The sequence below is a fragment of the Schistocerca nitens genome, chromosome 9 (assembly GCF_023898315.1).
Source record: "Schistocerca nitens isolate TAMUIC-IGC-003100 chromosome 9, iqSchNite1.1, whole genome shotgun sequence".
NCBI classification, from domain to species: Eukaryota; Metazoa; Arthropoda; class Insecta; order Orthoptera; family Acrididae; genus Schistocerca; species Schistocerca nitens.
This window is the reverse complement of record NC_064622.1, coordinates 229,514,823-230,091,538: the sequence shown is the minus strand read 5'-3', so window position 1 is coordinate 230,091,538 and position 576,716 is coordinate 229,514,823. Positions and strand designations below refer to the sequence as shown.

The following is a 576,716-nucleotide window of genomic DNA, read 5'->3' as shown; positions in this document are numbered from 1 at the left end:
TTCGGCATGTTTTCCCTCAATTTATACGTATTTTTCGCAATTCTATCGATTCTTTTGTCACTTCTGTCCATACGATAACGACATAACCTCTCGTTCTGTGTTCTAAAATTGCTTGTAAATGTAGTACAGCTGCCAACATCTAGCGCTAATGCCCTGTTTTTCTAATCGTGAGGCGTAGTATAGCTCTGAACTCGATAGGATCCAGTAGCCTCCACCCACATATACTGTAACCTCCCCAACAAATATTTTAAATGGAAATGCACCCAAGTGTAACCTCCCAGCAGAAATATTTAAATGGTAATATGAAAATGGAGCCAAGTGTAACCTCCCCACGAAAAATATTTTAAATGGAAATGTGCCAAGTGTAACCTCCCAACAAAAAATAATGTTAAATGAAAATGGAAATGCAGCCAAGTGTAACCTCGCCACAAAAATATGAAAAAATGAATTTTTAAATATTATGACCTCTGAACAAAATTGGCTCCCATTTATAGTCTGTGTGCAGAAATGCATTCACGTTTAATGTTACCACAAAATTCTTTTCACATTTAATGTCAAGTTCGAAACAGAAAAATTCGTAAACACCAAAATAATAAAAAAGTTTAGTAACTTGATAAATTTTATGAGGACAGCAGCGCTGACCTTCGGCCCTGTATTCTGAATAAAAAAAAGCAAAAATTCTTACCTCAATAAAACTGCAATTATATCTGCTCTTAATTAGTCATTTGTCGACACAGCTTCGTGCAATGCTGGCGTATATTTTTTTTTATTCTTGGAAGCAATGATAATGCATTGGAAAAATTCTTTAAATTGAAATGAATGCTTTTCTTTAAAAGAGTTACTTTATATTATAAAAATTATTATTCGGGCATTTTTTCTGAACAAATTAAATTACAATTAACATACATTATTAAATATGCGCAAGGCTGCTTCTTTACCTTCTACAACAATAATCATCCTCCAGAGTCCTGACCAGAGTCGCGAGCAGAGCACACCGCCGACGCATGCCGACTCCACCAGACTACTACTGTCCACTCGCTACTAAAGCCGACCGACTACTACTGTCGACTCGCGCAGTCAAGCGCAGACTAGCGACAAGCAACAACTCTGGTCAGAGATTCTGTCATGCCTCGCCCATCGCCGGCAAAGCATACGTCTTGCAATACCACATTTGCAGTGCGTTTGCTCTGTTTTCTGTATGTCTGTTATGTGTTTGAGTCGCGGATGGCTCCCAGACATACAGAAAACAGAGTAAACGTGCTGCAACTGTATAATATGCGGTTGGAGGTGACTGGTTGCATTCGAGTACAGTGCTATAATATACCGCCCGACCAGAAAAATAGTGCATTTGCGCTAGATGTTGGCAGCTGTACTACATTTACACCCAATTTTGGAACACGGAAACCTGCTTCGATGTTGAGTCTTCCTAATTTCCCCAGCAAGAAGCAGCATTGTAACTGTACATACTGTGATCGTGATGCAGGAACAGGCTTCATTTGATGCTGACCTTACACATCGTACTCGGGTGGTGGATCTACGACATGTTTCCACTTCCACCGAGTGTTCAAAACACTCTCCTGTAGCCTTAACTCAGCTTATTCTGTTTCTAAACAGGTTGCAAAATGTGGTGGATATTGCTCTCTCCGGCTTCTGGGTAAAATTGCTAAAACTGATCTCGCTATCAACTACAATATGTATTACAGCACATCGCTCCATATCAGTTGCGTCTTTCCAACCCCGGCCGTGCACTGGATACGCTGTTGATTAGCGCATAACACCACTCTGTTGAGATGGAGGGAACCTTGACGGAACACTGGATATCTGCTACTAGTCGCTGTGGAACATGGGATTAAATGTGGAGGTCATCACCTTAATACAGCAGTATGGAAGCGTTCCTCATTGCTACAGACTCGTCCTATATACACATGCTGCGATACCATACACATATTTTTATTTTTATTTTTTTTCACCAGTACCTCTTTTTATTTGTGCTACCTCGAGCGTGTTGCGATCAGCACCTTCCGGCGATGGTCAAACCGGAACAGTAATCATGTACATGACTGCAAAATGAAGGAACCATGCTTTTCGAAACGGAGCACCGAGACATCCACTACCGTTTTAGTGGGAGGATGAGATGAACTGTACAGGTAATCACCTCGAATAGCTGTTGGAAGCGCTCTACAATACCGCAGACCCTTCCAGTTTCCATATGTTGCGATATCTTCCACATTTTTGTCAATGAGGAACATCGCAAGTGTGTTTTATTTCTACCAGCCTTGGTGTGGTAGCTGTACAGTTTATGCCATGCGATGTTCAGTCTTCTGTGAGAGCCTGAGGCGAATCCTCTTAATGTCGGTTTAGCAGCAGCTGAACTGGTTTCTAAGTCATAGTAGAACAAACGAAGTGTATGGTAGTGTACACTGATTGGATTTGTTACAACTAAAAAAAAACAATGTATTAAACAGCTTATGAAAGAGCAAAACAGGGCCCCTATCATGTGACTGATAATCTGTTTCATATGGTCATACTACAGTTCAGGTGATGAAACTTTACGCCCGTCTGTGGAAGCGACTTCGATCGTGAAGCACCTGCTCCAATGATCCTATACCTGTATATTTAATAGGATAAACACAAATGTTTGGGCGATAGACATGAATGCACCCTGAGAGACACAAATCTCCTTTGGACTATCTGTATTTAGTTTGGAGATGTGACACAAAATCTTCGTCCTTCCTCCATGCCATGTATGATGTTTAGTCTACCTAATTTTCCCAACAAGAAACACGACCGTAACTGCTTGTACTATCCCTCCTACTACCTCTTGTTGCAGTGGAAAGCTTCGTTTGGCGCTGGTCTTACACACTGTACACGGTTGGAGGAGATGTGACATCATGTTCGCATTTCTATTAAGTGGCCAACATGCGCTCCTGTCGCATTAACTCAGCTCGTCCTGTTTCCCTACAAGATGCAGAAGGTCTTACATATAGTGTTCTCTGCCTTCCATACAGGTCGCACGTAAATTGGGATGAGCACATAGACTAAGCTGCATTGATAGCGGGGGCATAAACTTAGGTGCAGTTAGAAGACACAGAGAAACTGTCTAAAAAACAGTCCTGGAGTTTCTGCTGTACGGTTTCCTTAGCAGATAGGTTTGGAACAGGTGACTCACTTCGAGGTATGAGAGTGCCACGAATATGATTCAACAGTGGCTGTAATCATTAAAAGATGTCTAGACAGGATCCAGCCCAAGTGGTTGAATGGATAGACTTGATTCCAAATTGCAGACAGCATTTCCAGAATAAAGTATTACACTAACAGTGACTCGTGTGTGTACCTGTGGACTCAAGACAGCTTTTTTTGAAGTGTGACGGAAACGCAGTCGTGACGATCGTATTTTAAATAGCTCGGTACTTACGCGAAATGTATGTTGTGCGCTGTAGATCCCTCTGCGGTCAGCTTCAAATGTCATTTCCCAATAGTGTTCCTGGAAAAGAACATCGTGTTCCCCCCACGGATTCTCATTTGAACTACCCGTTGAGTGTAATCCACCTACAGAAAATAAAAAAAAAATACTCGCTATGCAAACTGACTCTCATGATCACTTTAATTTCGAATTAACGAGGAAATTCTGCGGTGATCGGTAGTTTTGGGATCAAAATAGTCGAAGTTTTTTTTCCTGGTTTTACGCAGGTTGGGTATGCCTCCGCTGATGATTTGTGATCGGTGGCAGTACACTTCGCTGGACGTCACTGAATTATGAGATGCGACTGCAGTCGAGTGTAAAAACGATACCGATTTTGCTGATAAAACTAAATGATAATGGACTTGTCTATTTTTGTGGAAATGGGTCATTTACTATCGTCGTGAACGTTTTTTTTCCTTTTTTTATTTGTTGCTTTATTAGAGGAGTCAAGTTGACGTTAAATAGTCCAGGGCAGAACGGCGAGTGACTTCCCTACAAGGCCGTGGCTCTCCCATTGTCCCATCTGGAGTGTCCTACGGATGGGTGGGGTTACGCTACTTAATTTCCCTTTTGTGTTGTCAAGGGAGGCCGTCTGAAGGCATGGTGCATTTCACTTGTGCCACGGAGAGCCTGCAGCTGTACGAGGGTCGTAAGAAAAACAGAAAAGGGCGCTGGACACAACCGCCTTCTTTCTAGGAGAACCAGTGTTTGGGGGATGTGTGGCTATATTTTACACAAACAAGTTGCACTTTGGTGGTCAGCCGTCCTTTTACCCATATTTTTTTAGCGACTATACACATTTTTGTTCAGGCATAGGGTCATCGTCTTAAGGAGCGGGCAGCTGGTGGAAAGCTGAGTGCGGGCAGCCAGCTGGACAGTTCTCCAGAATTTCATTGTTTCCCAAACGGTTCTGGTCATTCCGAGATTGACTTTTAACATATTGCAAGAGAGAATTGCTGATGTTAAATAAAAGTGTTTTCCCATCACAGAACGAGAGGCCTATTGAAGGTGTTGGGGACCTGCCTAGTCTGTGTCAGGTCGTCACCGCAGGTGCTGCCCCTAACCATTAGGGGTGGATGTGTCACTATACTTTAGACGAACAAGTTGCATCTGGGACCGCCATTCTTTTATCTCCTATTGTCTAGTTAATTATACCAGCTTTTGTGTCGGTGAATAACCATCAACTCAAGGCGGACAGCGGCCATCATGTGCCAGATGCTGCTGGTGAAGTAGCTCCCTCCCTCCATCCATCCATCCTGCACGAGGATGGAGGGAGTGAGGGGAGTGGGCCTCGATTTTCGGCAGTTTGTGATTGTGTATCAAGGAGAACGCACGTTCAACTACCACCTCCTCGGTAGTCTTTTAGGACCTTGATTTTCCTCAGTGCATGTGTTGCATTATGACCCGTTCATTATGAGTGCTGGTTCTTTCACAATTTCGAAGTGTAATTAGAAGTGTGATGCATTTTTTCCGTCAGCTGTGACAGTGAGTATTGGCTTCGATTACCTGGGCCGCAGAATGGTTTTTAAGCAGGCATTTGTAGCGAACTCTGACGCCAAACAGCGATAGATACTGCATGATTACAGGTAATACACATTTTAAAGTCCTCTCTGGCCAACAGCAGCGTGTCATCAGTTGAACATATTTCCCTCCAAAAAGAATAAAGGTAGTACCTTACACCTCGGCCTTTTTCCCGCACCGGCCGGAGTAACCGAGCGGTTCTAGGCGCTACAGTCTGGAACCGCGAGACCGCTACGGTCCCAGGTTCGAATCCTGCCTCGGGCTTGGATGTGTGTGATGTCCTTAGGTTAGTTAGGTTTAAGTAGTTCTAGGTTCTAGGGGACTGATGACTTCAGAAGTTAAGTCCCATAGTGCTCAGAGCCATTTAAACCTTTTTCCCACCAGTTTGTAGGTGTAGGGTAGAGTTTGAGTGTTTCAGTCGCTGGTTTTGAGTGGTACTGCGAAATTTTTTCCCTGCAGCATAACACCAGTTGTATGGTATCGTCAGTTTTTGGGCTGTATCGCGATTTTATGCCTTCCTTGTGCAGCGATGTGCATACAGTTGTGAAATTAGGACCAACCTTTGTGATTAATTACGTAATTTGGATCGATATTTGCTTTAGTTTCCCGACCCAAAAAAATAAATTAGGCTAACCTAACCTTCCTCTCCTGCATCTGGACAGTTTACATGTGTTGGAGGTGCACTTGGGCTTTCCATCCAGTGGAATCATGGGTGTAGTTGTCGTTGTGGTCTTCAGTCCTGAGACTGGTTTGATGCAACTATCCATGCTACTCTGACCTGTGCAAGCTTCTTCATCTCCCTCTACTTACTGCAACCTACATCCTTCCGAATCTGCTTACTGGATTCATCTCTTGGTCTCCCATTTTTACCCTCCACGCTGCCCTCCAATGCTAAATATGTGATCCCTTGATGCCTCAAAACATGTCCTACCAACCGGTCCCTTCTTCTAGTCAAGTAGTGCCACAAACTCCTCTTCTCTCCAATTCTATTCAATACCTCCTCATTAGTTAAGTGATCTACCCATCTAATCTTCAGCATTCTTCTGTAGCACCACATTTCGAAAGCTTCTATTCTCTTCTTGTCTAAACTATTTATCGTCCATGTTTCACTTCCATACATGGCTACATTTCTTACAAATAATTTCAGAAACGACTTCCGGACACTTAAATCTATACTCGATGATAACAAATTTCTCTTATTCAGAAACGCTTTCTTTGCCGTTGCCAGTCTACATTTTATATCCTCTCTACTTCGACCATCATCAGTTATTTTACTCCCTAAATAGCAAAACTCCTTTACTACTATAAGTGTCTCATTTCCTAATCTAATTCCCTCAGCATCACCCGACTTAATTCGACTACATTCCATTATCCTCGTTTTGCTTTTGTTGATGTTCATCTTATATCCTCCTTTCAAGACACTGTCCATTCCGTTTAACTACTCTTCCAAGTCCTTTGCTGTCTCTGACAGAATTACAATGTCATCGGTGAACCTCAAAGTTTTTACTTCTTCTCCATGAATTTTAATACCTACTCCGAATTTTTCTTTTGTTTCCTTTACTACTTGCTCAATATACAGATTGAATAACATTGGGGGGAGGCTACAACCCTGTCTCACTCCTTTCCCAACCACTGCTTCCCTTTCATGCCCCTCGACTCTTATAACTGCCATCTGGTTTCTGTACAAATTGTAAATAGCCTTTCGCTCCCTGTATTTTATCCCTGCCACCTTCAGAATTTGAAAGAGAGTATTCCAGTTAACATTGTCAAAAGCTTTCTCTAAGTCTACAAATGCTAGAAACGTAGGTATGCCTTTCCTTAATCTTCCTTCTAAGATAAGTCGTTACGGTCAGTATTGCCTCAGGGTTAGAGTCCCATAAAGGGCACAACCATTTTTAATTTCCTGTCAATTCCAAGTGCCTCTGGTGGTTTAATTGTGTTAAGAGGGTTGCACTTAGACTTTCCACCCAGGAGGACCACGGTTTGAGTCCCTGAATGATACCACCAATTTTAACTTCCTGCTAATTCCCGGGTGGAGGGGCGGGTTGGGATGTCAGCACAGCCCTGGGACAAAGAAATTCCCACGAAAATTCGAAGTTCCCGCCTAAATTAGAAATTCCCGCCAATAGGATAGGTTGGTGGGAGTGGGGGTGGGGAGGGGGTGTGGGTGGAGGAGGCAGGGCACACATACAGCTGAGAAAACACGTGACGTCATGTGGGGGCGGGGGTGGGCATGGTCGGGGGTGGCAGAGGACGTGTGTGTGCGGGGGCGGGGGTGATTAATTGATCAATTTAATTAATTTACATATCAATTTGATATCAAAATTGGGCTGACACCCCCACTACCCTACTACTCCTAAGCCTTGCATAAAAAACAGGATTTTTCTGGGGCTCATACATCGATTTAGTTTGGTGATAGAAAGGTAGGGTCAAGTGTTCCGGATAGCCTTGGGCTTGGCACCATTCGTATATATAACAGAAGGGTCGTTTTAGTGCTACTATCCTACATTACTTGGTCATAGTACGAATCTTACACTCTTCCTCCTGTTTAGGCAAAAGGAGTATATCGGTTGGTTCTTTTTACATTTGATATAGTCTACGGTGGGCCTTAAGGAGCTTACAGAGGTACCATTAGCTCATAGGCGGTTACTTAGAAAAAGAAAAAAAAAAGATTATTTCCCATTGTTTTGTACCAAAACCGAGCTGCAGATTTCAATATTTCCATGCATAGCAAACGCTGAAATTTTTACGTCACATTGCTGTGATCCCCACCTCGAACTACCTCAAAAATTTTCTTGATATCTTCGTCCATTTTCGAGATACAGAGATTCACTCTTACTCTACCGATACACGCAAAATACGCGGGTAAAATCTCGTGTGTAGCGAAAACGTAGTTAAGAATGTGACGTATCACGGAAAAATATGCTGCAAAGTGTCTCCTTTATCATCATAAGAGTTTTGTGAAACCCATTAGTAGTACTGAAAAACAAGTAAATTTTTTGTGCACGTAAAATCCGGCCTGAGGTGTAAAATATATAGTTTTGCATTATTTCAATCCTTCATAAGTAAACCATCAAAATTTTACGGACACATTAAATACTTTTCATACAATAATATGCTCTGCTGTGTGAGGGGAAAAAAGGGAACAAATGGAAAAATGCTTCCATAGAGCCCTAAAGAGACGAATATGCTCCTGTTTAAAAGACTCTGACTGAAAGGTTGTATACTAGCTGCCTCAGTCTACTTTTCTGAGCACTTTTAAAAATGTTGCCATGCAAATATATTCGCGCTTTCTTCTGCTGAGAGAGGGAGACAGTGGGAGTGGGAAAGAGATGGAAAAGTGAAAAATACTGGAAGACAGTAGCAGTGGTTATGGTACAGAAAGAGCGAAGGAGGCGGTGACAGTATGAGAGAAAGAGAGGGCCACAGTGACAGTGGAACGTAGTTGACAGTAACAGAACAGTGCTAGAAGATGAGTGAGGGAGGCAGTGCCAGTGGTATTGAAATAAAGAGGAAAAGGAACTGGAAATGGGTGAGAGGAAGTGACAGTGAGAGATAAGAGTCTGTAACAATGACAACGAGGAAAAGAGAGAGATAACGACAGTGAGAAGAGACCTGAGCAATGGGAAAGAATGAATGAGATAGTAACAGTAAGAGAGAGCAAGAGCCTGACAGTGACAGTAAGAGGAAACACTAGTAGTAGGACAGAACAAAGGAGGCTGTGGCTGTGAGATAGGAGACAGAGACGCAAAGAGGTAATCACCATGAATTGAACTGAATGAGTGAGTGAGAATGGGCAAGTGGGAATGTATGGGGATGAGCGACTTACAAGCGTGTGAGAGAGTTATAGTTAGGGGGGTCTTTTGGGAGAGAGAGGTGAGTTGCATTTAAAAATGTGTACGAGTATGTTCTCATGCCAAAATATTTATGAAAATTTTTAAGGTGCTGGGGAACGTAGAAAGAGGCAGGTGGTACATCATTTTTCAGTCAGTCATTTAAACAAGAGAATTTTTTGGCTTTTTTGTGCTACAATAGGAGCATTTTTCCACTGGTGACTATACTCTGGATTTTTTCTCGACTGAGGTCTTGCATGAACTGAACATGTTGTAGTAACCCACGTGCTCAGTAAATGTTGATTTTATGAGAGACTCTTTACAGCATCGGGGAAATCGTTCTACATATCAACATTCCGGGTTGCACATGAGCCGATAGAATCTTCAAGTTCCTTCCTCGCAAAACCATTTATAATGCTTAATGGCCACAGAACTCTTACTGCGATTTTTCTCTTCTAGAATAGCTTTAACTTTCAACAGTATTCCGGTCCTATCACGCGCCATTAATCGCGACGTTGCCTCACACATTATTACGACCTCAGCTCAAGAATAACGCCTTGACTGCCGTAATGACAGCTTCAAGTGCTGCGTCGACATTCTCAGTGAATCCTTTGATTTTTTTTGTCCATATCTGTCCACAGTTAACGAGGCAAAAGTCCTTTTTCAGAAACGCCCGTCTCTTAAGCTTTTGTACGTGGGATGGTTTCGGTAACGATTTACAACTTGTAAAAAACGCTATTACTACTCAGGCACCAACGAGAATACTGTACAAGAAACCTTTTACTAATGAGGACACATTACTTAGGCTGAGGCTTGTGTTTTTAATGATAACTCTACTGCTCATACTGCACTTAAAATTCTAATGTATTATACAGGGTGTATCATAATGAATGGCGTAAACGCATTCAGTTGATAGTACACGATACTAGAAGCAAAAAAGTCTCAGTAAACATAGGGCCGAAAATGCATACCTTAAGAGCTAAGAGCAATTTTTCATCATAGATACTGTGAAGCAGATCTCTTCTACTGCAAGCTCTTTGCTTTCCATATTTTTTGAAGTGATAATATGGCCCAAACAAGAAAAAAATGTCCAGTAAACATGTACATACCTTAAAAGTTATGAGCACTTGTCCATTAGAAGAGTTTTGTTCCAAAGTACCGCAGATAAACAATGCTCGTAACTCTTAGGGTATGCGTTTTAGAGCACATGTTTACTGGACATTTTTTTCTTGTTTTGGTCCATATTATCACTACCCAAAATATGGAAAGCAAAGAGCTTGCAGTAGGAGAGATTTGCTTCACAGCATCGAACATGAAAAATTGCTCGTAGCTCTTACGGTATGCATTTTCGGCCCTATGTTTACTGAGACCTTTTTGCTTCTAGTATCGTGTACTTTCAACTATATGCGTTTACGCCATTAATTACGATACACCCTGTATAACGAGGTAATATAGAGGTTAACTGCCAGACACTTATTCAGGAGGTACGGCATTCAGATCTTCGCTCGGTCATTCTGATTTCTGTTTTTGCCATGGTGTGTCTAAATCGTACGATCGCTTCACAAAATTATGAGACCATCGATGATAAATTACAGTGAAATGGCAAAAGTCATGCGATATTGATGTGCACATTGACAGATGGCGGTTGTATCGCGTACACAGGGCATAAAAGGGCGTTGACGGACGTGATTACGGCCGTACGACGAGAATTACTAGACTCTGAACACGGAATGGTAGTTGGAGCTGGGTGCATCGGACATTCAGTTTCGGAAATCGTCAGGGAATTCAATACTCCGAGATCCATATTGTCAAGAGTGTGTAAGAATACCAAATTTCAAGCATTGCCTCTAACAACAGACAAGGCAGTGGCCGACGACCTTCACGAAACAACCAAAGGCAGTGGCGTTTGCGTATAATTCTCAGTGCTAACAGGCAAGCAACACTGCGAGAAATAACGGTAGAAATCAATGTGGGGCGTATGACGAACGTATCCGTTAGGACAGCGAGGTGGAATTTGGCATTAACGCACTATGGCAGCGATCAGAGCGAGTGCCTTTTCTAATAGCATGACGTCGCCTGCAGCGCCTCTCCTGGACTCATGACCACATCAGTTGGACTCTAGACGATGGTCAGATGAGTTCCGATTGCAGGTGGTAAGAGCTGGTGGTAGGATTCGAGTGTGGCGCAGAGCCCACAAAGCCATGAACCCAGGTTGTCAATAAGGCACTGCGGAAGCTGGTTCCTCTGGTACAGCTGAACATATAATTGATTGGCAATGGTTGTATTCGGCTACCTGTAGACCATTTGCAGTCGTTCATGGACTTCATTTTCCCAAAAAGCGATGGTACTCTTACGGATGACAATGCGCCATGTCACTAGGCCGCAGTTGTTCGCGGTTGGTTGTAAGAACATTCAGGAAAGTTCGAGCGAATTATTTGGCCTCCCAAATGGCTAGATATGAATCCTATTGAACGCTTATGGGGCATGATCGAGAGGTCAGTTCGTGCACAAAATCCTGCGCCAGCAACACTTCTGCAATTATGGACGGCTATAGAGGCAACATGGCTCAGCATTTCTGCAGGAGACTTCCACCGACTTGTTGACTCCATGGCACGTCTAGTTGCTGCACTACACCGGGCGGGAGGCGGTCTGACACGATGTTAGGAGGTATCTCACGACTCTCGTCGCCTGCGTGTAAGGCCACGCCTTGCCTTTTCCCTTTAAAATTTTCTACAGTTTTTGGTGATTGTCTCTCGGGATACCACAAGATTTCTTAGAACGATTTTTGGGTTCTTTTGAAAGGGAAACACAGAATTACAGATAGGTCTTGTAGGAAAAAGGTTCTCTGGTCACCTCTCCGTTAAGATCAGGATGTGAATCAGGAACATATCTAACCATAGAGGGTTTGGGTGGTAGACTGTGACGTGTCCTCCCATATTTGCTGTGAGCTCATCACTAAATCCTTGACATCGTGAGGTCGCTGATGGAGGAGTGCCAGTTGGTCTGAGGCATTCGTATTTGCCAAGAAAGGTCAGGTGGTAAAGGAACTAGAAGAATGTAGCAATACTGCAGTTACACTCCTGATTATTCTCATGGAATATGGTCACGTATTGTCTTGCTGGAAACTGCAACATGAATGCACTGGTACGCGAAGCACTACTTATAGCCCCGGTAATTCTTCAAATGGCGGTGAGCTATCTACATCCTGGCAACACAGTTAAGGATGATCGTTCGTCGAAACCAGCCAGATGAGCTCGGCTGGTAATAGATTCAGTACGGTGCACCACTCAAATTTTAGGTCCTTCGATAACTGTGTTCAACCCACAAAATAATTAACATATAAAAATATTGAATGAGTCGAGGGAAGATGAGGATACGAATAGTCCAGCGGGAAATTGAACAACCAACAGTTTCTACAACAGCCTTCATTCTTATAGCTGAATTCACTGTTTATGTATCCCACCTGGAAGGCGGCGCATGGGTCTGCTCCTGTAAACTGAAGGGTGGATCGAATATAGGAAGTGAGTAGGAGCAGGAAAAGGTGAAATGCTTCGGTACTGCATTTAAATTTAAATCACCTGTACTTTAGGAAGAATATGAATACATAACTTTGCACTGAGGAGCACGTAGGTGCGAAGCCGGACGTATTAAAGCTCACAAAAGTTACACAAGCAAAATCTGTAGGGGCTCGCCCACAATGAAATAGAAACAATGTTGCTTGGTCGTCTACTCGGAATCAAATGGGCTGAATATGGAGCGGCGTCCGTAGAGCTGCACAGCGCCGGCTAGAGGGCGCTGTCGTCGGTGTCGGTGTCGGAGTGCCAACCTAAGAACTTTTACCTACGCCGTGGCATCGTAGCTATCGATACCACAACTGTAATCCTAGAGGAACTCAGTTATGCCAAAAGAGCGGCTTATGATGTTATCAGAGTAATGATCGCCGTTGGTGCTGTCAGATCATCGTAGTAACAACAACAAAAGCAATTATCTCTTGGAACACATCTTACAAGAAGCATAGAAGACTTCGAGACAATCATTTTGTTCTGGGTGAAGAGTCACGTTGGAATTAAAAACTATGAAGAAATCGATATTTGGGCTACAGAAGTGGTGTACTCCAGATTAACCAAATACATCTTCCACCGCCTCTTTGTACTACCAGGACTTAAATTAGTGTGGTGTGCGTACTGTAAGACCTTCGGTACACACACCATCAGACTATTTGACTTGTCGCTCTAACGAAGTAGGCGAGTGTCAGCAATATGTCTCGTGGTCTTATCGTGGCGTGTTTATCTTCTGCCTTTAGGTCAGACGATAGAAATGTCACTTGCACGCTTAGAGTAGCAGATTGATGGTGACCAACTTTAAACAGAACTTGATTAATTTTCATACACATTTATTAATATAATAACAAGCATAAACATTACGTAATTTGATTCTGAATGCTATTTACAATTGACAATCTGAAGTTACTTTGGTCTTGGTACGTTAATCTTATTCTCACATATCTCTGATACTTGACAAAGTGTCTATACAGTTATCTTCATGGCTATGTACAGGAATATGATAATCTTCTTAGGTGCAGACTGAAACTTGACTATAGATTGCTGCAGACAAATGCAGACTGACCAATCGGAGGTCTGTACACTCATTATAATACCTCGCGCGTTCATGTATCACTGCACAAGTGTGATCCACGAGGAGAAAAGGTTCTACGTTAGCAGCAATCTCAATGGCTGCGTTACATATTAATACGCGGATCGGCGGAAGCAGAATTTGGTCTGTCTCTAAAGCAGCGCCATCTCGTAGTGCGGAGACGGACGAGCGCTGTGCCTGCGACGTTGTGCTTAGCGGGGCGCGCTCTAGTGGGAAAGTTGTGTACGCGCTGACTACGCGGAACTATATACACAACAATTAGAAACCAATGGAGTGTCAAGCTGCAATTGTCATATGAAAGTACGGCGATGGGTTTTTGCAGTAGTGGTCCCTCATATACTAAAACATTCTAACTATGATAAAAGTAATTTTCAACAGAAATTACCAAGTGTCAATATCGTGTCTTATATTTAGTATTCTGTTCGTCTGCCAGAATGGAGAAGTGGAAGAGGGAGAACGAGGTAGGAGGTTACAAAACGTAGAGTACGAGGGGCGTCCAATAGATAATGCAACCCATTATATTGCTCGGCCAATTTCGGCTGATAAAATACGAAATTTCTAGTATGGAACATTCCCGCTTCAGCCCCGATAGTTTCATGAAGTTTCGATGGGTACCAGCGCTATATGTAGCCTTCAAAGTGGCATCTGTAACGAAGGTCGTTCCAGGGAGAGTGTTTCTTCTGGCGGAAAACCGCTGCATCGCAGATATTGATAGCTGCTTGCAGAATGTCGACGGAGATCTGGCACAAAAGAAAAGCACGATGAGTTGCTGGGCGAGGCGCCTGTCGTCATCGCAATAAGGTCGTGCAAACCTGTCCAGTCTCCCACGTGACGATCGTCCGCATACAGCTGATTGCTGCAGTGCTGGAACGTGCGGACACTCTCATTCGAGGTAAGTTACCGGTCACAGTCAAACACCTCGCTGCCCAACTGGACGTCTCTGTTGACGGTACTGACACATTCGTTCACCAGTTATGGTACTCAAAGGCGTGTGCCCACTGCATTCCTCGCCGCCAAACAGAAGACGATAAAAAACAACGGAGGACCATTCGTGCGGAATTGATTGCGCGTTACGAGGTTGATCGCGATCAGTTTCTGTCGAACATCTTTACAGGTGACGAAACATGGGTTCATCACTTTGAACCGGAAACAAAACAGCAGTCCATATGGCGGAGTAGGAAGGAGAAGTTCAAAACCGCACCCTCCGCCGTTGAAGTCATAGCGACGGTCTTCTGGGATTCTGGATGGGTTATTCTGTTTGATGTCCTCCCATATGGTGCAAAAATCAACTCTGAAGTGTATTGTGCCACCCACAGGAAATTGATGAAACGACTTCAGCGTATTCGTCGCCATAAAATTGCAAACAAACTTTGCCTTCTCCATCACAGCTCAAGGCTTCGCCGGCCGCTGTGGCCGAACGGTCCTAGGCGCTTCAGTCCAGAACCACTCCGCTGCTACAGTCGCAGGTTCGAATCCTGCCTCGGGCATCGCTGTTTGTGATGTCCTTAGGTTGGTTAGGATTAAGTAGACCTAAGTCTAGAGGACTGATGATCTCAGATGTTAAGTGCCATAGTGCTTAGAGCCATTTGAACCATTTGAACTCAAGGCTTCAGACAAATATGTGAACCCGAGGAGAGCTCATAAAAACTTCATTAGACTGCTCTTCTTCATCCACCCTAAAGCCTGTATCTCACAACTTCCGACTTCCATCTATTTGGTCCAACGAAGCATACACTCCGCAGTACGTGGATGATGGGGAAGTTTCTGATTTAGCAAGACATTAGCTCCAGTGTCGACCAGTAGGGTGGTACCACGCGTGCATACAGATCCTACAAGTAATCCAGTAATGACGCATATGGCCGTCACATTAAACGTATATTATGTTGAAAAATAGCGTTTTGTAGAAAAATGAGTGAGGGATACTATTGCGTATTGGAGTCCTAAATGAAATCAACCTGCTTTGAGGGGAAAAAAAGTGTTACATTACTTACTGAACGTTCCTCAGTATAGATTCAGCATCTTCCCACCTCCCTACTGTGATTACGGCACCGAATAAAATATTATCATGTTTTTAAATGCATCAGAAGACATCACAAACAAATGAATTGCTGCAGGAATTGGTGTCGGCTGGAAACGAACTTCCAAATAACGTGCAAACTTCTTTAGAGTCTAACGATATAACCATATACAGAAAACTATACACTTCCTAGTAGAGAGCCAAACAAAGATATATAGAAGGTTTCAGATACATAAAGCAGTAAGTAATTATCCTGTCTGAAAATAATCTTTCCTTATTAGGGTGGTTTACACAATAATTGCTTTGTGAGTAATTATACCCTGTTATGTTAGAGGCTTCACTACAAGTGACTGTAATGTGCATGTCAAACTACAGTTCTACACAGGAACAACTGATACAAGAGAATACATCCGCATTTTTCGAAGGCCCACTGGTATTGTACATAGGGAGATCATAGTTTCAGCTTAGCTAGCCTAGAAACCCGCGGCAGTTTGTAAGGATCATTGCCAGTTTGAAATTCAGCCACGGCTACTGCCGACAACATCTTCATAGGCTCCTCTCTGTTACCATACCTTATACCGTCGTCATACTGACTGAGAGGAACTCCTATTCGGACTTCGTCGATAAAGAACTTAGTCCGACTGCCTGATTACGGAGCTGGTCCGTATGCTCAACCGCTTCCTCTTCATGTGATAATCCTCTTGTGCACGAAGAATTGAGATATTAATGTATTAGTAAAGGTATCTGCTTTAAAAGCAGAAATTAAATTGTAGCTGTTAAGTTTCGATTCTGTCGCGCACGCTCGCACGTGTGTGTGTGTGTGAAATCTCATTGTTAACTTAAAGAGTGAATGTATTTTTTGCATTATTCACCATATAACTCAAGTTTTTTTTTACTGCATAAAACGTTGTATGTTTGGTCTGGTTGTATGGGTGCATTCGAAGGCCAACAAACACACACGAAAAAACGCTCCTCTATAGTGTGAACCACAAGTATAACTAGGAAAAAGATATGGTGACTGACTTTATGGGTTATGTCCGGAGGCCAATAAATCAAAGAAAGGAGACAGTTTCTACCGAGTCTCTAATGATACAAAGTTAATTACAATGTTGTAGCAATCTTCATAAACGACGATGGTGCTTCGTGCTGACGCGACAGCCTTCAATCTTAGGAATTAGCTTCAAATTTTTTCGGTACATCTTAAGCTGAATTAATGATTATGTTTTATGTACCAAACTTAGTATCAGTCATGGTGCATACTCAGTGGTGTAAACTATAGCAGTGATTCCTAACTTCAGCTTTACAAGTTATGGAAATTCCTAAGGTGAACTACATATACGTGTATGTCGTGTCTGTTCTCTCGGACATGTCCAACATGTTGTTTGATACAGTGGCCGTAAATATCAAATTTCAAAAGAGGGACCGGCTCCAGCTGCAATCGAACATCCAAATAATTCGATGGTAAATGTTGAAAATGTGTGCCGGACGGGGATTCGTACCCGAAGCTCCCGCTTAATGCGAGCCTCAGCCATCGGAATACACTGCTCATGAGACCCCAATTCTGAACCTGTCACACGCCTGTGGCATCCACTGTCCATTCGCCATTCACCCACCTGCTCGCACGAGTCCTGTATTCCTGCAAGAGGCATGGTCCCTGTTGTGCATTCACATTTAAGCTATCAAGGCACACACATACATATGCTCTAGCAACACCAACACATATTCCATAACGCGCATTGCCAAGCGAGGTACTTTATGCCCGCCCAAAAAAAGTTAAAAAGCAAATTCGTTAATTGTTGTTGACTTGAATTAACGGCATTGATTCATGTTCAGAAAAAAAGCAGAACACCTTGAAGGACATTGACGGGACATGTACATTAGTATGTTCTGCAGAAATGATTAGGATTTCAGTCACCTCGATTCAGCTTGTGTCCTGTTGCCTAGTAGGCGCAGACCTCGCCATGGGCCCCTCATAACTTGTTAAGTGCGTGATGGCATCGACGCGTGTAAGGTGCGAATGGCTTTCTGTGGTATAGCCATACAAGCTGTAATCACCTGGTTTCAAAGTTCGTCTGTGGTGGTTGGGACTGGTTCACAGCGCTGCACGTGTCAGTCCACCATATCCCATAAATTTTCGGGTGGCGACAGGTCCGGTGATCTGGTGGGCGAGGGCAAAAGGCTGTCTTCCTGTGACACCAAGAAGGCAGCAACATGTGGTCGTGCATTGCCATGCTGAAAAATAGCGCCTGGGGTTTTGCGCAGAAAGGGTATGGGTCGCAGGTTGTCATTCACATAGATCACACTGATCACAGTGCTCTGGACACACACCAACTGTGATTTGTGGTTGTACCCCATGCCATAAGTCTTTGAGTTGGCGCTGTATGTCTTGTGCGAATGCAGTCATTGTGACGCCGATCCCCCTGTGTGCGGCGGGCGAAAACGTGGCCATCATTTTCAAACAAACAGAACCTTGATTCATCCGGAAACACTATCCAATGCCATTCCTGTCCCCAGTGACGTCTTCCCATACACCATTGCCGCCTAAAATGTTTCTCCACATTCGTCAAAGGTAGGTGGAGAAGTGGACGACGTGCATGCAATCCATGCCGTAATAAACGGCGACCGACTGTCACCCCTGATAGTGTACGATGTGTTACACTGTACCACTGTTGCGCCAGAAGAGGAGGACGCAGGTCCTGCAATGCTATTCGAATGAGGTGTCAATCTTCTCGGGGGGGGGGGGGGGGGAGGGGGGTCTGGGTGGTGCGGCCTCACCCATCTAGTCGTGTTCTACGGCCTTCCGTGAGTCATTCGGCATACATCCGTTGCACTGCCGAAACACACAGTCCGCACGAGCAGCAATTTCCCGATGGATATATCACAATCTCTAATGCCAATAAGCGCCCTCTTTCAAACTCACCGATTTCACGTTACGGTTCGCGCATACATCTGCGAGGCATCTTGAATGTCTCCAAGTCGCTCTGACCCATTACCTTCGGTTTACAGCGACAACGTGAGCCTCAGGCACATTTTGCCGGTAGGTGGTGTTGCGTCACGATATCAATATTGCCATTGAACCCGTGGGCCAACAAGGTTCAAATGCCTGTCATTTCTGCAGAACATGCTAACGTACATTCCTGTGAATCTGAACGTCCTGTCTCCAGTCGTTCAAGGTGTTCTGTTTATTTTGAACATGTGTGTGCATTACAAACAGGTGATGATGTGTAAGTGGGGTCCAGAACCTGAAAATATCTTAGCACACCTTTAGCAATATCAACGCATGTTTAGTAACGTGTATACCAAGCCAGGGGGATTTTATGACCACCACAAAAAATTTAAAAATTGAAAATTTCGTTAATTTTTAGTTCACTTTTACTCACAACATACATTTTAAGACACAGCTGTGCAAGTAAGGTCCTGAACCTGAAAATATTGAATATGGCAGTCATCGTCCAAAGTGAAATTTACTAGTATGACTTAAATTATCGAGTTAGGTTTAGATGAAAAATTTAAAACATTTGTAGAATCTGGTAGAAGAATTAATTAAAAACAATACATATTTTTGTCAAAATTTTAAAACATGTAGTAACTGGCTAGATTGAAATATTTTCAGAAAGTGGGGATAAAGTACCCCTCCCCCTTGGTTTTGCGACGGTTCAGGTGATTTATGTCGAAAGTAAGAACGTTTGAATTCATATATGATTACAGACAAAGGTAAGCCATTTGTGAAGCCTCTTCTAAATGTTATTTGAATAAAAACTTGAGATGTGATGCACTGAACGTCAAGAATTAGGGAAAAAGTCTCCGATCAATTCACTGTAAAAAATAAATTAAGTCTCGATGTATGAAAATACAGAAGAATACGTCTAAAAAATTTATGAAAAGTGCAGACAAAATTGTGGACAATAATTCATGTCATGGCGATTTAATGGCAAAACACTTAAGGAGACTGTCATGTGAATTAAAGGGAGGTTGGGATGCGTGGAACTCAATAAACTGTTAGAAATTTAAATTAAGGATATTGATGATGCAAAATATACCAAATTGGCAAACAGAACCTCCTTTATACTGATTTTGGGGTCTATGCCACTATCACATTTGTCGAGTACGCGTATGTTAATCTACAAGCAATCTCTTTTAAACTGAACATGGATGAACAACTTTTTATAAAATAAAATACAAATTTCTTACTGAAACTGGATTAAACTTCACAAGACGACTAAAAACCTCCCTTAAGTGTTTTTCAGTTTCAAGAATATCGGTGAAGCGCTCTGTTTTGAAATGCGAAATAAATAACTGAAACTGGTATCACAGTCGCCGGTTGCTAGCTAATGAAATGTTATTGCCAGCCTTATCGCTGCAGTTTCCAAATCAGAAAATCTCAAATATCGTAGTTACCTCTTTCTGAGCCCGCCCGGTCGGCCGTGCGGTCTAACGCACGGCTTTCCGGGAGGGAAGGAGCGCCTGGTGCCCGGCACGAATGCGCCCGGCGGATTTGTGTCGAGGTCCGGTGAACCGGCCAGTCTGTGGATGGTTTTTAGGCGGTTTTCCATCTGCCTCGGCGAATGCGGGCTGTTTCCCCTTATTCCGCCTCAGTTATACTATGTCGGAGATTGCTGCGCCAACAAGTTCTCCACGTACGCGTACACCACCATTACTCTACCACGCAAACATAGGGTTCAAATGGTTCAAATGGTTCTGAGCACTATGCGACTTAACTTCTGAGGTCATCAGTCGCCTAGAACTTAGAACTAATTAAACCTAACTAACCTAAGGACATCACACACATCCATGCCCGAGGCAGGATTCGAACCTGCGACCGTAGCGGTCGCGCGGTTCCAGACTGTAGCGCCCAGAACCGCTCGGCCACTCCGGCCGGCGCGCAAACATAGGGGTTACACTCGTCTGGTGTGAGACATTCCCTGGCGGGGTATGTGGGGGTGGGGGGGGGTCCACAGGGGGCCGAGCCGCACAATAACCCTGGGTTCGTTGTGGGGCGGCGGAGGGGTGAAGTGGACTACGGTAGTCGTCGTGGGGTTGCGGACCACTGCGGCTGCGGCGGGGACGGAGCCTCTCCGTCGTTTCTAGGTCCTCGGTTACCATACAATACAACGAAAATGTCGAACGTCGCCTTGTATTTCTCGTACCACCGTTATTTAGATACGGTTTTACCCTCAGTCACCTTGTATTTTCTTTTTATGTCAGCTTTCATCACGAAAAACGCAGCACAGATTACTGAGCAGTGAAGTGGATACATAGGAGACTACTCGAACGATGGAGCCACCTGTGAACCCAAGAATTCGCATGCATACTGCTGTTACCTACTGTTGTTTTTGCATGCGCTTTCCTTTCCACGCGTCAGCGATTGCACACGATGGAAGAGCCATCGTGTGGACGTACCGCATACAGGGAAAGCGGGAAACATCAACCGGTAAGTCATACTGCGGGCGAAAGTGTGTGTTGAAATGGCTCTGAGCACTATGGGACTTAACTGCTGAGGTCATCAGTCCCCTAGTGCATAGAACTACTTAAACCTGACTAACCTAAGGACTTCACACACATCCATGCCCGAGGCAGGATTCGAACCTGCGACCGTAGCAGTCACGCGGTTCCAGACTGTAGCGCCTAGAACCGCTTGGCCACTCCGGCCGGCGTGTGTTGAGTGTTGGTCATTGAATAGGATTGTGACGAAAAATAACAGGACGAACCGTCAAAAGTCACTGCAGCTCTGTATGTCACACTCTTGAACCCTGTTGTTGTTGTTGTGGTCTTCAGTCCAGAGACTGGTTTGATACAGCTCACCATGCTACTCTACCCTGTGCAAGCTTCTTCATCGCCCAGTACCTACTGCAACCTACATTCTTCTGAATCTGTTTAGTGTATTCATCTCTTGGTCTCTCGTGAACCCTATCAGCATCAAAATAACACGAAGGGAGCTCCATAAGCAGGGAATCGCACGGCGGGTTGGAATTCCAAAACTACTCATGAGTGACGCAACTACCCATAACAGGGAAATGTGGTGCCGAAGGCATAGAACGTAGAGTATGGAGTAATAGAAGTAAGCGCCGGCCGGGGTGGCCGAGCGGTTCTAGGCGCTACAGTCCGGCACCGCGCTGCCGCTACGGTCGCTGGTTCGAATCCTGCCTCGGGCATGGATGTGTCAGATGTCCTTAAGTTGGTTAGGTTTAAGTAGTTCTAAGTTCTAGAGGACTGATGACCTCAGATGTTAAGTCCCATGGTGCTCAGAGCCATCTGAACCAATTTTAGAAGGAAGCCGTTTGGTGGGATTAGTCTTGGTTCACACTGTTACCAACTTCTACCCATTCCAGTAGTGAAACATGGGTTTCGTCATGATACGGGTAGCCATATCTTAGCATTTCATGTGCCCTATGTTGTTCAAGAACAATATAATAATTCCAATCCCAAACAAAGCAGGTGTTGTCAGGTGTGAAAATTACCGAACAATCAGTTTAATAAGCCACAGATGCAAAATACTAACACCAAATCTTTACAGACGAATGGAAAAACTAGTAAAAGCCAACCTTGGGGAAGATCAGTTTGGATTCCGTAAAAATATTGGAACACGTGAGGCAAAACTGACATTACGACTTATCTTAGAAGAAAGATTAAGGAAAGGCAAACCTACGTTTCTAGCATTTGTAGACTTAGAGAAAGCTTTTCACAATGTTGACTGTAATAAACTCTTTCAAATTCTAAAGGTGGCAGAGGTAAAATACAGGGAGCGAAAGGCTATTTACAATTTGTACAGAAACCGGATGGCAGTTATAAGAGTCGAGGGGCACGAAAGGGAAGCAGCGGTTGGGAAGGGAGTGAGACAGGGTTGTAGCCTCTCTCCAATGTTATTCAATCTGTATATTGAGCAAGCAGTAAAGGAAACAAAAGAATAGTTCGGAGTAGGTATTAAAATCCATGGAGAAGAAATAAAAACTTTGAGGTTCGCCGATGACATTGTAATTCTGCCAGAGACAGCAAAGGACTTGGAAGAGCAGTTGAATGGAATGGACAGTGTCTTGAAAGGAGGATATTAGATGAACATCAACAAAAGCAAAACGAGGATAATGGAATGTAGTCGAATTAAGTCGGGTGATGCTGAAGGAATTAGATTAGCAAATGAGACACTTAAAGTAGTAAAGGATTTTTGCTATTTGGGTAGCAAAATAACTGATGATGGTCGAAGTAGAGAGGATATAAAATGTATACTGGCAATGGTAAGGAAAGCGTTTCTGAAGTAGAGAAATTTGTTAACATCGAGAATTGATTTAAGTGTCAGGAAGTCGTTTGTGAAAGTATTTGTATGGAGTGTATGGAGTGTATGGAAGTGAAACATGGACGATAAGTAGTTTGGACAAGAAGAGAATAGGAGATTTCGAAATGTGGTGCTACAGAAGAATGCTGAAGATTAGATGGGTAGATCACATAACTAATGAGGAGGTATTGAATAGAAATGGGGAGAATAGGAATTTGTGGCATAACTTGACAAGAAGAAGGGACTGGTTGGTAGGACATATTCTGAGCCATCAAGGGATCACAAATTTAGTATTGGAGGGCAATGTGGAGGGTAAAAATCGTAGAGGGAGACCAAGAGATGAATACACTAAGCAGATTCAGAAGGACGTAGGTTGCAGTAAGTACTGGGAGATGAAGGAGCTTGCACAGGATAGAGTAGCATGGAGAGCTGCATCAAACCAGTCTCAGGTCTGATGACCACAACAACAATATCAAATGTTATTCTACAAAGTCGCTTTACTGACAAGGATTGTATGACAACTTTTGGTGATCGCGCCCATCCCACTGTACAATATTTGTTCCCCAATGGTGATGCTATGTCCCAAGAAGATAGAGGGCCAGTTCACACAGCTCGTATCCTCCTCCTTGACTGGTTTTGTGAGCACGAGGATGAACTGTCGGATCTCATCTGTCCATCACTGTAAGCAGATCTCGGTGTTACTGAGCCTTTTTGGTACACTACGGAGAGAGGAGTGCGTGATAGCTACCCACCTTCATCATCGTTACCTGTATTAGCCTCTATTTTGCTGGATGAATGATGTAAGATGCCGTTGAAAACCGTACAGGACCTGTATTTATCCATTCCGGGACGACTGGAAGATGTTCTGCGTGCCAGCAGATTTCCTGCGCCGTAAAAGGCACGGTAAGTGCGTTCGTGGTGTTTCCATATTTTTGTCCACCTCCTGTAGATGAAGGTACGGAAAATGAACAAGGCATTCTGGGGTAATCCGGTGAGACAGCCAAAGCGAAGTCCTTCCAGAACCGGCCCAGGCCGCAGTTGCGGGAGCGCCCGGAGACCCTACTGGACGGCCGCACCTAGCGCAGAGCGCCGGTGTACTGCACGGCCCGCCGCCCGCCGCCTGCGTCTCCACGCGTGTGGGTCGTCGTTTGCCCGGCGCAATTAGCCGCCGCTAAAGGCGAGTGTACACGGGGCCACAAGGCTAACCGCTCGCCTCACAAAAGCGGGCGAGCAAAACAGAAGAAAAAGCCGCGTTGCGTAAGAGTTAGGACGGGTCCCTCCACGAGAAAGTCGTACCGGCAGACGCGCTCACCCACCGATGACTATTCCCAGGCACGGCTCTGAGATTTCTCGCTCGTGTCTTGGTACGTATTCATATGCGCCCGGGAAAGGAACAGAGACAAATGTATCCATATACACTGCTGACCATTTAAACTGCAGCGCCAGTGAGGAAATCAAATGACAAAAATTTAGTGTGTGAATACGATGCTGTGTGAAGAATACATGATTAAGTTTTAAGGCTACAAAGGCTGCGAAATTTAGTACACAGAGCTGCTGTCTTTCGCAGCAACAATAGCGCTGACGCAACTGGGGAAAGAAACGAAGTAATTGTAGATAACTAATACACTATGTGATCAAAAGTATCCGAATACCTGGCTGAAAATGACCTAAAAGTTCGTAGCGCCCTCCATCGCTGATGCTGGAATTCAGTATGGTGTTGGCCCACCCTTAGCCTTGATGACAGCGTCCACTCTCGCAGGCATATGTCCAATCAGATGCTGGATGATTTCGTAATGAATGCATGGAGTTGGACGTACACTACGTGATCAAAAGTATCCGGACACCTGGCTGAAAATGACTTTCCAGTTCGTGGCGCCCTCCATCGGTAATGCTGGAATTCAAAAAGGTGTTGGCCCTTGATGACACCTTCCACTCTCGCAGGCATACGTTGAATCAGATGCTGGAAGATTTCTTGGGGAATGGCAGCGCATTCTTCACAGAGTGCTGCACTGAGGAGAGGTATCGATGTCGGTCGGTGAGCCCTGGCCCGAAGTCGGCATTCCAAAGTATCCCAGAGGTGTTCTATAGGATTCAGGTCAGGACTCTGTGTAAGCCAGTCCGTTACAGGGATGTTATTGTCGTGTAACCACTCCGCCACAGGCCGTGCATTATGAACAGGTGCTCGATCGTGCTGAAAGATGCAATCGCCATCATCGAATTGCTCTTCAACAGTGGGAAGCAAGAAGGTGCTTGAAACATCAATGTAGGCCTGTGCTGTGATAGTGCCACGCAAAACAACAAGGGGTGGAAGCTTCCTCCATGAAAAACACGACCACACCATAATACCACCGCCTCCGAATTTTACTGTCAGCACTACACACGTTGGCAGATGACGTTCACCGGACATTCGCGATACCCACATCATAGCATCTGATCGCCACGATGTGCACCGTGATTTGTCACTCCACACAACGTTTTTCCACTGTCCAATCGTCCAACGTTTACGCTCCTTACACCAAGTGGGGCGTCGTTTGGCATTTACCGGCGAGATGTGTAGCTTATGAGCAGTTGCTCGACCATGAAATCCAAGGTTTCTCACCCCCCGCCTAACTGTGATAGTACTTGCTGTGGACCTTGATGCAGTTTGGAATTCCTATGTGATAGTCTGGATAGATGTCTGCCTATTACGGGTTACGAACCTCTTCAACTGTCGTCGGTCTCTGTCAGTCAACAGACGAGTTCGGCTTGTACGCTTTTGTGCTGTACGTGTCCTTCACGTTTCCACTTCACCATCACATCGGAAACAGAGGACCTAGGGATGTTTAGGAGTGTGGAAATCTCGCGTACAGACGTATGACGCAAGTGACACCAAATCTCCTGACCACGTTCGAAGTCCGTAAGTTCGGCGGAGCGCCCCATTCTGCTCTCTCACGATGTCTAATGACTGCTGTGGTCGCTGATATAGAGTACCTGGCAGCAGGTGGCAGCACAATGCCCCTAATATGAAAAAGTAAGGGGTTGTGCTTTTTTGGTGTATCAACTCCCTGACATAATTTGTCAACTGTAGTGTCTCACAAGTGAAGGCATGCCTGTCTCCTAGTAACTCATGACCAGATGTGCTGACTCGGGCAAAAGCCCACACATTCCGTTATCTTCTTGAAACATACACTTAGGTGACAAAAGTCAGGGGATAGGGATATGCACTTATAGATATGGCGATAGTACCGCATGTACAACGTAGAAGAGGACAGTGCATTGATAGAGTTGTCACTTGTACTCAGGTGATTCATGCGAAAAGGTTTCCGACGTGACTATCACCACACGATGGGAATTAACGTTCTTTGAAATCGAATTGGTAATTGGAGTTAGACGTATGGGACATTCCATTCCGGAAATTGTTAAGGAATTCAATATTCCGAGATCAACAGTGTGAAGAGTTTGCCGAGAATACCAGGTTTCAGCCACTACCTCTCATCGCGGACAACGCAGTGGCGACGGTTTTCACCTAAAGCCCGAGAGCAGCGGTGTTTGTGTAGAGTTGTGCGTAATAATAGGCAAGCAACACTGCGTGAAGTAACCGCAGAAATCAATGTGGGACGTACGACGAATGTATCAGTTAGGAGAGTGCGGCGAAATTTGGCGTTAATTGACTATGGCAGCAGGCGATCGACGCGAGAGCCTTTGCTAATATCATGACATCGCCTTCAGTGGCTGATGGTAGAGTTGGAGTGTGCCTCAGACCCCATGAAGCCATCGACCTTAGTTGTGAACAATTCACTGTGCAAATAGGTGGTGGCACAGTAATGCTGTCCGCAGCTCGTGGTCTCGCGGTTGCGTTCTCACTTCCCGAGCACGGGGTCCCGGGTTCGTTTCGCGGCGGGGTCAGGGATTTTCACCTGCCTCAAGATGACTGGGTGTTTGAGTTGTCATCATTTCATCATCATTCATGCAAGTGGTGAGATTGAACTGAGCAAAGGTTGGGAATTTGTATGGGCGCTGATAACCTCGCAGTTGAGCGTCCCACAATCCAAACATCATCATCATCAGTAATGCTGTGGGCTGTGTTTACATGGAATGGACTGGTTTATATGATCCAACTGAACTGGTCATTGACTGGAAAGGTTTTGTTGGGCTACTTGGAGACCATTTAAATGCATTCCTCTTCCCAAACAACGTTGGGATTTTGATGGATAACAAAGCGCCATGTCAGAACATTCTAGACAGTTCGAGCGTATGGTTTGGCCTCGTCCAACACGAATCCCATCCAATATTTATGGGAAATAACTGAGAGGTAGTTCCTACACAAAATGGTGCACCTGCAACACTTTCTCAACAATGGGTGGCTATAGACGCAGCATGGCTCAGTATTTCTGCAGCGGACTACCACCGACATGTTGAGTCCATTCCACGTCGAGCTGCTGCACAACGCCGGGAAAGTTGGTGTTCGACACGATATTAGGAGGTCTCCAATGACTTTTGTCCCCACAGTGTAATGTCACAATGACGTCGAGGATAGCGCACAGCCAACGGTATAAAGACGTCGGGAATGTAAGACTTAATGTCGAAAATACCCGCTATGCGAAACTTAGGTGATGATGTTACGTAGCCAGTGGCACTCCACACCAATACACTAGGGACCGGGCCCGTAGGGCGGCGAGAAGCGCAATCTGGCAACGTTCATTTTCCTCGTGTCTCCCTACAAGGATTAGGTCGATGTGATTCTGTAAGCAGAACCGGAACTCGTCTGAAAAGACGGCATGGTTTCGCAACAATTGCCTCCGCTCCGACAATCACGTAAAATGACAACGGCCGGCGGAGCAATGTGCTGACCACGTGCTCCTCCATACCTGCATCCAGTGAAGCCCATGGGCGAAGGATAACACGGTCGTCGGTCGGTACCGTTGGACGTTAGTGGCGTGTTTGTTTCGAGATTCCGCGGTGCTCCAGACGTCGTCGCTGTGTGTGTGTGGGCACTGGTATTGCTGCAAAAATGCCCGTTTCCCGACTCAAGGTATGTGACATTGCAATACGGTGCTGCTCGGCTGAACGAACGGGCCTTTTTCTCCCTGCCGCTAATTACTGGAGGTCGCAACCCTTCATGGCGTCGAAACTGGTCCTCCTGAGCCCATGGACTCCATATTCGCTTGACAATCTACGTACATACTTTGCAAGCCACCGTATGGTGCATGGCGGAGGATACCTTCCACTACTACTACTCATTTTCTTTCCTGTTTCACTTGCAAACAGAGAGGGGAGAAAACAACTATATATATTCCTCCATACGAATCCTAATTTATCTACTCTTATCTTCGTGGTCCTTGCGCAAGTTGTACGTTGGCAGCAGTTGTATCGTTCTGGAGTCAGTGTCAAACGCTGGTTTTCTAAATTTTCTCAATACTGTTCTGGGAAAAGAACGTCATCTTCCCTCCAAGGACTCCCATTTGAGTTTATGAAGCATCTCTATAATACTCACTTGTTGGTCAGACCTACCGGTAACCAATCAAACAGCCCATCTCTAAAGTCTTCGAAGTCTTCCTTTACTCCGACTTGGTGATGATCCCAAACACACGAGCAATACAAAATAACGGATCGCACTAGTGTTATATATGCTGTCTCCTTTATAGATGTGTTACACATCCATAAAATTCTTCCAATAAACTGAAGTCCACCATTCACTTTTCATTTTACCGCCCTTATTTGCTCGTTCCATATACGTAGTTAGTGGTTCATGGTGTGGGTTCCTCTAGTCATGTCCTAGTTCATGAACCACGGGCAACGTATGAGTGGCCAAGTAAGTGGTCCCGACAGTCGGGATACCAGTTACTTTGGAATAAGGCTGGGCATCTCGGACATATTCTGAGTCGTGGTCACCTTTGTGCTCATACGGCAAAGACTACCAAATCCACCGGTTAGTCCCTCAGCCGTTAGGGGTAAAACCCAATGGGACTCGGGGCAAGTAAGGCTAGCAACCTGCTTCCCTGGTACTTTAAATATGATGCTGGCAACAATCAGAGCAAAATGCCTCCGATTTTGGAGGTGACGGAGTCCCACCTCTAACTGACAAACCAGGGACTCCTAAGATACTACTTGGCAAACAAATGGTAATGAGATGGGGAGCTATTAATATCAATGGGGGCTACTCTGGGAAGAAGGTAGAGCTGGCAGAGGCTGCAAGTAAGATGGGGCTGGACGTTTTAGCTGTTAGTGACATTCGGGTAAGGGGTGAGAAAGAAGAGGAAGTGGGAGAATACAAGGTCTACCTGTCAGGAGTCAAAGCAGGAATAGCACAATGGGGTGTAGTGCTTTACATCAGGAAAGAAATGGAACCCAGCGTAGTTGCAATAAGGTATGTAAACGAACGACTGATGTGGATAGTTTTGACAGTGTCTAGCAAGAAAATTAGGATTGTGTCAGTATATTCGCATTGTGAATGGACAGATCTAGATAAGATGGATAGTTTTTATGAGGCACTCAGTGATGTAGTTGTTAGAGTAAAGGACAAGGACAGTGTTCTGCTCATGGGTGATTTTAACGCCAGGATTGGAAATCGAACAAAAGGGTATGAAAAGGTTATGGGTAAATTTGGTGAGGATATGGAGGCCAACAGGAACGGGAAACAACTCTCGGATTTCTGTGCCAGTATGGGCTTAGTAATCACAATCTCCTTTTTTAAACATAAGGATATTCACCGGTATACTTGGGAAGGCAGGGGAACCAGATCTGTCATTGACTATATAATAACAGATCAGGAATTCAGGAAGGCTGTGAGGGACACACGTGTATTCAGGGGATTCTTTGATGACACTGATCATTATTTAATCTGCAGTGAAATTGGGATTGTGAGGCCGAAAGTGCAGGAGGTCAGGTCCATATGTAGGAGGATAAGAGTGGAGAAACTTCAGGATAAGGAAATCAGGCACAAGTACATAACAGCGATCTCAGAAAGGTACCAGTTAGTTGAATGTAGTCAATTACAGTCATTGGAAAAGGAATGGACAAGGTACAGGGACGCAGTACTCGAAGTGGCTAAAAAATGTCTTGGAACAGTAGTGTGTAAAAGTAGGATGAAGCAAACAGCTTGGTGGAATGGCGTAGTCAAGGCAGCCTGTAAAAGGAAGAAGAAGGCGTATCAAAAATGGTACATACTAGAACTCAGGTAGACAGAGAAAGTTATGTTGAAGAAAGAAACAAAGCCAAACAGATAATTGCAGCATCCAAGAAGAAATCTTGGGAAGACTTTGGAAACAGGTTGGAGACTATGGGTCAAGCTGCTGGAAAACCATTCTGGAGTGTAATTAGCAGTCTTCGAAAGGGAGGTAAGAAGGAAATGACAAGTATTTTGGACAGGTCAGGAAAACTGCTGGTGAACCCTGTGGATGCCTTGGGCAGATGGAGGGAATATTTTGAAGAGTTGCTCAATGTAGGTGAAAATACGATCAGGAATGTTTCAGATTTCGAGGTAGAATGGGATAGGAATGATGATGGAAATAGGATCACATTTGAGGAAGTGGAGAAAATGGTCAATAGATTGCAGTGCAATAAAGCAGCTGGGGTGGATGAAATTAAGTCGGAACTCATCAAATACAGTGGAATGTCAGGTCTTAAATGGCTACACAGGATACTTGAATTGGCCTGGGGATCGGGACAGGTTCCATCAGACTGGACAAAAGCAGTAATGACACCAATCTTTAAACATGGAAACAGAAAAGATTGTAACAACTACAGAGGTATCTCTTTAATCAGCTTTGTGGGTAAAATCTTCTCAGGTATTGTTGAAAGGAAAGTGCGAGTATTAGTTGAGGACCAATTGGATGAAAATCAGTGTGGGTTTAGGCCTCCTAGAGGTTGTCAGGACCAGATTTTTAGCTTACGGCAAATAATGGAGAAGTGTTATGAGTGGAACAGGGAATTGTATCTATGCTTTATAGATCTAGAAAAGGCATATGACCGGGTTCCTAGGAGGAAGTTAGTGTCTGTTCTACGAGATTATGGAATAGGAGGCAAACTTTTGCAAGCAATTAAAGGTCTTTACATGGATAGTCAGGCAGCATTTAGAGTTGACGGTAAATTGAGTTCATGGTTCAGAGTAGTTTCAGGGGTAAGACAAGGCTGCAACCTGTCTCCACTGTTGTTCATATTATTTATGGATCATATGTTGAAAACAATAGACTGGCTGGGTGAGATTAAGATATGTGAACACAAAATAAGCAGTCTTGCATATGCGGATGACTTAGTTGTGATGGCAGATTCGATTCATAGCTTACAAAGTAATATTTCAGAGCTAGATCAGAAATGTAAGGACTATGGTATGAAGATTAGCATCTCCAAAACGAAAATAATGTCAGTGGGAAAGAAATATTAATGGATTGAGTGCCAAATAGGAGGAACAAAGTTAGAACAGGTGGACGGTTTCAAGTACTTAGGATGCATATTCTCACAGGATGGCAACATAGTGAAAGAACTGGAAGCGAGGTGTAGCAAAGCTAATGCAGTGAGCGCTCAGCTACGATCTACTCTCTTCTGCAAGAAGGAAGTCAATACCAAGACTAAGTTATCTGTGCACCGTTCAATCTTTCGACCAACTTTGTTGTATGGGAGTGAAAGCTGGGTGGATTCAGGTTACCTTATCAACAAGGTTGAGGTTACGGATATGAAAGTAGCTAGGATGATTGCAGGTACTAGTAGATGGGAACAATGGCAGGAGGGTGTCCACAATGAGGAAATCAAAGAAAAACTGGGAATGAACTGTATAGATGTAGCAGTCGGGGCGAACAGGCTTAGATGGTGGGGTCATGTTACACGCATGGGAGAAGCAAGGTTACCCAAGAGACTCATGGGTTCAGCAGTAGAGGGTAGGAGGAGTCGGGGCAGACCAAGGAGAAGGTACCTGGATTCGGTTAAGAATGATTTTGAAGTAATAGGTTTAACATCAGAAGAGGCACCAATGTTAGCACCGAATAGGGGATCATGGAGGAATTTTATAAGGGGGACTATGCTCCAGACTGAACGCTGAAAGGCATAATCAGTCTTAAATGATGATGATGATGATGATGATGATGATGATGATGATGATATAGTTTTGCAACGTTACGCCTACATATTTAATCCACGTAGCTGTGTCACACTACTGATGCTTTATTCGAACATTATGGAACTGTTTTTCTTATTCTTCTCCATTAGCTTACGTCATTTAGAGCAAGCTGCCACTTGTTACGCCGACTGGAAATTAAGTCTGAGTCATCTTGTATTCTCCTACAGTCACTGAACGAGGACACCTTCCCATACCCCACAGCGTCATCAGCAAACAGCTGATTCACTCTGAGCGCCAGATCGTTTATGTCTATAGAGAACACACTTCCCTGGAACACTCCTTACAATACGCTTGTCTGATGAACATAAGAAGTCTTCGAGCCACTCGCAGACCTGGGAATCTATTCCGTATGCCCGGGACTTCGTTAACAGTCTGCAGTGGGGCACCGTGCCAAACACTTTCCAGAAATATAGGAATATGGAACCCGCTTGTTACCCTTCAGTCATTTTTCGCAGGATATCACGTGAGAAAAGGGAAAGCTGAGTTCCGCACAGTCATGAAATCTCGACCAACTTGAGCAGTGATATTTCGGAAAGATAAATCGTTATCTCCATACGCCACCTTCCTGCCACTGCCATTCTCCGAACCTATCGGGATACATTCCTCTTCTTAAACGAAGTGTAATACGATCTTCTGAGAAACAAACCAAGTTACTAATGCTATATTTGACTGAATAACCCGCATTATCTTTCGTTCTTTGTATGCAATGGAGATGACCTTACCCCAAGGGGCTTTGTGCGTCTACAATAAAGTGTTTATTATTTGCATATGAAAGCCTGTAGCGCATTGTGCGCTTATTTGACGCTTCTTGTATGCTACTTTCAAGATACTGAAATCTAAACTGATTCAGGACGATCGTCGTATCACTCAGAGAGAAACTGCAAGCAATCGTCCTGAATCAACCTGTCAACATTTTGCTTGTGAAACTCGATGGTTTTTGTCACAGGACGTCCAACACTTTGTTTGTCACGCAGGTCAGATGTTCCCGTCTCAACATCTTTAACCTTACTCGCCCAACGACGCACAGTACTCACATCAACACAACCGCACAGCACTCACATCAACACAATCACCATAAAGAGCTTTCATTCTCTGATGAATCTCCTTTGGGGTGACACATTCTGCTGTCAAGAATTCAATGGCTGCACGTTGCTTAAATCGCATTCACCGACTATCAGCGCTGGCTTCCATACTTTACACTGTAACAACACAACCGTTTAATGCTAATGCTTCCCGCCAACTGGAACTAGAGAAGAGGCTACGGGAAAAGCTAGTACCTGCTGCATACCAATGCTGCCAACTGTTGAAGAGTTACTGTTTTGGTTGGCAGGAGAGCCAACACCGTGTTAATAGAGGAGGCCGAAAGGCACGCGTTTTAGCTCACGCAGGCTGGCGTGAGGTCTGGAACAGGACAAGGAAATTAGAATTTAGAAAAACGGACGTAGCTGGTGGAATACTTAACTTTAATCCGTTAATGAAGAACGTCGGTCTTGACGGTACATGATTCATAATATCAATAGTAACTGATAATGGCGCCTTGCTAGGTCGTAGCAAATGACGTAGCTGAAGGCTATGTTAAACTATCGTCTCGGCAAATGAGAGCGTATTTTGTCAGTGAACCATCTCTAGCAAAGTCGGTTGTACAACTGGGGCGAATGCTAGGAAGTCTCTCTAGGCCTGCCGTGTGGCGGCGCTCGGTCTGCAATCACTGATAGTGGCGACACGCGCGCCCCACGTATACTAACGGACCGCGGCCGATTTAAAGGCTACCACCTAGCAAGTGTGGTGTCTGGCGGTGACACCACAGTTACTAAGATGGAAGCATTACTTTTTAGTCAACCCTCGTAGGATACAGTGTTAGACAAGGCAAAAAAACTCGATATACGTAAATTTTTTGTCCCGTACTTCAGTTGACCTAGGAGGGTTGGAACTTTAACTGTGGCAACTATTTATTTACAGCTCGTACAAAATAGATACGTGTTTCAAAGCTTAACTGACCTTCAAAGTAGTCACAAGCATTGTGTATAACCCGTTACCAACGATGTGGAGGTCGTAGGATACTCTTAGCAGTGCTAGTTGTGGTGACAGTTCGAGCGGCGCGATCTATTGCCCGACGATTTCGTAGCAGATCTGAAGCGAGTGCCGTGAAGTTGAGAGGTGGCATGAGCCCCCTCTCATATTTCTATCTTACGATTCTCCTCTCTAGTTGCATGCGGTGGAGGGTTGCTTTTCCTTAACACGCGTACTTCCCACGCAGCGTCTCTCGTCACCCGGGTGGGCCGGTGACAGGCGGGCTCTGTGGAACTGGAGAGAGTTAAGCCGACGTGTGTGAGGCAGTCGAGTGAATGCTTTTCAGACGCCGACATTGTCAAGAGACACGCCCGCTGGGGTGTGAAGTAGCGGCTGGGCTAGAGGTTCCGTTACTTCAGAGAAACTTTGCGAAAACACTTTCTGGCGGGCTACCAGCGAGGCGTGGGAATGACTTGTGTACCCACGCAGTTGTGGCGGGAAAATTCCCGCACTTTCTGCAAAATCAGCACAGAAATTGGCGCCAAGAATCTCCATTCGTGGAATGGTAGTGCTCCGGCAATGGAGTGGAATTTCCGCCGGTTTTCGAGTTGCTGATTGGAACGTAACCACGGCCACTGTCGTGGGGGCGGGAATGTTCGGTGTTCGGCCTGTACGGGTGCTCTGGGTAGTCGGCAGTCGCCTTTCGGTCGAGGACGTCGGAGCAACCAGCCCTCGCCTGCGGTACGCCAGATCGTGTTCTGAGAGATAAGAAGACTGTTGGTAATGTACGTCCGCAGCACCGGCAGATAGGGATTTTCCTAGGTGATAATCAGAGCTCAGCAGAGCGCGCCTGTTCATCCTTTTCTAACTTTGTTCAGTTTCGAGTAGCAGCAATTACTATTGGGTTAGCTGTGTGTCTCTCTTGAGATTTGAGTGGAAAGGAATTGGCTCCACATACCACTTCGTCTTAAACCTCACGATCTAAGTTAGGGACAACTTCACCTTTACTGTGTTTGTATGAATCTCCAATTTTAGCCAATTTGATGTTTTATATTTCCTGTGTCTCTTTTACTATTCTGCGTTTAATCTTAATAAATCATATTGTTATTTTGGACAGAACTTTCTTTCTGTTAATCAATAGAGCAACCCTATCATTCCTCACTATGCTAATGAAACCTTTGTTTATTTAACTTATTTATCAAATTAAATTATTGCAGGTGCCAAACTCTCTTCTACTCCACTAGCAGGGTTGATTAGAGTCAGTTCGCGTATTTGTTTTATCCTTGTGCAACAGCAAAAGTCGGAGTTAGAATAGGGGGGGCTTAGAGCATGATTTACACATGTGGATTCTAGTAGAATTTAGTGATAAATACACTACTAGCCCCGGCACCTCGCAAAGTGTTTCCTTCAGTTTAGAAACTGAGTTGAACTTACGAGGGCTTAAGTCAGGGGAGTGCAGTAAGTGGTATAGCACTCATCACCCCCATCACTCAAACAAATCGGTAACAGCTTGCACTGTAAGTGCTTGAGCGTTGTCCTGCAAAATGATGGTCAGGTCCAGCAGAAAGTGTCATCACTTTTGCCTCTATTTTTGGAAAAAAACTTGCACAATGCTGGTGACTACTTTCAAGGTCAGTAAAACTTCGAAACACTTTATTTTGTACGAGCCGTAAATAAATAGTTGCCACTATTGAAGTTCCAACCCTCGTACATAGGTCAACTGAAGAATAGGACACTACTTCTAGTGAACCTAACCGAACCTAACCTAACCTAACCTAACCTAACCTAGCACTGGAATCCTGTACCTCAGGTGAACTACTAAGGCTCTTCATTTGAACTATACAAGTCAACTGAAGAACAAGATACTAGTGCTAGCGAAGTCGAAAAAAGCGACATACGAAAAATTTGTATCCTATTCTTCTGTTGACCTATGTAGGTCAACTGAAGAAAAGGAGACTACCTACGTAGTTCAAATGAGGTACAGGATGCCAATGTTATGTAAGTCGCTTTTTTCGTCTTTACTAGTACTAGTATCCTATTCTTCGTGTGGTTTTATATACAGGGTGTAAATTTTAAGTTGATAAATCAAAATAACTCGAAAAATAAGCTTCACACAAAAAAATGTGTGGTATCCAAAGTTGGCTATTTTCGAGGGGGACATCTGCTGGTGCTAAAATTAGCCCACCACCCCAGCCCCCTGGCAGTGGTGCGGGAGGCAACTTTAAAATTTTAAATGGGACCCCCATTTTTTATTGCAGAATTAGATTCTACATAAAAAACTACGTACATTTTGTCTTAAACATTTGTTTTGATTCTTGGTAATTGGCGCTGTAATTAAAGAAAATCCATGTTCTAATTTTTTTGAAGAAAATGGTTACGGATAAACAAAAAATACTTATTCGCTTCGTAAATTTTGATTCGCTAGAACTAAAACTCTCACTCTCTCCCCATAGGGTGGGGTTAGAGAGAGAGGAATCAGAGTTATACATATGTAGACCCAAACGTATCTGAATCTGCGGAAAAAATTAATATTTTGATCAACATTTGTAAAACTCTAGTTCCTCTCTCTCAAACCCCACCCCATGGGAGAGAGGGAGATTTTTAGTTTTAGCGAATCAAAATTTACGAAGTAAATAAGTATTTTTTATTTATTCATAACCATTTTCCACGCAAAAATAAGAATATGGATTTTCTTGAATTACAGCGCCAATTACCAAGAATCAGAACAAATGTTTAAGACAAAACTTACGTAGTTTTTTATGTAGAATCTGATTCTGCAATAAAAAATTAGGGTTCCCATTTGAAATTTTAAAGTTGCCTCCCGCCCCACCCCCAGGGGCTGGGGTGGCGGGCTAATTTTAGCACCAGCAGATGTCCCTCTCGAAAATAATCAACTATGGATTCTACACATTTTTTCGTGTGAAGCTTATTTTTCGAGTTATTTTGGTTTGCCAACTTAAAATTTACACCCTGTAGGTCAACTGAAGTACGGGATACAAATTTTTCGTGTGTCGGTCTTTCCACCTTCGATAGTACTACTATCGACTGAAAAATATTGTAGTAATACTAGTGCTAGCTGAGGCAGAAAAAAGTGACAACTGTTTATTTGTATCGCATAATGTAATTAAGGTAGATAAATCCATACCTAGAAACGAAGATCAAAAATTAAAAATTGACCAGAATGAAAAACAATTCTTCCAAAATATCTCTAACTCACTAAGAATGAAAATAAGAACCAAATGAATTGGAACGGACAAATTATTTAAATTAATACAAGCGACAAAAATCGTATACATTGCCTAGTCCTGTCTTTTAAAAACTCATTCTTTTATTTCAGTTTACAACGATGATGCCTCACCACAGAAGAATACCAATTTATTCTCGAAAATATCGACATTGATATCTGTGAGTAAACTATGATATCATTGGTCAAAGCCTACGGGCTGTATCCCATTCTTCAGTTGGGGCGAGGGGGACCCGAGAGTAACAATGTCGGGTGTCAGAAACGATGTGTCGTCAGCCTTCGATGGCAGCCCATTAATCCATTTTCAAATAGCGCAGTACACATTTCAAGCTTCAGCAGTAATTGTCCTTTGGGAACGGCCATTTGTATCACGACGCTGTAGAATATACGCTATTTACAGTCTCTTTATTGGTTGAGATGATTGTAATCGGCGATGTCGAAGAAATAGATAAAGTTCTAATTACGGTAACTGACAAAGTAAACATGCGTCGACATAAACAACGTGGCGACTATAGCGTCATATCCTTGGCCATATTTTGAAACTAAATAAAACAGTCAGTTCTGACGACGAGAATCTACTGAATCGGGAAAAGAAATATTTTGAGTTACAACTACGATGTTCAACTAAAGATTATTAAGAGACACGTTTCTTGGAAATAATGTAAATTGATCATAGATTCGTTAAAAGGCTCTCCAAAGCTGTAATGGATATTGCGTAAAAAAAATTATTTTGCCATATAGGTCAAGTGAAGGCTGCGACGCACGCTTACGAAAATATCTATGTATCATGAGTAAGTCTAAACGGCTATTACGATGAGAACTTCAGATATTTATCGGAAATAAACACGAATCGAGTGTCTTACAAAAATCTGCAAACCTGTAGTGTAAAATATAACGCAGAACTAATTTTTAAAAAATGATAGCCGTATATAAAAAAGAAAGATAAATCGCCTAAATATTACAATTTCTGCCGAAATTCTTTTTGATCCAAACTATGATTGACAATCTCACTCGGAATCTATCATTACCCTACTGTTCGCGTACTCAGGTGGCACTATTTTTCAATATTCGTACCGTCACACTAAAGCAACACTGTGAAGCCAGCAAGGGACTCAGCGCCAGCACTACTTAGCAGAGGCGGAATGTGCTGAAGTACTCACGTTTCGTAAACGTCCGCTCTGCGACTGCAGCGAGGGGAACGATGCCGACACGGCGACCGTTGTCAACTGCTTGGTTTCCGCGGAAACCACATCGGGGCAATAACAATCGTCACCGTTCACTAGTCAGCAAATAATCCGTTTTGTGATCTCTGTAAGTCAAATACTGATCGATTTTCACCACTCATTCTACTGATTGAACAATTTGGAAAAGTAGAAGTGAATCATGGGCTGTGTGGCAACCGTAAGAGATGAAGCGTTTGAGATATAGTGTTATAGAAGGACGTTGGAAATTAAGTGTGTAACACTACGCTATCGCGCACGATACTTATTAAAGCCTGTACTATGGTAAGTTGACGGGCTTCACCTTATAAGAAAGGATTTTGGTATATATGTTGACCGCGAGTACCTGAATGGAGGCAAAATCAGACTTTCACCCACTCAGTAACAACAATGATGCGTCAAGCAAGTCTGAAGTGCAACTACATGTTAGGACGGACAAGAAACGACACAGCAGATGCTACCAAATTGTTAATAATACGGTCGCCAGCTTAATTAGGCATTAACTGAGTTTCTTCCCAGTACAAGTTGATGTATGTTCATACAAAACAACACGTAATAGCACTGCATAATGTGGTAAATTTTAGAACCAGAAAATCTACTGAACTAATGATTTCACTTTCTGTACTAATGTGGGGGTCTGGGATTTTCTCTGCCTCGTGATGGCTGGGTGTTGTGTGCTGTCCTTAGGTTAGTTAGGTTTAAGTAGTTCTAAGTTCTAGGGGACTTATGACCACAGCAGTTGAGTCCCATAGTGCTCAGAGCCATTTTGAACCATTTTTTGTACTAATGTGAATAAGCCATAAATACACAACAATACACTATAATGTTTACTACAAACTTCGTACTGTCTATTGATCTGATTAAAATCGGGCATAGGTTACCCTAGAAATAGCACTTTCGAAACATACATACAATGTCAATTTCGAAAAAGGTAAAACACTAATAAATTTTGGTTTTATATTGACTTTAACTTTGCTAGTCAAATCAGTTCAGGACACTTCAGAATTTAAATGAACAGAAAAGAAAAAGGGGGGGGGGCCTGAAACTGTTATGATCACTATTTTAGTTTATCGAAATCGTTAAGCACTCAAGATTTCCAATACATGAGTTACTACTCTTTTTGTCTTATTTCTTGCTTATTTAACTATCATTATTTTTGTCTCAAATTAACTAAACTTCATTACTAAACCAATTCCAAAATTATCTTCCAACTTTGTCAGACCTTTGTTCTTTGCTTATATATTCTTTAACAACAAAGTTCTTTAAACAATTTTCTAACATAGATAGGTCTGCAGGTAATTATTATTAACATAAACTTTATATCTTCATCTCGGGATACTCGGATTGCACAACATGGGGAAAGGACCCTCTCTAGGTTAGTGATGAGGATAATTAAATGATAAATCTGTATAGATAATCAGTGATGCCTAAGGTACGTGTTAACTCGTTTTAACTTACTATTAACATTATTATTCATAATGAACTTAGAAATAGAGAAATGGTGATCTTACGTTTGTAGAGAGAGAAGAAGAAGTCGATACCAAGAAGGCCTCTAAGAGAGCTTCCTTTATTTTATGAAAATGAACAACGCAGTACTTCCATCAACTCTAACACACTGAATCGAAGGATACACGTATTTCTCAGCATTCTACTTCGTTACAGGACAAAATTTAATTTGGTACACAGTGAATAATAGACTGTGTGAAATCCGGAGAGAATCGAAGCGTTTCAGACGTGTTGCGGTAGAAATATGGTGAAAATTACGTGGACTAATGAGAAGAAATGGGCAAGTTGGCTGCAGAATTGGCGAGGAGAGGAACATGTGGAATACACTGATAACAAGGAACTGGATGGTGTGACATGTCTTAAGACACCAGGAAATAACATCCGTGGTACTAGAGGGAGCTGTACAAGGTAAAAACAGTAGCTGGAGACAGATGTTGGAATACATTCAGCAAATAATTGAGGGCTTTGGGGGTAAGCTCTACGGTGAGATGAAGCTGTTGGGTTCAAATGGTTCAAATGGCTCTGAGCACTATGGGACTCAACTGCTGTGGTCATTAGTCCCCTAGAACTTAGAACTACTTAAACCTAACTAACCTAAGGACATCACAAACATCCATGCCCGAGGCTGGATTCGAACCTGCGACCGTAGCAGTCGCACGGTTCCGGACTGTGCGCCTAGAACCGCGAGACCACCGCGGCCGGCGATGAAGCTGTTGCCACAGGGGAGATATTCTTAGCTGGCCTCATCAGACCGGTTCCTGATGACAGGAAAAAACTGACTTTCGTGATGCTGTCTACAGAAGACTCCACTTCTTACGAGGTGGTTTATCTGGTGTGTGATGTCGGCAAGAAAGAAGGAAGAAAGGTTAGGTTTCAACAGATCCTTCACGAAGGGATCAGTGGAAATGCAGCTCTAGCTCAGATATGTCAAGGATTGGGACGAAATCGAAGTGCCCTAATCAAAGGAAACATAAAGGCGTAAGCTTCAATCGAATTAGGGAAACTACCGAAGCTTCATAACTGGTTTTCCTGGCTGAGTTTGGGACCCCGATCGTCCCAAAAGTGAGTCCAGGTCATTTACCACTGCACCACTTAGCTCTGTTTTTATAGTATGCACACACATATCACTCGATGTTTGCTTGCATAAGAGGGACTCTGTTTCGAGCTGGAGAGTAGCCTCTGAGGAAGCCTCTTTCGCGATCTGTTTTCGAACTGTTGTGATGAACATGCATCGTGAAAATGAATTAATTACAAGTAAAATGTAGATTCCGTAATTTGCTCAGGCGGCATCGGTAGGAGAACGCTGCCTGCGTAAGCGATTATTTAACCGTGCCATGTGAGTGAGGAGAGCGACCAGTCCGTACTCTGTTGGGTACACTAAATTGTGCCCCTGCATGGCCGCTACCCGCCGTGACGATTTCAGACTCGCAGCTTGTCTACTTCGGTCACCTAATGGTAGCTTCCACCGTAAAGCATGGGGGAAGACTCAGGTGTCCTGTGTTAGTAACATCACTGAACGTGGAAATAGTCTGAAAGGGTATTTCATCTTGAAGTTCTGATAAGTCACAAAGAGAAATTGTCGTTGCTCAAAGTTTGAGCGCTGTCGTCTTTGATCAAATGAAGAGCGTCAATTTGACCCTGTACATTTGCCGATATTATCTTCCAATCTTTCGTTTAGATAACAATGATTCATCAGATCTAAATAAAGGCGTATCTCTAACTGCTCACTGGCGCTTCAACCCAATGTATCTTACATCCTAGTTTGCTGCTACATCGCTTCCTGGTTACTTCACGGTAAGATTCACAGTTTCAAGCTGCCCCATAAACCGAATTGTTACTTAATATTACCCCTCTAATCAACTGGGAGCTCCAAACTCGTAATTCATAACTCTGGCAAGCCCTTCAAATCATTGTAGCGCGTCGCAACTAGACGTGACCGTTCCGCACGAAACCCGAACAACGGCTCTCTCCTCACCTTCAGGCGCGTGACAGCTAGCGCTTAAGCACTATTGAACGTAGAATAGCAAGACAGTACCCCCGCCGGACAAAGGCGCGACGCCTAGCAAGTTCCAGAGAACCACCGTTGCATAAGAGGTACGATGTACTACGTCATATCACTATTGATATTAGTATCCCTTACAACATGCAGCATCCCAGCAGCAAATTGCAGCGTACGACAGAGCCGTTGGCTTTACATTAGTTAAATAAAGCCGCCAACCAAACTATTCTGCCGTGTGCAAACATCGTATGTTCCATTTCACTATCGCACGCACCAATCAATACATTCTGACAACTCCAGCGCCTGCTGCAGCACAGAGGATGCTTTGCCTAATAATAAACTAGATTATCTGCAGATGACGCTATCGTTTATCGTCTAGTAAAGTTATCAGAAGATCAAAACGAACTGTAAAACGATTTAGAAAAGATATCTGTATTGTGCGAAAATTGGCAATTGACCCTGAATAACGAAAAGTGTGAGTTCATGCTAAAAGAAATCCGTTAAACTTCGGTTACACGATAAACCAGTAAAATCTAAGGGCCGTGAATTCAACTAAATACCTAGGAATTACAATTACGAACAACTTAAATTGGAGGGAACACGTAGAAAATGTTGTGGGGAAGGCAAACCAAAAGCGACGTTTTATTGTCAGGACATTTAGAAAATGGAACAGTCATACTAAAGAGACTGCCTACACTACGCTTGTTAGCTCTCTTTTAGAATCCTGCTAAGCGGTGTGGGATCCTTACCAGATAGGAATGACGGAGTATATCGAGAAAGTTCAAAGAAGGGCAGTACGTTTTGTATTATCGCGAAATACAGGAGAGGGTGTCACTGAAATGATACAAGATTTGGGGTGGACATCATTAAAACAAAGGCGTTTTTCGTTGTGGTGGGATCTTCTCACGAAATTTCAATCACCAACTTTCTCCTCCGAATGCGAAAATATTTTGTTGACGCCGACGTACATAGGGAGAAACGATCACGATAGCAAAATAAGGGAAATCAGCGCTCGCACGGAAAGCTATAGGTGTTCGTTTTTTTTCCGAGTGTTGCACGAGACTGGAACAATAGAAAATTATTGTGAAGGTGATTCGGTGAACCCTCTGTCAGGCACTTAAATGTGATATGCAGAATATCCATGTAGATGTAGATGAAAGTCCCACAGTCCCGATATTCGCGAGGGATCGCACAAAGTGGTGGGAGACCTACACTAACTCATAAAAAGTATCCGGACACATACTGGTGGATATGGTATGGTGTCTGTCCTTCGACTTATGGCTGCTTGACTGTCTGACTGTCGAGGAACGGCAGCCGATTCTTCCTCAAAAGCCGAAATTAGATAAGGTTGCAACGCTGAATGCTGGCTTCTAATTCATCCCAAAGCTGTTCCATAGGATCTAGGGCAGGGCAGGGCAGTCCATTTCAGAAATTTTATCATCCACAGACAGTTGCCTCACAGATGCTGTTTGATGACAGGGTGCATTGTCATGGTGGTACAGTTAGTCACCATCACCAAAATGTTCCTCTACTGTTCGCAGTACACAATTATGCAAAATGTGTTCATACATTTCTGCGTTTAGCGTTTTCTTAAGCGCAGTAAGGAGACCACAGATTAACTATGAACAACACCAGCATACCGTAGCGCCACGTCCCCTGTACTTCACTGTTGGTACTACACACGATAGCAGGTAAACATTCTGTAGGCATTCGTCAAATACCAACCCCATCATCTGATTGTCATGAGGAACAGTGTCATTCGTCTCTCCAAATCACTCGTTTCCAGTCATCCATGGTCCTTTGGTGTTGCCCTTTACATCACCCCAATCGTCGTTTAGCACTGATTACAGAAATGCGTGACTTACGAGGAGCTGAGGGATCATTGTATCACATTGTTCTTAACACCCTACGTATAGGCATTGTGCTAGCTAGACTGCTGGTAGTACTTTGGAACTTCCGTTCCATTCATGCGGTTTTTTTTTACAACCAACCCCCCCTTCCCCCAACACTTCACGGTCCCTTTCCGTGGGTCAGGGAAATTTGACTGGCCTTGGTTTATCGGTGGCTGTTCATTTGCATTTGCAGCCCCACACTCGCATCACCAACAGTCAACTCGGGCAGCTTTAAAAAGGTTGAGATACACCTGAGGAATTTGGTACTCGGGTGACATTCAATGACTAGTTATCGTTCAAGTTACTGACCTCCCCCGACCGACTGTCCCTCTACTGACAGAACGACGTTCCCCACGTCCTTTTACATTGGCAGATCGGCCTCTCGTGGCGTCTAGTGCTCCATTCCGTATTACATAGGGGTGTCGTCATCGGTAGTGCACATTAAACCAGTCTCCGGTATTAAGGCCACAACGAAAACAGCAACAAGGCTCCATAAATACACTCCTGGAAATGGAAAAAAGAACACATTGACACCGGTGTGTCAGACCCACCATACTTGCTCCGGACACTGCGAGAGGGCTGTACAATCAATGATCACACGCACGGCACAGCGGACACACCAGGAACCGCGGTGTTGGCCGTCGAATGGCGCTAGCTGCGCAGCATTTGTGCACCGCCGCCGTCAGTGTCAGCCAGTTTGCCGTGGCATACGGAGCTCCATCGCAGTCTTTAACACTGGTAGCATGCCGCGACAGCGTGGACGTGAACCGTATGTGCAGTTGACGGACTTTGAGCGAGGGCGTATAGTGGGCATGCGGGAGGCCGGGTGGACGTACCGCCGAATTGCTCAACACGTGGGGCGTGAGGTCTCCACAGTACATCGATGTTGTCGCCAGTGGTCGGCGGAAGGTGCACGTGCCCGTCGACCTGGGACCGGACCGCAGCGACGCACGGATGCACGCCAAGACCGTAGGATCCTACGCAGTGCCGTAGGGGACCGCACCGCCACTTCCCAGCAAATTAGGGACACTGTTGCTCCTGGGGTATCGGCGAGGACCATTCGCAACCGTCTCCATGAAGCTGGGCTACGGTCCCGCACACCGTTAGGCCGTCTTCCGCTCACGCCCCAACATCGTGCAGCCCGCCTCCAGTGGTGTCGCGACAGGCGTGAATGGAGGGACGAATGGAGACGTGTCGTCTTCAGCGATGAGAGTCGCTTCTGCCTTGGTGCCAATGATGGTCGTATGCGTGTTTGGCGCCGTGCAGGTGAGCGCCACAATCAGGACTGCATACGACCGAGGCACACAGGGCCAACACCCGGCATCATGGTGTGGGGAGCGATCTCCTACACTGGCCGTACACCACTGGTGATCGTCGAGGGGACACTGAATAGTGCACGGTACATCCAAACCGTCATCGAACCCATCGTTCTACCATTCCTAGACCGGCAAGGGAACTTGCTGTTCCAACAGGACAATGCACGTCCGCATGTATCCCGTGCCACCCAACGTGCTCTAGAAGGTGTAAGTCAACTACCCTGGCCAGCAAGATCTCCGGATCTGTCCCCCATTGAGCATGTTTGGGACTGGATGAAGCGTCGTCTCACGCGGTCTGCACGTCCAGCACGAACGCTGGTCCAACTGAGGCGCCAGGTGGAAATGGCATGGCAAGCCGTTCCACAGGACTACATCCAGCATCTCTACGATCGTCTCCATGGGAGAATAGCAGCCTGCATTGCTGCGAAAGGTGGATATACACTGTACTAGTGCTGACATTGTGCATGCTCTGTTGCCTGTGTCTATGTGCCTGTGGTTCTGTCAGTGTGATCATGTGATGTATCTGACCCCAGGAATGTGTCAATAAAGTTTCCCCTTCCTGGGACAATGAATTCACGGTGTTCTTATTTCAATTTCCAGGAGTGTAGTTGGATTGCGACGAACGTATTTACTATGCGGTTTAATACCGTTGAACCAGTATATAACACCACCACAAGCGGCTCATTTGCTTTGAACAAAATTGTACACAATAAAAATCTTAAATATGGGTGTAAATACAGCAACTGTACGACAGTAAACATGGAGAGGTTGAAAAATCATCCAACCAGTTGCAAATAATGGTTTATTTTAACGATTAACCTAGGTTTCGACGATTTTAAAATTGTCTTCTTCAAAAGGTACAAGGGTTGCCCAGAAAATAATACACCGCATTCTTTTTCGTCAACAATTCTGTTTTGAACATAACGAGAATTATACACGCGAAAGAACGGTGTTTTATCTCGACATCCTATTTTTCCACGTCATCTCCATTCCATTCTATGGCTTTCTTCCAGCGTCAAACAAGGGCGTGTATGCCATTTCGGTACCAATCCTTGTCCTGGTGGCGGAGCCAGTTCTTCACTGTGTGAATCACCTCCACATCGTCCTCAAAATGTCTTCCACGAATGGCATCTTTTAATGGCCGAAACAAGTGGAAGTCAAGGGAGCTATGTCTGGGATGTAGAGTGGATGGGGTGGCACTGTCCAACCCTGTTTTGCGATGTGTTCAACAGTCCTCAGACGTGTGTGGGGCCGAACGTTATCGTATTGCAGCAAAACACCTCCTGGGTTGCTGTGGCGTCGAAGTAGCTGGAAGTGCGTCTTGAGTTTTGTGAATGTGTTGACATATGCTTCTGAATTAATGGTACCGCCCCTTGGCATCACATCAATTAGAATCACACCTTCACAGTCCCAGAACAGGGTGATCTTGACATTACCGGCGGAAGCAGTGGCTTTGAATTTTTCCTTCTGTGGGGAGTGGGAATGGCGCCATTGCATTGCCTGTAGTTTTGTTTCTGGCCCAAAATGGTGAACTCCGGTTTCATCATTTGTCATCATCCGGGACAAGAAGGCGTCCCCCTCAGCTTCAAAACGCCGCAACAAATCAAGACAATGTTTTTTCTGTGCTATTTGTAATCCACCGTTACGCGCCGCGGGACCCATCTTGCACACACTTTTGAATATCCAAGAGTGCGGATAATTGCATGCATACTTACTTTGCTGATTGACAGATGCAGCGCCAGCTGCCGAGTCGTAATGTGTCTGTTCTTGCGAATGACAACATCAACTCGCTGCAACATGTCAGGTGTGACAGCCGTGGATGATCTCCCCGACTACTGCAAATCGTGGAGGTCCGCCGAACCGCCTTCTGATGACTTCACCCTCCATGCCCAACGACTAACTGTTTTACTGTCAACAGCAGATGCTCCACAGACTCTGCACAAGCGTTTTTGAATATACCCCACAGTTGTTTTCTCTGCAGTGAAAAACTGATTGACGGCACATTGCTTGTAACGTGCATCACGTGCAAACGCCATTTTGAAACTATCCTGCAGCTACGATATCTGTCGGAAGTGAGGGATACTTAGCGCGCTACTCAAGAGACTTCAAATAATACTTACTTGACGTTTCGCATTCGTAGCATCGTTTTCGGCTGAGAAAAAAAATGCGTTGCATTACTTTCTGGGCAACCCTCGAATAATGGACCCTAAAAATTACATTGGTGGATACAAAAATATTTCAAACAAAAGAAGTAGTAACAATTGTAATGCCGTTTATGACATACTACTGTTCAACACTTGCTAGCTTGTGCTGTTGTTTCGTGTCCTATTTGCTAAGGAGATTTCAGTACCATGTAAAGTTGTATGTAGTACTTCGTTTATTGATGAGCAGTGTAACCACTTGGTTTCTCTTCGCCTAATTAGGCTGATGACCATTTTCATTTACGTAATTTACGGTTTACTTTAAAACTGCCTGAACTTCGGTCTGAATCCCGCTAGCTCAACTACTCCTCCCTGGCAAAAGTAATCATTCGGTTAGCGAAAAATAGTCCGATATCTGTTCCACTACGCACGATCACGGTCAAAACTAAAGTTCTTTCATAGGATTGAAATTATCGATGAACTGTAATAATAGTAGTAGCCGGTAGTGCTATAGCCTGTCCTGTATTCTGCGGCCATTATATGATCGTACGATGCAATACGCAACTTTTGGCTTCAATTGAGACATTTCACTTTTTTCTTAGTCCATTTCACATCAAAGACAGCATCCAGTACTCTGAATATGAACAAGATTTTGCAACAGGTAAGGTAAGTCTTTACGCCAATGCAGGTTGCAGAGACGTGCTTTGTTCTGCAGGTGTGTATATTTCGATGCCCTACATTCAAGTATTATTATTACAGACTGGGGCTCAGAGCCTCATAGCACGTCAACTGGATACAGGCCACGCTGCTTAAACACTATCATTTTTGCTGAGATACTAGAGATGATTTCTCCTGTTCAGAAAAATACGAGTTCTTCTTGCAATGCCTACTGTTAACCGTTGTGGTCGTAATGTGAGTGTTAACTGCTCAGGTAACTTTCTTTTATGCTGTTGTAGTCGGACTACATTCCTAAATTAGTCGAATGGGTTTAAACTTGATTTATGACCGGGCGTAGCTTTTAAAAATGAGGTCACGTTAGAATTTACTTGCACTAGTAATCCAACATTTAACCGAGTGGTACGCTTACAAGCTTTATTTACGTCAAGACGCGTTTCGGGCTTCACCGATCTTTATTTGACATAAGGTAGTTAAATGTTCGTCAACAGGCGTACAACGTTTTTTCTCTTCTGCGTGATAAACGCTGCAGCTGCCCTGTACAGAACTAAGATTTTTTTAAGGTACCAATTTTTATATTTAAAATTATCTGACCCCTAGTTCTTTTTTTTGCCTTTATATGCATATCACGATCACTTTTAGCTTCGCCGATGCGCTGAACTACATCTACATCACTCTTCGCAAGCCACTTAACAGTGTGTGGCGGAGGCTACTTCTGATACTACCAATCTACATCTACATCTACATCCATACTCCGCAAGCCACCTGACAGTGTGTGGCGGAGGGTACCTTCAGTACCTCTATCGGTGCTCCCTTCTATTTCAGTCTCGTATTGTCGTGGAAAGAAGGATTGTCGGTACGCCTCTGTGTGGGCTCTAATCTCTCTGATTTTATCCTCATGGTTGAAAGGTCTCTGTTGGATTCCTTTCATGTTAATTTCTTAAATCTGTTGCCATTTACGGCATAAATTCCTCTTCTAAATTTACTGTGGTGTTTCTGACTATCTGGGATGAGACTGAGCAGTGAAACGTGTTACCTTTACACATAAACAAGAACGATCTGTCACACTACTACACTTTAAAACACAGTTTATATGTAATTCATGTCACACAGTCTCATATGGAACCTACATCCGCTTTCTTTTATATACTGTATATGATAAGATACTGTCATCCCCCTTCCCTTCTGTGTGAGAGGATGAATGAGCAAATGTATTTCTAGTTGCATGCTTGATGGTAGCAGACAAGCCTGTCTGCTAGAGAACAGTAGGACCAACGTCGGAACAGGTAGCTATGCTTTCTAAAAGCAGATAGGTTTCTATTCTTAGTATGGTCCTGTCCGTCCCTTGTCATGTTGGTATGGGAAGCTGCCTCTCTGGTCACTTCCGTTTTGTATTGGTAGAGGGCCCACGGCAGTCTGTCCGCGGCGAGCGTCTGAAGTGGTAAGATCTTCAGCTAAGCGCGTGTCTGCTGAGTCCGTAGGACAATGGATTTCTTAAGTTCAGCCTAACTGAAAATTTAATCACCTTTATTTCAGGTTTAGCTCTAAAATATCTAATGTTATCTTAAATTGCAACGCAGTGTAATTCGAGTCACAGTTCAGAATATCTTCCAATAGTTGCTTTGTCACTACTTTGTGAGAAAAGTGGAACCACGTGTTGATCAGTAATTCTAACTAAGATCATCAATCTTAAATGTGAATGTGCGTGAGATTATAACGTCTCGTCTTGACAATATTTTTCAATATAGCAACTTTTATTTATGTTCAACCCACGTGGAGTGTACTTTGTGAGACCAGTACCACGTGCTTATACAATTGTTTGACCCTTCAGGTTAATAGTAAGACGATAGTAACCAGTTCAAGGTTTTTCTTTTGTAAATTGCTTTTCGATCTAATTTATTTTAATTATCAAAATTATTGTGGAGTTACACTCTTTGTGTAAACCAAGTTGACCACGTGAAGCATGTGGTGTAAGCATCAAAGTAGCCCTCAGCTATTCTTTTCGGGAAGATTTCACAGAGAGTTAGTATGAATTTAGTATACCAGTGTGTGGTAATTACATGACGGACAGGATTGTGCTACGAACGTAACTTCTTTGGGTGAAAATTGAATTGGTTGGTTGTGGTTAATTTCCTCTTGCATATGTTTCAACGTTCTTCGTGTGCTATTTTATGAATGCAGTGTTGTATGCAGTCTCCCAATGTTGGCTCTCTATTTGATGTGTTCCATAAGATTACAAACTCACATTTTCACAATCCTAAATAAGGCACCAGTTTAGTTATGAATCAAGTTTAATATGCTAAAATTTCAATGATCAATCTGAAAAAAAAATCCAAATATAAACTGATTTATTTCTTTTTATTTAAATTGTCTTTATATATATATATATATATATATATATATATATATATATATATATATATATATATATATATCACCGGTTATTGTAAGATGAATACTAAAAGATTATAATTAATGTTAGTCTGGTTGGGAATTTGGTAAGCTAGACTGGATACCTGGTGAAACAGTTGCTCAGTAATGCAAGGTTAACTTCCTCAGATAGCTCACAGCTTTTAACCCAATTTTATGGTCTTGAATATCAGCATCGCTTTCAGAACAAATTAAAGTAACAACATTACACATGGTGACCCTGTTCTGTGATTCCGCTAGACTCTGGAATCTCTGAAATGTTAGATTGCGAGCGTTGTACAATATTAATTTTTTTTCCCTGCAGCGCTCAAACAACTTCTGCATTGTTTCTGAGCAGACTTTCAAATGATTCACGGCGTTGTTAAGCGGCGTTGTGTTGTTTGTCTTGCTGTTTTGTTTTCTATATTTGTGTCTTTTATATGTGTGTGTGTGTGTGTTTTTTTCTCGCTTGTAAATTGCACTGCTTCGATCAAAGATAAAAATTTGTTTTGCATGTGAAAAAGTGCGTACTAGGTTGGGTACCTATCGTGTAACTGTGGTAATTTGTGGGGGATACATTTATTGTGATTAGTGTGTTGCGTACCGGGTATAAATTGAACTAATGCAGACACGTAACCAAGCTAAAAATAGGCGGTCCAACAACTTAAGCAACATGGACCAAGGGGATAATTTGATTTCGAATATTAACGCGTCGGACGGTTCCGAAAATGCATCGGGGAATGCTTCAGAGTAAATGCAAAACAGGACGAACGGGCTCACATCAGAGCCAGAAATTAGTTTGCCTCCAACTAACCAAATTGATTTGGCAGAACTCATGAAAGCCTTATTGCAACAAAATAAAGGAAACGCAGAGAAATCTGAAAAATCGATCCGAGAGCTAGGCGATCAAATGACGCAAAAATCTGAAAAATCGATCCTAGAGCTAGGTGAAAAAATGACGCAGAAATCTAAAAAATCGATCCGAGAGCTAGGTGAACAAATGACGCAGAAATCTGAAAAATTGATCCGCAAGCTAGGCGAACAACTAGACGAAAAACTAATCCAGCAGACAAATAAAGTCGACAAGTCGATGCAGAGAGTGTCCGATGATATCTCACAAAGAATAAACAATCTGGCAAGTGAAATAAAAAGTGATATTATGAAAGAATTAGGCCATACATTTGAACAAATTGATGATCGTCTGCAAGCCTTAGAACAGGGCAAGCGGAGGCGCGATGCGGAATCGAAAGAGAGCGCGGAACAGCTACTTAGGAATTTCCAAGCGCTGAGAGAAGAATGCCAAAGAGAACACCAGCAGGTACTTTCCAAGGTCCAGGAGGCGGAAACGCATTGTCCTGCGTCCATTAGCAACACAGTAGCGGACAACAGTCAAGCGATTCACGCACTCGAACAGCAAGTAGAACAATTGAAGCAGACAGGGGCGGAGGACAACAGACAAATACATGATAAGATTGCGGCATTAGCGGACATCGTAGGCACGATGAACGTGACGGAGAGCGCTAACAATACTACACCGGTAGCGGTCGTAGAGACCAAAGAAGTGCGTTCTCTTCTTAGATTTCAGAAGGGACAGTTCGATGTGAACAGGCCGCACAAAGTTGTAACAGGCGAATTACAAGAACGCGTGGCGCATCTGGAAAGCCGCATGGGGTGTGATTCCGAACTTGCCAATAGCACTAAAAATAGCTGTACGAACAGTGCAGAGAGGGACTCCGGCCACGAGGGAGATTGTAACGACAGGGAAGAATGTATTTTGAGGGGCAGACATGAGAAAAATAGAAACATACAAGGGCCTCGCCAGGAGGAAATGCGGGGATTTCATTTCAAACATTTCCTTATGGTGAGAAAGTTTGAGATGTCTCGAAATTCGCATGGCTCAAGCAATTTGAGTTCTGTCTTCCCCCCGACTGGGCAAGTTCACATAAGATAGAATATATGTGTGGCTATTTGGAAGGCGAACCGGCGATACGCATGAGGTCGGCAGCGCGTCACTGCAACTCCACTCGGGAGTTTCGACAAGCCTTTCTGTCCGCCTATTGGTCGGAAGCGGCACAAGATAGGGTCAAGCATGGCATAATTATGCTGCCAAATTTGAAGCAGTCTGGTTTCGGCAGCCCAGCACGCCTATTCGACCACATGCTGCAGGCAAATCAATTTCTATACGACCCATACGGGCCTGCGGAACTAATTAGGATATGCATCACCAAATTGCCGATGCACTTGCACCACGTCATTCTTGTGGGACGATGCAAAGAGTACGTGGAAGCGTTTAAGACACTTCTCCAAGAGTTGGAATACAATACAGCAGAATGCCCGCCTAATCAGGCACAAAGTTATTACGGGGCACAGCAGCGCGATCGCAGTCGTGGCCGTAGTACTAATCAACGGCGTGACTGGTCGTCGCGACTCGAACGGAACAATAATCGGGACCGGCCGTATAGAAACTGGGGTAACAGTCGCGAACACAGGTGGAACAACGGAAATGATCGAGGACGTGGACAAGATCGTGAACGCAACAGTTATACAGGAGAATGCCCGACTAATCATGCACAAAGTTATTACAGGGAACAGCAGCGCGACCAAATTCGTGGCCGTAGTACTAATCCACGGCGTAACTGGTGGTCGCGACGCGAACGGAACAATAATCGGGACCGGCCGTATAGAAACTGGGGTAACACTCGCGAGCGCAGGTGGAACAACGGAAATGATCGAGGACGTGGACAGGATCGTGAACGCAACAGGTACGGTAACCAGAATCGATACTACTATGAACATGGTGGGAATAGGATTGTAGGCGGAGCACCACATGATGTTGAAATTCGGCCGGCCAACCCTAGACATAATCCAGCAAATGCAAATGAACAAACCCGGCAATGACAAATGATCAGCGCAGAAGGTGCCCAATCGGAACAAATGAGTGATATGGCAAATGAGTACATAGGGTGTATAGAGAGGAGAATGAATTGATTAGTTTACATTTGTAACATATGCATTTTGAATAATATGTTGGTAAAAATAATGATAAAGATGTTTCTATGTGATTGATTGAAGTGATGTCTGTAGTTTTTTTTCTTTCCTTGTGAAATTAGGATTTAGGTTGGTTCATATGTGAAGATAAAAGGTTTCTTTGTGAACGAGTGAAATGCTGTTTATTTTTTTTTTTGTGTAAATTGAAACGAGTCGCTCCTGAGGGAAGCAAGATCTGTGTTGAATTAGTGCAAAACTCAGGGGAATATCCGATCTGTGGGTATTATGGGTCTGGCAAACCCAGGTCCCCAGCTGTAAGTAGCCTTGTTTCCGATTTTCTGCTTTCAGTGCTACTATCTATCTATTACTATTCTATATCTGGCAGTATAAATGAGGATCTCTTACTATAGTATGCGTGCTGTATGAATATTTTAAGATCGGAGAACTCTGAGAAAGGAATGAGTAAGTTTAGAATCCTGAAAACAGGATGCAATAATACGATTGTTTACCCATTGGCTTCCCAATATGCGATGATATGTTAATATTGATGATATATGTCTTTTTTGTTCTTATAGCTGAGTATGTAAAGTGCTGTCTGTGGATTTCGTCAATATATTGATTCCCTTCGAGGTGAAAGAAGAATTGTGGTTTGTGTAATTTACGTGGCCCTGAAATATTATTGTGGTAGTCAAATACGAGCAGTTTTTCAGCAAATGGAAAATGGAACAGAAATATGGATCCTTTCTGTAGTCTTGATTGATGTTGAGCCAGAGCCTGAAAAATTATTCTGAGTTAATACTTGTCCTAGAAAAGTGACGTTTATGTGTTTTGCTGATGCTGTGAGCATTACAGCTTACTGTTTTCGCTGGTGCGGGATGCACTGCAGCCTATATGAGTTGAACTGAAGAAATATCTTCTTGAAGGTAGAGGAAGATTAAATAATTTTGATTATGGGACCGAACGAAAGCTTGGTTTAATGTAATAAGGATGAAGCAAAACATTTGTCATTTAAACTACAGGAGGATGCGGATCTTTTGTGTCTGTTGTAAGTTCAATATGTTAAGATAAAACTGTTTTACAGAATAGAGGAGACCACAATTTTGCCATTCATGAGAAATGAATCCAGAATAACCACCACAGGCGAAATAACTGATTTGGAAGCGAAAGGTAACTTAAAGAAGGAACGGAATTCGAGCAAAATGGGTAAGAAAATGTAGTACAACCCGTATAATGAAAATATTTTTACCCTTCTCAGAGTCATCTGGGTGATTAATTCTTGTGATAACGTAATTTTAGATGAAATTGTCTTACTGTTTTATGTATAAACATATGAGTATGATAAATGTATAATTGAGAGTCTCTTATCAGGTGTGTTAACTGGTATAAATGTTTTGGCATGTAAATAACCATTGTTCTTTGTACTATGTATGTTTAAGGAAAGTTCCTCCATATTTATCATGTGACAAGACGTATGCCACGAGCGTCAAGAAGAGGACGAATTAGAACAATGTTGTAGTGGTATAAACACTGTGTTGAAGTAGCATTGAAGTAGCTTGTTGGGTTAACTAGTAGTGGATTGAAGTGGAATTTTGAGTAATACATGTTTATGGGTAGTTAGTTTATAGTATAGACAACAGGTGTGCATGTGTGTGCGTAAATAACATATGAACCCTATGCTGTCCTGACCTATGCTTGCTCAAGGCATAGTGGTATAAACACTGTGTTGAAGTAGCATTGAAGTAGCTTGTTGGGTTAACTAGTAGTGGATTGAAGTGGAATTTTGAGTAATACATGTTTATGGGTAGTTAGTTTATAGTATAGACAACAGGTGTGCATGTGTGTGCGTAAATAACATATGAACCCTATGCTGTCCTGACCTATGCTTGCTCAAGGCATAATCCTATTCATTTTAGTGAATTAATAAGTAGCATTTGATTTATTAAAACGCAAGTGAACCACATTAGTGATGTGGATTTAGATATTATATTGTCAGTTCATTTAATTTTTAATTTTATACTGTCAAGTCATTTCACATTTATTTTTTATATTGTCAAGTCATTTAACTTTTATTTTTATATTGTCGATTCATCTAACTTTTTTATTTAAAAAAAATTAAGTCTCACTTTTGTTCTTAAAAATTGTGAAAGACAATACTAAGTGGTATTATGTATGACATTTCGTAATCACATAACTATGATGAACAATTTCTGTGAATGCAGTTGAGAACATGAAAGCGAACCGGCTCAACTCGTACGAAACAGCGGGAGCAGTGAGGAGGAGGACTAGTTGTAAATAGGCGGGTTTCCCAGCAGGACACACTGTCAACCGGGCCATTTCGGGAGTGCGGTCGACAACAAAAGACGGGTACGGGACAAACACTTTCCCTTGCACCCGGAGCTAATGGCCGGCCGCACCAGTGCGACCCTTCGTGGAGGCGATGACCTGAGATGGCCGAGCGGTCCACCGTGCGGAAATCAATCTGCTGGCAACGCATCACACGCACGCGACCATGACGAGACGGCCGCGGTGAAACGACAGAAGACAGGGGATAAAGGGACATGGAGCCTTTTGACAGGTAATGTCCAGAGAAACGTGCAGATGTCAACGTCGACTATCAACATTTCCTGGCGGATGCCCACTGTCAAGCGACAGTAAATCATAGTTCGATGTTCTCTGGTTGCTAAGGGTGGCACAAAGAAGAGCCACTAAGTGTCATACTTGCCCAGGAATATCAACCTGGCGTGTCAAATGAGGACACCGCGAGAATTTGACAACACAAACATGGAACCAAATCGAGATATACGTGACACGGGCCACCAAGAGAAAATTCTTGAGAAGGCAGAGACGGCGGGATTGCATGGAACAGATGGACAAAAATCCCTACTGACAGCTGCGGCGACGAACCCCCCCCCCCACCCCCTTCACTTATATTGTGCCTCAGAACAGTGGAACTACTGAGTATGTCAGTGAACAGTGATTATACGCTTCTTAGTCCAATGCATATACGTGTGTTTCTGTAACAGAAACTTTGACTCGTGTGTTTTGCAGGGGTTCGATTTATTGGTGTTTATTAGACTGACTCTTGTATTTTGCAGGTGTTCTATTTATTGTTTTTTTTTTAGACTTTGACTCTTGCATTTTGCAGATGTTTTATTTATTGGTGTTTTTTTTTTTTAGACGTTGACTACTGTACTTTCAGAGCTGTTTTATTTCTCATTGTTTGTTTGTGTGTGTTGTATTAGATTTGTGATATTTTGTTTCATAAATTCATTCCTGTGGCATTGCTTCGTTTATCTGTCAGATAGCTATTCATTCTCATTGGACTGTGATCGATTAGCCTTTGCATGGGGCATATTTATAGTGAGGAACCCCATAAGGGTAACAATCACATAATTAATTGTAGTTTTCGTATAACGACACAATGATCATTGTTTGCTAACTAACTGAAATATAGTAGAGTGATTAAATTAGTGCCACAAAGTTATTTTAATTCTACAAATTATTAGTTTAATAAGATTTATAGTTTTTTTGCGATAACACTTTGTAAAACATGATTTTTCTCTTATCATTTTTTTGCTTTTGCGGATTGTGCATTGTAATGTTCTGCTTTATAATACTGATATTATTTTCATGTTTTTTTAATTGCTGTGACACCTTTGCTATTTTCCTGTGATCAATTGGCTCTTGCAATGAGCAAATACTGGTGAACACCATAAGGGTAACAACCAGAAATTGTTTTCATATTAATGACACAGGAACCATTGTTTTTACTTGCTGACCGAATTAGGTTCAAATGGTTCAAATGGTTCTGAGCACTATGGGACTTAACATCTGTGGTCATCAGTCCCCTAGAACTTAGAACTACTTAAACCAAACTAACCTAAGGACATCACACACATCCGTGCCCGAGGCAGAATTCGAACCTGCGACCGTAGCAGTCGCGCGGTTCCGGACTGCGCGCCTAGAACCGCTAGACCACCGCGGCCGGCACCGAATTAGGTCTACACTATCTTTTAAATAGGTGTCACAGATTGTTTTTTTCTTTGAAACTGGTAGATTCTAAAGATGTGTAGAAATTATTGTGTTTTAGCAAGTAGCTGGTGACCTTTTGCCTTTTCTTTACATTTTTGGTTTAAGTTGGGTGTGAGAAGCCTGCTTGGGAATGTCCTAGCATGGCCAGAAAATTCTCTGCACAGTCTTTTCCCGTAGCGTTGGGGTTATGAAAGGTCTCTGTTGGATTCCTTTCATGTTAATTTCTTAAATCTGTTGTCATTTACGGCATAAATTCCTCTTCTAAATTTACTGTGGTGTTTCTGACTATCTGGGATGAGACTGAGCAGTGAAACGTGTTACTTTTACACATAGCCGGCCGCGGTGGCCGTGCGGTTCTGGCGCTGCAGTCCGGAACCGCGGGACTGCTACGGTCGCAGGTTCGAATCCTGCCTCGGGCATGGGTGTGTGTGATGTCCTTAGGTTAGTTAGGTTTAAGTAGTTCTAGGGGACTTATGACCTAAGATGTTAAGTCCCATAGTGCTCAGAGCCATTTGAACCATTTACACTCCTGGAAATGGAAAAAAGAACACATTGACACCGGTGTGTCAGACCCACCATACTTGCTCCGGACACTGCGAGAGGGCTGTACAAGCAATGATCACACGCACGGCACAGCGGACACACCAGGAACCGCGGTGTTGGCCGTCGAATGGCGCTAGCTGCGCAGCATTTGTGCACCGCCGCCGTCAGTGTCAGCCAGTTTGCCGTGGCATACGGAGCTCCATCGCAGTCTTTAACACTGGTAGCATGCCGCGACAGCGTGGACGTGAACCGTATGTGCAGTTGACGGACTTTGAGCGAGGGCGTATAGTGGGCATGCGGGAGGCCGGGTGGACGTACCGCCGAATTGCTCAACACGTGGGGCGTGAGGTCTCCACAGTACATCGATGTTGTCGCCAGTGGTCGGCGGAAGGTGCACGTGCCCGTCGACCTGGGACCGGACCGCAGCGACGCACGGATGCACGCCAAGACCGTAGGATCCTACGCAGTGCCGTAGGGGACCGCACCGCCACTTCCCAGCAAATTAGGGACACTGTTGCTCCTGGGGTATCGGCGAGGACCATTCGCAACCGTCTCCATGAAACTGGGCTACGGTCCCGCACACCGTTAGGCCGTCTTCCGCTCACGCCCCAACATCGTGCAGCCTGCCTCCAGTGGTGTCGCGACAGGCGTGAATGGAGGGACGAATGGAGACGTGTCGTCTTCAGCGATGAGAGTCGCTTCTGCCTTGGTGCCAATGATGGTCGTATGCGTGTTTGGCGCCGTGCAGGTGAGCGCCACAATCAGGACTGCATACGACCGAGGCACACAGGGCCAACATCCGGCATCATGGTGTGGGGAGCGATCTCCTACACTGGCCGTACACCACTGGTGATCGTCGAGGGGACACTGAATAGTGCACGGTAGATCCAAACCGTCATCGAACCCATCGTTCTACCATTCCTAGACCGGCAAGGGAACTTGCTGTTCCAACAGGACAATGCACGTCCGCATGTATCCCGTGCCACCCAACGTGCTCTAGAAGGTGTAAGTCAACTACCCTGGCCAGCAAGATCTCCGGATCTGTCCCCCATTGAGCATGTTTGGGACTGGATGAAGCGTCGTCTCACGCGGTCTGCACGTCCAGCACGAACGCTGGTCCAACTGAGGCGCCAGGTGGAAATGGCATGGCAAGCCGTTCCACAGGACTACATCCAGCATCTCTACGATCGTCTCCATGGGAGAATAGCAGCCTGCATTGCTGCGAAAGGTGGATATACACTGTACTAGTGCTGACATTGTGCATGCTCTGTTGCCTGTGTCTATGTGCCTGTGGTTCTGTCAGTGTGATGATGTGATGTATCTGACCCCAGGAATGTGTCAATAAAGTTTCCCCTTCCTGGGACAATGAATTCACGGTGTTCTTATTTCAATTTCCAGGAGTGTATTACACATAAACAAGAACGATCTGTCACACTACTACACTTTAAAACACAGTTTATATGTAATAAGATACTGTCATCCCCCTTCCCTTCTGTGTGAGAGGATGAATGAGCAAATGTATTTCTAGTTGCATGCTTGATGGTAGCAGACATGCCTGTCTGCTAGAGAACAGTAGGACCAACGTCGGAACAGGTAGCTATGCTTTCTAAAAGCAGAGAGGTTTCTATTCTTAATATGGTCCTGTCCGTCCCTTGTCATGTTGGTATGGGAAGCTGTCTCTCTGGTCACTTCCGTTTTGTATCGGGAAGCACCCTTGGTAGAGGGCCCACAACAGTCTGTCCGCGGCGAGCGTCTGAAGTGGTAAGATCTCCGGCTAAGCGCGTGTCTGCTGAGTCCGTAGGACAATGGATTTCTTAAGTTCAGCCTAACTGAAAATTTAATCACCTTTATTTCAGGTTTAGCTCTAAAATATCTAATGTTATCTTAAATTGCAATGCAGTGTAATTCGAGTCACAGTTCAGAATATCTTCCAATAGTTGCTTTGTCACTACTTTATGAGTAAAGTGGAACCACGTGTTGATCAGTAATTCTAACTAAGATCATTAATCTTAAATGTGAATGTGCGTGAGATTATAACGTCTCGTCTTGACAATATTTTTTAATATAGCAACTTTTCTTTATGTGAGACCAGTACCACGTGCTTATACAATTATTATGACCCATCAGGTTAATAGTAAGACGATAGTAACCAGTTCGAGGTTTTTCTTTTGTAAATTGCTTTTCGATCTAATTTATTTTAATTATCAAAATTATTGTGGAGTTACACTCTTTGTGTAAACCAAGTTGACCACGTGAAGCATGTGGTGTAAGCATCAAAGTAGCCCTCAGCTATTCTTTTCGGGAAGATTTCACAGAGAGTTAGTATGAATTTAGTATACCAGTGTGTGGTAATTACATGACGGACAGGATTGTGCTACGAACGTAACTTCTTTGGGTGAAAATTGAATTGGTTGGTTGTGGTTAATTTCCTCTTGCATATGTTTCAACGTTCTTCGTATGTTATTTTATGAATGCAGTGTTGTATGCAGTCTCCCAATCTTGGCTCCCTATTTGATGTGTTCCGTAAGATTACAAACTCGGATTTTCAAAATCCTAAGTAAGGCATCAGTTTAGTTATGAATCAAGTTTAATATGCTGAAATATCAATGATCAATGTTAAAAAAAATTTCCAAATATAAACTGATTTATTTCTTTTTATTTAAATTGTCTTTATATATATATCACCGGTTATCGTAAGATGAATACTAAAAGATTATAATTAATGTTAGTCTGGTTGGGAATTTGGTAAGCTAGACTGGATACATGGAGAAACAGTTGCTCAGTAATGCAAGGTTAACTTCCTCAGATAGCTCACAGCTTTTAACCCACTTTTATGGTCTTGAATATCAGCACCGCTTTCAGAACAAATTAAAGCAACAACATTACATGGTCTCTTCGCGAGATATACATAGGAGGGAGCAATATACTGCTTGACTCCTCGGTGAAGGTATGTTCTCGAAACTTTAACAAAAGCCCGTACCGAGCTACTGAGCGTCTCTCCTGCAGAGTCTTCCACTGGAGTTTATCTATCATCTCCAAAACGCTTTCGCGATTACTAAATGATCCTGTAACGAAGCACGCTGCTCTCCGTTGGATCTTCTCTATCTCTTCTATCAACCCTATCTGGTACGGATCCCACACTGCTGAGCTGTATTCAAGCAGTGGGCGAACAAGCGTACTATAACCTACCAATGATCCCCCCTTCCCTGTTCCAATCAGAATGACTGACTGTAAGTCTCTGTATTACATCTAATTTCCCGAATTTTCTTGTCGTAGTCATTTCGCGATATGTATGTGTCAGCATGTAATATCTCGTCCATCTGTTGTACTCTCTATAAATTACAATAGCAAATCTCTCTGTGATGCACCATGCCTCTCTTGTAGCGCCTGCAGCCGCTCGGAGTGGCCGCGCGATTTGATTCGTCATGTCACGGACTGCGCGGCCCCTCCCGCCGTAGGTTCGAATCCTTCCTCGGGCATGGGTGTGTGTGTTGTTCTTAGCGTAAGTTAGTTTAAGTAGTGTGTCAGTCTAGAGACCGATGACCACAGCAATTTGGTCCCTTAGGAATTCCACACACATTTGAACATTTGTAGCGTCTGCCACTGGATTTTTTGAGCATTTCAGTAACGCTGTCGGGCGGACTAAACGTTCTTGAGGCGAAACGTGCCGCTGTTCGTTGGATCTTTTCTGTCATCTCTCGGTCTTACCTGGTAAGGAGCACAGACTGATGAACAATACTCAGGAATCTGTCGAATAGGCACCTTCTAAGCCACTTCCTTCGTGGATGAGTAACATTTCCTTAAGATTCTTCCTATGAACCTCAGCCTGGCAATGATTTTTCTACTATTAATATACTTGGTCATTCCACTTAAGGTCGCTCTGGATTTTACGGTAGACAGAGTTTCCAGTAGTTTCTCATCAAAAGCATATTTATACAGCAGTGAATTTATTTTTTATGTATAGGAAATATGTTACATTTATCTAGGTTCAGGGTCAACTGTCAGACCCTTAACCATTCTCAGTCCTCTGCAGGTTATTCTGCGAATCTTCTGGCGTTGCTACTTATTAACAGACAACCGTAGCATTTGCGAACATCCTTAATGAGCTTCCGACGCTTCCTAGTACATCATTTATACACATTGTAAACAGTAACGGTCCTGTCACACTTTCTTGAGGTGCTCAGGAAATTATCTTTACAGCTGTCGATTTTGCTCTATTAAGAGCGACGTGTTGAGTTGTGTGTGCAAGGAAGTCTTGTATCCAGTCGCAAATCTGGTCTGATACTCCGAAAGCTCTTATTTTTTCACTAAACCGCAGTGCGGGACGGCATCAAGTACCTTCCTGAGGTCAAGGAACACGGAATCAACCTGAGAGTCGTTGCCTACAACGCTATGGATCTTTCTGATGAACAGAGGGAAGCGAGTTTCGCAAAATCTCTGTTTGGGGAATCAATGTTGATTTTTATAGAAGAGTTAACTCGTTGTTCTAAAACGTTAGAATACATTATCACAAAGCATACTCCATAATTCTATAAAAGACTGGCGTCGACGATATGGTCGTATTTGTGCTGGCGTAAGCTGTCGCCAGCGCACCAGTCGGCAAAGATGAAACGTGAAGATCGATATTAGGCACTGTATCATGAGCGCCTATCGCGAGAGAGGCCAGAGACACACCGACAAGGAACGCGCCGCCAACACCCTCTCGACATCATGTATTTCGGCTATCACCACTGAGAAGAGGGCCTCCCTTACTCACTCTTCCAGTTTGGCGTCTGTCAGTATCGTCACAGGCTACAACAATGCATAGCGACCAGGTTAGTGCATATATGGTTCAAATGGCTCTGAGCACTATGGGACTCAACAGCTGTGGTCATAAGTCCCCTAGAACTTAGAACTACTTAAACCTAACTAACCTATCACACACATCCATGCCCGAGGCAGGATTCGAACCTGCGACCGTAGCAGTCGCGCGGTTCCTGACTGAGCGCCTAGAACCACTAGACCACCGCGGCCGGCTTAGTGCATATAGCGGGACTAGCAGTGAAACTAATGTTTGTAATAGCAAGATTACCGATACTGTCTGCAAGAGGACTATTACTGAAGAGCCTGTACCAGAGAACATGGACTCTATTCCAGTTAAGTAAATACTCGGAGTTCATGTAAATAAATAACCGTATTAATCCACATGTGAATTTGTGTTGTAGAAAGAGGGTACCGGCCACCCATAACAACATCGTCTCCCTTGCTTCCTTACGATACAAGGCTATAGTGGCGACGAGGATACTTTATTATGTGCATCTGGACCACAACCCTTCTGGAAAATCTGAATATCCTGCTCTGTTTTCCAGCCGCTAGGCACCCTTCGTTGCTCCAGCAATCTACAACAAACTTCTGCTAGAAGGGGAGAATGTTCTTACGCATCTTTGTAGAATCATGTAGGTATCTCATCTGGTCCAGATACCTTTCCACTATTAAGCAATTATATTTGCTTTTCTATTTCGTGATCTGTTATCCCAGTATCTGCCATTTCCACGTTCGTACGATGGTTGAAAGGAGGAATTGTTTTGTGATGCTCCGTGGTGAAACAGCCAATTATCTCATTGCTCTATTTACGGTAATTTTCACCTCGAACAACTATCGTTTGTTGGCTAGTTTTTGTCTTCTATTGAGTCTGTGATGCAGCACAACAGCCACCAAATGGCCGACGTATACGTTTATTTGTACCGGAATTACATATAAATTCAACTACAATTATCTTACACATTCTAAAACAACATCTGGAGACAGTTGTGTACATACACTTTATAATGATGACACTGAAATTTGATACATGGCTATTTAAGACTATAAAATTGGTTAATAAACCATGTATGTACCGCAAAGAGGTGCGCTAGCTTGTGTTGTAAGTACTGACTTTAAATTAATGATTTAAAATCGCTATAGTAGTCCGTAATATGAATGATTATCTACCTAGTGGAGTATAGACAGGCTAGCGTTAGCAGAATGATAAAGAAACTAGAATGTTACAGAAGATCTTGTGTGTGTGCCGGCAATTCAGGTATGACATGGCTGTGTTGTAGAAGAAGTTCTGACAGGTATTCTTTTACTACAGGAAACTCGTAGGTGAGGACGTCTACTCGAGCCACAAATAACTTCACTGTGGGTACTTTGGTTCGCACGAAGACAATCGCGCCCTTTTGTTTTCCAATGACTTCGATTTTTGGTCCCATGTTTAACATAAAAAACAAGACGGACACAGGTTTACACTATCTCGAAGGACCCACGAGTGTCTTGTATCTCTATCAGTAGGCCGCACCCGCTCCAAATCGTTTCATTCTATCTGGGAAGAAGCTTCGAACGATCGTCACGCTCTTTATACCGAATGTACTAACATGCAACTCTGGCTGAAGACACTAGCAGCTTCTACGTGTCAAGTAACTAATATTTAGTTGCTGAACATACTAAATTTGGTCGGGTGTTGACTACGTAACGCGCCAATTGGACATACAATATATGATCAAAAGTATACGGACACCTGGCTGAAAATGATTTACAAGTTCTTTGCACCCTCCATCAGTAATGCTGGTATTCAGTAGGGTGTTGGCCCACCCTTAGCCTTGATGACCACTTCCACTCTCGCAGGCATGCGTTCAGTCAGGTGCTGGAAGGTTTCTTAGGGAATGGCACCCCATTCTTCATAGAGTGCTGCACTGAGGAGAGGTATCGATGTCGGTCGGTGAGCCCTGGCACAGAGTCGGCGTTCCAAAACATCCCAAAGGTGCTACTTAGGATTCAGGTCAGGACTCTGAGCAGGCCAGTCCATTACAGGGATGCTATTGTCGTGTAACCACTTCGCCACAAGCCGTGCATTATGAACAGGTGCTCGATCGCGTTGAAAGATGCAATCGCCATCCCCGAATTGCTCTTCAACAGTGGGAAACAAAAAGGTGCTTAGAACATCAGTGTAGGTGTGTGGTGTGATAGTGCCACGCAAAACAACAAGGGGTGGAAGATTCCTCCATGAAAAACACGACCACACCATAACACCACCGCCTCCGAATTTTACTGTTGGCACTACACACGCTGGCATATGACGTTCACCAGGCATTCACCATACCAAATCCTGCCATCGGATCGCCACATTGTGTACCGTGTGTCGTCACTCCACACAACGTTTTTCCACTGTCCAATCGTCCAATGTTTACGCTCCTTACACCAAGCGAGGCGTCGTTTGGCATTTACCGGCGTGATGTGTGGTTTATGAGCAGCCGCTCGACCATGAAATCCAAGGTTTCTCACCTCCCGTCTAACTGTCATAGTACTTGCAGTGGATTCTGATGCAATTTGGAGTTTCTATGTGATGGTCTGGATAGATGTCTGACTGTTACACATTACGACCCTCTTGGCGGTCTCTGTCAGTCAACAGACGAGGTCGGCCTGTACGCTTTTGTGCTGTACGACGTCCCTTCACGTTTCCACTTCACTAAAACATGGTAAACAGGCGACCTAGGGATGTTTAGGAGTGTGGAAATCTCGCGTGCAGACGTATGACACAAGTGACACCCAATCACCTGACCACGTTCGAAGTCCATGAGTTCCGCGGAGTGCCCCATTCTGCTCTCTCAAGATGTCTAATGACTACTGAGGTCGTTGATATGGAGTATCTGGCAGTAGATGCCAGCACAATGCAACTAATATGAAAAACGTATGGTTTTGGGGGTATCCGGGATACTTTTGATAACACAGTGTAATTTGCACGGTATCCCTCAGGAGGACATCCAACAATTCTATCATTCAATGTCAAGCGGAATAACCGCTTGCGTAAGGGCAAGACGTGGACCAAAGCGTTATTGACTTGTTCAATTTGTGATGAACTTTCTCTTTAATAAATAATGCAATTTTTTTGAAATTTTCGCCATTTGTTTATGTGTACATGTAAATCACATTTACCGATTTCCGTCCCGTTCGAATAATTCCTTCACGGTGCTTCGCTTTTTCTGGTCGCAGAGTGTACATTTCAAAAATAAAGTCACGGTCCAGATTATCCCAAAAGAAATGTAGTTAACATAAACATTGTAAGAGCTTTTGAGATATATAGATCCTATCTTTGCCAGAATGCAGATTCCTCATGCACTCAGAAAACTACCTGCCAGACAGAGAATCAGCGGTACAAACGTAGCTAACCTTCCGGGCTTGAGGTCGTTTACATGGGGAACCGTTAACATTGAATTTCATCACAAGATGTCTTGTCACCTCCCTCCTCTGCAATTAGGATAATGAATCACCATTCAGAGACGGCTGCACAGAGTAGATAAGATTAATTCCTGTGCCGCACTTAGCGGCAAATTGCGTAATAACCGCGGATAGAAGTTGTACCTGCACCACACGAACAAGGGAAAAAGAAGAAGAGCTAAGAAGCGTTTCTCCGTTCTGTGAACAAAAAAAGCAACGTCGAGTCGCTAGTCCTTGGTTGGTTGCGCAATGGAGCGCATGACTTTTTCTTCTACTCCACTCTTCGTTAAGAAGCGGCACTGCAACAGGACTCTCCCTTCTGCTATCATCTCCTGTGACGAGCTGTGAATTTTGTGCTTCATCAGCACCTTTCATAGTAAATACTTACCGTATTACATATCTTCCATGTCCGATAGACGTACACTACTCATAATAAGCTACCTATAAGCGTGTCTTGCATTATTTTTGTTTGTGGTTACCTAAGTATAGCGGAAAAACATGTGAGCTTCAGTTTCACAGAAATTTGTAGCGTGAGCTGAAGAAAAAATATGGAAGAGAATTAGCTTACAACAATGAAGATTGTCGCTGCAACAATTCACTTCAGCAAACACCACGGTAATGCGTCGTGTTTTACCCTATGAACATACAGCTGACGTTATTTACTGGCTAATACAGTTTTTTGTTAGTTTAGATTTTAGCCGTGTAGTCGAGACGGTATAAGGAGGAGATCTCTTGACAGTTCATAGCGCTGTGGCTCTGAGGCATTGGCATGGAGAGATTTACAAAATCGCGTTACACTATTGATTGAGGTAGCTCGTGCAGCTGTCGCACCTAACCCACTGCAACTGTTACAGAACAACGTACGCTGGCTCAGTTGTAGTTGAGGCTATGTTCCACAGAGACAGAAAACATTTGTTTTTCTCTACAGAGCAAACATCATAGCAGTGGCAACAAAGGAAGAAAAGATGCAAATGTTAGGAATATTATAATAGTAAGTGAAGTATTTCAATCGCAGACCGTAATACGTACGGCAAGAGTCTATTCCATTTCTACAGGGCAAGAAACAACTTGAAATTCTACAAAAGTCTTGCCATTATCACCCGATTTTAAAATCCATTTATGTAGTGTTCAGAAGTAATGATTCTCAACTAAATATAATCACAATGAAGGCCTTCAACATATATTTCACCCAAGAATAATCACTAACGTACAACAGAGTGCAACAGGAACATAATTGTTAGAGAAAGATTTTACATATAATACTGATAAAAGCAGAGTAAGAAATTTTTACATTATGGAAAGAAGCAGTAAAAATCCAAACAGTTATATAAATACAGGAATAATAGGAAAATTTTAAGTAAAACAAGTAAATCGCTTCATAAACACGCTCGTAGAAACAAACAGAGAGATAACAAAGAAGCATTAACAATTAAGTCAATAGAGAGAAAAAAGCTACAGGAGAGGGAGCAGTAGCAGACAGAAAGTAACATGCAGCGCCCATGGATATTCAAGAGTATATAAATAACACAAGTACATACTATAAAACAGTAATTTGAGAAACCATAGTCTGATCCAACTCTTAGATTCCAAATGAAACTCGTTATAATCAGGTATTCTAGTGACGAACATCCAATGTTTCCATTCTTAATGTTTCACAACGAGTGACAGAGAAGCTCATATGAACGAACTAATAATACAAATATAGTAATGATTATTACAAGATGTGACATTCTAGCAGAGGGCTGATAATTGTCAAATGCAGCTCCAACAAATGCACTATGAACTCAGGGTTGTTGGTAGAAATTTACTGACTTTTCCTGCGTTCGTTTTCAGTTGCATTATAGAAGGAAGAAAAAAGCTAGCATGAACTGAACATTTATCGTGCTATCTGTGTAAAGGACTTAATTGCTATAGTTCCCTTGGTCATTGTTTCATGAAGGTGCTGTCCTCAGTCAATATGAAGTAGAATGACAGGATCTGTCGGATGGAATGAACAGTCTAATGAGCACAGGATATGGATTGTGTGCAAACTGGAAAAAGGCAAAGGTAATGAGATGTAGCAGTTGAAGTCAACAACAAAGTTAGTGATAATGAAATACGCGAAGTTAAGGAATTCTGCTGTCTTCGAAGCAAAATTACCTGTGACAGACGAAGCAAGGACATAAAAATCGGACTATTAATGATCTGCAGAAATGCAGTATGAGACGTAGAGGCCATGATGTACTCAAAATTTCAAATTGTCTTACCAACACTGTTTGTTGTTTGGAACTACCTTTGTTGTTATTGTGGTCTTCAGTCCTGAGACAGGTTTGATACAGCTCTCCATGCTTATCTATCCTGTGCAAGCTTCTTCATCTCCCAGTACGTACAGCAGCCTACATCCTTCTGGATCTGCTTAGTGTATTCCCTCCACACTACCCTGCAATACTAAAATGGTGATCCCTTGATGCCTCAGAACATGTCCTACCAACCGATCCTTCTTCTAGTCACGTTGTGCCACAAGCTCCTCTTCTCCCCAAATATATTCAATAGTTCCTCATTAGTTATGTGATCTACCCATTTAATCTTCAGCATTCTTCTGTAGCACCACATTTCGAAAGCTCCTATTCTCTTCTTGTCCAAACTATTTATCGTCCATGTTTCACTTCCATACATGGCTACACTCCATACAAATACTTTCAGAAACGACTTCCTGTCACTTAAATCAATACTCGATGTTAACAAATTTCTCTACTTCAGAAACGCTTTCCTTACCATTGCCAGTATACATTTTATATCCTCTCTACTTCGACCATCATCAGTTATTTTGCTCCCCAAATAGCAAACCTCCTTTACTACATTAAGTGTCCCATTTCCTAATCTAATGCCCTCAGCCTCAGCCGACTTAATTCGACTACATTCCATTATCCTCGTTTTGCTTTTGTTGATGTTCATCTTATATCCTCCTTTCAAGACACTGTCCATTACGTTCAACTGCTCATCCAAGTCCTTTTCTGTCTCTGACAGAATTACAATGTCGTCGGCGAACCTCAAAGTTTTTATTTCTTCTCCATGGATTTTAATATCTACCCCGAATTTTTCCTTTGTTTCCTTTACTGCTTGCTCAATATAGAGATTAAATAACACCGGGGAGAGGCTACAACCCTGTCTCACTTCCTTCCCAACCACTACTTCCCTTTCATGCCCCTCGACTTTTGTAACTGCCATGTGGTTTCTGTGCAAATTGTAAATAGCCATTCGATCCCTGTATTTTACCTCTGCCACCTTTAGAATTTGAAAGAGTGTATTCCAAAATGGTTCAAATGGCTCTGAGCACTATGGGACTCAACTGCTGAGGTCATTAGTCCCCTAGAACTTAGAACTAGTTAAACCGAACTAACCTAAGGACATCACAAACATCCATGCCCGAAGCAGGATTCGAACCTGCGACCGTAGCGGTCTTGCGGTTCCAGACTGCAGCGCCTTTAACCGCACGGCCACTTCGGCCGGCAGTGTATTCCAGTCAACATTGTCAAAAGCTTTCTCTAAGTCTACAAATCCTAGAAAAATAGGTTTGCCTTTTCTTAATCTAAGTTCTAAGATAAGTCGTAGAGCCAGTATTGCTTCACGTGTTCCAATATTTCTACTGAATCCAAACTGATCTTCCCTGAGTTCGGCTTCTATCAGTTTTTCCATTCGTCTGTAAAGAATTCGCGTCAGTATTTTGCAGCCGTAAGTTATTAAACTGATAGTTCGGTAATTTTCACATCTGTCAACACCTGCTTTCTTTGGGATTGGAATTATTATATTCTTCTTGAAGTCTGACGGTATTTCGCCTGTCTCATTCATTTTGCTCAGCAGATGGTAGAGTTTTGTCAGGACTGGCTCTCCCAAGGTTGTTAGTAGTTCTAATGGAATGTTGTCTACTCCCAGGGCCTTGTTTCGACTTAGGTCTTTCAGCAACCTGTCAAACTCTTCACGCAGTATCATATCCCCCATTTCATCTTCATCTACATCTTCTTCCATTTCCATAATATTGACCTCAAGTACATCGCCCTCCTATAGCCCCTTAATATACTCCTTCCACCTTTCTGCTTTCCTTCTTTGCTTAGAACTGGGTTTCCATCTGAGTTCTTGATATTCATAGAAGTGGTTCTCCGTTCTCCAAAGGTCTCTTTAATTTTCCTGTAGGCAGTATCTATCTTACCCCTAGTGAGATAAGCCTCTACATCCTTACATTTGTCCTCTAGCCATCCCTGCTTAGCCATTTTGCACTTCCTATCGATCTCATTTTTGAGTCGTTTGTATTCATTTTTGCCTGCTTCATTTATTCCATTTTTATATTTTCTTCTCCTTTCATCAATTAAATTCAATATTTCTTCTGTTACCCAAGGATTTCTACTAGCCCTCGTCGTTTTACCTACTTGATCCTCTGCTGCCTTCACTACTTCATCCCTCAAAGCTACCCATTCTTCTTCTACAGTATTTCTTTCCCCCATTGTTGTCAATTGTTCCCTTATGCTCTCCATGAAACTCTGCACAACCTCTGGTTTAGACAGTTTATCCAGGTTGCATCTTCTTAAATTCCCACCTTTTTGCAGTTTCTTCAGTTTTAATCTAAAGTTCATAACCAATAGATTGTGGTCAGAGTCCACATCTGCCCCTGGAAATGCCTTATAATTTAAAACTTGGTTCCTAAATCTCTGTCTTACTATTATGTAATCTATCTGATACATTCTAGTATCTCCAGGGTTCTTTCATGTATACAACCTTCTTTCATGATTCTGTGTACTGAACTACCTTATACGTTTCGATTATACATCGTTTTCGAAGGCGCATACAAAAGCCTTCATATTAAAACATTGCATATACTGAACATAAGTGTACATAGTACTTAGTCATCTGTTGTAACAGTCTGCACTTGCCTGTTGCTCACACCGGATGACTAGTTACCTATGTACCCATAGGTTCAGTACACGCAGTCTTTTAATAATACGAAGGATTTTAAATGTGCCTTTGAAAACGATGTATAGGCGAAAAGTGCAAGAGAGTTACCACGAATAAACAGCGTGACTGAGATAATTTGATATTTTGAAAAAGCAGACTAGAACAGGCAAAGAGGATTATCATGACCAAGAGAAGGCTATTGGTATCAAACATGGCTTAATTTGAGGAGGAAATGTGTGAGAACATACTTTTGGAGCACAGCACTGTAATGTAGGGGACCATGGACCGTGGGAAAAGTGGAGTAGAAGAGAATAGAAGCATTTGCGAAATACAAATGTCACAATCTCTTCATGCTACAGTAAACATCATCCAGCGATACATTTTTATGCTGCAACACATGGAAGTAAAATGGAGAAAATCTAGCGAGTGAGGTGAATGTTCCAACAGTTCTTTACTGCTGTTAGCGGGTTTCCAGATTGGATATACCCCTTAGTGCATTGTAGTACAATGTAATTTATTTGCAGACAAGAGGGCAGCCCTAGAATTGCCTGTAGTCTTTTACCCTAATTTTAAATTATGACTGGACGATTTTAAAATATTATGTTTTTACAGTAATATTCCCTAAGATATTAGGGCATGGGTTTTATCTGTCATAGGAATGGGTGGCTCTTTTCCATTTTTTACAGCAGTTCTAAGACAGCCTGTGACGTGCTTGCCACTGCCGATTACTAAGAGAGTACAGGGTGTCCCAATTAGAATGACCCGCTTTTAACTTGTAATAATATTGAAACAAATGTCACTAGGTAACTGAAACAGCGCTAGATGTAATCGGCATGGTCTAGAGTTTCAGAAAAAAATCCGCTAGATGTCGCTACGAGCGCTGACCTGGAGCATGCAGCCAGTCTCGTCAATATGGTGTCCGCGCAATAGAAGGTGTATTGTGTTATTGAATTAGGTCGTACTCAATCAGTGATCGTAATTCAGCGGGCGTTTCATATTCGATTTCGTGCTAAAACACAATCACGATAGAACATTCGACTATGGTATAAACAGTGTGAAGAAACAGGGTGCCTCTGTAAAGGCAGACGCCCTGCAGGCCACGCGTTCCAGAACAAACAGTGGAACAAATCCGACGAGCATTTGAGCGGAGCTCTCGCAAGTCTACGCGTCGTGCTAGCCGAGAACTTGCGTTACTGCGTGTGTTACGGCGTCGTTTAGCCATCAAACCATACCGATTACAACTGGTACAAGGTCTTCGAGATACTGACAAAGTGAAGCAAGTGGACTTCAGCAGTGCTATGTGGAAGGTGACACTTTTATGTCACGGCTGATATTCAGCGATGAGGTAACTTTCCATATTAGAGGTAAGGTTCACCGTCATAATGTACGTATATGGGGGCTCGAAAATCACGAACGTGATTCACCAAAAGTGAATGTTTTTTGTGCTGTTTCGAAAAGCAAGGTTTATGGACCATACTTTTTTGAGGAAGAAACTATAACAGGACAATCATATCTTTCAATGCTATGGAACTGGTTATTCCCACAACTTGACTCTGAAAATTTTATCTATCAACAAGATGGAGCACCACCGCACTGGCACAACAACATGCGCAGTTTCCTCAATGCCAACGTGCCTCAACGTTGCTACATTGGATAGGGCGTACAGGACCACGAGACCAGGCTTTACACTCTTGGCCTCCTAGGTCCCCTGACTTAACGCCATGTGATTTCTTCCTATGGGGATATGTTAAACAATGTGTTTACGTTCCTCCCTTACTTCGTGACATTGATGAACAAAAAACCAGAATATCAGCTGTTTTAGGTTCAATGACAGAAGACACCTTACACTCAGTTTGGGATGAATTCGGCTATCGGATAGATGTTGTCCGTGCAGCCAATGGAGGACATACGGAACTTTTATGGTGGATTTTTATAAACTTCTGTCTTTTCTGAGTAATTTAGTATGCAATTTGTTGGTGTTAAGCCCTTCTTCTACATCTACATCTACATTTATACTCCGCAAGCCACCCAACGGTGTGTGGCGGAGGGCACTTTACGTGCCACTGTCATTACCTCCCTTTCCTGTTCCAGTCGCGTATGGTTCGCGGGAAGAACGACTGCCGGAAAGCCTTCGTGCGCGCTCGAATCTCTCTGATTTTACATTCGTGATCTCCTCGGCAGGTATAAGTAGGGGGAAGCAATATATTCGATACCTCATCTAGAAACGCACCCTCTCGAAATCTGGACAGCAAGCTACACCGCGATGCAGAGCGCCTTTCTCGCAGATCTGACACTCGAGTTTGCTAAACATCTCCGTAACGCTATCACGCTTACCAAATAACCCTGTGACGAAACGCGCCGCTCTTCCTTGGATCTTCTCTATCTCCTCCGTCAACCCGACCTGGTACGGATCCCACACTGATGGGCAATACTCAAGTATAGGACGAACAAGTGTTTTGTAAGCCACCTCCTTTGTTGATGGACTACATTTTCTAAGGACTCTCCCAATGAGTCTGAACCTGACACCCGCCTTACCAACAATTAATTTTATATGATCATTCCACTTCAAATCGTTCCGCACGCATACTCCCAGATATTTTACAGAAGTAACTGCTACCAGTGTTTGTTCCGCTATCATATAATCATACAGTAAAGGATCCTTCTTTCTATGTATTCGCAATAAATTACATTTGTCTGTGTTAAGGGTCAGTTGCCACTCCCTGCACCAAGTGCCTATCCGCTGCAGATCTTCCTGCATTTCGCTGCAATTTTCTAATGCTGCAACTTCTCTGTATACTACAGCATCATCCGGGAAAAGCCGCATGAAACTTCCGACACTATGTACTAGGCCATTTATATATATTGTGAAAAGCAATGGTCCCATAACACTCCCCTGTGGCACGCCAGAGGTTACCTTAACGTCTGTATACGTCTCTCCATTGAGAACAACATGCTGTGTTTTTTTTGCTAAAAACTCTTCAATCCAGCCACACAACTGGTCTGATATTCCGTAGGCTCTTACTTTGTTTATCAGGCGACAGTGCGGAACTGTATCGAACACCTTCCGGAAGTCAAGGAAAATAGCATCTACCTGGGAGCCTGTATCTAATATTTTCTGGGTCTCATGAACAAATAAAGCGAGTTGGGTCTCACACGATCGCTGTTTCCGGAATCCATGTTGATTCCTACAGAGTAGATTCTGGGTTTCCGGAAACGACATGGTACGCGAGCAAAAAACATGTTCTAAAATTCTACAACAGATCGACGTCAGAGATATAGGTCCATAGTTTTGCGCATCTGCTCCACGACCCTTCTTGAAGACTGGGACTACCTGTGCTCTTTTCCAATCATTTGGAACCTTCCGTTCCTCTAGAGACTTGCGGTACACGGCTGTTAGAAGGGGAGCAAGCTCTTTCGCGTACTATGTGTAGAATCGAATGGGTATCCCGTCAGGTCCAGTGGACTTTCCTCTGTTGAGTGATTCCAGTTGCTTTTCTATCCCTTGGACACTTATTTCGATGTCAGCCATTTTTTCGTTTGTGCGAGGATTTAGAGAAGGAGCTGCAGTGCGGTCTTCCTTTGTGAAACAGCTTTGGAAAAAGGTGTTAAGTATTTCAGTTTTTCGCGTGTCATCCTCTGTTTCAATGCCATCATCATCCCGGAGTGTATGGATATGCTGTTTCGAGCCACTTACTGATTTAGCGTAAGACCAGAACTTCCTAGGATTTTCTGTCAAGTCGGTACATAGAATTTTACTTTCGAATTCACTGAACGCTTCACGCATAGCCTTCCTTACGATAACTCTGACATCGTTTAGCTTCTGTTTGTCTGAGAGGTTTTGGCTGCGTTTAAACTTGCAGTGAATTTTATTATTAGTTGCCTACTTTGACGGCTAGGGGATGAATATACACCTTTTGTATCACCCATTACCTAGTTCAACTGACTTGACAATACACCAATAATTGCAAATGAGATTGTGGGCAGTACTAAAAATTAATGCTTTTCTAAACACTCATTAATTTACATTTGTAAATGAAGAAAATTTGCGTCTTTACGTTCATGTGCTAGCACTATGGCGGATTAAGTTCCTTATGAAATATCACTAAGTGCAGCACATCACATTACTGTTGAATAGTAATATTTTCGGCTAACTCCCGAATATCTAAATCTCGAGTTCAGCACTTTTGCTCCTAAGTTAAAGTTCTACAGCTAAATTGTGTAAAACAGTGCAAGTCTGGCTCTTCAGCTCATAGTTAAAGTCCAGCGCTATCTAACTGGCGAAAACTATTACAAGCCCAGCTCTTTGTGCTCATAAGCTAGAGTCCCACTTTTCTATAACAAGACCCAAGCTCTCCATTTGTAAAACAGATTTATATAGTTTTCACCCATTTTGAATTTTTAATAATCAGTCACTTAATTAATAAAGAAACTTCAAAGATTGTGGTTTTGTGTCTGAGTGAATGAGCAAGCATGTGAGTATGTGTGTGTTTATGGGCATGTGTGATAAACTATACATGCTTCCACAGGTACTAACAGTTGTCAGTGTGACATATTTGTCTATCATTATCTTGCTGGTAGCTCTCTTCAATCCATACAGTTTTAGATATTTCGAAAATACATCTGCCAACAATAGAAGATAGCTTCATCCACCCCTGCTAATGGGCAGTAGTCCGAAAATGTCAACTGTTCCCAGCTCACCTACTTTCCTCAGTGAGGTGTTCTGCATCTCTCTTTGGGTGGCAGTTGTGCTCCACCCTCTGGCACCCATCATATGCATTCAGTTGTTTCCTGGCGTAGTTATTAAATAAAGCATAACAGTGAAAGACCCCAATACCTTTCTGTGGCCCATGGTGTCTATGACTGTGAACTGTACATGTTCTTCTGGAGAGCAAAGCTGCCACTCATCTTTACTTCCATCTGTTCTTCTGAATAGTACCTGTTTGCAAATTTTATAAGATCTCATCAGCATTTATTCCCATTTTATCCCGTAGCTAAGTTTTATTAATTTTAGAATTGTGTCAGTATTCTGCACCTGTTTTATGTCCTTACATATACTTCAAATAGTCTTTCCCTGATGTGCTCCCTTCATGTAGATCATTTTCAATTCATTCTCTTTGTCATCCTTCACAATAGTTTCTTCACTTCAAAGTAACATGAAAGCACATTAGAAAGCACATCAGAAACCGCATTTCCAGGACCTTTCATATACTCAGTCCTGTAGTGAAACTATTAAATCTATCACTTAGCAGTTTGCAGTCCTGCAGGTAACTGAAGGCTTTATGGTCACTAACAACGATGGTTTCATGTTCTTGCAAATCTATTTGGAATTTCATGAACCCCATACCACCGCTGAAATGTGTTATTTGAAATTCCATATGCTCTCTCATGATTAGATGAAAGCAACACTCCGATATTCTGTATTCCATCCCTCTATTTTCTTTTGGATGAGAGCAAAACCAACCACAAAATCCGAGACAGCAGTTACAAAATAAAAAAGATTCGACGTGGCAGAGTAATAAAGTAGTTCACTATTATATAAATTGCTTTTCGTTTTGTCAAAATCTCTGTCACAGTCAGGGATCCATATTCATGACACATTTTACTCTAATGGCCATGACATTTTAGATGAATTTAGGGTTTCGACATTCAAAAACATTTGCTAGATGTTGCACATACTCATAAAAGTCTTTATCTGCTTCCTATTCTTCAGCTTTGCACATTGTGCTATTGTTTTTATTTCATCATGTCCCAAATAATTTAACTTTGCCTTAACAAATTCAAATTTCATTCACATTAGTTTCATTCCATCTTTATGTTAAACTGTGGACACATCCTCTATTAAATTATAGTACTCCTGCCAAGTTGCTATCACCATTAGTATGTAATTGGTGTAAATAGTAAGCTTGCTCATTAGTTCACTACCAAGCACAAAACTTAGCATCCTTAAGAACACAGCAACTGAAATGTAAGCCCGAGAATTACCACTTTGCAGTGGTTTGCTCTAGCTTATAACAGAAATGCAGTGTATTGTTTGCTTTCCTGTATTAATGACACTCGCCAGAACCGAGGAGTCAGGCCCATGCTCAACATTAACCTAACGTTATTAAAATCTTGAATTATCTAATTCATATTTGCTGGATGGTCAATTTCCTTAATCATTACGTTACTTCTCTTTTTCACATCTAGAACAATTCTGACAAACTTATCCACTTTGTTTACAACTGTCACAAGTTTCCTGTACTCACTTCTACATCAGGCAATCACATCCTAATCTAACGTAAGTTCGAGTTCTGCTCTTATAGTTTTCTTTCTGCTAAAGCTTGCGCTATAAAGTTAAATTTCACAGCACATTTGTATTCCCCACTACCCAGACTATCGTATCAGTATGGGTCTGTCATTCAAATTGCGCTAGAGCATGTGTATGTCGTTGTTTGAGCAGAGGTTTCCTCTATTGCCATGACACAGTGGGAGGTGGTCGGCGATTTGGAGAGCCAGTGGCAACATTAACTTTAGCCACCACTGAAGTCCACTGTGTACTGTGACAGATAATTTGTGGGGTGGCATCAGGCCTTGTATGGCGCTCTGGGCACATTTGTCTTGATTCGGTGTTGTTCCCCCAAGCAATCACCATGAGCTGTAGAAGAGGGCTAACAGCAAGGAGTCCACGACGACCAGCAAGTGACAGAGACTGGAAAAATGGAGAGTGTCGCGGAACCGAGCAGCATGATACTGCAGAAATGTCAGTGTTCAATATCAATATGGAGCACGGCCAGCTATGCACAGATATCACTGAGCTGAGTGGTGTTTTTTTTTTTTTTTTTTTAGCTGAATACGTCAGTTACCACTAAACAGAGCAGAGCACAAAATGAAATGGGCTTGTGTGAGCCACATTTGTTAGTGAATGGCATGGACATTATTTGGCTGAGTAAATTATAGTAGTGTAGAATAGGTGAAGTCGGCTTGTGTTTGTTATGATGGTATAGGAGCACAGCAAACAGTTAGCAAATTTATCAAGTGAACTACAGAATTTCATGGTGGGGCTGTGATGTGTAAGAGTGTTACAATCTGTCATGTAAATATTGTACAAATGGCTCTGAGCACTATGGGACTTAACATTTGTGGTCATCAGTCCCCTAGAACTTAGAACTACTTAAACCTAACTAACCTAAGGACATCACACACATCCATGCCCGAGACAGGATTCGAACCTGTGACCGTAGCAGTCGCGCGGTTCCGGACTGAGCGCCTAGAACCGCTAGACCACCGCGGCCGGCTAAATATTGTACATGGAGAATGTGATTCCATCAACGAGTACTAGTGACAAGCTATTGTGTCGTGCTACATTTTCTTTTCTGTGTACTCATGAAGTCTGTGTAGTTGTGTTGTCATTTATGATTAGGTTGGTAGAGGGTGATGGTTAAAAGTAATAGAATGTAGATCAGTTGTTCGTTATTCTGCATTATTCTGTGTGCCCATTTGTATGGTTTATTATGGGCTGATACCAGTGAACATCTTAGTGGGCACTTACCTTCAAAGTCACCTGAACCAAGCCTGATATTTTATCTGTTATGTATATTACGTACAGCTGCATTTTGGAATAAATCTTCTTCTTTATGTATTGTTGTACCCTGTTCTAAATAAGAATTATTACTTCCATATCTGGGCAGAGTATTATGTATTTCTGGTATTAGCAGTTTCTTTGGAGTGTTGTATCTGTCAGTAGTGCAAAGATTATAAATTTGTTATGTGCTCCGTATTATGTACATTGTTAATAACACAATATTTCATATAAGCTCACACTTGTACATCCGCCAATCAAACCTCACTCCACCCAAATGCTCCATTACAAGCTACAGGATAATGCCTTCAGTGTCTCTGCACTCCCTCCTGCCTTGTCTTCCCTCTTCATCTCCCCCCTGTCCCCCCTTTTCCTCTTTCTCCCGCCCCAATCCCCCCTCCCCTCTTTTTCCCTCCTCATCAACCTCCAGTCCCTCAGCACGTCCCTACCAGTGGTTTTTATTCTTTTAGAGTGTTCTGTTCTTTGCAGTGGATTTGATTTTTAAGTGTCTCGCTCTGTGTGAGTTTTATACTGTGGCCAACTTTTAACTTGTGTTTGAATCCTGTGATTTTAGGCACGATACAAATTGCCAGTTGTGTCCTTTTAACTTCATGTCACCCCTGTGCATGTCCCTCTATTAGTGTATGTCTTAACTCCCATCATCTCCATTTGATGTGTTTTTTATGTCCCCCTTCTATCACCCCCTTTTTTTGTAAGCATTCCCCTTCTTGGCAGGTGCCTACTGGTGGTTTTATTTCTATTCTTGGTCCGTGCTCCGTTGTTTACAGTGGTTTTTAAGTGTCACTTGCTCTGTGTATTTAATGCTGTGCCCGACTTTTAATATGTGTGAGACTCCAGTGTATTTTATGTTCCCCTCAACGTCAACTGTCTTCTTTTCCCTTTATGTCGATGTTTTTAAATGTCCCCCAGTGAATGTCTCTGTGTTAGTGTATATTTTAACTTCAATTATCTCCATTTTCTGTGTTTTTATGGCCCCCTTTTCTCCCCTTTTTATGTATGAGTTGTCTTTTTTATATTTTTTGTAAAGCCCCTCGGCTGCCCATATGGGGCAGGGGCATTACATTGCAATAAAGAAAAAAAAACCAGCAATACATCAGTAGTCACCTGAAGATAACGAGCACCTGTCTCGTCGAAATATTGTGCAGCTTCCACAACATTATCTGACCCATGAACCATTGAAGCAAATTTTTAAGTTCTCACAGCTGTAACTCGAAAATATCGCAAATCCACAAAAACTGTTCTTCGCAAAATTTCGATCTTTTTAAAGTTGCGACCGATACGCTATTCTCTGAAATGCACGTCTGTTGTCTTCTGAGTATCGAAACGAACTCTCCAGAATCAAAATGACAGCTGTCGTTGTGAGAATGTTCATATACACATTTCTCTTATTACTAGCAGACATATGGCATATTAAATGTGTCCAGAATTTCAGCAGCTTCCTAATGATGTCCTCCTATTTTTTACTGGAGTTCATAGTATTTGAATCATTCACAGTTTAATCAGTTGGTTAATTAATTGGCTATAATTTGCTACTAATTGTTATCAAACATAAGGAAAATTAAGTGATTATGGATAACTACTGCATCCGCTCTTTTATGCTGCCCTACTTTTACCAATTTAGGGTTTATTTTACGTTTTACTACGTTTTTTTTCATTTTGGACATTCTAGCTTATAACTCAAAATAATCTGTATTGTTTCTATATAAAAGTCTGAAGCTACATTTCTGTATTCTCTGTAGACACTTGGTTTGTTAGAATAGCTTAAGGCGTTTAGGAGATATTAATTTTCAAAATTCGTAGGTTTTTAGAAATCATGCACCTGAAATAAATTAATTTCTACTCGAAGTAACGAAGGGACGGTTGTACAAACATTCTCGTCTCAATTTTTCTCTTCAATTTAACGCATTCGCCTAAATTTTAGCTATGCTGGTTTATATTTTACGGATTTTTCACCTTTGAAATAAATTTCCAGCCGCAGAGTTCCCACCACGTCGTTCTTTACCACAATATGGTCGTCAAGTGCTTAGTGTTTTTCCACGGAAGTAACCAAGCCAGTAACGCAACTCGCTACCTGCTCCATTGTTCTAGCCTTGTTACTACGAGGCCTCTGTTTTCCGCCAGTAACGGAGTCTGAAATTTTGTCAGCCAGATGAACAGACGACTCCAACTGGATAACTGTTCGTGAGCCATACTCGCCTGTGGCTAATCTGACTCTTAGCGCGCCCCCTTTCACCTGGCATGCTACGATATGTCTGTCTTTGAAGTCTCGGCGTATAGCAGTGACTTTATGTAACGTCTAAAGCCATAAGAATTTGTAAAATTTGTTTTATCTAGCTTTAACCCATTTTAAGTTTTTAATATTTAATCTTTTTAACTAATACAGACACGTCAAACAGTGAGGATTTATGTCTGAGTGAGTGAATAAGTGTGTGCGTGTGTGTATTAATGTGTATGTGTGATGAACTATATAAGCCTCTACAGGTACTAACATTTGTGGTGAGAATGGTTCCTTCCTAACCTTTATTAGTTGTCCACCAGCAAAAAAAATTATGACTTTTATCATGTTATTGTTGCTCTTCTTAATAAAGTATTTCAGCCGGCCGGTGTGGCCGAGCGGTTCTAGGCGCTACAGTCTGGAACCGCGCGACCGCTACGGTCGCAGGTTCGAATCCTGCCTCGGGCATGGATGTGTGTGATGTCCGTACGTTAGTTAGGTTTAATTAGTTCTAAGTTCTAGGGGACTGATGACCTGAGAAGTTAAGTCCCATAGTGCTCAGAGCCATTTGAACCAAAGTATTTCATCTTAAGCCTGATAATGCTTTAGTGACTGGATAAGACAGGTCTATTCGTTTTTGAGTTCACTCGTCGAATGAAAATATTTACAGCCGTTATTAAACCAGATGTGGAGAGCGACTAATCCAAACAACAATATAACAAAACGAAGTCCCAATGGCAAAAGACATTTGCAGGCAACTGAATTAATGTGATGAAAAAGATTTTCTGTTCTGCCGCAACACAGACTTACTTTCACGTATTTCTTGCCTTAGTTGACCCAAAACAGTTTCACCCTTTTCAAATAGTCAATAAGAAGAATCCCAATAGTATTCCAGGAAGGAGCCACAACTTTCCGAAAGATGAAATTGATTTCACCTTTTTGCACTATAGACTCGAGCTTCCACCCCAGACTCAATCAGTATTTCATTTCTGATGTGAAGTGGTAACAAATTGGTAAACGTAATCACTGAGTTCATCTTAGAACGCTCCAAAAATTTCTCAGAAGTTCGTTTTCTCATAATTCAACAAAGATTACAAATAGGTAAATTCATTATGTAAAAGATCTTGTACTCTTTCTTGTGACTTGCCTACGATCTTATCTATTTGAACCACTTTTAACTATGTATCGTAGGATACCAAAATGGACATTTTCTTGTTATTTTCATCTGTGGTTGAAGTTATGGGTCGTTTTTGGCATTCATTAACATCAGGAAATATGAGGCATGCTGTAATTCGGCCATCAATTTATTAACTGTTTTAAACGAAGAACATACTTCTTTTAAATCTTCACCAGTATTGCCTATTGGGAGGAAACAGAGGACTGTAGTATTAGTGTCATCTTAGTCTTAAGAGACATCGTGGTAAGATAGCGGGTCCAAAGAATGCTCAGGAACGCATGATGGTTTCTGCATTCGTAGATGCAGACAGCTGTGGAAATACGTTGTTTCGAACTTGATGTCAGTTTGCAGCTAGGGGGATAATGTACTTTTATGTGGCACGATATGTCTGGATGACATCGTTTTCCATCAACACTTTTCTCGTCAGGCTGAACACCGCATTGGAGATGAGTCCTTCTTAGCCAGTCGCTACTAGGTCAGACCTGTGCCCAAAACATACGGCCTTCTTTCGTCAGGCACTATTTTATGCTATGCAGTGGGCGTGCCGCCGATCTTTTATGGGAAACTAGGCTACGGGTCACGCACGGGCAAATGTGTCCAGCGGCGCTGCAGAGAAGCCTGCACGAGGTCTACATGTCGAAATTCAAATCAAGGTGAATTTTTGTTAGTAGGACTGAATTTATCAGGGTAACATTATTTTGATTAACGTTGACAACAGTCTCGAACGTCAAGAACCCTTCACTTGAATGTTGTTAATCGCATCCAGTTTGAAACCTCCGTGTCTTCCTGCGCTCCCTTACCAGGAGAAGCAACAAATAAGGCATTCCTCTTGAAATACTGGTCCACAGAAGCTTCAGATTTGGTGGGTATCCATAGTTTGTTTCTATAAATTTATTTTCCCTACATGATTTTAATATCAGTTTCATGTAATTAGAAGGTTCAAACATTACGTCAATGTGCAGAATCAGTCGTTTGAAAAATCCGAACTCTCTGTAACAGGAATTTAGGACAGCGTTTGGTTCTACTGTGTACAGACTGATTCACTTAAACAGCACTGTGAATATTTCCGATACTAGACGGAGAATTACTGTTGTGGTTCGCCATAAAAAAGCAACAGGAATGATTCACGAAGCTAATTTATGCGTTGGTAATGACAATGGGGGGTGTTTTGAATATACATGGGATACTGTTGCAGAGTTGTAGTACTAATACTTCATCACTGCACCCGCACTCACTCTCCCACAGCGTATAGTATGACAAAGGTAAAGTGTGAGACATGCGTTCCCGCTTCAGCCACACATGGCAAGTAAAGGAAATGTTTTATTTGTATTTTTGCTTCTATTATTCGTTTAGCATAAGAATATTAATTTCTGGCGCTTTGTTTCATGTTTAACGTGCACCGTGCGGGACGCAAACGAGCGACATCCATCCAAAGCAACCTGCAGCCAACCGACGGAATTAGCCATAAGACGACAGCCTGGAGTGAATATATAATAGTCAGAAGATGGGTGTCGGCGAATTACGTCGTCGTTTGAATTATGAAGACCATTGTGACTGAAATTATCACATACAGAGATCTCACCTCTCTCATTATCGTAACTGAGGTAATATGTCGGCTTTTTAAGACGCTGTTGAGCCTACATCACTTTATATTTTAGAGCTCAAATTTGAACAAGATCATGTAAATCGCGTACACGAAAATACAGTTATTTCAAGAACAGAGTAAATTTATTTGTTGCATAATAACCTTAAAAATGAGTGACGTAAGGAGAGAATAACTGCTGCAATCAGACTGACTGGATGTCTGTTAATAGAAGTGGTGTAAAATAAAAATTTTGTGTTCCAAAGAAAAGTACTTCATTGCTTAAAAACCTTATAGCGCAAGTATTGATACGTTGGTTTTAGATTTCTGCGCCGACCTTATATAATTAGTGTAAAAGTGTTAATTTACTAAAATCCTCGAGTATCTACCACTTAAAAGTTCAAAAGAAGCTGGAAAGAACATTCACTAAGTTTTCAGAACTTTGTTGCGACTCCGTAAAGGATATTTAGACGCTTCTGTGGAAACAATATCATATCTGACTTTTAGAAACTTCTTTAAAATTTTATCAAATGGCGCTCTGTAAATTCAGTGGTTTTTACAAGGTGCTTAATTTAACGAACGTTTTTAAGTCACCTACGCTGATGTTAGGTTAGTTGAAAGTAGCATCAGTTTTTCTTTAAAATTTGTCACCAGAAGTATGAGTAGTTACACGCTTTAAGCAGTGTCGCAGTAGCGTAGAGTGGAAGTAACTCTGTATTTAAAAATCAAAAACCGCAAACGCAGAGTATGACGTCAAGACAGAGCCGATATTTCTATGGAATCTGAGAATTAAAACCTTGCACCACCAGAAAATGTATAAGATCACAAGTGGCACAGGTGATGGTGTCTCAAAGGGCTCAATAACACATATGTATTGTAATGATGGCATTTCGTGAAATAATTGCACTAGCTTATTGTGACAACCGCCACTGTGACTCAGAGCACATATGCTACCACCTTTGCAGTAAACATGCACATTGTTCCTACTTACAATTTTTTACATGTTCGAATAATACAAGTTTTACATTATTTTTCGAATCATTGTGTTGGTTCATTCTGTGAGTTGCAGAGCTTATTTCAGTTAAGTGAAAACGATACACTTGCGGGCTTTCAAAAAGAAATGAAATGATGATGTGTTGGCCCTCAACTACGTACCCTCCAACTCAGAGTTGAAATATCAAAGATTTTGGCTGGTTTCGTTGTCTAGGGGCGGAGATACGTAGTTGTCGCATTACAAGCCAAATACTGCTGAGTCTGCAATTTACAATATGAATATACACATGAATAGAATGGCCGAAGGTTCCTATCACTCGGCAATTGCGAATTTTGAATGTTATATAGAAATTTATAAATGAAACATTGCAATTAAGTAGATTCTGCAGGTACTGTTATAATGACTTTAAATGATGGCTACCATAGCAGAAGTATCTTTAAGATTGCCCTTTATTACTGTAAAACACTTATTGGAGTCGATGGTCCAGCAATTAAATAAAATATAAGTTGAATAACAGGGAAACAATAGATTCCTACTTCATATAATTAGTTATGAACATCAACATATCTCGCGAGATATTCACTTTTAAACGCATACTACGAAATATTTCTATCTCCCACAACCACGTGCAGACTGCTCCACTCTCCATGTAGTTCCTGCGACCGCCCGTCGCTGCTTCACGTCCAGCATTCTGTGTTCATGCGTCCGTCGCGCCGTACTGTCCAGGAATCTCCCGTACTGTTCAGAACTCCCCTGTCCTCTCTCGAAACGATCCTCTTCCCCCATTTCCAAGCAGTCTCTCCATGTGTCCCTTTTGGAACGATCGCTGTGAATGGCTAGAGCGCTCCTGCCCTGTCTCCAAGCCTATGCACTCTTACAAACATAATGAAACACATTCGAAGTATTGGATTTACATTGAAATAACTTGAAATTAAATAAATATTCCTATGGCTGGACCATAAACACGCTCTAACATACATTATTAAATACATAAACAAATTAAAGAAACATATATCAAAGGAAGAGAACAGAAGTAAGCCAGTAGTCTAAGGTCTCCGTGCTTTCTAAAACACAGTAAATAATTGACCAATTTCTTCATGAATAGTATATATCGGATATAAACGAAGACATACACGAATAAATATATTTATAAGCACGCTTCTACCGTTTTTTCGTGTAACTCTGGAGTACTTATGGACTGACGCGATCGATAGTGATAGGCCACTTTGACCTCCATAAACTCATGTACTATTCAAATTACATGCCTGTAATTTATACAAAATTTAGGTTTACGCTAATAGCTTTCTAAAGACACGTCGATCGAGAAAATCGGATGAACCGTTTTGATTTTGGAAATTTGTTGCTGGATGTTACTTGTATAATTTATCGTCAGATACTAAACTTTAAACTAATAACGATATTGAAAATCTGATTATACCATCAGAATTGTCATGCAAATAATGGGAATGTACATGGGTATCATAATTCATCTGGCTACTATTAATTCCTATACGAACTGTGAAATGTCTGCCATTAAGGTTTCACAAAGTCTGCCATCTTTGGCACTCCCAGCATGTCTTCTTCACCGACACAAGGTCACCATGGAATTCCGACGCGGTAGGCTGAACCCTGGCTAACGTTCGGCACCACGTGACCGCCATAAGCCGCGGCCCACCGAGAGGCCCCAGTGTGGCCTCGAAACTCCGAACTTAGAATATTTTTAGGGTGCCACAACTCGCCTGTTACCTCACACACTGTTTGAACATCTTGCATAGGAAATACATATCCAATACAGACAATTCCCAGTCGACAGCTAAATTAAAATCCTACTACTGATTACCTCTTTTTCTGGGCAGTCTTATAAATTACTAGTCGTTACCCATGGCTGCGCTCACATCTCAGTAGTTTCCTTATGAAGAGTGGTGGTAAGTAAGCTACCGGACGTACAATGGCATCAGCTGCCATCATGTGTCGGCCTGTTTGGATAAGCATAGCTCACAATATAGGTGGGCATGGACGGGAGAGCGCATCTATGCATCGTGTTACTGAAGTAGCTTTACATTACACCACTTGCACATTATGCAACAATAGTGTCGATGTATAGATTAAACCCAATGAAGCATTGTATTCATTAATTTACATCAACTAATAAAAGCATTTTCATAAATGTGGTTAAGATCAAAATTATAAGAATAAATAGCATTTTCAAAGAGTAAATATTTTTCCCTAATTATCATAATATTCTTCAAATTCATAAGTATATTGTACTACACAGTTTCTAAAGCAGTCTATGCCATTCCACAGTGCTCAAGCTATCTCCATACCAAATTTCATCGAAATCGGTTCAACAGATTAATTGTGAAAATCTAATAGGCAGAGTTGCTTTCGCATTTTAATATTAGTACTCTAGATAAAACTTTCAGTTGCGATATCTTTTATTTTGTGGTGGGAGTGTGATTAAATAAAACCTAACAGTGCCCCAAGCAATGCTCAAAATGTCTGTGAAAGCTTCATGAAAGAGATTAGCGTGTTCAAACAGACAGACTCGATGGTTTTAGATAAAACTTTAAACCGAGATATACTTTTTTGCCTGATCCAATTTTCAGGAAATAAAGTGTATAAGGTACTCCAAGCTATGCTCAAGTCATCTGTAAAAACTCCATGAAAATTCTTCTGGTAGTTTTGGAGATTAGCGTGTTCAAACAGAAAGACAGATATGATAGATTTTGTTAGAACAATCGTCATTAGTGTTCTGCCAAAAGGTAGGTTTTCACACGGTATTTCCCCAGGCTTTCCGGTCTCCTGCCATCCTCTTCAGGTCCACATAATTTCCTTTCCCCTTTTTGTCGTCTATCATCTTGTATCTCCTTCTTCCTCTCGGTTTCTCCGGCAAACCAGCAACTACTAGCAAGCACTCCCTTCTCAATGAATATCCCAGCCAGTTCTTTTTCCTTTCCCTTACAACCTTCAGCAGACATCTTCTCTCATCAACCCTTTCCAATACTCTGTCATTACTCACTCTTTTCAGCCAGCTTATCCTCTCCATTCTCCTCCACAACCACATCTCAAATGCTTCTAACCTTTTTTCATCCTCTCGTCTTAGCGTCCATATTCCTGCCCCATATAGTGCCACACTCCAGACAAAACACTTGCCAAACGTTTTCCTTAGACCTTCATCTAATTTGCCACTTAACAGTCTCCACTTTCTATTGAATGTCCCCTTTGCTATGGCAGTTCGAATTTTCACCTCCTGGTGACATATCAAGTCCTCAGTTATTGTGCTTCCAAGATATTTAAAATTAAAAAAAAAACATTAAATACATCTTTTTTCCGTTGTCTGATTCTGATGAAATAAAGTGTGTACGGAGCCCCAAAGCAAAGATGGTTGCTCAGAAACTAATGCATCGAATCTTTTCCTCTCAGCCGAGGTCTCCTGAGTGAGCGCGCCAAGTATCCGTCACTTCCGACAGATAGCGTAGCTGCAGGACAGTTTCAAAATGGCGACTGTATGTGATGTACGTTACAAGCAACGTGCCGTCACTCAGTTTCTCACTGCAGAGAAAGAAACTGTGGGAAATATTCACAAACGCTTGTGCAATGTCTATGGAGTGTCTGCTGTTGAGAGAAGAACGTTTAGTCGCTGGGCATAGAGGTTGAGGTCATCAGAAGGCGGTTCGGCGGAGCGACACGATTTGTAGTAGTCAGGATGACCATCCACGGTTGTCACGCCTGACATGTTGTAGCGAGCTGATGTAATTCGCGAGGACATCCGCATTACGACTGGCAGTTGGCGACGCATCTGCTAGTCAGCAAGGTAATTGTGGATGCAATTATCCGCACTCTTGGATATTCAAAAAGGTGTGCTAGATGGGTCCCGCAGTGTCTAACGGTGGACCAAAAATCGCACGGAAAAACATTTATCTTGGTTTGTTGCAATGTTTTGAAGCTGAGAGGGAGGCCTTCTTGTCCCAGATTGTGGCAGGAGGTGAAACTTGGGTACACCATTTTGAACCCGAAACAAAACGACAGTCGTTGGAATGGCGCCATTCCCACTCCCCACAGAAGAAGAAATTCAAAGCCACTGCTTTCGCTGCTTAGGTCGTGATCACCGTGTTCTGGGACTGTGAAGGTGTGATTCTAATTGATGTGATGCCAAGAAGTGGTACCATTAATTCAGAACATATGTCAACACATTAACAAAACTCAAGGCACGCTTCCGGCAGCTTCGGAGTCACAGCGACCCAGGAGATGTTCTGTTGCAACACGATTACGCTCGGCCCCATAAAAGTCTGAGGACTGCTGAACACATCGCAGAACAGGGTTGAACACTGTTATTCCATCCACCCTACAGTCCTGACCCAGCCCCCTGGGGCTTCCGCTTGTTTCGGCCGTTAAAGGATGCCATTGGTGGAAGACATTTTGTGGACGATGTGGAGATGATTCACACAGTGATCACTGGTTCCGCCACCAGGACAAGGATTCGTACCGACAGGGCATACACACCCTTGTTTCGCACTGAAGGAAGGCAATAGAACGGGATGGAGACTACATAGAAAAATAGGGTTTGTAGATAAAGCACCATTCTTTCATGTGTGTTAATTCTCATTACGTTCAATAAAAAATAGTTGAAGAAAAACATGCAGTGCATTACTTTCTGGACAACACTCGTATGCTCAAGTTGCCTGGAAAACACCATGAAAATTCGTCTAGTAGTTTAGGGTGTTAGAGTGTTAAACAGACCAATGACCAGATACGACGGTTTTAGACAAACCTTTAAAAGTCGATATCCTTTTTCTGCAAACTGATTTTGACGCAGTACAGTCTATATGGTGCCCCAGGCTGTGCTCTGATTACCTGCGAAAACTCCGTGAAAATACTTCTAGTAGTTTTGGGGAGCCGGCCGCGGTGGTCTCGCGGTTCTAGGCGCGTAGTCCGGAACCGTGCGACTGCTACGGTCGCAGGTTCGAATCCTGCCTCGGGCATGGATGTGTGTGATGTCCTTAGGTTAGTTAGGTTTAAGTAGTTCTAAGTTCTAGGGGACTGATGACCACAGCAGTTGAGTCCCATAGTGCTCAGAGCCAAGTTTTGGAGAACCGTATTCAAACAGACACGACAGTTTTACAAATTTATTATTAGCACGATTCTGATTTTGTAAAACCAGTCTGATATTATGGCGTTCCTATCTATTGAATGTGGTACTTTTCCCACTTACTTTGGGTTATAAGCACTCTCAGTAGGCATCACGCCAGCATAGTGACTCTGACGTTGATAGTTGCTTCAATTCGACGAGAAAAAGAGTCTATGAATTTCCTTCAAGTGAACCATATCCAGCTGCAGGCACTCATTGACGATTAGATTCCACTGAACTACCTTAACGCGGCGATACTGATTGTTATGCACCACCTGCTGTTATAGATAGCCCCACAGATTTTATATGGGATTAAAGTTGGGTGTTTTAGTGGGCCAATACAGGCGTCACAATGTTCCTGAGTGTTCGTGAAACCAAGAACGTGTGCTTTATGCATCGTATAGGGACATGCACATATTCAAATGACGGTAGTATCACGTAAACAGGGTATAAAAGGGCAGTGTATTGGGGCAGTGTCATTTGAACTCAGGTGATTCAAGTGAGTAGGTTTCCGACGTGATTATGGCGGCACAAAGGGAATTGACAGACTTTGAATGCGGAGTAATAGTTGGATCTAGACGTATGGGACATTCTATTTCCGAAATAGTTAGGGAATTCAATGTTCCCAGCTCCACTGTGTCAAGAGTGTGCCGAGAATACGAAAATGGTTCAAATGGTATCTGAGCACTATGGGACTTAACATCTGAGGTCCTCAGTCCCCTAGAACTACTTAAACCTAACTAACCTAAGGACATCACACTCATCCATGCCCCAGGCAGGATTCGAACCTCCCACCGTAGCGGTCGCGCGGTTCCAGACTGTAGCGCCTAGAACCGCTCGGCCACTCCGGCCGGCCGAGAATACCAAATTTCAGGCATTCACTACGGACAACGCGGTCGACAGCCTTCACTTAATGACCGAGAGCAGCAGTATTTGCGTAGACTTGTCACTGCTTACAGTCAAACAACACTTCGTGAAATAACAGCCGGCTGGAGTGGCCGTGCGGTTCTAGGCGCTACAGTCTAGAGCCGAGCGACCGCTACGGTCGCAGGTTCGAATCCTGCCTCTGGCATGGATGTGTGTGATGTCCTTAGGTTAGTTAGGTTTAATTAGTTCTAAGTTCTAAGCGACTGATGACCTCAAAAGTTAAGTCGCACAATGCTCAGAGCCACTTGAACCATTTTTTTGAAATAACAGCAGAAATCAATGCGAGACGTACGACGAACGTATCCGTTAGGACAGTGAGACCAAATTTGACGTTAATGGCCTATGGCAGCAGACGACTGAAGTGAGGGCCTTTGCTGACAGCACAACACCGCCTGCAACGCCTCTCCTGCGCTTGTAACCATATCGTTTGGCTCCTAGACATCTGGAAAACCGTGGCCTGGTCAAGTGAGACCCAACTTCAGTTGGTAAGAGCTGATTCAAGATTCGAGTGTGACGCAGACCCCACGAAGCCGTGGACCAAATAAAATGTTCTAATGTTTGTGAAATATTATGGGACATAACTGCTAAGGTCATCAGTCCCTAAGCTTACACACTACTTAACCTAAATTATCCTAATTACAAACACACACACCCATGCCCGAGGGAGGAGTCGAACCTCCGCCGCGACCAGCCGCACAGTCCATTACTCATGACTGCAGCGCCCCTGACCGCTCGGCTAAATCCTGCGCGGCGCCGTGGACCCAGATTGTCAACAGGGCATTGTGTAAGCTGGTGGTGGCTCCATAATGGCGATGGCTGCTTTACATGGAATGGACTGGGTTCTTTTTTCCAACTGAACCGGTTAATGACTGGAAATGTTTCTGCTCCCAATCAACGAAGTAATTTTTATAGATGACAGTGCACCATTTCATCATGCCACAATTGTTCGTGATTGGTTTGAAGAGCGTTCTGGGCAATTCGAGCTCCCCACACGAATCTCATCGAACATTTATGGGACATCACTGAGAGGTCAGCACGTGCACAAAATCCTTAACCAGTAACACTATCACAATTATGGACGGATATAGAGGCAACACGGCTCAGTATTTCTTCTGGGGCTCTCAACGACGTTTTACGTCCATGCCACGTCGAGCTGCTGCACTACTTCAGGCAAAAGGAGGTTCGATGTGGTATTAGGAGGTATCCCACGACTTTTGTCCACTCAGTGAATATACACAGCTGTTGTCACTTTCATCATCAGAAACATTAAAATGATAAATCTGAGTGAGTGAGTGCGAATCAGGGTACGAAAAACAAACCCAAAACATATCAAAGAACCATATGAGAAAAAGTACCACCACAGCTGTATCTTTATTCTACCGCACGACTAGTTTCGGGCGGCACATTACAGCCATAGTCAGGCCCCACCACTGCGCATTTACTATGGGATCCTTGTGACTAACACACGCGAGCTAGCTTTCATCAGGAGCCTCCAATTGGAGACAAAATGGTTTCGAGTATAGACTTCTGATGAAAGTTAATCCAACGGTGCTAATAGCAAGGTTTCCATAGTAAATGAGACAAGGAAATCAAATACTCTTTTGGCAGTGATGGGGCCTGAGGATGCTGATAATGTGCCACCGAAACTAATCGTGTGATAGAATAAAGACGTTCTCAAGATACAGCTGTCGTGGTACTTTTTCTCATATATATCATCAGCTGGAGTCCCTCGTCCATGCAATAAGATGAACATCCATAATCAGATTACCGCCTCCGGTCTGAAGAACACCCTTCACAAGTTAAGGGTGGAAGAAATGGTAATGAGCGTACGGCATTGTGGGCTGCGATTCCCCCATTTGGAGAAGTTCGGCTGCCGAGGACAAGTACTTATTGCATTCGACGCCACATCGAGCGACTTGCGAGACGCTAAGGGTGACATGCCTCATTAGGCCATCTGTGCACTTGATGCCTTGCATAATTTGAAAAGAGGCAAAATCGCGACTCAGCGGTCCGAACTTCGTGGCTACAGTCAGCTGGAGACCGGTTTCTGTGTTTAGCCAATTGAAGACGTGTAGTTGTGTGGTCCACTGTAAGCAATGGCCTTTTGCAAGCTACTCGACTCCAGACGTACACTGAATGCAGCAGTCTCCGCGGTGTACACTCTGATGGTGGTTAAGATGGACATGCATTCACTGAAAGCGGTGTTCGGTTCTAGTCCGTTAGGATCCTTTTACGAGCACCCTTCTCTGCTATGCTACATGGCTATGAATGGTACATCTCTTCTTGCTGATACTCTGAACAGTCCGCATTGGTACCCCAACAAATCAGGCAAATTCATTCGCCTTGTCGCTATGGGCACGTCCAAACAGGCTAGTTCCGATCAGTCATTCTGCAAGTATCCACGTCGACCTCTCTTACTGCACCAATTCCAAACAACAGACTGGCACATGTATACCACTTCACTGGCCTGATGTCAGTGGTGAAGGGTCAAACGAACACCTGGTACCATCTCTACAACACTTAAAAGAATAGGTTCCCAATCGGAAGGGGGGGGGGGGGGTAACTACCTGCTAAAGCGTACAATGAAATTTTCTGAGGGATATGAACTAAACGATTCGATCCTGTTTCATTCACCAAACTAAATTATTTTCAAAAGCTCCTTACTATTATGAGAATTTTGTAAGACTCTAATACTGAATATATAAGTTATCAATAATTACTTTTTTTAACTTAGTAGCATGAATGCGGTGGTTACAGGTTCCTCACATCGCCACCCAGTAGGCACATATGTTGTCCTTTGTCCCGTTAATCGCTGATGATAAAAGTGAGACATATACGTAACAGATTCTAAATGTCTCAAGAAAGTCTTCTCCAGGTTGTAGACAGTACCTGCAGTAGTCCAGAAATTGCTTCATTACACGCTTCCAAGCAGTTAAATGAATTAATTGACAGCACGACACAGCAGAAACTACATAAGGGCTACTATAGTACTGTACACAGTTCCATTATTATTATTATTATTAGAGTGGTTGGACACAAAGGAACAACAGCCTAATGTTCAATTTTTGTCACTTTAGAAGTAATGAGTACAGCAATCAAGCGATTTACGAACATTAAGTGTAGTGTACACCTCTGAGCTCCTTTGATTTTAAAAGGGGTCCCAGTTTGCAAGTCAAGTAAGTGTCACAGTGGAGAGGAGCAATGCCGGGGAAGCATGTTTTGTAACAAGTGTCTACACTCACTATGAATACTTAGCTTTCTTTTCTGAGAAGGAGTTGTGGGTAGCACTTGTGATGTACCACGAATTCCTTCTTCATTCATTCTAAAACACACACACACACACACACAAACTAATTACCATTCATCACCCATCATTTTAAAAATAAAAGTTTTCGAAGAAAAGCCTTTCATTCTACATTTTATTTAGGAGCTAAAGTTGGTGATAACGTGGGGTGGCAAAACATGGAAGTCGGGTGTGAGGGCGGGGGGTACTAGCTAATGTCTGATTGTACTCAGGGGAAATGGTCTAAGAAAGATTGGGAACCACTGCTATAAAGCTATCAATGTGCTCTATTAAGGGTGACTAATATTTTACATCTGCATCAATAACATCAATAATCTGCAAGCCATCTGACGATGTGTGGCGGAGGGAACTTTTGGTACCCCTAACTGATCACTCCCCTCCCTTTTCCACCCACAAATGGCGCATGGGAAGAATGATTGTCGGTAAGCCTCTGTATAAGCTTTAATTTCGCGAGCTGTATGTCAGAGGAAGTAATATGTTGTGTGACTCTTCCCAGAAAGTACTCTCTCGAAATTTCAATAGTAAACCTCTCCGTTATGGACAACGCCTCTCTTGTAGCGTCTGGCATTCGAATTTGTTGAGCATCTCGGCATCGCTGTAGCGCCGACCGAACGATCTCGTGACGAAACGCACTGCTCTTCGTTGGGTCTTCTGTACCTCTTCTATCAGTCCTGCCTGGTAAGTGTCCCAGATTGATGGACAACACTCAAGAATCAATCGAACATGCGCCTTGTAAGACACTTCTTTCGTGAATGAGTTACGTTTTCTTAAGATTATTCTTCTGAATCTGTCTGGCGTCAGCCACGCGGTGTAGGGCGCCTTGCCACGGTCGAGCGGCTCCCCCTCCCCCTCCCCCCCAGTTGGAGGTTCGAGTCCTCTCTCGGGAGTGGGTGTGTGTATTGTTCTTAGTGTAAGTATCGATAAGTGCACTGTCGTACTATCTCTGGAGCGACCGCTAGTATTTCCAGGTCGTTGTCTGTCGGGAGTTGAGTCGGGGAGGAGCACCAGTGAGGCGCGGACAGCCAGCACATGGCGATCGCTGGCGACACACATGAACTGTCCGACGGAAGGAGATTGGAGCGGGAACGACCGCCGGTTGGTCGTTCGGTTGGTCGTCTCATTGGGTGACGTGTATTTGGTCTTTTGACCGTTTCTGGGCCTCGTCAGTTGGTCATCTTGCCTGACGTGGGTCGGTTCCTTTCTCGTGCAGAGATGTCGCCGATGGGCAAGAGTTACCTCTGCATGGGTGAGTCAGAGCCAGTGTGCCCGGGTCGCCGTGTCTCCGAGTTCCAAACGGACATCGAGTTGAGTCGGGTTGGAGCTGCAGTGAGCTCCGGACAGCCAAGACTCGCCCGACCGTTACCGACACTCATAACTTGAGTGGGGACGACCTTGGTTGGTCGTTCGGACGACGTGTATTTGATCACCGACCGCTTATGGAAACTCTGTGTGTGTGTGTGTGTGTGTGTGTGTGTGTGTGTGTGAGAGAGACTTGTCATTTCTCCTTGTTGTTCCACGGTGATTGGTTTTGGATTGTCGCAGTTCTTGGTGCAAGTGTTTGCGTGGAGCTGTGTGTAACTTCTGTGATTTCAGCTGAGCAGATGGATGCTGTCTGCGTACTGGAGTAGCCTGTCGGTCGGTTGCGAGAAAGGGAATTGATTAGGTTGTTGACTGGTTCGTCAGCCGTCCCTAGGTCGTGCTGCCACCCGATTATTTAGTGTTACGCTTGGCTGCCTGTCTCACCTAAACTGTTGTTACAGTTTCCTCCCCAGTCCGACCCTAGGAACCCTTCTGAGCACCACTGTTCTGTTGTTTGTGATTGTGATTTTCTTTTGTCGCAAGAACTGTATCAGACCTTGAGCCGTGTATTAATTTTGTCTGTTCTGTGTTTAGTAGCCGGCCGGGGTGGCCGAGCGGTTCTAGGCGCTACAGTCTGGAACCACGCGACCGCTACGGTCGCAGGTTCGAATCCTGCCTCGGGCATGGATGTTTGTGGTGCCCTTAGGTTAGTTAAGTTTAAGTAGTTCTAAGATCTGGGGGACTGATGACCTCAGAAGTTAAGTCGAATAGTGCTCAGAGCCATTTGAACCATTTGTGTTTAGTATTTGCCTTCAGCCGAACCTTATGTGAAGTATTTTTTGATTAGGCCTTCAGCCGTGTTTTATTTAAAATTCTTGTTTACTCTGTATTTAGGCCTTCGGCCGCGTTTGTTTTAAAATTTGTGGCTTTCAGCAGTAATGCGTAAATTCCTGTTTGTAAGGTTTCTCTTCAATTGTCTTGAATTCTTTAAATGGCCTTCTGCCGTACTGTGTAAATGCCTATATTAAGGTTTGTCTTTAATTATTTTGAATAATTATTTGGGCCTTCAGCAGTCAAGATATTTCATGTTTTCTTAAGATGGTTTTCTGTTGTACTATGTAAATGCTTGTCTTTAAAGGTTGCCTTTTATTATTTTGAAGTATTATTCAAGTTTCAGCCGAGGAATTAATTTAAATTTTCCGTAATATGGCTTTTAGCCGAAATTGGTAAATGCTAGCCTTTTAAAGAATTTCCTTTGCTGATCTCAAATATTATTTTGGCCTTTAGCTGATAAGATATTTTAATTTTACTTAAAGTAAGGCCTTCAGCCGTGTCTCTAAATCCTTGTGTTTTAAAAGGAATTATTACAACCTTATTATTGAGAAGTTACTTGGGCCCTCAGCCGTGAATTGATCTTTGTTGTTTTAAAGAGAAAACTGTGCATTGTGTTTTCGAAGAATGAAGTTCTGTGTTCTTGTGTAACTAACAGTAACTGATTTTGACCCCTTTCCACAACCTGATCTGCCCCGTCCTGTGAGACCGGATTTCAGTGGTCATTCCAGTTATTTGTTTTATGTGCTCATTCCAGTTAAGGTCGTTCTCGATTATTACTCCTAGATATTTTACGGTACATATTGTTTCCAGAAATTTGTCGTCACTACTGTAGATGTACAGTAGTGGATTTCTTGTCCAATGTATACGCAGTATGTTACATTTATTTACATTCAGGTTCAACTGCCACAGCCTGCACAATTCATGTCTTCTGTAGCTCATTTCTTCTGGCGTTGCTACTTTCTTACAGACAACCGCATCATCAGCAAACAGTCTTAAAGAGTGTCCGATGCTTTCTACTACAGCAGTAATGGTTCTATGACACATCCTTGGGGTACTCCGGAAATTTACGCTGTCGATCTTGCCCCGTTAAGAGCGGGGTGTTGAGTTCTGTCTGTAAGGAAGTCTTATATCCAGTTACAAATCTGGCCCGATACAGGGTAAGCTCGTACTTTTATCACTAAACTGCACTGCGGGACAGAGCCAAATGCCTTCCTGAAGTCAAGGAACACGGTGTCAACTTGAGGGCCGTTATCTACATCTCTGTGGATCTCATAGAGAAACAGAACGAACCGAATTTCTCAACATCACTGTTCGCGGAATCCACGTTGCCTTTTATAAGGAGATATTTGTTCTCAAAAAATTGCCATAATTCTAGAGCGAAATATTATCCGGTTATCTCATTACCTGTATTAATGAATACGGGTCACTACTGACCGTTTAATGCTGACTATTCTGATTTTATTGACATTGGCAGTAAGGGTGATTAACGTTTTCATGAGGTATCACTACAATGACGCGCTGCGTTTCAATGGTCACCATAAATCAAATGAGACGCACATAAACGGGACATACTCATTGGTTACGAGGACATTAAATAAAGGAAGATGGCGACAGCAAGGTGCGAAGGCATGCCGACGGAACCCGGGGTTGTTACAGGAGGTATACGGCCCACTTTCGTCGCGTTTATAGCCGCTGGCGAACACGCCTGAGTATCTCGTAAGAAATGCGCGTCTGCATTCCTTTCTTTCGTTAGTGTCGCGCCTGTCGGATGAGCGAGCGGCGAGCCCAGGGTGCAGGCGCGGCTGTTGAGGAGCGCCGAGTGCCCAAGTGCATAGCCCGCGCGTTGTGTCAATGGCAGAGCGGGAATTACGCCGCGGGAGGTCGTGGGCGCTGAAACAGTATTGGGGCCACGGTCGCGCTCCTCATCCATAAAAGGAACAAACGCGCACAGCGCTATTAATCGCCAGGCCGATTGTCCTTTCAGGTTATCGAGGACAAGGAAACTTAGTTCTGTATACCCTCCATAAGATGGCGCCAAAGGTTCTCTCTATGAATTGTACACCCAAGCGCTATTCCTACACTACTGGCCATTAAAATTGCTACACCAAGGAGAAATGCAGATGATAAACGGGCATTCATTGGACAAATATATTACACTAGAACTGACATGTGATCACATTTTCACGCAATTTGGGTGCATAGATCCTGCGAAATCAGTACCCAGAACAACCACCTCGGGCCGTAATAACGGCCTTGATACGCCTGGGCATTGAGTCAAACAGAGCTTGGATGGCGTGTACAGGTACAGCTGCCCATGCAGCTTCGAGACTATACCCCAGTTCATCAAGAGTAGTGACTGGCGTATTGTGACGAGCCAGTTGCTCGGCATCCAATGACCAGACGTTTTTAATTGGTGAGAGATCTGGAGAATGTGCTGGCCAGGGCAGCAGTCGAACATTTTCTGTATCCAGAGAGGCCCGTACAGGACCTCCAACTTGCGGTCGTGCATTATCCTGCTGAAATGTAGGGTTTCGCAGGGATCGAATGAACGGTAGAGCCACGGGTCGTAACACATCTGAAATGTAACGTCCACTGTTCAAAGTGCCGTCAATGCGAACAAGAGACGACCGAGACGTGTAACCAATGGCACCCCATACCATCACGCCGGGTGATACGCCAGTATGGCGATGACGAATACACGATTTCAATGTTCGTTCACTGCGATGTCGCCAAACACGAATGCGACCATCATGATGCTGTAAACAGAACCTGGATTCATCCGAAAAAATGACGTTTTGCCATTCGTGCACCCAGGTTCGTCGTTGGGGCGCTCCTGTCTGTGATGCAGCGTCAAGGGTATCCGCAGCCATGGTCTCCGAGCTGATAGTCCATGCTGCTGCAAACGTCGTCGAACTGTTCGTGCAGATGGTTTTTGTCTTGCAAATGTCCCCATCTGTTGATTAAGGGATCGAGACGTGGGTGCACGAAACGTTACAGCCATGTGGATAAGATGCCTGTCATCTCGACTGCTAGTGATACGAGGACGTTGGGATCCAGCACGGCGTTCCGTATTACCCTTCTGAACCCACCGATTCCATATTCTGCTAACAGTCATTAGATCTCGACCAACACGAGCAGCAATGTTGCGATACGATAAACCGAAATCGCGACGGGCTACAATCCGACCTTTACCAAAGTCGGAAACGAGGCATCACGACAACGTTTCACCAGGCAACGCTGGTCAACTGCTGTTTGTGTATGAGTAATCGGTTGGAAACTTTCCTCAGGTCAGCACGTTGTAGGTGTCGCCACCGGCGCCAACCTTGTGTGAATGCTCTGAAAAGCTAATAATTTGCATATCACAGCATCTTCTTCCTGTCGGTTAAATTTCGCGTTAGTAGCACGTCATCTTCTTGGTGTAGCAATTTTAATGGCCAATAGTGTAGCTGTGTTCATCTGGTGTTCTGCTGCAATCGCCATCTTTCTGATTTATTCCCTAGAGTTGTGCTTCTGCATACGTAACGAACGTACTATCGTAGTTCCTGCGTCTTGTGCAATCGATCCACAAACAATGACACGAGGGTCATTGTACTGGATGCGTAAGTGGGACTCAGATAGTATGGAAGCTGTCACCGGTCGAAAAATCGCTAGTAAGCAAAAGTTGCACGGATCCGAGGAGAGGCAGAAGGCATTGGACGAAGCAAAGATCGGAGCAAACGTCCATCGGCTCCTACCAAATGTCGTTGGCCGGTGCAAGAGGAAGCGTCCTCGCCATTCAGGTTTATTATACGCTTAATCGCTGATCACAGCCTGTATCCCGTGTACTTACACGGAATAGATTAGTTTCCCCAAAGCACTGTGTATAGGGGCGCCAGAGCGTAAGGAGTTTCATTGCGACAAACTACCTAGAACTTGTAGTTCAAAACTCCACTTCATGGCGCAAATATATTAGATCAAATGGAAACAGACTTGACTTCTTTGAAGATGTTGTTGTTGTTGTTGTGGTCTTCAGTCCCGAGACTGGTTTGATGCAGCTCTCCATGCTACTCTATCCTGTGCAAGCTTCTTCATCTCCCAGTAGCTACTGCAATCTACATCCTTCTGAATCTGCTTACTGGATTCATCTCTTGGTCTCCCCCTACGATTTTTACCCTCCACGCTGCCCTCCAATACTAAATTGGTGATCCCTTGATGCCTCAGAACATGTCCTACCAACCGATCCCTTCTTCTGGTCAAGTTGTGCCACAAACTCCTCGTCTCCCCAATCCTATTCAGTACCTCCTCATTAGTTATGTGATCTACCCATCTAATCTTCAGCATTTTTCTGTAGCACCACATTTCGAATGTTTGTATTCTCTTCTTGTCCAAACTATTTACCGTCCATGTTCCACTTCCATACATGGCTACACTCCAAACAAATACTTTCAGAAATGACTTCCTGACACTTAAATCTATACTCGATGTTAACAAATTTCTCTTCTTCAGAAACGCTTTCCTTGCCATTGCCAGTCTACATTTTATATCCTCTCTACTTCGACCATCATCAGTTATTTTGCTCCCCAAATAGCAAAACTTCTTTACTACTTTAAGTGTCTCATTTCCTAATCTAATACCCTCAACATCACCCAACTTAATTCGACTACATTCCATTATCCTCGTTTTGCTTTTGTTTATGTTCATCTTATATCCTCCCTTCAAGCCACCATCCATTCCGTTCAACTGCTCTTCCAAGTCCTTTGCTGTCTCTGACAGAATTACAATGTAATCGGCGAACCTCACAGTTTTTATTTCTTCTCCATGGATTTTAACACCTACTCCGAATTTTTGTTTTGTTTCCTTTACTGCTTGCTCAATATACAGATTGAATAACATCGGGGAGAGACTACAACCCTGTCTCACTCCCTTCCCAACCACTGCACCCCTTTCATGTCCCTCGACTCTTATAACTGCCATCTGGTTTCTGTACAAATTGTAAATAGCCTTTCGCTCCCTGTATTTTACCCCTGCCACCTTTAGAATTTGAAAGAGAGTATTCCAGTCAACATTGTCAAAAGCTTTCTCTAAGTCTACAAATGCTAGAAACGTAGGTTTGCCTTTCCTTAATCTTTCTTCTAAGATAAGTCGTAAGGTCAGTATTGCCTCACGTGTTCCAGTATTTCTACGGAATCCAAACTGATCTTCCCCGAGGTCGGCTTCTACTAGTTTTTCCATTCGTCTGTAAAGAATTCGTGTTAGTATTTTGCAGCTGTGGCTTATTAAACTGATTGTTCGGTAATTCTCACATCTGTCAACACCTGCTTTCTTTGGGATTGGAATTATTATATTCTTCTTGAAGTCTGAGGGTATTTCTCCTGTTTCATACATCTTGCTCACCAGATGGTAGAGTTTTGTCAGGACTGGCTCTCCCAAGGCCGTCAGTAGTTCCAATGGAATGTTGTCTACTCCGGGGGCCTTGTTTCGACTCAGGTCTTTCAGTGCTCTGTCAAACTCTTCACGCAGTATCGTATCTCCCATTTCATCTTCATCTACATCCTCTTCCATTTCCATAATATTGTCCTCAAGTACATCGCCCTTGTATAGACCCTCTATATACTCCTTCCACCTTTCTGCCTTCCCTTCTTTGCTTGGAACTGGGTTGCTATCTGAGCTCTTGATGTTCATACAAGTGGTTCTCTTATCTCCAAAGGTCTCTTTAATTTTCCTGTAGGCAGTATCTATCTTACCCCTAGTGAGATAAGCCTCTACATCCTTACATTTGTCCTCTAGCCATCCCTGCTTAGCCATTTTGCACTTCCTGTCGATCTCATTTTTGAGACGTTTGTATTCCTTTTTGCCTGCTTCATTTACTGCATTTTTATATTTTCTCCTTTCATCAATTAAATTCAATATTTCTTCTGTTACCCAAGGATTTCTACTAGCGCTCGTCTTTTTACCTACTTGATCCTCTGCTGCCTTCACTACATCCTCCCTCAAAGCTACCCATTCTTCTTCTACTGTATTTCTTTCCCCCATTCCTGTCAATTGTTCCCTTATGCTCTCCCTGAAACTCTCTACAACCTCTGGTTCTTTCAGTTTATCCAGGTCCCATCTCCTTAAATTCCCACCTTTTTGCAGTTTCTTCAGTTTTAATCTACAGGTCATAACCAATAGATTGTGGTCAGAATCCACATCTGCCCCTGGAAATGTCTTACAATTTAAAACCTGGTTCCTAAATCTCTGTCTTACCATTATATAATCTATCTGATACCTTTTAGTATCTCCAGGGTTCTTCCATGTATACAATCTTCTATCATGATTCTTAAACCAAGTGTTAGCTATGATTAAGTTGTGCTCTGTGCAAAATTCTACCAGGAGGCTTCCTCTTTCATTTCTTAGCCCCAATCCATATTCACCTACTACGTTTCCTTCTCTCCCTTTTCCTACACTCGAATCCAGTCACCCATGACTATTAAATTTTCGTCTCCCTTCACTATCTGAATAATTTCTTTTATTTCATCATACATTTCTTCAATTTCTTCGTCATCTGCAGAGCTAGTTGGCATATAAACTTGTACTACTGTAGTAGGTGTGGGCTTCGTATCTATCTTGGCCACAATAATGCGTTCACTAAGCTGTTTGTAGTAGCTTACCCGCGTTCCTATCTTCCTACTCATTATTAAACCTACTCCTGCATTACCCCTATTTGACTTTGTGTTTATAACCCTGTAGTCACCTGACCAGAAGTCTTGTTCCTCCCGCCACCGAACTTCACTAATTCCCACTATATCTAACTTTAACCTATCCATTTCCATTTTCAAATTTTCTAACCTACCTGCCCGATTAAGGGACCTGACATTCCACGCTCCGATCCGTAGAACGCCAGTTTTCTTTCTCCTGATAACGACATTATCTTTGAAGATACCGTACCGAAACTGACATCAGTGAACACGAGGCAGTTATAGCAACAATTAATACGGAAGTACAACTGGCAACTAAAATAAGCACGAAGATTAATATGTTCAGCGAACTAGTCTGAGAAGCAGCAGAGTTATTTCTCAATGAGAAACTTGAAATTTTTATCTTTGGATAGGATCATGTAAAAAATCACTTGATCATGCACTGGACAGGTACGTACCCAGTACAACAGTTCATGATGGGAAAGCTCCTCGATGGTATACAGTCATTGTAAAGAAGCTTCAAAATAAATAGAGACTATTGCATAACAAGTATAAAACATAGGTTAGAGCTGTAGATGCAGTGAATGAAACGCGTTTGGTAGTCAAGAGAGCAATGTGTGAAGCCTTCAGTGACTAGCGTACCAGAATATTGTCGAAAGACCTCTCTCGAAACAAGGAAATTCTGGCCTTCGTTCATGAAGGCTGTTAGTGGTACCAAAATTTGCGTCCAGTCATTCATGGGCAAGGCAGCAACTAAAACAGAGAATAATAAAGCAAGAGCATAACAGCTGAACTCTGTTTCCAAATGTGCATTTCCAAAGGAAATCCTGGAAGTATTGGCCCAATTTAATCCGCGTATGAGTGAAACATGTGTGAAACAGTCATTAGTGTCGGTGGCGTTGAGAAACAACTGAAATCGTTTCAATTGAACACAGCCATAGGACCCAATGGAATCCCTGTCAGACTCTATACCCAGTTTGCGATTGAGTTAACCCGTCTGTTATCTATTATCTACTGTAAATTCCTGGAACAAAAAAACGTCCCCAGCAGCTGGAAGAAAGCATAGCTCACACTTGTCAACAAGAAGGGTAGCAGAACGGATCCACAAAACCACTGTCCAGCGTCCTTCACAACCATTACTTGTAAAATCTAAGGACATATTCTGAGCGCAAACGTGAAAAGGTATCAGGAACAAAACGTCTTTCTCCACGTCAACCAAAACATAGATCATGCGAAACGCAGCTTGCACTTTCTCAGGTAACTTCCTGAAAACCATGAATCACGGCAGTCAGGCAGATGTGGTATTTCTTGATTTCCGAAAAGCATTTGACTCAGTACCACACGTACGCTTATTATCAACGATTTTAAGGGCAATGTTAATGGTAACCTCAGACTTTTCGCAGATGATGACGTTATCTGTAACGAAGTACAGTCTGAACGAAGCTGTACAAATATTCAGTCAGAGATTGCTAAGATTTTAAAGTGGAGCAAAGATTGGCAACAGGATTTAAATGTTCAGAGATGTAAAACTGTGCACTTAACAAAACGAAATAACGCAGTGTCCCATGAATATAAGTGAGTCACAGTTGGAATCTGTAGACTCGTACAAATACCTCGGTGTGACAGTTAATAGGGACACGAAATGGAACTATCACATTGTCCCAGTCGTGGGTAAAGCAAGTGAAGGTCTTCAGTTTATTGGTACAAGACCAGGAAATTGAAATCACTCTATAAAGGAGATTTCTTAAAAATCACCCGTGCGACTCATCCTAAAACACTGCTCAAGTGTTTGGGACCCGTATGAAATAGGACTAGCAGCGGATATCGAACAGATACAGAGAAGGGCAGCCGAATTGTCACAGGTTTGTTTGACAAGTGTGTAAGTGTCACAGAGATGATGAAAGAACTGAACCAGAAGACTCTTGAAGACAACGTTCAACTATCCAGAGAAAGTCTACTAACAGAGTTTCAAGAACCGACTTTAAATGATAATTCTAAGTATATGTAAGTGTTTATACACTGAAGAGCCAAAGAAACTGATACACCTGCTTAATATCGCGTAGAGCCCTCGCTAGCACACAGAAGTGCCGCAACACGACGTGGCACGCACTAATGGCTGAAGTAGTGCTGGAGGGAACTGACGCCATGAATCCTGCAGGGCTGTCCATAAAACCGTAAGGGTACGAGGGGATGGAGATCTCTTCTGAACACCACGTTGCAAGATGTGCACAATATTGTTCATGTCTGGGGAGTTTGGTGGCCAGCGAAAGTGTTTAAACTCAGAAGAGTGTTCCTGGAGCCACTCTGTAGCAATTCTGGATGTGTGGGCTGTCGGATCGTCCTGCTGGAATTGCCCAAGTCCGTCGGAATGCACAATGGACGTAAATATATGCAGGTTATGAGACAGGATGCTCACGTATGTTTCACCTCTCAGAGTCGTATCTAGATGTATTACGGGTTCCGTATCACTTCATTGCACACGTCCCACACCATTACAGACCTTCCACCAACTTGAGCAGTCCCCTGCTGACATGCAGGGTTCATGGATTCATGAGGTTGTCTCCATACCCGTACACGTCCATCCTCTCGATACAATTTGAAACGAAACTCTTCCACCAGGCAATATGTTTCCAGTCATCAACAGTCCAGTGTCGGTGTTGATGGGCCCAGGCGAGGCGTTAATCTTTGTGTCGTGCAGTCATCAAGGGTACACCAGTTTGCCTTCGGATCTGAGAGCCCATACCGATGACGTTTCGTTGAATGGTTCGCACGCTAACATTAGTTGATGACCCAGCACTGAAATCTGCAGCAATTTACGGGAGGGTTGCACTTCTGTCAAGTTGAACGATTCTCTTCAGTCGTCGTTGGTCCCGTTCTTGCAGGACCTTTCTCCGGCCGCAGCGATGTCGGAGGTTTGATGTTTTACCGGATTCCTGATATTCACGATAGACTCGTGAAATGGTGGTACGGGAAAATCCCCACTTCATCGCTACCTCGGAGGTGCTGTTTCCCATCGCTCGTGCGCGTTCACACTCACTTGAATCTTGATAACCTGCCATTGTAGCAGCAGTATCTGATCTAACAACTGCACGAGACAATTGTTGTCTTATACAGGCGTTGCCGCTGCGCCGTATTCTGCCTATTTACATGTCTCTGTAATTGAATACGAATGCTTATACCAGTCTCTTCAGTGTACATTAGTTATACGAAACTAACCTTTAATTGTGGAAGGGGCAAATAATTTACAGAAATGTTTGATTAAGCACTAAGTGCAAAATATCTTTAAATTTTATTCCAGCCTAACACCGTTAGTTCCCGACGTTCCCATAGGTTGCATGCGTGAATAAGTTATTCCAATAGTCATCATATAACGGTATAGAACACGAGCAGTGTTGTTCATGGTTTCACGAAACCATTTCCGGTACTACATTTCAGAGACAATTCAGGACTAAATATCGCAAGCCATCACTTCAAAGACAAACTGTTATTAACTGGTACAATCGTTTCACGGAAACTGGCTGTGTATCTTGTCTTTGATGCTGCAACTGAATAAGTTCGGCATATCGCACCTGGACATATCTGAATGTGCAGAGTATTTATTTTCCAGCAAGATTGCGCACCACCACGTGACCATTGTGAAGTTGTTGCATATTCCCGTAGGAAGGTGTCGACTAGGATTAGATGTAGCGGAACAAAAGCCTAGCCACCACGATCACCTGATGTAACCCCAATGGACTTCTGTGTATGGAGCTACATTAAAGACAGGATATTTGTTCCGCAGCTTCTGGAGAAGGTCGACGAGCTGCGACAACTGATATTACAAGCAGTTGCACCATGCATCAAGACTTGCTTATTGGGATTTGGCAGGAAACTGATTACAGATGGGACATTTTTTGTGTTACAAAAGGTAAACGCATTGAACATCTGTGAAAAAAACTTGAAAATATACTGCATTTAGTGGCGTATCAAACATTTCTGTAGCCGCGCGGGATTAGCCGAGCGGTCTAGGTGCTGCAGTCATGGACTGTGCGGCTGGTCCCGGCGGAGGTTCGAGTCCTCCCTCGGGCATGGGTGTGTGTGTGTCTGTCCTTAGGATAATTTAGGTTAAGTAGTGTGTAAGCTTAGGGACTGATGACTTTAGCAATTAAGTCCCATAAGGTTTCACACACATTTGAACATTTTTGAAACATTTCTATAAATTATTTACTTTCTTCACGTTTAAAGGCTACCTTCATATAACTAATTTACAAACATCCTGTACTACGAACCCCTACGTATAGCTCCCATACGGACAGTGAGGACAAGATTAGGTTAATTACACCACGCACGGAGGCACTTAAACACTCTTTCTCCCCGCACTCCGTGCATGATTAGAATAGGACAAAGGCCTAATAATTGGTACAGTGGGACATACCCTCTGCCATACCCTTCACCGTGGTTCGCAGATTATAAATGTAGATGGCAGTTACGATGTCACTAATGAGACAGAAAATGATCTCATCAGAGGCAACACCTTTATACGACATTCGACGTCAAAACTAGCTGTGTGGAATGATATACATCCTAATAAACAACAGTATACATGTAGAGCTCCGACCGTACTTCCTTGTGCCCCACGTAGGGATGATAAAGGTATGATGCCACAGCTGTAGTTGTCGAACTTCAGTCCAGAAATGCAAAACAGGCCGCGCGGGGTAGCCGTCCGGTCTTGGTCGCCTTGCACGGTTCGCGCGGCTCCCCCCGTCGGAGGTTCGAGTCCTCCCTTGCCTTTCGCGGTCAAGTGCTCTACCAACAGGTAGAGCACTTGCTACCAACGAGCACTTGCCCGCGAAAGGCAAAGGTCCCGAGTTCGAGTGTCGGTCGGGCACACAGTTTTAATCTGCCAGGAAGTTTCATATCTCGCACACTCCGCTGCAGAGTGAAAATCTCATTCTGGAAACATCCCCCATGCTGTGGCTAAGCCATGTCTCCGCAATATCCTTTCTTTCAGGAGTGCTAGATCTGCAAGGTTCGCAGGAGAGCTTCTGTAAAGTTTGGAAGGTAGGAGACGAGGTACTGGCAGAAGTAAAGCTGTGAGTAGCGGGCGTGAGTCGTGCTTCGGTAGCTCAGTTGGTAGAGCACTTGCCCGCGAAAGGCAAAGGTCCCGAGTTCGAGTCTCGGTCGGGCACACAGTTTTAATCTGCCAGGAAGTTTCATATCAGCGCACACTCCGCTGCAGAGTGAAAATCTCATTCTGGATTTTTAGACTTGTCGACGAATTTTTTTGTCCTTTACTTTCAACTTTCACAGGAGTCGTGCTAATATTTCGCTCTAGACAAACTTTTTATAATTGTTGTGTACCTCCACAACGTATCCCTTCTACTGTTCCTTCCAGTGCCACGTGAACTCTTGATGTGAACTTTGAGTGTGCGTTCAACGTATGATTTGTTCTCGTTATGGATTCTTTTATGTTACCTCTTCACATCATATTTTTCCAGATCATTTAATTTTTAACAACATTCAGTTGCAACACCTTTGTTCTGAGTGTCTTCTCATCGAGTTTTCTCACGAGCCATGAATTCTGTGAATCGAACGACATGAAGTCATTAGTTGGCTCTCATTCAGGACACGGATTTAAGCACCGTCTAGTTAAAGTGATTAGGGTTTCCCTAAATTTCCTTAAACGCTGTGCTGATTTCTTAAGCACCGGGCTAGATGGCCCACTGGGTGAAGCAGCGGATTCCCTTCCGGGAACATGAAGCTTCCAGTCTCGTGTGGTCATCCAGCATCAGTTTTCCGTGATTTTTCTAAGTTGCTTAAGATGAATGCCAGTGTGATTTCGTTAGAAAGGAGACCGAAGATTTCCTTTCGGAACCTTCTCCACCCAGAGCTAGTGTTTCCTCTGACAAAACGTCATCATCTTCTTAACGCTAAATTATGGCTATCTTGCTTCCTTCCTTAAATTCATAAAATGAATGTTACTGGCGCACTGTTTCAGAAGCTCCTGTGTCAGTCCTGTCTTAATTTTTTCTACATCAGTTGAGTTATTTTGCTGAAGAAAACTTTATTTGCCTGAACTATTCGATATACTAAATTTAGCTTCGTCCACGCCGTGTTGTCCAGGTCTACAGCGTGTAACTGAATTAGGTCGCTATCAAGAGGCAATTTTTCTGTGAAGCAGTCATTATTTTCGTCTTTGCCTAGTATATACACAACCAAAATTCCATGTCAGTTCGGATGTGCATTCCATTCAATAATCATTACACACTGATAAGCCACAACATTATGACCATTGCCTGCCGCGACGTTACGAACACGCGTTGCGGCAACAGAAGTACATAAGCGGAGCAGACTCGGACTGGGGATCACCCTAGCGAAGATGTGGATTGTAAGTGGAGAAATCCACTGAAACAAGCGACTTTGACAAAGGACAGATTATTATTACTCAGAGCCTGTCAACGAGTATCTCGAAAACGGTGAAGCTGGTCGAATGTTCGCGTCCTACTGTCGGGAGCATATAACGAAAGAGGCAGAAGGATAATGAAACTACCACTAGGCACTAAATGGCTGGACAGCCACGACTGTTCACACAGTGGGGGTTTGGAGGCATATCTGCTCAATAAAATAGGATAGATGGCAATCTGTGGCATCTCCGAAGAAAGAGAACAATGCTGGTGCACGCACAATTGTTTCTGAGCACACCGTTCATCGTACATTGTCGAACGTGGAGCTCCGCAACAGACATCCCCTATGTGTACACATACTGACCCAACGACTTTGTCTATTACGACTGTAGTGGGCGCGGGACCATCGGTATTGCTCTTCGAGTGAATCACATTTTTGCTACACTAGGCCGATCGTCATCTCCACACACGCCGTCATGAATGTGAACGGCGGGTTGTCACGTGCAACATGCCACCGATGCAGGATGGTGGGAGCAGTATTGTGCTATGTGATATATTCGCCTCCGCTTACTTGGGACCTGTGGTAGTAATCGAAGGCACGTTGACAGCTGGTAACCACCTGCTTCCCTTCATGCTTGATTTCTTCCACGACGACGATTTACAACAGATTGTCCACATCTCAGAGCCAGAACTGTGCTACAGCGGTTTGAGGTATAGTGAACTCACGTTGCTGTCTCGGTGACTAAATTCGCCTTGTGCAAATCCCGTGGAACCCATCTGGGTCGCTATCGGACGCCATCACTGTGTACGTAGATCAGCGGCCCGTTATTTACGCGAATTGCATATCCTGTCCGTAGACATCAAATGCCACATACCTCCACACTCCACAAATCTACCAACAAACTGTCAGATTTCTGATACACAGAATCAGTGACCTATTTCGTTCCAAAGACAGACAAAGCAGCTACTAAGCAGGTGGTTATAATGTTCACACTCATGAACATTCATGCCTTTCTTGTACGTTCACTTACAACGCCCTCTGAGAAACTTAATAAAGGAAATAATTTTCTTTACTCGACTTAAAACGATGTTTTTTGGCACCCAAAAAGTCCTCATTGTCAGTTTTCAGTTCATTTTCTGTTTTCTATCACGTTACTTCCATTAAAATTTCTTCTTTATTCTTACTTAGAAAAGACGAAAAAACGCGGACATGTTCCTCCATTTTCAGATGTATCTTTTTTCATTCTTGCTAAAGCCTTTAATCAAGTATCTGACTCCTTTATTTTTATCTTAGTTCGTTACTTAGATTCATTTTATTAACATAAGCGTTGTAAACCCTACTTTCTCTAGATAACTTTCATTCTAGTAATTATTCACATACAGCCTTTACAAAAAATTGTTGGTAGAAAAAAATAATTGATAAAATTTCACTAACACTTGTAATTTATTTGTTTCATAGGTGATTGTGAATCTTATTCTGCCCTGTGCAAGACAACAATATAATTTTGAGACTTATATAACTGACAAAATGTAAAATACTATAACTACATTAAGAACTCCACAAGTTTCATGTGTCAACATACAAACAAGATTTTAAACAAACAAACGTATTTTACAGATGTGTCTGTTGTCAGTTCCTGTAGACTTTAGCGCTGTCTGCGTTGTTGTAATTGCTGGCTGCCGCTTACTGTGTGGAACAAACAACTTTCATGGGTGATTAGGAAAGGTGGAAATTTTAATTGTCTGCACATTAAATATCATAGTTCTCTCAGCACCAAGCAGAATTTGTTTTCATTTATTTTTGTGAGTTTTAATTCTAAAAACTATTTCCTGATATGTATAAAACTCTTGATGAACTGCATTGCAGTCATATTTATAATGAAAGATTGTACATGAAATTTGCATACTGATTCAGAAAGTATTGCAGTCAATTCGGAAGTGATTTTTCCCCCTATCTTTATTGCGTCATTTTCTCTATAAGTAATATTGATGACATTGATTTTGTGTGTGCACTTTGTAGTAATAAGTTCCATGGTGAAAGACAGTGTGTCATTTATTATGTTACTCTTGAATTTTATTCCAGTATCAAGTTCTTGATTATTAAAATCAGTTGTGAATCTTCTTCTAACTTGACTGGATACCTGACATGACCGTAATAGCGCCATGCTGCCGATTTCTTAGTCACATAGATTGACTATAGACTATGACTATCATAATGGATAAAACAGCTTTATAGTGAAACAATGCTTAATTCGAGGTACTTACCACTTTTGAATAAACCAAACTCCTGTTTAAATACTCGTTTTGCAAATTGAACTGCCTTTTCCTGCTGCTAGTTACTTTATTGATTTGCAAAACAAGTATATGCTTGCTGCGAATGATGGCCACACAAACAACCCTGAAACTCCTGTTTGTCTGTGAACTTACGTGTAGCATGAGGAGTAGTTATAGTGTGAACTTCAGTAGTTGTTAATATTGCAGTCTGTAGCCTGAACAGTTTGTAGCAGCTCTCCACACTAGTCTAACCTGGGCTAGACTGTTCATCTCTGCACAGCAATTGCAACATACATGCACCTGAACTTGCTTTCTGTATGTGAACATTGGCTTATGTTTACAGTTTTTATGCCCCTGAATACTCTTCACTATTCGTTGCTCCTCAATTTCTCAGGATATGCCCGGAAATGCAAACTTTCTCTTAGTAACTTTGGGCTGTAAAGCTCTGTTCTCACAAATTTGATGCAGTATCTCTTCAGTAGTTACAAGGATGTAGCCAGACAGGGGGTCCCCCCCCCCCCACTGTTCTCTCAACGCCATGCATCACATAAATAAAGTTACACATGAACTAGCTGCCATGTAGTGAACCTGAAAAGTTTTTGATATTCAATCATATGACGAAAAATGAATATGCACTATCAACAGTCAACAATGCCATAGATATATTTAATCATCATCAGTTATTCTGCTGCACAAATAGTAAAACTCAACTTCTGCTTGTACTACCTCAGTTCTTAATCTAGTTCATCCACCATCTTCCAATTTAATTCGGCTGCATTCCAATACCTTTGTTTTACATTTGTTGATATTCATCTCATAACCCCTTTGAAGGGCACTGTGTATTTTGCACAATTGTTCTTCCAAAAGTCTTTTGCTTCTCTGACACAATTACAGTGTCATTGACAAACTTAAAATTTTTATTTCTTCTCCCTCATCTTAAATTCCCTTTCCAAATTTATAACTGTGGTGGGCATTTTAAATAAAAAACAAGTAATGATAAAACAAATATAAACTAATAGTGAAAGCAGCGATGTTTATGTTGTTGTGTTAATGAAGTGACTTCATGTTAATGTCACTTTCTTGGGCAAATGACTTAAAAGATAATCTCTTGGACTAAACTGTTTCAACTCAAACATAAATATGGTGAGAAAAGTGGTGAATTCTTTCAAAATTAAAAAAAAAAAACATTGCAAAGCCAAAACAAGCTATGCTTGATGAAGGCTTGCTATGTTTCAGGACAATACGTGTGTGGTATATGATGCTATGAAAGCTATCAAGCTTAAGTTCTTTTTTGTGTGTGTCTGTCGATGATTAAACTCTTCTGCTTTTTGGTGAGTGGTCTCCTTTATTCCTAAAGGATTTATATTGTACCAGAACATATCTTCTAAAGTATATGTTACATATGTCATGAAATAGCACTGATATTTCTGCAAGTGCCAGTGCATTAAAACTTATCACAGCTGTTCGGTAAGTTGATGTATTTGCAGCTCTACTGAGTGGTATTCAGATTGTTTCTAGACTGTTACTCTATGAAGAATTACATTAGGAACATAGACAATACAACTGAAAGGGAATCAGAGTAGTGCTCAGACAGCTTAGTAATTTGTTCTTGAATTTTCTTTTGTCACAGTATGTTTTGGTTCAAATTGATCTGGAATTTGTGACACACAGGATGACTGTTCAGCTGATAATTTTTTTTAAATATGGGAGAGATTCATAAGGGATCGTAGGTGCTTGGTATGTCATGGGTCAAAGAAGTATCACTTCAAATTTTCATACAACTATTTATATATTATTGAAAGAATGTGGAAAGAGTAAAAGCTACAATATCCTTATTAAAGACTTTTAAAAATTTGAGAATTTGTTTCTAAGCTTCACTGGCTATTTCACACTGTTCAAGAAAGAACAAATTTCAAACAACAAGTAATTACTAAATAAAAAATTATAATTCATTCTATATAATAAAAAAACTTTTAATGGCTAAGTGAGGTTCCAAGTTAATGTAATTTTAAAAAGTGAGCAATGTAGGAAGTTTCAATTTCCTTCAGATGAAACATATTTACATTAGTCTTAATCCATAGTTATTTGGTTACAGTTTGATTAAGTGGTCCTTCTCTATTTTACTCATACATAAAACAGAAAAGCATTTGACTTATGAATGAAATGACTTCAGTCAATATTTAAACTTGTTGATTACTTCCATAAGATGAAAGAGGTTGCTATTATGTACATATTACAGCAATGTGATGGTTGTGCGATTATAATACATAGGTGCGGGTGAAAATACTGGAAAACATGCTCTACATCATGCGTAGAAATGTTACAATATTTTGCATCCATTGCTGAAGTGATGCTGGAACAGAAAGAAGAAGGAATATACAATATGACATAGTCATTAAAATACAATCATAAAAACTTAAGTTTTCTGCTATACTGTAGTTTACTTTAGGTTCCATTAGCTTTCATATGGTTTCAAAAGTAAGAGCTGCATTCTACTGCCACAAAAGAAGAAAAGATTAACGCTGATGTACTTCCACATTGTGGGCTTAAGTCACCCAAAATTATCCTTATCAATTCTTGTTCCACCACCAAACTGACTTGTGAATGCCCAGATGACACCAACTTAATAAAAGTGTGTGCATTAACACAATCACAAAAATTGTATCTCTTTCTTTCCTTTCTTTTTATTGTGTGTGCCTTTGTAGTGCTGTGTTCGATGAAAAATGAATTTCACTTTGAAACATACATTCACTGTGGTGAATGCAAACGGTATAGCTTTGAAATACTTTATTGTACATTTAAACAGTTTGTCTTATAGTGGGAGTCCTGGTTTAGTATATATTTTCTGCAACATAGCACAAGTACAATCCTCTCATAAATACATATTCCTAAAATGTCGAATTTATAGTTGGTATAGTATGTTCTGTATGGATAAATTTGTTCTTTCATCAACACAATAAGACAACTGCCATTTCAGTAGTACTGTAATGTTCTGTTTAGATCTGTGATTGTGACTTTGTAGAGATACTGTAAGGAGGAGGTTGAAGGATGTGGAACAATGAAACAAAATAGTAAATATATGTATGCATGATGCAAGCAACAATAACTATTTCAATGGTTCTGATATTGACAGAAAAAATATTACAAACCAATGTCCAAATTATGTGTATATGTTCAAACTTGATAGCCAAGCTGACTGTATTGTATTAATGACATTTTTACACTGCTTTATAGTGTTAATCTAATTCAGACTTTCAGTCCAGCAAAACTTTGTGATGAACCAGGAAGCCGGAAACAGTGTGATGTAAAGAAACAAGTGACAAAGGCTCTGTCATGACTGAGGACCTTTTTTCGTGAGATAGTCATAAAATTTTAATTATTGTTTCAGAAAATGTAGTTAAATAATAATTTGTTTGTTTGCAGTATATCCTCCCAGTCCTGTTACATACTGAAATCACTGTGCTACAGTACCATAGCACATCACCAGAACATGAGCCAGATCACAATGGTGCGGTTCATCTCCACTTTGTCAGTAGACTACACCATTTTGTTTTGCGCACTCTACCAGTGTGCTTCAGTACTTTCCAACAATGATTTCATTGTGTACCAGGACTGCAGACTTGCACCTGCAAAGAAGAAAGAAATACATTACCTAAATTTATTTTTGAAAGGTGTCAGTTAAAACATTATGAGTAAATCTGGTATTCACGTGGTGTGTGTTGCCGCAGCATTTAATTCCTTCTTATCTGTTGCAAACCATAGCATAACTGTATCATAAGATTGGTAAGGAACTTCTGACACACCAGTTGTCCAAATGTGTAATTAAATTTATTTGGAGACACGTATTTCTCAAAGACACAATTCCATCATCAAGAAGCATACTCTGTTAGTGCCACCAGTAATTATGAACACTATACCATGGTATGTATTAGGTTTTACATGTGTGACAGTGCATGTTTGTCATGTGTTTATCTTTGATTCTGCCTAATGGCGACAAGGAATGTGGGATAAATTGGCCAGCATGTGAAAATTGCCCATTGCATATTTTTGGCCATGAACAGTGCTGCTGCCTGCTGAGAACTGGTCAGACTTGATCTAACATACACCTTCAGTTTGACAGAGGAAGCTTGTCCTACTATTTTTGAGTAAATATTTTCTAATTTTCAGTTGTCTGATGTAAGGTAAGTCACTTATATTGTTCTTGTTATCTCAATTATATGCTGAATAATATTTTTTTACAATATGAGTGTGTAAACCATGCCTTTTGGGCTACAAATGCAGTTCCTTTTTGCTTCTTTCAGTGTGATGGTTTGCTCTGTGAACAACTAATGCTGAAAAGGTGACAAATCGAGAAGAGTGACCACGCTACTTGGAAAGAGTGGTCAAGATTTCTACTCCAATAACAGTTACTTCCACATATCAAAAACAATACTATAGATGAGATTGACTTTTAAGCTCTTTTATATACAAAGCTGCCATCCATCATTCGATCCCTCTAAACGATTTTAAGTTAATTAATGTATAATAATTAAAACCGCCGCTGTTCTGTTATATTTGGTGTAATATAAACACGACTGAAAACGGTCTGCTGCAGGCGTTTGGGATTATTTCTGATATTAGGGCATCAAATTGCCTAGTAAATACGATCGGAATTCAGAACAATGACTGTGGCATCCTGTTGCGATGGCACATTACCTGCTTCGGTAGGGGAAAATGGACACTATGTAAGCCTTCAGAAAAATGGATATAGTTCCTATATATTTTTTTCCATTTTCACTTAAAAATACGTGGTGTGCTATAACACATTCCTTTTGAATCGCCACTATACGTCACGTTTTTCTAGTACTTGATAGTGGGATCGTGTGTTGTTGAAATATGTTGTGTTTTTAAATTAAATATATGACGCATTTGAGCACTGGTGCGTCTTAATTTACGTTTGTCTTTCTTTCCTCGACAGAGCTCTACTGCGCCAGCCTTTACGATGGGCAAATTTTGTGATCATGGGTATACATAAGATCGTATCCTCACGCAAGGTTGGGAAAATTCATCAGCATCAATTTTTACCCCCTGGCAGCTCAGTAAAAAGCGCGGAACGCGGCGTCTCATTTTTGTATTTCGCTTCGCGGCGCACATTCTCGGCGGTGACGAAGGAGCGGGGGCCTCAGTCGACGACTTGGACGGTGGCGTAGGCGCTGAAGGTGACCTTCTTGGGCTCGGCGCGGGAGTCGGGGCGGCGCGCCTTCTTGATGACGGACTTGAGGCGGTGTCCGCCGGCGCCGGCCAGCAAGTTCTCCGCCGAGCGGAAGACGTCGGGCGTGCTGCGCCTGCGCGCCGCCGTGCCGTACAGCGAGCACTGCTGCTGCTGGAGGTGGTGCTGGGGGTGGCCGCCGCCCCCGCCTCCGCCGCCCCCCACGGCGTCGCGCAGCCGCTGCGACAGGCCGCCCAGGAACCTGGCCGCCTCGGCGTAGCGGCTGCTGGCGGCTGCGGCAGCCGCGGCTCGCCTCGGCCTCGGCGGAGACTTGCTGCGGCTGCGCGGCTGCGCATGCGCCTGCGGCTGGGCGCACCACGCGCTGCCGCGCACCACCGTGTACTGCGGCCACGCGCTGCTGGGAGACACCAGCTGCCCGCGCAGGACCTGCCCACACACACACACACACACACATCTACATCTACATCCATACTCCGGCAATCCACCACACAGTGCGTGGCGGAGAGTACCTCGTACCACAACTAGCATCTTCTCTCCCTGTTCTACTCCCAAACAGAACGAGGGAAAAATGACTACCTATATGCCTCTGTACGAGCCCTAATCTCTCTTATCTTATCTTTGTGGTCTTTCCGCGAAATGTAAGTTGGCGGCAGTAAAATTGTACTGCAGTCAGCCTCAAATGCTGGTTCTCTAAATTTCCCCAGTAGCGATGCACGAAAAGAACGCCTCCTTTCCTCTAGAGCAGGGCCGGCCAGAAATTCTGCACGCGTGCGGTGCTCCTGCACATGTGCAACTTCCGGGTCACAGCGTGCACGCCGCAGCCGTCAGCGTTCATGTAGTCCATGTTTCTACGCACAGATGTCGCTTTATCCATTTGCTGGGATACTCTGTACCGGCACATTCTAGTGCTCCTTCCACAGCTTGCAAGCCAACCATGGGAAGGTATTTCGCGTATACTGTCACAGTCTACTCATTGAGACGTCTACTTTTATTTTAACAGTTTAACCCAGTGAGACAAGTAATACAGTTAATAACCGTGGGTTTTTATTAAGGCAGCTTGACTGACGGCACGTAAATACGAGTAATGTTGTTGATCTAGTATTTAATAAAGAGAGCACTTAGTGACTTCCAACGAACCTTATTCATGATTTCAAATAACATTAAACTAATGCAAGGTTTCCTATAACTAATTCTCGGTGCCCTCAGTTACACCCACATAATTTCTGTCTCACTGACCTCTGAACAGAATGCTGTCTCACTGACCTCTGAACAGAATGATAACCGCAGACCTCTCGATGATCACCTGTTTTTTCAATACCATTATTGCTATATCTTTCATCAGTTACCTCTGAAATCTGCATAATAACCGACAATTAGATGAATGTTATGTTTTATCGACTTCAGCTGAGCGTAGCCCTTCACACATTTAAAAAAACCCTAAATGTAAGTATACATTGGAACAATCGGTTTAATGACCAACTTCCCTGATAATAATGTAACATGGAGCAGAAAGCGGCAATAATGCACAGTTAGTAAACAATAATTTTTAATTATGAAAGGAACAAATCCAAACACGTTTATCACTGGTCGTGAGAAATGATAATAGAGTTGATGTGTCTTATTCATTTTCTTAAGGACATTTAATTTTGCTTGCCGTTCTTCACTGTTGAGTACACTACACTCGCCTTTGTGATATGTATTGTACTATCTTTCAATTGAAGACTTACGCTGGCCGCCTATTATTCGGCGGCACAGCAAACACTGTGAGTTTTCACCAACGGCTACAAAAAAGAATTGCAGTTCCCAGTCATTTTTAAACGACTGAGAACATAGATCTCCCGTCCTTTGCTTTTTCACAGTACCTGCCATTTCTCAGTACTTCTCTGTTAAGGTTACGGTTACCAGGGGTAAACGAGACTTGGTATGTTGCGCTCTTGCTTGTACCACATAAACAGGGAAGGACACATGTCTAATAACAGATGTCGCTGTCGCTCGCTGTCGCACACGTGCGCACGTGTGCAGCACTTCCGCACGTCTGCACACTGTGCAGCGTTTGGCCGGCCCTGCTCTAGAAACTCCCACCCGAGTTCCTGAAGCATTTCCGTAACACTCGCGTGATGATCAAACCTAACAGTAACAAATCTAGCAGCCCGCCTCTGAATTGCCTCTATGTCCTCCCTCAATCCGACCTGATAGGGATGCCGAACGCTCGAGCAGTACACAAGAATAGGTCGTATTAGTGTTTTAAAAGCGGTCTCCTTTACAGATGAAGCACATCTTCCCAAAATTCTACCAATGAACCGAAGGCGACTATCTGCCTTCCCCACAACTGCCATTACATGCTTGTCCCACTTCATATCGCTCTGCAATGTTACGCCCAAATATTTAATCGACGTGACTGTGTCAAGCGCTACACTACTAATGGAGTATTCAAACATCACAGAATTCTTTTTCCTATTCATCTGCATTAATTTACATTTATCTATATTTAAAGTTAGCTGCCATTGTATACACCAATCACAAATCCTGTCCAAGTCATCTTGTATCCTCCTACAGTCACTCAACGACGACACCTTCCCGTACACCACAGCATCATCGGCAAACAGCCGCACATTGCTATCCACCATATTCAAAAGATCATTTATGTAGATAGGAAACAACAGTGGACCTACCACACTTCCCTGGGGCACTCCATATGATAACCTCACCTCCGATGAACACTCACCATCGAGGACAACGCACTGGGTTCTATTACTTAAGAAGTCACGTCGCGAGACGGACAGCTGGCGCTCCCTCCACTGTACAACCGATACTGGAACATTTCTGCTCTTACGTGTCGTACGATTTAAAAAACTGAAGGGTCACGTTTTTGAAACTCCGCCAGTCCGACGCAGAAGTGTGAAATTCGGCTACATGTACAGCTGCGTTTACCAGAACTATGGTTCGGTAGTTTTAGAGCACTACATAAATGATTTAGTAAATGGTAGGATTTCCGGGAGTGTTGGTAGCATTGGTAGGGGAAGAAAAACAAATCAGTGTGTGAGAGAGAAACTGAAAGTCGATGACTTCGCTTTGTGTTTTGTTTGTTTGTTTTGCATATTATTGGAAACATACATCGTTCATTATTAGTCCACTGTGTATTTTATGCCCTTGCAGAATATAAATTGCATCAGTTCTGGGTTTTATGTAATCACAGCAATTGCTTTTGATGCAAGTACAGCTTCCATGCGCACACACACACACACACACACACACACACACACACACACACACACACACACACACACACATATATATATATATATATATATATATATATATATATATATGGTGAGTCACCTAACGTTACCGCTGGATATATTTCGTAAACCACATCAAATACTGACGAACCGATTCCACAGACCGAACGTGAGGAGAGGGGCTAGTGTAATTGTTTAATACAAACCATACAAAAATGCACGGAAGTATGTTTTTTAACACAAACCTACGTTTTTTTTAAATGGAACCACGTTAGTTTTGTTAGCACATCTGAACATATAAACAAAAACGTAATCAGTGCCGTTTGTTGCATTGTAAAATGTTATTTAGATCCGGAGATATTGTAACCTAAAGTTGACGCTTGAAACCTACGACGTTCAGTTGCGTGTTGTAACAAACACGGGCCACGGTCGGCGAGCAGCATCTGCAAGGACATGTTTACGATGCCGACCGTGTTTACGAGTGTGGCTGTAGTGCACTGTTGTGGTTTGGTCTAGCTGTCGCAGTGTCCGCATGTAGCGCTTGCTGCTATTGTTATTCTGCATTCGTCTCCGCACGCAGATCAACTGTAGTACACCGTGTTAGCAGACGTCTGTGATAGTGTAGTGTTGTAGGAACTGTGACCATGGTGTATTCGAACTCTGAAAAGGCGGAGATGATACTCATCTATGGCGAGTGTCGACGAAATGCAGCTGAAGCCTGCAGGGTGTATGCAGAACGGTACCCGGACAGAGAGCATCCAACGTGCCGCACATTGCAAAACATCTACCGCCAACTGTATGCAGCAGGTATGGTCGTAGCACGCAAACGGGTCCGTAACAGGCCCGTCACAGGAGAAGCGGGTGCAGTTGGTTTGTTAGCTGCTGTTGGCATGAACCCACACATGAGTACACGGGACATTGCGAGAGCCGGTGGACTGAGTCAAAGTAGTGTCATGCGCATACTGCATCGTCACCGCTTTCACCTGTTTCATGTGTCGCTACATCAGCAATTACATGGTGATGACTTTAATCATCGAGTGCAATTCTGTCAATGGGCATTAACAGAGAATGCGTTGCAGTTTTACCTGTTTACCGATGAAGCGGGTTTCACAAACCACGGAGCAGTGAATCTATGGAACATGCATTACTGGTGCGTGGACAATCCTCGTTGGCTCAGACAGGTTGAACGACAGCGACCGTGGACTATAAATGTATGGTGCGGAATCATTGGCGACCACCTCTTTGGTCCTCACTTCATTGCAGGGGCCCAAACAGCTGCAACATACATAGCGTTTCTACAGAATGATCTGCCAGCGTTGCTCGAAGATGTCCCACCGGAAACGCGTCGACGTATGTGGTATCAGCATGATGGTGCACCTGCACATTCCGCAATTAACACTAGGCTGACCCTTGACAGGATGTTCGACGGGCGTTTCATAGGACGTGGAGGACGCATTAATTGGCCAGCCCGTTCTCCTGATCTTACCCCTCTGGACTTCTTTTTGTGGGGTATGTTAAAAGAGAATGTGTACCGTGATATGCCTACAACTCCAGAGGATATGAAACAACGTATTGTGGCAGCCTGCGGCGACATTACACCAGATGTACTGCGGCGTGTACGACCTTCATTAAGCCAGAGATTGCAATTGTGTGCAGCAAATGATGGCCACCACATTGAATATCTATTGGCCTGACATGTCGGGACACACTCTATTCCACTCCGTAATTGAAAACGGAAACCACGTGTGTACGTGTACCTCACCCCTCATGGTAACGTACATGTGCGTCAGTGAAAAAGACCAATAAAAAGGTGTTAGCATGTGGGCGTAATGTGCTGTTCCAGTCTCTTCTGTACCTAAGGTCCATCACCGTTCCCTTTGGATCCCTACGTAATTCGGTGCTCTCCGATACACACGATCGAACAGCGGAGGAGTGGTACTCAAGCGTCAATTTTAGGTTACAATATCTCCGGATGTAATTAACATTTTACAATGCAACAAACGGCACTGATTACGTATTTGTTTATATGTTCAGATGTGCTAAGAAAACTAACGGGGTTCCATTTAAAAAAACGTAGGTTTGTGTTAAAAAACATACTTCCGTGCATTTTTTTATGGTTTGTATTAACCAGTTACACTAGCCCCTCTCCTCCCGTTCGGTCTGTGGAATCGATTCGTCAGTATTTGATGTGGTTTACGAAATATATCCAGCGGTAATGTTAGGTGACTCACCCTGTATATGAGTGTATGCATGCATGGAAGGTGTACTTGTAGCCTCGGTCAGATAAGATCGTAACTGCATTACCTGTATGTTAATTGAGTTGCTTACCTATTGGGCGTTATCTCATTTTTATCGCTTTGTATGCATATACGACCAGTGTCCCACTGTATTCCCCGAGAAATTGGAGGCTGTGAACGATCTAAAAACTGACACAGGATATATACAGGGCAGTGTAACCTACGGAACTTTTTCTTCTACATAGTTATCCTCCTAAATATAAACAGTGTTTATGGTATAATTGAAATCTTCGATGATTTGTAATGTGGAACCAAGGGATATTATGGTATAAATTAAAAATGAACACAGATTTATCACTTAGCACTAGAAAATGCAATACCTTCAAAAACAAAAAAACAAAAACCGCAGTATCCTCAAAAAAAGTAAGACAAAAGAGGTGAACAAAAAAATCTCAAACGTTTTTCATCATGATATATATATATAATTATTTCTCATCATGACACACTCATATGTATATATATCACGATCCAATTGAACGTTTTACATCATGATCTGTATGAGATTTTTTTGTTCACCTCTTTTGTTTTACATCTATTGAGGATACTGCGGTTTTTTTTTTTTTTTTTGAGGATATTTCATTTTCTAGTGCGAAGTGATAAATCTGTGTTCTCTTTTAATTTATACTATAATATCCCTCTGTTTCACATTACAAATCAACAATTTTTGGATAAAACCTGAATTAGACATCGGCGATTTCAGTTATTCCATAAATACCGATTGTATTTAAGTAACAGGCAGCAGAATAACTATGTAGAAGAAAACGCTCCGTACGTTACACTGCCCTTTATATCTGATCGAGGGTACAAGGAATACTGCTGTCGACTACGATTATTTATGATAGTCTACGGTAGCCTACTGCAGTTTAAGAACTCTAGTTACACGTCTACAGCCATCCTCTGTGATCGCGAAAAAGAGCGGCGCCCTGCAACATCACCCACAGGCTCAGTGACACTTCAAACAGCAAGGTGTTGACATATGTGAAAAAGGTCAGAGGTGTAAGGTGGGTTAATGATGTCAAGTTTGCATCAAATTTCACCACACTTCTGCCCAATACCATTCTGAACGTGTCACCTGATAGGAAGGTCGTCACAACCACTCTTGGCCATTATTCACGCTTTTTTGACGGCCGTGCGATGAAGTTTATAGCGGCGACACTCAGCGTTGAAATCACGCAGTTTTGCTATGTGTGGTCGAGGAAAATATTTCAGACACAGCATCGCTCAGAATCGACACGAAAAGCCCTAGGAGGAGGCATAAAGGGCGTCGATAAAACCCCTTGGGGCGTTCATTTGCACACATTTCGTGGTTGAAAACAGCAATTTGGAGTGATGTGCAACATAATGACGTTGCTGACAATCTTTGACATTGCTGACATCCACCGGACGATTCAACTCTACTCTAAGGACGCTGTGGTGCTGTAACCCAATTGAAAGTGAGTTGACTCCTTTGGAATTCAGCGCTGTCGCAATCTTTGCTCTGATATGCAGGGAGTAATCACTACCGAATGTCCAAAACCATTTGACGAAATTTGAACACGATCCGAAGCAACGAAGGGTGTTTAGGTTTTTTTTCAGCCCTCTTGTTTGCGCAGTCATGTCGCGTGATCATGGGGGTGGGGGTGGAGGGTGGGTGGGTGGGGGGCGATATTGACACGTGACATGCATGGGGGAAAAAAAGGCAGAGGGTTCCTCTAAGACTCTCCAGATACACAACACACTTGGTGCAACCCGTGGACATTTGTTGGGCACTTTAAAAATGTTCCCGTGCAGAAACAACCATTCAACAACCTGATTCCTGGATGCCGACATGACAGGCATCCCTTTCGGCAATCTTCAGATTCTGCATGCCCACGAGCAGACGCTACAACAGCTGTGTAGCGCTACATAGCTGTAGGATATCGAAGGGATTGTCTGCCCACAGGCACCTAAGAATCTGTCAAGAGTTGTCTCCGTATAGGTACATTTTTTAAATGCTCAAGAAAGGTGCGTCAGTGGCGCCAAGGGTGTTACCAAACTTGGGGAGCCACAGAAAGAACCTTTGCATTTTTTTTTTTTTAATGGATATGTCAATGTTACACCCCGCCATATGAGCACACCACAAAGTGCGAGAACCAGGAGTTGAAACACCCCAAAAGCTCTTTGCTGCTTCGAATCACGTTTAAATTTCATCGAATGAGTTTGAAAGGTCCCTAGTGGTTTCACCATGTATACCAGAGCAAAAATTGCAGTCGCGTTAAACTCCAAAGGGGTCAGCTCACTCTCAATTTGATTACAGCCCTAAGATGTCCTTCGTAAAGGATTGAACCTTCCGGAGGGTGTCAGCAATGTCAAGGATTGTGAACAACGTCATTCTGTTGCACATCACTCCAAACTGCTGTTTCTGACCGCGCAATGTGTGTAAGCAAACGCCCCAGGGGAAGGGGCGGTTTCATCGACGCCTTTTTACCACGTCCGGAGGCCTCTTATCATCGATTCTGAGCGGTCGTGTCTCTGAAACGTTTTTCTCAGCTATCCATAAGAAAACCACGTGATTTCAACTTGCTGTTCTGAACTCCGTCGCAGAGGCACCAAAAAAAAGGGGTGAAATGTTGGCAAGAGGGCATGTGTCGATCTTCCCATCGTGTGACTCTTTCACGGTGGCGTTGGGCAGAAGTAGGGAGCAATTTTGTGCCAATGGCACATCGATAACCCACAGCAGAGTTCAGGTGAACTTCCGAGCTTTGGTCTTTTCCTGCACGGGACAGGTGAAAATGTGTACACTGACCGGGCCTCGAACTCGGGATCTCTTGCTTACGTGGCAGACGCTCTATCCGACTGAACCATCGAGCACAGAGAGGGTAGTGCGAGTGCAGTGATTTCTCCTTGGCACGCTCCCTGTGAGACCCACATTTACAACTTGTTGGCCACACACTACGTTTGTAGATCCCGGGTTCGAGTCCCGGTTGGGGCACACATTTTCAACCGTCCCCGTTGATATTTATCAACGCCTGTAAGCAGCTAAAATGGTCTGGATTTCATTGTAATTTCATTAAAGAGGAAGGTTGTAGGCATCTTTGCGCCAAATTTCTGCATCGCAATGGGAGCAATTACGGAGTTTCGAAAAGTAGTCCTTTAATTATGCTGACTGATGTACTTTGAATCGCAGTATAGTATTGTGCAACGTCGCTACGGGATACTCAGACGGATGCATCTGAGTGTTTTTAGCAACACATACAGAAAAAATGGGCAAACCTTACGCACATCAACAAGTAGCATGCCACTGGTAGAAACACTACAAGACAACTTTTTAGTGTGACCCTGCCTTTATTTTATTAAACATTTATGCTTTCGATAGTTCTACATATAAGTATGTAGATAGAAACTCCGTAGGTCGCATATTATTTGATTTATTGAGTAGCTCCGTTCGTCATTCGCGAGCATCCTCAGATATGTGGTACTTATAGTTTATAGCAACACGTGTGATTAAGTTAACCACAAACACTCGATTTAAAGAAACGTTTTCGGTTCGGTTGCTCAGCCATCAACTGCGAAATTAACATTGACGTACGACTCTACTTTTATGCATTTTCTGATGAGAAACTTCTTTGGTTAAGATAATAGCTGTTGTCGATGTGCCGGTTTCCGCGTTGTTAATGAAAGTTAGGAAACGAGATCGTGTTTATATTGAAAGGAAAAAAAAAAAAAAAAAAAAAGGGGTTCAAATGGCTCTGAGCACTATGGGACTTAACATCTCAGGTCATCAGTCCCCTAGACTTAGAACTACTTAAACCTAACTAACCTAAGGACAGTACACATATCCATGCCCGAGGCAGGATTCGAACCTGCGACCGTAGCAGCAGCGCGGTTCCGGACTGATTGAAAGGACAAAAGTTCCGAAATAGTTTTCATTTCGAAAGAAGAAATTTTTGTGTAAGAGGGAAAAACTTTTTGAACGGGAGTCATGGGGTGGTTTTCTGCTTACCGTGAGGTAGCTTTAAAAGCGGTAGTCGCTTTTTTTTTGTATATATATTCGTTACTTACATGGCCCCTATTGCATTGTGATTGTGAATGGAGGAAGGAACTAATAGTCGGGATACATAAGTTACGAGTTTTCTGTAGTCAGATAGAACAGGGAGGATTGGAATTTTTATTAGGGAGGAGACACTTGGTGTAACCTATTATTGGAAGATGAGGTACAACTCAGGGATTATCCTACATTCTGTGAGAAGGAAGGGCTTAAAGAAAGTTACTCCAGGAGAGGGTGCAGACTTCAGAGTGATCTTAGACGAAAGGAAAATGGGATAGGCTAGTATACGAGTGACAGCATGTCAGGAATCTCAAAGATGGGGGAGGGGAGATACAATATAGTGTTAAGGAGGGTATAACTGATAAATTTTGGGAGCAGCGAAAGTTGATGTAAAAATTCCATAAGTGAGTATGAGGAAGTTTACCTTTATTTTGTCTCGTTTGGTGAAAGATAATATACACTCCTGGAAATGGAAAAAAGAACACATTGACACCGGTGTGTCAGACCCACCATACTTGCTCCGGACACTGCGAGAGGGCTGTACAAGCAATGATCACACGCACGGCACAGCGGACACACCAGGAACCGCGGTGTTGGCCGTCGAATGGCGCTAGCTGCGCAGCATTTGTGCACCGCCGCCGTCAGTGTCAGCCAGTTTGCCGTGGCATACGGAGCTCCATCGCAGTCTTTAACACTGGTAGCATGCCGCGACAGCGTGGACGTGAACCGTATGTGCAGTTGACGGACTTTGAGCGAGGGCGTATAGTGGGCATGCGGGAGGCCGGGTGGACGTACCGCCGAATTGCTCAACACGTGGGGCGTGAGGTCTCCACAGTACATCGATGTTGTCGCCAGTGGTCGGCGGAAGGTGCACGTGCCCGTCGACCTGGGACCGGACCGCAGCGACGCACGGATGCACGCCAAGACCGTAGGATCCTACGCAGTGCCGTAGGGGACCGCACCGCCACTTCCCAGCAAATTAGGGACACTGTTGCTCCTGGGGTATCGGCGAGGACCATTCGCAACCGTCTCCATGAAGCTGGGCTACGGTCCCGCACACCGTTAGGCCGTCTTCCGCTCACGCCCCAACATCGTGCAGCCCGCCTCCAGTGGTGTCGCGACAGGCGTGAATGGAGGGACGAATGGAGACGTGTCGTCTTCAGCGATGAGAGTCGCTTCTGCCTTGGTGCCAATGATGGTCGTATGCGTGTTTGGCGCCGTGCAGGTGAGCGCCACAATCAGGACTGCATACGACCGAGGCACACAGGGCCAACACCCGGCATCATGGTGTGGGGAGCGATCTCCTACACTGGCCGTACACCACTGGTGATCGTCGAGGGGACACTGAATAGTGCACGGTACATCCAAACCGTCATCGAACCCATCGTTCTACCATTCCTAGACCGGCAAGGGAACTTTTTGTTCCAACAGGACAATGCACGTCCGCATGTATCCCGTGCCACCCAACGTGCTCTAGAAGGTGTAAGTCAACTACCCTGGCCAGCAAGATCTCCGGATCTGTCCCCCATTGAGCATGTTTGGGACTGGATGAAGCGTCGTCTCACGCGGTCTGCACGTCCAGCACGAACGCTGGTCCAACTGAGGCGCCAGGTGGAAACGGCATGGCAAGCCGTTCCACAGGACTACATCCAGCATCTCTACGATCGTCTCCATGGGAGAATAGCAGCCTGCATTGCTGCGAAAGGTGGATATACACTGTACTAGTGCCGACATTGTGCATGCTCTGTTGCCTATGTGCCTGTGGTTCTGTCAGTGTGATCATGTGATGTATCTGACCCCAGGAATGTGTCAATAAAGTTTCCCCTTCCTGGGACAATGAATTCACGGTGTTCTTATTTCAATTTCCAGGAGTGTAGTTTGGACAAGAAGAGAATAGAAACATTCGAAATGTGGGGTACAGAAGAATTCTGAAGATTAGATGGGTAGATCATATAACTAATGAGGAGGTATTGAATAGAATTGGGGAGAAGAGGAGTTTGTGGCACAACTTGACAAGAAGAAGGGACCGGTTGGTAGGACATGTTCTGAGGCATGAGGCGATCACAAATTTAGCATTGGAGGGCAGCATGGAGGGTAAAAATCGTAGAGGGAGACCAAGAGATGAATACCCTAAGCAGATTCAGAAGGATGTAGGTTGCAGTCAGTACTGGGAGATGACGAAGCTTGCACAGGATAGAGTAGCATGGAGAGCTGCATCAAACCAGTCTCAGGACTGAAGACAACAACATCAACATAGCACGCGGAAAGAATGAACACCTATATCTTTCCGTACGAGCTCTGATTTCCCTTATTTTATCATGGTGATCGTTCCTCCCTGTGTAGGTCGGTGTCAACAAAACATTTTCGCATTCGGAGGAGAAAGTTGGTGATTGGAATTTCGTGAGAAGATTCCGTCGCAACGAAAAGCGCCTTTCTTTTAATGATTCCCAGCCCAAATCCTGTATCATTTCTGTGACACTCTCTCCCATACTTTGCGATACTACAAAACGTGCTGCCTTTCTTTGAACTTTTTCGATGTACTCCGTCAGTCCTATCTGGTAAGGAACCCACGAAGCGCAGCAGTATTCTAAAAGAGGACGGACAAGCGTAGTGTAGGCAGTCTCTTTAGTAGGTCTGTCACACCTTCTAAGTGTCCTGCCAATAAAACGCAGTCTTTGGTTAGCCTTCCCCACAACATTTTCTATGTGTTCTTTCCAGTTTAAGTTGTTCGTAATTGTAATACCTAGGTATTTAGTTGAATTTACGGCTTTTAGATATACAGGTTTCCATCGCTGTTTATACGAGGTGTGGCTAGAAAAAAACCGGACTAGTACTGGTGAAACAATAAAACGAATGCAATAAGGCTGAAAGTCGCGTGGCCTGTCACGTGACTCTCGCTCCACCTACTGCTCGAGTTTCATCTACCTCCTGCACTCAGTCTGCCCGTGGCGTCTGTTTTAAGTAGTTGACGTTTTGTCTGTGCGTCGGAAAATGTTGAGTGTACAGAAAGAACAGCGTGTTAACATCAAATTTTGTTTCAAACTAGGAAAATCTGCAAGTGAAACGTTTGTAATGTTACAACAAGTGTACGGCGATGATTGTTTATCGCGAACACAAGTGTTTGAGTGGTTTAAACGATTTAAAGATGGCCGCGAAGACACCAGTGATGACACTTGCACTGGCAGACCATTGTCAGCAAAAACTGATGCAAACATTGAAAAAATCGGTAAACTTGTTCGACAAGATCGCCGTTTAACAATCAGAGCAGTGTCTGAGTTAACAGGAGTTGACAAGGAAAGTGTTAGGCAGATTCTTCATGAAAGTTTCAACATAAAGTGTGTTCAAAAATTGTTCCAAAGTGTCTCACAATTGAACAGAAGGAACGCCGAAGAATGATTTGCTCTGACATCCTGGAAAACATTGAAAGTGATCCCACCTTCTTTCAAAATGTTATTACTTGCGATGAATCGTGTTTTTTTACTTACGATCCCGAAACTAAACGCCAATCGATGCATTGGAAAACTCCTGGTGTCAAAAAAAGCACGAATGTCAAAATCGAAATTCAAGGCAATGATGATTGTTTTTTTTGACATCAAAGGGATTGTGCACATTGATTGGGTACCAGAGGGACAAACAGTGAATCAGCATTACTACATTAGCGTCCTGGCTACCCTACGTGAGCGAGTACGGAGAAAACGGAACGATTTGTGGAGAAAAAAGTCATGGATCCTTCACCAAGACAATGCCCCAGCTCACAGTGCGTTGTCAGTGAAGCCGTTTTTGGCAAAACACAACATTCCCGTCTTAGATCATCCACCCTACTCACCTGATTTGGCCCCCTGTGACTTCTTTCTTTTCCCTAAAGTCAAGTCAGCTTTGAAAGGAACTAGATTTGAGACTGTTGAAGCAGTAAAAGAAAAAGCGACGGAAGTAATGTATGGACTTACCGAAAATGATCTGCAGCATTGCTATGAACAGTGGAAAATTCGTATGGAGCGGTGTAGAGACCGAGGAGGAGAGTACATTGAAGGAGATAACATGAAATTGTAAATAATTGTAAATAAATGTTTTTTCCAGCATCAGTCCGGTTTTTTTCTAGCCGCACCTCGTATGTCTAAATTCTGTATGGCGTCTTCAATGCAATTTTTGAAATGTACTCGTAGTTGCGAATATCGACAAGCATAAGCTGGACGATGGCATGACGACAATGAATATTTATACCGGACCGGGACTCGAACCCGGATTTCCCGCTTACTGTCAGCTGCCGTTTACCATTAGGCTGTCCAAGCACGCTTCAGGGTCAGACGAAAATGTGCATATGTCGTCAAGCATGCATCTACATCAAGCACTCGTAAGTCCATTATGTATACCAGCGGAAAAATGCTCCTATCAGAGCACAAAAAATACCAATATGTTCCTATTATACAAAAAAACACTGTCACTCATTCATTCCAATTCACTGAAATCATCTATTAGTGTCTCTCTAACTGTCACTGCCTGCTGTGTCACAGCCACAATCCTCTTTCTTCTACCCTACTACTGCAGTCTCCCTCTTGCTGTCCCTTGCTGCTAATATCTCATTCCTTCCCCTGCTGCTGCCGCCTCTTCTCACTGTCACTGCCTCTCTCTTCCTCGTTGTCATTGTCATGTACTCTGTCTCTCATTATCGCGGTCTCTCATCCACTCCCGTTTTCTTTTTATGCTACCTCCCCCACTAAGGCACTGTCTCCTTCACTTTTCTCCTATTCTCCTAGCACTGTTCTGTCACAGTCAACTGAGTTCCATTGCTGCTCCGTTCTTCTGTTTGTCTCACACTGGCATTGTCTCCTTCGCTCTTTCTATAACACAACTACTACCTACTATCTTCCAGCATTTCTTACTTTTCCGTCTGTTAGTCACTGCACTATCTTCTTCTCTCTCGGCGTAAAAAAGCGTGACTATGTTCGTATGTCAAAATTTTTGGAAACATTTTTAAATGTGACGAGGAAGGTAGAATGAGGCATCTGGTACCCCACATTTAGTGAGAGTGTTTTAAATAAACAGGAACATATTCACATTTTTTGTGCTCCGATAGAAGCATTTTCTCACTAGTTCCTTTCTTTTCCCTGTTGCAGCGGGACATGTAACTCATGTGAAAAGAAATGTATTGGTCAGTGAAATTTAGATAGTTTACTTACATCAAACTGAAATAACGCAAAACTAATTTTACACCTTGGATCAAATTTTATGTGCAAAAAATTTTTGCTTGTGCTTTAGTACTGGAACATGGGATTACCAATAACATCGGAGACATTTTACAGCACATTTATCCGTGCTAAGGCACTTTATAAACGACGGTTTCGCCTCATAACCCATTTTACGTGCGAATTTTACGTGTACAAGTAATGAAATTCTGATCAAGTGTATGTCGTACACGGATAAAGATACAAAGAAAATTTTCATAATTGTTCGAGATTGGGATCATATGAATATATGGTAAAAATTACAGCCATTTGCTGTGCATAGACGTCTTCGAATCCTCGGCTGTGTTTTGGTCCGCTATTGATAGCGGAAATATAGTAAGAAATCTTTTTGAGGGGTGTTCTGAGGAACCGCCCATGAATTAATGGTGGCTCCATAAGTACCATCAAGGCAAACGTACACCACGTTAACTACAAAAAGAATCAACCGATCTGCTCCATTTGCATAAGTCGAAGGAAGTGTGTAATATTCATATTTTGAGGCTGTACTGTCGGCTAGAGACACTAAAGCGATCCTTCTGTTCGGTATACACATGCGCTCTAACCGAAAGTCTATCCGAAACAACTGACCCTACCTTTGTATCGCCGACAGAACCCGAAATATGAGCACCGGAATATCCTGTTTATATGCCTAGAGTTTTGGAACACTTTCGGTATGCATGCTGTGGCATGCATATCGATTCCCATACAGGGGAAGCATTTTAACTGAAAGTCGCTTGCCCAGTATAAGCGGATAAATACGATATTGCAGTGCTTGTGTTATGCGGCAGTACGATGCTATGTTCTTTTCGGACATGAATGCATTGAACAAGACAGGCACTGTAACATCATATCGAATGTAGTATTTTCACCGAAGTAAAGTTCAGTACCTAAGTCATGTTTAGACCATTAGTGAGTACATGAAGTGAAATAAAGAATACCGGCACACGTTGTAACTCACGTATTGGCTCGAATCACATCATCAGGATACGAAAGAATGAGACTAGACTCAGACTGCTCACCTTGTTGCGATCCCCCTTGGAGCCGCCTGAGGGTGGGTGCTGCTGCTGCGCAGACGGCGACGGTGGCGGGGGCGGCGCGGGCGCCTTGTGGCTCTTGCGCGCGAAGCGGCGGCGCTCGGGCCGCTGCGGGGGCGGCGGGGGGCTCGGTGGCGGCCGGGGGCTCCACACTTTGCGCAGCTCTGCCGCCTCCAGCTGGTCGGAGCGCGGGCCCAAAACCAGGATGGGCCGTTGCTTGGCGGAGGCGGCGTGGGCGGCGGGGGGCGGCGCCGGCGCTTCCGGCGTGCTCAGGCTGATGATGCTGGACGGACCGCTGGCCGCCGACGGGCCGCCGCGGCCGGGGGTCGGCTGCGACTCCTGCAGCGGCGTGTCTGCGGGAGGACTCACAGTGCTGACAGCTGTTTACATCTCACCAGTTTCGAAAGAAACAGTATTTCCGTCGTTAACGGCAATCATATGGTGGAGGGAACCTTTTCCTAGAAATCAGTTGGAGCAGTTTTGGATGATAAACAATCAAAGAACCGATTTCAGACACCATGCGCTATGGCAACATTTACAGTAAAGTATCTGTGAGCTTGGATAAGAGACTCGAGGCATCATGCAATGCGGACTTTCACCCCCGGTATGTTCGTCCTTGATGATTTTTGTGTTATGAGCTGTAGGCAGTGGTCTTCGGCATATTTCTCTGCCTAATGTTTCGTTTTCCGACGCTAGATATCATCAGGGGTTATAAGGACTGTGGAGTTTCATACATAAAAGAGCTCAGATGGCCAAACTCTTTATGTTGTTGTTGTTGTGGTCTCCAGTCCTGAGACTGGTTTGATGCAGCTCTCCATGCTACTCTATCCTGTGCAAGCTTCTTCATCTCCCAGTACCTTCTGCAACCTACATCCTTCTGAATCTGCTTAGTATATTGATCTCTTGGTCTCCCTCTACGATTTTTACCCTCCACGCTGCCCTCCAATGCTAAATTTGTGATCCCTTGATGCCTCAAAACATGTCCTACCAACCGATCCTTTCTTCTAGTCAAGTTGTGCCACAAACTTCTCTTCTCCCCAATCCTATTCAATACCTCCTCATTAGTTACGTGATCCACCCACCTTATCTTCAGCATTCTTCTGTAGCACCACATTTCGAAAGCTTCAAATTTCTTCTTGTCCAAACTGGTTATCGTCCATGTTTCACTTCCATACATGGCTACACTCCATACAAGTACTTTCAGAAACGACTTCCTCACACTTAAATCTATACTCGATGTTAACAAATTTCTCTTCTTCAGAAACGATTTCCTTGCCATTGCCAGTCTACATTTTATATCCTCTCTACTTCGACCATCATCAGTTATTTTACTCCCTAAATATCAAAACCCCTTTACTACTTTAAGTGTCTCATTTCCTAATCTAATCCCCTCAGCATCACCCTATTTAATTTGACTGCATTCCATTATCCTCGTTTTGCTTTTGTTGATGTTCATCTTAGATCCTCCTTTCAAGACACTGTCCATTCCGTTCAACTGTTCTTCCAAGTCCTTTGCTGTCTCTGACAGAATTACAATGTAATCGGCGAACCTCAAAGTTTTTATTTCTTCTCCATGAATTTTAATACCTACTCCGAATTTTTCTTTTGTTTCCTTTACTGCTTGCTCAATATACAGATTGAATAACATCGGGGAGAGGCTACAACCCTGTCTCACGCCTCTCCCAACCACTGCTTCCCTTTCATGCCCCTCGACTCTTATAACTGCCATCTGGTTTCTGTACAAATTGTAAATAGCCTTTCGCTCCCTGTATTTTACCCCTGCCACCTTCAGAATTTGAAAGAGAGTATTCCAGTTAACGTTGTCAAAAGTTTTCTCTAAGTCTACAAATGCTAGAAACGTAGCTTTGCCTTTTCTTAATCTTTCTTCTAAGATAAGTCGTAAGGTTAGTATTGCCTCACGTGTTCCAACATTTCTACGGAATCCAAACTGATCTTCCCCGAGGTCCGCTTCTACCAGTTTTTCCATTCGTCTGTAAAGAATTCGCGTTAGTATTTTGCAGCTGTGACTTATTAAACTGATAGTTCGGTAATTTTCACATCTGTCAACACCTGCTTTCTTTGGGATTGGAATTATTATATTCTTCTTGAAGTCTGTGGGTATTTCGCCTGTCTCCTACATCTTGCTCACCAGATGGTAGAGTTTTGTCATGACTGGCTGCCGGCCGAAGTGGCCGTGCGGTTAAAGGCGCTGCAGTCTGGAACCGCAAGACCGCTACGGTCGCAGGTTCGAATCCTGCCTCGGGCATGGATGTTTGTGATGTCCTTAGGTTAGTTAGGTTTAACTAGTTCTAAGTTCTAGGGGACTAATGACCTCAGCAGTTGAGTCCCATAGTGCTCAGAGCCATTTGAACCATTTGAACCATGACTGGCTCTCCCAAGGGCATCAGTATTTCTAATGGAATGTTGTCTACTCCCGAGGCCTTGTTTCGACTCAGGTCTTTCAGTGCTCTGTCAAACTCTTCACGCAGTATCTTATCTCCCATTTCATCTTCATCTACATCCTCTTCCATTTCCATAATACTGTCCTCAGGTATATCGCCCTTGTATAAACCCTCTATTTACTCCTTCCACCTTTCTGCCTTCCCTTCTTTGCTTAGAACTGGGTTGCCATCTGAGCTCTTGATATTCATACAAGTGGTTCTCTTCTCTCCAAAGGTCTCTTTAACTTTCCTGTAGGCAGTATCTATCTTACCCCTAGTGAGACAAGCCTCTACATCCTTACATTTGTCCTCTAGCCATCCCTGCTTAGCCATTTTGCACTTTCTGTCGATCTCATTTTTGAGACGTTTGTATTCCTTTTTGACTGCTTCATTTACTGCATTTTTATATTTTCTCCTTGCATCAATTAAATTCAATATTTCTTCTGTTACCCAAGGATTTCTATTAGCCCTCGTCTTTCTACCTACTTGATCCTCTGCTGACTTCACTACTTCATCCCTCAGAGCTACCCATTCTTCTTCTACTGTATTTCTTTCCCCCATTCCTGTCAATTGCTCCCTTATGCTCTCCCTGAAACTCTCTACAACCTCAGGTTCTTTCAGTTTATCCAGGTCCCATCTCCTTAAATTCCCACCTTTTTGCAGTTTCTTCAGTTTCAATCTGCAGTTCATAACCAATAGATTGTGGTCAGAATCCACATCTGCCCCTGGAAATGTCTTACAATTTAAAACCTGGTTCCTAAATCTCTGTCTTACCATTATAGAATCTATCTGATACCTTTTAGTATCTCCAGGATTCTTCCAGGTATACAACTTTCTTTTATGACTCATGAACCAAGAGTTAGCTATGATTAAGTTGTGCTCTGTGCAAAATTCTACAAGGCGGCTTCCTCTTTCATTTCTTCCCTCCAATCCATATTCACCTACTATGTTTCCTTCTCTCCCTTTTCCTACTGACGAATTCCAGTCACCCATGACTATTAAATTTTCGTCTCCCTTCACTACCTGAATAATTTCTTTTACCTCGTCATACATTTCATCAATTTCTTCATCATCTGCAGAGCTAGTTGGCATATAAACTTGTACTACTGTAGTAGGCATGGGCTTTGCGTCTATCTTGGCCACAATAATGCGTTCACTATGCTGTTTGTAGTAGCTAACGCGCTCTCCTATTTTTTTATTCATTATTAAACCTACTCCTGCATTACCCCTATTTGATTTTGTATTTATAACCCTGTAATCACCTGACCAAAAGTCTTGTTCCTCCTGCCACCGAACTTCAGTAATTCCCACTATATCTAACTTTAAACTATCCATTTCTCTTTTTAAATTTTCTAACCTACCTGCCCGATTAAGGGATCTGACATTCCATGCTCCGATCCATAGAACGCCAGTTTTCTTTCTCCTGATAACGACATCCTCTTGAGTAGTCCCCGCCCGGAGATCCGAATGGGGGACTATTTTACCTCCGGAATATTTTACCCAGGAGGACGCCATCATCATTTAATCATACAGTAAAGCTGCATGTCCTCGGGAAAAATTACGGCTGTAGTTTCCCCTTGCTTTCAGCCGTTCGCAGTACCAGCACAGCAAGGCCGTTTTGGTTAATGTTACAAGGCCAGATCAGTCAATCATCCAGACTGTTGCCCCTGCAACTACTGAAAAGGCTGCTGCCCCTCTTCAGGAACCACATGTTTGTCTGGCCTCTCAACAGATACCCCTCCGTTGTGGTTGCACCTACGGTACGGCCATCTGTATCGCTGAGGCACGCAAGCCTCCCCACCAACGGCAAGGTCCATGGTTCATGGGGGAAGAAACTCTTTATACACTATCTGATCAAATATAGCGGGGCACCGTTAAGTATGCGAAACTGACCCTGCACGTCACGAGAGGCAGGCCGGGAGTATTGTGCTGTTAATCGAGAAGTGGTAACAGCAGAAAAGATCGATTAGGAGAGCTCAGTGAGTTTGACAGTGGGCTAGTCATTCGATGTCACCTGATCGGAGATTTCGATTGTCTATTGTGGACATTTCAATCTCTCTACGGCTGCACAAGTCACCTGTTGTAAGTGTGATTGTGTAGTGGAAGCGCTAAGAAATAATGACAGCTAAACCATCACTAGGCAGACCTCATGAACTGACGGTCAGGCAGCGTCGAACAATTTGGTAGGAGGTTACAAAAATCGCGTGAAATTAGCGGGATGTGTGAACGGTGAGTTCCAAAGTGCTAGCAGCAGTCCAACTAGCAGATCTCAGAAATTAAAAAATAATCCGGTAAAATGGTCGACCAGCTTCTCAAGAGTAATCAGTGCTAGTCGAAGCTTGGGGCAGTGTAAAAAGCGACACCATTGGGCTGTGGATGATTGGAAAGAGTGATTTCGAGTAATGGATCGTGCCTTGCCGCAGTGGTAACAGCAGTTCCCGTCAGATCACCGAAGTTAAGCGCTGTCGGGCTGGGCTAGCACTTGGATGGGTGACCATCCTGTCTGCCGAGTGCTGTTGACAAGCGGGATGCACTCAGCCCTTTTGAGGCAAACTGAGGAGCTAGTTGATTGAGAAGTAGCGGCTCCGGTCTCGGAAACTGACATGCGGCCGGGTGAGCCGGGAGAGCAGGGACCACATGCCCCTCCATATCCACATCCAGTGACGCCTGTTGGCTGAGGATGACACGGCGGCCGTTAAGTACCTTTGGGCCTTCATGGCCTGTTCCGGAGGAGTTTAGATTAGTTTTTAATCGTGCTACAGCCAGTGAAAGTTCGTTTTTCATCTGTTCCTCTATTGTACGCAGTACACAATGCTTTGGAACTCAAGGGTGATTCCTTCTGTTCATTTCATGCGACTTCTTACAACCACTTTCTCAATGCTCGACGGTCCCTCGCCGTCAGTATATGAGTCCTGCCTGGTGTTAGTTTAGCTGCGGTTGTTCCTTCACGTTTCCACTTCACTATTACGTCGCCAAAAAATCGAGTTCGGCAGCTTTAGAAGGGGTGAAATGCGCCTGATAGATTTGTTACTCAACTGACGTCCAATGACCAGTACACATTCCCAGTATTACCTGTCTTGTCGACCTATCCAGCTGTTATCATTTCTCTACTGACAACAGAGTACTCCCCATTTCAGCTGATGATGAGTCTTTCGGGCTCCTTTTATACTGGTGGGTCCGCTTGTCCTGACATCTCGTGGTCAGTCCGTATTACATAGCGGTGTCGGGATACTTATGCCCTGACAGTGTACATCTCGATAGAGGACAGCCTCATATCGACATCCGTGATAACGAATTCCTTGCCTCCTGCTTATGGAATTGAAAGTGCTAGCACAGAGCGGCCTCAAGAGCTATAGCAAATAAAGCAAGCCCTTTAATGGGGGTAGGACGTCAAATGGGCCGACGTGGAACGGGAGAGGCATCGCAGGACATTTTAATTTCCAGTGTCTATACTTTTACAAATAAATTCATAGAACTTTGTCAGCATCACCAGGAAGGATTTAGGATTCACACTCATTGCAATGGAAGTTCGAAAACATAACAAAATAAATTTTTTAGTGTGAAATTTCATTATTTTTTCACTTACTAATGGCTGCATTTGCTGCTATAGGTACACTTTTCTTCATAAGTAAGAGAGACTCTTCGATGAATTTTGCACAGCATACAAACCATACTTAAAGGTGTATGGAACTCTAGAATTTATTTAATTTATGAAAAAACGAATGATCTGTTGTATTTTAAACTTCATGTTTAGAAAAAACACAAATTTTGTAGTTAATTACCTCAATTTTTACCACAGTTTTTAATAGATTTGGAAAATTCTAGAGTTTCATACACCTTTAGGTATGGTTTGTATGCTGCGCAAAATTCATCGAACCGTCTCTCTTACTTCTGAAGAAAAGTGTACCTATAGCAACAAATTCTGCCATTAGTTAGTGAAAAAAATGATGAAATTACACATGTAAAAAAATTACTTCGTTATGTTTTTGAACTTCCACTGATATGAGTGTGAATTGCGAATCCTCCTGGTCATGCAGACAAAGTTTTATGAATTTATTTGTAAAAGTATAGACAGTGGAAATTAAAATGTCCTGTGGTGCCTCTCCTGCTCCAAGTCGGCCCGTTTGACGTCCTACCCCCCCACCCCTAAAATACAGATGATGGATTCATTCATAAAAGAAAAAAAAATTAGTAACTGCTGGCGTCTGCCGATTATTTGAAAATGGACATACCATACTATGAGGAGGAACCGTGAATCATGAGTGGAAAACTGGATGCATAGTACGAGTAGGTTTGAGACGTGGACTTACCCCTGGCCACCTCTAGGTGCGTGACTCCATCGCCGTCGGTCCTCTGTAGCAGGTTGAACCTGGCGACCACGGCGGGCGCCTCGAGCCGCTTGAAGACCTGCTGCTGCTGGTGAGGGGACACTCTGGCCGGCTCCACCCTCTGCTGGGACTTGCCGCTGCCCCCGCTGCTGGTGCTGACGCTGCTGCTGCTGGAGATGCCGGAGGACAGGGAGACGGCCGCCTGCTTGCCCACCGGCGAGGGAGACGGGGACGAGGAGTACGAAGAGGAGGGCGAGGGCGACGGCTGCGCCACCGACGAGTGGGCCGGCGGCCGGCCCGGCGCCGCGACGCCCTCTTTCCGCCGGTGCGGGTGCCGGTACTGGTCCAGCTTCAGTCTTCTGCTCACCTCCTGCACAGCACGCCGCCACTACACTCACTTCCGCCCGCGGCACTGCCGTCCCACCCACACAGGTAACCACAGCAACCAACGGTGGTTAGATCACTGAAACTCTTTGTACACCGACGGAGAAAAATGCCACACAAACAAGGAGTTGTGCGACATAAACGAAAGTCGGTAGGCGCGTTTCCCCCCCTTAAACATGATGTCTCTTAACATTTTGTGTCAGTCGAATCAGAGTGGCACTACTAGCCCCACTATGGTGATGCAAAGCACGTTTACTTTACACTACTGACCATTAAAATTGCTGCACCAAGAAGAAATGCAGATGATAAACGGGTATTCATTGGACAAATATATTATGCTACAACTGACATGTGATTACATTTTCACGCAATTTGGATGCATAGATCCTGAGGAATCAATATCCAGGACAACCACCTCTGGACGTAATAACGGCCTTGATTTGCCTGGGCATTGAGTCAAACAGAGCTTGGATGGCGTGTACAGGTACAGGTGCCCATGCAGCTTCAACACGATACGACAGTTCGTCAAGAGCAGTGACTGGCGTATTGTGACGAGGCAGTTGCTCGGCCACCATTGACCAGATGTTTTCAGTTGGTGAGAAATCTGGAGAATGTGATGGCCAGGGCAGCATTCGAACATTTTCTGTATCCAGAAAGGCCCGTACAGGACCTGCAACATGCGGTCGTGCATTACCCTGCTGAAATGTAGGGTTTCGCAGGGATCGAATGAAGGGTAGAGCCACGGGTCGTGACACATCTGAAATGTAACGTCCACTGTTCAAAGTGCCGTCAATGTGAACAAGAGGTGACCGAGACGTGTAACCAATGGCACCCCATACCATCACGTCGGGTGATACGCCAGTATGGCGATGACGAATACACGCTTCCAATGTTCGTTCACCGCGATGTCACCATCATGATGTTGTAAACAGAACCTGGATTCATCCGAAAAAATGAAGTTTTGCCATTCGTGCAACCAGGTTCGTTGCTGAGTTCACCATCGCAGGCGCTCCTGTCTGTGATGCAGCGTCAAGGGTAACCGCAGCCATGGTCTCCGAGCTCACAGTCCATGCTGCTGCAAACGTCGTCGAACTGATCGTGCAGATGGTTGTTGTCTTGCAAATGTCCCCATCTGTTGACACAGGGATCGAGACTTGGCTGCACGATCCATTACAGCCATGCGGATAAGATGTCAGTCATGTCGACTGCTAGTGATACGAGGCCGTTGGGATCCAGCACGGCGTTCCGTATTACCCTCCTGAACCCACCGATTCCATATTCTGCTAACAGTCTTTGGATCTCGACCAACGCGAGCAGCAATGTCGCGATACGATAAACCGCAGTCGCAGTAGGCTAAATCCCACCTTTATCAAAGTCGGAAATGTGATGGTACGCATTTCTCCTCGTTACACGAGGCATCACAACAATGTTTCACCAGGCAACGCTGTGTATGAGAAACCGGTTGGAAACTTTCCTCATGTCAGCACGTTGTGGGTGTCGCCACCGGCGCCAACCTTGTATGAATGCTCTGAAAAGCTAATCCTTTGCATATCACAGCATATTTAAATTTCGCGTATGTAGCACGTCATCTTCGTGGTGTAGCAATTTTAAAGGCCAGTAGTGTAAATACACGCTGTAATGGTCATGAGCGTTAGTTACCTTTGAGATTGGACGTGGTGAGTTGACGTCAGTCAAGAATGCCTTTAAGGCGGCAAAGACGCCAATATCAACCCCTCACCAGTTTAAACGAGGTCGTGTGATATTGCTACGAGAAGCTGGATGTTCCTTCTGCCACATTTCTGAATGACTTGGCAGGAACGTAGCCAATGTACATGATTGCTGAAAGCGGTGGTCACGAGAATGTACGATCGCAAGAAGACCGGGCACCGGACGGCCACAAGACACTACCGAGAGGGAAGACCGCCGTGTTCGGCATCTGGCGCATCGTACTGTATCTGCGGCAGCAATTCGAGTAGCAGTTTGCAGCACAGTAACAGAAAGAACTGTTACAAATCGATTACTTCAAACGTAGCTCCGAGCCACACTCCCTGCAGCGTGCATTCCACTGCGCCAAACTACCGCCATTTGCTGCTTCAGCGGTGTCAAGCGAGAGCTCTTTGAAGCGCAGGATGGAGGTCTGTTGTGTGTTTTTTGATGAAAGATAGTTCTGCCTCGGTGTCAGTGATGGCCGTGTGTTGGTTAGAAGGGGGCCAGTTGAGAGCCTGCAACCAACGCGTCTGCGTGCTCGACACACTGGACCCACACCTGCAGTTATGGCCACTGGTGCATTTTCATATAACAGCAGGACCACTCTCGTGGTCATCCCCCGTACCGTGACAACAAAACTGTAAGTAAGTCTGATGATTTGATCTGTTGCACCCTTGCGCTGCCATTCGTGAACAACATTTTAGGGGGTGCTTTCCAACAGGAGAATGCTCGTCCATGTCGTGGTGTTGTAACCCAATGTGCTCTACACAGTGTCCACATGTTACCTTCGCCTGCTCGTTCACCAGATCTGTCTCCAGTCAAGTACATGTGGGAGATCTCTGGACGAAGACTGCAGTGTCATCCGCAAACATAATTAACCGACCCCGTATTGACCGACCAGGTGGAACAGGCGTAGGATTCCATCCCACAAATTGAAATCCGGCAAGTGTATAACACAATGCATGCACATTTGCATTCAACGTTCTGGTGGTTACCCCTATTATTAATGGACCACCATTTCACAGTGCAATGGCTTACCTCGAGCTTACGTTAATCAGTGATCTTACATCTACATCTACATTTATACTCCACAAGCCACCCAACAGTGTGTGGCGGAGGGCACTTTACGTGCCACTGTCATTAGCTCCCTTTCCTGTTCCAGTAGCGTATGGTTCGCGGGAAGAACGACTGCCGGAAAGCCTCGGTGCGCGCTCGAATCTCTCTAATTTTACATTCGTTATCCCCTCGGGAGCTATAAATAGGACGAAGCAATATATTCGATACCTCATCCAGAAACGCACCCTCTCGAAACCTGGACAGCAAGCTACACCACGATGCAGAGCGCCTCTCTTGCAGAGTCTGCCACTTGAGTTTGCTAAACATCTCCGTAACGCTATCACGCTTACCAAATAACCCTGTGACGAAACGCGTCGCTCATCTTTGGACCTTCTCTATCTCCTCTGTCAACCCGACCTGGTACGGATCCCACACTGATGAGCAATACTCAAGTATAGGTTGAACGAGTGTTTTGTAAGCCACCTCCTTTGTTGATGGACTCCATTTTCTAAGGACTCTCCCAATGAGTCTGAACCTGGCACCCGCCTTACCAACAATTAATTTTATATGATCATTCCACTTCAAATCGTTCCGCACGCATACTCCCAGATATTTTACAGAAGTAACTGCTACCAGTGTTTGTTCCGCTATCATATAATCATACAATAAAGGATCCTTCTTTCTATGTATTCGCAATACATTACATTTGTCTATGTTAAGGGTCAGTTGCCACTCCCTGCACCAAGTGCCTATCCGCTGCAGATCTTCCTGCATTTCGCTTACAATGTTAATCATTTAAATACGTTACCTAGATAAATATATTCCCGAAAGTCCATTTCGCTAATTTAATTATTTCTTGGTTTCTTCGTCAACCTATAAAAATGTAGCGTCATACTTCGATCTGTCATGTGGTGTTGTTACTTATTTTTCTCTCTCTCTTCCCTTTCATTTTACTCGTTACCATCTTATTAGTAGACGAAGAGGAATGAGTACAAATGTATGGCGTGTGTGAGAAATATAATGGCACTGGCTACATTGCGAGCGATCTGGCAACGCTGTGTTGTTCTACTTGTGTAGAGCTGTGTGTTCATCCCTTCCAGATGCTCAGTCCGAGTTTCAGCCTCCCGTACAGCCCTCACGTGATTTTCGAGAGCGCCATTAATGAAGTTGTGTTTTTGTTGGGTGTTACTTAAATGGAATAGCGGAACTTTGAGCAAAGTTATGCAGTGTAGTTTTGTGTTAAGCTTACGGAATCCGCGAGTGTGACCTTTGAAAAGTTGAAACAGGCCTATGGGGAATATTTCTCATCAATAGCACAAGATTTTTCGCTGTCACAAATCATTTTTTGGAAGGCTGATAATAGTCTGAAGATGAACATCGCCCAGGGAGACCATCAACTTCTAAAACCGACTACAGCGGCGAACATGTGCGTACTCCTGTGACATCAGACCGACGTTTAACAATAAGGATGATGGGTGCAGTAACGTTCCTGCCTAACCATACCCTAGGAATCATGACATATTTGTAAATAAATAGCTAAATATTTCTGAGAAACAAGAATATAAATGCCATTATATCGAGACAAGGAGTGCCAAAGATCTCTTGAGAGCGAATGCACATCAGGCCCGGAGTCTTACGGGAATAGGCGAAATGCGGTAATGGGCATAAGGGGCGAGGATCACTAATTTAGTAGTGTGTGGATAGGATGAGGATTTGGGACTGGCGGGAGGCGTGCTGGGGTCGTGGTGATCACTGTGTCCAGATGGCGCAGTGGACAGCGCGTCTGTCTTAGCAGGAGGCCAGGGTTCGAATCCTGGTCCGGCACAAATTTTCAAACTTCTCCGTTCATTTAAATGAATACCCGCTCACAATCAATGTCTACAATTCCTAAATGTAATTACTGCTTGTTTCACTCGAAGTAATTTAAGCTGTGCTCTTAAGTTAGTGCCCAAGCACACGCTCGCAAATAGCGGCATATTCAGATAAAACAACCAAATATTCGTGACAGACAGGACCAGTAATTGCATTTAATCTTCGTTTTTTGATCAGGTTGAAGTCACAAAATCGAAGAAACTCACTCCAGAGAGAGAGAGAGAGAGCAATTTCATATGTAAATTACATCGTGTATTGCAGAAGACACTTCTATTACATTAATAAAAAGTCCCTGAAACGCAAAGACGTTTTTTTTAAAAAAGTATTAGAATACAGGAGGACACGAACCACTTCTTGTGGCTGCATAACATCAGATAAAACACTGGAACACATTTTGTACGACCGACCAAAAAGAAAATTGGTGGGTGCCTGGAAACACTTTGCTAACGCAACACATCTTGCAGTCAACTGACTGGAGTCTTTGGATATCCGGTTGTCAAGGCAATTTCATATCTCAGCTTTTTTTAGCTACTGATTGTTCTCCAGCTTACACTATTACCTATACATACATTTGCAGTGTGACTTGATCATGGCGTTACAAACTTTCAGAGACGAAGAAGAAGGATAAACGTATTAATTTAAGGTAAGGAAAAATTGTCCAGAAACGACCGAGTCGAAAGTTATGAACTAAAATCTTTGTGGTACCTCTGAAAATGGCACTGTTCTACTACAAATTCTTTGTTTTCCATATTTTGGGGGGATGTACTATGGACCCAAACAAGAAAAAATCGTCCAGTAAACACGGGCTCTAAAACGCATATCTTAAGACCTACGGGCACTTGCTCAGTAGAAGAGCTGCGCTTCAGAGCAGAGGTGAGCAAGTGCCCATAGGTCATAACGTATGGATTTTAGAACCCATGTTTACAGGACAGTTTTTATTGTTTTGGTCCATACTACCACTTCCCAAAATTTGGAAAGCTAAGAGACTGTAGCAGAAGAGCTCCACTCTCAGAGGTATCAGAACTATTGTCGCTTGTAACTTTCTACTCGATCGTTTTCTGACCAAGGTCCATTACCTTAAATTGACACACTTACCCTTCTCCATCATCCATGAAAGTTTGTAACATCATCACGGACCACACTGTAGACAATCATTTTACCGCTTTATTTATTTGTGAATATGCTAATATACTGTTATACATTTATTTTTGAATATACCTACAATAACCCCAGTTTTGATAGAGTCGTGGATTTGCACTCGTTGTGGTTCGCTTAGAGAAAAATGACAAAGAGAAATTGACGTCGTTGCCTATAGTGTTGTACCGTTACAGTTTAAGAAACTTGCTCGTAAAGGAAATTTTCAATAATAGTTTAGCAGTATTAGTGCAACATAACGCGTAGAAATGATGTGGTGAATTTTATAATGCGTACTTTATTCTAATTTATTAATTAAATAATTATTTTGTATTAGAGTATGGCAATTTAAAGGTGTTATGGAAAGTGAGCCACAGATGAAATTCATTTACCTCTGACAGTATATCTAAATGCGGATCATGGCTTAAATGAATGTACACAATATAAAATGTGCCAGCAATTAAGAAGCACACCGAAAATAAAAACAGAAATGCGAACGAACTGTCATGTAAAAATATTTGGCATCACTAAAGTGTTTTCGAGCGAAGTTGAAAAAGAATTGGAAGAACGTATTGGTACATTTGAAGAGATGATGTTCGATTAAGCATAAAAAAACCTAGCCTTGATATTGCAGAAACTAACTGAAGTCAAGCTGAAGAAATCCAGAACTACAGCTCCATCTGTCAAAAGGAAGTGTTTTGTTGGAGATTCTGTGGGGAAGCTACCACAGAAACTTATTCGTAAAACAGAGAAACTATGCTGCTAGTTGTGCGAGAAAGATCGAGTGGAAGAAATGATCAGCTGCATGAAATGAAAAATGTGGATTCATCCAGTGTGTGGAGGGGTGTGGAAAGGAGCGGAGAAGTTAAAGTGTAATAGCTGCAAATAGTGGTTTTATGTAAGAACTCAAGTACAGGACATTTTCTTAAACTCAGACTAGTATATAGGGTAAATCAGCTGCCCCTACGGACCTCGTTTCTTGCAGCCCCACGTTATAGAACAATGTTATTGGCCATTTAGCTCTGGAGATGTGAAGCACACTGTCAGAATGTCGCAGAATAACTATGCAAAGATAGACAAATGGCACCAATTTTCTTTATGAATCTGCTGTAGCACATTAACCTAGCGAGTCGTATATTAATCTTTTCATTGGGTTGTATACCAGTAAGTTGTTACTTCCACGCTTCTCAATTTGATATCTTCTCTTAATTCCATTGTTTCCGGTGGTGAAACATGTTTTCTAAGGAAAGTTGATGAATTATATACAAAAGATTAAGTTGCGAAAGATTAAGTACTATAAACGGAATAATATTACAGAGACAACAAAAACGTCTATGAGTACACCGCTAGTTACACAAAGATAGATTGGGGACACTTGGATAGGAGTAGCGTAAGTAATGTAAATTTGGTCCAAAAATACCGCGCAACGCGTTGCCAACGCTCGCTTGTATTTTTTTTTTTTTTTTTTTTTTTTTTTACCGTGTGGTCCCGTTTGGTAACAGTCGCGCAGAGCTCGTAGATTCAGTTACGCGGCTGTTGCCTGTCTGGATACCGATCCAGGTACAGACGTAATGTGGCTTGCCTAAAACGAAGTCAGTAGGGGCAGCTGAAGCGCCCAGTATTTCCTCAAGCTCAGGGACATAGTTTACATGAAGGGCGATGGGGGTACAATTTGTTGATCCATTGACACAAATTAGGAAGAAAGTGAAGTGATGATGTGGGTATCGATGGGAGGAGTACCTCCCGTGGGGAAGTTCCGGTGCCGACTCGTCTTTTCAGTTGGTGTCCCGTTGGGCGACTAGCTTGTCGATGATGAAATAATGATGAGGATAACACAACACCCTGTCCCGTGTGGAGAAAGTCTTCGATCCAGCTGGGAATCGAACCAATGCTCGCAACAGGACACCAGATTTTCTGATCATTCAGCTAAGCAGGTGAACACAAATTAGGTAAACAGATATCTATGTTTGACCACTTTCTAATGTTGGAAACTTTGAGGGTAGTGTTTTAATTTATCTCAAAATTAGCATTCTTCAAATGAAATACCAGCAGCAACATCCTCCTCTTGAGGATGATATTTTTAAATGATATTCTAACTTGTTGTTTAGTCCTTGATGAATAGAGATACAAAAGAATTAAAGACACTAGCTGTTAGTGGGCATTGATTTATGTCAATGGGCAAGCTGAAAATTTGTGCCGAACTGAGATTCGAACTCCTGCTGACTAAGCAGGGGCGCTGACCACTACGCTATCTGGACACAGTGGTCGCTTCAACTGCACGGACTGCCGTAGCACGCTTGCCGTCGGATTCAAATTCTCTGCTTACAGCACTCACTTCTGATATAGTGCCCGTACTCAAAAGCCTTATTACTCGCGGCATCTTGCCGATTCCCGTAAGAGTTCGAGCTTAGTGTGGATCTGCACTGAGGGGCTCACTGTTCGTGATCGTTTTAATCACATATATGTTGTCTGTTTTTTCATACGTGTCCGAAAGAACAGACACATATATTTAATGAATAGAATCTCAAACGTAGTACATTAAGGCAAATGCCTCCTAATTATAGATGACATTATTGGGAACAGCGACCTGTCAGTAAAGTAAAATTATTAAAAAAACAGTCGCAATCGCATAGACATTTATTAAAAATGTGACCTCTAGTAGTAGGCTAGCTTCGGATAATGCACTATTGACGCTGATAACGCTTGGAACAGAGAAACTGCGACAATTTTGCGACTGGGGTCAGTACATCTGTTCCAAGCGTCATCATCACCAACCAGATGGTGCATCATATAAAGACTGCCCACAACTAGAGGCCAAAATCGGTCATATTCATCTCACAAAATGACCAGGACGAGAAAATCAGAGAAATTTGACTCATACGGAGTTTTATCGACAGTCGTATTTCGATTCGTGAACATATCACGGAAGGAGGAAAACAAATCTCCACCAAACACCGTAAGTGGGTCTGAGGAGTGTAGCTGTAGAATTAGGTGTTTACGGTATCCCTCCCCTTGTGAACGCACCTGGAAATGGTTGCAGAGCTTCCGCAGAGCCCGCTCGTTGTTGGTCTCGAAGACGATGGCCTCGAGCCCCGCCGGTGCCTGGGAGGCGGCGTCGTCGGTCGCGGCGGCTGCCCAGGCGGAGCGCCGGCGCCGCACCACCCACACGGCGACTCGCGGCAGCGCTGGATCCGTGTGGCAGAAGGCCACGTCCGCTACGGGGATGCTCTCCGGCTCGTGGGCGGCGGCGGCGGCGGAGGCGGCGGCGGCGGCGCCGGGCGCCTTGACCACGCGCTGGTAGAGCGACAGCGACTGCACCAGCGCCGCCACCGAGCCGGCGGCCGCGGGCTGGTGGTCCGCCTCGTCCGTATCGGAGGCGCCGCTGCTGTTGGCGCTGTCCGACGTCGTGGAAGACGTGGAGGCGAGCGGGCCAGCCACCCCCGGGGGCGGCACGGGCCGCGGGGGCAGGGGGACGCCGCCACATTTGTCCGCCCCCGCTCCCGCGGCGCCGCGCCGGTACACGTGGTCGTCGACGAAGCAGCAGGAGGACGAGTTGCTGACGGCCGTGTCGTCGGAGGCGAGCGAGCGCGAGTCGTCGTCCGACTCGAAGCCCTCGTCGTCGTGGCGCGCCGCCAGCTCCAGGCGGTCGTCGCGGCAGCGCAGCAGCGTCGGGGGGCGGCGCTGCGGCCGGGGGGCGGCTGGGCCCAGCGAGCGCACCAGGCGCGCTAGCGACGCCGCGTCGACAGGCCCGCCGCTGAGCGGCCGCCGGCCCAGCAGCCAGCCCTCGCACTGCCACATACCGGCGGGGGCGCCGGAGGCGGCGCCACACCCACTGTCGGGCTTACGGGCGTGGGCGGCCGTGGCAGAGGCTAGGGCGGCGGCCTTCGCATCTTTCGCCGCCTCGGACACCGCCTGTGAACAAACAGTAACAGACCTGTCGTTAGAACTGTTGTCTATTATGTTAACACAGCACTGTAGTTTTGTTATAAGCACGACAAGTGAGCCGTGGTAAAAATTGCTGTTTTGAAGAGCGCGCCGCAGCGCGCAGTGTGAAGCAGTCGCCCTCCGTTTCCGGCGGTGTGGCCGCTGTGGCAATCGCAGCTTTGGTGTCTCCCTCTGGTGGGAAAGGTTGCCGGTTGACGTGCATTTAAGGGGCGCTATGAGCTCGCCAGCCGGTCAGTTGATCAGCCGGGTGAGTGTGGGCAGTCAGTGTCTGTCTGTCGTCCGGAATGCTAGTATGTGTTAGGCCGCCAGTTTGCTCGAGTTTGTTCAGGCAGTGGTCATTGGCGGTTGGATCGATCGGTTGGTCGGTCGCGCACTGAGACATAAGATGACTTGTCCGTCTTGAGCGTCGGCACATGTGAGGTCGCCACGTGAGTCCAGGGTGCCGCGCCGTATAGCGAGGGGTAGTGGCTTCACGGTCGACACAAGAGCAACAGGAGTCAAACCACGACATCGGTCTGGCCGGCGCGAGCTGCGACGCCGTGAGACGGGAGATCGGCGCGCCTTCCTGCGTCCGTTGAAGCGGCTGGCAGCGGACGGTTCGGGAGAGCGTTTTGGGGGTGCTGCGCCAGGTCTTCCCCAGACATCGCAGTTTATTAGAAGTTAAGTGATTCGTGATATGTTGTTTCATTTACTTGTTAAATTCTACTTGATTTCTTCGTCAGTCTCTCGTCCCCAGCTTGCTCGTTTGTCTTTCGTCCGCATTTGTTAGGCAGTTAGTGTCTGTCTGTCGGTCTGCCGTACGTTAATAGCTGCCTCTGTCATGTTTGATTCGGTGTTACAGAATTTATTGCTTGAAGTGTAACGGCCGAATTCCTGAAATATGTTTTTATGTGGCCTATCGTCTTGAGAGACGGTATATGTGTAATGTAGAGCATGTTTGTATATTTTATGTAAGACTGCATTTCATGGATTTTTTATTTAGATGGTCATTTTAGTCTATAAAGTTGCCACCCTTCCACCGTAAGAGTTTCTTTTTTTTTTGTATCAAGTTACACCTTCAGTGGCAAGTTAATTTTTTTAATGTTAGTGTCCATCTCTCCTACAGGGTGCATAGTTTATATGCTCGTGTGAGTTGTTAAAATTTTTAGTTTAAAGTAATCTGCTGTGTTGCAGATTTGCACCAGTGTAGTCTTTAGGAGGTTGTTGTGAGCGGTCGTGACTACGGCCGTGTCAAAAGGGAGCGGCAAGGTTCTCAGCCCGAAAGCTCATACTGTCAAAATTTGTTCTTTCTGCCTCTGAATAAATTGTAACTTGATATTTAGAGGGTGCTTTCCGATTATAATTTTAAATCTGTTTCAAAAATAAATGGGCTTTTAGGAATAAAATTTCCATTTGTTGAAAGAAATTTAATTTGTTTTCGTCAGTTAACCACTGGCAACTACTTCCACGCTCACATAGTGTGACTAAATGTAATAATGTTCTTGATGAATCGCTAGTAAATGAAGTAAATTCTTAAGAAAAGGTTTTGAAAGTAAATTCACGGTTGAACAAGGTTGCTGCACCATCGTCCACAGCCAGGGACGAATGTTTCAAGAAACCACTGGGAATACGGAAATACAACCGGTACGCCTCGGTTTGAAAACGAGTACTACGCAAAACTACGTTTTCTGTTTTCAGTTGTCTGTACATAACATTGCACGAGTCGAATGAGGCAGTCTTTTCGGCCATACTTTTTTGTTTTCTGCAGTTCTTCTAAATCATTTGAGACGAATTCCGGGATGGTTCCTTCAGCAAGGCCACGGCTGACCAACTGTCATATCCTGGTAAAAACACTCCTTCGCGTTCTATCTCAATGAATAATTTAGATTTCTCTTTTGACCGCGTTATGACGGCAAATCTTATATCGTTGTAAGTTGGTAAATAAATTAAGGAAGTAAGAAGATTGTGCTCTATTGCCTACTTAGAAAGCAATCTGGATACGTTCCTGTGAAGACGCTGTTGTTGGGTGACGGTAGTCCTGAGGCTCCTGACAGACGTGAGTAAAAGGCTAGGGTTAGGGTCCCATCAGCTACAACGTTATGGTAGCGGGACTACGGCCTCGGTTTGGGCAAGGATGGGCGAAGGAAGACGTTAGTGTCCTTTTTAACGTCTCCATCGCCTCATTCGTCTTACCTCGATATATCTCTTACTGCTGATGCTTACACTCCGCACAGCTCGACGAAGCTAAGTACGTGCCTGGATATATGGCGAGTCCATTCTACTGCTGTACCAAGTTTGCAGTTTGTGCAAGCAATAAAAAATAGTTTAAATGGCTCTGAGCACTATGGGACTTAACTTCTGAGGTCATCATTCCCCTAGAACTTAGAACTACTTAAACCTAACTAACCTAAGGACATCACACACATCCATGCCCGAGGCAGGATTCGAACCTGCGACCTTAGCTGTCGCGCGGTTCCAGACTGAAGCGCCTAGAAGCGCTCGGCCACACCGGCCGGCAAGCAATAAAAGTTCAGTGCACAGCGCCAGCAATGTAACATTTCTCGATACCGTATCTATACCTTCTTGTCATGTTTTATGTTTAAACTTTCCATCAATCGCCGAACCGCGGGAACGCATTCGTGTGATAAATTCAGAGTAAGCAAGTAAACGATCTTCAATGATACGAGGGCGAGCCGGAAACTACCACCTCCAATTTTTTAATGTGATAACTACTACAGCTTTTTAAATAAAATAAACGTTAGAAACCTACATCTTTCTGTTATTCATGTCTACATATTTTCAGCCCTCTGTCTCTATAGGGCTCCGAACTGTATTACGTAACATGGCGAACTGTAACGTAACTATGTCGGTACGTGAGAAACGACGTTCTGGAATAGAGTTTCTAACTCGAACAGTTCGTAAACATATATAATTATTCTCCTTGAACAAGACAATACCAGACTACACACGACCGTTTCGACATCTGCAATAACCATACGCCTTGGGTTCAGTGTTGTCGATCATCCTTCATAGAGTCCCAACTTGAACCAACACATTTTCATCTGTTTCCAAAGCTTAAAAGAACACCTTCGAGGAGTTCAGCTCAGTAGTGATAAAGTGGTGCAAGCAGCAGGGAGGTTGTGGCTCCGTCGCCAGAGTCAAACATTCTACAGTGACGGTATCAGCAAACTGGCCGCTCGTTGGGACAAATGTGTTCGTAGCCAGGATGACTACGCTGAGAAACAATAATATAGACATGAAGAATTAACACTCTTCTCTTGAAAAAGCTGAAGCCTTTGGTTCTCGAATGTGTCGACGCTTATGTTCTCTTAGACAGCTGTAGAGAATGCTTGTCTGTACCAACGGTCGTTATTACTTATGGCGGTAAAATTGATGCTGCCATCTCTGCTAAAATTATCTGGTTGTTCTGTCCGTTTTACAACTTCTCGCACCTTGGTCTTGAAACATCTGCGACTGTTAGGAGTGGGCGGCTTGGAGGTGGGGATGGGGGGGGGGGGGTTGGGAGGGGAAACGTCTTGAGAGTCGACTACCTGCCCACATTCCTGTGGTTTTCACAACAGCAGATTTTGAAGTCTAGCGAAGGTCGCAGAAGAATTTGTAACACATCATTTCCTGACCGCTCAGATGTATGTTAGCCGTGATCGCTTTTGTAGTCGCCTCAGTCAGTTTCTGGCTGAAGGTGAGACGATTTTCTTTTTTTCGCCATTCTCCTAATTTGGTGCTGATCGGTGACGATTAGGCTCGTTTTAAGAGTGAGTAATTTCCGTGGCGGTCTGTGTGTGAAAGTCCTAGCAGGAAGCAGTACCGTACAGAAACGCTGTTAGTTGCAGCGGGGATTTGCCAATGAAACTGCTTGCACGCAGCCACTGAGTCTGAATGGCCGACAGGCCTCAATGTTACATAGTTCCACGTAGAGGTTTGCAGCTCGAGATATCGATTGGTCCGCATGGAGTCCTCGTGGAGTTTAGGTGGCTATCAGCGAAACGTCTTGAATCGAGTTTGGAATATTTAAATGCTTATTTCGGAAGTCTGCAATTACCCTCCGTGATCGACGACATTACTTTCCTGTTACTGAAAGCCTACAGAACATTCGACAGTGCAGTCAGTCCGCAGCTCGTGGTCCAGTGGCTAGCGTTGCCACCTTTGGATTACGGGGTCCCGGATTCGATTCCCGACCGGGTTGGGGATTTTCTCTACCCGGGGACTGAATGTTTGTGTTGTCCTCGCCATTTCAGCATCATCATCATCATTCGTGACAGTGGCTAAACTGGACCGAGTAAAAAACATTGGACTGTGTGAAAAACTGGAAGCGCCCAACAAAACCAGACACCTTAAAAACAGTGCAGTCCCGTGCGCGGGCCTTGAATTCTGCTTCGGTACTTTCCTGCTTTTCTCTGGGAGTGTTGTGAATTGGTAATCGTGGAATCGTGGAGTTGATCTGTACAGAGAGCTTTGCATGGAGCCATCAGTTAAGTGGAGGTGGTAGTGAGCGGAAAGGACTGACTTGTCTACGGTTAATTGACTGCGTGGAATGTCAGAAGCTTGAACGGGGTAGGGAAGCTAGAAAATCTGAAAAGGAAATGATTGATGTTCTGTAAGGCTATAGATACAGCAATGAGGAATAGCTCAGTAAGCAGTACAGTTGAAGAGGAATGGACATCTATAAAAAGGACAATCACAGAAGCTGAAAAAAAAAAAAACATAGGTGCAAAGATAGCAGCTGCAACGAAATAAATAGTAACAGAAGAAACACTTCAACTGATCGACGAAAGAAAGAAATACAAAAATGTTCAGGGAAATTAGGGAATGCAGAAATACAAGTAACTGATGAATGAAATAAATTGGAAGTGTACGGTAGTTAACACGAAATGGCCGCATGAAAAATTTGAAGGAATCGAAAAGAAATGATAGTCGGAAGTACTGACTCAGCATACAGGAAATTCAAAACAACCTTTGGTGAAATTAAAAACAAGGGTGGTAACACTAAGAGTGCAACGGGAATTCAACTGTTATATGCAGAGGGGAGAGTGGATAGGTGGAAAGAGTACACCGAAGGCCTCTATGATTAAAGGAGCTTTGGAGGGCTTAAGATCAAGTAAAGCGGAAGGTGTAGCTAACATTCCATCAGAATTTCTAAAATAATTGGGGGAAGTAGCAACAAAACGACTATTCGCGTTGGTGTGTAGAATGTATGAGTCTGGCGACATACCATCTGACTTTCAGAAAAATATCATCCACACAGTTTCGATGACTGCAAGAGCTGACAAACGTGAGAATTATCGCACAATCAGCTTAACAGTTCATGCATCCAAGTTAATGACAAGAACAATATACAAAAGAATGGAAAAGAAAATTGAGGATGTGCTAGATGACGGTCACTTTGGCTTTAGGAAAGGTAAAGACACCAGAGAGGCAATTCTGACACTGCGGTTGGTAATGAAAGCAAGACTACAGAAAAATAAAGACACCTTCTTAGGATTTGTTGACCTGGGAAAAGCGTTCAACAGTGTAAAAGGGTGGAAGATTTTCGAAATTCTGAGAAAAATAGTAGTAAGCTATAGGGAGAGACAGGTAATATAGAAGCCACAAGAGCCAAGTGGGAATAATAAGGGTGGACGACCAAGAAGGAAGAGCTCGGATTAACAAGGATGTAAGACAGGGATGTAGACTTTCGCCCCTACTGTTCAGTCTGTACATCGAAGAAGCAGTAATGGAGGCAAAAGAAAAGTTCAGGAGTGAGATAAAAATTCAAGGTGAATGTGTATCAATGATGCGATTCGCTGATGACATTACTATCCTGAGTGAAGGTGAATAATTACTTGATCTCCTGAATGGAATGGTCTAAAGAGTACAGAATACGGAATGAGAGTAAATCTAATGGACATGAAAGTAATGAGAAATAGCAGAAATGAGAACAGCGACAAACTTGACATCAGGATTGATGGTCACGAAGTAATGAAGTTAAGGAATTCTACTATTTAAGCAGGAAAATAACCAATGACGGACGGAGTAACAATTATGAAAAGATTAGCACTAGAAAAAAGGGCTTTCCTGATCAAGAGAAGTATTCTACACTCCTGGAAATTGAAATCAGAACACCGTGAATTCATTGTCCCAGGAAGGGGAAACTTTATTGACACATTCCTGGGGTCAGATACATCACATGATCACACTGACAGAACCACAGGCACATAGGCAACAGAGCATGCACAATGTCGGCACTAGTACAGTGTATATCCACCTTTCGCAGCAATGCAGGCTGCTATTCTCCCATGGAGACGATCGTAGAGATGCTGGATGTAGTCCTGTGGAACGGCTTGCCATGCCATTTCCACCTGGCGCCTCAGTTGGACCAGCGTTCGTGCTGGACGTGCAGACCGCGTGAGACGACGTTTCATCCAGTCCCAAACATGCCCAATGGGGGACAGATCCGGAGATCTTGCTGGCCAGGGTAGTTGACTTACACCTTCTAGAGCACGTTGGGTGGCACGGGATACATGCGGACGTGCATTGTCCTGTTGGAACAGCAAGTTCCCTTGCCGGTCTAGGAATGGTAGAACGATGGGTTCGATGACGGTTTGGATGTACCGTGCACTATTCAGTGTCCCCTCGACGATCACCAGTGGTGTACGGCCAGTGTAGGAGATCGCTCCCCACACCATGATGCCGGGTGTTGGCCCTGTGTGCCTCGGTCGTATGCAGTCCTGATTGTGGCGCTCACCTGCACGGCGCCAAACACGCATACGACCATCATTGGCACCAAGGCAGAAGCGACTCTCATCGCTGAAGACGACACGTCTCCATTCGTCCCTCCATTCACGCCTGTCGCGACACCACTGGAGGCGGGCTGCACGATGTTGGGGCGTGAGCGGAAGACGGCCTAACGGTGTGCGGGACCGTAGCCCAGCTTCATGGAGACGGTTGCGAATGGTCCTCGCCGATACCCCAGGAGCAACAGTGTCCCTAATTTGCTGGGAAGTGGCGGTGCGGTCCCCTACGGCACTGCGTAGGATCCTACGGTCTTGGCGTGCATCCGTGCGTCGCTGCGGTCCGGTCCCAGGTCGACGGGCACGTGCACCTTCCGCCGACCACTGGCGACAACATCGATGTACTGTGGAGACCTCACGCCCCTCGTGTTGAGCAATTCGGCGGTATGTCCACCCGGCCTCCCGCATGCCCACTATACGCCCTCGCTCAAAGTCTGTCAACTGCACATACGGTTCACGTCCACGCTGTCGCGACATGCTACCAGTGTTAAAGACTGCGATGGAGCTCCGTATGCCACGGCAAACTGGCTGACACTGACGGCGGCGGTGCACAAATGCTGCGCAGCTAGCGCCATTCGACGGCCAACACCGCGGTTCCTGGTGTGTCCGCTGTGCCGTATGTGTGATCATTGCTTGTACAGCCCTCTCGCAGTGTCCGGAGCAAGTATGGTGGGTCTGACACACCGGTGTCAATGTGTTCTTTTTTCCATTTCCAGGAGTGTATTTGAGGAAGAAATTTCTGAGTATGTACGTTTGGAGCACAGCATTGTATGGTAGTGAAACATGGACTGTAGGAAAATCGGAACAGAAGAGAATCGAAGCATTTGAGACGTGTTACTATAGACGAAATTTGAAAATTAGGTGTACTGATAAGGTAAGGAATGAGGAGGTTCTGCGAAGAATCGGAGAGGAAAGGAATATGTAGGAAACACTGACAAGGAGAAGGGACAGGATCATAGGGTATGTGTTAAGACATCAGGGAATGACTTCAGTGGTACTGGAGGGAGCTTCAGGGGGCAAAAACTGAAAGGAAGACAGAGATTGGAATACATCCAGAAAATAATTGAGGACGTGGATTACAAGTGGTACTCTGAGGTGAAGAGGTTGGCTCAGGAGAGGAGTTCGTGGCGGGTCGCATCAAACCAGTCAGAAGACTGGTGACTCAAAAAAAAGTTTGTTTTCATGTAAATTCGAGTGTAGTGCTTTTGAATGTCCCTTTTCCAAGCTGACTTTGAACTGTGTTCTTGTTTTGTTGCTGCAGTAAGTGATTAGCATTGTCAGTTCTTAACAAGCCAGCTGAAGGGCGTACAATGAACTGTTAGTGGAAACACATTCTGATTCAGTGGCGGGATCTCGGAATCTTTCCTGAAATCAGTTAATTAGCTAGAATTCTTTTAATTATTGACGTTGATTGAAGTTTATCCCCGACTCGTGGGTCAAAGCGAGGCTGGCGACACTTATTTATGTCATCATCGTCATCATCATTATTATCATCTCATCTCCTTCCAAGGATTAAGTGTCATAGTCACCTTTTCCGTTCTCTGTCGTGCATCCACCTCTTAAGAGGTTTTCCTAGTTCTCTCTTTCCAGTTTTTTTTTGTAAATAATTTTCTATAATTCTGTCAACATGATCCTTCCATTTCATTCTATTCTCTTTTATCCTGTCACTAGCTGAAAAGAGTTTTGTATCTGATCGTGTGCTTCCATTCGTCATATTCATTTTATTACATCCCCTTAAATATCTCTAGAACTTCATCTCTACTGCCTGTATAAGGGATTTTTCTTTTGTGTTATTGTCCATGATTCAGAATAATATACAGGAGTAGGTATAGCCGTAACTTTATAGAAATTCATTTCCGTTTCCTTTCCTGTTTGTCTTCTGAAAGTTTTTCCACTTGTTTCATAGATGAAATTTATTAACTTCTTCTCTTCAACTAATAATACATCCTTCGGAGCTGAAGTAGAATAATTGTTCTAAAATTTTCTCACTTACTATTGTTTTGCAACTGACTGGATTCCTTCCTTTGAAATTATTTATCTTTGTCTTACTCGAAGATATAGTTGAACTGTAGTAGGCCTATATTGCGCTTTGGTTCAGTCTATATAATGCTCTTTGTATAATTATCTTCCGTTTGCAGTATAATCAGCTGGCCTTCACAATATAACAGAGTATTTAATGGTTTGCTTGATCCTATTTTAATTCCTAATTGTGTTTCATCTTCCCAATTCGTAATTAGGTCGTCGACATATAAATTAAACGAAATCCTATATTTTGGAGCCTGAACTTATAAGTATTTTCATATTTACATGTACGAGACTTGCCGACTCTTTATGTTATTAATAAGGTGTCCATGAAAACCTTCTATTTGTAAAATTTTTCACAGGAGGGGTGTTTTTAAGCTAAGCGAAACCTTTCTCGTACTCGATAAACGCTTAATGCGTTTTCAAGCTAAACTCCCGTCGTTTTTCAATGATTTGTGTCATTATAAATATGTTATCACTACAGGAACGCCTCTTCCTGACTGTTCTTCTGAAATTATTGCATCTCCAATAGTTTGCAGTCTTTAATTAAGAATTTTCCCATAAATTTTATATCCTGCATTTAGTAAACTTTATCCTCTATTATTTTACCGAGCGAAGTGGCGCAGTGGTAGCACACTGGACTCGCATTCGGGAGGACGACGGTTCAATCCCGCGTCCGGCCATCCTGATTTAGGTTTTCCGTGATTTCCCTAAATCGCTCCAGGCAAATGCAGGGATGGTTCCTTTGAAAGGGCACGGCTGACTTCCTTCCCCATCCTTTCCTAATCCGATGAGACCGATGACCTCGCTGTTTGCTCTCTTCCCCCAAACAACCAACCAACCAACCTCTATTATTTCCTGTCTTTCCTTTTGCCTTTTAAAAAAATAGAAGCAGCTTTAGCTGTGTTTAATTCTTCATTGGTGGAACAGTGCTTCCACAAAAAAAAGGGGAAAGCAAAGTTCTAAAATAATTCCTCCGTGTTTGATTAACTCAGATTAATTCGATCTAGGTCAATAGCCATTACATATAGGGCTATTGTTAATTATTTTACGTCTGTTTGATCTACAGATTTACTATCAAATTTTATGTAATAACTTTTGTCAATATCTTCGTCATATCATAAATGTGTGTAATGTTGTACCCATTAATTTTCTGTTATACTATTAATGTTCTATATTCTGTCTTCCGTGAATGTCATGTTCAATGTTCTCCGAATTCAGTACGGTATCTTTTTGTTACATTTTTATTTTATTTCTTTTCTGTTTATATGTTCCCGAGGCTTCATACGTCCGTATTTGTAAGCAGCTGTTATAAGCAATTTGTTGTTCTTTAATATTGTTGGCTATTTCTGTATTCCGTATTTTCAAACCTCTTTTCCGGTTTGATACTTTACTTTCCTCTAGTACTTCATTAGCTATTTTTTATATTTATTTGGCAACATAGCTGTGCGGACGAATCTATCCGCGTCAGCCAATAAACGTTCGCAGTTAAATCCACATATATTGTCTCTCGAGACGCACATCGCCAAAAAAGTGTGTATTCCGGCTGCGTCTCGACTGTGACTTTGTGCGGCGTTACGGAAGCTCTGAGGCACCGACGAAGGGAGCGTTTTAAAGTATGAGGTCTCACAGGCACCCGAACCGTTTCACGGCCGCGGCAGCCGTACAGCCAAGTAAACTGTCACTGTAGAAAACGTTTAACGCCGCTCAGCTGGATACCAGGCCGCGTGTGGCGGTCACGTGACCGCAGTGTAGGCTGGAGCGGTGTGCCAGATAGGAGCCAGCGGCGCCGGTCAGAGGCGGACTCTGCGACTCCCAGAGTCGCGTTACGACGGCGGCGGCCGGCGGGCAATGCGATACACCTGTCCACTGGCCGACAGGAGGGCGGCACGGTCGCGCCCACCCCCTGCTCCCTGAGACTTGTCTGCCTACCGCACACCAGCAGACCGGTACTCGATTCGTTCTGGTGCTTAGCGTACTTCTGTAAGAAGCATCAATTATGTCTTCACCTGCTCGTATTACGTAGGATCGGCGCGTTAGATCCTGAGACACGAGTGTGCGGTAGAACCGGATCGAACTCGCGCGACATGACGTTGACCCAGGTCTGGTTTACCGCCGAGCGTGTGTGTAGTTTCCAGGAGGCTCCCATAGCCGTCGAAGCTGGTGTTTGTTTGACGCCCACGTACTCCTCGACAACGTAGGCCTGCTACAAGAGCGATCAATCATCTGTATAGAACAAATTGAGCCGTACCCCGGCTCGCGTTGGTGCTGTTTCCGTTTAGTTAGCATGGTTGCGGTTGTTGCAATTTTGTCATATGATGACATGATGGATACCGTGGCTGTTGTTTGAAGACAAATGTTGATGGTGTTAGGACAGCAACCAGCCGCAAATTTACGTTCAGTTCCTTTATTCAAAGGATACCGTTACCGGTTTCGAATCGTTGTGATTCATCCTCAGACGGTTTACATGCTTTCAGTATGACATGTGGTGTGTTTTTTTAGATTAATTGTCGTGAAACGTCGGTTTCGAGTGTTTGTTTTCATAACATTCGTCCAACGGATGTAAATGCATTTCCACTGCATCCTTGTTGTTGCACACGTAAATAGTTCTCACTGAACACTTTAGATTTGTCACTGAGATGATTTCTACCACGCAACACATGTGTTTATACATACAAAGAGCTTTTGTATGTATCAAAACATGTGGTGCATGGTAGAAATCATCTCAGTGACAAATCTAAAGTGTTCAGTGAGAACTATTTATAACGATTTCCAATCAATGATCGGTTCAGTTGGACCAGAGCACACAGTCCATTCCATGTAAACACAGCCCTCATCATCAGCTTGCCCAATGCCTTGTTGACAATCTGTGTCCTTGGATTTGTGGGGTCTGCCCAACACTCGAACCATACCATCAGCTCTTAGCAACTGCTAAGGCCACGGTTTTCCAGTCGTCTGGGGTCCAACCAATATAGTCATGAGTCCAGGAGAAGTGCAGCAGGCGACGTAGTGCTCTTAGCAAAGGCACTCGCATCGGTCGTCTGCTGCCATAGGCCGTTAACGCTACATTTCCCCGCAATGTGCTAACTGATACGTTCGTCGTACGTCAAACCATGACTTCTGCGGTTATTTCACGTAGTCGTGCTTGTCTATTAGCACTGACAACTCTACGCAAACGACGCTGCTGCCGGTCGTTCAGGGGCAGCCGTTGGCCATTGCGTTGTCCGTGGTGAGAGGTAATTCTCGGTACATTCTTCACACTGCGGGTCGCGCAATACTGAATTTCCTAAGGAGTTTAGAAATGGAATGTCCCATGCAACTAGCTCCCAACTACCATTCCGCGTTCAAAATCTGTGAATTCCCGTCGTGCGACCACAATCACGTCGGAAACCTTTTCACATGAATGAGCTGAGTACAAATGGCAGCTGCGCAAATGCATTGCCGTGTGTACGCGATCCTACCGCGATATATATGTGTGCATATCATTATCCCATTACTTTCGTCTCCTCAATGTATTTTTGGCGCATGCGCGTTTACTTCACAGTGCGAATTGCGTTAAAAATCTTGCAAGCGATTTCTTTGAACATGTCGGAAAGCTTGTTGCTCACTGTCTTCATTCGCAGTACGTGGATCCTGCTCCGTGAACAGTGTAACCTGTTGATCCACTGTGTTTCATGTCTTCTAGCTGTAGGCGTACTTCATATTAGGTGGTTTTTCTTTTTTTGTGTCACTGCTTTAGCTGACTTAATTTTTAATTCGCTAGTCGAGAATTCAAGTCCTCATTTTGACTAAACGTTGAGATGGTCAGCGGATGGATAGTGTGTGACTCTGCAGCCACCAGGGCAACGGGACACCGCACTGGAGCAAGGCAGAGCAGAGGAAGCCCGGGTACAGTGCGGCGCAGTGCTGTGTGCCCGTGTTGTGGCGTGGTGTGGGTTTCATGCAAGTAGCCCTGCTGCGCGCTTCCCACGACGGCCACGCGCCAGTGGCGCCGCGCCCGCCCACACACGACACACAACACAGGCACGGCGCACATGCTGCCGCCTGAGCACGCCGGCAGCGCCCAGCTAGTCCTCTGGGGGGCTCTATAACGTGTTATTTCACTAAGCAAGACCGAAGGCTTCCTACCGCTCGTAACACTTCTCCTTACGGCCCACTGTAGCTGAATGGTGATTTATGTTCATATGTTTCACTGTTTTCAGAATGACATTCAGGTTGAGCTTCTTTAGATTAGTTCCATGCTGTCTACCACATTGAGTAACAGAAAAAATACCTCAGTTGATCGACAAAAGAAAATGGTTGAAATGGCTCTGAGCACTATGGGACTTAACTTCTGAGGTCATCAGTCCCCTAGCACATAGAACTACTTAAATCTAACTAACCTAAGGACATCACAAATATCCATGCCCGAGGCAAGATTCGAACCTGCGACCGTTGCGGTCGCGCGCTTCCAAACTGTAGCGCCTAGAACCGCTCGGCCACTCCGGCCAGCATCGACAACAGAAGGATGTACAAAACTGTTCGGGGAAATTAAGGAATACGGTAATACTAGTCACTTCCACTACTGGCCATTAAAATTGCTACACCACGAAGATGACGTGCTACAGACGCGACATTTAACCGACAGGAAGAAGATGCTGTGATATGCAAATGATTAGCTTGTCAGAGCATTCACACAAGGTTGGCGCTGGTGGCGACACCTACAACGTGCTGACATGAGGAAAGTTTCCAACCGATATCTCATACACAAACAGCTGTTGACCGGCGTTGCCTGGTGAAAAGTTATTGTGATGCCTCGTGTAAAGAGGAGAAATCCGTACCATCACGTTTCCGACTTTGATAAAGGTCGGATTGTAGCCCATCGCGATTGCGGTTTATCGTATCGTGACATTGCTGCTCGCGTTGGTCGAGATCCAATGACTGTTAGCAGAATATGGTATCGGCGGGTTCAGGAGGGTAATACGGAACGCCGTGCTGGATCCCAACGGCCTCGTATCACTAGCAGTCGAGATGACAGGCATCTTATCCGTATGGCTGTAACGGATCGTGCAGCCACGTCTCGATCCCTGAGTCAACAGATGGGGACGTTTGCAGGACAACAACCGTCTGCACGAACAGTTCAACGACGTTTGCAGCAGCATGGGCTATCAGCTCGGAAACCATGGCTGCGGTTACCCTTGACGCTGCGTCACAGACAGGAGCGCCTGCGATGGTGTACTCAAAGACGAACCTGGGTGCACGGATGGCAAAACTTCATTTTTTCGGTTGAACCCAGGTTCTGTTTCCAGCATCATGATGGTCACATCCGTGTTTGGCGACATCGCGGTGAACGCACACTGGAAGCGTGTATTCGTTATCGCCATACTGCCAATTGAAAACGTCTGGTGAATGGTGGCCGAGCAACTGGCTCGTCACAATACGCCTGTCACTACTCTTGATGAACTGTGGTATCGTGTTGAAGCTGCATGGGCAGCTGTACCTGTACACGGCATCCAAGCTCTGTTTGACTCAATGCCCAGGAGTATCAAGGCAGTTATTACGGTCAGAGGTGATTGTTCTTGCTACTGATTTCTCAGGATCTATACACCCAAATTGCGTGAACATGTAATCACATGTCAGTTCTAGTATAATATATTTGTCCAATGAATACCCGTTTATCATCTGCATTTCTTCTTGGTGTAGCAATTTTAATGGCCAGCAGTGTAGAAGTGAAATAAATAGGAAATGCAAGGAAGCTAAGGCGAAATAGTTATATGAAAAATGTGAAGAAATCTAAAAGAAAATGACTGTCGGAAGGACTGATTTAGCGTACTGAAAATTGAAAACAAACTTCAGTGACCAGAATGAAATTTTCACTCTGCAGCGGAGTGTGCGCTGATACGAAACTTCCTGACAGATTAAAACTGTGTGCCGGACCGAGACTCGAACTAGGGACGTTTGCCCTTCGCGGGCAAATGCTTTACCGACTCAGTTGCCCAAGCACGTCTCACAGCTTTGATTCTGCCAGTACCTCGTCCCCTACCTTCCATATTTCACAGAAGCTCTCCAAGGAAACTTGCAGAATTAGCACTCCTGGAAGAAAGAATATTGTGGAGACATGGCTTTGCCACAGACCGGGGGATGTTTCCAGAATGAATGTTTACAGCATATTCAACACAATCTGGTCGAAAATTACCGAAAAGAAATACAGATTAACGTTATTTGGCGAAGACATGCTGACACTACGATAGACAGCTTTCTTAGAGCAGAAGCTGCCATATGCCAGAAAGAGCCAGATAGGGAAACAAATGATGCACAAAAAGGACTTGTAATCGGTTATCACGAATTTATGTTGTCCCTAAGATATAAAAAGTGAGCCGGCCGCTGTGGTCTAGCGGTTCTAGGCGCTCAGTCCGGAGCCGCGCGACTGCTACGGTCGCAGGTTCGAATCCTGCCTCGGGCATGGATGTATGTGATGTCCTTAGGTTAGTTAGGTTTAAGTAATTCTAAGTTCTAGGGGACTTATGACGTCAGCAGTCGAGTCCCATAGTGCTCAGAGCCATTTTATAAAAAGTGAAGGTTGGATGTAGAATAGGAGTACATAAGGACTAAAGAGGTTAACATATTCTGTTGTCTTTGTGCGTCTCCAGTTTTTGTCTGTTTTTTAATTCTGTACTTTGTCAAAAGTCCGAAGACTTGTAAAAAACATTCTCGGTTTATTTTCTGCGCTGCATCTGTGCAAAATCTCGAGCTTTCGACGAAATCTCCCATCATCTTCTTCTGGAGCAACTAACTGCTGTGGCTGCTATTGTGACAGTTTGTAATTTGTCCGTGTACGTCACCATTATGGCACGATACCAGGGATTTTCTAGTGTTCTCGTAGGAACGCAAACAATTCAGTGTTTTTCTTTGTCTTCTCAACGTCGAGAGCTCGCTTTCACTAAGATTATAGCCGCTCCTCTGATTGGAGCTGTTCTCGCACACTGTAACTTCCGCTTCTTCTTGTCGTATCACATATCGATACCATCCTACCGACACCTTTAAGTTTGCAATGGAACTGCAGTTTCCGTCAGACGCTGGTAGCGGCTGTGCTGGATCCGCGGGACCTAATGGTGCACGCCCGCTGAGTCACTCCTCCAGCGGCTGTGGACTATAGGAGCACCTTCTGTCGCTGCAATATAGGGTGGCCAGCGGCAGCCAGACGCCCCATTCGTTCTCTGGGCCTCTACGCTATGCAGACGCCGCCTAGTCGTGGCTCTGACTCCGTCGTTTATGCTTTTGTTCAGGGAGCCTCGTCCTTGTTGAAACAGAGACCTAGATTTTACTTCTTGCTGTATTACATGCAATGAGTCTTCGTACGCTTGGTGAAAATCAAGTTAAGTAGATCTTCAGCTTTCCTACAACGGCAGTTGCCCCACCACTCTGCAGCCCACCTCTCCTTACCATTGTGGATGAAGGCATACACAACATTACTTAAATAACAAAATCCCATTACGTAGAAACGTGGAGCAAGATTTTACTTTCATCAAACACCATTCTGTGTCTATTTGTGAGAATGTGTTGAGGAGCTGTTGATTCCAGAAGTTCTCGATTTTTAATGTGTCTTTTTTGTTGTACACAGCGGTCCTTAACGGTATGGATAAGGCTTAATGTCGTCATGAGGAAGTTTGACCTCATAGTCCAAAAACGTATGTTACGCCTTGATGTGCTACACTCAACGTCATGAGTAATGCCGGCCGCTGTGGCCGAGCGGTTCTACGCGCTTCAGTCCGGAACCACGCGGCTGCTACGGTCGCAGGTTGGAATCCTGCCTCGGATATGGACGTGTGTGATGTCCTTTAGGTTAGCTAGGTTTAAGTAGTTCTAAGCCCAGGGGACTGATGATCTCAGATGTTAAATCCCATAGTGCTTAGAGCCATTTCATCAGTAATGTGTGTTACACATTTAAATAAGTGTCATTGCGTTCCGTCGTCTCCGTGTGTTATTAGTATCACTGTCTTCGTTGCTGCGAGTCAACAGAAATACCTCACTGCTTCTACTGTATTCTACATAGACATAGCGGTTATTTCAAATGGCTCTGAGCACTATGCGACTTAACTGCTGAGGTCATCAGTCGCCTAGAACTTAGAACTGCTTAAACCTAATTAACCTAAGGACATCACACACATCCATGCCCGAGGCAGGATTCGACCCTGCGACCGTAGCGGTCGCTCGGTTCCAGACTGCAGCGCCTAGAACCGCACGGCCACTGCGGCCGGCGCGGTTATTTCTTTTTTGTATTCATCAATACGTATCCGTCGGCCCCACAGAAAACATTTCAGATCGAAACTCAGATTCAGATAGTTTGGAATCGCTTGATGATATCTACCAACTGACAGTGCTTTGTGCTTACCTTCCGTCACTTAAGACTTCTTTACACAATGTCCTCCTTAATCTGTTAACTAATTCTATGCTTTATACACTTCTCAAATTGTTATCTACATTTATTTTAGTCTCATGGCATGTTTACATTACGAAAACAAATATTGTAAATGATGGTTTACGTTTGTATGATATTCTTTGTAATGGAGAAGGGACAACATTTTATAAACTCAAAAAGACATCTACATTACAAGAGAGGCAAACATTATTCTGGCAGACGTCACAAAAAACATTTATACCATCAAATTTGCTTGAAAATGATAGCAAATTATCGAAACGCATTTTGCTAAGCATGAAAAAAAAGTACGTGACGCAGTTTTTCATTGTTTAAATCGCAAATGACACATTTACAAGCTTTCCGAAAACATCGATTACGATGAACGAAATTAAGCATCTGTTATGGTTAAATGTCAAGTAATGATCTCTGTGGTTACAGCCTTTACATATTTGTTATTATTGTATAACACGTAACGTAGACACTGCGTTACCAAGGAACCGTGGCGTAATCGATAGCGTCGTACCGCATCAGGGGATAGGTAGCAGATTTTCGTCTGGCTTGCTATAGTTTTCTTTTCACGTTACGTTTTCTGAAAGATTTTGGGACACTCTTATGAATTTAACATAAGTGTAATCTGTAATACTCGATGTTACTTATTATAAATAATGTATTTGCTGAAATTCTTGTTGTACAAGCCAGCGGCTGGAATGTTTATGCAATAGCCAGAAATTGTAAAGTGACTGGCTGTCTGTCAGTAAGCAAACAGAAGTTGCAGCAGCGCGGGGTAGCCGCGCTGTCTCTGGGCGTATTGACACGGTCCGCGCGGCTTTTCCCGTCGGAGTCCTCCCTCGGACATGGGTGTGTGTGTGTGTTGTCCATAGCTTACGTTAGTTTAAGTTAGATTAAGTAGTTTCTAAGCTTATGGACCGATGACCTAAGCAACGTGGTCCCATAAGATCTTACCACAAATTTACAAATTTTTTTACAGAAGTTTCAGACTGGAAGTTTTTATTACTAGGAAGCTTTGTGCAAGAGGTTTATCACAATGGAAGTTTTTATTGTTAGGAAGCTTTGTGTAAGAGATTTAAACTGTCTCTTGATTTTATAGACTGCCTCAAATTTGTATTTTGCCACTAAATTTCTTTTTCGACGATGGTGTGTAGCTCCGGGAAAAATCTACTGTCCGGTCGAATGAAATTACGAAACGAATCTCGATGTAGAAACCTGTGAGATGAAGTATGTTACTTTAGTAGATTGAGGGTAGCCTATATAATACAGAGAATATGGATATGATGCATGCGCAAACTTATTTAAAACCGATAATGTGAAAGAGGTTCAATTAAGTTAACTACGAGTAATAACTCTTACAGGTACGTATCTCAGATCGTCGTGCAACATGTGTAGTGTTTCTCTGACAGCAATTCGCTGTTCAAGCTATCGTTTAGTCCAGATTCTTCTTCGCCACTTTCTACGCTCTTCTTCGACGATCGCTAGGACAAAAACGAGGCACCACGGAGTTATGAAAATTGATCACAAATTGATACTGATACAGATATCGACGGGGATGGAAAGTTGTAAACTTTCGCAGCCGGTGGATGAATGTGTGACGCTGCAGCGCAATTTCGCCTGACAGCTGGCAAGGATTGTAAACAGGGGCCATGTTGATACCAGGGCGAGGAGTCTTTGTAAATTTCATTCCGTGTTCGCAGTAACTATGCCTCGCAGACAGGCGCGTGAGAAATATACGCAGGTGTCAGCGTTTGAGAGACGACATGTAGTTGGGCTCCAATAAGCCGGTTGGAATAATCGGCGAAACGCCCAACTTTTGAATAGGAGCGATTCCATTAATCGACGACATTGACGGGGATGGGCGAACTACTGCCGAACACAGGGTGAAGATGGGACTGGTCGGCCCAGAGAGACGACAGAGCGTGATGATGGAGCAATCGTCAGCGAGGCCAAACAGTTCTGGATTCATCAACATCATTGATCCGACGTGCAACTGGTGCCTCAGCGACCACAAGGACCATTAACAGTCGGCTCACAGGAAGGAAGGTGAGCTCATGGTGCCCCTTGACCTCTGTACACCAGCAAGGACGTCTGCAGTGTAGTCGGGCATTCTCGACTTGGAATCTCATCGAATGGAGTAGAATTATCTTCAGTCATGAGTACCGCTTAGAGTTGAATCCTGACGACCAGCGAAGACGTGTCTGGAGGTGCGCCGGACAGCGGAATAACTTATTGCATAAGGGCCAAAGGCGGACCCACACGTTATTGACTTGCTCAATTTCTGAAGCTTTTTCTCTTGAATAAAAAATCGGTTTTTTATGAAACTGCAATTATTTGTTTGTCTGTAAATATACATTACCTCCACCGATTTCTGGGTAATTTCCAAGAATTATTGCATATCGAAGTTGAAGGGCTCCAAACGATACATATCGAAGTTGCGATAGTAAATCGATTATGGAAATCTCGTGTCGCGCGTTATGATTAATTATTTTTGATCGTCATTTTTATCAGTTTTGAGTTGTTTGGTCAGTTTTTAAAAACATAACACCACCGCCGTAATTGTTTGTTCAAAAAAAAAAAAAAAGTGGTTCAAATGGCTCTGAGCACTATGGGACTTAACTTCTGTGGTCATCAGTCCCCTAGAACTTAGAACTACTTAAACCTAATTAACCTAAGGACATCACACACATCCATGCCCGAGGCAGGATTCGAACCTGCGACCGTAGCGGTCTCGCGGTTCCAGACTGTAGCGCCTAGAACCGCACGGCCATCCCGGCCGGCTAATTGTTTGCGATTCCATTGGGAAATCGACACAGTTTCTCTTCATTGTGAGTGTAATGTGTGCTGCTTCTCAAGTTTTTTCTGCGGATTGCCTCACATGGAAAACTCTAATTCCATGATCAAAATATCCACGGGTGTGCTGCCGGTCTATAGTGTCCAACGGGCACAATATTTCGGCGATCATACATGTCGCCATCATCAGGTGAACTGACGGACTGAGCTCCTGTGAACGTGCCGCCACCGAGATCCGTACGCTATGGCTGCTCAGAGGGAATTGGGTTCGGTCGCGGCGGCGGCCGATTTAAATACCCTCCGCCCGCGGCGCGCTCCCTCCGCCGTCCGCGCCCCGCGCCACGGTCTCGCGGTGGAACAGATTGCGACGGCGTCTGAGATGACGTCGGTGTGATGGCTCTGTCCGCCGTGGTCGTCACAACTATACGTTTGCTCGATTTACTCTTGATTAGCCCAATCGCTGGTTCCCAAGCCTTGCTAAGATTATAGCCACAGTCACGGTTTATGAGGTCGTCATTGGCGCGAATTTCGATGGCCTCTCTAACAACGCTGTCCCAGTATCTCGACGTCTGTACCAGAATCCTCGTGCGGTCATACTCCATAGCGTGATTTTACGACAAACAATGTTCAGCGACCGCCGACTTGCTCGGATGCATCAGTCGAGTGTGCCTCTGGTGTTCACGGCATCGATCCTCGACGGTACGCATCGTCTGACCAATGTACGACTTGCCACATTGACACGGAATCTGGTACACGCCGGCCTTCCTCAAACCGAGGTCATCTTTGGCGCTCCCTACCAGTGCACGAGTTTTATTCGGAGGACAAAACACAGTTCCGACCCGGTGTTTCTTCAGAATGCGGGCGATTTTCCCCGAGAGTGCGCCTGTGTATGGAATAAATGCAGTGCCTACCTCCTCCCTCGTGACTTCATCCATCTCAACAGGTTGTGCTGCAGTCGTTGGGCGGAGAGCACGTTGAATCTGCCACTCTGAGTACCCATTTTTTCGAAATACAGTTCTCAGATGTTCCAATTCCTGGGGTAGACTCTCTGCGTCAGAGATAGTGCGCGCCCTATGTTCTAGAGTTTTAAGTACCCCATTTCTATGTGAAGGGTGGTGGCAGCTGTCTGCGTGCAAATACAGATCAGTGTGCGTTGTCTTCCGATACACCCCATGACCTAGGGTGCCGTCAGCCCTTCTCTTGACCAAGACGTCAAGGAAAGGTAATTTACCCTCCGTTTCAGTCTCCATAGTGAATTTGATGTTGGGGTGTATGGAGTTTAGATGTGTAAGGAAGTCATGGAGTTTATCCATACCATGTGGCCAGATGACGAACGTGTCGTCCACGTAACGGAAAAAGCAAGTAGGTTTCCATGCATATTCGGCATAGACAAATGTTGGACTTTTTGCCGGAAATATGGATTTCCGCCGGACGAGGAAAGGAGGGACTGCGTTGACTGTGGTGCTATGAAGTCTGTGGAACTCCGTAAGAGGAGTGTGGACACTGAGATTCCGTTGCAATTTCATTGCGGACTTTGCGGAAAGCGAATCAACATCAGGGAAACTACGTGGTTCGAGTCGTCCAAAATAATCGATTCAGACGAGCGTAATTCTTGTGTCGTGCTGGATTCGAGATTACACGCTGGAAACCATAGCATCAGAAACTGAGTTATCGGCAAATACCGTGTGTGACTACTTCGGGTTCTGCCGAGAAGTGTGCTACGTGATAGTGGCAAATGAGTGTGCCAATCGGTGGACCGAAAAAAGTAGTAGAAGTAGACGAGTCTCATATTACTAGACGAAGGAATCAGAGAGGACGACCTTGTAAAAGTGAAGTAGATCATATTTGGGTTTTTGGTGAGATAGAAACGGAGTTACGCAAGTGTTTCGTTGTGAGGGTATTGTTCCGAGACAAAATGACTTTAGTGGGTCTCATAAAACATTTCAAACTGCCTGGAATGAAAGTCATCACAGACGGGTTTCACTCGTACCAGACTCTCAAAGCTGAATGGTTCGAGCACGAATTCGTGAATCACACTGTGGAGTTTGTCTCTTCAGATGACACCAGTGTCCATACTCAGAATATAGTACGGCTGTGGAAGTCTGTCAAGTCTACCTTAAAAAGAGAAGGGCGTCCAGGACAGAGGGACGAACTGTATTTGTTCCAGTACCTATACTTTCACAACTTGCGTTTGCAGGGGAAAGTCGACACATGCGACACTCTGCCGATATTCCTGCGCGATATTGGCAGAGTTTACCCTGGGTACGGGAAAAAAAGAAATTGGTTCAAATGGCTCAAATGGCTCTGAGCACTATGCAACTTAACTTTTGAGGTCATCAGTCGCCTAGAACTTAGAACTAATTAAACCTAACTAACCGAAGGACATCACACACATCCATGCCCGAGGCAGGATTCGAACGTTCGACCGTAGCGGTCGCTCGGTTGCAGACTGTAGCGCCTAGAACCGCACGGCCACTCCGGCCGGCAAAAAGGAATTGTCCCTGCAGCTGACACATCACGCGGACTGTCACAAGACGATAACTACGACGAAGAGTAACGTAAGTCGTCTCCTTTAAATTTACAAGTGTTTCTCTAACGCTTTTCTTTTGGCGTTGCTGTAGTGACAACTTGAAACATACTCGTAACGCGCGCCACGAGACTTCCATAATCGATTTACTATCGCAAATTCGATATGTATCGTTTGGAGCCCTCTAACTTCGATAGGCAATCATTCTTGGAAATTACCGATTTCTGTCTTGTTCAGCTAATTCTTTCGTGGTGCGTCGTTTTTCCTTTCATCTTAGTGTGTGTTTTACATTCGTCCATTTTCGTAAACAGACTGTGTGATTAGTGCGCCAGATGCAGCCGACAGCTAGACAGCTAGATAGCTGGATAGCGCCGCGGTCATTAATCACGACGAGGAGCACGTTCCGTGAGATGCAGCAGGTCGTTTCAGAACGCGCAGACTTGGAGATTGTGTTGTTTCTACAATTTCCCCAGTGCCTGCCGGTCTGCCCCAGTAACTCTGTCGGCTCAAAGGCGAGCGGCCGCGTCCCAAGGCAGGCGGCATTTCGCGGCGGTGAAAGGCGCTCGGGACAGGTGCCGTGAGCGTGTGCGTGTGTGTATGTGTGTGTGTGCGCCGCTGTGTGGCCGCAGCCGGCCGGCTCAGCAAGCGCGCCATCGATACACACAGCTCACAACAGCGAGCGCGGAGCTAGGAAGCGACGCTTCCACTTCTACAACTATACCAGGCGTAGGGAAGCTTTCGTAATCCACCGGTCTGATTTGCAAACTTATTTGAGATTGCAGGCCACCACGTCACGCGACGCGACAGTAGCGCTCCTAGCACACGAAGTCAAAACTCATTGTCCGTGACAATGTTTATGGGAAACGAATGGCACTCCTTTCCCGACGCACCACATTAGCAAATTATGCCTCAAAAATCCAAGTTTCGAGGGAACATTAATTTTATGTTTATCCCGTATTGAGATGTTCACATGAAACACTGCTTTTATTTATTGAAGTGATGGGATTACATTTTCCTTGAGACATATGAGTCTCAATTTTATATTCGATAATGATAGAAGCTGAAGAAATGATTTGAAATTTGTGCCACGAACAAAGGCGAGGTGCTATTTCAATACTGGAGATGCTTCGCAATACTGACGATTGAAGAAGGGAAAGATGGACTGAAAGGCGTGAACTGGAGTTTGTCAGGGAGGGCACTGGACTACAGTTGCCGGTGCAGCCGTTTCAGCCATGTAGTTACAGTGGTGTAATGGTTAGCATGTTTACTCAATAGGTGGTAGCTGTTGGTTCAAGTCCCGTATGTAACACAGATTAAATCCATTTCTTCAGCAGCGATCAGTGTCGCCGCGCGGGATTAGCCGAGCGGTCTGGGGCACTGCAGTCATGAACTGTGCGGTTGATCCCGGCGGAGGTTGGAGTCCTCCCTCGGGCATGGGTGTGTGTGTGTTTGTCCGTAGGATAATTTACGCCGGCACGGTAGCTCAGCGTGTTCGGTCAAAGGGTTAGCTGCTCTCTGTAATAAGAAAAAAAAAACTGTGGTAATCAATCAACAACGAACTTAAACGGATGTCTTACAACGTCCGCCCCGAGGAGATGCAACGAACAAAAGCGAACAAAATGAGATTAAAAAAAAAAAATCTGTGTCGAAGATACTGTTTTCAGACTGACTACATTTTACAATAGCTGTTTTAAAACTTCCCATTGCAAGATTCTCCAACGTGTTTATTAAAGAAACGCTGTACATGGCACAAATGAATGTAAACCTCTGAAGGTGGGATGACAGCCATCTTGAAATGTCGTCATGGAAAAATAAAAGTCCATAGAGCCAACAGGCTGCAGCTAATTCGTTATAAATTACCTTCAGTTTGACAATTTGCAGTGTTTTAATACATACACACCGCACGAGATTTTTTTACTAATGTCAACAAGGGAAAAAACAGAAAAAGAAAATACAGAAATGAGACAGGCAATAGCAGTCGAGTAGCAATAAGGAACAACTTTGCTCGTTTTGGCCTTAAACAGGTTATTCGAACGCGTTAATATCCACAAACCCTATCACCAAGCATTTTTTAAACATTTGTTCAAAAATACACTTGATAACTGATTGCAGCCGGCCGGAGTGGTCGAGCGTTTCTAGGCGCTACAGTCTGGAACCGCGCGACCGCTACGGTCGCAGGTTCGAATCCTGCCTCGGGCATGGATGTGTGTGATGTCCTTAGGTTAGGTAGGTTTAAGTAGTTCTAAGTTCTAGGGGACTGATGACCTCAGAAGTTAAGTCCCATAGTGATCAGAGCCATTTGAACCATTTGAACTGACTGCAGAGACTTGTTTGGTTTCTGTAACATTAGATAAATGAAACCATCATTTACTGGTTCGTTTAAAAAAGTTTAAAAGTCTCTAAATCGCTTGGACTTGGCACATAGCGGCTGTATTATACAGAAGACAAACTGGAAAAATGGTAAATTGTTAAACCGATAATGCTCGCCCTCACATGCTCGATGGAGAGTATTTTGGTCGTATCAGTAATTTCGTCTATATTTCTAGTATTGGCAGTATACCAATATCGGTCTTTAGACGGTCATTACATTAACATATTGAACGTGGGGTTCTTGACACGCTCTCTTTTCTCCCACGAATTTCTTCCACGGGCCGAATTGAAACAAATCGGAAATGAGTGGCGGGAAGTGATTTTTATTGCAACACATATTAAGATTTCTTGCCGTTCCATTCACGAATGGATCATCGAATACCGACTGCATGTACACCTCTCCGCATAGTGTTATTAGTTCTGAAAAGAAGTTCTCGGTTGTCTTGCAGGTACTGTTTGGCTCTCGTGAGGAGGGTAAGGCTCCCAGAGGCGGCCATAATCCGAGTTCTGGTTGGCTAGATTACGTCACGTTGCGCCCTCTGCAATCGTAGACAACGTATCTGCTCGCTGTCCAGCATCGCTTACAGAACCGCCACTTACAACAGGCCGTGAAGTCCTTCTCTACGATATTTCTTTATCGAGCGCTTCGATCAGTCAAGAAAGAGTAGGTCGATTTCATTGGTGAACGTGTTGGCTAGAGTTTGTTTACATCTCAGAGAAGTCGCCATACAGCATCATTACTAATTCGCTGTTGGTGCGTACCAGTAATAGTTTCAGTCAGTTCTGGGAACAGTCGAAATCTCACATTTTTATTTGTACCAAGACTATGTACGAGAGATCTTACGGTTATTTGAGTAGCAGTGTCGCGGGATTTCTCTCCATTTTAGAATTTTTTTGAAAGACCATGAACATAATCGTTGCTGGTTGAAGGATCCTGTCTCGGTACAGTTCCTCCCTTTGAATTCACTCTGAGCTCTCACACCTCTCACCGCACTCACATTGTTCTCAAGAATCCTCAATAACCACACCACACTCATCAGAAATGAACACTGTCATTATCAAAGTACGCTGTTGTAACACTCCTCAGTCTGGAACCGAGCGACCACTACGGTCGCAGGTTCGAATCCTGCCTCGGGCGTGGATGTGTGTGATGTTCTTATGTTAGTTAGGTTTAATTAGTTCTAAGTTCTAGGCGACTGATGACCTCAGAAGTTAAGTCGCATTGTGCTCAGAGCCATTTTTTTGTTGTAACACTATGTTGACTGGAATACACTGTGTCAGATTCTAGAAGTAGCACGGGTAAACCACATGGAGAGGAACGTTATACGCAACTTGCACAAAAACCAGACGGCAGTTGTGAGAGTCGAGGGGCACGAAAGGGAAGCAGTGATTGGAAAGGGAGTGAGACAGTGTTGTAGCCTATCCTCGTTATTATTCAATCTGTACATTGGGCAACCAATAAATTAAGTCAAAGAAAAGGTCAAGAAGGAATTAAAGCTCAGGGAGAAAAAATTAATACTTTGAGGACTGTCGATGAAACTGTAATCCTGTGAGAGACAATAAGTAACTTGGAATAGCAGTTGAACGACGTTAGCAGTGTCTTGAAAAGAGGATATACGATGAACATCAACAAAAGTAAATCAAGGGTAATGGAATGCAGTAAATTAGGTTAGGAAATGAGACACTAAAAGTGTTAGATCAGTTTTGCTGTATGGGCAGTAAAACAACTAATGATGTCTGAAGTAGAGACTGGAAATGGCAAGAAGAGCGTTTCTGGAGAAGAGAAATTTGTTAATATCTAATACAAACAGAAGTGCTAGGAAGTCTTTCCTTAGTATATTTGTCTGGAGCGTAGCCTTGTACGAAAGTAAAATGTTGACGTTAAGCATGTCAGGCAAGAAGACTAGAAGCTTTTGAGATGTGGTGCTATGCTACAGAAGAATGCTAAAGATGAGATGGATAGATACCTTAGGTAATAAGCAAGTATTGGGAGAACTTGGCGTAGCTTGACTACAAGAATCGGTTGAGAAACCAAGAGACGCGTACAGTAAACAGGTTAAAATGGATGTAGACTGCCATAGTTATTTGGAGAAGAAGAAGCTTGTTCAGGACTGGGCAGCATAGACAGGTGCGTCAGACCAGTATTGGGACTGAAAACCATAACTCCAACAACAAGACTGTTGATGGAATTGGTAGTTTAAGTAGCAAGTCGCCCCGTACAGCTCAACTGCGTGTCGTGGACAGGCGGATATGGGTCGCAGGCTAACGAACTGCGGCCGGCGGCCCCAGCCCACCGCGTCGTCTTACTTTCACTGCTGCTCTCAGCCGCCTCCGGTCCTCGCCTCCAGGACCGTCCTCATCCCCTTCCCACGCAACGTACTGCCCTTCACCGGGCGGCGCTACGCAGGCAAGAGCAATGCTTCGCTACAGTACTGGAATGATATTTTGACCGGCAAAGATTTTATGACCTGAATGTCATAGGCAAGGTTACGACGGTGGCGTTGTGAACGCCAGCATTATCAAAAAATGGTTCAAATGGCTCTGAGCACTATGGGACTTAACTGCTGAGGTCATCAGTTCCCTAGAACTTAGAACTACTTAAACCTAACTAACCTAAGGACATCACATACATCCATGCCCGAGGCAGGAGTCGGACCTGTGACCGTAGCGTTCGAGCGGTTCCAGACTGAAGCGCCTAGAACCGCTCGCCCACACCGGCCGGCCGCCAACATTATCAGTGAACAGTACACTGAGGATACAAAAGTCGTTGAATTCCACCTAATATCGCGCCAGACCACCTTTTTTCCGGCGTAGTTTAGCACATCGGCGTAGCATGGACACAACACGTCGTTGGAAGTCCCCTGTTGTGGACCGGTGACAATTCCGTTTTGGGAACATGAAGTCCATGATTTCTTTGTAGGCGAACATAGCCATTTGCAGGCGACAGTCGGATCAGTTCGTTCCACATAACACGGTCACACCGCTATGGAACAACCAACAGTTTTCTCAGAGCCTTGTTGGCAACTTGGGTCCATCGCTTCATGGGGTCTGCGCCCCACTCCAACTCTACCAACATCTATTACCAATTGAAATCGAGACTTATCTGCCCTGGCCATTGCTTTCGCCCGCATCTCGTGGTCGTGCGGTAGCGTTCTCGCTTCCCACGCCCGGGTTCCCGGGTTCGATTCCCGGCGGGGTCAGGGATTTTCTCTGCCTCGTGATGGCTGGGTGTTGTGTGCTGTCCTTAGGTTAGTTAGGTTTAAGTAGTTCTAAGTTCTAGGGGACTTATGACCACAGCAGTTGAGTCCCATAGTGCTCAGAGCCATTTGAACCATTTGAACCATTGCTTTCTAGTCGCCGAGAATTCTTCCGTGTTGTATGGCCGTGGTCCATGGAACTCTTCAATACCTGACGTTCCGTCAAAAGCTACGTTCGAGATCTTCGGAGGTGCTCCTGGTTGTGCTGAGTCTTGCCGGTCGTGAAAGCCTTCATTGTATGGTCAAAGCGATATGGTCGCGAGCCCAGGAGAGGCGCTGCAGGCGATTTAGTGCTGCTGCTAGCAAAGGCACTGACGTCGGTCGTCTGCTGCAGTAGTCTGTTAAGACCAAATTGTGCCGCACTCTCGTAACAGATACGTTCGTTGTACGTCCCACATTGATTTCTACGGTTGTTTCAAGCAGTGTTGCTTGTCTATTAGCGTTGACAACTTGCGCAAAAGCCGCTGCTCTCGGTTGTTTACTGATGATCGTCGGCCACTGCATTGTCCGTGGTGAGAAGTAATGCCTGAAATTTGGTATTCTGGGAACAGTTTTGACACTGTGGATCTTGCAATATTGAATTCACTATCGATTGCCAAAGTGGTATGTCCCATGTGCGGCCATAATCACGTCGGACACCTTTCTACAAGAATTATCTGAGTAGCCTACCTTTCTACCTTGTGTACGCGATACTATCGCCATCTGTATATGTGAATATTACAATTCCATAGCTCTTGACACATCAGTGTATAATTATTTTAAGAACTACAGAAACAAGCCATATTTTATGTGTTTTTATTTAAGCCGCTACGCGCTTCGGGCTTTCAGCCCCCTTCAGTTGGCGTAATAGATATTTGTATCTGCAGTAAGTACAGCAATCTGGATGCTGCAACTGGCTTTCTACTCAGCTTGTGCAGAAAATCTGCATAGTATCCCCATCTTGCCGATTACAACATGGCGCATACTGCGCCGTTTTTGTGCAAGCTTGTATGCAAGATACAAGCTAAAAAGTGATTGTTCCACATCTACAAACCCGAAAATCGGAACAACAACAAGAGAGTAGAAAGCCAGCTGCAACATCTCAGCTGCTGTCGAGGTTTTAACGATGTGCAACTGCAGATTCATATAAATATTACGCCAACTGAAGGTGGATGAAGGCCCGGAAAGCTTAGTGGCATAAAGAAAAATACTTTAAAAATGGTTAGTAGGCGTATTTCTTAAAATAATATAAACCACAGCTGCGGAGCTCAACAACCGGTAAAATGGATAAATTATTGTTGAACTGTATAATATCGTAGTGGCGAGGATTCAGGCTCCAAACCAGTTAGTGGGAAAACCTTGACACCATCATCGAGAAATGAGATGCCGATAAGCTTCTGGACACTCCAATTCATGCATATCGTGCTTTACCATGTAATTATCGAACGAATGTGCCCTGTATCGCTTGCCATCTTCAAGGAGATCGATTTCCACTTTCTGCTCTATCTCGAACTAATCGCCATAGTACAAGTGCATTCATCTTTCAAACCACAGTGAAGTCCATGGTAGAGTGTAATTCCCGCTGTTACATTTATTAGGGCTTGTTCTCATTCCATTCCCATATGGAGCGCGAAATGAATGATTGCCTAAACACCTCCTGTGCCCACTGCAACTAGTCTAATCTTGTCGCCACAAGATCTTTACGGTACCGATAAGTTGTAGTATATTTCTAGAGTCGTTCATGTAAATCTGACTGAAACATTGTAGGTACGTTTCCTATGGATAACTTGCGCCTATCTTCAAGAGACTGCGAGTTCAGTTTCTTCAGCATCTCCCTCACACTCTCCTACAGGTCAAACAAACCCGTGACAATTCGTGCTGCCCTTATTTGTATACGTTCAATATCCCCTCTTAGTACAATTTGGTACACGTTGCGCGCAGTTGAGCAATATTTCAAGACGGGTCGCACGAGTTATTTGTAAGCAGTCTCCTTTGTAGCCTGACTTCTTTTCCCTAGTATTCTATCAATGAACCGCAGTCTGACATTTGCTTTGCCTACGACTGAGCGTTTGGAAATAGTTCCACTTAATATATCTACAAGTGCTTGCTTAGACCCACGTATTTGCAACGGTTGACATTGTTGTCATAGGACAATGCATTTTTTATGTTGTGTGAATTACATTCTGAGCATTTAAAGGTAGTTGCCGATGTTTGCACCACTTTTAAATCTTACAGAGGTCTGACTGAACATTCGCACAGTCTTTTTTTTTTCAAATAGTACTTCATTATAGATAACTGCATCACCTGCGAAAAGTCTGACGTCATACTGATATTATTTTACTGATGCGCCACTTTACTTTTTCTCTGCCTCGTGATGACTGGGTGTTGTGTGCTGTCCTTAGGTTAGTTAGGTTTAAGTAGTTCTAAGTTCTAGGGGACTGATGACCGTAGATGTTAAGTCCCATAGTGCTCAGAGCCATTTGAACCACTTTACTTTTTATCATGCTGGATGAGTCTTAACGAGCTCCGCATTTTCTCTCCGTAAGTTCGTGTCGAGAGTAGGAAGTAAGTGACAAGAAATCGCCAAGAGGTCGTTTTAAAGGGATGCAGCTCGCGTTCTTAGGGCTACTGCAGATAATCTGATTGTGGTGAAGCGATGTGCTTTCAAAATCCTCTCGACCTGGAGAACAGCCTAGACCATTTTTTTTCTTTACAATTTGGGCTACGAACATTTGTTTCCATCAACAGTGTATGGTACACGGGTGTTAATGGAAACATTTTAGGCAAGAGCCCGGTTTTCACATTGTGGCAACAATTTGGAATCAATACTTCTCTTTAGCAATAGGAAAATATTTTCATTCACAATGCAATAAACATTGTATAGTAGTTCTCAGAAAATCAGTTTTATTTGTTGGTTTGGCCTATTCAAAACGCCGATGTGAACCAAATGTAACCTTTACATAACACACTGACTATTGTTAAGGAGCATTTATTTTGCTACCATTTGCGATCGTAAACGGATGGATCGTAAACGGTCATCCTCGAGCAAAGAAACCGTCACCTCAGCATCACTATTCAGAACCAAGCGTGATACTGTAAATGACCATTGATGTTTTATCCTCGATACCGGCATTTGTACTAAGGTACGGCCTGAGGTTATTTCACAAATGTCAATCATACGCTCAACTTCTGTTTGATTACATATGTTTTAAGTAGGATTTTTCAAGTGAATTCGACCTATTTCGACACGTAAAGGTAATTTCCGATATTGTGATTGTTTCCACTTAAGGATGCTAAAATAATAATTACTCTCTGTGACTGAGAATGATTTTTTCGAGCGACAATGATTGCTAAATGAAGTCATTCATCTTAGTAGTTTTCGGTTTTTTCAATATGACTTTCTTTATCTAATATATTTGAAACATCGCCCATATAAAATACTATTGCACCTACTTTAGAATAAACTATAGAAACATTGCTTGCCAAATGAACGCGTTCGTACACGCAGCAATGACCATTTCGTACGATCATGGGGAACGTACATAATTTATGCCTGTAGTGCTTCAGAATATTGTGCCAAGTCCTCTACGAAGATGCGATATTGTAACAAAAGTAAGAATATGTCGATTACCTTCTTGGCTTTTGTTTCTCAAAGAAACTGATGTCCAGAGACTTCCAGGTGCATTGTACATGTGCAAATCATCTGATGTTCCACGTTTCAATTTCTGACTTGACGAAAAAATGCTGGGGAATATTTTACATTCGTTTGTAACGTTATGACACGTACCTCACAGCCCTTATTGTCATCACCTTATATTCAGTTCAAGTTGTACGACACGAAGAAACCGTCCAGCTCCTCGTTTTGCCTGTCCCTGTAGAGGAGAAATAGTTGCGCGAGAAATTTTTCTCTGGATCAGCCGCATCTTTTTAACTTTTCGCTACACACCTTGTGCTCGGCTTACACCACGAAAGCGGCAAATTTCGGAAGATCAAATATCTTCAACGATCCCGGCAGCCAGTATGAAGCAATCGCACCGAAATGGGTACGCGAACCTGAGTCGACTTGTTAATGAGCAGGCGCACGCGAGACAGCCGAATGCCGTGCTGAAAGCGAAAGTGGGCTGTGGATTTGAGACAGGTCGCGAGGGACCAGCGTACTGCATAACCCAACGTCTGCCGAGAGACTCCCAAAATGAAATGGTATACTCTAAGTTGTATTTGGATTCATGTACATTTTACTCTTAATGGTAGCTAAGCTAACTGAAGTTTTCATGAGATGTCGTTTCGTGTGTAAATACCAATACAGACCACGGATCACTGCGTTATACCATTATATCATTAAGCTTCTTTCAGCGACATACCGCTAATTAGTAATTAGACAGTCATGTTCTACTCATCGGCCATTTTACACTGCTGGCCATTAAAACTGCTACAACACCAAGATGACGTATTACGGACGCGAAATATAACCGACAGGAAGAAGATGCCGTGATATGCAAAGGATTAGCTTTTCAGAGCATTCACACAAGGTTGGCGCCGGTGGCGACACCTACAACGTGATGACATGAGGAAAGTTTCCAACCGATTTCTCATACACAAACAGCAGTTGACCGGCGTTGCCTGGTGAAACGTTGTTGTGATGCGTCGAGTAAGGACGAGAAATGTGTACCATCACGTTTCCGACTTTGATAAAGGTCGGATTGTAGCCTATCGCGATTGTGGTTTATCGTATCGCGACATTGCTGCTCTCGTTGGTCGAGATCCAAGGTCTGTTAGCAGAATATGAAATAGGTGAGTTCAGGACGGTAATACGGAATGCCGTGCAGGATCCCAACGGCCTCGTATCACCAGCAGTCGAGATGACAGGCATCTTATCCGCATGGCTGTAACGGATCGTGCAGCCACGTCTCGATCCCTGAGTCAAAAGATGGGGACGTTTTCAAGACAACAACCATCTGCACGAACAGTTCGACGACGTTTGCAGCAGCATGGACTATCAGCTCGGAGACCATGGCTGCGGTTACCCTTGACGCTGCATCACAGCAGGAGCGCCTGCGATGGTGTACTCAACGACGAACTTGGGTGCACGAATGACAAAACGTCATTTTTTCGGATGAATCCAGGTTCTGTTTACTACATCATGATGGTCGCATCCGTGTTTGGCGACACTGCGGTGAACGCACATTGGAAGCGTGTATTCGTCATCGCCCTACTGGCGTATCACCCGGCGTGATGGTATGGGGTGCCGTTGGTTACACGTCTCGGTCACCTCTTGTTCGCAATGACGGCACATTGAACAGTGGACGTTACATTTCAGATGTATTACGACCCGCGGCTCTACCCTTCAATCAATCCCTGCGAAACCCTACATTTCAGCAGGGTAATGCACGACCGCATGTTGCAGGTCCTGTACGGGACTTTCTGGATACAGAAAATGTTCGACTGCTGCCCTGGCCAGCACATTCTCCAGATCTCTCACCAATTGAAAACGTCTGGTCAATGGTGGCCGAGCAAGTGGTTCGTCACAATACGCTAGTCACTACTCTTGATGAACTGTGGTATCGTTTTGAAGCTCTGTGGGAAGCTGTACCTGTACACGGCATCCAAGCTCTGTTTGACTCAATGCCCAGGCGTATCAAGGCCGTTATTACGTCCAGAGGTGGTTGTCCTGGGTAATGATTTCTCAGGATCTATGCACCCAAATTGCATGAAAATGTAATCACATGTCAGTTATAGTATAATATATGTATCCAGTGAATACCCGTTCATCATCTGTATTTCTTCTTGGCGTAGCAATTTTAACGGCCAGTAGTGTATTTGGATACTTGGTCACTGTGGCTTTTGATTCATGGATTGATTTGCGCAGGAAGACAAAAAAAAAAAAAAAAAAAAAAAAAAAACAGTGATTTCACTCACTATTCTGCGCACACAAACTGTTTACTGTTCGTTTCTCTCCGTGTTATTCTGTTAAAGCCAACCGGTACCGTTAAAGAGTAGTTAAAAATGGCTGTGAGCACTATGGATCTTAACTGCTGAGGTCATCAGTCCCCTAAAACTTAGAACTACTTAAACCTAACTAACCTAAGGACATCACACACATCCATGCCCGAGGGAGGATTCGAACCTTCGACCGTAGCGGTCGCGCGGTTCCAGACTGTAGCGCCTAGAACCGCTCGGCCACTCTGGCCGGCTAAAGAGTAGTAGAGGACTCCTTACAAGCCCTTTATTAGGCACAGTTTCTTCAGGAATTAATGATCGAATATTCTGTGTCTTGTGACATCCCTCATTTCCCAATGGACGATTAAATGTGATGCGGTTTCATCCTCTTCACAACATAGTCTGCACTGAGGGCTTCTTCCTCTATACCCATCACGTGAAGATCTTTCTTAAAGTTTCCATGGCCAGCAATTAGTCGTACCAGGATTACAGAAATTCTCTTGAAACAGGCTAGGCATCATTAGCTTGCCAAGTTTCTGCTGTCGGATCTTAGTCCAAAATTCTGCGTGCTGTCTCCTAGTGCATTTACGTAGTGTTCATTTGATTATCTCCGTATAGATGGTTCATTGCCACTAATTCCTGAGTGACCAGAAACCCACAGCAGGCTCACCCTGTTACTTTGCCCTTGGCTGACAAGGGCTTCATGGCATTCTGCAACGACCATTGATCTCGTTGTAGGGGCTGATAGAGGTTTCGGAACCGTTCGGCTCTATGGCATTTAATACAAGATTACTGCAGACATCTAAAATTGTGCCGAGCGGTTCTAGGCGCTTCAGTCTGGAACCGCGCGACAGCTACGGTCGCAGGTTCGAATCCCGCCTCGGGAATGGATGTGTGTGATGTCCTTAGGTTAGTTAGGTTAAAGTAGTTCTAAGTTCTAGGGGACTGATGACCTCCGATGTTAAGTCCCATAGTGCTCAGAGCCATTTGAACCATTTTTTTGTGCCCACACGTTGTCTAGCTCGCATACAGTTCCATTCCGCCGTGTTTTAATCACTTCAGGGAAACGCTCCATTTGTGCTTTGAAGACGAAACTTCTGGTTTGGAAAATGCGGCTCGACAAGTATTGCACTGATTATCATATTTTGTTTCAAGCAAATTTTTAGCTTTTTGCCAAATAGTAGGTCATTCATGACTTGTGAATACGTTGTTCATGATCTTCAGCGACTTTTGCGCTGTGCATCTTGGAGAGGTTTGTTATTGAAATGTACAGAGAACACTTCAAGGGAGGACTCGGACAACGCATTATATCGTCTCACATACATCTCACGAAGTGACCACGGCGAGAAAATTCGAGAAATCAGAGTTGATACAGAGACTTACCGACAGTCATTCTTCCCACGCGGCATTCGCGAGTGGAACAGGGAAGGGGAGATCGGTTAATGGTACCATAAGTACCCTCCGCCACATACTGTGGGGTTGCTTGCGTGGTATGATGTAGGTATAGATGTAATGCCTAAATTCGACAACCTTCAAAGACCGAATGTAGATACAGATGTAATATTTGGATTCGTAAACATCATTCGTACACAAATGCAGTGCTTTACAGATAACCAAACTTGATGGGCACTAAAACATACACATTGACCTATTTTAAAAGCAAGTTTTATTCAGGGTTGGCTGTGTCTACACGTTGTCAAGCGCGCATTCAGTTCCATTCCGCTGTGTTTTATATATAAAATTAATTGTTGGTAAGGCGGGTACCACGTTGAGATTCATTGGGAGAGTCCTTAGAAAATGTAGTCCATCAACAAAGGAGGCGGCTTACAAAACACTCGTTCGACCTATACTTGAGTATTGCTCATCAGTGTGGGATCCGTACCAGATCGGGTTGACGGAGGAGATAGAGAAGATCCAAAGAAGAGCGGCGCGTTTCGTCACAGGGCTATTTGGTAACCGTGATAGCGTTACGGAGATGTTTAGCAAACTCAAGTGGCAGACTCTGCAAGAGAGGCGTTCTGCATCGCGGTGTAGCTTGCTGTCCAGATTTCGAGAGGGTGCGTTTCTAGATGAGGTATCGAATATATTGCTTCCCCCTACTTATACCTCCCGAGGAAATCACGAATGTAAAATTAGAGACATTCGAGCGCTCACGGAGGCTTTCCGGCAGTCGTTCTTCCCGCGAACCATACGCGACTGGAACAGCAAAGGGAGGTAATGACAGTGGTACGTAAAGTGCCCTCCGCCACACACCGTTGGGTGGCTTGCGGAGTATAAATATAGATGTAGATGTTCTAGCCCTGGTACTTCCCTTGTAGGCGAAGTCATATGAAAACGCCGCCTTCTTCCGAACTGTTAGTAGCTTGCGATGACGAACGTCCCCACGCCACATTAATTCCTCAAGACGACATACTTATAATCAGTCTGAGTCCCTAGTAGTTACTCGCAGCCTTAAAACGGTCACCGCCGGAAGGAAAGTGGTTTCGTGAAGATGGGCCCTGGAGCACACAGAACGACTGAGCCACGGATCACAGTCATCCGACCGTGGTTGTGCCACCGTTGCTCATCTGCCGTACATTCTTGGGAGGCAGTCATAATTTCTATGTCCACTGTTCCTGCTTTCACTCGTTCCAACAGTGTCTTCCTTAATTCACCCGGTTTGCTTAAACATAGTAATTCGTTTGTGGCTTACGAAGAAATCGTGAAAGAGATGTCCCACGCTTACGCCAACCTAGTCCTCATTAAACGAGACGAAAAGTTAAAGTAATTCCCTTTTGCATCGCTCGTTTCGCAGATGTTCTTCCCCCCCCCCCCTCCATCTCCCTGATTTCGCTCTTCCTCTCTTCGTCGTTCTCCTCACCCTCTTTTCCTCCTCGAGATTAAATCCGCCCCGGGAACGTTGCCCGTTTCAACATAATTAAAAGCTCACTTTCTGTCTATCGGATAAACCGTTTATTACGAAGCTGGAAACGATCGTGTCGAAAACATCAATTATGGCAGCATTCCATTAAGATTACAGCCCGCGCGGTGCGGCGCGGGTGCTCTCCAGGCGGAATCCAGCGTTACAGCCTGCGGCGTTTTTCAGCAGCTGGAATGGTTACGGGAGGGGAGAAGCGTTGGTGGGGGCGGATAGGCGAGAAGATAAGCTTGGGGAGAGGGAGGGGGGGATAGAAAGTACAGTCTGCAGGTCCGGATAACAATGCCTCTCTCCAGGCGTGCTCGTAACTGCGCCCAACTGCCAACATTCTTCAGTGTATGGGGCAAGTAATTGACAATCGCCATACGAAGTGCGTCCTAAAAGGTCAGCGTAGTATTGCACAAGAGAGGAAGCAGAATATAAACATAAAATACTTTTACTCGCCAAGAAAGTTATATCCATCGGACTGATTTCAGGTTTGGCAATGTGCATCAAGTAGCTGAAAATCACTGGTTTCTTCTTTTGGGATCAATCGATTTGTTGATGCCACACGTGTTTGGAAATCAATTGTATTACATATCTAACTGGTAGCTTTCAACGAGTGCCGTAATGGTTTATTTTTCGTACGTCTATTTTTGTTATTCGCAGTGCTCTGTTTCGGACTTTCACCCATCATTGTATATGGCTCTGAGCACTATGGGACTCAACTTCTGAGGTCATTAGTCCCCTAGAACTTAGAACTAGTTAAACCTAACTAACCTAAGGACATCACAAACAGCCATGCCCGAGGCAGGATTCGAACCTGCGACCGTAGCGGTCTTGCGGTTCCAGACTGCAGCGCCTTTAACCGCACGGCCACTTCGGCCGGCATCATTGTATATCTCATTATATATAGCTATGATCTATTTTTCGTGGATGTAAAATCAGTACAGCGTGGTTGTACTCATGTTATACTGCGAATGCCTGATATAGTTGTCAACAGAAATGCAACTCACAAAATTCGCGAAGAAGCGGCACATGTGGACGTAGTTTTCTGGTTATTCAGCCAGGGTATTATAGATAACAATGCATACAAAAGTTCACACAACTTTTCACACAACATAGTTTAGTTTGTTAGTTAGTTTCATGTTAAGTGAATAATTCTGCAGGATAAATCGTAATGATGTGGAAAGAGTCATTTTACAGCCACATCGTAAATTAATTTGTACATATAGTTACATTCTGAAATTTTTTTTTTTTGCCAAAATGAAAAAAAAAAGATATACAGATGTTGTGAGATAGTAAGTCCTACCCACATTACACATTACAGTAATAGAAATTATTCCGAGGAATTGAAGGACTGTCACGGAGAAACTCTCTCAATTTCTTTTCAAATTTTACTTTGCTATATGTCAGACATTTTGTATCACTGGGTAAGTGATAAAAACATTTTGTTGCAGCATTGTGCATCCCTTTTGTGCTAAAGACAATCTTAATGTGTCGTAATGCGAGTCATTTTTTCTTCTGGTTTTGTAGTCATGTACATGATTGTTACATTTGAAATACAGTGGGATTTTTTACAACAAACTTTATGTTTCGGCCCAGTGATACAAGTACCTCTCAGCTGTGCTTGGTAAGGTAATGATATCTGTTCTGTTCCGCAGAGTTGCACGTAACAGATGTCACCGTCTTCCACTTTCGCAGTTTGTAACGGAACTGATGTTTACTCCTGGCTTCATGGTACAGTGACAAGAGTGTTCGCATTAAGTTCGAGTGCCTGCAGTAGACAATTCTGCTTCAGTTTAGTGTGTTTGACGGAATGTGCAACATACTACATGTCCCACGCTATAGGTGTTTCAAGTACATATAACACACTATGTACACTTCTTGTAAAACGACTCAGAAGATGTCACGATTAGATAGGCAAATAATAAAGTGAATGTACAGTCTTAGCACTATGCGAAGGAAAAGAATCGGTTTTATCGTTGCAATGTTAATTCCAAAAGTTACATATTTAATTAATACGACTGGTGACTTAAAGAAAACATCGGTTTCACTTTTCAAGTGCACCGTCCTCTACTTTCGACTTGCGTTACTATATGTGCCAAGAAATGCCATATACCTTAGAAGCGCACATTTTGCGTCATTGCGGCACGGAAGTTATATTCCTCTCGGGACTCGCTAAGTGCTAAATCTAGTCTGAACGGGAATTACTGCGAACTCGGCAAGCACACACGCATTGACTGGCGCATTGTTCTTTCATTTTTCCTTGTCTTCATTCCGTAATGACGGCTCAGTTTTACACAACAGAGATTTCCGGTGATACGCCTATCCTGGTATTGCAACAAGGGAAATTCTTTTTAGTGTCAATAGATTATGGCTGTTTTAGTCGAAGTCTCTCTTGATCGCCTACACTTTCATCACAAAAGACAACATTTTTATGGAACTTTGGTAAAGATGAGTCGTTCTTAGATACAACGCAATTACGAAATCTGAATATTTTGGCTCCTTTCCACTTGACGACGGAAGTCCTGGCATCAATCTTGCATTGACCTTCTTCACGTGAAATTTGTTGTGAATGATCTGTAATTATATTTTTCATAAATAACGTACTTTTACTTTATTATGCGTGTCTGCTGTGAACGGCAAGGAAAAAAAAAAGAAAAAAAAACAATAGCCATATTATAATTTGCTAATGATACTGCATATATCCCCGGTAAGAAATATTTTGACTAAAATGTACTCGTGATTGGATCACGTATCTGTAGAACACAAATCAAAAATAATCTGGGCCCAAAGTTAGCCTTTGTTTCTGAAGATCCCCCAAACCTTATACTTTATTTTCCAAGACTGCTGCCGAATTCTGCTTTCACCGCATACGACCAAAGCGGCCTTCGCTGTTGCGACGACATACGAGCACATTAAACTTTTGCGACCTCCGCTGCCAGACAGCCAATTACGCAATAATAGGATGAAATTTATTGCTTGAGGCAACCGACCTTTCGAAAGCCGAAGGGGCCTGGCGCAGGGCACTGCATTCCTGCGCCGTTCGATACGGACGATGCGCTACGTCCGTGTGTGTGTGTGTGTGTGTGTGTGTGTGTGTGTGTGTGTGTGTGTGTGTGTCGCTCTTACTTTCTAACACGCCCGAGGAACATCATAGCGGGCCTCCTTTAGAAGAGGGGGAGCTACCTCTTCACGGAGGGCTGCAACTTCCGCATTTCACCGCCGCGCGCCGCCACCGTCGCGTACAGCATGTCCAGAGGCTAATTAGAGACGGCGGAGCGTGCCCTCAGTCATCAATGCGTGACGGCCGCTGCGTGCCTCGTAACACATGTTCCTCTGCTCGATAGCTTACCCGCGTTGATGTTCTAGCGACCGTACGAGAGATAGGCGAGTTGTACGTGCGAAGACGCAGAGGATAGGGTACTCTTTTCTGCCACTGGTTATCGTGTACTGTTAACTGGCCTATCCAGGAGCTTCCGGTAACTGATGCACATCCATTAAAGAAATGGGAGGCCCAGGTCAAGTAATGATAAGCTAAACGCCAGATGCCCACATACCCCGTCTGTCTCTTAATGTTCGTAAGTTACTCACTGGCCAGGTATTCAGGTATCTGATTAACATGTTCATTGGAATCTCCAAATGACATCAGACATATTTTCTTTCATTTGCATTTCCAGAGCAATGAAAATATAGTTTTTCTCTTGGCTTGCTCCTCCATTTTAGCTGCAGCTTAGACATCTTGTACATACTCAGCATAGAGTTCGATCAATCGGCATGAAGAGTTTCTTCACGATTCCTGGCTCCGACTGTAGGGGATGCTGAAACTGTTGGAGAGTCATCCTGATTCATCACCTCTCAACCTACGCCCACAAGTTTCGTAGACTGGTCAAAGCTTTCTAGAAGACGCTCACATCTCACTAGAAGCCTTTCCATATACTCTCATTGACAATAACTTCCAAGTGATCGGAAGACTACGATAGCAAAGTCATGCTCGCAGATTCTTCCTCAAGCAATTATGAGTCATTCTGGAATGATGGAGTAGATCATTGTCCTACATTTTCGCCTGCGAGGTGCTTCAGCTGAGCAAATATATGCACAGGATCGGCCGTTGGGGTGTAGGTTACTATACCGCTTGCTGCTGAATGGCATTTTAAGAACACTTTTCTGCCCACTCAGACATGATCCGCACGAAAGTAGTTCCACTGCCTGCTTGAACGATGCGCTGTTGAAATGTAGTGTGCATCGTCCTCACAGGTAGTCGAGGTACACTTCCCTGTCACCGCCGCGCGGTGTACCCGTGCGGTCTCAGACATCTTGTCACGGTTCGCCCGGCTCCGCCCGTCGGAGGTTCGAATCCTCCCTCGGGCACTGGCGTTTGTGTTGTCCTTAGCGTTATTTAGCTTAAGTTAGATTACGTAGTGCGTAAGCCTAGGGACCGATGACCTTAACAGTTTGATCCCATAGTCCTTAGCACAAATTTCCAAAATTTATGGCTGCTGAACACTGGATTCACAGCCCGTGAAATTCTCTCAGTCATTAATATTAGACAGCAGATTTAGGATTGTGTTGTGCTTTACCGTTTTTTTTGTTTTGAACTCTGATGATTAAAAACCTGCTCCGCACGCAGTCAGTACAAGTAGCTTGTTTCCACGCTTCGAGCGTCATGCAGCTGGTTTGCTACGTCCATGTTAAGTTCTGCACTCAGCCATGCGCGGGGAACAAACCACACATTTGTGTGACGATAGCTCCGGCGCGCTTTAACGAGAAGCAGGTTGTCCAATGTATGGCTCGCCAACTAACGCTCTCTGTCACTCAGCTGACCACTGATTTCATTCGCTGTGGATAATCTATCCACAATAACACTCATCAGTAGCTAACTGCGACCTGTACAATTAATATATTGCTGTCCACGACAATTGACTCTGGTTTTCCTCTTATCGACATACTCACGGCAAATTTTTCACGCCGTGGAACACGAAAAGCCGCAAAACCTGTACGATGTCACAAATGATGTTCGCACCCTCCGTCATGTCCCAACCAAACTAGCTGGTTTTGTGCGACTTGCTCATTCTGAGATCCAGCTGTCACGTTGGCGGCAAATACTACACCTGTCGTCATCAAAATCACGTGACAGACCGAGCTAATCTGTCGTTTCAATCAGAGTCCGCAGCTCGTGGTCGTGCGGTAGCGTTCTCGCTTCCCACGCCCGGGTTCCCTGGTTCGATTCCCGGCGGAGTCAGGGATTTTCTCTGCCTCGTGATGACTGGGTGTTGTGTGATGTCCTTAGGTTAGTTAGGTTTAAGTAGTTCTAAGTTCTAGGGGACTGATGACCATAGATGTTAAGTCCCATAGTGCTCAGAGTCATTTTTTTGTCGTTTCAGAAGCTGTTCTCCAACAAAGCAGCGAAGTTCAATTCAAGTGCTTATGTACTATCTGATCAGAAGTATCCGGACACTTGTTAGTGGGCATTGATATGAGTTTTGTCGACCCTTCGCCTTGATCTCCGTCGGGGAAACTTTGAAAGAGGTGTCTAAATGTCTGTGGCGAGACGGTAGGCAGTTCTTTCTCAAGAGCTGAATCCAGAGAAGGATAGACGCGGATATCGCGAGCGAAGTCTACAGTGTAATTCATACCAAAGCTGTTCCACTGGGTGCAGATCGGGACTCTGGGAAGACCAGTCCACTTCAGGAATGTTATTATCTACAGATCATTGCCTTACTGGTGCTTCTTTGCGACAGGTCGCATTACCGTGCTCATACAAACAGTAATACCGGTAGTCTCCAAGCTGTTCCTCTACTGTACGTAGTACACAACGCTGTAATTGTGTTCATATACTCCCGCAATTAGCGTTTTCTTAGGCGCTGCAAAGGAACCACACCCTAACAACGAAAACGTCACCTCCTTGTCGTTGCCACTACATATGATGGCAGGTTACGTTCTCCATGCAGTAGCCAAACCCAAACCCTCCCGTCGGATTGCCACAGGGTATGGCGTGATTCCCCACTCCAAACACTCGTTTCTAGTTTAGATTAGACTAGATTTACTTTCATTCCAATTGATCCGTAGTGAGGAGATCCTCCAGGATATAGAACATGTCAGAAAAACAATAATATATGACATATATTTACAACTCAAACAAATGAGCTAAAGTACATTCCACAAGTCCCAAGTGGAATGATTGTCATTTTTTTAATGAATACGATATGAAAGAATCATTTTACGAATACTAATGCACTGAATTTAAAATAAAAAAGTTTATTTATTTATAAAGTAATAAACATGTAATAGAACTGCTATAATACTTATTTACAATGAACATATTACTGCACTGAAATTGTGCAGAAGTTGTATTGTACTTACACACACACACACACACACACACACACACACACACACACACACACACACACAAATCAGTTGGTTCTACTGAGAAATTCATCAATGGAGTAGAAGGAGTTGACCACCTATAAATCCTTTAGGCTTCTCTTAAACTGAATTTCACTGGTTGTTAAGCTTTTTATGGCTGCTGGCAAGTTGTTGAAAATGTGTGTTCCTGAATAATGCACACCTTTTTGTACAAGAGTAAGTGACTTTAAATCCTTGTGAAGATTATTCTTATTTCTAGTATTGATTCTATGAACTGAGCTATTGGTTTCAAAAAGCGATATATTTTTAGTGAAAAATTTCATTAAGGAATAAGTATATTGGGAAGCAGTTCCCTAAACAGACCTCTGCAGGATGTTCTTGAGTTCACACCATATATACCTCTTACTGCACGTTTTTGTGCCCGGAAAACTTTACCTTGGCTTTATGAATTACCCCAAAAAATAATCCCATATGGCATTATGGAATGAAAGTAAGCATAGTATGCCAGCTTTTTCATTTTTATGTCCCCTATGTCTGACACAATTCTCATTGCAAATAGAGATTTGTTCAGACGCTTCAGCAATTCTGTGATGTGCTCCTCCCAGTTGAATTTATTATCAAGCTGTAATCCCAAGAATTTAACATTGTCCACTTCTTCTATCTGCTTGTCATCGTATGTTAGGCGTGTACTCGTGGGACACCCCTTACAAATTCTGAACCGCATGTAGTGTATTTTTTCAAAGTTTAGTGACAAAGACTTGGCTAGGAACCAATGATTAATGTCCACAAATATTCTATTAGCCGATCTTTCTAAGACTACACTTGATTTGCTATTTATTGCAATTTTTGTATCATCGGCAAACAAAACAAACTTGGCATCTGGTAATGTTACTGATGAAAGGTCATTGATATACACAAGAAAAAGTAAGGGCCCTAAAATGGAATATTGTGGGACCCCACATGTAATTAGTTCCCAGTTGGATGATGCCTGATAGCTTAATACATGTCTCTTTCCTAATAACACCCTTTGTTTCCTGCCGGCCGAAGTGGCCGTGCGGTTAAAGGCGCTGCAGTCTGGAACCGCAAGACCGCTATGGTCGCAGGTTCGAATCCTGCCTCGGGCATGGCTGTTTGTGATGTCCTTAGGTTAGTTAGGTTTAACTAGTTCTAAGTTCTAGGGGACTAATGACCTCAGCAGTTGAGTCCCATAGTGCTCAGAGCCATTTGAACCCTTTGTTTCCTGCCAGAGATATAAGATTTGAACCATTTTGCAGCATGTCCTGTTACACCATAATATTCTAATTTACTTAAAAGGATATTGTGATTTACGCAATCAAATGTCTTTGACAGATCACAAAATATACCAGTTGCCTGCAATTTTTTGTCTAATGAATTAAGCACATTTTCACTGTAAGTGTAGATAGCCTTCTCACAATCAGAACCCTTTAGAAATCCGAAGTGCGGCTTTGACAGTATGTTATTTGAGATAAGACGGTTATAAAGCCGATTGTACATTACTTTTTCCAAAATTTTTGAGAATGCTGGCAAAAGTGAAATTGGTCGGAAATTTGATGCTATTTCTTTATCTCCCTTCTTAAACAGTGGCTTAACTTCGGCATATTTCAACCATTCACCACCGTTTATCGGCGTTGCTCTTTCCACCACCTCAAGCGTTACTTAACGCTGACTACAGAAATGTGTAGGTTATGTGGAGCAGCTCGACCGTACTACCACATCCTTTTTAGCACCCTACGTACAGTCACTGTGTTAGCTGGTACGCTGGCAGCAGTCTTGAACTACAAGTGATTCCTTCCGTCGATGTCAGGCGAAATTTTACAACCACTCTCCACATGCAGGACGGTCGCCGTCCGTCAGTACGTGAGGTCTGTCTGGCCTCGGTCTTGCTGTGGTTGTTCCTTCGCATTTCCACTTCACAATCACCTCATCAACTGTCGACTTGGGTAGCTTTAGAAGGGTTGAAATTTCACTGTTTTCAGGTGGCTCAGATTACTGGTCGACAACCAAAGTCACTCAGTTCTCCTGATAGACTCATCCCGTTGTTACTGCTTTGCTATAGGCAACACAGTACTCCTAGTCTCCTTCTATTCTGGCAGGTCCACCTCTAGTGACGTCTAGCCGTCAGTTCCGCATTTCATAGGGGTGTCCGGGCACTTTTGATCACCTAGCGTTCAGTGTCTGTTTGTGAACATGAAAGCTGCGAAGAAGACTTTTTAAAACGAGGGACGAGACTATATGGAGATATACTTCAAACTAAAATTGAGAGAGAAATTGAGGAAGTAGAAGAACAGAGTGGTTTTCGGGCGGGAAGGTCTTGTCTCAATAATATCTGCAGCGTTAGACAGGTGACTGACAAGACACTGTCAGGTAACTTGGAGACACACGTGGGTTTTATAGATTTGAAGAAGGCTTTTGAAAGTGTACCAAATTCTAGGATGGGGGAAGCAATGAAAAACCAGAACATTCATAAATCTGATGTACGAGCCTTTAGAATGCTATATTCAGATAAAACTTGTCGTGTTGAAGTTGGGAAGTTACTATCACATAAACATAAGGTTAGCAAAGGACTCAGACAAGGAAGCTGTTTAACGCCTACCCTATTTAAAATATTTTTCAACGAAGCATTATAAAACTGGAAAGGAAACGCAAAAATGGGAATTACAGTAGGTGATGACTTCCTGTTCTCTCTGAATTTCGCCATCGATCAGGTCACCTTTGTCTAGGAAGAAGAGGATGTATCTTACATGCTGAGAAAGCTTAAAAAGGGTATGAGCAGTGGGGCATGAAAATTTTTACAAATATTGAATAATTCGTTGTCGGAGGTGTAGGAAGGGAGCTTGTTATAGATTATGGATCTATAGTAAATTGTAACCATTCATACAAATATTGAGGGACAATCATTTCGGATAAAGGTGGAAGCAACGAGGAAGTCAAGCACAGAATAAGAATGGTGGAAATTATGCAGTTACACTCCATTACCTGGAATAAGTGTTCGTAAAAAAAATTTTGAAAAGGAGGATATGCGGAACTAGAAAATGGTTCAAATGGCTCTGAGCACTATGTGACTAAACCTCTGAGGTCATCAGTCCCCTACAACTTAGAACTACTTAACCTAAGGACATCACACACATCCATGTCCGAGGCAGGATTCGAGCCTGCGACCGTAGCGGTCGCGCGGTTCCAGACTGTAGCGCCTAGAACCGCTCGGCCACCCCACGGAACTACAGTTGAGAGAATTCCTCTGTATGGTGCTGAACTGTGGGGAGTCTCCAGGGTCAATGAGAAGAAATTGAGTTTTGGAGACGAAGTTGTGAAATAACAAGAAGAGATAAAATAAGAAACAGATGGGAGTTACAAACATATTGTAGACAAAATTAAAAATAAACGGCTAACACGATACGGAACAATGTCAGAGGAAAGCCTGATACCAAAGAACGCCGCGAGTCGCTGTGGTGGAACGCATGCTGAAGGTATACAAACTGCATGACGTGTGTGTACAGCGTGGCGATGGAGAGCATTGCGGCACGGCGCGGACCCCATTTCCGATAATAGCGCCCCCTCTCCCCACCGCTCACACACACAATCAGCTTCGCCACCGAATGGGCCGCCAGCCGGTGACGAAACCTGCAGCTGGAGGTGGAGGCTCTTTTCTTCGCTGCCGGCGTTCTGCGTCGGCGGAACAACAACAGGTGTGTTGACTGGCATTCAGCGTAGCTGTCGCTGAAATCTCGTTTAAGCAAATCCTACTGTTTACCCGTTAAATCTGTCTGCCTCAGGATGGAGTTTCCGATACTTGCAGTCAGTGACAGCATAACACACGTAAGGTAGTAGTGGTTCGGAACAGGCTCTTCCTAAAGTAGGATACACCGGCCGTAAGCCGATGACCGCTACATACTACTCGGAAAGTCCCCTTCCTGCACTAAGAACTCTGCCAGCGCTTTAGTTTATTGACACATCAAAACCGCTGTGTTGCGTGGCTTTCTTGCAGCGTTCGGAGCTGCTGTTCATCTCGGACTGGTAAATAGTTATCCGTGTTCTTAGTGTTGTGGAAGTGGAGTTCATCTACGCCACCAAGGGCAGCATTTATTGATTAACAACTGGTTCAAAATGGTTGAAAGGGCTCTGAGCACTATGGAACTTAACTTCTGAGGTCATCAGTCCCCTAGAACGTAGAAGTACTTAAACCTAACTAACCTAAGGACATCACACACATCCATGCCCGAGGCAGGATTCGAACCTGCGACCATAGCGGTCGCGCGGTTCCAGACTGTAGCGCTTAGAACCGCTCGGCCACTCCGGCTGGCGATTAACAACTGGCATCAGTATGTTGTGGAATATACCAACAAAGAACATGTAACATTTTGGCGTTGTGTAAACTATAGAAAGAGTAAGTGGAAAGGAAGTCTACCCACTGAAAAATCATACTTTTAGGCGAGGGTAGCCATTTTTGTATCCCAGCAAATGAAGTGCGAAAACATTTTGTAAATGTAAAACAACGTGCAAAAGAAATAGATACTACAATTTCACCAATTTACGCGGAAGTACCAGGACAGCTGTTCGGTCGATGCTACCAGTTGGTAACATCATTACCGTCACATGGAAGTGCGAAACAATCGCTGCATCGCTTTAGGCTAAAATGTGTGGAACTTACACAAGAGCCAATCGATGCTCGAGAAATATACTTTCAAGAAAATAATTCACTGATGAACGACGGCAGCAGGTTTTTACTTGTAAATGACAACAGAGGAACTAATGGCAGAATATTGGCGTTTGCCAGCAAAATGGGGAAATCATGTTTATCGCGCTGTGAATCATTCTTTGTGGACGGAACGTTCGAAATGTTTTGACCCTCGAATATAGTTCACGCTGATCTTAGAGGTACTTGAGAGGAAACAAACACAATTCTATTCGTCTGAGCTTAGCTGTCGAACAAAGAACGAGAAAAATATGATATTAAATCCAAAGTGATGGGCTAGAACCCTACTTCTCTCATAATGAATTTCGGAATGGCTGTCTTCCAAAATGCAGCAAGTTTCTTTCCTGAAACAGAGATTTCGGGTTGCAGTTATCATTTTAATAAAAGTTTTTGAATATAAGTACAGTGCTGCGACTTTGTTCCTGTCTATTAGGAAGATGAAGCAATTCGCTGTCACATCAGAACGTCTTCTACTCCAGCTCTTACTCTGGAAATGTTGTATGTCTCCCACTTGAATTGGCGTAACTACTGCATTCCGACATCAGCGATACTGGTCTGTGCATTATCATGAAGTAGCGGTACCCCTTGGCGCACTATTAGACAAAGACGGTTTTCGACACATTCGTCAATCTCCGGCATTTGTTCTTCGGGAGCCAAGAAAAGGATTGGTTGGTTGTTTTGGTGGAAGAGACCAAACAGGGAGGTCATCGGTCTCACTGGATTAGGGAAGGAAGTCGGTCGCGTCCTTTCAAAGGAACCATCCTGGCATTTGCCTGAAGCGAGTTTAGGGAAATCACGGAAAACCTTAATCAGGATGGCCGGAGGCGGGTTTGAACCGTCGGCCTCTCGAATGCGAGTCTACTGTACTAACCACATCGCCACCTCACTCGGTCAAGAAAAGGATAACAGCTCGTTGGTCCTGTACGGACGCATTTGTTAATGAAGTCGTCGTAGTTCACGTCTCCGCATTTATCGCATGCACTTCGGGAACACACAAATTCCACAATAGACACTTGCCTACATGTTGGTGCTTATACACCAGCATCGGAGTTGCTGATACTCTAAAAGCTAGGCCCTCAATCTGCAACTTTTTGATCGTCTCTTATACAAAAGAACACTTTATCGCTATATAGTAAGCTCTCGACAGTGAAACTATCATTTTGTAAAAAAAAAAAAATCGAGTAGTTTGCAGAGGAATAACAGCACCAATGCTCAGTTAACACTGTCCAGCAGTGGACTCAATAAAGCGCAGATAGTTTCGTGACTGCTAGTACATGTTATTACGAGTACAACTTATTACAGAGTTTCATACATATCTAGAGTTTACTTAGAATTATTAACTGATACGTAGATGCTAACGGTTTAAAAACATTGACGATGAATCAGCTTGCTGTGCCTTTAAACAGCCACAACGCTTCAACATCATCATCAACAACAACAACAGCCTGTTTTGCAGCCAAGACTCTTTAGCTCTTCAAACCTGTACATTTTGCTCCAGTTATCACGCTTGCTCTAAATCATAAGAAGTAATGGGTCTACATTCCGAACAAATAATTATTATGCAACGTCTCAACCTCAGAACAACCGGTAAGCTTAAGCGATAGTATACTTTTTTGTGATTTTATTCGTTACCAGCTGAACAAGAAAGGCAAGTACTGGATGCAGTATGGCGCGGCAAAATGAAAAGGCCTGTAGAAGTGAGTCCAGCTCCCAACTTAGCACCAGCACTAATAAGCTTGTATGCCGTGCAACAGGTGTCGCAAGAAGTGTGATGAAATACGGGCGCAGATGCGAGGCCAATTTGTAACAAGGCTTGACGGAGCTACTGATTGAACACCTCCAACGTCGCAGCTTGCGTTCGCCTCCTCTCGCAACAGGTTAGCTCCTAGTGAGATTTCTTCTCGGACACACATTACGATCAGAGCAGATTTGTGTCACACACTTATTTCGGAAAAATAGCATTGAAACATATGGTTAGAAATGCAATAGCATAAAAAGAAACATACATCAGTTAATCCGTATAGGTTAGCCAGATGTTCCGGTTTTCCGGGACAGTTCCGGTTTCAGATTAAAGAACTCGGTGTCCCGAAAAATACTTTCTGAACGGCACTTTGTCCCGGATTTCAGGCTACAGAGAAATATTCTCATACCATCTATTTTTTTTGCCAAATTCTTCTTGTATGCAAGTTTTCAAAATGGTTCAAATGGCTCTGAGCACTATGGGACCTAACATCTGAGGTCATCAGTCCCCTAGAACTTAAAACTACTTAAAACTAACCTAAGGACATCACACACATCCATGCCCGAGCCAGGATTCGAACCTGCGACCGTAGCAGTCGCGCAATTCCGGACTAAAGCGCCTAGAACCGCTCGGCCACTGCGGCCGGCTTCGATGTTTCCAACTCCTGCTATTAACCTAAATACCGTAACTTTTGATTATCGCAGCTGACTGACTCCCTCGGGGAATATTATTGCGTGGAAACGCTGGTGAGTTTCAATTATTGTTCCTTGTCTCTGTTTAGTTCATGCTTTGCACCAACATAGCTCTCAGTTTCTGTCTGAGTCGTATCACGGTCAATTTGTTATGAAAGTGTATGACTTTTTCAAGTTAACTCAAAATACGAGTACCTAATAGAAAGTGTTCATTCCAAGAAAAATATTCGGAAAAATGGTTCTTCATAAACGAGGGAGAAGTGACTGTGAAGTAAAATGTGTAATTTCTGTTATGTTTCCATTTGCACATGAACAGCAGATATTAAGGGACATTCAGCTAGCGCAAAGAATAAATCAAACGTGTGCCCTCCAAGCTATTCAAAATGGACAGTTATTTTGTTTCCAATTCATTTTAATAGGGCAAATTAATAACAGCAGCGGAATTAGTAATGTGCTATCATACCGTTAAACATCATAAGTCTTTGAAATCAGTGGGGTGTACTTCTAGGCTAAGCTCCTAGTCAAAAACCGTGACGCTGGGCGGAACAAAATCGACAGCAGTTGTGAAATCAGTGTTAACTCGTGACTCCGTCAAACAAATATGCAGTGATCTTTCAAATGTCCGTTATTCTGGTATAGCTACAGACAGTAGCAATAACAAATTGAAAAACTATTTCCCTTAATTAATAATATTTTTAAGCTAAGAGAAGTGTCCCCGTTACCGTTTTCCAAATTACGTCCGTCAGTTTAAGAGAAATTCCTGGTTTGTTACACAGAACTTATGCCAATCCTTAATAATTACCACCATACTGATGAAATTGAGTCACATAAAATCGTATAGAAATGTGTTGTTCAAAATACAGTGAAGGTATACATTTCTCGTTACACCGTAGAAACAACTTACAATTAGAACTAGGTATGCTGATTCTATTTACGTCTATAAAGACAATCCAAGTCCGCTGCCCTCACTTTAAATTAAGTCTCCACAACTTATATTCTACCTCATCTTTCCATCCGCCACCCTTCACTTTCAGTTGCTGCTACAATGCTCGACCTACGCGCCACCAACAGAATTGTCTACAAAGCCGCAGCAGCAGCCACATCATTAATCAAAATTTGTATCTTATACCTCACTGTCTTTTGTTTGAAGCTTCTATTCACCAGTTTGTTGGCATGCACAAAGCTTTAGCATAACTTTCTATTTAATCTCACGACTTTGTATTGGGTAAGTAGTGACAAATGTCGTAGTAAATAAATTGCTGGAGACTTTGATTCCCAATATTGAGATACACTGTAGTCTATAATATAGCTCTTTGTTATGTTTCACTTATTATTCAAATCAGATCTATATATTGCAAGTGCTCAAATTTTTTGACCAGAGTTAACATTAATTGTACGACGGCTGTCTGCTGCGGTCAGTGCGCTTGATCTTCATGCTACGGTCTATTGTAACAGGTGTGACGAAGTCACATAAGAAATATGCACAAGTTTTTACATAATTTGAAGGTTGTATCAGTGCTATTATGCCGGTATAAAACTATGTGGAAGTCACAAGTTGCTTGGTGACTGCCTTCTTTAATAAAGCGTTTCAATATATACATCATCAGCAGATTAACCAAGGTTTGGGTGATTGTGTCGCATTGTCTTTAGATAAGATAGATGACTGCATACCTATATATGACTTGTTCACCTAAGGCGTTATTAATCTGATGATGATGTATAGATCGAAGGTTCTAGGCATAAAGTCCAACCGCGCGACTGCTACGGTCGCAGGTTCGAATCCTGCCGCGGGCATGGCTGTGTGTGATGTGCTTAGGTTAATTAGGCTTAAGTAGTTCTAAGTTCTAGGGGACTGATGACCTCAGATGTTAAGTCCCATAGTGCTCAGAGCCATTTGAACCATTTTTTATAAGTCGAAACGCGTAATTGAACATAGTAGTCACTACATAACATGTGATTTCTACGTTTTTTTAAGCGTGCATAATAGCACTGATGCAGTCTGAAAATTCTATTGTTTCTATTCTTAATAGAGAAGAAGTATGTAATATCGTTACCTCTGGTTCTGGAGCCATACTAGAGACGGAAGATTAATTAAATTCAGCAGCCTCTACAGCCGTCCGTAACTGAGAAATTGTTGCCGGTGCAGGATTTTGTGCACGAACGGACCTCGCGATAATGTCCTATAAATATTCGATGGGATTCACGTCGGGCGATCTGGACCGCCAAATCATTCATTCGAATTGTCCAGAATGTTCACGAAATCAATCGCGAACAATTGTGTCTCTGTGACATGGCGCGTTGCCATCCATAAAAATTCCATGGTTGGTTGGGGACATTAAGCCATGAGTGGCTGCAAATGGTCTCAAAGTAGCCGAACATAACCATTTCCTGTCAATGATCGGCTCCGTTGGAACAGAGGACTCAGTCCTCTGCATGTAAGCAGAGCCCACACTATTAAGGAGACACAACCAGCTTCAACAGTGCCTTGTTGACAACTTGGATCCATGGCTTCGTGGGTATGCGCCACACTCGAAACTTACTATCAGCTCTTACCAACTGAACTGGAAACTCATCTGACCAGCCCACGGTTTATCTGTCGTTTAGGGTCCAATCGATATGGTCACGAGTCCGACAGGTGCTTTGCAGGCGATGTCGTGCTGTTAGCACGGCCGCTTGCGTCGGTCGTCTGCTGCAATAGCCCATTAACGCTAAAGGTCTATGCACCTTCCTAACGGATACATTTTCCGTTCATTCTGTGCTGATTTTCAAAATGGCTCTGAGCACTATGGGACTTAACATCTATGGCCATCAGTCCCCTAGAACTTAGAACTACTTAAACCTAACTAACCTAAGCACATCACACAACACCCAGTCATCACGAGGCAGAGAAAATCCCTGACGCCGCCGGGAATCCAACCCGGGGTCTGTGCTGATTTCTGCGGTTATTTCACGCAGTGTTGGTTGTTAGTTAGCACTAACCACTCTAGGTGAACACCGCTGCCTTTGGTCGTTAAGTGAAGGCCGTCGGTCACTGCGTTGTCCGTGGTGAGAAGTAATGCCTGGAATTTGGTATTCTCGGAATATTCTTGACTCTGAGGATCTCGGTTATTGAATTACCTAACGATTTCCAAAATGGAATATCCCACGCATCTAGCTCCAACTACCGTCACGCGTTCAAAATCAGTTTATTCTCGTCGTGCGGCCGTAATCACGTCGGAAACCGTTTAATATGAATCACCCGAGTACAAATGACAGCTCCGCCAATGCACTGGTCTTTTATACCTTGTGTACGCGACGCTAGCGCCATATGTAGATGTTCATGTCACCTCACTGTAGTGGGGTTCAGAGATAACAGTGGTTTCCGAACGCTACCCCACAAAGAAGAATTATCTTCGTTAAATACTAAACTAATCTTTTGGCACAGCTTTAAAAAGAGTGTTAAGTTTCTTTCACTTCCTCAGCCTGCTTTACTTCATACGTAGAGAAATTTTAATCCTTTTGTTATTTTTAACACTAAATGTGTTAGCTGGGTCGCAAGCGTTTCTATCGGCGCTCTCTACAGCTATTATGAGCTTTTAACAAAGCTACGGTAGCTTCTAGTCTAATTAAGAGCTAAATGCGCCACGGCAGACAGCTGCTGGAACTTGGGCCATATCTGCGTGGATCTCACTGTGGTCGTTCGGACCTCCCGCAGCGGTCTTTTCCCTGTGGAAACAATGGTTAGCCGGCCCCGACAGTGTGCGCTTGACGGAGAAAGTGCGAATGAGGTGCACGGTGCTTTCTCCGCAGTTGGAGGAGCTAATTCGCGAACAGCCGTGGCGGTCAGGACCCTCTCGTAGTCTGCACAGCCCGCAGCCGCCCAAAGATACGGAGAAATGGGAGTTGCTAGACTGGAGAAAAGTCACTCCTACCGCTAGCAGACTGTTCGTAAATTCAGGCGTGTATCACTTCCGTGAGGGGCAAGAAACCGAAAGAAACTTAATGACTCGTTTCTTTAGTAACTTGGTAAAACACATGATGAAACTACACTGAAGAGCCAAAGAAACTGGTAGATCTGCCTGAATCGTGTAGAGTCCCCGCGATCACGCAGAAGTCCTTCAAGACAACGTGACATGGACTCGACTAATGTCTGAAGTAATGCTGGAGGGAACAGGCACCGTGAAGCGTGCAGGCCTGTCCATAAATCTGTAAGATCACCAGGGTTGAAGATCTCCTCTGAACAGCACGTTGCAAGGCATCGGAAGCGTTTAAATTCAGAAGAGTGTTCGTGGAGCCACGCTGTAGCAATTCTGGATGTATGAGGTGTTGCATTGTCCTGCTGGAATTGCCCAAGTCGGTCGGAATGCACAGTGGACATGAATCGATGCAGGTGATCAGACAGGACGCTTACGTACGTGTCAACTGTCAGAGTCGTATCTAGACGTATCAGGGGTCCCATATCACTCCAACTGCACACGCCCCACACCATTACAGAGCCTCCACCAGCTTGAACAGTTCCCTGCTGACACGCAGGATCCATAGATTCATGAGGTTGTCTGCATGAAAAATAAGTATTTGCAGTTTCTAACGGATACGACAACTAAATCACAGTAGTGCACACAATGGCGATTAAAAGGATCGCGAATCAAATGAAAAGTGCCGAGTGTATACTTCATTGGGCCAGACAGATGGAAGCTCGTCATGGTCTTGTGTTAGGCGGCCCAGAACCCTGTGGGCACAGACACACCTTTGAGTACCCCAAACAGGAGAAAAGTGTATCAACAACATCATCAGAGACATCTAGTTGTGCAGTGAGGCGTTTGATAGTGATCCGTCGATCACCTCGAATGAGAGTGTCCGCACGTTCCAATACTGCAGGAGTCACAGCTGTGTGCGGCTCGTCGGCACGTGGGTGATTGCACAGGTTTGCGCGACCTTGTTACGATGATGACAGAAGCCTCACCCAACGATTCATCGTCCTTTATTTCACTGCCAGGTCTCTGAAAGTGGTTCTGCGAAGACTGAAGTGTGGATTGTGGAGCAGTCATATAGAGGTACACTGAAAGTTGTACGTGAATGTCAGAACGCGACAATGTGCTAAGGCTATTTCGGGTGAGAGCGGTGCATTATTTCACTGCAAGGCTAAAAGATTACTTGTCCTCGGATGAAGAGCCCGTTGGGTGACAGGCGGTGCTGTGACGGCGAGAGTAGTTGTGAGGCGGCCCACACAAAGAAGTTACACCGCAAGAGAAATTCACGTGGTGTGGGCCGGGAGGCAGGACTCTCTCCAACTGCAGCTGTAGACTGAGGAGCGAGGAGTCGGCTCGACCGCAGTCGCTCGCCTCTGGCAGCGCACGTGAGCTCGTGGCGTGGCGTGGCGTGGCGTGGCGCGGCGAGAAAGTGTGAGATGCGTCTGTCCGGGGGTGAAAGCACCCGGCGTTTACACGGCCGCTCTGACGGCACCAGCGGCGCCGGGATCGGCGGGCGGTGGACACCGAGAGCGAGGAGGCCCAGAGCTGTAAAACTACCGTAGGCTACCGTACACTACCGTAAGCAAGCGTAGACTGCGGTAGTTTTACAAGCAGCTTTCGTCAGTTGAAGTCGTATCCGCATTACCTGTACATTAGGTGTGTTGCATAGTTATAGGGCGTTTTTCCCATAACGCTCGCATTTTTTTTTTACATACACGATCAGTGCACATTCCACCCGCCAGGCTAGCCGTGAGCGCTAATGCGGTGCTTCCTGGACTCGGGTAGGCGCACCAGTCCCGGATTGAATCCGCCTGGCGGATTACCGTCGTCGGTCGGTGTGCCGGCCAGCCTGGATGTGGTTTTTAGGCGGTTTTCCACATCCCTCTAGGTGAATACCGGGCTGGTCCCCACGTTTCGCCTCAGTTACACGACTCGGAGACATCTGAACATGCTCCCACTTTTCCATTAATTACACTCGACTCAGACAGCAGGGGTACACTAATTCCACCCCGGGGGGTACGGGGTGGCGGCAGGGAGGGCATCCGGCCACTCCTTTCCACTATCCTTGCCAAATCCCTTTCTAGAAATGCCGACCCTGCTACAGCGCAGGACATGGCACCAGTGAAAGAAAGAAAGAATCAGTGTACATTCCTCTAAAACCTAGAAGCAGTGGACTGTATAGGAACTCAGGGATGATATATAAAGGGCCAGGTAACATACAGAACATTTTTATTCTAAATAGCTATCCTCCTGTCTATTACTTGAGAACAGACAGTAGTTATGACAAAACTGAAACTGTCAAAATGTTTAATTCAGGTTTTATTTGTATATTGTGGATTTGTATCGTGAAACAGAGGGATGTTGTTGTAAAAATAAGAGAAAACGATGCAGATTTATCATAAAGAGCTAGAAAACGCAATTTCCTCAACAAAAAGGTAAAAATAATAAAAAAAGCCGCAAAACAAAAATATAACTAACTTCATTTAAATACTTTCTTGAGCTTTTATAAAAAATGTTTCTGTTGTTCATAAACAACTTTCGCATTTATCATTAATAACAGGAAACTCTTACCTTTGATCATGATGAAGAATGTTCTACTGAGTACAAAATAATAAAAATTACACATATTTTTTTATGTTTGTGCACGTAAGCTGTACTTGCATCAAAAATAATTACTTTGGTTAAATAAGAGCGCAGAAGTTATGCGATCAGCTAATTTTTATTACTTATAAAATGCAATTTATGATTCATAAGAATGTAAAATACATAACTGACTAATACTGAATGATGTGAGCTTCTAAATATGCACAAAACGAACAAGCAAACAAACAAAGAGAAGTCGTCGGTTCCCAGTTTTTCTAGTTATACATTGATTTATATTTCTTTTCTTACCAATTCTGTTAATGTGTCCAATAATCCTAAAATTTACTTCGCCATTTATGTAGTGTACCAAAACAAGTGAAGTGTAGTTTTGGTAGAGCGCAACTCTAGTCAAGGAACATTACACGGCCCCTACTCGAAACTCACAGGACTGCTACCCGAAAGCGAGCTGGAAATAGCGGATTTGGAGACCCTTTAGCAGATACTTCCGGATAACACACTGTATTTATGGATGCCCTAATAACGTCTGCCCTTTGTAAAATGGTTCAAATGGCTCTGAGCACTATGGGACTCAACTGCTGAGGTCATTAGTCCCCTAGAACTTAGAACTAGTTAAACCTAACTAACCTAAGGACATCACAAACAACCATGCCCGAGGCAGGATTCGAACCTGCGACCGTAGCGGTCTTGCGGTTCCAGACTGCAGCGCCTTTAACCGCACGGCCACTTCGGCCGGCTCTGCCCTTTGTAGACCTACCGAGAGAGATCGTGCAGAAGTTACGACACAGGTCTCGCGCTTATAAGGGCGATGGTTTAATTCCCTACCAAACAATCCGGAACCATATTCCGTGGTTTCCCCAAATTGCTCAGGGTAAATTCCAGAATAGTTCATCCGAAAAGGACAATCTGATTTCCTTCCCCATCCTTCCCTAATCCGGTCTTGTGCTACGTCGCCGGAATTTAACATCTTATTCTTCCTTCTTTTAGCCTTTTCAGCTATTAGACGAGCTATGGAAACCTGTTCCACAGGGCACACTGAAAAGTAATGGTTCAAAATGGTTCAAATGGCTCTGAGCACTATGGGACTTAACTGCTGAGGTCATCAGTCCCCTAGAACTTAGAACTACTTAAACCTAACTAACAAAAGGACATCACACACGTCCATGCCCGAGGCAGGATTCGAATCTGCGACCGTAGCGGTCGCGCGGCTCCAGACTGTAGCGCCTAGAACCGCTCGGCCACACTGGCCGGCCAAAAAAAAGTAATGCCTCCGGATTTTTTAATTTGAAAACTGTTAAAGCTTTTTAATTAAACCAAACGTAATTAATGTTCTATATCATTATTCTTCATGTATACATCTTTACTGCTCGACATAGTCACCATGGCAATGAACACATTTCTCCCAACGAGAGACCAGTTTGTGATACGGTCACTGTAGAATCTTGTTGCAGCGCTTGTGTGTCGTCTGGCACTGTCATTCTGAAGCAGAGGGTGCTCAATGCGGTGACGTGCGAGGGGAAATGCCGACGTAACCGGCGTTAGTCGCTTCCAACAAAAGGTGCAGCGTTTAACTTCACCACGTAATTCTGACACTACAACTATTAGGTCGCTGGCGCTGGCAGAAATGAAAAGACAGGGAAGCAGACATCAAGTGTTCCGGAGGAATGTCATATGTGACAAAACCGAACGACTGACACATCGGACACCATTTATCGTGCCACTTACATGCAGTTATCATTGTTAGCAAACTGGTTATTGTCAAGCATGAAAGTGCATCGTTTTCCTTTCAATTCTTTCTCTAATGGAGACAGGCAGGCTGCTAGTTTGGTGATGCACAGAATATCTAATAATAAATCAATACTAAAATATATAGCACTAAGACCGGCAGTATGTTTAAAATGTGAAGCTGATATTTTGATAGGCCAGTTCGTCGATAATTTTTCTTAGATATATCGATACCTTTCTTCGATTCATCGCGAGCCGATATTAACACGTTTTTAAATGTCGGTTTATCTGATTGCCGATATTTTTAAAAATATCAAAAGACCTATCTACAAGTACTGCAACGAACTCATGTGGTCCTGGCTATTTCCTTTTCGCAACTATCATCGGGGCCTGACTTTCTCTTTTAGTGATTGCTGGCCACCTGCATTATCGAATCATTCATTTTTCACTGTGGAAATGAAACGACTAGTTTTTCGTGCAGAAAATTGCGTTTTCTCACACAGATTGGCTTCGCAGACTGCAGGGGTACGTGAACTCCTCCAGTAGTAGACTTTGCAACATCCAGTAAGCGAAGCAAATGAATTACGAACGGTGAAATCTGAATCTGAGGCTTGATCGAAACTAATGTCGTTTAATCTGCTCACGCGCACGTTAGGGACTTTCTAATTAGAGTAAAAGAAAAATAGCTATCTTCCACGCAGACTGTAGTTCTCCAACTTCACACTACATGTCGCACGATTTCAAAATCTTCAATGCCATTCTTCCAACCACAAATTCCAATAGCTCAGTTTATACCCCTTTCCTATAAAAATTCTTTTGATCTCAGACTGTAATCTTAATTCATAGTAAGGAACAGTACATTTCAGTCCACTTTGATACTACATCTCGAAAATGAATTAAACCGATTCATTTTTCTACAGTGGCTGCACTATAACAGCTGAAATGACAGTCATGTGTAATTTGGGCTTGACTAGCAATACGACAATCGGTCAAAAAATCCCATTACAAGTATTATGAGATGTGTCAGTCGGATGCTTAATAAGCGGTCCATGGAAATGGACGTCAAAAATCTACATTTACATACATATTCCGAAAGCCACTATATGATGTTGACTGCAGAGGATACATTATACCACTGCTAGTCATTTCCTTTTCTGTTCCCTCGCAAATAGACCGGGGAAAAACGACTGTCTATTTGCATCCACACGATCCCTAACTACTCTCTTCTCATCTTCATGGTCCCTACGCTGAATGTACGGTGACGGCAGCGTGATAATTCCCCATTTAGCTTCAAATGCGGGTTCTCTAAATTTTCTTAACAGTGCTCCTAAAAAAGAACGTCTCATTCCCTCCAGCGATTCCCATTTGAGTTCCTTAAACATTTTCGTAATATTTTCGTGTTGCTCGAACCTATCGGTAAAAAATCTAGCAACCCGTCTCTAAACTGCCTCCGATGTCTTCCTTTAATCCGACCCGGTGAGGATTCTAACTACTCTAGCAGTACTCAAGAACAGGTCACATTAGCATCCTACATGCGGTCTCCTTTACAGATGAAACACATTTTCACAAAATTCTATCAATAAACCAAAAAGAAAGGAATGAAGGAAGACTGGGTTTAACGTCCCGTCAACATCGAGGTCATTCATTAAACCGAAGTCGGCCTCCCTGTTTCCACTCTTACATGCTCGTTCCACTTCATATCGTTTTGAAACGTTACAGCTAGGTATTTAATCGACGTGATTGTGTGAAACAGCACACTTCTGATGCTGTACTCGAACATTACTGGACTGTTTTTCCTGCTCATCTGCATCAAATTACACTTTTTTACAGTTACAGCAAACTGCCATCCTTCGCACGAACTAGAAATTTTATCTAACAAGGCGACCACCAGACATGTTAGCTATGGATTCTGATGATTCTCCGGTATGTTGCAGAGTGCCGTCCGCAGTTCTTCGCTAGCGGTTCCTCAAGCGAAGATCCCATGTTTCTGAGAAAATAAATGTCGACGTTTTATGTGTACCTTCTTACCTTGTAATGTTCGACAACGCCGAAGTATCAGAATGGCCAGTGTTCCTGGCAGTGACGCTTGCGGTACAGGCTTAAATCCTACTTTCTTCCTCTTTCAGTTCCATCGCACAGAATACTATTGAATAGTACATGTCATACAAAGTTATTGGCAAATAGTCATGTTCGCCTAATTCATTACAGTATAAATTATATGGTCGTCTTTCTCGGTATCGCTTGCTGTGATAGAACAGAATTCCGAATGTTAATTGCCATAGAAGTAACCGGAACACAAATTCGTAGAGCAGCAGGCACGTTTAGTGAAAGTTACTGCCTTGCAGGCACAGGGATTTTTCAGAAGCGGTACCGGAAGACATCGTCTGTCTGAGTTCCAATAGACTGTACTTCCTTCGGCCAGTCTGGATGCGAAACACGCTTATTTGATCATTCCCGTTAAGACTTAACTGTGACAGAATCTGTTGTGTCGATTCCCTAAGGTCTCGACACAATGAGTGGCTAGGTGCACGCGAAACTAACGCAGACGGGCGTAAATTCTGAAACAGGAGACTGGATGAAAACTATAGAGAAAAGAAGAGAGATTTTAATATACTTAACTTTAATGTAGTCTTGTTCTTGTTGAAATACATCTCTTGCATAGTAGTAAGCAATTAGCAATGATACACATGGCGCCTTGCTAGGTAGTAGCGATGGACTAGCTGAAGGCTATTTAATCTGTCTCTCGGCAAATGAGAGGAATACTTGGTAGGTCTAGTCGCAAGCTATGTCGTCCGTACAACTGGGGCGAGGTCAAGTCCGTGTCTTGTGACCTGCCCTGTGGTGGCGCTACGTTTGCGAATACACAGTGGCGACACGCGGGTCCGACATGTACTACAGGACCGCGGCCGATTTAAGTTACCACCTAGCAAGTGTGGTGTCTAGCGGTGACACCACATTCCTCCCCCGCAAATCGGCGAACGGTCGTGAGATAAGGCTTCCGCCCGCCGTGGGGAGGACCCCATGTTGACGTATGCGATGAGGTGGGGAGCCTAACAACAGGCGAGGCTGTGCCACCCGCACCCGGCCATTCGGTCCGAGGGGAGCTAGGAAACGCCTGCAAACCTAGTCCAGGGTGCACGTCAACATGAGGTGTATGCGCACGTAATGAGACAGAAGGGTCGACCTCCATGTGGTCGGAGCACCCGACGGGCGAAGACGACATCTGGTCCGGAGCGGGCAAGAGGTCCATGGCGGAGGACGGCTGGTCACGGGAAGCGAGCGGCGGCGCGTGACCCAGGGAGGCGCGAGGCGGCTGCAGCGAAGCGTCCGCTGCTGGCGGCGCCGGCGGCGGCTGCGGCGGCGCGACGCCATGAGGCAAAATGGAAGGCAGCGTCGGTAACACCTGGGGATGAGGCGAGCCAGTAGATGGGTCCCCAGGGCGCTGACCTGACGGCTCCGTCGCTGAAAGCAGACGGGGAGCGGCAGAACCCAGGCGACGACAGAGGCGCAGCTGATTGAGATGCCGACGCACCTCACCAGAGGCCCCCAAAACCAAATACATCGCGCGGCCGAGGCAGCGAAGAATGCGCCCTGCGAGCCAACGCTGTGAACCGCGATAGTTGCGATAATAGACAACGTCGCCAGGAGCAAAAGCAGGAGACTGCCGCAGCACAGGAACCTGATGTGGCGGATGCAGCAAAGACATCAGAGTTCGATGAGGACGACCATGGAGCAATTCAGCCGGCGAGCGACCATCGCGAGGCTGAGAGCGATATGAAGACAAAAAGAGCAACAAAGCGTCCTCCCGAGAATGCGATTCTTGCAATTTCAACATCTGTGACTTGAAAGTCCGGACCAATCGTTCAGCGGCACCGTTTGACTGAGGCGAAAACGGCGCGGATGTCAGATGTTGAATACCATTGGCCTTGCAGAACGACTGAAATTCTGCGGACATGAATTGTGGGCCATTGTCGGAAACAATAGTCTGCGGAAGACCTTCAATGCAAAAGATAGCAGACAAGGCTTGGATGGTGGCAGAAGACGTCGTGGAAGACATCCGGACAACAAAAGGAAAATTACTGAAAGCATCGACCACAACCAACCATCGAGCATTCCAGAATGGACCAGCAAAATCGATGTGCAAGCGTTGCCAAGGGGAAGTGGCTTTCGGCCATGCAAAGAATTTCCGCGGCGGTGCGGATTGTTGTTCGGCACACGCCACGCAAGAGGAGCACATATTCGTAATCGCAGCATCGATTCCGAACCAAGTACAGTGCTGTCGAGCAAGTTGTTTCGTTCGCACTATACCCCAATGTCCTTGGTGAAGAAGCCGTAAGACAGAGGACTGTAACGAACGTGGGACCACGACTCGGGATTGATCATTATCGGAACGCAACAACAAAACACCACGTCGGACAAAAAGTCTCTCCTTGTGAGCAAAAAAACGGCGAACCAAAGGATCCTCGATCCGTGACTTTGACAAGGGCCATTGCGTAGCAACAAAACGCAAAACGGGAGCAAGGACAGGGTCAGCAGCTGTGGCTGTAGCTACACGACGAAAATCAATCGGAAACGATGCGACCACGTCATCGGCTTCCGAATCAATGAACATGCAAGCAAGGTCGGAAGAATCGAATGCTTTATCCTCAGCAACAGGCAAACGGGACAACGCATCAGCGTTGCCGTGCTTAGCAGTGGACCGATACAAGATATCGTAGCGGTACTGCGAGAGAAAAAGTGACCAGCGAATGAATTTCTGCGCTGTACGTGGAGGCACAGGCTTGTTCGGATGAAAAAGTGATGTCAAAGGCTTGTGGTCCGTGATGATTGTAAAGTGACGACCATACAAGAAGTCATGGAACTTGGTAACACCAAACACAAGAGCCAAAGCTTCCTTCTCTATTTGTGAATAATTTCTTTGCGCAGATGAGAGCAATTTGGACGCAAAGGCAATAGGGCGATCATGCGAGCCATCCTTGTGCGCAAGCACAGCACCGATCCCGAAATCCGATGCATCTACCATCAACAAAAGGGGTTTTCGGGGATCGAATGGCGTAAGGCAAGTATTTGAAAGTAACGCCGATTTCAACTGGCGAAAGGCGCGTTCGCATTCCGTCGTCCAGACGAACGGAACACCTTTACGGCGTAAGCGATGAAGCGGAGCTGAAATGGAAGAAGCATTGCGCACAAACTTTGAATAATAATTTACCTTACCCAGCACACTCTGTAGCTGTTTTAAGTTCTGCGGTGACGGCAAGTCCTGAATGGCACGAAGGTGCTCTGGACTCGGATGTATACCTTGGGCGTTAAGGACATGGCCCAGGTACGGTAAGTCACGAGCAAAAAACACACATTTGTCCTTCCTCAAGCGAAGACCATTCTGACGCAAGACCTGAAATAATGTCCGGAGATTGTGCAAATGTTCTGCTTCTGTCTTTCCTGAGATCACAATATCGTCCAGATAGTTCGCAGCAGTAGGGACCGACGCACAAATAGTTTGTAAATATTGCTGAAATAAAGCAGGGGCGGATGCACACCCGAATGGCAGTCTTTTGAAGCGATACAAGCCAAGATGCGTGTTTACCACCAAGACGCGCTGGGATTCTTCGTCCACAGGTATTTGCAAGTACGCATCTGCTAGGTCCAATTTTGAAAAATATTTTCCCGGGCACAGTTTGTCAAAAAGATCTTCCGGGCGGGGCAAAGGAAAAGTAGCAGTCACAAGTTGCGGATTCACAGTTGCCTTGAAGTCCACACAAAGTCTCAGTTTTCCGGAAGGTTTTGGCAAAATTACTAAGGGTGAGGCCCAGAGAGAAGCCTGCACACGTTCAATTACACCTTGAGATTCCAAATCGTGCAATGTTCGTGCGACCTCATCACGCAATGCGTGGGGAACATTGCGCGCTCTGAAAAATTTCGGTTGCGCGTTATCTTTCAGTTCCAAATGCGCTTCATAGTTCTTAGCGCAACCAAGGCCCGGTGCAAAAATGTCTGCAAATTCTTCACAAAGACTAGAAACACTGGCGGAAGGCACAGTTTGATTCACTGATAGGACCTGATTTACAATAGACATATTAAACAATTGAAACAAATCTAAGCCAAACAAGTTCACGGCACTAGAGGAACGAAGAACATAAAATGACACAAGTTTTGTCTGTCCCTTGTATGTTGCAATAAGGCTGCACTGTCCTAACACAGGTATATGCTGACCTGAGTAACTAGTTAACGTAACATTTGCGGCACGCAATGGCGGGGCGCCCAGTTGTTTGTACGTGTCGTGATTGAGCAAGGAAACTGCAGCTCCGGTATCGAGCTGGAATGGTATCACTTTTCCTGCAAAGTCTAAGTCCACAAAAAGTTTATTGTCTTGTTGACGACAAGAGCGACTGTCACGTGCAATTTGAACTGATACAGGTCCAGAAGCACTTGCAACTTTACGGGATTTCCGGCGACGTCGACGCACACTTTGGGTGGGACGAACACAGTCACTGTTAGCTAAAGTGTCACTGGACGGGTGGGAATGAACTACATGAATGTCCATGGGCGAAGGTCCACGAGCCTGATTGTCCTGGGTTCGATTCCGGCGCGAAGCAAAGGGCCTGGAATTTGTGTGATTGTCTGATCTTAACTTTTTCTGGCAAACACTTTGTACATGTCCTTTCTTTTGACAGTAAAAGCAAATAGCTTGGCGTGACGGGCAATTTTCACGCGAATGTCTAGTGGCACACCGCGGGCAAGATTTCACTGCAGTTGCTTGCTTACGCGGCGCACGTGGTTGCAAGCTAGGCTGCCGCTGCGAAGTCGGGCGCGAGGGCCGCTTAGCGTCCCGTGCAGCGGGCCCGGCGGGCCGATTAATGTGACACACTGCTGGCGAAGTTTCAAATGATTCCTGAGCAAAGTCAAGTGTGTCTTGCCTGTCCAATATGTCTATCACTTGTTGCAGGGAGGGATTAACTAGCTTCAAAATCTGTTCCCTTATGCGAACATCAGAAACGTTCTGTGCAATTGCATCACGCACCATAGTATCTGAATATGGGAGGCCACATTCACAGGCAAACGCGCAGTCTCTAGTAAGGCCTTGCAAAGTTGCTACCCACTCCCTATTAGTCTGACCGGCGGTACGTTTTGTACGAAAAAACGTATACCGTTTTGCAACAACATTAACTGTTTCTTTGAAATAGGCATCTAAAGCAGACAAAATTTCTTCGTAGGACAGAGTTGCTACGTCTCGTCGGGGAAACAATTTCACTATCACACGGTAGGTAGACACACCGACACAAGAAAGCAAAAACGGCTGCCGCTCTTTACCTTGAATTCCATAAGCAGTGAGGTGGAAGTTGAACTGATCGGCCCACTCAGTCCAGCTTTCGGTTGTGGCTTCAAAGGGCCGAAATGGCGGTGCGACAGCGTTGTGTGGCTGCGGTAGCGATGAAGCGGCTGCCGCCGCATCGGTTTGCAGCGCACGTTGACCCTGGACGAGCTGTCCAAGGGCTTCCAATAACGCCTGCGTCTGCTGATTCTGCAAGCGAAAAAATTCGGACAGTACATCTGGAGAATGCGGCGAAGCCATGACACAAGCAAATTAGAGCAAGTATAACACAAAGACTGCAACGTGGGCGCGGCACCACTCCTCGGCGCCAAAATATTGTTGTGTCGATTCCCTAAGGTCTCGACACAATGAGTGGCTAGGTGCACGCGAAACTAACGCAGACGGGCGTAAATTCTGAAACAGGAGACTGGATGAAAACTATAGAGAAAAGAAGAGAGATTTTAATATACTTAACTTTAATGTAGTCTTGTTCTTGTTGAAATACATCTCTTGCATAGTAGTAAGCAATTAGCAATGATACACATGGCGCCTTGCTAGGTAGTAGCGATGGACTAGCTGAAGGCTATTTAATCTGTCTCTCGGCAAATGAGAGGAATACTTGGTAGGTCTAGTCGCAAGCTATGTCGTCCGTACAACTGGGGCGAGGTCAAGTCCGTGTCTTGTGACCTGCCCTGTGGTGGCGCTACGTTTGCGAATACACAGTGGCGACACGCGGGTCCGACATGTACTACAGGACCGCGGCCGATTTAAGTTACCACCTAGCAAGTGTGGTGTCTAGCGGTGACACCACAGAATCAAAGAATGTATTTTTATGGAGTCTACACTTGGAGCGATTTCTCTACTAGTCTTTAGCAAGTTGGGAGCATTAAACTTTTAACCTGCCTGTAAAAACGAACATCATTGTGTTGTCAAAGTGGAGTATACTTCGGTGAAATAATTTTTACGGTCCAGATGAATGCTTTTCTTTCATCTACAAAGATCTGACGGTCAAGTATCTGATCAGTCTGCCATCCCGACGAATCAAGCGAACTTTGTCCAAACATTTGGACTTTTAACTAGGAACCATAACTGAAACACACAGTTGATGAAAGTTCGCTGTAATGATTGATTTATTTATGAATTTACAACGGCAACATGACTATTCTTGATAACTTTCCATGACATATACTACTAATAATATTCTGTACGATGAAACGAAAAAAATGGACAAGGCAGGACCTGAATCTACGCTACCAGCTGGACAGCTAGGAACATCAGCCATTGCACTACTTCCGCGTTATCGAAATGCATCTACCATTACAGGTGTAAGAGGTATGCATAAAATTTCAGTATCGATTTGATCGAAAACTAAGGGCCGTAGCATGAAAAGTCGCAAGCCACGTATTCAGCGTAGGACCCTCTGCAGCTCATGAAAACCCATCAGTAAGAGGTCTTATGGTCCTCTAGTAAGTCATCTTCTATCCTCCTACAGTCACTCAACGACATCTTCCCGTAACCACAGTATCGTCACCAAACAGCCGCAGATTGCTGCTCACCCTGTCCGTCAGATCATTTATGTGTATGGAGAATGAGCCCAGTTGTGTCACGCTTTCTTGGGACTCTCCTGATGATACTCTTGTCTCTGATGAACACTCGCCCTCGAGGTCAAGGTACTGGGTTCTTTTTCTTAAGAAGTCTTCGATCTGTTCGTATATCTGGGAAACTAATCCATATGCTCCAACTTGCGTTAACATTCTGCCGCGGTATTTAGTTACGTAATTAGACTACTGGCCATTAAAATTGCTACACCACGAAGATGACGTGCTACAGACGCGAAATTTAACCGACAGGAAGAAGATGCTGTGATATGCAAATCATTAGCTTTTCAGGGCATTCACACAAGGTTGGCGCCGGTGGCGACTCCTACAACGTGGTGACATGAGGAAAGTTTCCAACAGATTTCTCATACACAAACAGAAGTTGACCGACGTTGCCTGGTCAAACGTTGTTGTGTGTGTGAAATCGTATGGAAATTAGCTGCTAAGGCATCAGTCCCTAAGCTTACACACTACTTAACCTAAATTATCCTATGGACAAACACACACACCCATGCCCGAGGGAGGACACGAATCTCCGCCGGGACCAAACGCACAGTCCATAACTGCAGCGCCTTAAACCGGAAACGTTGTTGTGATGCCTCGTGTAAGGAAGAGGAATGCGTACCGTCACGTTTCCGACTTTGTAAAAGATCGGATTGTAGCATATCGCGATTGCGGTTTATCGTATCGCGGCATTGCTGCTCGCGTTGGTCCAGATCCAATGACTGTTAGCAGAATATCGAATCGGTGCGTTCAGGAGGGTAATACGGAACGCCGTGCTGGATCCCAACGGCCTCGTATCGCTAGCAGTCGACATGACTGGCATCTTATCCGCATGGCTGTAACGGATCGTGCAGCCACGTCTCGATCCGTGAGTCATCAGATGGGGACGTTTGCAAGACAACAACCATCTGCACGAACAGTTCGACGACGTTTGCAACAGCATGGACTACCAGCTCGGAGACCATGGCTGCGGTTTCAAAACGTCATTTTTTCGGATAAATCCAGGTTCTTTTTACAACATCATGATGGTTGCATCCGTGTTAGGCGACATCGCGGTGAACGCACATTGGAAGCGTGTATTCGTCATCGCCATACTGGCGTATAACCCGGCGTGATGGTAAGGAGGTCCATTGGTTACACGTCTCGGTCACCTCTTGTTCGCAATGACGGCACTTTGAATAGTGGACGTTACATTTCAGATGTGTTACGACCCGTGGCTCTACCCTTCATTCGATCCCTGCGACACCCTACATTTCAGCAGGATAATGCACGACCGCATGTTGCGGGTCCTACACGGGCCTTTCTGGATACAGAAAATGTTCGACTGCTGCCCTGGCCAGTACATTCTCCAGATCTCTCACCAAGTGAAAACGTCTGGTCAATGGTGGCCGAGCAACTGGCTCGTCACAATACGCCAGTCACTACTCTTGATGAACTGTGGTATCGTGTTGAAGCTACATGGTCAGCTGTATCTGTTCACGCCATCCAAGCTCTGTTTGACTCAATGTCCAGGCGTATCAAGGCCGTTATTACGGCCAGAGGTGGTTGTTTTGGGTACTGATTTCTCAGGATCTATGCACCCAAATTGAGTAAAATGTAATCACATGTCAGTTCTAGTATAATATATTTGTCCAATGAATACCCGTTTATCATCTGCATTTCTTCTTGGTATAGCAATTTTAATGGCCAGTAGTGTATCTCATTCCTAACCGGTGTGAGAGTACTGACTGAAGTGAACAATCAGTTGATCTTGCTTGAATTAATTTATGACACGGCTAGAACACCGAAAATCTTATTATTGTATGACGGCATGAAAACTCTGAAGCAATACCGAACCTTTGCGGTTTAGTATTAACCGAGTCCGTGCAAATTCACACTTTCAGATTATACCACATGGTGCCTGCGTCCGATTCTGGAGCCAGTACCAGCTGCAGGAAGCTGATCCACTTGCTCCTCGGTCGGCCAGGGAGGCTTCCCACGCAGTCCTCTAAAAGGACGGACCAGTGAAGCGGCTGTTTTCCTCAGCGTCGCCCACGTCTAGCGGTACTTAGCCAGCTAGCTGGGATAGAAAGCGGGCTACCGCTGTGGGTGGTGGCCGTTCATTTCGGTTGGTGAAACCGCAGCTACCAAGCGGCTGAAAGCCCTCTATATCACTTTCCCGGAAGTTGAAATAACTCGACAGATGATCAAGGTTTTACCAGTAGTACTAATTGCTAGTATTCGACCGTTTTAAGTCCTACACACAGCTCAACAACCTCTTTTCGATGCGCAGTGGTAACACACTGGACTCGCATTCGGGAGGACGACGGTTCAATCCCGCGTCCGACCATCCTGATTTAGGTTTTCCGTGATTTCCCTAAATCGCTCCAGGCAAATGCTGGGATGGTTCCTTTGAAAGGGCACGGCCGACTTTCTACCCCATCCTTCCCTAATCCGATGAGACCGATGACCTCGCTGTTTGGTCTCTTCCCCCAAACAAACCAACCAACCAACCTCTTTTCGAGAGACAATGCTTCCATCGTCACGTTCTCAAACTCACCAAACTGTTAACACATTTTCGGCGTCTGTAAAAGAAACGGAATGGAAACACATCGGACTGTGGTTGTTGGTCTCAAATTAAAATCGGCCACATCTGTGCGTAGGCATCACGTCCCTAACCTGACTACGTCCTCCTGATCAGTGTGGGTTCCCAAAGTGTCAAGTTGACGCTTCTCCAGTTGTCCGGAAGTTGCTGTGAGCTGACATATTCGAAGAATTACTTTGAAAGGACAGCTACTGGCTCAATCATGTTGCTTCACTGATGGTCACCTACTTTCCTTCATTTCCATGATGCTACTTACGTGTCGTCGTCTACGATCTTCGGACGCTATCGCCAAAGAAGTATTGTAAATTCATAATTATGCATCTGGATGAAAATATTTCTAAAAATCCTTTAAGAAATCTCATTCCATTTTCTTTCACTTTCAAGTTAAGAATATTGTCGTATTTCTGTTGTATTTCTTTTTATGAGTGGCAAGCTAGATTCTTCTATCAAATGGAGTTTTCAACGCTTTTCTTAGTACAGGATTTATACCTCTAGGACTTGTAGAGGGGAGTGGGTACATAATATTTTGAATGGGAACCGCTGTCCGGAAATGTACCGTTTCTGTTCCACGACGTTTTCAACTCGCATGTGTAACGCATCCATGTCTGCTAACGAAAAGAGAAAAGTCTGAATTATATGTTCTGGTATGCAATAGGATGGACAGGATGACGTGCGCTACTCATATGGACTATTCCCTGTGGAGTCGTAATCAAATTTTAGTTTATGAGACTCCTGCAGAGACAGAGGAAGATCTGCTGGCACGAGTTCTGGCCGCTGCACTAGAAGCTGAAGACACACCAGGTGGGATGTATTGTGTGTACCAGAATATGCTTCGTAGTTACAATGTGTGTAAGAACGTTGGTGCTCACCACATCGAGCCGCTATTGTAATGCACCAGTATTGTCAGTATTGTTCTGTACGTACAGTATGTTGGGTTCTTTTTTGTCTTGGGACAACATAAACGCGCAGTGTTTAAGTGTTAATACAAACAAATGCGCTTAAGGGATAAATGGATGTTTCGTTATGTTTGCTTTCGAATTATTATCTTATAACTGTACTGTGTCACGCCAAATTCAGTACAATTGTATTGTGTCACGCCCAATTCAATTCCTGAAGCAGAAGTGGATGCGTTAAACATCTGAACTGAAGCCACCGTAGAACGGAAACGGTACGTTTCCGAAAATGGATTCCTATTCAAATTATGCACCCGCTCCTCTCTACAAATCCTAGAAGTTTGTAAAGCAAATCTACGAACACCCAGTATGTCATTTTCTACTCCCTTAAGGGGATGGCCTGTTTCGTACACATTGTTCGTAACAACTGGTTTTTTGTAGTTGCTTAGTCTGAAAGCAGCTTTTTGTTTCTAGTATACGATCGAAAATATTGTCCCCGTCTGTCCAGTATAAGAAGTTGAGTCAATAACTAGGTCGCAAACTGGGATAGCGGCATCAGAGCCACGTGTACTACCCTGAAACTTATTTTCCTTGTAAACTAAAGCCATTACCTCATCGTTCGACAAGGCCTTGAAAGCCTGCAGCATTGAGTTCTAGCGGCAGCCTTCACATACAAGGAGTGAGCTCCGTGCATATAAGCTTTTCTTTTCTGATGACTGCTACGAATTCCTCTCTCGTACAATTGTCTTTAACTCTGAGTAGAACTTGCAGTCTACGTCCTCACTTGGATGTACTCCAATATCTGTCTTCCCCTACAGCTTTTGCCCACTACAGCTCACCTAATACCATACAAGTGATTCAAATGGTTCAAATGGCTCTGAGCACTATGGGACTTAACTTCTGAGGTCACCAGTCCCATAGAACTTAGAACTACCTAAAGCTAACTAACCTAAGGACATCACACACATCCATGCTCGAGGTAGGATTCGAACCTGCGACCGTAGCAGTCGCGCGGTTCCAGACTGTAGCGTCTAGAACCGCTCGTCCACACCGGCCGGCTACAAGTGATTCCCTGATGTCTTAACAGTTGTCATACTGTCATTCTCCTTGTCAGTGTTTTCCACATATTCCTTTGCTCTCCGATTCTTCGCGGAACCTCCTCATTTATTACCTTATCGGTCCACCTAGTTTTCAACATTCGCCTATAGGACCACCTCTCAAATGCTTCGATTCTTCTCTGTTCCAATTTTCTCACAATCCGTGTTTCACTACCATACAATGCTGTGCTCCAAAAGTACATTCTCAGGAATTTCTTCCTCAAATTAACACCTATGTTTGACACTAGTAGACTTCTCTTGGCCAGGAATTCCCGTTTTGCCTGTGCTAGTCTGCTTTTGAAATAAAAAATTAAAAAAATGTTCAAATGTGTGTGAATCCCTAAGGGACCAAACTGCTGAGGTTATCGGTCATCAGACTCACACTAAGTAAACTAACTTATGCTAAGAACAACACACACACCAACGCCCGAGGGAGGACTCGGACCTCCAGCGAAAGGAGCCACGCAATTCGTGACATGACGCCTCAAACCACGCGGCCATTACGCGCGGGTTGATACCCTCCTTTCTCCGTCCGTCATTGGTTGTTTTGCTGCGTAGGTAGTAGAATTCCTTCCTGACCATCAGTCCTGATGTTAAGTTTCTCGCTGATCTCATTTCTGCTCCATCTCGTTACTTTCCTCTTTCTTCGGTTTACTCTAAATCCATATTCTATACCCATTAGACTACTCATTCCATTCAGCAGATCATGTAACGCTTCTTCACTTTCACTCAGGATAGCAATGCCATCAGCGAATCGTATCGCTGTTATCCTTTCACCTTGAATTTTAATTCCACTCCTGAACCTTTCTTTCATTTCCATCATTGTTTCTTCGATGTACAGATTGAACAGTAGGGGCGAAAGACTATATTCCTTAAATTTCTGCAAACCACAAGAGAGATGTGTCCTTTGAGTGACGAGGAAAGAATGTACCAGCATCGGATAACCAGGGCGGTCATGACGCTCCCGTTTGTGACTTTTTCTTGTCCCCTACTAAATTCTTGTATCCAGTTGAAAAAAAAAAGTGGAAATGAGCTCGTCCACAGCTCGTGGTCGTGCGGTAGCGTTCTCGCTTCCCACGCCCGGGTTCCCGGATTCGATTCCCGGCGGGGTCAGGGATTTTCTCTGCCTCGTGATGACTGGGTGTTGTGTGATGTCCTTAGGTTAGTTAGGTTTAAGTAGTTCCAGTTCTAGGGGACTGATGACCATAGATGTTAAGTCCCATAGTGCTCAGAGCCATTTGAACCACCTTTTTTTTTTTAAATGAGCTCACGGCATGATGGGCCCGGAGTCCCCCATTTGGGGAAGTTCGGCCGCCGAGGGCAAGTACTTATTGCATTCGACGCCACATTGAGCGACTTGCACGGCGGAGTTGGGGGTGAAATGATGATGAGGACAACACAGCACCCAGTCCCTGAGCGGAGAAAATCGCTTTCCCCAGCCGGGAATCGAACCCGGGCCCCTTGGCATGGCATTCCGCCATGCTGACCACTTTTTTTTATCTCATTTTGATCACTTTCGTTCGTTGCATCTGCTCGGGGTGGACGTCGTAAGACACCCATTTAAGTTCGTCGTTGATCGGTTAACTCATTTTTTTTTATTACAGAGGGCAGCTAACCCTCTAACCGAACACGCTGAGCTAACGTGCCGGCACGACTCAGCTAACGGGGGCCCGTGAAATACAGTTGAGGAGACAACGTTGGTAGCCCCTTGGTTCATCTGGCTGGTCAGCTGCTCACTAATTGCATTTCTATTCGCCCGTACAAATTACCAGAGCCATCATTGAACCCTGTGGTGGTGTAGCGCTTAATACAACACAGTTGCCCTGTGCCGGTTTTGCGTTACGTTATTTTTCCATGCGCTTTATACTCCAAGCAGGCGGCATCTGAACAGTTTCCAGACTTAGCAGTTTCGGAAATGCTTCCACCGTTGGCCAGAAAGACAATGATAATCTGTCTTTGGACGTCAAATAAATCGCTCTGTTTTCGCGTTACGATAACGACTGCACTGTTTTACGCGTCCCCTCGCCCCTCAGAAGAAAATGTCTTTCATCTTTCCATTGTTGCCGCCTGCCGTGTGAATGGTTATTGCGTTGACATCGAACAAAGGCGGTGCTCAGATTATGTGACTCGGCCGCGTATATAAGCTACTGTAGGGGTATCGTCATTCCATCAATATATGGACATAATAACCTGCACTACAGAAATAGCAGTGCACTAAATTGGTCGACGTTAGATAAGATATTGTCATAGAAGAAGCAGAGTAGCGCCATCACTATGCCATTGCGGTAATGATACTAAACTGTCGTGAGTTCAAAGCTCTCCTGAACTGTAAAATTTTAATTTCTGTCTTCGGTTCGAGGACATTCTAGAAGTATCCACAATTACAAGAATCATTGTAGTGGAATGTTCTGTAACTGTATATATACCGTATGTGTTCTGACCGGAGGCAGTTCGCTCCGCGCTCTTGTATGTGCAAGTGCTGAATATACCTTCGATACATGAAGTTAGTGTTCGTCGTTCATCTAATTACACCTTCTTCTACGTGACAATATGGTGCAATGCTTTTAATAATGAAATACAAAGTACAGGTGTTTTAGCTTTTGCTACTGTGCGCAAAGCGCGAATGAACGTTTATTGTAAAAAGCAGATTAATTATTGTAAAATAAGGCTCTTACGATAAAGACAATAGAAACTGAATTTAAGACATTTTTCTTTTCTCTAATTTCAATTCTCCGAGTAACTGATCAAAATTTCTATCTTCAGTTTCGCTGCGAAGTTTACGTCTTTGAAGAAATGATTGGCTCACTCTTTCGACAATTCTTGGCGTGCTGCGTATGACTGTTGTGGCCTCACAAAACCCTGCCGACCAGCTCGTAGTGGATCCTTACTTACCGTACTCGTGGCTACAATTGTTCTTCGTGTTGACGATGGTGCGCTTCCGACTTATGGTTATCTGGCACATTTTCTCCCCCTGGTGTTATGTGATGACATTTTTATCATATTTTTCCTGCACTATTTTTATAAATTTACTGTCTAATTTCATATAGCTACACGTCCGAAAGCGCTGATATCTACAAGCGCATGCCGCATTCGTTTCTGGGCCTCCCTCAGAGTGTGAGACCGTTTCTCTTACTTCCAGATCGTATTCCCGCGCCTTCATTATCCGCCGTGAGTAAAAACCTGACGAACAGAGTGTCACGCAAACAGCGTGAGTGTCTTCCAGGCCCTGCGGCTGCGAGTTAACTGCCGGTGGCTCTCCATCCCGTGGGATTCCTTTTTGTAGCTCTCGTAGCGCGACTTTCTTAGAAGCCGGCAACTGCACTGATTACCGAAGTAAGAGCATCGACCTCCAAATGAGGCGCACGGCATGAGTTGTGTGCGGCAGAGTTAGAAACAGAGAGACGGGTGAACAAGTTGCACTGGAATGGTTTTTCGACGCATCTACTGTGCTGCGGATATGAAAAACGGTTCGACTATTCACGCTATTTCTAGCAGAATAGTTTCTCTTCCAGCACCTGCAGTCATCTCATGCAGAAGGGGAGGAATGATTAGGTGAAATGTTGTGCTTTAGCCAAAGACCAAACACTCGAAACGTAGATGCCGCCAAGGATGTAGACCTATTTCTATACTTGATGCTGCATAAATGGTCGGTGTTACCACCTTACGTAAAAGTTCTTTTTTGGAAACCGTATGTACTTTAAGGGAAAAACTTCAATCGGTATCCTGCCAGATTTTCCTGGACACCAAAGGGGAAAAATAAAGGAAACGAAATAAAAAAGTCAGCAGTTCTTGAAATCAAATCTGTTGTGTAATTTTGGAACATTTAAATACAGTCTCTGATTTAGTAAATGTCTAAGCCGAGTTCCCATCAGCAGATTCTCAAATCCACAACTCCCAAGGTTACCTTGCTCTGTTTTCCTCGATGTTTCAGGTCCACGTGGTCCAAATTGGTTCAAATGGCTCTAAGCACTATCTGAGGTCATCAGTCCCCTAGACCTAGAACTACTTAAACCTAATTAACCCAAGGACATCACACACATCCATGCCCGAGGCAGGATTCGAATCTGCGACCACAGCAGCAGCGCAGTTCCGGACTGAAGCGCCTAGAAATCAGATTAGCAGATAATATCATTAATCATGATAATGGATACCCGCTAACTAAAACGTGGAATCCTGTTTTATCAGATATGAAGAAACAACGGCATCTGAATCGGCCGGCTATGAATAATCATTTGTAACGATATACCGCTTTCAACAGTATTCACCAGCGTAGGCGCTGCAATTCTTTTTGCGCCAGGGGGCAGCAGGAACGATTGAGCCCGTGCGCGCTGTATCTAGCGTATGCGCTGTTGTACTTCCGATGCATATAAAGGTGCAGTCATTTGCGAGTGGAATCAGTTATCGCCGAGAGCGGAGTAGCTTTTCTCATCTGATGATGGCGGCCAGGCGAACCGCTGAAATATCGTGTTCAGATGACAGTTTGATCCGGCTGTAAACCTGACAAGAGTTTGATATAGCCTACTAATAAGCCGGGATAGTCTACATAGTCACAACACGGCATTAAGCTGAGCGCCGTTGTCGACAGCATTATGGATCTCATAGAGAAACAGAGCGAGCTGAGTTTCGCAAAATCTCTGTTTGCGAAATCCGTACTCAGTTTTATAGAGGATATTTTTATTCTGCAATAATCTCACCATTCTTGAGCATGAAATATGTTTCATTATCCTACAAAAGTTTAACGTCAACGATACAGGCCTATAATCATGTGCTTCTGTCCTGCGACTCTTCTTGAAAACAGGAATGTCCAAGCACTAAGTGTCCTTCATGGCTGCAGCGACCTACCGGTTCGAAGCTCGGTTCCGCACACAATTTTAATCAGGAGTGAAGTTTCTGATCAGCGTACATTTCGTTGCAGACTGAACATTATTTCTAGAATTTGTGACTGGTTACGGCCCACAATGTGTTCTTTCAAATTATTATCTTCCACAGTCACGCTATATGTGATCTCAGAACGTTCACCCACGCAGACGAGTGCGCTGTGTGGCACGCACGCATTTCGCAGCGCGCGCGTGGTCCAGGGACCGCGGCGGCTACGAGTGGGCTCCGCGCTGCCAACGTCCCGCGAGTGGCCCCGACCTCGTCAAGGTCGTGCTCCCAGTTCCACGCGGGTGGTCGTGGCGCAAGCTGGGCGCGGTCGAGCCTGTCCGAGGAAGCACGATCACAGTCCGCTGTCACTACTCTATTCAAGAACGCGCTCAGAGAGTAATGGGGAGGAACAGCTGTATTGTGCGAGGCAACCTACAATTTTGACACTACAGATGACCAGCTTAAAGAATCAGATTAAACTGTCAAAATAAATCTTTTTTTTTCGGTATTATTATGGCTGCCGGAGAGTTTGGCACCTCAACTAGATAACGATGTGAGTAACAAGAAGAAGCAATTAGAGCGATGCAGCTGTCACTCACGAGTACTTCGCAATAGCCTCACCCGGGTTGGTCTCAATCTCCCTGACCACGCCTCTAAGACCAGCCAGACAAATGCACGGTGCCACAGATCTTCTGCAGCAGAAGTCGATCAGATAGTCGACTTTACTCTCTTACGTACGCTAGCACAAACACACACACTATCTGGCGCATAATGTCCTCGAAACAAGTGACACATACTCCTAATCCCAAGCGACAAATGCCGTCGCGAGGTTTCCCTTGACTATCGGAACTGATCATCGCTGCCGACCGGGGTGGCCGTCTGTCGAAAATCACCTTTGTGGAATGGGGCGTTAAGGTATGCTGCTTCATAATAAAGCACGTCCCCATATCGCATAACGCAGAAATTGTTGTTGTTGTGGTCTTCAGTCCAGAGACTGGTTTGATACAGCTCTTCATGCTACTCTATCCTGTGCAAGCATCTTCATCTCCCAGTACCTACTGCAACCTACATCCTTCTGAATCTGCTTAGTGTATTCATGTCTTGGTCTCCCTTTACGATCTTTACCCTCCACGCTGCCCTCCAATACTAAATTGGTGATCCCTTGATGCCTCAGAACATGTCCTACCAACCGGTCCCTTCTTCTAGTCAAGTTGTGCCACAAACTTCTCTTTTCCCCAATCCTCTTCAACACCTCCTCATTAGTTATGTGATCTACCCATCTAATCTTCAGCATTCTTCTGTAGCACCACATTTCGAAAGCTTCTATTCTCTTCTTGTCCAAATTATTTATAGTCCATGTTTCACTTCCATACATGGCTACATTCCACACAAATACTTTCAGAAACGACTTCCTGACACTTGAATATATACTCGGTGTTAACAAATTTCTCTTCGTCAGAAACGCTTTCTTTGCCATTGCCAGTCTACATTTTACATCCTCTCTACTTCGACCATCATTAGTTATTTTGCTCCCAAAATAGCATAACTCATCTACTACTTCAAGTGTATCACTTTCTAATCTAATTCCCTCGCATCACCCGACTTAATTCGACTACATTCCATTATCCTCGTTTTGCTTTTGTTGATGTTCATCTTATATCCTCCTTTCAAGACACTGTCAATTCCGATCAACTGGTCTTCCACGTCCTTTGCGGTCTCTGATAGAATTACGATGTTATCGGCGAACCTCAAAGTTTTTATTTGTTGTTCATTGATTTTAATTCCTACTCCGAATTTTTCTTTTGTTTCCTTTACTGCTTGCTCAATATACAGATTGAATAACATCGGGGATAGGCTACAACCCTGTCTATCTCCCTTCCCAACCACTGCTTCCCTTTTATACCCCTCGACTCTTACAATTGCGATCTGGTTTCTGCACAGATTTTAAATAGCCAATTACACCAACTCAAATGGGAGACACTCGAGGACCTGCCTGATAGTCCCCGCCTTATAGTCCTGTTCTCTCTCCATGCGATTTATGACTCCTGTGGGACTAGGACGCGCAGGAGCCAGTTACCGACTACTTCCTGCAGCAGGTGTTTCACGAAACGAGTGTCTTGAATCTGGTGCGTCGGTGGGATGACTGCCTCCTGTTCAGGGCGATTTTACCTGATTGCCGTACCGAGTCTGGACTGTACCGCCTTTTGGTGGAAACTTTTTGATTGCCCCTTATACAAAACATTTCGACTATATTACACGAGTCGACGGTAGCTGAATGCGTGGCGAAAGAGTCTTATAATAACTAAGTCTATGGTTTTATTATCAAATGAAAATTTTAATTAACAAATACAGAATAATATTTTAATAAAATTTACACCATTTTATTTTTAATTACTAATCGCATGAAAATAAATTAAATTTTGGTATAGACGTGTGAGCTGCCTTATTCTTAACCGAAAGAATTATAAGAGAAATCTGTCATCAGGATTGAACCTCGCAGTGCGCTGCTGAGCATGGATCTATTGGATATGGTATGCTGTTCCCTTCTTCCGACCTTTGAAATGACTTACACAGCAAGTTGCAGGGGCAGCCACAGTTCCACGGTGTAATTTGGCACTTTTTATATTAACAGACATGGGCAGAAGTGAAGGCAGTGACGAATGACATAAAAATCCAGTGCTTAAACGGGGATCTAACGCCAGATGTGGAATCCGTGGTCTGGAAAGAAAAAATTACCTACATCAATAATACTGTTCAGTCCTCGAAACAAAAAACAAAAAAAAATCTATTTGTTGTTTCCGTTTTTGTCCAGGTTTTAATTTATTGAGAATATTAGCTTTTCTATGCTATTATCGAGCGAGGTGGCGCGGTGGTTCGTACGCTGGACTCACATTCGGGAGAATGACGGTTCAAGCCTGCGTCCCGCTATCCATGTGTGGGTTTTCCGTGATTTCCCTAAATCAGTCCAGGCAAATGCCGGGATGATTCCTTTGAATGGAGACGGCAGATTTTTTTCCACTTCCTTGACACAATCCGAGCTTGTGCTACGTCTCTAATGACCTCGACGTCGACGGGGCATTAAACCCAATTTTCCTCTTTCCCTTTTATAGGCTATTACTAATTAAAAATAGAAATATATTCTTTTTATTTCAAACATAGTTCTACATTTCTTATTTAACAGTTCCATCCTGTAAGTGCCACGAAACTAGGAAATGGCCATTGAGTGACGTTGTCCTGTGAAATGCAGAACTGACCGAACCCCAAACAATCCGAAATTTTGTAGGAAGCCCAATCCTCCGTCAGTGCTTTGTTTACGTCTAGACTCATCTATACACACGAAAAAACGTTTTGCATCACCTCGGTTCCGAGAATTCCGGATCCTACACAGAAAATTGGAATAGAGATCAACATAAACATCATTTACACCCTTTTTAATGCTCATGAAAACCACACACTGCATGTTGTACCACGATACACCGAGAGCTTCAGAGGTCGAGGTCCAGATTGCTGTACACACCGTTACCTCTAATACCCAGTAGCACGTCCTCTTGCATTTGATGCATGCCTGTATTCGTCGTGGCATACTATCCGCAAATTCATCAACGCACTTTTGGTCGAGATTGTCCCAGTCGTCAACGGTGATTCGGCGTAGATCCCTCACAGTGTTTGGTGGGTCACGTCGTCCATAAACAGCCCTTTGCAATCCATCCCAGCCATGTCTGATAGGGTTCATGCCTGGAGAACATGCTGGCCGCTCTAGTCGACAGATATCGTTAGCCTGAAGGAAGTCATTCACAAGATGTGCACGATGGGGACGCGAACTGTAAAAGGCGAATATGCTGCCGATATGGTTGCACTATCGGTCGGACGATGGCGTTCACGTATCGTACGGCCGTTACGGCGCCTTCCATGACCACCAGCGGCGTACGTCGGCCCCCCATAATGCCCCCCCCCAAAACGGCAGGGAACCTCCACCTCGCTGCACTCGCTGGACAGTGTGTCTAAGGCGTTCAGCGTGACCGCTTTGCCTCCAAACACATCTCCGACAGTTGTCCAGTTGAAGGCATATGTGACACTCATCGGTGAAGAGGACGTGATGTCAATGCTGAGCGGTCCATTCGGCATGTTGTTGGGCCCATCTGTACCGCTCTGCATGATGTCGTGGTTGCGAAGATGGACCTCGCCATGCACGTCAGGAGTGAAGTTGCGGATCATGCAGCATATTGCGCACAGTTTGAGTCGTAACATGACATCCTGTGGCTGCACATGAACATGGTGACGTTGCTGTCAGGATTCCTCCAAGCCACAATCCTAAGGTAGCCGTCATCCACTGCAGTAGTAGCCCTTGGGCGGCCTGAGCGAGGCATGTCATCGACAGTTCCTGTCTCTTTTTATCTCCTCCACGTCCGAAGAATATCGCTTTGGTTCACTCCGAACCGTCTGGACACTTCCCTTGTTGAGAGTCCTTCCTGGTACAAAGCAACATATTGACCGTCTAGGCATGGTTGAACTAGAGACAACACGAGCCGTGTACCTCCTTCCTGGTGGAATGACTGGAACTGATCAGCTGTCGGACCCCCTCTGTCTTATAGGCGCTGCTCATACGTCTTTGGTCTGGTTTAGTGACATCACTGAACAGTCAAAGGGACTGTGTCTGTGATACAATATCCGCAGTCAACGTCTATCTTCAGGAGTTCTGGGAACCCGAGGTGATGCAAAAATTTTTTGTTGTGTGTAAATCACTTCCTCGTGGGCGACCATGTTTGTTCTTTTCCGGTGACCTAGTTCGCTTAGCTCGTTCTTAAACTGATTCCTTTCGGCCTCCCATTAATATTTTGAAGATCGCGTATATATATTTTCGATGTTTCTACACGACTTCTTAAGTCAATGGCGTACTAGCTGTCTGCTACCTTTTCAGGGGCACAGTGCATATGAGTAGTAAAGAAGAGATGAGAAAACATACGGGACGTTCACAGTTATCCGCTGTACACCGCTTTTCGTACAGTAAAACGTTTTACGCGACCTCGTATACGTACGGAATGGGTACTACAGCTCAGCATGTGTGTTCGTTTTGTGTGTTTGTCTGACGTGTCTCTTGGTAGCTCAGTTCGTTACCTCTCAGGTTAGTGACCCAACGCTATATTTCTTGAGCGCCTGTTAGTCAAATATCTCTACCCTGTAGTCAGAATCATCTTACCACTGACGTACGTGTATCTGAATAAAAGTTGTATATACGAAGCATACAGAACTTTTAGTTTGCCTTTAACTGCCGCATAGTTGATGCAGAAACTAAAACGAGGAGTTAGGAATTTGTCTGTTATTTTACTAAAAAAACAGCTGTATAAACCGTTTAGTATTTGTAATTCACCGATGGCTATTTAATTCACCATTAAGTACACTAACTGTTCCTTAGCAAGTAAGGGTCCAAAAAGATATTATAGTATGTGAAAAAAGTGCAGTTATTTTTTCCCTTGCCTCCTAAAGGATGAATGTTTGTCACTGTGTGGATGCAAAAGTTAGAAAAACTAACGTCACAAGAAATAAGAAATATACTAAGAAAAAAATGAGAAGTAAAAATTATTTCTGGAACAGTAGGCTATTTACGCAACTAAATGAATCAGTGAGTTTACGTACGATGTAATGCAGTTTACAGAGACTTATGTTTCTTGATATCTCAATTTTTCCGGCAACTATGAAAGTGTACTTGTCAATGGATTTGTTACGAAGTTTTAAGTTACCGACAACACAGTGAATACACAGTTAGCAATATCAGTCAGTTTTTTAACTCAACATTTAAAGTTAAGAAATGCACGTAAAGACGAACCGTATACATTTTATGACTATGTAATATACGGTATTATGAATCTCAGACTGCAAAGCAAATCTTTCTCGCCTCAAGTGAAAGTTTGTTGTTGTGTTGCTGTCTTTATTGACCACTGCCTTTCTCCCCTTTATGCCGTTGGCCTTTACCTACAGTCGTTGTTTCTTTTTTTTTTTTTTTTTTTTTTTACTTCCCGTTCCGCCATGGCATTAGCGTAAGCTTTACGACGGACTCAGTGAACTTTCCCCGCCTAATATGTCAGCCTAGGTATAAATAGCTATCATCGCTCCCTTAAACCTTCCAAATACCCGTTTACGCCTTTCGTGGTCGCTTTCTGAATTTATCGACCGATGTCACAAGTACCTGACCATCATTATTAACTGTTGCTCTTATTAAAGAGTTTAACAAATTTATTATTCAAAAGTGCATCGCATTTCTCGATAAATCCTTTATGTACTGAAAATTTGAATTTTCTCATTAGCTGCAGAATATACGTCTACATCTACATGACTACTCTACAGTCGCCGGGCGCGGTGGCCGTGGGGTTCTAGGCGCTCCAGTCCGGAACCGCGCTGCTGCTACGGTCGCAGGTTCGAATCCTGCCTCGGGCATGGGTATGTGTGATGTCCTTAGGTTAGTTAGGTTTAAGTAGTTCTAAGTTCTAGGGGACTGATAACCACAGCAGTTGAGTCCCATAGTGCTCAGAGCCATTTGAACCATTGTTGAACTCTACAGTTGACACTTAAGTGCCTGGCAGACAGTTTATCTAACGACCTTCAAGTTGTTTCACTGCCCTTCCATTCTCGAACAGCGAGCGAGGAAAGGAGCAGTTAAAAAGTGCGAACTCTGGTTTCTGTTATTGATTTTCGATGGTCATATCTCCCTTTGTATGTGGGCGCCAGCAAAATATTTTCTTATTGGGAGGAGACAATTGGTGACAAATTTCGTGAAAAGATTTCGCCGCATTTCGCCGCAACGTAAAACGGCTTCGTTATATGATTTACACCCCAGTTAGCGTATCACGTCGGTGACACACGTTCCCCTGTTTCATGATAATACAAAACGAGCTGCCCCTCTCTGAACTTTTACGACGTACTCCGCCTATCCTATGCCACGGATCCCATATCGCGCTGCAATACTCCATGAGAGGACGGACAAGCGTAGTGTAAGGCAGTCTCCTTATAAGACCTAAAAAAAAATTGCTCTGAGCACTATGGGACTCAACTGCTGTGGTCATAAGTCCCCTAGAACTTAGGACTACTTAAACCTAACTAACCTAAGGACAGCACACAACACCCAGCCATCACGAGGCAGAGAAAATCCCTGACCCCGCCGGGAATCGAACGTGGGAACCCGGGCGTGGGAAGCGAGAACGCTACCGCACGACCACGAGATGCGGGCTTATAAGACCTGATGCATCTTCTAAGTGTTCTGTCAATAAAATTCAGTCTTCGGTGCGCTGTTCCACAACGTTAGCTATGTTATAGTTCTAATATAAGTTATTCGCAATTGTAATCCGAAAGTGTTTAAATGAATTGGCAGTCTTTAGATTTGTGTGATTTATCGTGTAACCGAAATTTAGTGGATTCCTTATAGTACTCGTGTGGATGATTTCTCACTTTTCGCACGATACAAGTATGTTGCCTAAATCATTTTGCAATTGGTTTGGAGCTTCTGATGACTTCTCTAGACTGTGAATAACGGCATCGTCTGCAAAAAGTCTAAGATGGCTACTCACATTATTTCCTAAATCTTGTATAAAGATTAGGAACAGCAGAGGAGCTGTAACACTTAACTAGGGAGCTTCAGAAAACATTTATGTTTTACTCGATGATTTTCCATCAATTACTACGAACTGTGACGTTTCTGACAGAAAACCACAAATCCAGTCGCACAACTGAGACGATACTCCATAACTACGCAGTTTGAGGAACGTTGTCAATATTATTTTGGAAATATAGTAATATTGAATTAATTTCAAATAACCCGTCGATAGCACTCATTACTACGTGTGGATAAAGAGCTAGTTGTGTTTTCTAAATCTGTTCTGACTAATTGTAAATAGATTGTTTTGTTCGAAGTAATTCAGAAAGTTCGAAAATAGTGTTTCAAAATCCTACTGCAAATCGACGGCATTGATATGGGCCTGTAATCCAGCGGATTACTCCTCTCTCCTTTCTTGAGTATTGGTGAGACTAGAAACTTCCCAGTTTTTACGTACGTTTATTTCTTTTGTACTGAGAATATTACGTGAAATCCGTGACAAGGGAGACTTAACGTGATCCGCGAACACGATGCGACTCATCAGAGTAACGTGATCATTACTCCAGGGCGAGAGTGCGAAAGTAAAGCAAGTCTGTTTACAAAGTAAAAAGTTAGCATTAGAACACCAGTTCCGATGGAGGCAATAAGCACTGTGATACTTTCACATCTGCACCGATCTAGAAAGGAGATTTCTTACTTGAATTATAGTGTTTTCTGGAAGTCATAAAGTTTTGTATAAATTACGGAGAGATCTAAAGTTGCTGTATCTGATAAGGGAACCGTTAAGCTACCGGACTCGATCCGACTTAGTGAAGTGAGAGGGAAGTGTGTCAAACTCTTTCATAACAGAGCCTGCATCTTTCCCCTTCCATGTTTGACAGTCTGTTCAACATTTACCGCTGGACGAGGCATAATTGACAGTCTGTTTGTTCAACAATATGTAATTACTGCACGGTAACTTAGTTGTCTCTCTGTGCTCGCTGTAGACATTTGAGAGTTTGGCTAGCTGTAAGGTTCAATTATTGCATTTTGATATCTCTCCGGTAGTATTAAAATGTAACATTTTTCTGTCAATTTAGCATTTTCAAAAATTAATATAACAACTCTTAGATTGTATCCATAGTTTTAAGCATAATTTTATGCCATTCGTTTAATGCAAGCATTGTAATTGGGAGGATCAGATAAGGGATGAAAACCTGAGAACTCTGTTATTGATTTATTCAGTCAACGAATTGATAATTAAGCATAATTTTCTGTCAATCATTTAATCTGGGGCCTGCAGCTGGAAGGATCAGGAAAGGAATGAAGGAATGAGAACTGAGTAGGGAATTTATTCACTTAACGAATTAATAAAACAAAATAGAATAAATGGTTAGAATATATCAAAAGGATGCGAGAAGTATTGAAGTACAGAAGGAAAACGAGATCCCGGAAAATAGCCAGAATGAGATCAGATCAGGTGAAGTGGCCAACTTCTTGAACTGAAGAAGCATTAGAAGTCTACGGAAGAAGCTGTTAAGATCTTACAGTGGTCAATAACCGCCTACTTGAATGAAAGTGAATCCTGAAGTTTTTTCGGAAGATAAACTAATGCGATCTGTGTTCTTAACATGAAGGACCTACAACTTGTCTGATTTGATACCTTATTCTCGATGTCAAGTTTTTCTTTGTAATTTCTGTGGCCTCTACATACTTTCTAGCGTTGGACCTGGGCAAAGATGTTATTTAATGTAAATCATATTTGAATAAAATATTTTGGGTCTTCGGCCGCGCCATTATAAAACACTATAGCAACTAAACTACCGACGTTTCGACCAACCTAAAGAGAACCGCAGCAAGTAGGTCGAAACGCCGGCAGTTATTTGCTTTAGTGTTTCATAGTGACGCGGCCTAATACCTAAAATTATTTTATTCAAAATGATACTCGCCGTGGAAACCTGTGAACTTAAATCATATTTTGGTGGCCCTTCCCCAGGTCCTGATCTGCTACCGCCGATTTCTCTGTGTTGTATAATATTGAAAGGTAACTTGGACTGATGTGTTTCGGTACACGTTGGAACACCAAAAGGCTGGATACCTCGAGAATTACGCGAGGCGGCGCCTCTTCATGCATGCGCTGCAGCGGGCAAGCGACATTCCTAATAAGTTTGCTATAGTCTTTCTCTGGAAAATAATGCGAGAACCTTCCGTCCGATTATGTGCGTCCGTTTGTTCACATATAGCCTGTGGCAACCGACCTGTGCTTCCAGCAGGACAATGTAACACACTTTCGTTCCTCAATCGTCTCAGAATGGTTGCGGAAAAATCCACGGACATTACGTTGCATGTGTGGCCCGCAGGTCATGTGAATTCTTTCTTACTGAGCGCATATTGAACGTTATGAAGCAAGATGTGGACGCCTTGGCAACATCTCTGATCAGTCTCGGTGGTAATTAGCGGCAAACGAGACGTCATGGATTCTTGGATCTGAATGGCTCCGTAGCGCCTACAGTACCTCGTGGAGTCAACACCAAGACGTGCTGCTGCTGTAATCCACGCGGAAGGTTGTTCTACACGCTTCTCGGTAAGTGCCCCTGAGTGTATGCCAAGGATTAATCCGTTTATTACAGTGTGGAAGCACTGTAAAATGTGGTAATGCGTCTCTGCTTGTGCCGGTGTGGCTCGCTGTAGTAACTGAATAGGGGACTGTTGCCGTAGTGATATTACTCGACGCCGGCCAGGGTGGCCGAGCGGTTCTAGGCGCTACACGCTGGAACCGCGCGACCACTACGGTCGCAGGTTCGAATCCTGCCTCGGGCATGGATGTGTGTGATGTCCTTAGGTTTAAGTAGTTCTAAGTCCTAGGGGACTGATGGCCTCAGAAGTTAAGTCCCATAGTGCTCAGAGCCATTTGAAACATGTTACTCCACGATTGTACAAAAAGGGCACCCAATCAAATCCAAATAGTATACACAGAAAGGCCCTGCATCAAAGGACATGAGTGGGTCTCGGCCGCAGACCTGCAAGCAACACACAATCTGCACTGTCCAGTCGTATGAATGTGATCACGTTTCAAAAGCCTGATTAACCACCGTCTGCAGTGCAGACCCCTGAGGGACGTGCGGGGAGGGACTCAATGAGGTTCTTGAAGGTACCGACGATGGTGTGGATCCATGCCGAATGCAGTGCCAGCTGCGCTACTTTTCTCGGTTGGGGAACCATGGCGCGAACAGGCCGATCGAGGTGGCCCCACTAACTCTCAACTGGGTTTAAATCCGGGGAGTATGGTGGCCAGGGGAGTACGGTGAACTCATTCTGGTGCTATTCTACCCACGTACGTACACTGACCCGACATTCTCATGCTGGTAGATGCTATCATTCACACGAACAACAAACTGCATTTGGCCATGGTCACCAAGGAAGAATGTATGCTTGTGTTGATCCATTGTGCCTTCAAAATGTGTGTGAAATCTTATGGGACTTATCTGCTAAGGTCATCAGTCCCTAAGCTTACACACTACTTACCCTAAATTATCCTAAGGACAAACACACACACCCATGCCCGAGGCAGGACTCGAACCTCCGCCGGGACCAGCCACACAGTCCATGACTTCAGCACCTCAGACCGCTCGACTAATGCCGCGCGCCGTTGTGCCATCCAGAATGATGAGATCACCCAGGGAGTGCCACGAAAACATTCCTCAGTCGATTACGCTCTCTCCGGCTTGGACTCTTGCGATGATTGTTGCAAGGTGTTTGTTTTGAAGATGCTCCGATGGAGCAGAACAAGTGGAAAGGCCACCTGCGCCACTTAGTTGCGGTGTTGGCGTGCAAATCTCAGCCTTCGTCGCCCATGAGCAGCAATCAGCATGGGTACATGAACAAGGCGCTTGCTGCGGAGGCCCATGGGCAGCAGTATTCGCTAAACAGTCACTGAGAATATAATGTTAGTAGCCCCTTGGTTCATCTGGCCGGTCAGTTGCACGTCACTTTGCCCATACACATCTACGCAGCCTTTATTGACCCCTGCCGTCTATGGCCTGTGATGCACCAAAGTTACCACGACACCTGTTTGGATAGTGCCATTCTGCCACACACAGTGTACTTCAACCACGGTGACACGCGAACAGTTTAACACACTTAACCATTTCTGAAATGCTTCCACCCTTGGGCCGAAAGACAATGATCATGTCCTTTTGGACGATAGACAGAAAAAATCGCTTCGTTTCCACACTAGACAACGATTGCACTATTTCCGCATTCCCCCCTCCCCGGACACGCTTCATGCAGTGCGAATTACCCAAAATTTACACCGAAACATTCCGGAAATGGAAAGTGGTATTCATGTGAAGTTTTCACAGTATGGACTGGTAGTCAGGGGCTCGTATTCTTAGCCAATTCACAGATGTAATACTTAGGAAATATATTTTTTGTGCAAAGATACACTTTTTTACGTGGAGGAATGGCTATTGACACTAACGAACTAAAAGAATGTCATTGGCGTTTTTGCATAATTACAGTGCACGTCGTTTACGAGATATCGTATTTTGTACAGTTTCCACACCGACTTGTTTCTGCCATTCATCCTGAGTAGTTGCTAGGTACAGTGTTGTTACGTTTGCTTAGAGTGTGCTCTTGTGTTCCTTGAGTGCACTGCGACTTGCCAGTTAATTAATGTCTGACAATCCAAGCAGTAGGTTGTGAGTGGAGATGGGATTCACAAATGCAGAAATAGCCGACATGGTCAAGGTGTAGGGAGAGTGCAGAAAGATGCAGTTTGTTCTCGTACAGTGTATGTGGTAAGATATCCCAATAGACGTCAACCACACCGGCAGTTATTTACAGGGTGTTTCAAAAATGACCGGTATATTTGAAACGGCAATAAAAACTAAACGAGCAGCGATAGAAATACACCGTTTGTTGCAATATGCTTGGGACAACAGTACATTTTCAGGCGGACAAACTTTCGAAATTACAGTAGTTACAATTTTCAACAACAGATGGCGCTGCAAGTGATTTGAAAGATATAGAAGACAACGCAGTCTGTGGGTGCGCCATTCTGTACGTCGTCTTTCTGCTGTAAGCGTGTGCTGTTCACAACGTGCAAGTGTGCTGTAGACAACATGGTTTATTCCTTAGAACAGAGGATTTTTCTGGTGTTGGAATTCCACCGCCTAGAACACAGTGTTGTTGCAACAAGACGAAGTTTTCAACGGAGGTTTAATGTAACCAAAGGACCGAAAAGCGATACAATAAAGGATCTGTTTGAAAAATTTCAACGGACTGGGAACGTGACGGATGAACGTGCTGGAAAGGTAGAGCGACCGCGTACGGCAACCACGGAGGGCAACGCGCAGCTAGTGCAGCAGGTGCTCCAACAGTGGCCTAGGGTTTCCGTTCGCCGTGTTGCAGCTGCGGTCCAAATGACACCAACGTCCACGTATCGGCTCATTCGCAAGAGTTTACACCTCTATCCATACAAAATTCAAACGCGGCAACCCCTCAGCGCCGCTACCATTGCTGCACGAGAGACATTCGCTAACGATATAGTGCACAGGATTGATGACGGCGATATGCATGTGGGCAGCATTTGGTTTACTGACGAAGCTTATTTTTACCTGGACGGCTTCGTCAATAAACAGAACTGGCGCATATGGGGAACCGAAAAGCCCCATGTTGCAGTCCCATCGTCCCTGCATCCTCAAAAAGTACTGGTCTGGGCCGCCATTTCTTCCAAAGGAATCATTGGCCCATTTTTCAGATCCGAAACGATTACTGCATCACGCTATCTGGACATTCTTCGTGAATTTGTGGCGGTACAAACTGCCTTAGACGACACTGCGAACACCTCGTGGTTTATGCAAGATGGTGCCCGGCCACATCGCACGGCCGACGTCTTTAATTTCCTGAATGAATATTTCGATGATCGTGTGATTGCTTTGGGCTATCCGAAACATACAGGAGGCGGCGTGGATTGGCCTCCCTATTCGCCAGACATGAACCCCTGTGACTTCTTTCTGTGGGGACACTTGAAAGACCAGGTGTACCGCCAGAATCCAGAAACAATTGAACAGCTGAAGCAGTACATCTCATCTGCATGTGAAGCCATTCCGCCAGACACGTTGTCAAAGGTTTCGGGTAATTTCATTCAGAGACTACGCCATATTATTGCTACGCATGGTGGATATGTGGAAAATATCGTACTATAGAGTTTCCCAGACCGCAGCGCCATCTGTTGTTGAAAATTGTAACTACTGTAATTTCGAAAGTTTGTCTGCCTGAAAATGTACTGTTGTCCCAAGCATATTGCAACAAACGGTGTATTTATATCGCTGCTCGTTTAGTTTTATTGCCGTTTCAAATATACCGGTCATTTTTGAAACACCCTGTATCAGCTTATGTGAAAGTGGCAGTGTAACACCTAGATAAGGTAGCAGAAGCAAACAAGTGACGACAGAAGCGAGGAAAATTAATGTTCTTGCTGCTGTTGCAGTTGATCCGCACGTTAGGTCGCCCACAATCTCACGACGAAGTGAAATGAGTCAGATAACTGTCCCAGACATTCTCCGCCGACAAGGGCCACACCCCTAGCACATCTCCCTCCGTTAAGAGCTGCATGGAAACAATTATGACAATCGTTTTAACTTCTATACATGAGCATCGAGGTAGGATACTCGAAATGTATCAAGTGTTTTGTTTAGCGATGAAGCCACATTTGCCAATCAAAGCCAGGTAAGCCGCCGAAACATGTACTAGTGTTCTGTTGACAGCCCCCACTATCATCGTCAGGTGAAACGTCAGCGTCCATGGAATATAAACGTGTGGTGAGCAGTGTTTCATAGACGGAACACTGAACTCTCAAGCCTGTAGTGCACAAAGTACTACAGCATGTTTTCATGATTTCGTTTCCAAATCGCTGGATTGGACGCAGAGGACGTGTACCTCGGCTGGCCCGTTCCCGGATTTGACGCCTGTAGGTCTTTGTCACGCTGTCTACAAAGACATACCAACTACACATGATGAAATGAAACGACATATTACAGCAGCCTGCTCGGATATCTCGGCTGAAATGCTAGCACGTTTGGAGCAGTCGTTCCATACCAGACTGGAAGCGTGTATTGAACACAACCTGTGATGGTCAGTTGTCTCGATAGTGGTCAGAATACACGCAACTAGTGTGTGAACTCGTTTTGTTCTTTAGTGTGTGCCACCACACAAAGCACTCCCTCTTCAGGCCACAAGTGGCCCATCGGGACCATCCGACCGCCGTGTCATCCTCAGATGAGGATGCGGATAGGAGGGGCGTGTGGTCAGCACACCGCTCTGCCGGTCGTTGTGATGGTTTTTTTGTGACCGGAGCCGCTACTATTCGGTCGAATAGCTCCTCAAGTGGCATCACGAACCTGAGTGCACCCCGAAAAATGGCAACAGCGCATGGCGGACCGGACGGTCACCCAAGAAAGTGCCGGCCACGCCCGACAGCGCTTAACTTCGGCGAACTGATGGGAAGCAGTGTATCCACTGCGGCAAGTGTGCTACCAAAGGCATTGTACAAATGTCGGTGAGGGAACTTTTCAAAATACAATATCTCGTAAAGGACTCGCACTAGAATCTTGCAACAAAGACCGCAGACATTCCAATTTTGCCTACTTTTAGTATGTTAATATCAATAGCCATTATTCCGTTTAAAAAAGTGTTTGTTTGCACAAAAAAATATACTTTCTAAGTATTATTAAAATATGTTAATTGACTAACAACATGAGCGCCTGATTATGAATCCATTCAGTGAAAACTGCATATCAGTAGAACATCCCATTTCCGTAAAATTGGCGGTTCAAGTTTTAGGTGATTGACCCTGTATACCCTCGACTGCTAGCGCTGCCTTTGCTGTCTGTTACAGCACGCTGACGTCGAACGTAGGTGTTGGCACATTAATGCAACTTGACCGTGTGTTTACTATTGTTCTGCACGGGAGTGAACAAGAAGTACAGACCCACCAAGTAAACTCTGGGGTTCAACGTACTGCAGATTCGAGAATATCCGTGCAGACACAGAACTTGAGGAGACGATGGGCGAGTGTAACCTTTTGCTGAGGCTCCGTGGGAACGACCTGTAGGCAGTTCGTCTGAAGGCGGTCTGTGTACGGACCTGCAGGCGGGGGGAGTGCCCGCTGGGAATGAGGAAGAGAGCGCAGTGCGCGGCGAACACCTGTGCCGCGCGCAGCGGGTCTAGCGCTGCCTCCTCCCGCCCGGCACGGCTATTAATAACAGCGTAGCGGCCGCTCTGCGCAAATACACACAGCACGCCTCCCCGGCGAGCGGTTAGCGTAGGTCTCACCGGTACACTCGTTTTGTTTGTAATCCCAGCAAGCGGAGAACTCAGTACCAGGAATCTCAGACACATGTAAATCAGCACCTTACAGCTGCAGCGTTTACTGCTACCAAGTCACGCAACATAAATTCGCTACTGCTGTTGCAAGTGGTCATAAGCTGCCTCCGGGGCCGAGGTCGCTAACGAACGCTTGTGCAGTGGCAGTCGCCCCCGGGGGTAAGCCGATTCGAATCCTGATGGTGGAAAAAGTTTTCGCTGTCAGTGTCCCGCGGGCAAGGGTAGGAGAGACGGTGGTGTAAAGTGTCTGATCAGTGATCACCAGACTTTGCTCCAGTGTCCTGGTTTAAATACCAAACCTTTCCGCAGTGCCTCAAGAACTGAGGGCATGTGACATTGTTGATGGTGATCCGCCGGCCGGAGTGGCCGAGCGGTTCTAGGCGCTTCAGTCTGGAACCCCGCGACCGCTACGGTCGCAGGTTCGAATCCTGCCTCGGTCATGGATGTGTGTGCTGTCCTTAGGTTAGTTAGGTTTAAGTAGTTCTAAGTTCTAGGGGACTGATGACCTCTGATATTAAGTCCCACAGTGCTCAGAGCCATTTGAAACATTTGATGGTGATCCGTCCGTCGGATGGGGACATTAAGCCCCCTTAGTGGTATTCGCGAGGAGTAGGTGTGCAGGCACCGGTTTTCACCTCCCTTTTCTCATCATCATCATCATCATCATCATCATCATCATCACCCTCATCATCATCACACAATACAAACATTACACTACCCTCCACAGAGATACACTAAACATACATGTAGTACCGAGCGAGGTGGCGCAGTGGTTAGCACACTGGACTCGCATTCGGGAGGACGACGGTTCAGTCCCGTCTCCAGCCATCCTGATTTAGGTTTTCCGTGATTTCCCTAAATCGTTTCAGGCAAATGCCGGGATGGTTCCTTTGAAAGGGCACGGCCGATTTCCTTCCCAATCCTTCCCTAACCCGAGCTTGCGCTCCGTCTCTAATGACCTCGTTGTCGACGGGACGTTAAACACTAACCACCACCACCACCACCACCACCATACATGTAGTATTACAAAAAGCTATAATGGAGCTTGTTGGAAACAAACAATCAAACAAGTGTTCATAAAGATAGAGTTAAAGACGTTTACCAGTATGTTACATAGAAATATGTGTCTACTGAACAGGATTCCGTAAATTTCATCTGTTTCTGCCGTATCTCTCTCACGTCTCACAGTCCATCGATAATGATATCACCAGAGACGTAAATCGGATTCCATTGAAGCGAGTCGGGCTCCGTCACGATCTAGCGGCTTCGCTCGCCAACAAAGACGAGGATATCTCTGATGCGGCCCCTCGCAATAATCTAATAATTTTTCGTCGGGCGAAAGGTCTGAAAGGGAGTGCATTCAGCCTCCCGAGACCAGTTCTGGAATAAAAAGTCAAGAATATTAACATGCAAGCTGCCCAAACGCTGTCTGTTAGAAACACTTGCACCAGGTACTGAACCACGTGATGTGTATGTCTTTGATTGGAGAACATGAGACGAAGCGCTTGGTGGTGGACATATTGACTGACCAATATAGGCCTTACCTGGAGTAATTTAAATGAAAATGCATAAAGGTGCTCCATCGTCAGTTGCAATCTATCATCTAAATGTCACTACTTAAATATCACTATATGTCACTGCGTCTACATAACACATAAATGCCTATATAATTTCACATTGCGAAACCTGGCTTTTGATTTTTAGTATTACCGAATGCAAGTATGTTTCGAAATACCTTTTCCCCGACCTGCATGTTGCGCGGTCAAGCGTGTTTCTGGATTCCGCTATGAGGGCAAAGTGATGGATTATAAATCATGTTTTTGATTTGATTTAGGACTGGATCTAGATGTACTGTCATATGACTATATAAAGCAATTAATATATAAAATATCTTGAGCAGTATCAAGTCGAAGTTCGTTAAATATATTTGTTATGCTTTTTCTAAAGGCTATAGATGAGCGCATCACAAATGTTATCCCTCTTCTTCGTATCCTCAGTTACCCCGTTTACTACAATGTCCCATTAAGACGAGCAATAACGTAGAATGGATTGCGCAATTGTCTTTTGAGACAAATACATTGAAGATATACGACATGCCCCCGGAATTCCCCTAACGATTTACATCCCGCCTGACATCTTTCTCAGCTAACAGTTAAGACATTCTTCCCCGTATTTTCACAGAATTTAACTTCCAGTAGGCCGTTTGCTCATTGGAGCGAAGCTCGAACTCTTTTGGACCGGAATAATATAGACGAACCTTCATGTTTTTATAAAAGGGTGCAACAGTACATTCACCTGAAACGTTTTAAGCAAACCACACAAACGTATACCTGGATAGATGGCTACGGAGTTGAACCAAATCATATCAGGTCACTGGTTGCTTAAGCGATGTCACTGCAGATTCCCCTTCTCCATTGCAAAACACATGGGAAGGATACGTTGAAGCACAACTGGCCCTCCGAAACAAAATATAATGAAAATTTATTTCTTATAAAAGATATTTCGTCCGTGTATAGAGGAGAACGAAAGTATACAACAAGAACGACGGTTCCAAAACATGCGAAAATATTTAACGTTTATGGGATTAGGCCATTCTGCAAACAGATTTAGTCTGCTCTCACCGCTTGGTAGTAATTAGGAGACGAATGCCTACATTAAGACTTCCCAGCATTAGTAGAAATGGTTCAAATGGCTCTGAGAACTATGGGACTTAACATCTGAGGTCATCAGTCGCCTAGAACTCAGAACTACTTAAACCTAAATAACCTAAGGACATCTCACACATCCATGCCCGAGGCAAGATTCGAACCTGTGACCGTAGCGGTCGCGCGGTTCCAGACTGAAACGCCTAGAACCGCTCGGCCACCAGCGGCCGGCTCCCAGCATTAGTACTATACTTCTTTTTCAGAGTCCGAAGCCATCTTACCCACCTTGTTGATTAAAGTAGCAATAGTTAAGAGGGAAACATTAAGTACATAAATACAAATACGTAGTCTTCAACAACACCCTTGCTCTCGGGAATAACATTCTAGGTTCCTAGTCTGCAATAAATTGGAATAGTCTCAAACTTTCAACGACTTTTTTTTGTTGTTTGCCTACGCCATTACTGCCACGTATGGGCTAGAATGCCCGTTCGGGGGAACGTGACCTTGTGATATTTCGCAAAGGAGTGTTGATCCTTGTTTCTGCAATTTTCATGATATCAGTATTCTGCAAAAGTTTCTGAGACAGTTCCAATAGTTCTACAGTTGCTGTCTGATTCACACAGAATATTGCAAATACCTTGAATCCAGTTAAAGGGTGCAACACCTTTGATTTTCACGTATGGCTAGGAGAGGGTCTTCTATCTTGCAAAGCGAAGAAGTAGCGCTATATGATACCGATAATATGTTTCCCGGATAGGCTGACGTCTTTTTTGTTTGGAAACCCAATCTAAATAATCAACTGAATTCCACACCGCCAATTTTAAGAGCTAATTGACACTGGAGTGAGTATCAGTAGCTATATCAAAGACAGTGTCTGCACGTCCTTTGATTCTTGGTAACCGGCCGTTTAAGCAGGGTGATCGTACATAAGTACGTTCAACGTATACGGGAGAGGTGGCGCTTTAAATGAGCAGGAAGTGCAGCGTCGACGTAATCTTACGTAGACGTGATGAATTCTTCGTTGAAGTACTATTTCTTCACCCCCTTTGCCCACGGTCAATAGCTTCTATTATTTGTCTGTTCGTCTTTTGACATTCGATAACTTCCCTTGCCATTAACATGACTTTCACAGTATTGTATTCCTATCCACAGCTAATCGGAATATCTTCAAGGATATTTTGTTTCCTCACATACGTTGTAAATTTTCAGCCTAGCATTTTTCCTGTGCTTGATTTTATTTAAGTTGCTGGTTTACGTATATTGATGCAGCAATTCCTTGTGCTTTATATCCTACATTCTTGAATTTCAAAGTCTCTTACAAGGCAGAAAATCTTTCGCAGTTTCCATCCAAAACTGTCATTATTTGTTCACCACATCAAGTGTAAATTTTAGTCTTCTCTGCGACATTGTGGCGGTGTTTCAACAACAGTCTTTGGTTGTTTACTGAGCACAAACAAAAAATTTAAGTGTATTTTCAACAGATAATAGCTTGTTTGGAGGCAATTGTAGGAAGATTCAGATCCGATCTAAACTTGACGTCGTAAGAAAACGGAATACGTTTTGTCTAGTTAGAATAGAAAATAACTAAAATATACCAGACTGACACGAAGTGGTACGAATACACTTTTCTTTGGCTACGAGATCTGAGGCACCACTTCCTGCTGTGTTGTGATGACTCAGCGGCCATCGAAGGAGGTGTTAGCTAACTCGCTCACAGAACTCTAAAACGTGTTTACGTCTGCTCAGAGGTCGCGAACGCCGCCTCCTGCCGCTGTTATCGGGGTCCCGATCTGCCTGGTCAGAAGGACTCGTGCTTTCATGACTAAATCGGCCCACGCGGCAGTCGTACAGCTTTCTGGGGCCACGATGATCAATGCGAGCTCCAGCAGTACACCTGCTGCTTCCAGCGTATCGCCAAAGCGATCTCGGTCAGCAGAGGATCAGATAATCTCGCAGCTGTCGTAAACACCATGGCGGCGGACCCACTAACTGTTATAAGCAGCGGTTCCGATGACGGCTCCATTGGGCCTGTCTATGCCATCTGCAGAAAACACACGCCATTAAACGAACAGGTGGCCCTAGAGGCAGTTTTTCAATGGTGAAATTCTTACGCTGTGCTTGAGCGCCTCCCACGATCGCAGCGTGAGAAACTGTCTATAGACTAACAGTTACAACCGATGGTATCATCTCTTTCTGTTGATGCTGTACGCACATTCTCACTATGTCTAGCGGTAAAAGTACACAGGGTAACTCAGCTGCCCCTGCCACTGAGTTTTGTGCAGCCTGCAACACCTAAAAATATCACACACAAACTATTGGTACTACAGCAAAAATTAACAGGACCATTTTGTAGAAATTATATGTAGTTAAATTTTGTACTGAGATACGTTTTCGCTGGAGGCCACGCTTTTCGAGTTATTCAAGAAAACTGTGTTTGAAGTTCACCTTCGCACATTTTTCTTGAATAATTCAAAAACTGCGACCTCTAGTGAAATCGCACTCCAATATAAAATCTAACTACGTAACTCCTGTTCATGTTTCTGTAGGACTAATAGTTTGCACGTAGCGAACGATAGAAAATGTAACTCATGCATCTGGCATTTGAAGGTGTTTTGAATTGCATAAAACACTACAGTTCAAAAGGCTCAAATGGCTCTGAGCACTATGGGACTTAACTTCTAAGGTCATCAGTCCCCTAGAACTTAGAACTAATTAAACCTAACTAACCTAAGGACATCACACACATCCATTCCCGAGGCAGGATTCGAACCTGCGACCGTAGCGGTCGCGCGGTTCCAGACTGTAGCGCCTAGAACTGCTCGGCCACCCTGGCCGGCAAAACACTACAGTAGGGACAGCTGACTCACCCCTCGTATCTTCCATTATTTCTTCGAAGACACGTTTCATATTTCTTTTCAGTGCTGTACTGAGACAACAGTTACAGTAAAGGATTGTACTAAAAGCTATAAAATAATCAGTACGAGGATATAATTAGACTTGTGTAAAATTGTTGGATTGCTATAAAATCACAGCTCTGTCGAAATTGTGGTCATGTTTGAGGAGAGGCATTATGATGTCAAAGAAAAGGGGACACGGCCCATGGAGCAGTCAGTGACTTGAGTGGAATGAAGTAAGAAAAGTGAGCCAGAATAATCTTTAATCGTAAATTGGTGGACCCGAAATAATTCGATGCCCTGTTACACTACCAAATCAGTCTAAAGAAAAGTTTACAGTCCCGTTTTGACTACCGAGACAAAGTTAAACCCCCCACTAATCGAATCTCAATAATGAAAACTACGTAACAATGCAACAACTTTCGAAAAAATTGTAAAGGTCCGACCGATGATTTGGAATATGTGCACCACTTACAGGTCCTACACCGCTTGCAGCTGGCTCCTAAGAACGTCAGTCGATATCTACATAAAAAAACCCAATGAATCACCTCAACGCCAAAAAAAGAAGGAAAAAACATACACAGAAAATATAACGCTCATATTTTCACAGAAACCTTTATAATATATTGGTGTCTATTAAACTTCACCAAGACTGTGTCGAAACAATACCGTCCAGCTACTTACTGGCTCCGCGACTTGCCTACCCAAGCCGATGCACGCTCACTTAACGCAAAGCTTGCCTAGGAAAGTGCTTGAGCAGCATTTCACTCTGGTTCTTAGTGACGGACTTTCGGTTCTTTTAGACTTTTTCTACTGGAAGAACACCTCGGTTGAGGACTCGGGATCATCACTACTGACTTCAGAAACTCTACTGTTGAACATTATCTCCATCCCAGAGAGCACTGGAACACCTATATCTGCACGGGCTGTCAGCCAGTTCCACGATTTCGCGAGATTCCAAAACACCCCACGGAATTATTTTATATTTAGGTCTTCCTGGAATTCAGAATCAGAAGCAGAGTACAGACTTTTTCATTAACCATTTCCTGCTCCAAGTTGTAGTGCTGCTGTAAGGCGCAGCTTTCTGCATGGACTTCTGGAATTTTCTCTGCAACGGGTGTTGAAATAAACCGACCGTCACGGGAAAATAACTTGCCCTCGAGGTCAGCCTCGTCGGCTCCAAGCACCATCCATTCTGGAGGATCAAGGGAAGGCCAGCAAACGAACACCCCTTCTCCCGTTACTGAGAAAGAGGGAATGAAAAACTGGAAAGGAAGAAGAAATACTCCCAATTAAAAAGGCACAACACAAGTAATTGTTTGCATTGTCCTTGGTTGACTGAATTTGATGAAGAAGAAGATGCAGAAAAACAACATCAACAAAAACAACAAGATTGCCTTCTTTAATTGTTAGTGAAGAGTAAACAAAGGATACAGTTCTCACTGATAAAACTTATCTCCTCTCTCTCTCTTTTATTAATATCGTTTTCAGACTTTCATCCATTCAGCCACCTTCTACTCGTGATGTTAGCTCCACACTACTGTGCATATTATGTTCTCATTTATTTCAAAGTCGTTTTTCGTGTGGTTCTGTTCAGACGTATGTCTGCATTTGATGGAGTATCCCTGTATGAGACATACAGTAAGGGTACATCTAAGACCAGCACCCAACCTGAAACTTCCCATTTATGTTTTTCTGCAAAATGAGTGGGATCTATATGATGCAATAAAAATCTTTGTGTTCTATATTTCAAGGACAACACACACTTTTATTAAGAATACGTAAAATCATTTTCAATGGTTCACCAAGTTAGTTCAAAACTTTTTTCAATGTTACCAATTCCACTCACAAATGAAGCATACACCTGTTATTCTCAACTTTTGGACGGTTTTAGTACGTATTTAGATATAACAAATACTAAAGTACGATGTGCGTCTCAACACTTGTCGAGAAGAGGTGGTTCAGTTGTATGAGCCCGTTGAAAGCTGAGTTTTGACTACTACACTCCACGGTCAGTTTAGGTTTCGTATGCCCCATGAACCATGGACCTTGCCGTTGGTGGAGAGGCTTGCGTGCCTTAGCAATACAGATGACCGTACCGTAGGTGCAACCACAACGGAGGGGTATCTGTTGAGAGGCCAGACAAACATGTGGTTCCTGAAGAGGGGCAGCAGCCTTTTCAGTAGTTGCAGGGGCAACAGTCTGGATGATTGACTGATCTGGCCTTGTAACATTAACCAAAACGGCCTTGCTGTGCTGGTACTGCGAACGGCTGAAAGCAAGGGGAAACTACAGCCGTAATTTTTCCTGAGGGCATGCAGCTTTACTGTATGATTAAATGATGATGGCGTCCTCTTGGGTAAAATATTCCGGAGATAAAATAGTCCCCCATTCGGATCTCCGGGCGGGGACTACTCAAGAGGACGTCGTTATCAGGCGAAAGAAAACTGGCGTTCTACGGATCGGAGCGTGGAATGTCAGATCCCTTAATCAGGCAGGTAGATTAGAAAATTTAAAAAGGGAAATGGATATGTTAAAGTTAGATATTGTGGGAATTAGCGAAGTTCGGTGGCAGGAGGAACATGACTTTTGGTCAGGTGAATACAGGGTTATAAATACAAAATCAAATAGGGGTAATGCAGGAGTAGGTTTAATAATGAATAAAAAAAATAGGAGTGCGGGTTAGCTACTACAAACAGCATAGTGAACGCATTATTGTGGCCAAGATAGACACAAAGCCAATGCCTACTAACAGTAGTACAAGTTTATATGCCAACTAGTTCTGCAGATGACGAAGAAATTGAAGAAATGTATGATGAGATAAAAGAAATTATTCAGGTAGTGAAGGGAGACGAAAATTTATTAGTCATGGGTGACTGGAATTCGAGAGTAGGAAAAGGGATGGAAGGAAACATAGTAGGTGAATATGGATTGGGGGGAAGAAATGAAAGAGGAAGCCGTCTGGTAGAATTTTGCACAGAGCAAAACTTAATCATAGCTAACACTTGGTTCAAGAATCATAAAAGAAGGTTGTATACATGGAAGAATCCCGGAGATACTAAAAGGTATCAGATAGATTATATGATGGTAAGACAGAGATTTAGGAACCAGGTTTTAAATTGTAAGACATTTCCAGGGGCAGATGTGGACTCTGACCACAATCTATTGGTTATGAACTGTAGATGAAAACTGAAAGGTGCTAATATAAGGAGATGGGACCTGGATAAACTGATTAAACCAGAGGTTGTACAGAGTTTCAGGAAGAGCATAAGGGAACAATTGACAGGAATGGGGGAAAGAAATACAGTAGAAGAAGAATGGGTAGCTCTGAGCGATGAAGTAGTGGAGGCAGCAGAGGAACAAGTAGGTAAAAAGACGAGGGCTAATAGAAATCCTTGGGTAGCAGAAGTAATATTGAATTTAATTGATGAAAGTTAAAAATATAAAAATGCAGTAAATGAAGCAGGCAAAAGGGAATACAAACGTCTCAAAATTGAGATCGGCAGGAAGTGCAAAATGGCTAAGCAGGGATGGCTGGAGGACAAATGTAATGATGTAGAGTCTTATCTCACTAGGGGTAAGACAGATACTGCCTACAGGAAAGTTAAAGAGACCTTTGGAGAAAAGAGAACCACTTGTATGAATATAAAGAGCTCAGATGGAAACCCAGTTCTAAGCAAAGAAGGGAAAGCGGAAAGGTGGAAGGAGTATATAGAGGGTTTATACAAGGGCGATGTACTTGAGGAAAATATTATGGAAATGGAAGAGGATGTAGATGATGACGAAATGGGAGATAAGATAATGCGTGAAGAGTTTGACAGAGCACTGAAAGACCTGAGTCGAAACAAGGCCCTGGGAGTAGACAAAATTCCATTAGAACTACTGACAGCCTTGGGAGAGCCACTCATGACAAAACTCTACCATCTGGTGAGCAAGATGTATGAGACAGGCGAAATACCCTCAGACTTCAAGAAGAATATAATAATTCGAATCCCAAAGAAAGCAGGTGTTGACAGATGTGAAAATTACCGAACTATCAGTTTAATAAGTCACAGCTGCAAAATACTAACGCGAATTCTTTACAGATGAATGGAAAAACTGGTAGAAGCCGACTTCGGGGAAGATCAGTTTGGATTCCGTAGAAATGTTGGAACACGTGAGGCAATACTAACCTTACGACTTATCTTAGAAGAAAGATTAAGAAAAGGCAAACCTACGTTTCTAGCATTTGTAGACTTAGAGAAAGCTTTTGACAATGTTGACTGGAATACTCTCTTTCAAATTCTGAAGGTGGCAGGGGTAAAATACAGGGAGCGAAAGTCTATTTACAATGTGTACAGAAACCAGATGGCAGTTATAAGAGTCGAGGGGCATGAAAGGGAAGCAGTGGTTGGGAAAGGAGTGAGACAGGGTTGCCAGCCTCACCCCGATGTTATTCAATCTGTATATTGAGCAAGCAGTAAAGGAAACAAAAGAAAAATTCGGAGTAGGTGTTAAAATTCATGGAGAAGAAATAAAAACTTTGAGGTTCGCCGATGACATTGTAATTCTGTCAGAGACAGCAAAGGACTTGGAAGAGCAGTTGAACGGAATGGACAGTGTCTTGAAAGGAGGATATAAGATGAACATCAACAAAAGCAAAACGAGGATAATGGAATGTAGTCGAATTAAGTTGGGTGATGTTGAGAGTATTAGATTAGGAAATGAGACACTTAAAGTAGTAAAGAAGGTTTGCTATTTGGGGATCAAAATAACTGATGATGGTCGAAGTAGAGAGGATATAAAATAAGACTGACAATGGGAAGGAAAGCGTTTCTGAAGAAGAGAAATTTGTTAACATCGAGTATTGATTTAAGTGTTAGGAAGTTGTTTCTGAAAGTATTTGTATGGAGTGTAGCCATGTATGGAAGTGAAACATGGACTATAAATAATTTGCACAAGAAGAGAATAGAAGCTTTCGAAATGTGGTGCTACAGAAGAATGCTGAAGATTAGATGGGTGGATCACATAACTAATGAGGAGGTGTTGAAGAGGATTGGGGAGAAGAGAAGTTTGTGGCACAACTTGACTAGAAGAAGGGACCGGTTGGTAGGACATGTTCAGAGGCATCAAGGGATCACCAATTCAGTATTGGAGGGCAGCGTGGAGGGTAAAAATCGTAGAGGGAGACCAAGAGATGAATATACTAAGCAGATTCAGAAGGATGTAGGTTGCAGTAAGTACTGGGAGATGAAGAAGCTTGCACAGGATAGAGTAGCATGGAGAGCTGAATCAAACCAGTCTCAGGACTGATGACCACAACAACAATGTGCTGTAAATCGAAACAAAATGTTTTTTCCACCTGACTTGATTTTACTTACGTGGTAAAGTGCTGTGGCAGGATACCGGTGGTCTTCGGCTATCCATGCAAGGACGAATTTCATTGAATCGATACAGCTGTGACCCGTTTCCCAGATACATCTGGTTATTGAATATTGTGGTATAGAACCTGCCACAGTGTTGTGGGAGAAGTCGAGACGAATAGTTAAATTTAGAAACCTTGAGGTAACAATTTGAAATTGGGCTACAAAAGCCACCTACTTTGCAGAGCACGCACCGGCCGCACGAGATTTTCTCTCTTACGCCACCAGCTTAGTCGTCTGTTTCGTCATCATTATTGATTTGAAGTTTCCCATGAGGTTAGTGGAACAGAAAAACTTTAGTAAACTTGATGCGAAAACCAAACTCTACGCAAAAACTAATTAGTTTCAGAGTTAGTACGCAGTGTGGACAGACATCCAGTATGTCATCACAATAGACTCGGTGTATGCATACCTCGTCAGTATAAAAACATCTCCGGAATTGAGAACTGGTAGAGCACACGCTTCGCTTAGCTCATACTCTGACAGTAACAGTAGCGGCTGCAGGTCCAACGATACGTCACGCCACGCCCCGACCATGAGGTATCAGTCCTCCGGATCCGCGAATCTCGGGTGCCGCCGGTGGCCGCGCGTGGCGCTGGCGTCGCCCACGCGGAGCGCGAGCGCCTCGCGGGCCGCACCGCACGCGGACGGTCAAGGTCAAGGCGAAGGTCACGGAGCTGGATGTGGATGGCGCTGCGTTCCACTGGCTGGGCGACCCGCAGCCGCTGCGTTGGCGCGACAGGCGTGGGCGGCAACTGTCGGCTGCCCGCTGCGCACTCAGGTAAACAACCAGCGCCGCGGCCGCTTGCTGGGCTCTATCCCGTCTATAATGCCGCGCAGCGTGCGCCAGAGCTACGTCCTACTGTACTGCATACAACTACAGATGATATAGGCCACTGCATGATATTTTTATTTTAAAACTAAAGCTGCGCTCTACCAAAACTACAGTTCCATAGTTATAGTACAGTACAAAAATCACGTATTAAATAATAGTGTTACCTGTAGTATCGATAGAATTGGTAGGGAAAGAAACAAATGTAACACAGAAAGTGTTAACCGATGACTTCCCTATTTTTTTTCTGTTTGCTTGGTTCCTTCTTTTGCACATAATTAGAACCGTACATCATTTACTATTAATTCATTGTGTATTTTATACGCTTACGGAATATAATTGCATTTTATAAGTAATTAAAATTAGTTGATCTTGTAACTTCTGAGACTTTATCTAACCAAAGCAATTACTTTTCGTTCAAGTACAACTTATTGATAAATGCGAAACTTGTTTATGAATAACAGAAACAAGTTTTGTATAAGTTCGACAAAGTACTGAAGCGATGTTTCATATTTTTTGTTTTGCAATTTTTATTTTGCCTTTTTTGTCAAGGCTGTTGAGTTTTCCAGCGCTATGTGACAAAACTGTATCGTTTTCTTTAATCTTACTACACCATCCTTCTGTTTCACATTACAAATCAACAATTTTCGAATAAAAATTGAATTAAACATTGACAGTTTTAATTTTGTTATAAATAATATTTATTCTTAAGTAACAGAAAGGAGGATAATTACGTAGAGCAAAAATATTCCGATGTTAACTGGTCCTTCATATATGGCATCACTCATTTTCTAGCCGGTTCCCTGCTTCCGGATTTTGCGTAAATGTAGTAATATACTGATGGAAAACATAATGAAATGGATCGTTATGAGTTAGCGGCCGATAGGTGTGCAACACGCCTAAACTACAGGCAGTAAGGGAGCGACCTTAACTGACCAAAGCTACTGGGTAAACTACCGCAGTCTACGATTACTTATGGTAAGTTACGGTAACCTACGATAGTTTTACAGCTCTAATTGAAACCGATGTCTCTTTCAGTTGACAGATGGCAGTATCCATTTCCAGGCTATTTCTGGAGTACTGCTCAATTTATCTTAATTGCAGTATCTGCAGTTAAAGTTTCTTCATTTCAGTAGTAAAGTATTTCGAAGTTTGGTTGCACCAGAAGCTGTGTTAAAGCAGTATTACGTCCCGCAGATAGAGTTGTTTAAAAATATAATAACCTCGTTTTTGGAATTTAAGTAACTGAATTTACGGCTGAAGCTGAGGTCTGATATCGTTACCAAGCAGACGAGAATGGCCCTCTGATTTAGAGTATTTATTTGTCACAAAATATTACGAACTGAATGACGGTGTTCATTATATGTGTATCTCGTAAAAGTACTTTGGTCATCAGATCTAAAAGTTCAAGAATAAAGAAAATTTTAAGACAACAGGATGTTAATATCGAACTCAATAGACTCATCATTAAAAAATAAACGCCTGTTCTGTGCAGAAATCGGACATTATGCCTAGAAGCGGATTCATCTCTATCCATACTACTATATAAAGACAAGATGTTTTTTGATGGTTTTGCCAAAATTCTCGAAAAGTTATTTATTGATTTAGTTCAGACTTTTACACTGTACTGTAAGACACATTCAGACAGACACAAGCTATATATTTTTTGAAACAACAATGTACAGGTTTTCTGTTAAAACCGACTGTGTGAATGAAAATGCTTTGCTGTGGTGTAAAAATGTGCGGTTTCGTTTTCTTTCTTAGTTAGTTTTAACTATGGTAGCAGGGCATTTAAACCATTCGATAGATAGTATCACAGATATCTATTCTTTCTCCTAATGTATAATTTTAAACAAAAATTGTATACACAACAATGTGTTATTTTCTTTTCTTCCTCGCTGTAGGTTTCAACAAAAGAACAGGGAAATTATGATTACAACATTGCTATTCCAAACTTTGCAATCCTACCTACCCCTTCGCAGATTAAACTTATGCAAAATACTTTCACTGAAGCTCTTACCCTCACAGACCCAACAGATCTCTCTTATACTCCGTATAGCAATGATCCCAACCGATTTACCCGTTCCTTCCAAAGACTTCAATTCTAAATCAAGATTTTGTTCGCAACGTCAATAAAAAAAGGCTCATAGTCATTATAAGGAGCGAAAAGGATATAGACAGAGAGAGGGGACGAAATGAACGTAGAGAGGTGACAAGAGGAGGAAATGGACTAAGTGGGGGGAGGAGGAGGTGGATAGAGAGAGGAGGGGGGGGGGGGGGTGAGGAGATTAGGACGTACATCCAATCTCCCATATATTTAGCAACTGAGAAGCAATGTCAGATTCGCTAGTTTCTTATAAAGGTGCAATAAAATATTTCATTCGTATTATTGAGGAATAATTAGAAAATTAAATGCTTTGCTCCAAACTGATATCTCGTCTTTCGTTCCTGTCGAAGCTGTGAGCTATATTACTCACAGAGCAACAAAAACAGGATTTAACAAAAGAACCGTAATACTGTCTCTTGTAAAACAAAGAACTGTCAATACAAAGTTCAAAACTGTTTTTTACCCTTTAACTTGGCGAAATGTACAACCGTTTATTACAATCGTCCAGACGACACAAATTCACACTGGACACCTCATTACACGTCGTAGACGCTGGCAAGTTACCTCGCCTAAGCCCTTGCCAATGGCGCAGCGAGGATCCAAATCATCCGCAGTCTTTGCACTTAGCACAATGATTTGGTCATTTGGAAGGTTGGATTCGCTCTTCTCATGTTCATCCAACCACATCCTTCTCTTAAAAAAACGCAGTTTTGAGTTCCATAAAATTGCCCATTAAATACCCGAAGATAGCTTGTCTCTTTCGACATCAACTGCAAACTGCAACGAAAATCTTGTTGCAAGATCCTTAATTTCTATTTTAAATCACCCATCATTTCTGTTGAATGAAGACGTAGCATAACAAATGTCAAATGGTGTGTTGCACACTCAGACAGCAGTTTGGAATTGCTTTACCCCTATGCATATCTCTCAAAGAAATAACATTATTTCATATTGTTACAAAATGAACTCTGAAACCCCACGGGGAAACGTTTATATATATATATATATATATATATATATATATATATATATATATATATATATATATATATATATATTGAAATAAGAACACCGTGAATTCATTGTCCCAGGAAGGGGAAACTTTATTGACACATTCCTGGGGTCAGATACATCACATGATCACACTGACAGAACCACAGGCACATAGACACAGGCAACAGAGCATGCACAATGTCGGCACTAGTACAGTGTATATCCACCTTTCGCAGCAATGCAGGCTGCTATTCTCCCATGGAGACGATCGTAGAGATGCTGGATGTAGTCCTGTGGAACGGCTTGCCATGCCATTTCCACCTGGCGCCTCAGTTGGACCAGCGTTCGTGCTGGACGTGCAGACCGCGTGAGACAACGCTTCATCCAGTCCCAAACATGCTCAATGGGGGACAGATCCGGAGATCTTGCTGGCCAGGGTAGTTGACTTACACCTTCTAGAGCACGTTGGGTGGCACGGGATACATGCGGACGTGCATTGTCCTGTTGGAACAGCAAGTTCCCTTGCCGGTCTAGGAATGGTAGAACGATGGGTTCGATGACGGTTTGGATGTACCGTGCACTATTCAGTGTCCCCTCGACGATCACCAGTGGTGTACGGCCAGTGTAGGAGATCGCTCCCTACACCATGATGCCGGGTGTTGGCCCTGTGTGCCTCGGTCGTATGCAGTCCTAATTGTGGCGCTCACCTGCACGGCGCCAAACACGCATACGACCATCATTGGCACCAAGGCAGAAGCGACTCTCATCGCTGAAGACGACACGTCTCCATTCGTCCCTCCATTCACGCCTGTCGCGACACCACTGGAGGCGGGCTGCACGATGTTGGGGCGTGAGCGGAAGACGGCCTAACGGTGTGCGGGACCGTAGCCCAGCTTCATGGAGACGGTTGCGAATGGTCCTCGCCGATACCCCAGGAGCAACAGTGTCCCTAATTTGCTGGGAAGTGGCGGTGCGGTCCCCTACGGCACTGCGTAGGATCCTACGGTCTTGGCGTGCATCCGTGCGTCGCTGCGGTCCGGTCCCAGGTCGACGGGCACGTGCACCTTCCGCCGACCACTGGCGACAGCATCGATGTACTGTGGAGACCTCACGCCCCACGTGTTGAGCAATTCGGCGGTACGTCCACCCGGCCTCCCGCATGCCCACTATACGCCCTCGCTCAAAGTCCGTCAACTGCACATACGGTTCACGTCCACGCTGTCGCGGCATGCTACCAGTGTTAAAGACTGCGATGGAGCTCCGTATGCCACGGCAAACTGGCTGACACTGACGGCGGCGGTGCACAAATGCTGCGCAGCTAGCGCCATTCGACGGCCAACACCGCGGTTCCTGGTGTGTCCGCTGTGCCGTGCGTGTGATCATTGCTTGTACAGCCCTCTCGCAGTGTCCGGAGCAAGTATGGAGGGTCTGACACACCGGTGTCAATGTGTTCTTTTTTCCATTTCCAGGAGTGTATATATCACTCTTATAATTTTATGAAACTCTATACTGAGAAGTTTTGGCTAATCTACAAATTTTAATTACGTTGTTTAAATTTATTTTCATGGCTTGGATACTTACGAAACTGCACTTTAATACTTGGTTACGGGCGATTTGGTACGTACCTGCAACAGAGGAAAGACAGTCACTTCATATTTTAACTTATTTACTAACATGCCTACGATACACGTCAGATTTCAATGCTTTTTCTTCATCAAGAAGTTAGCTATACTGACGTGTAACAGATGAGAAACGGTGGTACATTGTATCTATTCACGTGCAGTTCGGTTTCTTCGTGCACGAACGTGAACAACGTTCTACATTTAATTATATGAATTAGTTTACTTTACCACACACTGGGGACTGACTAAACGTCTAAGCTAGAGCAAATAAAAGTTTCTTCATTAAATTACTCACAGAGCGTAAGTGCGAATACGATTATGCAATAAACTACAACTGTTTACGATATTAATTGCACAGCATTTAATAACTTTTCTTTCAATAGTTGTCGCGCTCATTGAAAATTTTACTGGGACAAGACAGATTAAAAATATATTTACATTTAATGTAATTCCATTAGTAATTTTATTATGGTTTACTACTTTCTCAACGATATTTCAGTTCACTTTGGTCATAACATCATAACGTCATAACGTCATAACTCACAACACAAAACACAAGGCTGTAACATCCGTTAGACCTAGTTTAGGAGATAGACTGAAGAAACACAAATGTACGTTTCTGTGGCATTCACGGCTTTAGAGAAAGCTTTCGGCAGTATTGACTGGAATACGGTCTGTGAAGTTGTGAAGGTAACAGGGATAAAATACGGGGAGCGAAAGGTAATGTACAACTTGAACGGCAGTTATAAGGAGCAGTCAAACGAAAATGCGACAGTTGGAAGGAAAGTAAATAAATGTTTACTGTCTTAAAAGTAGCCGCAGTAACTGCTAATACAGTTATAGCGCAGTGAGGCAAGAAGATCCCTGTATTCATGGAAAAATACTTGCGGTTGACTACGGAATCGTAATTGTAATTGTGCCCAGGTGTACAACTCTTCGTCCGAAGCCAACGACGGTCAGGAATTTCTGACTTCAGGGACCCACAAATTAGAAAATCGCATGGAGAGATCGGAACTGTCTGGAAGACGAGTGAGGGCTTCCTAGCGAAATCTCTGCAGCGTAGTCAAAACAACCCTGGCAACATCGGGCGAGACCTCCGAATTGAATTCATTCTTAGCTCCCAAACTCACTTAATCCCAGTTTTCAACTATTTGGTACTAAGTTTTTGTATTTATCTTAATAAAATTTAAAAAGGCTTACCACCGAAAAAAGTTTAAAAATACTTCACTTTGATGACTTTCTGGAATAGTCGGGAAATATGGAATATGTTATAATAAATGCACATAATCATGTAAATTTGGGAAAAATCTTTTATGTACACGAAATACAAAGTATCTGTTGCTCTTAAATCAAACTCTTAATTGTCACTAACATAAAAACAATTGTTTCGGTAACAAATCTGCTAACTTTGTTAACAGCAAAAAGAATTTCTGTAACAGTTCTTTGTTTGTGTAGTAGAGGTGATTAATTTTTACACACATCTCTACATCACACATCTAACCTTTGTTCTCAACACTTGCACAGTCCATGTGGGTTTTATGGGATACCAGGTATTTCATATTGCCAGACATGCCTTCTTGGACTTCAAAACATAACAACAAGTCCTATTGTTTCCACAGGCAACAATGGAGCAACACCCTAACTGTCTACCAATGTTTTGCTTAATAAATTACATAATTATAATCTTAGTGTACATTTTAAGTAATTACTGTATATTTTTGAAAACTTATCTCCGAAAATATTTTCAATCTACGAAAACAATTTTCCTGTGCCTCAACTCACACGATATCTGCAGACAAACTGGACGTGCTACAGAGCATACGGAAACCTTTTGACGAACACAGTGCATCATCTGTTTGGGAACATCATTAGACGCGTCAGAAATCACGACGCTCCGTATTGCCTGAATACTCCATAACACCTGAAGTTCATCTACCTCGACAAATGAATGTGGGTTTTCATCGGACCAGCAGCCTTATTTATTCTAGTGAACTCGAGTGAAACTGGAGTATCAACACGAGAAACAGAAAAATTATCTATTTAACCGGTTGTCCCTGCAACCATTAAAACTAGTACGCATGTTACATTGCATTTTTTTTATTAGATATTAATCTGAAACATCAGATACTTGAAGATCGGTTGTAAATCTTTTTATTGATTACCAGTTTTGACAGATCTGTGCTGTCATCATCGAATCTGAGAGTTTAATAAACAAACATTCCACGTCAAGGTGGCTAATACATATATGACCTCATTAAACACTGAGTACATTACTGAAGAATTAGAACGTATCTTATAACACATTAACAGAAGTTAATGATCTTTACAGACTTGCGACTCCTAGTGATGTTGCGTCGGTTTACAATAACAGGTAGCAAGGAACATCAGCATGTCATATATAAAATACCACAAGTATAAAACATACATCATGGTGGTCTATTTCTATCAGTTGCTGACGATGCATATCTTATGTGTATACAAATTATCTGAACTACATTTTTATCTTAAATTTATATATAAAAAAATTACACTTATATTTTGAGATTATTTTTTTTTTAATGTTGTTTCGGCCTGCTGTGGACCACGAAGATTCTTATCTCTTCCCTGATTGTGTTTTCCTCTTTTGCCAGTAGATTTTCATTTTCGCTGTCTGTGCTTCTTTTCTCTGTTTTGACCATTTGCACGCTGGACGTGAAACTGGCGTAGTAAGCGAAATAAGGTTTTCAGTAATTTTGACTTTTTCTCTGAAAACTTCTCGATCCTGAATGTCATCAAATGAAATTTCTTCTTCCTTTAAATCCGTTTAACTTCGGTTTTGTTTTTGTAATTGATGAATGTATGCGATGAGTAAGTCTTTGCGGGTTCATTCTTTCGAGATGACCAAAAAACATCATTCTCCTCTCCCTCATGTTGGTAACAATGTCTTTTGTATCGTATATATCTTCAGAATATAATATATTTGTAATTTTTGTATAATATATTTGTAATTTTAAAAGTGTTACCTAATACTGTCAAAAGTAATTTTAATGAGAATTTAGTGAAGAAGGAATTTGTATTGTGGCACATGTAGTTCAAGAAGACTGTGAGTATAGCAATGTAAACAACTGTATCCAGACTTCTCTGTGCAAATTTCACACTAGGTCGGAAGCCATTGTGATGGTGTTAAATGAACAAGTGCACTAGGACATCAGCACAACATGATGTATATTTTATGCTCGTGGCATTTTACATTTGATATGGTGATGTTACTTTCTACGTTATATATATATATATATATATATATATATATATATATATATATATATATATATATGTGTGTGCCGGCTGCGGTGGCCGTGCGTTCGTGTGTGTGTGTGTGTGTGTGTGTGTGTGTGTGTGTGTGTGTGTGTGTGTGTGTGCGCGTTCTTGTGTAACACCCGCGTATAAAAATTCTAAAGCTTAGAATTCTAGTAGAAGTTGGGGGAGTGCTAACAGAAACAACGTTCCATTCCCACGGGACCGAACAGATTTAAAAGATCCCTGTAGCGGTGCACGGCAATCTACAGTGCCCAACGGAGCAGATGGAAGCACTAAAACGTCGTGGGGAGAGATGAAACGGACCGAAGGAAGGCGGATGTGAGCCCTCGGCTGACACCCACGCAGGGTGACTCAGTATGGGGTGTGGGGGTCTCCGTATCACAAAAAGAGCCCGGGCCGCAGCCAGGTAGTCGGCTGCAGGCGGCAGGTAGGCCCAGAATGCGGAACCTGGCCTCGCGTTATACGATCGCGCACCCCAGTTACCAGAGGGGCCAAGAACGGCACGTCGGGAACGCGACGGCGCTGCCACAGATCTAGTTGCAGAGGCCTTTCCTTCCAGTTTCCGAAGATTAGCCACCATTGCGGCTTCTTCTTGAAGTGAAAATGGCTCTGAGCACTATGGGACTCAACTGCTGAGGTCATTAGTCCCCTAGAACTTAGAACTACTTAAACCTAACTAACCTAAGGACATCACACACATCCACGCCCGAGGCAGGATTCGAACCTGCGACCGTAGCGGTCTCGCGGTTCCAGACTGCAGCGCCAGAACCGCGCGGCCACTTCGGCCGGCTCTTGAAGTGATTAAAAACGTTTTCCTAATTTCATCATATGTCACATCCGTTCGTTTCTTTTACGCACCCACACACCAAGAAGAATGCGTTTTCCAGTTGTGTATCTGCCTGTACCCGCCATTATAACACAAATATTTACAACTGTATCACTTTAGAAGCAAAACAGAAAACGATCGCATGCCATAGTATTCTCCAGAACCACAAACAAAACAACACGATTACACGCCATACATGCAAGACGCCTGCACTGTAATTTGAGTGTTCCCTACCGTAAGACTACTGGGAGCAGGGAACGTAATTTCAACTCAGAATAAATTCCAAGAACCATGTAATAGGGAAACTATATGTCATTTGAATAGCTTCCGATCGTGACTTCTAGCCCACTCTGTATATATGCAGCCTTCAACGTAACCCTTTTCAACCAACGGTGGTGGAGACCTTGGTTGTAGAAGCCTGCATTTTGGCTACACAGAAGGCTTTCCACCTCTAAAATCACCTCGTCTTCACTTCGGAAATACCTGACACGCAATAGCTTCTCATCTCACGAAAGGGGAAGACGTCACTTCGTGCCATTCCAGAAGAATATGATAGGTTGTGAGGTTCATTCTATTTTGGACAGCATTTTATTTTCCTCGATTTTACATTTCATTGGGAAGTTGCAGCTGGCACAAGTAATTACCTCCCCTAAGTAACATTGTGCAACAGAAGAATGCTGAAGATTAGATGGGTAGATCACGTAACTGATGTGGAAGTACTGAATAGGATTAAGGAGAAGAGAAAGTTGTGGCACATCTTGACCAGAAGAAGGGATCGGTTGGTAGGACATGTTCTGAGGCATCAAGGGATCACCAATTTAGTATTGGATGTCAGCGTGGAGGGTAAAAATCGTAGAGGGAGACCAAGAGATGAATACACTAAACAGATTCAGATGGATGTGGGTTGCAGTAGGTACTGGGAGATGAAGAAGCTTGCACAGGATAGAGTAGCATGGAGAGCTGCAGCAAACCAGTCTCAGGACTGAAGACTACAACATACAACAAGCAGCACTGCAGATTGTAGCAACACAGAGTACGACGCTGTTCCCCAAGCAGCCGTCGATGGCGGAGGGACAATATGGCGCAGTAGTAAATCATTGGGGTGAGAAGAGATAGTGGAGAGTCACGAGAACTGAGTCTTGCTTGGTTATCGACACGTAGGGGAACCACATACACTCACGCGTGAAACACGGTCTTTCGTTAATAACGTTTATTATTGGAAGAACTCTTACGAACAACGATTCCCTACGCCACGCCTTACAGAAGCGAAAGGAGACTTTCAACTGCGGTAGTAATGAAAACAGAAGACCTGAATGAACTTGATAAAAGACTTCTGATGTGCAAGAGCGTACACCATACCGAATATAAAAATGACTGTTAGAAATAACCAGAACTAAAGAAACTTAAAACGCATGATTTCTGGTTGTTTGACCATTAACTAAGTATTATAATTAATCTGTCACTTTGAAGATAGGACTGATAGCTTTTTTTTTTCAGTCAAGTGTTTAACTAATTCCCAAAATCTGTTTAAGGAATTGTATGACATTTGATCTCGTTCACGGATAACGGTCTCACAAAGATTAGGAACCACTGTTGTATTAGCATGGTATTGAACCGTTGGGCCTGGATTTCAGTGTGTAGCAGGAATGCAGCCGTACCTGCAAACAAATATAAAATCGTTTGTACTGCTCCTAGGTGTCGAGCCGGGTGCTGCCGTTTACGTTTTCGTAAACGAAGGCACCCAGCTGTACACCCGAGGAGCAATACAAACACTTGTTTAACTGGGAAAGCTGAAGGTCGCACAAACATAACAGTAATTAAGGAATTATGTTTTTCGAGGTGACAGTTCAAAATTTATTACTACCCGCCATAAACGCAGACTGGGTGAGAAATGCAGCAACTGTGGCGTTAAATTAGCCACCGTGCGACGTCCTCTTTGTAAACGAAGCTTACCCACCAGCTACGGCACTCGTGATTGATGTACACCGGCGTTTCCTGACGTGGCGGTAATTACCCCTGAGGGATGAATATTTTCTTAGTGGTAAAACCAAAATGGCTCAATTGTGTTTCGTCATGGAACTAAATTATTTTTCCATTACTTGATGTAGAATTACTACCATAGCCAGGCGACCATTCAGATTTGGCAGAACGTTGAAATATAGAAAGGTCGTGATCGCACAATTCTTTATTAGGCTTTACGTGTTTCAATATTTCATCAGACTGAAGCTGTGGAATGAAGTGTACAAGAAATTAATAACAGAAAATATGCATAAGTGTGCTTCTAAGTATTCTAACATACAGAAATTCCAAATAGTATCGCAGTTACATAAAAATCAAATTTTAGTACAAAGCACACGAAAGTGAGCACTTAAACTGATTACAATAAAAATCTGAGTGCTGTCTATCGAATAGAACCAGTACCAAACTGAGTGCACCATCAGAGAGGTAAACGATAGGCAGTAGGTAGTGCTAGCAGGGACCACAGGAAGCAAGTCAAAGTATAACTTTACAAACTTCTATACACTGCGATTAAGTACATGTCAGCAACTCGTGAACAAATTTGACACCAAAATTTTTGCTACTTTTGTGGAAGAGAAACTCATACTGACAGCATAAAATGTGCGTCGTCGGGTCACATCGTGAAAAACGTTACAGAAGTAGTCTTCAGTCAGTAATCAAAACAGAAGACAATTGTAACCAACAACTGGTTTGGTACAAGATAAACTTAAAACAAATATGAGTAATAAGTAAAACATAAGTGTGAAGGAATACGTTCACAACTATCACAAAATAAATGTACATAAGTATCACAAAAGGAGTAAAATTACAGTAGACGAATGTGTCATAAATGACATAAGAGAATCATGTAGGTAAGCCAGCACTGATGATAACAACTTGAAACTTACTGATAAAAGGGACATTTTTTATAATACTCTTTAACATCGTGTTAGATAATGTTAGATCCATAAAAGTAGCACAAATGTTTTTGTTAAATTTGTTCACCAGTTGCTGACATTTACTTAATCGCAGTGTATAGAAGTTTGTAAAGTAACTCTGACTTGCTTTCTATGGTCAATGCTAGCGATACCTACTGGCCATCGTTTACCTCTTTGATAGTTCAATCGCCACACTCAGTTTGGCACGTGTTCTATTCGCCAGACGAGGGCACTGCCAAATTTCCCTACATGAGATGAGATTTGTATTGTATGCAGTTTAAGTGCTCACTTTCGTGAGCTTTGTTCTAAAAATTGATTTCTATGTAAGTGCGATAAGATTTGGTATTTCTGTGTATTGAAATATTTAGAAGCACACTTATGTATATTTTCTGTTATTAATTTCTTGTACACTTCATTCCACAGCTTCAGTCTGATGACGAAATTTTGAAATGTGTGATCAGTACCTTTCTATACTTCGAAATTGTTCTAAATTATATTTAAAATATCATTACTACTATCACTATTTCGTAAGACTACAACATCGACTACATTACATAGGCAATAATTACATTTCTTCATTTACCATTGTTATGGGTGACACGGTGTGGTGGAAGTTACTGCTTGCGAAACGAATGTTTCAACAGGGTCCACTCACTACACGCTCTTTGTACGATCCATCCACGACACAAAAATTGAGTCATATGCATTAAATTTTCTTAAATACCGCTTGAAAATGCCTGCCCCGTGTTGTGGGTAGTACTCACAATAGACGAGTAATTGCTTCATCATTCGCTTTGCAACAACAAACTAACTGTGCAGCACAACAGTAACTGCTAAATGATTACAGGGTCTACACTGCATTATTATCATTTTTATTATTGATGTTATTGTTAATGACAGTGCTTAGACACAAAGCACTGGCAGCCTGAAGGCTTCCACTTTCTACCAGTTCAGAAATAGGAAGTCCAGCAATCAAGTGATTTACAAACAGTAATTATAGTGCATACATTTTAATTTGGTTAATTGTAAATGTAGGTGGAGAGTGTGGGGGAAAGAAGTGGCGACAGGCAGACGAGTGGTGCAAAGGAAGCATGTTTTGTTTGTATCCTCAGTGTGAATAGTTAACTTTCTTTCCTGAGAAGGAGTTGCGGGTAGCACTTGGGGTGCACTGTGAATTACTTCATCATTTTATAAGAAAGATTGTGAGAAATAAGCAATACGAATTCTCATTTATTCATTAGTCAGTGCTTTATTAAAACAGCTACAAAAACTAAATATAATTTATCTTTCATCATTTAAAAAATGAAAGTGTTCAAACAGAATTATTTTGGCGATTTGCCTTGTAATAAATATGTAACCAGCGGGTTTTTAAGATTTATTCAACCATGAACATGTTTTCGAGCCACTGAAGGCTCATCATCATATGGAGGTGTTACAAGAACGTTATCTTATGGACCAAGTGTAGCTAGATGCAGTGCTGGTGCTACTGGCGGAAATGACGGAAATTTAGTAATAGGTGGCGAGTTTTTTTTTATGTTTCAGATAATTACAGTGCACTGCTTTCTGATATCCATATCAATTTCTTCCAATATCGTACATTATTAAGCCGTGTACAGAAATATACACAATATTAGCTACACTAGGTTATACACTGATTCACAGGAAGTAAACGCTGGATGTTTTTACAAAGAATATGGACATGATAGACATTACGCTTTACTACATCATGGTCTGTGGCAAGAGATACGTTATATTATAGTATAAATATTGTTAATACAGATATTACATTTCAGTAAATGTTGCTAGCTGCAGGAATGTATTTATTTGACAACAAAATGGTAAATATGGGTTGACACTTATACACAAGGTAAACAGATAGAGTAGAATATTTAATACATAATTAAAAACATTTTCTAAGTTACAGAATACGACAACACTGTGTCAGTATGTACGTCATTTGTTTACCGAATGATTAAAGCTAATACAAGTCGTATGGTTTTAGGTTGGTTAGTACTCCAACAATGTGCAAGAGAATTTTCTTAATGTTCACTTTCCCGTGGGTAGCAGGTCAGGTGTTGAAGAGTGGACGCTTGGACGCAAAACGGTTAGTCTATACTGACATGCGTAGTCCACTTAGTAGTGCAGTTATAACCAAGCAGAAAAAAATCAGGTCTTAAAGTTTGTGACGTATCTGCAGAAAGATTGTTCGACACAGAGAAAAAACAACGAAAACACATATGTCTGTACCAGATCTGCACTCTTAGCCATTACACCCTGTATGTTCATAATTTATTCGTAGTCGGTTGAGGTAATGTGTGTAGGCTGTAGGAAGTAGGCTCTTAGCTCGTCAAGATAGTCATTCTCACGAAATGTAAAGGCGTTAATTCTTGCCGTTAAGATATCTTTCGTGTAAAGTGGAAAATGCTACAACTGTTCCTGCAATTTAGGGAACGTTTCCGACGACTTTCATAGCCAGAATTTCAAAACCAGGGAGATTAATGCGCTGCTGAGGCCGGTGCGACTGCTGAGCTAATGTGGCGCTGTTAGTGATTAACACGGAGAACACACAAGGAAGACGAAGCACGTTGCCTCTCACGCCCTCTGGCGCTAATTATAACCGCAGAAGGGACGATGCTATCTGCCTGTTCCCGGCATTTTCCATATAAAGACTAATATCTAGTAATTTATGAGACACATAACTTTATTTTCATTATCCTAGCAGTAATTTATCGTAGATCGCTTGAGCAACGAAACGTACCTAACGACTGGAAAAAAGCGCAGGTCACTCCCGTTTTCAAGAAAGGTCGTAAGACCTATATCGCTGACGTCAATCTGTTGCAGAATCCCCCCCCCCCCCCCGAGTCCTTTTGTATTCCTTTCCTCTGCCTTCCCCACTCCCTGGCACGTCTGCTCAGCACCCCCCACCCCTCTTATGGTTCCTCATTCTCCATTGGCTCCTTTCCCTCCTCCCCCCTTCACTTTTCCTCTCCTTCCCCCTCCTTTTTTTATTTTCCCATCATCTGTCCAGTTTCCCCCCCACCTGCTCTCGGCTGTGGTATGTCATATTTGTGCCAACTTTTTAGTGCAGTGTTTAAGTGAGTGTTCAGTGTTGTGCGTCTTTCCACAGTGTTGCGAACAGAAATCATGCTGTCGCTGGGTTTGCATTTTATATCTCTTGCGAACAGAAACCAGACTGTCGCCGTGTTTTTTATTTGTCTGTCTGTTATTTTTCTGCTTCCTGTGTATTTTCTTAGCATCATCAACCCTGTGTTTTATGTTTTAAGTTCCAGAATTTTCTGCCATTACCTTTAAGTCACCGATTTTATCGCCAACTGTTATTTTTTATTATCTTCATCTTTTTAAAACAAATTCTGTAGGCTGAAGAGCGGCGTAGTAAGCTGCTGCCAGCCCGCCCCCTTCAGGGGAAATCGAAACTCAATAAAGGAGAAAAAAAAGGTTGCAGAATTATGGAATATGTTTTATCCTTAAAAATTATGACGTTCTTGGAAATGAACAGCTCCTCTACGAAGATCTACATGGATTCCGCAAACAGAGATCCTGCGAAACTCAGCTCGCCCCAGTTCCGTCATGATATCCACAGCGCAGTGGACAACGGCGCTCAGGCTGATGCCGTGTTCCTCGACTTCAGTAAGGCATTTGACACCGTCACGCACTGCCGTTCAATGAAATTATACGAGCTTACTGACAAGGGAACCTCCCCATCACACCTCCCTCAGATTTGGTTATAAGTTGGCACAGTGAATAGGCCTTGAAAAACTGAACACAGATCAATCGAGAAAACAGGAAGAAGTTCTGTGGAACCGTGAAAAAAATTAGTAAAATATACAAACTAAGCAGTCCATAAGCAAGATAGGCAACATCAAGGAGAACACGAACTCAGCAGCGCCGTGGTCTCATGGTTAGCGTGAATAGCTGGTCTTTGGTTCAAGTCTTCCCTAGACTGAAAATTTTACTTTCTTTATTTTCGCAAAGTTATGATCGGTCCGTTCGTTCATTGACGTTTCTGTTCACTGCAATAAGTTTAGTGTCTGTGTTTTGCGACCGCACCGCAAAACCGTGCGATTAGTAGACGAAAGGACGTGCCTCTCCAATGGGAACGGAAAACATTTGATCGCAAGGTCATAGGTCAACCGATTCCTCCACGGGAAAACACGTCTGATATATTCTATACGACACTGGTGACGGCATGTGCGTCACATGACAGGAATATGTTGTCGACCCACCTAACATGTACACTTAGCGAATGGGTAAAAAGATTCTTCTACCTTGCCCGATTTAGGTTTTCTTGTAGATGTGATAATCACTCCCAAAATAGTGATGAAAACATAAGAGTTTGTCACATAAACTGAAAATAAAAAGTTAAACTTTTCACTCGACGTAAGACTTGAATCTAGGACCTCTCGTTCCGTAGCTGCTCTCGCTAACCACGGGACCACGGCGCACCTTGACGCCCAGTGTCCTTGATGTTGCTTATCTTCGCATGGACTACTAAGTTTGTATATTTTACTAATTTTTTTCATAGTTCCACACAACTTCTTCCTGTTTTCTCGATTGATCTGTGTTCAGTTTTTCAAGGTCTATCCACTGTGTCAACTTATAACTAAATCTGAGGGGGGTGCGATGGGGAGGTTCCCTTGTGAGTATCGGAGCAGAACTGCGATTGGATTCAAGACTTTCTTGTAGATAGAACTCAACACGTCGCTCTTAACAGAACTAAATCGACAGACGTAAAGGTAATATTCCCAGTACCACAGGGAAGTGTGATATGACCGTTGCTGTTCACAATGTATATAAATGATCTAATAAAAAGGTTTGTATGCTCTTTAAGGCTATTCGCAGATGATGCAGTTGTTTATACAAAAGTATCAACGCCAGAAGGTAGTAAGAATTTGCAGAACGACCTGCAGAGAAACGGTGAATGCTTCAGACTCTGGCAGTTGACCCTGAACGTAAATAAATGTAACATATTGCGCATTCATAAGAAAAGACTGTACAGCTACACTGTTGATGACACACAGTTAGATACAGCAACTGCCGTAAAATATCTAGGCGTAACTGTCCAGAGCGACCTTAAGTGGAATGACCATATAAAACAGATAGTGGGAAAAGCAGACACAAGACTGAGATTCATCGGAAGAATCTTAAGGAAATGTAACTCATCAACGAAAAAGTGCCTTATAAGGCGCTTGTTCGCCCGATTCTTGGGTATTGTTCATCTATCTGGGATCCCTATCAGGTAGGACTGATAGAGAAGATCCAACGAAGAGCGGTGCGTTTCGCCACCGGATCGTTTAGCTGGTGAAAGAGCGTTACGGAGATGCTAAATAAACTCCACTGGCAGACGTTACATGAGAGACGTTGTGTATCAGGAAGAGATTTACTACTGAAATTTCAGGACAGCACTTTTCAGGAGGAGTCGGACAACATATTACTTTCCCCCATATACCTCTCGCGTATTGACCACGAGGAGAAAATTCTAGAAATTAGAGCCAATACAGAGGCTTACCGACAATCATTCTTCCCACGCACTGCTAGTGGAACTGGGTTGGAGGGATCAGATAGCGGTACCGAAAGTACCCTCCACCACACACCATTAGGTGGCTTGCGGATTATGATGTACATGTACTTTTATTATGTGTCTCAAGAAAAAGATTTACTCTTCTAAGTGACAGTAACGCTTATAAGCTACCTTGTCTGACAAGGACCACACCGATGGCCGTCTAGTACATACTTAGATAAAACGCATACACGAGATAAGAATGGGCAGTGCATTATTGGAGCGGTCAGTTGTACTCAGGTAATTCATATGAAAAGGATTCCGACATGGTTACGGTCGCACGACGGGAATCAACAGACACTGAATGCGGAATGGTACTTGGAGCTAGACGCATAGGTCATTCCACTTCGGAAATTATTAAAGAATTCATTAAAACGAGATCCACAATGTCCAGAGCCGGGACTGTGAAATTTCGGCCTTATCTCTCACCACGGAGAAAGCAGCCGCGATGGTCTTCTTAAAGACTGAGACCAACGCTATTTGCATAGAGATGGGAGTGGTAACTTTTGTATCCCGCCTGGAAGGCGGCGCGGGGTTCTGCTCCTGTAAACTGAAGGGTAGGTCGAATGTAGGAAGTGAGTAGGAGCAGGAAGAGGTGAAAATCTCTCGGTACTGCTCTTAGAACTGGTTTTACAATATCACAATATTAACTGAATACATAATTTTGCACTGAGGTGCGAAGCCCTAGACCCGTTGTATGTAGAGCAAAGCTGAAGTGAAGTGTCCCGGCCGTCTGCTCTTGATAAAATGGGCAGAATCTGCAGCGGAGCTCGTAGAACTGCACAGCGTCTGCTAGAGGGCGCTATCGTCGGTGTCGGTCGTAGTACCAACTTCAGTACTTGCACCTACGCCGTGGTATCGTGGCTATCGATACCACAGTAACAGACAAGCAACACTGCGTGAAGTAACCGCAGAAATCAATGTGGAACGTACGATGAACGTATCTCTTCGGATAGTGCGGGGAAATTTGGCGTTAATGGGCCATGACGGCAGACGACAGACGACATTTTCTCTACTAACAGCACGACATCGCCTGCAGCGCCTCTTCTGGGCTCGTGACCATATTGGTTGGAACCTAGACGACCGGAAAACAGTGGCCTGTCAGGTGAGTCTCGATTTCAGTTAGTAAGAGCTCATAGTTGGGTTCGACTGTCTTGCAGACCCCAAGAAGCCGTGGACCCCAGTTGTCAATAAGACACTGTAAAAGCTAGTGGTGGCTCCATAATGGTGTAGGCTGTGCTTACATGGAATGAATTGGATACTCTGGTCCAACTGTACCGATCAGTGACTGTAAATGGTTTTGTTCGGATGCTTGGAGACCATTTGCAATCATTCATGAACTTAATGGTGCCAAACAACAACGGAATTTTTGTGGATGGCAATACGCCATGCCCTGGGTCACAACTGTACGCAATTCGTTTGAGGGATATTCTGGATAATTCGAGAGAGTGATCTGTCCACCCATCGAACATTAATGGGACATAACCGAGAGGTTTCTGCACCTCGCTGGGAACAAGGAGATCCAACACAATGCTAGATGCCAACGGCATTGCTCCAATGGTAACAGTGGTTCCCGTCGGATCACCGAAGTTAAATGTTGTCGGGCTGGGCTATCACTTGGATGGGTGACCATCCGGTCTGCGGAGCGCTGTTGGCAAGTGGGGTGCACTCAGCCCTTGTGAGAAAAACTGAGGAGCTGCTTGCTTGAGAAGTAGCGGCTCCGGTCTCGGAAACTGACGTAGCCCGGGATGAGCGGTGTGCTGGCCACATGCCCCCCCCCCCCCCCCCATATCCGCATCCAGTGACGCTGTGGACTGAGGATGACACGGCGGCCGGTCGGTACCTTTGGGCCTTCATGGTCTGGGCAGGAGGAGTATATGTATAACACAATACTAGGGGCTAGCCCAGGATTTTTGTCATCTCGGCGTACTTCACCACAATCAGGCACTATTTTGGATTTTACGTTACATACTCGTCATAGGAACACAAAGACACTAAAGATTACACAACCGCTCATTATATTTTGCACTGTCACCCCACGAAGCGGCCAGTTACGCTCCCTGCGCAGAAACTCATATTTCTGGAAGTTATTTTCAAGTGTGTCTTATGATATGACGCCGCTCATGTTCAACATCTTCGAAGTTCTAGATCTAGAACTGAACTCCCAAGCCTTCCGGATGAGCTCTAATTCATCTGCTTGTCTGGTCGTAGTCATTTCGAGGGACATGAACTATCCTGTCAAAAGTATCCGGACGCCGTTACGTAACAGCAGATGTTACAAGGAGGCAGGGAGTATTGTGGTGTAAATAGAGAAACTGATGCTGCAGAATGGGACGGTCTTGAGAGCTCGGTGACTTAGAAGATGCAATAGTCAATAGATTTCGCATGGATAACACACACATCAGGGAGATTTCAAGCCTTGTACAGATGACTGAAAAGTGTAAACGCGAAGGAAGGACCATTGTTAAATCAAGATCTGGCACACCTCGTATACTGAAGGACAGAAACCATCGAGCGTTGCGCAGGGTGGTTCTAAAAAGATAGCATGAAATCAGCGGAAGAAATCATTCGTGAATTCCAAAGTTCTGGCTAGCACAATACTTGTGAGCAGGGAGTTCAAAAGAATGAGGAACAGTGATCGAGCAGCCCCTCATAATACAGACATTTCTGCCGTCAACGCTAAGCGACGCCTGAGCTGGTGAACATAGCGACACCAGTGAACAGTGAATGACTGCACACGAATGATCTGGAGTGATGAATCACGTTGGATCCTGTGTCAAGGCGATGGAAAGGTTTGGGTTTGGCGAATGCCGCGAAGACGTAACCTGCCATCATGTGTAGTAAACAATGAAGCACGGATAAGGTGGGGGTATTTTCCGTGGTTAGGGTCCAGTTCCTTTACTGGGCTTAAGAAGACGCTAAACTTGGAAGAATATGAACACATCTTACAGCACTACGTACGGCATACAGTAAAAGAATTATTTGGGACGACTACTGTTTGTATCAGCACGACAATGAACCTTGTCAAAAAGTAGCATACGTGGGGCAATAGTTTGTGGATGTCCATAAATGGACTGGCCTGCCCAGAGTCCTGACCTGAAATCACTGGAACACCTCTGAAATGAGTTAGAATGTCGACTTTCCTCCAGACTCCAGTGTCTGACACCAGTGCCGATTCTGGCTTCGTCTCTCGAGGACGAATGGGTCGCCATTTTGCCGTGTTCAGATATTTCATTAAAGGCGTCCCCAGCAGAGAAGAAGCCACCATATAGGCGAAGGGTGGAAACACCCAATATTAAAGGATATTAAGTCTCTGTATGTCCATCTTCTCATAGATGTTTGTGGGACTCGGCTGTTCGATACAGGATGTCAAATTAAACACCTCTCAGCCGTCCAGTTTATTTCATTTGGCTACCAGTTTCGGTGATTTACTACACCATCTTCAGGCCCCTTACCAGCGTGCTGGAAGATTCCACCTCGCTTCTGATCAAATCAGGGGCCCGCAGTACTGTTATTAGTAGATTTCTGCCAGCTACAGCGATACTTCCAACCATCATCTGCCGAACAGTATTAATGTCCACTAATATTTTTGATAATATACTGTATGTGGGAGAAGTAATATGTTAATCGACTCGTCTTCTAACGAACTCTCTTCAGATTTCAACAGTACCCTAGTCCATAACAGACAATGTCACTGTTGCAACGGTCGCCGTTGGAGTTTGTTGAGCATCTTCACAACGGCCTTGCGCCGTCAAAACGATCCAGAGACGAAACGCACCGCTCTTTGTTAGATCTGCTTTCTCTGTCTCTCTCTCTCTCTCTCTCTCTCTCTCTCTTCAATTAATCGAACTTGTTAAAGATCCAAGACTGATGAGTGGTCCTACAGAACTGTGGAACAAGTGTTTTGCAAAGTATTCGTAAAATTATCCCATTAATTCTCATCGTGGCATCTGCTTCGCCCATAATAAACTCTATGTGGTCATTCCATTGTAGGTAGCTCCGAGGGTTACTCCTATGTATTTTGCGACTCTCACTGTTTCCACTGATGTTTCACCAGTAGCGTAATCGAAGAATAATGGAATTCTCCGCCTATTTACATGCAGTAACACCCATTCAGTGTACAATCGTTGATCGATTATTGTATTTTTCCACACGGGAAAGTTAAGCATAAGAAGTAGAAAGTCTCGTTAGTAGGTGTCGGTAAATAGCAACGACATCCAAAACAAATACGGGACGAGGGAACAACACTAAATATTTATCCACCGGTCTTTTTCCACTCGACAGAACCGCGAAATACCGTGACATGTAATCACAGATAATCTCCGGACAGTCGCGTCACAGCAAAGTTCTTTGGAAACTTAATACCTCTATGTGAACGACCGTTAAAATAAATAGCAGGCAATTTGGGGAACATGGAAGGAACTAATTACATCCACAGTGAGATGCATAATTTTTTTTTCGAGAGCTGGACTTTACTGTAGCAGAATTTGATGTTTACCTGAACAAGAAGTAATTGAGGAAGCCATTAGAACGAAAAGAAAACTGCTATGTCAGGACGAGAAAATGTGACAGCTGCATAGTACTTCTGCGACAGAGATGATGAGAAAAAGAAAACACCTCTTGAGGTACGTAAAGAGCCAGTGTTGAGACCAGTCGATGACTAGAGAAAATCAACGTTGAGTCATGTCATCCAGGTGACGAACAAGAACGGCGACAGGTTTACATGACGATTTTCGTCCAGGTCTCATTACGAGAGGTGCACACAAAAGAGAGGATGCCACGGTGTTTTTCATTTATCATCGTAATGGCATTTGGCTGCACTCGTTTTGCTAATTCGGAGTGAGATTTACCTACCTGCCTGCATTTCTTATTTTTCTTCACGGATGAAATAATGTTGCCGCTTTTGTAAGGCAAAATGCTCTTAGCTTTTTGTGTTTCCCCTGATGCTGGCGACTGGGAGTCATCCCGAAAGGATGGCAATTGTAACGACCTGGCACTTTTTCTCGTGTCTTCAGGGAGCGGATGGCGCCAGTCGCAGGTGCACTGAACTCTAGACCAAACGCCCATTGTTCAGAAACAACTACTATGAACTCAGTACGCCTTCCTGAAAGGAGAGGCATCGTAACAAGCAAACATAACGTGGGGTGACCTCTAACCGGCAGCTATTGTGTCACCGTTTCGAAGGCTGCGTACAGAGAGGTCAAATTGTTGTGAAATGTGGGATCACCTTCAAATAGCCGATTTTCGGTGGAAAAACTGCCAACTGATCCTCTACATGATTGAATGCAGTTTATTGTGTTTAAAAATGCGACAAGATGTGACATAATTTCGCAACACTGAGCAGTGACTGGAAATTCTTATGCGTCAGACTGCGTATTTATTTGGAGCGATTTAAGCAAATGTGAAGGAGGTAATTTTAGACTGCTGTTCGTTGGAATAATATTACGACATTAAAGTTATAACAAAAATAAATACTTTACTCATGTTCTGCAACAATTTTTATTCTTAGCTGGACGGTTATTCGTTTCATACGCTAAGATCATGTGACAACTGTCATACACACGCAGATAAAGTAGCAAGGAACGTACACAGACGAATTATGACATTTGAACCTCTTGTGGCTATTAAGACATACAGATTTCATACAATAAGAAATTTTTACGTTTCAAGAAATGGGTATGATTTAACTACTGTAAAAATTGGAAAAAGGAAATTATTATTCTGTACCATACGGTTACTGATTTCTAGTGTAATCAGAAAAGTTATCGTTCTGCCTTTCTTTGATACTTGAATAATGTCACATTGTGTATCAGTTAGTTTTCCACTAGCAGATGTTTCCCAGTGGGTGAATCTGTTTTTTGTAGTCTCCAGTTACTTTCATGTTTGTTACTACCTAATTCAACAGCTATGTCTGGTAGTTGTGAATATAATTTTCTAACGTACTTTCTGGTATCTCTTATATACATGTTTCTTTGTACCAAATGGATAATATCTTCTATGTTGAATAATATCCAAGCTATGTTACTGCTATTACGTCATGCAGGTCTATATGCAGTGTTTTATCTTTGTTGAGTTTCTGAGCGTAAAATATCAAAAATGTATTACATAAGTTACATGAGTATTATTAAAACGCTTAGGCACATTATGTTCACTTTTGTTACGGTACTGTTCTGTTACTGTGGGCATCCGTTTCCATAAGCAAGATGTTGAAACTGTCGACCATCATCGTCACGATGGATGAACAACTCACCGAGGCCATTTGGAATGCTTTGGTGTTTCGCCAGTTAAGGTTACAGCTTCAGCGGCTGCAAGAATAAGTTAGTTAGAGTCAGCTCCTTAACAGTGTCGGTTTAAGTCTTCCGGCCTAACACTGCCCATGACTCAAGGGAAAAAAAGTTCGTGGACATTGTGTCTGTCCATATAACAGATCCATCTTGTTTGTTTTGAAACTAATTAACATTTGCCGGCCGGTGTGGCCGTGCGGTTCTAGGTGCTTCAGTCTGGAACCGCGTGACCGCTACGGTCGCAGGTTCGAATCCTGCCTCGGGCATGGATGTGTGAGATGTCCATAGGTTAGTTAGGTTTAAGTAGTTCTAAGTTCTAGGGGACTGATAACCACAGATGTTAAGTCCCATAGTGCTCAGAGCCATTTGAACCATTTTTTTAAATTAACATTTGGTGGAATCACACACTATTTCAATATGAAATTACATATTTCGTCAACATGTGTGACTGTGCCGAAGATAAATTACTTTGAAAACAATCATTTGGAGAATCACTACAGTCTCCAGTAGGACTGAAATGCCGTTCATTCCGAAAATATTTACCCTGATAGCCCGTCGATGCACGAACTGCACGTTCGGGTGGTCCCCAACACCATGTGCAAGCTGAACATGTTCTCCATCATGATGAAGCCATGTAATACTACAAATTATGTGCTACTCGTCTTCAGAGGAGTGTAAGAGCATGTGTTTAAGTAACGTTTTGCATATATCTACGTTCAGTCTTTGGCGAAATGTTATTACTCAGCAGGGAGCGAGCGAAAATGTGTTTTCCATTTGTTAAGTCACATAGCAATTGTATCTGAGAAGCTACCGGTGGAATTCTCATGCATCCAGTATATATGCTGGTCAGAGATTTATCGTTGCTGTGGAATGCTGGATTCCATCGGTGAATCTAATAAGAGGTAGTGTAGTGTAATGTTCTGTTTTCGTTGCATCGAAAGAGTGAAACTCCGTGCTACAGTGTTGTGAGCAGCGCAGAGGTACCGTGCAACTTACTATTTCCACCCTGTGACCGGATTATTGTCAACAGCATCTCCAGAGGTTACATCAGAGACAGTGAGTACGTTTCGTATTTAACTTGCGGCACTCGAAATCACATACAGTTCCTCCACTTACTGCCAGAAGAAAATCTTGATGACGACAATCATTTCCACCACTGGGAAAAAAAAGATTTTGGTTTCATGTCCCGTCAACGACGTGGTTGCTACAGAAGTAATAAAAATTCACATAGGGGGAAGAATGGATAAAATAATCAGCTACCGCTGTTTCTAAACACAGCAGGTGACATACAGTTTTGGGAAAACCGTATTAAACTTTGTATCTGGATGACTGGACGGGACATTGAACCCTGGCTCTTCAGAATGTGGTTCCAGTGTCTCAAACTTTGTGCGTCCTCGTTCGGTGCAACATTAGGATTCGAGTCGGCCACTCGTATCTCGAGAGATAAACGCTGCCACGCGTTTGCAGCGATGTATAAGCCTCCACAACTTATAAAATACAGGAAGAGTGACCGTTCTCGCAAATATCTGCGTTTGTAACTGGCGCGTACAGAATATACAGTGAAACAGACACAAGGTTAGATTACAAAAATCCGAAGAGTTATGAGTTTCGAGGTATACTGGTGTGTCAGAATAACAGCCTGCCGACACGGGACCATAAAATCCAGTAACAAGGAGGCCAACAGCTGGCGGACTGACAGCAGCAAAAAACAAGTAGAAGGACAACGTTTGTTTTCCATTAACAGGATAGCCGCGGTAAAACTGAACTGCCAATGGTACATTCGCTACCAGCGCGGTAATTTTTCACCCCGGCAGTGTTACAAGAAGCTGTACGTGCTACTAACGCGAAACTCAATCAGATGTGCTAACGACTCCTATGTCTAAGCAAGTATTCAACTTTCTGGAAAACTCTGCTTCTTCGTATAAAAGGGTTTTTCCGGCTGTTTAGAAAAATAGGAACAACTGAAGTTTAATTAGTGAAATACATAAGTAGTTTACAAAGGATCCTTGCAGATATTGCTTGATTTTAAAGAATAATTTCTTTCAAACAGCACCATATGATACTCTCAAAATAATACTTTATTGGGCAACCGGTTTGATTCTACTAATCATCTCCTGGCACACCTTGTGTTCCAACAACTCTTTCATTGACAAAACAATGACGTCGTGATGCGCTGCACAAAAATGGTTCAAATGGCTCTGAGCACCATGGGACTTAACATTTGTGGTCATCAGTCCCCTGGAACTTAGACTACTTAAACCTAACTAACTTAAGGACATCACACACATCCATGCTCGAGGCAGGATTCGAACTTGCGACCGTAGCAATCGCGCGGTTCCGGAGTGAAGCGCCTAGAACCGCCCGGCCACAGCGGCCGGCATGCGCGGCACAGCACAGTGTAATCAGATATTTGCTAGCCGTTCTAAGATGTTTGACATTTCGTCGTGTGAAATGTAATCCAACATATCTGCCTGGTCTCACATACAGGCCAATAACAAAGACAGCTGGACGACAGCTGCGTAGCATCTACGAGAATGCAGAATGAAATTCATGATAATATGCAAGTGTTGTCCATCTCAGAGTATTTCGAACACGCTAGTATATTGGACATCATAATGCCTGGCTGATCATCGTATATATTACATGATCAAAGATACACCATTACGTATCTACATCTGCATCTACATGAATACTCTGCAAATCACATTTAAGTGCCTGGCAGAGGGTTCACAGAACCACCTTCACAATTCTCTATTACTCCAATATCGTATAGCGCGCGGAAAGAATGAACACCTATATCTCCCCGTACGAGCTCTGATTTCCCTTATTTTATCGTGGTGATCGTTCCGCAGTATGTAGGTCGGTGTCAACAAAATATTTTCGCATTCGGAGGAGAAAGTTTGTGATTGGAATTTCGTGAGACGATTCCGTCGCAACGAAAAACGCCTTTCTTTTAATGATTTCGAGCCCAAATCCTGTATCATTTCTGTGACACTCTCTCCCATATTTCGCCATAATAAAAAACGTGCTGCCTTTCTTTGAACATTTTCGATGTTCTCCGTCAGTCCTATCTCCTAAGGATCCCACACCGCGCAGCAGTATCCTAAAAGAGGACGGACAAGCGTAGTGTAGGCAGTCTCCTTAGTAGGTCTGTTACATTTTCTAAGGGTCCTGCCAATAAAATGCAGCCTTTGGTTAGCCTTCTCCACAACATATTCTATGTGTTTCTTCCACTTTAAGATGTAATTGTAATACCTAGGTATTTAGTAATGTAATGCGGAATTGGCCACCAGATTCCACTAGAAGCTGAGCCACCAGTCTAAAAGGAAGCTGGGACTATTGTCTTGTCAGTGCAGAGGCAGTAACAGCAGAATGGGTCTAAGGAGATCTCACTGATTTCGAACGATGACTAGCCAAAGGATGTTACCAGAGTAACAGATCCATTGGGGACCTTTCGACGCTTATAAAGCTGCCCAGGTCGACTGTGTGTGTGGAAACGCGAAGGAGCAGCCACGGCTCAAGCAAGAGCAGGTGGACCTCATGTACTGAAAGATAGGGACTGTACGAAGGGAGTTGAATGGGGCACAATGGCCGAGGAACTCCTCATATGCCACAATTTCCGTAGCCAGTGTTAAGCGACCCTTGGGGTGGTCTTAACATCGACGGCACTAGACAGTGGATGTCTGATAACGAGTACTCTAGAGTGATGAACCCTTGCATCGTTTCGCCATACGGTATAGCGATAACCTGTGGCGAAACGACGGAAGGGTTTGGGTTTGGCAAATGCCGGGACAGCGTTACGTACCATCATGTGTAGTACCAACAGTCAAGTACGGAGGATGTGGATAGGGGACGGTACCCATATTGCGCTTAAGAAAACGCTAATCGCGGAAGGATATGAACAGAGTCTACAGTTTTGTGTACTGCGAACAGTAGAAGAAGAGCTCGGGAACACGACTGTTTGTATCAGCATAATAACGCACCCTGTCATGAAGCAGCATATGTGAGGCAATGGTTTGTGAGCAATAACATTCCTGAAGAGGAATTGCATGCCTTGAGACCAGACTTGATGTGACTTGACACCAATGGGGCACGTTTGGTTTGAGTTAGGTCGACGTCGCTGCAGACCCCAGCGTCCAACATCAGTACGTTCTCTAGTGTCGGCTCTTGAGGAGGAGTGGGCTGCCATTCCCCCAAATGGTTCAAATGGCTCTAAGCGTTATGGGACTTAACATCTGAGGTCATCAGTCCCCCAGACTTAGAACTATTTGAACCTAACTAACCTAAGGACATCACACACATCCACGCCCGAGGCAGGATTCGAACCTGCGACCGTAGCAGCAGCGCGGTTCCGGACTGAAGCGCCTAGAACCGCTCGACCACAGCAGCCGGCATGTCATTCCGCCACAGACTTTCAAGGACCTCATTGAAACTGTCCTCGGCAGCGCTCAGGCCGTCAAAAGGCCAAGGGTGAACACTTTCCAATTAGTGTCCACTAATAAGCATTGGGATATTTTTGATCACATAGCGCGTGTATGGTTCACAATTGTAGGATAAGTGCTTCAGTGTGTGTGTGTGTGTGTGTGTGTGTGTGTTTGTGTGTTTGGATATTACAGGCGCTCAAAGCAGAGGTTATCAGCACCCACGTGGTTCAGAGTTTATTGCAACCTTAGACGTTTCTATATATGAAACGATAACAATTCTTTTTATAAATTTTGATTTAGGAATATAGCTCGCGCATCCTCGCTCTCCTTCCGCAGCGCTTTGGAAAACATCCAGGAAAATAACTGTGTTATGTGGGCCGGCAAACAGTCTCCCACACTATTGCTACATATGTGGAAACTTGCCCAAGAACACGATCCCAGTGTTACGCAGGCTACGTTTATAGCCCATGAAATAAATATTCGCTGCTGTCAGTCACGGTTCTTATTATTTACTTTACCTTGCTGACGACGCATTTAGTGACATGGTTCACATTTTTAAGAGCGCGTTTATTCTTTATGTCGCCTGTGACGTTAGAATTGTATGTGCCTCTACGGTAACTGCTCCGTAAAGCCAGTTGATGTAAATGTATCAACAACGGCTTCCTTAGGCGTACACGTACATTTAAATGTGGTGTCAAATTGCACATACGAAGTTCTGAAAATCTTTTATGCACTCTAAATGTAAATCACATATTTCTTGACATCTTCGGAAATGCCATTTTCGACTTCGTTATCTTGATTTGAGAACGGGTCTCGGCCCGAAACTAGTCATCGAATGAAAAATAAAATATTTGCTACTTGGACTGGGATGTTTTTGGTTCTACTACTGGAATTGCTGGTAAATGATAACCTAGTAGCTGATCAAGTCTGCATGATTTGCAAGAAAACATACTGCTTTTAATAATATGTTTTCTCTAAGCTTCCTGCCCAAAATTAGTGTTTAATAATTGTCCTAATGTTCTTGATGGAAAGGACAGAATTTCTGCTGATTGTCGGTGAAAGTTATGATGGAATAGTCTCTCATTAGATACGAATATGCACGGCCTTGAACGTTCGTAGAGGCAAGCGCCGAGAAATATTTCGTGTTCTCGAAACATGTATGCAGATAGTGAAGAGAAATACTATTTCTCTTCTAGTTAGCGTATATGCTGCCTGTCGATGAACAATATCGACGTTACACTCTCTTCTGATTTCGATGGTCAAGAACCAACCAACATAGTACAGCTTTTCCATGTAAGGAGACAGAGATGAATAATGCTTCCCCTCCTGTATTTTTTTCGGTCGTTTATAGCGAAAGCAGGGACAGGCCGCTTATATGGGCAGACCACGGCTGTCCCGAGCTGTCGGCCATGCCGTCACGTGTCCATGAACTGCATATCGAGTTGGAGGCTGTACACCTGCAAGTCACACGCAGCCCGATCATCTTTCAGGGTCCTCGGAGCGGTTGCTGTAACGCACGATGATGGAGGAACTGCCGATCCGTAAGCGTCCTACACAGAAGCAACCGTCATTCAGATGTTCCACACAAAATGATCTGAACATTTCTTTCAGATGCCACTGCAGGGTTTTTACCGTGACACTGACTACCGGCTAGGTCGTTTTCGCAAAAAAACATAGTTCCCCGTTACGTGCAGTATCTTGACTAGGACATAACTATTACTGCGAATTTGTCTGTATGTGTGATATTTGTGTGGCAATATTCTGCTCACTATGCACTTCACATGTCTAGTTTACATAAAACTGCACCCATGGTTGTTTTCTTGGCGAAGCTAAGAGGGACAGTTGGAAAGTAAGGTCCGATAGGGCGCAGAATGGAAACCACAGTGAAAATCCCAAGAAGCTTTGCACAAATGTGTTGGGCACTGTCTCTACTATGCTCGTCGATAGCGTCACATCACTCTTTTCAGTTCTGAGCGCCTAGTGAGCACGTAAAGGTGCCTAGAAAATAGTGGCTCCCGCCAAGTATGAGAGTCTGGTGAGAAATTTCGCGTGATGTCATGCAGCCAACGTAACTTAACCGTCACGCGGTTCCTTCTTCGTGACAGTACCCGGTCGCGTTCTGTGGGGGCCATGAAGATGCTCCTGCAGCATTTCGATGAGATGTGTGTGATCACCCACACTACAGCCTGCAATTAGCTTCCCCAGAGCTTCATCTCAGGCTATGAAGACCGCACCTTGACACAGTCAATGAACTGTAGACCAGCACATAGAATTGGCGGAAAGCACAGGCGGCTACCTTCTATGACGAGGGTACTGGAAATTTGGCACAACGCTACTATAAAAGTCTAACTCGGAGCACCTGCTATGTACAGAAATAGCAGGAAGGTATCGCTAATTGTTGCAAATAAAACAATTTTAACTTTCATAGTGGTTTCCATTTTGCGACCGGTCGGACCTTAGTTTCCAAACAGTCCTCGTATTTCCAAATGTCAGTTTGTGAATCATAAATGAAATTTCCATCCTTCGTATTTCTGTGCTGAAAATCGGTTAAAAAGAGCGAAAGGTGGACATAACTATTTTTTTCGGGCTTCAATCTTCTGAATTCTTCTCCTGTACTAACCTCTTCATCTCAGAGTAGCACTTGCAATTATTTGCAATTATTTGCTGGATATATTCCAATCTCTGTCTTCCTCTACAGTTTTTGCCCTCTACAGCTCCCTCTAGTACCATGGAAGTCATTCCCTCATGTCTTAGCAGATGTCCTACCATCCTGTCTCTTCTCCGTATCAGTGTTTCCCACATATTCCTTTCCTCTCTGATTCTGCGTAGAACCTCCTCATTCCTTACCTTATCAGTCCACCGAATTTTCAACATTCGTCTCTAGCACCACATCTCAAATGCTTCGATTATCTTCTCTTCCGGTTTTCCCACAGTCCATTTTTCACTAGCATACAATGCTGTACTCCATACGTATATTCTCAGAAATTTGTTCCTCAAATTAAGGCCGACATTTGACACTAGTAGACTTCTCTTGGCCAGGAATGTTCTTTTTTTTTGCCATTTTTTGAACTCCTCCTTACTCCGTCCGTCACTGGTTATTTTACTGCATAGGTAGCAGAATTCCTTAACTTCATCAACTTCGTGACCATCTATCCTGATGTTAAGTTTCTCGCTGTTCTCATTTCTACTACTTCTCATTACCTTCGTCTTTCTTCTATTCACTCACAATCCATAATGTGTACTAATTAGACTGTTCATTCCGTTCAGCAGATCATGTAATTCTTCTTCCCTTTCACTCAGGATAGCAATGTCGTAAGCGAATCGTATCACTGATATCCTTTCACCTTGAATTTTAATTCCACAGATTGAACAATCGGAGCGAAAGGCTACATCCTTGTCTTACACCCTTTTTAATACGAGCACTTCGTTCTTGCCGGCCGGTGCGGCCGTGCGGTTCTAAGCGCGCCAGTTTGGAACCGCGTGACCGCTACGGTCGCAGGTTCGAATCCTGCCTCGGGCATGGATGTGTGTGATGTCCTTAGGTTAGTTAGGTTTAAGTCGTTCTAAGTTCTAGGGGACTGATGACCTCAGTAGTTAAGTCCCATAGTGCTCAGAGCCATTTGAACTTCGTTCTTGGTCGTCCACTCTTATTATTCCCTCTTGGTTGTTGTACGTATTGAATGTGACCCGTCTCTCTCTGTAGCTTACCGCTACTTTTTTCAGAATTTCGAACGTCTTGCACCATTTTATATTGTCAAGCGCTTTTTCCAGGTCGACAAATCCTATGAACGTATCTTGATTTTTCTTTAGTCTTGCTTCCATTATCAACCGCAACGTCAGAATGGCCTCTCTCGTGCCTTTACTTTTTCTAAGGCCAAACTCATCGTCATCTAGCGCATCCTCAACTTTCTTTTTCATTCTTCTATATATTATTCTTGTAATAAACTTGGATGCATGAGCTGTTAAGCTGATTGTGCGGTATTTCTCGCACTTGTCCGCTCTTGCCGTCTTCGGAATTGTGTGGATGATGCTTTTCCGAAAGTCAGATGATATGTCGCCAGGCTCATATATTCTACATACCAACGTGAATAGTCGTTTTGTTGCCACTTCCCCCAATGATTTTAGAAATTCTGATGGTTTGTTATCTATTCCCTATGCCTTATTTGACCTTAAGTCTTCCAAAGCTAAATTCTGATTCTAATAGTGGATCCCCTATCTCTCCTAAATCAACTCCTGCTTCTTCTTCTTTCACATCAGACAAATCTTCCCATTCAAAGAGGCTTTCAATGTATTCTTTCCACCAATCCGCTCTCTCCTCTGCATTTAACAGTGGAATTCCCGTTTCACTCTTAATGTAACCACCCTTGCTTTTAGTTTCACCGAAGGTTGTTTCGACTTTCCTGTACGCTGAGTCTGTCCTTCCGACAATCATTTCTTTTTCCATGTCTTCACATTTTTCCTGCAGCCATTTCGTCTTAGCTTCCCTGCACTTCCTATTTATTTCATTCCTCAGCGACTTGTATTTCTATATTCCTGAGTTTCCCGGAACATTTTTGTACTTCCTCCTTTCATCAATCAACTGAAGTATTTCTTCTGTTATCCATAGTTTCTTCGCAGTTACCTTCTTTGTACCAATGTTTTCGTTCCCAACTTCTGTGATGGCCCTTTTTAGAAATGTCCATTCTTCTTCTTCTGCCTACTGAGCTGTTCCTTATTGCTGCATCAATAAACTTAGAGAACTTGAAGCGTATCTCGTCATTCCTTAGTACTCCCGCATCCCACTTCTTCGCATATTGGTTCTTCCTGACTAATGTCTTATACTACAGTCTACTCTTCATTACCACTACATTGTGATCTGAGTCTACAGCTGCTCCTGGGTACGCCCTACTATCCAGTACCTGATTTCCGAATCTCTGCCTGACCATGAAGTAATCTAACAAATCTTTTCGTATCTGCTGGCCTTTTCCAAGCATACCTCCTCCTCTTGTGCTTCTTGAACAGGGTATTTGCTATTACTAGCTGAAAGTTGTTACAGAACTCATTCAGTCTTTATTCTCTCCCATTCCTTGATCCAAACCCATATTCTCCTGCAACCTTGAAATAATAAACAGTTTAGTTACATTATTTCCATCTGTCTTGTTTTCATTTTATTGCGCCACATGGTTAAGCACACATTACGACATGAATAGTTTGTGAAAACTGTAGCTGAAGGGATTGCAGAAGGAAAAGATCGCAGCGGCAGGCCTAGATATGAGTAGATCCAATAGTTTGCTGAATAGTTGACTTGTGCACAACAGCGGAATATTTCGATCGGAGCAGTGGCATGCAAGAATGAGCAACGAGATTAGCAGCAATCGAAAAATGAACGCTCTCTGGGAAGAACTACTGCGACCTTTATCACATCCTTCTTAGAAAGTTAAAAATGTGGAATGAGAAGTCTGTCAGAGAACACTTTAATTCATATAATGGCTGAAGGTCACATGGCCCTTTAGTCTTGCCACGTACTTCGTCACACATCTACTGTATACAGTATGTACTTCGGACTTACAGCTGAATTAACGAGTTGGTTTATGATTGGTGGTCGTTAATAGTTGCGAGTTAGTTATGATGTCGTGATGGCTGGGTGTTGTGTGATGTCCTTAGGTTAGTTAGGTTTAAGTAGTTCTAAGTTCTAGGGGACTGATGACCATAGCTGTTAAGTCCCATAGTGCTCAGAGCCATTTGAACCATTTAGTTATGATGTCACATATTTCAGTCCTTTTATCAGCAAACTTGGTTGTTAATGAAGTGACAATACAGCTGTGTGCTAAGCAAGATTTTCTAAAACTCATAGAACATTGAAAATTCATAGCACAACGATATGTGGAAGCACTTCCATTATATCTTGTGGTTAATATAGTTGCGCTCTACCGAAACTACGGTTCGGTTGTTTTGATGGAGAACATAAAGGACGTAGTAAATGGTAGGATTACTATGGGACTTAACATCTGAGGTCATCAGTCCCCTAGAACTTAGAACTACTTAAACCTGACTAACCGAAGGACATCACACACATCCATGCCCGAGGCAGGATTCGAACCTGCGACCGTAGCGGTCCAGACTGAAGCGCCTAGAACCGCTCGGCCACTCCGGCCGGCTGTTCGTTTCTTTTGCATATAATTACAATCAGACATCGTTCATTGTTAGTGCTTACAAAATATATATTGCATTTTATAAGTGACAAAAATTAGTTGATCGCATAACTTCTGCGCTTTTATGTAAGAAAAGCAATTATTTTTTACGCAAGTACAGCTTACTTCTACAAACACAACAAAATCTATATTATTATTATTGTTTTTGTACTCAAAAGAATGTTCTTCATGATGTAAGCAGGCTGTTTAGGTTTTTATGTTGGTAACGCCACATAGCGCTCTGTATGAAATTCACTGACTGTGCTGTGTGCAGTCTGTGGCTGGTTGGACTCATTGTTGGAATATTCACTTGTATAGTGTTGGGCAGTTGGATGTGAACAGCGCATAGCGTTGGCAGTTGGAAGTGAGACCCCAGCAGTGGTGGATGTGGGGAGAGAGATGCCAGAGTTTTGAGGGGTACTATAAGCGGACGATATGGACGTGTGTCCGCCAGAAACAGGCAATTTGTAAAGATGGATGTCATGAATTGATTTATATATATATGATGACTTTTGAACATTATTAAGGTAAATACATTGTTTGTTCTCTATCAAAATTTTTCATTTGCTAGCTATGCCTATCAGTAGTTAGTGCCTTCAGTCGTTAGAATCTTTTATTTAGCTGGCAGTATTGGCGCTCGCTGTATTGCAGTAGTTGGAGTAACGAAGATTTTTGTGAGGCAAGTGATTCATGAAAGGTATAGGTTGTTGTTAGTCAGGGTCATTTTTTGTAGGGATTATTGGAAGTCAGATTGCGTTGCGCTAAAAAAAATATTGTGTGTCAGTTTAGTGATGATCAGAATAAGTAAAGAGAGAACTGTCTGAGTACGTTCAGTTTTACTCAGCTGTCTTTGTATCAAATAACGCAGAAGTTTATCAGCACAGTCATTCATAATTTTTCCAAGGGGACGTTCGAATGATGATCAAAATGAAGAGTTTCCTGTTGTTATTGATAGGTGCGAAATTTGTTTACGAACAACAGAATCATGCTCTATACAAGCTCTGCGAAGTAGTGAAGCGATGATTGATATATTTTTGTTCAGCGTTTTTTTTTATTTCATCTTCTTTTTGAGAAAATTGTGTTTTCTAATAATACATGGTAAATCTTTTTTCCAGTTTTTACTACAACATCCTTCTGTTTCATGTTAGAAACAAACAATTTTCCAATAAAATTGGAAGTAGACATTGAAAATTTTAATTTTGCTATAAATACTGTTTATTTTTAACTAACATACCAGAGGATAACTACGCAGAACAAAATTTTTCTGTACATTAAGCGGCCTTTTATACAATGAAGAGCCAAAGAAACTGGTACACCTGCGTAAATCGTGTAGGCGAGCACGCAGAAGTGCTACAATACGACGTGGCATGGACTCGACTGATGTCTGAAGCAGTGCTGGATTGAAGTGACACCATGACTCCTGCAGGGCTGTCTATAAATCCGTAAGAGTACGACGGGGTGGAGATCTCTTTTGAACAGCACGTTGCAAGACATCCCAGATATGCTCAATAATGTTCATTCCTGGGGAGTTTCCTGAGCAGCGGAAGTGTTTCAACTCAGAAGAGTGTTCCTGGAGCCACTGTGTAGTGTGGGGTGTCGCATTGTCCTGCTGGAATTGCCCAAGTCCGTTGGAATGCACAATGGACATGAATGGATGCAGGTGACGAGACAGAATGCTTAAGTACGTGTACATGTCGGAGTCGTATATAGACGTGTCTGGGGTCCCGTTGACATGTAGAGTCCATGGTTTCATAAGGTTGTCTCCATACCCATGTGCTCGATACAATTTGAAACGAGACTTGTCCGACCAGTCAGCATGTTTCCAGTCATCAAAGGTCCCATATCGGTGTTGACGGGCCCAGGCGAGGCGTAAAGCTTTGTGTCATGCAGTCATCAACGATACACAATGATAGAAGCCCATATCGATGACGTTTCGTTGCACTTGTTGATGGCGCAGCACTGAAATCTCCAGCTGTTTGCCGATGGGTTGCACTTCTGTCACGCTGAATGATTCTCTTCAGTCGTCGTTGGTCCCGTTCTTGCAGGATCCTTTTGCCGCCGCAGCGATGTCGGATGTTTGATGTTTTACCGGATTCCTGATATTCACGATACCCTCGTAAAGTGGTCGTATGGGAAAATCCCCTCTTCCTCGCTACATCGGAGATGCTGTGTCCCATCGGTCGTGCGCCGACTATAACACCACGTTCAACCTCACTTGAATCTTGATAACCTGCCATTCTAGCAGCAGGAAACGATCTAATAACTGCGCCACACACTTGTTGTCTTATATAGGCGTCGCCGACCGCTGAGCCTTATTCTGCCTGTTTACATATCTCTGTATTTGAATACGCATTCCTATTCCAGTTTCTTGTATATTCTTACTTTCTTCCGGTTTGTAATGGAATACAGTAACACACTGATCAGATATGGAAACGAAGTGATGGAAATGTGGTAACGCCCGCTAAGTATGCACTCCGTCTTCAGGCCACGAGTGGCCTACCGGGACCATCCGACCGCCGTGTCATCCTCAGTGGAGGATGCGGGTAGGAGGGGCGTGGGGTCAGCACACCGCTCTCCCGGTCGTTATGATGGTACTCTTGACCGAAGCCGCTACTAATCGGTCGAGTAGCTCCTCAATTGGCATCACGTGGCTGAGTGCACCCCGAAAAATGGCAACAGCTCATGGCGGCCTGGATGGTCACCCATCCAAGTGGCGACCACGCCCGACCGCGCTTAACTTCGGTGATCTCACGGGAACGGGTGTAGCCACTGTGGCAAGGCCGTTGCCCCCGCTAAGTATGCAATACAAGTAACGGACAGCTAACGCGGCAACGGTCTTAATTGACCAAGGCTACCAGGAAAACTGCCGTAGTTTACGCTTACTAATGATAGTCTACAGTAACTTACGGTAGTTTTACAATACTAGTGGTTGAACTTGGCCGCAATTCTGTTTCAAGATTAGCCCCACCAGCAGATGGCACAGCAGTGGATGAGATTGCGTGGAAGCGTCAGAAATAGTGCTGACCGATGGGCCGGGCGCGCCGCGGGCGCCGTGACCGACATCCGCACCCTGCCGCTCCACGCAACGCACGCTGGACCAGGCCCAAGCCCTCAGCCGCAGCCGCAGCCACAGCCAAGGCGCGCTGCTGGCTCGCTTCACAACAGGGCCACGGCCGAGTCTCACGCTAACATCACCTCTCGCTGGCAGCCAACGGTCGTCGGCTTTGGTCATAAGCCCGGCGCCAGGGCACACCAGCCCTCACCACCTAAACTGCATGGAGTGCGTGACATTCACACACACACACACACACACACACATACACATACACGAGCGCACACACTATACAGGGTGTCCCAGGAGGAACGGTCAGGATTTGGGGATATCACAGGGGCTATTATGTGAACAAATAACTTCATATGTGCATATGCCCTAATTCGAATGATTTCCGAGACAGAACACATAAAAGTACACTTTTATTTATTTTCTGTATTATTCATTACATTGTCGGGTTTACAGTTGCACAACTAGAGTTTTAAAACTACGGTGGGCTACTGTAGATTACAATAATAAAGCGTAAACTATGGTAGTTTTCCTAGTGGCTTTGGTCAGTTAACGGTTCCCGTCAGATCACCGAACGAGTGGTCTAAGGCGCTGCATTCGTGGACTGTGCGGCTGATCCCGGCGGAGGTTCGAGTCCTCCGTCGGGCAAGGGTGTGTGTGTTTGTCCTTAGGATAATTTAGGTTAAGTAGTGTGTAAGCTTAGGGACTGATGACCTTAGCAGTTAAGTCCCATACGATTTCACAAACATTTGAACACAGATCACCGAAGTGCTGTCGAACTCGGCTAGCACTTGGATGGGTGACTATCCGGTCTGCCGAGCGCTTTTCGTAAGCAGGATGCACTCAGCCCTTGTGAGGCTAACTGAGGAGCTACTTGATTGAGAAGTAGCGGCGCCGGTCTCGGAAACTGACATACGGCCGGGAGAGCGGTGGTCTCATCACAAGCCCCTCCATAACCGCATGCAGTGCCACCTGTGGGCTGAGGGTGACCCGGCGGCCGGTCGGTTACGTTGGGCATTCGTGGCCTGTTCGGACGGAGTTCAGTTAAGATTGTAACAGCGTTACCTGCCTGTTAGGTGTGTTGCATACCTGTGGGGCGTTAATTCATTTCGATAGCTTGGTTTGCGATCCGTGTCTTACTACATTCGCCTAGAAACCGGAAGGTATGAAGCGTCTAGAACCTGAGTGAGGAGATATAAATGGGCCGCTTAATCTACGGAACATTTTTGTTCTACTTAGTTATCCTCCTGTATTGATAGAAAAATCGAAATTGTCATTATTTAATCCACGTTTTATTCGAAAACTATTGATTTTTAATGTGGAACAGAGGAATCTTGTAGCAAAAATTAAAAAACAATGCAGATTTATCATGTGGCGCTAGAGAAAACAGATGCATCGACCAAAAGGCAAAATATAAACTGCAATATAGCGAACTTAAATGCAACGTCTTGGTGCTATTCATAAACACGTGTCGCACTTATCAATAACAATAGAGAAGTCTTAACTTCGATCATTAAGAACCATGTTCTATTGAGTACAAATAACAACAATAATGATATAGATTTTTTAATATTTGTGCATGTAAACTGTACTTACATGAAAAGTAATTGCTTTAGTAACATAAAAGCGCAGAAGCTACATGATCAATTAATTTTCATCACTTACAAAATGCAGTTTAGGTTTTGTAAGGGCATAGAATACACAGTGGACCATTCTTTCCCTATCAATGCTACCAGTCCTACCGGAATCCGACCATTTACTCCATCAAATCGACCGATCCGTAGTTTGGTATAGCTCATCTCCGTGTACAACATTTAGTTAACATAACAATATACGTTTTACAAAGTATCTATTGAAAAATACGTATTTCTGAAACATTTACCAACACATTTTCGTACATGTCACGTTACAGCTGTTACCCAGTTCGCTACAAATGTTCGAACTTCCCACCGTTAACCTCAATCGATTTGTGCACTCGTGAGAGAACGTACGGCGTTGCTTGTCTGAGTACCTGTGCACGTTCCCTAATAAGGGCAGCATTGTCCTTGATGTGACCAACCACTCCATCTCGCGTATTCACCTTTTGTTTGTTTGCCTTAGACTCCATCCAATGCCATAAACAAAAACCTAAGGTCTGGTGATTTTAGTGGTTCAAATGGTTCTGAGCACTATGGGACTTAACTGCTGTGGTCGTCAGTCCCCTAGAACTTAGAACTACTTAAACCTAACTAACCTAAAGACATCACACACATCCATGCCCGAGGCAGGATTCGAACCTGCGACCGTAGCGGTCACGCGGTTCCAGACTGTAGCGCCTAGATCCGCACGGCCACTCCGGCCGGCGTGATTTTAGTGACCAGGTATCTGTACTACCACGATCAATCCAGAAATTAGGGTAAGTGCAGTTGAGATGTTCCCTCACACGTCTCGTAAAATGTGGAGGGGCTCCGCCATGCTCGACGTCTTTGAAGACCTCGTGATAAAGGAACGTCCTTGAGGTGATCAACAAACCAATTTTCCAAAAAGTGGAGGTAATTCTGTCCCGTCATTCACTTTTATAAAAAGACTGGACCTATCAACATGTTACTGATCATGACGCACCACACATTAATCGAAAAACGAACTTGGAAATTCATTTCCATTGTAGGGTTTAGATTGTCCTGCGGGCATAGATGACTGTAAGGCGTATTGTTGAGTCTATTCCATGCAAATGTGGCTTCATCAGTGAACAGTATAAATGGAAGCAAATAACAACTGTCATTCAAGTCGTGTGGCAGTGACGCCAATGCGAAGATTGTGGACACGCTGTGTGTGAAATGGCTAAAAGTTTTCATCTTGTAATGTTCACCAAACATGTGTTCGTGGTACACTGGTATGTGCAGAAAGTCACTGTGTGCCGGTAACAGGGCTACGCTGTACCATTTCTACAATGTGTTGCTCGACAGGTTGTTGAGTAACACGCTGAGAAGGAAAAGGGAAGGTGGAACATACGTGTTCAAAACTCTGGAAAATACTGTTCGATCAGGAATTCGACACGTCGGCAAGCGGCGAAGGTATTCTTCGACAGCAGCAGGAGTCCTTCCGTCACAGAATCCGTAAACATACATTATACCTGCATATCTGGATGTGTGACATTTTAGCTAGTATGTGCATAAACACAGCTAAGCGATGTTTCTCTGTGACAAACTCTCAATTCTTCGCACTACCACACTAACAACACGCCATGCACAACGGCGCATTCAACGGGCTTGTTTAATGGCAGAAAGACGTCGCGAGCAAAGAGGTTGAAAACAACGAGGTACGTCAAAGAGGTCGGGTGGATAAGACACATACTTGCGCGTCACTAGCCCAAAAACAAATGTACACTAAGTGTATTATATCTCGGAAACCATTCGGAATAGACCACATGTCCATATAAAGTTTTTTGCTTAAAATTAGCGTTCTTGTCATATACCTGAGCACCGATCATTCCTCTGTATACACTGATGAACGGAAATATTATCACCATCTCATTAACAGAGTTTGGTCCACATTTGGTACGCAATACAGTAGCGATTCTGAGTGACGTGGATTCGACAAGTCCTTGCTAGGTTTCCGGATGTATGTGGCACCAGATGTCTACGCACAATCAAGCAAGTCCCGTAAATTACGGGCCCTTGATTTGTGGGCGCGAGGCTGGCGCCTGATAGTATTCCATTGGGTTAAGACCAGCCGAATCTGGTGGGCAAGACGTCAACTCGAGTTCACTATCGTGCTCCTGAAACCATTTTAGCACCTTTAAAGCCTTGAGACGGACAGTTATACTGCTGGAAGACGGCCATTGCCATCGGGGAACATATGAAGCATGAAAGGCTTCAAGCAGTCTGAAAAAATGTCCACGTTGTTACAACCATCCCGGAGCCTTCGATTGCTGTCATAGGCTGAGTGATTCCCCAGATCACTGTCCCCGCAATATAATGTTTCCCTCACCGGTCTGCATCCGTGATGCAGTGGATTTTTCGAGCAGCTGTTCACCTGAATGAGGGTATATCCTGACGTAGCACACCAAGAAACTGTAGTCATCCGATGAGGTGACACGTTTCCACTGATCCACGGTCCCTTCTCGACGATCTCGTACCCGCTGTTACTAAGGGGGCTGTTGAAATACGAATGAGCGAGAAGAGGGTTAACCGTGATAGCGGATACTACCAGAGCGATGCACGGAAACGAGCGCTCGATGCAGAGAAGCTGCAGAGACATTCCTTGCAAGTTTTACGTTCCAACGGAAGCGGTGGCGTCACCAGCGCACACATCGACACCGTCTGCGACAGCAGTAGTAATCGTCGACCAATCACAAGCCGACCAATCAGAACCCGTCCACGGGCTATAAAAGGCTACCATAGCAGCAGAGAAGACAGTCAGTTGCTCCTGACGATGCCGATGGACGCTACAGTCGAAAGCTTGAGACTTTATCCCGAATTGACGTGGCAAGAAAACCGAGAATGTCTGACATATAGGTGCAAAAATGGTGCAAATGGGTCTGAGCACTATGGGACTTAATATATGTGGTCATCAGTCCCCTAGAACTTAGAACTACTTAAAACTAACTAACCTAAGGACAGCACACACATCCATGACCGAGGCAGGATTCGAACCTGCGACCGTAGCGGTCGCGCGGTCCAGACTGAAGCGCCTAGAATCGCACGGTCACACCGACCGGCTGACATATGGGTGCCTATGTGTTTTTATATATTAGTGCGCAACACTCATTTTCCATTCATCTATATTTTAATTAATTACCAAATCGACCTTATATGTTTTAACTAATACGACTATCTGTCTCTTTATTGTACAAAAAGTTTATTTTTGTCAATAGCCATGTCCAGCCTTTATATTACAAGAAATATTATTCTCGTATGGCATCCACTGACAGCTCATCCCCTGCCCATAAGGAGCGAGAGTCGAGGGTACGGGTGGTGGTGAAATAACAATTAATAAAAAAAAAGAAAGCCTTGCAATGAACAACCGTTTGGAGACGCCGCCGATAAAGTAGTCCATTGACGGTAACTGACAATTGTCCTCTGCTGCTAATGAAGAGTTTGGTGCACGAGATATCGACAGTCACTTGAGAAGAGTTTCCTGCGCGTTTCACTGAAGCAGTACACATTGTTCGTTAAACACATAGTTGATTCGAATGTGTTAGACGATCATTAGCACTAAACTGCCAGTTGTGCAATGTATATCAAACGATTCCGTTTGATCAGAAGACAACGAAACTGAAATTACATTTTGTATCGGCAAAGTGTTACGAAATTCATTGATATACCTTTATCGATGTTATATGTACTTAACAGTAATTGAAACATCATATATTAAGAATTAGGTGAAAATTAAGATGAGTATTGTTCTCATAACAAGGTTTGCATGATTAACTGACGGAAGCTACTCCCTACAAAACCTGTTATGTCTCCGCGAATAAGAGTTGGGTCTGACTACCAGTACATGTTAGTAATCTTGGAGATAGTAATTTTGTGAAATGGTCAAAAGTTTATGCTCAGCGGCATCAGAACCAACTTTTATTGCGTTATGACGAGGAAATTCGTTTTCATCTGAAGCAGTCGGTTTGTGAAAAGTGCGACGAGTTGAATGGAATTGTATTAGTCTGTGCAGTGTATTCTGTGTCCCTTCGGACAGCTTGCCAGGCCAGGTCCTGCAACAAAACTCGGCAGCCAGGCTGTAGGTGGCCGGGTCAGAGGTGAGCCGGATCTGCGGCTCCTCTCTTTCCGCTGTCACACAGATGGGACAGTACAGCACAGAACAGGACAGCACGGGACGGCAGAGAGGCCTCGGCGTGTCGCAAGGCTGGAAGCGAGTGGGGGACACGAGAGTGGAGACCTCGCCGCACCGCGATATTATCCTGGCGCTGACTGCCGTGTATCCTCAGGAAGGGGGAAGAGGCGGCTACTACCGTAACTGCCGGCCCCCTCAGTAATTAGGCACGAGAATTCCCTCAGTCACTCCCCAGGACGACTAGCAGCAGCAAAGTACCAGTCGCATAACGTCCCTGAATTAACGCAAAACTGGAAAATACGACTGTCCGCCTTCATCGATAATTGAAGTTGTACATCCTAACGCGTTTCGCCCACAGCCTTCCTCGAAAATTATCAGGGAACAGAACAAATGAGAAATAGTATTCCTACAAGTGTCGCAATAATACATGTTGTTGTTGTTGTGGTCTTCGGTCCTGAGACTGGTTTGATGCAGCTCTCCATGTTATTCTATCCTGTGCAAGCTTCTTCATCTCCCAGTACCTACTGCAACCTACATCCTTCTGAATCTGCTTAGTGTATTCATCTCTTGGTCTCCCTCTACGATTTTTACCGTCCACGCTGCCCTCCAATCCTAAATTGGTGATCCCTTGATGCCTCAGAACATGTCCTACCAACCGACCCCTTCTTCTAGTCAAGCTGTGCCACAAACATCTCGCCTCTGCAATTCTATTCAACACCTCCTCGTTAGTTATGTGATCTACCCATCTAATCTTCAGCATTCTTCTGTAGCACCACATTTCGAAAGCTTCTATTCTCTTCTTGTCTAAACTATTTATCCTCCATGTTTCACTTTCATACATGACTACACTCCATACAAATACTTTCAGAAACGACTTCCTAACACTTAAATCAATACTCGATGTTAACAAATTTCTCTTCTTCAGAAGCGCTTTCCTTGCCATTGCCAGTCTACATTTTATATCCTCTCTACTTCGACCATCATCAGTTATTTTGATCCCCAAATAGCAAAACTCCTTTACTACTCATTTCCTAATCTAATACTTTCAACATCACCCGACTTAATTCGACTACATTCCATTATCCTCGTTTTGCTTTTGTTGATGTTCATCTTATGTCCTCCCATCTAGACACTGTCCATTCCGTTCAACTGCTCTTCCAAGTCCTTTGCTGTCTCTGACAGAAATACAATGTCATCGGCGAACCTCAAAGTTTTTATTTCTTCTCCATGGATTTTAATACCTCCTCCGAAACTTTCTTTTGTTTCCTTCACTGCTTGCTCAATGTACAAATTGAATAACATCGGGGAGAGGCTACAACCCTGTCTCACTCCCTTCCCAACCACTGCTTCCCTTTCATGCCCCTCAACTCTTATAACTGCCATTTGGTTTCTATACAAATTGTAAATAGCCTTTCGCTCCCTGTAGTTTACCCCTGCCACCTTCAGAATTTGAAAGAGAGTATTCCAGTCAACATTGTCAAAAGCTTTCTCTAAGTCTACAAATGCTAGAAACGTAGGTTTGCCTTTCCTTAATCTAGCTTCTAAGATAAGCCGTAGGGTCAGTATTGCCTCACGTGTTCCAATATTTCTACGGAATCCAAACTGATCTTCCCCGAGGTCGGCTTCTGCCAGTTTTTTCATTCGTCTGTAAAGAATTCGTGTTAGTATTTTGCAGCTGTGACTTATTAAACTGATAGTTCGGTAATTTTCACATCTGTCAACACCTGCTTTCTTTGGGATTGGGATTATTATATTCTTCTTGAAGTCTGAGGGTATTTCGCCTGTCTCATACATCTTGCTCACCAGATGGCAGAGTTTAGTCGAGACTGGCTCTCCCAAGGCCATCATTAGTTCTAATGGAATGTTGTCTACTCCCGGGGCCTTGTTTTGACTCAGGTCTTTCAGTGCTCTGTCGAACTCTTCACGCAGTATCATATCTCCCATTTCATCTTCGTCTACATCCTCTTCCATTTCCATAATATTGTCCTCAAGTACATCGCCCTTGTATAGACCCTCTATATACTCTTTCCACCTTTCTGCTTTCCCTTCTTGGCTTAGAACTGGGTTTCCATCTGAGCATTGATATTCATACAAGTGGTTCTCTTTTCTCCAAAGATCTCTTTAATTTTCCTGTAGGCAGTATCTATCTTACCCCTAGTGAGGTAAGCCTCTACATCCTTACATTTATCTTCTAGCCATCCCTGCTTAGCCATTTTGCACTTCCTGTCGATCTCATTTTTGAGACGTTTGTATTCCTTTTTGCCTGCTTCATTTACTGCATTTTTATATTTTCTCCTTTCATCAATTAAACTCAGTATTTCTTCTGTTACCCAAGGATTTCTACTAGCCTTCGTCTTTTTACCTACTTGATCCTCTGCTGCCTTCACTACTTCATCCCTCAAACCTACCCATTCTTCTTCTACTGTACTTGTTTCCCCCATTCCTGCAATTTGTTCCCTTATGCTCTCCCTGAAACTCTGTATAACCTCTGGTTTAGTCAATTTATCCAGGTCCCATCTCCTTAAATTCCCACCTTTTTGCAGTTTCTTCAGTTTTAATCTACAGTCCATAACCAATAGATTGTGGTCAGAGTCCACATCTGCCCCTGGAAATGTCTTACAATTTAAAACCTGGTTCCTAAATCTCTGTCTTACCACTATATAATCTATCTGAAACCTTTTAGTATCAATAATACATGTAGAGGGTAAAAAGAAAATATAGTACATTTAAAATCTCGATTCGTTGTTCGAGGGCTGTTCAGTAAGTAAGGTCCGATCAGTCGCGAAATGAAAACCACAGTGAATATCAAACATTTTTTATTCGCAACATCTAGCCACACCTTCCAACTCCCTCTCTAAATATTCGCCGTTCCGACTCAGACATTTGTCGTGGCGTTGTACAAAGTTTCCAGTACCCTCGTCACAGAAAGAGGCCGTCTGTGCTTTCCATCGATTCTCTATGCTGGTCTTTCTTTCGTTCTTTGTGCCAAAATGTTGTCTTGGTAACCAGTGGTTCATCGGTGCAGAGATGAACAACGGATTGGGCAAATTAAGGGCTGTATTGTGGGTGGTAAAACATTTCCCATCGGAAACGCTGCAGGAGCGTCTTCATGGCCCCTGCAGAATACGGCTGAATATCGTCTTGAAGAGAGAAATGCATGACATTTATGTCATGTGGGCTGCTTAGTTTCAGGCGAAATCTCTCGCGAGATCCACATACTTGGCGGGAGACATTTGGTTTAGGCATTTCTAGGTGATCACGTAGCGCTCTGAACGGAAAAGAGCGACGTGAAGTTATCGACAGGCACATTTAAAACACTGACATACACATCTGTGCAAAGTTCCATAGCATTTTCACAGTGGTTTCCATTTCGCGCCTAAGCGGACCTTACTTTCCGAATACGCCTCGTATCTTGCTGTTCTCGTGTACTCTTCTACCATAAAATGGTGTTCTTTGCGGGGCAGTCTACCTGAAATCTCGATCTGTGAAGTTTAACGCCATCTAACGACCACGGATTTAATAACTAAGGAGAAGGCTAGGCCTCGCACTGGAAGCATCAAGTATCAAGGGCCAGACGTCTTGACTGGCGTAGCATATTTTGCTTCCGGTCGACGTATAAAATTATTCAGATAAAAACGTCAAGTGAGTGAATATCATCGCTTTCATATAACTTAGATAATGTAAGTAGCCCACGGCAGGAAAAAAATCAAATGGCTCTGAGCACAATGGGACTTAACATCTATGGTCATCAGTCCCCCAGAACATAGAACTACTTAAACCTAACTAACCTAAGGACATCACACAACACCCAGTCATCACGAGGCAGAGAAAATCCCTGACCCCGCCGGGAATCGAACCCGGGAACCCGGGCGTGGGAAGCGAGACGGCAGGAAAGATGTCTGGAGGCGTGAATACTAAAGTGTTCCATAAAGAATTTGCGTTTGAAGTGGCATCTCATGGCAATGATGGGAGCACACTGCGATGTAAGTAATAAGTTTACAATCAATCAATGTAAATATTGGATGTGAATAATGTGTGTGTGTGAATATGTACTGGAGTCTAACAAAAAACATGCATAATGAACATGCTTAGGTCATGTTACAGATGACTTCTTGCAAAGCTTAGTACACACTGTGATGGACTGATGAGACACATTGCAACAGTTCTTTATCGTGTACAGTCTATGGCAGACTTCTTCGCTGTGCCTCGCAAAGAATCTGTCCACATTGTAAGTTTCACATCACTTCACGAGGTGGTTGTCGTTTCGTTATTGGTCATATTTATTAGAATACTTACAACTTGAGTAACTGCCCGAAAATCGGATGAATTGTCAATGAATTAAGAGTGCAAAAATGGTTCAAATTGGAAGGTAGGAGACGAGGTACTGGCAGAAGCAAAGCTGTGAGTACCGGACGTGAGTCGTGCTTCGATAGCTCAGATGGTAGAGCACTTGCCCGCGAAAGGCAAAGGTCCCGAGTTCGAGTCTCGGTCGGGCACACAGTTTTAATCTGCCAGGAAGTTTTATGGTTCAAATGGTTCTGAGCACTATGGGACTTAACATCTGTGGTCATTAGTCCCCTAGAACTTAGAAATACTTAAACCTAACTAACCTAAGGACATCACACACATCCATGCCCGAGGCAGGATTCGAACCTGCGACCGTAGCGGTCGCGCGTCTCCGGACTGAGCGCCTAGAACCGCTAGACCACCGCGGCCGGCTAAGAGTGCAAATTTCGATTGCTAATGTGAGGGAATCAGAAATTGGCAGTCTGAAATTGTTGTCATATTTCGAAATGCTTCGCCCGTGGAGATTCCTTTACAAGTTATCTACATAATTTCAAAGTGTCCATACAAATAATATCTTCCGCCAAGTGTTCGCATCTATGTTTGACTCAATGAAAAGTTGAGTCATATGCAGGGCTGCGGTAGAAGTTCCTTTATATAAATGAAGCAGAGCTGCATACAATGCTGCGTTTTACTTTATGCATAAGGAATCCTGAAAGTCACAGGTTTTGGATTCCCAAACTATATTCGTTATGCAGTTATCCCGAAACCATTGCAATCAATTTGTTGCCAGTTAGCGACTTTCATGTCCCTAACCAATTATCCAACTAGGGAAAGGGCAGTCACAGCGTTGTGTGGTATCCGAGCCGTTTCGTTTCTGGCGTATCTCCACATGATTAAGAGGTGAACGCTAGGTTAAAGGGTGGAGTGAAATAAAGTGATCCAGTCGGGATTCGATACTACAACCTTCCGGTTTCCAGCTGGATGCTTTACAGCTTTTTTTTCCTTCATTTTGTTCGTCATTGTTCTCGGTATCTGGCGTGGGCGGACTTAACTGACACCCCTTCAAGTTCACTGATGCATACCTCATACCGCTAGGCCACCACATCAGATACCGCTCTCTTAAGTAATTGTTCCTCCCTCGAATTATAGTGGTTCCTCGCTATGCGATAATGCCGTCCCTTTCACAAATGACCTTTAAGTCATTGTAATTCAGACACTTTGTTCCAAATACCCGTATTTATAAATTATATACAAAAACCTTCTTCGTGAATAAGTTTATTCATTAGTTAAAACCGGATCAAAGTCCCTACAGCATTTCCTGAGAGTGTCCTGCTCCCTAAAGCACACACACACACACACACACACACACACACACACACACACACACACACACACAGACACTTACATGGTGCAAATGAGTGTGTCCTGGCATTCAGTTCGTTTAAGTGTTCATGATCACATTCCCAATGCAGTATATGCTGTATCGCTGTTGAAATGGTGGAACACGATGGAGATCCATCGTTGTCTCGACTAGCGTTACCTCTGGAGTGTAAACGACACGTAGCCAGCGTTTCCGCATGCGGCTCCCTGGACAACTTCTAGGCATCGTCAACATCTGTTCTAGCACACATACTGTGATAAAGGCTTTGATAAAAATGTGGCCGACTCTTTGTTAATCTTAATGGAGTAGGCTTCGATAAAGAACACTATTGTCTTATCCAAACTGGTTTCAACGAAGATTCACCATCACAAAACAGCACGTGATTCGGAAATCATTTTTAGTTACATTGGACCACCAACAGCTTCTATGATGAATCACTCTGCTTTGTGGCGATTCCCTTATCAGCCGGACTTGTACTTTCCTCGGGTGTAGATGTTCTGTCTACTCTTCGACCTACCTGAAACCTGTAGTCACCGCTTCAGTGGAAACCCATACAAACCAGGGGCTAAATTGCGAACATATAATTCCCTCCGCAAGAAAGCCTTTTTCTAATCTTTCACAGACTCTGGCTAATCCTATTATGACAACACGTGAAAAAAATACACAGAAGTCAAGGAATAATCCTCTTCCTCATAATAAATCAAACGTAGCTCGCGAACTAATCATTAGTTCAGTCACTATTATTAATTTCAGTAGAACATCAACGAAAAATCCTCACGAAAAACATCACACTTCTCATCAACTGAATTCAAAGCTGTCTGAACTACTGAATCACGTCCATCAGCAGTTAACAAAGCACTCGTATGTTTTCTCATAAATAATACAACTTTGCGCCTACCAGTCGCTAACTATGAAGTTCAGCCATCAGAATCAAAATTCAACAGACAAACTTTCTGGGCGCTTCTGGAACATTATAGCAATAAGAAAGTAACAGAACTCATCTTAATTTGTGTGTGTTTCATCAATTTCAGCAGGCGAAAAATAGGAAAAACGTAAATTGAGACACTGTTGGCTACAATTCCCTAGGATTTCAGCCTCTTAAATCAAACATTTCCTTTTCTCCTATTTCTTGTCTCTTATTATTTGTTTCTTGCACCCATTGGCCATCTTCCGAATGAGGGATGTGACAGTTGTGACTGAAGAGTGCGTATGGAGTTCTTTTGTTCATAAACGGGAGGGAAAGGGTGAAATCGGGTGCCAATAACCATCACGATCATCTTGAATAGCAACAACGGCTGTCTTCATCCGACTTAAGCAACTCCAGTACTAAAGTCGCATGCTCTTAAGCAACCAGAGTCAATGCCGGTTTACTCGTCATTTATTAGGGGAATGCTATAAACATTTGGTGTTAATTGAGAGGGCCATTAATAGCGATAAATGTTATTAATGAAGTTTATAACCGTGTTTCGCTCACTGTAAAAACTCATATAGGACACTGAGCTGTAAACCTCTTTACTTGACTGTCATTAAACCACACGTGTAAATGGAAGTGTGTTTCAACTGTGTGACGTGGATTGTCGATAGTACCCTCCAAAAGGAAAAATTTCAAAGTATACCAACCTGATAATAAAATACGAATATAATAGCGTCATACGTGTTTCAGAGAACTAAAGAATTATTGCGAGTACTTCGTAAGTGTAATATATGTTGAAGAGGCTGACCCTCTTGATTCGTCAACAAATAATGTTTTCGTATAGCTGCGGTTTCATAACGTGTTTTCGGTAAGTGTGATTATTTTTCCAGTAGTGGTTTCATGTAATTTGTTTCATTTTAGATTGGTTGAGAACTGTGTCTGGAAAGTATGTTTTGTGGTAAGTATTGCTATAGACTTATATTCAGGTTTAAAAATAGATCTATTTAACTACGGCAATGCAGAAGTTTATAGTTTTCAGTAACAGACTCCTGTTAGCAATCAGAACCCGTTGCTCAGTGTGCTGTCGCATCGCCGATTTTCGCTTGCGTCTCTCTCTCTCTCTCTCTCTCAGCTCCAATAGGTTAACACTAAGTAACTCACATTTTTCTATAAGTCATTAAAATAAACTCAGGTGATCTAAGGTGGTGTTATAGGATGATGACCTTGACGACTAAACTAGGTATTTTCATTGTAAGCTTCAGTATTTCACACAAACTACAATAAACAGCTTGCCACTTAGTGTGCAGATGTGGATGCAGCTTCTACCAATATTCTCGACTACAATGATTGTTCCCATGAAATTAACAAGTTATTATCTTTTAAAGGCCACACTTTTCACACAGGGTGTGCACTCAGCCTCGTGATGCTAATTGAGGAGCTACTCGACCGAATAGTAGCGGCTCCGGTCAAAGAAAACCATCATCACGACCGGGAGAGCGGTATGCTGACCACACGCCCCTCCTATCCGCATTCTCAGCTGAGGATGACACGGCGTTCGGACGGTCCCGATGGGCCACTTGTGGCCTGATGACGGAGTGCTCGCTTTTCACACAGAATGTGCTCTGGGCTGCACTCTTAATTTCTTGAGAGTTTGCTTTTTTCTACTATCTCCATAATACCCTCTTCTCTATTCCCTTTTACAAATGAGTTTCGTCTTTAGATATACTTATTGAGAGGCTGTTTTGTCTAAATCACGTGACGAAAGTTTTATGTCCCTTTTCTGAATATTAGTAGTGAGACTTCTTTCTCTACTCATTTTTATCCACACAACTCCTTCACTTATCACTTGTGTACCTGGTCTTCCATTCATGTATTTCAATCACATCTCCATCACTTTTTGTTTCTTGCCAAGACTGTGAGGCTTTCGCTGCGAAATAGCAGCACACCCTGAGACAAACGTCTTGGTAGGCTGTTTCTTCTTTTTCGTACTAAGGAAACAATTTACTTTTACTTGCCGTTTCCACTATAAAAGTGATTTTGCTATTAAAGTTTTTAATTATGTGTAGTGTCTGTTTTTTTTTTTCAAAAAATTTTGATGACAGGTAACTTTATATTTTTTTGAGTTGCAGACCGTCTCATTTTCGTTTCAGTAGTTTTGGTATTTTAACCTCGTTCGATTTTTTTTTGAGACTGTAGCAAATTTTACGCTGTTCATGGTGTTTTCTCCATTCCGCTCAATCACAACGTTGCACAGTCGACGAAGGGTGTAAAATAACTGCAAGTGGTGACCTGCTGACAGAAGCAAGCCGCTTCCCACTTGCCGCGGCACCGATTCCCTCAGACGAAACGGATGCCGTGTCCTCAAGGCCGGGCTGGCCGCTATTGGTGTCAGGGAGAGGAGCGGACAAGGGGGGGGGGGGGGAGGGAAGGGAGTTCCCACGGCTCGCGGCGGTACCAACTCCTCCGCGTACATCCTCGCTGCTACTTACAGCACCGAGACTGCACTGGGTACCGGAGGGGAACGAACACGCCGGTGTGACAGTGTATGTGAAATCTAAGTCGGACTGAACAAACGCAGCGGAATGCTCAATTCAAATCTAAGCCACTGCAATTTACATCGCATTAAAAGTCACATCTCCCAGTTCCTGATCTGCAAATTATGAGGAGGTACTCAAATGACGTTATGCCAATTTTCACTTCTTGGCAAGATTTAACCACGTTATTGATGTTATGAAGTAGAAGAATGATACTTTCTGCAACTTCTTCGCACGAAGTGAACGCCGTGGAACATCATTTATGTGCAGCGACGGCCACATGCTCCACCACATACTTGTGTGTTCCACTTTCTCCATAAGTAGGCAGTACTGCTGTCCGATTTTGTTTTTATATATGCACTATCTGAGTACTCACTGTTGCCCAGATATGTATTACCCCAATTTTCTATTAGTCCATCTCCTTTTTATCCATCTCTCTATCCATCAAATCCTTCATTCCCTCTCTGCCCATCTCCTCCTCCCCCTCTCTCTGTCCTTCTCTGCCTCCACCTCTCCCTCTTCACCTCCTCCTCTCCCTTCCCATGCTTCACTCTCTGCCTACCTCTTCCTTCCTCTGTTTCTGACCATCTCTTCCTCTTTCCTTTCTCCATCCATCTCCTCTCCTCTCTCTGTCCATCTCATCCTCAAACTCATCCTGTCCATCTCCACCCCCCTCCTCACCCTCTTAATCTCCTCCTCTCCATTCCCCTGCTCTCTGCCTACCTCTTCCTTCCCATGTCTCTGACCATCTCTTCCTCTTTCCTTTCTCCGTCCATCTCCTCTCCTCTCTCTATCCATCTCAACCTCACAGTCTCTCTGTCCGCCTTCTTCTTCTATCCCTATTTGTGTCCATCCCTCCTTCCCCCTGGCTGTCTGTCCATTTCCACCTTCTCACTTGCGTCTGTCCATATCCCACTCCCCTCTTCTCTATCCCCATTATCACGCTCACCCAGCAGCACACTGGTGGTTCTAACTCCCGCAGCAATTTATTCCCAGTTCATAACTAATGTGTGTACCAAATTTGATTGAAATCGTTCCAGGGATTTAGGACGAGCTTTTCACCCGAGGCTTTGCACACGTATACACATTCTAAATATATTTCGTATGCTAAACATATTTCACTCGTAATTCTACACGTATTCCACTCGTATCTCTAGTGAATTTCGTCTTGCTGTTACATTTTCATGAATTTCATTATTTATGACGTCATATCCCCTGAACTATGTGTTGTACGATGATATAATTTTGCAGGTACATATGTGGCTACTGTTTGCGGAATGTGTCGTGAACAGAGTTCGTAGTACCGAAGTAATAACTTAAAACGTTATGCATGATGCGGCATCGCAGTGCTTATGGCGTCATTTCTCCCGAACTATGTGGCGGACATTAATATATTTTTGTAGGTGTATTCAGAATACCGTCTGAAAAATATGTCGTGAATACGGTTAGTAGTAGAGACGTAATAAATTAAAGCGTCATGCTTCATGCGGCAGTTTTACTGTGTGAACAACGAAAATGTAGTCAGCGATGCTTTCATCATTTTGTACACGTTGTCAGCGAGAAAGTTTCGTAAAGGTCTGAAATTACGTGTTAAGTTTGTTCCAAGTCACTAAGTGTTCCCATTATTGAATACGGGATGACTAAAAAAGGCCCCTTCGAGTGCCGTGGGCTACACTGAGTTTACACCCCCCCCCCCCCCCCCCGAGTCACTTTGATACGGAAGTGGTTCTTACCCTCACAGCGATGATTTTCAGAGAGTAAATGATAATTGCAGCAAGTTTGGTTGAAATCGGTCCAGTGGTTTGGGAGGAGATATGGAACATACATACATACGCACGTATATCCATTTTTATAATATGTATCTGTAATTGAATTCATTGGCGCTCTTTACGACGAAAGTTTTTCATTATCGGTACAAAGCGACTCATAATTCGTCCGCCATTTGTGAAGCTCTTGCAGTAGTGAATTAATTTTCGTACTTTCGCATGTTTCATTTACATTTATCGTATAGAAAAGACAAGATGCAACCTCAACAATAAACGTAGAACAATCTTCTCCTTTTCCTTCAATCTTACAACGACGAGGCAATTGCAGCTGACCATCGGGAGGCCGGAAGCTTAGGCCAATAAAACTGGTTTTAGGTTCTCACAAGAGAAGATTACGTGTGTCAATTTTAACAGCGCTCGTTAGCCATCGTTGAACCGTCTTAAGACGAATTTTAGTGGTTTCCCTAAACGACGTAAGGCTAACGCTATGACAGATTCTTTAATAATTCCATCGCAGCTAGTGTAACTGAGCTGCTATAACATCTAACATTATCGGCGTCAGAGCCATGTTAATCTCTGAATTAATCCCGGGTTTCCCGTACTACTCTATCGTCAAGCCTGATTTCTAATTGCCATTCGTTTGATATGATCAGGAAAGGAAGCAAAATAAAAGTTACGGTCTACACATTGCCACGGTAGGTAGTGTATTGGGACCACCTTACTGGCAACCACACTCTAATATCATGAGCTTCAACCCACTTCGAGCTATAAATGGGGCCCTCTTTTGCCGAATAATTTAGGTCCAGTAAAACTGTTGTGACGGATCCACTCATGATCGAGATACTCCAAGGCTTCGCTCACTGATGCGGTTATATTTCGTCATGCTGACGATATGTACCACATCACACATCTGGGCGTATCATTGCGTCATACTGCGACGCACACCAATATTTTGGCTTTCCACCATTTCACAAATCAGAAAAACCTAACATGTCGGACACCATTACATGGAAACTTAGTCAGGATGAGGATATAATGGTTCAAATGGCTCTGAGCACTATGGGACTCAACTGCTGAGGTCATTAGTCCCCTAGAACTTAGAACTAGTTAAACCTAACTAACCTAAGGACAGCACAAACATCCATGCCCGAGGCAGGATTCGAACCTGCGACCGCAGCGGTCTTGCGGTTCCAGACTGCAGCGCCTTTAACCGCACGGCCACTTCGGCCGGCCCTATGAGGATATATATACCACCTGAAGAAAAAATATCCTGACAACTCTATGTAAAGCGAAATTGACCACTACGTGTCATGGGAGGCGGACATGCCAGTGTGAAGAGGGCGGAGAGTATTGTGTAGTCTATAGGGATGTAACAACACATTTCCGTAGTCAGTATTAGGCCACGATTGAGGTGGTGCAAAGATCGACGCCACCGGACAGTGAATGATTAAAAATGACTGATTTGGAATAATGAAACGGACTAAGAGTATATCATGTGGTAATCCAGTGGAAAGGTTGGACTTGGCGAACGCCTGGAGAACGTACCATCACCGTGTGTAGTGCCAACAGTGACGTACAGAGGAGTTGTTTTCAATGGTTAGGCTGGATCACCTTACTACGCTTAAGAAAACGCTAAATGAAGAGGGATATGAACATAATTCAGATTAATGTGTAGTGCGTACGGCAGAGAAACAGTTCGGGTACGGTAATTGTTTGTACCGAATGACAATGTATTGTCACAAAGCAGTAGCTGTGAGGCAATGGTTTGTGGACAATAGAGTTCCTAGGCTACTCAAGAACAGAATGGAACACCATTGAGATGAGTTAATCGTCGACTTCACTCCAGACCTCAGCATCTGATTCCACTACCTCCTCTCTGGTCGGTTCTTGAGTAAGACTGGGCTGCCATTCCTCTAGTTGTATTCAGACAAACTCACTGTTTGTCCACAGCAGAGAGGAAGCTGTCATAAAGGATGGACACGCCTCATATTAATGTCCGTTAACAGGTGTCGGGATGTCTTTGACCATAAGATGTATACAGAGTACATCGTCTCCCTGATGAAGACTTTATGCAATAAAGGGTTAAACTTTAAAATATTTTCCACAACGTTATAGTCGCAGTCCCAAGATCCTTTCTGTTCACATTTCGTCAATGTTACATGAAAGTTCTGAAGGATATGTGTGTATCAGTGGCTGATTTTCTACTACGATCTTCTGTCAGGCCTGGCTCTTATTTCTTCGTAATGAGATGAGAATACTAGTGTCATTATCCAGAAATTGTCTTGGCAGTTCCAGAAGACACAAGTGTTGGAGCCTCCGTCAGGCTTAGATCTAGCTTTCGGTTCTGGGATGGGGAAACAGACTGTGGCAGTGGAGAGTACAGTCTTTTAGTGCATCCTTCTCCGTTCCTAACATAACATTCTACAGGTGATTAGGATTTTAACAATAACAAAAATAACACATAAAATGTTGCAAATACCCCAATAGTCTCCGATCGCAAATTATTTGTTTGTCCAGTCCGCGGTTACGATCATCTTCAGATTGATCTGTCTTCATGAAGTTACCAGAGTAGGCACAGTACGCCAGCGACGATTCAACATTATGTGTCATAAATGTTTATGATTTTATCACGATTTAATCTATGTGACGATGCCATTTATGGCTATATATTTTATTTTCTTACGCTATTGACTTCAAGAAGAGAGATCGGACTGAAGATAATCATAATGATTAAGAACTTCGTGACACTGGATAGCTGTCACCTTCGTAGTAAATGTTGTGATACACTATCCTATCACGTTACTGTGGCCACTTATGAAAAGCCCGAACAACCTCTTTTTGCAGTGCGGACCGCTGCGAGACATGCACGAGAGTCAGTGAGGTTGTAGAAGGTACCGACATGGATGAGGAGCCGTGCCTAGTCAGTGGCGTGGCCAGATGGGGTAGGTTCCACGGCGTGAATAGCCCAACCGAGATGGTCCCATAGATTCTCGACTGGATTTAGTCTGGGGAGTTTGGAGGCCAGGGATGTACGGTAAAAGCAAAATGGTGCTCTTTGAACAATGCGTATACGCTGCAAGCTGTGTGACACCAGCTGGTAGATGCTGTCGTGCTGGGGAAAAACGAACTGCATTTAGGGGTGAACATGATCCTCGGAGATATACATACCTGTATTGATCTTTTGTGCCTTCCAGAATGATGAGATTACCCAGAGAATGCCACGAAAACACTCCTGCTGCTGTCTGGACCCTTCCGACGATTGTTGCAGGGTGCTTGCTTTCAGACGTTTGAACCTGTACGGACCTTGAAACGTGATTCGTCATACAGGGCCCCGTATGAAGCGTTGGTTCGCTGTGCCCTCATTGAGGAGACACTGATGGTAGCCCCTAGGTCCGTCTGGGCGGTCAGTTGCTCTACAGTTGCACGTCCATTCGCCGTATACATCTTCGCAGCGCAGTTTACGCGTTCACACCTGTCATCTATGGCCCGTGGTGCACAGTAGTTACCTCGGCACCGCTTTTGGATAGCATCGTTTTACCAAGCATGGTATATTTTAACTCCAGCGAGAGCGAACATTTTACACACCTACCATTTCGGAAATGCTTCCACCCTTGGCCTGAAAGCCAAAGATTTTGCTGTTTTGGACGTCAGATACATCGCTCCGTTTCCGAATTACGATAACTACTGCACTATTCTCCGCGTTCCGCCTCGACCAGTTTTATATGCCCTCCACTGCTTGTGCTGCCAACTATCGTCTTTGATTAGGTATTGCACGTTGACGTCGAGCGTAGGCTGTGGTCACATTAATGGGACAGGATCGTATATGACCATACGAATTTGTTTACATCAGTGGTTAGTATAGTGCTCTAGATTGTCGGGGATCGGGTCGTATCCCCTAAGAGAATTTATCCGCGGTGGCCTCTAGAGACAACAGCTGGCTAGAGGGTGGTGCTGAGGTGAGGGTCGGCATTCGCTGCGGTGACAACGGGAGCCGGGCGCGTCGACTGGAGGTTTAAATTCTCGGCGCGCCTCTCGGATTACGACGGCGGCGCTCCGCGCCTGTGCTGTGGCTGCGCCCACCCTGCTCCGTGGGCGGAACGTAAACACTGACTCACTGCCGCCGTGGCGGAGCCGCGGGTGGCCTTGGCGCCGGACGCTCCCGCATCTGCTGCGGACACGCACAGCGAGGCTGCAACCCGCCAACCAGCCACACACCTGCTGTGGGTGCTGCTCCAGCACAGGAGCTTCAGCCGCGTCCTGCTGAAAATGGGGTTCCTCATCCCTCTTGCTGTACCCTGTGAAGTTTTTTACATGTTACGAATGTACGCCGTTCGAAGTACCGGCACATGGAGGTTCTCTTGGAAATGCGGTCTCTTTGGTACTATGTTGTTGATGTTGCGGTCTTCAGTCCTGAGACTGGTTTGATGCAGCTCTCCATGCTACCCTATCCTGTGCAAGCTTCTCCATCTCCCAGTACTTACTGCAACCTACATCATTCTGAATCTGCTGAGTGTATTCATCTCTTGGTCTCCCTCTACGAGTTTTACCCTCCACGCTGCCCTCCAATGCTAAATTTGTGATCCCTTGATGCCTCAGAACATGACCTATCAACCGGTCCCTTCTTGTCAAGTGTGCCACAAACTCCGGTCGGCGGCACCTCTGTCAGCGATGCCGTTGGGCTCTAGCAAAGTAGCGCAAAGGTAGAATCAATTCGTCAAGCTTACGATCGATATCTGTACCCTTACAAAGTTTATAGCTACAGGCAGCGCTGCACTGTAGAGTTATCAAAAACGAGTCGTGTTTGTTACCAATTTTAAATTAAATGTCAGTTAATGAGTATCTATGGTTCATAACGCCGTAGGATCAAAGATATAGGGTAAAATTACCATCTGTGGACCACGATGTAGTAGCTACATGTACTGACTGTCATCAGAAAGTATGCTGGTTCGAGTCCTTCTTTCTAAATATATTTATTTTTCATCCGTAGGTTTTTTAAAAGATTCTTCGACTTACAAATTTAACACAACCATGTTTGTAATACTGGAGTTTTAAGGTAGTGAGTTTTTCTGAATGTTCCTGGGAACACGGATTAACTGACTGCAAGCTTGCTCTCTAAGTCACTGCCCAATTTGCTCGTAGTTCGCTATTTATTTATTTTTTCATCCAAAGAACTTCCCAATATTTGGCGTTCATCGTCCCTTTATAAATATTGCGTATGAATATACGTGTACGCACACACACACACACACACACACACACACACACACACACACATACACACACACACACACACGCACACTTAGCCTTACATGAAGTACGGAATATTTGATAGTAATATTGCCACGAGCGGTATCGGATGTAATGTAGAGTAGCGTAGTGGTTAATGTGTTGCACTTCAGCGACTATCTTCGGATTTGAACGGAATAGCAGCAGTAATGTGAGAAGAATGCTCTTAGACTTGTACTAAAACGTGAGAATGATGAAATAATTGCTATCTTATGTACAAGACTGCAATACATTTGTATCGCACTATTTGTAACGGAACTTTTAAAACTTGATGTTCCTACTGTCTGAACATGGAACAGCTATTTTTGCATTGCACAGATTCTTGGATATCATAGTTTTTATTTATGTCTGCCACTTTAGTATTTCCAGCTTACTGATCTATAAAAGGTGAATGACACAGTGACATAAAATACATTGCGGCTGAGCGCTGTGTCTTAATGCCCTACGGTAGTGCAGGTGGAACCTTATATCGCGAATGGACTAGCTCGATGAAAGCGGGTAATGTGTTATCGGGGGAATCTAAAGTTAGCAAAGGTCTTCAACACGGTTGTCCTCTGGCTCCTCGGTTATATAAAAATTATCTGGAAAAACTATTAAAGACAAGGAGAAGTAACTGTAGCCCCATGGCAATACCCGTGAAAGATAACAGACTACAGGCTCTCCTACACGTTGATGGCCATGTGATAATGGCAGAAGATACCTATACGCTGAGACTCTAGCTGAGGAAGCTGAAGAATATCGCAAACGGTTGTTGAATATAAACAGAAAGAAAACTGAGTATAAGATACTGGGATGTGGCGTGTGAATCGTCTTACAAGCTGAAAATTTCAGTGTGAAATGTTGTTTTTCTTTTGAATATCTTGATCCAAGTATAGCTACGATTGGAAAGAGTGTAGATGATTTTAGAAGAAGAATAGGCTAGGGTAACGTGTTATTGTATAATTAAACTTAATACATTGGACTAATAGGATCACAAACAAAACTAAAATGATCCTATACAACACAATAGCAGAGACCATATGTATAAAAAGGTCATTAGTTTGGTCCATAAGAAGAAAATGGTCAACTGTTCTTCATGGAAACGGGTTATTGGAGTAGGTAGCATGCAACACTCCTGGTTAGAAGGCCCTGTTAGTTCGATGAAATCTCGTCTTGCCTTTGGCACAAGCAGGTCCTGTATGCAGACGACGCAATTTGACTGCGGTTCCAATGGTTTATATATTGTAGTCAGATTGCCATGAATGTGTTAATTAATAAATGTGTTAATTAAATTCCCTTACAAACTTTGAGGACAGATACGTTATTCGAAAACAAGAAAAAAGTGTCTACTAAACATGGACTCTAAAATGCATAACGTAAAACTGTGAACACTTGATCATCATCCTTACCGTGAAACAAAACTCTTCTACTGAACAAGTGTTCCTAGGTCTTAAGCGATGCATTTTAGAGTCCATGTTTACTACACATGTTTTTCTCGTTTTGGTGCATTAACATATTTCAATCTGATGGGAAAATAACGGTTTGGCGGCGACCTAATTCTGAGCTTGAAGAGAAAAATCTCAAAGCAACTGTGGGGAATGGCGGGGAACATGTAATGGTGTGGGGGTGCATGTCGGCGAATGGAGTAGTTGAATTGGTTTTTATTGAGGGTAAAATGGACTAGTTTCAATACCTCAGAATACTGAGGGACAATTTCGAAAAGAGCGCCGGAAATATGTGGATTGGGGAACATTTTAAGTTTTATCAAAATAACAAACCGAAACATACGGCCTGGAAAGTGCGGATGTGGCTGTTGTTTAACTGTCGAACGGTGCTTCAATGTGATTGTGAATTTTTGGGACAAACTTGGTAAAGAAATGAGGAAAACACCAATCACATCTACAGAACAGCTGAAAAACAGACTGCAAGAACAGTGACAGAAAATATCTCCCTAGTATACCGGGAAATTAGTGGTGTGCACTTCAAGTCATCTCAGAGAAATAATTAAGATAGACAGACTTCCTACCAGGTTCTGAATTTTTGGACTATAAGTAAAAAGAAAGGCGTCCGAATAATTTTGTGCAATACTAGTTTTGTTTTTTATTGCCTTGTTAATTTTTACGTTTGTATTTGCAGTGTTCTTTAGAAATACGATGGAGATTAAATTCTTACATTCCTTAGAGGCACTTGTATTTACTTTATACCAGTAATTTATCATTACTGAAACCATCAGTACAAAGGGAAATATAATAAGCCATGTGTGATCGAATAATTATGTGAGCACGTGTTTTAGATTTGAGCTAAATCCGATTTTATTCAAAGATTTTGCAGGTTGAAATTTGCCTAACTTAAATTTCTAAGGCCTTCTGTCTATTTACGTCACAGTAATCCCTGTACATCTGGTTTCAGCCCAGTCTGTAACTAATGAATATTACTTGTGCTCATCTTGTGTAGCTTATTTTTATATTCAGGATTAATTTACAGCGTGCTGTTTTAGTTGAAGTGTTGTGGATGTTGTTGCTAAGTTTTATTGATAAAATGGCTTTATAGAAGTAGCTTGGTTAATTTGGATTCACTTAAACAATTGTAGTACTATTTCTCTGACGATTGAAAAATTTCACAGCGTTTTATATTTGCCTATTGGCTGTTCTGATTTGGTGAACTTTCAGGTGTCACTGGAAGCGTTGGCTAAATGCCAAATATCTTTGGAACACGTACTAACAGAAATATTTTTGTCTGTTATATAAGGGCCGAATGCACACAGTGCTTTCGTCAATTTGTTTCAGACAGAAATTGTCGTAATGTTAAGACTTTAAACTTCAAGAGAAAGTTTCTCAAGTTGCAAAGATTAAATCTGTCGTTTGATTTCTTAAATTCCTTTGAGACTGTTGAATTTCTAGTGTTTAAAAGAAAAAGGTAATCGTTTTCTCCAACTTTTTTAACCATTTTTTTCAGGATGACGTATTATGTTTTTGTGCCCAGACACGTCAATACTCCCAGCTCAGCGGTTGCTAAAACATTTCAATTTCCCTGTCACCAAATTCATGGAAGGTAAGTATAGTCCTTTCAGGAGGCAGCAACAGTCCCGTTATCACGCTAAATGCATTCGCGTAATTTCTATTTTATGCCTGTGTTCTGTGAGCAACTCAGTAAGGACGTACTAAGTTCTCGCGAGACAAATGGACGCGGAGAGCGTGGAGGTTGTTGAACGAGCCTTTCTGGGCGCCTGTCGAGGCTAGGGCGGCGAAAGTGGCACAGCCAGGCACAGCACAAGCCCAGCGCAGCGCGGCCGTATGAGCGGGTCTCATTAGCGGCTCCACGCCAGCCGGCCCCGCCACGGGACACGGCTGCCCGAACTGCAGCCGGTACCTGTTTGGGTCTCCGGAGGAGGCGCCAACTCGATGAGACGCACGGAGTGTCCGGAACTGCTCTGTCTGGGGAGCATCAGAGAGCTTTCGTAGACCCTTGCTGCACATCGGACACATAATGTGAGAAGTCTTGGGATAGCGATATGGGCATGTACAGATGGCGGTAGTATCGCATAGAAAAGGTATAAAGGCACTGCACTCACGCAGGTTATTTTTGTGAAAAGATTTCATATGTGATTATGGCCGCACGAAGGGACTTCGAACTTGATGCAAGAAGCATGGGACATTCCATTTTCGGAAATTGATAGGGAACTCTACATTTCACGGTCCACAGTGATCCGAGTGTACCGAGAATACCAAATTTCAGGCATTGCCTCTCACCACGGACAACGCATTGGCCTACGGGCTTCACTTAAGGACTGAGAGGAGATGCGTGTGAGTAGATTTGTCAGAGCTAACTGACAAGCAATACTGCGTGAAATAACTGCAGAAGTCAGTGTGGGAAGTACGATGAACGTATCCGTTACGATAGTTCGGCGAAATTGGCTTTAATGGGCTATGGCAGCAGACGACCGACCCGAGTATCTGTGTTAATAGCACGCAATTGCCAGCAGCGCCTCTCCTGGGCTCGTGACCATATTGGTTGGTCCTTAGACGACTGGAAAATCGTGGCCTGCTCAGATGAGTTCCGATTTTAGTTGGTGACAGCTGACGGTAAGGTTCGAGTGTGGCGCAGAACCCACGAAGTTATGCGACCCCATTAGGCAACAAGTCGCTGTGCAACCTGGTGGTGACTCTATAACGGTGCGGGATGTGTTAATATGGAATGGGATAGGTCTTCTGGTTCAAGTGAAGCAATCATTAGCTTTGTAAGGCTAAGTTTGGCTACTTGGAGACCAGTTTCAGCCATTCATGGACTTCATTTTCCCAAAAAACGACGGATTTTTATGTGTGACAACGCGCCCATCGGGCCACAGTTGTTCGCAGTTGGTTTGAATAACATTTCGTTTCACAGGATCGTTGTTTTCGGAGTTGATGCTGACTGCCACAGAAGAGTGCATATTAATGACGTCTTAGTGTATTCAAGCAACACGTCTACGCGTATGTGCTCGTGCAAGTCAATGTGGTTGTAAGGCCGACTAAGTCATTCTACACATCTTTTGTAAGGAATTGGTATGAGTAATTCAAGACGAGTCTTTGTTCCATCTAAACTTGTACTCCGTACCTTGTGCCCATCAAATTGTTCCGGCACTTCTTCTTCGTGTCTGGTAATTAATAATCCTTAGGACAGTGTTTCAATACAAATTTTATCATTTCTGTGTTCAGAATTGCCTTCCGAATGTTTATTTCTTTTTATAGGTGATTTGCAACACCTTTAAGAGATTCGAGAAACAGACGTTTCTGAGAACATCCCTTGTGGAAAACAATGGTTTGGCAGAGGTACTTTAAAAATGAACTCAAATATTCTCGATTGCAAAAACATAAGTTTTGTGGCAACCGATGTCGATCAGTTGACGTTGGTGGAGTTATAACACCTGCTCCATTCACTACCTCCGCCTACCAACATGGTCTGATGATGGTCAAAAAGTGGCCGAAACCGGATACCACAAAATGAATGATTTGACGGTCGATACTGTTTGTGCACATTTTTGAAAGTTTCCAAAAATAACTGAGACGAAGTGTTGTACAGTGGAGGTATAGACATGTCAAATCATATTTACATCTATTTAATTAAGATACACGGTGGTCAATGAAGATAATGAACTCGATATTAAAAACTGAATCTCAAAGTCAATGCAGTGAGAGTGAACATTATAAGGAAATGAAATACACACTTAGTACGCCTCGATAGCCGTAAAGAAACTTAATTTGTTCCAAGATGACCGGTTTCAACAGTCTTATGCTGCCTTCATCTGGTCTAAGAGGAGAACATTAAAATAATGATAGCGGGGGGGGGGGGGGGGCATGGAAAGTGGAAAGATTACAACTAATTTCAGCTAATACAGAAAATACAAAATTTCTTTTACCTTATGGAACTTAATATAAGTTTCACAAGGTATATGAAATTGTGTATTTCATCTAATAGGTAAAATTAATTGTAATATCTCCACCTCACTGTTTTCATGTTCTCTTCTTAGATCAGATGATGGCAGCATAAAACTGTTGAAACTGGTCAATATGGAACAAAGAAATTTCTGTACTTCAATAGCGACGTACCATACAGATCGCCCCACAGCACTATATGTGTTCCTTACTAGGCAGACATTATACGTCGAAAGACATTTAATTATGAAAATGGAACAGCGGGTTCCAGCCTTGGACGACAAACGGAAATTTTGACGTATGATTCTGGACCGATGAAAAATATGCACAGTCCAACATGTGAAATGTACAAACAAGTAATAAACGAATCAAAGGTTTCAAAAAATAATGGGGAATCCAACCAAAAAACACCTCCCCCCCAATAATATCAGAACCCATCTCTAACTCCGTGACGTTCTTCAATGTCAACATGTGTAACACAATACACCCACATCATAGCTAAGTTACACTATATTTCAAGTGGTGGTGTAATAATTCATCGACTTTAGAAGTAGCAAAGGGAAAGAGTTTTCACTAGAGATGTTGCCAGTTAAAAAGATGGTTTTGTTTGTTAATATGACACACCACAGTGTGATTACGTTACTCTTGTCTATAAACATTCTCGTAACGTACACCCCGAAGCAGAGATTGTGACATGTTTGCTCCTCTACGTTTGCCCAATTGCTTCTATATTAACATGTCTTAAAATATAGCATACTCACAAAATAAATAAATATGCGTACGTCTGCTTCAATTTCTCGTGCGGTTATATTGTAGCATTCTGCTCTAGCAGTCACTGGAGGAAAACTGTGAGGTGATCACCCTAGGCTGGCTTGTGTGGCCGTGCGGTTCTAGGCGCTTCAGTCTGGAACCGCGCGACCGCTATGGTCGCAGGTTCGAATCCTGCCTCGGGTATGGATGTGTGTGATGTGGTTAGGTTAGTTAGGTTTAAGTAGTTCTAAGTTCTAGAGGACTGATGACCGTAGATGTTAAGTCCCATAGTGGTCAGAGCCATTTTGATCACCCTATCAGTTAGAGATGTTCAAATGTGAGTGATATCTTATGGGACTTAACTGCTAAGGTCATCTATCCCTAAGCTTACACACTACTTAACCTAAATTATCCTAAGGACAAACACACACACACCCATGCCCGTGGGATGACTCGAACCTCCGCCGGGATCAGCCGCACAGTCCATGACTGCAGCGCCTGAGACCGCTCGGCTAATCCCGAGCGGCTTATCAGTTAGATCTGCGAGCACTGTCTACATTTCCGAGTACAGCGGGAAAAGGCCCTTGTTGCCTCAACCTCGTGAACCTCCAAGCAGCCATATATTGCGCTGTGAAGGTTGTCAACTAAAACTCTGGCTCCGCTGAAAGAGCTGGCTGGGATCCCGGTGTCCTTGTCCCAGTGACTTTGGCGCCACACGGCGCTGTTGTTTGTGTGGCGACCGCGGCGAACAGCCGAGCGAAGTCAAACTACTTCCGCAGCGACCTGCGCCCGACCTTCCCTGGGAGCCTTGGAGCCGGTGACAGTCAATGATGGGGGTGCGCCGATCACGGGCGCTTAGCTGTGCCTTGCGGGCTGGCCGACCTCGCAGGCGAAGCGACCTACGCTGACGCAGCTGATGCTCGGCGCCGCGCTATATTTAACACGAGGACACCGCGCCATATGGGTGTCCGAAACGTCTGTTATCTGGCACTGTCCTACAGGACAGTTTCTTTTCCTGTCTTCTCTTAGCAAATTAGAATCTGTAAACTGGGAAAGAGTAATCTATCTATATGGCGTTTATAAATTAGTTATACAAAAATAACATTTAATTATGAAAAGGGTAAATAACTTACAGAAATGTTTGGTGCAGCATTGAATGGAGTATACCTTCCAGTTTTATTCCCTCCTAACAATGTCAGTTCCCGATGAATGAGTTATTCCAACAGCTGTCATAGAGTCCTATAACGGTGCAGAGCGTTCGCAGTGTTGTTTACGGTTTCATGAATCTAAACCCATAATAAACTTCAGAGACAATTTAGGACTAAATAATGCAAGTCAAGCCACCACTTCAAAGACAAACTGCTATTAATTGCTACAATAGTTTCACAAAAACTGGCTGTGAATCACATAAGACGGTAGGTCATGGTCGGGCTGTAGTATCTGTCAATTGTAACTGACGTATTGTACCGTAACATGGTTGAAGGTAATGTGATGCAACAGAATATAGGCGCAGAACTTATTTTCCAGCAAGATGGCGCGCCTCCCCATTATCATCGTGAAGCTGTCGCGAATCTCGGTAGGAATGTACCGATGTAGATTAGATGCAGTGTAACAAAATCTTAGCCACCACTATCACCTGATTTAACCCCAATGGTCTTCTGTGTAAGGGGTTACATTAAAGACAGAGAGTTTGTTCCACCGCTTCCGGGAAACGACGACGAGCTGCGACAACGGATAACACAAGTAGCTTCCACCATACATCAAGTCTTATTTCACAGGATGTGACAGAACAATGGTTACAGAGGAGACATTTGTTGTATTACAGAGGATAGCCACATTGAACATTTGTAATAAAACTTGAAGGTATACTGTATTCAGTGTTGTATCAAACATTTCTGTAAGTTGTTTACCTTTTTCACAGTTAAAGGTTACTGTTGTACAAATAATTTATAAATATTATATGTATACTCGTTTTTATAAAAACCATTATATCTGCATTTGTAGATTCCACGTCTCCTCCTAAAGTAAAGGAACATTTCAACCAAACGTGTTACATACATCACTTACTATTTCTAAAGAAGTGAGTGCAACGACCTCTATACACAACACAGATTGGCAAAAACGCTGCCATTTCTTAAGCCAACTTTAAACTTAGCCACCAACTTTTGCTGTGCCACTTGAGTGGTACTAGTGTTCTGCTAGCACGTAATTATATGTTTGTTTTTTGTTATACACTAGCATTTGCTGCTACCGGTCGGAGAAACGACGAGTTTCGAGAAATGATTCCCATTATGAAGTGTATTGTCGTATACTACATCATCTTTAGCATGATATTTTCGATGTGCGAACTTCTGCATTATTTTAGTGACTTTACTATAATGTAAACAAGTGTATTTCAGCAATTACAGATGTATTTTACTACAAATATTAACGAATTCGTTTGTAGGTTTTGCCTTTCGCTTATTCTACTTCTGCTTCGAATGACATTTCACATTTGGAAGTATTGCCTTACACACTTATCAGCTTATCAGAGATACTTTTAACAAGTCTTTGCTACTTTTAATAAAAAGCAAACGATATTCGGGTGAGCAAACATACAAAAACGTGTTTCAAACGCTTAATTATTGTTGCTGTTCATAAGAAATCCAGCTATGCAGACACTCTTCTTTTTTTTTTTTTTTTTTTTTTTTGTTCCAGCGTTACGTTGTTTTTGTGTGACTTTGAGCAGTTGTAATAGAAACGAGGACTTTCTTTGTCATATAGCGTTAGGATACTTGTAACTCGGAAAAGAGCAATTACCATATTCATTAATATAAATTCATCTAGGTTGAATGTTCGTACATTTGTATAACCTACTGCTTGATTCAACAACCTATAGGACCCATAAATCTGACGTGCTGGCTGCTGCTGTCATCGTATTAAAGAAAATGTTACTATTTAACAAGAAAACCCATTGTTTTTACAGTCGCACTTTTTCAACAACAATATCATATTGGATAAAATAAAACTGAATCTTAAAACTGTAGGCTGTTCACTGAGCTTGATTCAACAACCTACAGGACCCAAAAATCTGACGTGCTGGCTGCTGCTGTCATTGTATTAAAGCAAGTATTACTACGTAACAAGAAAAACCATTGTTTTTACAGTCGCATTTTTTCAGCAACAATATGATAATGGATAAAATAAAACTGAATCTTAAAACTGTACGCTGTTCACTGAGCAAAAAAAAAAAAATCCTCTACTGACGACCTAATATTTCTGTGGCAAATGTGATTTGAATGCGGAGCAATGAAATAAAACAGGTTTATGGTGTACACTAATTGGCAAGTTTAATAGTGAATAGTGTTCCTTATATGTGTCTACACTTACTCGATATTAAAATGTAGTTGACGATATATTTCTACATAAAGTCGGCCAATTTATAAGAAAAGCCCGTTATTCATCTCGAGACAATATCAACTTTGTCTACATTTGTCTGATTTGTTTCCTGTGTCTTCCATTGATTTAATTTTGCTGTAATGATGTAACCTATTAGTGAATTAATGTTTTAAGAACAGATTAATCAGAGGACACTATATTAAATTCCTCTCCAAATTCATAGGAAAACATTGGGTGATCAAACACAATAAATAATCGCGATCTACGTCCGAACATTCTGAATAAAGCAAGTTATAACCTTAAGAGAAAATTATTCTTCCCTATTGACGTTCGACAGTTCCTTAATACCCCTTCTACCACGTTGGACACATACTATACACACTTTATGACTCAGAAAAATACTTTTACTTTATATTTCGGTCACATAGCAAAGTTTTTGTTGCATACACCGAATTAATAGGTACAGTGTGTTGATGTTACAAAATATGGCGGCCGGTTTTGCTTGCTGTTGCCACCCACAGTGCTGCTAACGCATAGATTGCCTCGGCCTCTGTGTTGATTATATACTTCTTTGAGTGAGTGTAAAAACCGAGTACCTCCCGTAGCGATGAGGATAGTGGTAAAAAGGAAGGCACTTACAAGCAAATCTCAGGACCGACTCGAACAATTTCAAACAAATTTTGTATCTACATTATTCATTACTCTTATTATTTCTACAACATTACTGTGGGCATTACCACCCCCTGTGGAACTATGGGTGTGGTTGAGGAGCCACGCCGTGTATAAATATTCGATAACGACCGCTATTAGCAACAAATCTGTAACTTCGAGGATGGCCAGGCAAATTAGTGACAGTTTCGACGATGTTTCTCTCTTAAGGGAGGGTGTGGTGTAGCTACAACAGTGATATCTAAGCGAATTCCCCCAACGCCTAAAGTACTTTCTACCAAACTTGGAACACAAATCGCTTGCTATCAGGGAAATAAATACTGTGACAGTAAGACATCCCTAGCACGCCTATGACTAAGTTAAGAGTCATATTCAGAATTCCTGTATTTACCATTTCAACCAAGACTCTTGTCATAAAACTAAAAGAAACGAAGAAGTGAATGTGAAGAAATGAGGTAAATACTCATCTTATTACTAATGTTCAATAATTTGTTTCATTTGCACACAGAAAAAGCTGAACTACCGTCCACATTTTGTATACTTCTTGCAGAGACAGAATTACATGTTTCCTCAGGATTCAGATGAAACTGCAGGGTGAAGCTTGTATAGCTACAGATGACATATGCGTAAAATATGGATTCCACAGTCATACAGGGACAGAAATGGAACCCCGAAGGATATCTCAGCCGAAGGATTGGAACGTCGGTAACTGAAGAAGTATGAAGAGGAAAATGATGTGGCCCAACGACGCAGAGTTCAAAATGGTTCAAATGGCTCTGAGCACTATGGGACTTAACAACATCTGTAGTCATGAGTCCCCTAGAACTTAGAACTACTTAAACCTAACTAACCTAAGGACATCACACACATCCATGCCCGAGGCAGGATTCGAACCTGCGACCGTAGCAGTCGCGCGGTTCCGGACTACGCGCCTAGAACCGCTAGACCACCGCGGCCGGCCGAAGCAGAGTACGAGGGGCTTTCCATAAGCAGTGCAACAATTTTTTTCTGAAAGCACGTTGTTTTTATTCAGGATTCCAATACACCACATTATTCTCCACACTTTCGGCTACAAAACCACATTTTTTTCAACATATTCACCGTTCAGTGAAAAGGTCTTACGCCATCTTACTGGGAGCTCCTGTTTGCCTACAAGGTACCACTCTCTTGGTCCTAAAAAAAACGCAAGTAATTCCGCACAAATGGTCTTCCGTTGCTCTTTATGGTCTTCTGTTGGGCGGAGAGAAACTCACCGGGCTCACACCTTTGGGTACACCAACTGGGGGACGAGTGTGTCAACACTTTCAACAGAGATGTACATTTGTGCAGCGGTGTGTTTGATTGCGATTCGCCTATCACTTCCAATGAGCGTGTCCGCACGTTACAACTTATAAGAGTTACAGCTGTGTGCGGCCGGCCGGCACGGGGGAGACCTTGTTGCGATGATGACAGACGCCTCACCCAACGACTCACCGTGCTTTTGTTCACTGCCAGGTCTCCGCAGACATTCTGCAAGCGCCTATGAACATCTGTGATCCTCCGGTTTCTCGCCAAAAGAAACTCAATGACAGCTCTCTGTTAAGTGTGGCACTGCCACGTTTCGGAACATCATGAAACTACGGTAGCTGAAGCGTGTATATTCCACAATGTTCCACAACAAATTTGGCGCTTTTTGACAGAAACTGGCCTAAATAAAGGGTTGCGTTACTTACTGAACGCCCTAGTATGTTATTACCTGTAACTACTGCCACGAAACTCTGTGGACTTATATGAGGCATTGGGATTTTCCATATATTAACAATGTACTATATCAGAAGTTTGAAGACGGGGTTTGAGAGCACCAAGAGCCGAGACCTGTCACGTGAAATAATGTAATCAAAATATTCCGTAATTCATTTACATGGCATTGTTCGTAAATACTGTAACAAAAAATACGAAAAGAGAAAGAGAAAATCTATTCATAATTTTAAGAAAACATTTTCTTTCCAACAAGAAATGAAAGTTAAACAGGGAGAGTTTGTCAAGAACCTTACAAAAGTTATGTAGAATGATATGACGAAAATTTGCGAAACTACAGCTATTCCTATACGCCATGGAGCATTGACAACAGATGGTCACTAATTGATGTTTTTATTTCACCTACGTGATTTCAAGCACGCCAAGCACGTTTCCAATATCTAAAAGTTTATTTTGTATTTGTACAACTTAGAGGCATGTAGCACCTGTCTGACATGAAATAACTGTATGCGAATTGTTAGGAGTGGGTAAACCTCGTTAAGATTGATTTTGCTAATAATGGGCACGAAGCATCACATATACGCTCTAGCCATTGTACTATGCATTGTTTTGAGCTGTCAGTCACAGTGGCGTAATCTCGCTCTTCTCGAAAGTGACGCAACGTAGTCAATACCGAAGCCACCCGTAGCGGAGTACATACCGACCTGCAATTACAGCACCAAAGCATAACGTAAAAATTCAGTTATTTCGGAGATAACAGATTGTCTGTTGGAATGTTCGGCATAGCAATCAAATAGGAAAATCCAGATTCTCTCATAAACTCCGTCATCTGATAATGTCGATTTGTATCGTGCATAGCAACCAACGTAAAACTGTAGGTCCCCAATAGAAGGCTGGGTAAGTTAATTGAAAAGTCGAAGGAAGGCAAAGGCATACTTCCAACAGGACCATGCCTAGTAAAGAACTGTGGTGTTCAAAGGGACCTTCGGGTTGGTGACTTTTACGTTTCTCCACTGTTTACGGCATTATCTGGCGTATCGTGTTTCTGCGTGGTGAGCTTCATTTGTATCTTGGGCTAGCTCTAGTCTATATTTACTTCTACGATATAAATGTCTTCGATAGTATTTTTCTTCACATGTATGTCCTCGTCGAACAGTCGGTTGCGTTCTTCATCCTCGTCTTGCTTAGTAAACAATTGTAATCTGTGAATCGTCACAGCCGATGCCACAGTCTGCTTTACGGCTTTCGAGCTAGCCGACTATAGTTCTTTAAAAAGCCGCTAGATCGACAGTCTTGCAAGAAGTACTCAGAAGCGAAACAGACACAAAACGGAAATAATACGTCCAAGAACCAACGTATTCTCAGTTAAGGGGTTTGTGACAACTACTGCGTAAAACAACGAGAGACTTGGTGCAGAGGTACGGAGTCTGATGGTTCCTAGCTCCATTCACTTGATACATCCTCCACATGAGAGCAGCTTTAAGCAATAAACTCAACAGATTCACAACATGCGTACGTTATGACCTGAGCTGATTGCACCGAGTCTGACAGGTGAAAGTCCGTGTTGTTATTGAGACTTCCTTTAAAGTCGATGGGCCAAGGTTAGCACATTCCCTGCGCAGAGCGCTGTTGGAACGCTTCGCCGTTGGAGCAGACCAGTGTTGCGTCACCGAATAACGATGGACCTCGGGCACAATATGGACAATCGAGCCGTCAGGCTGCTAGTCACGAGTCCTGAATCAGGGCCAACTGACATACATAGCGGTAGATGCACATTCTGCTAACACTGTCGTCCGTTGCTCACCTTCCATATGTTAGTTTGCTCCGACGTACTCCGTCGTATATGTTAATATGGAAAGGGGTCAGGAATTGAAAGGCAAAGAACGTATGGGCCTTTTCGGAGTACGCCTCTTCCTTTGTATTACGATCCGGCTCTAAGCTCGAGGACGACTCCAGGTAGTTAACGCTCGGTGGATACGACGCTGTCCTATCAGTGAGTTTTTACATCGTTACTGTTACGAAGTAAGCTTCATAGTAGAATACACTGAAATACTCAAATAGGACTAGTTCATGAGACCCAGAAAATATTAGATACAGGCTCCCAGGTAGATGCTATTTTTCTTGATTTCCGGAAGGCGTTCGATACAGTTCCGCACTGTCGCCTGATAAACAAAGTAAGAGCCTATGGAATATCAGACCAGCTGTGTGGCTGGATTGAAGAGTTTTTAGCAAACAGAACACAGCATGTTGTTATCAATGGAGAGACGTCTACAGACGTTAAAGTAACCTCTGGCGTGCCACAGGGGAGTGTTATGGGACCATTGCTTTTCACAATATATATAAATGACCTAGTAGATAGCGTCGGAAGTCCCATGCGGCATTTCGCGGATGATGCTGTAGTATGCAGAGAAGTTGCAGCATTAGAAAATTGTAGCGAAATGCAGGAAGATCTGCAGCGCATAGGCACTTGGTGCAGGGAGTGGCAACTGACCCTTAACATAGAAAAATGTAATGTATTGCGAATACATAGAAAGAAGGATCCTTTATTGTATGATTATATGATAGCGGAACAAACACTGGTAGCAGTTACTTCTGTAAAATATCTGGGAGAATGCGTGCGGAACGATTTGAAGTGGAATGATCATATAAAATTAATTGTTGGGAAGGCGGGTACCAGGTTGAGATTCATTGGGAGAGTGCTTAGAAAATGTAGTCCATCAACAAAGGAGGTGGCTTACAAAACACTCGTTCGACCTATACTTGAGTATTGCTCATGAGTGTGGGATCCGTACCAGAGAGGTTGACGGAGGAGATAGAGAAGATACAAAGAAGAGCGGCGCGTTTCGTCACAGGGTTATTTGGTAACCGTGATAGCGTTACGGAGATGTTTAACAAACTCAAGTGGCAGACTCTGCAAGAGAGGCGCTCTGCATCGCGGTGTAGCTTGCTCGCCAGGTTTCGAGAGGGTGCGTTTCTGAGGCTTTCAGACAGTCGTTCTTCCCGCGAACCATACGCGACTGGAACAGGAAAGGGAGGTAATGACAGTGGCACGTAAAGTGCCCTCCGCCACACACCGTTGGGTGGCTTGCGGAGTATAAATGTAGATGTAGATGTTATGGATTCACTGGAAAATATTTGTGAAATAGTACACTGAAATGTTGTAGAATGTCTTTGTATATTCTAAAGCTCCTTTAACCAATGGAATTACCTAATGACGACAGCATTTTCTGATGATGAACTTCTTATAGCCTTCAAATTGCCATGTGAAATGAAATTTAGCTGCCAAGAACTATGCCTTAAAAATCTCGACATAATAAAGTTCATACCTTTTAAAGACCGTAAGCAAAAACAAATAGAAAATAAAGAGAATGACTGTATTCAGCTTCATGGAAAATACTATCTCCTTCACAAACGAAAAGTACATAGCGAAAAAAATCGGAAGACCGAATTACTTCAGCGGGACCATATAAACAACACTGAATAAAACTAAAAAATATTAGCTGTTCTATCTATGCTTTGTGGCAGTGAAATATGGGCATTAATAACTGGAAATGAACAAAGAATAGTTGTGGAAATGAAGTTTCAAGAAGAGCAGCTGACTATACACTATTTGATACGATATGGAATACAACAGTCACACAAGCTCTAGGACTTCAATCATAAATTCAACAGATCAACAACATAGAAATAAATGGAGACATCATTTCATAAAAATGAATGAAGACAGAACGCCCAAAATAATAGGGAAGTGCAGCCCAATAGGGAAAAGATCAGTAGGTAGATCAAGCAAGAGGTGGAGAGATCAAATAGAAAGTAGCCATAGACAACAGGGACACAGAACAAAAGAATGTAACAGCCAAACACCTAACGATGAAAGAAGAAGAAAGAAATTTACTATATTCTCAAAGACTTTGGTACTTACGGAACTACATGCAGTGACTGGGTAAGTGATAGGTCTGCTACGTACCTGTAACAAAGTAAAGAATGTCAGTTGATATTTGCTATTGCCCAAAAAAACATTTTACATCACTGTTTTTACATCTCGTTCCTTGATTCTGCTTGTATATACGTAGTACTACTCGAGTAGACCTTGATACGGGTCAGTCTGAAAACGTGGATCGTGGATACTTTCACCTACGGTGATCTGCCCTTTTTGTCGCTCCATAATCTACGTAAAGCATTTATGTTCCATCGTGTGAAAACAGTATTTGTGCCACGACTCTACATAGCACCAGTGTTAGAATATTTTGGTGTTACAATTTCGACAAGCACATTCAGTGGGCAAATGTGTTTTACAAGCTTTCTAAATAACGCAGTCATTCTGAAGTCAAAAGAAAGTTCTCGAAGAGCTTCTTATGCACGGTATGTAAAAACTGATTCCCGTTGCTAAATTCATGTGCTATACAGACCTAAATAAAAATAAAATGATACGAATTACAAAAGCACCAACAAATCCGATTCCTTGCAAACGCAGATATTACCCAAGGAGTTGCTATTTGAGAAAATAGTTTCACACATACTGATTAGTAATAGTTGTCTCACACGCTATCAACCAATGTCACAGGCGTTTGCAGGAAGAATGAAGTATGACCCAATATCTTCGTAACGGTTCGTGGATACAGAGTCGCTCACTAATAAGAGTCGTAGTGATTGCACAGGCTGTACTGCTCGTCTCTCTGCACTAGCAACTTGCTTCAGTGACACGCCATGTTCTTCACACAACCACGTTTACATTTTCACATGACCGGTTTCACCCCTCATACTGTGATCAGTGCGTAGCAATGTGGGTTTAACTCATTGCGGACGACGCGTCGTGGAAATCTGTACGTCTTCTGAAGGAAGAATTAGGTACTGCTCAGCGCATGGTTAGCAGTGAAGCTAGTACCTTAGTGTTCCAATTTGCTTTAAAGAGCATCGACAGATACGGCTTGAAACAGTAATATAATATATAAACGTGATCGTGTTAAACAATAATTATCAACCGTAGCAGCCACATGTGTATAGTATCGTAACGGTATTTCATAAAACTTATTATTGGCACAACGTTTGCGCTAGCATCCAAAAATGAAGCACAGTCCAATAATAGCTTACTTCCTGGACAAAAGTTCGGAAGAGTTATCGGACAGGTCACCAAAATATGAAAATAGAGTGGTTCGGACACAAGAGACCTTAAAAAGAATGGAAGAAAATCAGAAAATTTCTTTCATACTAAAGAACAGTTAATAAGTTGTACACTTATCTCTGGTTGTCACATGTAAGTGTAAGGAACAGGGCGTGGTGTTGCGATCACAAAGATAACTGCATAAACAGTATTTATGTTTTTTTGCGTCTTTCATTTGCGAACGTAGCAGTATAACTACTGACGGCATATAAGTTGTGCAACGCTGTTCGATTTTATTGTCAAAACTTAATATCGATAATATACACAAGAAAATTATAGTAAAAAACCATACTCTTTGTAAGAAAGTGTATAAATGTATCTGCTTGAAGCGAGCAGACTGGCAGGCAGTCTTTGCCTGATCTATGGAAGCCTATCAAAGTTCAAACCTCACGAATAAGCTCTGCGCTCAGTGGTCTGCAGTAAAGGGAAAGCCGAAGCGATTACTTGTGGAGCGTTCGATGAAGTAATCGGGCGAGGAAGGAAGGCGCAACGTGCAATAGCTGCAGCACATTCACACTTTAAAATGTAGACATTTTGCGACTGCAAGCGCTACATCAGATTGTACTGGTTCTGATCACTCACGTAAATTCGAAATGAACCAAAGAATACGTTACACATTCTGCTACTTTGCTTAATAGACATTTTATTTGCCGAGAATTACAGTTCCGTTCCTGTTGCCTTTGCAGTTATCAATAATAATGGTACTGTGGACTACGGTCAGTTATGTTGTTAGAAATGATGAGAAATTCGTCACTTTATGTAATACTAGCCGGCCGCAGTGGCCGTGCGGCTCTAGACGCGTCAGTCCGGAACCGCGTGACTGCTACGGTCGCAGGTTCGAATCCTGCCTCGGGCATGGATGTGTGTGATGTGGTTAGGTTAGTTAGGTTTAAATAGTTTTAAGTTCTAGGGGACTGATGACCACAGCAGTTGAGTCCCATAGTGCTCAGAGCCATTTGAACCATTTTTTGTAATACTAGTTGACTACCCGGCGTTGCCCAGGTATGTATTTATTGCAGTCTTCTATCAGTTCATTTCATCTTTCCCCTCCATCTGTCCATCTTCACCTTCCCCCCCCCCCCACCTCCGTTCATCTCTTTCTCTCCCTCTCCCTGTTCCCTTTCTCTATCCAGTTCCTTCTCCCCCTCTTTCTCTACCTCTCTCTTCCTTCTCCTATGTTCGTCCATCTCTTCCTCTTTCCTTTCTCTGTCCATCTCATCTTCTTTGCTCTCTCTTCCCATTTTCAACTCCCCTCTCTATGTTCCCCTCTCCCCCTACCTTTGTTATCCTGTGCACCTCAACAGGACGCTGTTGGGTGTTATCTCACTGAATGTTCCCTATCGTAACTAATGTGTGTTCCAAATTTGGTTGAAATCATTCCAGGGTTTTAGGATGAGTTTTTTTCCCATCACTTTGCCCGCATACGGACATGTCAAAAATATTTCAAATATATTTAACGTATTTCATATGTATTTGTGCATATATTTCACCTGTATCTCTAACGAATATCGCCCCACAGTTTCATTTTCACGAAATCGAATGTTTATGACGTCGCATCTCCCGAACTGCATGCTGTGCAATGATGTAATCTTCTAGGTACATCCAGTGGTATATGTAACTAGTGTCTGTGGGATGTGTTGTGAAGAGAGTTAGTAGTGAAGAAGTAAAACATTCGTGCATGATGATGCAGTTTTTCGTGCATCTCACCGTTTATGGTGTCATACGTCCTTAACTGTGCGTCGTACAATGCTACAGTTTTGCTGGTACTTTCAGAGATATTTGTACACGTTGTCTAAAAATGAGTCACGAATAAAGTTAGTAGCAAAGCAGTAATAAATTAAGACGTCATGTTTCAAGCGGCAGTTTATTGCATGAACAGCGAAAATATAGTAATTTTTTATTTCATCATTTTGTGGGTCTTGTCATCGAGGAAAATATTTCGTAATGGGTCATGTGTAAAGTTTGTTTCAAGTAACTAAGTGCTCTCATTCTCAAATACTGGATAACTAAAGCAGCGGCTACTCACGGGTCGTGGGTTTCACCGCTTCTTCACTCCTACCCACATCCCTTTGAAAGATACGTGATTCTTACTCCCACAGCGATGATTTCCAGACAGTAGGTGATATGTGTGCCAAATTTATTGAAATCGTTCGAGTGGTTTGCGAGGAGATGTGGGACATACGCACATACATACATACATACATACATACTTACATACACTATGTGATCAAAAGTATCCGGACACCTGGCTGAAAATGACTTACAAGTTCGTGGCGCCCTCCATCGGTAATGTTGGAATAAAATATGGTGTTGGCCCACCCTTAGCCTTGATGAGAGCTTCCACTCTCGCAGGCATACGTTCAGTCAGGTGCTTGAGGAATGGCAGCCCATTCTCCACGGAGTGCTGCACGGAGAAGAGGTATCGAGTCGGTCGGTGAGGCCTGGGACGAAGTCGGCGTCCCAAAACATACCATAGGTGTTCTATAAGATCCAGGTCAGAACTCTGTGCAGGCCAGTCCATTACATGTCGTGTAACCATTCCGCCACAGGCCGTGGATTATAAACAGATGCTCGACCGTGTTGAAAGATGCAATCGTCATCTTCGAATTGCTCTTCAACAGTGGGAAGCAAGAAGGTGCTTAAAACACCAATGTAGGCCTGTGCTGTGATAGTGCCAACACAAGCTCCCTCCACGAAAAACACGACCACACCATAACACCACCAACTCCGAATTTTACTGTTGGCACTACATACGCTGGCAGATGACGTTCACCAGGCATCCGCCATACCCACATCATGCCATCGGATCGCCACATTGTGTACCGTGATTCTTTACTCCATACAACGTTTTTCCACTGTTCAATGGTCCAATGTTTACGCTCCTTACACCAAGTGAGGCGTCGTTTGGTATTTACCGGTGTGATGTGTGGCTTATGAGGAGCCGCTCCACCATGAAATCCAAATTTTCTCACCTCCTACCTAACTGTCATAGTACTTGCAGTGGATCCTGATGCAGTTAGGAATTCCTGTGTGATGGTCTGGATAGATGTCTGTCTATTATACGTTACGACCCTCTTCAACTGTCGGCAGTCTCTGTCAGTCAGCAGACGAGGTCGGCCTGTACGCTTTTGGGCTGTACGTGCCCCCTCACGTTTCAACTTCACTATCACATCGGAAACAGTGGACCTATGGATGTTTAGGAGTGTGGAAATCTCGCGTACAGACGTATGACACCGAAGCACCTGACCACGTTCGAAGTCCGTGAGTTCCGCGGAGCGCTCCATTCCGCTCTCTCACGATGTCTAATGATTAATGAGGTCGCTGATATGGAGTAGCTAGCAGTAGGTGGCAGTACAATCCACCTAATATGAAAAACGTATGTTTTTGGGGGTGTCCGGATACTTTTGATCACAGTTAATTTTTACAATATGTTTGGATGGATAATACAGATCGTACTATTTTGTGGATATGTGCCTTTACATTGAACATGTGTTTGGAGGACAGATTCCGAAACCCCCACCCAGTTATCCAGTTCGAGGTTTCTCCGTGGTTTCACAGAGCCTCTTCGGGTTTTCCAGAGCCTCTTCGCGGACTATAGCACTCCATACCCGTCCCTGTAAGCTATTTCCGCACCCTACACGTCAACAAGAGGTAAACGCCAACCTTCGTTCCTTCGCTTCGTGCAGTGAGAGGACGTTGCTAGCCAGCTGCTGGCAGTGGACGGCGACCAGCTGTGACCGGCACGGGGCACTTGTCAATTGGCGATGAGTGCTCGACTGCTGTGTTAACGGCCACCTCGTGCCTGCCTCGTTAGCGTCTCTCGTCGACCGCCCGAAATTCGGCGAGCGTCACGACACACACACACACACACACACTTAACAATGAACAAGTCCATATCTATAACACACAGCTTGAAAAACGTATATACTGTTAAGATCAATAAAAGCTGCAAATTTTACTGTCTTCTTATTGCCCAATATGTTTCGTACATAGCCAGTCATTTGCGTCACATCAGTATGTAGATCTATAGTGATTTATTTTGGTTACAAACCGTCTAGTTTCACTAATCTACAGTAGACGTCGATTAAAATACACCGTCAGAAAAAATTCGCAACAGAAGAAAGAGTTGTGCGACATAAGCGAAATATGGTAGGCGTGCTTCTACATCTGAAAGATGACGTCTGTTCAGATATCGCACCAGTCGCTTAAGAGTGGCACTATAAGCGCCACAAATGAGGAAGCAAATCACGTTTGCTTTAAATATAAACAGTAGCGGTTTTCAGCGTTAGTTACATTGGAGATGGGACGTGGTCAGTGGATGTTGGTCATGAATGCCTTTAAGCCGATAGGTCTGCCAGAAGCTGGATGTTCCTTCTGCGATATTGTAGAAAGACTCATCAGAAATGTAGCCACTATATATGACTGCTGACAGCGGTGACCATGGCAAGAAGATCGGGGTCCGAACGACCATGTCGTATTATCGAGGGGGAAGAGCGTGTTGTTCGATGTATGATTCTGGCGCATCATATTGCATCTGCAGGAGCAGTGTGTGCAGCAGATGGCACCACAGTGACACAACGAGCTGTTACAAATCGGTTACATCATTTCCGATTTCATTGGTGTCAACCGAGAGCTCATAGGAGGGCAGGGTGAAAGTCTGTTGTGTTTTCTGATGAAATTTGATTCTACCTCGATGCCAGTGATGGCCGTGTCTCGGTTAGAAGGAAGCCAGTTGAGGGCCTGCCCCCAACCTGTCTGCGTGCTACACACACTGGACCTGCACTTTGGAGATATGGTCCGGGGTGAGATTTCGTATGAGAGCAGGATCACTGTCGTAGTTAGCCCACGTAGCCTGACTGAAAAATTGTGGTAAGTTTAGTGATTCGACCTGTAGTGCTGTCATTCATGAACAGCATCACAGGAAGGATTTTCCAACAGGATAACGCTCGCTCACATACCGCTTTTGTAACCCAACATGCACTGCAGAGTGTCGACATATTGCCCTGGACTCCTCGATCAATATATCTGTCTCCAGTGAAACATCCGACTACAAGTCCAGTGTCATCCACAACCAGCATTAAGCGTCGCTGTATTGACCAACCAAGTACCAACATTCGTGGAATCCCATCCCACAACTAACATCCGGCACGTGTAAAACACAATGCATGCAATTTTGTATGCTTGCATTCAACATTCTGGCGATTACACCGGTTAATACTATACCAGCATTACACCTTTGCAATTGCTTATCTCGCTGGTGTTATCCGTATAACTGAATGGCTAAAACAGTCCCAGGAACAGGCTGTCCAACGGGGTCCAAGGGAAAGAAACATTTGAGTTTCAGTGTTCCATATAATTACTGACTGAATTTAAAAATTTGAAATGCTGTCATGATCTGATTATTAACGGCAGGTTCTGTTCGACACCAACTATACAATGGATTTTTTTAACGTAATTTGCATCACTGAAGTGTTACACCTGCAAAAGGATTTTTTGATTGTGAAAGTATTTTAGAAGTTATATCGTGTTGAATGAAACCGTGCGCAGACCGAAATATAGACAGCTGTTGGGACTCGATGAATTAGTTCAAGAAAATATTCGACTAATATACTAATTTCTGTCCACTGAATGCGTGCTTAAAAGTTGAATTAGTTCAAGAAAAGTTTCGACTAATATACTAATTTCTGTCCAATGAAGGCGTGCTTGAAAGATGCTCCAGTTCCGATAATCTAAATGTCAGTGAGAGTTGCAACGGCCTGAGACACGTCTTCGCTCGTCATCTGTGCTCACTTCGAAGCGGGATTCATCACAGAAGACAATTCTACTGCAGTCAGTGATATTCCAGCCCGAAGATGTGTCTGGAGACGGGTTGGACAGCCGTGGGATAGCAGTCTGACTGACGCCCACCATAGGTCCTGACAACTAGGTGTGGTGTTCTGGGGTACCATTCCTTCTCATAGCACGACTTCTTTGGTTGTCATCTGCAGCACTATTGAAGCACAGTGGTACGTCGTCGATATTCAGTTCCCCGTGTTGTTGCCCTTCATAGGAAGCCGCCCTGGTCTCACATTTCAACAAGATAATGCCCGCCCGCACACGGTGAGAGTTTCTGCTGCTTGTCTTCTTGATTAACAAAACCAACCTTGGCCAGAAAGATCGGCGTATCTGTCTCCAATTTAGAACTTTTGGATCATTCTAGGCAGGGCCGTCCAACCAGCTCAGGATTTTGGCGATCTAACGCGCCAGTTGGACAGAATTTGGCACGATATCACCCTGGAGGACATCCGACACATGTATCAGTCACTGCAAAGCCGCATAACAGCTTTATAAAGAGCAGAGGTGGACCAATACGGTATTGATTGGTTCAGTTTGTGAAGCTCTTTCTCTAAATCATCCAGTTTTCCTGAAACTGTAATGATTTGTTTGTCTGTACATGTACATCACGTCACTATGACCCAGGTTTTAATGCCCTGAAACGTTGGCCTTCAAATGAAATCTGACCCATAAGTGAATAACAACACAATCTCAGTACTTTTACTTGATAAGCTGTAGTGAGCGGGAAATTTCTCATGGCAAAATGGAATAATAAAATGGGGATTTAACACAAACTAAACCAAGATAACTTGAAACCATAATTTTTACAACAAATCTCGTCTAGCTACTCGCTACTAGTGCGATGGGCGCGAACCAAAGATGATCTCTGTATCTTATGACACACAAGAAATTGAAATGGCCTCGTATGGTAACTAAAGCAACGACGTCTTGGTCACCACAAAAACGTGTCTTGAAGTTCCACTGCGACTCACTTTTTCCGTTAGCTCAAAATTGCACTGGAAAATAAAATGATCCTTCTGCTGAACGCAGATCGTTTTTCTTCATGAAATATCACAAGACCGAATCTTGTTCTCTCACGAACGAGGCTCTTAAGGGAGCAAATGTATACAAAAACCAGGAAAACCATCCTTTATTTGTAGTGACGCCCATAACATTACTTAATGAATGGAAAATCAATTCAATAAACTACTCGCAGACTCGGATATTTGAATAAAAAATGGATACTCATTTTCACGCGTTCGAATCAAGTTGTGAAACAGAAAAAAGGGAAGAAACATTGCTTGTATGGAGTGCGGTTCAAAAGTCTCTTACTTGAATTACTCTTAAAATAACGTACTGGATAATTACACAAAGTCAGTGCGAGCATGCAAACACACGAGCAAAACCCTGTGTGATGTCGCCTCGACGTGTCCATCTCAATATCACGTGACAAATACCTGTATTAATTAGTTCGGTACATATAACCAGAAGGAAGGAAGACCGAGTTCACGGCAGCAGGCGGAAAACGACAAGGTCCCCTTTGTGCTACAAGTTATGAGGGGCATCTCTAACCGATCTCCAAGACAAGGAATTCTATTGGCTGAGCAGACTCAAAACTTTAAGCACCGTGCTTAAGATATGCCTTCTCGGTTCTCAACCAAAGATGAAGTCACTCTAGCAGACGCAAGACTGACTGTTATGTTCCTTGAGACGTGTAAGTGCTTGTCGATATGTGTATGAATACTTAGTATGAAAGACTTCTATAACAAATGACTATTCCCACGGAAAACATCTCTAACGCTCCATTGACTGTCCAATAATAGTATTATTTATGTGTGTTGCTTAACTTTAAACTATGGACGGCACTGATAAACAGACGATTGTCTAGCGATTTCAGTTCAGAACTAATTAATGTACGTGTGATAGTCTTTACCTGTTATGCCCCCCCACCCCCCAGTAACTTAAAAAAATAATTTTTGTCTAGTATCCCTCCACTCTAGAAATATTTAGACAGATTGGGAGGATGGCTACAATATCATTTGTACTACAGAGCTTCAGTTTCTGTCACAGCACCTTCTGGGGGAGGTGCAGAAACATCACATAAGGGTGGCCATCGTCCCTCTACTGCAAACAAATATCCGGATACCTATTAGTGGACAATAATATCGGGGATCCCTACTGGTGGCCATTAATATGGGGTGTATCCACCCCTTGCCTTTAAGGGCGTGTGATATATTACGCGGAAACTTTCATTAATGTCTGTGAAGAAATGACATTTCATTCTTCAACTGCAGAGCAAACCAGAGAAGGTGACGGTGTTGGACAGCGATTTCGCTTCAGACCCCAATATCGATCTCATCCCAGAGATGTTCAGTTGAGTTCAGGTCAGGACTCTGGGCAGATGAGGCCATTTCAGAACAGTACATGAAGGCCCAACGGTACCGACAGACCACCGTGTCATCCTCAGCCATAGGCGTCACTGGATGCGGATATGGAGGGGAATGTGGTCAGCACACAGCTCTCCCGGTTGTATATCAGTTTCCGAGACTGGAGCCGTTACTTCTCAATCAAGAAGCACCTCAGTTTGCCTCACAAGGGGTGAGTGCACCCTGCTTGCCAACAACGCTTGGCAGACCGGATGATCACCCATCCAAGTGCTAGCCCAGCCCGACGGCGCTTTACTTCGGCGATCTGACAGGAATCGGTGGTACCACTGCGGCAAGGCCGCTGGCACTTCAGAAATGTTATTGTCTCCAAACCATTGCCACATAAGCTATTTTCGGACAGGGCGCCTTATCATACTGATGCAATTATCGTCTCCGAACTGTTTCTCTTGTGTACACAGTACACAGTGCTATGAAGCGTGTTCATATGCCTCCGCATTTAGCGTTTTCTTAAGCGCAGTAAGAGGATCCTACAACAGACCACAGCCTAAACACGAAAAACACCCTCATATCTTATCATCACCTCCACCGTGCTTCACCGCTGGCACTACACATGATGGCTGGTAACGCTCTCCACGCATTGGCCAAGCCCAGATCCTTCCATCGGATTGGCACAGGGTATAGCGTCATTCATCACTCCAAAACATTCGTTTCCAGTCCGTTAGTACACGAGCTCGGTCTGGTCTTGCTTTAGCTGCGATTGTTCCTTCGTGTTTCCGCTTCACAATCACCTCACCAACAGATTTGGAAGGTTTGAAATGTTCCTGATGGTTTTGTTGCTCTGGTGACACACAACCAGTAGTCAACGTCCGATGTCACCGGACCCTCCGGACTGACCCATTCTGCTGTTACTGCTTCGCTGCTGAAAACGCAATACTCCTCTCCCCTTTTTACACTGGCGGGTCAGCCTCTCTTGACATGTAGTTCTCAGTTCCGCATTCCATATGGGTGTCCGGATTCTCCTTATAAGATAGTGTAGATGAGCTACGTTTTCCTAGAATTCTCGCTATAAAGCGATGTCGGCCATTTACCGCACCGCAATAGACTTCACTTTTCTGTCACTTTGCAACGACACGTCTATATATTTAATCAACATGACCGTGTGCGACAGCACACTACTATTACCGTATTCGAACATTACAGGTTTGGTGCCCCTACTCATCTTCATTAACATACATTTTTCCACATTTAGGGCAAGCTGTTATTTATGACACTAAATAGGAATTCTGTCTAGCACATCATGTATCCTCACACAGCCACTCACAGAAGACACCTTTCCGTACACTACAGTATCGTCAGCAAGCAGTCGCCGATTGCTACTCATCCTATTCGTCAGATCGTTTATGTAGACTCCTGTTCAGAAAAACAAAACACCTTGAACGACTACAGATACGACGTTCATATTCACAGTACGCGTACATTAGTATGTTCTGCAGAAATGCTTACCATTTGAAACTTGAGCCGGCCGGTGTGGCCGTGCGGTTCTAGGCGATTCAGTCTGGAACCGCGTGACCGCTACGGTCGCAGGTTCGAATCCTGCCTCGGGCATGGATGTTTGTGATGTCCTTAGGTTAGTTAGGTTTAAGTAGTTCTGAGTTCTAGGGTCTGATGACCATAGATGTTAAGTCCCATAGTGCTCAGAGCCATTTGAACCATTCTGAAACTTGTCGGCTCTCGGGTTCAATGTGTACATCGATATCGCGGCTCTCGTTGTCGCTGTAAACCGAAGGTAATGGATCAGTGCGATTTGAGCAGACGTGCAGGATGCCTCGCAGGCGTATGCGCGAACCGTGCCGTCAGATCAGTAAGTTTGAAAGAGGACGCATTACTGGTACGAGATAATGTGATGCGTGCATCCGGGAAACTGCTGCTGGTGTGGGACGAAGTGTCTCGGCAGTGCAACGGGTGTGTGCAGAATGGTTCACGCAAGGCCACAGAACACGACGAGATGGGTCAGGTCGCACCAACCAGACCAGCCCCCGAGAATATCCGACACTTCATCCGAATGACTTTGCAGGACAGATTTGCGTCTGCCTCGGCTCTGGCGCAACAGTGGAACAGTGTAACACATCGTACAATAGCAGAAGTGACAGTCCGTTGCCGCTTATTACGGTATGGGTTATGTGTAAGTCGTCCACTTCTCCGCCTACCTTTGACGAATGCACAGAAACATGCTGGACTTGAAAATGATGGCCGCATTTTGGTTCCTTGCAGACAGGGAAGTGGCATCACACTGACAGCATTCGCAAGAGACACACAGTGCCAACTCAAGGCCTTATGGTGTGGTGTGCTGTTGAGTAAACCACAAATCAGAATTGGTACGTGTCCAGGGCACTGTAACCAGTGTGACCTACATGAATGAGATCCTCCGACCTGTAGCCATACCCTTTCTGCACAACGTCCCAGAGGCCATTTTTCAGCAAGACAATGCACGACCACATTTTACTGCACGGACACACGGCTTCATAGTGTCACAGGATGTCAGATTTCCGCCCTGGCCCTCCAGACTATCAGACTTGTCACCAATCAAAAGTGTGTGGGATCTGGTGAAACGACGGGTGCAGTGCCGTGACACAAAGCCAACCACTACAATGAATTTTGAAACGAAGTGAATGCAGCATGGATGATACGACAGGCAACATTCGTGCCTTGTACACGTCGATGCCGTCACGCATGGAGCAAGTTACCAGGGCCTATGGCGAATCCTGCTCCTTCTAGGCAACGGGACACATGCTGAACCGAGGTGACTGAAATGCTAATAATTTCTGCAGAACGTACTAATGTACATGTCCCGTGAAAATGAACGTCCTGTCTCTAGTCGTTCAAGCTGTTCTGTTTTTTTTCTGAGCAAGAGTGTATATAGAGGACAACAGCGGTGCTATCAAATTTTCTCCGGGTACTGCTGAGAGTGCTTTCGCCTCCGATGAACACTTGCCGTCCTGGAGAACGTACTGCGTGCGGTGAGACTGATGGTGAACGCGCGGTCCACAGCGAAAGCTGAGAGATGTGGGAGTCCCGAGGCAGTCGGTACCAGTGCAGCTGTGTACCGGAGAGTTCGCGCAGCCACGCGAGGCATTCCAGAGATCGGCGGGGCTCAAAAAGCGGACGGCGGGCCAACGGTTCTTGCGCAGGATCCGACCAGGGATCTGCGCTGCGCCGACACAATGAGGGGCAGGCTGTGTCCGCGTCTGTGAGCGAGTGCGGACGGAGAAAGCACCACGCGGCCCGGCCACGGAAATCGCCCCGGCCGGCCGCACGGCGGAACAAAGGCGCGACACGTCTCAGCCGGCGTGATCTGAAAGGCCGGAGCTCCCTGGCCTAAAGCAGTGGACGCCGCAGTGTATGAAGCTCAAAAAAAAAAAAAAAAAAAAAAAAAAAAATGTGGGGGGGGGGGGGGGTTCGCAGAACGAGGTAAACTTTTATATCCGTAAACTTTTGGATTAGTTGGATTAGAGCAATATCCAAAACGCTGAAAATTAGTGCATGCATTCCAAACAGCTTTTATGATTTTCAGTGATATGCTACGTGACGAATGTCTGGAAAATGCTTGCTGCCATGTCTGTGGTTGTAGCCCCCAATATTCTAACCCCAGTATACTAGACGGACACTTCGACTGTAACCCACGCACAGTGACAACTGTGAATGACGTTTATACGTTCACTCACCAAATTGTAGAAGCGTTAAATAACAAACTAACAAGTGCTGGTATTTTCTATGACGTATCTAAGGCATATCACAATATTCACCTGCCGACCGGGGTGGCCGAGTGGTTCTAGGCGCTACAGTCTGGAACTGCGAGACCGCTACGGTCGCAGGTTCGAATCCTGCCTCGGGCATGGATGTGTGTGTGATGTCCTTAGGTTAGTTAGGTTTACGTAGTTCTAAGTTCTAGGGAACTGATGACCTCAGAAGTTAAGTCCCATAGTGCTCAGAGCCAGTTGAACCATTTTTGAACAATATTCACCTAGGTAAAGTGGGATTTTATGGAACTGATGAGATAGCTAACCAATGGAAAATGCCACAGCTAAACAGAAGAATGCAGAAAGTTGCATTTTATAATCCAACCAATATACGCAGGGGAGATTTTTCTGAGTAGCGAGAAATAACTTTTGGGGTTCCAGGAGGCTCAGGCTTACGTCCACTATTCTTCCTCTTATTTTAAACTTCAGTATAATTTAAAAGTAGAAGAATTAGATCGTTTTGCGGATGACGCTAGTATTGTAATCAATCCAAGCAGACACACAGCACCAGAAGAAACGGTAAACAATGTTCTTAACACTATTAATGAGCGATATTCTGCGATTGGTCTCACTTTCAGCTGCAAAAATCATGACATGCTCAGTTGCGTACATCTATAAGTACTTCTCCAATGGTAAGTGTAACACACGGTGAGGCAATAACAAGGGAGGAAACATAAAACCGCATTTTTGAACTCCTAAAACAACTTACTCCACCCATATTTGCACTTCGAATCGTTGCAAATATTGGGGAGAAGCAAGTCAGTAAGTTCACATATTTAGCGTATCTTCATTCAATAATGTCATACGGAACAATGTTCTTGGGTAACTCATCGTTAAAAAAGAAAGCCTTCCTTACCGAAAAGCGTTCTGAAAAAATAATACGTGGGTCTCTACGATCATCTTGTACACATCTGTTTCCGGCGTATATCACTTTGACTACTCCTTCATAGTATAATGATTCAATCATTAACTTTGTTGTAAATAATTCCATACAGTTCAAAAGGAACAATCCTGTACATATTTACAATGTCAGAAGAAATAATTACATGCATTACACTACATTCAGGTTGTCTTTAGCACGAAAAACGGGTGCTCAGTGCTGCCAAGATAATTTTTGATCAATTACCCAGTGATATAAAAGGTCTGACAGGCAGAAAAGCTAAATTTGAAAACAAACTGAAAATTATCTCCTTGACAACTACCTCCATTCCGTGAGTGAGTTGAAAATGATCACCATGTAAACGTATTTACATATGAATGCCTAAAGTGAACGTGTAATGACTCATTCCGCAGCATTACGACTGACCATGCAGATGATCCAAGAAACATAAAACTATCAGACTAACTTAACTAAACAGAACGAAGGCGAATAGGGAATCATTCTAGTGGCGATACGGGCCAGATATGAAAAATCCACTGATGTGGGCTGATTTTTATGGTCGAACAAACCTCTTAGAACGAATAAGTTATCGGAGCACACCGCTGGGTGCAGATCGTTGAACACAGGCATCGCAGCAGAGAACCACCAAATGCTCCCATGTTGACTCAGCGACGCCGTCAATTACGGGTGCAGTGGGTAAGGGGATGTACATCTACATCTGCTTCTACGTAGATACTCCACAAGCCACTGCACAGTGCGTGGCGGAAGGTACCAGTCATTCCCTCTCATATTCCACTAGCAAAGAGAGCGAGGGAAAAACGAGTATCTATATGCCTCCCTATGAACCCTAATTTCCCGTATCTTATCTTTGTGGTCTTCACGCGCAGTTTATGTTGGCGGCAGTAGAATCGCTCGGCACTCAGATGCAAATACCGGTTCTCTAAATTTTCTCAATAGTGTTCCTAGAAAAGAAGGACGCCTTCTCTTCTGGTTTTCCCATTTGAATTCCCGAAGCAACTCCGTAATACTTACGTGTTGTTCGAACCTTCCGGTAACAAAACTAGCAGCCAATCTCTGAACTGATTCGATGTCTTCCATCAACAGATCTGGTACGAATCCCGAACACTTGATCAGTACTCAAGAATATGTCGCATCACCGTCCTATATGGGGTCTCCCTTACAGGTGAATCACTCCGTCCTAAAATTCTGCCGGCCGGTGTGGCCGAGAGGTTCTAGGCGCTTCAGTCTGGAGCCGCGCGATCGCACCGGTCGGAGGTTCGAATCCTGCCTCGGGCATGGATGTGTGTGATGTCCTTAGGTTAGTTAGGTTTCAGCAGTTATAAGTTCTAGGGGACTGATGACCTCAAATGTTAAGTCCCATAGTGCTCAGAGGCATTTGAACCATTTGAACCTCCACGTTCGTAAACAACCATACTGTCATTTACGAGAACAGTGTCACCTGTGTGCTGACGTCTGGTGCCATATACCTCCTTAAACCCACCCAGAACTTGTCGAATTCATGCCGCGCACAATTGCTGCTGTACAGCGTTCGATAGGCAAACTAACAAGCAATTAATAAAATGGCTATGATTTTTTTGTATCAGAAAGTATACGAATACAGCAATCAAAAGGATTCCAGTTGGTTTTTTTATTATTCCTGCATATCCATTTCAGACATGAAAAGCCATCTTCAGTGCGTCTGAATGAATTATTTGTCGCACATCTTGCCGCGTGAGTTCAGAGTAAAACCTCGAGCTTTCGGCGATTTCCATCATCGGTTTCGTCAGGAGCAACTGACTGTCAAAATTACTGCCGTGGTGACCTTATGTAGCCCTAAGACGGCTTAATGATTAGTCGGTAGTTACGTCAAGCTGTCGCATATGCGGTGGCGGTGCCATAGCTCTGCCGTAGCGTAAACATAGCGACAAAAACCCAACACTACATGTCTCCTTATGAATTTCCTAATGTACAGGCAGAATCAGTTGTTCTTAATTCAGTCTTGTCTTTTTTTTTGGGTTACTTTCTAACCGTTCCATCTCTGCAACCAATAAAACACATGCCATAAGGAATATTGTATTAAAATTAATTTATACACTGAAGTGACAAAAGTCATGCAACATACACAGATGGCGGTAGTTTCGCGTAAACAAGGTATAAAAGGCCAGTGCTTTGGCGCAGCTGTCACTGGTACTCAGGTGATTCGTGTGAGAAGGTTTCCGACGTGATTAAGGCCGCACGACAGGAATTAACAGACTTTGAACACAGAATGGTAGTTGGAGCTAGACGCATGCGACATTACATTTCAGAAATCGTTATGTAACTCTATATTCCGAGATTCACAATGTGAAGAGTTTGTCGAAGACACCAGATTTCAGGCATTACCTCTCTTCACGAACAACGCGGTGGCCGGCGGCCTTCACTTAACGACAGCGGCGTTTGCGTAGAGCTGTCACTGCTAACAGACAAGCAACACTGCGTGAAAGAACTGCAGAAATCAGTGTGGAGATACGATCAATGTATCTGTTAGGCCAGTGTGGCAAAATTCGGCCTTAATGGACTATGGTAGCAAATGACCGACGCGAGTGCCTTTGCTAACAGCACGACATCGCCTGTAGTGCGTGACCTGGGTTCGTGATCTCTAGACGACTGTAAAACCGTGGAATCGTCAGATGATCCCAGTTTCAGTTGGTAAGAGCTGACGGTAGGGTTCGAGTGTGGCGCGGGCCCCCACGAAGCCATAGACCCAAGTTGCCAACAAGGCACTTGTGCAAGCTGTGTTGTGTCCATAACGGTGAGGGCTGTGTTTACATCGATTAGCCTGGGTCCTCTGGTCCAACTGAACCGATCATAGACAGTAAATGGTTATGTTCTGCTACTTGAAGACCATATGCAGCCTTTCAAGGACTTCATGTTCCCAAACATGTCACCGGTCACAATTGGTCGCCATTGGTTTGGCCATCCACATCGCTTGAGAAGAATCCCATAATGTCCCATGGGACTCAATCGAGAGCGCAGTTCGTACATATAATCCCGCACCGGCAACACTTTCGCTGTTATGGACGGTTATAGAGATACCATGGCTTAATATTTCCGCAGGGAGCTTCCAATGAGTTGGTGAGTCCATGCCCTGTCGAGTTGCTACAATACGCCGGGTAAAAGGGGGTCCGATACGTTATTAATAGTTATCCCTGGACTTTTGTCACTCCATATGCTGTTATGGACGGTTATAGAGATACCGTGGCTTAATATTTCCGCAGGGAGCTTCCAATGAGTTGGTGAGTCCATGCCGAGTTGCTACAATACGCCGGGTAAAAGGGGGTCCGATACGTTATTAATAGTTATCCCTTGACTTTTGTCACTCCATATGCTGTTATGGACAGTTATAGAGATACCATGGCTTAATATTTCCGCAGGGAGCTTCCAATGAGTTGGTGAGTCCGTGCCCTGTCGAGTTGCTACAATACGCCGGGTAAAAGGGGGTCCGATACGTTATTAATAGTTGTCCCTTGACTTTTGTCACTCCAGTGCATTCTCATAATGAGGTGCTTATAGCTATGGTAATAATATGATATATAGGATTTCAGTCGTCATCATTATGCATTTCGTGTTGTTCAGATATGTACCTCATGATGTGGCTCTCTTTTTCATCAGTGCTCTGACTGGCTTGATGTGCCCGCCACGAATTCCTCTCTTGTGCCAACCTCATGATACCAGGGTAGCACTTGCAACCTACGTCATCATTTATTTTCTGGATGTATTCCAATCTCTCTCTTCCTCTACAGATTTTACCATCTATAGCTTCCTGCCTGGTGCTAACAATGGCCGGCCGAAGTGGCCGTGCGGTTAAAGGCGCAGCAGACTGGAACCGCAGGACCGCTACGGTCGCAGGTTCGAATCCTGCCTCGGGCATGGCTGTTTGTGATGTCCTTAGGTTAGTTAGGTTTAACTAGTTCTAAGTTCTAGGGGACTAATGACCTCAGCAGTTGAGTCCCATAGTGCTCAGAGCCATTTGAACCATTTTTTTGCTAACAATGAAATCGGTAATGGCTTAATCAAACTTGTTTTGTAACCTTCCCGTATAAATAAAGAAATATAAAATGATGAAATTTGGATAATTAAGTTCTGTCGTATGAAAACTAATAAGTCTTAGCTCATGAAAAGCTGATAAATTTTGACGTAAGCAGCGCTATGCCATGGCCCTGTGAAATAAATCTGAATCTGTCCGTGAGAAATAAACTGAAAAATTGTTACCTCGTGATGGTGTCGCCGGATAACGCTGTTTATATATCTGCTCGTAAATGGCACAGCTTTGTGCAATGCTGGCCTATCTACCAATACTGGATGACATTTGTCTGAGATCTGAATTACGAGAAAAACTGACTTTACTTAGCCGCACAGCTGGTCGTCTGACTGCTAAAGAAGATATGACTATGATCTGACAAAAATTCTGGAATAGTTTAATTTAGATAAATGACGGGATCGGGACTGGCAATGACTTAAGGGGAAATTATAATTTTATAGTTGACCAGTAAAAACAATTATATTCTGAAAACCTGTTACGTTACTGATAAAGATCCACAATCCATTACACGGGAAAACTGAATATATTACAAATCTGGGTCAACTGGTGCTTACGAATAACAAAAGAAAAGATTGAAACAAATTCATGTTAACGTCTCAGACAAGTGACTTAACTACGCGCATGCCAATAAAAATAATAAAATTTGCCTTACAATAGATGGTTGACTTAATTACACTGTTGCTTTTTCATTATATTAACAATTATTCATTTCATCATCATCATCTCATTCCTTGATATCATTTAGCTCTGCTGCTGATCACAATTATTACTCAGTTCCATATAATAAAATTTTACAATTTGTTCTGCACTGCGACTTAAACAACTACTAACTAAAAACTGCGCTGTACTAGCGACAGACTACAACTACACTGTAGCAGCGAGCGACTGCAACTGCGGCAGAGACTGCTCTGACCTGCGACTCTGTTGCAGCTCTCTTTTAACGGGGGCAAAGATATTTTATGTCTCAGGTAGCGCCTCTGAATGAACGTTCTAGCAAGTGAACAATACGAGGCGTGTTTGTAAGTGCCGTTTTGAAATAAAAAAAAGACGTTCTAAGATATCTCAATAATTTTATTTTTGCATGAAAGCCTGTATCTTAATCTACTTTTATACATAATTTCTGTCAATATTGAGGCACTTGTCATAACGTTGTACCATTTTTTGAATACCCTCGTCATAGAAGTCTGCCACCTGACTTGTTAACCACTGCATCACCACTGTTTTGACTTCGTCATCGTCTTGAAGACTCTGACCGCCCAGGTGTTTCTTCAAGTGCAGTAGCAGATGGTAGTCACTGGGCGCAAGATCGGGGATGTACGGAGGATGATCTAGAGTTTCCCATCGAAAAGATGTGATGAGATCTTTGGTCTGATTCGCCACATGCGGACGGGCATTGTCTTGCAGCAAAACGATGCCCTTGCTCGACTTCCACGGACTGTTGCTTTGATTCTAGTGTGACGTAGGCCACCCATGTTTCATCGCCCGTAACAATTTGGCTTAAGAAATCATCACCGTCGTTGTGGCACCGCTCAAGGAAAGTCAATGCACTGTCTAAACGTTTGGTTTTGTTCACATCCGTCAACATTTTCGGTACCCAACGTGCGCACAATTTTCGGTAATTCAAGTGCTCGGTCACAATGCCATACAAAACACTACGAGAAACATTAGGAAAGTCATCCCGCAAGGAGGAAATCGTAAAGCGTCTGTTTTCTCTCACCTTATTGTCCACTTACTGCACCAAACTTTCATTAACGACCGAAGGACGCCCACTCCGTTGTTCATCATGCACATTTGTGCGGCCATCTTTACATGCTCTCACCCACTTTCTTACCATTCCGTCACTCATAATGTTTTCTCCGTAAACTGCACAGATCTCATGATGAATATCGATCGCTTTTAGGCCTTTAGCATTAAGAAATCTTATAACAGCCCGTACTTTACAGTCGGCGGGACTCATGATTATCGGGGGCATGTTAAACACTCAGTACACAACGTAAACAAGGAAAAATCAGACTGCAATGGCGTCAGTGCGTACATTAAGGTACAGGATGTCATGTAAAAATAAACTTATTGAGATAACTTAGCATGTCTTTTCTTAATTTTAAAACAGTACTTACTCAAAAAACACGCCTCGTACATCGAGATTACTTTTGCTCCAGCAGGGTGGTGAACCCCTCACAGTTTAAATACACTGGGTGCAAGCGCTATTCTCAGATGAACAGGAGAGAATACCATGGCGGGTCGCATCATACCAGCCGGGAGATCGACGACTCAATAAAAATGTTTTCAAAAAATGGCTCTGAGCACTATGGGACTTAACTTCTGAGGTCATCAGTCCTCTAGAACTTAGAACTACTTAAACCTAACTAACCTAAGGACATCACACACATCCATGACCGAGGCAGGATTCGAACGTGCGACCGTAGCGGTCGCGCGGTTCCAGACTGTAGCGCCTAGAACCGCCCGGCCACTCCAGCGGCAAAAATGTTTTCATTTCACTGCATTATAATAAACGAAAAGTGTATCCTTGTCTTCGTTACACATCTGAGACTCCTGCCCGCGAGATGCATCGGATAAGACTAACGTGATGTACTGCAATAGAGAAGGGGGCAGGGTCCAGTTGCTGGCGCAGTGCACGCCGGCCGAGACGAGGAAACACGTGTAGCGGCCGCCGGGTAGCGGACATCCCACTGCGAGATGTATGTCTGCCGGCCGCCAAGTCCCGCAGACTGCGCCGACGTAACGGAGGCACGTCCACGTACACCCAGTTGGCAGCGCTGCCTAGGAAGCCGGACCGCGTGCCCTGGAACACGTCTCCGACGCGCCGCGGGCCGCTGCAGTTACCCGCCGCTGAATCTTTCAGCAGCTCGTCCATACACTGTACGTTGCCGCACACACTGAGCAGCCGGAACATTATGACCACATACCTAACAGCTGGTATGTCCACCTCTGGCACGGATAACAATGGGCAACGCGTCGTCGCACGGAAGCAGTGAGGCCTTGGTAGGTCGCTGGAGAGAGTTGGCACCACACCTGCACACACAAATCACCTAATTCTCGTATATCCTGGGGAGGGGCGATGAGCTCTGACGTCACATTCAATCGCATCCCAGATGTGTCTGATCGGGTTCAGATCCGGAGAGTTAGGTGAGCCGGCACATCAACTGGAACTCGCTGCTGTGTTCCTCAAACCACTGCATCACACTCCTGGCCTTATGACATGGTGCATTATTTTGTTGAAAAATGCCACTCCCGTCGGGAAACATTGTAGTGATGAATGAGTGTAAGTAGTCTGCAACCAGTGTACTATACGCTTTGGCCGTCATGGTGCCTCGCACGAGCTCCACTAGACCCATGAATGCCTACGTAAATATTCCCCAGAGCATAATGGAGTCGCCGCAGTACAGGTATCAAGGAGCAGTTCCTCTGGAAGAACACGGATTCGCTTCGTCCCATCGGCATGATGAAGAAGGTATCGGGTTTCATCACACTATACAACGATCTGCCGCTGCGCCAGCGTCCAGTGCTGATTGTCACGTGCCCATTTCAGTCGTAGTTGTAGTGCCGATGTCGTGGTGTTGAAATTGCAATAGAAACAAAAGAAAAATTTGGAGTTGGAATAAAAATCCATGGAGAAGAAATAAAAACTTTGAGGTTCGCAGATGACATTGTTATTCTGCCAGAGACAGCAAAGGACCTGTAAGAGCAGTTGAACGGAATGGATAGTGTTTTGAAAGAAAGATATAAGATGAACTTCAACAAAAGCAAAACGAGGATAATGGAATTTAGTCAAATGAAATCGGGTGACGCTGCGGGAATTAGATTAGGAAATGAGACGCTTAAAGTAGTAAATGAGTATTGCTATTTGGGGAGCAAAATAACTGATGATGGTCGAAGAAGAGAGGATATGAAATGGTGACTGGGTTTAGCCGAGCGGTCTCAGGCGCTGCAGTCATGGACTGTGCGGCTGGTCCCGGCGGAGGTTCGAGTCCTCCTTCGGGCATGGGTGTGTGTTTGTCCTTAGGATAATTTAGGTTAAGTAGTGTGTAAGCTTAGGGACTGATGACCATAGCAGTTAAGTCCCATAAGATTTCACACACATTTGAACATTTTTTAAAATGTGGACTGGCAATGGCAAGGAAAGCGTTTCTGAAGAAGAGAAATTTGTTAACATCGAGTATAGGTTTAAGTGTCAAGAAGTCGTTTATGAAAGTATTTGTATGGAGTGTAGCCATGTATGGAAGTGAAACGTGGACGATAAATAGTTTAGACAAGAAGAGAATAGAAGCTTTCCAAATGTTGTGCTACAAAAGAATGTTGAATATTAGATGGGTAGATCACATAACTAATGAGGAGGTATTGAATATAATTGAAGAGGAGAGACATTTGTGGCACAACCTGACTAGAAGAAGGGATCGTTTGGTAGGGCGTATTCGGAGGCATCAAGGGATCACCAATTTAGTATTGGAGGGCAGCGTGGAGGGTAAATATCGTAGAGGGAGACCAAGAGATGAATACACTAAACAGATTCAGAAGGACGTAGGTTGCAGTAGGTACTGGGAGAAGAAGAACCTTGCACAGGATAGAGTAGCATGGAGAGCTGCATCAAACCAGTCTGTGGGCTGAAGACCACAACAACAACAATTTCGCCGCAGTTCGTCGCCTGTCCTGTTGTACCACTCTGCCCAGCCTATGACGTCCGACATGTGTAATGAGGGGTCACCTCTAGACCCCACGACGTCTGGATGTGGTTTCACGTAGGTTTCGCCTCGTGTTGGAGACACTCAACACAGCGCTCCTCGAACGCCCGACAAACCGTGCAGTTACGAAATGCTCGTCCCGAGCCTTCGGTCATCACAATCTGCATTCTATCAAACTCAGACAGATCCTACGCCTTCCCCACTTGCCACGTGACGCTGCTATCATCTGGACGGATTCATATCGGTAGCAGGTCGGTGGTCATAATTTTCTAGCTGATCAGTGCGGACTGGTGTACAAAACATAAGGTCGAAAGTAACTTTCCCACATTTATCACTACCAAATAACATAGTTCGATGTAACTTGGACCACAGGTAAAAAAAGAATTGCTAGAGTATAGCACAGAAGGTAACTGAAAGAAATGTGGCGTGACTCCAACAGAAATGACAAGTCCATTCAAGCATAATAATTACACTGAATTCATTGCAGTTTGTCATGGTCCACCCGACATTACATACCGCTGGACATGGTTCTTACTGGGGTGCGTGGTCATCACAGAGAACAATTCACGCTCTGGTTAGGAGTTTCTGTGGTAGAGCGTTCCATTTCTCCAGATGCACGGTTGACAGTTGCCGCGCGGGTTTAGCCGAGCGGTCTAGGGCGCTGCAGTCATGGATCGTGCGGCTGGTCCCGGTGGAGGTTCGAGTCCTTCCTCGGGCATGGGTGGGTGTGTTCGTCCTTAGAATAATTTGGGTTAAGTAGTGTGTAAGCTTAGGGACTGATGACCTTAGCAGTTAAGTCCCATCACATTTCACACACATTTGAACGGTTGACAGTTGCTGGATGGTCATTGGTGCTGTGGAACGAGCTGCAACGTGTCTCCCCAACACATCTCACAAGTGTCCGACGGGACTTAAGTCGTGGGAATTGGCAGGCCAAACTATTGGCCGTATATTTTCTTGCTCGAGAAGCTCTTTCACCAGTAATGTTTGATACTGTCGCGCATTTTCGTCCAGAAAAGTAAAGTTAGGGCCGAATGCATTCCTGAAAGTTGCACATTGGGAAAAAGCACAGGGTCACAGTGACGTTGAGCGGTGACTGTAGCCTGTCCAAAGATTTTGAAGTCAGTACGCCCATGCAACATTATGCTGCAACATTATACCTCCCAACATCATAACATTTAGACCACCAAAACGATCAGGTTCGAAAATATTTCTTGGTGCATTACGTGTTCTCACTTTTCGCCTTAAAAGGATACATCCAGCATTGTCGAACAGTGTCGTTTTGGTGGCCCAGGTGTTATGATGTGGGGAGGCATTATGTTGCAAGGAAATACAGACCTCCAACTCTTTGAATACGATACGCCCACCAGTCAACGTTACTGTGACACAACACTCCAACCCCATGTGAGTCTTTTCAGCGGTGCATTCGACCCTGACTTCATTTTTATGAATGGCAATGCGCGACCGCTTCGAACAGCACAGATTCAGAGAACGACACGATATTCGGCTTTGGACTGGTCTGCCTATTCCCCAACGTAAATTTCGTCGAGTACGTATGGATACGTTGGGGAGACGCTTTGTAGCACCTGCACCTACATCAACGTATTCCAGGACGTCCATAAGCGCCAAAAATGTCCAGCAGTTGTCGACTGCGCTGGTTGAGGAATGGAACGCCCTACCACAAGAACTCCTTACCAGCCTTGCGGCCAGCATGGGAGCACGATGCACAGCACCTGTTGCCGTCCCTGGTGACCACACACCCTGATATCGTTCTCGTACAATGTCAAGTGGACTATCATAAATCGCGCTGACTTCAGCGTAATTATTGTGGTTCAATTAGTTTCATTTTTGTTCGTCTCACTGCGTATTTCTTTCTGTTACTTCCTGTACTGTACTGTATCATACTGTAACAGCTCAATTTTCACAGAGTTACGTTTCTTGGAAGTGAAGTATCATGCGAAATTTGTTTTCGTCCTTAAGCTTAGGTCATCAGTGTGGGTTTCGCGCCTACAGCACGTAAAATGTAATTTTTTTTTATTAAAAATGAAATTCCTCCAGCTCGCTATTAGTTTCTACGTTGCGTCAACGCCTGAAGATGGCGTTGACGCAAGGTGGAAACTAGTAGCGAAGTAAATATAAAAGCTTAAGTACAGCTGAAGGAATTTCATTTTGAATAAAAATTATACCAGCTGTGTCCCACCTTCATCTAATGTAAATATGGATGTACGAAGATACAAAGTAAGTGGTCTGATGCGACTTGTCACTGGTTCAAATGGCTCTGAGCACTATGGGACTTAACTTCTGATGTCATCAGTCCCCTAGAACTTAGAACTACTTAAACCTAACTAACCTAAGGACATCACACACATCCATGCCCGAGGCAGGATTCGAACCTGCGACCGCAGCGGTCGCGCGATTCCAGACGGTAGCGTCTAGAACCGCTCGGCCACCCCGGCCGGCCGACTTGTCACTATTAGCCCTCCTGTATCAGTCTTGTCTAAATCTACATCTATAGTCCGCAGTGCACCTTACAGTGACGGAGGATACTTTGTGCATCGTTATCACTTTCCTCCAGTCTTGTTCCAGTCGCGATAGGTCCACGGAAAGAACGACTATTAGTAAATCTCAGTGTGAACTCGAATGTCTCTAACTTTACCTTCATCGATTTTTCGCGAGGTATTCGTAGCAGGAAGTAGTATATCGTATGTATGTATGAAACCGCGGACCTAGAAACGACGGAGAGTCTTCGTCCCGCCCTATCCCTCAGCGGTTCACAAATCCACAACAGGCCACTGCAGCACATCTACCCCACCGCCGCCCCACACCGAACCCAGGGTTACTGTGCGGTTCGGACCCCAGTGGACTCCCCGAGGAACGTCTCATACCAGAAGAGTGTACCCCAAGTGTTTGCGTAGTAGAATAATAATGGTGTACGCGTACGTGGAAACGGTGTTTGCGCAGCAATCGCCGACACAGTGTAACTGAGACGGAATACGTAAAGGGAACCAGCCCGTATTCGCCGAGGTAGATGGAAAAACGCCTTAAAAACCATCCACAGGCCGGCCGGCACACCGGAACTTGTCACTAATCCGCTGGGCGGTTCGTGCAGGGGACCGGCACGCCTTCCCGATCGGGAAGGAGCGCATTAGACCGCGCGGCTAGCCGGGCGAGCTAGCTGTATATTGGATGACTTTCCTGAGAACGTAAGCTCTCAGGATTTTTGTAGTAAACCAAAAACCATGCCGTGATACACACCGTCTCTCCTCTAGGGTCTGCCACAGGAATTGGCTGAGTATCTCCGCGATTAGTAAGTGAAATATCTCCGCTATTTCCTCTGTGTATCTTATCTGGTACGAATCTCAGATTGACAAAAAACGTTCAAGTGTTGGTCGAATGAGGGCTTTGCAAGCCATCTCCTTTATGGCTGATAACATTTGCTGGGCATTCTTCCAATAAATCTACTTGGTGTCTTGATAATTTTGCTATCGCGTGGCTTGACGGCCTGTATATAACTTTCAAAAGAAAACAACTGTTCGTGAGGGGCTGCACAATTACCAATGTATCCGCTATGGCCGATTTCGACTTCATACTCATTATCAGGCAACAAGCAGCAAAAGATGTTACATGTAAAAATCAATCCATCAGCCAACATGTGGAACCACTTTGAAACATTAACATGATACGTATTAAATAAGAACAGAAAGTACATAATACATGCGGAAGAACCATGTCCAGTATTGAGTATCCACATTATCTGATACATCGACGTCAACCTATCCTCTCAATATGTTCACAGGCATGCCAGATCTGTTGCGTCCTGATGCATACAGATTATCTGAATGTTGATCGATAATGACTATAAACTCAAAATTGGCCTGTAGGAAAGAAACTGAAAATTTTACAGCCCATAGCGGACAATGTCTTCTTTTGAAAAATATCTGGTATCAGCATTACCTGCGATTAGTTTTAAGTGATCGTTTCACTTCAGATCGCATGTGACGGCTTCCTGAAATTGTTCTGCAATCGTGTAATCATGCAATAAACGAGTCTTCCTGCCTGTTCACATACGATACGTTACATTTGTTTACGTTGCAAGCGCCGGTCTTCTGCATGTCTTCCTGCTCTTTGCTACAATTTTCTAGCGTTGCTGCTCCATTGAACACAAAAACATGATCTTCGAAAAGGCACTAGCTCGTTTATGTATACTGTGATAAGGAATCGTACTGTACGCATTCCGTTGAGGTACGGCCAGAGATGCTTTTTTGTCTGAATACTTCTATCGGTTGGTAATGACACGCGCTGTTCTGTTTGTTAGGAACTCTCCAGTCCAATCGCACAGCTGCTCTGATATTCTGTACGCTAGTATTTTGTTCATTTGGAGGCAGTACGGAACTATGTCCGACCCCTTCTGGAAGTCAAGAAGATGGCATCAACCTAGGCTCCGAAATCTGCTGTTTTCTGGATCTCTTGGACGATTAGAGCGACCTGGTTTCCACACAATCGTCGTTTGCGAAATACTTGTTGGCTCCTGCAGAAGAAATTTTCAGTCTAGAGAAACGGCACAATAAGCGATGTAAAGTGTGATCCAAAATTTTGAAGAATGTAATTTTCCCGCTTGGGGAGTTTTATTTTTAAATAACTACTTTAGATAAGCTCAAAATTTAGCGCTTTCAGTAGTTTCCACAATGAAGTGCTCTCTCAAAATCTGGCAGGAAACTCAAAGAATTTCTTGTCAAACGTAAAGTACAACAGCGGCAAGATGCAATCAATACCTTAACTGCGCGATAACAATGGTAATGTCACTAATGACAATGCCACTACAGCAGAGTTGTTTTCCCGAAACTCCTTCACCACAGAAAACTAAGTAAATATTGCAGAGTTGGAATCTAGAATATCTGCCAACAAGAGTAACTTAGAAATAGATATCATCGTCGTAGCGAAGCAGCTCAACTCAGATACTAGATGCAAGACTTCTGGTCCAGATTTTATACCAGTCAGATCCCTTTCAGACTGTGCTGATACAATAGCTTCGTACATACGAATCAAGTACAACCTCTCGTTCGTCGAGAAGCCCGTACCTAAAAACTGGAAAGTTACACAAGACACACTGATACCCAAGAAAGGAAAGAGGAGTAATCCTCTGAATTACAGACCCATATCGCTAATGCCGACTTCCAGTAGGGTTTTAGAGCATATACTGTGTTCGAACATTAAGAGCTATTTCGAAGAAAACGATTTATTGACTAACAGCCAACACGGACTGAGAAAATATCGTTCTTGTGAAACACTGTAAGATCTTTATTCCCAGAAAGTAATGAGTGCTATCGACAGGGGATGTCACTCTTGTTCCATATTTATAGTTGTCCGGAGGGCTTTTGAGACAGTTTCTCACAAGCGACATCTATTAAATTGCATGGCTATTGAGTATCACCTCAGTCGAGCTACTGGATTCGTAAGTTTCTGTCAGATAGGTCACAGTTCGTAGAACCTGACGAAAGGCGACGAGTAAGACAGAAATAATATCTGGCGTTCCCCAAGGAAGTGTTATATGCTCCCTGCTCTTCCCGATCTACATAAGCGACATAGAAGAGAACCTGAGCAGCCATTTTTGATCTTATGCAGACAATGCTCTTATTTACCATTTTGCAAAGTCACCAGACGATCGAAGCCAATTGCAAAATGATTTACACAAGATGTCTGTAAGGTGTGACGATATCCAAAAGAGTACTAACAGAAATCCGCGAAATTTCGGTTAATAAATTAAACAAATCTAAAGTCTGTATATTCATCTACATGCTTAGGATTACAATTACGAATAACATACATTGGAACAATCACAAAAATGATAGCCGGCCGGAGTGGCCGAGCGGTTCTAGGCGCTACAGTCTAGAACCGCGCGGCCGCTACGTCGCAGGTTCGAATCCCGCCTCGGGCGTGGATGTGTGTGATGTCCTTAGGTTAGTCAGGTTTAAGTAGTTCTAAATTCTAGGGGACTGATGACCTATAGTGCTCAGAGCCATTTGAACCATTTTTTGAACATAGATGATATTTTGGGGAAAGCAAACGAACGGCTGTGATTTATAGCCAGAACACTTACAAAGTACAGCACGTCTACTAAAGAGACTGCTTACACTACGCTTGTCCGCTCTCTTCTGGAGTAGTGCATTGCGGTGTGGGGTCCGCATGATCAGACTTACGGAGGACATTGAGAAAGTTCAAAGAAGGACAGCATGTTTTGTACTATCGTGAAATAGGGGAGAGGCTGTCACGGACGTGATACGTGAATTGGGGTGGAAATGATAAAAACAAAGGCGGAACGATTTACTCATGAAATTTCAGTCACCAAGTTTCTCGTCCGATTGCGAAAATATTTTGTTGGTGTCCACTTAAATTGGGAGAAACGATTATCATAATAAAATAAGAGAAATCAGAGCTCGCAAATAAATATTTAATTGCTAGTTTTCCCCGCTCACCGTTCGAGAGTGGAACGGTAAAGAAATACTGTAGCTTGAAAGTGGTTCGTAGGACCCTCTCGCAGGCACTAAATAGTGAATTGCAGAACAATCATGAAGACGTAGATATAGATGGAGATCTTATGATTTAGATGTTGGCCAGTTTCGTCATCTTGGGCATTATCGAACTACTTGTCCTATTTGCATCACAACAAAAAAATGTAGGCATGTTTAGTAAATTCCGCATATCTTTGTGGACGAAGCGACACGTAATGGTGTCCTTTATAACGCTTTCGATCAACCATGCTATTTAGGGGAATAGATTCACACATGTGAAATTCGTAACTAGTAAGAACAGAATGCGACCCTTGGGCGGGTTTTTGTCAGTGTGCCAGAGTATAACACATCAAAACGGATTATGCGTTTTAAAAAGAATTTACACACTACTGGCCAGCGTCTTAAAATCAAATGGCTGTAGTCGCTGTTCATATAACAAATGGAGCAGTGCGAGTGAGGAGAGGGGAAGAGAGAGAGAGAGAGAGAGAGAGAGAGAGAGAGAGAGAGAGGGTGGTGGGGGGAGAGAGGAGAGGAGGGGGGTGATGAGAAGAGTGTTTATTTGGTTACGAATGTTCTCCGTGAAACGGTGAGGACAGGATCGCGTGCGGTAGGACTTGCAGAGTTCAACGACCTGAACGAAGTCTGCAGAAGCACAAGGCACCCAGGTTCTGTGCAGTCCTGAGTGACGGGCTAATTACTGGTACAGAGCAGTAGTGGCTAGCGTGCTGGCGAGCGGGCTGGCACGTTGCTGGGGTTTCATGCCGCCAGGTCGACGTGAGGGAAGAGCGGTCGCCGTGGCAGCGAAAGCTGCTGCCGTCCGCACGGCCGAGTGGAGACTTAGCAAGCCTAGCGTGGCGTGGGGGCACGCCGAGCGTCTTGAGCCTACCCCATCCACCGCGGCTGCGTTTGCTAGCTAACGCCTCGTGCTGAGTGCGGGGTGGGCGTGGCAGCGCTGCACGGGGGCTGTGTGTGGCGGTGTAGCACATCGCGACAGAATGGAGCGGAGGACACGGCAAGTGTAATTGCCCTATCTCCCACAAACTTCGCTCAGTGGAAGAGGGGGCAAAATGAGCGATCGCGTGTCTCGCCTTTTCCGTAAATACTCGACCGTTTATAACGAAACAACGGTCAAAGTTTTCGAGGTACTTTGTATGCCTTTTAGTGAGTAAATAGTTAAACAGGGGCAGTGGCACAGTGGCTATCGTCGAGGCTTTACACTTTACCGCCCTGCGTTCGAAATCCAATTATTATTTTTATTTTAATTTTCCATTTATCTACCCTTGTTCGTAAAAGATAGCCACGCGAACTTTTTTAAATGTATACTGAAATAACGTTGCCTTCATTCTTCTACTACCTATATGTCTGGTAAATATATTTAAAAAAGAAAAACAAACAATAAACTAACGGGAAAATTATTTGAAATTGTTTTCGGTGAAATTCTTTCTTTGTACGTGTCTTGCCGCGAAATTATTGCCAAAGCGTGAAATTTTCAGCAGTTCCAACGACATGTCGTTCCCGAGTGAGTTTCAAAGAACAAAAACATCAGTGTGGTAAACCTGCTTCGCACGATGCTCGTGGTGATCGGAACTCCTGTGTTTCGAATGTTTCTACGATCGCTATAATCAAAGGCAATGCACCAGATTTTCCTTAAGAATAAACGAAAGAATAAAATGTAAGAATTAGTACAAGAATTCACATAAGAGTATGAGAGTATAAAAACATTGTAACCCTTGAAAACGCCATACACACGTATGTTATATAATAAATGTATGTAATTTATTGTGAAATCAAGGGTTAGCTTTAAAATTAATATAACGCCCATGTATGCCCTAACTTCATAAGAAACATACGTTAGTAGCCTTCTACGGACATAGGTGGATAAATGAAATAGAAAATAAAGTAAATGAAAACAATAATCGGGTTTCGAACAAGGGGCAGAGAAGTGAGAGGCAGCAAGGCTAGGCACAGCGCCACCATTTCTCTGGAGAGTGAAAGACACCTAAATTTCGTCGAAGACTTTGACCGTCGTTCTCTCAGAAACGGTCGAGTGTCTGCAGATAAGCCGAGAAGCATGCTCTCTTGTTTTGATCCTCTTGCACTAAGCGAAGTTTCTGAGAAATAAAGTTATGGCACTTGCCGTGTTCTCGTCGTGAGTATCTCGACATTCGGCTTAAGAAATTTAGGATAGTCACGCAAAATTTAAATCCGGTTGGCCAGCACGGTGTTCCAACTGCGGATGTAAATTTAGGCTCTTAAGCAATAAGAATGGAGAATTAAGAGAATAAATAAGTATTCAGAGGGTAACAGATAGAAGAAAGGGAACTCAAATGAACGGGAAAGTCTGAATATCTAGAGAAATGGATGTAACTAAATCCTTCTGAGAAAGAAACCTTTGTACTACGGTCCAGACAAGCTAAAATTGCTTATCAGCTACCCTGAAGTTCGTGAAAGATGAATTCAGTATCAGTTAATGCAAGATAAGAAGTTACTACAATATAATACGATTGGAGGCCCTATGTACCATAGAGTGCCTTGCTGTGAATAGAAAAGGTGTGATCGAGAAACTAGAAATAAGAGAAAGACAGAACTCGAGAAAATCCTATGCTGAAAAAAGACAATGGTGAATTGAGGAGATAACACAACCAAAAACTGTGTACACATGTAGATAAGATGGCTGAGGATTGTTTCCTATGGCCACATTGGCAGTATGAGTCCTACAAGATTGAGCAATTGGATCTTTCGCTACTTTCTCTACAAGAATGTCAAGGAAGGATGGTTCGTTGAAGTAGAAAAATACCTGAAAGAATTTGGAATTTAAAAACAGAAATTATAAAGAAACGTGAGGGAGGATCAAAGTTAATACTCAGACGTAAGGAAAAGGAAAACTGCAGTTTTAATGGCATGGTCCTGAGTTCACCAATACGACAAGAACAAGAGGAATACTTCACTGATAGCAGAATATGAGTCCACTGTCTTAAGAACTGTGGCACCTACTGATTGTGGAAAGAATAAATGGAGCAACAGTGTGCTAGGAAAATCCTGAAAGCATGTAATGTAAAATGAGACCATGACCACTAACAACGACACGGGCCCCATTTCATGGCATGGTGTGGATGTAACCCAGGAGAACGGCGCAATGTCTGGAGGTCACGAAATGTACACCAAGGTCTCCCCTCATTCTGACAGTACCAAGTTTGTGAAAATTTCTGCCACCAGCAGGAGATGAATTAGTTACCTCCGGGTCGACAGCGCTAGGAACGTCGGATGCCGAACTGGCTGCAACGTGAGAAGTGAAGTTAGTGCTGAATAGATGCTGGTGCCTTCTGGAGAAGTTCGGACATTTTTGGAGAGCAGTGCGGAGGGGTCTTTGTTCTGCGGTGTTGCGCCACGTGGTCTGGGCAGCGCTCAGGAAGTGATGCGCCACCGGAGAAACAGGCCGGGCCGGAAGGCGTGGTTTCTCTCCGCCGCTGCTGCCTGTGCCTCGTCTGCACGCCCCACACACTGAGCCAGCCTGCGACGTGATGCCCTCATCGTCGCTGCCACGGTATTTTCTGCTGCAGTTGTGACCACTACATACTCTGTACAGGAGACAATATGAAAAATGGGGCAACCATCTGTAGAGTTGTAAAGCTGTCTGCAAAAGTATCTACGACCAATAGTTTTTTTTCCCAAAATATTCTTAGCCAATTCTACTCACGGTAAATCAGCCACGTTTCGTGAATTACAGTAAATTTCGTACTCGTTACTAGCTGCAAAAAGCTTTTAGTATCGATCAGGAATAGCTCTGTTTTGTAACGATAAAGTAAACACTGATGTCTATCAATGCTCTCGAGTAACAAGCAATACATGCCAAATAGTGCATTATAAATGAAAAATTTGCCATTTTTCCAAGTATTGTTATTTGTGTTCGTCGCATACCGAACAGATTTCTTTCAGTCTACACTCCTGGAAATTGAAATAAGAACACCGTGAATTCATTGTCCCAGGAAGGGGAAACTTTATTGACACATTCCTGGGGTCAGATACATCACATGATCACACTGACAGAACCACAGGCACATAGACACAGGCAACAGATCATGCACAATGTCGGCACTAGTACGGTGTATATCCACCTTTCGCAGCAATGCAGGTTGCTATTCTCCCATGGAGACGATCGTAGAGATGCTGGATGTAGTCCTGTGGAACGGCTTGCCATGCCATTTCCACCTGGCGCCTCAGTTGGACCAGCGTTCGTGCTGGACGTGCAGACCGCGTGAGACGACGCTTCATCCAGTCCCAAACATGCTCAATGGGGGACAGATCCGGAGATCTTGCTGGCCAGGGTAGTTGACTTACACCTTCTAGAGCACGTTGGGTGGCACGGGATACATGCGGACGTGCATTGTCCTGTTGAAACAGCAAGTTCCCTTGCCGGTCTAGGAATGGTAGAACGATGGGTTCGATGACGGTTTGGATGTACCGTGCACTATTCAGTGTCCCCTCGACGATCACCAGTGGTGTACGGCCAGTGTAGGAGATCGCTCCCCACACCATGCTGCCGGGTGTTGGCCCTGTGTGCCTCGGTCGTATGCAGTCCTGATTGTGGCGCTCACCTGCACGGCGCCAAACACGCATACGACCATCATTGGCACCAAGGCAGAAGCGACTCTCATCGCTGAAGACGACACGTCTCCATTCGTCCCTCCATTCACGCCTGTCGCGACACCACTGGAGGCGGGCTGCACGATGTTGGGGCGTGAGCGGAAGACGGCCTAACGGTGTGCGGGACCGTAGCCCAGCTTCATGGAGACGGTTGCGAATGGTCCTCGCCGATACCCCAGGAGCAACAGTGTCCCTAATTTGCTGGGAAGTGGCGGTGCGGTCCCCTACGGCACTGCGTAGGATCCTACGGTCTTGGCGTGCATCCGTGCGTCGCTGCGGTCCGGTCCCAGGTCGACGGGCACGTGCACCTTCCGCCGACCACTGGCGACAACATCGATGTACTGTGGAGACCTCACGCCCCACGTGTTGAGCAATTCGGCGGTACGTCCACCCGGCCTCCCGCATGCCCACTATACGCCCTCGCTCAAAGTCCCTCAACTGCACATACGGTTCACGTCCACGCTGTCGCGGCATGCTACCAGTGTTAAAGACTGCGGTGGAGCTCCGTATGCCACGGCAAACTGGCTGACACTGACGGCGGCGGTGCACAAATGCTGCGCAGCTAGCGCCATTCGACGGCCAACACCGCGGTTCCTGGTGTGTCCGCTGTGCCGTGCGTGTGATCATTGCTTGTACAGCCCTCTCGCAGTGTCCGGAGCAAGTATGGTGGGTCTGATACACCGGTGTCAATGTGTTCTTTTTTCCATTTCCAGGAGTGTATATTATTCATCATGATCATCTACATCCATGGATTAGGTTCGAGTCCGCAGGCGCGCGACTGCTACGGTCGCAGGTTGGAATCCTGCCTCGGGCATGGATGTGTGTGATGTCCTTAGGTTAGTTAGGTTTAAGTAGTTCTAAGTTCTAGGTGACTGATGACCATAGATGTTAAGTCCCATAGTGCTCAGAGCCATTTGAACCATTAGGTTCGAGGAGCCGTTTCCGGCGTCAGCGTTTTAGCTCCATCGTTCCCTGGGCCGACCTATGTCCCTTACCCCTTTGGGTATGCTCCGTACGAACAGGCCTCTTGAAGGCCCAAAAGTACCCACCAATCACCGTGTCATCCTCAGCCGATAGACGCCTCAGGATGCGGAATAGAGAGTCATGTGGTCAGCACACTGCTCTCCCGGCTTTGTCAGCTTTCGTGACAGGAACCGCTACTTCGCGACCAAGTAGCTCCTCCAATCGCCTCGCAAGGACTGAGTGCCCCTTCGTGTCAATAGCGCTTGGTAGACACGGACTGTTATCCATGCATGTGCTAGACAAGCCCAACAGTGCGTAACTTCGGTGATCTGACGGGAACTGGCGCTATTACTGTGGCAAGGTCTGTGGCTTACCCCGTTGGATAAATACTGCAAATATTTTTATCATATCTGCCTTTCTCTCTTTTGTCTACATGTTGCTTCCATTACTGCTTACATCCGTCGATTTTTTCTGTTATTACAAATATTTTAAACTCCTTTATAATATCCTCTTTTCTTATTCTATCATTTAGTTTACTTCGTTTAAAATCTGAGGAATTTAATTTCTGACTTCATTCTTCGATATGTGTGTTCCTTGTCGCGCGGGGTGGCCGCGTGATTTGAGGCGCCATGTCACGGATTGCGCGGACCTCCCCGCTGGAGGTTCGAGTCCTCCCTCGGGCATGGGTGTGTGTGTGGTTCTTAGCATAAGTTAGTTTAAGTGGTGATTTACGTCTAGGGACCGATGACCTCAGCAGTTTGGTTCCTTAGGAATTTACGCACATTTGAACATTTTTTCTTCCTTGTTTGCTAGCGAAGCCACAGATCCGTAATACAGCACTGGAACAGCTAGTATTTCATAGAATTTCAGTTTCATTTCTTTAGTGGTCTTCTTGTTTAATGATCTTTTTATTGCTTCACAGACGCCCTGAAATTTTGCTGTTATATTCTTTATATCTTTATTACAAACAAATGAAACGTAGCTGCTCAGATGGTTAAATTGACTTACTTGCTGGATGATTTTACTTTTTGTCTCTATTTTTGATCGCACTCATTGTTTTCCTTGGAATGTCATTCCTTTTGTCTTTTCTACAGAGGTTTTGAAATTATGATTTTGGTCAGTCTAATTTAAAAATATTTCCTTGTACTTCTTCTTCGGAAGTGGCTCTTACAGTGTAACGTCGGCGTACATGAATGTTTTTATGTAATGAGCCTCATCTAGTTTTATTTCTTTGTTCATATTTGTTTCCCCTTTCCATTTATTAATCATTAACTGCTTGACTAGTTATAACGTCATTCTTTCACTTTTGTTCCCTGTTTTACTCCAAATTTAGTTTCATTCTATAACCTTCTTACGGCCCATATCAAGTGTCTTGGAATTCCATTTTCTTGCACTACTGAGAAAAGTCTTGTCCTGCTTAATCTTTCAAACGCCTTGAGATGAAAGCTATGTTTGTCTCATTATTAAATACTTTTATTTTATTTATCAATATCTTCAAAGTAAATGTGATATCCATTGTTGTTCATCCAAATCTGAATCCACTTTGGTCTTAAGTTAACGATGTTTCGGCTATTGGTCTTAATCTTAGAGTTGAAATTTTTCCATATACTTTATATCCAGCTGTTAAAAAACTATCTCTTGAAACCCAGTATCTCGCGTGCCATCCACGGTTTTATGTAACATATTATTCATCTTTTTTCTCAAGCAAAATATGTTTTGTGCCGCTTCCATTTTCCTTTTCCCATCCACCGTATAGTCTTCCTGCTTATCTTTTCCGTTTAAACTCAGAGTTCTCTAATTAAAAAGCCATGTTTTAGTCACGCCAGAAGTCATGTAGTCTGTGCTTTCATCTGCTGTCTTTTTCTAATTAATAAACTGTTTGATCTAACAACTGAGGGACTATTGTTAGTATCAGAACATTATTACATTTATTTTGATTTAAATAGCTTTATTTGACTATGTTTAACACCAGCCTTTGACCTGTGGTGCGTTGTACGCTTACCCAGAAATATTATGAACTTAATATCAAATATTCTAACGGTGTGGTGTACCATGACTGCCATACGTTTCGTGGAAAACATGTTTATATCAGCAGCTGATGGTATAACTTTATAAATACGTGTTTCATTAATATCAAACATTTTTTAATATCGGTTCTGTGGTAATTATTAATTTCCGTTAGTCTTTCTCGTCCACAATTTAAACGATCTCGTCCCATTATGTCCGATGTTTTCTTACCTGGATGTAGCTGGTTCGCATTATGGTAGGGGAAGCAATATTCGACCTCAAGTATTTAAAGAGCGAGATGAGATGGGGGTGGGAAAGGAGGAGAGGGTAGGATGTCGATATAGAGTTACGGATCATCAAGCCTTGTGACACGCTGGTGGATTAAACTGCAGTGTCTAACGGTGTGAGGCACATACGATTGTTAATGATGATGCGTTCGTCGGAAGGGGACGATCAACGGCCTCCTTGGTACTGTTATAAATGCGTACCCTATGTGTCGGCCCAAGTTTTCACGTACCCTAACTATATTCACGGATAACAAAACAAGAACTACACTATTGTAAACAAGCAATCTCCATGTTTATGTACCCAATACCTATAATTTTTATATGTTCTGTGTATTGGTATCTGTCATCCATTTTCTCTTACTTGACTTTTGTTTTATCAGAGTAAATGCGCAATTTGGTCAGATCTCGTCGAAAAGCTTTGAGTTCCTTCATCAGTGATCCATCTATCACGTGGCAAACATCGAAAAAGTTCTTAAACCTTCCCCCTCCCCCCCCCCCCCCCAAAGATGGTTGTTACACTACATGATCATCATATTCCATTTCCCACAAAAGTATTTCTCAAGTCGGTTTATATGAACTATCTCGTTTAACGGTCACCTAATCTCTGTTACTTCTATATGATCTACTTCAGTATATATAAGAATTTCTGGTGATATTTCTAGCTTCTCCATTTCTAATCATAACTTTATATTTCCCGCTATGCTTAAAATAACACGCTTATTTTTTGTTTTGCAATTTGATGAACTGAGAAGTCATGTTATAACTTCTTCTCCCACAGAATTCTTGCGTCTGAGTCCTATAAATCAGTCATTTGATACTATACATTTGTCCCGTGCTCTGTCATTCATATTTGTAACACTTGAGGTACGCCTAAGTGATCTTTAACTTAAGGGCTTCCTCACATGACCGCTTTTTCTGCATCAGAACATTATCCAAATTACATCGTGTTAGCAGCGAGAAATGTGAGTGCTTATATCGCAGGTTTCTCTGTTTCCTCTTTCGTTCATCTGTACATCTCTGTCAGTCTGCAGTATAAGTTGGGAGAGTCGCTCCGCTAGAAACGCGATCATGTGACGCTACTTTTTTCCGCCGATCATTTGAGGCCATTAGAGTAATACGAACGGTTGGATGGTACAAATACTCGTAATAGAAATGTAATAGATGACTTTAATTTTCAGACGTAAAATTTCTAAATACAGGTCAACTCTTATAAAAAAAAGTAAAGTTAACAACAAGCCTTGGTTAATAATGGTATTTATAGCTGTTTTTGCTTTTTTATTAGAACTGACCTGTATTTTTACTCAGTTATGGCTTCTGCACGTCAATTTTCGACAACTTATTGTTAGAATTCCTGAACTTTGGTAATCTGAGAAGACCGGAAGAATCGACTGACGGGTGCCTCAGCTTTCTTCTTCCTAACCGCCGGAAAACATTTCGCTTTCATCACGGAACTCATCAGCAGTTGGTGATGGTTTCCGCAGTGGCAGAACGCCGCCTGTCTCACCCTCTGTGATGTAATCAGGTTCTGGAAGCTGTACCAGAATGACGACAGTAATGGAATATTAGCCACTTCCTGACTCCGAGAGATAGCAATCTTGGGCCTTACCAAGGAAGTCAACTTACCAAAACCAAATTTTCTTTCATCTGCCGTAATAGGCATTGAAGTCAATGTTCCTTACGAAATTGTTCTATGAAAATGCTTGCGTACAATTTGTGTTCAATATAAAAGAAGTGGAGTTGGAAAACTGCCGGATTTAGCTATGATTCCAGATGTGTATCTGAACTTTGCAGAAAGCATGACAAATTTTTAAAGTGTGTCATCTTTATTGAAGATTAATGATTTGTTTTCATACAAAAACAGTAATTCCATGACAGTGATTCCGTTTCTGCATATCATTAGGAGCGTAAAATGTCGGTGTTAAGTTACTGAAATATAAAATTAATAAAGTTTGAGTACTTCAGGTTAATATAGCTGTACAGGTGTCAGATTCATCCTCTGTATTGTTCAATTGTTCATGATTTGCCTAAACTACAAGATGGTGGGTCCTAAACTGGAAACCAGGAACAAATAACAACAAATAACTCATTTACGGTGTGAGAACTATAACTTCGTCGTCAGTTAAAACTTACACCCCCTTAACATCGAAATAACGAGGCTCGTAAGATATGTAAATTTAACTCGACAGTATCGCCTAGAACAACTTCGTTGTAGTATTGAACGCGGAATTGTGCATTTAGATTTCAGGCAGAAAAGCCAATACATGAATTCCATGTCAAGTGCCACTGCCTGATGCATTCAGTCACGACCCAACTTCTGTTAAGAGCAGTTGCACATCCACTCTAGTTTCCCATCTGTTAGACGTTCACTCTTCTTTTTTTTTATTTTTTTATTTTTTATTTTATTTTATTTTTATTTTATTTTTTAGGGGAAGGGTGGAGGTAGGAGGAGGATGGGGAGGTTATGGAGACTTACGCGTCATTCGTTACACAGGACACACTTAGATATGAATGGAAGACCGAATCGTTTGCAGAGTGAATTAACTCAGCATCTGGAAAAGTTAAGCGTACAGGCCAAGATAATAGCGAAATAAATGCTCCATTTACGTTACAGAAAAGAATAATACCCAGTTCTCTGGATTCTCTGCAAACAGACCAAATATAGCGACACAAAGGACGGAGAAAGAGATTGCGTAACGAAAACAGCTACAAAAACTTAGAAGTGCTGATTTAGTGGAGTTCGAAAAAGGTTAGTGGTTATAATGCTTGAATGAATCAATTGAATTCTAAGTTATAAACGGATGAATGTAAATTAGAGGCTCATAAGAAAAGTAGCAATCGTCTTCTCGTGTTTACGACAGCAATAGGTTTTTAATCAACGTCTGGTCGACGTTTGGGACATCAGAGACAGGGCAGAAGTACATTTCGAATAGAATGGGGAAATAGATCGGCCATCTCTCCATTTGTCTCAGATAATTTAGAAAAACCACGGAAAAACGAAATACGGTAGCCAGCGAGGACGATGGATCCTTTTCCTACAGAAAGCGAATCTAGTGAAGTGGGCTACTGCCCACCACGCCCGTCCTATACAAGTTGCATGAATGCTGTTGACGTCATTATAGACTGTAGAGTGGGAGATGCTTGAGGAGAGAGAGTAGGAAACGTTACCGAATAGAATCAGGTAATTTTAAATTAGTTTTGCCCTGAAACAATATGTTCCAGTTATTTTAATCAAATAATAGTGAGAGAGAAGTAGCTATAAAATCAATCACTTCTGGCCAACACAATTCCCATATCTCCCAAATAAACCGCAGTAAAACTTCCTTAGACAAAGTGATGGATCGCGTGTTACAGACCGACAGACAGATTCACACACACACACATAAACAGCATGTGCCCGGTCAGAGATGGTTTGTAGTGGGTGGTTGTAAAATAAGCTGTTACAAATGAACATAAGAGTTATCTTATTCCCACGCCGATTTACAGGGTGATTTTCGTGCCGACAGTTTTGTTGACCACTTCAAAATAAAGAAGGGAACTTAATTCTGGCTTGGAAGTACGACTGAGAAAGGTGCAGTGTTAGACAGCACTTTAATTGGTGTCGTTAGTAATTGTTTGATAGACACTGATTTCCGAGATTAGGCGTACCATATGGCAGGATTGCAAGTGTTTCGGCACTGATATTTTATCAACAACATACAAGACTCTAGAACAGAGGCTGTCCAAGGCAGAGGAATGTTTATAGCGACATTTGCGCGATGATACTGACGGCACACAGATACTGATGACGCTTAAATCACAAACAATACCGACTCGATAATCTATGTTGAAGGAGGATTTCATAATTTGACATCTCTGATGACGTTTTTGCCATGTTGAAAGATTCAGACTGTTGCGGTTGGCCCGGGGTAAACTGTCACTGCCCAGCAACAACAGTCATTACTAATCACCCTATCAACCTCGCATGAACTGTGGCTGTTGGCAACATAATCCGTCAGCAGCCATACTACGCATCTAAACTATTGCAAATGATTCTTCTTTATCTCTTTTTGTCTAAACCGCTACCCTTCGAGACCTAGTGTCTACTATTTTTCAGATGGGACCGTATTAATGGGTGATCGCGCACAGACTTATGAACAGTATCGTAGGCCTACATCCGGTGAATTCCATGATAACGAAGTAACCATTTCGCAGAGGTGCCAGTAGAGGTTTTCCCGATGGTCTAATGAGAGTGAGAGATTTGAAGGGCTCCATTTTTCCGTTAGAATTTCTGTGTTCTCTCTCCCCCCCCCCCTTTCCTCTCACCCCTCACCACCTCTCTATCTCGGTCTCTTCTAGCAGCTACACTGAAGCGCCAAAGAAACTGTTACAGGCATGCGTATTCAAATTCAGAGATATGTAAACAGGCAGAATACAGCGTTGCGGTCGGCAACGGCTATACAAGGCAACAAGTGTCTGTCGCAGCTGTTAGATCGGTTTCTGCTACTACAATAGCAGGTTATCAAGACTTAAGTGAATGTGAACGTGATGTTATAGTCGGCGCACGAGCGATGGGACACAGCATCTCCGAGGTTGCGATGAAGTGGGGATTTTCCCGTACGACCACTCAAGAGTGTACCGTGAATATCAGGACTCCGCTAAAACATCAAATCTCCGACGTCGCTGCGGCCGGAGAAACATCGTGTAAGAACGGGACCAACGACGACTGAAGAGAATCGTTCGACGTGACAGAAGTGCAACCCTTCCTCAAATTGCTGCAGATTTCTATGCGTTGATTTATTACGGTTTTGGCTTAGTTCAAATGGCTCTGAGCACTATGGGACTCAACTGCTGAGGTCATTAGTCCCCTAGTACTTAGAACTAGTGAGACCTAACTAACCTTAGGACATCACAAACATCCATGCCCGAGGCAGGATTCGAACCTGCGACCGTAGCGGTCTTGCGGTTCGAGACTGCAGCGCCTTTAACCGCACGGCCACTTCGGCCGGCTGTTTTGGCTTGCACTGTAGTCTTTTGTAAGTTTTCTAACGTTAATTTTCGGCATAAGCTGTTGCTATGTTTCAGGTTGCTTGGATCAGTTTCGATGTTTTCGGGATGCTGGCTTTCATTTATTAAATGTTCTGCGAAAGTGGAATATGTGCTGTCACTCTTTAGAGCTCCCATATGTTCTATGTACCTTGCTCAGAAGTCTCTGCGCGTTTGTCCTGTGTATTGGGATTTGCGTGTGAGTTGGTGTATTCCTGCGTTGCTGAATTTCTCTGGATTTTCCTTGTCTGGTCTTAGTTTCTTTGGCGTTGTGACGTTCGCTCTGAATTAGCCGGAAGTTAGTAGTTCCTTTACAGCCACAAGGTGAGTTTACTGAATACTGAAAGGGAGACCCGAGGCGGAAATCGTTCTGTACGTTCACAGTGGGTGTGTATTGTGGAGTGCCGCTTGTAACTCGTAATATCATGTTGTGTACGGCCTGCAGGCTGTGTCGGAGGTCGTACGCCTCTCCACAATGCATCTAAAGACGACGGACATCAGCATCGTACGGTCTTCGCGGCAGGATTGAGGGGTTTTTCCTTTTTCTTCTTTTTTTTTTAGTGTTGCTCTGTAACGGTGGTAATGGCCTTTACAAAGGGCGCTCAGTTGACATTGTACCGCCTCGCGCCGGCGCCGGCCGATACGGGCACGACGGAACAAACGGCGCCGCTATCCGCATTGTGGAGTCGGATTTCGCGGACGTGACCGAGCCTCCGCCGGCAGTCTCGCGGCCGAGCCATTATCAAGGCGGGTAGGGGTAGGCGACGCGCCTGGCCGGCGGGCACGCCCAACAGTGCAGGCCGGCGCCGAACCCCTGACCAACTAACTGTACGCGGCCTTCTCTGGCTCCGGCTCTGGCGCCGCACGCTGTCACGCACCGGACAGTCGTGGGCGGCTGCGGACCGGGCAAGAAAAGCTCCGGCACGATCCCAGGCCCGGCACTGTGACGACATAATTATCGATTTGCCGCGAGTTGCTCGGCGGAGCGTCGCCAAATTGGACCGCTGCGCCGATTGTCTGCACAGCTGACTACGAAGCAGGGCGACTGCCTGAAGGAGAGTAGGTCTAGAAAGGATAAGCTCCATCTCTCCGGACAGTGTCGACGGAGTTTTATCGCCCAGTATTTGATCAAATTTATTTCCTACATTTGCCACTACGCTACCTATAGATCTTAGATTTTCCTCGAGACATCTGAGTCTCATCTTCATCTACGATAATGATAAACTCCGAAGAAATGAATTAAAATTTGTTGCAAAGCTGGGAGTTGAACCTGGGTCTCCTTGTTTACGAGGCAGGGATGCTAATCATTACACCATCCCATCCCTATCCTAACATTGCTACAAGGATTGCCCAACTCGAGTGTCCTCCCCTACACAAACTTCAATTCATATGAATGAGATTTTCACTCTGCAGCGGAGTGTGCGCTGATATGAAACTTCCTGGCAGATTAAAACTGTGTGCCGGACGGAGACTCGAACTAGGGGCCTTTGCCTTTCGCGGGCAAGTGCTCTACCAACTGAGCTACCCAAGCACGACTCACGCCCCGTCCTCACAGCTTCACTTCTGCCAGTACCTCGCCTCCTACCTTCCAAACTTTACAGAAGCTTTCCTGCGAATCATGCAGAACTAGAACTCCTGAAAGAAAGGATATATCAGCGCACACTCTGCTGCAGAGTGAAAATATCATTCTGGAAACATCCCCCAGGCTGTGGCTAAGCCATGTCTCCGCAATATCCTTTCTTTCAGGAGTGCTAGTTCTGCCTGGTTCGCAGGAGAGCTTCTGTAAAGTTTGGAAGGTAGGAGGCGAGGTACTGGCAGAAGTGAAGCTGTGAGGATGGGGCGTGAGTCGTGCTTGGGTAGCTCAGTTGGTAGAGCACTTGCCCGAGAAAGGCAAAGGTCCCGAGTTCGAGTCTCGGTCCGGCACAAAGTTTTAATCTGCCAGGAAGTTTCAATTCATATTTTAAGCTTATTTTCACCTTCTTAGATCGTCACTATTGCTGAGGCTGTGTGTCATTGGAATAACACCCTTTTTTTGGATGTAATGAGGAACTCCTGTACCTCAAGTGTAGATGATCTATACATCTTACAATTAGATTTTCTTCGAGATATTTTAGTCTCGTCTTTATCTACGATAATGACGGGATCTGAAGAAATTAATTAAAATTTGTACCACGGCCAGGACTTGAAACCGACTCTCCTAGCTTAGTAATCCCGTCTAGTAAACAAGGAGACAGGAGTTCAAGTCCCGACCATGGTACAAATTTTAATTCAGTTCTTTAGATTACATCACTACACTGGCTGATGGAAAGTATCCGTACACTACTACATAATGCAGAAATGACTACTGGATGTCACAAGCCACCAATATAAAAGGAGGCAGTCAGTATTATGTTTTCAGTGGAGAAGCAGTAACAACAGAATGGGTCTGTCAGGAGAGCTGAGGTACTATGAACGTGGACCACTCAGTGCAAGCCATCCGAGTAAAATAAAGCATTATGGATACTTCAACTCTTTTAAGGCTGCCCAAGTTGACTGTAAACCAAGACCAGGTAGACCTCACGTACTGACAGGGACCATCGAGCATTGCAAAATATACAGGGTGGAGAAAAACTGTGTCACGAAATTTTAAACCTGTGTAGCTGATGCCAGAAGGAACCAAAATTACCAATGTTGTGTAGGTCGACAACGCACAAATTTTAAACTATGGGAACTAGGCGCCACTCGCTCCGATTGGCCGTGGGATTGCCTTGTTGCCGGATGCTCTGAACAACGCACGATCGGGAATACTTTGCCTCCTGGAGATCGCGATGTATCCAAGGCGGCTCGCACGCTCGACGGTAGCGCGCCAGCCTTCCACTCTGAGGGCCTGGGGGCGAATCCGCCGGGCTCCTTACACATCCATTGTAGTTTCATGATAAGACGTACCGGGAACAAACCCGTTAACAGCTGTTATTTCGCTTACAGAAAGTTTTTTACAAATTGTGTCGGCCCTGAAAAAGGGACTTTCTTGTAGCTAGGACACTGTTTACTTATAGCAGCTGCTCGAACTGGCGACCTTCTAATGCGACAGAAGCTTGGTAATGTCGAACATGCTTTGCTGAACTGTTTCAGAGATTCATAGAATTGCCCTGATGTGATAGGTGGCACGTCTCCATTTCTAGGTGGTTCGCATCCGAGTGGGTCAACTAGAACCTCGAATAACCCCCACAGGAAAAAGTTCGGTGGCGTGAGGTCTGGTGACTGTGGGGCCATGTCGTATGAGCAGCTTTGCCACTTACTCGGCCGTCGAAGAGTTCATTTAAATATCCGAGCACAAGCACGAGTGCTATTTGCGGATGCCCCGTCACTCTGCATGCCGTATGTCCAGGGGAACATCTTCCAGCAGTCCGGGTGGAGTTTTTTGCAAAAAGTGAAGGTAATTTGCCCCGGTGAGTCGAGGAGGTAGACGGACTGGCCCAATCAGCTGGTCACCCACAACGCCTGCCCAAATCTTGAGCGAGAATCGTTCCTGGTCGCCGTGGACGTACGTGACGTGAGGATTTCCCCTTGCCCAGTAATTAACGTTTCGAGTGTTGTAAAGTTCATCCCGATGGAAGGTGCACTCGTCGGTAAACAACAAAATGGCAGGGAAGTCGGTATCTCGTCGCAGGAACCACCGGCAAAACCATAGCCTGTGTTCAGAGTCCACCACAGGATTTAGGCCTTGGTGGAAAGTAAGTGGATGCTGGCCATCATCCCTCAAAACCTCCCAGACTAACCGATGAGTCACCCCCATCTCGTGTCCAACCACTCGAGTACTTGTAGGTGCTTCCTCGAAGCGCTCGAGAACAGTCTCTTCAAATGAAGCATCTCGTCGTGTTCGAGGTCTTCCAGCATCACCATGATATCCCCCTAACAAGCCTGTTCTGTAAGTCGCCGGTGAATTGCTGTAAACGTTCTCTGGTGACGTCTTGCTGGGAACCGTTCCTCATACAACAGTCGAGCTTCATGCGCATTACCGTCGGCTAGTCCATAAACAAAAACCATATCTCGTTGTCCTTTAAACGTATACTGTGCGTTGTCGACCTACAAAACATTAGTAATTTTGGTTCCTACTGGCATCAGCTAAAATTTCGTGACACAATTTTTCTCCGCCTTCTATAAAACCTTGGAATCAGCGGAAATAATAAGTCCTGAGTTCTAAACTGCTACCAGAAGTCCAGCAAGCACAGTGACTATGCGGAGGGACTTAAAAACAATGATATCCAGTTATCGATCTTCTCCTCACAAGCTACGAATTTCTGCATTAAGCGACAGCAGAAGTGGAGTAAATACTAACGTGATTGGACAGTGGATGACTAAATGTTGTGTACGACTTGGTTCAAAACAGAAAGGAGAGGTGGAATACAGAGTGGCGAATCAATTATCATTGCAGGAAAGCTGGACAGGAGTAGAATGATTAGCGAGCAAGTTAACACAAATAACAGAAGGTTTAGAGAAGTTGTACTTCTCCAAGGGAACAAAGGCATTACAAATTATGCAATGAGAAACAGAGTCCAGCTATTACAAGAGCAAAGACGATGGAATCGGAAGTGGGAGCAGCGACTAGGTGGCTTCTGTGTAGCGTCCTAAATCGAAGTGGCTCCAAGTGTGAGCGGGCTGATCCGCTGCCGCGGGCCCTCCCCTATTGTGACGGCAGAGGGCGCTCGAAGGGCAGAGCTGCAGAAGGTGTGGCGCAGCAGGCGCGCGCCACTGCGTCCCCCAGATGCTGCACGGCCGCTACTGGCGTTGGAAGGAAACTTGCAACTCCGTTGCCAATTGTGATACGCCGGTAGGGTGGCATCAGTATGTGATACCACCCTGAAAACGAGACATTCCCCTGGATGGGTGTGGGTTTGACTGATGCCTGCAGAACGTTAGGCTGCCATCATGTGTAGTGGCAAGAGTGAAGAACAAAGAAAGTGGTACTGGGGTATGTGGCTGTTCTTCGTAGTTGTGTGAGTGGTAATTTTACTGCACTTAAGAAAACGCTTAATGCGGAAGGATACGAACACGGTTTACAGCACCGTGTGTTGTGTACGGTAGAGGAACCATTCGGGAATGATTGTTTGTGTCAGGATGACAATGCACCTTGTTATATGCCAGCATGTGTGACGTACTGGTTCGTTAGTGATAACATTCTTGAAGTGTGCTGGCCTGCCTAAACTCCCGACATGAACGAAATGAAACCCCTTTGGGACGAGTTAATACGTTGATTCGCTCCAGACTCTAGCATCGGGAAACATTATCTCTTGGTTTAGACATTTGAGGAAGAAACAAAAAGTGTGCCCAGCAGAAGTGAAATCTTCAAATATTAAAGACAAAGGACGAAGGCGAAGGAGAAGGGTGGACACACCTCATATTAGTGTCCAGTAATACATATTGGCCATTAAAATTGCTACACCAAGAAGAAATGCAGATGATGAAGGGGTATTCATTGGACAAATATACTAGAACTGACATGTGATTACATATTGACGCTATTTGAGTGCATACATCCTGAGAAATCAGTACCCAGAACAACCACTTCTGGCCGTAATAAGGGCCTTGATACGTCTGGCCATTGAGTCAAACAGAGCTTGGATGGCGTGTACGTATACAGCTACCCATGCAGCTTCAACACGATACCACAGTTCATCAAGAGTAGTGACTGGCGTATTGTAACGAGCCAGTTGTTCGGCCACCATTGACCAAACGTTTTCAGTTGGTGAGAGATCTGGAGAATGTGCTGGCCAGGGCAGCAGTCGAACATTTTCTGTATCCAGAAAGGCCCGTACAGGACCTGCAACATGCGGTCGTGCATTATCCTGCTAAAATGCAGGGTTTCGCAGGGATCGAATGAAGTCGTAAAACATCTGAAATGTAACGTCCACTGTTCAAAGTGCCGTCAATGTGAACAAGAGGTGACCGAGACGTGTACCCAATTGCACCCCATACCATCACGCCCGGTGATACGCCAGTATGGTGATGACGAATACACGCTTCCAATGTGGGTTCACCGAGATGTCGAAAAACACGGATGCGACCATCATGAAGCTGTAAACATAACTTGGATTCATCCGAAAAAGTGACGTTTTGCCATTTGTGCACCCAGGTTCGTCGTTGAGTACACCATCGCAGGCGCTCTTGTCTGTGATGCACCGTCAAGGGTAACCGTAGCCATGGTCTCCGAGCTGATAGTCCATGCCGCTGCTAAAGTCGTCGAACTGTTCGTGCAGATGGTTGTCGTCTTGCAAACGTCCCCATCTGTTGACTCAGGGTTCGAGACGTGGCTGCACGATCCGTTACAGCCATGCGGATAAGATGCCTGCCATCTCGGCTGCTAGTGATAAGAAGCCGTTGGGATCCAGCACGGCGTTCCGTATTACCCTCCTGAACCCACCGATTCCATATTCTGCTAACAGTCATTCGAACTCGACCAACGCGAGCAGCAATGTTGCGATACGATAAACCGCAATCGCCGTAGGCTACAATCAAAGTCGGAAACGTGATGGTACGTATCTCTCCTTACACGAGGCATCACAACAACGTTTCACCAGGCAACGTCGGTCAACTGCTGTTTGTGTATGAGAAATCGGTTGGAAACTTTCCTCATGTCAGCACGTTGTAGGTATCGCCACCGGCGCCAACATCTTGTGAACACTCTGAAAGGCTAATCATTCGCATATCACTGCATATTCTTCCTGTCTGTTAAATTTCGTTTCTGTAGCACGTCATCTTCTTGGTGTAGCAATTTTAATGGCCAGTAGTGTAGATGTCCGGATACTGTTGATCAGATGATGTAAATACACTCCTGCAAATTGAAATAAGAACACCGTGAATTCATTGTCCCAGGAAGGGGAAACTTTATTGACACATTCCTGGGGTCAGATACATCACATGATCACAGTGACAGAACCACAGGCACATAGACACAGGCAACAGAGCATGCACAATGTCGGCACTAGTACAGTGTATATCCACCTTTCGCAGCAATGCAGGCTGCTATTCTCCCATGGAGACGATCGTAGAGATGCTGGATGTAGTCCTGTGGGACGGATGCCATGCCATTTCCACCTGGCGCCTCAGTTGGACCAGCGTTCGTGCTGGACGTGCAGACCGCGTGAGACGACGCTTCATCCAGTCCCAAACATGCTCAATGGGGGACAGATCCGGAGATCTTGCTGGCCAGGGTAGTTGACTTACACCTTCTAGAGCACGTTGGGTGGCACGGGATACATGCGGACGTGCATTGTCCTGTTGGAACAGCAAGTTCCCTTGCCGGTCTAGGAATGGTAGAACGATGGGTTCGATGACGGTTTGGATGTACCGTGCACTATTCAGTGTCCCCTCGACGATCACCAGTGGTGTACGGCCAGTGTAGGAGATCGCTCCCCACACCATGATGCCGGGTGTTGGCCCTGTGTGCCTCGGTCGTATGCAGTCCTGATTGTGGCGCTCACCTGCACGGCGCCAAACACGCATACGACCATCATTGGCACCAAGGCAGAAGCGACTCTCATCGCTGAAGACGACACGTCTCCATTCGTCCCTCCATTCACGCCTGTCGCGACACCACTGGAGGCGGGCTGCACGATGTTGGGGCGTGAGCGGAAGACTGCCTAACGGTGTGCGGGACCGTAGCCCAGCTTCATGGAGACGGTTGCGAATGGTCCTCGCCGATACCCCAGGAGCAACAGTGTCCCTAATTTGCTGGGAAGTGGCGGTGCGGTCCCCTACGGCACTGCGTAGGATCCTACGGTCTTGGCGTGCATCCGTGCGTCGCTGCGGTCCGGTCCCAGGTCGACGGGCACGTGCACCTTCCGCCGACCACTGGCGACAACATCGATGTACTGTGGAGACCTCACGCCCCACGTGTTGAGCAATTCGGCGGTACGTCCACCCGGCCTCCCGCATGCCCACTATACGCCCTCGCTCAAAGTCCCTCAACTGCACATACGGTTCACGTCCACGCTGTCGCGGCATGCTACCAGTGTTAAAGACTGCGATGGAGCTCCGTATGCCACGGCAAACTGGCTGACACTGACGGCGGCGGTGCACAAATGCTGCGCAGCTAGCGCCATTCGACGGCCAACACCGCGGTTCCTGGTGTGTCCGCTGTGCCGTGCGTGTGATCATTGCTTGTACAGCCCTCTCGCAGTGTCCGGAGCAAGTATGGTGGGTCTGACACACCGGTGTCAATGTGTTCTTTTTTCCATTTCCAGGAGTGTAGTTTCACAAGGGATCTCGACCCCGTGTACACTACATATTCGATTTGCCGGCGCACAGCAGACGGGCCGGCGTGGAGCTCTCGTAACGGCTCCAGGCTCGCAGCGGCTTAATTGCGCGGTGCGGCGTGACGCGAGGGCGGTGGGCCGCTTGTTGTGGCGGTAACGAGGTGCCTGCTGCCTGTCTAGGCCGCCGCTGCACAGGCGCTGGTGCCGGCAGCTGGGGCACCGCAGGGATCCGTGCTGAGACCCGCGAGCGGCTAATCTCTCACGAGGATGTCTGCCCGCCCGCTGGTTACATGTCGTGGAAGACGGCCGTTTACCTTGGGCAGCCGCCAGCCGAGATGAGCTCGTCAAGGGAGTGTGAAATCCCCCATTCTGTGGCTTGAAAGGCCCTGTCGTTTGCCGTGAGACTCTAGTAAGAGGATCAAGGAGATTTACGAAGTCACGTCAGTTAACACTTCGAGTAGCCCAGCAATAGATCCAATATTCGGTGGTGGTTGGGGGGATAAGGATATTGTGGGATTCCGGCCACCCGGTCCCCACTTAAAAAAAAAAAAAAAAAAAAACATCATTATACAGTTTTCAAAGTTCTCAGTTAATTTTTGAGACTAACACTCTAAAAAAAAAGGTCTCTAAAAAACTGTAAGATATACTTTTCAGCCACTTGCCTGATGATTAACCTTCATCGATGCGCTTGCGCCCTGATCGGCTGCAGATTACATTCCAGTCAGAAAAAGGCACCTTTACACAGGCTCAGTGTATCTGCTGCGAGCACATTTCAAGTTTTACAATGCAAAAGACGTATATCGAAATAAGGAATCTATGAACTAAAATGTAAAACGTGTGATGCGAGATATGTAGAACATTTGAGATAAAAAGTGTATGTAAGAGCATGGACATGCAGGACAAACCACTGAGCATCTACATCAACATCAACATACTGCAAGGAAAACAAAATGGATATGATAAACAACATAAAACACTGTTTCACCCTACAAGAAAACTACCGAATTCCTAACACCTTAACTCAAAAACAACTAATAAATCATAAGCCCATTACGTCAATCCTGAAACTTTTAAAATTAATAGACCTCGTAGCATAATATTAAATATAAAAATACGATCAGACCTTCACTGATGTCACCCAATCACTACCACTCTCACCCATCCGTCCCTCACACGCTTCCCATTACTACCATATAGTTCCAGTTCCTCTCACTAAGAACTGAGTACCCCCATGAACTCTAAACACCATGCTCACCCCCTCCCCACTCCATTGACACCTCTGAAGCACATGTAACACACCTCTAATTTACTCACACGCACACACACACACACACACACACACACTCTCACACTCTCTCTCTCTCTCTCTCTCTCTCTCTCTCTCTCTCTCTCTCTCTCACACACGCACGCACGCACGCACTCACACACACACACACACACACACACACACACACACACACACACTGTTTTCTGTCTCCCATCCTCAGTACAATCCTGAGTGCGAACTACGTCAAATATAGAAAAGCAAGGCGCATTTGGAAAATCACAAAAGCAACTTAAGAAAAATCAAGTTCACAAAAAGGTGAAAATGTGCAAAAAGTTTTTTTTTATTTCAACCCTTCCTATGAAGGAAGCAGGAAAGACAGGACTTACGAACATGTAACGAGAAGCAAAAACGCTGCAAGTTAACTGTGCTCCAATTTTTAAAGAAATGCTGTGTTTAATCTGTAAATAGAAAAATGAAGAAACATATTATGTGTACTGTATCATATGTCCAGAATGAAGTGAATACGCTGCTGGAAGATAAAGCATGACACAGCCACATGCGAAAAGTCTTAGCAAAAATTGACTTCTGCCGCTGCTTTTTGAAGTACATAATGAACTTGCTGTCAACGGCAGAGTGTCAGGGTGCTGTCACACACAAGATGGGCTGTCAGGCTCAAACCACAGGCCTCTTGTATTCCGGTAAGTAAGGAAGCAAACACAGTGGGGACAGAAGTCCGTTTCACATCTCTAAACGTAACGCTCTAAACGTCACATTCGAATGTACATATGATGCACATTGGGCATCCACACTCTTTTCCAAAAGCTGACCGTATACTTTAGGATCGAGCCATTTTTCGCGTACATCTTCCATATACAGGATTAAAGGCAGCAGTATTTAACGCGCTGATGTGTACAAGATTCGTGTCGAACCCATCGTTATTAATTAAAGTAAAGAGAAATCTATTCGCTGCGTCTGCACTGTTTCCGGTTGCGAGCAGCTTGATACGTTTCGTGATCAGCACACGTAACCTGTATTCACGGACAGAGACAGGGTGCTCTAATTACCAGCTGCAGACCTGAGAGATGCCGCTGCTATCACTTCATTAGGTGTGAAAGTAAGAAGTGCTGTTAAGAAGTGGCAAAGATTGTTCCGTAGATCTTTTGCTAACTACTCATACTGTGATGGAATTGTTTTTACCTAACTTTTACATTGTAAATCAAGCCTGATATTTGTTGATCTAGCAGACAGGAATGTGTAGCTAACTGCACATGCTACCGTGAGTCACTCGAGCAGCAGATTCTGCAGAAACCTTAACATTCTGGAATACACCATCTGATGAAAAGTATCCGGGCACCCCTATGCAGTGCTGAGTGAACACTAGTTGTCACTGAAGGCGGACCCGCCAGTGAGAAAGGAGGCAGTAGTTTTGTCAGCAGAGAGCAGTAAATGCAGAATGTGTCAGTCAGCTGTTGATGTTTGGTTTGCTGGGCGCTCAGCTGCGCGGTCATCAGCGACCGAACACATTTCCAGTCTGTAATCTGTACATAGTCCAATCTAGCCACTTTCTTGAATGATGATGGAATGATGAGGACAATACAAACACCCAGTCCCCGGGCAGAGCAAATCCCCATCCCGACCGGGAATCGAACCCGGGACACCGTGATCGAGAGGTCTCTAGCCACTAGACCACGAACTGCGGACATGGGTCAGTCAGAAGAAATCATCCAACGTGGACTAGTCACCAGTGTAAGAAATAAATCAGGGAAATTTCAGCCCTACGAAAGCTACCCAAGTCAACTGTTAGTGATGCTCCTGTGAAGTGGAATCGCAGAGGAACAAATATACCTAAGCCAAAACCAAGCATATCTCATGTCTGTGGAAAAAATTGCACGTAATGAGCGGAAGGAATCACTCAGGAGTTCCACAGCGCTACCAGGAGTCCAACAAGCACAATCAGTATGCGTAGGGCGTTAAAAGAATGGGATGCTATGGTCGAGCAGTGCCTTGTGAGACCCAAGTTTCGGTGGTCAGTGCTACGCAACACTGAGGTGGTGCGAAGAGTGACTACATTGTACAGTTCTTGACAGGAAATGAGTGCAGAATGAGATTTTCACTCTGCAGCGGAGTGTGCGCTGATATGAAACTTCCTGGCAGATTAAAACTGTATGCCCGACCGAGACTCGAACTCGGGACCTTTGACTTTCGCGGGCAAGTTTGGAAGGTAGGAGACGAGGTACTGGCGGAAGTAAAGCTGTGAGTACCGGGTGTGAGCCGTGCTTCGGTAGCTCAGTTGGTAGAGCACTTGCCCGCGAAAGGCAAAGGTCCCGAGTTCGAGTCTCGGTCGGGCACACAGTTTTAATCTGCCAGGAAGTTTCAGGAAATGAGTGATTTGGAGTGATAGATCACGCTTTGCCTGTGGCACTCCGATAGAAGGATTTGGATTTGAGCGAATTCAGGGAGAAAGTTACGTGCCATCATGTGTACGCCAAGAGTGAAGTACGGAGGAGCTGGTTTACAATATGGGGGGGGGGGGGGGGGTTCGAGGTTAGAGTGTAGCCCAAATATTGTGCTTAGGAAAACGCTAATTGCGGAATTATATGAACACTTTTTATTCCTTTGTGTACTGGGTACAGTAGAGGAACAGTTCAGAGACCATGATTCTTTGTATCAGCATGAGAAAGCATCCATTATAAAGCAGCACATGGGATGAGTTGGAATATCGATCTGAATCTAGTGGAACATCTTTGAGACGAATTTTAGCTTCGACATCGACTTCGATCCAGACGACAGAGTCCAGCATCACTGCAGTCTCTGGTTTGGCTCTTGACGAAGAATGGGCTGTCATTCCTCCACGGGCTTCAGGCACCTCCTTGAAAGTGCCTCCAGAAAAGTTCAAGCCGACGTAAAGGCGAAGGATGGACACGTCCCTTATTCATGTCCACTGATAGGTGTCTGGATACTTTTGATCATATAGTGGATATACACTGCCGACTGATATACTTCCGGTGTATGGACTATTAGTGGAGATTACTACCTCCATGGCGGAAAAGATGAGGGCAGCCGCTCACGGGGGGCCAGTGGAAGTATCAGTATATATCATTCTCGTTCCTTTTATATCTGTTATGGGAGGGGCAAACTTATTACTGTCTTCAACATGAATCCGTACGGTGACAGACATCCATTTAAACAAAAACATACACAACACTTACACACAAAATTCAAATAGTTCCAGTCGCCTATATTTGAACAAGGTTTCCAGGCAGTTTTCATTGGTTGTTAGCTAAATATCTAAACTGATAAGTTCCTTCCATTAATTCAAAAATAGGAACCTACTCTGTTCCTCTGCTATTCTCTGAAGACAATCGCTATTCTGTAATGGGATCTAAAACAGCCCTCCTTACTTCTTGGAGAAATAAAATGAAAAAAAAAAGGTTTTGTTTCATTAAAAATATTTTCTTCTTTCATTACAAACGAAATGACGATGGCTGCTTCGCATCCACCAATAGATACTCCACTGCCAGAACACCAGGGAAAGTTACTATAATTTACTTACGTTTGCCCGAAGATTGTCGTTCTTGCCCCGTCGGCTATTAATCAAAGTCCCAGGTTTTCCGATGTTTTACTAATCTGTCGAGGAAATATCGTGGTAAACTTGCAAAGTCCAGCCAGCTACCGCCGAAGCGATGGAACCGCAGAAAATTCCAGACCAACCACAACAGAAATAAAATAAATATTTTCCGAGACAGGTTAGTGATGCTGTACATGATATGACAGAGCACCAACGATACTGCAATAATACAGCAGCCCAACGCTACTTCCATTAGACGTCTTCCTTATTCCGCGTCTTGATGTCCACAGGAATAAAAACAATTTGTCTCTGCAATAAGAGGAAGTAAGATTTTGCATGACAGTGGATTTTGTAGGCCGCGCTGAAACTGATGCTTATATAATCAAATAGTCTCATCATTTGTTAGCTGTTACTACTCACTTTCCCTGCGGGAATGAATTATTTCACCATGTGATTTGTTTTAACACCAAGACACCAAGCGAAAGATGACTGAGATTTCCCTCGACCACATTGGATTCGGCAGTTGTCATTTGAAATAAACAGGACATTTCCTAAACCTCTGCAACAGTAAAAAGCTGATAAGAAATTGGTATTACCTATTACAAATCCTTAAACAGCAGAGCTACAAATGGTGCTTAAATCGGTCCTCTGTACGTTCCCAGCATAATTTGCGACAGTAAGTTGCATAGGACGCATGCGATCTTAACGTAAATCGAGTGCACTTCTTATATCACTGCTGTACGGGCCGCCTGAAATTAACAGACCACTTGCTGTTCATCATATTATATCTGAAATTTCAAAATGTTGAGTAATATGCCTTCATACAGAGTCACATACGCACACAGTCACCGTCAATGCTTAGTCGAGCAGTGATGATAAAAGTGCTCTCGACGCCCCGTGCCGTTTAGAGGGTCAGTGGGACGAGCTAGATACGCAAGGATGTCCAACCCGCGGTCCGCGAGCCGCATGCGGCCAAAAAAAAAAAAAAAAAAAAAAATGGTTTAAATGGCTCTGAGCACTATGGGACTTAACATCTGTGGTCATCAGTCCCCTAGAACTTAGAACTACTTAAACCTAACTAACCTAAGGACATCACACACATCCATGCCCGAGGCAGGATTCGAACCTGCGACCGTAGCAGTCGCGCGGTTCCGGACTGAGCGCCTAGAACCGCTAGACCACCGCTGCGGCCAAAAGCAAGTAACACTGCGGACCAATAAGTGAAAAAAAATCCGCTTATGAAAAGTTATAATAAATTGAAAATTTGCAATTCGAAATTCCCGCTAAATGATGCTGTTCTCTCATTAGTCTAGACATTTTTTTTTCTTTTTCTCAGCGGTATTAAGTATACAACGCGAGGCCCAAAAATTTTCGCCTCCTTCCAATGTGGCCCAGGTAAACTAAAAGACTGGACACCGCTGTGCTAGAGGAACTTAACTGACGCGAGCATTGTTCGTTCACGAAAGATTAAAAAGCCTGAGCGACATTGTTGTCACAGCATATTAACTAACTATATTCCACTCATTAATAAATGAATTAAATTTTCTGAATGTGTCTGCGATCACTGTGAATATTCTGTGAATCAATCCACCTAGGTCGCTTAATACATATCTTTATTTATAAAGACGTCAAGTCAAACAGCATCCTGCTAACAACTAACAATCTGTAGCAAGAAAGGTGTCTTCTGTTTAGAAAATCATCATATTTATCAGTTCATTAGCCACAATCCATGGGGAGCGATGTATAACTTGTGTCATCTCGGTTGCGTACGCGCGGAGAATTAATGGAAGCATCATCGTCAGGAAACTACAGCACGACTTCAACAGCTGGATTTTTATGAGGAGTACTCATAAAAAAGAATCGAGCTGATGTGCTGATGGAGAGCAAAAGCCTTGAACTGACACATCCTTTTGAGTAGCCGTATAACGAGGAGTTTCTCGGAGTAGGATGTTCTCGCCTCTGTCCGCCATGCTGCACGATGCGCCGGTCGTGAGCTGCGGTGCGCCACAGGAACCTCTTCCCTCCCAAATAGCAAATTACATCGTGAGCGCTTCGTCGCCACCCAAATGTGTTGACTCCTGCGAAGCAGAAACTGCTGAAAGTGATTATAAAACTCTCTGCCTAAATAAAGCTAGTGATCTCATACGAAGGACACGATTGCCGAAACACTCTAATGTCCTTATAAGAACTTTCGGATACCTAATCATTCAGTGGAGCCTTTCACGACTGAATCTCGTATCTAACGAACTACCGTTTGCCAGAGATGAAAAGGCTAGTTAAGTTTTATCCATGTAGGTAAAAATAAGAAAGGGAGCTGGTATTACGTCACAAACGTGAATCCGATGTCCTCCATCTTAACTAGCCCAAAACATTAGGTTCACCGCATTCATACCCCATAGTTCCCCGCTGTGACACTTCCATGTGACGTCACTCTGTGTCGTATTATTAAAGCAAATACGCATTAAAGATCTCAAAAACTCTTGAAATTGTCTTCCTAACACTATGTTGGTCACGTAACCACTCTATTTTTTAGTATTTAAAGCAGCTGTTGTGCGCGCACGATAGAAATAATGAACAAGAAGCACTCGTAAGTCTGTAGTGCTACCTCCTTTCTTTTTTTACCTTCATGGTTTTGTCTCTGACAAGGATTATCTCTGGTACTTCGAGTCTTTCGCGGTGGCATGCCAGAATAAACTCGGCTTACAAGCCGAGCTTTCGACGGCAATATCTACCGTCGTCCTCAGTAGTAAAATAGAGAGAGAGAGAGAGAGAGAGAGGGGGGAAAAAATACTGACAGCCGCGTCCGGCACAGTTTTCCGCATATACGGACACGACTGCACCATCTGGATCCGATCAGAAACGGCCGAAGTGAGGCGTGCTCGGAAGGCGAGTTGCACAGCTCGTAACAGTTTTATTTCACCGAGGGATCAGTGACTTCAGGGTCCCAGTAACTCTAAAGTTTAATGTGACCTACAGTTTAATGCAGAATCCGAACCACGTCTCGTTCCTGGCGGATCCTCGTGTCATTCAGAGGTAAATGCTATGTTCAAGGCGACTGGAATTTGATACCATTACCTTCCAACTTCCAAGCAGAAGCTTTGCCTTCCTTTATTTTTTTTTTTCCTATCTGTTTTTTCGTCATGCCGGCCGGGGTGGCCGAGTGGTTCTAGGCGCTACAGTCTGGAACCGCGCGATCGCTACGGTCGCAGGTTCGAATCCTGCCTGGGGCATGGCTGTGTGTGATGTCCTTAGGTTAGTTAGGTTTAAGTAGTTCTAAGTTCTAGGGGACTGATGACCTCAGAAGTTAAGTTCCACAGTGCTCAGAACCATTTGAACCATCTTGGTCATTTTTCGTGAGTGGTTCCGAGGGGATGTCACATGTCATCTTTCAGATCCAATCAATGAGAAGTTCGCTGAGCTTTTGTACTACAGAGGGTGGTCACTTCACCGATCGAGCATGCTCAGCTACCGTGCCGGCACCACTAGACCACCAGGCCTGACCCGAAGAGTTGAGGCGTAGAGCCATTGAGGGGGCATAAACAAGACGAAACACGTAGCAGAGGTTTAGGGCAATGTCCGTTTTCTGAGTCAGCTGTTAGCAAAACACCCCGCTCCCCCTACCCCACCCACATACACACAAGAGAGAGAGAGAGAGAGAGAGAGGGACAGGGACAGAGAGAGACAGAGATATACATACCCATAAATAAACAAACATACACAACACTGTATAGTCGATTACTAAGTCCCGGCGATAGCGCACGACTGGTCTGGAATCAATTTACACTTTTCTTGTTTTAGACAGAACACTATAAACCGTGTGTTTGTGCTGCTTCCGCCGCCTGATCCCCGCTTGCACGACAGAATAAGTAACGTTGTTGGTCAGTCGTGGCACCCGAATAATTCTTGGTGACACAAACAACTTTCGGCACTAATCGGCCAGGAACTGGATAATTAGAGGTGGCGTACAGTTCCTGATAACCACACAGCACATAATTTTCTTTTGGAATGAGACCAACTATCGTATGGAGCCGTGAAGCACAGGTAACCATTTGGATACTTGCCAGTATACGATTAAAGATTAATCCTTCCTTTGATTTTCATAATCGTACATAGTCCAATCGTGCATTCTGTCAATGTATTCACTCCGGCGCCTCAGACTCACTGTATTCATGACATTAAATTTTCGCCTGGCTGCAGTAAGGCTGGCTCTGATCACTATGGGATTTAACTTCTGAGATCATCAGTCCCCTAGAACTTACAACTACTTAAACCTAACTAACCTAAGGACATCACACACATCCATGCCCGAGGCAGGATTCGAACCTGCGACCGTAGCGGTCGCGCGGTTCCGGACTGTAGCGCCTAGAACCGCTCGGCCACCCCGGCTGGCCTGCAGTAAGGGACGAGATGTCTAACTTACTCACCGAGCGAGGCGGTGCAGTGGTTAGCACACTGGACTCGCATTCCGGAGAACGATCGTTCAATCCCGCTTCCGGCCATCCTGCATTAGGTTTCGCGTTATTTCCCTATATCGCTTCAGGCAAATGCGAGGATGGTTCCTTTGAAAAGGCACGGCCGACGTCCTTCCCCTCCGTTCCCTAATCCAATGGGAATGATGACCTCTGTTTGGTCTCCTCCTCCAAATCAACCACCCAAACATCTAACTTATTCCATGGTATATTTCGGCATACAAATAGTTCCTACATGATTTTCAAACACGTCGTCATATATTACAATTCACAATACGCAAAAATATTTTACACTGTTCCAGACCATGTCTATACACAGCAACATTAAATGGAGGATGTGATGTGTCCTCATGTGTATGATTCAAATCAAGTTCGTTCCTGAAAGAAGAAAAACGAAATTTGGAATTATTTACAGTATAATGCGTCCAAGGTGTTTTCTTCAGTTTATGTTACACGGACTATACAAGGCTATACGTAGTGCTCTAGGTTTCATTTACGCTAAATACGCATATTGCTTTGACTAAGATGCGCCGTGCCGGGAGGAAATGCACGCTCGGGCTTGGTAGAACTGTTCAGAATAGAGACACTTTATCACAGTCATACACATGCTATAAATGCACACATCAAACTACGTGATCTTTCGGTACAATAACAGTGCAAGCTACTATCATCTTTCCATGAGCGCTCGGTAATGTCCAGTATTCTCAATTACAATTACCGTGTCTCTTGAAAAACTGGGACGTGTATATATCTGTCATATAAGTGTCTCCATTCGTATTGTAATTCCGCGTCACGCTACATTATTCCATATCATTCATTGCCATTCCTAAATTACGCATGACAGTCTCGCGGTCGCAAAGATAATCCTGTTACAGAAGCCGCGTTTGGTATTTTCACAGAGTGTCGCCGATGTGAGCAGAAAATTAAGAAAAAGAAAATTCATTTCAAACAGATGTCTGACAAATGGATAAGAGATATGTATTTCACACTTTCGAGAAAAACACCTCATAGAACTGCTCAGATAGTATTATGTAGGCTTTCTCTAAGATAAATTCATGAGTCAATGAAATAGAGTGTTCACAGATTTCACTATGTACATTTTGACTAAGTGTAGTGCTGCGCACTACAAGCTAAAACAATCTTTATCATTAAGTTACTTACAGAGCTACGACATATGGCTGCCTGTGTAGTAGATCTGGTACGTACCTGAAAAATAAAGACGAATTCTGTCAGTTCATGCTTGCATATGCCCACGAAAATGTTTCAGAAACAACACGGATGCTTAAAGCGTACAGTGAGCGCCGTTTCCCATAGCTTGATTTACACGCAGTTCGTCTGCTGTTTCAAGCAAACATGCCCTATGTGTTACAATCTCTAAACAGCGTTATATTTTGAAACACCGTATAGGAAGGTCTCAGGTTCGAGTCATATTTCAGCACACAGTTCTAATTTGTCAAAAAGTTTCAGTGTCTTGAGAAGTTGATAGTACTATCTAGGAATGGTCTTCATTGTTCAACTATGAATTACAGACCGCAAAAGACACAAAAGACACAAAAGGAGCTCTAAGAAAGCAAGAGAAACGTTGAAAATAGCTGCATTCTCATTCTGCTGACTCCTTTTAGCGCTCTAATGCTTACTGTTCATACAATGGCTCTACGTCGACACAGTTTCGACTACATTTATTCTGTATCCTTATTAGAACAGTGGAGACAATTCAAGACGTTGATGACAGATAAAAGAAATGAAAAAAAGAAGGAAAAAAACAAAGTAGTGCTAGGAAGGTTGTACAGCAGCCGTTGGCTTCTACGAACCAGCCCGCTGAACGATAGTAAGACCGCTTAAACTCCTTGATTATTATAGCAAAAATACCATTGAAGGAAAACCAGTTACTGATATGGACATATTTGTCTGAAGAAGTGAACAAGTAAAAAAAAGTTATTTTAAGGCTTTGATAATCTTAAATTATTTGCCGTTCGTTCACAAACAAATAAACTGGCGAACGCCGCGACGAATAACTGGATAGCGGTTATGTATACCACCAGGAACAAGACTAGGTGGACAATGGTGTACAGGACCATAGAAGATCACAAAGGCAGGGTTGTCTGTGTGCTCATGGGTCACGTAACAAGAGAGGTAGAGTACGCAACGGCGTGGTCCTGTTGTTCATCCACTTGCTCCTGTGTCGTGTGATCTGAACTTCACTGCCATGTGTCAGTCTAAGTGCATGCTTTATTTAAGAAATACCGTTTGTCATCGATGTAGCGTTGGCACTCACAAGAAACAACCTCGACGTCTGGGAACTGATTCTTCCCTGCTTCTTCAGCTGCCCAGAGATGTATCTGACCATAAAGTGTTCAGTCATGTGAACAGTCACAGCATCAGTAACATCGTGTAGATATTTGCGTGTTGAAAAGCTTCTCCGGTAACGACATGAGCTTTCGTGGATAGTGTGTGGTGATCGCTGAAGCTCTGGTAACTGACTAGTCCTGTAGTGTCTATTATAAATAGGTAAAATATTAGAATAGACGAACACATGCAGACTCGTCCACATCTCTCTGAAAGAGAAGATAAATCGAACATCAGCTGTAATCTGACCTGCGATGTTGGCCGGATTACAGCAAGACTGTTATACAATGTGTTAGGGCTTGGTTCAAATGGCTCTGAGCACTATGGGACTCAACTGCTGTGGTTATCAGTCCCCTAGAACTTAGAACTACTTAAACCTAACTGACCTCCTAACTGACCTAAGGACATCACACACATCCAGCCCGAGGCAGGATTCGAACCTGCGACCGTAGCAGTCGCACGGTTCCGGACTGCGCGCCTAGAAATGTGTTAGGGGTACAAGTGCAGATACTGTGATCTTTGGTATTTTAATATGTACCCACCTCAGTGGGTTAATTGTTTCTTTTTATTCAGTATACAAAAGCCTTCCCGCAAACCCGTCACATAAGTTACTACAGTACCTGAAGTTTTCTGAACGGTCGTTAACTGCTGCACTAAAAGTGGACTACCCCTGTCAGTATAGACTAACCATGTGCGTCAACACTTTAACATCTGATATGCTGCGCAGGAGAAAAAAGTATTAATGGTGTGATCTTGACACATGTACTTCGAGGTATCAACCAACCTAAAAAGATACTACTCCTAATAGATTTAATTACTAGTCGGTAGATTAAATAAATTCTCGTGTAGTGTTGTTCAGTACACTGTCCTCAGTCGCCATTACAAATATCTGCACTTACGCCACTAACATCCTGTATAAGCGAAAACAAACAAGTGTTCCTGAGGCTCGAACTACAATATATGTCCATTTCGTACACTTTCCGCCGAAATGTTAGCGTGTAAAAAAAAGTTTTCAAAGACCAGCGCTTATGTCTTGTATTAATTCCTTCTGGTCGGAACTGTTGTGGTCCAATGACAGTGAGGCGCAGATTAGTATTTCCCCCTAACTGGGGCAATTTTGACGGAATCTCTACGTGTTCAGAGGATTTCACTACTGTAGGCGCACAACGGTGATGGCTCGCCATTTGGCTGCTTCATTTGCCGTATGAATGTGTCAAAACGCCATCACTGATTTTTATTACATATTGAAGAACAATGTGAAGCACTTCCACTTCACTTTCGTGGAAAAGGCTTTTTCACCAAGAACCAAGTGATTTCCGAGAGTGATGATGTACATGAAGAATTGTATGAAAGGGTCTGGGCGCGCTACTATACTCCTGAAAGTCGACTACTGCCCGCTGCTGGGGCTTCAGGCGAATTTTCTTATCTCTGTAGGAGCCCAACAGGCATCTGCTCTTTCTCCCTTCCTCTTCATCGTGACAATGGTGACCACAGCTTCAGAAATTAGCTCTTTGGACATTCCTAAATACTGAGATGTTCTACTAGCTGCTGACAACAAGAACGAACTATAATGGAAGAGACGCCTTGAACAGTTCACACTACGCCTCAATATAAAGAAAATGGAATACCTGCCAATAGCCGGCCGTGGTGGCCAAGCGGTTAAAGGCGCTATAGTCTGGAACCGCGCGGCCGCTACGGTCGCAGGTTCGAATCCTGCCTCGGGCATGGATGTGTGTGATGTCCTTAGGTTAGTTAGGTTTAATTAGTTCTAGGTTCTAGGCGACTCATGACCGCAGAAGTTAAGTCGCATAGTGCTCAGAGCCATTTGAACCATTTGAACCTGCCAATAAATGTAAATAATGCGGACACAATCATGATCAAGAGTACAGATCTGCCAAATACAAATATCTTTCAGTATCTCGGCTCAAAAATTGCTGTAGATAGATCACCCATTCCTGAAACCACACATCACGTTTGCAGTGCATGTCTTCAGTGGCGGGCAGAGAGTGGTATGCTTTGCGATAAGAAATCCTGGACTGACTCAAGAAGAAATTATACCGCTCTGCAATCTGTCTAGTTACGTTGTACGTTAAAAAAAAGAAAAAAAACTGTTACTCCACTACAAAAGAAGCCACGACTTGCTTCAATGGAAATAAAAATGCTTCGATGGATATCTGAGATGACACTTTTTAATCACGTGGTGACTGGTGAAATTCGCAGGCAGAAAGTGGTGGCGTCTATCGTTGAGAAGATAAGGAAGAGCCGTCTATGTGGGTATGGTGGTACTTCCAGCAAATAAAGAAACAACAGCAAAATATGGATTTTCATTGGAAGTGGATAACAAGCTCTGTATTGGGAGAAGAATTAAACGATGGTGGGATGTATTTTGAGAAGTCGGTACCTCACAGCTCGTAAATATTTGAACCTCATGATTACCACCAAGCGTTGCTGATAAAATTTCTTTATTTAACGATCAGTTTTGGCCATGGACCAGCACGGGTTCATAAAAGCATTTACAACAGTGCACTAGGCGATGTAAAACCAATGGCGTCAAGTAATAAATTCCATTAATTCGTCATTGTTATCATATATTAATATAAATTACATCGTTCATTACAGAAGTACTAGACAGTGCAGTGATTCGTCCATCAACAGCATTAAAGTTGTGAACAGAGGCAGTCTACATACTATATATTACGATGTGATAACAGTGATGAATTCACAGATTTTATTATAGGACGCCATTGATTTTATATCGTCTAGTATTATGTTGTAAACGATTTTATGAACCTGATACTGCTCTGAGGACCGAAACTGGTTGTTTACTAAAGAAACTGTATCAGCAGCTCTTTGTGGTAGGTTATGACATTCTTCAAAGTTCGCTATATACCCTCGATATTGATCTTAAGATACTGGGTCTCCACCCTGACCAAGCACAAGATCGCGTCATTTACAGGCAAAGAGCCAAAAGGGTAGACCCCAGACCCTGTTACATTGGAAAAAAACAATTAGCAAGATGATCGGACCCCCTTTATGCCCTATTACGCAGCCGCTGCCCTCCGCCATCTCTGTGAATATTCTCAAAAGCCTAATCCCCACAGACCTTGATGACCGAGAGTTTAAAGCAATGAGTGCTTTTTCGGTAACTGCGGGTTTCACATCCCCTTCTGCTTCAGATTTCCATAAATGACAAAGCGCGAACACTTGAATGGTTCCTACAATGAAACTGCTGCCAATTGCCTCCCTATGGTCAGCCAACAGTGATTCGTCGGTAATAAACTCGACTCTAGGCCCTCTCTCATCGAGACTTCTGAGCCGGAAGCAGCTGGCGGGGGTTTGGAGGACCCTCAGGACTCTCTCGACTGGAGGTAGCAGGTAATTACGCTCACACAGCCGCCGCCGGAATTAATCTACTGGCCCTCCGTCGCTGCAGCCTCCCGCTGCTGTGGGACAATTACTGTGATGCCGGGAAATGCAGGGGCCTGCCTATATGATAGAAGGGTTCTTTATGAAATATTCCATTTTTATCAGCGATAAGCTAAGGAGGTATCAGGTAGCACATCTGGTGTCAGGTTACACACTTGGTCAACCTATATTCTAGGTCACCACCAATCTTTCTCTTCCGGGAACTATCAGAAGTTGATCAAGGTCACCAAGGGCAATCACCAGTTTCTCGTCTCCTTCCCCTATTCCCCTTCTCTCCCCTTCCCTCTCGACGACTGAGGATCAAGCACCCTCCCACTCAAGTGAGGTAGGAGTTGGTTGATACTCATTTGTTCAGAGGGGAAGAGGGTGGGAATGGGGGATGAATTGGTGATTCCCCTTGGTGTCCTTGACCAATTTCTAGTGGTTGCTCAGGGGGGAGGGACTGGGGGTGACCTTATCTAAGTCCACCAAATGCGTAATCTGACACCGGATGTGCAATCTGATACCCCTTTAGCTTATCACTTATAAGAATGGAATGTTTCAGAAGAAATCCTGCTATCTTACTCCTGTCACTGAGGCGGCACGCTGATAAAAACGCTCTGTTTTCGAATACTGAGGGCCCGGGTTCCAATTAGTATCCCATCACACTGATTCAGTGTTTCTGTGATTCCCATCAGTCACTTCAGACATTATGTATCAAGGAAATGTGAGTTGTGTAAAGGTAGGAGGACAGAAGGCAGACTAATTAGAACATAAAATGGGCGGAAGCAAAATATTACACTAGTCCCAGACTTTTCGCCATCGTTAAGGGTGAGATTTTAGCACGAGTGGGACTGCGAACAGGAGAATAGCAGACGAAATAATGAAAGAAATGAAGTTTGAAGATGATTTAATGCCTTGTGGAAATGGAGAAGCAAAGGAACAAAAACGCTAAATGTTTGGGAAGAAGTGGTGGGATAGGATGGATTGAAATGTAATGCAAAGAAGTGTGAGGTGGTGATGACAATGAGGAACAAGATGCGAGTAGCAACAAATGTAAGTAATAGACAGCAAATACTAAAGAAAGTGGAAGGTTTCAAATACGTGGGTAGTGCAACAGAATACACCAGCAGAAGTGATAAGGAGGTTAATGAAAGTAGAAGGAAAGCGCATGGATTCGTGCAGAACGTAAGAAGGGTGGCCGGGAACAAGGACTTAACACCAAAAAACTAATATACCGAGCGTATTATGCTCCAATACTCACACAGCGGAAACGTGAGTAATGAAGACTTGTTGCAAACACTACATGCGTATTCCGCAAGCCACCACAAAGTGCCTGGTCGAGGGTACCTTCTGCACTGCTAGTCATTCTCTTTTCTGCTGTTCTCGCAAATGGAGCGAGCAAAAAACGACGGCTGACATGATTCCATACGAGCCCTTCTTTTTCTTACTTTGTTTTCGCGGTTTTTACGTGAGGCGTACATTGGCGGCAGTAGGATCGTTCTGCAGTATTTTTCAAATGCTGGTTGTCCAACCTTTGTCAATAGCGTTTTGCGAAAACAATGACTTCTTCTCTCCAGAGATTAACTTTGGAGTTCACGTAGCATTTACGTAATACTCGGATGTTAAACGAACCTAATCGCTCAATCGATTAGATGTGCATTTTAAATCCTACAAGGTGGGAACAGCGCTACACAACGTGTTGCACTAGTGTATTGTACACGGTCCAATTTACTGATGAGCTACACTTTCCCAGAAACCTCTCAATAAACCGAAGTTCACCATTCGCCTTCCCCTACCGCCAACCTTACGTGCTCGTTCCATTTCGCAAGCTTTGCAACATTGCGCGTAGTTATTTAACCGTCGTGACTCTTTCAAACAGTTAACGCTAATATTGTATTCGAACATTGTAGGATTCTTTTTCCTACCCATCTGCGTTAACATACATTTTTCACTTTTAGAGCAAGCTGTCACTCACCACACTAAATAGAAATTCGGTGCGAGTCTCGTGTTTCCTCTCCACTCAACGACGACACTTGACCGTGCATTACAGCCTGATCAGTAACCAGTCGCACACTGCTGCACACGTACCCGTCAGTCCGAACTGGCCTTGAAGGCTGAACGATACCGACCGGCCGCCGTGTCATCCTCAGGACTTAGTCGTCACCGTATATATATTTTGCCGTACAAAAATGTTATAAATCTGGGGAACTGAATATTAAATTGGAATTTCACTCCTACTCTTCTCTGTACTAAGATTCGCGTAAGATCTTAAAACGACAGTTCATTTCGCATGTAACGAACTTTGATGTGACAAAAACAGCACCAAGATTGGAAAAATACACCGAATTGGCATAAAATAGCACAGAATTTGACAACTAACCCCAAATCTGGCAAGAAACACTGAATATGGCAGAAAAAAGCACCAGAGTTGGCAAAAAATAATGTTAAAAAAGTTTTTCGCCAGAATTCAGCGAAAAGTAACACTGAGTTTGGCGGGGAACGTCAGTGAATTTGGCAACGAAGTTACACTCCATTTCATAACAGAATATACCGACTTTGGCAGGAAATGACACCGAATGCGGCAAAAAATGACATCGAATTTGACCACAACAACACCGAATTTGGCCATGAAATAGAATGATATTTTCCTGACCCTATGGAGACCATACGCTAGGACACTTGTTAACAGTGTGCACTGTGGGACTGTGTCACAAGGCCAACTCGTTTCGAGACAGGTTTTTGAGTGAATAGCTACGAGTAGGATTCGCCTTCGCACAGCTGTTACTTGCGACTGAGGCCCGCGACGTCTGCGGTATTCCGCAGGTTTCCCGGACACAGGCGCCCGCCCGCGGTTCGCCGCCTGCCCGCGCAGCCGTCCGGAGACGCAGACGCAGAGGCAGACGGCTCCTGTCCGCATTCCACGGGCCGGGTTTCTCTTCCGCGCTGCACACTCTTCAGGCCGCGTGCATGCTTTCCGCCTAAAACTTTCTTCTCCGACGGACGTTAGCGGTCGCAACCGGAGTAAATACTGTATGTCAAGGTCGTGAGAGCGTGCAAGGCTGGTACGAAGCATCACATTTCTGCCTCAAGTCAAGTTTGACGAATTCTATGGTCTTATCGTCGTTTACAGATAATGCCTCTTCTATCAGTTCACATTTCTGGTTCGGTTATAGGAGGGGGACGCAACACCAACGCTAGTAGCGGCAATATAAGATCGCAAATCAGGTTTGCTTTAAATACACGCTGGTGAGTCTCAACGCGGTCTCGTAATAGGGCTACGAGAGGCTGAATGATCCTTCTGCGATACTGCAGAAAGACTTGGCAGATAGCCGCTGTACATGACTGAGGATAGTGGTGATCACCACAGTGCCACAACGAACTGTTACAGATGGGTTACTTCAAGGAAGTCTCCGAGCCAGACGCCTTGTAGCGAGCATTCCGCCGACCCCAGACCATCACCATTTATGATTTCAGTGGTGTCAAGGGACAGCTCATTCGGGGCAGGGTGGAAATCGTGTTTGCTGACAAAGTTGGTTCTTCCTCGGTGCGTGTCGGTTAGAACGAGACCAGCTGACGGCCTGCAATCATCCTGTCTGCATGCTAGACAGATTGGACCTACACCTGGAGTTATGGTCTAGATCGCGACTGCCGATTTGTGCAGTAATCTGGTGATTCGACCTGTTGTGCTACTATTGGTGAATAATATTCCAGGGGGTATTTTCCAATAGGATAACGCTCCCCAAATACCGCTGTTGTAACCCAGCATGCTCTACAGGGTGTCGACATGTTGCTGTGACCTGCTCGATTATTAGATCTGTCTCCCGTCGAGCACATGTAGGACATTATCGATGACTACTCCAGCGTCATCCACGTTTAGTATTGACCGTCCCTGTATTGACCGCCCAAGTGTCACAGGCACGGAACTACAGCCCACAAACAAACATTTTGCACCTACGTCACACAGTGCGTGCACGTTTCCATTGCTGGTATTCAATATTATGGCAGTTAATCCTGTGTTGTACATGGAGGATTGTGTGCCTGGGAACACTTGATATTTTCTAATCGGTGTGTCAATCTAGTGACCGACTTTAAGATGGCGTGAAGGAAAATGCAGTAGGGACAACCATCAGTAATTTCCATCGTTTTCTACTCTTTTCTTTGTTCTGTGTGTTTTGGGCAGCATTTGTAAGTACATTATTTCTATACATTTTAATGCTTCATATGTAGTAAAGCTTTTGTGGTAAAATCTTCTAGAACATAGCAAAGTCTTGCTATTCCTCTTTGTTGCAGATCAAGGTTTAACCAGTTTCACGCTGACGAGTCGCATTTTCAAGTTAATCTGCTACAGCTTGCATACGATTTAGAGGCCGTTAAGTGCAAAAACTATTAGTGCCTGCTATGAAGGCGTTGGAAAAGTCTTCACTTGGCTGGATTACATTAGGCCATAAAGCAATACGATCTCCCGACGTTCTGTAAGTCACATATACTAGCATCATCAAATGCAATGGAGTTTGAAAGATGTGTCAATTATCTTAGATAATTACGGGTCATCACTGAGGAAATTACTAATTTGGACCTGAAAAATAGGAGGATAAGGGGTAGAATGCGAAATTATGGGATCAGAATCCCGTGAATGTGGTACGATAGCAACTTACTGGTGATGAATTCCTGATGGTACTCGGCCGCGATGAGGGAATGATGACGACGTGTGCAGACGTAGCCACTCGTAAGTCATGGCGGATACTGACACTGGCAATGTGCCCATCTGCCGCACGAGAGCTGGTAGTGTAGATAGAGAAAATAAGGGCTGTTTGATACTGCGGTACTTTTTTTCGATGGTGAGTCACTTTTCAAATTAAACTGCCAACTGAAGATAAACAGCGGGTGTTGCTTGTCGCTGATAATATTATTCTAACACTTTTAACATAATGGAAAAATTCTGGGTTCTTGTACTTAGTATTTTCGATTTGTAGAAGTCCCACTAATTAAAACTTAAAACTGATTAAAATATGAGTTATTAAAACTGAGTTTCGGTTCCAAGGACAACTAGTTTGCAGTAGATTAATGCTTACGATGGCAAGGTAAATTAGGGAAACAGTTAAAATAGAGAAGGAAATCATGCATTGCATTTTATGTTGTCAGGATATGTGCCTTATGGAATGGTTTAACGTAGTCCAGCCAAGTGAGTACTATTCTGTCTCCTACATTGTAGAAACTACTAGATTTTGTATTTAACGGCCTCTAAATCGTATTCATGTTGTAGATTAACCGGAAGATGTGATTCGTGATCGTAAAACCGACTGTACCTTGATCTCACATTAACAAGTATTAGCAGGTACAAGTCGACTCTACAAAAAATTTTAAAAATATTTTAACTTGCATAGATTAAGCTGAGGTTGTCCGCATAGACAACTTCTATATTCGGAAGATGTCGCTGATTCTTCAGTCACAGAATTTCATGGTGAGCAAAATTCTGAACATTTTTAAAACTAGTTATGTAGCGTGTCGACTGTTAAGCTATAGTTAATCAGTCGTGCGCATTCTTGCACCGTTGAACATTAGAAGGTTTTCTAGTATGGAACATGTGTTATTTACAAATGAACTGAGTTTCTTTAATGTCTAAACAGGTTTCCCTGACTTGAATATGCGCATTTGTGTTATTTCTCAATAGCTTCTGCTTTAAAATGTATTCACTTTCTAACTGGTTTTTCATAAGACTTCTATGTAATTTGAATTCACTTACTGATTATTGGGGTGTTGTAAAGTAATAATGTAACAGACTATTAAATACAGTATAGTTAAGATTTTCGCGACTGCAACTCTTTCATATTGCATTATATTATTTATTTGTTCCTTTGGTACATTGCCTGGTTGGACCTTGGAACGTTTTTAGAATATGGATTAAACATTCCTTTTCTCAAGTAATTTTTCTAATTTCAGAAAAAGACTACAGCACATTAAAAGTGAATGCTATTATTTAAAAAAAATAGGAATATATATCAAATTTCTGCCACAGGGCTGGCTAGAGGTGAATGAAAAGTGTTGCTAGGTAGAATACTCTCCCATACCCGCCGCCGCACACTGTAAGCTGTCTTTCGGTGGATAAATGTAGATGCAGAAGAGCAACACCACCACAGCCTTTGTAAAGTCATTCCTTAAGTCCAAATCATAGTCATCTAACAGATATCCAATTTTTATATCTCGTCCTTCTGTACCGGGAGATTCAAAATGGAAAAAAACCAGGTTGTAATTGTTTATTGCAGACATACAATGAATGACAAAAACACATTCCGCATGTCACTGAACAGATGGAAGTTGAAAGTTCTGACACAACTACGCTGTTGTTTGTAGCTACACCACAAGAGAAATCATTCTGTGTGTAAGAATTTGCGGGAAGTTAAGTGCAACGTGCTTTCCGCCGTCGAATCAACAAGAAGCTGTCTCTGCACAAGCAGGACTATGACTGGCATACAAAATTCGTGGAAGTAGGTTGCATGTGCAATGGGAAGAGCAGACGTGCGTCTGATGAATATGTCGAGCGTATCCGAAATGCGTTCACACAGAAGACGGGCAGGCCTGAAGCGTCAACTTCCTCAAACAACGGTGTGGCGTGTTCTCAAACGACGCCTGCATATGAAACATTAAAATGCTGCAATTACTGCAGCAAATGCGTCCCGGCGAGCATAAAAGTCAGTACGAATTTTACGTTTCAGTTGTCCAGACTATGGCGGGACACTTTTTTTCCGAACGACTAATTCTTTTTTCGGATGAATTAACGTTTCACCTATCGCGTAGAGCAAAGAATTTGGAAGTCACAAAATCCTGGCGTCGTCGTCAAACACGAATAAGGGACTCATTGAAACTGAATGTATTTTGCACCGTTTCTTTTCACAAAGTTTATGGACCTTTCTTTTTTTTTTTTTTGGCTGCAAAATTGGTTGTTTCCTCAACTTAACGAAGATTCTAATGCTTTTATTTTTATGCATGAAGGCCTCGCTTTCACTTGAGGTGCGACGTTGTCGTAACACCAGTATCAAACAAAGATGGACTGGAAGAGGTGGACAAGACCTTGGTCGTTGCTTTTGGCCTCACACATCGCCATACATCACACTATGTGAATTTTTTGCGGTTGCTTTGGTGTTTGGTTTGTGGGGCGCTCAACTGCGGGGTCATCAGCGCCCGTACGAAGTCCCTTGTTTTACACAGTTCAATTGTTGCACAGTCCAACACAGGCATTATCATGAATGATGATGATGAAATGATGAGGACAACACAAACACCCAGTTCCCCGGCAGAGGAAATCCCCAACGCGGATGGGAATCGAACCCGGGATCCTTTTGTGCTCTGTAGGTACATGAAAGACAGTATTTGACCCACCTATAGCAGCTACTCTTCAAGGGCTGAAAAATCGAATTGTTGAAGCTGTCGATTCAATAAGTAGGTGTGTGTAGAATGAAATGGACTACCCCTTCGATGTTTCTCGAGCAACACATGGTGCTCATGTAGAGAGTATGGTATAGTGTCTGTGCGAACATAACACTTTGAACCTCCGTCATCCAGCGTCAAGTGGAACGTGTCTGTATCTTTCATAGTTGGTCTGTAATCAACAACTGAAATCTGTTTTCCTTCTCGAATCACCTCGTATGTTATTCTTGTCTTGCCCGGATGTAGCGACACTACTCCCAAGCACCACAGCCAGAGCCGCAGACGGTGTGGACGTCGCCAGCGCCTTCGCCGGCGCCCCCTCCTCTCCTCGGTCTCGTCTCCTGTGCTATCCTGTAACGGGACCGGCAGGCGGCCCGGCGCTGGGTTTCTCTGCGCCACTTACCGGGCTGCACCCACAGCCGCAGCCGCTGCCACATAGCCGCGCGATGCCTTCCCCTGCTCTAAGCCGTGCCTACCTCGGCGGCAGTCTTCCGCGACGATTCGGAAACGCAGTCCAGGGTACTGGCGTCAGCGGCCTGCTCCCGCTGTTGCACTAGAGCGCCAAAGAAACTGGTATAAGCATGCGTATTCAAATACAGAGATATGTAAACAGGCAGAATAAGGCGCTGCCCTAGGCAGCGCCTATCAAAGACAGAAAGTGTCTGGCGTATGTTAGATCGGTTATTACTGCTACGCTGGCAGATTATCAAGATTTAAGTGAATTTGAACGTGGTGTAATAGACGGCGCACGAGCGATGGGACACAGCGTCGCGCTCGATCGATCGTCATTGTACTGCGATGGAATGTGGTTTGTATAACAGCCACAAAACGGACAGCATTCTAAGAAATGGCAAGATTTACGTGGCTGGCAGTCAAAGCGTTAATTGTTTATTCATGTACAGAAATCTATCCATAGAACCATGTTAGGATATACATTTAAAATATTCCCTAACATAATGACATATTTCTGCACTAGTATTTTGTGAAATAGACCATTTTACTAAATTTCATGGCTTTAATCTACCAGAAATAAAGAACCTTAGGTTTTCTACTGCTTGTGGCGCTCTCCGAATATATAATTTTCACATCTCGTACGTCCGCCACATAGACATGTGACTTTTCGCAGATGTAATGTACATAGCGTGCTGTGATCATCAGTGTCAAATAAAACTGCGTAGAGTTCCGTGAGTGATTCGTTAAGCACTTGCTTTGAAAAACGCGTTAGCATTGTCTCGGCAACACAGCATCTCATGCCTTTCTCGCTTATACTTGATTTTTTCTTTTCCATCCGAGCCTCTACTGCAGTTTAATTCAATATAGATTACATTTACTAGTTTCCTTAACGGTATTGGTCTCGGACATCAACATCGTATTTGTAAATGGAGCGTAGCTACTCATGATACTTCTCATAACAATTTGATAAAGCACTGCATACATTGCCCCATAGAAGGTGAAGCACGAATGAAATATACTTCCTCTTCTATTCACTTCTTTGCATTGGCCAGATGGGATCCTTTGGGTGTCTCTGACATCTGGCCAGTTTCCTTTTATTTTTCAATGTAGATATATACGTTTTTACAAGAAAATGAAAGAATATGTGTGAGAGTATATGAATGACTTAAAATATAATAACTGTTTTAATATATTTCAAAAACTATAAGAAAATCTAAAATTAAAGGGACCAGGAAAGAGAGTAATTGGTGGGAACAGAGAAATGAAAAGGGGAAGAAAAAGAAGGAATGGAGTTAGAACATATCTAAGAATGGACAACAATTTCAGGGTTATAGCTTGTGATACGTATGTACACAGTGACAAGTACAGGGAAACTACTGTTATTTTAAGAAATAAATCACTGGTTTCTTTTTGAATGTGGGGAAGTTTGTAACTTCTCTGATGTTATGCAGCAGGTTATTAAGACTAGAATGGTTTCAACACTGAGGGACTTGGCACAACACTTCTTGCTTGATGGAGGACTAAAACAAATTTGGAATATAAAGATTGGGGGCCTCGTGAATGTTGTTGATGTAGGATTGCCATGCAGTGTGTCCCACGTCTTTAGCAATAAAATTATACAGGTGGTAGGGAATACTAAAGTGACTGCTCTGAGGTAAGGAACGAATGTTCGTAAATGAATGCTTCAAGTGGTGCTAGGTCCTGAGCGAGCACTGTGTGTGAAGCACCAAGTGTTTGTGAACCTGCTTGTGTTTCATAACAAAGAACTGCGTGCCTCACTGACTGGGACGCTGTTACCCTGGAAAACAACGCACAACTGTCGGTGATGGGCCTACGGTGGAGCCTACCACAGTGTACAGCCGATCACTCTCGAAGATAGAACGTCACTCGTTATGGGAACTTGCAGACATATACTTAATGATGATGCAGCAGGATTTAGTTACCCGAAAACAAAAGATCGTAGAGAGAAAAGCATGCTAATTGAAAGAAACCCATCATCGTGGGAAGGAACTTGCCAGAAAGTGGATCGTTGAAGCCAGAAGGAGCTGGAAAAACTTCTCGACAAAGAACGACTTGCGCAGAAAATTTTGAGATGGTATGGGAGAAAACTCATTATTGATCATCCATTAGTTTGCTGCCGAAATGCACACATCGAAGAACGTGGTGTGTAGAGTAGAGGTGGAACAGCAATTACATTGCAGCCAATGATCTTGAACCCAGTATGGGTTATGTTGTTATAAGTGACTCAGACAAGCGGTCGATTTGAACTGTTATTACGATGTGTCGAAAGAAAAACTAGGTTCGTTACTTTTTCATTTTATTGAATAACAACTTACAATCATTTTTTGTTTATCTTCAGATCCTTTGATTAGGAGTTACTGCGAAGCGCAAACCGTCGTTCGGCAAGGATTGAGTTAAGTTCAGTTTTAACTGAAGCTTTACCAGCTGACGACCTGCACTCCACAGAAATTCGTAGTTAATAAATCTTACTATCATCTAAAAATGGTCTGAACCATTTATCTTATAGAATAAAAAGTGTCGTAGATGGTGTAATAATGCAAAGTCTCGCGGCGGTAACATTGAGTAAAATGTTCTCCGGCTGCCAGCTGCACCAAGTGGTTAAAATGCCATGAGGTTTCGACCAAGCGTTCCTTGGCCATTGTCAAGAGGAACTACTGCTCATGGGCTGCAGGTACGCCCTTATATACACCAGCCGCCGGTTGTGACGTCGTTGGTGCTCACGGAATCACTGTATAAGGGCATACGTTAACTCCGCCTTCGACGCGCCCGCTCTAACCTCACGATCGCTGGATTCGCACGCCACTCTGTGCTGCAGGCCGCCGTCTCTACTAAGGGTGTTCTCAGTACTTTTTGTTTCGAAGAGTTAATCACAGAGTCGCAGAAGCCGTTAGTGCGAGCCGTGGCAGAGGCATCGGCGAACTTGATCCTGTGACCGATTCCTACAGCATGCTCAGCTAAAGCGGTTTTTTTTGTTGTAATGTAGGCAGGAAACACCCTTAATAGAGATGACGGCCTGCAACTGGACGTGGCGTGAGGATCCAGGGGTCACGAGGTTGAAGCGGGTGCATCTAACGCCGAGTCAGTGTATACCCATATATAGCGATGCCGTGAGCACCAGTGACGTCAGAGCCGGCAGCTACAGTGTACAAGAACGTGTGATCAGCCCATCAGCGACCATGCCATCATGGCACTTGACAATTATCAGAAAGCTCGAGGCATCTTAACCAGTTGACGCCACTGGACATATTCGACCTAGGCGGTGTTTGTCTTTCATTTGGAATTGGCCACAGTGGCCACTGTAGACACTATGTCTTCAAATATGTTTGAGCCTTGGCAGGACTGGTGCCAGGGCTATCTTTGGTTAGGCACTATCGATTACCTCTGGCAGAAGTTTGTCTTTGGAGCCTGGGCTGGCTCAGGATATAGCGGGCAGTACCGAGTGCAAAGGGATAACAACGTTGGGCACGGCACGCGGAAGTGTGCGATTAGCGAGACGTTGGAGAGACGACAGCGAGCACGGTTTGCCTGAGTACGGGCGGCAGTTAGCGCTTGATCGCACTGGGGTCAGTAACAGCGGGCCGGCGCTGTGGCTTCTTGGCAACCTCGTGAAGCTATGCATGTGCTCGCTTCCGTGAAGGAACACGCTGTTACTATCGGACTAAGCAACGTCTGGCGTCTTCGTCACATCGATCCAAGAGCTGGCAGCAAGTTAAGTAATTCAAGTACTACCAAGGATTAGTGAAATATAATGATGATTGCTCTTGAGGCAGCAAAGCGTTGCAAGGACTGTGATGTGATATTTCATGCCTGTTGCTAAGTGTGTGCTTCGCTCCTTAATAGTATTGTTCTTACTTCAGCTGCCAAGTGTCTAAAACACTGATACGTGTACGCAGCCTTACGGAACGATCTATATTCCGTGTCTAAAGACTGACGTGTGGTACCTTAAAGGCCCACATAAAGTGCTCCATGTCACGCTTGGGTTTTAATGAGCCAGTTCCGTTTGCATCATTCGTGTACGTGGTTCTGCTTAAAGGAATGAAATCAGTTTTATTATTGTCAATTTTATCGAAGTAGTTTTCTGTGTAAGTTTGAGTATTAAGGCGAAGGAAGGGTTGTTTGGTTTCCTATTGTCGTTTCTCATTTATGTTTCAGAGATCAGAAGCAGTGGGCCACTGAAGTGCAGAGCCTCCCCTTTTAAATTACTAGCTGGCGTACGGACGGTGGACTTCGCCTGAGCTCGCGTGTGCTGTTTGGTTCCGATTTCGCTGTTCTGAACGGGGTGGAAGAACAAACGGAGTGCCGGCCGCTGTGTCCGAGCGGTTCTAGGCGCTTCAGCCTGGAACCGCACTGCTGCTACGGTCGCAGGTTCGTATCCTGCCTCGAGCATTGATGTGTCTGATGTCCTTAGGTTAGTTGGGTTTAAGTAGTTCTAAGTTCTAGGGGACTGATGACATCACAAGTTAAGTTCCATAGTGCTCAGAGACATTTGAACCATTTTTTTCTAAAACCTGTGGTGGCTCTGCAAGGTTGCCAGGGTTAGATGTTTTAACTATTTGTCTTAAGAATTTTGAGGGATTTCTAGAAGAATGTGTCTTAATTCAAACCATTTTTTAAAATTGCGGTGAAATTCAGCCTTAGTGGCGTATGTCAATTTTGATGGGGAATTAATTGGGCTATAATTGATCAAACTGTCTTTAAGCTTGTAAAGTTGTTTGGTAATATCTCGCCCGGGGGAGGGGGGGTTCAAATGGTTCAAATGGCTCTGAGCGCTATAGGACTTAACTTCTAAGGTCATCAGTCCCGTAGAACTTAGAACTACTTAAACCTAACTAAACTAAGGACAACACACACATCCATGCCCGAAGCAGGATTCGAACATGCGATCGTAGCGGTCGCGCGGTTCCAGACTGTAGAACCGCTCGCCCACCCGGGCCGGCGGAGGAGGGGGGGGGGGGGGGGGGAAGCGGTTTTCAATCTATGTGGAGGTAATAATTGATTTCCTGGTTATTTGATGTAAATTTTATTTTAAATGATTTACTTGGCCCGAGTGGCGTTGTTTTTTTTTTTTTTTAAATGTTTACAAAGAGATTAATTCGCTTGTGGTTTCATATAACAAGCAGTTTGTAAAATTGGCCTGAGTGGCGGGTTTTTAAATGTTTTCAAAGAGATTAATTCATTTGTGGTTTTATATAACAAGCTGTTTGTAGAGTTCGCCTGAATGGCGTTTCTTAAAGAAATTACTATCTGATTTATGATTGTAATTCTCTTAATGATTTATCTATGATGCTAATAAATATGTTGAAATGAAATGGTCACTGTATGGGTCAAGTCCTTCCACTCCCTTTACATTACAGGTTAAGGAAATGCAGTTCAAAAAAGGAAATAATGAACCAGTTCATACTTTGCTATGTTGCTGAAATGTTTATTTAAATAAAAAATGAATGGTCGTTTCAGATAGCTAGTTTCTTATGTCAAAGTATTCAGTTTATGATCTACGATTTGCATAAATTTGCGGCTAAAGCTATGGAGACACGCGGTATTTGAAGACAGATGCTTTTCGCCCGCTATCGGCCCGGTAGGAGAGCTGCAGCGCTGGACGCAGTCCTGGAGAGACGAGAGGGGCCGCTGGACGGCTGGAACCCCTGGAGCGCAGTTCCTGCGCCGCCGTCCGCCACGCGCCAGCCGCCAGCTCTTCCGCGTCCGACCGCCAGCGGCGGGTTGCGTCACAGGCGGCGAGAGCGGCTGTTTGCTTTGCAGAGGGCCCGGGCCCGGGCCCGGATGTGAGCCAGCAGGTCAACGCGCCACTGGCGGATCGCGTCGCCTCACACAGAACGTGCCGCGGATAAAGCACCTGCGCTAACGGCCCAGCGTCGCAAGGACCCCTGCTGTCCCGGGGACGACGCAAATATTCCAGCCGTGCTTGTCTAGATCTCTAACAAAACCAATAATAACGGAAACGGACTGATGATGTTTGTTTCAACCAGTGACCACCAGTGTTATTATTCTGCTAATCTTTGGGTACTCTGGACTCTGATACAACCAAAATAGTACTTAAATTTGCACTAAGAGAGTTACCGCAGGCCGTGCGGGATTAGCCGAGCGGTCTATGGGGCTGCAGTTATGGACTGTGCGGCTGGTCCCGGCTGAGGTTCGAGTCCTCCCTCGGGCATGGGTGTGTGTATTTGTCCTTAGGATAATTTAGGTAAAGTGGTGAGTATGCTTAGGGACTGATGACCTTAGCAGTTAAGTCCCATAAGATTTCACACCCATTTGAACGTTTTTTTTTTTTTTTTTTCCTACCGTACGTGGTATTGTGGCATATGTGGCACATAGACACTCAGAACTATTTTTCCCCTTATAAAATGACTTTTTTTAATACTATGAATATTTATAATATGTGTTTGGAGAGAGAGAGAGAGAGAGAGAGAGAGAGAGAGAGAGAGATTGATTTTTGATTGAGATTTTTACTATAAGTCGTAGCTGGTACCTGAATTTTGGTTGCTGCCTCCTTGAATGATAAGTTTCTGAACCAGTTGGTGACGTATTACAGTTTGGAGGAAGTTATTGTTCTTTAAGGTTTAAAATGCGACTCTGTTAGTTACTTGGCCGTATTGCGAATAGCTTTGAGCCCAAGTTTTCGTAGCTTTTCATATCTAATAGACCACTGTTGTAAGTAAATAACAACAAACAGCAACCTGCTTTTCGTGAGAAAGAGAGATTGCTTAGCACACAAACTTCCTTCATACAACACGTTATGCTGCATCAAAATTGGTCAGTGGAGTTCAGCACCATACTGTTGTACAAGAACATAATCCAACTACTGTAATTAAGAAATTATGAGAGGTTGTTACTTATTGAACGAAAACTATAGAGAATGCATTTCCTTTTCCTGTATTTTAGTGAACTTTGTACACTCACAATTCTGTCGATTGACTGACGGCGACGACGACAATGAAGTTCACCTCCTTTTCCAAAAACAAGATATTTCTATTCTTTACTTCCAGAAGATCTGTATACATAAATGTTTGGCAACTCTTACACACACTTTACTCGGTTTTATCACTAAAATATCAATTTTCATTAAATGTAACAATACCTTATGAGCGACGGCCTAGCAACACGTCCTCTTTCCACAAGATACAGATTAACAGTTCTTTTTTTTTAATAAATCAATTATCTTTTTCTTAGAGTCCATACTAAACGATTCACAACTACTATCGTTGCGGGGATTGCGCGCTAAAGAGTTTGTTGCTGTCCAGCTGCGCTTCACTTCACTTCAAGTACTTTTTGAATCGAATTTACATTTACGGTATTTACATACATTACTCAGCTTCTCAGAATAAAATCAGACACAAATTAGTTAAAAAAAAAAAAAAAAGGCAGTGAGGCTCACATAACATTACACCCTGTCCCAGTTCCATTCGGGTGACTGTTACATAAATTCCTGCTTATAGAGGTAGATCGAAACCTGCAATCGTGAGTGTAACACAAGAGTGTTACACCCTGTGACGACGACAGTCTGGCAGTGTTAGAAGCCTCCACATAAGGATGTGTCCTTCGTAAAACTATGCGCAGAACAAGGACTCGCCTGAACAGGCTGCGTGGTACTCCTGTGTGCAGTGATGCTCCCAACGCCACTGCCTTCTACTGCCTCAAGGGAGTCCGCAGCAGTAGACTCTGTGCTGGCACTTGGTGGTTCTCCAGACGTCGCACTGTCCGTGTGGAAACTTGTCTTGCTGCAAACAATCACAGTTACGATCCTGTGTGGCCAAGTGAACAATTTGCCTGTCCTTCTGGGGGCTTTTTGACTGCAAGGAACAAGGCATGGCCCTCATGAACCCATCGATTCCCTATTCACACGACAATCGTGGCGTCCCGACCAACGTGAACAGCAGAAGCGCGAATCGTTGAAATGCAGTCTCCGTAGGCACAATGCCGCCACTGCCAGCATCAGTCACCTGCCGCTAGACGTTTCTCCTTCTTACACGGAGGCATAACATTTTCTCAAAAATGTTCAAATGTGTGTGACATCTTATGGGACTTAACTGCTAAGGTCATCAGTCCCTAAACTTACACACTACTTAAGCTAAATTATCCTAAGGACAAACACACACACCCATGCCCGACGGAGGATTCGAACCTCCGCCGGGATCAGCCGCACAGTCCATCACTGCAGCGCCTTAGACCGCTAAGACGGTCTCCTCACAAACGATCTTCTGCGATTTCTGAAAGAGAAAACCACTCCGTGATGTTTCCACAAATTCAGCACGTCAGCATGTAGATGGTGTTGTTACTGCGTGCTTTGCGCACTTCGGTTGAGGTGATAACCATCGGCATTTCGGAGCAACTTGTTCACTTCACACCGATTTGGCGTGTGGCGCATGCCATCTTATGGTGTTCCAATTTTAATGGCCAACGGTGTACTTCAGTGGCCTTTTTTGTGATGAGTGGGGGCAGTGGCAAATGCTGTACACCAGCAGCATGAAAAATATGTATTTCCTCTTCAGTTGGCTGTGACGTTAAACCGAAGATGATGTCAATGTACTGACGTCGATACATTGAAACCAAAATATCTCTCAGATAACCGAGGGAATTGATGTGCAGACGGCTTATTCAATAAAACTAAATTCTCCTTATTATAGTACTTGTATAATGGGGAAGTCTTGTGCAGCGTTTGAATTCACAGAAAAATGTGTGAAAAGAAGTAATATTTTGTAGCACAGGTATGGTTCTTTGTAAATTCAAAAGTTTTTTCAAGCTCAGGACAATGACTTACGTGGTATCACGTACCGATACCACCCCACGGGCGTCGTGAGGTTGACAACGAAATGGCAAGTTTCCGTCACATGCCGATAGTGGCTGGACGGAATCCGACCGACCCAGAGGAACACGTCCTCCAGCAGCTCCGTACCATAGGCGCCCTCTGCCGCCGCAATGTACAAAGTTTGTAGGACGCCCGACGGCAGTCACTCACCCAATACGCATCTGAGGTCTCTTCTTTACGACACTATCACTAGTACTTAGTTCAGAGACCACCATCCTTGTCGACATTGTGACAGCTGGACTCGGTATCTTGCTGCATTATTTATATAGAGTCTTTGAACCCTTGGAGAAATACAAGTTAAGCAGGTCTTCTGTCTGCTGTGTTAACTGCTCGAATCCTGCCTCGGGTATGGATGTATGTGATGTGCTTAAGTTAGTTAGGTTTAAGTAGTTCTAAGTTCTAGGGGACTGACGACCTCAGCAATTAAGTTCAAAAATGGTTCAAATGGCTCTGAGTTCTATGGGACTTAACAGCTGGGGTCATCAGTCCCCTAGAACTTAGAACTACTTAAACCTAACTAACCTAAGGACATCACACACATCCATGCCCGAGGTAGGATTCGAACCTGCGACCATAGCGGTCGCGAGGTTCCAGACTGAAGCACCTAGAACAGCTCTGTCACAGCGGCCGGCAGCAATTAAGTCCCATAGTGCTCAGAGCCATTTTTTTTTAACTGCTCGCTGATCTTTCCTGCACCTGTCCAACCCTCCTACGACGACAGTTGCCGCACCACCACTACTGTTTAGCCCACCTCTCGTTACCATTGCACAACGATTTATAGGCTGAATGATCTTCGTCTTGAGGGTGTTTATTTTCGCATGAATATTACGGGTTTAATTATAAGTCGTATATATCCGTCTCGTAAAAATATGTGCTAGAATATACGAAACATTAATTGCATAGTTTTTCTTCTTTTCCCTTAGTACCTTCGTTTTACATACTCGCAATACAATTAAAACTTTTTCCACTAATAATATTAATGAATATTCGGACAATTGCGTTTGAAAGGAAGAATTTTTATGTCAAACGACGAGGCAAAGCCAGTAGTGTACATTTTTCACCTGAAAGTTTTGTTACTTAATAATTTTGGTATCGGAACGAAATAGAAGCCAAACGTTGCGTCATGGCCTCTTTTTCATGTGCATTTAGCACCTTGAGAATGAAATGAGAGGTGTGGTGCCGCGCGAAGAACGAGGTACCACAGCAAGATTGGTACTTCGCGACGGAACCACGTACCAGAAGCAACGACGAATGAGAGACGATGGTGTAGGCACATCCAGAAGAGTTCCCATACATCCCCACATCAGTTTGCTTATTTGTCTCGGCGTAGTTCCTCTCAGCCCAGTCAGCAATTTTCGCCGAAGACTACTGTATTAGACAGAAATCTGCATAAATGTTCATAAATAGTTTTACTCCGCCAGAAGAGACTGGTATCTTCTTTTGCGTCAAGTGATACGTTAATGTTCAGCGACATTACATGTTGTTCCACCCTCCACGTGATTTAGATGTTTGTTTCAAGCCGTCTATGTGTATGTATGATCTAAGGCAAGGGCGCCATAATCGAAAGCTGACATGGGTCAAATAAACAAAGTTCAAGATAAGGTAAACCGGAATTTTTTTCCATAGGAACGTAAATTTATTTGTAAATTTAGTACAAAGTCCAAGAACAACGCTAATATTAGTGTTTCTTCCAAACACTTGGCGTCTCTTTTCTGCTACTATCTTCTTTATCTTCATATGATTAGGTATTGATTCTATATTTATGGCATATTTCGAAAAGAACAAATAAACCATGTTTTCCAATAATTTGAAATCTCGAAATCTTGATTGACACACATTTCTGAGGCTCAAGATTTTTGTGCTTGTGTTTTAACTGATTTTACTTCAATGGAACAAAATTTTTTTATATTACATATCATAAAATGAGTTAAATTTCCATTTTTGTACTCCTTCTCCCACAAAACTAGCTTACATTTTGAGTGGTATAACTTGACGTTGCATGTTCGTGTTGATCTGTCCTTTTCCTTTACGTTTCAGAACTATATAAGTGTTGTTATATTATAATGACATATCAGATTTTTTTCCTTGTTTTTCTTATGCCAGTAAAATAACGTGGATTAAATATAATGAATTATTTATGCACTGAGGCATTAATGAGACACAAATATTTATAAAACATGAATTCATGATGTTCCAAAATATGGAGGAATGGTTCTAAATTACGATATCCTTGTGAGTAAACTCTAGCATTTGTATGTCTTCCTTCTTCTGTCACATGCTCCGTTATCTTTCCCTCCTCCCGGCTATGCTTTGTTAATATGTAATTATCATTGTAACCACATGTAAGTACAAATAATTATTTACTTCATTAATGTAATGACTTTTGTTTTATCACAGTTTAACATTGACCTCTTTAGTATGTTACTAACGGTCCAAGTAGAAATATAGGCGAGTCTTGTTGTATGAGCGCGAATAACCGGCTTGGATGATACTGTATATCCGACACTGCGGTCATCTCATCGAGATAACTACGAGTTGTAAAACGTACGATTGCCGGTGCGAATCAAGTTAGAGAACTTGAGATGCTGCAAACCCTCAAGTCACGAAAATACGAAGCTAAACCAGTTATTCCGAGATAATAACATTTCTTTTCTTATAAATTTTAATCCATAGACTTTCCGTCAGTTTAACTCGCCCAGTGATAATTAGGGGGAGCTAAAATGTCAACTATAAAGGATAAATCTTGTAAAGACATTTTGTCAGAAACAGTCTTGTGTAGCGACTTTTACTTCTTAAGGACTGGTACATTTCCACCTTTAAGCTCCAGAATAGCTTTGAAACCGTGGCACAGGATAGCGAAGTCTGTTTAGTGTGACAAACCAGAATGATCGGCGTTTAATTGATGTAAGAAATCAGAAAACTGTCGCTAATTTGAACTTCGAGATTTAATGAAATTGATCGTATTTTTTATTGGGATTAACAATGTTCCATATTCATTATCTTTGCACACAATACTTCTTGGTGAGCAGGGTGAATCTTGGATCCATTATAAATTTCGCATTTTTTCAGTAATACTGCGAAAATACTCTAGTCATCGAAGGAGTTCCATCGGAAGCTACAGAAGCTAATTTTTACAGGGGCAGTACTTTTTCAGGAGTTGAAAAACAAATATGTCTTGTCCTGTACAAGTGTTTCCCATCGGAACTAGTTTTAATAATTCAACAAAAGTGTTGAAATCCGTGTCTCAAGTACGAAAAACAGACAGTTAATACACTACTGGCCATTAAAATTGCTACACCAAGAAGAAATGCACCACCATTGACCAGACATTTTCAGTTGGTGAGAGATCTGGAGAATGTGCTGTCCAGGGCAGCAGCCGAACATTTTCTGTATCCAGAAAGGCCCGCACAGGACCTGCAACATGCGGTCGTGCAATATCCTGCTGAAATGTAGGGTTTCGCAGGGATCGAATGACGGATAGAGCCACGGGTCGAAACACACCTGAAATGTAATGTCCACTGTTCAAAGTGCCGTCAATGCGAACAAGAGGTGACCGAGACGTGTAACCAATGGTACCCCATACCATCACGCCGGGTGATACGCCAGTATGGCGATGACGAATACACGCTTCCAATGTGCGATCACCGCGATGTCGCCAAACACGGATGCGACCATCACGATGCTGTAAACGGATCCTGGATTCATCCGAAAAAATGACGTTTTGCCATTCGTGCACCCAGGTTCCTCGTTCAGTACACCATCGCAGACGCTCCTGTCTGTGATGCAGCGTCAAGGGTAACCGCAGCCACGGTCTCCGAGCTGATAGTCCATGCTGCTGCAAACGTCGTCGAACTGTTCGTGCAGATGGTTGTTGTCTCGCAAACGTCCCCATCTGTTGACTCAGGGATCGAGACGTGGCTGCACGATCCGTTACAGCCATGCGGATAAGATGCCTGTCATCTCGGCTGCTAGTGATACGAGGCCGTTGGGATCCAGCACGGGGGTGCTTATTACCCTCCTGAACCCACCGATTCCATATTCTACTAACAGTCATTGGATCCCGACCAACGCGAACAGCAATATCGCGATACGACAAACCGCAGTCGGGATAGGCTACAATCCGACCTTTATCAAAGTCGGAAACGTGATGGTACCCATTTCTCCTCCTTACACGAGGCATCACAACAACTTTTCACCAGGCAACGCCGGTCAATTGCTGTTTGTGTATGAGAAATCGGTTGGAAACTTTCCTCATGTCAGCACGTTGTAGGTGTCGCCACCCGCGCCAACCTTGTGTGAATGCTCTGAAAAGCTAATAATTGGCATATCACTGCATCTTCTTCCAGTCGGTTAAATTTCGCGTCTGTAGCACGTCATTTTTGTGGTGTAGCAATTTTAATGGCCAGTAGTGTAGTATTGGGGTACTTCTTCAACATCCGTATTCTGGTCGTAGCCATTCTGAAGAGAGGAGTCTGCAAAACACCAGAGTGAGATCTTCTTTTATACTCTTTGGCTCTGTCAGGCGATAGCTGCTTAGAAAAAATATTCACTGCTAATCGTGTTTTGTGCGGCTGCGCGTAAGGTGAGACGATATTTGCATACCGCCTTACTGGTGGAGCGGGCAGCATAGATAACCTTTATAAGGGTCGCATGCGGCCGGCGGGCCGCGAGTTTGGCACCCTCGGTCTAAGGCTTCGACGCCGCTGGCTGAGTGTTCCGGCTAGGCTGCGGCCGCTGGAGCAACCAGTTGCCCGCAGACGGAGCCGGCCGGCGCGGCGTCTGCTTCGAGCGCGGCCTCCAGATGCCCGCCCGCGATACGCGCAGCGCAGAACGTGTGCCGCACATTAACATGAAAAACACGAGCCTCGCCTGCGCGGGCCGCTCGTGCAAGAATGCCTGAGAATCACGTTACGACAGGTAGGCCGCCGCCGAGCCGCACCAAAATAAACCCGCCAGTCGCGGCATCAGTTTCCACGCTACCGAGCACGGCCGGCCAGCCAGCCCGGCTCGTAAATCTCGCCATCTTCCTTATTATTTCATCCCGGGGCCCGTCACTAGTCTCGCTCGTACATTTCCCTTTGTTGATTTATTGGGATAAGGATCCGTTTAATCATATTTGCAGAGCCGGAGATCTCCTCCGCCCAGCTGTGCAGATTCAATTACAGATCTTCAGCACTCCCTAATCGTGACCGCCTGCTTATTTTTAGTGCTCACCTGCCGGATTTTCGCTCGACGGTTGAGTGTATCGCTGCTGTTTTAGGCTAAGCAATTTCCGAGACACAATGTGGGGATTCTGATAGAACATTTATGTTTTCGTTTATTAGTTTCATCGCATCGAGAGGTCGTCTAGAGATATGTGAGCAGCATAGCGGACTTAGTGTCGTTGAGGACCATAAAGTGAAGAGTACTGGATGCGGCTAAATTCGGTAAGAAAAAAATATAAAAATATTTTATTAGGAAATAAAAATATTTTTAATGAATATAGCAATCAGGAACGTCTCTGCACGGTTCCAATAACGGACTTAGCGAAAAAGTAAGGAATATTATCGAAGTGAAATACGAATTTCAACCGTTTTTGAACCCTGACCTCAAAAGAATTGAAGCGAATAATTCTTTCACGCTCCTGCGGTGAGCGCTCAATGAAGGTCATTCCAACGAAGCCCTCTTTTTCTGAGGGTTCTGTCATTGCCCACCATTTTATGTGGGTGCACCACATGTTCGTTCAAAAGTTCCCATCTGGAAATGTCTCTCCTACTTTGCAACAAGGAAACATCACCAACTTGACCACACAATTTAAGGAGAGAAAAAAGCACACTTGCAACATCTTAATGGAACATCTTAACCCCAGCAATCCGTCACCCATGAAAATTTGGACCATAATTCTGAGAGTACGCAGTTATGACCTTCTGAAAGTACAGCTTTTTAACTTTCAGGTGCAAAGGAAGTTTTTCACTCGCTCCACCCCAGTGTACACTCCTAATGCTCGAGAGCGAAGTACTGTATAATACAGTGAGTAAGAGTTTTGTGAATTACTTGTTTTCACATTGTTAACATGTTTTGTTCATTGTGAAGGGTTCTAACCTGTAGCTGGTGAAAGAGATCCTTTTGCTTTGAAAGTTTCTATCTACCGATTCGCCAACGGCCTTGCCGCAGTGGTAACACCGGTTCCCGTCAGATCACCGAAGTTAAGCGCTGTCGGGCTGGGCTAGCACTTGGATGGGTGACCATCCGATCTGCCGAGCGCTGTTGGCAAGCGGGGTGCACTCAGCTCTTGTGAGACAAACTGAGGAGCTACTTGATTCAGAAGTAGCGTCTCCCATCTCGGAAACTGACATGTGGCCGGGAGAGTGGTGTGCTGACCACATGCCCCTCCATGTCCGCATCAGTGACGCCTGTGGCGATTTACAAATGCAGTGTAAATGACTGAAATGAATTATTGCATCATTAAAGAAGTAACGTAGCGCTGTTTAATTATTAACACCACCGATGTGCTGTATTTTCTTTGGGTTTTAAAGCTAGTATTGTTAAAGTGAAGTACGGTCACAAGAAATGCGCTATTCTTCAACGTGAATGGTATGATTAAAATGAAAATCGAAAACCATTAACTTTATTTCACAATAATTCTTCACTCGCTTTGGCTTATTCATTCTGATTTTGAGATGTATGTATAGCTGCAGAATATCAATACGATAACACATTAAAACAGTACCGATGTACACTCATGAGCCAAAACATTATGACCACCGTCTTAAAAGCTTGTTCGTCCTTCTTTGGAACGAAATACATAATCGATTCTGCGTATCAGGAATCCGACAGTCTGTTGGTAGGTTTATGGAAGTATGTGGCATTAGATGTCTAGGTACACGTCATGTAATTCGCGGAAATAACGGGTCGCTCATTTGCGTATGCGGTGATGGCGCCCGATAGCGTCCCAGGTGGGTTGCATAGGAATTACTTCAGGCGATTTTTGTGACCAAGACATCATCGTGAGTTCACTGTAATGCTAATCAAACCACTATAGCGCGGTTCTAGCTACGAGACACGGGCAAGTATACTGCTGAAAGATGACATCGCCGTTGGGGAAGACATAAAGCATGAAGGGAAGCAGGTGGTCCGCAGCTGGCCTGTTGTCTTCGATTACTACCACAGGTCCCATGCAACCTCAGGAAAATGTCTCGCAAAGCACTCACAATCGCGTGTCCGTGGTGCGCTGCACGTTAAGAGCCGCCGTTCACCTCGATGATCGTTTGTGGAGACGACCAACCACCTAATGTAGCAAAAATGTGATTCATCCGAAGAGCCGACAAGTTTCCTTCGATCGACTGTCAAATCCCGATGGTTCCGTGCCCACTGCAGTGGTAGCTGACGATATCATTGGATCAACATGTGAACACATAGGAGTGGTCTGGTGCGGAGCTTCATGTTGAACAATGTACGATGATAGGTGTGCTCCGAAACACTTGTGGGTGCGCCAACATTGTGCTCTTTCGTCAGAGATGGCAGAGATCACCATCTATCATACTTTACAAAGCACACAAGCCTACGAACCCCACTTTCTGCGAAGAATCGTGGACGTCCAACCATATAGCGCCTAGTGGTAGTTTCACTGTCCTTCTACCTCTTTCCGTAGTTGCTCAAGACAGTAGCACGTGAACATTCGACCACCTTCGCCGTTTTAGAGATACTCAAATGTTCAAATGTGTGTGAAACCTTATGGGACTTAACTGCTAAGGTCATCAGTCCCTAAGCTTACACACTACTTAACCTAAATAATCCTAAGGACAAACACACACACCCATGCCTGAAGGAGGACTCGAATCTCCGCCGGGGCCAGCCGCACAGCCCATGACTGCAGCGCCCTAGAGCGCTCGGCTAATCCCGCGCGGCTAGAGGTACTCGTTCGCAGGCTCTGCATAATAATAATCTGCCCTTTGTCGAAGTTCAAACGGTTCAAATGGCTCTAAGCACTATGGGACGTAACATCTGAGGTCATTAGTCACCTAGACTTAGAACTACTTAAACCTAATTAACCTAAGGATATCACACACATCCATGCCCGAGGCAGGATTCGAACCTTCGACCGCAGCAGCAGCGCGGTTGTGGATTGAAGCGCCTAGAACCGTTTGGCATTCACCGGCGCGATGTGTGGCTTATGAGCAGCCGCTCAACCAAGAAATCCAAGTTCTCTCACCTCCCGCATAACTGTCATAGTACTTGTAGTGGGTCCTGATGCAGTTGGAATTCTTGTGGGATGGTCTTGATAGATGTCTGCCTATTACTCATTACGAACCTCTTCAACTGTCGGCTGTATCTGTCAGTCAACAGGCGAGGTCGGCCTGTACGCTTTTGTGCCGTACGTGTCCCTTCACTTTTCCACTTCACTAAAACATCGGAAACAGTGGACCTAGAGATGTTTAGGAGTGTGGAAATGTCACGTACAGACGTATGACACAAGTTACATCCAATCACCTGACCACGTTCGAAGTCCATGAGTTCCGCGGAGCGCTCCATTTTGCTCTCTCACGATGTCTAAAGACTATTGAGGTCACTGATATTGAGTACCTGGCAGTAGGAGGCAACACAATCCACCTAATACGAAAAACGTATGTGTTTGTGGGTGTCCGGATACTTTTGATCTCATAGTGTAACTAACGGATGCATTAAATCTGGTCTTGACATGTGCTTGAATCTACATCTATTTTATACGCCAGAAGGCACTCTACGGTGCGTGGCGGAGTGTATTCTAGTCCATTAGCTTCTGTCACCGTCCGTGTTTAATTCGTGATTAGCGGGTGGGAAGAATCACTGTGGGTATCGCCTATAATTTTTCTGATTTTATCGTCCTAATCATTTCGCAAGATGGATGAGGGAGGAAAAAATAGGTTACCCGACTCATCTTGAAACGTTCGCTCTCGGAATTTCCACCGTAAACTTCTCGGGGGTCCACAACGCCTCTCTTGTAGCGTCTGCCACTGGAATTTGCTGGACATCTCCGCGAAGCTCTCGTGTCGTCTACGCGATCCCATGACGACACGTGCAGTACTCAAGGAGCGTTCAAACAAGTGCTTTGTATTGTAAGCCGCCTCTTTCGTGGATGAATTACGTGTCCATAACATTCTCCCATTGCAGCCAAACCTGGCATTTGGCTTTCCGACAGTTGCTTTCACGTGGTCATTCACCTTTAGATTGTTCTGGAGGGTTACGTACGTTACAGTACTTACTGTTTTCAGTGATTTGTTGCAGTTAGTGCAGTCAAATAGTAATGAATCTCTTCTCGTAATTTATTTACTCACAGGGACAATGCCTGCAACAATCGTCGATCATCTGCAGGTCTTCCTGTATGTTTCTACAGTCTTCTGGTGTTTCAAACTCCGTGCAGCCAGCAGCATCGTCCTCGAATAGCGTCACCGAGCCTTCGACGTTATCCACTAGATTATTAATACATGTAGCTCAATCCACAAGAGCACTGCACTTAAAAAGTCATGGCCTGAATTCTAGACCTGTTGTGGCGCACATTTCCTATCTGTTAGAAAGTTTCGAGTGCATGACTTACCCCGCAACTACGAACTTCATTCATGACACTTTTCAACTTCTAATACGATGCAGTTAACGTTAGAAGTTTTACACCAGTAATCTCGAACTAAATTCGTGCTAGAAAGCTAATACGGACGTGGCACTGGAGCTTTGAGTCTTAAGCTAATACAAGTAAAACTTGGTTAACACCTTAAATGACCTTGTCATAGACGGGATTTAATTCCACCCAGAGTCGAAAGATCCGTTACAACCGTTGCTGTTTCAGTATGAGGTCAATGAACTCGAGCTGACAAATCGAACTGCCACGAAGTAGTACAGACAAAATTTGGTAGTTTGGCAGAAAGTTGGTAGTCTTGGAATAAAAAACAGCGAATGTTGCAACCCCAAAGCAGATGACGGGATTCTGTAAATTCAGATTTTTCTAAGGAAAACACCATTTGCCAATAAACAGACTGCAATAAAGAAATAAAAATATTTAACTTCAACGAAAGGCGTTATTTGTTAGGTACGAACTACTCGTGTTTGTTATGAATTTTCTGTTTTTCATTCCTCGTTTGGTACTTACGTTTTCCACTTTCCGGCATCAGTTTGTACCTTGAGAAATAAACTTCATCTTAAATGCGACTAGTTATGTTCCTCCTCTCGCACAGACCTCAGTTTAACAATTCCTGCGTACAAAATAAAAATTTAGCATTTTTTGAATCGTTCTGTAGTCATCTTCAAGCTTGATGCTTAATGATTGAGATATGAATGATTTATGAATGGCTGTGTTCGGAGTACGCACTGTTTATGTGAACAGTGCATTACGTTTTCCGTGATATCATGGTTAGTTACATTTCATTCAAGTTTAATAACGTTTAGAAAAAATGCCTTTGGCAATACATTCATATTAAAATGGTAATTGGTATCTGGGTGTAGAGACATTCTCGTGGACGTCCTGTACTCGAACGTTTCGCAACCGTAACCTATAATTTCACAGAAAACTTGACCATTACTGCCACAAGAAATCCACAGTTTGTAATTCAGACAAAGTCTGAGTCTGGAATGGTGTCTAACCGCTGCTATAACTCGATGAGATTATGTTTCACTTCTTACGAAGAGACTGTTGCATGGCGAGCAACAAACAGAAAATTTGCAAGAGCCAAACTGAAGTGAGTAATAGTTGATGAGACGACACTTATTTCAACACTTTATTGTTCCAAGATACATAAAATACTCTGTTTATATCTGTACCGTAATGTAAGCTCTTCCGCGTAGTAATCTGTGTTAAGAGTTGCTGTTTCAACTATGCATTGAAATCTCCGAAGTGCATTTGATATTAAATCATTTCGGCATAACAAGCGTAAACCGGCCGCGTTGGCCGAGCGGTTCTAGGCTTGGAGTCCGGAACCGCGCGACTGCTACGGTCGCAGGTTCGAATCCTGCCTCGGGCATGGATGTGTGTGCTGTCCTTAGGTTAGTTAGGTTTAAGTAGTTCTAAGATCTAGGAGACTGATGACCACAGCTGTTAAGTCCCATAGTGCTCAGAGCCAACCAACAAGCGTAAACACAGCAAAATGGACTTCTGTAAAATACATAAAAACAATTATCTTTCAGTCACGAATATGTTTCACTGATATTGCAACCAGTCTTTTAGAAATGAATTTTATATGACAGTTATTATTACTATTATGTTATCACCATATCAAAAAATTTTCTACTGCGGCAAAACATATTAATGTTTGCGTAAATGAAGTATTCATCAAGCCCTCTTCCCCCCAGTCCCGTAAACTGAGACATGGATGGTACATGAGAATATGGAAGTGCAGAAGATTTATTTTTATTGAATTCATGTAACAGTATCATTTCTCTTTTTATTTTCGCAGTTAAGATGGCATTTGTGTAATTAGAGGACCCATTTGTCCAATTTGTCCATAAAAAATTTGTCTCCTACATTATTAAACTGTTGTATCTTGCCAGTGTGTAGATACTTATTTGTACACTCAAGCCCCTCGGTGTACTCATCAAGGAGTAAACGCTTTGTGCAGTAGCGTTTATTTCATAAAGTGGAACTCAATGTCCCACCAGATTCGCTCATATGAACCTATCATGTTCAGCATTGTGCATCGTAAAGGAAGTGTAATCATGTTTCATTCTCTCCCCAGAAATCCTATGCTAGCTGGTTGTGTACTATACGTATTTTTGGACTTGTGCTGAAGAGCCAGAAAAAGAATCGTGTAGGAGACCCATAACAGTAAATGCTCAGTTCCTTCGTAATACTGCCTTAAGTCAAGTCTGGTAACTCGTTATCTCGATATTAACATATTTTGATGTTTCTTCGAAGACCTGACACCTAAGGGTACCAAGTTGCTTAGTTTTCTTATGTTACGTACACTGAAAACGTTACTTGATATTCGCTGTCGACACGGAGAAAAATACTCATTTCATCGTTGCTCTAGACACACGGCTATTTAGGATATTACATCCAGACCAGATAACTGGCTTCGAAATAAAATGAAAAATTGTATGTGTCTTTTTAAGATTCCAAGCTGAATTTCGTAAACAGTTAATGTACTGACGGAAGAAGAAAGGAAAGCAAACTTTGAACATAACTTTAGAGGACTTCGTATTTTCTAAATCTTTGATCAAGCAATGATTCGACTTTCGTTGACGTGCCTACCGTGTTACGATATTACAGGGCGAGTTCAGCTCTTCATAACGATTAGGAGGTAGAAGCCATGCACGTTAATGATTTAAGGACAGAAGAAGCAGAAGTAGCTAAGCGAAGCTCGTGTGCAAACTTTTCAATTCCGAAAACTTTGACAAATGAAACCCTTTACTTGCAAATTAGATGAATTTTTCGACCTGGTCCATAACGTCTCGCGCTGAACAGTGGGCGTATTTTCTTGCACAATACAATCCGCATGATTCTTATGGGGTTCCCAAACCCGTTACATTACTTTCAGGGTGTTCTGTTATTGTAGCAGACATGCAGCGCACAGACGGCTAAAAACAAGAAAATACACAATACTAGATTGACACAGATGGTATACGCAGCAAGTGAGAATCCTGCAAGGTAAATAATGAGTTACGCTGTAAGTTTACAAATGTTAGCCTTATTCAGAATTATAATTAGGTGGCTACGGGTGCTAGACTACAAGAACGAAAATCTCAATATGGTTTCCAAGCTCTTTCCTACTAATTACTGTAACTGGACGTTGGCTAAGTTTAAGTCAAACAAAAAGCTTCCTATAACCATTGTTAGACACATTTCATATGAGGGAAATGGCAGGATATACCATTCTCTTAGGGCTGCGTGTACGACAGTATGGTGGTGCTTTAGTTGCTAACAAATTTTCTTACGCTTATCTCCATCCTCGTTGTGTTCTCGGTTATGATCTGCCAGACTAGCTCCGATCTTCGACCCGCTTCACTAACCAGTCTCGTATGCGAACGATAAAAATGCTAATACGGCACTTTCATTAATGCAACACAGAGCAACAGTGACAAATCATGTTATACGACCCGTCCTACATTCTGGTTGCGTCATCGGCTTCTCTCGTAAAAAAAAAGTGAAGGTTTCTGGGAGTGCGCCGTATCTCCGCGAACTGCCTCCCGCGATGATCCGAACCGCGCGGGTGGCTGCTAATCGATTAGCGATGCGGCTCCGTCGCAGGGAGAGCCGCGATGCGAAATCCAGTCGTGCAGCGTTTTCCGCCGGCGGCCTCGCATTAGCGTTTCATGCTGGTAGCAGCGAGAACAGGGCGCGCATTTGCTTTTAGCGGCGGCTGCCGTTTAGGAGGCGATAACCGCTGGAGTACCGCCGCAGCGCTGTGGGGCTTCCGCGTGCCGCGGTGGACCTGCCTAAAGGCCCGTGACGGGCCGCTAGCCGGCGGCAACCGCGGGGGGCGCTGGCCCAGCCACCCTGCCGTTCCTCGCCGATTTTACTGCCTGTCCAGGTGATATAACAGAAGAGGCCAGCCGGGAATACCAATGCCTGCGTGCTATGTCTCACAAGACAAGACCCTTGCTACTGGTGTTGTACACACATCAAAGTTTTGCAGGCCGGCCGCTGTTGCCGAGCGGTTCTAGGCCCTTCAGTCCGGAACCGCGCTGCTGCTACGGTCGCAGGTTCGAATCCTGCCTCGGGCATAGATTTATGTGATGTCCTTATGTTAAGTTAGGTATAAGTAGTTCTAAGTCGAGGGGACTGATTGATGACCTCAGATGTTGAGTCCCATAGTGCTTAGAGCAATTTGAACCAAATTTTTGCATCACCTCGGTTCCGAGAGCTTTGGAACATGTACAGAAAATTGGAATAGAGATCAACATAAACATCATTCCTACTATTATTATTACTCATGAAAACCACGTATTGCATGTTGTACCACCATACAGCGAGACCTTCAGAGGTGGTGGTCCAGATTTCTGTACACGTCGGTACCTCTAATACCCAGTAGCACGTCCTTTTGCATTGATGCATGCCTGTGGTCGTCGCCGCATACTATCCATAAGTTCAGCAAGGCACTCTTGGTCCAGATTGTCCCACTCATCAACGGCGATTCCTCGTAGATCCTTCAGAGTGGTTGGTGGGTCATGTCGTACACCCTTTTCAATCTATCCTTGGCACTTTCAACAGGGTTCATGTCTGGAGATGGTTGTTGAGAGCCCTAAGTAAGAATGCGGACTCGATCGAACCGCGGTATTGACCACTCTAGTCGAGCGATGTCGTTATCCTGAAGGAAATCATTCACAAGATGTCCACGATGGGGGCGCGAATTGTCGTCCATGAAGACGAATGCCTCGCCAATATGTTGCCGATATGGTTGCACTATCGGTCGGAGTATGGCAGTCACGTATCGTACAGCCGTTGCGGCACCCTCCAAGACCACCAGCGGCATACGTCGGAGCCCCCCCCCCCCCCATAATGCCACCCCAAAACAGCAGGGAAACACCACCTTGCTGCACTCGCTGGACAGTGTGTCTAAGCCGTTCAGCTTCACCGGATTGCCTCCAGACACTTCTCCGACGATTGCCTGATTGAATGCATATGCGACACTCATCGGTGAAGAGAACGTGATGCCAATTCTGAGCGGCCCATTCAGCATGTAGTTGGGCCCATAGGTATCGCGCTGCATGGTGTCGTGGTTGCAAAGATAGACCTCGCCATGGACGTCAGGAGTGAAGCTGTGCATCATGCAGCCTATTGCGCACAGTTAAGAGTCGTAACACGACGTCCTGTGGCTGCACGAAAGGCATTATTCAACATGGTGACGTTGCAGTCAGGGTTCCTCCGAGCCGTAATCCGCCGGTAGCGGTCATCCACTGCATAAGTAGCCTTTGGGTGGCCTGATCGAGGCATGTCATCGACAGTGCCTGTCTCTCTGTTTCTCCTCCATGCCCGAACAACATCGCTTTGGTTTATTCCGAGACGCCTGGACGCTTCCCTTGTTGAGAGCCCTAAGTAAGAATGCGGACTCGATCGAACCGCGGTATTGACCATGTAGGCATGGTTGAACTACAGACAACACGAGCCGTGTACCTCCTTCCTGGTGGAATGACTGGAACTGATCGGCTGTCGGACCCCCTCCGCCTAATAGGCGCTGCTCATGCATGGTTGTTTACATATTTGGGTGGGTTTAGTGACATCTCTGAAGAGTCAAAGGGGCTCTGTCGGTACCCACAGTCAACGTCTGTCTTCAGGAGTTCTGGGAACCGGGGTGGTGCAAAACTTTTTCGATGTTTGTCTATGAATGAGCTTGCAGACAATATTAATACACTCCTGGAAATGAAAAAAAGAACACATTGACACCGGTGTGTCAGACCCACCATACTTGCTCCGGACACTGCGAGAGGGCTGTACAAGCAATGATCACACGCACGGCACAGCGGACACACCAGGAACCGCGGTGTTGGCCGTCGAATGGCGCTAGCTGCGCAGCATTTGTGCACCGCCGCCGTCAGTGTCAGCCAGTTTGCCGTGGCATACGGAGCTCCATCGCAGTCTTTAACACTGGTAGCATGCCGCGACAGCGTGGACGTGAACCGTATGTGCAGTTGACGGACGTTGAGCGAGGGCGTATAGTGGGCATGCGGGAGGCCGGGTGGACGTACCGCCGAATTGCTCAACACGTGGGGCGTGAGGTCTCCACAGTACATCAGTGTTGTCGCCAGTGGTCGGCGGAAGGTGCACGTGCCCGTCGACCTGGGACCGGACCGCAGCGACGCACGGATGCACGCCAAGACCGTAGGATCCTACGCAGTGCCGTAGGGGACCGCACCGCCACTTCCCAGCAAATTAGGGACACTGTTGCTCCTGGGGTATCGGCGAGGACCATTCGCAACCGTCTCCATGAAGCTGGGCTACGGTCCCGCACACCGTTAGGCCGTCTTCCGCTGACGCCCCAACATCGTGCAGCCCGCCTCCAGTGGTGTCGCGACAGGCGTGAATGGAGGGACGAATGGAGACGTGTCGTCTTCAGCGATGAGAGTCGCTTCTGCCTTGGTGCCAATGATGGTCGTATGCGTGTTTGGCGCCGTGCAGGTGAGCGCCACAATCAGGACTGCATACGACCGAGGCACACAGGGCCAACACCCGGCATCATGGTGTGGGGAGCGATCTCCTACACTGGCCGTACACCACTGGTGATCGTCGAGGGGACACTGAATAGTGCACGGTACATCCAAACCGTCATCGAACCCATCGTTCTACCATTCCTAGACCTGCAAGGGAACTTGCTGTTCCAACAGGACAATGCACGTCCGCATGTATCCCGTGCCACCCAACGTGCTCTAGAAGGTGTAAGTCAACTACCCTGGCCAGCAAGATCTCCGGATCTGTCCCCCATTGAGCATGTTTGGGACTGGATGAAGCGTCGTCTCACGCGGTCTGCACGTCCAGCACGAACGCTGGTCCAACTGAGGCGCCAGGTGGAAATGGCATGGCAAGCCGTTCCACAGGACTACATCCAGCATCTCTACGGTCGTCTCCATGGGAGAATAGCAGCCTGCATTGCTGCGAAAGGTGGATATACACTGTATTAGTGCCGACATTGTGCATGCTCTGTTGCCTGTGTCTATGTGCCTGTGGTTCTGTCAGTGTGATCATGTGATGTATCTGACCCCAGGAATGTGTCAATAAAGTTTCCCCTTCCTGGGACAATGAATTCACGGTGTTCTTATTTCAATTTCCAGCAGTGTAGTTATCTCAGACTGTTTGAAAAAAAAAAAAAAAAAAAAAAAGAAAAGGAGGCTCTGAGCACTATGGGACTTAACATATATGGTCATCAGTCCCCTAGAACTTAGAACTACTTAAACCTAACTAACCTAAGGACATCACACCACACAACACCCAGTGACTGTTTGCAGATGATGCAATTATCTATAACAAAGTACCCTCTGAAAGTAGCTATGTAATTATTCAGTCATATCTTGATAAGCTTTCAAACTGGTGCAAAGATAGAAATTTGCTTCAGATGGTCAGAAATGTAAAAATTGTGCACTTCACAAAACGAAAAAATAGTATCCTATAACTATAATATCAATGAGTCAGTGATTGAATCGGCCAACTCATACGAATATCTGGGTGTAATGATTTGTAGGGATATGAGATGGAATGCTCGCATAGACCCGGTTGTGAGTAAAGCAAGTTGGCAGCTTTCGATTTATTCGTAAAATACCGGGAAAGTGCAATCAGTCTACAAAGGATGCGACGTACCAGTTACTCGTGCGACCAGTTCTGGAATGCGTGTGGGACCCATACCAGATAGGACTAACAGGTTATATTGAACGTATACAGAGAAGGGAGCACAGATGGTCAACGATTTGTCTGGTCCATGGGAACGTGTCGGAGAGATACTGAAGGAGCTGAACTGGCAGATTCTTGAAGATACACGTCAACCATCCTGAGAAAAATTATTAACGAATTTTCTAGAACTGGCTTTAAAAGATGGCTCTATGAATATACAACAACCCCCTAAGTGTCGCTCACATAGGTATCGTGAAGGTAATATTAGAATATCTACTGCATGCACAGAGGCATTCAAAAACTCATTCTTTCCGCGCCCCATACGTGAAAGGAACGAGAAGAATTCCTAATAACTGGTAGAGTGGGTTTGCGCGGTTAGGTGTAGATGTAGATGAAGATGAAGTCTGTTAAACCGTCAACGTAGTGCCACCACAACCTTCGCGGGAGGCTTGCATCTTCGAAACAGATCCGTATAACTTAACATCAAGAAGTTTGAATTAAAATGCCTTCAGTCACAACGTTTTCGAGTTGTATTTAATTACACTGTGGTGTCGTCCAAAGAGCACAGTGCCATATCATAGTCGGCAACCCACATCGACAGCAATGAAGTCAGCGATGTCTCGCTGCAATCAGCACCTACGTATAGGAGGCTCTGGCAGAGCCACACGCTCGTTCTAAGCGCCGCAACGCCTCCACACGCAGGCTGACATACATCCGAGGAGAGGAAAGCTCTGCCCAGTTCGTGACTTCCGATCAAGAGGACGTCATCGATTAGTCCGTGGTCATGTGTCAGTCATATCGAAGATGGAACTGTACTTTCGTACTTTGTACGTCAGGAGAAGAGTTTAGTAAACGGTTGCATCAAGTGATGCTTTAATATTCAAAGACAGTTGTAAATATTCGGTACATTCCTGTGGCTGTGGATTGCATTAAGTTAAGTAAAGCGTTTTATCATTCTTGTAGTAAAATGAACTAATATTTCATCTGTCGTAGTTCCACTCCCCCACCTCCAAGAGTAGTCCAAGAACCCGCCGTTAGAAGCTGGCGATTGTTGTTTCACCAGGTCATAACCTACACTGCGCATTTCGGGCCCTGTGAGCCCATCTTCAAGTGAAAATCGTCTAACACATAATTTAATTTTACTCTTCCGTGAGGTGAACTGCATTTTTCTTTTATGGTACGGTTAGATGTTAAGTTCTGTATTTCGCGAATCGAGTGCGGAAAACCTGTGAGAAACAGTGGAAAAAAACAGTGAAAAACTTACCGAACAAACAAGGAGGAACAGTTTTAACCTTTTGCGATCAGCATACGTTGCTTAATTCTTTCTGTCGAAGCCCGTCACTTCACTCATGGAGCGCATTTCTTTATAACTTTTAAAAGAATTCAAAGATGTAGTTTAACCAGATATGGTCAAAGATTAAGTTTATCACATAGTTTTAAGAAGGTGACATATGCAACGAAAAAGTTTAAAACAAGTCTTTAAAATCACTAAAATAAGTAGCGAAATATTTCTGTCTATTTAAAGGAGACTCAGGCTTTTTGATTTTGTGAAGCTATATTTTCCAACAGATTTAGGGTCTCCACTGCTGTTGAATTTCTGGTTATCTGTTTTCATCTTGTGGGCTGGTAAGTGTACTAACTTATTATTAGTGGAGAAACCACTGTTACATTGTTTTTTTCTGAATAGATTAACAATATTTTGTGATGTGGTATACTGGCAATGTGTACTATTCCAAATTGTTTTCTGACCTGTTGATAATGCTTTTGGTTTCTAGCACATACTGTGCAATAACTAAATTTTCAAAGCGATTGAGTCTGAAAACATTTATATGGTCTTGAAAATTGGTTTCGAAATTGACGCCTGTTTTCCCTACGTAGCAGGCAGCACGACTGAGTCAGGATTCTTCATACATTCCACTACTGTTGAATTTCTGCTTATCTATTTTCATCTTGTGGGCTGGTAAGTGTACTAACTTATTATTAGTGGAGAAGCCATTGTTACATTGGTTTTTCTGAATAGATTAACAATTTTTATGATGTGGAGTCTAGGTATGGAATACTGGCAAATATTTTCTCTACTTTCTTAGTGTGAAAATTTGTTGTCTTATTTTTGTGTATTTATGTGTCCTAATTATCCCTTCTTTCGACTGTGTAGCCATTGTTTACGACAATACTTTTTATTGTGTGCAGTTCTGTATTAAGGTACATTTATTCTAAGTCTAGTGAGTGTACTCTGTATATCATTGACCTAAAGGTTGTATGTTTGTGTGCAGTGAGATAGCATGATCAGTTGCCATTGTTATATCTGTGTATGTGTGTTTCCTGTGTATGTTGAATTTGTGTTTTTGTTGGAGGAGATTGAGGAACAACTTGCGGTATTCAGTTCTTTCGAAAAATTTATAAAATTCATGGTACAGCATGAGGGCAGCAGAGCATAAATTTCCTGGATCTTAGACTAAAACATAAGACCAAAACATAAGTTCAGCTTACACAGAAAACGCACGCATACAGAAAGAGTATAATACGCAAGACCCATGGGGAATCTTTCGATTCATTTTATAAAGAAAGAGAGCTTTCATTTGGAAGGACAAAAGAACCTGCCTCGATCCCAGGAAGAGTTCGTAGAGAAACAGATCAAGCTAAAGCCTACAGAACGGTTGGGTCAGGTGGCGAGCGTAAGGAGGGGCTGTGGGGAGGATGGCACCCCCCTTCCCACCCCCGCCCGACCTACACACACAAAAATGCGCAAGGTGACTTCTGCTGTATGGCAGGTGTAGGATGTGACCAACGCAACACCCAACAATTCTGAAAAGATCCGATCATCTCAGGAGAAACAAAAAATGTCAATCTGCATTTTCACGTTTCTTGCACCATGCCGTTTTAACGTCTGAAAGCTGCGGATGTAACCTTATTTCATTTGCTACCTTCTAGATGTGATCCGTAGTGTAAAGCTTAAGAGAGGTACAGTTTCCACTACAAAAAGTGCATACATTTGAAATGAAGATAATTCGATTACTCATGAGATAGCGTCGATGGTACTTAGAACAGCTGAAAACAAGATAAAATGAGGTCCATTAGTTAGCTATAAACTAGAGCTATCATTAAGGGAAAGGTTGGATTGAATACTACAGTGTTTTGCTAGGCTCGGTCCTACAATAGTTGGTTCAGCGTTGAACTGTTGTAGGGGTACCAACAGTGTATCGTGAACCGTGAAACGCCTTGCAAATGGGCATTTAGCGCATTCACCAACGTTGCCAGAACTGGAAGAAATTGTAAGTGACGGATAAAAATCAAAGAACTAAGAGTAGAACCCAGAATCTCTCCTCAGCGGAACAGGTGCTCCAGCGCAGTTGTGGAAAACTGTTGTTTTTCAGTTACTGCACTTGCCACTGATTTCCCGTACACAATCCGATCTTGGATTTTGCAGCGAAATAATCAGAACAAGAGGAGTGGGATATTCGGTGTGAGTGTTATGTTGAGCTGCAACATTATGGTCCAGTGACGACATGGCGTACAGCCCGTTTTCCACATACCTAATGGTGGCAGACGTGTGATCGTCCGTGCTGTAGCACTGATTATGATCCCGTGGATTGGAACTTTTCTTTCACTAGAAGAACGACATTTCCATAGTGAGTAAAACGTGTAAACTGTTCTTACTTATGTAGCACAGGCGGCAGACCCTCGCTGTACTGGAATACAATTGTAGTAGCTAATATATTGAGAAATAGCTCAAAAGCTGTTTTGTCTGTTCTAATACGAGTGCATTCTTCGGGATAGTTTTCAGTCACGTTTACGGTCCCAGCGAACTCACTCACTGCACGGTCCTAATATTTACTTGGTTGAGTAGCAGTTAGCCATCCATTTTGTCATAAAGCTTGATGTAAGAGACGTAATACAGGTAGTCAACACAGGAGAATATTCCGTGTGCAACTTTATTAGCAGTGTTTTAAGGATTTAAGGCGTTACAGTAACTGTGTTTAAAAAAATGGCCGGGACGGGTGACGTGAGTATCACGGGAAGGAAGGAATGAAACTGAGAGAGAGAGAGCGATGGTGGTTGGAAGACAGCGGTAAGAAAGAAAAGGGGCGAATGTGAGAGCTTTGGAACACACCGATGATGTAATTAGAGACGGAGCCAAAAGCTCAGACTGAACAAGAGTAGGGAAGTTACTTGATAGTAAGTAGCCTTACGTACATGCCGATGTTCACGGCATGTCTGTTTCTAGACCTAGACGGAAGATAGAACTTATATGTATGTATTAAACCAGGGACCTAGAAACGACGGAGAGCTTTGTCCCGCCGTAGCCCCCCCCCCCCCCTTCCCCACCGGGACGTCTCATACCAGACGAGTGTAATCCCAATGTTTGCGTTGTAGAGTAATTATGGTGTACGCGTACGTGGAAACGGTGTTTGCGGAGCAATCGCCGACGCAGTGTAACTGAGGCGGAATAAGGGGAACCAGCCAGCATACAACGAGGTAGATGGAAAACCGCCTTAAAAACCATCCAAAGGCTGGCCGCCACACCGGACCTCGACAATAATAAGCGGACGGAAGATAGAATATGATGAGATAGGTAGGTAGAGAGCGTGGGGGTTGTGTCGATAAGGCACTAGGAATTGAACTGTTTATTTAAAATATTCCACTGAAGAACTGTTTGATATTGCGTTCTTAACATTACAGTGGTTCCGCAACTGTAACAGCTATTAAACGCTACAGCGGCTGAAGTAATCATTTTAGAGTCTCGCAGGAGAAGAGGCTTCATCATTAGCAGGTGACTGGGAGGGAGAATACAAGAACAAGCGTTCGCGACAACCGGACTGGGTGCCAAAGTACTGGGTTATATCCCAGACTAGTCCGCACAGTCCCCATTCGTAATGCCCCAAACTTTGGATGTGGGTGTAAAGTTTGGCACCGGATGCTACCTTCTATCCAGAACTTTCAGTTCGTGTCTGTTACAACACAAATAGAACATTACACAGCAAGAAGAGTGTGAAATGTGCTTTGATACATTACTTTGCGGATAACACCGTAGAAAGAATCAAGTTGTTCGCGAACACACTGACAATTAAGTCTTGGTGCAGCAGCACAAAAGTTCATAAAAATGTCATCCAATGAACATGAAACCATAGCCAGAAAACAGCTATTCGGTGTCCTTTATGCTTTTCGATCGTGTGTACGTTACCGCTGTTTATCTTGTGTCTGAAGTGTTACAAACATGGTCGTCATTTACGATTACTACTAGCACTTCTCCCTCAAGGCCTAGTAAACTAGTCTCACATGCGATATGACATCATCGGAGTCCAATGACAGAATCTGAGCGCTTTCTTTGTTTCCGGTCGACGTTAGACAGAAGATGGTTGTGTGGGACGGGAGAGGCGCCAAACAGAGGAAATTACGGAATTCTCCGCGACCTCGATCACGCGAGCCTGATAGCTTTGCGCGGAACGGCGGTGGGAAATCGTAGCTAATGGAAATGGCGATGCCTGCGCTGATAGTCCGACCTGGTTCCCGAGATACAAGCCTTCCGACTGGTGGCCGGCTCTTCATCAGCTCCGTAATCTTAAACCGCAAGCCGTGCAGCGTGGGCGCCCTTGACATCGTATTACTGCGCGCGCAACCTTGGTAGTATAACAGAGAGCTCTGTGTTACCTGGCAAGGTAAAACGGCTACTTACTGTGACCGAGGATTACCTGCCTGCTGCGAGCTCCATATTGAAACCCGTGCTGGTCAAGGAGAAGCGCATCTTGACTAATGCTGTACGCACGGGACTTGTACGTGAATCACACGCCGCTGCGAATGGGCAAGTGACTCATGTTTCCCTAAATGAGGTTTCTACGCTTGGAGTAAGCTCAGCAGGCGGTGAGGTTTTCAGTAATCCGCGTTAATAACGACCGAGTAAGACGGCGCAGTGGCTAATGGACTCGCATTTGAGAAGGAGACAGTTCAAATACCCGTCCGGTATCCAGCTTAAGATTATCCGCAGCCAATGCCCTGGTGGTTCCTCTGAAAGGTTACGGCTGATTTCCTTCCATATCCTTCTCCAATGTGAGCTTCTGCTCCGTCTCTAATAACCTCGTCGTAGACGGGACATTATATTCCAAGTTTCCTTCCAACTATAGCAAATACGAATTTGGTTTTCAATAAGAGTTTGGACTCATGTGTCTCAGTATTCTATGATATTCTGTGTAACAAATTTTGCACATTGATGTAACGTTGTTTCGCATAAAACACACCACTGTACAAATAATTCATTGCTAAAATAATTTCAGTATTTTTTACCACCATTTTCTCAGGAAAGGTATTTCTGTTCTTCCGAAAAGTGGGATGTCTTTCATTTCCATCTTAAAAGTGATACGTTTTTGATTGAAGCTGAAATTCACTAACGATAAAAAAAAAGACGATTAATGTACAGCAGCACCTACTAAAACCAGGAAGTGATAATAGGAAAGTACGGCTTAAGAAGAATTGTAGCTTATCGACACTGTTGTTCGAGTTTTATGTTGAAGAAGCTGTTAAGAAACTGAAAGACTGTTTCAGAGGAAAAGTAAAATTATAAGGGAAAGAGATAGAAGGTTCTAAGAGAAACTATTTCAACACGCCGAAGCGGAGAAAACTCGGATGTGGTGTGTGTTAAGTGTAGCATACTCGCCATACTTTGCGCAGAATATGGGTTAAGGATAAACGCAAGATTGAAATTATGAAGAATGACAGAAAGTTGAACAGTGCCAAGCTTGAGATTGATGAAGAAATCTTTCACGCTTGCAGTAATCTAGCCGCGCGGGATTAGCCGAGCGGTCTTGGGCGCTGCAGTCATGGACTGTGCGGCTGGTCCCGGAGAAGGTTCGAGTCCTCCCTCGGGCATGGGTGTGTGTGTTTGTCCTTAGGATAATTTAGGTTAAGTAGTGTGTACGCTTAGGGACTGATGACCTTAGCAGTTAAGTCCCATAAGACTTCACACACATATTTTGCAGTAATCTAGTTTCCTTGACGTGCTCGTCGAAGTAGTTTATAACGGTCCACCGGAGACACTGGTCCGCTATAACAAAACACTAAGAAAATATCCGTGCACAACCTCCGGAATTTTTGTCGGTGGAGTTCATCCTGCAGAATAGGTGCAGAATATGAAGCCAGAATTTAGACTTTTAAAATTAAGCTATGCAGTTGAAATGCAACACTGTACGAAAGCAAAATTTGGAATGCCTGAAAAAAGTACAATACCAAGAGTGAAATCTGCTGAACTGGATTATCACAGAACTGGTTTACAACCAGGTGACAGATAAAACAGAAGATGAAGACGTAATATGTAGAGTAATAGGATGACACGGTCAATAACTTGACAATTTCAAGGAACGAGTGTTAATAAATAATATACTAAGCAATCTGACACCAAAGAGACCAAATAAGAGTGGAAATGGTAGAGTAAGGATTGGAATTATTGCGAATCAGCGATATAAAACACAGGAAAGAAGGAGCAACTGAAGGACAGATTAATGTCCCATCAACAAAGACGTCATTATAACGCAATGCAAACTCGGTTTAGGCAAGAATGATGACAAAAAATAAACAAAAAAATTGAATAAAGAAAATCGCCGGAGGTGATTTAGCCAAACTGTGGAACGTTTAAATATGCAGGGTGTAATGGATGTGAATGCAGATAGTTTTGTAGTGGTACCTTAATAGGTACACACTTCAGTGTGTTAGTTATTTTTCCTCTGTGTCGAAATCTCCCTAAAAACATGTCATAAAGTTTACGACCTGATGTTTTCTACATGGTCGTACTGCACCACTAGGTGGACTATGCCTGTCAATATAGGCTAACCGCTCTTCGTCTACATATCCACTCTTCAACACCTGACACACTGGTCAGGGTTCAAATGGCTCTGAGCACTATGGGACTTAACATCTGAGGTCATCAGTCCCCTAGAACTTAGAACTACTTCAACCTAACTAACCTAAGGACATCACACACATCCATGCCCGAGGCAGGATTCGAACCTGCGACCGTAGCGGTCGCGCGGTTCCAGACTGTAGCGCCTAGAACCGCTCGGCCACACCGGCCGGCACTGGTCAGGGGAAAATAGCATTAGTGGCTGGCTCTTGCCACATATACTTGGACTAACCAACCTAAAAACATTTCACTTGTAATGACTATAATTATTAGTCTGTAGCCTGCCGACCGCGGTGGTCTCGCGGTTCTAGGCGCGCAGTCCGGAACCGTGCGACTGCTACGGTCGCAGGTTCGAATCCTGCCTCGGGCATGGATGTGTGTGATGTCCTTAGGTTAGTTAGGTTTAAGTAGTTCTAAGTTCTAGGGGACTTATGACCACAGCAGTTGAGTCCCATAGTGCTCAGAGCCATTTGAACCATTAGTCTGTACCGAGCGAGGTGGCGCAGTGGTTAGCACACTGGACTCGCATTCGGGAGGACGACGGTTCAATCCCGTCTCCGGCCATCCTGATTTAGGTTTTCCGTGATTTCCCTAAATCGTTTCAGGCAAATGCCGGGATGGTTCCTTTGAAAGGGCACGGCCGATTTCCTTCCCAATCCTTCCCTAACCCGAGCTTGCGCTCCGTCTCTAATGACCTCGTTGTCGACGGGACGTTAAACACTAACCACCACCACCACCATTAGTCTGTAAATGAAGTAAATACTGATTTAATGTTGTTCAGTACACCGTCCTCAGTCACCAACAGGAATATAAGCACTTATACTGGTTACAATCTGTATATGGTTGCGCAACGATTGGAAGTACGCTCCGTCCAGATGCGAGTTTAGCTCCTTTTAACGCTAAGCCATCACACTTGTTTATCCAGCAGACACGAGGGGATGATGAGCATGGGTCACGGTGGACAGAAATGGACCATAACAAGTACTACAGGCACTGCGGGCAAATGAATGAACCTTGGAAGGCGTTCTACGAGTGGCTGTTTGTGTTGGCAGTGAGCGTGCGGCTGGGTAACGCTGTGGAGAGGCGGCGAGTGCGCATTGTGCGCGCCGGGGGCAGGCCGGCTGCCCGCTATGGGAACTGGGCTGGGCCGGTACTTGGCGGGCCTCCTTACATGGGAACGAGACCGCCGGCCGCGTCCACACAGCCACCGGGAGGCGGCAGCGCTGCTCCTCTCTGCTCTGGACCATCGCAAAGTGTGTGTGGCGCTGGAACTACGGCCGTAGTAACGAGGGGCATGCCGAGTTTCGGACACTGTTACAAGCTCCGTCTTCAGGAACTATCTGAAAATGTCATTTACTGAGACACCATATCGGTTACGTTTTATAACGTGACGGAATACGAAAAGTAGCTGGAGTCTATGGGGTAGAGAAAAGCAAACGGATAATAAGGGCTCAGTAGGGTATGGGACTTCGAACTGAATATAATTTCCCGCACCTTCCTGGAGCTACTACTATAGAACGATAGCCATCAGCCAAGAGCACGCGGAAGTGAAGACTTTTTGAGGCAGCGACAATCATTCGTAATAAAACAGAAATTTTCAAGATGGAATTACAATGCTTTCTTCGATGACGTCAGCTTTCAAGCGACGTTGCAGGGGGCACATTCGAGCACTTGCTGCAAAGAAAAAAATGTCATGTGAGAAAAAAGAGTGGTTAATATGTTTTATTTGCCATCACGCCCTCAAGTCACACATACTTTTCCACTATTTTTTTTCTGAATAAAAGTTCATTTACTCATTTACACTCTCTGTACATCATCAGTAATTAAAAATGTGATCCTACAGTCGCAGGTTCGAATCCTGCCTCGGGCATGGATGTGTGTGATGTCCTTAGGTTAGTTAGGTTTAAGTAGCTCTACGTTCTAGGGGGACTGATGACCTTAAAAGTTAAGTCCCATAGTGCTCAGAGCCATTTGAACTATTAAAAATGTGATCTTTGGATTTCATTGCTGATAGCGCTGCGCATTGCAGTTCCACACGTCGACTACCTTACTAAAGTCCTGTTTCTCCAGTACAGCTTATTCTACTCCTTCTTTTTCTCGTGCCTATGCCATATCTACACAGGGTCGGCATCTTAATCTGGATTTAGCAATTTTAGTCGTAGAGGGGGTGGCCGGATGCTCTTACCTTTCCTTACACCAGGTCCCTATATAGTTCCTTACTAGCCGCGCGGGCTAGGCGCCTTGTTACGGTTCGCGCGGCACCTACGGGTCGGAGGTTCGAGTCCTCCTTCGGACATAGGTGTGTGTGTTGTCCTTAGCATAAGTTAGTGTAAGTTACCATAAGTAGTGTGTAAGCTTAGGGACCGATGACTTCAGCAGTTTGGTCCCATAGAACTCACCACAAATTTCCAAATTTACTTCCTTACCTTTCGTATTCGGAAACCAACCAGTCTTTCAGCCCACTACAGGGCCTCGTCCTGGGCTACTTTGTTGTCTAGCCACAAATCGTCGAGGCTGCATCTGTAGAGACAGTTTGGACAGGGCAGAAGGTGTTCAATATCTTGCATAGCACCATAATCGCACTTCTCGTCTTCCACGTTGCCCTGTCCCCACCTGATCATGTTTTATTTTTCACAGGGCCACACCTGCTCTTACTCGATTCGGGGTCCTTGTTTTCCAGTCTGTTGTGGAGCCGCCGGGCAGTACCTGTGCGACTGGATAGTCAACTGCTGGTTCTTCAGTAGCCTTTAATCATGACCCTTTTACGGGATCTAAATCGTCCAGGCTCGCATTCAGTGCCAAAGAGAGGAAGTCCATCATCGATGGTTCGTCTGAGCCACCCTGCGAATTCGTGAGATGTCATTAGGGAGCTGGGACTCGCAAGACCAGCAACCCTGCAAGACCTTGATAGGGGCGTGGGTTCCATACCATTAAGGTTTATGTCGACCTTCTTCGCGTGAGTTCCACTGGTCCATACCGCGCAGGTGCATTCAGGTACTTAAAAGGGTAGTGCTTGGGGGACGGAACTTTTCACAGTGGTGTCTATATATCAGGGATCTCTCCAACATCAGACCTAGATAGGTTCCTTTATCTGTGTGTTCCGATGTGGTATGGTATCATTTCAGGAAACATCAAGCTTTCGCTTTGCTTGCCAACATCAGAAATGGAAAGCGCTTACTTGAGTACACTATAACACGACGTTTCATTTGCAAACATCCATGTCACTATTATGCACACATCAAAAAAAGTTTTTGATCACCCTGCTTCCCAGAACTCCTGAAGATAGACGTTGACTGTGGATATTGTATCACAGACACAGTACTTTTGACTGATCAGAGATGTCACTAAACGCGCACCAAGATGTAAACAACCATGTTTGAGCAGCGCCTATTAGACGGAGGGATTCCGACGGTCAATAAGTTTGTCATTCCGCCAGGAAGGAGGTACAAGGCTCGTGTTGTCTGTAGTTCAACCACGCCTAGACGGTCAATACCGCGGTTCGGTCGAGTCCGCATTCTTACTTTGTGCCAGGAAGGGCTGTCAACAAGGGAAGTATCCAGGCATCTCGGAGTGAATCAAAGCGATGCTGTTCGGACATGGAGGAGATACAGAGAGACAGGAACTGTCGATGACATGCCTCGTTCAGGCCGCCCAAGGGCTACTACTGCACTGGATGACCGCTACCTACGGATTACGGCTCGGAGGAACCCTGACAGCAACGCCACCATGTTGAATAATGCTTTCCGTGCAGCCACAGGACGCCGTGTTACGAATCAAACTGTGCACAATAGGCTGCATGATGCGCAACTCCACTCCTAACATCCATGGCGAGGTCCATCTTTGCAAACACTACACCATGCAGCGCGGTACAGATGAGCCCAACAACATACCGAATAGACCGCTCAGGATTGGCATCACGTTCTCTTCACTCATGAGTGTCGCAATTGCCTTCAACCAGACAATCGTCGGAGACGTGTTTGGAGGCAACCTGGTCAGGCTGAACGCCCTAAACACACTGTCCAGCGAGTGCAGCAATGTGGAGGTTCCCTGATGGTTTGGGGTGGCATTATCTGGAGCCGACGCACGCCGCTGGTAGTCATGGAAGGCGTCGTAACGGCTGTATGATAAGTGAATGCCATCCTCCGACCGATAGTGCAACCATATCGGCAGCATATTGTCGAGGCATTCGTCTTCATGGACGACAATTCGCGTCCCCACCCTGCACATCTTGTGAATGCCTTCCTTTAGGATAACCACATCGACTGGAGTGGCCAGCATGTTCTCCAGACAGGTTCCCTTTCGAACATGCCTAGGATAGATTGAAAAGGGCTGTTTATGGACGACTTGACCAACCAACCACTCAGAGGGATCTACGCCGAATCGCCGTTGAGGAGTGGTATAATCTGGACCAACAGTGCCTTGCTGAATTTAGGAGTAGTATGTCAAGACGAATACAGGCATGCATCAATGCAAGAGAACGTGCTACTGGGTATTAGAGGTACCGGTGAGTACAGCAGTATGTATCACCACCTCTGAAGGTCTCGCTGTATGGTAGTACAACATGCAATGTGTGGTTTTCATGAGCAATAAGAAGGGCGGAAATTTTCTGTACTCGTTCCAGAACTCTCTCGAAACCGAGGTGATGCAAAACTTTTTTTGATATGTGTGTTTCAGCAATGTCATTCCTGACAATCTCAAAGCCTGTCTGGTCCCTACGTGTAAGAAAATCATCTTTACGCCATCCGACGTTCACCGCAAGTTCGAAGAACGGTACAGATAACCAACAACGTTCTCTAGACTGAGTACTTGGATGAATCTGAGAAGGTAAGGCCGAAGACGACAAATTTACACTTCCAGAAGTAGAAAAAATTAGCTCTGATTAAACTGTCATGCTTGAGTATGATGCTAGAAGGCTTGTCAAGTAATCTGGGTTAATAGCCTGTCTTTCGGAAGTATACTGCTTAGTCACGAACACTTCGCTGCGTCACTATTAGCAACGTTGTAGTTTAATCGTAACGGCGCACTAATTAACTATCTCTTTCTGCTACAACAAAAAATTAAAAATAAAAATTAAGATGTCTCCGAAAGTATCATTAACAGGGATTCCCACAGAACAGTCGTTTATAACACCTGCTCTAAATGTCCGGTACACTTAACCTCACACAACAATTTTATGGTTTCAGATTACCCTCCTTCTTTCGCTGATAATGTGAAGTGCTTGGAAGAATTGTTAGCCGGCCGCGGTGGTCTAGCGGTTCTGGCGCTGCAGTCCGGAACCGCGGGACTGCTACGGTCACAGGTTCGAATCCTGCCTCGGGCATGGGTGTGTGTGATGTCCTTAGGTTAGTTAGGTTTAAGTAGTTCTAAGTTCTAGGGGACTTATGACCTAAGATGTTGAGTCCCATAGTGCTCAGAGCCATTTGAACCATTTGAAGAATTGTTAAATGGTATAGCGCAATATTTTCTTTGTACTGAAAACATTCTTTATAGTGAATTTCACAGATTTTGAGCAGGAAATGTTTTACGAAGAGTTACTGTACAGTTTCCTAAACCCAGTCTTATGTTTTGCCCTTAGTGCTCAGCTGTGTTAAAATGATAATGATGTGGGTGATTCGTCTTTCCCTGATACTGAAATTTCTAATCCGTGCGCAGACTAGGTATCGAGAATAGAACTGAAGTACGAATACGTATCTTTGACATTTGACGATCTGTATGCAAAAGTTTTTAAATCTAAGTTTTTTCTTCTTGTACCCTCATCATAACAGTCCACTAAAATCCTGTAGCTGACGGTTACCCTGCATAGCCACGGTCAGTGCCAGTTCGAATCAAACCATTCTCGGTGTTAGGCCGCGTCATTATAAAACACTAAAACAACTATGTCATTGACATTTCGACCGTCTTCGTAGCGATTCTCCGCCGCCTAGCACCCTGGCGTATTTTATTTAAAACCCGAAGCGTCTTATTTGTACCGTTCGTGAAAATCAGTCGGCGGGCAGATAGACATAGCGTTACACATCCCTCTGCTGAAGTAATACCTGATGCCAGAGTACTAATTTCTTGTTGGCAAGCACAAAGACAACCAGTAGAAACTCTCACCGTGTGCGGGAGGGCATTACGTTACTGAAACGTAAGCGCAGGATGGCTCACCATAAAGGGCAACAGAATGGGGCGTAGAATATCGTCGATGTACCGCTGGTGCTGTAAGTGTTCCGCGGATTACAACTAAAGGGATCTTGCTACGCAGCTAAATATTGCCCCAAACCATCACTCCTCGTTGTCGTGCCGTATAGCGGACGGCAGTGATTTTGGAATCCCACTGGTGGATGAGGCGAAATGATAATCATTTATTTATTTGTACATGCACATCACATCTCCCAGTTTCCGTACTATTTGGATAATTCCTTCGTGGGCTTAGTTTTTTTTTGTTTTTGTTTGTCTTAGAGCGTAAAATGCTGTCTAGCTACAGGTAGAAAAGCACTTCTAAAAACGAGGAATTAGTTTATATCCAGTACAAACGTAAATGTGGGGAAGTCTTTTTGGAAGGTATTTGGAGTTTACACGGAAAGGAAATGTGGATGGTAAGGATATCAAACAGGCCGGCCACTGTGGCCGAACGGTTCTAGGTACTTCAGTCCGAAACCACGCGACTCCTACGGTCGGAGGTTCGAATCGTGCCTCAGGCATGGATGTGTGTGATGTCCTTAGGTTAGTTAGGTTTAAGTAGTTCTAAGTCTAGGTGACTGATGACCTCAGATGTTAAGTCCCATAGTGCTTGGAGCCATTTGAACCATTTGAGGGCCCGCGACCAGCCTGACTGCGTGCTGGACACACTGGACCTACATCTGACAGCAGGAGTTCTCGTGGTTATGGTTCAAATGGCTCTGAGCACTATGGGACTTAACATCTGTGGTCATCAGTCCCCTAGAACTTAGAACTACTTAAACCTAACTAACCTAAGGACATCACACACATCCATGCCTGAGGCAGGGTAAATAATTGATCAGTAGATAGGAAACGTCTCGAAGCATCAGGATTATAAGTGTAGAAAGAGTCTAACCCTATACTACAGTCAGCTATTCAGATGGATGTAGATTACAGTAGTTTCAGCAGAGGTGGAGAACGAGAGAAGGAAGTTTAGAATCTATCAACTGTCGATAATGAGTCATTAGAGGTGGAGTAGAAGCTCGGATTACGGTGAGATGGGGAAGGAAATTGGCCGTGCCCTTTCAGAAGAACCACTCCATCATTTGCCTTACGTGATTTAATGAAATCACGCAAAATCTGTGTGGCCGAAAGAGGATTCGAACTGTCGTCGTTCTTCCTAAACGCATCTATGCTAATCATCAGGGCACAACACAGACTAGCACGGAGCGCTCTTTTAAACCAGTCTGCACGAAACAAGGACCACAATTCCGACAACATTCACGCTAGGCGAAGACTGCAGGAACAATTTGCTAATGTTCCGGACTACTACCCCTAAGTAGCTCTGTAGATAAAAACGTACACTGAGGTGACAAAAGTCATGGGATAGCGATATGCGCATATAAAGATGGCGGTAGTATCGCTTACAGAGTTAAAGGGTAATGCATTGGCGGAGCCGTCATTTGTACTCATGTGATTCACGTGAAAAGTTTCGGACTCGATTATGGCCGAACGACGGGAATTAACAGAATTTTTGAATCGGAATAGTGGTTGGAGCAAGAGGCATGGGACCTTCAACTTCGGAAATCGTCTGGGAACTCAATTTAGGGAATTCAATACTCCGAGATCAACAGTGTCAAGGGTGTGCCGAGAATAACAAATTTCAGGCATTACCCCTCACTACGGACAACGCAGTAGCTGGCGCGGCCTTCACTTAACGACCGAGAGAAGCGACGTTTGCGTAGAGTTGTCAGTGCTAATAGACAAGCAACATTGCGTGAAATAACAGGAGACTCATCGTGGGACATACAGCGAACGTATCCGATAGGGCAGTGCGTCGAAATTTGGCGTAATTGGACAGTGGAAAGAGATAACCGACGAGGGAAGCCTTTGCTTACAGCACGACATCGTGTGCAGCGCCTCTCCTGGGCTCGTGACCATGTCGGTTGGACCGCAGACGACTGGAAAATCGTGGTTTGGTCTGATGAGTCCAGATTTCAATTGGTAAGAGCTGATGGTAGGGTTCGAGTGTGGCGCAGACCCCACCAAGCCACGCACCAAAATTGTCAACAAGGCACTGTGCAAGCTGATGGTGGCTCCATAAAGGTGTGGGCTGCATTTACATGGAATGGTCTTCTGGTCCAACTGAACACATCATTGACAGGATATTGTTTTGTTCGGCTGGTTGGAGACCATTTACAACCAATCATGGACTTCACATTCCCAAACAACTATGGAATTTTTATGGATGACAATGTCACAGGGCCATGATTGTTTGCAATTTGTTAGAAGACCATTCTGGGTAGTTCCAACAAATGATTTGGCCACCCGGATCGCCTGACATGAATCCCATCGAACATTTATAGGACGTAATCGACAGGTCAGTACAACATCCTGCAACAGGGAACACTTTAATTATGAACGGCTATAGAGACAGCAGGGCTCAACATTTCTGCAGGGGCCTTCCAACAACTTGTTGAGTCCAGTTGAGTTGCTGCGCTACGCCGGGCAAAAGGAGGTCCGACAAGATATTTGGAGGTATCCCATAACTTCCGTCACGTTAGTATATGTCAGATTATTCTGCGTTGCTTATCGGCGTGTAAAACGTTCAAGATGGCTGGAACACATTCTTGCGACAATCGCAAGTCTTTTCCACTGTCACTTGCGCACGTTCCCGCGGAACAACTCCAGTTTCTCATACCGGTGACCCAGCCAGCGCCACTCTGAACGACCCTCACTCCTCTCCCTCCTCCGCCCTCACCCCCTCTTTCTCTCGGTGCAGCGCAGACAAAAGGAAACAGTTCGCCCGCTGTGCTGAATGTGCTGCACCGCCAAAATCCACTGCTGACACGACAGTCGCCGTGGCTCGCTTCCCCCAGCACGCGTGGCGCGGCAGCACGTGGTGGCGGCTGCAGCGGCGGCGGCCGCGACGCAGCAGTCTGCCCTTGCGGAAGGTCAGTGCGGCGCTGCGACACTCAAGGACAGCGGCGGCCGGCAGCGGGCGCCGTCAGCTGGTCACAGGCGGGGGCGGGGGCGGGGGCGGGGGCGCTGCTCCACATACCCTTCCTCGTCTGCGAAATCCTCCGCGCTTCACTTCGAGGCTCAAGCCATCTTCTGCACGAGCGACTTACTCCTCCCAATCGAACCCCCGTCTATGCGAGCGACTTTCTTATGCCAGTCGACTGGTCGTGACGAGTGAGACTACTGCAGCGCCCCTGCCGTTCTATTCCTGTACTCGCCTGTCACAAATGGTTGTTTTCATTCACACGTGAGCACCAAAATAGCTGTGCAGTTTGGCCTCTGAACATTGAAAGTAAGGTTACGAGGGATCATCCTTTTTTACGAAAAAATCGAAATACAGTAACTGAATTCATGAAAGCCGGCCGGAGTGCCAGAGCGGCTCTAGGCGCTAGTCTGGAACCGCGCGACCGCTACGGTCTCAGGTTCGAATCCTGCCTCGGGCATGGATGTATGTGATGTCCTTAGGTTAGTTCGGTGTAAGTAGTTCTAAGTTCTAGGGGACTGATGACCTCAGAAGTTAAGTCCCATAGTGCTCAGAGCCAGCTGAGCCATTTTTGAATTCATGAAAAACAACGATAATACAGCGACTTACAGCCAGATTGGTTGTCAGTCGATTGTGACTGTTTCAAGAACGTGAAAAGGATCTTCAAAGACTGTAATCAGTCACAGAATATGTTAATTTACTTAAAATTATTTAAGGAAGCACTGAGCACTGAGCACTATGTGACTTAAAATCTGAGGTCATCAGTCCCCTAGAACTTAGAACTACTTAAACCTAACTAACTTAAGCAGATCATACAAATCCACGCCCAAGGCAGGATTCGAAGATGCGACCGCAGCGGTCGCGCGGTTCCTGACTGAAGCGCCTAGAACCGCTCGGCCACAACGGCTGGCGAAGCATTATGTTTCGAAGTGTTAACCTCATCCTCAGGCTTCAGTGGCAATACAAAGCATTAACAGAGGTACACGTAAGATATTAAAGTTGTTATGTACTGTCTCAGTATGAGCTGCGACCGTTTTCTTTTCTGTGTCTTGACGAAAGACAAATACATGATGGATGTTCTTCACAATGTTCGTATGGTAAATTCTCCACACTAATGAGAACTGAAAGGATAGGAAAATGTCAACTTAAGATTTGAAAACATCTACATTTATTTGCTCGATATAAATATGGGCCTACTACCGAGTTCGAGTCTCGTTCCGGCGCACAGTTTAATCTGCCAGGAAGTTTCGAATCAAACAATATTTAGAAGACAGTAAATAGTGCGTTTTTACTTTATCCCTTGTGTCTGGGTTTCTTTTTAAGTGCCAAATAACTTCTAAAATTATTTTTCTTGTTGAAAAGATCGGACTTTTTCACTTTTCAAACAAATTTCATTAACAAATATTCTTTATTTTTGTGTTCTACTTGTAAGCTTTTTGTTTGACCAGATATTGTAAAACGTAAATATCTTTCAGATATTTCGCCTGTTATGTTGAAGAAAAGTGGTAGGAAAAGTACCAGGCCGTCGTACATCCTTTGCAGTGTGTCCACAGAAGAAAGAGAGTTACAGAATAAAGACTAAGATGGGGCAAAAGCACAGTATCCATTACTATTATATAAGAGTGTAATCTGCGAGAACAGGTTAACTCCTGATGTTAGCAGACAACGCTATATTCCTTTACTTTTGCACAGCCTCAGTGGGCAGCTTACTCAAGATTTTAGAACTCCACACTCGCCACAATCAGTTCATAACTCGCATCGCTGTTCCACTTGCGACGTGGTTGGCGGCCGTTTACATCCAAGCATGTGATGGGCTCCCATGAAATGTCGATTTTCACCATAAGATCGCTCGAGTAAAGCGGGCTTTAGATAGACCTGGCGATATAAAGAAGCAGCCTGGCATTTCAAGGCTGTGAAGGAGTAGTTGAAAAATGGTGCAAAGTGTGACACAACCACAATATTGATAAACAACAAGTGGGAACTGTCGTAGGAACCAGGGAAGTATGTCCCTAATAAACACCGTGTACACTGGTACTTTTAAACGAGGTGTACGTAAGCATTGACTGTGCCTGCCCATACGTTGACTGATAATTTATCTTGATGGCTCTTCACAACTATTACATAGGAATTATCGTCGGCCCAAACATGGCTGTTGCGACTGTTTAACTTTCCATATTTGGTGAACATGCTTCATCCGTGAAACTGATTTTCGCTTGTAACTTTCGACTCGATTGTTTCCTCGGTCGTACCTCAAATCGATACATTTAGCCTTCTCCGTCATTCCTGAAAGTATGTAACATCATCATGGGATCAGCCTGTATAAAGTAGGTGGACTTTTGTGCAGATTCTCTGAAATTGTAATCATTTTCATAACCAACCAAGGAGTACACTGCAGGCAATTTAGACATTGTAGTTCTAAGGGCCTTAGTGTACAAAGGATAAAGATAGGAAAACCTTTGAGTCTTAAACCGTGGTATAATATCCAGCTGACTACAAAGTCACTGAAGACGGAGAAAACATGGCTGGAAACTTCTACGGATTTTATTAACACTTCGGTTGAAATTCACCTCCCGATAACACGTTACTGTAGGGGGTGAGGTCCGTTACCAGTTAGATCTGTGATATGGTGGACATCCCTCATGCTTGCAGTCCTACGCTGTCTGGAGCACATTTCCAGTGATTCCTAAATAAATCTTTGATAAGGATTATCAACAAGTTTATTTCTTGTATAAAGTGTATTGTAGACAGTGGAGTTTATTTTGAAGCATAATGCAAAATAACTACTCCTAAAAAAGCTAGGTCTTACAGGAGTAGGATAATAATCGGAGGATGAGCTTTATACATTCGTAGTTTTTCTCCCTCAACAGAATTAAGTCAGAAATTGATCGGCCACCTCACTCGTCAAGAAGAATCCAAGGTAAGAAATTAAAATGTTTGCCCGGATCCGTAACATTTTACTCAGAAATACTAGAACTTGTTACAGGTCATGGGAAAACAGCACTTAAAGTTTAAGTTGCACGTGTTTATGGCCTGTTATTTGGTTTTCCTGTTTACTCCTCGGTAAATGACACGCGCAATTACTTGGGCGTATCCGGTACAAATAATTTATACAGAGTCTGTGATATAAGATGACGTGACGAAGCTGGGAGACGTTTGATCCACCTGGCGAATGTGCTTTAAAAGGCACGCAGATTTTTTTATCAGTTACTAACAATTTGTAATCTTGCTATTTGGTTTCAGGAGAGAGAAAAAGTGGCTAATAAATGTGCTAATCGGATCAGGACTGGACTTTTCAAAATAACATGTAAGCAGTAGTCATATATTTTCGTGCACACCTGCATTAGTGAGAGCTTGATGATACACCTTGAAACCGCTTTTAATTTCTCCCGGATCCACTGCTTTAAAAATATTACTAACAACATCACTGAATAAAAAGCTGGTAAGTCTGGCGACGTACATCATATTGAAACTGTGCAACTAAGGAGCTTCTCAGAACGAGCTTAATATTTTTCCTCCATCAGCATACTATAAACTTGGCATGCGAATATTCGTCTGATGCACGTATTTTATGAACGTTTATAAAGTTGAAATGAAAAATGTTGGAAACTTTATACACCTTCCAATTACATTGGATCGCCTTTTCGCAGGGCGGACCGCTGACAGACATGCAGGGAAAGATTAAGTGAGGGTCTGGAAGGTACCGACAAGGTGCGTAGCCGTGGCCAGCTGCTCTAGGTTTCTCGTTTGAGGATCCAAGTCGCCATCAGCCCGATCGAAGTGGTCAAACAGATTCTCGATTGGATTTAAATCCAGGGAGTTTAGTGGCCAGGGATATTGGAAATTTGCGGTAAGTTCCTATGGGACCAAACTGCTGAGGTCATCGGTCCCATTACTTAATCTAACTGACAGCCCGATCAATGTGGTCCCACAGATTTTCGATTGGGTTTAAATACAGGGAGTTTAGTGGCCAGGGATATTGGAAATTTGCGCTAAGTTCCTATGGGACCAAACTGCTGAGGTCATCGGTCCCATTACTTAATATAACTGACAGCCCGATCGATGTGGTCCCACAGATTTTCGATTCGGTTTAAATCCAGGGAGTTTAGTGGCCAGGGAAATTGGAAATTTGCGCTAAGTTCCTATGGGACCAAACTGCTGAAGTCATCGGTCCCATTACTTAATCTAACTTAAACTAACTTACGCTACTGAAAACACACACGCCCATGCCAGAGGGAGGACTCGAACCCCCGACGAGTGAAGCCGCGCCAACCGTGGCAAGGCGCCCTAGACCACGCGGCTACCCCGCGTGGCAGTGGCCAGGGGATTACGGTAAACTCACCCTGGTGTTCTTCGAACCACACAAGTAACTGTGAGAGGGTGTTGTGTGCTGTCCTTAGGTAAGTTAGGTTTAAGTAGTTCTAAGTTCTAGGGGACTGATAACCGTAGATGTTTTAAGTCCCATAGTGCTCAGAGCCAAGTAACTGAGATATGTGACACTTTGCATTGCCCTGCTAGTAAATGCCATCGTGCCGAGGAAAACTAAACAGTATGTAGGAATTGACATAGGCCCCAATGAGAGGTACATACTTGTGTTGATCTATTTTACCTTTCAGAATGACAAGATCGCCCAGTGAATGCCACGAAAACGTTCTCCAGCCTTCTGACGTTTCACGTCGTACACGTCAACGGGAATGTGTCCAGAGGAACAGGCCTCCTTCCACCACTATGCACGTATAGTTGCGGTATTGGCCCGCAAATTCCGGCCTTTGTCGCCGGTGAACAGTAGTCAAGGGGGGGGGGAAAGGTTCAAATGGCTCTGAGCATTATGAGACTTAACATCTGAGGTCGTCAGTCCTCTAGAACTTAGAACTACTTAAACTTAACTAACCCAAGGACATCACACACATCCATGCAGGAGGGAGGATTCGAAACTGAGACCGTAGAAGTCGCGCGGTTCCGGACTGAAGCGCCTAGAACCGCTCGGCCACGAACAGTAGTCAGCAGGGCCCATACACAGTTACGTCCCCTGAATGGTCGTTGATGAGACACTGTTGGTAGCCCCTGTGGTTCATCTGGGCGATTAGTTGCTCAACCGTTGCACGTATATTCGCCCGTACGCACCCCTCTCATCTACGGCCCGTGGTGCACCACAGTTTCCTCGTGACCGGTCTTGGATAGCGCCATTTTGCCATGCACGTAATACTTTAACCACGGCGGCATCCGAACAGTTTTCAGACTTAGCTGTTTCAGAAATGCTTCAACCTTAGGCCAGAAAGCCAATGATCATGCCCTTTTGGACGTCAGATAAATTTTTCCGTTCCGCGTGACGACAATGACGTCACTGTTTTCCGCTTCTCCCGACACTCTTTATACATTCGCCAACCTACCCTCTGTGAGTAGTTATTGCACGTTGACGTAGAACATACGTTTCCAAGAAGACCTAATAGACTAACCGCCTGGGTAGAGAGCGCACGTGGTAAAATGGGTTGACAGACATGATGTAGCGCAGCTGAGGCGTAAACCGCGGGCTGTCTTCGGAAGAGAGGCTAGAGTTGCTATGTACCAAAACTACGGTTCGGTACACTATATAACTCACGTAGTAAATGGTTAGTATTGATGGAATTGGTGAGGAAAGAAACATAAATGAGTGTAACAGAAAAACTGGGAGCCGACTGTTTTTTGTGGCTTGTTTTGCACATAATTAGAACCGCACTTCATTCAGTGTTAGCCCATTAAGTATTTTATACCCTTACAGAATATTAGTTTCATTTTATACGAAAAATTTGTTGGTCTCGTAGCTTCTGCACTTTTGTGTAACTAAAAGAATTGCTTTCGACGCAAGTACAGCTTCCATGCACAAATATAAAATATTTATGTAATTATTGTAATTTTCTAGTCAATAGAATGCTCTTCATCATAATCAAAGGTAAGAGTTTCCTGTTAAAATTGATAAATGCAAAATGAGCTTATTAATAACAGAAAAATGTTTTATATCAGGTCGACAAATTAATGAAGCAGTGTTTGATGTTTTTTGTTGCACGGTTCTTTTCATTTTACCTTTTCGGTGAAGAAATTGTATTTTGGAGTCCTGTATGATCAATCTGTATGAGTCCTCGCTTGACACCATTGAAGTCGCAGATGGTGGCGGTTTAGGGTCAGTAGACTGCACACTACACGGTGCCTGGCTCGGAGCTGTCCTCGAAGTAACCTATCTGTAACAATTCGTTGTGTCGCTGGGATGCCAACTGTTGTTCAAATTGCTGCCGCAGACGCAGCAAGATGCGCCAGTGCCATACGTTGCATACGATGGTCTTCCCTCTCGGTAGTACTGTGTGGTCGTCTTGAGCACGGTCATTTTGCAACCGAACATGTTCGTGACCACCGCTGCCAGCAGTCATGTACTGTGGCTACATTCCAGCCAAATCTTTCTGCGAAATCGCAGAAGGAACATTCAGTTTCTCGTGGCACTGTTACACGTCCTCGTCAAACTCACGGCGTGACCGTTACTGCAAACCTGAGCTACACCCCCATAGTGGTGCTACTAGTGCCACCCTTACGCGTCTTCACATGTAGAAACGCGCCTACCAACTTCAGTTTACGTCGTACAGCTTCTTCTTGGTGTTACGATTTTTTCCGTCAATTTATTTAGGACTGCATTGCCTTTTTCCTCATAACAGATCATTTCAAACAAAAAATAAAATGAAACGCTTCACTACCTACCTGTCTTAAAGATTTTACTTGTTCCAAACTGTTTAATTGCAACGATATTTTGACGGATCCTTCACATGGCATCACTTCTTGTTGTTGTTTTGTTGTTGTGGTCTTCAGTCCAGAGACTGGTTTGATGGAGCTCTCCATGCTACTCTATCCTGTGCAAGCTTCTTCATCTCCCAGTACCTACTGCAACCTACATCCTTCTGAATCTGCTTAATGTATTCATCTCTTGGTCTCCCTCTACGATTTTTACGCTCCACGCTGCCCTCCAATGCTAAATTTGTGATCCCTTGATGCCTCAGAACATGTCCTACCAACCCATCCCTTCTTCTAGTCAAGTTATGCCACAAATTCCTCTTCTCCCCAATTCTATTCAATACCTCCTCATTAGTTATGTGGTCTACCCATCTAATCTTCAGCATTCTTCTGTAGCACCACATTTCGAAAACTTCTATTCTCTTCTTGTCTAAACCATTTGTCGTCCACGTTTCACTTCCATACGTGGCTACACTCCATACAAATACTTTTAAAAACGACTTCCTTACACTTAAATCTATACTCGATGTTAACAAACAAATGGCTCTGAGCACTATGGGACTTAACTTCTGAGGTCATCAGTCCCCTAGAACTTACAACTACTTAAACCTAACTAACCTAAGGACATCACACACATCCATGCCCGAGGCAGGATTCGAACCTGCGACCGTAGCGGTCGCGCGGTTCCAGACTGTAGCGCCTAGAACCGCTCGGCCACTCCGGCCGGCTCGATGTTAACAAATTACTCTCCTTCAGAAACGGTTTCCTTGCCATTGCGAGTCTACGTTTTATAACCTCTCTACTTCGACCAACATCAGTTATTTTGCTCCCCAAGTAGAAAAACTCCTTTACTACTTTAAGCGTCTCACTTCCCAATCTAATTCCCTCAGCATCACCCGACGTAATTCGACTACATTCCATTATCCTCGTTTTGCTTTTGTTGATGTTCATCTTATATCCTCCTTTCAAGACACTGTCCATTCCGTTCAACTGCTCTTCCAAGTCCTTTGCTGTCTCTGACAGAATTACAATGCCATCGGCGAACCTCAAAGTTTTTATTTCTTCTCCATGGATTTTAATACCTACCCCGAATTTTTCTTTTGTTTACTTTACTGCTTGCTCAATATACGGATTGAATAACATCGGGGAGAGGCTACATCCCTGTCTCACTCCCTTCCCAACCACTCCTTCCCTTTCCTGCTCCTCGCCTCTTATAACTGCCATCTGGTTTCTGTACAAATTGTAAATAGCCTTTCTCTCTCTGTATTTTACCCCTGCCACCTTTAGAATTTGAAAGAGACTATTCTAGTGAACATTGTGTAAAGCTTTCTCTAAGTCTACAAATGCTAGGAACGTAGGTTTGCCTTTCCTTAATCTTTCTTCTTAGGTGAGTCGTAAGGTCAGTATTGCCTCACGTCTTCCAGTATTTCTGCGGAATCCAAAATGATCTTCCGCGAGGTCCGCTTCTACCAGTTTTTCCCTTCGTCTGTAAAGAATTCGCGTTAGTGTTTTGCAGCTGTGACTTATTAAACTGATAGTTCGGTAATTTTCACATCTGTCAACACCTGCTTTCTTTGGGATCACCATCAACAGAAAATTTTCACGTCTTCACCGAAAAAAGAAAGGAATATCCTCATGCCTTATTATACTATTAGTTACCGAAAACGGTGTGCTAAAGTAGGGCTGTTATGTCGTCTGCGCCTTTGTGCTGTCGATGCTCGAGAGTCATTTTCTTGGTATGGTGATATTTCGCCCGTGGCCAGCAGCGACCCTGGCGCAAGGCGGCTCCGGCTCTGCTCTCGAGTAGAAATCAGGTTGCCTCGCCCTGCCCCCCCTCTCTCTCCTGCTCCCTCAACCTGACGCGGCGCTGTTTCTCCGCTAATTGCTCCGGTTAACATCTCGCCCCGCGAAGACGCCAACACGCAGGGTGGACAGCCGCTGCACGCCGCACGGCAGGCAACGAGAGCAGGTATCACTACAGTGGACCTAACTCGGTCCATCCATTCCGACGTCTCCTTCACTTTTGTTTACCACTTTCGAAAGAAAGGCGATCAGAGTTCAACGACCCGTCGACGACAAGGCCATTACTCACAGGACAAGGCTGCAGAACAAAATTGGACGTGTCGTTTAGGATAGCTTTTCCTCAGATGGGGGCCGATAGAGAGGTACTGCCACACACGCTTCCTTACAATGCAGAATACACTTGTTTGCCAAAGTTAAGGACGAAAACAGCTTTCGGATGATGTGTCACTACCAGGTAACATAGGAGGGGCGTTTGAAAGGTCCTTGCAAAGCCCGAGAGATGGCACCACCGTCGCGTATCGAGGTCATATATAGTGTAAGTATGCTTTTTAGGTTTTTATGTTGGTAATGCCACGTAGCGCTCTGTATGAAAATCACTGACTGTGCTGTGTGCAGTCTGTGGCTGGTTGGCATTGTTGAAATATTCTCTATTGTAGTGTTGGGCAGTTGGCTGTTAACAGCGCGTAGCGTTGCGCAGTTGGAGGTGAGCCGCCAGCAGTGGTGGATATGGGGAGAGAGATGGCGGAGTTTTGAGAGCAGATGATCTGGACGTGTGTCCATCAGAGACAGTAAATTTGTAAGACTGGATGTCATGAACTGTTATATATATATATATATATATATATATATATATATATATATATATATATATATATATATATATGACTTTTGAACGCTATTAAGGTAAATACATTGTTTGTTCTTTATCAAAATCTTTCATTTGCTAACTATGCCTATCAGTAGTTAGTGACTTTAGTAGTTAGAATCTTTTATTTAGCTGGCAGTATTGGCGCTCCCTGTATTGCAGTAGCTTGAGTAACGAAGATTTTTGTGAGGTAAGTGATTCATGAACGGTATAGGCCATTCTTTTGTAGTGATTTTTGAAAGTCGGACTGCATTGCGTTAAAAATATTGTGTGTCAGTTTAGTGATGATCAGAATAAGTAAAGAGAGAAATGTCTGAGTACATTCAGTTTTGCTCAGCTGTTTGAAAATCAAATAACGTAAGAGGTTAATCAGCACTGTAATTCATAAATTTTTCTAAGGGGACGTTTCAATAGTTAGTAGCATCTTTGGAAACAATGCACACCAAGTTTCAGCCACATTGGTATATTTAAATATTAAAAAACTAAAAACCCGCCTCGATTGCGAAAAAAGCACCTAGTGTTAAGTGTTAACCCAGGTTTCGGCGTAGATAACTACACCTTCTCCAGAACAACAATAAAATCCACAAGTGCCTGAGAAGACCTTTGTCAATGATTAAAAGAACACCATAGCTATACATTTATAAACGAAAAAGAAAGGGAAAACACAAACAATACATATGTACAAAGTCAAAACCACTGCTTAACTTGGGATTTTCACATGCGGGCGCTGACTGGCGAGCGCGGTTGGTCAAGCTGTTCATCTTCTTTCGTTTTGTCCTGATTTTCCTTTTACGTTGAAGGTGATTTTAGCCCGTTGAACACCTCACGTTTTTTCCCTATATCTTTATTACCACCACGGCTTTAGATTACGTCCCCTCAGCCCCCCCCCCCCCCAGGCTAACAATTGGCTTTAGGTATAGTTTTTAAGAGTTCCTCCTGTTGTCATAGGTAGCTTCATACATAAGTTTCTTCACTAGCATAAGCAACCGTGTGCGGTCATTTTTAGGTTTCATCTTCTATTTGTTCTATCCATTTCATTGTTTGATATACGTTGATCCACGGTTGGGAATATATGGGCTATTTAGCCGTGACCCATGTATAAACTTTCTCGTATTCGTATGCGCATACGCATTCGAGTAACTTCCCTTGTCTTCCGCATGTGCATAGATAGCGGGTCAGGCTTGTAAGTGAGCGATCGTTTGTAGGTGCAGTTTATGGCGGGTCATGGCCCATCGAACATAGGCCGGTGTGAGGTGGAGCGTACACCATGAAGTTAAGTAGTGGTTTTGACTCTGTACATATGTACTTTTCTTTTTCGTTTATAAACGTATAGCTATGGTGTTCTTTTAATCATTGATAAAGGTCTTCTTAGGCACTTGTGGGTTTTATTGTTGTTCTGAAGAAGGTGTAATTATCTACGCCGAAACCTGGGTTAACACTTAACAATAGGTGCTTTTTTCGCAATTGAGACGGGTTTTTAGTTTTTTAATGTATTAACCAATGATTGATGACGCGCTACGATGTTGAAGGTTCTTAAATTGGTATATTTCTTTGTGTTTGGCATTCGTGTGAATGAAGGAAGTCGCGTGAGTGTCAAAAAATGGACGAAAAAGAATTTCGTGTGGTGATTAAACATTACTTTATGAAAGACAAAAGGCCTTAGGAGACTAAAGAGAAGCTTGATAAACATTACGGTGACTCTGCACCTTCGATTAGAACAGTTTGTAAGTGGTTTCAAAATTTTCGGAGAGGCCATGTGGGCACAAGTGATGCTGAACGTTCTGGACACCCTGTGGAGGTTACGACACCAGAAATCATTGATATGATATGGTGATGGATGACAGAAGAGTTAAGGTGCGTGAGATTGATAGTGCTGTGGGCATCTCGAATGAACGGGTACATAATATTTTGCATAAACATTTGGACATGAGAAAGCTATCCGCAATATGGGTTACGCTTGACCAAAAACGGAATCGTGTAAAGTGTTGCAAGGATTGTTTGCAGCTGTTCAGGAAGAATTCGCAGGACTGTAAGCGTCGTTTCGTCACTGTGGATGAAACATGGATACATTACTATATTCCTGAGACCAAACAACGATGGGTTGCCAACGGAGAATCTGCACCAAAAAAGGCGAAGACAATTCCTTCGGCCGGAAAGGTTATGGCGACTGTCTTTTGAGTTTCGCAAGGGATAATCCTCATCGACTATCTCGAAAAGGGTAAAACTATTACAGGTGCATATTATTCATCGTTATTGGACCGTTTGAAAACCAAGCTGAAAGAAAAACGCCGGCGATTGGACCGCAAAAATGTCCTTTTCCATCACGACAATGCACCAGCACACACCTCAGCAGTTGTGATCGCAAAATTAATGGAGATAGGATTCCAACTCGTTTCACATTTCCCCCCCCCCCCCCCCCTATTCTCCAGTCTTGGATCCCTTGGACTAGTATTTGTTTCCCAATTTGAAGAAATGGCTGGCGGGACAAAGATTTTATTCAAGTGAGGAGGTGATTGCAGCAACTAATAGCTATTTTGCAGACTTGGATAGTTCCTATTATTCGGAAGGGATCAACAAATTAGAACAGCGTTGGACGAGGTGTATAAGTCTAAAAGAGACTATCTCGCAAAATAAAAAAGGTTTGCATGGACTTTTCAAACGCGCGTTGAGGCTCGATGTAACTTGAACCATACATAGAAAGAACTGCTACAGCGTAGTGCAGAAACTAACTGAAAGGAATACCCAATGAGGCGAACGAAAATTACACTTTTATGTAAGGACGATATTTACACTGAAGTCACAGCGATTTGTTATGGTCCCTCTGGATATTACGAAAGGCGGGACGCGTTTCATAAAAGTTTGTGTGATCACCACAGGTAGTAACGCATTCACTGCAACATGCTCTCATCCTAGCCACAAGGTTGGTTAGAAGTTCTTACGGTAGGCTGTTCCGGTCCTCCAGTAGCAGCGATCACAAGTGTTAGATGGTCATTGGTGCACTTGAATGTGCTGCAATACTCTCCCAAACGCATCTCACACTTTCCCGGTGGGTTCAACCCGGGAGAACGGGCAGGCCAGTCCATTCGCCGAGTATCTTCTCGTTCCAAGAGCTCCTCCCCATGCCCTGATTAATACGATCGCGCATTGGCGTTCATAAATATGGAATTCAGGGCCAGATGTACCTCTGGAAAGACGCACCTGAGAAAGGAGTGCAGTATGACACCAAAGCTGACCAGTGAGTTTACTGCGCTCAAAGATTTGGAGGTCAGTACCCCCATGCAACATTATATCTCGCCACAACACAGCACCTAAACCAACAAAAAGACCATGTTTGACCGCTTTTCTGGGTGCATTACGTGTTCCCACCTCTCGCCATACGAAGCTACGCCGACCTTCACTACTCAGACCCAAACTGCTCTCATCTGAGAAGACTCCCCTTTGATTCAATCCCTATGCAGCTGACTGCACAGCAAACTGTGCAGGTGGCAACGGAACACAACGTAATGGTCGTCGGCAAAGTTAACATCCCCACTCAGTCATTGGGCCACTGTGGAGCGTGCGATTGCGTAACTCGCAGTCCTGTTAAATGTGGTTGCAATTTGACCAGCTGATTGACGCGGGTCCATTCTTGCCTGTTGCACAGTGTAGCGGTCATCTGGTGCCATAGTTATCAGTGGTCTACCACCTCCTTTCTGTCGAACAGCAGTGCCTGTGAAACGTTGTTGTGATGCCTCGTGTAAGGAGGAGAAATGCGTACCATCACGTTTCCGACTTTGATAAAGGTTGGATTGTAGCCTATCGCGATTGCAGTTTATCGTATCGCGACGTTGCTGCTGGCGTTGGTCGAGATCCAATGACTGTTAGCAGAATATGGAATTGGTGGGTTCAGGAGGGTAATACGGAACGTCGTGCTGGATCCCAACAGCCTCATATCACTAGCAGTCGAAATGACAGGCATCTTATCCGCATGGCTATAACGGATCGTGCAGCGACGTCTCGATCCCTGAGTCAACAGATGGGGACGTTTGCAAGACAACAACCATCCGCACAAACAGTTCGACGACGTTTGCAGCAGCATGGACTATCAGCTCGGAGACCATGGCTGCGGTTACCCTTGACGCTGCATCATAAACAGGAGCGCCTGCGATGGTGTACTCAACGACGAACCTGGGTGCACGAATGGCAAAACGTAATTTTTTCGGATGAATCCCGTTTCTGTTTACAGCATCATGATGGTCGCATCCGTGTTTAGCGAGATCGTGGTGAACGCACATTGGAAGCGTGTATTCGTCATCGCCATACTAGCGTATCACCCAGCGTGATGGTATGGGGTGCCATTGGTTACACGTCTCGGTCACCTCTTGTTCGCATTGACGGCACTTTGAACAGTGGACGTTACATTTCAGATGTGTTATGACCCGTGGATCTCCCCTTCATTCGAACCCTGCGAAACCCTACATTTCAGCAGGATAATGCACGAGCGCATGTTGCAGGTCCTGTACGGGCGGTTCTGGATACAGAAAATGTTCGACTGCTGCCCTGGGCAGCACATTCTCCAGATCTCTCACCAACTGAAAACGTCTGGTCAATGGTGGCCGAGCAACTGGCTCGTCACAATACGCCAGCCACTACTCTTGATGAATTGTGGTATCGTGTTGAAGCTACATGGGCAGCTGTACCTGTACACATCATCCAAGCTCTGTTTGGGTCAGTGTCCAGACGTATCAAGGCCGTTAGTACGGCCAGAGGTGGTTGTTCTGGGTTCTGATTTCTCTGGATCCATGCACTCAAATTGCTTGAAAATGTAATCACATGTCAGTTCTAGTATAATATATTTGTCCAATGAAAACCCGTTTATCATCTGCATTTCTTCTTGGTGTAGCAATTTTAATGGCCAGTAGTGTATTTTATGGTACTTCGTCTATCTTATGCTTAAGTTTTGCAGAGCAGTGTATAAATAACAACCGAAACGATTCATTGCTTAGATGATGGGGAAAACTAGATTTATAGGATGTCACATTCAGAAGCATACTTGAGGAGAGACGCTGCAACAGTCTGTAGTAACTGGTAGGAACTCTTCCGGAGAGTGCAGAGCGTAGGAAGAGAAAATAATATCTGCAGCGAGCGAGCGGCCGTGAGACGCTTCTCGCTACTTCCTTCGCACCCGCAGATTTCGCGATTTCTGCTTGTAATGCGGGACGGAGATGATCCAGCCTATAGCTGCGGTGGAAACCGTGGGACGCGCGCAGATGTCAGGAAGTGGCGGCAGAAGAGCTGCACTCTGCGGCTCGTTCCCACCGCGCAGCACAATGGCGGGACAGCGATACGTCGTGGAGAAACACCTGTAATTACGGGAAAGCTGATGCAGCTCCTCTGACTAGTTGTCTGGAAACGTCTGCGTGAAGTTCGCTTGGAAAAACTAAATGAAATGCCTACAAAATTATTTCTCCCAGAATGTCAATTTTTCCTAAGGAAAACGTGATTATTAGACACTTGTAGGAAGCATTGTTATATGCAAAACAAACAAATTGATCTCTGAGACCGACTGTATATGTTATTTCCGTTCCTCTCCGCGAGCTATTCTTTCTGTGTCAATAAATATGGCTGAAAAACATTAGTAGTTTCCGCCCTGAAAATCGGCTCATCGAATTGTTGTAGCCGGACGATGTGGTCGAGCGGTTCTAGGCGCCTCAGTCCGGACCCGAGCGGCTGCTACGGTCACAGGTTCGAATCCTGCCCTGGGGAATGGATGTGTGTGACGCCCTTAGGTTAGTTAGGTTTAAGTAGTTCTAAGTTCTAGGGGTCTGGTGACCTTAGATGTTAAGTCCCATAGTGCTCAGAACCATTTGAACCATTTTCTGAATTACTGTAAATAACTCATATTCCGCAGAGCTCTGGATCTTCAGCTCTACGTAACATTTTTGTTAAGTTTTTCGGCAGACGAACAATCCACTCGCTCTGGCCTTCTGGCACACAGTGTATACCTGTCAGTTCAACTTGATGTGTATCCCACGCTCCTGAACAGTTCTTCAGAGTTGACGGTACAAATGGTATGTTACGAAGTGCTTTTTGCATACTGTCTGCAGTCTCGCAGTATCCTACTAGTGGAGCAATGCTTGCCATTTTCTTTGCATGCAACGGACGATCGTGACAGTTCCCCTTCATATTTTCTCTCAAAGGACGTGACCGGCTTCAGTTGTAGCTAGGCAATCGTGTAGTCAACAGTCACTTGTTTTCTATGCTTTTTTTCTTCATATTAGGCTTCAGTTTCTAATCTCTGCCTCAGGCTCGTATTTATCCTCGCTCTAACATAATTTTACTACACGTTTTATCGCAGAATACGTTTTTAAGCATAAATGTGTTATTTGTCGGGTAAGTCATTAACGTATAACGGTAAGAGTAGGGGACCCACCAAATTTCTATGAACAGATCCAAAATCACCTCTATTCGTGTATGTGACTCTCCGTTCACGATAAATTATTAACGCACGGCGCACAACATAAACTCCAACGGTAATACAGCAATTATCTGAGGATACCTGAAATTATTTGTCCATCTAAGAATAACTCTTCAGCCAAGGTGTTGTTGTCTGCTCTGCTAATCAAGAAGTTTCTAATACAGTGGCGTACGTGGCTATGTGTTCCGTACGTACTTGTTTTTCTCTAGCAAATATCGAATTCTTTTGGATGATGACGCAACACGAATTCATGTGATTACCACTATCCATGATTTTCTAGATTTCGTGCAGCATCTTTTACGAGTACGCTAGTGTTATAGTTACTTGACTGTTTGATGGAACTGAGGAGGGAGTGTAGTTATGATTCAGAAGTACTTCTGATGTTTATAAAAAGATTGTTATATCTTTTAATTGCGACAAGATTAATGGATATTAATAAATCGACATCGCACTGTTATCTGGGTAGCATACGAAATCCCATAGTCGACTGACTAGTTTAGTTAATGATGATGGCCTTCACAGTTTTCGCAAGCTTGGGGAAAGCATTCCGCAACGAAAAGTAGAATCAAACGTCAAAAATTCGGTGATAAATCGAAATAATATGCAGAAATAGGAACAGTAAAAGTACCGGGCACGACATAGGTATTCAGTTTTTCCACCCCTTCTGCTTTAGTTGGACATATGAGAGGAACTTACGGAGATAGAGCAGTGGATAAGACGTTGAGATTTTTCTCTCCGTTCATCCATCCAAATTTGAGTTGTTCTCAGAAAATCTGCAATACTGTATTTACCTGAAAGTATATAATTAATGATACGTACTTTAAGAAAGCAATTTTGAAATATAGATCAAATTGGTCTTAAATTACCCCTTTTCCGCTTTCTTTCCTGTACTAGTGTTTCTAATGCGCTTTTTTCAAATACACTAATGGACTCTACGTGTTTTATTTTTCTTTTGACTTTGTTGGGACGCTGTAATGGTAGTAAGACGCAGAAACAATTACTGCTGCTGCAGACATTCATTTATTCCTCCTTCTTCTTGTTTCTGACAACTGGTTCCTCAAGGAGAACACGAGCAGAGAGCACAACAACTTTCCCAGCCCTGCTGAGCGAAAAGAAACGTGGAAAAAATCCTTGCGGAACTTAATATTTCAAAAGACCGACGAGGCCGAAAGCAAAGACATTATGATACATAGGGCAATATCAATTTACCTGGTGAGGTAGAAACAGAGACGGAAATTTCGCAAGTACTTCTTAATGTGTCTATTTTGATGTGGAAACTGGTTATGTCTTCCATGATGCAGCAATCTGCTGAACTAAAGGGAAATAATAGTTTCTTAATACACAGGAAACTGAAGGGAAACCTGCATACTAACGGATCACTGCCAAAGTCAAAATTTTTTCTAAATTTGAAAGTTTTACAGAACACTCATGAAGTGTGGGCTGGAGGAGGCGGCTTATGCAGAAGAAAAAGTTTACCACCCTGCACGACTATCTTACTGTTCTGCGACAGACACATTTCTTCTGGCTTCCCTGAAAAGTAGCAGGCTTTGAACAAAAGGAAGTTGCATTGTCTGCTCGGTTTCCTGCGTAGTGATCGCAGGTCAAGGATGAGGGAAAACAAAGATATAACTGATCTTTGTAGCTGATTCGTAACATTAATGGGAAATGATAACAGCGGGAATCTGATCTAATGTACTGCATGAATCATTCTCGCACCCATTTGAAGAGATATAGAACTACGTGAAACGCACATGAGGTATGCCGGAGCGAGATTCGTACCACAGTCCAAGCGTGAAAGAGTTACTTGTCTCGATCATTATATCGATTCTTTTTGGCAAGTCGAGGCAGCCTACAAAAACGGAGGGACAAGTCTTTAATATGACAGTTATTGACACGGGAGGAATTTCTGATGCCTAAGTAAAGTCTTTCCTAGTCAAAGTTTATATTATTTGTCATTTCACGTTAAAAAAGGACTTTATAAACTAATTGGGTAAATAAGGTAGTTCTTAAGCGGAATGAAAGAGAAAAGAGGCACGTCAGCAACATCGCCAGCAGCGGGGAGAATTTGAAGGAATGTGTGACATTTATTAGATGGACATTGGTAAGACTTAAGAGACTGGATCACTTGCTTCGGGACGTTGGATGAAGAGTCTGGGGCTTTTGTTTTTGTTCCTACAATGGCCCAGTGGTCAAGTGGTTCGCGTTTGCCGGTGTCAGCTACTTACTGGTTTGCGCCCGCCCGTTTAGCCGTGCGGTCTAACGCAATGCTTTCTGGGCGGGAAGGCGTGCCGGTCGCCGGCACGAATCCAAAAATGGCTCTGAGCACTATGGGACTTAACATCAGTGGTCATCAGTCCCCTAGAACTTAGAACTACTTAAACCTAACTAACCTAAGGACATCACACACATCCATTCCCGAGGCAGGATTCGAACCGGCGACCGTAGCAGTCGCGCAGCTCCGGACTGAGCGCCTAGAACCGCGAGACCACCGCGGCCGGCGGCACGAATCCGCCCGGCGCACTAGCGTCGAGGTCCGCTCTGCCGGCCAGCCTCTGAATCCTTTTTAAGGCGGTTTTCCATTTGACTCGACGAATGCGGGTTGGTTCCCCTCATTCTGCCTCAGTTACACTATGTCGGCGATTGCTGCGCAAACACTTTCTCCACGTACGCGTACACCACAATTACTCTACCACGCAAACATTGGGGTTACAGTCACCTAGTCTTAGACGTTACCCCGGGGGGGAGGGGGGAATGCACTAGGAGCCGAACCGCACTATAACCCTGGGTTCGGTGTGGGCGGCGGTGCGGTGAGTGGACTGCTGTAGCCTGTTGTGGGGTTGTGTACCACTGCGCGCTACGCCGGGGACGAAGCCTCTCCGTCGTTTCTAGGTCTCCAGTTCCGTAGAATACAATACAATACAATAATGATTTGCAATTTGTTTTTATTCAGTCTGCTGGCTGGATGCCAATCCTGCCGCCAGATTCGCTGGTTACGCAAAGAGAAAAGTAGTATGGGCGTCTACCTGCAAGTCGTGTAGTAAATGGTTTCGTTTTATATATCGCTTTTCCTGTCATTGTTATTGGGAACCCTCAGAATTTCCCTAAATGAATAGGCGCCAAGGTCCAAAAACCAGAACGACTTCCATGTGATAGCTACAAAAGGAGGGTCACGATGTTGAGTACCTGACACGTTCTAAAAGGGTTCCAGTTCCACTTTTGGTGAAAGGACGCTGTAATGGTGTCCACCGTTTAGAACCAGATGATACGAGTAACACGAGGGCAAACATTTAATCACTTAGCCTTCATTCGTCGCTGTTTGACCTGCTTCCAGTCTTCAATTGCCTTCAATGGCAGTTAATGCGGTAAATGATCCCCCGACGTCATTCGACCACGAAGGCTATTCCAGCCATTCTTATTCTCACAAGTTGCACCGAGAACCGACCCCTCTCAATCACGTAGTTGTCCGCTACGTCCGGATGACGCAGTCGGATTGCACAGGAGCTGGTCTGCGGTTCTGTAATCACAACGACGTACTTCACCTTCTATCATGTGTTTTCTCGAGTTATTGCAGCATCCGTGAAGTTGTTCTCATTTAATGAAAACCAGTGCACTTCACAACTTGGTTTCATCAGTGTCGAGAGAGTTTGTCTTTCTGTAACAATGCTTCAACGAAATCACTTCATCTATTTTGCTGAGGAGAGCTGGGTCGAACGAACTGCAATGCCGCGCTGAATGAAGATGAATGTAATGCAAGCTTTCTACTGTGCGATACGAAAATTAACCGATTGGTAGTAGAAATAACAAGTATTTATTAACGAAGCATGAAAAGTGAACTGCTAGTAATTGTTAAGAGGGCAGGACATTTCCGTAGTTACAGCGCGTTTCCCGTACATGGTAACAGGCAGCAGTTGTGGACGTTAAGTGTAGGGAAAGAGGCAATACGTGCTCCTCAAGATGGATATTTACACTTGCAGCGTCCGCAGTTTGCTGCAAGGAACATACAACTGAGGAATGTCAGTGTTTTGCCTGGCGTTACCACCTGACTGCAAGTTTTCATCGCTTTACGTCACAGTCACACAACGGTCTGTATAAGCGGTGCTCTAACTCAGTAGAACGCAAGTATCAAGAACAACGTGCCCCGACTTTTCCGAGAGACCTTTTGCGATATAACCTTGAAGCGAGTCAGAAAATTCGACGGAAATTTCGATGACCGGATTACATCTCGATCCTCCCGAATGTAAGTCAACGCTTACAGACAGTGGATTCGCAGTCGGGAGGACTTAGTTTCAAATTCCAGTCCTGTAATCAAGGTTTAGGTTCTCCACCGTTCCCCTGATAAACAAAGACGAATGCTTCTATGATTGCTTTGAAAAGAAAAAGCAATTTCCTGTCTCACACTTCCTCAATCCGAAGTTGTGCTCCGTCTGCAAAGACTCTTCGTCCACAGGATGTTAAATCTTAATCTTCCTTTCTTTTCGCTTTTGTTAATAACTATCACCCAAAGTAGAGGTTTTTTGTTCTGTATACGTTATCACAGCACGGAATACCCTCATACTTCACTTTTCTGAACAGCATCGAGGAATTACACGTTATGTGTCTTGCGTTAGGTCTGAGAACAGACTGACCGAATCCACGAGACGCATTATTTTCCAATACTTACCTGAATTCTGTCCATGAATCAGTCATTTTCACCTCTAACATCTGCAGTTCATGGTACACCCATGAAGAGTCTCTTCCATGTGTGTCAAGACCTCCACAATCTCTTTCCCCTTTCCGTCTACACGTTTGTAGCACCTGGGGTAATCATATTTGTTGTGTTATGTCATATTGTTTCCCTTTTTCTCCTATTTTTGTCTGATTTAAACTCTGTAGTAATAAGGGTTAAGTCTATTCTTATTTAGTTATTTCTTACGACATAAGACCTGTATCGTTATTTAACTTTCCTTGAAAATCTAATTGCCACAGTGCGAATTTTATTCAGTTTAACGGAATCGACGTGACAAATATTTAAGGTTTCCGTTTTGTTTCTATTTCTCTGTTCTCCTCGTAGACTCTTAGGTGCCAGAATCCAACAGCGGGTTCGGTGATCACGACTTCTGAGCGAACAGCATGTTTCGAACGCCGTCAGTGATAATTCCTACGATTAATATAACTAGAGGATATTTATTATCTGCAGAATAGTTTGTGATATGAAAGTGTAAAATACTGCAGTTGGAAAGTCGGTGTGATCTATCTACATGTAATTACCTCTTCCTTTTTTCCTTCAGTGGGAAAGATGTTTACAACGACTCAGGCTACTTTCGTCAATTAGTCGAGGAACATAGAGCTAAAGATGAAACGGAGAGGCGACGTGACGTGACGTTTCGAGGCCTCTGCCCATACACCTGCCGATGGAGGGCTTCCTGTTTTCGTCGCAGAGGATGACGCGGCGGAAATGCGACCTGTTGTCCGAGGCCCGCTTCTCGCAACCAGTCGACTTGGCGACGGTCAAGGCCGATGGCCACAAGAGAGCACTCGCGGAGAGACGAAGGACTGCTTCGGTAACCAGTAACACGCTGCAGTGCCACAATATCACACGGTACCTGCTCACGATTGAGACGAGTATGTGTCAGTGTGTGTGTGTGTTTTATAGGAAGAGTAAGACAGACTCATTTATGGTGGAAGTGATGAGTCAGCTCTTCCTTTGTGAGCACGGCAGCACAAAATCCCAGAACTGGCCCAAGGCTGGCTACTCTTTCTATTCTTTTAATACGTCCTCTTCTTCAAAGTTGATTTGTATTGAATCGTGTGTAATCCACCTAAACCGTTGACATACCTCGTAATCTTAGATCCCATGTCAACGCAATTACATCTGCCAGCTGATATCGGACTCACGTAAGGTATCTCTAACGCTTTGATTTGCCAACGAGTTTGCAATGAAATTCACTTAACGCCGTTATGTATCTTCAGTTTATATCAGCTCAAGATACAGCCGTGAAAACACAATGAGCGACGCAAATCTTGTAAAGTGGCTTCATATTTACTATAAACGGTAAAGTTGTCACCATGCATGAAGCTGGTTTGAACACCACAATGCTTGATGCGGTGACATGCTTATATCTTCCAGAAAACTGAGGGAGATTTCAGAAAAATAGAAAGGGCATCGAACTGGATAATTTATTGTCTAGTCCCTGAATTAGCTGATTCAGACCAGTATTTTCAGCGTATCACTGTCACAGATGAGGAAACATCATATTATTACCGTTATGCTTCCTAAAAACACTCTGTATGGACATGTCCGAAAGAACAGACACCACACAGAATCCGCAGCTGTTCTACAACAATGTAAATTGAAGGTGGAGATGGAAAGAATGGAAATGAAAGAGGAGGAATCATTGCTGTCAGCTGCACTGGAATATCACGCGGAGCCGGCGGTAACGAGTGAAAATGTGTACCGGACTGGGATTCGAACCCAGGACCTACTGCTTACTAGGCAGGTGCGACAACTACTTGCACAGACTGCCTCGGCCGGCCTCGCGGCCGATCCACACTCCCATCGAGCGCCACCTATTCGCAGCCCCTGTCCATTCCCTCCATATTCGCCCTTCCCAGATTCCCAAAGGACTTATTTCTGCATCCGCACTGAAGAAGGTGGATTCATTGCTGAGCTAGACCTGTCAAAATATATTAATGTGTGGAGTCTGTTTTTTCGAACATTTCCATTCTTTCCCCCTCCACCTTCAATTTACATTAAGAAGAGAGTCTGTTACGTTACTCGCCCGGTTTGTCACCAATTAACTTAATTCCGACATTTTAACCAGCCACGAAAGTACGCCATGATCTAGCACATTCATTGAATTGTTAAATACCAGATAATTCCGATTCAGTTTCAAAGGATTCTTCACGTCACAATCCGATCGCTATGTTGCACGCGAAACCGGGGAAGGGTTTGTGTGTTTCGACATTTACAGAGCTACCCGGAAAACGGGTGTGAGCATGCTATCTGTTCCTCCCACAAACAGTGTGTAAGAAACATGACTGGTGCTTCTATATATGTGCACTAATCTGTGTTCGCTATACACGAGGATTCAGGGGCCCCTACCGATGGCTTTTATGCAACCCGCAAAGCCTTCAGATACCATGCACGAGATTTTAGTATTACCTCGCTCGCTACGCATAAACTGTTAGCGCTACAGAAAATATGAACAGAGTCTTCTTGTAGGAAATGTAATGCAATTACAATTTGTACTGAACCATAGTTTTTCGAGTTTCTCACGAAAAACGTAGAAAAATGACCTCAAACACGCCCTCACTCCAACACTTAGCCCTCATCAGTCATGATTTTTAGTATCTTGTTCATGCCACTCCCTCCTACCATTGTACAAAAAATTGCAACTACAAAAATTATTTCCAACTTAAACTTTTTTTAGTCTTGGTTCACATGTTTTGTTGTGCCATCGGCTTAGTCGAGCACATAAAAACTGTGAAATTGACGTTTGTGTAAATTTTACCTAACAGTTATTGTAATTTTTAGCAGCATAAATTAAACAATTATACTCTTGTATTCGTCAAGCCTTCTGACTACGAAACTACTGTCCTTGTAAGGGTTAAAACAGCATCAAATTGTGAATTGAATTAGTTTTAATGCAATACTTATAAAAGTCGTTTTTCTCTTATTACCCTCATGGGCACATTTAAATTAATAATGTTAACGAGATAATAGATTGTGCTGGTGGCATAATGGTCCAATAATGGAGACTAAATTGGCCTGATATCGAGAATAGTTCGTGTAGTCGGAAATTTTTGTGCTGTGTTAGGAGGGAGTGCGATATACAACATACTAGAAATCAGTTATCCTGACTGGTGAGGGATGAGTGCGGGGATGGAGCTGCGTTTTCCTTGGCTGACTCGAATATTGTACGCAACACAAAATCTAACTACATTAAATTTTCTACAAAAAGGATCTGTTAATTGCTTTTGTAGTACCAAAGTTTGCACTTAATAAGCGAGAGAATATAAAAATCTCCAGTGTGATTTTGAGGGTATTGCGGTAGGGGCTGCTGAATTATACTCTACAGTATAGACCGTTATATAGTGTGTCTCCTAGACACTGGACTCGCATTCGGGAGGACGACGGTTCAATCCCGCGTCCGGCCATCCTGATTTAGGTTTTCCGTGATTTCCCTAAATCGCTCCAGGCAAATGCCGGGATGGTTCCTTTCAAAGGGCACGGCCGACTTCCTTCCCCAATCCGATGAGACCGATGACCTCGCTGTCGGGTCTCCTTCCCCAAAAACAACCAACAACCAACTATAGTGTGTCTCCTCTTTTAGGCCTTTAAACTTGCCCAGTACGGTTTCGTCAGAAGACCGACGACTTTTCTTCTGATGATTCCCTGGGAACATCTTAACAGTGTCTGCACTCCTTCTCACTAGACGAACCACACCTTTGTGAATGTAGCAGTACCCATGTTAATATTTCCGATCTTTTCCTGTAACGTGACACTGCGAGAGCATTATCTCGAAAAATATAAATTTCGTTTCTCAAATGATACCTTTTTCCTGCAAGGACCTATATTTATTTATTCATCAGACTAACATATACGTCACGACTGATCAAGTTCGACTACGTCACCATTTTCATTTTTAACAATCAAACAAGTGTACGGTCACATATTGGTGCTCAAATGGCTCTGAGCACTATGGGACTTAACACCTTAGGTCATCAGTCCCCAAGAACTTAGAACTACTTAAACCTAACTAACCCAAGGACACCACACACATCCACGCCCGAGGCAGGATTCGAACCTGCGACCGCAGCTGACGCGCGGCTCCGGACTGACGCGCCTAGAACCGCATGGCCACCGCGGCCGGCACATATTGGTGCCATACATAAACAAAACAAAGCTCATGTGCACTAAGTGGCATTATATTATCAGATATCCCTAACAGTTACCGATGGCAGCTTGTGATATCTTTTCTGCCTGCGTGCACGTATGCTCGTATTTTGTTCATTAGGCGGCAGTGGGGAAATGTATCGAATGCCTTTCGAAAGTGAAAGATCACAGTATCTAGCTGGGCGCCTGTATGTACTGCTTCTTTTGTCTCCAACCAAAGAGAGCTGGACTTCGCATGATCGTTGTTTTCGGAACCGGCGTTAATTCGTGCGGGAGGAGATTTTCTGTCTCCAGAAGTGTCGTAATACGCAAGCATAAAACATATTCGAAAATTCCGGAACAGAACGACATCACAGATATAAGTCTACAGTTTTAGGCGTCAGTTCGAAGATTCTTCTTGAGAAGGGAATGCCTGAATAGTTTTGGATATGAAGTGTGATTTTCGCCACATTCACATTATACACAGCACTTAATCTCATTTCCACTATTTATAGACCTGTATCGTTAACGTTAATCTGTTGTAGAATTATGGAACATATTTTATGTTCAAGAACTATGACGTTTTTAGAAAATGAATTGATTCCGCAAACAGAGATCCCGTGAAATTCAGCTTGCTCTGTTCCTCCATGAGATCCACAGCGCCATAGACAACGCTGCTCAGGCTGATGCCGTGTTTCTTGACTTCAAGAAGGCATTTGACACGGTCCCGCAATGCCGTTTAGTGAAACAAATACGAGCTCATAGAATAATGGAACAGATTTGCGACTGGATTTAGGAATCCCTTGCAGACAGAACTCCGCACGTCGCTCTTGACGGAACAAAATCGACAGATGTAAAGGTAATTTGCGGAATACCCCAAGGACGTTTGATAGAACCGTTACTGTTTACAGTGTATAAAAATGATCTAGTAGAAAGTGTCGAAAGCTCTTTGAGGCTGTTCGCAGAAGCAGCGCCAGAAGATAGTGCCGATTTGCAGAATGACCTCCAGTGAACTGATGAATGGTGCAGGCTCTGGCAGTTGACTCTGAATATAAATAAGTGTAATACATTGCGCATACATACGAAAAGAAAGAAGGAAGGAAGATTGGATTTAACGTCCCGTCGACACCGAAGTCATTAGAGACGGAGCAAAAGCTCGAATTGTGCCACTGATGGGGAAGGAAATCGGCAGAGCCCTTTGTAAGCAGCCTCCCGGCATTTGCCTGGAGCGATTTAGGGAAATAACGGAAAACATAAATTTGGATCGCCGGACTCGAATCTGAACCGTCGTCCTCCAGAATGGGAGTCCAGTGTGCTAACCACTGCGCCAACTCGCTCAGTCACAGGAAAAGAAATCCCTACTGTGCAGCCACACTATTAATGACAGTCCGCTGGAAACAGTATCTACAGTAAAATATTTAGCAATAACTGTCCAGAGCGACCTTAAGTGGAATTTATGTAATCGTATGGTTTGGGCCCCCCGTCGGGCAGACCGTTCACCGGGTGCCGGTCTTTCAATTTGACGCCACTTCGGCGACCTACAGTCGATGAGAATGATAGGATGATTATAAGAACAGCACAACACCCAGTCCCTGGGCGGAGAAAATTCCCCGACCCAGCCGGAAAATCGAACCCGGACCCAGAGGATTGACAATCCGTCACGCTGACCATTCAGCTACTGGGGGCGGGCTTAAGCGGAATGACCACACAAAACAAATAGAGGGAAACGCAGATGCCAGACTCAGATTCATACGAAGTGGTTTATAAGGCGTTTGTTCGACCGATTCTTGAGAGTTGTTCATCAATGACCGGATGCCTACCAGGTAGTACTGATAGAACAGATAGATGATATCCAACGAAGAGCGGCGCGTTTCGTCAGGGGATAGTTTATCCAGTGCGAGATAGTTAGAAGATGCTCAACAGGCCCCACTGGCAGACGTTTTCAGTTGGTGAGAGATCTGGAGAATGTGCTGGCCAGGGCAGCAGTCGAACATTTTCTGTATCCAGACAGGCCCGTACAGGACCTGCAACATGCGCTCGTGTATTATCCTGCTGAAATTCAGGGTTTCGCAGCGATCGAATGAAGGGTAGAGCCACGGGTCGTAACACATCTGAAATGTAACGTCCACTGTTCAAAGCTCCGTCAATGCGAACAAGAGGTGACTGAGACGTGTAACCGATGGCACTCCATACCATCACGCCGGGTGATACGCCAGTATGGCAATGACGAATACACGCTTCCAATGTGCGTTCACCGCGATGTCGCCAAACACAGATACGACCATCATGATGCTGTAAACAGAACCTGGAATCATCCGAAAAAATGACGTTTCGCCATTCGTGCACGCAGGTTCGTCGTTGAGTACACCGTCACAGGCGGTCCTGTCTGTGATACAGCTTCAAGGGGAACCGCAGCCATGGTCTCCGAGCTGATAGTCAATGCTGCTGAAAACGTCGTCGAACTGTTTGTGCAGGTGGTTGTTGTCTTGCAAACGTCCCCATCTGTTGACTCAGGGATCGAGACGTGGCTGCACTATCCGTTACAACCATGCGGATATGATGCCTGTCATCTCGACTGCTAGTGATACGAGGCGTTTTGGATCCAGCACGGCGTTCCGTATTACCCACCTGAAACGAACGAAGCCACATTCTGCTAACAGTCATTGGATCTCGACCAACGCGAGCAGCAATGTCGCGACACGATAAACCGCAATCGCGATAAGCTACAATCCGACCTTTATCAAAGTCGGAAACGTGATGGTACTCATTTCCCCTCCTTACACGAGGCATCACAACAACGTTTCACCAGGCAACGCCGGTCAACTGCTGTTTGTGTATGAGAAATGGGTTGGAAACTTCCCTCATGTCGGCACGTTGTAGGTGTCGCCACCGGCGCCAACCTTGTGTGAATGCTCTGAAAAGCTAATCATTTGCATATCAGAGCATCTTCTTCCTTTCGGTTAAATTTCGCGTCTGTAGCACGTCATCTTCGTGGTGTAGCAATTTTAATGGCCAGTAGTGTAATACTGAAATTTCGAGTGAGCACTTACCGGGAAGAGTCAGACAACATGTTCTTCCCCCACCTCCATATACGTCTCGCCAAGTGAACACTAGGAGAAAATTCGATAAATTAAGGGGCTCCGGAACGCCCTATACTTGCAATGTTAAAATAACGCTTATAAATTACATCTTTCCTCACAAAGTATTTGAGGTAGGAAGTTGAACTTTTTACAGATTATTTATTGGAATATGGGCTACAACTTAACACAGGAATTTTACAAAATTTTAGTTCAGTTATTAAAGATGATTTTTTTTTCAATTGTAATGAAAATTCACAGCATTTTTTTGCAATTTTTTATTTATATATTCAAAAATATACAGTTTTTTGGAAAAAGGCTGTGTTAAATTATGCAGAAGGTACTGTGTAACATTTACTGAAAGTTTGAAACAAATATGTTTGGAAGATCCTTAGAAAACATGTAATTAGTATGAGAAAATAAAAGTTTTGGGAATCGAGTGACAAAGATTGGATTAACTTTTTAGTGCATTCCAGGTCCATAGGATGGATTATCTTCATCCTCTGCAAACTCCTCCTCCAGCTTCCTCTTGTTCCTCCTCCTGTTTACTCTTGCTTCTATTTCTAGACTCTTTACAGCCCTGTCTGCAGCCCGAAGACGTTCCTTGTCTAAAGCAAGCATCGCACGTACCATGTTAGAACCTATCTTCATTCCCATATTTCTAAATACCTTGCACCTTACAATGTTGCCATCATTGAGAGTCGCAACAGCATCATACACACCAAAGTGAAGTGTTTCTATTCCAACAAATACAGTCTTGGGGATTCTCGACCATATAACACTATTTACACTTTCATTGGGGTTTTGAGTTTTTCCGTGAATACACTTTTTCAACAGTTCAGGTGCTGCTAAGACTCTGAAAATAGGTTTTATCACCTCCATTACTGCATGAGGCAGACTATGCTTATGAGTGTACACTTCACCAGTTAGCAATCCTTTGTTATATTTACACCAACTGTCTTCTTCTTTGGGACACAAGCTATGTTGGGGATTTTCATCGTCTTTATTGTTTACAGTAATAACACATACCTTTGGCTTTCCAACATTTCTCCTTTTCTTAAAAGCCTTCAGAGGATTTCTAATAACTTTACTTTTACTCATTATTATACTTCAACAAAACAGAGACTCAAAAACAGAATTAATTACGAATATTTTCGAGGTAACGACAGAGTAAATAAACATGAAACAATCGACAATCACACCGGCGATATATATTGAACCATCACAGGTTAGCCACAACACATACTTTATCTCACATCACTAAAATGTACCTGATGAACACGGACGTTAATAATAACACCATTTGACAGCAGTTTAACAGCGCCACAGTGGGTCACGCCCATGTAGAACACATTTCAAAAAAATATTTAAAAATAGTTGTAGTCTTCGGAATTGAATAAATTATATATCTATTAAAAGGTAATAGTCTGCAGATTCAGAAAACGCAAAAAAGTAAAAATTGAACTTTTCATGATTTTGAGCCTTTCCGGAGCCCCTTAAAGCCAATACAGAGCTTACCGACAATCGTTGTTTCCGCGAGCTATTCGCGAGTGGAACAGGGTTGGAGGGCTAAGTAGTTGGTACAAAAAGTGTCCTTGACCACATGCCATTAGGTGGCTTGCGGAGTATGATGTAGTGTAGATGTAGGACATCCGTAAGTATCCGTGGAGGCTAGCATACTGGCCTAATACCGTATTTACGTAATATCTGTCCAGTCTCGGTGAAGGCCACACTGCAAAACGGAAGGAGTGCTGGATGGGTTCGATACATCAGTCCAGCTGCCTGCCTGCTGGCACAGGGTGAAAGCCCGGCGAGTGGCCGCAGGTACAGCAGGTACGGACAGGGGGACAGCTGTTTCTTTTTCCCGACCGCCCCGGCTGGAGCGCTCCAGCGCTCCCCCCGTGGCATTTCTGAGCAGAGCAGGGCCGCCGGCCGGAGGCGGCTTCTTGCAGCGCGGCGCGGCCGGCCGGGTTTTTGCGGCGGGCGCCTCGCCTCCGCTTGCTTTCTCCCTGGGCTCCGACCGCCTCCCCGCTAATCCGGGCGCGCTTTCCCTGGCGCCAGCTTCCCATCATTAAATAAATATCGAGCAGGGCCAGGGTCGTTAGCGCGCCGGACGCCGGACGCCACTCACGACCTTGTGCGACTTTCGTTTCCGCCGCGCCCGACGCAATTACCAGCTCGGACGCCTTCCGACACTCTCTCGCCTCAGTGGACGGGCGCCGGCCAGCGACCGATTCTTGTGCCGTTGCGCCCCGCGATAGCAGTCTCTGGTTGATTGTGCGCTGGCAGTGCACAAACACTCTAAACAAAGTTAGGCAACTGATATAACCGATACTTTTTTATGCTTGGCTCCACAGTCGACCACTACATGGTCACTCTGCGATTCACAATTAAGTGTTTAGCAATGGGTTACAGAACCGCTTTCGGACTATTTCTCGAGCTTTCACTTTTGAACTGCACGTCGGCAAAATAAGAGCGAGAGAGCTCGGATTACTTTGCTCATTTATCCCTGTATACGTGAGAGTCCTCAAAATATTTTGAATTGCTTCCTGATGCATTCAACTGACATCAATTTATTTTAAATGAACAAAAATACCTACGAAATGTGAATTCCTAGACAACTTTTTACCCCCGGGTTCCCGGGTTCGATTCCCGGTGGGGTCAGGGATTTTCTCTGCCTCGTGATGGCTGGGTGTTGTGTGATGTCCTTAGGTTAGTTAGGTTTAAGTAGTTCTAAGTTCTAGGGGACTGATGACCATAGATGTTAAGTCCCATAGTGCTCAGAGCCATTTGAACCATTTTGAACAACTTTTTACCACTTCTACGAGGAAACGTTATAGAACCATAGTAGGGGAGCCAGGGGCTTGTTGTAACAGGAGTAAGTAGAAACAGGCTCTTTTCACTAGGATCTTAAACTTTACTAGCGTATTTCTTTGACTCGATTTGACCTATAAACCGCGCCCCATCATGTTGCCACAGCCAGTGTCCCGCCGGCCGGCGCAGTGAGCGAAAGTGTGCACGCGCTTCACTTTTGCCAGGTACTATAAAATTGTACTGTCGTAACATTTTGGTTTGCATTATTATTATCGACGAATTGCAAACTTTCTGTATCTTATTTACACTCAAATTTATCTCTCTCTGATAATGTGTAACAGTTTTTCTGATTGCTAAATTGTTTAAATAGTTATCTTGATAAATGTTAAAAATCATACCATGGGATTAGTTGTAACAAATACCCGGGGCTTGTTGTATCGTGTTACAACATGCCCCACGTTATGACGTAGATACTTACTTTTTTTTCCTTTCTTCTAGAATGAGGGTGTATAAAAGAAAGTCAGATTCAGAATCTGAATCAAAATGGTTCAAATGGCTCTGAGCACTATGGGACTCAACTGCTGAGGTCATTAGTCCCCTAGAACTTAGAACTAGTTAAACCTAACTAACCTAAGGACATCACACACATCCATGCCCGAGGCAGGATTCGAACCTGCGACCGTAGCGGTCTCGCGGTTCCAGACTGCAGCGCCAGAACCGCGCGGCCACTTCGCCCGGCAATCTGAATCAGAAGAGTGGTATTGTCTGGTATGTAGTGACGCTTACACATTTTCAAAAAAAGAAGATTGGGTCGAGTGTTGCATTTGTAAGATGTGAGCACATGTAGGATGTGTTACAGGAGACACTATATCTTTTATTTGTATTAATTGTAGATCTGATGAAGACTGAATTTAATTATAATAAAACCCACCAAATGTTGATTCCTATATAAGTGCAATACTATGTTAGATAGGTATTAAAAATAGATAATTACGAAGCATACCTTAGACATAAATAATTTAATTACTTACTGTGATTGAAAAGTGCCATGATGATTATAAGTAGTGTTTAATTAAATAAAACTGTTAATTACTTAATTTTTAGGTGTTGATTACTTAAAAAGTGTGTTAAATTTATTTTTGATAAGAATTACATAGTACCTACTTTAGGAAGATGTCAATTTTGTTAACAATAAACAAAGAATAAATGATTAAAGGTATTATTGTTTTTTTTTTTGTCGTTACTACTTGCCCCGGTAGACGTTACAACTTGCCCCAAGCACGAGCTAAGTTGTAACACCGCACTTCTTCTAGTAAATAATTGATTGTAAAATATTGACCAATACTTACGGTATTATTTTTACTTGATTTGGTAGAGGAAGAGTTACAGCATCCATCCATCTTCATTTAGTAGCAATTTCACCAATGGATCTCAAGATATATTAGTTTTCATGAAAACTGTTACAACAAGCCCCTCGCCCCCCTATGTATAATTATCACTATGTTCATTAATAAAGATGACTGTAATACGAAAGATGACGAAAGTATAAAAGACGTCATGAAATATTTTACTCGATTTTCATTGTTTTGAGTACTGTTTCATTAGAGTACTGTCATCGACTTTTTACGAGTTATTTTAAAGAAATTACATACTGTCATATTTACACCAGGGATGAACGACAATGAAATGTAATTGACAACAAAGTGTTATAGTTTAATTGACGCATTTCTGTAAGATAATTATAATATTCCTAGTGGCAAGTACGTTAAAAACATCGAACTTATATGTACGAGCTTTGGAACAGCTGCTCAAAAGTAAAACAACGAAAACATGTTTCGAATCTATTTTATGACAAATGCATATACTCATAAGAGCAACGACGTACATGGCATACTACACCATTAAAGAAACACCCATAAAATAAGTTATAGCTCTCTCAGTATACCTCGTGATACAAATTATACCTTTGCTAAATTCATAAGTGATACTAATGCATTCACTGTATAATGCTTCCATTTAGGTACTTGAAAACAGCCTAGGGCCGAAACTGTTCAATCGTACATAAATTAGACAGAATTTAGCTGAAGATTTCACCAAATCATTTAAAAAATTCATTGCTGCTGCAGACCCTATCGCAATGAAAAAATATTTTGGCAATCGGCGGAGAAAGTTGGTGATTGAAGTCCCGTGAAAAGATATCGCCCCAATGAAACACCCATAGTTTTAATGACTGCGACCCCAACTCGCGTATCATACCCATATCCTCTCCGTCAGTCTAATCTGATAACGATCCCATACCGCGCAGCAGTAATCCCGGAGCGGGCGGACAAGCGTAATATACCTAGCCTCTTTAGTAGCTTTACTGCAGATAAAACGCAGTCTCTGCTCTGTCTCCACCACAACATTTTCCTTGTGAAGATTCAAATTCACGTTCTTCGTAATAGTAATTCCTAAGTACCTAGTTGAATCCACAACTTTTAAAATGGTATCAGTTTCTCTCCTAATTGTTTTTATGTAGATGATTACACTAATAGTTCCCTCCACCCATCACTGCATGGGCGAAGACATATAGCAATGAACCAGAACATTATGACCCCTACCTAATTTCGGGTATATCCATCTTTGCCAAGGACAACCTCGGCGTCTCGTTACCTCATGGAAGCAATGGAGCCTTGGTAGGTTGCTGAAGGGTGTAGGCACCACATCCGCATACACAAGTCACCTAATTCCGTTAAATTGCGTGGAAGGCGACGATGAGCACTGACGCCACGTTCAGTCACATTCCTGATGTCTTCAAAAAAATGGTTCAAATGGCTCTGAGCACTATGGGACTTAACTTCTGAGGTCATCAGTCCCACTAGAACTTAGAACTACTTAAACCTAACTAACCTAAGGACATCACACACACCCATGCCCGAGGCAGGATTCGAACCTGTGAGCGTAGCGGTCGCGCGGTTCCAGACTGTAGCGCCTAGAACCGCTCGGCCACCCCGGTCGGCCCGGATGTCTTCGATCGGCTTGAGATATGGCAAGCGCATCAATACGAACTCGCCACTATGATCCTCGAACCACTCCTTGCCTTGTGGCATGGCGCATTATCTTGTTGAAAACTGCCACAGCCGTCGGTAAACAAGATCGTCATGAAGGGGTGTACGCGGTCTGCAACCAATGCACGATACACCTTGGCCGTCATGGTGTCTTGCACGAGCTCCACTGGACCCATGGATCCCCAGTTGAATCTTCCCCAGAGCATAATGGAGCCGCCGCCAGACTGTCTACATCCCGTAGTAAAAGTGTCAACGAGCTGTTACCCTGGAAGAAGACGGATGAGTGCCCTCCCATCGGCATGATGAAGAAAGTATCGGGATTCATCAGACCATGCAACGCTCTACCAGTGCGCCAACATCCACTGCCGATGGTCACTTGCCCATTTCAGCCGCAGTTGGAAATATCGTGATGTTAAAATTGGCACATGCATGGGTCGTCCGCTGCGGAGGCCCATCGTTAGGATTTTTCGGTGCACTGTGTGCTCAGGCACACTGGCAATCTGCCCAGTATTAAAATCTAACGTTAGTTCCTCCTCAGTTCCCCCCTGTCCTGTTTGATGAATTTGCCCAGCCTCCGATGTCCGAAGTCTGTAATGAGGGGTGGCCGCCCAACCCCACGACGTGGACGTGGTTTCGTCTTGTTTTCGCCACGTGTTTAAGACACGCATCACAACACTCCCCGAACACCCAACAAGTCGTGTAGTTTCCGAAATGCTCGCGCCGAGCCTCCTCGCCATCACCATCTGCCCTCGGTCAAAGCCGGCCCGGGTAGCCGAGCGGTTCTAGGCGCTACAGTGTGAAACCACACGACCGCTACGGTCGCAGGTTCGAATCCTGCCTCGAGAATGGATGTGTGTGATGTCCTTCGTTTGGTTAGGTTTAAGTTGTTCTAGGTTCTAGGGGATTAATGACCTCAGCAGTTAAGTCCCATAGTGCTCACAAGGGAACCTCACCATCGCACCCCCCTCAGATTTAGTTAAAAGTTGGCACAGTGGATAGGCCTTGAAAAACTGAACACAGATCAATCGAGAAAACAGGAAGAAGTTGTGTGGAACTATGAAAAAAATAAGCAAAATATACAAACTGAGTAGTCCATGCGCAAGATATGCAACATCAAGGATAACATGAGCTCAGGAGCGCCGTGGTCCCGTGATTAGCGCAGCAGGTGCGGAAACAAGAGGTCCTAGGTTCAAGTCTTCCCTCGAGTAAAAAGTTTACATTCTTTATTTTCGCAAAGTTATGATCTGTCCGTTCGTTCATTGACGTCTCTGTTCACTGTAATAAGTTTTGTGTCTGACCGCACCGCAAAACCTTGCGATTAGTAGACGAAAGTACGTGCCTCTCCTATGGAAACCGAAAACATTTGATCGCAAGGTCATAGGTCAGCCGATTCCTCCACAGGAAAACACGTCTATACGACACTGGTGACGGCATGTGCGTCACATGACAGGAATATGTTGTCGACCCACCTAACGTGTACACTTGGCGAATGGGTAAAAAGATTCTTCTACCTTGCCCGACTTAAGTTTTCTTGTGGATGGGATAATCACTCTCAAAAAAGTGATGAAAACATAAGAGTTTGTCACATAAACTGCAACGAATGAATGAAACAGTTCACAGTCGCACAGTTTTCCCTGTGCTCTGTCAAAACATATGTTTTTAACGTTTTCAAATTTTTCCGTGTGTAGACCGTCAAATCCTGCATATGTCCAAGCAAATCTGAACATGTCCTGGAATTTTGGAGAGCGAAGTTGATTATGTGTGAGTGCCTGAACTTTGATAATTGACACACGATCACGTAAACAATACTGCTCTGTGTACCTGTGCAGCTTCGCAAAATCATAGAATCTCTTCATAAAGTATTTCACTTGCCGAAAACCAAACACATCTAACGGTTGCACAAGAGGTGTACAACCTCGAGGAATGGTAATCACGTCTTCCCCCACACTAAACTTGTACAATGCCTGATCCTTCTGTCCTGTATAGCTGTCAAGGAGATAATAATGGTCTAAAAATAAAAAATTAAATTTTTCACTCGAGGTAACAATTGAACCAAGGACCTCTCGTTCCGCAGCTGCTCACGCTAACCACGGGACCACGGCGCTAGTGAGCTTAAATGATCCCTGATGTTGCATATCTTGCGCGTGGACTACTCAGTTTGTATATTTTGCTTTTTTTTATAGTTCCACACAACTTCTTCCTGTTTTCTCGATTGATCAGTGTTCAGTTTTTCAAGGCCTATCCACTGTGCCAACTTCTAACTAAATCTGAGAGGGATGCGATGGGGAGGTTCCCTTGTCAGAGCCATTTGAACCTCGGTCAAACTTATATCGTACGCCTTCCCCATTATACAGACGGACAGCACGCTCACTGATACTACATGTACCGTGCCTGTGTCTGACTTGCTGCCATTCCTGGCCAGGTGGCGCTGCTGTCGCCTTGACAAGATTATATCGATAGTAGGTCGGTGGTCGGAATGTTCTGACTGATCAGGTAATAGACACTAATGTCATTGATCGTCGAATCGAAAATGAATTAAAATAGTTGAAGCGATTGAGTATTAGTGGCCCTGACAGGGAATAGGAGCTGGATTTTATTCTAAAACAAACACACACTGAAACAAAAGGAACTCTACCGTGAACGTCAGTATCAGCTGTATTCATCGTCTGCCAATGGCGTCATTTTAATTTTGTATGCAGGAGCATGGGATCATTATGCCGCTCTCCCAACTTCTGTCGGCTTTCCAGACCTTCGAACGGCTACTTCGCAGTGAAGTTAATCCTCATTTGACATGACGTGACTGAGTGAGGCTTGTTCCAGACATCCTATCAACGAAAGGTCGCAGAGAGGAGCACACAACTGGTTTCCAGGGCTGCCAGTACATGAATTTCTCAGTCTTTTTGCGGAGTAGAGTAGATGGGACTGCAAATGGTAGCTATGACTAATCGCTAACGGCTAATGGGCAGAACTCTTTCGTTTATTTTTTTAAGGGGAGCTTTACTATCTTTTGGTTCAAAAAATCGATTTTTTCAAAATTGCATTTTTGGATCCATAAAAGTGTTTAGAACCCAACCCTGAAACGGTTTTTCCGAGTACGGAACAGAAATGTTTGTTATTCGCGGTTGAACAAAAAAATGCACCTGTCTGAAATCGGCCTTTTTCACGCACCAGTTTTTTTCTTTGGGAGGACGAGTTATTGTACCGGTGCTTGGGAGGAAACACATAAGATTCAGACGAAAGTTTGAACGCGTGTGTTTGGATGTTAGCCCCCAAGCATTTGCATTCAGGTGCGAAGACTGTGGAGCTTGCGACTTTCCAGGCAGTGAGCAGCCGCAACGAAGGGTATTGGGCAATTCTGAAGACCATGACAGTGATGGACGTCACCCTGGAACTCTATTCGACGCAGTTCGCCAAGCATTCGGAGGACCACCGGATTCAAGTGGCCGAAAACCGCTTGTCACCGGCCGTACGAGCGGCTCTGGAGCAGCGCAGGATGGCCCAGATTTAGCAGAACGCCCTCTATGAGGAAGAGGAAGGACTAGTTTATTGTCCTGGAATAGCAGATTGAACGTACGTTGCGTAATATTGCATTTATGTGTAAACAAAACTTCAAACGCGTTTTTCTCGAAATGACATTTTTATCGCGCGGTATCGTAACTTCAGATCTACTGAAGCGATTGGCATATTTCTTTGTTTCCGACGAAGCTAACTAAATTGTCTAGGAGTTGTACCACTTTTATTCCAACTATAAATATTTTCACTTGGCCGACGAAGTCGAAAAATCGATGAAAAAAACCCTATTTTTTCAAATGGCCGCCATTTTGTTTCCTATGGTTCACATAACTTAAGAGAGGTACAACTCCTAAAGAATCTTATATACATCGCTAATGTCAAGTGAATTTTGATTTCAGACGAGCCAGCTGACCTGTGACATACCTCACGTGGAGGTCTACATCGAAATTTTGTTTCGTTCCGACGGCACTTCCGCCTTTGCTCTTCGACATTTCCAGTCGAAAAAATACCAGTTTTTGGAGGAAATATCAATAAAAATTTTGACCAAATTTGACGTTGATATCTATAACACGTCCCGAGAAAAAAATTCTCAACGAACATGCTTTTTTCGGGCCAAAGATAGAAAACCTCTCCTTAAGCGTCCATTGTGAAGGCCTCAAATTTGCTATCACCGTACGGCCCGACTGGTATGATTATCAGGAGTTACAAGAGCCAGTTAACATTCATTTAGGTTTTTAACGTCTGTCATATGATTGGTTTCATGCGCCCTCCCAGATTTCCTCACCTGTGCCGATTGCATCTCAACGTCCTTAGTTACTAGTTGGCTATACCGCACTGTAAAGCAGAGTTCCTTCTTCAATCCCATACGACTGAAGAAGTTCTCCGACTGAACTGCAAGCGTTCCTCGTTCCTTCCAGAGACCAGACCTTGGAGCATTCTGGGAAGGTGGACAGCAGGACGCGATATTTCAACGAGTGGCGCAACCACAGCGAGTGCGGCGAGGCGCCGGCCCTGAGGGCACGGCCCAGGGAGACGGCGAGTGCCCTTCACAGGTCACGTCGCCGCCCCCACCTGCCGCCGCCGCCGCCGCCGCCGCTGCTGCTACAGACGCCCCCATCCGGCCAGGCCCTTCTGCCCCTGAGACTACCGACGCCGGCGAGTCGGCCGTTGTGTGTCCGGCGGCGACAGACTCCGTCCATTCCAAGGCGCCATCCGATGATCGAGAGCTCAGCTTGGCTTCTAAAAGATTTCTCCTCCTTATTGTAGGTATTTCTGACTGATTTTCGTTTTCAGAGACAACCTATTTTATAAAATGAGTTAGCTGCTGCTTTGATCTGATGGTGAGGGGAACCCTGAAATGAGCACAAAGAAAACCTGCCGCTGATAGTGCATGAAATGAAAGTGTCTTGTTTTACTTTCTTAGAGCGTAACTATGTTCTCAAATGTTTCTCGTCGAATATACCGACGTTCATTCGGCCTCTGCAGCAGAAAAATTTAATTACGGACGAGGGTTACACTCTCGCTACGCATCAGCAAGTCAGCACTCCACTTCGAATTCTTACCACCTTGTCATGGTGAGCGGCCTAACCTAACTAACAATGTCTCCACTGTCAGCCAAACTTGTGCTGTCATTCACATTGAGCAGTGTGAATAGCGTAATGCGTAACTCAAACAATAGCTGTTGTATTTAGATTCGTCTGTCGTTGTAGTCGACCTCATTTACGTTAAGAGGCTTACAGCCCCCTGTATTGGTAAAATTTTCGTTAATATTTTTGTCCGATGACATTTCCCCTCTCGTCAGTAATATGGTATGCCAATATGACGTCATTCTGAGCATCGTTTTGAAACTGGAACTTTAATTATGGCGATCCTATGGTAGTTTGTCTCGGAGAAATGGTTAAAAGTTTAATTACACTGCTGATCAGGTAGTTCATTTAAAGACGGGGCTTGTACAGGGGGTGAACAAAAGTATGGAAACACAAAAAAACACAATGAGGTGTAGGAAAACCATTGGATTCGAAACAGCTTCCAGTCGTCTCGGAACATATAAATTCAGGTCCAGTATGATTTTGGAGGGAATCTGATACTATTCTTGCTGCAAAATAGTGGCAGTTTCAGGTAACGATGCTCCAACCAACAGTACCAGGGCTCAGTAATGTTGAGATCTGGTAACTATAGCGGCCAGGGCAGATGCGGCAATTCAGCCTCGTGCTCACAAAACGTTGCGGATCGTGTGAACAAGGGCCCTGTTGTCTTGGAACCCAGCAACACCATTGGGTCACAAACATTGTACCATGGGAGGGACCTGACAAGGCAAAATGGACACTTGATACTTAACACTAATGTGACCTTGCAGAGTAACCAAGGGGACCGTAGAACAGCACCAAAAGGCTGCCCAAATCATCACAGAACTCCGCTTCTGACATTTACTCGCCCATAAGTGTGAAACAATACTCAAGCATTCTTCCTTTTCAACACAGTCAAGTTATTACAGTTCCGGCACCACAATTCCCAGTTACGGGCATTTGCATCACTGTTGAGTGGTTTTGGAATTCCATCTACAACTGGAACTCCTAGCTTAGGTGCCCTCTTCTTTGGGTGCTAACAATTTTCGCGAGTGCGAAATTCGGTTCTGCAGTGACTTTTGCAGTTGTCATCCTCTTTTTTTTTTTCACAATCCTCTTCAATGATTGTCCATCACCACCACGCACTTTAGTCTGCTTTGTGACTTGGTAGATGATATTTTTCTGCCTTCTTTGAATGCGGTATATATATTCGATATGATGCGTCTTGAAACACCAAACACTTCGTCTACCTCGGTTACAGAAGACCCACAACATGAGTACCAACAATTTGCCCATCCAAGTTCGAATTCACTTCTTTCCGACACAGTGCACTCTCAACAGTACAGCACACCGCTCTGACCACGCCTGACGTTTGGGATGTGTTGCGTGCGTCGCACTGGTGCCGTTCGTGCTGAGAAACAACAGCGCAACATGCAGGCTTGGCTGTTATCTGCATCTATGTTCAAACACGCGTCAATCGCGGTATTTCCAGATTTTTCTCCAGCTTCTGTAGTATTCTGTGAAGTTTGATTACAGAGGAGGAGGCTATCAAACACTGATTGTTATGAATCAGAACCTTCTAGCCAAGACAATAAAGTTACATTTATCAATGTGTACAGCCTAATACTTCAGAGACTGGTGGGGGAAGGGAGAGAGAGAGAGAGAGAGAGAGAGAGAGAGAGAGAAAAGAGATCAAAGAGATGGCGAATAAAGATGATATAACGGCTGGGACATCACAAGTTACAGGCTGGAGGTGAGTTGGCCACCTTCACTAGCACATCGGCCTGCCCCTTAAATTCATAAAAAATAGCATTCGTATCATAGTGCTTGCCGCGTTAGTTGAATAATGTCATCTCTTTCTATATATAAATTATTTCAAAGTAATTTCCTTGCGCGCATGCACATGCTTTTATTAAAGAAATGTGTCAAGTTGTCTATGAGAAATGAAATAAAACGTGTGTGAACTGTAAATTAGTGCCGTCTGTTGTGGCCGAGCGGTTCTAGGCGCTTCAGTACGGAACCGCACTGCTGCTACAGTTGCAGGTTCGAATCATCCCTCGGGCATGGATGTGTGTGATGTCCTTCGGTTAGTTAGATTTAAGTTGTTCTAAGTCTAGGGGACTGATGACCTCAGAAGTTAAGTCCCATAGTGCTTAGAGCCATTTGAACCATTTTTGTAAATTACCTCAAAGATATCACAGAATTCAGTCTGTGGTTGAAACGAATTGTAGCAATTGTACTGTACACAAAAAAAAGAGCGGGTAGCGAAGCCAGCTAACTGAATCTTCCCCACTTCTCTTGTCTCCATCGAAATTAGCAGATGTATTTTGTCTTAGTATCTGTTTAGTAGATATATATTTGATTTATAACTAAATATTTCTAAAACGGATTTATATTGTTGTTATCATTTATAACTAACAGTTCTCCAAAAACTATTAAGTTGTACACGAATTATGGTTTTTGTAATATTTGTTTCAGAAAACTTGTTGGAACCGCGAGCTCAGCAGATCATGGGAAAGAGACACAATGTGCCGAATGCAGTTCGCGTTCAGGCGTCGATTTCATTGTGCCATAAGCAAAGCGCGTTTGAGTAAGTGCAAATTACGTACGATCTGCCCATTGTCGCCGAACTGTGAATCTGCTGCTCTAGCTTCTGTCAGATACCGGCCCCACAGAAGTGACGGTGGTGTTACAGTACTACGGCTCGTAAATGGTGAACAGCTACAGCAGCCAATTACATTCTGAAATCATAGCATTCTTTTTAGATGCGTATGAGATGCGGTAGGGACAATGCGCGCCGCCATCAACAATGATGTTGCTCCATTGCTCAATAAGAAAGAAATTAAATTCACTGTGTTCGCAGCACATGAAGACGTCGGTCAGTTGCGTCTGATGAAATATTGTGAAATTTTCACAATAACATCCAACGTATCGCGTGAGAACCACAGTTGCAACTAGATATTGTAGTGCCTGTGTTATTCCGAATTACGATGATATGTTCCTTTGGACATGCACGCATGTCCAAAGGAGCGGGCACTGCGCTGACTACAGCCGTTATGACATACATGAGATGTATTAGTAACTGCGAATTTAGACAGCCATCAGCTGTGTAATGGAATGAAGATAATGAAAATTACATATGGAAGTTTGGGTCTGGTCGTGAGTCATGGCTCCAATAGCCGGTTGGGTAGTCCGGCGTGTTCGGCCACAGGAATGGCTGCCCTCTGTAATAATACTACTAATAATAAAATTCAGTAAACGAATCAACGATGAACTTGAAAAGGTGTCAAGTGACGTGTGCCCAGACCAAATGCAACGAACCATCACGATAAAAGAAAAGGGTAAGGTGACCGCTCGCGATATGCGGGAAATTCAGGTTCCTTTCCCGGTCCAGCACTAATTTGCACTGTCGTCATTATATTATACAGCTGATGATGTCCATATTCGCAACTGCGAGTAAATTTTATGTATTTTTACAAATAGTCCGTCGGGAAAGCCTCAAGCAGCACATTCATTTGAGAATCTGAGTTTTATGCAAATTTAGCTACTTTACTCAAATTCATTACTGGCCATGAAAATTGCTACACCATGAAGATGACGTGCTACAGACGCGAAATTTAACCGACAGGAACAAGATGCTGTGATATGCAAATGATTAGCTTTTCAGAGCATTCACAGAAGACTGGCGCCGGTGGCGACACCTACAACGTGCTGACGTGAGGAAAGTTTCCAACCGATTTCTCATACACAAACAGCAGTTGACCGGCGTTGCCTGGTGAAACGTTGTTGTGATGCCTCGTATAAGGAGGAGAAATGCGTACCATCACGATTCCGACTTTGATAAAGGTCGGATTGTAGCCTATCGCGATTGAGGTTTATCGTATCGCTACATTGCTGCTCGCGTTGGTCGAGATCCAATGACTGTTAGCAGAATATGGAATCGGTGGGTTCAGGAGGGTAATATGGAACGCCGTGCTGGATCCCAACGGCCTCGTATCACTAGCAGTCGAGATGACAGGCGTCTTATCCGGATCGTGCAGCCACCTATCGATCCCCGAGTCAACAGATGGGGACGTTTGCAAGAAAACAACCACCTGCCCGAACAGTTCGACGTTTGCAGCAGCATGGACTATCAGCTCGGAGTCCATGGCTGCGGTTACCCTTGACGCTGCATCATAGACAGGAGCGTCTGCGATAGTGTACTCAACGACGAACCTGTGTGCACGAATGGCAAAACGTCATTTCTTCGGATGAATCCAGGTTCTGTTTACAGCATCATGATGGTCGCATCAGTGTTTGGCGACATCGCGGTGAACGCACATTCGAAGCGTGTATTCGTCATCGCCATACTGGCGTATCACCCGGCGTGATGGTATGGGGTCCCACTGGTTACACGTCTCGGTCACCTCTTGTTCACACTGACGGCACTTTGAACAGTGGACATTACATTTCAGATGTGTTACGACCCGTGGCTCTACCATTCATTCGATCCCTGCTAAACCCTACACTTCAGTAGGATAATGCTCAACCGCATGTTGCAGGTCCTGTACGGGCCTTTCTGGATACAGAAAATGTTCGACTGCTACCCTGGCCAGCACATTCTCCAGATCTCTCACCAATTGAAAACGTCTGGTGAATGGTGGCCGAGCAACTGGCTCGTCACAATACGCGAGTCACTACTCTTCTTGAACTGTGGTATCGTGTTGAAGCTGCATGGCCAGCTGTACCTGTACACGCCATCCAAGCTCTGTTTGACTCAATGCCCAGGCGTATCAAGGCCGTTATTACGGCTAGAGGTGGTTGTTCTGGGTACTGATTTATCAAGATCTAGGCACTCAAATTGCGTGAAAATGTAATCACATGTCAGTTCTAGTATAATATATTTGTCCAATGAATATGCGTTTGTCATCTGCATTTCTTCTTGGTGTAGCAATTTTAATGGCCAGTAGTGTACCAGGGCAAAACGCTTCACTCTCCAATCTACACAGAGCAACAGGTCGGTGTTATACCGGGAACACAGAATGCGGCGGTGACATGGCGGCGGCGGCGGCTGCGGTCGCAGGTTTAATGTATGCAAAGTAGGGTCGGTCGCTACGTACAGAGCCCGGCAGCAAGCGCCGGGCGCTATCAGCCGCTAGCCATCTACTGCGCAGCCTCAGATATGAAACACGGCGCGCTGGTCTGCCGCGATGCAAATGCGGGCCCACGTGTGCAGCCCAGAGACGTACCGGCCGTCCAAGGCCATCTCGCGAGATAACAGAGCGTGTGGAATTCTGGAAAACATGTTGGCCGCAGCAATGGCGCGCCCGAAAACAAGCGGTTTCCCCAGAGCGACATTACGGGAGCCGGAAGAACTGGCGTAACTCTAATCTCACGTCGCCGTCTCGGCCCTACACTCCAGTCTACGCCCTATTCCCACGTATCAGCCGCGCCTGAACACCTCTCGTTCACTTTGCTATCTCTCAAGGCCGTGTCGTAATGTGAAAATTTCAGCAAACAGGCCTTCTTGCGGTTCACACCATTACCGCAGAACAGGTATGGAATTAGCATTCGAATTTTTCTAAGCTGCGACTTTCTAATGATCGCCCCTGATATTAGTGGGCAGGTTTCAGTGGCACATTTTGAGGCGTACACTCGGATGTAAAGAGACTTGCATTCTCGACGAGCGTGCTGCTAACCTTCCTCAGGCCACCCAGATTTAACTTCATATTTGTTTTTACCTGATTCACTTACTGTGAACTTAGGGCTGGATACTTTTAGAGGCTCACGACTACATGCCTTCTTCCACCCATTTTCAACTTAGGACACGTGCTGTTTCTAAGGGCATCGATACCAACGCGAGTAATCTTCATACAGGGTGGTCCATTGATAGTGACTGGGCCAAATATTACAGCGCTATCACAAAGGAAAAAAGTGCTCCAACTAAAACATTCATATTTCTTTACGTACTACAAGAATATGTAATAAAAAATGGGGGTTCCTATTTTTAAAAAAACGCAGTTGATATCCATTTGACCTATGGCAGCGCAAACTAGCGGGCCAACCATAGCGCCATCTGGTTTCCCCCTTCAAACTAGACGAGTTTCGTTCTTTGTAGTTTTTACGCTTGATGCTTATTTCGTGAGATATTTGGCCCGGTCACTATCAATGGACCGCCCTGTATACTGCTTACAATACTGTCTCTTGTAATCGAAAAGAAAAGAAAGTCTCTCTTGAGTAAGGGGCAGTTAAATGAAAACCGAACACCATCGAATGGTTCCATCCAAAAGAAATCACCACACGCGTTAAGACATTTATCCCTCTGGTAGACGAGATGATCGATTCCTGTTTCTTAGAACGGAGTCGGCCACTGACAGATCCACAGCCGGACCATTATTGCACTTCCTCGTCCTACTGAAACCGACGTTCACCTATCTATTTCTCCAGGCCGCCAAAGATGTGAAAATCACACGGTGAAAGATTCGGACTGTATAGAGGATGTTGCCGTGTTTACCCACAAAATCGCTGCAGCGTAGCCTTAGTCCGATTGGGAGTGGGCGGATGGGCTTATCGTGCCTCTTACCGGAACTTCGGTGAAAAGCTTTGGATTTCTCTGGCCGAGGACATGTGGGATGCTTCCAGAGTTGGCATTGTCCTCGCGCTCGAAATTTTGGCACCATGTAAGGTCAACATGACATTTTTCGGCCACAGTGGCTCTCTGCTCGTTAAGTTGCTCGAGTGTCGAACCACAATGAAGGCGCAGCGCTCTGAAGATACTTTGCAGAAACTGCGACGCGCTATAAAATCAAAACGTCCAGGAATGCTGTCAGGTTGTACCATACTGTTGCAACGCCCGCTCCCACACTGCCATTCGGGCGGTAAGCTTCAGTGGTTTTTCTGGAAAACACTGCAAAATCCTGATAGCAGCCCAGTGCGTTCTACGAAACATGGATTGACGATCTCGTCTCCCTGTGGGATGAATGTCTTAATGCCGCACGGAGTGGCCGCGAGGTTTGAGGTGCAATGTCACGGATTGCGCGGCCCCTCCCGCCGGAGGTTCGAGTCCTCCTCGGGCATGTGTGTATGTGTGTGTGTGTTGTTCTTATCATAAGTTAGTTTAAGCAGTGTGTAAGTTTAGGGACCGATGATCTCAGCACTTTGGTCCCCTACGTATTCACACACATTTGTTAAAAATGTCTTAACCCGTGTGGTGACTACTTTGAACCATCTCATGGTCCGATTGTGGCAAGTGTTTGGTTTTCAGTTGACTGTCCCTTCTAATCATTTTCTAGCAGTGTATAACTGGTTCCTTTCATAGTCACCTGATTACTGTGCAAATAATCTGGTTTCAATAGATTTCATAATGAAGAATGAAGTCAATGTTTCGCACTGAATGTTGGATATGGCGCGATAAATCTTTCATTTCTAGGCAGAGCATACCGTGTGTCGCCTTATTAACAAAAGAGTAAAAATTCACTCTATCTCAGAGCGAATTTCAGTCGGGTTTCAATTGAAACCAAAATAAGGTGGGACACTCTAGTTCGGTTTGTAGTTTGTGGCAATTATTGCCTCGGACTCAGTTAAGCGCAGTGGATTGCACAGTGGACTGTCATTCGGGAGGAACGGAGTTTCTATCCTGTTCGGCCATCCTGGTTCAGGTGCCTGTAAATAGCTTAAGAGGAATGACGGGACGTTTCCTTTAAAATGGATGCGTCCAACATACTTCCCCACCCTTTCCATACTGTAGTTCGTGCTCTGACTCCACTACGTCCTTCGGAAAATAGAGGTTGCACCCTAATCTTCCCGCCGGCCGTTGTGGACGAGCGGTTCTAGGCGCTACAGTCTGGAACCGCCCGACCGCTACGGTCGCAGGTTCGAATTCTGCCTCGGGCATGGATGTGTGTGATGTCCCTAGGTTAGTTACGTTTAAGTAGTTCTAAGTTCTAGGGGACTGATGACCACAGATGTTAAGTCCCATAGTGCTCAGAGCCATTTGAACCAACCTAATCTTCCTTTCTTCCTTCTATTCTGTCAACATAGTGCTGTAGAAAGTCACTCAGGCTACTCTTCCAGTCCATTTCACAGAGATTCAGTTGTAAGGACAGAACGTTGCTCACCTTCACCTTGCATTACACTAGACGACAGCCCGTAGCAAAATGCTGCGACGGTTGATAAACTTTTTCGGTCGGTGCAATAACGAACAAGACGTACCATTCCGAGTGTATGAATACAGTTTTTGAAGGAAACGTCGACTGCTTATTATCCTAGTATCCAAGAAAACTTGTAACTGGTACAGAAAATGTGTTCATGATGTCAACTCTCATCAAGAATTTGGAGAGTCTGCCAGATCAATCATTTTTCTAATGTGATTGACAGCTTTACCTTATAAGTAGCAAAATATGTAAGAAACAAAGTATGTAAGTAGCATAATCAGGGTTACATGCGGTATCAAACGAAATTTATGAATGTATTGAGAATTTCTGGATAGGGATGATGCAGTATGTTATCTTGGAGTCCTCGACAGAAGGAGAAGTACGTTCAGGCGTGCTCTAGGAAAATGTTTGACACTTTTGTCATTCGTATTGTATATTAGTGACATGCCACTCAATATTAATACTAACCTCAGATTTCAATCAGACGATACTGTTATCTCTAATGATGTGCTATCTGAAAAACGCTGAAAAATGTCATATCAGATCTTGATGAAATTTCAATATGTTGCCTAGAATAACAACTTGTTTGGAGTGTCCGAATATGTTAAGTTGTGCACGTTACAAAATGAGAAAAATAGTATGCTCTGACTTTTCAGTCATTCCAACGCAAATGCCTGAATGTAACAATTTTTGGAGATATGAAGTGGAATGAGCGCATAGGCCTTGTCATAGTAAGAGCCAGACTTCGGTTCATTGTCAGAATACTGAGAAAAAGCAGTCGATCTATAAAGGAGATTGCTTCCTAGCACTAGTACATCCCATCTTAGAACATTAGAATCTGTTCCATGTTCCATTCGTGAACGGCGCTTGGGAAAAATGACTGACGATAACGTTCCGTATTAGTTCTAATTTCTTGGATTTTCTCGTTGAGGTGTTTTCGCATGATATATGTGGGAGCAAGCAATATGTTGCCCGATTCTTTACGGAACGCAGCCTCTCGGATTGTGAACACTGAACCTGTCCCACATGCATAACGCCCTCCTTAACCGTCTGCCGCTGCAGTCTGTTGCGCATCTACGTAACGCTCTCGCGAAGACTGAACGATCTACTGACGAGACGCGCCGCTCTTCTTTGGATCCCCTCTCTCTCTCTCTCTCTCTCTCTCTCTCTCTCTCTGTCTGTCTTTCCCATCTATCAGTCCAACAAGTGTTTTGTAAGCAACTTCTTTCGTGGATGAATTACATTTCCTTCAGATTATTCCAATGAATTTCAGAAGCCATTTGCTTTCCTATAGTTTGTTTTCTGTGTTCCGCTTTAGGCTACTCCTCCGGATGGTTACTCCAAAGATTTTACGCAACTTACTGTTTACAATGATATATCGTCAATAGTCTAATCGAATATTTGTGGCTTTCTTTTTAGTCTATATAAGGGCAATTCATTACGTTTATTTCTGTACATGATCAACTGCCAGCCACAGCACCAACTGATTCTCTGCAGGTCTTGCTGCAAACCGCTACAGTCCTCTGGCCTTGCCACCTTTTTATAGGCAATGATTCATTTACGAAGGGTCTCATGAAGCCCCAGCTACACCAGACGATATGCGCCATCGAATCGCCACAGCATGCAGTGGCATATTATGCAATGTACTCCCATCTGTTGGTCCATCTCTCGCCTGGCAATTGAAAATGTGCCTCGCCGTCGATGGTAAACAGTTTAGGACACGCTTAGCTACGTTTCGTTAAGAAAAATATTTATTTTGTGGGTGACATGTCATCAGCCAATGTGGATAAAAATTTTAGTTCATTTCGAGTGTACTCCGTCTAATGGCAATTTCTAGTAATAACTGTAGCCACATTTGCCCAATAGCAAGTTTCTTACCTTTAAGAAGCATTCAGGCGTCTCTAGGCAAAGACGGGTCGGTGTTTTTGTTTTTCAAATCTAAGGAAGTTAATAAAGTAGTCTTTTTCTGTGATTGGGGCTGTTTATTATGAAATACATATGACCTACGTTTCTGTTTCGGCTTTGACAAGTAAGCAGAAAAGGTGAGAAAAGGTGAGAATCCACAAAAAGCTGGAAACATAGACAGATTTGAAATAGTTTTCCTAAGCCCCACCTGATGCGCCAGAAGCCAGTACACGTCGTAGTTCCAAGTACAAGAATGTAGGCGACCTTGCATCTATGAGGTTTTATCTTAGTAGAGTAGGCCTCTCCTGGTGCGTGCAACAGCTCTGCTTGGTGATGTTCACACCACAATAGCCGACTCTGGCCCAATTGCTTTCTAATTTTAGAACATTTCTCGGTTTTGCGAAAGGTTTCAAAGTCAATATTAACAAGCGCTGTATGACTGTAATTTTCTTACCAAGAGCTATTGAATGCAGTTGTCAAAAGTACACGGTTCCATTATAAAAAATAATAAAAAAAACTTATTTCAATATTTCGACTGATACCAGACTTCAGGGCATTATCCATAAAAAAATTACATGCCCCTCATTATGCTATCAACAGTGGAAACAATTGTTTCGATACCTGGAATAGTTCACGAATAATCGGATGTTACGTCTTTCGTGACTCTCACACTATACGCATTGTTAACAGTAACGGTCGTATCACATTTCCTTGGGGTACTCCTGGAATAATCCCTATGCCTATCGATTTTGTTCCGTTAAGAGCGATGTGTATCTGTGTTCCAGGAAGTCGTGAGCCCAGTCACAGACCTGACCGGATACTTGACAAACTCGTATATTACGATATTGCAGTGCATGTGTTATTCAGAAATACGAAGTAATGTTCCTTTGAGCATGCATGCATGTCCAAATGTATACTGCATCGTACTTCTGAACAACACAGGCGCTACTATATCGTATTTACCCGATGACACTGTGGAAGCGACTTTCAGTTATAAATGTCTCCACTTTGCGGGAATATACTTAATGGATGTACGACTGCGGGTTGTAGACACGTGGTTGACGACATATAGAAGTTTGCGTCTGTCGGAGAGCCTTACGGTAAGGTGACCCTCAGCGATAAGCGAGAAATCCGGGAACACATTTTTATTGTCGTCATTCCATTATACATCTCATGATAGCCAATATTCGTAACTACGAATACATTTCATGTAACTCGCATTTTATTCAATAAACGGCAACGTACGACTGTATCAAATGCCTTCCTAATGTCAAGAAATACAGCACACAGTTGGGCGCCGACGTCTGCGGGACTTTGGATCTCGAGTTTGCGGAATCCGTGTTTATCTTTTATAGAACAGATTTGTATTCCCAGAATCGTCGTACATTGGTAGAACGTTTGGGAAGTGCGAATGGCGTGACAGCAGCACGCACCTGTTACTTCGGGACGAGGTGAAGGTAGCCATCACAGCAGGGAGGCTGGCGGCATTCCAGGGGGCTCTTGCTCCTCGCCGCCGGGCCACTTTCACCACGCCCAGGAGGCCCTCACTGCTCTGGGCGGTAAAAGCCGGGCCCGAGCCGCGACGCTGTAATTACAATCAATTTCCTCGCAGCAGATGCACTGGTTAACGCAGCCGCCGCTCTTTATGTAAATGCTGTATAAGTATTCCATCACGTCCCGCCACCAGACAGATTTTTATCTTGTCCCTCTTTTTGTACTCTCGAATTACTTCGATCCTGCATTCACCAGGCTGTGGTCAGTACCCTCCCCCCCCCCCCCCCCCCCGTTACCCAGTAATACTGTCGACGCCGGAGGACCGCTTTAGATAGCTCCGAAGGGAGCGCCTAAATGGGGAACGCTGTCTTGATCGGAGCGCGCTGCGTAAAATGTTTCTATAATGTCGGCACCGTTACCTTAAGCACTGGTAGCCGGGGAGATTACAGGGGAGCTGGGGTGAAACGTAAGCGATAGTGTCTCTGTAGTGTATTGGCGCCAGAGGAGGGTAAGAAGAGAAGTTGGAAAGAACTTGTGACCTTGTGTTAGCTAAACAATAACGTCAAGTATTACTGAATATCCAGCACGCCACTCATTTCGCAACACTTTCGGCTAGTCAGAGCAGGAGTGCCCAAGTTTTCTTCCGACGGAGCACTCCGAGACTCCTGGTATTTTGATTTTATTTATTGTATTTTACACGTCTAGTTCCCCGTAGGACCAAATTGAGGAGCAAATCTCCAAAGCCATGGAACGTGTCAGTATATGAAATTACAATATAACAACAATAACAGATATAAAATGTTTATGAACCCAAAGAAAGCAAGCATAGGTTTATGTAAACGCAGTCAACAATATAACACAGGAATCAGCTTAATTTTTCAAGGAACTCTTCGACAGAATACAAACAATGACCCATGAGGAAACTCTTCAATTTCGAATTGAAAACGCATGGATTAATGTTAAGATTTTTGAATTCTTGAGGTAGCTTTTTGAAAATGGATGCAGCAGTATACTGCACATCCTTTCTGAACAAGAGTCAAGGCAGTGCGATCCAAATGCAGATTGTATTTCTGCCTAGTATGAGTGAAAGCTGCTAGTTCTTGGGAATAAGCTGATGTTGCAAGAAACGACTGTAAAGAACATATACGTTGAGAGGCCAGTATCAGAATACCCAGACTAATGAACTCGGGTCGAAAAGAGGTTCACGAACTCAGGACACTTGTCGTCCGAACCGCTCGTTTCCGAGCCAACAAAAAACCTTAGAGAGTGGGAAGAAATACCCCAAAATATAACCATACGTTCATTAACGAATACCATCTCTATGGCATTGTTAAGTGAACGGACGAGGTATTGGAAGAAAGACAGTAAGTGTCATTCGTAAATAATTGTAATAATCAACACTATTGTTCGTATCTGCATTCGCGCTCACCTCTGGCCCGCATCCTGTAGCCGATTTATGCAATGAACCTCTTAGAACAAAACAATTAACGAACAACTGGCTTCCGCCGTTACTCGCGCGACGGTTCACGTTGGCCATCTCCACTCAACTCTTTCAAAATAAAACAATATTTCTCAACAATTGGCCAGAGACATAAACGACGTGACCGTCCACTGTGACCGTCGTTATCCAGCAACTTCCACCAACACACCTACACCGGAGTTTCTGCCTCAAACCTATCAATCAACGGTCAAGAGACTCCTTGGGAACAAATGCGGGTCTGCTTCTCTCAGCCAACAGGAAGCCACTATGCTGTTTCAGGTGCTTTGTCACGCTGTAACACGCCAAACGACGCCTACACCTCTCAGAAGGCTTCCCTAACACCAATGCTTGCTACGCATTGTACAGTATTACTCTTGGGTTGACTCAAATTTTCCATAAATATTAGAATTTAGCCGAGACAAGTTTATGCATTAACCCGAAGCGAAACATCTTATTATTGATTTCATTTGAATGAATAAGCTGAAGTAGATCAATTAGTTCGAATTTCATAATCATCTCAGAAGCTGAATCTGAGAAGTAGAGTAAAATTTTACAAAACAAGAGAAATCATTATATTCATTGGGATAGTAAGTTCTTTGGTGCGTTATTCACTCCTGTTTTTCTGCTTGGTATGCGCACATGAAGTCCAAAAACAAAACCCTTGAATTACGTTAATGCATCCGAGATGTGCATCTACCAGACAGTCCTACGTACTGTTTGGGCAACTTTTTTCTTTCACTTTTCATTCTACTACTTTAAGGTTGTTTGAGAACCGGTCGATTAAAAAGTTGCGTTTGTTTTCGACCACATCTCACAGCAGATACGCGAGTAGCGTTGAGGGAATCCTAACTGGGTATATTTGGGAGAGGACCTCTGGTTTCAGCAATAGCGTGATAATCAAGGGCAACCAGTCGAAAATCTTGCTCATAACTCGGTGGATTGAAATAATTTTAATTTTTTTCTGGGACAATGTTATCAACTGATGAGCATTCTTTGAGCTCAGCAGATCCTCTATTTTACGTGTGTGTGTGTATGGAGAAGGGACCGGGGGGGGGAGGGGTTGTTCCAAAATAGCTCTGGAATTTCTGCAGCAGTTTCAATTAGTCATGGTACAAATGTGGCTTACTATCTGACAAAAGAAAAAAGAAATAAGTAAAGTGAAGAAAACGCATCCTTGGGGTGGAGATACAGAAGAACACGGTGGTGACAAGTAAGGATAATTGTAAAGCGTGTGAAGAAATTTAACCAAACTTCGTGCACACATGGCTCTCTGTCAAGGAAAAAGTATTGCGGAGTGAGACGCCACCAGCAACACTAGGAGTGTGGGCAGAGGTGGAGTAGAAAGAACAGAGAAAGAAAATTTTCTATTATAGAACTCCATGTATGATATATCCTGGTGGCATACAACTCCATGTATGAAATATCCTGGTGGCACACTGTGTGGAGATCTGTAACATATTCTCCATATCTCATTAGAAGGAGCTTTGAAGGAAACGTGCGCAGCATAAAAATTTTAAGCTGGAGAACAGCTTTACTCAGTTTATAGGACCAAATTTGGAAAGCGAAAATTACAGACCAGTATCCTTAACATAGGTTAGTTGCAGAATTCTTGAACATACTCTCAGTTCGAATATTATAAATTTCCTTGAGATGGAAGAACCCTCTAGTCACGAATCAACAAGGTTTCCGAAAGCATCGATAATGCGATATTAAGCTTCTCAAACGGCATCCAGCGAAATATGGATGAAGAGTAAAGGTGGATTCCATTTTTCGAGCTTTCCGAAAAGCATTTGACACGGTGCCCCACTGCAGAACGTTAATGAAGGCACAGGGAATAGGTTCCCGGATGTGGGAGTGGCTCAAAGACGTCTGAAGCAATAGAACTCGACGGAGAGTATTCGTCATAGACAAGGGTATCATCAGAAGTGTCCCAGGGAAGCGTGATAGGACCTAGGAGCGCTGTTGTTCTCTACAAACATAAATGATCTGGCAGACATGGTGGGCAGGAATCTGCGGTTGTTTGTTGATGATGCCGTGGTGTGCGGGAAGGTGTCGAAGTTGAGTGACTATAGGAAGATACAAAATGACTTAGACAAAATTTGTAGTGCGTGTGATGAATGGCAACATGTAGTTAATGCGGATGACTAGGAGTTAGAAACCCGTAATATTCGGATACAGTATTAGTAGTGTCCTGGTTGACACAATCACGTCGTTTAAATATCAGGGCTTAACATAGCAAAGCGACATGAACTGGAACGAGCATGTGAAGACTGTAGAGGAAATGCGAATAGTCGACTTCGGTTTATCGGGAGAATTTAGAAAAGATGCGGTTCATGTGTTAAGGAGACCACAGAACGGTCGCTAGTGCGAGCTGTTCTTGTGTACTGCTCGAGTGTTTGGGATCTGCACCAACCCGCATTGAAGGAATACGTGCAAGTAGTTCAGAGGCGGACTGCCAGATTTGTTACTCGTAGGTTCGAACAAGAAGCAAGGTTCACGGAGATGGGTCGGGAATTCAAATGGGAATCCCTGTAGGTAAGGCGACAGGTTTCGAAGACCACTGTGACAAAATTTTGAGAACCGTCATTTGAAACTGACTGCAGAACGATTCTACCGCCACAAAAAAACATTTTGCGTAACGAGGACGTTTATAAGATAGGAGAAGTTAGGGCTCATATGGAGGCACATGGACAGTCTTTTTGGTCTCTCTCTGTTTGCGAGTGAAGCAGGAAAGGAAATGACCAGTTGTGGTACAGGGTACTTTCCTCCGTACGCCGTGCGGTGGCTTGCGGAGTATGTGTGTAGATGAAGAAAAACACAACTTTGTCATCCCAGGCACTTCTGTTACAGAGGAAATTTTGATCTAGCTCGAACGATTCACTCTGTTTTGAAACTCCGTGGCAGATTAAAACTGGATGCTGAAGCGTGGCTCGAACCCGCAACCTTGCGTTTGGCGGGCAGCGCTCTTACCGACTATATTAACCAGAAGCGACTCACTATGAGCTCTTACAGTTTCATCTCTGGCAGTACATCTCTTGTACTTTTAAAACTTCACGCAGGCCTTTTTTCTCAGTCGGAGAGAGCACTGCTCGCGAAACTTAAGGTCCGCGCTCGACTCCCGGTCCGACAAACATTTATAATCATATTGAACCAACGAGGCAGATGTTCCAGCGGTGCTCAATAGTTCCATTTTAGAGTCACATCCTTTTGCAGTACAGCTTTTACTGTAGTCATTTTGACGCCAATGAAACTTTCAGTTCCTTTCTTTCGTATTATTGTGCGTGAAAAGCGGCTCCTTAGACTTTTCGCAAATGATGCGGTGTATGGGGCACACTACTGCCTGAAAAACTAGAACGAATATCCGGTAGGTTCTTGATAACATATGAAAGTGGTTTGTAGGTTGGTAACTTGCTTCAAATATTCAGAAGATAATACTGTGCACTTCACAAAACGAAAACACGTGGTACCCAGTCACTGAGTTACAAATGGAATCGGTCAACTATGGGTTAAACATTTGTAGCGACATAAACAGGAACGATCACATAGGCTCAATCGCCGGTAAAAAGGCGATAGACTTCGGTTCATTGGTAGAAAATTAAGGAAATGCAAAGGAGGTTGCTCACAAATACTCGTGCGACCCATCTTAGAGTACTGTTCAAGTGTGTGGGACCTGTACCAAATTGGAACAAGCAGGTGGTACTGAACATATACAGAGAAGAGCCGCACGAATCATCACAGTTGTCTTCGACGCAAGGGACAGTTTCGAGCAGACGCCGAAGAAATTCAACATGCAGACACTTGGTGACGGACGCAAACCATCCAGAGTTTCAAAATAAACTTTTAAGCCATGTATCTAGGAATGTACTACAGCCACCAACGTATCGCTAACGTAGTAATCGTGGGGACTGGATCCGAAAAATAACGGCGACCCCATAAATGTTTAAGCAGCTACTCTTCCCGCCCTCCATATGTGAACAGAACGGGAAGAAGACCTAATAACTGGTACAGTGGGTAGTAACCTCTACCAAGCACTTCACTGTGGTCTGTAGACTGTGGATGTATATACCAGAAGAGAGAGAAAGCAGAAAATGTCGAAGATAATGCCGTCTATGTTCAACGTCAATGTAAATCCTAGAGCGTTGTAGCAGAGCGTAGAGCTTTCGTACTCACTCTGCAGTAGTGAGTTGGTCGTTGGCTGGCGTGCTCTGTTCAGAAAGACGTGCCAGTGTTGCCGAAGAGTGTGAGGAGGCGTATTAAGTCCTGAAACGGGGAGAGTGTGAGGAGGCGTATTAAGTCCTGAAACGGTTCGAAGACTCTGCAGCGGCGGCGGCGGCGGCGGCGGCGGCGGCGGCGGAGGACCCTGATTCGTCGGGGATCCGCCGCCCCTAACCGGTCATCAGTGTCGGAATTACCATAATGGCGCTTTCTGTAATTACGGTAACGACTTCCTGCCCCTGATGGCACTCCGCGCCCCCAGCGGTGGCTGAGCTTCACACGACCGCAGAATAACAAAAGCTCACGGCTGCTACCGACAAAAAGCGCTCTCACCTCAGAGGACCAACTCCGTCCTAATTGTCCCCGATATTATACGTGTATCCGCTGTGGACGCAAAACGTGCAATGAATTGCTCTTTGTTTTTCGGGAATCTATATCCGCATTCGAAAATTTAAGGGTTTTCAAGATCCACGATGTATACATAGTACTGTGGTGATGGTGGGCTATCTGAAGACCTATTCACACTAGACATCAATGGAACAGAACGGCAGGCGACGTCACCATCAAATGGTGGTGTGTTTGCACTAGACCGAACGTCAGCTCAGCGTCATTTCGCTTAGCTCGGTGCAGAGCGGTGAAAGTGAGTTTATGAGCCATCACCCCAGAAAAAAGTATCAGAAATATGGAACTAGTGATGGTAAAATCTAAACAAGGCAGCTCGTTTTGCATTATCGGGAAATATTGGCGAGAGTGTTACGGGTAAAATAAGCGAGTTTGGGTGGCAATCATTAAAAGAAATGCGTTTTTCGTTGCGGTGAGATCTCTTCATGATATTTCAGTCTTTATCCTCTGTAACGAAAAATATTTTACTCTCACCAACCTACACTGAGAGAAATGTTCAGCATAATAAAATAAATCAAAGCTTATACGGAATGATTTAAGCGTTCATTTTTCCCAAGTGCTGTTAGAGGTGGGACGGTAGAGAAATCGTCTGATGGTGGTTCGAAGAACGCTCTGCCAGGCTCTTAATTGTGAACTGAGTAGCGATGCAGATGTAGGTAGGTTAATGGCCAAAGTAAACTTCAGAATTGATGTTCTCTATAAAACTTGTGTTGTAAACTGCCCAAATGCAACAACAGGGAAAGTGTCGTCCAAAATTTCGAAGCACCGATAGTCGCTAGTCAAAATACACAGTGTGTTCGTAAATTACCGTGACAGACTTCTAGGACTTGTAGACAGGAGTTATTTTCAATAGGAACACATGTCCCGAAAACGTTATCCAACGATGCTACGGAGCGTCAAAGTTTAAACGCCGGCGCCTATAAATATGTGTATGTACAGGGTGGTTCTGTGATGATGTTACAAACTTTCTTGGATGGTGGAGACGGATAAATGTATCAATTTGAGGTAAGGGGGGGTCCCAGGTTCGAAAACGAATGAGCTGAAAGTTACGAGCGAAAATGATTCTGATACCTCTCGCAGTGGAATACATGCACTGGTGCAGCTGTTGCTAAGCATGCAGGATACGCAACTTTCAAAAGAGGTAATGTGGACCAAACAAGACAGATTTTCAGTAAACATAGGCTCTAAAATTCATACCTTAGGAGCACATCTTCATCTTTGCTAGTGTCAAACATCTCCTCTACTGATCAGGTGCTCACAGCTCTCAAAGCATGCATTTGAGAGCCCATGATTACTAGACATTTTCCCTTGTTGTGGTCCATACTGGTACCTGTGAAACTCGCCTACCCTAAAAATTTAGCAACAAAAGTACCGATACACGTATTCCACTGTCAGAGGTATCATAATGGTTTTTTATAACTTTCCAGTCGTTCATTTTCGGCGCAGGGACCCTTACCTCGAATTACTACGTTTTCCCACCTCCAACACCATTGAAAGTATGTAACATCATCAAGGAATCACCCTGTATACACATACATTAAGAGGTGCTGTTGCCGTTGGATGACGATTCTGAAAATGGGTTCCTATTCAGAATAGTATATACACACTCTCCTCTACAAGTCCTAGAAGTCTGTAATGGGAATTTGCGAACATCTGTGTACATAGAAGTACATAAACCGATATTTATCTAGATCTCTATCTATATCCATACCTCCGATCTGCTTGGCAGAGGGTAGGCCTACTTCCTACTGTACTGAAATGAAATGTCGTGTGACGAGGGCCTCCCGTCGGGTAGACCGTTCGCCTGGTGCAAGTCTTTCGATTTGACGCCACTTCGGCGACTTGCGCGTCGATGGGGATGAAATGATGGTGATTACGACAACTCAACACCCAGTCCCTGACCGGAGAAAATCTCCGACCCAGCCGGGAATCGAACCCGGGCCCTTTGGATTGACAGTCTGTCGCGCAGACCACTCAGCTACCGGGGGCGGACCCTACTGTACTAGTTTGTTATTGCTTCTTCCCTTTCCGTTCACGTATGGAATGTGGGAAGAATACCTCTGCGTGCGCTGTAATTAATCTGATCTTGTCGTCACGACCCCAACAGGGAACGTGCATCGAGCAGGTAATGGGGGAAAAGATAGCGGTACGAGAAATAGCCTACTATCCATCACACACTGTAAGGAGCCTAGCGGAGTATAGATGTAGACATACCATTTGATGTGCAGAACTGAATATACTACGTTTTTTTTTTGAAAGCAGGAGAGAGTTCATTTGCAGAAAACTAGTCAGTAATCCTTCGATACAAATTATTTACAGTTTCCTCTATTGCTGTGAAGCCAACGGCCTTATCGCAGCAGTAACACTGGTTTGCGTCGGATCATCGGAGTTAAGCGATGTCGGGCTTGGCTAGCACTTGGATGGGTGACTATTCCGACCTGCCGAGCGTTGTTGGCAAGCAGGGTGCACTCAGCCCTTGTGAGGCAAATTGAGGAGCTACGTGATTGAAAAGTAGCTGCTTCGGTCACAAAAGCTGACAACAAGCGAGAGAACCGTGTGCTGACCATATGCTCCTCCATATCCGCATCCAGTGACGCCTTCGCATGAGGAGGACACGGCGGTCGGTCGGTATCGTTGGGTCTTCCGAAGCCTATCCGGACGGAGAAAGATAGAGAGAGGGGGAGAAAGTTCTGTTGCTTTGAGATTTATTGAGGCTTATTATTTATAATACTTGTGTCTCCAAATGAGCATTTGTAGGTAGCTTAATTGATAGGAATCTTGCTGTCTTGTCCTTACACACGCGAAGCAAATTTTCGCACGTCGGAGTCTTAAATAGCAGCGACGTGTGCAGAGAGCGTGCGTTGCATGTGGTTGGCAGCCCTGGCCACAGTGCGCCCGGACGCTGCCGGAAGCGCTTCCTGGGCGCGCCTGCAGGAAACAAAAGACGCTCATGACTCACGCAGCGGACAGCGGACAGACAATTCGGCGGAGCAGGTGGTTGTTGGCCCTCACGCCGGGGGGTTCCACTGGCCGAGGAAAAGAGCTCGCCTCAGAAATGGGAGGGAAGAAGGGAGACGTCCGTTGTGTTGGGGCACACACGCACCTGCACGCCGAGCCGAACCGAGACGCCACACTTGGCAAGTGGCCCGCCGTTTCCGGTGTTATTCATTCGCACTTCGTTAGCCGCCGCGCACAGCACGCGCCGTATCGTATCGCGATCCGTCCCGTAACGGGTTCCGGCAGCCTGCGCCAGCCCTATTAATGAGTGAATCAGTGAATCAACAGTATAACTGGCAGGGAAAGCGCCGCGCCGACCACGGAGTCCACTGCTCACGTAAACAAGACCTCCTTCGATCTATTTCTGAGGATTGTAAAACCCTGCTCGCTATGTTCGGCCACTACACCCAGAAAAGGGTAGATATCGGTGCCACAGCTTGATGTGGTGATACTTCCAGAAGGCGTTCGATTCAATTTCGCACTGCTTCTTAATGAACAAAATACGAGCGTATGCATTATCAGACCAGGTGTGTTCAAAAATGGCTCTGAGCACTATGGGATTTAACTTCTGAGGTCATCAGTCCCCTAGACTTAGAACTACTTAAACCTAATTAACCTAAGGACATCACACACATCCATGCCCGAGGCAGGATTCGAACCTCCGAACGTAGCGGTCGCGCGGTTCCAAACTGTAGCGCCTAGAATCGCTCGGCCACTCCGGCCGGCACCAGGTGTGTGATTGGACTGCAGGGTTCCTAACAAACATAATGCAGCGTTTAGTTCTTAATGGAGAGAAATCTTCAGACATTAAAGTAGCTTCAGGCGTGCTCCAACGAAATATGTATAGGACCATTACACTTCGAAATGTGCATGAATTATCTAGTGAATAACTTCGGGAGTTCCATGGGGCTTTTCGTGACGCTGATGCTGATGGTGTCAGTAGATGAATGGTCGGCGTGGATTACTGCCATGCGTGGGACCCAAGTTTGATTCCCGGCCAGATCGGAAATATATAATCCACTCGGGGACTGGGCGTTGTGTTATCTTCATCATCATTTCATCATCGTCGAAATGCAAGTCGCTGAAGTGTCGTCAAATAGAAAGACTTCCACTAGGTGGACTAGCAACTCTAGATGGATTCTCCCGGACAAAAAGGCCGTGTCATCTTCCTTTTTTTTTTTTTAAAAAAAAAGCGAAATGTAGCACGAGCTACAGAGGACAGTTGCTTGGTGCAGCGACTGGCAGTTGACCCTCATCACAAAGAACCGTAACATACTGCGTATAGATAGGGAGAAAGACCCATTATTACACTATTTCCTCCGATGGCATAGCAACCACTGGAATTAATCACAATCATTAAGTATCTACGAGTATGCCTACGGAGCGATTTAAAGTGGAATGTCAACGTAAAATGAATTGCAGGTAAGGCAGATGCCAGACTGCGAATCGTTGGAACAGTCCTACCCACAAACGAGGTAGCTTGCAAAACCCTCGTTCGACCATTGCCTGAACACTGCTCGTTAGTATGGGATCCATGCCAGACAGATCTGATAGAGGAACTACAGAAGATCCAGAGAAGAACAGTGCGTTTCGTTATAAGTTCACTTAGGAAGCGCTAAAGCGTCACCGAATTGCTCAGCCAGCTGCATTGGCAGACACTACAAGAGAGGAATTGTGCATCATCATGGCGTAGGATACTGTTAAAATTCCGAGAGCGTACGTTCCTTGAACAGTCACCCAACACCTGGAACAAGAAACGGGGTAACTGCAAGATGGCCGGCCGAAGTGGCCGTGCGGTTAAAGGCGCTGCAGTCTGGAACCGCAAGACCGCTACGGTCGCAGGTTCGAATCCTGCCTCGGGCATGGATGTTTGTGATGTCCTTAGGTTAGTTAGGTTTAACTAGTTCTAAGTTCTAGGGGACTAATGACCTCAGCAGTTGAGTCCCATAGTGCTCAGAGCCATTTGAACCATTTGAACTGCAAGATGTATACGAAGTACCCACTGCCACATACCATAAGGTGGCTTGCGGAGTGCAGATGTCAACTGCTCGAATGTTTAGCTTCAACACCAGAAGGAATTAAAAGTCGACAAAAAAAAATTCAGATGGAGTTGTTGGTCCTGCTTAGTCGGTAGCCGAGCTTCTTCCTAACGTCGACGCATCTCTTATGAATATCTTTGGGAGAAAGATGACGTTACAGGAAATTTGTCTATTTTTGCCATTGTATACGCTGCGTTGTTTATGTCTGATAAGACAAAAACTGTATACCGGTTCTGGAGTCGAACCTGAACATTCCAGAAAGAGTTTTCCATCGGAAAGTTGCAGTTTTTATTATGTTCGCGATGCGAGCTCAGACGGATCACTTAATTACGCATGACCATGTGTACAACACTTCTGTCGCTAGGGCTAAAGAACAGATTACAGCATTAACATTCTCAAACAGCCTGCTTTACTCTTTGTAGTAGAGAAAGAAAATTAAAAAAAAGAAAAGAGAAATGAAAAAAATTGTAATGCTTACAATACAGTATCTGCCGATAGACAACTAAAGCTTTATCGGATAGCTGACGCCACAAACATAAAATCATGAAAAAGAGTGTAGCTCGTTTTACACGGAACGGCAACTGTGTCACTGCTGTGTGTGATTGCGCGGGCATGCAGCGAACGCTGGTTACGAGCGTGTGAACGTCTCGGCATTGTTTCAACCTTTGTAAAATGACTATGGCAGATATTGTGTGTCCATTTATTACTGTGTATTTGCCCACTTCACACCGGGAGCGCAATGGCAATCCAAACAGTGAGTTCCCTTGCACCACTAAAGGTGAAGTTGATTTACTCTATCGGAAAGACAGTGGAAAGTGTTTCCTAGGATACAAAAGGGATTATTTTTATCGATTAAGCTGCAAGGAATAAAACAATAACCGGCGAATACTGCGCAAGTACACCGAATGAAAAAATGCGCCTGAAGTCGATCGGATTGAAAAATGTCTTTTACTAAGGCAAAATAACTTAAAATCACTTTCATCAGAGCATTGGAAAAATTGTGATATACAAATAAAAACAATTTGAACATCGACCATATACATTAGATCTGGCAGGTTCTGAGTTGACCTGTTCGCACGTCTAAAGGGAATTGTGACTGAGAATCGTTTTCAGTCTAGTGGAGAGTTTGTGCCATTCGCTGGTGGATCTTTGCAGACTTCCCTAGAGTCTTACTTGGAATTATAGAATTTACGCACCGGAAAAACACTGGACGAATTGCATTGGTTTAAAAATAGATTACGCCGAAAAATAAGTGCATTTTAACGTATAAACGCGCTATTTCACTGGTGGTCGAGGTACTTTTATCCATTCTGTTATGCTTCTTGCCGTCAAGTATTCTCCGCTGAAATCGGATTCGAAACGCGAATGGCAGTAGGAAAAATTCACCCATTCTGTTGCACATATATGAACTTCTGATGACAAAATTCAGTCCTAATCGGTAGGTGACGTATAGTATATGTGGCCATTATTCCCCCCAGTCGATATAAGTTATTACATAAATATGCCTAGATTTGTAGTTAAGATGACTAGGTCGCATTTTAAATTATACAGTCTGGAACCGAGCGACCGCTACGGTCGCAGGTTCGAATCCTGCCTCGGGCATGGATGTGTGTGATGTCCTTAGGTTAGTTAGGTGTAATTAGTTCTAAGTTCTAGGCGACTGATGACCTTAGAAGTTAAGTCGCATAGTGCTCAGAGCCATTTGAACCGAATCATACAGCAGATGAAAAATGATTTTATTGATCAGAAAGTATGCATGACGCATTTCTGGAATTATTTGCATCTTCAGAAATTCAAGTGCAAAGGTACCACAAGGATAAGAACGTTACCAGTTGTGTAAGTAACGTGACAGACTTCTCTGTAAAGAGTTACTGTGTGAGGACGAGAGTTTGATGAGGAGGGTAGACTTACCTTAGTTATACCGCGCTCATATTAAACAGCTGTTTAATCTGCATTCCCAAATAATCAATTACGTCGAAACTTTCCCCTACTCCTTACTGCGTCGCAAGTGTCTACGCAAACACACACACGGTCACAGAGCGATCACTTGCGCCAATGAATGGCGAGTCGGTGTCGGGTTCGCCGACCTACCCTGCATTTAGCGCACACAGCAGGGATTGTGACGCAATAGACGAGTAGGGGGAACGACCCGCCTAGCTCGCTCCACTTGCGCCACCAGGAAAGCAATAAACATACACACCGAGTCGGCTTTTGTGGCAGGTATGAACAACACAACATTCTGCTTGATCGATTAGCGTAATAGTGCGGACCGTAGCCAGAAGACATAACTTTGTTCAGTCAACTAGCACACATGTTTTTATGTATCCACTGTGAATAGGCAACGCCAATCTCTTTACCCATCCTTGCAGAAAACTCATCAATGCGCCCGTAACCTCTGATTTCCCTTCCTGCCTTCTATCTAAGACTGATATCCTGGACAATCAGATTGAGTTTAAAACTGTGGCAATGTTTTGCACTCTTTAGTTACACTTGATACAAATTAAGTTAAAGTTGTTTCCTGCCGTGGTCAAGTTGGAGATGCGCCATCAGTAATTGTTTACAGTTACTGGTTTCAGAAGAAAATTCTTTATATGTGAAGAAAGCAATTTATTATTTTTATTGATTACTAGTTTCGGTTTAAGTTGTTAGCCATCCTCAGATCGCAGGATAAACTGTCGGTGGCAAGAAAGGGGTTTCTGAGGAAGATAAATTTTCTAACATTGAATATAGGTTTTATTGTTAGAAAATCTTTTCAGAAAGTGTTTGAGTGGAGTTTAGCCAGGAATGGAAGTGAAACGTGGACGATGGACAGTTTAACAAGAAGAGAATAGAAGCTTTTGAAATATAGTGCTACAGAATGCAGAAGATTTGGTGGGTAGATCACGTAACTAATGAAGAGGTACTGATTAGAATTGAGGGAGAAAGAAATTTGTGGCACAACCTGACCAGAAGAAGGGATCAGTTGGCAGGCCACATTCTGATACATTTTGACATCATCTATTTAATACTAGAGGGAAGTGGGGAGGGGGGGGGGGCGGAGGAAGAGGTAAAAATCGTAGTGGGAGACCAAGAGACGAATACAGCAAGCAAATTCAGAAGAATGTGGATTGTAGTAATTATTCGAAGATGAAGAAGCTTGCACAGGATAGAGTAGTATGGAGAGCCGCATCAGACCAGTCTTGGGACTGAAGACAACAATAACAGACGCAGGAATGGAATAGAACAGAAGATCGATAATACAGGTACGATGTATTGTCGACCATGGCTTACGGAGTATATGTGTATACATGGATGAATAGTGTACAAGTGTTCCTTTCTGCAGTATCATCGTCGAATCACAAAGCAAGTGGTGTGGACAACAGATCGTGATCCTCATTTAACCTGGTTCTCCGTTCCACGAGTTGCGTTAGCAGGGGGACTGCCTATCTCATGTGCTGGCTGGCTCTACTTGAGAGTCATTGCCGCCTCAGCAGTACCCACCGTTAGCTGTAATAAACGCCGGTGGGCAGTTATCTCGCTACTCGGCAACGGTCGTCGCTTGTTACGCTTTTTTAACATCTTCTAACGGTTTTTATCTCGGTAGCGAGCGCACGAATCTTTCGGAGCGCACATAATAAAAATCAGTTGCCAATCCGAATGTACCTTCTGCGCGCTAATGAATGGCCCGAAATGACACAAATCTCTTCTAAAACGTATCTTCAGAATGGCAGAATACCATGTGTTGCGGGTCTAGTTTTCGTGATATACACTGTTCAACATACAGGATAATTGGTACTTAGTGAGCCTTCGAGTACAGAACTCAGCTGCCCATTTTATGAAATCATAGATTGTGATGCGGGTTCCAACTAAAGGCAGTTTACAATTGTATGAAGTTCCATTACACCCGCAAAATAAAATATGAATTTTGGTTTGCTTTCATTTACGACTCGTCTACGAAGGTACTAATTGACTATGTTCAAGATTGTTGATCTATAAAAACCATCCCGAAAATCGGATTTAGCAACTTAGGTACATAAGGCCAATTTAAAGTTGGATGTTGTTGTGATTAAAGCGCTAGTTGCCCGTAGCTTAGTTTCAACGTTTCGTTAAATGTCTGCTAGACGGTCTGACGCTACCACACTAGTACGATGAAAGTTTATTGCAAACTAGAAGTGCCTTATTGCTTTTATTTCTACAAAAGAGGTCGAAAAGCGTCTGAAAATGCCCCGACAATGTTCGCTATTTATATTGTACAATGATTTAAATTTCAAGTAATGTTCGACATAGCAAATGGTTCCAAGAAATAACTTTCCTTTTCTGACTTTCCCCATTAATTTAAGAAATTATAGCTGTTCTGACAAGAATGCAAACCCTCAAAAGTCACACATATGATGTCATGGGTGTCCGATAAGATACGAAGTACCAGTCGCAACAATGAATTCTTGTGGTGGCGAGCGTTTCGAATTTGCAGGCGCCCAGTTGCATTCGACCATCAGTCAAGTGTTTCTTCCACGTCCACACGACTTTTCGTGGGATTATGGTATAAAGATCAGAAGATATATTGAAAGACCTATTCCACCCTTTTTTTGTTTTGTTTGCCGCTGTAAGCGAATTAAGTTTTCGATTAATATTCACCGCTGTTGTGTATCGAAATTTAAGGAAGTAGCTCCGAACTGTTATGACGATCTCGCCTGGTCATTGACACTCGATTTGATTGGATCAAAGTAATTAATCAAGAGAATTTACACCTCAGAGACATATTTTTAACGTTTCATATATTGGGCCTACCCCGAAGAAGGGTAAAGAGGTCTGTGATAGATTCGGCCCCTCTGTGGAATCCACTTCTTTTCAGCCAAATATCACACGAGCTTCTGAACGGGGTCCCAATTGCGAGTATTCGTTACCTGATTTCCAGTTCCAGCATTTGAGCCACAATCAAGGAAAAAATTTGAAAATATGTGGTAAGGTCTCATGGGACCAAACTGCTGAGGTCATCAGTCCCTTAGCTTACACACTACTTAAACTAGCTTAAACTAACTTACGCTAAGGACGACCCACACACCTATGCCCGAGGGAGGACTTGAACGTCCGACGGGGGGAGCCGCGCGGACCGTGGCAAGATGCCCAGACCGCGCGGCTACTCCGCGCGGTACAACAATCAAGGAAAATCTCCAGAAAACTTTGGTTGGAAACGGAAACTGGAGCCGTTTTCCTTATGTGTGTAAAAGAGGCAAGTCGATGATTTCCTACAAGGAAGTGAATATGCGCGACGGAAATACATCCCAGAAGAACTTCAAACTTTTTTTGCTTAGCACGGAGGTTTCCGATTTCAGTTAGTCGAATCTACAAAAATCGTAGGTAAATCCTATCGACTTGCAAAGACATTTCGCCCAGTTAAAACAAACCTATTTTGCGATTGCATCACATGTTTACGAAGTTGCTGTTTTTACATAAAAAAGCGATACACAAGTAGTTCTTCCGAGACGATAGTGCGTAATCTGGTCGTATGTGCTGTTGAGAATTTCCCCAACACTCGATTTGGCATTATCGCTTCGAACAGACTCCGACATGCGGAAGATACTAAGGAAACTGATTCGGTTAGCCCAGACGAGGAGAAAGGTAAATTGAGAAAATAAGCAAGCAACGTAGTTTTCAGTAATTACTGACCAGCAAATATTATTCGTTTCTGAAATGTTCACATGGGGCAGCAGAAGTGTAATACGTATGGAGGTATTGCCGCTGTTTGAATTGTTTCGTGCAGGTTATTTATGGCGAAGAACATAGTCAACTCTTGTTTAGATAGAGGGTAGCTAATATCAGCCTCCTACTTATAATTTTCATTTCTCACGCCATTTTATTTCTTGCAAATGTGCACACGATGCGATTGTCAGTCAAAGCATTTAAATTTTACTCCTAAGACTTCACTGGAGAAGAGTTTAGACATGACATATAGAGTTCTCTATAGCTTCAATGTTTTCTACATTGCCCTTTTCTTTCTTAGTGACGATAATCTCCAGTCGTACTAGTGACACGTCGCGTTTATGATTCTGACTGTTGTCACTACTATGTGCTTCTTCTCCAGTGAAAGGGCAAAGGGTTAGTGTGGTCTTCGAATAGAAACATTTTGATCGTTCCTTATAATTTATGACTTTAAAAAAACTGTAGCCACAGATAGTTATATATTAAAGATATGTTAATATAACGATGAGCGCGCAAATCACTTTTAGAACTGAATGTTGTCTATAAAGTAGATAGATCATAAAGCACTAGACTGACTTGTCTTTGATGTAGACGTGGAAAGTATGATGTTTGAATGATAGGTAATACCAAAGATACAACAATCTTCACTATCGCACACTCAAACAAAGACACTGATTTCAAGACGAATTAACTGCGGAAAATATGTGAACTGACCGTTTTAGGTCGAAACGTAATGAGAATCTGCTGTGACCAACAAATATCCCTCAAATGGTCCTGGAAATTACATAAAATTAAATAAGGCGCTCGCAGGAGTAAAAATAAAGACTTTTCACGTCTCATCCATGAGTGAAACAGGAGGAAAACACAATAAAAATTCACTCCAACGCTTCCTGTACAACGTTCTTCGGTATGAGTACAGATTTAAGTACGAATAGGCGATTTCAATCCTAGACAAAGTGAAGGAAGTTCATAACTGTATACGTCAAGCTGGATGAACAAAAGTGAGAACAAAAGTCAGAATAGCATTACAGCGAACATAGAGGCGAAATAAATTATAAACAGAGAAAACTCCCTCTGCAAGTCCAAAGTAACGATAGCTCAGGACGTCACGACGCTAGACGAGTACTTTACAACATAAAGAAAGAAGCAAGCTGTTGCTACAAGCTACCCTTCGAAAAGAAATGCCGATATATTAGTTCATCGAAATGGGAGGTCGCTCGAGGGCTGCAAGAATTAATACGTAAACATTTTCTACTTATCATATTTACTGTCGAGATGCCCTTTGCTTGCGTTGGTGGTGCGTTCTGACAGTAATTCCTGGTCCCATACAAAAGGTGTGAAAGCTCTAACTGGGACGCATCAAAATGAATGGCAGGTGAAATGAGTCTTCAGAAAAAGATGGAAGTAACTGAAACTGTTGATGAAAAGAGCCGCTACTGTACTGGTAGCACGGTATCACTTTCACGTTAGCTGAGAGAGAAGAATAACTGTGGATCTGAAGAGAAAGTGAGAGTACTCGCATGAGGACACGATGTAGCGGACTAGCTCACGCGTGTAACTGAAAATAGATCGTAAGCCATGTGAGCGTGGTCTCGGAAAGTAAGCGGGCAATTGCCGATAAAGTTATTAACGCTTTTTGAAATGAACTGTCTCGGTAACGCGTTGTACAATACACACACTCTTTTTATTTAAATACTCAAATTCACCAACCTGCTCTACTCAAATCGTAAACTATTAATGGACATTAACGCCTGGAAATCTTCGAAACATCAATATTCACACAAACGTAAACTCGTAACAAACAGAAATTTACACCGCTATTACTGTGTCGTAATAAGAAAATCACTGAATAGCAAAATAAGTATTTGGCAGTATTGTATTGTTCTTTCTGTTCGTTACGTATTTGGCCTTCTTTCCCTTAAAAAGAAACCCAAGTTTATACCGTTAGAATCTGTACAAAGTGCCTAGTAGAAGTTAACTGCATTGTACCATCTGTTCTATATACCAGTGTTCCTTATCATTCTATTGATTGGTAGCGCATAGGAAGAATTTTTATATTCCTGTGTAAGTCACATAATTATTTATGATTTCTTTTCTGCAGTCTCTACGCGAGCTACAGTGAAGAGGCTGAAAAACATTACTAAATTCTCTGTTGTAAAACCCGCACTTGGGGTTTTCTAAGCAGCTTTTCACGAAACTCCTTTCTTCGATTGTGTCGCAGGTGATACTGGTCAGCAATTGCGCGACACTCCCCCACTGGACCAACAGACGGCACTTCCCTTTTCTTCATACGGTACGTTACGTACTGATATGGATCCCAAATGTGTGAGCCGTAAAGATATGCAGTCTTCTTGTCAAATGTTAATGCGTTATCTGGTTTCATGAAGTGCACATCTTTATATGTATCTCCATTCGGTTCAAAAAATGGAGAAATAAAACGAGGAGCGAAAAGACGCAGAAACGGCGGTCTAGAATGCAGAGTAATGAAGCGAATACGAACTGAAACAATTAGACTTGCGCTACCGAATTGAAATGGTGTGAATGAGTGGTTACCCTTATTTTAGTAACTAACTACGTGGAAACAGGGGAGAGATAGAAATATTTGCTGACGCTATTGTGTATAGTTCAATAATTCTAGATTAATTCGAAACATATAACTACGCCAGAAGATGACTGACACTACATCTGCAGAAAAGCTGCGAGATTTCATCGCTACCACCCAGCTGGGAACCGGAACGGTTTTCACCGTAGGTACGTGTCAGCGAATCTAACGTTCGCGTAATATCAAATAAGTGTATGCATTTGCGGTGGTCGCTGTTATTTTAAAAGTGTCAGTCGATGCCTCTTCAATCTCCTGATGTTTATAATAAATAAGGAATGAAGCGTAGGTATTTAGAGGCTACCGACCTGCAGTGAATAATGTCTCGATGGATGAAACAATAGATGCTGGTAAACATGTAGATTCTGTCTTTCTAGGTCTCAAAAAGGCATTGGACGCCACACTACATTGTCCACTCCTAGCAAAGGTACCATCTTATCGAGTATCTTTGTTGGTATGTGACTGGCTTGAGGAATATTTGCCTGATACAACCGTGTGCGTTATACTGGACGGCGAATGTTGTCTAGAAACGAAAGTAGCATCAGGAATGCCCCAAGGAAGCGAAGAAGGACCGCTGTTGTTTGCGGTATACATAAAAGATTTCTCAGACAGAATCAGTAGAAGTATGAAACCTACATCTATACTCCGCAAACCATTTTTCCGTTTTGGGTGAAGGGTACTTTATGTAGCGCTGTCTTCCAGATTTTCTGTTACTCACGCGAATGATGTTGCAGAAGAACGGTTGTCGGTAACCTTCCGTGTCGGCTCGAAACACTCTAATTTTATCTTCGTGGTATTTTCGAGAGATTAACAGTAGATGGGAGGAACCAATATGTTTGTTGACTCTTTTAACAACTTACACTCTAGAAACTTGAACAGTAAACTGCTCCGTGATGCAGAACATCTTTCTTGCAGCGCCTCCCCCTGCAATCGGTTGTGCGTCTCCGTAACGTTCTCGCACTTACTAAATGAAGCTGTAACGAAACGCGCTGCTCTTATTTGGTATCTTCCCTATTTTCTCTAGCGGTCCTATTTGCTACCGATCGCAATACTCAAGCACTGGTCGAACAATGGTTATGTAAGCTTCCTCCTTTGCTAACTGACTATATTTCCTGAGACTTCTTCCAGTGATTCTTAGTCTGGCAACCGCATTTTCTTCGATTAGCTGTATGTGGTCATTCCGCTTTAAATCGCTGGGCGCGCATACGATGTTTTATGGATATAATTGCTTCCAGTGACTGTTCTGCAATCGTGTAATCATACATCAATGGGTTTTCTGTCTACGTCTACGTATACGCAATTCGAGGCTAAAGAGCCACTCCATGCACAAAACGTCGACCTTTCTGTATACATACCATCACTCGCGCAAAGCCTCATGTGTACTGTGAGAAGTAACGAACTTAATGACACTCTCTTGATCCACGCTCATAGTTACTGTTACGCCTGAGATGGTTCGCCGACAGTGTAGTTCTGTAGAAGAAAGTAACGCCGTTGGACAAACCTGATTGGTTGTTTTCAGCAAGATTTCTAGTTGCTACTCTCTTCAAAAGTAGATAAATGTAAGTGTAGATAATTGTAAGATACACTCCTGGAAATTGAAATAAGAACACCGTGAATTCATTGTCCCAGGAAGGGGAAACTTTATTGACACATTCCTGGGGTCAGATACATCACATGATCACAATGACAGAACCACAGGCACATAGACACAGGCAACAGAGCATGCACAATGTCGGCACTAGTACAGTGTATATCCACCTTTCGCAGCAATGCAGGCTGCTATTCTCACATGGAGACGATCGTAGAGATGCTGGATGTATTCCTGTGGAACGGCTTGCCATGCCATTTCCACCTGGCGCCTCAGTTGGACCAGCGTTCGTGCTGGACGTGCAGACCGCGTGAGACGACGCTTCATCCAGTCCCAAACATGCTCAATGGGGGACAGATCCGGAGATCTTGCTGGCCGGGGTAGTTGACTTACACCTTCTAGAGCACGTTGGGTGGCACGGGATACATGCGGACGTGCATTGTCCTGTTGGAACAGCAAGTTCCCTTGCCGGTCTAGGAATGGTAGAACGATGGGTTCGATGACGGTTTGGATGTACCGTGCACTATTCAGTGTCCCCTCGACGATCACCAATGGTGTACGGCCAGTGTAGGAGATCGCTCCCCACACCATGATGCCGGGTGTTGGCCCTGTGTGCCTCGGTCGTATGCAGTCCTGATTGTGGCGCTCACCTGCACGGCGCCAAACACGCATACGACCATCATTGGCACCAAGGCAGAAGCGACTCTCATCGCTGAAGACGACACGTCTCCATTCGTCCCTCCATTCACGCCTGTCGCGACACCACTGGAGGCGGGCTGCACGATGTTGGGGCGTGAGCGGAAGACGGCCTAACGGTGTGCGGGACCGTAGCCCAGCTTCATGGAGACGGTTGCGAATGGTCCTCGCCGATACCCAGGAGCAACAGTGTCCCTAATTTGCTGGGAAGTGGCGGTGCGGTCCCCTACGGCACTGCGTAGGATCCTACGGTCTTGGCGTGCATCCGTGCGTCGCTGCGGTCCGGTCCCAGGTCGACGGGCACGTGCACCTTCCGCCGACCACTGGCGACAACATCGATGTACTGTGGAGACCTCACGCCCCACGTGTTGAGCAATTCGGCGGTACGTCCACCCGGCCTCCCGCATGCCCACTATACGCCCTCGCTCAAAGTCCGTCAACTGCACATACGGTTCACGTCCACGCTGTCGCGGCATGCTACCAGTGTTAAAGACTGCGATGGGGCTCCGTATGCCACGGCAAACTGGCTGACACTGACGGCGGCGGTGCACAAATGCTGCGCAGCTAGCGCCATTCGACGGCCAACACCGCGGTTCCTGGTGTGTCCGCTGTGCCGTGCGTGTGATCATTGCTTGTACAGCCCTCTCGCAGTGTCCGGAGCAAGTATGGTGGGTCTGACACACCGGTGTCAATGTGTTCTTTTTTCCATTTCCAGGATTGTATATTGTCCAACAAAGAGGAGAAATCGTGTAGTTCTTGACTACGAGATTAGCATTTTGAGTGCGCCAAATTATGCATGTATTTAGTATTAGTAATAAGAAGAGACATGGAATCGAGCGATCTTGTAAAATCACTTTTAGGGAAAGAGAATGCAAGACTTAAATTTGGTGGAAGAGTTCGGGGAAGATGCGATAGATCTGTACAGGAAAACGCATACAAGCCGCTGCTGTGACCAATTCTAGAGTGTTGTTCAAATGTTTGGTGTTTTCATCGAGTACACAAGACAGCAGGCATAGAATGAATTCAGAGACGCGTTGCCAGGATCGTAGGAGTTCGGTTTAACCCACATGAAAGTTTAACAGGATGCTCGGGGAATCCCTGAAAGAAAAACAGTGTAGTTCTTGCAAAGCACTGTTGGTGAAATTCGGAGAACCTCTGTTAGAAGAAGAGTGTGGGACCATTTTGCTAGCTGCGTGGGATTAGCCGAGCGGTCTAGGGCGCTGCAGTCATGGACTGTGCGGCTGATCTCGGCGGAGGTTCGAGTCCTCCCTCGGGGATGGGTGTGTGTGTTTGTCCTTCGGATAATTTAGGTTAAATAGTGTGTAAGCTTAGGAACTGATGACCTTAGCAGTTACGTCCGGTAAGATTTCACACACATTTGAACATTTTTGAACCATTATGCTAGCACTGTATCTAGCGTAGAGATCGTGAGAATGAGAGAGATTAGGATATGTATATAGACAGCTATTTTTCTCCTCGCTCAGTAAGTGAAAGGAACAGGAAATAATATCGACAACATTGGCATGAAGTAGCCTCCTCCATGCATTGTACAGTGTCTTGTGATGTGTACACGCGGTGTAGCAAAAAGGTGGGGCCAAACTATCTGCAAACATCCCTCACACATGGAGGAAGAATATATGTTGCCGGGACATGGGCCAAGAATCACTTTATTTCCATGTTAAAGCTCATTTTCAATTTGTCTTTATAATTACAGTAATCCCGGGAAACACACAGGAACAGAACCTACCAGCGTTAAGTTATACGTTTTCTCGCATGAAATATTCAGTGTACCATCATAGGGAGCACGGATCGTTTAAGCCTGCTACTCGCGGCTGTGGGAGGCCCAAAATGACGAGGACACCTCAACTGAACTACTTCTCGCAGCTGAGGACAACAACTGTTTGGCGACTGCTTCACGAGGACCTGCTGTATCCATGCCATGTACAACGTAAAGAGGCAGTATCAGCAGCGGATTTGGTTGCACGGGTATACATCTGCAAATCCTTTAATGAGCAATGTGTGAACTCTCACTCTAGTGCAACGTGATTAGACTGAGAATTTTTACAATCAGCACGGGTGGACTGTCGAGGATCCTCACGAAATAGAGCAGTCACGTCATCAATAAAGATTTTCTGTCGAAGTCTAGGCCAGCACTGAAGGTGACTTTTTAGGGCCTCACGTTTTCCAACCAGCCTAAACGGAGAAACTGGCCATGCTCTTTTAGGGAATACTCTACCTGTTCTGCTAGAATATATGTCTTCACAAATGCGGCAAAACATGTACCCCTTGCGCGATGGTGCTCCTCCTTATTTCAGGGTTAATGTCCGGAAGGCTCCGTGACAAAAGCGTAGATGGAGGGGGAGCAATTACTTGGCCTCCGCACTCACCAGACGCAAACCCACGTAGGGAATCGGTGATTCAGCGCGACGACGGGCTGATGCGTGTATTCTTGTTAACCGATGCCTTCATTTAGTAAAATGTTTCGTACTGTGTTCATACGTCCTTTTCCTGTGTTTTTTACATGATTAATGTGTTGCAGAGATGTAGAAACGGAAACAGACATCCCTGCCAGGTTTCAGTAATACTATTGTGTAAGGCAAATTAGAGAACGATAGCTAAGGAAATATGCTTACTCACTGGATTAAGATCGATGCCGCGTTAACGATTATTGATATCGTTCGTGACTAGTATTTGTCGGAAATAGCTATAATACTATGTGATTAAGCTACGATAAAACGTTTCTGCAGTTTACGAGAGTTCGAACGAAGAGTCTTGGCCTACAAGGGAATTAGGAGAGGTGGACTTCTTCAGTAAAATTATCGTTTTATTGGAGATTTAATCTCTGCTGCTGTCTTTCAAGACTGAAAAAAGAGGAAGTCACGAATAAGACGATACAAAAGTTTACCGATACATCATTGTTGATAGTACGCACAAGCAACGCTAGCGAAACGCACGCGGCACAGAATTTAAAGTTTTGTGGGAGGTGCTTTGGAGATAGCTCTTCCCTCCGCCCAGGTGCCCGCGGGTGCATTCTGCAGACGCGAGATGTGCTATCTGAGGAAGCCGGCTGCCGCTTCCTGGATGTCCGCAGGCTTCCGCGGGAAAGGTTCCTCCAGTGAGAGTACCAATTAGCAATTGTATCCGCTCAGCAGGCTTTGCCCAGGTTCGTCTCGCAACGGGCTTGTCCGTGGACGGGTTCTCGCCCTCGCAGCCGCACGTCGCTACCCGGAAGGGCGAAGCCGTCAGGGAATCGAATTGATTCCTCGTAAAACTCCCACTGCACTCTCTACCTTACACTTTTTTTTGCAAAACTTTCCCTGCTCCTGATAGGACGGCAGCCAATTTTGAGACACGCAAGTTTTTCGTCCTCTTGAATATTACTTTGAATAACACTGGTAAAGATAACAACGTCTTGGGGTAGTTATAGTGTCTTTTCTTCACAACAAGGGACAGTAAAATACACGAGAGTTAAATAACAGATTCCCTCGATTGCACTGAAACATCGTAATATTTTAAAGACAGTGTTCATTTGAAATAACAGCATGTGGAGTATACAAATTAAATAACATGAGTAGGACTGTGGAGTGGAATATCTTACGCGACGAAGAAGCACCCAGTTCATGTATTCACGTTTGTATCTCGTTGATGTTCCACTGAGGTCATCTAACTAGTGTGCTGATGCCCTAAAGAAGAACCTGTGCCTCTAAATATATACTGACATTTAAAAAATACATATAGAATGGACGATGGAATTTGTGATACAACTTGTACAATGGTTAGATAGTTCGATATATATCAAGCGATTCTCAAGGCATATCATCAATCTAACGTCCTTGGTTTATAGTAAGAGCATCTTCCTGAACACCTGTAGATATATTTATTGTACCAACGGCAGTTACTTCCAGCCTTCTTAAAATGTTATTACATAGCGGACGCGTAGACATTTGTTTGCATCCTTATGAGAGGAAGCAGTGGTAAGTACACACTGCGGCACGAAATCCTCTTATAACAGCTTAAATAGTCCATCTTCCCGTAACCTTTCTCTCTTAAAGGTCATTTAGAGGCGGATCTTCAGAATTCTCGATTGACAGTGCAATCGTCGGATAGATAAGTATCTTATCCACGTAAGAGCTGCTGAAGTATTTATCGCTACCTTCTAAGAAGAATTCAGTTGTATAACAGGATGTTACAAAACTGTTCCAGGAAGAATGAAATTTCTATTGTTGGATTGTTATTATTATTACTATTTCAGGCATCAAGTATTTTTTTTGAATCTCTTATTAAGTCTTAATTTCGAGATAAAGAAGTACTGGACTTGCAAAGAGCTACAGAACCGTCTGCGGACATAAGGGCACAGCAACAAATGATTAAATGGAACCCAGACAAGGAAATGCTGGTAGCCTTCAACCAGAGTCCAAAAATGGTCTGAATAATGACTTACTGCAGTTGCAAAAAATCCAGATATTATCTGTGAAACTGCGTTTTTAGACGGAAGGCCATGGATAGAAACATTCTTATGTTCACATAATTTTCATTTTTCCTTTGCGACAAATAATCGGCATGAGACTTATCCTTCGAGCACAGATGCAAGTTGGTCGCGGCGTAAGCGCATTTTGTCTGAATGAATGCTTGTAAACAAACAACGACAACTTTAATTCTGTGGATATGAGGAGACTGTTTAGCAGAATCGGGTGGTAAACTTCATGGTAATGTCTGCAGTACGCTATACCTCCTGTTTTTTCAAACAAGGTCTTGGAAGAGACATATTGCCCACACAGTTTCCCCTTCATTACTGGATAAGAGCTTCTTCCTTCGTTTCCCAAATGTTGCGATACTCAGCTCTACCCACTTAACTATGTCATCCTGATTTCCGGTCCTCTACTCACCTCCCATCTATAGGATGGTGCGTGCTAGTACGACATTTTGCCGAAATATCAAGCAGATTCGTTTCGAAGTCGCTATCAAGGAACTTGGTTAACTGACGTCAAAATAACAGCTAAGAAAAGATCATGAAAACGCTTTTAAATATAAGCCGATGTTTGTCGTCGGATGCACTACTACTTGTAAATGTATCGGCACAAAATGAATCCGAGAAAAGCAGAGAGCATCTCAAAACGAGCTTAAAGGTGTAAGCAAGCAAGGTGACGGAGACGACTATGTCTGCATTCTCGATACATTCCTGGCGGGCCGCCTGCAAGCCCCCCAGCAGCCGTTGGCCGTGAAACCCACTTTCCGCGCATCCGTATCTTCCCGACTGCATTTCTGCCCCGCGGCTCCGCGTCTGCTACAGCTCCCGATCATCCATGGACGACACGTCTGACTCGTGGCTCCGCCAAAGTGGCAACATTAACTGTGGTAAGCGTACTTACCGCTAATCTGCTTCCGGTTCTGGACGTAATCCTCGCGCCGTTTCTTCTTCCTAGGTCAACTTCACTATGAGTCTCCAAGAAAAGAAGAAGAAGAAGAAGAAAAAAAAAGTACCTAAACAGAACAGTCACACCCTAGTAAACCGTGACGTACACACAGTTCGGATACTTCACAGTCACCACGTATCGGCGGTGGATTCGGCTCGTTTCGTCGTGTAGACTTGCCCTGGTCCGCGGGTGCTTTAGGCACTTTGACTACGCTGTTCACCGCATGACGCGTGCGCGATGAATGGACACCTGCCGCTGACCGAGGGGCTCCTCGTGCTCGGCAGCCGCCGCGCTCCCCCCACCACGCCCCGTGCCATCCCCCTCCACAAGCTGCAGCTGGCGCCGCGCGGCAGAAGTAGGCTACTGGCGCGGGCTGCCGCGCATGCGCAGACGACTACACCGGGAAATACTAGACATCCGTCTCTCCGAAAGCACATCTGCGTAAAGCATCTAATCAAAATGTTCCTGTTATCAGACAGAACGCAAAAGTAAAAGGCATCTGTATCAACCAGTTGACATCTATTACATTAGATTTAAGTTTTTGTTCCACAGACCCAAAAAATGAGATGATTCTCGTGGGTGTGGAACATGTCAGAAAGTTTAACATAAAAACATAAAACATTTGAATATAATACTTACTACCCTGGTCATTTGCAGAATTGTCAGTATCATGGAGGAGCATTTCAGGTAACAGTCTCGGAACACTTTTTTCTAAGAGCGCTATGTGATTCCCTGTTGGGACTAGCTTTCTATTTAGTTCACCTGCTATATTCAGAAAGTGATTATTAAGTACTGTACGAAAAGTAGTATACTTCGCGTATTTTCATACGCTTATGTCATATGGTATTATTTTTTGGGGTAATTCTTCTGATTCAAAAAGGGTATTTTTGGCTCAAAAACGGGCTGTTCGAGCTATGTATGGTGTAAGTTCGAAAACCTCTTGTCGACCCCTATTCAATAGTCTGGGAATTTTGACATTGCCCTCACAGTATGTATTTTCTTTAATGTCGTTTGTTGTTAGCAATATTAGCTTATTCCCAAGAGTTAGCAGCTTTCACTCAGTTAATACTAGGCAGAAATCAAATCTGCATGTGGAATGCACTTCCTTGACTCTTGTGCAGAAAGGAGTGCAGTATTCTGCTGCATCCATTTTCAATAAGCTACCACAAGAACTCAAAAACCTTAGCAGTAGCCCAAACACTTTTAAGTCTAAACTGAAGAGTTTCCTCATGGCTCACTCCTTCTATTCTGTCGAGGAGCTCCTGGAAGAGCTAAAAAATTAAGCAAATTCCAGTGTTACATTCTTGATTTTCTTTATTTAAACTAACGACTTGTCGCCTGAATATGTTTCTTATATTTCATTTCATTCTGTTTCTACAATCGTGTTATAATTTCATGTATTGACTCGTTCCATGACCATGGAGACTTCTCCTAAATGTGGTCCCACGGAACAATAAATAAATAAATAAATAAATAAAAATAAATAAAATAGGTGAATACAATGAGGTAAACTGGAACAGCTAATATTCATAGAATTGACGTGATGTCAGAATGAAACATTGCTATGCAATATTAATAAATTTATCATACACAAAAAATCTAATATTGACTGTTGTGACCAGTGTTGTCAAAACTGAAATCTAACACACATTTTTACTTAAGCTGGCTTAACAGTCTCTGTTAAGATATTCATCTATAGAGTATAAGAAGTTGCCTATCAAAATGTCTTTCAAGCTCTGTTTAAACTGTGCTTTATCTGAAACCAAGTTTTTAATGGTTGTTGTCAATTTATCGAAAATGTTTGTTCCTGAATATTGGAACCCTTTTTGGACCAAGGTAAGTGATTTTAGGTCGTTATGTAGACTGTTCTTATACCTAGTATTGATACTATGTATTGAGTTACTTTTTAGAAATAGAGATATATTACTTGTAACACATTTCATTAAGGAATAAATATACTGAGAAGCAGTGGTCAGAATACAAAGTTCCTTGAATAGGTGTCTACATGATGTTCTTGAATTTACACCAAAAATGATTCTAATCACACGCTTCTGCACCCTAAAAACTTTCTATCGGTTTGATGAGTTGCCCCAGAATATGTTCCCATATGACATAATAGAAGGAAAGTAAGCAAAGTATGCAAGTTTTTTTAAATTTATATTTCCTACATGTGACATCATTTTTACTACAAAGACATACTCGTTTAGACGCTTAAGCAATTCTGTGATATACCCTTCGCAACTGAATTTTTTATCGAGTTGTAATCCCAGAAATTTAACACTGTCAACCTGTTCGATCTGCATGTCTTCATATGTTATAAACATGGTGGAACGAAGTGTCTTACAGGTTCTGAACCGCATATCGTGGGTCTTCTCAAAGTTTGAAGACAGTGAATTAGGTTTACACCACATTAATGTGAGTGAAAATTTGATTGGCAGCTATTTTTAAATCTGTGCTTGACTTGCTACTTATTGCAATTTTGTATCATCTGCAAACAAAACAAACTTAGCATCTGGCTATGTAACAGAGGAGAGGTCATTAATGTACACAAGAAAAAGCAATGGACACAAGATGGAACCTTGAGGAACACCGCATGTACTTAATTCCCAGTCAGATGAAGACTGACTTGTTACTGCACAGATATTTAGTAACGACTCCCTTTGTTTCCTGTCAGATAATGATTCAAATTATTTCCCAGCATTGCAGGTGACACCATAATATTCTAATTTACTTAAGAGAATACTGTGGTTCACACAATCAAAGACTTTTGAGAGGTCATAGAAAATGCCAGTAGCCTCTAATTTATTATCTAATGAATTAAGTACATTCTCACTGTATGTGTAAATAGCTTTTCTACATCAGAACCCTTAAGAAATCCAAACGGTGACATGGACAATATGTTATTTACCTTCAGATGCTTCAGGAGACGCTTGAACACAACCTTTCCAAATATTTTTGAGAAAGCCGGCAAAAGTGAAATTGGTTGATAGTTTGATGGTATCTTTTTATCCCCCTTATGTAAAGAGGCTTAACTTCACCATATTTTAACCAGTCTGGAAATGTTCTGCTGATAAAAGACTGAGTATTGCTTGATAAATGTCTCTAGGCTTTTCCATGCTGCCCCAACACTTTTCCTGCCGTCACCTTCTAGACACCGTTCATTAGGCCGTTGTCTCGATCTTTCCTCGTGTCTTCGAATCCGTGATTCGACATCCTTAGTTCTTGGACTATGATTCTCTTTGCTCTAAGTTCCAGCCACTACCGTTTCATCTTCATTATAGTCGTCATTCGTTCTTCCACCTCAGGCTGTTCTGTGATGAGTGTAATTGATTTCCTCGTAATTCTCAACGAGCATCTACCAGCTGCTCGTAGCTCAGCCACAAATTGTATCATAAAAAAGTATTTGTCATAGTGCCAACCGTGAATATATGTAACATGTTGACGAAATACTAAATCTGATTCAACACAATGAAGACGGTTTCGAAAAGAAACTACTGCTGTGGTCTGTGCTCATCTTTTTGCAGTGTATGATACCGAACAATTTACCACGGAAGTTTGTTAAATAACAAAGGACATTCGACTGAGTGATGTGTTAAGAGGCATGCTGCAGAATTGAAGCTTACGCGTAACGCTCCATGGGAGGAAAAGCAAATGGAAAACGAAAATATGGATTTACACAAGGCAGTGTTCTTTCCCCTGTTCAGTCCAAGATGTATACACATGACCAGCCACATCAGCTGGAAATAAAATGATTCGTATATGCAGACGACATAGCCATTGCTGCTCAAGAAAGAAGTCTTGAAGAAGTTAAAAAGAAAACTGACAGAAGCTTTGGATACCTTATGGAGAGAAAATCATCTGCGAACTAATCCGGAAGAAACTCAGCTATGTGCGTTCCAGCTGAGTAAGGGAGAAATAAGAAAACAAGAAAATGGTTCTAATGGCCCTGAGCACTATGGGACTTAACTTCTAAGGTTATCAGTCCCCTGGAACTTAAAACTACTTCAAGCTAACTAACCTAAGGACACCACACACATCCATGCCCGAGGCAGGATTCGAACCTGCGACCGTAGCGATCGCGCGGTTCCAGAATGTAGCGCCTAGAACCGCTCGGCCACCTCGGCCGGCAAGAAGAAAACAATTGGGGATAGAATGGAGAAGGTTAGACTACACCACTGCACCAATCCAAAATAATTGGGAGTCAGCGCAGACCATACAGTTACAAAAACTGCACTAGGCTAAAAGTAAAAATACGTACAAGGAACAATATTATACATAAACCAAGTACATCTACGCGGAGAGCGCAGCTGGGGTTGTTCGACCATTCGCAACGGTCGGAGAAAAGGCGGCACAAGCGTGGGAGGTATCTTGCCACTCCAAAAATGCAGATGTCGTTTAAATGAGGCTGCAGAGTAGTCACCGGGTGTCTGAGGCTTGCAACTGTCCACCAAATTTACTCATGTGCGGCCATAGCACCACCAAATATCAGGCGCAAAATAGCCAATGAAACAGAGTGGTAAAAACAACAAACCAACCCACGGCACTTAATGTATAACCAACAAACCGTTACAACTCGTCTTTAAGCCAAGCTTTGTAAAACGGACAGTTCCGCTTATCACTACGGTTAGACTCTTCAAGACACAAACCTGCATTCCAAAGAGGAAATCACACAGAAACAGCAGCCACTACAGTATAGTACATGGAGAGAACTAAATAATTTAAGAACAGGCGTCGAAAAATGCTAGGAAAACATGGTTAAGTGGGGCTATTCTCAAAATGACCAGTGCGAATGCGGAAAAACACAGGCGATTGAAAATTTGCTCATGTGCCCAAAGATGGAGTTTGTTTACAGAGCGGAAGAACTACAGTGGTCGAAATAAATAATGCGTGTTTCCGAAACTTAGATGCTGAACGTTGTGATCCAGAAATAAGATACTATATCAGTACACTCGTTTGTTTGTAATGTAATTCTAGGGAATACAAATGGTTCAAAAAAATGGTTCAAATGGCTCTGAGCACTATGGGACTCAACTGTTGAGGTCATTAGTCCCCTAGAACTTAGAACTAGTTAAACCTAACTAACCTAAGGACATCACAAACATCCATGCCCGAGGCAGGATTCGAACCTGCGACCGTAGCGGTCTTGCGGTTCCAGACTGCAGCGCCTTTAACCGCACGGCCACTTCGGCCGGCACAAATGGTTCAAATGGCTATGAGCACTATGGGACTAAACTGCTGTGGTTATCAGTCCTCTAGAACTTAGCACTACTTAAACCTAACTAACCTAAGGACATCACACACATCCATGCCCGAGGCAGGATTCGAACCTGCGACCGTAGCAGTCGCACGGTTCCGGACTGCGCGCCTAGAACCGCGAGACCACCGCGGCCGGCCGGAATACAAATGGTTCAAATGCCTCTGAGCACTATGGGACTTAACATCTGAGGTCATCAGTCCGCTAGAACTTAGAACTACTTAAGCCTAACTAACCTAAGGACTTCACACACATCCATGCCTGAGGCAAGATTCGACCGTAGCGGTTGCGCGGTTCCAGACTGAAGTGCCTAGAACCGCTCGGCCACTTCGGCCGGCTGAGGGGAAACACTCCATGCTTTTACCGTGAGGGGGCAGTATGTGCTGTATACGGCAATCGTATCACCTGTTAACATCGCAACACATGTACTGTGTGTCATTAGGAGTATTGTGTTGCTTCAGGATGGGTCAGACAACAAAATGAACTATCAACGGGCTCCGTGTAGCAACTCTAATGGAGCAGAGAATGACAGGCGGACGTCGCAGCGAATGTCTCTGTGAGTCAAAGCGATTTCTCTAGAAAATAGGACACATTTCTAGCATCTCGCTCAGTTGACTGTCGTCACAGAAGTAACCGCGGAAGAAAAACAGCAGGATCGATATCTAGGTATAACGGCAAGCAGAAACCACCAGCACAATGCTGCACGGCTACGGCGGCTGTTTAAAGCAGCTATAGAAATGCAGAAGTCTACAGGAAGATTCGAAATAGGCTTCATCAGCAGGGATTGTGTGCCAGAAGATCTCTCAAGGGGCGCGCGGAGTGGCCGCGAGGTTTGAGGTGCCATGTCACGGAGGTTCGAGTCCTCCCTCGGGCATGGCAGTGTGTGTTGTCCTTAGTTTAAGTAGTATGTAAGTAGTAGAAGTAGTAGTAGTAGTAGTAGTAAGTAGTACGTAAGTATAGGAACCGATGACCTCAGCAGTTTGGTCCCTTAGGAATTCACACACATTTGAACACAACCTCTCATGACTCCTCCTCTAAATCAGGTTTGGAGAGGGGCTCGAGTTGCACAGTCACTAAACCTTTCTTTACCGACTAGGACGCAGCGGGAGACAACACCCTTTCCTGACGAGACCCGTGTGAGTCCCCACCCTGACAGTACTGATATTCGAGTATGGAGGCAACGATTACAATGTTTACACCTTAACTGTATCATAGACCGCCACCCTTATCAAGGCGATTTAGTCATGTGTTGGGATGGAATCACGTATTCACGTATGGCCTCAAGATACCTCTTGTGCCAGTAAGTGGAAGAATGACTGGTGTGATGCGTACGGACGACATCCTTGCAAACATTGTTACGCCATTTGGTGAAAATATTGGAGTGGTATCCACGCTGATAGACGAAAAGGTACCCCCATCGTCACAATCTCGTGAACACCTACCTAGTGGAGCAGACCATCAGTCTGATGGAATAGTCTGCACCTTCTCCAGCTCTCAGCTGAACTGCGAATGCGTGGGCCACGCTAACGACGGTCAATCTGCAATCGTTCTGTCCCACCAGAGACCGAGGGAAGTGGCGCAGTGTTAGCGCACTGGACTCACATTCGGGAGGACGACGGTTTAAACAAGCGTCCGGCCATCCTGATTTAGGTTTTCCGTAATTTCCCTAAATCGCTTCAGGCAAATGACGGGATGTTTCTTTTGAAAGGGAACAGCCTATTTCCTTCTCCATCCTCCCCTAATCCGATGGGACTGATGACCTCTCTGTTTGGTCCCCTCTTCCAAATACAAACAGTCCCACCAGAGACCTTACAGGGCATCAAAGAGGCCACTGTGGGGGAATGGGAGAATATTCCACTGCTCTGTATTGACAATTACGTAAGGACTATGCCTACCCGCATTCAAAAGTGTGTCCAATTTCGAAAAGACCTAACTGGCTCAAAAAAAAAAAAGTGTTTGTTATGCCATCAAGAAATTGTAGTGTATGCAGTGGAGTCTTTTGTTTGTTTTTGGTTTTTGTTCTCTTGTTTGTGTTTATCAAGTGGAAATCTGTTTGACAGAACAAAATCAGTTCTATTTCTTATCATTTCCAGTACCGACAGTAAAGTAATATGCAACATTTTTTTTTTGTGATATGTTACAATACAGCATCACCGGACTATTGCGGTCTAACTGTGTTGGTGAGGCAGTAAATTTCCACAGGGCAGTGACTGCGTCACTGCAATTCACTTTGGAGGTGTGGCGGTGGGGCATGTGGTCCCATACAACCCTCTGACGGTGACAGTGCTACATGAGTCAGGCAGAAACTTTAGCCTAACATGGGCAGGTATGGTGGGAGCGTATTGGGCGTAGAGCGGGGGCTGGTCCCGCCAAGGGATGCGTCCGTGATGTGCGTGCCGGACCTATCGTTAGCCATGGTCGGTATCCGATTCCTCTGTGATGGTTGGGGGTACCGGATGTCGATGCCAGCGGCGTGAAAATGTGGTCCCAACGTGGCGTAACCCATGTGCATTTTTAATCAATGATAAGACCATTACAGCTGCGAGTTGTGGAAGAACAGAGCGTAGATGGTCTTGCCCGGGACGGAAAGCAAAAGCAAGTACCCACAACATTGCTGCCATTGTTGGTATGTCGTACGGAACAGTGCAGGCAATCAAAAGGGTAATCTCAACATGCGGCGTGTTGCTGCCAAGTTAGTCCTCCAGCCTGCCGACGCAGAAACAGAAGGAACACCCCTTCGAAGTCTAGTAAGAACTTCGTCAGTGTGCCGTGGAATGCCCGTCCTTCACATCGAGGATCATTACGGGTAACGAACCATGGGTGTACAGACACGATCTAGAGAAAAATCAACAGTTTTTACAGTGGAAGAGCCCCTCATCACCACGAATGAAGCAGATGAGACACGTCCGCCGCGTTACCGATTGCATGTGCTTCGTCTTTTCCGACATTCAAGGCATTGTGCATCAATCCCCAGGGTCCAGACCGTCAATAGCGAGATCTGCTGCGTGTAAACGTACATACATAAATACAGTTGTTTCATGTAAACGGAACTACTCTCGAAACTTTTAGATTCCCCCTAGTACAGGGTGTTGTAAATAAGATATTTTTCTGTGCAACTTGCAAAATAATAAGTGAAAGGAATGTGTATTTATTTAGATAAACGTAATAAACATTACTCTTCCTGTTGAATGATGAAGATAGTTCACTTATTTTCCAGAGAGTTACAGCAATGGGCTATGTAAGTATTTTTAAAAAGAGACAGATACTTCCCAATCATGTATGTGGTGAATTGAATTACTTTTCACACAACAAAATGGTTCAAATGGCTCTGAGCACTATGGGACTTAACTGCTGTGGTCATCAGTCCCCTAGAACGTAGAACTACTGAAACCTAACTAACCTAAGGACATCACACACATCCATGCCCGAAGCAGGATTCGATCCTGCGACCGCAGCGGTCGCGCGGTTCCAGACTGTAGCACCTAGAACCGTTCAGCCACACCGGCCGGCTTTAACAAAACAGCTCCGTGGATTACTAACATTTTTCGTTTCAATTTTGCTGTTACGATGTCTTTTTTCTGTGAAACAAAATTGTAATAATATTTTTCTTATGAAATGTTATCCTATTTTTCTATTGCAAAATTGAATGAATACTAAATGTAAGATATTTGTATGCGGACACGCTAGCTTAGTCAGGGTTATACTTTTTTGTCAAAAATTATTGTGAAACTGCAATCGCATTATCGCTGGGCGTGCGGGCGCGCTGCCTCAGATGTGTGGAACGGTGGCGAGATGTGCAACAGTCGAGCCGATCCGCGTACAGGCAATGGTGGAGAGAGTAGCGACGTGGCGTGTGCGTTGGAACATCGCCCTCAGGCTGATACTAAAATACGTAATGGCTCTGCGTAACTTTGATGTGGCCAAGCACAGCACAAGGCATTAAGTGGGCACACTATTATCACTCCAAGGGGAAACCTATTAACACGAACAATACCGTGGGTCCAATTTTATTTTTTGTGGAGCTGTATGAAGAAGAGCCTGTACCATACATTTGTCAACGGATAATGCCTTACAAGCACCGACAACAACTCAACACCAAATAATAGTTTGATTAGACCTATATACTTAGTGCCATCGTCGTAGTTAATTTTGTTACTACCCCGTCGGAGGTTCGATTCCTCCTTCGGGCGTGGGTGTGTATTGTCCTTAGTGTAAGTTAGTTTAAGTTAGATTAAGTAGGATGTAAGCTTAGAGACCGATGACCTAAGCTGTTTGGTCCCATAAGATCTTACCACAAATTTCCAATTTCCAACTTTGTGACTGAATATTGGCAAGGCATTTGGAAGTGTTGATTATCAATTCTACCTCAGACAATTTACCAAAATAGGTCACACCCTATCCATATTATTAACCCGAGAAAATCCCAAGGCCGGCCGAAGTGGCCGTGCGGTTAAAGGCGCTGCAGTCTGGAACCGCAGGACCGCTACGGTCGCAAGTTCGAATCCTGCCTCGGGCATGGATGTTTGTGATGTCCTTAGGTTAGTTAGGTTTAACTAGTTCTAAGTTCTAGGGGACTAATGACCTCAGCAGTTGAGTCCCATAGTGCTCAGAGACATTTGAACCATTTTTGAAAATCCCAACGAATGAGTAGCAATTACAATGTTTGGGATATGATAATTACGTCAAATAAAATAACTCAGCAGTGAGTAACTATTTTCTGTGCTAAAAGATGTAAGAATAATTAAGTAATCAATTGTTTGACAGCAACTAACCAAAATGGTTATGCCATGTAATTTGAACAGTGATTTCAAAAGCAATGCTTGAAAAAGTAAAATTCAGTAAAAGATATTAATTGCGTATTTTGTCAGTGATTAATAAGTTTTCATTTTACGCAACTGCAATCTGTAAGAAGTCTTTGTTAAATCATGAGTAAACAACGGTAGTAATTGTACAATGCGATTTTGAGTAACTGTTTTCGAGTAATAGTGAAATTTGAAATTATCTGAGATCAAATCAGCAAAATCATTTCCAGATTTTTGACATACTGTCGAATTTGAAAATTAGCTTTGCAGGTAACGTGACTGTGAATTACACGAAAGTAATTATTGATAATGGCTCCAATCGTTACGATTTTTTCCATTTTAAATGCCAGCATTTGGTAATGAATAAGTATAAAAACCTTTTGCGCAGAACTAACGACAGTAAGCATGACAATGAGTTACGCAATGATTTTTACATTTTACGTAACCAGTCACAACTAATGAAATTCTGTTCCTCTCTGTTCATTAATGAATTGTTTCCTTATTTAATTATTTAATTGGAAAGCTTTTGATCACTGTGACAAATCCGTCTGAAGCTGTGCTAACGTGATATTTAACAATTCCGTGATATTTTCGCCTGATAACGAAATATTGTTACATACGTTTACCAGTAATACAAATGAGTAATCACAGATACAGTAATTTAATTTTCTTTGTTCATTAACTAAACTATTTTTTCCAAATGTTGCTAGCTACTGTGAACCGATTTCATTATTTATTTTTCATTTTACTTCAACCGAAATTCGTTTCTTATCGTCATTGATAAAAGCATTGAGCAATTGCGATACGGTTATAGCAGCACTGGGATTTCACGGATTTCAATTATTTTAGGGAGTAGACGGCTTTCCCGAGCAACAAGTAAATTTAGGCACATTGTTTATTTAAATCCCAATTAACTGGAAGTGTAAAGGGTTGTTATATACCTTTCAAGTAAAATCAAATTTCTATCAGTTTTAGTTAGGGAGCTAAAAATGTTAAAACTTTTAGAGGTGGATGAAACATGCTGTACATGATTGGCTGTGTTCAGATGGATCTTCTGATGGCACGCATGAGTATGTCATTTCAATTGTCAAAGGAGGTGATCCATTAATGTGTGTCGTGAAATCCCCGGAGATGAAATCATCAGTTCGCATTAACTCGCAGGTACTTTGGAGCATGAGATGTATCGAGTTTTTATGGTCGACTATTTAGGTGTTCTTCTTGAAAACTTCGGTTTAGATATTAAAGGCCGTATGAAGATGCAACACATTGTACACCCAGGCTATTCTGCGCTTGATACTGTACAAACATTTTAACAACAGATTTCCTCGAAGATGATTAAGGCGCTGTGGCTCTCAGGAATGGCTCGGGAACGGCCACCAAATTTAATACCAGAAGATCTTTTTTGTGGAATAAAGAATCGTGTTTGTGTCATCGACCTCACAACCCCAAATACTTCAAACATTGCATCAAAAATTGGCTCTGAGCACTATGAGACTTAACATCTGTGGTCATCAGTCCCCTAGAACTTAGATCTACTTAAACCTAACTAACCTAAGGACATCACACACATCCATGCCCGAGGCAGGATTCGAACCCGCGACCGTAGCAGCAGCGCGCTTCCGGACTGAAGCGCCTAGAACCGTTCGGCCACAGCGGCCAGTGAGGAAGCTTTTCGCTTCGTGAGACCAGCAACTTTTTATCTCGTCCACATGTAGTTTAGAGGGCGCAATGAGTTCTTCATTCCGGAAAGTGGGTTTTATCACCTCACTTAAATCAACATTCCGCTACCAGAACATTTAGCTGAACACAGCTAATCATGTACGGCTTGTAGCAACCGGCCTCAAAATTTTTGAGCGTTTCTAGCTCTCTTACTAAAATTGATATAGCTGATTTTTGTTTTATAGCTAAGTGTGCGGTAAACTCCTGCATATAACAGAAAACTTGTGATTGCTTTATGAATGCTTTGCCTGAAGATATGGAAGTGGGTAGATCTCAATAAAGCCACTTTAAACAATTTTGTTTCTGCGGAAACTTAAGCGTTCATACTTTTATGGCTATGGACTCTTCTTTACATAATATTATTGACTGCTACGGTCGCAGGTTCGAATCCTGCCTCGGGCATGGATGTGTGTGATGTCCTTAGGTTGGTTAGGTTTAAGTAGTTCTAAGTTCTAGGGGACTGATGACCTCAGATGTTAAGTCCCATAGTGCTCAGAGCCATTTGAACCATTTTTTTTAGATAATATTATTGTTCTCAGACTTCGATTACACTTGAATAAAGGCTTACTAAACTATAATGCTATTTCGGTGGAAACAAACGCTTTTGTATTCATGTGACTGTGGAGACTCCTTTACTTAGTTACTGTTCTAAGACTACTGTTTCCAGAGATTGCAGAGTATTCACTGAAACAGGTAACTGGAGACGTAAGTAGTAAATTAATTCCTGTCCAGGCATATATACGAAGACAGTAACTTGTTCTCGAAAGAACAGTTACTGTTGATGACCATGCAGCTTTTCCCTGGAATAAATGATGACTAACTGACAACCTCAGCTGCCGACAGGTGGTGTTGATATACCTTGATGTGGACAGCTGAAAATGTGTGCCCCGACCGGGACTCGAACCCGGGATCTCCTGCTTACATGGCAGACGCTGTATTCATCTGAGCCACCGAGGACACAGGTGAATAGCGCAACTGCAGGGACTTATCCCTTGCACGCTTCCCGTGAGACACAAATTCCCAACTGTCCACAATTCTACATATGTATTGCACCTTATAGACATTTGCCCTACCACTCATTACTCGCGCACGCTTTGGCGATTCCCGTAAGAGTTTGGGCAACCTGTGCGCATTCGCACAGACAAAGCTGAATGGCTGGGTAGCCTTTAACTATATATACGAAGACAGTAACTTGTTCCCGAAAGAACAGTTACTGTTGATGACCATGCAGCTTTTCCCTGGAATAAATGATGACTAATTGACAACCTCAGCTGCGACAGGTGTTGTTGATATACCTCGATGTGGACAGCTGAAAATGTGTGCCCCGACCGGGACTCGAACCCGGGAATGTGAGTCTCACGGGAAGCGTGTAAGGGATAAGTCCCTGCAGTCGCGCTATTCACCTGTGTCCTCGGTGGCTCAGATGAATAGAGCGTCTGCCATGTAAGCAGGAGATCCCGTGTTCGAGTCCGGGTCGGGGCACACATTTTCAGCTGTCCACATCGAGGTATATCAACAACACCTGTCGGCAGCTGAGGTTGTCAGTTAGTCATCATTTATTCCTGTCCAAACGTTGGGCAATACAGTCTTTTTTCTAATGCTCTTCAGCGTCTAATTACAGCCAGGGAAGAAGTAAATCTCTCTCAAAAATGAAACGAGTACAATTATTTAATAACACTCCTCAACTCGGTAACACAGGCGTGATAGCTAATGAAATTTTTCTCCCATATCAAATCGAGGACGGCGGGCATCATTAGAATATTACAGAACGAATTTTCGCCATGCCGCGGAGTGTGCGCTGACTTGAAATTTCCTGGCAGACTAAAACTGTGTACCGGACCGACACTCTAACTTTGGGTCCCTGCCCTTCGCCAGCAAGTACTCTACCGAGCTATTCAAGAACGATTGAGAACCCATCTTCACATCTCTCCTTCCACCAATTCGTCTCCTCGCATCTCGGATTCAAAACAATTCGACAGACCTAGAAACGGGGGCAGTTATTTCAGATTTGTTTCTCTTATTCTCCGTGGGATAATTAAAGCACTTTGTGGATTGTGCGAGTCGCACATCATTAGGAACGTGGTACGAGAGATTATTCTACGAACACAGAGAGGAAAGGAGGATATCACTGTCGTGCGTAGATCCATATACGAGGTGTATCACAATTAGTAGCGAAAACCGTAAAGGGTAAGATTGTACGATAGTGGAAGCTATAATATTCCAGTAAACAGGCGTCCAAAAATGATGTGTTTGTAAAATAACTCGAATGTATGGTTAAGAGCCGAGGCTGACTTGACTATGAAATGTTATCGTTGTTAGCATTTACATTATCTGCTTACTACTTTTAATACGCTGGTATTCAAAACTTAAGGACGAAAGCGAACTTTCACATTATGTGTCACTGCCAAGTTAGATAGAACGATGAATCTTGGACCATACATAGAACGATCTTCTACAGTACAGTACAGTGCAGTACAGAATGTAACTGAAAGAAATACGCAATGAGACGAACAGAAGTGGCACATTTACCTAAAGACAATAATTACACTTAAGTCACTGCGGCTCGTGAAGGTTCCCTGGGCATTACAAAAGGTGGGATGCGGTTCTTAATAGGGTGTGTGATAGCTACGGATGGCAGTGGATCCTCTGTAACGTATCCTCACGTAGGCTACAAGGCTGATGAGGAGTTCTTGAGGTAGTGCATCGCATTCCTTCACAAGCGCGGTGACGTCTGCTGCATGGGTGTTGGTGCATGTGGACCTGCTGTAATATGCCTCGTAAACGCATCCCAAACGTACTCGACGGCATTTTCGTCGGATGAACAGGAGGCCAATCCATTCGCTGGATACGCTCCCGTTCCGCGAGCTGGTCTACCTATGCTGTTCGATGGGGTCACTCATTGACATCCATAAAAATGGAGTCAGGGGCGAATTCACCCCCTGAAAAGACACACATTGGGAAGTTGTACAGTGTCACAATACCGTGTTCAGTGATTTGGAGGTCCATGCAACACTATACGTCCCAACACGTAACACCTGGACCACCAAAACGATCGTGATCGACAATGTTTCTGGGTGTAATACGTGTTTCAACTTCTCGCCATATGATGGTACGCCTAGCATTGTCAAAACGTGATCGTTTTGGTGGTCGAGGTATTATGGCGTGGGGTGGCATAATGTTACATGAGTGTGCTGACCTCCAAATCTTTGAACACGGTACGCCAACAGGTCAACGTCATTGAGACGCTGTACTCGTTTCCCATGTTCTTCTTTTCATATGTGCAGTCGGCCTTGACTTCACTTTTATGGGCAACAATGTGCGACCGCGAGGAACAGCGCAGTCTGAGAAGCTTTTGGAATAAGGGTATATTCTGCGAATAGACTGGACTGCCCATTCCTTCGATTTAAAATCCCATCGAACATGAATCGGGTGCGTTGGGGAGACGCGCTGCAGCATGTCCACATACACAAATTACCATCCAAAAGTTTTCAAGCGCGCTAGTGGGGGATGGGACGCTCTGCCACAAGAACGTTTTACAGTATCGTGGTCAGCATGGAAGCATGCTGCAGAGGATGCACTGACGTTCGAGATGGTCGGTCACACGTCTTAGTAAGGACCACGGCCCGCCTTTGGTGATGTCCAGGAGATGATCACGAATCGCGGTGACTTCAGTGTAACTATTGGTTTTGTATAAAATTATCATTTCGGTTCGTCTCAACGTGTTTCTTTCAGTTACTTTCTGTGCTATACTGCAGCAGTCCTTTCTCTGTATGATCCAAGATTCTTCTTGCTATGTTACTTGGGAGTGACACATCATGCGAAAGCTAGTTTCGTCCTTAAGTTTTGCACACCAGTCTATATAGTTTTGCTTGTTGTGGACAAATCTAGTAAGTCAGAAATACTAGGTTCACCTCATTGAATATCAATAATTTATACACTAAACCCTCCAGAAAATTGAAATATTAGACTCATCGTAAAAAAACAACCCCTTAATTTGCGAAACTAGGTTCAAATGGTTCAAATGGCTCTGAGCACTATGGGACTTAACAGCTGAGGTCATCAGTCCCCTAGAACTTAGAGCTACTTAAACCTAACTAACCCAAGGACATCACACACATCCATGCCCGAGGCAGGATTCGAACCTGCGACCGTAGCGGTCGCACGGTTCCAGACTGAAGCGCCTAGAGCCGCTCGGCCACCTGCGAAACTAGGAAGTAATTTTTGTCGAACTGTTATGAAACATCGCCGCTCTCAGTTAAAACTGACATATTTTATCTTACTCATTTACATTGTTCAAGCTTTCAATTTACACAGTTTTTAATTTATTCCCTTAATATCGCATTTTATTCTCATTGGGGACTTCTGCTATCATGCGTAGATGGTGGGCGGAAGCTTCACCATTATAACTACATCTGCATCATACTCCGCGAGCCACCTAATGGTGTGTAGCGGGCGGTACTTTCGGTACCGCTATCTGATGCCTCCAACCCTGTTCTACTAGCGAATAGTGCGTGGTAAGAATGATTGTCGGTAAACCTCTCTATTGGCACTAACTTCTCGAATTTTCTCCTCGTGATCAATAAGCGAGATGTATGTGGGGAGAAGTAATATGTTGTCTGACTCGTCCTGAAAAGCACTGTCCCGGAATTTCAACAGTAAATCCCGCAGTGGTGCACGACGCCTCTCTTGTAACGTCTGCCAGTGGAAGGTGTTTAGAATCTCCGTAACGCTCTTTCACCAGCTAAACGATCCCGTGACGAAACGCACCGCTCTTCGTTGGATCTTGTCTATCTCTTCTATCGGTCCTACCTGATGTGGGTCCCAGACAGATGAACAAAACTCAAGAATCGGGCGAAGAAGCACCTTATAAGCCACTTCTTTCGTGGATGAGTCTCATTTCCTTAAGGTTCTTCCGATGAATCTGAGTCTGGTATCTGCTTTTCCCACTATCTGATTTATGTCATTCCACTTAAGGTCGCTCTGGGTAGTTACGCCTGGATATTTTGCGACATGCGCTTTCTCCAGCTGTTTGCCATCAATAGTGTAGCTGTACAGTGGTGGATTTCTTTCCCTATGCATGCACAATATGTTACAGTTATTTACGTTCAGGGTCAACTGCCAGAATCTGCACCATTCATCAATTCTCTGCATGTCGTTCTGTAAATTCTTACTATCTTCTGGCGTTGATACTTTGGTATAAACAACTGCATCATCTGCGAATAGCCTTAAAGAGCATCCGACGCTTTCTACTAAATCATTTATATACAGGGTGTCCCAGCTACCTTGTTCACCCAAAATACCTCTGGAACAATAACCGCTATTGGAAAACGACTTTCACCGGTATCAATGTAGGGCTGGGGCCCATGAATGTACATATTTGGAAACGTTCTAAACCGAAAGCATATGTGTTTTTTAACACAAACTTGTGTTTTTTTAAATGGACCTCCTATATTTTTTCTTCAGCAATCCATAGCATGACAAAGCACATACACAATGGCGTTGATTGCATCGCAATATTCCCATTACATTCCGAGATATTAAGACGCGAAGCTGACGCTTGAAACACCCGACATGCGCTGCTAGCGCACGTCCTGAGGCTCAGGCGTGAACCCAATGCTGCCCGTAATCGCGATGTGATTGACATGTGTAATCACACCTCCATACTTATCAAGAGGTCCGAAACGAATAATACGGTCTGCTGCCATCAACTCTCATAAGCACATAATGGTTTCCCTCTTGCACGTTTTACGTATCTACGTACACAATATGAACCAGTACCGATCGGTGTACACCCGTCAGGTTGTCTTATTTATGCTGCACACCCAAAATAAGGTTTATCTAATGCGTTATATGACCCATTGTGCCTGTCGCGCAGGGCCTGGCTCTACCTAGTCAAGTGTCCAACGTAGTTCTCACTACTGCCACAGTTACCACTTTGCCTTGTTTATGATTTGCGACCCATGCAAACTCCTGTACTCCACCACCCTCCGAGCATCGCATTTGTTGTTGCTTTGGCGTGTAGTACCAACACCGACTCAAAGGAAGGCCTCGGCGCTTGTTGGTGACGTCACGTCAGCTAGGCACGGCGAACGCCATGTCTGTTGCAGGCAGAAACGCCTGGGCGTGCTTATCACTATAAATCTCTTATTTTTGGTATTGTTTTGGATTCTGCAGTTTTATTTAGATGAAAGATTTTCTTACTATCGTAAAGATACAAATGAAGATCATAGTTCTGTATTACTGAATCCTGTCGAAACAAACGTAGATGAATATGAGAAGATGCTTTGCCCCATTGCAAGGTTCGGAGATTTTACATTCAAGTAACTATATTTACTTGATCCATTTTGCTATCGAAACTTACCCCAACCCCCTTACAATGAACTCGTTTCTTTTATTTATTTATTTATTTATTTTCGTTTGACATCGTCACCGGAAATGTGAACTAATTTACATTTGTAAATGTCCAACTATTGCCAGTCATTAGATTACAGTCGTTTTCAACGAAAGGAATTCTAAATAGGAAACGAAATAGCTTCATACATCGAAAATACTGCTGAGCTTAAACTTTTTTAAACATGCTCATTAGAAACGATAAATATTCCCATCTTGCAACTGAAATGAGAAACTTTATAAGATAAAAAAATTTATTTGATAAAACAAGTGTCTCTCTTTTGCCTCTTCTTCTGACCCCCACCCCTTCCCCCAACGTGTGCAATCGCAAAATATTTCATTGACATTCAGTGCTACTCACCCCATAGTCAACCAAGATACCTAAAGAAGCGCACCAATATGTTCACAGTTTCTTGTAAAAGCAACCCAGTACAAAACAGGTGGAAAATTAAGTTCAGGAGTACACTATTTGTTAAGAAGTGTAATGAATTGCACAATTAATTGATTGCAGAAATCTCTCAGAACAATGTGTGTTGGTTAACTACCGCCAATAATTTCACATTTTCCTGTGTCAGAGAGGGAGACACCACCATTATGAATGTGCCTGCAACAGACCCTGCGTTCGCCGTGCCTAGCTGACGTGACGTCACCAACAAGGGCCGAGGCCTTCCTTTGAGTCGGTGTTGGCAGTACACCGCTTGCCAGTGTTGTCGTGCATCAGAGTAATCTAGTGACGGCACGGAGGTAGTACACATTGTGAATAAACGTTGTGTTGTGGAACTTATACTGTACATTATAATGTACACACATGAAGATATGGTAGAAATGCTGCTGATCTATGGAGAATGTACGTTGACGGGAAATACGTTACGAGATTGCTTGTTTGTTGATAGTACTGTTAGCGAACATTATGATTATTAAGTTAATATGTCTGTTTTCTACCCTACTCTACATACCTGTACTGTACCCTGTTGTAGGTGGACGAAATGCTGTTCAGGCAGAACGACTGTACAGAAGACAATTCCCTGACAAGTCATCGCCTTCGCGCCGGATGTTTGGTCGTCTCACATCTCGTCTACGTGAAACGGGAAGCTTAAATCCAAGACCTCGACATCGTCCTAGAACACGCACAGATGAACGTGCTGAAGTTGCTGTGATATCTACCATAGCTGTGAATCCTCAAATCAGCACACGTCAAATTGAACGTGAAGTTGGTGTGTCGAAATCAAGTGAACAGCGTATTCTTAAACGTCATAAATTTCATCCTTACCATGTTCATTTACACCAGGATCTTCATGGAAATGACTTCCGCAAAAGGGTAACATTTTGTCTGTGGGCTCAGCAAAAACTTCTGACTAATCCAAATTTTTTTGCAGCTGTTCTCTTTACCGACGAGGCATCATTCTCCAACAAAGGAATTGTCAATATGAGGAATATGCATTATTGATCCGCAGACAATCCAAAATGGCTCCGTCAGGTAGAGCATCAACGGCCGTGGAAAGTTAATGTTTGGTGTGGGATTATTGCTGATACCATTATCGGACCTTTCTTTATAAATGGCATCCAAAATGGCAGACAATACTCCAGATTTATACGACACAATCTTCCTGTTCTCTTCAACACCGTACCTCTGAACCGGAGAATGGTCATGTGGTATCAGCATGACGGATGCCCTGCACATAACGCCTTACGAACACGACGACTTCTGAACCGTAAGTTCCCTGGTAGGTGGATTGGACGAGGTGGCCCAGTTAGGTTGCCTGCCCGATCTCCGGACCTTACACCGCTGGATTATTTTCTTTGGGGAGCAGTGAAGGATGCTGTTTGCCAACATGAACCAATAACACCAGAGGACATGAAGCAACACATTATTGATGCTTGTACAGCCGTCAAAGAGGAAACAGTAGCACGAAGTAGGGCATCCTTCATCCGCAGAGTGACCCCATGTATGCAAGCCAATGGGCATCACTTTGAGCATGAGATGTGAACGCTGTGTTTAGTATGTAGTGCTGGTATCACTGTGGAAGTTTCTACAAAGGGCCATTTTACCCAGTGATGTTAAGAAACATTTGTTTGCAACAATTTGTCATTTAACGCATTGGATAAACATAACATTGATAATTATGTGATAATAAAACTAATTGGTTAAACATGTTTACATTCATCTTCTATGTCCTACCTGAACTTCCCAAATCAAAACATTTTTACCTAAACAACGGTAAAACTTTTAGTCCACTTGCTCGTTTCACTAAAACCATCAACATGAATTTTACTATTACGAGTGAATGATTAACTGTCATTTGCGCTAGATCTACAGCAAAGTAAAGTTTTAACGTTGAAGGGCACCACCTTTTTAGTAACGGATTAACGATAAGCGAAGTTAATTTTGTGACTAACGTTGCGGTACACAGATACGTTACAGAACCGCATCACCCCTAGCCTATGGGTTAAATACCTGCTGGAATGTACGACGTTAATGCAGGATGGCAGCAGACCGTATTATTCGTTTCGGACCTCTTGATAAGTATGGAGGTGTGATTACGCATGTCAATCACATCGCGATTACGGGCAGCATGGGGTTCACGCCTGAGCCTCAGGACGTGCGCTAGCAGCGCATGTCGGGTGTTTCAAGGGTGAGCTTCGCGTCTTAATATCTCGGGATGTAATGGGAATATTGCGATGCAATCAACGCCATTGTGTATGTGCTTTGTCATGCTATGGATTGCTGAAGAAAAAATATAGGAGGTCCATTTAAAAAAACATAAGTTTGTGTTAAAAAACACATATGCTATCGTTTTAGAATGTTTCCAAATATGTACATTCATGGGCCCCAGCCCTACATTGATACCAGTGAAAGTCGTTTCCCAATAGCTGTTATTATTCCAGAGATATTTTGGGTGGACAAGATAGCTGGGACACCCTGTATATTGTAAACAGTAACGGTCCTATCGCACTTCCCTGTGGTACTCCGGATATTACCTTTACACCTGTCGATTTTGTTCCGTTTAGAGCGACATGTTGAGTTCTATCTGCAAGAAAGTTTTGAATCCAACCGCAGGTCTGCTCCGATACTCCGCAAGCTCGTATTTTTTTCATTAAAGGGCAATGAGGGACGGTGTCATTTTTACGCCATCCAGCCTTGACAAATGTCACTTCTCCGTACTGTTCGGCTCCGCTCAGCACCTCTGTGGGTCACTGAAGGGTATGAATATTTTGGGATTTATCTTAATTTATATTATCTTTTCTCTGTACTGTTAATAATTTTGATAGTTTCTGATCTCCCATCAAGGAAATTAATGTTAAATTTTCCGAAACCCCTTATGGTCTGTAGACGATCTGTACAGATTGAAACCGGTCATCACTAATGAATTAATAAATTATCTACTGTTTTGAAATATAGACTGATGTTTTCATTATAAATGAATTTAAATCGCTGTATTCTGAATATTTTTTTAAAATCCTTGTAAATAATACTTTTAAGACCTTCACGTTTAGTACACATAAGTCGTAATAGTATGCGCTGGAATGTAATTTATCGATCAACGATATTTGTTTTATAAAATAATATCGAGTTTAGTGGCTCAGATAGTGGAGATAAAAGTAAAAAGAAATGGGAACCCAAGGAAATTAATTTGCATAAGTTGCTGGAAACGCTGGTACCGTAAAATCTTGTGACGATGAGTGAGAAATTGTAACTGAAGACGCCCTTGTTTGTCCTTGGTCAGCCGCGTGTGAGTCTCGTTCTAAGGTTAGTCGTACACGCGATGTTACGTGTCATCTGTGACAGTCACCGTCAACACACCGTGACAAATGCCAAAAAGTCCGAAGACAAAAATAAAACATATAATTTGTAGACATTTGAGGTGTTTCAGCTTCTTCAGTTCGCTTCGATGTGAGATAAAACGATTTCTATTGATTTCTTTTCATTCTAGCATCCAACTCATATAATATTCAAAGCAGATTTCGTATAAAGTTTGACCTATCGCAACCCATCATCGTTAGGCGCTTGTCTGTCATGGTTAAGTGCAAACCAGAGGCACACATATACGAGTGGATCTCGTTCTTGGATAAGCTTGTCAGTCCGAAATAACCATTACTGGACTGAACGGGGCCGAGGAGAACTCCCAAGGAACAGAGGTACTCTGGCAAAACCTATGCAGTTTTTCGACTAAAGTTTCAGTACGTGGAAAATACACTGAACCGCCAAACTGGTACAGGGATGCTTATGCAAATACAGAGATATGTAAATTGGCAGAATACGGCTCTGTGGGTGGCAACACCTATATAAGACAACATTGTCGGGCGCAGTTGTTCGATCGGTTACTGCTGCTACAGTGTCAGAAAATCAAGATTTAAGTGCATTTGAACGTGGTGTTACAGTCGGCGCACTAGCGATGGGACACAGCATCTCCATGGTAGCGATGAAGTGGGGATTTTCCCGTACGACCATTTCACGAGTGTACCGTGAATACACAAATCCTGTAAAATATCAAATATCCGACATGACTGCGGCCGGAAAAAGATCCTGCAAAAACGGGGCCATCGATGACTGAAAAGAATCGCTCAGCGTGCCAAAAGTGCAGCCTTCTGCATATTTCTGCCATTTGTAAGTAGGCTGTTTAGGTTTTTTTATTGGTAACGCCACCTCTGTATGAAAATCACTGGCTGTGCTGTGTGCAGTCTGTGACTGCTTTGCATTGTTGTAATACTCGCCATTGTAGTGCTAGGCAGCTGGCTGTGAACAGCGCGTAGCGTTGGGCAGTTGGAGGTGAGCCGCCAGCAGTGGTGGATGTGGGGAGAGAGATGGCGGAGTTTTGTAATTTGTCATGAACTGCTATATATATGATGATATCAAGGTAAATACATTGTTTGTTCTCTATTAATATCTTTCATTTGCTAACTATCCCTATCAGTAGTTAGTGCCTTCCATAGTTTGTATCTTTTATTTAGCTGGCAGTAGTGGCGCTCGCTGTAATGCAGTAGCTTGAGCAGCGAAGATTTTTGTGAGGTAAGTGATTTGTGAAAGGTATAGTTTAATGTTAGTCAGGGCCATTCTTTTGTAGGGAATCTTGAAAGTCAGATTGCGTTGCGCAAAAAAATACTGTGTGTCAGTTTAAGCACAGTCCAGTAAAATTGTTCAAAGGGGACGTTTCATATGTCGACCCTTAGCCGACGATACCTCACTGGAATCTTCTGATTTTTTTTCTTGTAGTTTGTGTAATTAGTGTAGCTTTTGGTAATTGCCAGCACATAATTATAGAGAGAATTTCCATTGTAGTTGTAGTCTTTCATTGTAGTACAGTAAAACAGTTGTGGCATGCATGTAGATTTGCACCAAGTGTTTCGCAGCTGCAATTAACTAGTTATTATTTTCAGTGTTATGTTAATGTGTTCTCTTATTTTTGCTCTTCAAATTGTGCTTTTCTGTGTTGTCGTGTGAAATATTGTGACAATAATGACGTGTGAAAAACGTAATACTAGGCTCCAAAGTAAACTGAGAAATGACAGTGAAGACGAAAGCAGTGTTGCGAGGTGCCGGGGCTAGTAGTGTATTTATCACTAAATTCTACTAGAATCCACATGTGTAAATCATGCTCTAAGCCCCCCCTATTCTAACTCCGACTTTTGCTGTTGCACAAGGATAAAAAAAATACGCGAACTGACTCTAATCAACCCTGCTAGTGGAGTAGAAAAGAGTTTGGCACCTGCAATAATTTAATTTGATACATAAGTTAAATAAACAAAGGTTTCATTAGCATAGTGAGGAATGATAGGGTTGCTCTATCGATTAACAGAATGAAAGTTCTGTTCAAAATAACAATATGATTTATTAAGCTTAAACACAGAATAGTAAAAGAAACACAGGAAATTTATAAATCATCAAATTGGCTAAAATTGGAGATTCATACAAACACTATAAAGGTGAAGTTGTCCCTAACTTAGATCCTGAGGTTTAAGACGAAGTGGTATGTGGAGCCAATTCCTTTCCACTCACATCTCAAGAGAGACATACAGCTAACCCAATAGTAATTGCTGTTACTCGAAACTGAACACAGTTAGAAAAGGATGAACAGGCGCGCTCTGCTGAGCTCTGATTATCACCTAGGAAAAATCCCTATCTGCCGGTGCTGCGGACGTACATTACCAACAGTCTTCTTATCTCCCAGAACACGATCTGGCGTACCGCAGGCGAGGGCTGGCTGCTTCGACGTCCTCGACCGAAAGGCGACTGCCGACTACTCAGAGCACCCGTACAGGCCGAACACCGAACATTCCCGCCCCCACGACAGTGGCCGTGGTTACGTTCCAATCAGCAACTCGAAAACCGGCGGAAATTCCACTCCATTGCCGGAGCACTACCATTCCACCAATGGAGATTCTTGGCGCCAATTTCTGTGCTGATTTTGCAGAAAGTGCGGGAATTTTCCCGCCACAACTGCGTGGGTACACAAGTCATTCCCACGCCTCGCTGGTAGCCCGCCAGAAAGTGTTTTCGCAAAGTTTCTCTGAAGTAACGGAACCTCTAGCCCAGCCGCTACTTCACACCCCAGCGGGCGTGTCTCTTGACAATGTCGGCGTCTGAAAAGCATTCACTCGACTGCCTCACACACGTCGGCTTAACTCTCTCCAGTTCCACCGAGCCCGCCTGTCACCGGCCCACCCGGGTGACGAGAGACGCTGCGTGGGAAGTACGCGTGTTAAGGAAAAGCAACCCTCCACCGCATGCAACTAGAGAGGAGAATCGTAAGATAGAAATATGAGAGGGGGCTCATGCCACCTCTCAGTGTGTTAGCGCCGCAGAGTAGTGAATTAACTAATGTTCAAAGTAGTAATTTGGTAATTGTGCATAGGGAAATGGAGCGGGCGGCAAACAATGGCGTAGACAGTGAAACAATTAGTGAGCAGGGAAGCATTATCGATCGGTCGGTCGGCAACAGCTCGCCTCAGGAATCCGAAATGACAGGACACAATTTCGCAAATACTGTAGATTCAGGTTTTGGGTCATCACCGTTTTCGCAAATAAGTCAAAACACATTTTCTGCTTGTCAAAATGTGAATGTTGCCGGTGCAAATGCACTGCCGAAAAGCGTAGAGAAACAGATTCCAGACACTAATACATTATTATTGCAATTAATGCAACAAATGGAACAAAATCAGAAACAAATGGGACAAAAGCTTCAAAAGTTAGACATAATGGAACAAAATCTTCAAAAGTTAGACACAGTGGAACAAAATCTTAAAAAGCTAGACACCACACTTGAACAAACACGTGAAGATTTAACTACTGAGTTACATAACATTGAATCGAAATGTCAAAAAGTCTGTAATGACGTAAAAACACAAATTTGTGAGCATTTTCAACCTATTTTTTCGCGGCATGAAAATGCATTACAGAATCACGAAGCAGCCATAAAAGAACTGCAAACCATTGTTCATGAAAATCATGAGATCTTGTGGGCTAAAATTGACTCAGTTGCATCTACCGATTCGGTTACGCAACTTGCAAAAACACAGGAAAACTTGAAGGACACAGTAGATTCGACTTCAACACAAATGAACACTCTGAAACTTGGTTCAGAAAAACACACTGAGGAAATGTGTTCACTATCGGAGAAAGTAGCCGAACTTTCGGATCAGGTCACTAACTTATCTACAAAGGTAGATGATGATCTGAATGACACAAGACCTGTAGCCTTCACTGACACAGAAGAGTATGAACAAATTAGAAAATTCAAACAAAATCAAAATCAAATCAATACACAGTACAAAAGAGAAATCCGGGAAGTACAAGATCAGTTGGCACAAGTAATACAAAAATTTCATATTTCAGAGGACACTCGCGCTCCAATACAGGAAGAGGGACATAGAAATACGGAACACCCACAAGATAATAACACAGGACACTTCGGAAATAATGAAAGAAATTGGCAAGGTGCACCGAATTTTGAGATGGAACCGCCGACACGACGTAACAATGACCGACATGCTACTCGCCGACATGATGATTTTGACTATAAGCTGTTCATTAAAAAAAAAAAGGGGGGGGGGAGGCAGAATAACTTCAGACGCAACAGTTCGGCGCACAGTGACGATTCAGGGAGAAATTCTCCACCACGTGACGGACAAGGAAGAAATTATGAAATCTACCGACATACCGACAGACCCGAATTTCATCAGAACTGGCGGGATTCAAACAGGGCTGGGCCCTCTGGGCAACGTGAATTTGTAGAAGCTAGGTCTCCTAATCCCAATAACAACGTGCGCCAACAAAGAGACAGACAATGACTCGCAAGCAGGCAGCCGCGTGCGCCCGCTGGCTCCGAGAAAAATAACATAAGACGCTAGCCTTGAGAAAAATTTTAGCATTCCTTACCGATGTATAAAACATGACAATTGCTTTTCAGTTGAAAAGTCTGAGTACTATGAAGAGTAAAGGTTTACACCACATTTCACATGTAAAACCGTTTATTGAAAAATAATCTGCTTTTTAACTTTGTCTTTGCCATATAACTTTTCACTTTACATTACTAGTATGCTTTGTATGATTTAAGAAACTGTTAACATGCAACAATGTTTGAAGTTAAATATCCAGTCAAGAACCAAAAGAACTTATTAGAGAACTTATTTAAACAGAAATTACGAATGCATTGTTATTGGGAACAGACGACACAGTGTTATTGTGTGTGTGCATTCTTGCTTGTTTGTTGCACGATTACGTAACGACTATAAGGCTCACATACTTAGAACATTTACCGGTACTGCTAATGAGATTCTAATGCAACATTTTGGTTTATTTGAAAATACATTCTGGATTTAAAGTGCTTTCTGAGAGATACCAGGTGACACAGTGGTTAGTTTATTTGACAGCTACACGACTATATCACGACGCTACTAATGTGTGACACAATTCACCTTGTTGCTTTCGCGGTGAATCTGTTTTACATCTGCACAGTTTTTCTGAATTCTTCTGGAAAGTAAAACATGTTTTAGTAGTAACTTTTGTGGTATAGCAACAATGAGGCAGCCTTTTCCGTAGCACAACAATACGTTACAGTACAGTACTTTCTTCATCACAACAATAAGCGTAATAACTACGATATCTATACGCAAAACATTTCACTTTTGTTTATCATGAGGTAAGTACATTGACTTCTGCAGAACTTAGCTTTCGGAGGACGATAACTACGACACTTACACAGAGATTATCTTACAACAAGACGCACAGTTTAGCGCTACAGTACACGTATTTGAGTGATTAATTTTGTACTTAAAACGTTTATTTTTTAAAGATTTTTGAATTATAAAGAAAGTTTTCCGTGATACATTTCATTCCATTGCTGTAATCTGTAACACCTGAGGGTATAATTACATTAATCCTCAGGGGGGTACACGCTTACTTTGTGTACCATGTGTGTGGCAACCACAAGGAGCCCTAGCTAATATGGTATTTGCTTATACAACTTTACACATCGGTACCATATTTCTCTAACACAAAATTACACAGCTATCTGATCATTTAACTGAGAGATAAACATTTTTTTTTACTACATCAGTGACACATGTTTACGCAATTACACAGTTGGATAACTTCACACTTATGAAATTGCATTTTGTCAGTACTTTGTGAACTGTTCATATTTTTTTGGAACCATTGTGATACTATGAGAACTTTGAATGATGTATTTGGTATGGGATCATGATTTTTGAAGTGCGTTTGAGGCGGATGACACTTTTGACATGAGCAGAGAATTTTTTTAGGTTTTGAAATTATTGGAGGAAGCTGCGACGATTTTGAGAGTTGACTGAGGTATTATGATGTTATTTTTACGACGACGATGTGTATTATGCTGTTGAGGTATGTTTATGATGAACAATTTGATGCTATATGAGGAATTTGATTATGCTACATGTCTGTTATGAGGAAATATCGAAGAAGTGTCAACGAATATGTATATGTGTAATAAGGTAAGGAGTAATGAATTAGGGACTCTGCTTTGTGGAAAAGGTTGTTGGAAACCAAGAATCGTACTTCAAGGTTATGAAATGTGTGTAAATGTGTCTGTATCACAATGCTGACGAATATTTTTTTTTGGACACTGTTATATTCATACGATTTTGTTTCTACAGATTTGTAACGCAAATTCTTGACCTATGAAATTTTTATATGAGACTGTCACTGTAGCGGAAACTGGTGTCGTAAATATTTCGGTAAGGAAGTTAAGTGACCACCTGCACGTAATGCGTCGTGGGCACCCAGATGGGCGACAGCCGCCCGAGAAAAAAAGCCATTAGCGTGTGCCTTCCAGCGGCACAGGTAGAAAAAAAAAGGGAGGCCATTATCCTCACTATTGACATTCTCGTAAATACGACACGCGCAAACTTGAAAACATGATTACACTGTAAAGTTCTTAATTTATGATATTTACTAAAATGCCTAATGAAACGATCAGAAACATTTCACGGCTATTGTCGTGCTAGTTGAGAGAAATGCCATATGGCTTGCTTTATGTATTTATTAACTCATTTTGTTTAATATCTAGTTTCTAGCTGCACTGCAGCATTGGTTAAAATAAAATTTAATAGATGTACTAATATAAATATTTTATGCCTACAGATCCAGTAAATAATTTTATGATCTATTCAAAAAAACGAAGGAGCATAAAAAGATATTTCCCTTCACAGGAATTGCATATGGAATTTTCTTTTCAACTACTGGGTAATTTTTTTTGGTAGAATAACTTCTTGTGGTGCACCACTTTAATTACATAGACATTAAGATGTGAATAGACATTTCCCTTGTCTGCATTGTTATCTTTAGTGTACTATTTTTTCTGCTTGAGCTATGTCATGTTTAGGTATTTCATTTTCTGCTGCTGTTTGCCAGGCATAGTGTTGTTGAATTTGTGTTACTCTGCTAAGCCAGATTTATTTTTCTTGTTTGCTGCGCATTGCCTCATATTAGTTGTAATGTGAATTGCTTCGTAATTTAGATTTACTGTAGCTTGCTTTGCCAGCTTGAAATTTTTGTCATTGATGTTTGTGTTACTTGATTTGTGCTGCTGCGTTGCCTTGTTCCTTAGTTTAGTATCTGAGCTCAGTAGATTTAAGTTAGCTTAAGAGGGGGTAGACTATATAAGAGACTGCGTTGCGATGAATTGGAAGAAATGCATTGAGAAGTCATACGAAAAAAGTACAGAAAGCAGGTATAGGTAGGATTTTCTTGGAAATAAATAATGAGGTAAGAAATATGTGAAATAAATACAGAAAGCATGCTTGGATAGGTTTTTTTTGTGGAAGCAAAGGTTGAAATAAGACGAAAGATCTATGGAATGAAGTTTTGGGTTGGACTGCAGTACCAAAAGTTACACTGAAAACGAACCCTGTCCTTTCCATTGTGTTATCCCCCTATGTGTTTGTGAACCCTTGTGTATTTGTTTTCTTCCTGTCTCTGTGTAGTTTCATAGAATTTTTTTTCTAATACTATTCACTATGATGAGGAATACTGTTATCCTCAAATATAATTGGTATTAACAATATGTTATTTAACTTGTAAAGATGCTTAGACATTATTTATTCCGTTTTGTTTTAATGCTCATGTGTGAAGTCGATGTTTCAATAATTATTCTGATCTTTTATGTATGTACTTATGTCATTATTTTTGTAACACTGATGTACATGTTTATTTCTATTCTTTTGTAAAGCCCCTATTACTATGAATGTTATCTGTACTATTATGTTTTTAATGATGTTTTCTGTATCTTTGTAATTGTATTCTCATGTTATAAAATTGTAATTGACACCAGGTCATCAAATTAAGTAACTTGTAAGTTACATTTCACTGCACACATTTCTGTTGGTCATAGTATATGGACAATATGTGAGAAGTAGGGACTGTTAGTGTTTGCACGTGTGTTAATAATTCAGCAAGGACTGGATAAAAGCATTGCTGGTTCTAAGGACAATTCCAAAAACTTTGTGAGTGCACAAGTGGTGGTTATGGACTTGCTATATTATCCACAAGACTCTTCAATGGTGATTGTGCACCTGCACAGTCACAACAGATGGCTGCGGGCCATCTCTACAAGGACTACAGTGGGTCTACATCTTTGATGATCCATCAATACCATTATTTCTACAAGGACTACAGTGGGTCTACATCTTTGATGATCCATCAATACCATTATTTCTACAAGGACTGCAGTGGGTCTGCGCCTCTGGTGGCCCACCAATACCGTAATCTCTACCAGGACTGCTGTGGGTCTGCTCTGTGATGACCTACCAAACGATATTCTTCAAAACTTTGACTGACTCAGCTGTGGGTTTGCTCTGTTGTGGCCCATTACCTGCCGGCATGTCAAGAGTCAGCACTGTCTTTCCGTTGGAAGGACAACACTACTTCTTCAAGACTGCATGGAAATCCACTACTTCCGTGTGCATTTTCTTTTACTGCTCAGACTTTGAGAAAAACACTGCTATTTTAACGTCATGAACGATCAGGACTGTCTTTATGGACTGTGAGAAAATTTGAGCTTTTGACCAACATTGTATCAATAAGTGTGTGCATTTGATTTCTTTGTTATTGTAAGTATGAAAAATTTTTTCAAATCTGTATTGGGCACTGCCCAAACCAATTTGTAAATTTTTTTGTGGGGAACATGGGGGCTATGTAAGTAGGCTGTTTAGGTTTTTTTATTAGTAACGCCACCTCTGTATGAAAATCACTGGCTGTGCTGTGTGCAGTCTGTGGCTGCTTTGCATTGTTGTAATACTCGCCATTGTAGTGCTAGGCAGCTGGCTGTGAACAGCGCGTAGCGTTGGGCAGTTGGAGGTGAGCCGCCAGCAGTGGTGGATGTGGGGAGAGAGATGGCGGAGTTTTGTAATTTGTAATGAACTGCTATATATATGATGATATCAAGGTAAATACATTGTTTGTTCTCTATTAATATCTTTCATTTGCTAACTATCCCTATCAGTAGTTAGTGCCTTCCATAGTTTGTATCTTTTATTTAGCTGGCAGTAGTGGCGCTCGCTGTATTGCAGTAGCTTGAGCAGCGAAGATTTTTGTGAGGTAAGTGATTTGTGAAAGGTATATTTTAATGTTAGTCAGGGCCATTCTTTTGTAGGGAATCTTGAAAGTCAGACTGCGTTGCGCTAAAAAATACTGTGTGTCAGTTTAAGCACAGTCCAGTAAAATTGTTCAAAGGGGACGTTTCACATTGTGCTCTTATGGATTTACAGACAGCCCTGCAGGATTCATGATGTCAGTTCCCTCTAGCACTGCTTCAGACATTAGTCGAGTACCTGCCACGTAGCGTTGCGGCATTTCTGTGTTCTGGCGGGGGCCATGTACGATATTAGGCAGGTGTACCAGCTTCTTTGGCTCTTCAGTGTATGTCTCACCTTTCGTTTACAGAAAATTTATCGTATAACTCAGTCTATGTACACAGACAACTGTATATATGAAACTTCCTGGCAGATTAAATCTGTGTGCCCGACCGAGACTCGAACTCGGGACCTTTGCCTTTCGCGGGCAAGTGCTCTACCATCTGAGCTACCGAAGCACGACTCACGCCCGGTCCTCACAGCTCTACTTCTGCCAGTACCTCGTCTCCTACCTTCCAAACTTTACAGAAGCTCTCCTGCGAACCATGCAGAACTAGCACTCCTGAAAGAAAGGATATTGCGGAGACATGGCTTAGCCACAGCCTGGGGGATGTTTCCAGAATGAGATTTTCACTCTGCAGCGGAGTGTGCGCTGATATGAAACTTCCTGGCAGAATAAAACTGTGTGCCCGACCGAGACTCGAACTCGGGACCTTTGCCTTTCGCGGGCAAGTGCTCTACCATCTGAGCTACCGAAGCACGACTCACGCCCGGTCCTCACAGCTGTACTTCTGCTAGTACCTCGTCTCCTACCTTCCAAACTTTACAGAAGCTCTCCTGCGAGCTGTGAGGACCGGGCGTGAGTCGTGCTTCGGTAGCTCAGATGGTAGAGCACTTGCCCGCGAAAGGCAAAGGTCTCGAGTTCGAGTCTCGGTCGGGCACACAGTTTTAATCTGCCAGGAAGTTTCATATCAGCGCACACTCCGCTGCAGAGTGAAAATCTCATTCTGGAAACTGTATATATAATTATAAAGCAAATAGTTTAGTGTAAATACAGCCCATGGATTATGCATGAGGAAACCTGAATAAAAGGCGATAAATTTACATTAAATCTGCCACTGTTTAACTACAAGTTTTTTTTCTGATCGTGGGAATCCTCTTGTCACGGGGGCTAAGCAAGTCATTGACTGCCACAAGAAAGATTCAGGAATAAACACGCGCCTGAACTTGTTTCAAAAGTTGCAGAATTAGAAACCAGTTGAACTGTCAGACCACAATGAAATCTACTGATATCTAGTTTTAGGCTTGTAAATTGAGTCTCCATAAAGTAGTATCTCAAATCCAAAGCTCCCGTGGTCATACTCATCTCTTTGTCGTTTTCTTCTTTGCCCAGGGTTGCAGGTCCACGGTTACATGTGAGAGTCTAAGGTCATTTGAATGGCTTCAGCAACAAACGGAGACATTGTGTATTGTTCATTATTATGAGATTTTAACACAAAAAGAAAGCACGTCTCTTCTGCGCTTTACCGCAGCCGCAATCGGTGCCGTCACCATGTTAATACTGAAGGACTACTAGACACAGATTCATCTGAAGCTCTCTGACCAAACCACTGTGACATATATTTTCATTTTTATAAATATAACTACAAAAATGTGTGTAGTATAAATCCTATACATAAAAATGAATGTTCTCAAAAGTGCTTGACTTAAATGTGGATGGTATATCGAGTCCTACACTTAACTTTGGTTAGTTTGATGTTAAAGACTGAACTGTCAAAGTGAGATTACGAATATTCAGTGACAGTGTTCAGATCGTTAATGAATTATATTCAGAGCTTGTAGTGTCGTGAAATAAAATAAATACTCTGATCAGATTGTATCTAGCGAATGAAATATGGTCCAAATATGACAGAATCTTGTTATATCTGCGTTCAGGACTATCAGATGAATAATTATTCCTTCATTATATAGTAACAGTCGGAGCCAGATATAGCACTAACTGTAGTATTGATTTACGTGAAAATAAGACATCAAACTTCAGGCTCGTATTAGACTGAACAGAACTAGGGAGAGAGCGTAGCACTATTGTAGCTCACGTCACTGTACTACAAGTTCCGTAACTCACAGAAAGACCGAAACCCTCATGAAAGGCAATTACTTTTATAATGGCAGCTGATAAAGTCATTCTTACAGCGTCATCCAAGCCCTACATCAGAATTGCAAACTGTATTTTGAACTAAATAATCATTTAAATAGTTTCAAATGACACTGAAGGCCAATTTTAAGCACCTGTCAGGGAATCAAGAGAGAATTCACATGTTGCCAATATTTTGGGCATGAAACTCATATATACATATTATTTTAATTGAGCTGGGTTGACATGGAGACTAAAGGTCTAAACCCACTCAAAAACTGAATCACTACAAATATGTCAAAATAAAAATAAAACAAAATTATTTTGATCACTCCGAACCACTATTTGTCTAGAAGAAAACTAAAAATATATCAAGCAAATATTATTTAGCTAGATGAGGGCAATAACTAGCACGACTGCCTTTCTTGAATCTTTGTACGTTACGATGATATGAACAGTAGTTCGTCTTTTTTAAATAGCACCCTGTATGTTTTATTCGGTAATCCACTTCATCTAATCAAAACCTGTTAAAAATGTATCACGTAAACACGACGTTACTAAAAATGTAATCCAAAACTGACTTTGACTCTCCTGCAGTAGCACACAGTGCGAATACCCAACTAACGTAAGTCATTTACTTGACGGCACTGAAAGTGAACAAATAGAATCAAAAGGAAAGTACAAGCCGGTTAATTAGTAAACCATCTTCAGATGGAGGTTTGTATGAGCACAGTCTGTAACAACAAAGAGAAGATAGGAATGCCACTAATCTATGGGAAAAGTAAGTAAGCAGCCGGCCGGAGTGACAGACCGGTTCTAGGCGCTACAGTCTGGAACAACGACACCACTACGGCAACAGGTTCGAATCCAGCCTCGGGCATGGATGTGTGTGATGTGCTTAGGTTAGTTAGGGTTAAGTAGTTCTAAATTCTATGGGACTGATGACCTCAGAAGTTAAGCCCCATAGTGCTCAGAGCCATTTGAACCATTTTTTAGATGAACCCAGTTACCTCTTCCGAGGTATATTGATCCCGTACTTTGACTATGATACCTCAAGTGCCATGAAAGCGACGACCGATTGAATCACTGACTTGGTTAATAATGTATTAGGTCCGGTACACCACGTTGTGGTTCAAAGTTAAACTACGAAAATCAGTTACGGATAAACTTTCAACTTCCAAAAATCTGTGCTGAATTTTGGCAAGTTTCTAAATACGAAACTGCAGCTCAGAGTTAAAAATCCAAAGGAGCTTATGTCGAAAACTTCTCTCATCCCAAGGTACAGATCAAATCTTACAAGTCCCTAAACTTGTCACCCGAAAATTTTTTAACGGTTTTGCTGTGACTAAAATGTGGCTCATCAGCGCATATGGGTTTGTATTGTATGGAACTGGGGACCTAGAAACGATGGAGATGTTTCGTCCCCGTCGTAGCCCGCAGCGGTACACAACCCAACATCAGGCTACAGCAGTCCACGCACCCCACCGCCGCCCCACACCGAACCCAGGGTTTTTGTGGGGCTCGGCCCCAAGTACATCTCCCACCCCCCGGTAACGTTTCACACTAGACGAGTGTAACCCCAATGTTTGCGTGGTAGAGTAATTATGGTGTAAGAGGTACATGGAGACAGTGTTTGCGCAGCAATTGCCGACATAGTGTAACTGAGGCAGAATAAGGGGAACCGGACCTCGACAATAATCAGCCGGGTTGATTCGTACCAGGGAACGACACGCCCTCCCGCCCGGAAAGCAGTGCGTTAGGCCGCACGGCTAATAGGGCGGACAAAAATCATTAAGTAGCTGACTCGGGCACATGCGAACCGCTTGACCACTGGGTCTTTTGTAGGAAACAAAACAAAAGTTCCAGAATCTTCATCCAACGTCCCGAAGTACGCAATCCAGTCTCTTAGGTCTTACCAATGTCCATCTAATAAATGCCACATATTCCTTCAAATTCTCTCCTCTGCTGGTTAAGTTGCTGACGTGCCTATTTTCTCTTTCATTCCGCTTAAGACCTATGTTATTTGCCCAATTAATTTTAACGTCCTTTTTTAACGCGAGATGACAAATGATATAGTCTTTGATGAGGAAAGAGTTCACTTAGGCAACAGGAATTAATCACGTGCCAATAACTGTCATATTAGAGGTTTGTTCCTCCGTTTTTATAGGCTGCCTCGACTTGCGCTGAAAGAAGCGGTATAATGATCGAGACAAGTAACTCTTATACGCTTGGAGTGTGGTACGAATCTCGCTCCGGCATACCTCATATGCGTTTCATATAGTTCTGCTATATCTCTTGAAATGGGTGCGAGAATGATTGGTGCAGTACATTAGATCAGATTCCCGCTGTTATCAATGCCCATTAGCGTTGCAAATCAGCTACAAAGATCAGTTATATCTATCTTCATTTTCCCTCATCCTTGACGCTGGTACGCCTCCCCGCCCAGAAATCAGTGCGTTAGACTGCACGGCTAACTGGACGGGCTCATATGGGCTTACTCGCCTTCCTGTCAAAGCGAAGATACTCCAGGCCAAAACAGCCTCTACCCTTGCGTAGACTTGATCTAACAAATCTTTAACTATCGGGCCAAGGGTTGGAGCATTTCCGAAACGGCTAACAAAGAAATGGTCCAATAAGACATGTCGAAACCTACGCTGAATTTTTTTGCACATGAAGAAGACAACGAAAGTAACACATTGCCAAAATTTTAGCTGCTAAGAGGCAGTGCAAGTATTTTGTAAAATACGTTGAAATTACACAACAGCGGTTTGTACAGCCGTACCCGCCTAGCGCGCGACTCGGTGAATCACTCACATAGCGCCGCGTAGCGGAATTATCCGAAGTTCACAGAAACCAATTTTAAGCACTAAACCCTGGTTTACAATGGAACCAACGGAAGCGAAAACGTGTGAATGAGCATTTGCAGAAAATTCCATACTGTTCCCTTGTATACGGGTAGAGTCGTTTACACTAAAGGGAGAATTTAAGTGTCTCAATTTGCATGGAAGTGTGGCATGCGTGGAGAGCGTGCATTTTACACGAAATTGCATCTCCATCTCTTCTTAGCGCAGGTCCAAAATTTTACTTGTATGTAGACTGTCATTTTTCCCTGGCTTCTTATTACCATTGAGGGGAAACTTGTTAGCAGAACACTAATTGCCGACGTAGGGTATAATCTCAAGAGGTGACACACCTATCGCTTCCACTATGCGTGTAAGGTCTATTGGTCATATTCATTTTTTTTCCTAAAACAAAAATGGTCAAGTGGAAAAGGCGCGCTTCGTTATCCAGAGAGCGCGGGATCAAATCTTGTTCAGACCACAACTTTTACACCATTATTTTTAATCGAGTATTCACTTCTCACAGATGTTGGAGTGACTACAAAAGACATCTGGTTCAGATTACACGTTAATTTGCAGATCTCCATTTGTAAGTAGGTTGTTTAGGTTTTTATATTGGTAACGCCACGTAGCGCTCTGTATGAAAATCACTGGCTGTGCTGTGTGCAGTCTGTGGCTGGTTAGCATTGTTTTAACATTCGCTATTTTAGTGTTGGGCAGTTGGCTGTTAACAGCGCGTAGCGTTGCGCAGTTGGAGGTGAACCGCCAGCAGTGGTGGACGTGGGAAGAGAGATGGCGGAATTTTGAGAGCGGACGATCTGGACGTGTGTCCATCAGAAAGAGTAAATTTTGTAATATTGGATATCATGGACTGATATATATATATATATATATATATATATATATATATATATATATATATATATTACGACTTTTGAACACTATTAAGGTAAATACATTGTTTTCCTCTATCAAAATCTTTCATTTGCGAACTATGCCTATCAGTAGTTAGTGCCTTCGGCAGTTTGAATCTTTTATTTAGCTGGCAGTAGTGGCGCTCGCTGTATTGCAGTAGTTCCAGTAACGAAGATTTTTGTGAGGTAAGTGATTTGTGAAACGTATAGGTTAGTCAGGGCCATTCTCTTGCAGGGATTATTGAAAGTCAGATTGCGTTGCGCTAAAAAATATTGTGTGTCAGTTTAAGCACAGTCATGTGTAATTTTTCTAAGGGGACGTGTCACATTCTCAGATCAGGTGTCTGGGGAACGTTAGGGACACGTAAGTATCTGCAGTGGCGTCCAGTTAAAAGACCTGCAAGAGGGCTACCGGGTACACCAGACAGAATTCTCTTTTGCTCGTGCTTGTTAGCGTGTTTGTTCTGGTGATAACCTGGCTTAAATTATACAAACATTTTTTGAATAACTTCATATCGACAATTCAATTGTTTCACATGTAATTCTGATAAAAGTAGCTAGCAGAGGAAATAAAATCATGGAAGTGTTTGATGTCACAGACGACTTTCATCAACGAGGGCTTGTAATTTGTTGAAATGGAAATGTGTCTTGCAGTACTACATTTTATAAGAATTTCTGTAGGCCATTCCTTATAATAATGTTTGAATATTGTACATTTGGCTATCAGTGAAATAGTTCTTTGTTTTTTCTCTGTACTTGTCACAAAAATGCGGAGCGACTATTGGAAGACAAAAAGAAACATTTTGTTTCGAGTGAAAAACAGACCACAGTTGCACTAATTATGTTTATACCACGTCTTCACCATGGTTTCAGCTATAATAATATAGCCTTCTTCAGCAGTCATAAGTTCTTAAAAATGAAAAACGTCTTAGTCCAGCGGCTGAGTCACGATCAATAAAATAACTAACTTCAACAGACATAAGCCTGTTTCGATCATAGATAAAACTACATATGGCACCGTATGTAGTCTTACTTATGATCGAAACAGGTTTATGTCTGTTGAAGTTATTTTATTGATCGTGACGCAGCCACTGGGCTAAGACGTTTTCATTTTTAAAAGCTTATGACTTTTGAAGAAGGCTATATTATTGTAGTTGAAACCATGGTCAAGACATAGTATAAACATAATTAGTGCAACTGTGGGCCGTTTTTCACTCGAAACAATTTCGTGACGGTTGCTGGTATTGCTGCCATGATGAAAATAATGAAACATTTTTCTTTCTCCAGGCACAACGGACAAAGGAAAAATTGATGCAGTTAGGCACTTCGCAATAATCAGTAGTTTTATTTAGATAGACCTGGGATGGAGTCAGAAAATGGTCCCGGCCGTTGTTCTGCATACTGCGCCGCATGTCATGCATACTTGATCAAATAAGTAAAGCGTGGCAAAGAGACCTGGTAATACACAAATGACTGGAGCTTAAGCATACTGTTCCGCTAATAAACCTGAAATGAGAGAGAGGTATCGGAAGTTATATTGTCTGATAATTTCCTGAAAAATGCATTCCACTGTCGAAAAATTCTTTATGGAGAGGTTGAATCGCACTAGTAGTTCCAGGCGGAATCCACATTACATCTACATATTTTTAGTCCATTTCCACAAAAACAGAGGCGTCGTTATTCCAGGCCATGAATCTAACAAAGGCAATGAATTTCGCAAGAATTTCTGAAAATAATTCTGTCCTATTTTTCCAGGTTTTGATACGTCGATTACTAGATTTTTGCAACTAAACAGTCCATTTTTTAATATTTGGTCCTAATTTGCGGTTCTTGAAGACAGAAATACAACTGCGGAAACAGTAAACCACTCATACTTATCACTGGCATTATCGTATATGAATTTGTCGTTGCTTTCATTGATTGGACAAACGACTCCGTCTTTTTTTTCACCCCAACATGATAAAGTGCGTTGTGCATGCATTTCTTTCACAAAACCTGAATGATCAGCGTTATAAACAGCAGTAGCGGGGATAACAGCAGGTTCAACTTTACGTCAAATATGAATTTCTCTATAGCATTGTCTATCTCACTGGCAGCTGCTCTACACGTTTACGTGAGACAGACTTGGTAATTTTGCGGATTCCTTTTCTGTATGATTTCTTGAGAGTGCGTAGTCAGGTCGACGAAGCCTGGAAATTAGCATGTTCATGTCAGATGCAGTTCGGAAGGCCCAGTTTCGTAGATCTCCATCGGTAACGGTACATAGCCTCTCACGCGCAGTTCTAAACCTTTCAAAAAGTTTTTCATTCAGATGGTTTCGGGATTCCGTTTAGAGCATATTTCTTACTTCATGTAATTCATTCTTACATTTGCACAGTTTACGTTCCGATTTTCCGAAAAGTATACGCCTTTGCACACTGCGTAACTTCAAGCGTTTTTTCCCTCCTTCGTGTAACCAATATTTCACCGCCTTTTTTTGTCGCTGAAAGCTGTTGCAGTACCATTTTTTTTTTTTAGGCTTGGAAAATATCATTCATCAGAACTGTTACTGGCATAACTGACATCATCCGAACCACAATTCATGGAATCATCCCAGTTATTTCCTATGTCTTCTAAGGTACCCACAATTTCAAAAGAAATGTCGATATCATTCGAATGAATGTCAAGGGAATCAACTAACAAATGACACATATGTACGTCTTCAGGAGAAGTAGGTGATTTCGGCGAAACTGAGAACGTTAATTGAATTCCACATTACTGTGAAACTGGAAAAAAAGGTACTATAAGCAGACATCCTTACGAAAGCACAATAAATATTAATCCAGCTTTATCTGTAATGTCAGACTTACCAGTACTGCAAAGAGCAACTGATAGTTTGTAATACATGTTACTTTAGTGTCTAATTCGAGAGAATAGTAAGAGTGTACAGTAGTTTCAGATAAACTATCAATGAATGGTTACCTGAAACGTCTTTTACAAATTACGTGTTTCCCGTTTACCAATGTACCGCCGACCTTGGCTCGAATTTGGCAATTTTTTTATACTTGCAGTGTCTCTTAGCAGCTAATATTTTGACAGTGCGTTTCGTTCGTTGTCTTCTTTCTGTGTAAAAAATGTCAGGGTCGGTTTCGACATGTCTTATTGGGCCATTCCCTTGTATGTTTGTAATTAGTCCGCATGCCACCGTGATTAAAGTACATCGTGCATGGCCATAGATGACAGGGGCGAAAGACGGCGGCCGAGATGTGTACGGGCAAATAGACGTGCAGCATTTGAGCAGCTGACCGCCCATAAGAAACAAGAAGCTACCAACAGCATCTGGTCAGTGACCGTTCTGCGAACGTCGCTTCATTTGGGCCTCCACAGCACTCACCTGGGTTATGCACCCATGCTCACTGCTGTTCATCGGTGGCGAAGGATGGAATTTACACGCCAGTACCGCAACTGTGTGCTATTATTATTTCATTCGTTTGGACAAGAAGAGAACAGAAGCTTTTGAAATGTGGTGCTACAGAAGAATGCTGAAGATTAGATGGTTCAAATGGCGATTAGATGGTTCAACTGGATCTGAGCACTATGGGACTTAACATCTGAGGTCATCAGTCCCCTAGAACTTAGAGCTACTTAAACCTAACTAACCTAAGGACATCACACACATCCATGCCCGAGGCAGGATTCGAACCTACGACCGTAGCGGTCTCGTGGTTCCAGACTGAAGCGCCTAGAACCGCTCTGCCACTCCGGCCGGCGAAGATTAGATGGGTAGATCAAATAACTAATAAGGAGATTTTGAACAGAATGGAGAGAAAGAAATTTGTGACACAACCTGACTAGAAAAGGTTGATAAGACACATTGAGAGACACCAAGCGGTCACCCATTTAGTACTGGTGGTTAGTGTGTGGAGAGGAGGGGGTGGGGTAAAATTGTAGAGGGAGACCAACAGATGAATACAGTAAGCATATTCCAAAAGCATGTAGGCCGCAGTAGTTATTCGGATATGGAGAGGCTTGCAAAGATGGATGGAGTAGCGTGGACAGCTGTATCAAGCCTGTCTTCGTACTGAAGACTACAACAACAACAACAACACGGCATCTGTACCTTCACTGAGTGACGACAAATGTCCTTTTCAGATGAATCACGTTTGAAGCTTCAGCGGACAGATTGCATGAAATGTCTGAAGCCGGCCGAAGTGGCCGTGCGGTTAAAGGCGCTGCAGTCTGGAACCGCAAGACCGCTACGGTCGCAGGTTCGAATCCTGCCTCGGGCATGGATGTTTGTTATGTCCTTAGGTTAGTTAGGTTTAACTAGTTCTAAGTTCTAGGGGACTAATGACCTCAGCAGTTGAGTCCCATAGTGCTCAGAGCCATTTGAACCAAATGTCTGAAAGTAAACACCCTGCAACGAGAAGGGAGCGTTATGGTCTGGGGAATGTTTTTATGGCATTCCCTGGGTGCTCTCGTCATCCTGGAAGGCACTTGGTCCTTAGAGACCATGTCCACCGCTACATGCAGTTTGTTTTTCTCGGCACGATGTCATCTACCAGCCACCCAATGAAACGTGTCACACAGTTCACAACGTACGCGCGTGGTGCGAAGAGCACCGTGATGCGTTTTCCTTACTCCTCCGGCCATTGAACTCTCCGGATTTAATCCCAATCGAGATTCTGTGGTACCATCTCTATCGGTCCGTTCGTGCCATGGATCTTCAAATGATCAACCTAGCCCAGCTGGCCACGGCACTCGAGTCGGCAAGGCTCCATATTCCTATCGGTACTTTACAGAACCTCACTGACTCTCTTCCTGCACTCGTCGCGCTGCAAAAGGTCTTTATTCAGGCTTTTGACAGATTGTAACGTCCCCCTTCCCTTCTATAGACAATGTTAGAAACATATGACCGTGTAAGCATGTGCCTAAACAATTGGAATAAAATTATGAAAAGGCTATCGTTCCGAAGATTCAATATAAAGTCGATAAATGAGGGGGAATTTAACAACAAGATGCCTTCTAGGACAACTTATTACGCCTACTTAATCACTGTAAAATTTAGTGTGGTTGTTCGAAAAGTTTGTGCTATGATTCAAGTACTGTGCCAACGAGAAGGGGTACCACTTGGACCGGAACAGAATAATAATAGTGTAAGTAGGCTGTTTAGGTTTTTATGCTGGTAACGCCACGTAGCGCTCTATATGAAAATCCCTGACTGCTGTGTGAAGTCTGTGGCTGGGTGGCATTGTTGGAATAGTCGCTATTGTAGTGTTGGGCAGTTGGCTGTTAACGAAGGTCAGCCGCCAGCAGTGGTGGATGTGGGGAGAGAAATGGCGGAGTTTTGAGAGCGGATGATCTGGACGTGTGTCCATCAGAGACAGTAAATTTGTAAGACTGGATGCCCATGAATTGCTATATATATTATGACTTTTGAACACTATTAAGGTCTGTCATTTGCTAACTATGCCTATCAGTAGTTAGTGCCTTCAGTAGTTTGAATCTATTATTTAGCTGGCAGTAGTGGCGCTCGCTGTATTGCAGTAGTTCGAGTAACGAAGATTTTTGTGAGGTAAGTGATTTGTGAAAGGTATAGGTTAATGTTAGTCTGGGCCATTCTTTTGTAGGGATTATTGAAAGTCAGATTGCGTTGCGCTAAAATATTGTGTGTCAGTTTAGTGTTGATCAGAATAGGTAAAGAGCGAAATGTCTGAGTACGTTCAGTTCTGCTCAGCTGTTTGAAAATCAAATAATGTAAGAAGTTTATCAGCACAGTAATTGATTGATTCTTCTAAGGGGACGTTTCAACAGTTACTGAAATAATTATAGCTAAAAGAAATACGGTCGCCAGCCCAATTGGGCAAAATTTCTGTTCGGTAGGTGAATTAATGAGCCGAACAGTCAATGGCAAGGGATCGAACATGCGCGGCAACAGAGGGCTGCACGCACGTTAGCAAAAACAATTGAAAAATTTACGTAATAAAGCGAGAAAGAGAATAATTTGCACTCGAAATATCATTAACTAAAAGAGCTGAAATTTTTAAAACATGTAAGATAACACTTAGATTAATTGTTACTTACTGTTGTAAGTGACAATGGCGCTACCTCACAATAACGTCTACTATTTTCATATGAATTTTGGAAAATGGCAAAAAATAATTAAAATAAACTCTATTGACTTCTGAACAGGGAAGGAGAAATTGATAATTACTGTATCAAAAGGTAATTATTATACTTTAGCACGACTGCAAGTCAAAATGTGAACTAGAACTTTACTAACAACAAATTAAAATAATCACTGATATTTGCACTCCATCATTAATTCTAGTTAGTGCTTTTGTTCATAGTGCCAGGAATCATTTTAATTTGATCAGTTGATTTACTATTTGCAACAATTAGATCGCCTCAGATTAAAGTTCAAATTTAAAGTTAGTGAGACTGAAATTACTGAATGCTTTAAGTTCAAATCTTTAATCTAACTGAATCAGTTAGTTCATAAGCAAAATTAACTGGCACTGCAATTTTTATTTTTCATAAACGGTACTCGGATTATTGTAACAATAGGACAGGAAGGAACCTACTTGGTGAATGATTTTAGGAGAATCACGGGTAAACAGTTTTGATTAAACTATGGTAATTATTCGCTCGCAAAACACCACGAAGCTGAGTAACGCCGTTACAAAACTAGTTGACAATAAGCTGTGATGCAGCAATCTTACTTCAGTCCATTCTCGCCGTGACGAAGTTGCTGCTGGCTCCTTTCCATGATAGCCGGCCGGTGTGGCCTAGCGGTTCTAGGCGCTTAGGCGCTTCAGTCTGGAACCGCGCGACCGCTACGGTCGCAGGATCGAATCCTGCCTCGGGCATGGATGTGTGTGATGTCCTTAGGTTAGTTAGGTTTCAGTAGTTCTACGTTCTAGGGGACTGATGACCTCAGATGTTAAGTCCCATCGCGTTCAGAGCCATTTGAACCATTTTTCCTTTCCATGATAATTATAGAGCACGGGAGTTATTGGCAATGACATTGGCGTGGCGGGTTCTTGATGTTGCTGCAGCCAATATTTCCACCGCGCACGCTCATCACTAGCCACGTGCCGCTAAACAATCACTCCTCCAGTACAGTGCATGCCATCCATGCGTACGCACTTCACCAAGTCTCACACCAGAGTTCTCTGTCTGTGCAGCGCGCGCTCTGAAGTAACATGCTCCCGCGTCCAGAGACGTCGCTACTCAAACTGTTGTGTTGGCAGAAGAGCCAACGCCGTGTTACTAGTGGAGGCCGAAATGCACGCGTTTTAGCTCACGCAGGCTGGCGTGAGGAGGGAAGGACTATACTGACGTGAGGTCTGGAACATGACAAGGAATTAGAATTCAGAAAGCGGACGTAATTAGTTTGATACTTAACTTTAATCCATTAATGATGAACGTCGTTCTTGACGGTACATGATTCACAATATTATCTGTTCTGAAAACATTCGTAGTAATTGAATATGGCGCCTTGCTATGTCGTAGCAAATGACGTAGCTGAAGGCTATGCTAAACTGTCGTCTCTGCAAATGAGAGCGTATGTAGTCAGTGAACCATCGCTAGCAAAGTCGGCTGTCCAATTGGGGCGAGTGCTAGGGAGTCTCTCTAGACTAGGCCTGCCGTGTGGCGGCGCTCGGTCTGCAATCACTGATAGTGGCGACACGCGGATCAGATGTATACTAACGGACCGCGGCCGATTTAAATGCTACCACCTAGCAAGTGTGGTGTCTGACGGTGACAGGACACCAACGATACTTATTCGTTGACAAAAACCTAACGTTCCCCTAACATTCCGTCAGCGATTACTCAGCGATATTTACATAATATACATAATTGATTATACACCAAAATAAACAAATTAATTCATACATCGTGTACATATAAATTTACATACAGATAAAAGCAAGTATATATACAATAACAAATGGTCAAAGAGCACATCGACATGAAAGTGTTACAGGATGATTGCATTAATGTTACTGGACAGTGTACACGTGGTCAAGTTTCATCGAGCTATGTTACTTCGCAGTGACAAATCATGTGGAAGTCACTTTTGTCCTTAATTTTTGCGCTCCAATGTAGACTGAATGTTTGCAACACGATAGATTGGCAAAATAGTGGAGACTTCGACTTTATAATATCACGACCTGTAACAATGCACAAAAAGTCGCGTTCAGCGTCGAAGCAACTGTTACAACTGCACAAGACGTTGCAGGCAGAAGCATTGGGTTATGCGGAGTCGGTGTTAGAGGGAAGAAGCCCTTGTACCACGTTCCTGGTTTCCGCACAGCACAGGCACGCCCTCGCAGCAGCTAGGCCGGCGCGCACGGCCGGCTGTATCGGGTTACGAACAGAAGTTCGCCGGTCAGTATCGGCTTCCCGCACAGCAGGTGACGCGCCGGGCGCTGCAGCTTCCAGCGGCCACGCCTCGCGAAGCCTGCGGTTTCGCGGTCAGATACCCGATAGCATTTTACCTCTGGTACTGTCCCTGACACTGGCTGTGTGTAATCGCATACCCTCCCGTCACATCGGTGGGCGTGTCCCGGAGCTTTTACAACAATATGTTGGCTCCTTGCCAGCTGCAGCCGTCTCTTAGGCCTGCAGTGCTACTTGGTCGTCAAGGTGTTCCTGTGGTTACCACAGTGGACCGTCGACGTGGAACTCCTGGGTTCCCTTCGGTAATTACCTCAAATTTTTACGTGAGAACTTGCCTCAAATCGGTTTCGGGTGTAGAGCGACAATCGCATTCATATGACATAGTTGGTAGCCGGCCGGTGTGGCCATGCGGTTCTAGGCGCTTCAGTCTCGAACCGAACGACCGCTCGGTCGCAGGTTCGAATCCTGCCTCGTGCATGGATGTGTGTGCTGTCCTTAGGTTAGTTAGAATTAAGTAGTTCTAAGTTCTAGGGGACTGATGACCTCAGATGTTAAGTCCCATAGTGGTCAGAGCCATTTGAACCATTTGATAGTTGCTAAGAGCAATTTCAAACTTCTGTCGTTCGGCTGAAAAAGGACACAGCGCCAACACCATGTTATCGTAGCTAGAAAATGGGTTAAGATTTACACCAGAACCACTCCGACATCCGACGCTCGTGACTTTACGTGTCGCCAACTGGATGAGACAGACCAAGACGTGTTAAAGTGCATGGCGAGATTTCGAATCGCTTGGTTTAAACTTGTAAGCTGTGTACCTTGTTCAGAACTAGTCCAGCATCATGATTAGTTTTATTAAGCCCTGATTTATCGAGGTTATGCCCTGTTATTTTAATTTTTTGACACTGAATTCAATTTTGTAACTCCATCTGACCGCAATAAAGTAAAAGAATGAGTCACACTAGTACACGCATATAGACCATATGCTGAACGTGAAATAGATACTTATAACTTGTGTAACTAAGCATCAAACCACGTGTAACCACTGTTACAGGTGTCTCAAAATTACAGAGCGTAAATTTGCTTAGCTTGAAGCTAAAATGGTTCAAATGGCTCTAAGCACCATGGGACTTAACATCTGAGGTCATCAGTCCTATTGACTTAGAACTACTGAAACCTAACTAACCTAAGGACATCACACACATCCATGCCCGAGGCAGGATTCGAACCTGCAACCGTAACAGCAGCGCAGCTCCGGATTGAAGCGCCTAGAACCGCTCGGTCACAGCGGCCGAGCTTGAAGCTAAACACGATTCTATGGGATGATCTCCCTTGACTGTAATCACAATACTTTAATACGAACATCGTCTAGCAAAAGAAAACACCTCATCAAGGTAACTGAATACTAATTAGCTCAAGGACAAAATCCACACGTACTACTGCAAAAGCTAAAGCCCACACTGCCCTTTTCTGCACAAATTATTGTATGAAAACATCGATACAAGTATTATAAAAATTTACCACAACAAATTGTTGCTCCGGCGTCACTGGTGACACCTTTCATATGCTGAAAATTTAAACATGGAGAGAGTGGAATACTTACATTACTAATTCGTGGGATCAACTGTGCATAATCGAATTATTTCATTACCCGTATAATTATTTCATTACCTGTATCGTAAATGGTTACTGAATTGACAAATGTGGATGTTGACGTCAGGTATGACCAAGATGGCATCACAGAAATTGTACTTCAGCATTACACATGAGAGTTAAGTAAATGACTGGTCAGAACATGAATGAGTAACTACAAAACTGAACTGATACTCTGCATTAAGCTCAAAATAATCAAACTGTAGATACACACCACGTGGACGTTACAATACGCAGGAACATAAATCGAATTTCTATCAATCACAGAAATTCAAATTTTGTACGCAAGTCTTCCAGTAATGCATTAAATTACTTGAAGTGCAGGAGAGAATGGTGGAGTTGAGTGCTTAAAGCATTAGGCTGAATAAGTACGATACAGTTCTGTAACCAGTTTTCAGTTACGACGCGTAATCGACCTCCGAGCTTCTGTAATAACACGTGACTAACTACAAGACCACACTCGCAATTCATCACCATTTCAACGCATGAAATGAAGACAGTTTAAATGTGTAAAATACTAACACGTTGTGTATTAATACCCACTGCAAATAACTGTAGCGGTTTCTCATTTGCTATCGCTGGATTACAGCTCATGGCCGCCACGACCAAAACCAAATAAGTACAGGGTGACCCAAAAGTCCGTTAAGATTTGAAAATTCAATTCTTCACGGAATCATGTAGACAGAGAGGCAAAAATTGACAAACATGCTTGAAATAACAGGATGTTTTATTAAAACCAAAGAAACAGATGCTGGATGACAAGGAAGCAGCAAGTCTGGCCAAGAATGTTTGGACCAGCAGAAGAAATCCTCCATGTAAAATACTATGTGGGGTCCTACACGTGTTGTTCACCCTCCACAAGAAGGCGGTACAGGTTCGTTGGCTGATTTGGAGGAAGGGAACAAATAACGAGTTCATCGGTCCATCGGCTTAGGGAAGGATGGGGAAAAAATTCGGCCTTGACCTTTCAAACGAACCGTCCCGTCAGTTGCCAGGAAGCTACAGATTGAGAGAAATGTCACCACGAATAGACCACTCAAACGTTGGAGGAAAACTTGTCTGATTTTTTTTTTAATGAAATACACTTATCTTGAGCTGTATTAATTTTCAATGCAATAATCCTTTCATTATATACTATTAAGTTAGAAATATATAGCCATGTTTCATTAATTAGTGCACTCTTTTACATTTTCTAAGAATAATAATGTATTTAACTTTCACCGGTGTAGTCATCTTGCCCCTTAGTCAAAGACATCTCACACCCATACTGGAACAAGGTGAAGCTTTTGCATTAGGCTGTAAAACTGACAAAATAATTTCTACTATACTAAAAAAAATCGCCACTTTACGTAAAATAGTAAAGAAGATAATACAGCTACCTCAAAAAACCAGTTGATTGCAAATTGTTAATTGTTAACATCGTCCACTAGCACCGGCTTCCCCTACGTGCAAAATATATCCACCATTTTCGACTTAACGAATTCGACAAATATCCATGAAGGATGCGTCGTAAACTCATTCTCGGCTGCAAGTGTGAATCCTAAAATTAAATAGTTACGAAGTTACGAAGCTCGGAATATGAAACTATATACCCTGGTTTTATTAAACGCCTTTAATTCTTAGCAGCACTTCCGGTGGTTGAAAATTTCAGATGAAATATTCTATAACTGAGTTTGCTGACAATTGAAAAGTCAAGAAATGTGTCTGCCAAATAGTAACAGGTATGGCTCGTATCTGAGTTGTCTCAGGCACGGCAAAGTGCCTCGGTCGACGTATGCACAGCTGTTTCATCTACGTTCTACATTTGAGTAAACAGCTGACTGGCTCATCACACACGTAGCAACACACTCACAGACATGACATGCTTGCCACGTTATCCGACAGTACGATGGATTATACTACGCCTTTTTAGTCTGTATGTCATTTATGAAGAGTTTTTGACGGAGTGTGGCATATATCGTTTTGGGCTGGTTCTTCCTCTACGAGGGATAATCAATTTCGTAGCAAAAATGTGGCGTAATTGTCTCGTACAGTAGCTTTGCTGAAGTGAAAGCTTTTGACCTTCCTTCTGATGCCTTGCGGCGAACCAGTTTTTTTCGTCTTTAAGACATTAGACTGGTGTTCCAAACGATCGGTTTTGAAATACATCTCCTGCCATCTGATTTACGGTACATGCTGTTTCTCCAAGTGGCATCAGGTAAATGTCGGGAAGGCTCCTACAAATTGTCCGCAGGCGATTTTTTTTTCTTTTCTTTATTGGATTTCAATTCCCCTCACCCCCCCCCCCCCACACACACACACAAGAGGAAGGGGGAGGGCTGGCAACAGCGTAATATGCTGCTCTACAGCCTACAGAAAAGTTAAAAAAATTATGAGAATGGAAAGAAACAAGAAAAACAGGCGATAAAACGGTGACATTGTAAATAACTGTAAAATTGGCGGAAAGTTGTGGAATTTAAAATATAAAAACACTGCGGTGACGATGCAGATGAAGACACACAAGAAGTAGACAGGCACAATTAAAAACACACGGTGACAGTCTGGTTTCTGTTCACACGAGATAAAAAGCACAACTAGCCACAGTATGGCGGCTGTTCGCAACACTGACAAGGGACGCACAACATTGAACACTCACTCACAACAACACTATACAGAGGACACAGTGACAGATGGGGGGGGGGGGGGGTGGAGGACCTGGACCTATGATGGGGAAAAGGGGGGGGGGAGGAGAGGAAAAGAAAAAAGGGGGAGCCGATGGAGGGAGGGGACATAGAAAAGGGGGGGGGGCTGGGCGGACACGAGAAGGAGTGGGAAAGGCAGTGGAGGGGAGAGCAGAAATGACTTGGGGAAGAGAAGGGAGGCAGAGAGAGGTTAGGTGGTGAAAAAACAGGATGGAAGGGGGGAAGAGGTAGCGCAGGGAAAGGACAGAGGAAAGGAAGGGGAAGTGAGGAACAGAGTTGATAGGAGGGATAAATGGAGGGAGAGAGGGCATCATCCAGGAGGGGGAGTTGACGGAAGCCACCTAGAGAAAGGAGATGAAGGGTGTAGAGGTGAAGGTTAGGGGGGACGCAACAGTGAAGGCGTGGCAGAGGGCATGGGTTGGAGAGGAGAGGAGCAACCATGGGAAGAGGGGGATGAAGGCGGCGTGAGTTTTAGAGGATGCGTATATGTTCGAGGAAAAGGAGCAGATGGGGGAAAGGAATCAGGTCGTAGAGGATCCGCATAGGGGAAGGGAAGTATATACAGAAGGCGAGGCGAAGTGCTTGGCGCTCGATGATCTGGAAGGACACATAGAATTTGGGGATCCACAGGCGATTTCCTGCTCAATACTTATTAAATTCTATGTAGTACTTCGCCTCTTAAACATTTCGACATAGACGGGACTTTTAACTCTAATATTCCTTTATTGCACATTCGTGACGTAGATATATCTTATTAGCAGATAAAATGGTAATACTTAATTCACTAACAAGGAACCCTTGAGAGCGAGGACGCTAAAGACTATTGATGCTTACGGCATTCGACGCCACACACAGTGTCTTCCGTGCAACCACAATATTGGCTGCTAAAGGCAACAGGGGGCGCTACTGGAGGTATCCAACTATGAGCATAGCATGGTGGTAGTTGATAGAAGTATATTTAAGCAACAACTCTGTTGCTCTCCTCAGCAGCTGACGTTCGTGTAGTCACAACACCTGCCCCTTTCACTCCACTACCTATCATAATGCATGTAAATCCCACTTTTAAATTTAGTTTCATGTCATGTATTCTGAACGTTACTACTATTAATAGACTTCCCTCCAAATCCAATTTGTATTTATATTTCAGTATAAATGGTCTGAAGATGGTCAAATTCTGACCGAAACCGGTTGCTATTAAAATAAATAATTTTATATGCATCACTGATGGTTGGTTTTGTGATTGCAGCTTGCCATGTAAATTCCTGCTCATGGAGCTGCCTTCGTATTATTTTGGTTCTGACAGATTCCGCGAATACGACGTTCAGTTCTGTCGTCCTCTTATTTTTCGACACAATCCTCTTCAGTGATGCGAACACACTTTCGTTCGCGTTGACTTAGCGGATGATGTTTTTCCACATCCCTGTATGCTGAAACGCGTCCGTTATAGCCAGCCTGACGTTTCGTTCTTATTATGCACATATATTAATCCACTAACGTGAAATGCAGATTTTCTTCTTGATGGTGTAATGTGTGCATAATGTGGGGCTTAGTCATATGGGGTAGGAATGACGATTTCTGTGGTTACCCATTCCCATTTTTGCTATGTATCTTTCTGTAGAGAATCTCTCTGTAGTTAGTGGGCAGTGTGTGGCGGTGCCCCAGCGCCATATCATTAAACTCGTGCAGTGGACAGGCGTCTGGTAATGTTTGAGAGGATGAACGTTTCCGCGAACTGGGGGCATGGAGCCGCTTGCAGCCTGTAGCACATCTGCCGGGCAACGACAATGTTCTATAGGAGTCTCTCGACTGCCCGTGACCACACGCATAGTGTTGGGGGCAACCGGACGTCAGCTGTGGTCAGCGAGCCACTCAGGGGCAACCAGCGTGATACCATCGGTTCATGATGCGTGAAGTGCATAGCATCACCGATACAGGCCAATTTTTACAGTACACCGATGCACTACCAGTGCTGCTATTAAAAGACAGTTCACGAAGAATTCTGAGGAGAAAACCAGGCAGGTTCCTATTTGTCGGTGTTCGCTAACTGAATGAACTGTGTCTTACCATTCGACGGAACTAGCAACTTTCCGAAAGGGATCATGTAATTCTGCATAATGAGCGCACAACTTTTTTAAACCAGGGTTGCCACTTGCTAAGGTAGAAACAGTTCTTCAGGTTTCTCCATGTGTAATTTTGTTGGCAAGATTAGATGGGTAGATCACATAACTAATGAGGAGGTATTGAATAGAATTGGGGAGAAGAGGAGTTTGTGGCACAACTTGACTAGAAGGAGGGATCGGTTGATAGGGAATATTCTGAGGCATCAAGGAATCACCAATTTAGTATTGGAGGGCAGCGTGGAGGGTAAAAATCGTAGAGGGAGACGAAGAGTGGAATACACTAAACAGCTTCAGAAGGCTGTAGGTTGCAGTAGGTACTGGGAGATGAAGAACCTTGCACAGGATAGAGTACCATGGAGAGCTGCATCAAACCAGGCTCTGGACTGAAGACCACAACAACAACAACGCGAGGGCAGAAGAGGCAGAGTACAAGTATTAAAGTCATTCCATTCGGTTTTTGCACTCTTAACGCTGTTTGATTCGTATTCTGGAGTCTGTCTCCAATTCTAATTCTCTTCAGATTCTGATTCTGGAAGAGTCATTGCAACTTTAGATTCGGAGAGAGGTAACCGTTCGGGAATCGAGAGATGTGAGATGGGGCTTGGCAGTTTATTTATTTATTTACATGTCAAGTTTCGTAGGACCAAATTGAGGAGCAAATCTCCAAGGTCATGGAACGTGTCAGTACATGAACTTACAACATAAAAGTAATAACAGATAAAAATAAATGTTCATGAACCTGAAAGAAAATCAGTCCATAAGTTTAAGCTAACGCTATCAGCAATACAATCAGAATCAGCTTCATTTTTCAAGGAACTCCTCGACAGAATAGAAGGAGTGACCCATGAGGAAACTCTTCAGTTTCGATTTGAAATGGCGTGGATTACTGCTAAGATTTTTGAATTCGAGTGGCAGCTTATTGAAAATGGATGCAGCAGTATACTGCACACCTTTTTGCACAAGAGTTAAAGAAGTCCGATCCAAATGAAGTTTTGATTTCTGCCGAGTATTAACCGAGTGAAAGCTGCTTAGTGTTGGAAATAAACTAATATTGGTAACAAGAAACGACAATAAGGAATATACATATTGAGAGGCCAATGTCAAAATACCCAGACTTTTGAACAGAGGTCGACAAGAGGTTCGTGAACTCACACCATTTTTTGCCCGAACCGCCCGTTTCTGAGCCAAAAATATCCTTCTAGAATAGGAAGAGTTACCGCAAAACATAATACCATACGACATAAGTGAATGAAAATAAGCAAACTAGACTAATTTACGTGTCGAAGTATCACTCAATTTCGATACCGTTCGAATAGTGTAAACGGCAGTATTAAGTATTTGAACAAGATCCTGAACGTGGGCTTTCCACGACAGCTTACTATCTATCTGAACACCTAGGAATTTGAACTGTTCAGTTTCACTAATCATATGCCCGTTCTGTGAGATTAAAACGTCAGGTTTTGTTGAATTGTGTGTTAGAAGCTGTAAAAACTGAGTCACTGTGATTTAACGTTAGTTTATTTTCTACAAGCCATGATCTGAGGTCATGTACTGCACTACTTGAAACCGAGTCAATGTTGCACACAACATC

The 576,716-nt window shown here is 43.8% G+C and overlaps 1 protein-coding gene, 1 non-coding gene and 1 pseudogene across 2 annotated transcripts; 2 read left to right on the top strand and 1 right to left on the bottom strand.

Moving 5' to 3' along the window:
* Nucleotides 1-113,100: 113,100 nt before the first annotated feature.
* LOC126204145 (serine/arginine repetitive matrix protein 1-like) lies at nucleotides 113,101-523,365 on the bottom strand. Its single transcript, XM_049938554.1, has 5 exons — nucleotides 523,088-523,365; nucleotides 148,284-149,171; nucleotides 139,089-139,476; nucleotides 132,323-132,690; nucleotides 113,101-116,965 (listed from the first exon to the last, which is right to left on the bottom strand). Exons 2-5 carry the CDS (start codon nucleotides 149,055-149,057, stop codon nucleotides 116,492-116,494), a joined length of 2,004 nt encoding a protein of 667 aa, XP_049794511.1. The 5' UTR covers nucleotides 149,058-149,171; nucleotides 523,088-523,365; the 3' UTR covers nucleotides 113,101-116,491.
* Nucleotides 373,289-373,363, top strand: Trnas-aga (transfer RNA serine (anticodon AGA)). The gene has a single exon. It is a non-coding gene; the product is annotated as a tRNA-Ser (tRNA).
* LOC126204567 (5S ribosomal RNA) lies at nucleotides 417,589-417,706 on the top strand (annotated as a pseudogene).
* Nucleotides 523,366-576,716: the final 53,351 nt, after the last annotated feature.

Coding starts and splice junctions, on each gene's coding strand:
- LOC126204145 (XM_049938554.1), bottom strand. CDS start 149,057: ATGTGGCAGTGCGAGGGCTGGCTGCTGGGCCGGCGGCCGCTCAGCGGC. Junction 132,691..139,088: donor GCACCTAGAGGTGGCCAGGG/GTAAGTCCACGT, acceptor GTCCTCCCGCAG/ACACGCCGCTGCAGGAGTCG. Junction 116,966..132,322: donor CCAAGGGGGATCGCAACAAG/GTGAGCAGTCTG, acceptor GTGTGTGGGCAG/GTCCTGCGCGGGCAGCTGGT.